General features: G+C 44.6%; 7 protein-coding genes, 1 non-coding gene and 1 pseudogene across 41 annotated transcripts in view; 6 read left to right on the top strand and 3 right to left on the bottom strand.

The window, feature by feature from the left end:
• Nucleotides 1–7,872, bottom strand: part of LOC144257227 (chaperonin-containing T-complex member BBS12-like) — a 9,767-nt gene extending 1,895 nt beyond the window's left edge. Inside the window, exons 1-8 of one of the 16 annotated variants that reach the window (XM_077803290.1) lie at nt 7,544–7,866; nt 6,636–6,725; nt 5,855–6,071; nt 4,205–5,723; nt 3,756–4,026; nt 2,895–3,124; nt 1,940–2,105; nt 1–273 (exon numbers count right to left, since the gene is read on the bottom strand). The exon at nt 1–273 is cut by the window's left edge and continues 1,895 nt beyond it. In XM_077803290.1, coding sequence (XP_077659416.1) covers nt 1–260 — 260 coding nt within the window. In that variant the 5' untranslated portion in view covers nt 261–273; nt 1,940–2,105; nt 2,895–3,124; ... (3 more) ...; nt 6,636–6,725; nt 7,544–7,866. The other 15 variants (XM_077803295.1, XM_077803298.1, XM_077803292.1 and 12 more) reach the window with 15 other exon arrangements.
• A 48,451-nt stretch (nt 7,873–56,323) lies between these two features.
• On the bottom strand, nt 56,324–60,653 carry LOC113178154 (uncharacterized). The gene is made up of 7 exons (XM_077803522.1): nt 60,639–60,653; nt 59,174–59,651; nt 58,683–59,004; nt 58,209–58,326; nt 57,625–57,753; nt 56,897–57,034; nt 56,324–56,720 (listed from the first exon to the last, which is right to left on the bottom strand). Exons 1-7 carry the CDS (start codon nt 60,651–60,653, stop codon nt 56,634–56,636), a joined length of 1,287 nt encoding a protein of 428 aa, XP_077659648.1. The 3' UTR covers nt 56,324–56,633.
• Nucleotides 59,404–69,175, top strand: LOC144257220 (chaperonin-containing T-complex member BBS12-like). Of its 6 annotated transcripts, XM_077803255.1 has the most exons (9): nt 59,404–59,726; nt 60,545–60,634; nt 61,199–61,415; nt 61,547–63,514; nt 64,153–64,382; nt 65,172–65,337; nt 66,602–66,687; nt 67,136–67,630; nt 68,215–68,303. In XM_077803255.1, the coding sequence occupies exons 5-9, from the start codon at nt 64,205–64,207 to the stop codon at nt 68,265–68,267; spliced, it is 978 nt and encodes a 325-aa protein (XP_077659381.1). In that variant the 5' UTR covers nt 59,404–59,726; nt 60,545–60,634; nt 61,199–61,415; nt 61,547–63,514; nt 64,153–64,204; the 3' UTR covers nt 68,268–68,303. The 6 variants fall into 6 exon arrangements, with proteins under 6 accessions (XP_077659381.1, XP_077659375.1, XP_077659377.1 ...); XM_077803249.1 differs by having other exon boundaries at nt 63,244–63,514; nt 67,136–69,175; XM_077803251.1 differs by lacking the exons at nt 64,153–64,382; nt 65,172–65,337; nt 66,602–66,687 and having other exon boundaries at nt 67,008–69,175.
• A 45,787-nt stretch (nt 69,176–114,962) lies between these two features.
• On the top strand, nt 114,963–115,035 carry Trnav-uac (transfer RNA valine (anticodon UAC)). Its single transcript has one exon. It is a non-coding gene; the product is annotated as a tRNA-Val (tRNA).
• Nucleotides 115,036–123,787: 8,752 nt separating this feature from the next.
• LOC144257291 (fibroblast growth factor 2) lies at nt 123,788–166,753 on the top strand. The gene is made up of 3 exons (XM_077803494.1): nt 123,788–123,965; nt 158,058–158,161; nt 166,444–166,753. The coding sequence occupies exons 1-3, from the start codon at nt 123,788–123,790 to the stop codon at nt 166,627–166,629; spliced, it is 468 nt and encodes a 155-aa protein (XP_077659620.1). The 3' UTR covers nt 166,630–166,753.
• Nucleotides 166,754–166,888: 135 nt separating this feature from the next.
• Nucleotides 166,889–188,133, bottom strand: Nudt6 (nudix hydrolase 6). Of its 6 annotated transcripts, none has more exons than XM_077803497.1 (6): nt 188,101–188,129; nt 184,235–184,290; nt 178,423–178,565; nt 172,544–172,621; nt 172,383–172,437; nt 166,889–167,457 (listed from the first exon to the last, which is right to left on the bottom strand). In XM_077803497.1, exons 5-6 carry the CDS (start codon nt 172,435–172,437, stop codon nt 167,075–167,077), a joined length of 438 nt encoding a protein of 145 aa, XP_077659623.1. In that variant the 5' UTR covers nt 172,544–172,621; nt 178,423–178,565; nt 184,235–184,290; nt 188,101–188,129; the 3' UTR covers nt 166,889–167,074. The 6 variants fall into 6 exon arrangements, with proteins under 6 accessions (XP_077659623.1, XP_026268017.1, XP_026268015.1 ...); XM_026412232.2 differs by lacking the exons at nt 178,423–178,565; nt 188,101–188,129 and adding exons at nt 173,373–173,567; nt 177,135–177,393 and having other exon boundaries at nt 184,235–184,289; XM_026412230.2 differs by lacking the exon at nt 178,423–178,565 and having other exon boundaries at nt 188,101–188,133.
• Nucleotides 188,134–191,815: 3,682 nt separating this feature from the next.
• Afg2a (AAA ATPase AFG2A) lies at nt 191,816–453,541 on the top strand. Of its 6 annotated transcripts, none has more exons than XM_026412226.2 (16): nt 191,816–192,393; nt 196,010–196,134; nt 197,196–197,353; nt 201,709–201,767; nt 202,742–203,386; nt 204,719–204,848; nt 205,873–205,929; nt 207,492–207,615; nt 209,499–209,754; nt 229,289–229,443; nt 259,517–259,726; nt 283,695–283,748; nt 285,363–285,442; nt 299,447–299,573; nt 400,481–400,645; nt 452,568–453,541. In XM_026412226.2, the coding sequence occupies exons 1-16, from the start codon at nt 192,069–192,071 to the stop codon at nt 452,742–452,744; spliced, it is 2,847 nt and encodes a 948-aa protein (XP_026268011.2). In that variant the 5' UTR covers nt 191,816–192,068; the 3' UTR covers nt 452,745–453,541. The 6 variants fall into 6 exon arrangements, with proteins under 6 accessions (XP_026268011.2, XP_077659618.1, XP_026268012.2 ...); XM_077803492.1 differs by lacking the exon at nt 452,568–453,541 and adding an exon at nt 432,491–432,521; XM_026412228.2 differs by having other exon boundaries at nt 192,209–192,415.
• LOC113199327 (transmembrane protein 35B pseudogene) lies at nt 264,822–272,482 on the top strand (annotated as a pseudogene).
• Nucleotides 453,542–484,348: 30,807 nt separating the features above from the next.
• Nucleotides 484,349–489,910, top strand: Spry1 (sprouty RTK signaling antagonist 1). 4 transcript variants are annotated; one of them, XM_026412222.2, is made up of 3 exons: nt 484,349–484,703; nt 485,340–485,784; nt 487,940–489,910. In XM_026412222.2, the coding sequence occupies exon 3, from the start codon at nt 487,995–487,997 to the stop codon at nt 488,958–488,960; it is 966 nt and encodes a 321-aa protein (XP_026268007.2). In that variant the 5' UTR covers nt 484,349–484,703; nt 485,340–485,784; nt 487,940–487,994; the 3' UTR covers nt 488,961–489,910. The 4 variants fall into 4 exon arrangements, with proteins under 4 accessions (XP_026268007.2, XP_026268010.2, XP_026268009.2 ...); XM_026412225.2 differs by lacking the exon at nt 485,340–485,784; XM_026412224.2 differs by lacking the exons at nt 484,349–484,703; nt 485,340–485,784 and adding an exon at nt 485,969–486,026.
• The last annotated feature ends 86,806 nt before the right edge of the window (nt 489,911–576,716 follow it).

Here is a 576,716-nt window from a genome sequence, read left to right on the forward strand (position 1 = left end):
ACGAGAAACAAGAGAGTGCTGGTGCCAGTCCTATAGGTGTTGTTTTGTGCTTGAACTGCCTCATGGAGAAGCTGCCCCACTGTGCTGGTCAAATCCAAGCTTTCAAGGAGTCTTACTGTTGAGCTGATCAACACACTTTCATGACCTGTAACAAATTTGGATGATTTCACTGGGCCCAGGAACGTTCTTCCTGTTTCTGCAAATGAGGACAGTTGTTGAAGTCCCACATGTCGTCTATTGTTTATTACCCTGCAGGCCATCACAAGTCAACATCTGCAAATAAAATAAAAACTTGGAAACTTATTCAGTGTGATTCATCATTATGAATGAATACAGAAAAGAAAAATAAGATATGGTCCCTGCCTTTGAAGTACACATGGTTTCCATTAAATGTGGTCAGTGCAATGTGCAGTAAAATACTAATGACAAAGGTACAAAGACATGGCGGTGGCCACACCATTCAAGACGCAACACACGCTGTGTGCAGAAGGCAGCAATCCCCAGAGCGAGCCTTGAAGGACAACCTGAGCGAGTCAGCTAGGTGGAGGAGGAAGGAGGTGGGAGGTGGCAGTAGAGTACACACACAGACCAACCTGTGGTGCTGGGGTAAGACTGGTTATCGTGAGCCATGGTGCTGTGGGCGAAAACCAAGTACAGGGGACCACAGGAGACCAGCCTCCTGCAGAGGACAGAACCTGGATCAAGAAGGGCATAACATACTATGCCGAGAAGCCTAGCCTTACTCCTGCAGTGGAGGCCACTGAAGAGAGCTCCCAGCTCAGTGTGGCTCAGCAGTAGAGGTTGATAACAAGCATGAACCCCTGGGTTTAATCCCCAGTATCCCAACAGAAAGAAACAAGTAGACATAGTGTTTGAAAGTTTGTACTACTACTTATTTTACTTTCCTGAGTCAGGGTCTGGCTAAGTTGCCCAGGCTGGCCATAATCTTGTGATCCTGCTTCAGTCTCCGAGTCCTTGGGATTACAAGTGTGTACCACTGGCCTTCTCCTGAAAGCTTGTATATGTGTGTCTAGATCTCTGGGCTTGAACTCAGCTCACTGCTTACTAGCTGAGTGGCCTTCAGCAACTTAAACATTTAACTACTCTGGCCCTCAGTTTGCATATCTGAAAATGGAGCTAATCACAGCATCCACTCTGTGGGGTCATTAAGACAGTACAATGCTCCAGAGGTTTGGAGTCCTGTTCATGGAGCCCTGACGGGGATGTTCCGGACATGTTAGCACTGTGGTAAAAGATTCAGAGGACTGACTGGCTGCGTGTAGAGAGGAGGTGGAGAGGCCAATTAAGAATTTTCTGTAAGTACCTTGGTGAGAAATGTGGAAGAGAGATGGAGGGCGGATATGGATTTGATCAAAGATTACATTATAAAGGAAAATAAATGCTATTTAAATGGAGGCTCAAGAGCAAGCTCAGGAGGCTGAGGCAGGAGGATTGCCAGCCTCAGCAATTTAATTAGGTTCTAAGCAACATAGCAAGACCATCTCTATTTAAAATATTAAAGAGCTGGGGATGTGGCTCAGTGATTAGGTGTCCCTGGGTTTAATCCATAGCATGCATGCAAGCGCGCATACACACACACACACACAAAAGCAAGCAACTAATTCCACATAATACTTTGGAATCTGCACCCAAAATTAATAGGAAGTTACAAGGGAAGGACTTTAGTTCTATAAAATAGAACTCCTGGAGTGCCCCCTAACTGAAAAGCCATCTATAAAACTGCTGCCTTGGGAGGCATGATCCCTGGCGACTCGGCAGGGAAGCCAAGATCAGAGAAAATACGAACTTGCCCTTTGCTCTAAGAATCCATGATTTTTTTTGAATAATACTTCTTAATCACAATCTTTTAAATCTCAAACACTGAAAAGCATATAACTCAGACTTTTGTTTTTCCTCCCATGCTGTCTCTGAACCCCACCTGGCCCCGGCACTGCACCACCCCTGGAGAGTGCCCTGAGAGGGGCTCCAGGGCAGCAGGTGCTGAGCCCAGAAGCAGCTGGCGGCGTCCCAGGACACGGAGGGAAGCTGGAACAGCCTGACAGACTCTCTGCGTTCAGTTTCAAGGCTTCTGTGAATTTTCAGTTCTATATAACAAAAATTTATGATATGGTCAGCAATATTCCTAGATAGCACCATAATACGTCAGAGCAGCCCCAGGTTGAGGTTGATGGCTCCAGCCTCAACCCTCCCGAGACTCATGTTCTCCGACCCACAGTGTGGTGAGGTTCTGCTGCACCACATCCGCCTTTTACCTCCTACTCCGTAACATCAACTCTCTACTTCCCTGTTTTGAATTCTACTTGTCAATTATTACAGTTGCTCCCTTGTACAAATATCCTTAAATTCTGCTCATCTGGATGAAGTCCAGCCCCAGCCACTCCGTGCTTGGCCCAGTGCAGCTGAAACACACACACACAACCACGCTCACTGGTGTCATTTGAGGTTCATGGCCCCAAACCTCAAGTGGCCTTAAAACCGCCTCACAATATATTTCCCTTGTCCATTTATCTTTTCTTCTTTTAATAATTATTACTTTCTCTTATCTATTTAAGAAAGGTTTTCTTTTCTCTCAGAAGAAAACTTATTTTTTTTGTATTTCTTCTGAAAGCTTTATGGTTTTAAATTGATCTGAAATTCATTTAACATAAACTAAACCATTTTAAATTGCACCACTGGCATTTAAAGTGGCCTTCAGTACATTTGCAATGCTGTGTAACTATTAGTTTCATCATCCCTAAAGAAGCCCTAGAGCTATGAAGCAGTCTCTGCCCCATTCCCTCCCAGACCTGGCAGTCACCACTCTGCTTTCGGTCTTTCAGCACCATCATTCTTGATACCTTACATAAACAGCATCATAAAACACCGATTCTCACTTGGCCTGTTTCTGAGGCTCATCCACACTGCAGTATGGACCAGGGCTTCATTCCTCTTCCATGGTGGAGTGACCTTCCTGTGGGCAATCGCACTTAGCATATCCTCTTTTCCTTGGATGCACATTTGAGTTCCTTCCATCTGCTGGCCATTGTGACTTGTGCTGCTATGGACTTCCATGTACAGTGTGGACCTGAACAACTGTTTCCAATTCTTTACCCTAGGAGGGAACCTGGAGGTACTTTCTTTAAGGAACCACCACAGTGTTTTCCACAGCAGAACACTCACACCAGCCACGCACAGGGTATTGGTTTCCTAGGCTGCCCTACCAGATATCACAGAGCACCGGAGGCTCAAAACTATACACCCATGCTCTTACGGTTCTGGAGACTAGAATCCAAAATCCAGGCACTGGCAGGGCAGTGAGTCTCTCACCCCCCAGGGAAGATTCTTTCCTTGCCTCTTCCAGCTTCTAGTTACTCCTGGTAACTTAATCTCTGTTTCAAATTGCCTTTCTACAATCGTGAACCAGTTGGTGGGCCTAGGGCCCACCCTAATCCAGTATAACCTCAGTTTCAGTGATCTCCCCCATTTCAAAAAACACCAGATTCTGAAATTCTGGAAGGACATGAAGTGTGTGTGTGTGTGTACTGTTCAATCAACAGGACACTCAACAATACTTTTTTTTTTTTTGTAAAATTAAAGACATCCCAGTGATGTGGAGTGATCTCACTGTGCTTCTGACCTGCACTTTCCTAATGACGATGGGCATCTTTTCATGTGCTTGTTGGCATTTGTACTGAGGATTGAACACAGGGGCACTCTACCATGGAGCATTTCTCCCAGTTCTTTTTAGTCTTTACCTTGAGACAGGATCTCATTAAGTTGCCCATGCTGGCCTTGAACTTGCCATTCTCCAGCCTCAGCCTCCTGAGAGCAGTGGAATTTCCAGGAGCGCAGCACTGCATCCAGCTTCCACTTGTAAATCTTAATGGAGAAATGTTTTTTCAAGTATTTCACCCATTTAAGAAGCGCTGCTGATTTTCTTGTGTTGAGCTGCAAGTGCACGCTGGGTACTAGACCCTTATCAAACAACAGCAAGTGCCAATCAGGGTTCTGCACGCAGGGATCCAACTGTGGACACAAAAACGTGGGAAAAAAACCTGCACCTGCAGCTGACAAGTTCTTGTCACTTTCCTTCAAAATGCCTCATAACAACTGTTCATGTGGCATTTACATTTTATTAGGAAATAATAAGTAATCCCAGAGGAGAGTTAAAGTATATGGGAAGATGTAAAAGTAACTGGCACACCTGTGGACTTGGGTATTCACAGGGGAGTCCTGGAACCAGTCAACCAAGGACGTGAAAGACCACTGTATACAATTTGCAAATACACTCCCGTCTGCGGAAAACAAATGTAGTGATTTCTACATTGTTGAGGACATGCACAAGTGTTTAGTTTTGATGCAGTCCACTTTTTTTGTTTCTGTTGCTCATGTTCTTGGTGCCATATCTATCCACTGCCACATCCAAGATCATTCATATTTAACCAAACACCATCTTTAAAGAGTTTTATAAATTCATCCCTTAACAGTGTTGATCAATTTTGGGTTAATTTTTGTATATGGTATAAGCAGAGGTCCAATTTCGTTTTTTGTGTGGTACTGGGGATTGAGCTCAGGGGCACTTGACCACTGAGCCACCTCCCCAGCCCTAGTCTGCATTTTATTTAGAGACAGGGTCTCACTGAGTTGCTTAGTGTCTTGCTTTTGCTGAAGGTGCCTTTGAATTCGTGATCCCCCTGCCTCTGCCTCCCAAGCTGCCAGGATTACAAGCGTGCACCACCAAGCCCAGCCCAACTTCATGTTTTGCATGTAGATATCCAACTGTTCAGCACCATTGGTTGAAGAGAGTCTTCTCTCAACTGAGTGGCCTTTGCATCTTTGTCAAATACCAACTGGCCATAGGTACATGGGTTTATTTTTGGTTTCTCAATCAATTCCACTGCCCCTGTGTTCGCTTGGTGCCAGCACCATACTGTTGTGACAACACAGCTTTGCAGTACATTTTGATGTCAGGAATCCGGGCTGCAAACTTTCTCTTTACATTTATGTTTATAATTCATCTTAAACTGATTTTTGTAAATTACTGGAAACATTGGCTCCTTTTTCCTCATGAATATCCAGGTGCTTCAAAATAATCTGTTGAAAGGAATAGCTTAAAAAGACTGTTTTTGTTTGTTTTGCTTTTCATTTCTAACATGTTGAGAGTTCACTGGGTGTGAGGCACTTACCAGGCCTATGTCACGCAGCCCTCACAGCAGCAGTGTGAGGTGGTACTGCCATCAGCCTCCTGGTGATGCGGAAAGGAGGTGTGATAATCAACACACACCACCTCGTGACTAGTAAGTAAAGGGCTATGGACTAGAACCCAGGTTTGTTCAAGCTACCAATTGCCTCACGATGCTGCCCTCGGGCTGCATTCTCTACCCACGGTCTCCATTCCTCAGGCCTCTGCCTTCTTCCAAGCCTTGTTAACACTCTTATCAGGCATAGGCCCATGTCTTTTTAAGATGTCTGCTTACGGTCTCCTTTCTGTACTGTCTGAACCACAAGGGTATTAATGCACAAATGGAAAAATTCATGAGCTTTTCCAAACTTAGTTGGTATGGAATTTATATGAAAAAAACCTTCCCAAAGAAGGCATACAATTAAAAAAAAAAAAAACCAGTCGACATGCAAAATATCACATACAACTGCTATGAAAATAAATATTTACAAAAGACCTATTTCAGCATCTTGAAGAATCTACTCCAACTTTGAGTAGTAATCTAAAAACAAAAACAAAAACAAATCAGTCTAAGGTTTCTAACTTTGGATGACCTTCTTAATTATTACTTTAAAGAAGCTGCAAGGGCCTACCATAAACACAAAAAAGAGATTGAAAACAAGAATTCCTCACCTTCTAAGAGGCTGGGCATACAAAGGCAAAGGCAGTGAAGGCGATGGGGGACAGGACCTCTGGCACCTTCCTTCCTCCTCCCTGAGTGACAGACCAGCAGAGTCGCCTCTGTTTACCCAGGATTTTGAAATCAGAAGGCATTTTCTTTTCACAAGGTCATGTCTAGTTTGGTTCGAGGTACTCAGCTCAACACTAAGATGCGTTTCTCAGAAGCAGCCTGGGGACAATCAGCCTTTCATCATCAAAATCCACAGTTTCCTCATCTCCAGTCTATTCCCAACACAGAGTCTAATCCTATCAACCCACTGTTTAAAAGCCTCTCAGAAAGTCGTTGACCTTTGTCTGACATAGGACTCCCTTCACTGATGGTGGGAATCTTGCAAAGCCTCCCCAGTTCACTGATGCCAGAGTCCCAGTGCTCACAAGCCCCAGGAACATGCACTTCTTCCCTTTCCCTTCTGACTCCACCTCACTCTGCTCTGGCCTCCATCCTGTTCCTGGAACATGCAAAGCCTGCTCTCTACCTTAGGGTTTCTGTTCTAGTTGTTCTCCCTTTCTGGAATACTCCTTCTCCAAGAACTCTACTGTTTCACCACCTTTAAATATTTTCTCAAATTTCCTTTTCAGTACAGCCCACCCTAAGCATCCTATTAATAACACAAACTCTTCTCCCTCTACACCCTGGATACTCTTAGTAGCATACAGTTTACTTATCATTTATGAACCCTGTTAGAATATAATTTCCAGAAGAGCAATTTAGTCATGGAAGTATCTCAAGTACCTACAGCATTGTTGTATACTTTACTGCAGGCACTCAAAAATTATTTGGTAAATGATTTTCACATTTGTTATCCCAAATTTGAGTACACACCTGAAACAAGAGAAAACAGATACCACTGTTTAGTATTCCTCCAACATGAATATAACTTTCAACTACCTTTGGAGTTGACTGATTCCTATTTGGCACTACCTTAGGTGGAACCCTTTAATTTCTTTTAAAGAGGCTTCAGAATCATCCTGAAAAACTAAAAATAGAATTGGGTATTCCACTGCCTAGAACTATTTACCTTGGAAAATAAAGTCTTCTTAACATTGTGTTGTAAAGTCTACACTCACACTTTTTAAGACCCATCTCCCACCCTTCCTTAAAGCACACCACGTACCTTACTTTGTACATACTACACTTTGATTTCAACAGCCTATCCTCTTTACTCCTCCTTGAATGCTCTATGGCTTTCGTGACCCAAGGCAAATGCCACATTTTGGATACAGCTTTCTCCAGTGCTTTCTGTGCTCCCAAGCACAGCCCCTGTGTTTATGTCTTGTCTATCTCAACCACTAATCTGGGGACCCTTGGTTTTATTCACCTTTTACACTCTACATGCAATTCCTTTCAAACTCTGTAGCTGACAGGATGACATGTAAAGCAATAAATCTGGTAGATGTATAAGATATAATAAATCTGGTAGACATAAGAAATCTAGTTATCACTAGGAATGTCTATAGTGCAACCGGATTAGTGGCAGCCCTTTTTCAAGACTGAGTACATTCTAATCAAGACCTAGAACTGCAATCTGAGCCCTACCATTTAAAAAAACAAAACATTTTAACTCCACGGGGTCCCAAACAGAAGCGTAAATCGCAGAGTGATGCAAAAACAGGTCACCCACTGCTCAACCTTCTCGTTACCGTTAGATCACACCCGATGCAGCCGAGCCCGAAGCCGGGGTCAGGCTGAGGCCCCTGGACCACGTTCCTCCCTAGGTCTCAGAAGCCCCGCACTCGGCTCCAGCTGGGCGACCTGCGGTGGCTAAGCCGCAGCCTCGCCCCGGCCTCAGCTGGTTCTCCGCCGGGGCCGCAGAGGCCCTGCTGGGCGCGGGCCACCGTCGTCCTCTCACCCGGCCCTCGCGGCCAGCGGCCTGGGAAGGCGCAGGTTCTCCCCGCGCCCGACCTGGAGAGCCCCACAGACCTGGGATTCACGCCGGCAGCCAAAGCCGGAAACGCCCCCGACCCTCCGCACTCGGGAATTTCCGTTTCACGGCGGAGAAGGCGGGGAACGCCACATTATTGGTGGAGCATCAGGAGTGGGGGGGACTTGAGGGCTCCCTTTCCGTCCATTGGATGGAGGGTCCGTCCATCAGCACGCAGCCCGGTGGGCGGGGCTCGCGGGGCGAAGGCGGCCCTAGCAACGCGGGCGTGGAGCGGGCGGGGTCGTGGGCGGGGCGGAGGGCGGGGCGACATGGTGAGTGGTTCCCGGGAAGGAGGGGAGCTTGGGCCTGTGAGGTGGAGCCTCTGCTTCCCGCGGTGCTCCGCAGCAGTCGCCAAGGCGTCCTTCCTGTGGCTCGCTCTGGGCGGCCCGCAATCCCTCCCTTGGGCCGCCGCGCCGCCACCTCTAGAGGCGAGGGCGTGAGCGGCTGCAGCTACGTGAGGCCCGAGGCTTCAGAACAGTGCGGGCCCACGGCTCCTGGGTTCGGAGCTGGAGGCCCCGCTCGCCGGCAGAAAACCGCACCTCGCCGCAGGAGGACGCCGCCCACGCGGCGCGGACCCTGCCAGTTGGCCCACGGTCGCAGTCGCCTGGACCGCGTGGCCGTTCGGCCCTCCGCCGCTGTACACGGCAGCACGGGGAGGAGACGGGAGCGGCCTTGCACCATCCACCTCAGTAGGGCCTTGCCATTGCCTGAGTCAGGGGAGGGGTGCAGCAGTGTTCCAGACTGTGGGATCAATCCCAGTGAGTAAGGAATAATCAGAAGGTTTGAGGGGTGAAAGAGACCAGGTCTGGGCTGGAATTATCAAGAAATAAAATGGTAGTAGATCTTAAAGAAGGAATGATGATGGAGACTTTTAATTTGGAGACTTTCTTAATAGGGGTATTTGCTTTATAAGTAGGTCCAGGCCATTGTGTTAGAAGAAAAAGACTTGCCCTATAGTGTTTGACCACAAAAGAAATCACCTAGCCATTCATCATCCCAATAACCCAGAGCTCTTTGGCCTCCTCATTCCAGAAAGTCAGTGTATGGGGCTTGGGAAGTGGGTTGTACTTAGGGAAGGGGTGTCCCCATTGTCCACAGTTGGGACAGGGCTTGTTAGGGGGTCTTGGGTTAGGGTAGGCTTTTGCCCAGTGTCTTGTCTGCCCACACCAGAAACAGGCTCTGGGAGATGTATTAAAGGGTCTGTAGGGCCATGAGCACCAGGGATTTTTTTAGGGTTACAGATGGCTGAGACCAGAAGATAATATTTAGCTTTAAGATGCTTTTTTTCTCACTTTTTGGTCTCATTTTCCCAATTGTTAAAGACTTTGAAAGCAGCATCTAGAAGTTGCTGCTAAGGAGTCTTGGGACACTTTTCTAATGGTGTAAGTTTTTTACAGATTTCAGGTGCAGATCCGTTGATAAAAGGACATGGAGAAAGAGTACCAGTGGGAGTATTGAGGTCTAGGGTGGTATATTTGGTAGTAGGATTCAGTAGTAGGATTTTCAGAAAATAGTCCTAATCTGTCCTCAATTTGGGATATATCTGTCATAGAAAAGAGAAAGTGAACCTGGACTGTCCCTCAGCCATCTCCCAGAGAAGGAATACGTGTTACATTGGAAGGGTTTTACACTGTGCAAGAGGAGGTGCAAAGAGGAGGGTGTGGGACTTGAAGAGGGGATGGGATGAGGGAGCAGAGAGACCCTGAGGTCCGTAAGGAGGGTGTTCACCTGCTATTTGGGGGGACGTTGAATGAGGAAGAGAGTTTTGAGTCAGCAAGAATAAGTTGTAGAACAGAGAAGGACTGGAATAATGAGGGCTTTGAACAAAGGTAAAAGAAAGTCTGGAGGTAGGGAACTGTTTGCCATTTTGTTGGAGGAAATTTTCCAAATCTTGGCGGCTTTTTAAATCAAAGGTTCCAAACTTGGGCCATCAATGCAGACTCTCTAATTGGTACTGTGGCCAGATCTGGGTACTCAGCCTAATGAGGCATTTGCTTTTGAGGTCAGATTAGAGGTGTACGATGTTGAGATTTTTAATGAGAGAACCTGGGGGTGGAGTATTGTGGGACAGACTGGTTAGCCCCCCCTGTTTGAGAGGTTTGAATGGGGTGCCAGTTGAGATCAAGGCTTCCCTTGTGGTCTCCTGTCACCAGGCAGAGTGCTACTGGAGAGTGAGAGGGAGTCCCCTTGTACAACCTCAATGAGGGAGGATACTCAGGAACCACATAAGCCTCACTCTGGCTTCTATGGAATTAGACCACAGAAACACATAAGCCCCTCAAACCCCCAAATGCACAGCTTAGCGGGCAGTAAGCAGGTAAGGAGCGATGCTCCTGTTGGTGACACCCATCTCAAAGGTGCACTTGGTTCTCGTGAGCACTGTGATGGGCTTTGTGGGGAAATGTGACAGTGTAAGAATTCACTGAGGCTATGGCGACCTACCTGAAGCTGTGCTACCAAAAAACCCAGAAAGTGAGCTGCAAGGTCTAGCTGAAGCCTGGGCGGCCAGATGTGGGGCATTGCCTACCCCCTCCACCACTGCCAGCTTCACTGGGGGCCCAAGGCAGAGTGCCAGAAGGCCTACCCTTTGCTTCTGGTCCCTCTCACCCCACAAGCAGAGGCCACATGAGGAGCAGAAGCAGTCAGGGCAGAGGAGCGGCAGAAGAGCCAGCCTGCCTGCCATTCCCTCTGTGCGGCCTGCCAGCCAGTGACCCCAATCCCAATCTTGTAGTCCCTCTGCCCACCTGCAGGCCAAGCAGAAGTGGGCAGGAGGCAGAGAGTGAGTCTCCCAGGCCCAGGCATTGGAACGAAGCTCCCACTCCACTGAGCAGCCCCCTGTAAGACGAAGACCCCTGCCTATACCAGTCACGCCACCAGGAGCTGGAGGGAAGTGGCCAGAAAGAGAACCCACTGTCCTACATGGATATGTGGCTGTGTGCAGGCCCCAGATGCCACAGTAGATCCCAGGGAAGCAGGGCACGTACCACTTACACTGACTCCTCCCAGAGTGGCTCCCTCAATAGCACACGGTTGAGATGCCAGCAAAGCCAAGTAGGCAGGGCAGTGCCACCTTTGATTTCACACGTGCTTTGATTGGTATCATTTCCAAGGACAAATCAGCACCGAACTCATTTGTGAGGTGCCAAGGGGTTTAGGTCCGTCTGGGCACCATGCGGTGGGTGACTGGCTCCCTCACTGATCTGTGTCCTCATTCAGATCACACAGGGTCTCACCCCTGAGAACAAGCTCCTGGAGGGAGAAGTGCAACCTGCTGTGGCCACCTCCTCCTCCCAGATTCCAGGAGGGACACCCGGGGGCACCTCTGCCCCACCCAGAACAGACCTCAGGGACTCTCCTGGGACACCTGCCCTTGTCCTGCTCTTCTCTCCTCATTTCTAGAGGTAAAGATGCTCTCAAATAAGCTCTTGTTCCATTTCCGTTTCTCGCAGATCTTATAATGAATTTGTGCTCCATCAATGATCGTATTGCATACTTTGGCCTCCTCCTTGCAGCCTTGGAAGAGCAGGTACTACTAATGTTGTAGTAGGAATTCATAAGGGAGTACTGATTCAGACACTACTGAGGTCCCCCAGCAGCAACATGAGACTCTAATGAGACAAGACCCTGAGCTTTCCAGGGCAGAAAGGTGGACCTTGTGCATGACCTGACACTGATGGTGCCCGGTCGCCACTTTCAGAAAGGAACCATGGACAGGAGGAGCCATAAGGGAGTTCATCCTGTGGAGACAGTCAGATGGCACAAAGAAGCCCTGTGTCACAGGCCACAAGGGCAGTCGGGGTGGAGCAGTGGGTGCCTCCCCCAGAGCGGCTCAGGGGCTGCTACTTGCTCCATCATCTGAATGTACCATGCATGGGGTTCAGTCTTGCAAAGGTGATGCTTTCTCTTCTCTTGAACAGCGACACAGGTCATCCCTGAGTCCTGACCCAGGGATGGGCCTTTCAGCCACCTTGAGTTTCCAAGTGGTGCCAGCACTGAGGCAGACACACTAGGTGGTCGGGCAGGAGGCACCATGGGAGAATTTATAGCCAGAGATCCCAGCCTGGAGGAGTGGAGGGGTGACTGGGAGGAGCTGTTGTCCCTAGCAAGTTTTGGAGTAAAACCTTTGAATTCCCATCCTTTTACCTTGGGGTGTGCACTGTGGCCCTTTCTTTGTGATTCCCACAGGGTTTCCATTTAACGTGTGAAAGAGATGTGAGTCTGATGTAAATCCTCACTTCAAAAATATACCAGAGCTGGTCCTCTGCAGCCCCGGCCCCATCCCCATGATTGCTGAGGTCACAAAGCCACCTGTGTATGCACAGTGTGTTCAGTATTATAGATTCTTCAAATTGATATCTTACAGGCATACAACAAAAGTGACTCCAACTTTTACAACTGTCATGAATTTGCATGTGCAGAGACCTTTCGTCTTCACCCCTATCTGAGTCCATGACTAAGGTCATTCAGTTCATCGTGAGGGACTCCTCTTGTGAAGGGCAGGTACAGGGGTGACCAAGTCCTTGGTCTTCTGTTTCCCTGTGCTGTGGTTTGAAGAGTATGTCCTTTCAAAAGTGCTTTTCAAACGTCAATGCCAATTCAGCAGTATTAAGAGGAGGGCCACCAGGAGTGGTGAGGTCCTGAGGCTCTGCCTTCCTGGACCAGATGTGCTCCTCAGGGCCGGTCACTGTCTAGCAGGTAACAAGGCACAGTCTCCACTCTCCACCCCATGCTTGTGTGAACATGTGCACCAGTGTGCACACACACACACACACACAGACACTCGTATAACAATGGGCATGGTGCTATCTGCCTTCACTTCTTATTGGTTGGGAGGATGAGGCAGGGGGATTGCCAGTTCAAGACCTGCCTAGGCAACCTTAGCAAGATCCTTTGCCAAAATAAAATAGAAAGTGCTAGGAAAGTAACTCAGAAGTAGAGCACTCACTGGCCTAACATGTGAAACGTCCTGGTCTCTGTGACTATTAACAGAAGAAAGAATGAAGGCGAGAGTACAAGGGGCTGGAAGGCATGAGTTCCAGGGTGTGGCGGAGCCTCTTGGCCAGCTCCTCCTTGGAAGATGCATTCATAGACTGGTATGAGATCTTGTGGGTCATGGGGCAGCGCAGCTTGGCCATGGCCGAACACATACTGACAGGGACAGTGTTGCCATGAAAGCTCTGAGGAAGGTGGAACAGGATGGCATGCCCTTTTCCATGTCTGAGTAGACATCATGAAGAGTATGGAGCACCCCACGTGGTCCAAGATTTGGAAATCATCAACACCCCTGGCTCAGCCCACATGGAGAGGGAGCATGAGGCTGGGGGTCAGCTGCAGTGGTACATCCCAGAGGCTGTGGGACTTCAGGAGAATGAGGTCATCAGGGTGTTCAGGCAGGTGGCCAGTGCTGTGGGCTACTGCCAAGTGCAGGGCATCATACACTGGGACTTAAAGGCAGACACTGTCCTTCTGGAGCTGAAGGAAGCATCAAGCACTGTGACTTTGGCCTAGCCTGAAGGTCCACGGCTGGACAGATGCTGGACGTGTTCTGAGGCATTGTTGCCTACTGAGCCCCAGAGCTGTATCTGTGTAGGGTGTACTATAGCACCACAGTGGACATCTGGAGCCTGGGTATCCTCTTATGTCTCATGTTCAGAGGTGACTCCCAGTGACTGGGATTACCTTTGCACAGGTCAAAAGCAGGTCCTACAGGAAGGCAGGAGTACCCAGCCACCTGTCGGCCTGGGTGAGAAGCCTCACCTCGCAGATGCTGACCGTGGAGCCCTCACAGGGACCCACGCGAAAGCAGGTCCTGAGGCACCAATGCATGAAGCAGCGTGGGGCATGCTCACCGAGTCCTCCCGCTGAGCTACTCCCCCAAATACTGGGCTCTTCCATCATCCTGGCCATGCTGGACCTGGGTTACGGCTACAGGGGAACTAGGTGTCAGTATCAACCAGACAATTTGACAAAGCCATGTCAACCTACCTCATGCTGTGCTACCAGAAAACCCCAGGGGCAGGGGTGGGCTCAAGGTCCAAGGAAGCCGGGGTGGCTGGAGGCGGGGGCCTTCTGAACCCCTCAATCCCTCATACCTTTATTCAGGGCCAAGGAGGAGCACCACCAGGTCTGCCCTTCACACTGGCCCCTCAGGGGGCAAGAGAAGCAGCCACATGAGGACCCAAAGGCACTGGGGCTGGGGTCAGCAGAAGAGCCAGCCTGCCTGCCATTTCCCTATGCAGCCTACTGGCCAGCGCCCTCAATCACAGCCATGCAAACCCACTGCCCAGCTGCTGGCCAAGCAGCCTTGAACAAGAGGCAGAGAGTGACTCCTCCCAGGCCCCATCCCTCTGAGCAACACCCTGCTGGGACTGAGGCCCACGGCTGAAGGCGTGAGCTCCCCAGCGGCTGGTGAGGCACAGTCAAGAAGACGGCCGACCGTTTCAGAAGGCTGTTGCTGCATGCAGGCCCCAAACAGGCACGGTGACCAAAGCAGAGTGGCTCCCATGTGAGGAGGACACACCTCAACCGACAGACCTACTGACTCCAAGCCTCCAGAGTCTTCACCACCAGGGGACTCCCAGGCCAGCACCCAGCTGAGAGGCCGCAGGGCCAAGCAGGTGCGGCGGTGCCGTCTTTGATGTCACCTGTGCCCTGATGGCAATGTTCAGCACCACATTCTCTTCATTGAGTTTTTTTTTTCCAAAATTAGTCCCTCCATGTAGACAAGAAAAGTAATTCCTACTTTTAGAATTGCCAGGAATGGGCATGTCCAGACTTCTACATGTTCACCCATCTCTGAGTCCCTGCCTGAGGTCTTCAGGTCATTATGAGGAGGGACTCATCTCGTGGAGTTTGTCCCTCCAAAAGTGCTACTGAAGCTTCCATGCTAAAGCAGCAGTGTGGACAGGAGGGCCTTCAGGAGGGGTGCCTTCCGAAGGGGACGTGCATCGTCCTGCCAGACCTTGTCTAGCAGGGCACAGGCCCGGTCCCACTTCCCACACCACACATGTGTAAATAGGGCACGCATGCGTGTACACACCAACACACATATTTCCATGGGCATAGAGGTATCTGCCTCCACTGGTTGTTTGTGGGAGGATGAGGCAGGAGGATTACAAGTTCAAGACCAGTCTAGGCAACTTAGGGAGATCCTTTGCCAAAATAAAGAGAAAGTGCTAGGAAAGTAACTCAGAAGTAGAGCACTTGCCAAACCTGTGTGACGTCCTGTCTCTGTGACTCTTACCACAGAAAGAACAAAAGGGAGAATGGACAGCACATGAAGGGATGAGTTCGGCCCTTTCATGGTGTAGAGTGGGGACACAGCAACACTGCACCCCGCTGAAGGCGAAAGCGAGGGCCTGAACGGTGGCCTCCTCAGATCTCTGAGTTGGGAGAAGTCTGTTTCTGGGGTTCCAAATGATACAGCCCAGGCCCTTTGGATAGAGCAGCATGAAGGGATCAAGGCGTCTGGGATGTCTCCATAGCAAACGTGAGGCACTGGAGCCAGCGGGGACATAAGGCCCAGCTGAGGTCGGAGCTTGTCCACAAGCACAGAGAGCTCTAGGCGTGACCTCTGGGACTCCCGTAGTTAGCGCGTTTGGTGGTTTGGTGGTTGGTGGTTTGGTGGGTTGGTGGGTTGGTGGTTTGCTTGCAGATTTGGGTTGGTTCTTTGATTTGGGGCTCTTTTGTTGGGCTTTGTTATTAGTTTTACTTGTGTTCTTTGCTTTTTGTGTGTGTTTTTAGCCAGCGGCCTTAGTGGGCGACGGGGGCAGAGGATGTCTAGAGAGAGCAGTGAGATAGTGCGGTGCGGAGGGTGTGGTGGGACCTCTCAGCCACTGCCACGCGAGTGCTCTGGGAAGGACAGTCACTGGCCACAGGGCGCTTGGCTGGCAGGTTCAGCCTTCATCACTTTGAAAATACCGACCCACTGCCTTCTGGGCTCCAGGCCGTGTTCTTATGAGCTACGTCATAGGACCTTGTGGGGCAATGATGAGGGAGGCCCTACCTCTCACCCCAGAGACATTGGGATATGGCCAAGACTCCCGGGCGGCAGAGCACTTTGTTCCAGTGTCATGATGTGAGTGAAGTGCTACCATGCTTGTGACACAGATCAATCCAGGTGGGAAGGACAGGCGTTGAAGAGCTTGGAGGACAAGGATGGGGTCTCTCCAAGGCAAAGGTGATACATTTTTGTACTCGCAAAACAAAAGCTGCTGGAGCCTCATATAGGCTTAAATTGCAAGTGTCCATACAGCACTGAAGCACCAGGTTCTGCAGAGCCGACTTCTCTGAATTAGGAATGTGGCAAAAGTCCTGGAGGCCTGAGGAGGAGACACCACTGTGGGCACCGCCTGGGCACGAGTGGGCCACTCCTGGCTGTGATCTCACCAAGAGCAAATCTGAGGGACTGGAGCCAGCGGGGATATAAGGCCCGGCCGAGGCCGGGAGCTTGTCCACAAGCACAGGAAGCTCTAGGCAGTGACCTTTGGTACTCCCATAGTTAGCGCGTTTGGTGGTTGGTGGTTTGGTGGTTCTGGTTGCGGTCTCGGGTTGGTTCTTTGATTTGGGGCTTTCTGTTGGGCTTTGTTGTGTTAGTTTTGCTTGTGTTCTTTGCTTTGTTTGTTGTTGTTTGTTTTTAGCCAGCGGCCTTAGTGGGGTGCAGTTGATGTCTAGAAAGAGCAGAGAGCGTAGTGCGGTGCGGAGGGGGTGGCGGGACCTCGCGGCCAGCTCGTCCTTGGAGGAAGCCCTCACGGGCCGCTATGAGCCCCTGGGGGTCGTCGGGCAGGGCAGCTTTGCCAAGTTCTTCCTGGCCCGACACATCCTGTCGGGGACGAAGGTGGCCGTGAAAGTCCTGCGGAAGGGGGCGGGGCCCACCTTGTCCTGGGTCTTGTCGGAGCTGGACATCATGAAGGGCTTGGAGCACCCGCACGTGGTGCAGCTGCTGGAGATCGTGCAGACCCCCGGCACTGCCTACGTGGTGATCGTGGTGATGGAGCACATGGCTGGGGGCCAGCTGGGCCAGCACATCCCGGAGGTCGTGGGCCTGTGGGAGGACGAGGCCCGCACGCTGTTCGGGCAGGTGGCCAGCGCCGTGGGCTACTGCCACGCGCAGGGCATCGCGCACCGGGACGTGAAGGCGGACAACGTGCTGCTGGATGCCGCGGGCCGCGCCAAGCTGTGCGACTTCGGCCTGGCCTGCAGGTTCAGGGCCGGAGAGAAGCTGGGCCTGCTCTGCGGCACCGTGGCCTACTGGGCCCCGGAGCTGCACCGGCTAGAGCCCTACGACGGCCCCGCGGTGGACGTCTGGAGCCTGGGTGTCCTCCTGGTCCTCATGCTCACGGGCAGCATCCCGTTCACCGGGGCCAGCTATGCGGAGAGCAAGGAGCAGGTGCTGCAGGCCAGGTACCACCTCCCGTTCCACCTGTCCGACGAGGCGCAAAGCCTGGTGTCCTGGATGCTGACCCTGGAGCCCGCGCACAGGCCCACGCTGCAGCAGATCCTGGGGCACCCGTGGCTGAGCCAGGATGGGGAACGCTGCCCGAGTCCTCCCGCTGAGCTGCTCCCCAAGCGCCCGGACACCTCCATCCTGCTGGCCATGCTGGACCTGGGCTACGGGCTGCAGGAGACCTGGGTGTCGGTGGCGACGCGCCAGTTCGACGAGGCCATGGCCACCTACCTCCTGCTGGGCCACCAGAAAACCCGGGGGGCGGGCTGCCAGGTGCGGCTGCAGATACCTGGGCGGCCACAGGTGGGCCCTTGCCCGTCCCTGTCCATCCCCTCCAGCTTGACTCTGGGCCCAAGGTGGGGTGTCAGCGGGCCGGCCATTCGCTCCTGGCCCCTCTCGGCTTGTGAGCAGCAGCAGCAGCAGCAGCAGCAGCCTGAGGAGCTCAAGCCTTCAGGGCAGGTGGGCAGCAGGAGAGCCAGCCTGCCCGCCATCATGCTGTGCAGCCTGTCGGCCAGCGTCCCTACTCCGGGCCCCACGGCCCCTCTGCCCGGGTCCTCCCTGGCCCTGGCACCGGATCCAAGCTCCTACTCCAAAGAGCAACCCCCTGCTGGCACCAGGACCCCTGGCCTGACCCGTGACACCGCCAGGGGATGGAGGGGAGTGTTCCGGAGGATGGCCACCTGTCTGGCGAGGCTGTGCGGCTGCGTGCAGGCCCCCAGGACCGGCTCCGGACGCTCCAACAGAGTGGCTCCCGCAGCTGGAGGGCCAGCGCCACCAGCACCAGCACCGAGGGACCCCCCGGGACCTGACCCAGAAGATTCTTCAAAAACAGAGTGGCTCCCGCAGCTGGAGCGCCAGCGCCACCACCACCAGCACCGAGGGACCCCCCGGGACCTGACCCAGAAGATTCTTCAAAAACAGAGTGGCTCCCCGGCCAGCGCCCAGCTGAGACGCCCACGGAGCCAAGTAGGTGGAGCGGTGCCGCCTTTGGTCTCACGTGTGCCTCCATGAGTGTCATTTCCAAAGGATGAATGGACACCCTCTGCCCTTGGGGGGTACCACCAAAGATAGGTCCACCTGGGCACCACAGAGGGCGTGACTCTGACTCCTAGCCCCTCCCATTGTCCACAGCCAGGTGGCCCAGGGTCTACCTCACGAGGGCCAGCTGCTGGAGCGAGAAGTGCAACCTGCCCTGGCCGCCGCCTCCCGGACCCCTCAGGCAGGAGGACACCCGAAGACACCCGGACACCAGTGGGCCCCTGCGCCCCACCCGGATCCCGCGTCAGGGACTTCTCCTCGGACACGTGCCCCGGCCCTGCTCTCCTCTGCTCTCTCTCCCACCCTCTGGGGCAGAGATGCTTCCCAATAAGCTCTTCATCCATTCCCGCGTCCCACCCTGCTGGGACTGAGGCCCACGGCTGAAGGCGTGAGCTCCCCAGCGGCTGGTGAGGCACAGTCAAGAAGACGGCCGACCGTTTCAGAAGGCTGTTGCTGCATGCAGGCCCCAAACAGGCACGGTGACCAAAGCAGAGTGGCTCCCATGTGAGGAGGACACACCTCAACCGACAGACCTACTGACTCCAAGCCTCCAGAGTCTTCACCACCAGGGGACTCCCAGGCCAGCACCCAGCTGAGAGGCCGCAGGGCCAAGCAGGTGCGGCGGTGCCGTCTTTGATGTCACCTGTGCCCTGATGGCAATGTTCAGCACCACATTCTCTTCATTGAGTTTTTTTTTTCCAAAATTAGTCCCTCCATGTAGACAAGAAAAGTAATTCCTACTTTTAGAATTGCCAGGAATGGGCATGTCCAGACTTCTACATGTTCACCCATCTCTGAGTCCCTGCCTGAGGTCTTCAGGTCATTATGAGGAGGGACTCATCTCGTGGAGTTTGTCCCTCCAAAAGTGCTACTGAAGCTTCCATGCTAAAGCAGCAGTGTGGACAGGAGGGCCTTCAGGAGGGGTGCCTTCCGAAGGGGACGTGCATCGTCCTGCCAGACCTTGTCTAGCAGGGCACAGGCCCGGTCCCACTTCCCACACCACACATGTGTAAATAGGGCACGCATGCGTGTACACACCAACACACATATTTCCATGGGCATAGAGGTATCTGCCTCCACTGGTTGTTTGTGGGAGGATGAGGCAGGAGGATTACAAGTTCAAGACCAGTCTAGGCAACTTAGGGAGATCCTTTGCCAAAATAAAGAGAAAGTGCTAGGAAAGTAACTCAGAAGTAGAGCACTTGCCAAACCTGTGTGACGTCCTGTCTCTGTGACTCTTACCACAGAAAGAACAAAAGGGAGAATGGACAGCACATGAAGGGATGAGTTCGGCCCTTTCATGGTGTAGAGTGGGGACACAGCAACACTGCACCCCGCTGAAGGCGAAAGCGAGGGCCTGAACGGTGGCCTCCTCAGATCTCTGAGTTGGGAGAAGTCTGTTTCTGGGGTTCCAAATGATACAGCCCAGGCCCTTTGGATAGAGCAGCATGAAGGGATCAAGGCGTCTGGGATGTCTCCATAGCAAACGTGAGGCACTGGAGCCAGCGGGGACATAAGGCCCAGCTGAGGTCGGAGCTTGTCCACAAGCACAGAGAGCTCTAGGCGTGACCTCTGGGACTCCCGTAGTTAGCGCGTTTGGTGGTTTGGTGGTTGGTGGTTTGGTGGGTTGGTGGGTTGGTGGTTTGCTTGCAGATTTGGGTTGGTTCTTTGATTTGGGGCTCTTTTGTTGGGCTTTGTTATTAGTTTTACTTGTGTTCTTTGCTTTGTTGTGTGTGTTTTTAGCCAGCGGCCTTAGTGGGCGAGGGGGCAGAGGATGTCTAGAGAGAGCAGTGAGATAGTGCGGTGCGGAGGGTGTGGTGGGGCCTCTCAGCCACTGCCACGCGAGTGCTCTGGGAAGGACAGTCACTGGCCACAGGGCGCTTGGCTGGCAGGTTCAGCCTTCATCACTTTGAAAATACCGACCCACTGCCTTCTGGGCTCCAGGCCGTGTTCTTATGAGCTACGTCATAGGACCTTGTGGGGCAATGATGAGGGAGGCCCTACCTCTCACCCCAGAGACATTGGGATATGGCCAAGACTCCCGGGCGGCAGAGCACTTTGTTCCAGTGTCATGATGTGAGTGAAGTGCTACCATGCTTGTGACACAGATCAATCCAGGTGGGAAGGACAGGCGTTGAAGAGCTTGGAGGACAAGGATGGGGTCTCTCCAAGGCAAAGGTGATACATTTTTGTACTCGCAAAACAAAAGCTGCTGGAGCCTCATATAGGCTTAAATTGCAAGTGTCCATACAGCACTGAAGCACCAGGTTCTGCAGAGCCGACTTCTCTGAATTAGGAATGTGGCAAAAGTCCTGGAGGCCTGAGGAGGAGACACCACTGTGGGCACCGCCTGGGCACGAGTGGGCCACTCCTGGCTGTGATCTCACCAAGAGCAAATCTGAGGGACTGGAGCCAGCGGGGATATAAGGCCCGGCCGAGGCCGGGAGCTTGTCCACAAGCACAGGAAGCTCTAGGCAGTGACCTTTGGTACTCCCATAGTTAGCGCGTTTGGTGGTTGGTGGTTTGGTGGTTCTGGTTGCGGTCTCGGGTTGGTTCTTTGATTTGGGGCTTTCTGTTGGGCTTTGTTGTGTTAGTTTTGCTTGTGTTCTTTGCTTTGTTTGTTGTGTTTGTTTTTAGCCAGCGGCCTTAGTGGGGGTGCAGTTGATGTCTAGAAAGAGCAGAGAGCGTAGTGCGGTGCGGAGGGGGTGGCGGGACCTCGCGGCCAGCTCGTCCTTGGAGGAAGCCCTCACGGGCCGCTATGAGCCCCTGGGGGTCGTCGGGCAGGGCAGCTTTGCCAAGTTCTTCCTGGCCCGACACATCCTGTCGGGGACGAAGGTGGCCGTGAAAGTCCTGCGGAAGGGGGCGGGGCCCACCTTGTCCTGGGTCTTGTCGGAGCTGGACATCATGAAGGGCTTGGAGCACCCGCACGTGGTGCAGCTGCTGGAGATCGTGCAGACCCCCGGCACTGCCTACGTGGTGATCGTGGTGATGGAGCACATGGCTGGGGGCCAGCTGGGCCAGCACATCCCGGAGGTCGTGGGCCTGTGGGAGGACGAGGCCCGCACGCTGTTCGGGCAGGTGGCCAGCGCCGTGGGCTACTGCCACGCGCAGGGCATCGCGCACCGGGACGTGAAGGCGGACAACGTGCTGCTGGATGCCGCGGGCCGCGCCAAGCTGTGCGACTTCGGCCTGGCCTGCAGGTTCAGGGCCGGAGAGAAGCTGGGCCTGCTCTGCGGCACCGTGGCCTACTGGGCCCCGGAGCTGCACCGGCTAGAGCCCTACGACGGCCCCGCGGTGGACGTCTGGAGCCTGGGTGTCCTCCTGGTCCTCATGCTCACGGGCAGCATCCCGTTCACCGGGGCCAGCTATGCGGAGAGCAAGGAGCAGGTGCTGCAGGCCAGGTACCACCTCCCGTTCCACCTGTCCGACGAGGCGCAAAGCCTGGTGTCCTGGATGCTGACCCTGGAGCCCGCGCACAGGCCCACGCTGCAGCAGATCCTGGGGCACCCGTGGCTGAGCCAGGATGGGGAACGCTGCCCGAGTCCTCCCGCTGAGCTGCTCCCCAAGCGCCCGGACACCTCCATCCTGCTGGCCATGCTGGACCTGGGCTACGGGCTGCAGGAGACCTGGGTGTCGGTGGCGACGCGCCAGTTCGACGAGGCCATGGCCACCTACCTCCTGCTGGGCCACCAGAAAACCCGGGGGGCGGGCTGCCAGGTGCGGCTGCAGATACCTGGGCGGCCACAGGTGGGCCCTTGCCCGTCCCTGTCCATCCCCTCCAGCTTGACTCTGGGCCCAAGGTGGGGTGTCAGCGGGCCGGCCATTCGCTCCTGGCCCCTCTCGGCTTGTGAGCAGCAGCAGCAGCAGCAGCAGCAGCAGCCTGAGGAGCTCAAGCCTTCAGGGCAGGTGGGCAGCAGGAGAGCCAGCCTGCCCGCCATCATGCTGTGCAGCCTGTCGGCCAGCGTCCCTACTCCGGGCCCCACGGCCCCTCTGCCCGGGTCCTCCCTGGCCCTGGCACCGGATCCAAGCTCCTACTCCAAAGAGCAACCCCCTGCTGGCACCAGGACCCCTGGCCTGACCCGTGACACCGCCAGGGGATGGAGGGGAGTGTTCCGGAGGATGGCCACCTGTCTGGCGAGGCTGTGCGGCTGCGTGCAGGCCCCCAGGACCGGCTCCGGACGCTCCAACAGAGTGGCTCCCGCAGCTGGAGGGCCAGCGCCACCAGCACCAGCACCGAGGGACCCCCCGGGACCTGACCCAGAAGATTCTTCAAAAACAGAGTGGCTCCCGCAGCTGGAGCGCCAGCGCCACCACCACCAGCACCGAGGGACCCCCCGGGACCTGACCCAGAAGATTCTTCAAAAACAGAGTGGCTCCCCGGCCAGCGCCCAGCTGAGACGCCCACGGAGCCAAGTAGGTGGAGCGGTGCCGCCTTTGGTCTCACGTGTGCCTCCATGAGTGTCATTTCCAAAGGATGAATGGACACCCTCTGCCCTTGGGGGGTACCACCAAAGATAGGTCCACCTGGGCACCACAGAGGGCGTGACTCTGACTCCTAGCCCCTCCCATTGTCCACAGCCAGGTGGCCCAGGGTCTACCTCACGAGGGCCAGCTGCTGGAGCGAGAAGTGCAACCTGCCCTGGCCGCCGCCTCCCGGACCCCTCAGGCAGGAGGACACCCGAAGACACCCGGACACCAGTGGGCCCCTGCGCCCCACCCGGATCCCGCGTCAGGGACTTCTCCTCGGACACGTGCCCCGGCCCTGCTCTCCTCTGCTCTCTCTCCCACCCTCTGGGGCAGAGATGCTTCCCAATAAGCTCTTCATCCATTCCCGCGTCCCACCCTGCTGGGACTGAGGCCCACGGCTGAAGGCGTGAGCTCCCCAGCGGCTGGTGAGGCACAGTCAAGAAGACGGCCGACCGTTTCAGAAGGCTGTTGCTGCATGCAGGCCCCAAACAGGCACGGTGACCAAAGCAGAGTGGCTCCCATGTGAGGAGGACACACCTCAACCGACAGACCTACTGACTCCAAGCCTCCAGAGTCTTCACCACCAGGGGACTCCCAGGCCAGCACCCAGCTGAGAGGCCGCAGGGCCAAGCAGGTGCGGCGGTGCCGTCTTTGATGTCACCTGTGCCCTGATGGCAATGTTCAGCACCACATTCTCTTCATTGAGTTTTTTTTTTTCCAAAATTAGTCCCTCCATGTAGACAAGAAAAGTAATTCCTACTTTTAGAATTGCCAGGAATGGGCATGTCCAGACTTCTACATGTTCACCCATCTCTGAGTCCCTGCCTGAGGTCTTCAGGTCATTATGAGGAGGGACTCATCTCGTGGAGTTTGTCCCTCCAAAAGTGCTACTGAAGCTTCCATGCTAAAGCAGCAGTGTGGACAGGAGGGCCTTCAGGAGGGGTGCCTTCCGAAGGGGACGTGCATCGTCCTGCCAGACCTTGTCTAGCAGGGCACAGGCCCGGTCCCACTTCCCACACCACACATGTGTAAATAGGGCACGCATGCGTGTACACACCAACACACATATTTCCATGGGCATAGAGGTATCTGCCTCCACTGGTTGTTTGTGGGAGGATGAGGCAGGAGGATTACAAGTTCAAGACCAGTCTAGGCAACTTAGGGAGATCCTTTGCCAAAATAAAGAGAAAGTGCTAGGAAAGTAACTCAGAAGTAGAGCACTTGCCAAACCTGTGTGACGTCCTGTCTCTGTGACTCTTACCACAGAAAGAACAAAAGGGAGAATGGACAGCACATGAAGGGATGAGTTCGGCCCTTTCATGGTGTAGAGTGGGGACACAGCAACACTGCACCCCGCTGAAGGCGAAAGCGAGGGCCTGAACGGTGGCCTCCTCAGATCTCTGAGTTGGGAGAAGTCTGTTTCTGGGGTTCCAAATGATACAGCCCAGGCCCTTTGGATAGAGCAGCATGAAGGGATCAAGGCGTCTGGGATGTCTCCATAGCAAACGTGAGGCACTGGAGCCAGCGGGGACATAAGGCCCAGCTGAGGTCGGAGCTTGTCCACAAGCACAGAGAGCTCTAGGCGTGACCTCTGGGACTCCCGTAGTTAGCGCGTTTGGTGGTTTGGTGGTTGGTGGTTTGGTGGGTTGGTGGGTTGGTGGTTTGCTTGCAGATTTGGGTTGGTTCTTTGATTTGGGGCTCTTTTGTTGGGCTTTGTTATTAGTTTTACTTGTGTTCTTTGCTTTGTTGTGTGTGTTTTTAGCCAGCGGCCTTAGTGGGCGAGGGGGCAGAGGATGTCTAGAGAGAGCAGTGAGATAGTGCGGTGCGGAGGGTGTGGTGGGGCCTCTCAGCCACTGCCACGCGAGTGCTCTGGGAAGGACAGTCACTGGCCACAGGGCGCTTGGCTGGCAGGTTCAGCCTTCATCACTTTGAAAATACCGACCCACTGCCTTCTGGGCTCCAGGCCGTGTTCTTATGAGCTACGTCATAGGACCTTGTGGGGCAATGATGAGGGAGGCCCTACCTCTCACCCCAGAGACATTGGGATATGGCCAAGACTCCCGGGCGGCAGAGCACTTTGTTCCAGTGTCATGATGTGAGTGAAGTGCTACCATGCTTGTGACACAGATCAATCCAGGTGGGAAGGACAGGCGTTGAAGAGCTTGGAGGACAAGGATGGGGTCTCTCCAAGGCAAAGGTGATACATTTTTGTACTCGCAAAACAAAAGCTGCTGGAGCCTCATATAGGCTTAAATTGCAAGTGTCCATACAGCACTGAAGCACCAGGTTCTGCAGAGCCGACTTCTCTGAATTAGGAATGTGGCAAAAGTCCTGGAGGCCTGAGGAGGAGACACCACTGTGGGCACCGCCTGGGCACGAGTGGGCCACTCCTGGCTGTGATCTCACCAAGAGCAAATCTGAGGGACTGGAGCCAGCGGGGATATAAGGCCCGGCCGAGGCCGGGAGCTTGTCCACAAGCACAGGAAGCTCTAGGCAGTGACCTTTGGTACTCCCATAGTTAGCGCGTTTGGTGGTTGGTGGTTTGGTGGTTCTGGTTGCGGTCTCGGGTTGGTTCTTTGATTTGGGGCTTTCTGTTGGGCTTTGTTGTGTTAGTTTTGCTTGTGTTCTTTGCTTTGTTTGTTGTGTTTGTTTTTAGCCAGCGGCCTTAGTGGGGGTGCAGTTGATGTCTAGAAAGAGCAGAGAGCGTAGTGCGGTGCGGAGGGGGTGGCGGGACCTCGCGGCCAGCTCGTCCTTGGAGGAAGCCCTCACGGGCCGCTATGAGCCCCTGGGGGTCGTCGGGCAGGGCAGCTTTGCCAAGTTCTTCCTGGCCCGACACATCCTGTCGGGGACGAAGGTGGCCGTGAAAGTCCTGCGGAAGGGGGCGGGGCCCACCTTGTCCTGGGTCTTGTCGGAGCTGGACATCATGAAGGGCTTGGAGCACCCGCACGTGGTGCAGCTGCTGGAGATCGTGCAGACCCCCGGCACTGCCTACGTGGTGATCGTGGTGATGGAGCACATGGCTGGGGGCCAGCTGGGCCAGCACATCCCGGAGGTCGTGGGCCTGTGGGAGGACGAGGCCCGCACGCTGTTCGGGCAGGTGGCCAGCGCCGTGGGCTACTGCCACGCGCAGGGCATCGCGCACCGGGACGTGAAGGCGGACAACGTGCTGCTGGATGCCGCGGGCCGCGCCAAGCTGTGCGACTTCGGCCTGGCCTGCAGGTTCAGGGCCGGAGAGAAGCTGGGCCTGCTCTGCGGCACCGTGGCCTACTGGGCCCCGGAGCTGCACCGGCTAGAGCCCTACGACGGCCCCGCGGTGGACGTCTGGAGCCTGGGTGTCCTCCTGGTCCTCATGCTCACGGGCAGCATCCCGTTCACCGGGGCCAGCTATGCGGAGAGCAAGGAGCAGGTGCTGCAGGCCAGGTACCACCTCCCGTTCCACCTGTCCGACGAGGCGCAAAGCCTGGTGTCCTGGATGCTGACCCTGGAGCCCGCGCACAGGCCCACGCTGCAGCAGATCCTGGGGCACCCGTGGCTGAGCCAGGATGGGGAACGCTGCCCGAGTCCTCCCGCTGAGCTGCTCCCCAAGCGCCCGGACACCTCCATCCTGCTGGCCATGCTGGACCTGGGCTACGGGCTGCAGGAGACCTGGGTGTCGGTGGCGACGCGCCAGTTCGACGAGGCCATGGCCACCTACCTCCTGCTGGGCCACCAGAAAACCCGGGGGGCGGGCTGCCAGGTGCGGCTGCAGATACCTGGGCGGCCACAGGTGGGCCCTTGCCCGTCCCTGTCCATCCCCTCCAGCTTGACTCTGGGCCCAAGGTGGGGTGTCAGCGGGCCGGCCATTCGCTCCTGGCCCCTCTCGGCTTGTGAGCAGCAGCAGCAGCAGCAGCAGCAGCAGCAGCCTGAGGAGCTCAAGCCTTCAGGGCAGGTGGGCAGCAGGAGAGCCAGCCTGCCCGCCATCATGCTGTGCAGCCTGTCGGCCAGCGTCCCTACTCCGGGCCCCACGGCCCCTCTGCCCGGGTCCTCCCTGGCCCTGGCACCGGATCCAAGCTCCTACTCCAAAGAGCAACCCCCTGCTGGCACCAGGACCCCTGGCCTGACCCGTGACACCGCCAGGGGATGGAGGGGAGTGTTCCGGAGGATGGCCACCTGTCTGGCGAGGCTGTGCGGCTGCGTGCAGGCCCCCAGGACCGGCTCCGGACGCTCCAACAGAGTGGCTCCCGCAGCTGGAGGGCCAGCGCCACCAGCACCAGCACCGAGGGACCCCCCGGGACCTGACCCAGAAGATTCTTCAAAAACAGAGTGGCTCCCGCAGCTGGAGCGCCAGCGCCACCACCACCAGCACCGAGGGACCCCCCGGGACCTGACCCAGAAGATTCTTCAAAAACAGAGTGGCTCCCCGGCCAGCGCCCAGCTGAGACGCCCACGGAGCCAAGTAGGTGGAGCGGTGCCGCCTTTGGTCTCACGTGTGCCTCCATGAGTGTCATTTCCAAAGGATGAATGGACACCCTCTGCCCTTGGGGGGTACCACCAAAGATAGGTCCACCTGGGCACCACAGAGGGCGTGACTCTGACTCCTAGCCCCTCCCATTGTCCACAGCCAGGTGGCCCAGGGTCTACCTCACGAGGGCCAGCTGCTGGAGCGAGAAGTGCAACCTGCCCTGGCCGCCGCCTCCCGGACCCCTCAGGCAGGAGGACACCCGAAGACACCCGGACACCAGTGGGCCCCTGCGCCCCACCCGGATCCCGCGTCAGGGACTTCTCCTCGGACACGTGCCCCGGCCCTGCTCTCCTCTGCTCTCTCTCCCACCCTCTGGGGCAGAGATGCTTCCCAATAAGCTCTTCATCCATTCCCGCGTCCCACCCTGCTGGGACTGAGGCCCACGGCTGAAGGCGTGAGCTCCCCAGCGGCTGGTGAGGCACAGTCAAGAAGACGGCCGACCGTTTCAGAAGGCTGTTGCTGCATGCAGGCCCCAAACAGGCACGGTGACCAAAGCAGAGTGGCTCCCATGTGAGGAGGACACACCTCAACCGACAGACCTACTGACTCCAAGCCTCCAGAGTCTTCACCACCAGGGGACTCCCAGGCCAGCACCCAGCTGAGAGGCCGCAGGGCCAAGCAGGTGCGGCGGTGCCGTCTTTGATGTCACCTGTGCCCTGATGGCAATGTTCAGCACCACATTCTCTTCATTGAGTTTTTTTTTTCCAAAATTAGTCCCTCCATGTAGACAAGAAAAGTAATTCCTACTTTTAGAATTGCCAGGAATGGGCATGTCCAGACTTCTACATGTTCACCCATCTCTGAGTCCCTGCCTGAGGTCTTCAGGTCATTATGAGGAGGGACTCATCTCGTGGAGTTTGTCCCTCCAAAAGTGCTACTGAAGCTTCCATGCTAAAGCAGCAGTGTGGACAGGAGGGCCTTCAGGAGGGGTGCCTTCCGAAGGGGACGTGCATCGTCCTGCCAGACCTTGTCTAGCAGGGCACAGGCCCGGTCCCACTTCCCACACCACACATGTGTAAATAGGGCACGCATGCGTGTACACACCAACACACATATTTCCATGGGCATAGAGGTATCTGCCTCCACTGGTTGTTTGTGGGAGGATGAGGCAGGAGGATTACAAGTTCAAGACCAGTCTAGGCAACTTAGGGAGATCCTTTGCCAAAATAAAGAGAAAGTGCTAGGAAAGTAACTCAGAAGTAGAGCACTTGCCAAACCTGTGTGACGTCCTGTCTCTGTGACTCTTACCACAGAAAGAACAAAAGGGAGAATGGACAGCACATGAAGGGATGAGTTCGGCCCTTTCATGGTGTAGAGTGGGGACACAGCAACACTGCACCCCGCTGAAGGCGAAAGCGAGGGCCTGAACGGTGGCCTCCTCAGATCTCTGAGTTGGGAGAAGTCTGTTTCTGGGGTTCCAAATGATACAGCCCAGGCCCTTTGGATAGAGCAGCATGAAGGGATCAAGGCGTCTGGGATGTCTCCATAGCAAACGTGAGGCACTGGAGCCAGCGGGGACATAAGGCCCAGCTGAGGTCGGAGCTTGTCCACAAGCACAGAGAGCTCTAGGCGTGACCTCTGGGACTCCCGTAGTTAGCGCGTTTGGTGGTTTGGTGGTTGGTGGTTTGGTGGGTTGGTGGGTTGGTGGTTTGCTTGCAGATTTGGGTTGGTTCTTTGATTTGGGGCTCTTTTGTTGGGCTTTGTTATTAGTTTTACTTGTGTTCTTTGCTTTGTTGTGTGTGTTTTTAGCCAGCGGCCTTAGTGGGCGAGGGGGCAGAGGATGTCTAGAGAGAGCAGTGAGATAGTGCGGTGCGGAGGGTGTGGTGGGGCCTCTCAGCCACTGCCACGCGAGTGCTCTGGGAAGGACAGTCACTGGCCACAGGGCGCTTGGCTGGCAGGTTCAGCCTTCATCACTTTGAAAATACCGACCCACTGCCTTCTGGGCTCCAGGCCGTGTTCTTATGAGCTACGTCATAGGACCTTGTGGGGCAATGATGAGGGAGGCCCTACCTCTCACCCCAGAGACATTGGGATATGGCCAAGACTCCCGGGCGGCAGAGCACTTTGTTCCAGTGTCATGATGTGAGTGAAGTGCTACCATGCTTGTGACACAGATCAATCCAGGTGGGAAGGACAGGCGTTGAAGAGCTTGGAGGACAAGGATGGGGTCTCTCCAAGGCAAAGGTGATACATTTTTGTACTCGCAAAACAAAAGCTGCTGGAGCCTCATATAGGCTTAAATTGCAAGTGTCCATACAGCACTGAAGCACCAGGTTCTGCAGAGCCGACTTCTCTGAATTAGGAATGTGGCAAAAGTCCTGGAGGCCTGAGGAGGAGACACCACTGTGGGCACCGCCTGGGCACGAGTGGGCCACTCCTGGCTGTGATCTCACCAAGAGCAAATCTGAGGGACTGGAGCCAGCGGGGATATAAGGCCCGGCCGAGGCCGGGAGCTTGTCCACAAGCACAGGAAGCTCTAGGCAGTGACCTTTGGTACTCCCATAGTTAGCGCGTTTGGTGGTTGGTGGTTTGGTGGTTCTGGTTGCGGTCTCGGGTTGGTTCTTTGATTTGGGGCTTTCTGTTGGGCTTTGTTGTGTTAGTTTTGCTTGTGTTCTTTGCTTTGTTTGTTGTGTTTGTTTTTAGCCAGCGGCCTTAGTGGGGGTGCAGTTGATGTCTAGAAAGAGCAGAGAGCGTAGTGCGGTGCGGAGGGGGTGGCGGGACCTCGCGGCCAGCTCGTCCTTGGAGGAAGCCCTCACGGGCCGCTATGAGCCCCTGGGGGTCGTCGGGCAGGGCAGCTTTGCCAAGTTCTTCCTGGCCCGACACATCCTGTCGGGGACGAAGGTGGCCGTGAAAGTCCTGCGGAAGGGGGCGGGGCCCACCTTGTCCTGGGTCTTGTCGGAGCTGGACATCATGAAGGGCTTGGAGCACCCGCACGTGGTGCAGCTGCTGGAGATCGTGCAGACCCCCGGCACTGCCTACGTGGTGATCGTGGTGATGGAGCACATGGCTGGGGGCCAGCTGGGCCAGCACATCCCGGAGGTCGTGGGCCTGTGGGAGGACGAGGCCCGCACGCTGTTCGGGCAGGTGGCCAGCGCCGTGGGCTACTGCCACGCGCAGGGCATCGCGCACCGGGACGTGAAGGCGGACAACGTGCTGCTGGATGCCGCGGGCCGCGCCAAGCTGTGCGACTTCGGCCTGGCCTGCAGGTTCAGGGCCGGAGAGAAGCTGGGCCTGCTCTGCGGCACCGTGGCCTACTGGGCCCCGGAGCTGCACCGGCTAGAGCCCTACGACGGCCCCGCGGTGGACGTCTGGAGCCTGGGTGTCCTCCTGGTCCTCATGCTCACGGGCAGCATCCCGTTCACCGGGGCCAGCTATGCGGAGAGCAAGGAGCAGGTGCTGCAGGCCAGGTACCACCTCCCGTTCCACCTGTCCGACGAGGCGCAAAGCCTGGTGTCCTGGATGCTGACCCTGGAGCCCGCGCACAGGCCCACGCTGCAGCAGATCCTGGGGCACCCGTGGCTGAGCCAGGATGGGGAACGCTGCCCGAGTCCTCCCGCTGAGCTGCTCCCCAAGCGCCCGGACACCTCCATCCTGCTGGCCATGCTGGACCTGGGCTACGGGCTGCAGGAGACCTGGGTGTCGGTGGCGACGCGCCAGTTCGACGAGGCCATGGCCACCTACCTCCTGCTGGGCCACCAGAAAACCCGGGGGGCGGGCTGCCAGGTGCGGCTGCAGATACCTGGGCGGCCACAGGTGGGCCCTTGCCCGTCCCTGTCCATCCCCTCCAGCTTGACTCTGGGCCCAAGGTGGGGTGTCAGCGGGCCGGCCATTCGCTCCTGGCCCCTCTCGGCTTGTGAGCAGCAGCAGCAGCAGCAGCAGCAGCCTGAGGAGCTCAAGCCTTCAGGGCAGGTGGGCAGCAGGAGAGCCAGCCTGCCCGCCATCATGCTGTGCAGCCTGTCGGCCAGCGTCCCTACTCCGGGCCCCACGGCCCCTCTGCCCGGGTCCTCCCTGGCCCTGGCACCGGATCCAAGCTCCTACTCCAAAGAGCAACCCCCTGCTGGCACCAGGACCCCTGGCCTGACCCGTGACACCGCCAGGGGATGGAGGGGAGTGTTCCGGAGGATGGCCACCTGTCTGGCGAGGCTGTGCGGCTGCGTGCAGGCCCCCAGGACCGGCTCCGGACGCTCCAACAGAGTGGCTCCCGCAGCTGGAGGGCCAGCGCCACCAGCACCAGCACCGAGGGACCCCCCGGGACCTGACCCAGAAGATTCTTCAAAAACAGAGTGGCTCCCGCAGCTGGAGCGCCAGCGCCACCACCACCAGCACCGAGGGACCCCCCGGGACCTGACCCAGAAGATTCTTCAAAAACAGAGTGGTTCCCCGGCCAGCGCCCAGCTGAGACGCCCACGGAGCCAAGTAGGTGGAGCGGTGCCGCCTTTGGTCTCACGTGTGCCTCCATGAGTGTCATTTCCAAAGGATGAATGGACACCCTCTGCCCTTGGGGGGTACCACCAAAGATAGGTCCACCTGGGCACCACAGAGGGCGTGACTCTGACTCCTAGCCCCTCCCATTGTCCACAGCCAGGTGGCCCAGGGTCTACCTCACGAGGGCCAGCTGCTGGAGCGAGAAGTGCAACCTGCCCTGGCCGCCGCCTCCCGGACCCCTCAGGCAGGAGGACACCCGAAGACACCCGGACACCAGTGGGCCCCTGCGCCCCACCCGGATCCCGCGTCAGGGACTTCTCCTCGGACACGTGCCCCGGCCCTGCTCTCCTCTGCTCTCTCTCCCACCCTCTGGGGCAGAGATGCTTCCCAATAAGCTCTTCATCCATTCCCGCGTCCCACCCTGCTGGGACTGAGGCCCACGGCTGAAGGCGTGAGCTCCCCAGCGGCTGGTGAGGCACAGTCAAGAAGACGGCCGACCGTTTCAGAAGGCTGTTGCTGCATGCAGGCCCCAAACAGGCACGGTGACCAAAGCAGAGTGGCTCCCATGTGAGGAGGACACACCTCAACCGACAGACCTACTGACTCCAAGCCTCCAGAGTCTTCACCACCAGGGGACTCCCAGGCCAGCACCCAGCTGAGAGGCCGCAGGGCCAAGCAGGTGCGGCGGTGCCGTCTTTGATGTCACCTGTGCCCTGATGGCAATGTTCAGCACCACATTCTCTTCATTGAGTTTTTTTTTTCCAAAATTAGTCCCTCCATGTAGACAAGAAAAGTAATTCCTACTTTTAGAATTGCCAGGAATGGGCATGTCCAGACTTCTACATGTTCACCCATCTCTGAGTCCCTGCCTGAGGTCTTCAGGTCATTATGAGGAGGGACTCATCTCGTGGAGTTTGTCCCTCCAAAAGTGCTACTGAAGCTTCCATGCTAAAGCAGCAGTGTGGACAGGAGGGCCTTCAGGAGGGGTGCCTTCCGAAGGGGACGTGCATCGTCCTGCCAGACCTTGTCTAGCAGGGCACAGGCCCGGTCCCACTTCCCACACCACACATGTGTAAATAGGGCACGCATGCGTGTACACACCAACACACATATTTCCATGGGCATAGAGGTATCTGCCTCCACTGGTTGTTTGTGGGAGGATGAGGCAGGAGGATTACAAGTTCAAGACCAGTCTAGGCAACTTAGGGAGATCCTTTGCCAAAATAAAGAGAAAGTGCTAGGAAAGTAACTCAGAAGTAGAGCACTTGCCAAACCTGTGTGACGTCCTGTCTCTGTGACTCTTACCACAGAAAGAACAAAAGGGAGAATGGACAGCACATGAAGGGATGAGTTCGGCCCTTTCATGGTGTAGAGTGGGGACACAGCAACACTGCACCCCGCTGAAGGCGAAAGCGAGGGCCTGAACGGTGGCCTCCTCAGATCTCTGAGTTGGGAGAAGTCTGTTTCTGGGGTTCCAAATGATACAGCCCAGGCCCTTTGGATAGAGCAGCATGAAGGGATCAAGGCGTCTGGGATGTCTCCATAGCAAACGTGAGGCACTGGAGCCAGCGGGGACATAAGGCCCAGCTGAGGTCGGAGCTTGTCCACAAGCACAGAGAGCTCTAGGCGTGACCTCTGGGACTCCCGTAGTTAGCGCGTTTGGTGGTTTGGTGGTTGGTGGTTTGGTGGGTTGGTGGGTTGGTGGTTTGCTTGCAGATTTGGGTTGGTTCTTTGATTTGGGGCTCTTTTGTTGGGCTTTGTTATTAGTTTTACTTGTGTTCTTTGCTTTGTTGTGTGTGTTTTTAGCCAGCGGCCTTAGTGGGCGAGGGGGCAGAGGATGTCTAGAGAGAGCAGTGAGATAGTGCGGTGCGGAGGGTGTGGTGGGGCCTCTCAGCCACTGCCACGCGAGTGCTCTGGGAAGGACAGTCACTGGCCACAGGGCGCTTGGCTGGCAGGTTCAGCCTTCATCACTTTGAAAATACCGACCCACTGCCTTCTGGGCTCCAGGCCGTGTTCTTATGAGCTACGTCATAGGACCTTGTGGGGCAATGATGAGGGAGGCCCTACCTCTCACCCCAGAGACATTGGGATATGGCCAAGACTCCCGGGCGGCAGAGCACTTTGTTCCAGTGTCATGATGTGAGTGAAGTGCTACCATGCTTGTGACACAGATCAATCCAGGTGGGAAGGACAGGCGTTGAAGAGCTTGGAGGACAAGGATGGGGTCTCTCCAAGGCAAAGGTGATACATTTTTGTACTCGCAAAACAAAAGCTGCTGGAGCCTCATATAGGCTTAAATTGCAAGTGTCCATACAGCACTGAAGCACCAGGTTCTGCAGAGCCGACTTCTCTGAATTAGGAATGTGGCAAAAGTCCTGGAGGCCTGAGGAGGAGACACCACTGTGGGCACCGCCTGGGCACGAGTGGGCCACTCCTGGCTGTGATCTCACCAAGAGCAAATCTGAGGGACTGGAGCCAGCGGGGATATAAGGCCCGGCCGAGGCCGGGAGCTTGTCCACAAGCACAGGAAGCTCTAGGCAGTGACCTTTGGTACTCCCATAGTTAGCGCGTTTGGTGGTTGGTGGTTTGGTGGTTCTGGTTGCGGTCTCGGGTTGGTTCTTTGATTTGGGGCTTTCTGTTGGGCTTTGTTGTGTTAGTTTTGCTTGTGTTCTTTGCTTTGTTTGTTGTGTTTGTTTTTAGCCAGCGGCCTTAGTGGGGGTGCAGTTGATGTCTAGAAAGAGCAGAGAGCGTAGTGCGGTGCGGAGGGGGTGGCGGGACCTCGCGGCCAGCTCGTCCTTGGAGGAAGCCCTCACGGGCCGCTATGAGCCCCTGGGGGTCGTCGGGCAGGGCAGCTTTGCCAAGTTCTTCCTGGCCCGACACATCCTGTCGGGGACGAAGGTGGCCGTGAAAGTCCTGCGGAAGGGGGCGGGGCCCACCTTGTCCTGGGTCTTGTCGGAGCTGGACATCATGAAGGGCTTGGAGCACCCGCACGTGGTGCAGCTGCTGGAGATCGTGCAGACCCCCGGCACTGCCTACGTGGTGATCGTGGTGATGGAGCACATGGCTGGGGGCCAGCTGGGCCAGCACATCCCGGAGGTCGTGGGCCTGTGGGAGGACGAGGCCCGCACGCTGTTCGGGCAGGTGGCCAGCGCCGTGGGCTACTGCCACGCGCAGGGCATCGCGCACCGGGACGTGAAGGCGGACAACGTGCTGCTGGATGCCGCGGGCCGCGCCAAGCTGTGCGACTTTGGCCTGGCCTGCAGGTTCAGGGCCGGAGAGAAGCTGGGCCTGCTCTGCGGCACCGTGGCCTACTGGGCCCCGGAGCTGCACCGGCTAGAGCCCTACGACGGCCCCGCGGTGGACGTCTGGAGCCTGGGTGTCCTCCTGGTCCTCATGCTCACGGGCAGCATCCCGTTCACCGGGGCCAGCTATGCGGAGAGCAAGGAGCAGGTGCTGCAGGCCAGGTACCACCTCCCGTTCCACCTGTCCGACGAGGCGCAAAGCCTGGTGTCCTGGATGCTGACCCTGGAGCCCGCGCACAGGCCCACGCTGCAGCAGATCCTGGGGCACCCGTGGCTGAGCCAGGATGGGGAACGCTGCCCGAGTCCTCCCGCTGAGCTGCTCCCCAAGCGCCCGGACACCTCCATCCTGCTGGCCATGCTGGACCTGGGCTACGGGCTGCAGGAGACCTGGGTGTCGGTGGCGACGCGCCAGTTCGACGAGGCCATGGCCACCTACCTCCTGCTGGGCCACCAGAAAACCCGGGGGGCGGGCTGCAAGGTCCAGCTGAAGCTTGGGAAGCTGGAGGCAGAGCCTTACCCATAGCCCTCTCACCCCTCCAACTGGACTCTGGGCCCGAGGAGGGGTGCCAGCAACCTGCTCTTCGCTCCTGGCCCCTTTTTTCCTCCTCGGGTAGCCGCTGAAGGAGCACGGACATCACGGCAGGGGGCCAGTGGGAGACCCAACCTGTCTGCCATTTTCCTGTGCAGCCTGCTCGCCAGCAGCCAATTCCCAGCCTGTGGCCCCTCCGCCCAGCTGCTGGCCGAGTGGCAGTGGTGAAGGCTGGAGAGCCTGTTCTCCCCGCCCCTGATTGGAACCAAGCTCCTGTTCCACTGAGCAAGCTTCGCTGGTACCAGTCCCCTGGCTCTACCCGTGAAACCACTAGGGGCTGGAGAGGAGTGGCCAGGAGGATGACCACCTGTGTCCTCTGGCTGTATTGCTGTACAGGCCCCCAGGAGAAGTCCCGATGCCAGAACTCATTTGCTCCCACTTGAGGATGGCCCACACTACCACTCGACTTACGGACACGTGACTCCCCCAGTGGATGGCAACAGATGGCAACAGCCAGGACATCTGTGGAGCCAAGGGGGCAGTGCCACCTGGGATTTCACATGTGCTTTGATTGGTGTCATTTCAAAAGGACAAATTAGCACTTCCACATTTGCAGGGTGCTGCGAGGGTTAGGTCCACCTGGCTCCTTCCCTTCTCTGTGTCCCAAGATGGATGGCACAGGGGCAGCTGCTGGAGGAAGAAGTGCAACATGCTCTGGCCACCGCCTCCCGGATTCCTCAGGCAGGAGGCCACCTGAAGACACGTGGACCTCAGTGGGCCCCTGCGCCCCACCTGGAACAGACATTAGGGACTCTCCTAGGACACCAGCCCCTTCTCTGCTCTTCCGTGCTCTTTCTCCAATGACTCTAGGGGGAGAGATGCTTTTCAATAACTTCTTATTCCGTTTCCATTTCTCAAAAATCTCATGATGAACTTGTGCTCCATCAGTGATCAGATCCTGCATTCTCTGGCCTCCTCCTTGCAGCCTTGGAAGAGCAGGTGGTAATGTCCTAGCATAAATGTGTAAGGGACTGCTGACTTCAGAGACCTACTGAGGTCCCCCAACAGCAACATGTGATCCAAACTGTTCCAACGGGACAAGACCCTGAGCTGCCCAGGGCAGAAAGGCGGACCTTGTACGTGACCTGACACTGATGGTGCCTGGTCGCCACTTTCATAGGGAATCATGGACAGGAGGAGCCATGAGCCCGAGTTCATCCTGCGGAGACACCCAGATGGCACAAAGACGCCCCATGTCGCAGGCCACGAGGGCAGCAGAGGTGGAGCCGCTGCCCTCCCCCAGAGCGGCTTAGGGGCTGCTGCTTGCTCTGTTGTTTGACTGAATTCTCAAGGAGTTAAATCTTGCAGTGGTGATGCTTTATCCTCTAACAGCGGCACAGGACTCTGCCTTTGACAGTTCTGTTGCAGGCCTGTGCCCTTTAGCCCCTCTGAGTTATCTAGGGGTACTAGCATGGTACCTTGTTTCCAGGTCCCGATGCTGAAAGGGCAGAAGGATTGAAGTCACTCCTTCAAACCCTTTTCATTGTCTTTTGTTCTTTCTTCCGTGGTAATAGTTATGGAAACAGAATGTCATACATGTTAGCAAAAGCTCTACTCCTCATCTACTTTCCCAGCTCTTTCTATTTTCTTCTGAAAAAGGGTCTCAATAATTTGCCTATGCTAATCTTGAATTTGCAATCCCCCTGCCTCAGCCTCCCAACCAACAAGAAGTAGAGATAGTTATCCCCATGCTAAGCAGTGTAAGTGTTTGTCTGTGTGTGTTTGTGCCTGTGACTGTGCATGCGTGTTTGGTGATGAGGGTGGAACCCCAACCTCCTTGCCTGCTAGACAAGTTCTCGCTGTAAGGTGCATATCCCACCCAGGAAGGCAGAGCATTGTTCTCACCACCTCCTGAAGGCCCTCCGCTCAACACTGATGCATTGGCATTGAAAGTTTCAACTGCACATTTGAAAGGACACCCTCTTCAAATCACAGCACAGGGAAACAAAAGGAAGTGACCACACCCCTGGACTTGCCTTCATGAGAGGAGTCTCTCATGCTGAACTGAATGACGTTGGACATTCAGAGACGGGGAAAGACACTAAGGTCTCTGCACATGCAAATTCATAGCAATAATAAAAGCCTTAATTACATTTGTTGTCAACACAATGTAGGCCTTGTGCAGGATGTGTAGGAGCTGTCTTCTAAACAGACAAGTCCCATTTGTGATGTACAGCCTCGTGGCCCAACCCCCTCCTGAAGGCCCTCTTGTCCGTAGTGCTGCATGGTGGCTGACCTTCCAACAGGACTGTTGGAGCGAAAGCCCTCAAGCCCCAGGTCTAGGACTTGGTCACTAGACGTGCCCTGCATCAGGAGAGTCCTTTTGGTTCATCCAAAGAACATTATATGGGCACTCAGAGCTGGAGGAGGACAGAAAGAGCTCTGGTGGACACAAATTCATGGCAATTGTCAACACTGTGCTGCTTTTGTCTTCCCCGTGTTTGAAGAGAATAATGTATGGAAAGAATCTCTCCAGGGCTGAGCACAGGTCATTGAGCCCAGGAGGCATGCTCTGCAGCTCTGTGACACAGGTGACTGGAGGGGGTGCCCTGGAGCTGCAGGGGGCATGCTAGGACCCCATGGACGTGACGCCGCTCTGGGCTCACATCACTTGGTCATGTTAATTGGAACCCCAAGGAACCCCAAGGAACAGCTGTGGCATGACCCAAATGAAAGGGAAAACCAGCAGATATCAAGGGAGGAAATGGCAGGAATGAGGCCAGGCATCCATGAGACCCACAGGAACACACAGGAGACGGCTCCGGTGCCCTTCCTTGTCAGGACGTCCTGTCAGGAAAGCCCAGGAGGACCAGGACCAGGAGGACAGGCTACAGGAGCTCCCCGAGGGAGACCACCCAGCCCTGGCCGGGCCTGGGGGAACAGGGCCAGGCAGAGGGCGTTGCAAGGCCCAAGGTCGTGGGCGTGATGAGTGAGCTCAGAGGGATGGAGGTTCAGGCAGGCCTGGGTGTGTGACCCCCGTCCTGGAGCAGGAGCAATGGAGAGCCAGGTGTGGGTCTGACCCAGGTCACACTGGGAGCCGGCAGCTCGGGTGTCCACTCTGCAGATCAGGAAACTGAGGCTCAGGGAGGTCGAGACCCTGTGAGCGCCTGCCTCCCTCCCTGGATGCACGGATCACACGTGCTGGGCTCCCCACCTCCCAGGTGACCACTAAAGTGGGGTTGCCGCCGACAGCCGTCCAGAGAGCTGACCCCATGTGTCGGGTCCTTCAGCCCCTTCCCCACGGAGTCCTCAGCAGGCCCCCTGCCCCCCAAACAACTTTGGCCCGTCTTCTCAGCGCTCTCCAGAGGACGGCTCCAGGCACCTCTCAGATGGTTTTGCTCGTCTTGGACTGGACGGCTCTGAGTCCGTGAGGGCTTTCCACTTCCTGGGTAAGGAAAGCACCCGTGTCCTCCAGAATCAGGAGACACACACAGAGCCCCCCAGAGTGGGAGGACCTGGGATGCCTGGACCAGGGCAGACGGACCCAGCGGGAGAGAGCACTCGTGAACTGGAAGGAGCCCTGAGGGAACCGTCAGGGTGTTCCACAGAACATCAAGAAGCTGAAGGAGGAAAGACGGCCACCAACATCACCAAGCCCCAGAACCTCGTCTGGACTCGAGGGGAGAGAAGAAAGCACGAGGAGAGCCCAGAGGGCACCCTGCAGGCCAGGACTAGCATTCCCTGCTGACGCCAACATGGGCTTCCGCGGACCCTCCCCGGCACCTCACAGCTGACTCAAGACTGTGGTGTGGCCGGAGAAAGGAAAGAGGCCGTGGGTGCTGACTGAGTGCCACCACGCGGCACACGCTGCCCGTGTGTCTCAGTGAGCCAGGCCCCTGGCCTTGAGGCTGAGACCGCCACTCCCTTTTTGGCATGGGAGGTTCACGGTCTCTCACTGGCTTCTGGGTGCTTGGGGGTTGGCACAAAGACACACAGTAGGTGCTCAGTCAAGACCGTTGAATGAGCACGGACCTGCGGCTGGCAGAGTTGAGGTTCACGTCCACTGTGGCATAGAGGGGAGGAGGAGGAGAATGGCTCTGAGCTGAGGACCCTCTGACCCCAGGCCCGCACTGAACACACATCCCCAGCAATGTCCGCACGCCCCGTCGTGGTTGGGACTTAAAGGGCCCCGATAGCTCGGGTGCTGCAGGTTTGGTCCTGTGGGGCTCATATCAAGCCACTGTGTCTCGGAGACCAAACATGACCCAGAACCAGAACCCAGCAGGGAACTGGCGCCCACTAGGGTGGGTTCTGGCCTTTCTTGGCCCAGTTCCTCCTCACTGTTTTCCTGGTCTCGTGCACTGTATCTGGGAGTGTCGGATTCATTTTCTGATGTCTCCAGTGGCTCACATCAAAGAGCCCACCTGGGATCAGAGGGGAAACTTGGGACCTGCTGTTAGAGCCACGTGGAGCCTGTTGACTATGGGAGCCGTGAGATGGACCAAACGGGGCTCACACTGTGCGATGGACACCAGGTGATGGGGGCTGGGGACAGGAGGTCATGGTTCGCATCACAAACACCCCAAAAGCTTGAAGGCTTGCAACCCAGTGCAGCCATGTTAAGAGGTGGGCCCTGGGCAGGTGACTGGACCACAATGTCCCTGACCTCAAAATGCATTATGAGGGTACATTACTTGTGGGACTCTTAGGAAGTCAAAGGATCTTAGGGGGATGGGGCCTAGTTGGGGGAAATAGGTAGTTGGAGACGTGGCCTTGAAGGTTACCTGCTTTCAGGTCACCACGAGGTAAGCAGATGCCCCACCACAAGCCTCTTGTCCTGATGTTCTGCCTTGACAGGGGCCCAGGACAACAGGGCCAAGCAACCACACACTTTCACTTCTGAAAAAGTGAGCCAAAATAAAACTTTCTTCCATTTATTTATTTTTTTATGGGGGCAGGCAGGTGAGTACTAGGGATTGGACCCAGGGGCAATTTACCACTAAGTCACACCTACAGCCCTCTTTTTATTTTTTGAGATAAATGAAATTAAGTTAATTAGTGCCTCCCTAAATGGCTGAGACTGGCCTCAAAGTTGTGATCCTCCTGCCTCAGCCTCCCAAGCTGCTAGGATGACAGGTGTGCATCGCCATGCCCGGCTCTTTCTTCCTTCTAAGTCATTTTGCTCAGGTATTTTGTTGCAGTGATGAAAAGCTAATTATCACACCTCCCAAGGCTGCTAGGGCAGCCGTCTGTGAGACATCAGGGGACAGGACTCCAGGAGAAAGCCCCACACCCTCTCGCTTACTCTGAACCCTGAGAGTCCACCCTGTTGGTCCAGCTCTATTTACGCACCGTGGCAAATATTCCCTGCTTCACCTGAAACACTGGGCAGTTTTCAGATCTGTCTTAGTCAGCTTTTTCACTGCTGTGAATAAATACCTAACTCGAACAGCTGCAGAGGAGAAGTTTACTTAAAGGCTCACGGTTTGGAGATCTCAGTCCATAGCAGCCGGCTCTATTCCGTCATGTTGGAGGAGTGTGGCGAGGGAAGCGGCTCACATGATGATCAGAAAGTAGAGATACACTCTATTAGCCAGATGCAAAATATAAGCCCCAAGGCCACGCCCCCAATGCCCATCTCCTCCAGCCACGCCTCCAAAACCCACCTTTCAGCTGCACCCCCAACGCCCACCACCTCCAGCCACGCCCCCAACGCCCACCACCTCCAGCCACGCCCCCAACACCCACCTCCTCTAGCCACGCCCCCAACGCCCATCTCTCCTGCCACGCCCCCAACGCCCATCTCTCCTGCCACGCCCCCAACGCCCATCTCTCCTGCCACGCCCCCAACGCCCATCTCTCCTGCCACGCCCCCAACGCCCATCTCTCCTGCCACGCCCCCAACGCCCATCTCTCCTGCCACGCCCCCAACGCCCATCTCTCCTGCCACGCCCCCAACGCCCATCTCTCCTGCCACGCCCCCAATGCCCACCACCTCCAGCCACGCCCCCAACGTGCACCTCCTCCAGCCACGCCCCCAATGCCCACTACCTCCAGGCACGCCCGCAACACCCACCACCTCCAGCCACGCCCCCAACGCCCATCTCTCCTGCCACACCCCCAACGCCCATCTCTCCTGCCACGCCCCCAACTCCCACCACCTCCAGCCACATCTCCAAAACCCACCTTTCAGCTGCACCCAAACGCCCATCTCTCCAGCCACGCCCTGAACGCACACCTCCTCCGGCCACGCCCCCAACACCCACCACCCTCCAGCCACATCTCCAAAACCCACCTTTCAGCTGCACCCCCAAAGCCCATCTCTCCTGCCACACCCCCAACACCCACCTCCTCCAGCCACGCCCCCAACGCCCACCACCTCCAGCCACATCTCCAAAACCCACCTTTCAGCTGCACCCCCAACATCCATCTCTCCTGCCACGCCCACAACGCCCACCTCCTCCAGCCACGCCCCCAACGCCCATCTCTCCTGCCACGCCCCCAACGCCCACCTCCTCCAGCCACGCCCCCAACGCCCATCTCTCCTGCCACGCCCCCAACGCCCACCTCCTCCAGCCACGCCCCCAACGCCCATCTCTCCTGCCACACCCCCAACGCCCACCTCCTCCAGCAACGCCCCCAACGCCCACCTCCTCCAGCAACGCCCCCAACGCCCACCACCTCCAACCATGCCCCCAACGCCCACCTCCTCCAGCCACCCCTAGCCACCTTCCATTACCACTCACTTCATCCCATCAGGGGATCCATTCAGTGGGTCAAGGCTCTCACAACCCAGTCATTTCACCTCTAAACCTTCCTGCATTATCTCACACATGAGCTTTTGGGGGACACCTCGCATCCAAACCATAACAATATCTTCTTGCAAATCAACAAAGTGAATCTTTTCATTTGGGTTTGGGGGGAAAAGGCAGAAATAATGAGAAAGTCTGTGTTGCCTCAGTGGATGGAGGAGGATGTTCATAGGAAGTGGGCCAGGTCTGTGCAACCAGGGTCCCCTTCTCTAGGGACAGCCCCCTCACCCTACACCACCACAGCTCTCACCCTAAACCCAGCTTCCCACCCCAAGATGTTGGTTGGTTCCTTTGGAAAGTGGAACCAGGGCCCCAGACACTGTCCATGAGCAGAAATGCCTCCTTCACGCGTTCAAAGCCACACCTCCGTCAGCCCACACTTATGGAAGGGCTTCCCTGGGAACCTGCAGTTCCAACAAGCATCACAGTCCTCTCTACCTGGCAAAGGCTTTCCAGTGCGACTTCTCAGTTCTGTGCTGTGAGTCTTATATGGAGTCAAAAACAGACCAAGCATTGCTATCTTAGCATGATGCTCTTTACTTTCATCATTTAACCGGAAAATGCAATAATGTCATTCTTCTTCATGGCTAAGTAATACTCCATTGTGTGTGTGTGTGCATGCACACGCATGTACATGTGCACATGCATAAATTTTCTTTAACCATTCATATCTTGATAGACACCTAGGTTGACCTTGGCTACTGTGAATTGTGCTGCTACAAACATGAGGTGGCAATATCACCGTAGTATGCTGATTTTACTGATTTTAGATAAGTACCAAGGTGTGTCATACCTGGGTTATATGGTGATTCCATTCCTAATCTTTTGAGGAACCTCCATACTGCTTTCCAGAGTTCTTGTTGTAACCTGCAGTTCTACCAACAATGTATAAATGTAACTTTTCACCAAATCTTAGCCAGCACTCATTATTATTTATGTTCTTGATGATTGGCATTGTGTTTGGAGTGTGATGGAATCTCAGTGTAGTTTCAGTCTGTAATCTGCATACTTCAGGTTGCTAGAGATGTATAGTTTTTATATATTAATTTGCCATTTGAATCTCCTCTTTTGAGAAGTATCTTTTTAGTTCTTTTGCCAATTTATTAATTAGGTTCTTTTGCTTATTCTTGTTTCTGTATTTGTGTGTGTGTGTGTGTGCGTGTGTGTGTCTTATTTTTTCCATTCTTTATATATTTTGGATATTAATGCCCTATCTGAGGAGCAGGTGACAATGGTCTTCCATTCAGTAGGTTCTTTCTTGAAGTTCTCAATTTTTCCTTTGCTGTGCAGAGCTTTTAAATTGATTCATCCCACTTATTGTTGGTTTTATTTCTTACACTTTGGGAGTCTTGTTAAGGAAGTCAATCCCTGTGTCGTAAGTTGGAGTGTTGAACCTATATTCTCATCTAGCGTTTGTAACGTTTCTGGTCTGATTCCTAGGTCTTTGATCCACATTATGTTTTGACTTCTGTGCAGGGTGAGAGACGTAGATGAAGTTTCATCTACATATGGATATCCAGTTTCCCTAGCACTTTTTGTTTAAAAAGCTATCTCTTCTCCACAGAATGTTTGGACGCCACTGTCAAGGACCAGATGGCTGTAACCATGTGGGTGTGTCTCTGTGTCTTCCATTCCATTCCACTGGTCTTCAGGTCTGTCTTTGCGGCAGCGCCATGCTGTTTTTATGACCATAGCTCTCTGACACTACACGAGGTCTGGTATTATGATGTCTCCAGCACTGCCTTTCTTGTTCAGGATTCTGGGTCTCTTTATTCTTCCCAAAGAATTTTGGAACTGTTTTTTTCTAGTTCTGAGAAGAATGTCATTGGTATTTTGAGGGGGATTGCATTGAATCTGTATAATGCTTTTGCTAGTGTGGCCATTTTGACAATTATTATTATACTATTATTAACTACCTATACAAGAACATGGGTGGTCTTTCCATCTTCTAAAGCAATCTTTCTTCAGTGTTCTATACTTTTCCCTGTAGAGGTCTTCCATCTCCTTGATTAGATTTATTCCTAAGTGTTTTATTGGTTGGGGCAGGGTATTGTGAATGGCATAGTTTTCCCAATTCTTTTTCAACAGATTTATCATTGGAGTATAGGAAAGCAATCGATTCATGTATTTTGATATAGTAGGCTGCTACTTTGGTGAATGCACTTATCAGCTATAGAAGTCTCCTGGTGGAGCTTTTTGGGTCTTAACACAGGATCATGTCATCAGCAAACAGATAATTTGGCTTCTTTTCCTATTTGCCTGTTTTTAATTTCCTTCTTTTGCCCCATGGCACTGGCTATTGTTTCAATGACTGTGTTAAATAAGAGTGGAATGTTTTTGTGATTATATTTGCTAAGATTTGTTTTGTGCCTCAATATATGATATATTTTAGAGAATGTTTCATGTGCCACTAAGAAGATAGGGAATTTAGCTGTCATTGGATAAAATATTCTATACATGTCTGTAAGGTTCATTTGATTAATGGTATTTTTTAGGTCTGAAGAGTCTTAGTTTATGTTTGAATGATCTACCTAATGGTGACAAAGGTGTGTTGAAAGCACCCAGTATTACTATGTTGTGGTCTGTTTTATTGTTTATATTGAGAACAGTTTGTTTTATCTATGTAGATGCATAAATTTGGACCATAAATATTTATAATCATTATATGTCATTGTTGAATGATTCCCTTAACAAGAATGAAGTGACCTTCTTTTTCTCTTCTGATTAAATTAGGCTTGAAGTCCACTTAGATATGAGAGTAGTTTCCTTGCTTTTGCTTTACATTTGCATAATATGTCTTTTCCCATCCTTTCCCCTTCGGTCTGTGGATGTCTTTGTGAATATCTTGTTAATAACAGATGGTTTTATAATACAATCTTCAAAGCTATGTCTTTTGACTGGAGAGTTTTAGCCCTCCTGACTTTTAGGATCTGCACTGCAATAGCAGTTGAAACCCAACTGCTTTACCTCTAAATGTAGCCAGCCATCTTCCCCTTGCAGGTTTTAAGATTCTGCCCTTACTCTCTGGGTTAGACAATCTCATTATGTGTCTCTTGGAGAGGACATTTTTTCATCACGCCTATGTGGGGTTCTATATGCTTCCTGTATTTTTACTTCCATCTTATCCCTAAGGTTTGGAAAGTTTTCTAATATTATTTCATTGAAGAGATGTTCATCCTTTTAGTTTGTATTTTGTAGCCCTTTACCCCAATGATTGTTAAATTTAGTTTCAATGTTTTCCCATATTTCTTGAATATTCTGGCCATAGTCTCTTAACATCTTTTTTTATTGTTGACATCATTTCAAGATTATATACTTTGTTGTTAAGTACTGAAAATCTGTCTTCAAAGTGTTCTCATCTATTGGTGTCGTTTTACATTGAACTCTTAGTTTTATTTATTGATTCTTTCATTTCCAGAATTTCTGTTTGGTTCTTTTTTCAGAATCAGTCCTTATTGAAATCTTTCCCTTCCTGTATTTTCCATCTTAAGTTAATTTCCTATCTTCTTCTGGCTCCTTGAAGATTTAACGATGAATCTGCTAAACTCTTTCTCTGACATTTCCTCCTCGGTGGTGTCATGGAGTCATTGTAAAGTGGGCTGTTTGGGGTGGTCTGTTCCCTTGGTTATTCATATACTTGTATGTCTACTTATCTCATGGGTTGATTATTGCCTCTTCTTTTAAGCAAGGGACAATGTAGTGAGCTTTTCTCTCTTAGGAGCCCTGGGCTGGTCAAGATCCATGCACTGATACTCTTATTTAATGAATGTCCTCTGCTGTTCCCAGCATCAACACAACACCACTTTAAGAGAAACCACTGAACTCTATTTTCCACAATCATTTCAGAGCAAAGACACATACTATTCAACATTAGGAAGAACAAAAACTTGTTCCTATGGCTCATCACAATTCCTCTAATTCGGGTATAAATTGTTTTAAGTCCATTTCCTGTCATTCAGGTGCCCCTTGTTCCCCTTATAGATCTTCCAGCTCCTGCAATCACAGCAAACTGGGTCGCCTCAAAAATTCTAGTGAGAGAATTCAGAGATGGATCCTAAGAACCTGAAATCATTTTTAATGTCATATTGTTGTAAGCTACTTGGAACAATTGTCCTTTTATATTGTAGGGTTTTAAAAAAATATTTTTTATTTGTACATAAACACAGTATCTTTATTTATTTACTTTTTTATGTGGTGTTGAGGATTGACCCACTGCCTCCCACGTGGGAGGCCAGCGCTGTACCGCTGAGCCACACCCCAGCCACCAATATTGTAGTTTTAATAAACAAGGTCATCAGTCCAGTTTTTCAGTTTGTGATTTTCATTTCATTTCTCTGATTCTACTATGAACATTTCAAATGTTTAATAGTAAAATCTCTTGTTAATACACACTCTCAGTCCCGACTCTGATCTCCTTTTCCTTTCCTCTTCATTCACTAAGTCACTACCCGTCTGGCCTCAGTCCTGCGCTGTCTCCACACCCCACCGCAGGCTCCATCCTGCTCTGCACCTTGCTCTTCCACCGCCTCGAGGGCACCCCGAGTCAGGAGGCACCTTCCCAGTCACTGTACAGCTTCACAGCGTGTGTCATCGGGATTTCCCCGGCTTCCCAGTCCCCTTGCGTGACTGATGCTGACAAAGAGGACATGAGCAGAATCCATGCTGCACTTGCAGGGCAGCCCACCAGCCCATGTTTCCTCTCTTGCTCTGGCTTCATGGTCACAGAGAAGCAGTTCTGAGACGGAAGCACCTGCAGCCTGGGTCACCAGGGGCAGTCAGCCCTCTTAGAGGGTCAGCCACTCCCAAGTGGAGCTCTTGAGGGGAAATAATAAGCCTGATGAATTAAGCCTCAGAGATTTTGTTCTGTGTTCAGACACACAGCGCTTGTATAGCTTCACCACATCATGCCACAGAGAGTTCCTACAGCAAAGCCTGTTGGCCCAGTTCAGGACACCTGCAGGACTTCCCTCAAACATGACCTTATTGTTCTGGCCACAAAAGAAATCTCAGCTAGCCATCAAAATGCTCTACCAAATAGGCCGCAGGTTCTCAGCACATAAACTAAATTAACAGTAAACCGAGTTAAATTAAGACAAAGCCATAAAGTGATGGCTGAATTATTTGGAGTATGATTAAACACACTCTGAATAACTAGGCGAGCACAGGGTAAGCACAGCGAACATGCAGTCGTCAGTACTGGGAGGCAGATGTGAAGAAAGCATGAGATGTGACCAAGCAGCAGGCCTTAACATTTAGTAGAGGAAATGGGTGTGAAGGTGAATGGATTCGTGGTTCAACACTGGATCCAGGAGAAGAGAGAAACAGCTCAGGTGAATTAAAGGTTCAAAGCATTGCAAATAAAGATGTTAATAAATATCCAAAGAAATATGAGGGATGAGAAATGAAATGAAGAAACAACAAGCAATTACAAACTATCAAAGAGCAAAACTTTGACAGTGAAATAGAGGAATAAAAAGAACACAGGATGACTTCTAACTTGGTTGTGTCTATAGGGAGATAGAAGTTGTTCCACCGTAACAAGTGTAATACAAAAATGAACTCACTGAAAATTAGCCACTTTCCTCACATCCGTTAGAGACTCGAGGTCACAGGGCAAACTGCTGGTCTCAAAATGGTAGAGCCAAGGGCTGGGGCTGTAGTTCAGTGGTAGACTGTGCTTGGCATGCGTGAGGCCCTGGGAAGTTGTAGACACATGTAGAGACTTCCAGAATGACGACTCATTAGAGCAGCAATCCCAAAGTAGAAACCTCAGGGGGCTCCTCCAAGGGCAGGAAATCTCAAGCTCTAATTTTCAAATTGGTGTAGTCTCCAAGGTGATGAGTCCAAGAGCACGTCTCCAGGCTGCTCACTCAGGGGAGGCACACCCTCATGGGTCATCTCCAGGAGCCCCCAAGGGCCTCACACTCAGAGTCCAGAAAGATCCCAGTATCTATGGCAGAGCAGAGGAAAATGAACTAATCCCAGGGGTGCATTAGCACTGAGCTACGTCCCCAGCCCCTTTTATGTTTTCCAGACAGTGTCTCTAAATTGCTGAGGCAGGCGTTGAACCCGGGATCTTCTTCCCAGAACTGCACACACCTTACTCCTAGGCTAGATGTTCTTCCATGATCCCACAGTCTGATTGCATGTGCTTCATCTTAGCTCCCCCTGAACTTGGAGAGACTTCCCTCTAGTCAGAGAAGGAGCTGGGTGTGCACAGCATGCACAGGCCCTGGACTGGTCCATTTACCCTTAGCGGGTGGAAGCCAGCGACCTGGAACTGCAGGTCTGGGAAGTGTCCGCCCCAAGGGCCACGCCAGGTCTCTGCAGAGGACCCTTCCCAGGTCTCCCCAGGAACACCCCTGGCTCTGGGCAGTTCTCGGTGCTCTCCTACCTGCTGAAAGCCATGACCCTTCGCTGGCTTCCACCGGCTAAGGGGAAACCACTGCGTTAGTGTACAAAGCTTCCCAAGTTGGAAAAATGACAAAGGGATCCAGCCCATGTGGGCCAATGAGGGTGTATGGGTTGTCCAGCCCTGTCCCCAACGTGGAAACAGCCCTGCCTTGTGGATCCTCCGGGACAGGTAAGGAGAGTGAGCCTGGAGGTCCAGGTGACTCCAGGCCAGAAGTGGCTCAGCCCACAGCTCATTCACCTGTCAGTCACTCAGGCTGGCTGCCGGTCCTCTGGTAAACTCGCACCCCCTGGGGGTTGCATGGCTGGGGGTGCACTTGCCCCCCTGGCTTGTGCCCTGGAGCTGGCTGTGCGCAGGAAGCCGGCTCCCCACGGCCACCAGCCAGGTCAACCCTTTCTGCCTGGCCACGGCAGCAGCAGAGGGTGAGAGGAGGGCCCCTGCGCCCCTCCCCTGAGCTTGCCCCACGAGTCCTCCTTCAGAAGCCGGTGTCCCTCCAAGACCCTGACCACCCCTGCAGATGTGCGCTGGGACGTCCTTCCCCTCACCTCCCAGCAAACTCCCAAGTCCTGCCTGGCACTGGGTGCACACTCCCAGGGCACACCCCTTAAACCAGGGGTCACCTAGCGGACGGGGTGGCTCTGGAAGGGGTCAACTTGTCGAAAGGGCCTCAGCTGAAACCCAAATCCCCCTTCCCAAGTCCAGTCTCTCGGGACAAAGCTGATCAAAGACTGGAGCCCGAGGGACGCTCCGCGGAAGGAACAGCAGTGGAAATGGCTCACCTGTCCGTAACCCATGCTTGGTTGCGGACCGGGCGGCCTCGCCCTGCGGGATGGCCCGCGGCTCGGCTGGGAGCCCTTGGCCGCTGCGGTGGCGCGATGGGCGGGAGCAGCAGGACCCACCTGGCCGCCGGACGCCCCCCGCCCAGCGCCCTCTCCGTCCCCCACGCCTGGCCCACCTCCGGGCCTTCGATACCTGCTATCCCATGAGGCGACACCAGAGTGGACGGCTGCGGGCCGGGGTCCTCGGGCTGACCCCTGGACGCGGGGAGGAAGGGGCCGCTCCTTAGTCGGGGCGATCTGTGCCCAGACGCCTGCAGGTAGGTGCATGATGCCCGGGATCCCCGCCAGGTGGACGCCGCCTGGGGCGGTTGGCCTGGGTTCCAACTGTCCCAGCGCGTGTGCCACAGCCGGTCCGGAGGGGCGGGGCCTGTCACGGGAGGGGACCGTGGGGCGTGGCCTCTATGGGCGAGGCCTGCGAGGGGCGGGGCCCCAGGGCCAGGAGGCGGGGAGGGACCTCAAAGCTCGCGACCCCGCCCAGAGGCGGCCAGCGGCCACAGGGGTGGTGTCAGGGCCACTCCAGGGAGGAGGCCTTGCTGAATCCCGCGGTCTGAGCGGGAGTTCCTCGCGTGCAGGACAGGAGGTCTCAGTGGAGGCCCCGTGTGCAAAAAGAACCAGGGGTGGAGGGCGGTGCGGCCTTCTGACCCGCTGCTGAACTGTGAGACCCGAAGCTGAGGACGCAGGGCTGCACTCGCTCAGCAGGCCAGCGGCGGCGGGGTCCTGCTGCGGGGGTCTCGCTGCCCCAGCGGTAGGGTGCTGGCCACCCCCCGGGGTGGAGAGCCCAAGCTGGGCTTCCCGGTGTGGGAGAAAGGAGGATGTGGGGATCTGGGAGCTGGGTATTCCACCTGCCCAGGGTGGAGGCTGGCAATTCTGTTCCCAGGAGGAACCGTCCACTGGATGGGGCCCGCAACTGTAGGTACTGTCCTGCAGACCCTGGGTTGTCTGAGTCCCCACCACCATGACACTGTGCCTACCTTGAGAAGGCAGGGGATCTTGTCCCGTGGCAGGCCAGCCCAGGGACGTCAGGGGACTGTGGGAGCCAGACAAGGAGAGATGAGGACTTGCTCCAGGGCTTCTGCCCCACCAAGCTTTTGGCTGCCTCTTAGGGCAGGGAGCCACAAAAGCACCTCAGGGCCTGGCTGGGCCTCCACCTCTCCCACCTCTAGGTGCAGCGTCCACCTGCCCTCTGGGAGCAGCCTGTGCTTCCAGAGGCTGGAGTCTCTCTGGACCTCACCCTGGGAGAGCTCCCCCACCCGCCCTCATTCCCACCCCTCGTGTCCAATGACCAATCTGCACCTCTGCCTTAAAGCACCCTAGTTGTCTACTCTGGCCCAGCACCTGCCATCCAGGGAGCTGGGGGTCCAGGCCCACGAAACCCAAAAGAACCGTCTAGCCCCCTCCAGTGCCTGGCCCAGGGAGCTGCCACCCAGGTCCCTTCCTGGGATGCCATCCCAGGGTGCCCCGCAGCACATCTGCCCTGATCCAATAATACGTTAATGTAAGGGGATGGACCCTGACCCTCTTGACCCCCTTTCTAGGGTGAGGGGACTGGATTGGGTTTGCTGACCTGATTCCTTTGTGGATTGGGGGACAGGTCTCCCGCTGGGCTGGGACAAAGATGAGGGCGCAGGCACTGGACTGGGCCTCTGTAGGCTGGCACCCCAGGGGACCCTGCTGAGGCTGAGGGGACCCGCCTTCCTAGCACAGTGCTCCAGCTCCCTCTGGACCTCCAGGAGGCCCGGCTCCTCCTGCACCTGCACCTGCCGCTCGCTGCGACCTCCACGCACAGAACTCTCTGCTTCACTTCTACCAGGGCCACCTCCCAGGCAGAAATGCTGCGCTCTCTGGGCCCAAATAAGGAAGAGGGACTTAACCACAAAACCATTGTCAACACTTTTTTTCAAGCACTTTATAATTTAATGCCACTTTTTCCCTCAAATTTTGTAAGAACAAATAGTATGATCTCTATCTTAGGAATAATTTGGGTTAGATCATCGCACAAATATGAAGCCTTTTTTAAAAAATATTTTATTTCAGTTGTGGATGGACACAGTACCTTTATTTTATTTTTATGTGGTGTTGAGGATCAAACCCAGGGCCTCTCACATGCTAGACGAGCGCTCTACCGCTGAGCCACAACTCCAGCCCTCCTTAAGCTTTTTATATATGTATGTATGCCAAACATGACATGTTTATTTTCATTTTTATTCAATTTTTTGTTATCTGTTTTAAAGGCAAAATCTCAAAAAGTATAATATGCTTCACAAAATAAGAGATCCATTTTATTTTAAATCATATCGATTTCTTTAAGATGTGAATAGGTCCTAAAAATAAATATCATAGATTTGTAATTACATGACATTTAATAAACTTTTAGTTTCTATCCCATAATTACTGGTTAAAAGAAAAACCCTTAGACAAGTTTAATTTATCTGAGTTTATTTAAGCAACAAAAAAGATTTTTAAAAAAATTTACTTGTTGGCCTCAGGATCAGAAGAGGATCAGAGAACTTGGGTCACAATGTGGCATGAAAGGTGGCACAAAAAGAGTATGTGCTGTCACCCGAGTTTCCCTCTGAGTTTGGTCCCTTGTGTGGGCACCTGTCTGTGGCCTTTGTGCTAGGACAGACGGGAGGGATTTTCCTTGTTCTGTTGAGCCACTTGCAGAACTGGCCTATGACCATCCCCACTGCTCCATCTGGTCCTGGTGTGCAGGGGACAAGGCCCTCCCACTCTAGCACAAGAGGGGTGTGTGCAAGCCAGTCACCCAGCGGCTGCCTGGAGAGACCTGCCAGTCAGGGGCACTGGCACCTCCTGTGGCTGCTCTGTTTCTTCCCCACTGAGTGAAGGGGAAGGGCTGGATGCACTGTGCTCTCCATGGCGCCTGAAACCCAGATGCCCTGGGCGGGAGGGCTCAGGCTCCTGCTTCTGCAACAGGCCAGCAATGCCACTTGTCTAGCACAAACTGTTCCTGAAACAATGCATTCACCTTTGGAACAAGTTAAGCCTGTGGAAAATGTAACATTAGCGACACCACCTGGATCACTTTTAAATCAACTGAAATGAAAACTGAAGGTTTCTCTTTTGTCAACATGTTTCCTTTATGAAAGCTCTCATTGCTTATGCACATAAACATTCTTAAGTGTTTCACGTTATCTTTAAGTCCTAATTGTATTGCATTTCCTTCTAGACCAAACAAAAATGTACCTAATGCTTTATATGTGAAAAATTTATCCCTCAATTATTAACAATGGTGCATAGAAATCCACATGGGCAAGGGCAAGTTCAAAGAGTTCTAATTTAAAGACTCCTTCTTGTCCAAGTCCCAAGTCTTCTCGTGGACGTTTTCTTTCTTTCTTTCTTTTCTTTTTCTTTTTTTCCTTTTGGTACCAGATATTGAGCCCAGGGGTGCTTAACCACTGTGCCACATCCCCAGCCCTTTTCATTTTTTGAGACTGGGTCTTGCTAAGTAGGTGACACTGGCTTTGACTATGTGATCCTCCTGCCTTGGCCTTCTGAGCTGCTGGGATCACAGGTGTGTGCCACCATGCCCAGCACCTCTTAAGTTTTCTTGCATTGTTTCACACATAAGCTTTTGGGAAACAACTCTTATATAAACCATACAGGATCTTTTATCTTATCCTGTATGGTTTAGATAAGAGTTGTTTTTTAATTTTTTTTCAATACCTTTATTTTTAAAATTTTTTTTCAATGTGGTGCTGAGGACCATACCCAGCACCTCACACATGCTAGGTGGCATTCTACCACTGAGCCACAACCCCAGCCCCATAGAACTTTTAATCAGTTGGCTGGTAAAAGCTAAGCCAAAGATTTAGTTCATGTGCTAAGCAGTTTCCAAAATGGCTCCCCTTGACCCCTGTTTTCATGGTATCTGTGCCTATTTTGGACTATTTTTGCTCTATAACAAAATACAACAGACGGGGTTATTTATTTATTCTTAATATTGGAGGTTAAACCCAGTGCACTGTACCAGTACATCCCAGCACACACACCCCCTTTTTTAGTTGTTGATGGACCTTGGTTTTATTCATTTATATACAGTGCTGAAAATCGAACCCAGTGCCTCACACATGCTAGGCCAGCACTCTGCCACTGAGCCACAGCCCCACCCAACCCCAGCCCCTGTTAGTTTAAATTTTGAGGCAGGATTTTACTAAATTGCCCCAGATAGCCTTGAACTTGCCTCAGCCTCTTGAGTAGCTGGGATGATAGGCATGTGCCACTGTGCCACACAGGTGGGGTAATTTATGAGGAACAGACTTTTTTATATAATTATGAAATTTATTTATATTTCACCTTTTAAAATTTCACTTTCTGGAAAGTCCTCTTATTAGAAATACATAAAGTGCACTTAACGTATGGAAATTAGTTTCTTGGTTCCTCCAGTGAGATGTACGTGCTCTTCCAATCCTCTCCAAGGAAGGTTTTCTCAAACTTCCCTCCAGACTTCTCTCAATTCAGGGAGGTCTGAGTGAACTTTTCTCAGAAATTACAGTGAAGAAGCTGATTTTAACAGGTATGTCCTCCCAAGAAAGAACACATTAGGAAAAAACTACATTGCCCCAAATAGACCCTGTCTTTGGTGGTTATAGGCAACTGCAGTTAGCTCTTCCATGGTGGGTGGGAAGAGCTCACAGCAGTAGGGTACAGGTCCAAAGCCACTTGCAACCTCGGCCACCGACCAGGAAAAAACTGCCATATTCAAACTAGAGATGCGTGACATGAAAGAATGAACCAAATCTATAAGCCCTTGGTCCATCGGAGATTCTGCTCCTATACATTAGGCTGGCAGCTCTTAGCCTTGGAAGTAATATTCATGAAATATGTTCACGATTCTTGAACTGCTCCTGAACTGCGTTCCCAGTACACAGCTCATCAGAGGGCGTGCTGTGCTATGCAGACAGTGTGCTTGTTGGAAGAGACAACAGGGCACAGCACACACAGCCTCTCTAGGAGTTGAAAGCCAGGGTTTTAAAACAGCCGTTTGGATGTTGAAACAAGTGTCATAAAGAAACTATGGGTCACAGTAAAATAATGCTGGTTAATTTAAGTTACCAAATAAAAGATAAAAGAACTAGTAGCCTTCAGAGCCCCCACCTTCTTCTTTTCAATCATTTGAGGACTCCTTTTCATGCTTCAGGATAAGAATGTATGCAAGCTCCCAGAGAGAAAGGTAAATGTGACCCAGTCATCTGAAAACACATTGTTAGCTTGAAAACCGGAACCAAAAAGCTTTGGCCCTCCCACTATTTTAGCTGACCCTCTCCCCCACTTACAGAAAAATACTGTTTAATTTTCCCCCACTAGAAATACATGGTTATCCTTTATCCTAAAAAGACACCATGCAGGCATTTAAGACTGAACCAGCCAATTCTAAGGGTTGCAGGAGTATCACCAATAAAACTTCCAGCATCAAATCATGCAAAACCCACAATGTTCACCCCAAGAGGGTTCCTGAAATGTTTCCCGGGTGCACACTGCAGCTGCCAGCAGCCACTGCCCACCGCATGGACAAGCAGCTCCACTGCAGAGGATTTTCAGCTCTAATCGGCTGCACTGTCACCGGAGTTCATACACCTCAGGACAAGGAAAAGAAACGCTCATTTCATTGTTATGTGTGACCCAGAAAAGGTCCTGGGGAGGATCTGAGATGAAAACTGGATGGGAGGAACAGTGTGAAACAAGAACACGCGCAGATGAGGAAGATGAGTTTTCCTCCAGGAGAGGCGCTTGAAGCTCCAGGAAGTAAATGAGGACCAATGTGACTAAACCAGGTGACAAAACAAAGTTAACAGTGGGGAAGATAGCTTTGGTGAGAGCCCACAAAACAGAGGGCACTGACTTGGGGACCCATTTCCCATCAGAGGTGATCTGTCCCAACGCCCTGGCTCGCTCCCAGGTCTGTTGCACGGTGCTGATGTGGGAGGCAGAGGTCGCATGCTCCACAGATGGAAGAACAAGGCAGAGGCAGCAACTCCGCTCATGGATGGTGATGGAGCTGCAGCACCTGAGCATCTCAAGCTCGTCACTCGATTGGTGTGATCGGATATTCGCTTGCATTTAAAGACAACCTGCCTCCGAATAATGATTGATAGCCACTACAAACAGGAAGGCAGACATTCTTAGGCAGCCTTGGCAAGAAGGCTCTGTGCTCTCAATCTGCCTCTGGTTCTGCACAGCTTGGGGCCCCAGGTACCAGAGCACTGCAGCACACCCCCAAGACAGGTTTCTTGGGCTTCAGACTTTCCTGTAGGCATGCAGAGAAATGAGTGTCCACAGGACACCTGCATGGGCTTCTCACACACCCCTAGGGCCCTGTGCCGGTGTGACGCCCTGACGGGGCCGCTGCTGGCCATGCTACCGCCCAGGGCGAGCAAGGAGCCCAAAGGGGAACAGAGGTTTCTTGCTCAGGGTTTTGGAGCTGGGAGGTCCCACATGGAGGCACCAGTATTTGGCTTGGTAAGAGCCCTAGCTGTGTGCACCCGGGACAGCCCGTAACCCCCTTCAGGAAGGTGGGTCCTCAGGGCCTGCTCAGCTCTCCCAGGCCCCACAGTGACAACATCTGAGATTTTGGATGGGCCACATTCATACCATAGCAATAACTGTAAGAAGAAAATTTAGCAAACAACTTAGTTGCCAACCAGTTTTATTTTTTACATATTTGAAGAAGTGATTAAAAAGACAATGCTAATCTGCTTTTTTAGTCACGCAATAATAATGGTTTGTTTGCCAGATTCATTTGGATGTGGGGCCAACTGCAATAAACTTCAATAAAATTCTAAGTCTGTGGAACCCACTTAAAAAAAGCAGTTGGAATTAACACTGCTCTTACATTCTTGGCTCAAGGAAGCTCTCATGTTTTGTTTCTTTGTATGGCAAATATAACAATATTGGTAGAAATACAACTTTTCACACAGACACCAAGAGACCAATCTGTGTAGACAAACTAAAAATTGAAAATGAATCCATTCAGATCTTACATTATTGAATCATATAACAAATGGGACAGAAAAGAATAGTATTAAAGAGCAGTCTTCTTCATCATTTTCAAAAATTCTTCCTCATTTATTTCTCCATCCCCATCATAATCAGCTTCATCAAGCATTTCCTATAAAACAAAACAAAAAATGATATATAAAATCTACTAAAATGAATGACAGAAATGAATGTTCAATTACATGCTCGAAATCAAATTTTACTTTTAATGTACAACTAAAGTTAGAATATAACATTTTATACAAAAGTTGTAATTACACATAAATTATAAAAACAAGCAAGATTTACCTGCAGTTCATCATCTGTTAAATTCTCCCCGAGCTCCTTGGCGGCTCTCCTGATATTACTTAGTGTTATCCTCCCAGTATCATCATCATCAAATAATTTGAAAGCCTTCAATATTTCTTCTTTTTCATCTTTCTCACCCTTTAAAAATATGAAATAACTGGCACTTGTCTTTGATGACACTGCTAGAATAAATAAATATTCTAAAAACAGATCTTCTCAGGTCTCTGAGCACTAGCGCTCCAGTGTACTGGGCAGCTGAGCTGAGCTGACTGCTGCACTGTTAACCACCCAGTGCCCTCACACTTGCCCTCAAGGAACTGAGGTGCAGAACACAGTGAGGCAGGAAAATGCACCCTATACTGGCCCTTATCATTCAGGTCCATTCCAAAGATATAGGCTCCGCAGAGCTCCTTCAAGGCTCTGCAGAACAAGGCCTGCAAATACAGGCCCTCAACATGCTTGCCAAGTGCAAGTTTTTAAATTCTAGCTCCATTCTGTCCATCCTGACATATGTCCTCATTATTTCCTGACAAACCTCATTCTCCACAACAGTCTCCATTACCAAACTGAGAATGTTTTAATCTTGCAATTTCTGTCTATCTGCGTCCCACCCAATCTGAAACGTCTAGACTCAAATTCTTCTATGAAACCTGTTTCAGCCCTCCCTGAAATTTGGAAAACTACTGATTGTGCTTCTCTGAAAAAAAAAAACAAAATCATGACTATACCATTTTTACACTTATAATGGCAAAAAAATTTTCAAAACTAATGGTGCCAATTCCTTCTTTGTCCATTTCAGCTATCATTTGTTTAACTTCTTCTTTCTTTGGTTCAAATCCTAAGGCCCGCAATGCAATCTAGAATAGGAAGAAAAAATTGTTAATATGCCAAGATATCATTCTGATTAAATATTCATTAATCAACAGCTTCTATTTTTAAAAAAATTTTTTAGATGTCGATGGACCTTTATTCATTTATTTGTATGCTGTGCTGAGTCTCAAACCCAGTGCCTCTCACAGGCTAGACAAGCCCTCTACCACTGAGCCACAACTCCAGCCCAGGCTTCTCTTTTTTAACAGGGACTGAGCATTAACCTAGAAATGAGGTCAGCAGTCCCAGGTTCCAACCCAGCTGTGCTAGAGTGTACTGTACACCCTGGGCTTGGCTTGCTCATGTATAGAACATGATTTAAATGTTAACAAGATATTGTTTGTCAACACTCTGAAGCTTCCCAAAGACTACCGTTAAAAGTTTGACTATTCCCACAAACATGGCATTTGAAGTGTGTTAGAATTGGAAATTATTTCAGGACCTTCAATTCTTTCACATCTATGGTCCCAGAGCCATCAGCATCGAATAAGTCAAAGGCCTCTTTAATTTCTTGCTTTTGCATTTCATTCAATTCAATTTTTGCTGCTCTTTTCTCTGAACTTGTGTGTTGGTCAGTCGCCTGTAATAAATACACACGTGGGTGAAAGACAAACTACATGCCTAGAATAACGGAAGCAGAGTTGAATCTGATAAATGAACTTATTGAAGGACCCTATTTCCTGCTGTTATAAAGTTGCCCCTTCGCTAAATTTGTGCTTTGGGTTATTAAGCACTTGGTGGAAAGCCTGGTTCTGTTTTTTTTTTTTTAATCACTTAGATTTTTTTCCTTAAAATTAGTGCCTTTTGAGAAGGGAAGGAGCAAAGGAGAGAAGGTGGATCGGGCAGTGGCGGTGGTAGACTGTCGCCCCGCGGGGTATCCGAGGGGCACTCGCCAAGGAGGAGGAGTGACCTTCACCTAGGCCCCTTTCCTAGCACGGGGCGGGGGGCCGGCCCCCGGAACAAGAGCCGCTCCCGTCTCCTCCCCGTGCTGCCGTGTACAGCGGCGGAGGGGCGAACGGCCACGCGGTCCAGGCGACTGCGACCGTGGGCCAACTGGCAGGGTCCGCGAGGTGCGGTTTTCTGCCGGCGAGCGGGGCCTCGGGCTAGCCTCGGGCGGCGGCCGCGCCGGGGCCCTAGCCTCCAGCTCTGAACCCAGGAGCCCTGGGCCCGCACTGTTCGGAAGCCTCGGGCCTCACGTAGCTGCAGCCGCCGAGCGGGCCTCACGGCTCCCGCGGCCGCTCACGCCCTCGCCTCTAGAGGTGGCGGCGCGGCGGCCCAAGGGAGGGATTGCGGGCCGCCCAGAGCGAGCCACAGGAAGGACGCCTCGGCGACTGCTGCGGAGCACCGCGGGAAGCAGAGGCTCCACCTCACAGGCCCAAGCTCCCCTCCTTCCCGGGAACCACTCACCATGTCGCCCCGCCCTCCGCCCCGCCCACGACCCCGCCCGCTCCACGCCCGCGTTGCTAGGGCCGCCTTCGCCCCGCGAGCCCCGCCCACCGGGCTGCGTGCTGATGGACGGACCCTCCATCCAATGGACGGAAAGGGAGCCCTCAAGTCCCCCCCACTCCTGATGCTCCACCAATAATGTGGCGTTCCCCGCCTTCTCCGCCGTGAAACGGAAATTCCCGAGTGCGGAGGGTCGGGGGCGTTTCCGGCTTTGGCTGCCGGCGTGAATCCCAGGTCTGTGGGGCTCTCCAGGTCGGGCGCGGGGAGAACCTGCGCCTTCCCAGGCCGCTGGCCGCGAGGGCCGGGTGAGAGGACGACGGTGGCCCGCGCCCAGCAGGGCCTCTGCGGCCCCGGCGGAGAACCAGCTGAGGCCGGGGCGAGGCTGCGGCTTAGCCACCGCAGGTCGCCCAGCTGGAGCCGAGTGCGGGGCTTCTGAGACCTAGGGAGGAACGTGGTCCAGGGGCCTCAGCCTGACCCCGGCTTCGGGCTCGGCTGCATCGGGTGTGATCTAACGGTAACGAGAAGGTTGAGCAGTGGGTGACCTGTTTTTGCATCACTCTGCGATTTACGCTTCTGTTTGGGACCCCGTGGAGTTAAAATGTTTTGTTTTTTTAAATGGTAGGGCTCAGATTGCAGTTCTAGGTCTTGATTAGAATGTACTCAGTCTTGAAAAAGGGCTGCCACTAATCCGGTTGCACTATAGACATTCCTAGTGATAACTAGATTTCTTATGTCTACCAGATTTATTATATCTTATACATCTACCAGATTTATTGCTTTACATGTCATCCTGTCAGCTACAGAGTTTGAAAGGAATTGCATGTAGAGTGTAAAAGGTGAATAAAACCAAGGGTCCCCAGATTAGTGGTTGAGATAGACAAGACATAAACACAGGGGCTGTGCTTGGGAGCACAGAAAGCACTGGAGAAAGCTGTATCCAAAATGTGGCATTTGCCTTGGGTCACGAAAGCCATAGAGCATTCAAGGAGGAGTAAAGAGGATAGGCTGTTGAAATCAAAGTGTAGTATGTACAAAGTAAGGTACGTGGTGTGCTTTAAGGAAGGGTGGGAGATGGGTCTTAAAAAGTGTGAGTGTAGACTTTACAACACAATGTTAAGAAGACTTTATTTTCCAAGGTAAATAGTTCTAGGCAGTGGAATACCCAATTCTATTTTTAGTTTTTCAGGATGATTCTGAAGCCTCTTTAAAAGAAATTAAAGGGTTCCACCTAAGGTAGTGCCAAATAGGAATCAGTCAACTCCAAAGGTAGTTGAAAGTTATATTCATGTTGGAGGAATACTAAACAGTGGTATCTGTTTTCTCTTGTTTCAGGTGTGTACTCAAATTTGGGATAACAAATGTGAAAATCATTTACCAAATAATTTTTGAGTGCCTGCAGTAAAGTATACAACAATGCTGTAGGTACTTGAGATACTTCCATGACTAAATTGCTCTTCTGGAAATTATATTCTAACAGGGTTCATAAATGATAAGTAAACTGTATGCTACTAAGAGTATCCAGGGTGTAGAGGGAGAAGAGTTTGTGTTATTAATAGGATGCTTAGGGTGGGCTGTACTGAAAAGGAAATTTGAGAAAATATTTAAAGGTGGTGAAACAGTAGAGTTCTTGGAGAAGGAGTATTCCAGAAAGGGAGAACAACTAGAACAGAAACCCTAAGGTAGAGAGCAGGCTTTGCATGTTCCAGGAACAGGATGGAGGCCAGAGCAGAGTGAGGTGGAGTCAGAAGGGAAAGGGAAGAAGTGCATGTTCCTGGGGCTTGTGAGCACTGGGACTCTGGCATCAGTGAACTGGGGAGGCTTTGCAAGATTCCCACCATCAGTGAAGGGAGTCCTATGTCAGACAAAGGTCAACGACTTTCTGAGAGGCTTTTAAACAGTGGGTTGATAGGATTAGACTCTGTGTTGGGAATAGACTGGAGATGAGGAAACTGTGGATTTTGATGATGAAAGGCTGATTGTCCCCAGGCTGCTTCTGAGAAACGCATCTTAGTGTTGAGCTGAGTACCTCGAACCAAACTAGACATGACCTTGTGAAAAGAAAATGCCTTCTGATTTCAAAATCCTGGGTAAACAGAGGCGACTCTGCTGGTCTGTCACTCAGGGAGGAGGAAGGAAGGTGCCAGAGGTCCTGTCCCCCATCGCCTTCACTGCCTTTGCCTTTGTATGCCCAGCCTCTTAGAAGGTGAGGAATTCTTGTTTTCAATCTCTTTTTTGTGTTTATGGTAGGCCCTTGCAGCTTCTTTAAAGTAATAATTAAGAAGGTCATCCAAAGTTAGAAACCTTAGACTGATTTGTTTTTGTTTTTGTTTTTAGATTACTACTCAAAGTTGGAGTAGATTCTTCAAGATGCTGAAATAGGTCTTTTGTAAATATTTATTTTCATAGCAGTTGTATGTGATATTTTGCATGTCGACTGGTTTTTTTTTTTTTTAATTGTATGCCTTCTTTGGGAAGGTTTTTTTCATATAAATTCCATACCAACTAAGTTTGGAAAAGCTCATGAATTTTTCCATTTGTGCATTAATACCCTTGTGGTTCAGACAGTACAGAAAGGAGACCGTAAGCAGACATCTTAAAAAGACATGGGCCTATGCCTGATAAGAGTGTTAACAAGGCTTGGAAGAAGGCAGAGGCCTGAGGAATGGAGACCGTGGGTAGAGAATGCAGCCCGAGGGCAGCATCGTGAGGCAATTGGTAGCTTGAACAAACCTGGGTTCTAGTCCATAGCCCTTTACTTACTAGTCACGAGGTGGTGTGTGTTGATTATCACACCTCCTTTCCGCATCACCAGGAGGCTGATGGCAGTACCACCTCACACTGCTGCTGTGAGGGCTGCGTGACATAGGCCTGGTAAGTGCCTCACACCCAGTGAACTCTCAACATGTTAGAAATGAAAAGCAAAACAAACAAAAACAGTCTTTTTAAGCTATTCCTTTCAACAGATTATTTTGAAGCACCTGGATATTCATGAGGAAAAAGGAGCCAATGTTTCCAGTAATTTACAAAAATCAGTTTAAGATGAATTATAAACATAAATGTAAAGAGAAAGTTTGCAGCCCGGATTCCTGACATCAAAATGTACTGCAAAGCTGTGTTGTCACAACAGTATGGTGCTGGCACCAAGCGAACACAGGGGCAGTGGAATTGATTGAGAAACCAAAAATAAACCCATGTACCTATGGCCAGTTGGTATTTGACAAAGATGCAAAGGCCACTCAGTTGAGAGAAGACTCTCTTCAACCAATGGTGCTGAACAGTTGGATATCTACATGCAAAACATGAAGTTGGGCTGGGCTTGGTGGTGCACGCTTGTAATCCTGGCAGCTTGGGAGGCAGAGGCAGGGGGATCACGAATTCAAAGGCACCTTCAGCAAAAGCAAGACACTAAGCAACTCAGTGAGACCCTGTCTCTAAATAAAATGCAGACTAGGGCTGGGGAGGTGGCTCAGTGGTCAAGTGCCCCTGAGCTCAATCCCCAGTACCACACAAAAAACGAAATTGGACCTCTGCTTATACCATATACAAAAATTAACCCAAAATTGATCAACACTGTTAAGGGATGAATTTATAAAACTCTTTAAAGATGGTGTTTGGTTAAATATGAATGATCTTGGATGTGGCAGTGGATAGATATGGCACCAAGAACATGAGCAACAGAAACAAAAAAAGTGGACTGCATCAAAACTAAACACTTGTGCATGTCCTCAACAATGTAGAAATCACTACATTTGTTTTCCGCAGACAGGAGTGTATTTGCAAATTGTATACAGTGGTCTTTCACGTCCTTGGTTGACTGGTTCCAGGACTCCCCTGTGAATACCCAAGTCCACAGGTGTGCCAGTTACTTTTACATCTTCCCATATACTTTAACTCTCCTCTGGGATTACTTATTATTTCCTAATAAAATGTAAATGCCACATGAACAGTTGTTATGAGGCATTTTGAAGGAAAGTGACAAGAACTTGTCAGCTGCAGGTGCAGGTTTTTTTCCCACGTTTTTGTGTCCACAGTTGGATCCCTGCGTGCAGAACCCTGATTGGCACTTGCTGTTGTTTGATAAGGGTCTAGTACCCAGCGTGCACTTGCAGCTCAACACAAGAAAATCAGCAGCGCTTCTTAAATGGGTGAAATACTTGAAAAAACATTTCTCCATTAAGATTTACAAGTGGAAGCTGGATGCAGTGCTGCGCTCCTGGAAATTCCACTGCTCTCAGGAGGCTGAGGCTGGAGGATGGCAAGTTCAAGGCCAGCATGGGCAACTTAATGAGATCCTGTCTCAAGGTAAAGACTAAAAAGAACTGGGAGAAATGCTCCATGGTAGAGTGCCCCTATGTTCAATCCTCAGTACAAATGCCAACAAGCACATGAAAAGATGCCCATCGTCATTAGGAAAGTGCAGGTCAGAAGCACAGTGAGATCACTCCACATCACTGGGATGTCTTTAATTTTACAAAAAAAAAAAAAAAAGTATTGTTGAGTGTCCTGTTGATTGAACAGTACACACACACACACACACACTTCATGTCCTTCCAGAATTTCAGAATCTGGTGTTTTTTGAAATGAGGGAGATCACTGAAACTGAGGTTATACTGGATTAGGGTGGGCCCTAGGCCCACCAACTGGTTCACGATTGTAGAAAGGCCATTTGAAACAGAGATTAAGTTACCAGGAGTAACTAGAAGCTGGAAGAGGCAAGGAAAGATTCTTCCCTGGGGTTTGAGAGACCCACTGCCCTGCCAGTGCCTGGATTTTGGATTCTAGTCTCCAGAACCGTAAGAGCATGGGTGTATAGTTTTGAGCCTCCGGTGCTCTGTGATATCTGGTAGGGCAGCCTAGGAAACCAATACCCTGTGCGTGGCTGGTGTGAGTGTTCTGCTGTGGAAAACACTGTGGTGGTTCCTTAAAGAAAGTACCTCCAGGTTCCCTCCTAGGGTAAAGAATTGGAAACAGTTGTTCAGGTCCACACTGTACATGGAAGTCCATAGCAGCACAAGTCACAATGGCCAGCAGATGGAAGGAACTCAAATGTGCATCCAAGGAAAAGAGGATATGCTAAGTGCGATTGCCCACAGGAAGGTCACTCCACCATGGAAGAGGAATGAAGCCCTGGTCCATACTGCAGTGTGGATGAGCCTCAGAAACAGGCCAAGTGAGAATCGGTGTTTTATGATGCTGTTTATGTAAGGTATCAAGAATGATGGTGCTGAAAGACCGAAAGCAGAGTGGTGACTGCCAGGTCTGGGAGGGAATGGGGCAGAGACTGCTTCATAGCTCTAGGGCTTCTTTAGGGATGATGAAACTAATAGTTACACAGCATTGCAAATGTACTGAAGGCCACTTTAAATGCCAGTGGTGCAATTTAAAATGGTTTAGTTTATGTTAAATGAATTTCAGATCAATTTAAAACCATAAAGCTTTCAGAAGAAATACAAAAAAAATAAGTTTTCTTCTGAGAGAAAAGAAAACCTTTCTTAAATAGATAAGAGAAAGTAATAATTATTAAAAGAAGAAAAGATAAATGGACAAGGGAAATATATTGTGAGGCGGTTTTAAGGCCACTTGAGGTTTGGGGCCATGAACCTCAAATGACACCAGTGAGCGTGGTTGTGTGTGTGTGTTTCAGCTGCACTGGGCCAAGCACGGAGTGGCTGGGGCTGGACTTCATCCAGATGAGCAGAATTTAAGGATATTTGTACAAGGGAGCAACTGTAATAATTGACAAGTAGAATTCAAAACAGGGAAGTAGAGAGTTGATGTTACGGAGTAGGAGGTAAAAGGCGGATGTGGTGCGGCAGAACCTCACCACACTGTGGGTCGGAGAACATGAGTCTCGGGAGGGTTGAGGCTGGAGCCATCAACCTCAACCTGGGGCTGCTCTGACGTATTATGGTGCTATCTAGGAATATTGCTGACCATATCATAAATTTTTGTTATATAGAACTGAAAATTCACAGAAGCCTTGAAACTGAACGCAGAGAGTCTGTCAGGCTGTTCCAGCTTCCCTCCGTGTCCTGGGACGCCGCCAGCTGCTTCTGGGCTCAGCACCTGCTGCCCTGGAGCCCCTCTCAGGGCACTCTCCAGGGGTGGTGCAGTGCCGGGGCCAGGTGGGGTTCAGAGACAGCATGGGAGGAAAAACAAAAGTCTGAGTTATATGCTTTTCAGTGTTTGAGATTTAAAAGATTGTGATTAAGAAGTATTATTCAAAAAAAATCATGGATTCTTAGAGCAAAGGGCAAGTTCGTATTTTCTCTGATCTTGGCTTCCCTGCCGAGTCGCCAGGGATCATGCCTCCCAAGGCAGCAGTTTTATAGATGGCTTTTCAGTTAGGGGGCACTCCAGGAGTTCTATTTTATAGAACTAAAGTCCTTCCCTTGTAACTTCCTATTAATTTTGGGTGCAGATTCCAAAGTATTATGTGGAATTAGTTGCTTGCTTTTGTGTGTGTGTGTGTGTGTTTATGCGCGCTTGCATGCATGCTATGGATTAAACCCAGGGACACCTAATCACTGAGCCACATCCCCAGCTCTTTAATATTTTAAATAGAGATGGTCTTGCTATGTTGCTTAGAACCTGATTAAATTGCTGAGGCTGGCAATCCTCCTGCCTCAGCCTCCTGAGCTTGCTCTTGAGCCTCCATTTAAATAGCATTTATTTTCCTTTATAATGTAATCTTTGATCAAATCCATATCTGCCCTCCATCTGTCTTCCACATTTCTCACCAAGGTACTTACAGAAAATTCTTAATTGGCCTCTCCACCTCCTCTCTACACGCAGCCAGTCAGTCCTCTGAATCTGTTACCAGAGTGCTAACATGTCCGGAACATCCCCGTCAGGGCTCCATGAACAGGACTCCAGACCTCTGGAGCATTGTACTGTCTTAATGACCCCACAGAGTGGATGCTGTGATTAGCTCCATTTTCAGATATGCAGACTGAGGGCCAGAGTAGTTAAATGTTTAAGTTGCTGAAGGCCACTCAGCTAGTAAGCAGTGAGCTGAGTTCAAGCCCAGAGATCTAGACACACATATACAAGCTTTCAGGAGAAGGCCAGTGGTACACACTTGTAATCCCAAGGACTCGGAGACTGAAGCAGGATCACAAGATTATGGCCAGCCTGGGCAACTTAGCCAGACCCTGACTCAGGAAAGTAAAATAAGTAGTAGTACAAACTTTCAAACACTATGTCTACTTGTTTCTTTCTGTTGGGATACTGGGGATTAAACCCAGGGGTTCATGCTTGTTATCAACCTCTACTGCTGAGCCACACTGAGCTGGGAGCTCTCTTCAGTGGCCTCCACTGCAGGAGTAAGGCTAGGCTTCTCGGCATAGTATGTTATGCCCTTCTTGATCCAGGTTCTGTCCTCTGCAGGAGGCTGGTCTCCTGTGGTCCCCTGTACTCGGTTTTCGCCCACAGCACCATGGCTCACGATAACCAGTCTTACCCCAGCACCACAGGTTGGTCTGTGTGTGTACTCTACTGCCACCTCCCACCTCCTTCCTCCTCCACCTAGCTGACTCGCTCAGGTTGTCCTTCAAGGCTCGCTCTGGGGATTGCTGCCTTCTGCACACAGCGTGTGTTGCGTCTTGAATGGTGTGGCCACCGCCATGTCTTTGTACCTTTGTCATTAGTATTTTACTGCACATTGCACTGACCACATTTAATGGAAACCATGTGTACTTCAAAGGCAGGGACCATATCTTATTTTTCTTTTCTGTATTCATTCATAATGATGAATCACACTGAATAAGTTTCCAAGTTTTTATTTTATTTGCAGATGTTGACTTGTGATGGCCTGCAGGGTAATAAACAATAGACGACATGTGGGACTTCAACAACTGTCCTCATTTGCAGAAACAGGAAGAACGTTCCTGGGCCCAGTGAAATCATCCAAATTTGTTACAGGTCATGAAAGTGTGTTGATCAGCTCAACAGTAAGACTCCTTGAAAGCTTGGATTTGACCAGCACAGTGGGGCAGCTTCTCCATGAGGCAGTTCAAGCACAAAACAACACCTATAGGACTGGCACCAGCACTCTCTTGTTTCTCGTCGGTGCGTGGAGCAGGGCTGCTGAAGAGTGCCTCCATCTGGGTGTTCCTGTTCCCGTAATTGCTGCAGTGATGTCAGAAGGCTTGGACTCTTGCAGGGAAGAGGTAGCTTTCCTTCAAGTCCCAGTCCACAACGTATTTGACCGTGTGCACAACTCAAGGACCATTTCTGGACTTGAAACACCTCATGTTGGTTCCTGTCCTTTCCTACAAGCCCCTTCAGGTGCTGGTGGGATACCCAAAGAGCATGATTTCAAACGTGCTGCCTCTCAACTATTGACCGTTTACAGTCTTTCTGGAAGACCTGTTAAACTGCCAGAATTCTTCAACCTTCCAGTAAAGGTCGAAGCAGGTAAAGAGGCATCACAAGGTCTGAAGAGCAGTGTGCACACAGACACCTGCTCTAGAAAGTCAGTACTGACCCACAGTAGGCATTTTAACAGGACCGATAATAGTCTCTGGATAAGCAAACAAGATGGGTTTCTAGAACAGTACAGCGCAGCGACTCCCAAAACCTACAGATGTTGTGATTTGGTAGAGTTGGCAGAGGGTTTGAGCCATGGGGATCTTGGCACCATGAAGTTGGTAGAAGCAGCAGTACAACTGCAGTATCAGAAGGCATGTGTGCAACAAGGCAACTGTACAGTGCCATTTATGTTTGATGTTTCTAGAGTCTTCACTTGCTGTCTCCCAGGCTTGCCCGAAACTTTGTCTTGTGTTTGTTCGGGGTATGTCACTGTTGTACCAATAGCTAGTATAACCCTGATCGAGGGATTAGAGAATCAGCCTCTCCGGGTAGTTCTCATTGAGGGTGACCTTGTAGAGAGTTACCACCACCTGGGATTTAATGAGTCCACCAATGTTAAAACAGTACTAGATAGCATGGAACTTCAAGGAGACAGCTCAGAAGAACTGTGGACGAATTATGTATTACAGGTGTTGACCCAGTTCAACGTGAACCTCATCCTGGTGCAGGGAAATGTATCTGAATCCTTGACTGAAAAGTGCGGGCACAGTAAGCGGCTGGTGGTGGGATCTGTGGGCAGCAGCGTGATGCAGGCTTTCGCTGAGGCTGTGGGAGCAGTGCCAGTGACCTACGTTTCCCAAGTGAATGCAGACTGTGTGGGCAGTGGCGTCTCCGTGACCTTCTGGAGAACTCCCTTGGAGGTTGTAGGCAGGAGCAGCGGAATGCCAATCTTGTTAAAAGCAGAAGGAATTGATCTGAGCACAGCGGTGCTCACTCACTCCGTCCCTGCACAGATGCAAGCCAAAGAAGACAGGTTCTGGACCTGTGCATATCGTTTGCATTCTGCTCTAGAAGAGGAAAAGGTCTTCCTTGGAGGTGGAGCAGTTGAATTTTTGTGTCTGAGTCATCTTCAGATTCTTGCTGAGCAGTCTCTGAACAAAGGTGACCACCCCAGTCTGGGGTGGCTTCCTAACACTTCCTGCTGGCTGGCCTCCTCCCTGCCAGCATACAGGCCAGCTGTGCTTAAATGCCTGGCAGGCGGGTGGCACAGATACCTCTCGGCACTCATGTGTAACTCAGCCACTTGCCCATCAGAGCTTGCAGCCCGCACGTTCATCGAGCATCATGTACAAAATGCTACAGCCTCTGGCTCGCCGTCGGCTTACATTTTAAATGAATATAGTAAACTAAATAGTGGAATTTTTAATGCAGGTTTTTCAGATAAACTGGAGCAAGTTCCAAGAGTTTATGACATTGTCACACCAAAGATGGAGGCATGGCGCCGAGCCCTGGATTTGGTATTGTTGGTACTTAAGACAGACAGTGAAGTTATCACTGGACTTGGACATGCACAGATGAACTCACAGGAAGTAGGGGGGCTTTTGTTCTTATAGCGTTATAAGTCTTTGGAAAATAATCTTTTGTAATATACCGTGCAAATAATAAATTTGTTAATAATCAAATTATAGTGCCTGAAATGCTAGGTATTACCAAGAAGAAAATAATTGAGGACCGTCATACTATGCAGGCGCTGAGATTTTACCCTACTGGGTAGTCAGCAGATAACCCTGCTCCTGTTTCATGGAGTGCCAGAGTACACAAGACACTGGGATCAGCGGCACAGGACTTGGCTAGTCAAAGCAGAAGTGGTGTCTAGAGCTTTGCTTTGGCTTTCATGAGTGCTGAGCTTGGCACAGTCGCAGCAGAACCTGTCCTGCACCCTTGTCCAGCAGGAGCTGTTGCCACATACTTCAGGGTGCTCAGTGTAAGCACAGCCATGGCTGTGGGCTGGCTGAAGGTCACTCACGTCGTTGTGTCCTTCGCATCCCCAGCAAATGTGCAGGGTGGTGTCACCCATGGTGTGTCCCCGTTGCCAGCAGTCCCAGCCACCTTGCTGGTGGGAGCCAAACGGAGTAACAGGGGCAGAAGAGCACTGAGAACTAGTGTGAGCATGAGCCGGGTGTGGTGGCCCACGGCCATAATCCCAGCAACCTGGGAGGCTGAGGCAGGAGAATGGCAAGTTTGAGGTCAGCCTCAGCAACTTAGCAATGCCCTGTCCCCAAATTAAAAAGTCCAAAAGAACTGGGGTGTAGGTCCCTGGTAAAGCATCCCTAAGTTCAATCCCCACTATCATCCCCACCCCCGAAAACAATGTAACCTTGAAGACAAGGTCCACTGGCCTCTAGGAAGCAGCTGGAGGTGGACAGTCTGATGTGGCTGGTAAGCAGTTCCTCCTCAAGAATAGGATCGAGGCCCAGGGTCATAAAAGAGAATTGGCACAGGCCCGTACCCCTCTCCTCAGAGGAGTCCCCTCCTCTAATTAGATTCACAAAGATTCCCTGCAGGTGCCTTGAACTGGGGAACAATGAGAAGCCAAAGCCATTCGACATCAAATGACCACAGTATAAGAAAAATGCTAAACCGACTGCGGTGTCTCCTGTGCTGCTACGACAGTGCCACAGGCTGCCTGGTAACCCACACGGTTCTGGGGGTCAGGGGGCCAGGTCAAGGTGCCAGCGCTGTGTCCTCGGGACGTGAAGGCTGGAGAGGCGGGAGGGTGAGAGCCACTCCCTAGCCCTCTCTGTAGGGCCACTGGGTCATCCTGTGCACTCCCAGAGGCTCCGCCTCCCAGCTGGTCACACTGGGGACTCAGTTTCCAGTACCAGGTTTTTGGGGGAGGATAAAGACATTCAGGAAGTAGCACAAACCAAAGATACTCCCACAGGTAAAGGAAACTCGCCAGAAGAACAAAAAGCTAGAGCAGGTGAAGATTGTGTTTAAATGGGTTAAGTCATGTAGAACAGAGTTTCTGAAAAACAGTACAGTCTCAAAACGATATCAAATATCAGATGACAAGCAGGTCATGAAATGGGAACCCAGAAAAGAACTGGGGGGAGCAGTGGCAACAGCTTGGCAGCAGGCGTCAGGTGACGGGAGCAGTGCAGTGAGGCAGTAAGCCCCCCAGCCTCAGTGAAGGAGCTCCCCGTTCTCAGACGGCCAAAGGCCCAAGACAGACCTGTCTTGTGCCATTTTTCTTTCTAAACGATTGCTTAAATGGCCGAACTGCAAAGAGTGAGACAGGGCCAGTCACCCTAGGTCCCCCCTGGAAGGCCAAGCCATCAAGCAGAGGGCAGGTTGTGGCTCTCTTGTTCATAGAGTTCTCCCCTAGAAGGCGCAGTTTAGTGAGAAGGAAGGCTGTGGTGGGCTCCAGGAGTCCCGGTCCCAGGGGGAAGCGCCTTGGTTTCCATGCTCATGGCTTTGCAGGCCTCACATAAAAATGCATAAATAAAAATAAAGGTATCGTGTCCATCTACTACTTCTACAACAACAACAACTGTGTGTGTGTGTGTGTGTGTGTGTGTGCTCCATTTTAAAAAAATTTCTTGGTCCCTTTGTTTTCTTCCCACATACCAATGTAATAATTGTCAATATTTGGGGTACAGTTTCCCCAGGGGCTTCTGTGTGTCTAGATATGGAGATGGAGTTTACAGTCCAAAAATGGGATTGCCACGCATGCTGTGTATAATCTACTTCTGTCCATTAGTCTCTCAAGTACTTTCCCTAGTATCCTTTGCCCAGAGTCCTGTAAAATCATCCAGCATCACTTGTTCCAGCACAGTAAACTGCTGTGATTTACTTAGCCTGTGACCTGTCAGACATTGAGGTCAGACCCAGTGTGGAAGTTATTATGAACAAGGCCATCATAAGTGTATTTATAGCTGAATTTTCCCTGTTAGTCATCATTATTTCCTTTAGAATAATTCTTAGAAATGGACCAACAGGTATCATGGATATCTTTAAAGTACTCTGAAATATTCTTGTCAAATTGTTCTCCAAAAGGCCCTACAATGTGTGTGTGTACACATGTATATCGCTTCACCAACCCTTGTCTACCTGGATGTTATCATTTTGATTCTGATTGACCAGTGTGGGTGAGAATGCTATTTCCTTTTACTTAAACATTCTTTGACTATTAATGAGGGAGAAAACAGTGATTTTTTTTCTTTTTAGAAATTATTTGTTCTAATTATATTTTCTAATTACATTTTTACGTTGCTCTAATTACATTTTTAAGCCATCTGGAATTTATTTTAGTAGACTATTTAAAGACTCTAAACTTTTCCAGTGGTTATTCAGTTGTCCCAACGTCATCATACAGATAACTCTCGCTGTGATGAGCAAGTGTGAGCAGAAAGAGGTCCATGTTCCTTCTCATTGCTAGGAGCGTTCCATGCCTTTCTGATCATGAGGTCCTACTGCTCAGCATTCTATCATAATTTTTTCTGACACCATAGTGCTGTACACTAATGAAGAAAATGCTGGAAATTAAGGCAATACCCCGCTGGTAGAAGTCTCCCTGTGTCCAGTTTCTCTTCTAAAACCCTTCATTCTACCAAAGCTCGATCTGAAAACCCAAAGATGCCGCTTTCCTTTGACCTGCAGGTGGCAGACGTCCGCCGTGGCTCTCAGGGCTTAGCCGCAGGTTTACAGTCCTGGAGGAAAGAGGTTGGCAGAGGTCTGCCAGCAGGGATTTAGGGCAAAGGCCCTTGGACAGATCCTTTTGTTGCTGTGTGTGAGTCCACAGAAGCTGGCTCTGCAGGAGGGGTTCTCTGGGCCGGCATCTCCCCTTACATACAAGGTTGAGGGAAGTCTCTCCTGCTCACCTGCCCGCTCTGAATTCTCATTGCCAGTTTCAGCCCTGGGAGGTTCTGAGTGGTAGGGAAAGGCACGTGAAGGGGAGCAGCTGGTCGGATGGGCGCTTCCTGAGGCGGTGTGAGGCCAGACCTGCCAGCACAGGGAATGGCAAGCTGAAAATGCCAAGATAGGGAACTTTGTCACATTTCACCACAATTTTTAAGTTTTTAAGTAAAAATTAATTACCAAAAAGTGATACTATTTTTATAATATTACAGTTTCAAAAGTTGGCCAATTATAGATTCAGACCATTATGATGGTGTTACTATCACCCAGAAACAACGCATTGGTGAGTGAAATAACTTCCTGAATGATAGGGCACAGATGACCCTATCTGTCTTGACAGTGCAGCCGATTACTAAATCCCTCCCTGGGCGGGGCGGGGCTCAGTGGCAGAGGCTTGCCTAGCTGGTGTGAAGCCCTGGGTTCTGGGTTCCATCCTCAGCACCACACCATCAGTCAGTCAGTAAAAATTATTGTGTCTATCTACAACTAAAAAAGATTTCTAAACAGTGACAAAGATTGGAATGTGAGGGAATTGCTGTTTAATTGTAAAGTTCTAATGTTCAGAAATGACAGTTGCACTGCTCATCATGGTGGTTGCATCTGGTGTTGTATCTCTGCGAAGGCTAAGACCGGTTGTTCAAGTTGCTGTGACTTGATTTTAATAGATTGAACCATCTTCACAACATTTATTTTCCTTCCAGAATTGCGTTGTCATATTTTTCCCCATGTAATAATGGAATCTAGGAACAAAACAGATATCTTTAAAAGTTTATTAGTGTGTGGCTTCCTGAAAAATATCTGACACTGCTCAAAACTGTCAAGGTCATAAAAACAAAACAGTGCTGGACATGGTGGCTAAACCTGTCATCCCAGCGACCTGGGAGGCTGAAGCAGGAAGATCACAAGTTCAAAGCCAGCCTCAGCAGCTTAGTGAAACCCTGTCTCAAAATAAAGAATTTTTTAAAAAGGGCTGTGGATGTGGCTCAGTGGTAAAGCATCCCTGGGTTCAATGCCCAGTACCAAGAAAAAAAAAGTTGTTCATGCCAAGCAGAGCACACAGGAGACAGGACAACTGAATATAACATGTCCTGGGTGGGTCACAGAGCAGAGAAAGAAAAGATGTTAAGAAACACTAGAGAGATCAGAGTAATTTGGACTCAATATGGACTTGAGCTACTACTTACATATCAATACTGGCTCATTAATCGTGACAAATGTGCCATACTAATGTAAGATGTTAATAGTAAGGGAAGATAGATGTGGGGTGCCATGGTGTAATCACACCAGAATGTGTCCCCCCGAGTCAAGTGCTGGAACTCATCTTGGGGGCAGCAGTGTTGGAATGGGGCTGGTGGGGGTATTCAGGTCCCCATAGCTCCCGCCTCCTGAAGGCCCTAAGCAGGATCCTCCCTTCCGCTCTTCTGCTGTGTGAGGCCCCGTCCTCCAAGGCCGCTCCTGATCCTGGACTTCCCAGCCTCCAGAGCTGGGAGAAGTAAATTCTCTTCTTTGAATCACTAGTGTGTCGTATTCTGTTACAGCTGCAGGAAACGGACCAAGACGTGGGGCACGTGGGATTTGGGGGGATATTTTCACACTTTTTCTGCAAGTGTAAAATCATCATTTTGAAAGGGTAAAGTTTCTAAGCTGCAAAGCCTGAATTAAAATGTAAAGGACCAGGTATTGTTAAGTTCCTATGCTACACCCAAAACCTGAAATTCCTGAGGCAGTTAAGACAATGCCTGGTACTGACCATCTAGTTGTTTAATAACCGAGGACCCTGTGCAGCTTGGCACGTAGGCATTCAGGGCCCAGACCAATCAGTTTGAATGTATCCCCTCCTTAGGATTGACCTATCACTCCCGCCCAACCTGTTCCCGCCAATGAATGGACTAATCATGTTCAGGAATTGTTGTTTGATTTTCCGGAGGTGTATGATGATTTGTTAAAGGGGACCATGACGTATGTAAAGTTCCTGCCCTCCCCAAAAAGTGTCCTTAAGCACTGCTCAACCCCTGCTCAGGACTCTTGATCGCTCTCCCTTCTTGAGTGAGCCTGGAGCCCCAGCGCGCTGGATTGGATCCTCAATAAATCCCTTTTGCTGTTGCATGAGCCGGTCTCTTGGTGGTCTCTTCCTCCGACGTTCACCGGACCCTTACAATTTATTTTAAAAATATGTTGGTGTGTTCAAACAACTAATACCACTCAATGCATGGAGGCTAATATACCAAGTAATAGAGACTGGTTTTCCAAGAGTGCCCAGCTGAGGAGGGGAAGCCTGTGGGCTCAGACTGCAGCGCTGTTGCCAAGAGCGCCACGGAGCCACTGCCTTGCTGAGGAGTGCGGTGCATTCTCAGGGATGAAAATGCTCAGGATGCGGACAGGCCCCCTTGGTGCCGCTCCACTTGTCCTTGTGCAAAATCAATGCTGTTTCAGTGGAGACTTCTTCAAATTTTGGATTCCCTCTTTTCCTGGGCTGCTAGGGTAGCATCAGGGTGCTGTGGCTTTCTGCAGCCAGCGGTCATGTGGGTGGACCCCATGCTCTGCAGGGAACGGCAAGCTGAAAATGCCAAGATAGGGAACTTTGTCACAACACGCTGTGTTGCCGGCGTGTGTGCGTGCAGGTATTTGATGGGCCACATAGGGTGTTCATCACTTCATCACAACATGGGCCTCGAGCAGGACACACACCTGCAGCTCCTCAGAGGCTGAGGCAGGTGATCATAAGGTGAAGATCAGCCTCAGCAACTTGATGAGATCCTATCTCAAAAATAAAAGGCTGTGGGATGTGGCTCAGTGGTAAAGTAACCTGGGTTCATTCTCTAGTACCCAGAACAATAAAATGAAATATTTTGTTAGATTATTTTGCCCCGCTGTAGGCAAATGCTTGTGTTTCAAGCGTCTTCAAGGTGGGCTAGGCTAGGCTAGGTGTGTTAATGCACTTTCCATTTACAATGGGCTTGTCAGGATGTAAGCCCTGTAAGTTGAGGACTCTGGAGTATAAAAAGAACTAGCCTCACCCCCAAGTGTACATAGTCACCTCCATCTGGAGCAAATGACCGGAGCCCTTTCCAAGGGCAGAATGCCAACTCTAGCTTCTACAGAATGTTCTTCTTTATCAGTATGTAAAGTTGGTACATTAAATACCACAATATGTAACAAAGTCTTTTTTCAGGTGATTTTAAGGTTTTTTTTTTAATATCTTTGTTTATTCTTATGTAGTGCTGAGAATCCAACCCAGTGCCTCATGCATGCTAGGCGATCATGCTACCACTTGAGCCACATCCCCAGCCCCATTTTTTAAGTTTTTTTTTCCTGAGATTTTTTTCCCCCATTTCTTTTGCCATTTTTCTTGGCAGTCACATTAGAAATTTTCCCAGTATGTTTATCTGGTGATGTGAAGAAAATTCTCTGTACGCAGTCTGCTATGCAAGTGAATTGGGACACTCACAGTCTGTTGAGAGTATTGAGCACTGGTTTGATGTCCAAAAACAGTAGATGTGTTTCCTGTGTTGACCTCAGAGCCGGCTCCCCAGCAGGCTTCCCTTGGGTAAACAGTGAATAGCACTGGAGCAGGCAGCAGCCCCTCCCTCACCACTTAGCTGAACCGGAGGCTAAAACGGGTTCTTGTTAACATAGTTTAACGTTTTAAATAGCATTACTATTTCTTGTCTAAAAGTAATAGGCTTCTATTCATGCAATCATTTATTTCCTTCAAATAATCATTTGTTTCTAGATTCTGAAACTTTGAGAATCTCATGGGCCAGTTGTCAAAATGCAGATTCCCAGAGCCAGAAGCTATCTTTTAATTGAAGCCTGATCAGGTAAGTTTCTTAATGCTAGCTACACAAAGAGACCCCCTAAGGAGCGTTTAAAACTACCCATGCCCCAGAGCAGAAGCCAGGGACCAAGCAGGAGAGGATGGAAGGAAAAGGCCGGGGAGTGAAGTTGACCAAATCATGCTGTGTGCACATATGAATTGGTCACCTTGCATCCCAATTTTATATATAACTATAATGCACCAGTTAAAAATAAACAGAAGAAAGACGAAGAGAGGAAGGGGGTCAAAGCTGGGCACTGTGGCACACACCTGTAATCCTGGCGGCTCAGGAGGCTGAGGCAGGAGATTGCAAGTTCAAAGCCAGCCTCAGCAACTTAGCCAGGCCCTAAGCAGCTCAGTGAGACTGTGTCTCTGAATAAAATATAAACGAGGACTGGGGATGTGGCTCAGTGGTTAAGAATCCCTGGCTTCAATTCCTGTTACCAAAGAAAGAAAGGGATCAAGGGAAGAGAGGAAGGCAGGAAAGAGGAAGTCACAGGGATTGAATGGAGCAGAACATATGCATTTATGAATATTCCAAAATGAACCCCGCTTTTATACATGACTACAATGCACCAAAAGAGAGGGTTTCATGAGAATAGTTTTAGAGATAAGAAAATTACCAATGCCTCAACATACCCCCATCACTCCTTAGGTTTTAATTTCTGATTGTGGGGTGGTGCCTACACACCAGGTTTTGTTTTGTTTTGTTTAACTCCCTGGCTAAGGCTAGTGTGCAGTCAGGGTCCAAAACCACTCGTTTTGTACATGGAACCAAAATTAACTCGAAAAACCTGCACGTACCTCTTTAGGTCTTTTTTAGACACATAGACTCTTGAACGTGGCAAGGGATCTCACCAGCATAAGGCTGAGTGAAAGAAGCCAGGTACAGAAGAGAAATAGTAATTAGGACTAAGTGCTGAAGGTGTGGGGTTTATTTTGGCAATAGAAACATCCTGGAATTAGTGTTGATTACACAACATAGGGAATATACTAAAAAACATTTAGAGTGTACATTTTAGAGTGGTGAATTTTATGTCCATATAGACAAATACTCCATCTTTGTAATTTCGGAAACAGGCCTAGCTAAGCCAAAGTGTTGGATGCAGGGTAGTGGTTCTCTCTGGGGAGGAAGAGGGAGTGCAGGAGGGCTGGGGCTGGCGCTGCACTTACTCCTGACCTGGGGTGTACCTGGCAGTGTACAGAGGTCGCTTTGTGACCGTTTTTTGAGCCCTGTGTTCCTGACTCATGCTTGGGGAGGCCCAGACATGAAGAGAAGGTTAGAAGATGCCTACAGTACTGAGAGTGAAGGACGGCTGGCTGGGACTCTGCTTCACCAGCAGCCAAAGCAAGTTTCCAGAACATGGGCATGAGTTTTGAGAGTTGAGGTCGTGATGTTGGAGTGCTTATTACCAAAGAAGGGTGTAGGATTGTCTTTGAACTCTTGCTGTAAAATCAGTTCTGTCCTGGATATTATCTTGTGGTAATGGACAGATGATATTTGGGATCTAATTCAGTCTGCGTTTAATTTGTTCTACTTTTTATTCTGGAAATCAAGATGTTAAGAGCTTTGAATTCCCATGGCCTCACCATAGAAACTTGGGCGATTCGGGTATTTTTAGTTGTGACAAGATTTGTTGTTGGAATTACAGAAGAATGCCACCACACCAGACTCATTTCCTCCTTTAATGTCCTAATTTTACAGATGAGGAAACGGCTTATAGGATCTATAAGTTAACTACTGGTAAAGGCCATCCTCACATTTCTTTCCCCACCATTTCATTGTATTTAAGTTATATCTGCTTTTCTAGATATCTTAACATGTTAATACATTTTTCGTAGGTATACTGAGGCATTTTAGCTTTTATTTATTTTCGTTAAAACTTTATGGTGGGGGGGTCTGGGGTTGTGGCTCAGCGGTACAGCGCTCACCTAGCACGCGTGAGGCCCTGAGTTTGATCCTCAGCACCACATAAAAATAAATAAATAAAATAAAGGTATTGTGTCCAACTACAACTAAAAAATAAATATTAAAAAAAACTTTATGGTAGGTGCTGGAGTTGTAGCTCAGTGGTAGAGCGCTTGTCTTGTACACATGAGGCACTACGTTTGAGTCCCAGCATCACATATAAATAAGCAAATAAAATAAGGAACCATCAATAACTAAAATATATATATATACATACACTTTATGGTAAATAACTCAGTCTTTTTTAGATTCCACTGTTTAACTAAGCATCCTTTAATACATTATTAGCACAAATTTTAGAACTTCCTCAAGATCCAAAAACTCCTCCAAAATTCTGTTAGAGCTAATATACAAATTTGGCAAAGTAGCAGGTTACAAAATAAACATACTTTCCTGTAAAACCAATAGCTTGCTTATATACCAACAATGAATCTGCTGAGAAAAAATCAGGAAAACAGTTCCATTCACAATAGCCTCAAAAAAAAATAAAACAATATACCTAGGAATAAATCTAACTAAGAAGGTGAAAGACCTCTACAATTAAACTATACAACACTAAAGAAAAAAATTGAAGAAGACCTCAGAAGATGAAAAGACCTCCCATGTTCACAGATAGCCAGAAGTAATGTCGTTAAGATGGCCATACTACCAAAAGCAGTATACAGATATGATGTAATCCCCGTCAAAATACCAATAACATTTCTTCACAAAACTAGAAAAAAAACAGCCTTAACATTTATTTGGAAGAATTAAAGACCCAGAATTGTCAAATCAATTCTAAGCCAAAAAAGCATTGCTGGGGGCATCACAATACCTGACTTCAAATTATACCACAGAGCTATCCTAACAAGAACTGATTGGTACTGGCACAGAGACAGGAGGATCACCAGTTCAGAGCCAGCCTCAGCAATGGCAAGGCACTAAGCAACTCAGGGAGACGCTGTCTCTAAATAAAATACAAAATAGGGCTGGGGAGGTGGCTCAGTGGTCGAGTGCCCCTGAGTTCAATTCCTGCTAACAATAACAACAAAAAAGTACACATAGACCAATGGTTCAGAATAGAAGAAACAAAGACAAACCCACACATCTACAGTCATCTGATCCTTGATAAAGGTGCCAAAAACATGCACTGGAGAAAGAACAACCTCTTTAACAAATGGTGCTGGGAACACTGTTTCCATATGTAGAAGAATGAAACTAGATTCTTTATCTCTTGCCTGCACAAAAATCAACTCACAATGAATCAAAGACCGTGGATTTAAGCCAGAAACCATGCAACTCCTAGAAGAAAACAGGGCAACACTCCAGCATATATGCCCAGGCAACGACCTTCTCTTTAGGATACCTAAAGCTCAGGAAATAAGGCCCAGAGTTGTTAAATGATATGACATCAAATTAAAAAGCTTCTGCACAGCAAAGGAAACAAGATTGTGAAGAGAGAACCTACAGAATGGGAGAAAATCTTTGCTAACTTCTCTTCTGACAGAAGATTAATAGCTAGAATATATAAAGACCTCAAAAAACTTTACACAAAAAAACTCCAATAAATTTGGCAAATGAATTATACAGACACTTCTCAAAAGAAGAAAAACAAGTGGCCAAATATATGAAAATAAATGTTCAACATCATTAGCCGTTAGGGAAATGCAAATTAAAACTATACTGAGATTTCATCTCATCCCAGTCAGAATGGCAGCCATCAAGAATACAAATAATAATACGGAGAGAATGTGGAGAAGAAGACACACATTTACAGTCCCACACTTTTACACTGTCGGTGGGACTGTAAATTACAACCACCACTATGGAAATCAGCACGGAGGTTCCTCAAAGACCAGGCATGGAACCACCCCCTGGCCCAGCTTCCCCTCTCCTGGTACTGACCCCAGAGAGTCAACGTCATCATACCACAGTGGTCTGTGCACACCGTGTTGACGTCGGCAATTGTCAAACTCTGGAACCAGCCTAGGTGTCCATCCAGAGATGAATGGATAAAGAAAATGTGGTGTATACCACAATGGAGTTTTATTAGGCTGTAACGAAGAATGAAATGATGTCATTTGCAGGAAAATAGATGGAGAACATAATGTTAAGTGAAAATAAGCCAAACTCACACGTCAAGGGGCCTATGTTTTCTCTCATATGTGGAAGCTAAAGATGAAAAAGGAAAAGAAGGGTGAGGGTGGGTCTCATGAAAAAGGGAGAGCAGTAGAGGAAAGGCCCACGGTGTGCAATGTGGAGAGAAGGGGGTGCTGGGGAGTGAACACTGGCTAAGTCACATTGTTGTGTTGTATTATATCCCACATTATTAACAGCTACAATGCACCCATAAAAATGTGAAAAAAACCGTCTCGGTGCAAAGTACCTTTCTTTGTTTTTCTTGTTGTTTCACATTAATTTATTTATTTCAGTTAGGTATATGTGATAGCAGAATGCATTTTGACTCATTTTACACAATTGCAGCACAACTTTTCATTTCACCATGTAGCGTCACACCACATGTACAGTCATACATGTACCTAGGGTAATGACGTCCATTTCATTCCACCATCTTTCCTGCCCCCATGCCCCTCACCAACCCTTCCTTCTCTCTGCCCAATCAAAGTTCCTCCATTTTTCCCATGCTCCCCCCCATTATGGATCAGCATTCACTTATAGGGAAAATATTTGACATGTGGTTTTTTGGGATTGACTCACTTCACTTAGCATGATATTCTTCAACTCCACCCATTTACCTGCAAATGCCATAGTTTTTTTCTCTCTTTTAATGCTCAGTAATATTCCATTGTGTATATATACCACCGTTTCTTTATCCATTCATCTACTGAAGGGCATCTAGGTTGGTTCCACAGTTTAGCTATTGAGAATTGTGCTGCTATAAACATTGATGTGGCTGTGTCCCTGTAGTATGCTGTTTTTAAATCCTTTGGGTATAAGCTGAGGAGTGGGATAGCTGGGTCAAACTGTGGTTCTATTCCCAGTTTTCCAAGGAATCTCCATACTGCTTTCCATGTTGGCTGCACCAATTTGCAGTCCTACCAGCACTGTATGAGTGTTCTTTTCCCCACATCCTCACCAACACTTATTGTTGTCTGTGTTCTTGATAACTGCCATTCTGACTGGAGTGAGATGAAATCTTAGAGTAGTTTTGATTTGCATCTCTCTACTTTGTTGTGTTTTAGTATTGGTATTACTTTCTTTCTTCCACCTTATACTGAGTTTTCTAAAATGGTAATACTCCAAGAGAATACCCATCCCCCCATCCTCATGCTGTTTCCTTTTTTAGCCACAGGTTGGTAACAGCTGTTGACCACCGGGTTCACTGTACCTCCCATTCCACTGCTGAGATGACAGGGGCACAGGGTGCTGTGACACAGCAAGGAGCCCTGGGCTCCTGTTTCTAGTACGCTTTCCACTTCCTTTGCAGCAGTTCGGTTAATGAGTGAACACAGCGGAGTTCATTTGGGGGAATCACCAAGGCTCTAACTATAGAAAAGATCCGGAAGTAATTGTTCTAGTGTCAGGCTTCAGACATTCGTGCCTGGAGGTGTCCACATGGGGGACACCCACTTCATAGAGGGAATGAATAATGCATGGAGAATTTTACATATTCCTGTAATAAATTCTGTCACTCTGTGTTTCTTAGTGCACATTCTGTCCTCACCTATTATTTAAATGTGCCCCAAAGCTCATGGGTCAGACACTTGAGACCCTAAAGCGAGGGTGGGGGAGGTCGGGCCCAGTGAGAGCACTGATGCCTCTTAGCTCCGGGCGGGCTCTCTGCTATGGGCCAGCAGTGCCAAGGCCCTCTCCAGATGCCATGGTCCTGCTTTAGAATTCCCAGCCTCTAGAGCTCGAGCTGGGCAAATGGCCCCACCTTGGGCTTTCTGCTGTAGCTGGAGAGAACAAACCTAAGACAGTAATGTTATTCATAATCTACACATTGGCAAAGGCAAAGAGGCCTGCTCTTTGCCTTAGCTCCTGGGGTGGGCTGGGAGCCCTTGGAATGTGCTTTCTGGTCAGAGTGCCTTTGTCTTTCCAGGGACGGGGGCCACCTTCATCACCTAGCAGTGCGAGGTCTGGCGGGGACTTTGGGCTGGAGAATAAGGCATGAGCACACCCAGTGAGGAGTGGACCTGGAGGTGTGGGAGGGTGCCCTGAAGCCTGCACTCCTGGTGCTGATCTGATCTGTCTCCTGCACTGTGTCAACCACAGTGTGAACAGGGCACTTTCACTGAGTCATATGAGACCTTTTAGTGAATCATTGAACCCGAAGGTGGTCTTGGAGACCACAAAATGGCCTTGGGCACTGCCAAACTCTGTTCGGGTATGAAAGAAAAGGTTGGCATCTTTACCAAGTTAATCTAGGTTATGTTAGCAAATCCATTATCTATTTGCTTCCCCAAGCTCTAGGAAAAGGTGATACTTTTATTTTTTATTTTATTAAGAGAGAGAGAGAGAGAGAGAGAATTTTTTAATATTTGTTTTTTAGTTCTCAGCGGACAAAACATCTTTGTTTGTATGTGGTGCTGAGGATCGAACCCGGGCCGCACACATGCCAGGCAAGGACGCTACCACTTGAGCCACATCCCCAGCCCAGAGGTGATATTGTTCATGGTGTATATCTTAGTTGATTTGTGCTGCTATAACAGAATACTTATAGATGAGAATTCATAGCAATAGAAATTTGTCTCTCACAATGTTGGAGGCTGGAAGCCCAAGATCAAGGCAGCAGATTCAGCATCTGGGGAGGGTCTTCTGAGATTCTGCTAGGAACCCTGTTGCTGTAGCCTCGTGTTGCAGAAGGACTAGAGGACAAAAAAGGACCTAGCTAGTTTCCTCCAGTTTTTTGGGATCCATTCATGAGGGTTCTCCTCTCATGACCCAGTCTCCTCAGTCCACCTCTTAATACTATCCCATTAGTGATTAAGTTTCAATGTAAATTTTAGGGGGACCCATTCAAAGTAAACGTAAGGCCACTTAGGTCAAAAATAAGTGGTGGCCAGATTTCACCTACTCTGACTGTGAGTTCTGTATCTGTTTTCTTCCCTTGGGTTATATTGTTCATGCCTTCCTCGTTTATTGGCCACATCAAAAATTGTTGCAGGGGGTACGGCAGCAGGGGGTGGGGGACGGTGAGGTAGGGGTGTGGGGGGGTGGCTGGAGTTGTGGCTCAGTGGTAGCACGCTTGCCTAGCACATGTGAGGCCCTGGGTTTAATCCTCAGCACTACATAACATAAAATAAAGGTATTGTGTCCTACTACAACTAAATAAACAAAATATTTAAAAACAATTGTTGATTGCTTTAGCACCCCTTAAAACTTTCTCCTGGTTAGTTTCCATGAAGTCGAAGGCCCAAGAGCTGAGGCCACAGTCCACAGGTGTCTTGAGCCCTGATACCCAGCACGGTGCTGGATTCCTCTGTAGGAGAAGGAGCCGAGGCAGATTGTGACCAGAGAATGCTGGAGAAAGAGGCTGAGCGGCCCTGCCCTCCTGTGCTCTTGCTCTCTGGTCTTTCTGAACCTCTGCTTCACTGTGGCACAGGGTCTAGACCTGGTCGTTCAGCCTCTCCCAGCTGCCTTCATTCATGGGAAGATGCTCTTCTCAAGGGAAGCCTTGTGCAGAAGCCCCAGCAAGCTGATGTCGGAGGGGAGGGCACAGGGCGCTGGACCACCTCCTGCTGACCGCCCTGCCCGCTCTCCTTGTCCCAGCACCGCTGGGCACCCGCTGCGCTAGTCAGCTGCCACAGACCTGTCGGGCCTCACAGGCTTTTCGAAGCAACAGCAAAATGATGACCCCAGATACTGTCTGATGGGGGAAACAAATTTTGTTGGATTCACAGTTTTGCTTTGCATTTTTAACACGGCATCTGCAGTGTACAGTGGAGTTCAGTTCAACTTCTGAAGAGACAGAACAAAGGACAAAGTAAATTGGAAGCCGAAGCCATCATTTTCCTCCTTCTTTTCCAACTTCAGTCTTGTTAATGCTAAATAGATGGTGAGACATAACAAGCCCAGAAAGCTCCGTGACCTGGGTGCTCATCTTACTTATTATCTTATTTATTTTTGACATTGGGGATTAAACTCAGGGCGCTCTAACACTGAGCTACATCCCCAGCGGTTTTTGTTTTCGATCTGAGACAGCTGCCCAGCTGCCCTTGCACTCAGGACCTCTCGCTCAGCTTCTAAGCTCTGGGATTGAGGCGTGGCCGTGCCCAGCTCTGGGTGCTTTCTTCTGTTGGGGGGCTGCCATCCTGAGTCTGCTGGGAGAAAAAGAACTCAGTGAACATGATATAGTAAAGCAAAACCAAGGGCCAGACTTAAAGTGCTTCCAGAACAGACTTCAAACAAGTCCTCTTAAAGGTCTTTGGAAAACACTAAACCAGGATCCAGTATGAGCACTATTCTGTGCTGTGTCTAACAATGAGTATTTCCATGGCATAAAACGCTAGATACTTTATGAGTAGTATATTAATAAATATACGACTATTACTACTAGTCTACACTTGTGTGTTTGATATATTTGCATTGCAATTACTAATGTATTTGAACGGAAGCATTCACAACCTTATTTCTTACTTTTTATACACCATATGTTCTTTCCTTTTTGTTTTCTTCGCTACTATTTGTCATTGATCCGCTAGCTAGAGGAAGGTTATACGTTCAGTTTGTATTCTCGAGTGATTACTCGACTTTAACATGCATATTTAAGTTCCCAGCATTAATCAGCTATGACCGTCCTCTCAGACATCCTCAGCATACAGCTGTCCCTCCTGGACCTGGGCCACTCTCTCCTTTCACATGCCTGGGTCGAGGCAGACACATCCTTGCCCCCGCTGCCAGGGGCAGGAGCCTGGACTGCTTCTCTTCTGAAGGGGCAGATAATCTGGTCCTCTCACTGCCCTTTTCCTTCGTGGTCCTGGGAGGCTTGTTTTCTTTTTGGATTCCTCTCCACCTCCACAATCTGCCTTTGTCTCCTCTGTTTTAAACATGTCTGGGTCTCCAGCATTGGTCCAGGCTACCGTATTGACTGCAAGTCTCCAAGATTTCTTACACCTCACCCCAGTACGTGTAGAGCTGTGATGGCTAATCCAAACCATCGCTGGAAAAGATAAAAGAGAAATTTTACTTCACATTTTCTGACTTAAAATCTACCATGATTTCTCTTACCTGGGGCCCTTTCCCCCTCAGTTATTTCTTGAAGTCATTTCTAGGCTCCTGTTTGATTCACAGCACATTAGTCAAGTTCTGCCTTCTGAGGAAAGTTCTGTGGACTCCCTGCGTCCCAGAGTGTTACCTCATTTCTACAGCATAGCTTCTCTTTTCTTTAATATTTTTAGTTGTAGATGGATACAATACCTTTATTTTACTTATTCATTTTTATGTGGTGCTGAGGTTTGAACCCAGTACCTCACACATGAGAGGAAAGCACCGTACCACTGACCTACAGCCCCAGTCCTCCCCCCTCCCCCTCCTCCCCTCCTCCTCCCCCTCCTCCTCCCCCTCCCCCTCCTCCCCCCTCCTCCTCCCCCTCCCCCTCCTCCCCCCTCCTCCTCCCCCTCCTCTTCCTCCCCCCTCCTCCTCCCTCTTTCTTCCTTCTTTTGTTTTGATACTGGGTAGTTGAACCCAGGACACTTTACCGCTGAGCCACATCTTCAGCGCTTTTCATTGTTCATTTTGAACAGGGTCTTACTAAGTTGTTAGCATCTCACTGAGCCTGGGCCTTGAACTTATGATCCTCCTGTCTTAGCCCCTAAGTTGCTGGGACTACAGGTGTGTACCACCGTGCCTGGCTCTACCAGAGTAATTTTTCAGGAGTTGCTTTAAGCATCTTTTATTCCACGCCCAGTATCAAGAGACATGAAAGCAGTGAGGGCTTGAATGATCTGTCGGAGGCCGAGGTTTACTGAGCCCCCCAACTTTTACCTCTCTTAGGTGGAAGTAAAGACGTGAGTCTGTCACCTTTACTCATGAGTCCACAAAAACGAACTGACTCCTGAAAACCAAGGGCAAGAGCTTTCCCTGAGTGCCATCAAAGTAACTGGCTTTTGAGAAATCATACTGTTTTGCAGTGTTTCAGGTAAATGCATTTTTTTAAAGAATTATTCTCATTTTCACTGTGTTGGTATTTCCAGATTCTCAGTTCACACTGTTCTAGAATGTATCCTGATGCTCGTTATTCATTCAGTAAACTTTTTTTTTTGGGGGGGGGGCTGCTATTCAGTGCTAACCACTAGAATCACAAAGATAAGGGAGAGAATAAATACACAGGGAAATCCGGGCCAGACACAGACCATGTGCCACACACAGACCCGGCCAGGAATCCCTGAGGAGGAGCACCCACTCCCTGGAGGAGGGCGGGACAGAAAGGGTGCACGTGTTCAAAGGCCTGGGCATGTCAGCGCAGTGCAGGTCTGTCTGTGCTGGGCGTCTAAATAGAAAGGGAGACTGGCAGGGACTGTCTCCCCAGATGCAGGTGTTTGTACTCATTCTGGAAGCACTGGGAAGCCTAGGAAAGACTCTAAGCAGAGAAGCAGATTTTCTCTAGCTACAGATCTTCTCTAGTTAATCTGCTCTGGGGACTTGATCTTATTCTCATGCGAGGGCCCCACCTCCATAGAGGCCCTCTGCAAATCGAAGCATCTTTAATGGAGGGAGAATAAAATGACTTCTGCGTAAGAGAGAGACTAGTTTTACAAGGTTTCTCTTTACATTGCAGTGGCTCAAAAGGCCTTAATAAAAACGAGGGCCCCGTGAGCAGAGCCTGCTGCAGCTGACCAGAGCGGGCAGCGTCCTGGTTGTGAATACAGCAGTCCCCGTGAGTGCTGTGGCATCCTGCAGAGCCTCTCTTCATCCTGTTGATGATCTGGTCCTTGGCCCTTTTCCTATTCCTTCTGAAATCCAACTTTTTACCTTCAAAGCATTCTACCACATTCACAAATGGGGTCAAGAATGAAAAAAATGGTTGATTTTATAAACATTTTAGAATAGCATTTTCACAGGAAGTCCCTAAATGCCATGTGCTTTCTTGAGGGCCTTGGTACAGAGGTATATTTATGCCCTTCAGAGAGTCAGAGTCATATAGAGAAAATAGATTATTCTCTGCTTCTTTCCAATTTTGCTTATTAATAAAATGTGTATGGAATATTGAAACGAAATTTAAATTTATTTTCCCGGTGGTGATGGTGATTGTTTAATTTGTTGACAGTTAAGTGACCAGAAAGAAAAAAAAATCATGAATTTTCTCTTATATATTTTAATAACTTGAAACAAGTTTTGCCAAATAATCTATACTTTTACTGACACATGAGCTAAAATTCCAAATGTTTGCTGTATGTTTGCCTCTGTGCCAACACAGGTTGTCCTTACAAAGCATTGCTGTTCTAATTGAGATATATTTATTGATGGTATGGCTGAACTTGTCGAGGTTGATTAGGAGCATGGATGACATATAGCTAATGTGTGATTCCATGTATTCATCACTAACGGGAGCCTTATACTGTATATAAGTGTTTACCTTATACTGTACATATTTTTAAGTTTATGAAGTTATAGTTAAGAAGACAGTGTGTTACCAGCATGGCATCATCAAACAGACCAATGATGCAGGAAAACAGCTTCACAGTAGGCCCTATCACATCACAGAAACCTAACTTGTGAGGCAGTAGAGTCTGATGGAAAGTAGCTCTCCCCAGGCCCAACAGCGAGCCTCGGGCCTGTCAGTGACTGCAGGAGTGTAAACGTGATATGTCACAGCCTAGATGTGAAGCACAACAGCTTTGGGGACAGGAGGAACCCTTGCCCTTGGGTTATACGAAGAATTCTGAGATATGATATCAAGAGTATGACTCTTTTTTAAAAAATTAATAAATTTTACTTCAAAATTAAAAGTTTGTGTTCTGAAAATCCCTGTTATAAAAATCAAAAATAAGTCACAGACTGGGAGGAATATTTACAAGTCATGTTTGTGTACAGAAATGCAAATAACTCCTCAAAGTCAACAATTAAGAGAACAACCAATGCCCTAAAAAATGGATAAAGGTTTTTGAAAAGATATGTTACCAAAATGCCTCAAACCAAAATCCATTTTTTTTTTAGTATACTCAGAGAGTTGTGCAATCAGTCTTTAGTAGATTCATCGAGTTGGCTGGCCAGCAGAAAGATCCAGCATCATTTGTCAGTAGACTAATACAAGAAAAATGCAAGTTAAAACCGCAGAGATACCACTACATGCCTATTACAATAGCTAAAATTGTTGGGTGGATAATGCAAATTACAAGGATATTGAGGAGCTGGATCTCTCATGCAAACTGGTGGGGTGCAAATGAGCCTAGCCATTGTGGAGAAGATAAAGCTGACCACACACTTACAGTCTGACTCAGAGCTTCTTCTCCTACATTTTTACCCAAGTGAGATGAAACCTGTGCTCACATACACATTTGTATGCCAATGTTTACAGCAGCTTTATTTAGAATCTTACAATGTCCCCAGCTGGGGAAACTGTGGTATACCCATAGGAAGGGGCATGGGATGCACCTGGGTGAGGCTCAACTTACGGCTCCTCGCCGGGCGGTTCTACTCCCAGGCCATCCCGGCAAAGGCAAAGCTCCAGGGAAGCACAGGTCTGTGGCGGCCCACGGATCAGGAAGGACTCACACCCACAGGAGGGCGTGAGGATGTGCCCTGCTTAGAAAACAACCCGGCCATTCCCGCGCAGTCTGCAGGGTTGCCACGCAGCCCAACAGCCCACTCCTGGATGTTGAAAACCTACGTCCAGGCAGAAGCCTGGGCATGCTATTTACAGCAGCATTATGATAGCCGGGTGCCCATCAACTGGCAAGTGGGTACATAAAATCTAGAATGTCTAATACCATAAAATACTACTGGTCATAAAAAGAAACGAAGTACTGACACATGCTGCAATGTGGAAGAACCTTGAAAATAATGTGCCGAGTGAAAGAAGCCAGTCACAAAGGACATAGGACTCCTTCTATATAAAACGTCCAAACAGGCGTATCCGTAGAGGCTGAACGGTCAGCGGTTGCCTTGGACTGGAGAGTCTGGGGTCAAGTGGGCGGTGCCTGGTGGGGCTTCCTCTGGATTGATGGAGCCTCCTAGGCTGATCATGGTGGTGGCTGAGTGTGCTGTCTGAACGTGTGAGAATCACTGAAGTGAGCGGCGTGCAGGGCACGTGGACTGTATCTCAAGGAAGCCATCGTGAAACTGTGGAGTGCAGAGTGCAGTCTTGCTCCTGTCAGGAAGGGCGCAGCTCGGGGGCAGCACTGCCCAGCAAGTGCACAGCCCTGGGCTCCATCCCCAGGGGGTGACTGAGAAAGGGAGGGAGGAAAGAAACCTCAGTGATCAAAAGGAGGTCAGGACTAGAGTGGTGATGAAGATGGAGGAGCTACTGAGGGAAAAGATCCAAGGGTTAGCCATGTAAAAATGTGGAAATCGGAGGTCAGAAGGCCCCCAAGTTAAAAAAAAATCAGAAACAATATATTTTCAACAAATATGTAAAGAAAGTATCTTTACTATGGGGAGAGCTCACACAAATCAATAAAGAAATCATTTGTCTTATTTGATTAATAAATGTATATTATATTCCTATTTATTTCTGCAATAGAAATAATTAAATAATTAGAAGCAATAACTTGGGGGCTGGAGTTGTAGCTCAGTGCTTGAGCACTTGCCTCACAAGTGTGAGGCACTGGGTTCCATCCTAGCACCACATAAAATCAAATAAAGGCATTGAGCCCATATACAACTAAAAAAATTACAGAAACAAACAATAACTGGTATAACTGCCACATTGTGTTCTCTACAGTTTGGAGAAAATTGACAGAAAGTGTGACTTGCTCTTACTTCAGGAGTGAGCATGAGCCTTCTTCCTGCCCTATCTGAAGAGTCGTGGCTGGCTGGTTGACCTCTTTATGGCGAGTTCTTTTGACTCATTTCTCATCTGAGTCCATTCAGCAGGCCCAAAGGCTGCCCGTCTGGCCAGTGGAGACAGGTGCCCTTTAGCGTTGGGCAGTTTGTTGCTGATGTAGACTACAAAAAGGGGCAACCCAAGGTGCTAGTGACCGTGGGCACTGGGAAGGACCAGGAGGAAACAATCACCCTGTGATGAGGCCAGCGCCGTGCCCTGCTGTGAGGAGCGAGGGGTAGCGCAGCGAGGGGGAGAGACCCCCCTGTCAGTCTCCTTGAAGGACAGGGAGCAGCAGAACTGTTGGCTGTCACCAGCTCGCATGCTCACCACCTGAGGGAGGGGCCACCCTGTCAGGCCAGTCTGCAGCCTCAGCCTGTCCCACGTGGCCACTAGCCTCTCCAGGACACAAGGCCATCAGGACCCTGGACAACACGTCCCAAACCCCTTCATGGTCTGCAGAGGCCGTGGTGCCTGCTGATAGGCAGTGGCACTTTCCGGCATCTGAAGGCAGCCCGTGAGCTTCATCTGTGCAGAACGCCTGATGCCTGCTCCCTGTTCCCACCCTGCCACCAGGAGTGACAAACAAGTGTGCACTGACCATTACTAGGTAATAACCAGGAGGTGGCCCCTGGAAGCAGCAGCCCTGCCCAGAGTGTCACGACCTGTGTGGCAGGAGCTCCCTGCTCTCTGCCTGGCTCTCAGGAGGCCCAGGACGGCCGTGGCCAGGAGGACTGCCATGGGTGCATTGGCCTGCTCCCCGTGGCCGCCCGTCTTCAGAAGCTGGCTGGCTGCCTTACGTGTCAGAACCCTAGGAATGCCTGGGCGAAAGCCCTTCTGTTCCCATCACTATTACACCAACGGCCACGGGAGCAGAGAGCTAGGAAACCACAAGACTGTCCCAGACAGAATTCACAAGAGAAGTGGGGCACCCAGGCCTCTTTCTCTGTGCCAAGCCACCTGACCCGCGTGCTTTCCAAACTTCAGGTGCACCAGTTAGACTCCAGGCCTCCGTCGTCAGTCACAGAGCAGGGACCCCAACCAAGGACCTTGTTCCTTAAAGAGAATCTGCAAATTAGCTCCCTTGAGCAACCGTCAGTAGGTTAACATCTTCTGACAGGAATTTACATTTTATTACCTTCTACCTTGCGTAATTGATGAAAACTAAATGAGATTATTAATGTTCTGTGAATAGTGTAATACTTGGCTAAACCTTGCCTCTAAAAGCATTATACTTGCTCCCATTAAATTTACATGGTTCAGTGATGAAAGTTCTCTTAGGCAGTCTCCAAATATGTCTGCGTGGTCAGAAGAGTGCTTCATTAACTCACTTTAAATAGAGTGCTGGATCACTGGGCTTGGAGACTTTTCCGAACTAGAATTATCATTGCCGTATTCTACAGGGTAACACTTTGAAATATCCATTGTTTGTCCAGATGATGAAGACTGACTTCATACAATTACAGCAGCCAGATACTGCTGGGTAACAAACCACCCCTCGACCACCAGTGGCATCAAGAGCACTTGGCTCCTGGGTCTTTGAGGTGGCGAGGTGGTTCTGCCTGGCCCCTGGCACCCAGCTGACTTTGCTTCGTGCTGCAAGTCTAGAGGTAGCTTGACTAGCTCTGCTCAGCACATAGTGTGGTCCTCCCTGACCAGGGTTGGGCTTCATGAGAGTGCAAAAGCCATGTGCCTTCAACAGAGATGGTGCTTCAGATTTTGAATCTTGGTCCTTATTGGCCTTTTTGTGTTTTAATCTCCTCCTGGACTAGCATATGCTGTATGATTCTCTTGGCGCTGGGCGAAGGCAGAGAGCCCTAGCTCACAGTCAGCAGCTGGGGTTCTACAGTGCACTGTCGTAGGCACCATGTTCAGTGGGGTGAGTGTGTCAAATGCATTTTAATGTGTGGGCCAAAACTCACGAGATAACAGGCAGGGTCGCAGGGCCAGAGGAGGCGGGTACACGGGGACATGTGTACTCAAGTCTGGGTGGGGGGCACGGGAGACCTGCAGCCAAAGCATTGCCCCGGCAGGCTTCCAAGGGCGTTCTCCAGGGTGGGTTTAGAGAAGTAGGCCCGTGTCCCGTGGACACGCAGTGCTCAAGAGCGATCCTTGTGTGGTGGGGGTCCTGGGACAAGTCAGGTCCATTGCATGTAGCTATCCCATGAGGGGGCGGCCACCGGGAGGCGGCTATGTAAGGAAGATGCCTGGATGGACTTCCTGGAGAAACTGAGAGAAGGCAGCAGCTAGACATTGTGCCCGGTGTGGCTAGGTCCTACTTCTGTTGGAGAAAGACCACTTTATAACCTGGTGCAGTTGTGCACACCTGTAATCCCAGGACTCCAGAGGCCGAGGCAGGAGGATTGAAAGTTCGAGGCCAGCCTCAGCAACTTAGACCCTGTCTCAGAAGATTTTTTTTAAAAAAGGGCCTAGGGTGAAGCTCAGTGGCAAATCACTTGCCTAGCATGTGTACGGCCCTGGGTGCCACCCCTAGCACCACAAAAAGAAAAAGTCCAACTTATATTCAAAATGGATGCCAAGACAACATAAAATCATACGAATCTGCTCTGCACAATCACATTAGATCTTTGCCTCCTAACAACGAGGGGCACTTACTAAATCTTTGCTAAACTTAAGCGTTGCAAGGATGCTAACTGTGTCCTGGTGTCTTAAGACTGCTGATGATAATGGCACGTACTGTCATGGAGGTGTCACTTGGTGAGACAGCAATTCGGAAATGCAGCATTTGAAACTACAGAGAACACTCAGATTTAACACCTTCATAAGGAAGATGCTGGGGACACCAGTGCACGCTGCCATCGCGTCCCCGTCAGGTGGATGCAGGTGTGTGATTTTGCTGTTGTTTGGTGCTGAGGACTGGGCCAGGCCTGGCCTGCTGAGCACACCCTTGCCCCGGGGCCCAGCACCTTGATCACTTTTCTCTGTGGGAACAGTGAGACCATAAGATGTAGCTGTCATAAATGCTGGTGTCACAGCAGCTCCTGTGTTTGTGCATGTGCTGCGGCTCCCAGCTTGGTCTAGAAGTTAATAGCTTTACTGATGGTTCCCTCCCTTTCCTGCCATCAACTGTCAGAAGTTTGTGGGGACATGTGTGCAGCCGCTCAGGAGGTTCAGGAGGGGGCCCGTCTTAAAAGCTAAAAATCAAATAAAGGGGCTGGAGACGCAGCCCAGTGGTGGGGTGCTCCTGGGCTCCAGCCCCAGAGGCCCGGGGAGCTTGGGACACAGGCAGTGCCCAACACACCGTCCACTCGTCCTCCAGCAGAGGGGATGTGGGTCTCTCTGAGGCTTTATTGCAAGGGTGTCTCTGTTGCCATGAGATGAGGAATTCCTAAAGGCTGTAGGACAGAAAGTAAGTCCCACGGTGGCCTAGTCACCTTAGTATTTTACTCAAGGATTTAATCTCATGTTCCACCCTTTAGTTTGTTCAATCTGGGGCTAATTTAGCCATCTAACAACTAGGAAGTACATTTGAAGTAGGACACAAGGAGATACAGACCAAGCAATGCATCACACACATGGGGGCCTGTTGGTAGATGTGCAGCCAGGGAGCCTGGTGAACCCAGGGAGGGAGCCTGGTGAACCCAGGGAGGGAGACTGATGAACCCAGGGTGGGAGCCTGGTGACCCCAGGGAGGGAGCCTGGTGACCCCAGGGTGGGAGACTGGTGAACCCAGGGAGGGAGACTGATGAACCCAGGGAGGGAGCCTGGTGACCCCAGGGTGGGAGACTGATGAACCCAGGGAGGGAGCCTGGTGAACCCAGGGTGGGAGACTGATGAACCCAGGGTGGGAGACTGATGAACCCAGGGAGGGAGCCTGGTGAACCCAGGGGAGGGAACCTGATGAACCCAGGGAGGGAGACTGATGAACCCAGGGTGGGAGACTGATGAACCCAGGGTGGGAGCCTGGTGAACCCAGGGGAGGAAGCCTGTGCAGCGCCTGTGAACCCTTTGCAGCCGCGATGGAGGAGCTGGCCCCAGGTTTCGCATGCACAGGGACCGCGAAAGGCGGGCAGCCATCCGTGTGCACCCAGGAGTACCAGGAGGCGCCCTCAGCGGTCCAGCGCCACGGCCCCATTCCTCTTTCTTCCAACTTCAGCTTCCAGTCTCAGCTCTGCTTTTCCATTATTTTAAAAATCAAACATACAAGAAAATCACCTCCATAAGCAGACCGTTTCCCACCCTCTCCCCTGGGCAGGCGCTGCGAGTGTGCAGCTGTGCAGTGGGCTCCTGGCCCCCTGGCGTGAGTAACAGGCCTGAGACCCCAAAGCTTTGGGCTGTTTTCTCCAAAGCGCAAATTAATCTGTTTTCCCCAAGAATTATCATGTGATGGTTTGGATCCAATTCAAAGAGAATTCAAACAAGACTAGTATTTAGTTTGTCATCAAGAAAAAGAGAAAAAGGAAAAATCTACATTTTCCAAAAATTTTTTAGTTGTAGATGGACGCAATACCTTTATTTTATTTGTTTATTTTTAGGTGGTGTACAAGATCAAACCCAGTGCCTCACACATGCTAGGAAAGCGCTCTACCACTGAGCCACAGCCCTGTCCCCAAATCTACATTTTCTTTTCCCCCACATCTATAACAAATGCAGCAAGAAGTTCCTTAAAGAAAAGAAAAATGTAAAGTAAAAAAAAAAAAAAAAAAAACTAGAATAGCATTCAAACTCAGAGGATCATTGACTCTGATGAAGTTGTAATGTAAACAACCTACAGGAACCTGGGATTTAAAAGCAGCTCCAAGTGCATTTCCAGAGACCACTGTGGGAGCACATGCCCTTCAACCAAGTGGAAAGGCTTCCTTCCCTGAACCCCTAGGCCCAGGGCTCTTCCAGCTCCAGCTCACAGTGGGTCTGTTCTCCAGCCAGGAAACAAGTCAACAGAACCCCAACAGTGACTGCCTTGCTGTCTGTCCCAGCCAACCTTGATCTCTTCTTCCTAACTGTAAAGACAGATGATTTCTTCTGGATCCCATCTGAATCCCTTTCTAGCACAGAGGCTTGTTGTGGAGATAAGAGACACTGCATATGAAAGGGCCCCCCAACTCTCACAAAGTGAAGGCCATGCCATTGCCAAAGCCTTTACTTTGAATAAGCAGACTTCTTCCCTTTTGCTTTTATTCTTCTCTTAATCCATCATTATTTTCTTGATAACAAAACTGCTATGTTAGATCATAATGTTATTCAGTTAGGCTGAAAATATTTAAAATATTTTTTGTTTTGGCTCTCAGTAAAACTAACAAAAGTACCCTAACAGCCAACTTTTACTCTAGACTTGTGTGTTTAAAATGACCAAAAAAAAAAAAAAAAAAGCCAGATGCAGTGTCACAGGCCTGTAATCCCAGCGGCTCAGGAGGCTCAAGAGTTCAAAGCTAACTTAGCAATTTAGCGAGGCTCTAAACAGCTCGAGATCCAGTCTCTAAATAAAATCCAAAAAGGGGCTGGGGGTGTGTGGTTCAGCGGTTTAGTGCTCCTGAGTTCAATCCCTGGTACCAAACAGAAACAAAACCCCACAATGGAAAGATTCCGCTTTCTAAAAAGTTGTTTTTCTCCCTCATCTTCAATGACTGACCAGCTGCTCCCCACGCTCCTGTCAGGGAGGGCTGGGGTGCAGCTCAGTGGCAGAGCTTGCCTACTGTGCTGGGCGCAGCGTTCCTCCCCAATACCATAAACATATTAATTGCAGTGGAAGGGAAATTACGAAGAGGACGTGCACCTTCTGAAACCATCTTGTACACACCTCACTTAACCCAGCTCGTCACAAAGGTCACTGCAGGTAAAGAACCCAGTGGCGACACTAAGTTGTGCTCTTAGCAAGAGGACTGCAGGCCAGGGACGGTGGCCTGCCTTGGTGGCGTCTCCCGCCTGGGGGTTGGGAGCAGTCTGTGCCAGGGCCAGGGAGAGCTGAAAGGCAGTGTGCGCCCAGTAGGCGGCATGCTTTTGATTGTCTTCTGGTCATCCCAAAAGGTGTCCTATCAGACTGGAGATTTGGCTCCCTCCCCAGCTGCTCTCCCCGCCATTACATTACTATTTTTAATATTAAGGTTTTTGCCAGAGTACCAGTGCCTTCTTCATCTTTAATTCTCAGGTAAAAGATCAGTTTATCCTGAAATATGCCTCAAAGGAGAAATGGAAAGATTCTGTGAAAAGGTAAATATTTCAAGTGCAATACAAAACCCCTCATTCCTGGATGGACGAGGAGAATCAGCTAGGAGGCAGTGCTAGATCTGAGGCTTTTCATGGACTTTGGTTAAAAGCACAACTTTTGTCTCTATTTTACTTCTATTATTAAGAACCTCATATAATAAACCAGAAAATATGCTCTAGAAATTATTTTAAAAGGTTAGAAATTGAATTATAAAAATAACAATAAAATTAAAACACTTAAAAACGTGTTTTTAAGTGTGGGATACGAAATAAAGTAAAAAAGTTATTAAATCAGTTTTGTCATAATGACCAAAAAATGGAGCAACTCAAGGCTAAATTAGCATCACTGGTGAAATGGCATCTTTTAAAAAATGTTTTCTATTTTTATTTTCTGGTACTAGGGATTGAACCCAGGGGTGCTTAACCACTGGACGAGCCTCATCCCCAGTCCTTTTTGATTTTGAGACAGGGTCTCACCAAGCTGCTTAGGGCCTTGCTAAATTGCTGAGGCTGACCTCAAACTTGTGGTCCTCCTGGCTCTTGTGTTGCTGGGATTACAGGATGTGATACTTTGGCCAGTTTCAAATTGCGTCTTGAATTAATTTGTGATGTGGAAGTTAATTCAGTTCTTTAAATATGCATGAAATATGTTTATGAGAGTGTGAATCCATCTGCTAGAAACACGTGCGCACACATGCATGCACACACACAACACACACACAGCTTCTTTGTGCCCAACCTACCAGCTGATGTTTCCTGATTCCATTATCTTCAACGAATGTGCTTTGAATGGCCTCTGTGAGTAGTTAGTCACAGGCAGAGAAGATGGTATAAAGTTAACCAAGACTCTGCTTTTTGGGAAACTTGGAATGTAGCAGAACAAATTAATTGCACGGAGAATAAACGGTAGTAAAAATAGAGTAGAATACAAACCATAAATGAGACCCTTGACGGTAAAGGAGTTCAAGGAGTGTCTTTTTGTTGGGGAAAACAGAAGAGTTCCATTAGGAGCACCTAGTGTGGGCTTCGCAGGATGCTGAGTGACAGAAATGGCAGGACCCTGTGGTGTGAGCCTGGCAGCCACGCAGAGAGGGATCCCCCTGGAGTGGAGGCTCTGTGTGTGTGTGGACGCTCAAGTTCTGAGAACTACTTGAAATGCGACTACAGGCTAGACTAGCTGCTGGGACTGATCAGCAGGTGCACATATCACCCAGCAAAGAGGACACAGTGGAAATGGACAGGGAACTTGAGGCCGGCGACGTCTCAGAAGCAGAATCTTTAGGACCTGTGAACATCAACTTGGTGACAGCAGGTCACAGGTGTAGGCAAGTCTTGCAGGAGGGTGAGTGGAGGGAGAGAAGAGGGAGAAAGGTGTTTACAACCTGGGAGCCTTGGTCTGCTCTAGGCCAGGAGGAGAGCCCCGAGAAGGGGAAAGGGCGCAGGGAACCGGAAAGGAGGCTCTGGCCGCCTCGCTCCCTGGAGCCTGGTGCTCACAGCCTTGCCCACAAGACTTGGCAAGAACAGCCCCTGCGGCCAGACCTCCATCACATAGCAAGTCTGACCCTCTGTGCTGGGTGACTCTGGGCTCCTCAGTCCTCTCTCTGCCCCTCTCCTGCTCTGTGCCCGGGTGCTGATCTGGGTGGACTGCACCGAGGATGGATTCCAGCTGGGATGGCAACAGGATGCACTTGGACACCAGCGAGTGGGAGGAGGGCAGGGATTTCCTCCCCAGACCCCAGCTCCCTCAGTGCAGATCTGTTCCTGCAGGGAGAGAAGTGGTGGCACCTCCCGCTGTTCCCACTGCAGGGTGCCTGCTGTGGTCTGGATCTTAAGTTCCCTGCAGGCCCTTATGCTAAAGCTCTGGGCAGCTCTGGCCATGCTGGGAGGTGGCAAGGCTTTGGGAGGCGGGCGTCCTGGAAGGAAGTTAGGTGGGGGGTGCCCTTGAGGGTGCTGGGACCCTGCTCCCTCAGCTGGCTGCTTACTTGGCTGCAGCACCTGCTCCCACCTTCCCGGGACGTGAACGGCAACCCCTGAAACTGGCCCACACGCTTTCCTCTTTTGTTCATCCTAGGCCTCTTGTCACCATGACAGAAAGCTGCCCCACCCAGGTGCAGGCTCCTCACGCCCTGTGCAGACCTCTGTGAGCAGAATCTGTAAACTCCTGCACTTGCCCAGTTCAAAGAGCTCCTTATCTCCTGAAGGACAGAACTGCTCCCACACCCATGGCCCAAGGGCTTCAGTCCCATCCCAGCTCCAGTCAGTGGGCGGGGCCCCCTGGGAGCGATCTTTGTGGCAGATGCCTACACGTAGGGTTTTAGTGAGCAGCGGGTAATGACTGGGTGCAGCCCGGGAAGGTGTTAGCCATCCTTGTTCTGCATTTTAACAGTCTTGATAATCTCATGCTCAAATCCTCAGAAATTTTTAAACCAAACAAAAGAAGTCTGTATAAGTCTAGCATTTGGGAGGCTGAAGCAGGAGGATCCCAAGTGTGATGTAACCTCAGAAACTTAGTGAGATCCTGTCACAAAGCTGGGGGTGTGGCTCAGTGGTACAGCACCCCTGGGTTCAATCCCAGAACCACACACACATTACAGGAAACGGTCTTGTAGAAGGAGGCTCTGCAGGGAGTCACAGGATAACTGATGGAGTTCAATGCTTAAAGGTAAACCAGCAAGAACCCACACTTGCCAGCAGAGTGCAGGCCCTCAGTGCAAGGTGGGCATTTCTCTGATAAATGCAGGAAGTAAGCATGTCATGCCTCCTAGAAAACCAAGGAGCTTGAAATAGTTATCTGAAGAGCTGTCCTTGAGCTTGCTCACCAGTTTTTCCATATTGGACAGTTCTTCAGAATCTAGAGAGATTCCCTACCATTGCTAAAATTCCTAAAATTCCTGTCCATCCTACTAGGCAATGGCAACTGATGTCCAGCCCCCAGGGACCAGAGCCTAGGATGCCACACTAGTGACACACGCAGCTGAAGCTGCCTGTTCCTCACCCCCCCCCCTCGTCAGGCCTCCTGGCTCTGTTCCTGCCAGAGTGACTGCGTCCCCTGTCCCACCAAGGAAATGCAATCCTGGGCACACTCCAACCAAGCAGGGCAGCATTCCCAGGGTTCCTCGGGGGTTGCTGAGCCAAGGGGAGAGCAGGAGGCCTCCTCTGACCCAGGAGGACAGAGGCTGGGCTTCACAGTGACCTTCTGGCGCTAGGCTGTGGAGTCATCGTCATTGCACAGCCTTCTGAGCCCATCCTAGGGGGTCCATCCTAGGGAGCCCATCCTAGGGGGCCCATCCTAGGGAGCCCATTCTAGGGAGTCCATACTAGGGGGCTTATCCTAGGGAGCCAGTCCTAGGAGGCCCATCCTAGGGGGCCCATCCTAAGGGGCCCATCCTAGGGGGCCCATCCTAGGGAGCCCATCCTAGGGAGCCCATCCTAGGGGGCTCATCCTAGGGAGCCCATCCTAGGGAGCCCATCCTACGGGGCCCGTCCTAGGGGGTCCATCCTAGGGAGCCCATCCTAGGGAGCCCATCCTAGGGGGTCCATCCTAGGGAGCCCATCCTAGGGGGCCCATCCTAGGGAGCCCATCCTGGGGGCCCATCCTAGGGAGCTCATCCTAGGGAGCCCATCCTAGGGGTCCATACTAGGGGGCTTATCCTAGGGAGCCCATCCTAGGGGGCCCATCCTAGGGGGCCCGTCCTAGGGAGCCCGTCCTAGGGAGCCCGTCCTAGGGAGCCCATCCTAGGGGTCCATACTAGGGGGCTTATCCTAGGGAGCCCATCCTAGGGGGCCCATCCTAGGGGGCCCGTCCTAGGGAGCCCGTCCTAGGGAGCCCATCCTAGGGAGCCCATCCTAGGGGGTCCATCCTAGGGAGCCCATCCTAGGGGGCCCATCCTAGGGAGCCCATCCTGGGGGCCCATCCTAGGGAGCTCATCCTAGGGAGCCCATCCTAGGGGTCCATACTAGGGGGCTTATCCTAGAGAGCCCATCCTAGGGGGCCCATCCTAGGGGGCCCATCCTAGGGGGCCCATCCTAGGGAGCCCATCCTAGGGGGCCCATCGTAGGGGGCCCATCCTAGGGAGCCCATCCTAGGGGGCCCGTCCTAGGGGGCCCATCCTAGGGAGCCCGTCCTAGGAGGCCCGTCCTAGGGAGCCCATCCTAGGGGGCCTGTCCCAGGGGGCTGATTGGGCTGGGCTGGTCCTGAGGAGCTTCGGGAGACATGCACGAGCACTGCCCATGAAAGAACGCACCCACCAAAGCAGGCAGGCTCCCAGCCACCCTGGGCACTGACCCCTGTGCCCACCGCCCTGCCCCTGAGCCAGGACTGTCTTCCTGGGCGAAGCCGTGGACGACCTGCTCAGAGCAGGGCTTGGCTTGCCTGGGCGACAACCAGGGACAGAGACGGAGACATGGGCTCGGCCTCTGGCCTCCCAGGGGATTTCCCGCCTTGCTCACAGGTCAGAGACTGGCTGGGGTCACTTGTTGGTGACGTGGTTTGCCTTGGGTTTCAGTAGCTCTCCTGGGCTTTGTGTTTTGAAGTGACAGGAGAAGGCGTGCCAGTGAGATGGATGCTGTGCAGACCTAGCAGTCGATCTGGGCTTTGGGGCATGAGAAGGTTCTGAAGGTGACACTGGGGAGGAAGGGCTGTCTGGGGACAGCGAGTCTAGTGTCCCCCAGGCCCCAACTGTGGTTCGGGAATGGAGCATTTAACATTCTCTGTCGCACGTAGGCCGTATCTTCCTTGTGATGTCCAAACTCCAGTTGGCTCTGGGTACACTGAAGTCCTCAGACTCTCCACAGCCCCTGGTCCTCCAGTGCCAGCTCTGGTGGGTGAGCCGGTCCTGGGCAGGCTGCCTTGCCAGGAGCCTGAGGCAGGGGTTCTTGTCCAGTGATTGACAGAGAAACTGAGAAATGAAGAAGTTAGCGGAGGCCTCCACTGGGACCTGCCTCAGCTAGCGCCATGGGCCCCACCAGGTAGGCCCACCAGAGATGGGAACTGGCTTTTGTGCTCCCCGTCAGTAGTGCTGGTGCTTGGGGACATGGCTCCTGTGCAGCTGGCCCACTGGTCCCTGAGAAGTGGCAGGGGAGCAGTGAAGCAGCAGGTGGTGACTGGGCTGCCGTTCAGAGCCCACCACACCAGGCTGGCCTGAGGGTGCGAGCCAGCCCCAGGTGAGCTGGGCGAGCCAACATGTCACCCTGCGGCTGCCCAGCCTGGGCTGGGTGCAGAAGCGTGCTCCACACAGGCTGCAGTCCTGACACCTCACCTAGCACGCGCCTTGCCCTGGCTTCAGCCAAGCAAAAGCGGGAGACGAAGTGGAGCAAACCTGACTGGGGTTCAGGGCGGACCAACAGCGTCAGCCCAGCCCTAGTGAGCATAAGTTTAGGCCAACAGCATTAGTGCTTTTCCACACCAAATTAGCACTAGTTTGGACCAATGACAACCGTACTTTTCCAAAACCTAATTAGCATAGTTTGGGCCAATGGTGTTGACCCAAGTGCTGTGAAAACCCGGAGCTGCTTCACCTTCAGCGGCAATGCTGGGGAGGTCTTTTTGCTCTTTGGGGGCTGCATTTCTGTGCTCACGGAGCAAATCCTACTCTTACACTTACTCATCTTGTCTCTGGACTTCATTCTTGCAATTCAGGAAGCAAGAATCCAGAAAGAAGAAGTTGGTGGGGACTTGCTGGGGTCTGCTGCAGCATGGTGGGCATGGCCCGGTGCTAAGAGCTGCAGAGGCCTGCCCCTCTGCAGACCCCACCTTCCATCTCAAAACCTCAGTTGTCCCACAGAACAGGACAGTGAGGCAACCTCTAAACGGGTGGTAGGACTGTGTGCAGTGGAAAGTTGGCCCTGCACACCGCTGCTGGCCAGCAATCGCGCAATCGCAGCCGCTCAGGCTGGGTGTGCTGGACAAGGGGGTACAGGGTGGGCCAGCCGTGCCTCCCAGAAGGCCCTCCCAGGTGCCCATCCAGGAGGCCAGAGTCCTGGTGCTGGTCCTGGGGTAGTGTTCTGCCACTCTGCCCCACTGGTGGTCTGCATTTACCCGCAGCTGCCACACTGATGTGACACAGATGTGTGGCTTGCCTGGTCCTCAGGTGGCCCCATCTGCTGAGGCCTAGCTGGGAGCCATCTGAGGGATGTGGCCAATGCTGTGGCAGCCTGGGGAGCTTGGATTCTTGTGGGTGAAGGAGGGTGCTGCATTCTCACCCAACCACAGGGCTCCCCAGCACCCCCGGGCGCCTCTTCAGTGCTCTGGGGTGCAGCCTGCCCCAGCAGCCCGTGGAGCAGCTGGGGGCCTCCTCCCCTTCCCGGCAGGGCTTCTCCAGGCCTGTGGTGGTCCTCCCTCTGGCCTCCACAGCCTGCTAAGGTTCAACCTCTGCCTGGGGACTGTTCTGTTACCACTTGAAACTCTTGGAGCTAAAAATACCTTTCTCTCTGGACAGCCTGTTTTTTTTTTTTTCTTTTAATACTCTCTTCTCAGCTGTGGATTTCGAAACTACTCAAAACAAAAGCTGAGGCATAATCGCTCCTTTCTTTCCCTGTTCTGCTTGAGTAACTCATCCTCCCCAGGGCGGGCCTCCCCAGAGCCTCCGAACCGGAGGTTGGGGGAGTGCTGCTTCTGCACAGATGGGGGGAGGCGGCTGGGCCGGGAGTGGACAGAGAGGCGTCTTGGGGACACTGAGGGACTGAGTTCTCTGAAGAGAAGGGTGTGTGCTAAGAAAGTGCCGGGAAGGCACATGGAGCACAAATGTGGAAAGCGAGCCCCGGGAAATGCCCGCTCACTTCACCCCACACAGAGGGCGGTCGGGCCCAGAGGAAGGTGAAGACCAGACCCCGGGAGACGCCTTCACCTGGCACTGTGGCCACGCCGTGATCCCAGGCCAGCCTCAGCAGCTTAGTGAGACCCTGTCTCAAAAAATAAAAAGGGCCGGGGATGTGGTCAGTGGCAGAGTGCCCCTGGGTTCCACCCCCAGTACCACAACAAGGTATCCATTGCTCACCCCGTGTGGCCTGAAGGTGTGATACTCCCAATACCCACCACCCACCACCAGAGGTGAATTCAAAAGTCGTGAGAAAGTAATTCAAAGTATCTGACAGCTATATAAAAACAGTAACAAGAAACAGGTCAGAGAAAGCATGTTTCTTCATTCTAGGAAGGACACATGAAGGGGAGAATCTTATTCTGGTTTAATAAATAGAAGTAATGATCAAAGACAGGTTTAGCCACTTAAGTGAGAAGTCCTGCTACCCGGTGTGTTCCAGAAACTCACCAGAGCAAACGCCACGCCGTCACTCTCAGGGCCAGATATTTGGATCAAAGGAATTTGACAGACTTTTTTCACAAGCTTTTCATGGGGGTTCTGAGCAAGCTGTGCCACTCACACAGCCCGAGCATGCCTGCCTTTCCACTGTGACACTGAGTGACAGTAGAGCCACAGCCGTGAGCTTCATTGGCTGCAGTTCACTCTTGCTCATGGGTCGGAGCTGGGCAGTCACAGGCTTGGATTCCAGTCCTAATTACTGATCCCGTGACGCGCCTCCATCCTACTGTGTCACAGAAAGGTGAGGAAGGGGTTAGGCGGCCCCAGGGGTTCAGGAGGCTGAGCTGAGAGCAAAGGCAGAGGGCAGTGGGCAGATGAGACTGGGGCTGGCTTCAGACCACACTCTGAAACACTCCTTCAGGCCCACTCTAGGCCAGGGCCCAGACGGCAGCCTCAGTGTCAGCTTGAGATGTCATCTGTGTCATCGTCACCGGCAGAAGAAACAGCACTAAGAAGGGCTGGGATGCAGCTCGGTGGGAACGCACCCTGAGTTCCATCCCCAGTACCAAGATAAAGAAGTAATAAAGATTTGAAAGTACCTGCAAGTGGGCTGCACTGGCTCAGTGGCAGAGGGCTTGCCCAGCGTCCACTAGGCTCTGGGCGCCGTTCCCAGCTCCTCAAAAAATACAGTTGTTATGATTCCAGAGTGGCCTGAAGGCCTAATTAGCCTGGCCCAAGCATCATTTAAAAACAAAACCCAAAAAACCCTCTGAGGATCTATCATTTTTCCTACTTTATACGTGACGTTGAGACTCAAGAGAATTTGTTTCAAAGTGATACACCCAGTAAGTAATGACAGTAAGTAATGATGGAAGAATTTTAAACTGAGCCTGTTATCCAAGTCAGAGAATGGTCTGTCCAATAAGAAGTAATTAGTTAGATAGTTAATGTTACACCCATATTATGGACTATTATGCAGCCATTCAAATGATGCTGAAAATATATTGATGCACAAATTATTTTAAACTGAAAGAGAAGGTAAAAATGTCTATTATATGGCTTTATTTAAAATATAGAAAATTATTAAAAAAATATAAAATCATAAATGTATGTCTACTTTCCTATAAAGAAATAGAAGCAAATTGAAACTATAGGAACCCTTGTCTAAAAATGATCAAGCATTTCACGATGGGGTCGGCAAGGCTCGGACCTCAAACACAGACCCCGGGCCTTGCCAAGCCAGCTCCTGGGCAGCGGCACCATGATGGCGCTCCTGGTATCCTCCCGACAGTGACCTGTGTCTTGCCCTGGTAATAGGAAGGACGTACTCATGGCATGGCCTGGAGTCCAGGGCAGCCCGTAGGTTGGGGCTCGGGCTCTGCAGATCTAAACCCAGACGTGCCGGGCAGAGCCATTTCCCTGCCGCTGACCTCCTGCTCTGCTTCCCGCTGGCTGTACTTGGGTGCAGCTTGTCTCCCAAGGGCTGATGAGCTGGGGGCTTGGTCCCTGGGTGATGCTGCTGAGAGGTGCTGGACCCTCTTGGAGAGTAGGCACAGGGCACTGCCCTAGAAGGGACAATGCCATCTCAAGAGGGGCTTAGACAGTACCCAGCTGTAAGATCAAGTGGTTAAGAGGGAGTTTGGTTTTCTGGCTTATTCTCTTGCCTCCTCCCTTGCTGTGCGACCTCTGTCTCTCACGTGTGATCCTGCCACATGATGCCAGAAGCCAGTGCCAGAACTGTGAGCTAAATAAGCCTCTTTTCTTTATGAGTTATCTAGCCTTAGGTGGGTTATAGTAACACACATGGACAAAGACATTGCCTGAATAATTTGATCCCCAAGCCAGTAAGAGGGTGGAACAAAAATAAGCATTCCTATGAGGGAATGGGGTTGGTGACCCTGAATCAGGAGCCGGAGCCCAAGAGGGGTGGAAGGGCATCTGTGTGGAGTTGGGGTGGCAGTGGGGGATGTCACATGGAGCCCAGGCAAGACCAGGAAAGCACCCATGAGGGTCCATCCTCCAGCAGGGGATGATGGAGGCAGAATGAGGTGAGGAAGAGGCCCCTTCAGGAGCAGGGTGAGGAGGAGAGAAGGAAGGTTGGAGGGGAAGCTAATCAACCAATACACTGAGTAAAGGGAACCAGATTTCTTACTGTTGGAAAAGAGTTCCATGGCACATGTCTGTAGTCTCAGTGACATGGGAGGCTCAGGCAGGAGGACCAAAGTTTAAGGCCAGCCTCAGCAACTTAGCAAGACCCTGTCTCCATATAAAAAATGAAATGTGCTCGGGAGGTAGCTCAGTAGTGGAGCACCCCTGGGTTCTACCAGAAAAAGAAAAAAGAGTTACAAATATAAAAAGGAGAAAAATGTAATGGATACTATGGTGTTGTGGTGTGTAAGATTAAAACTGTGAATATCACTTGTGTTTTCAGTAATATAAGTGTGTGAGTGTGTGTCCATACACACGTATGTAGAGGTTTCCAGACCTGCCTGAGAGCAATGTCGTTGCTCTAACAGAGCATACCTAGCCCAGAACATCCCTGATTCCACTCTGTGAGCACACACACACCACCACTAGCAGCAGCAGCTGCAACCAACTTTTGAAGAAATAACTGATTTCAGGTCTAGGGAAGGGAATTTACGAGAACAGGCAGTGACATTTGTTTGTGTCTGTCAAAAGTAAAAATGGATTCAAAGAATGACAGGAATCTGGACATGACGGATCTTGGACACGACGGCACCCAACTGGCTGGCCAGCCTGGGGTAAGAGGACCATCAGTGAACCGCAGTGAACCGCGGTGGACGAGGCAGGAGCAGGGTGGGCTCCAGGCCAGCCAGGTGGCTGAGTGAGGCCCTCTCTCAAAATACAATCTTTGCAAAAGGACAGGGGAAGTGGCTCAGAGGCGATGCTGCCGACCCATGCTGGAGGCCAACGTGGCAGAGACATCATTGCCCGGGAAACCAGACCAACATGTGAGTCCTTCTAATGAGAAAATACCAAATCTACGAAGGAAGAGAAAGCTTTTCCTTACAGCGCAGCGTCACCTCATAAAAGTGGAAGGAGTGGTGACATCGCCAATGCCATTCCGTGTCACATAGAAGCTGCCGTGTGCCTCCAAGGCAAAGCACAGACAGCTTGCCAGGGTGGGAACCAAAGGGAAGGTCCGGACTGACACGGGACGGATAAAGGACGGCTCCTCTGCAGCCTCAGTGGACCCGGTAATGGGCACTTACGTTCCCAGTGACACCTCCCAATCTCAAGGAACGTCCCCATTCCCACGTGTGTGCAAAGTGGGAAGACCTTTCTGGGAAAATTCTCTAACCAAGTGAGAATTAAATTCATGATAAGGAAGATGAGAGTTCAAGAAACACTGGACGATGAATCAGATCACACTCACAGTGAGGTCGAGGATGACGGTGGCTGACTGGGAGTGACTCTGTTAGGGGTTGCGAAACAGGAGACTCGTTTCTCAATCCTCAGGCCATGTCCAGGGTGGCCACGCTGTGATTATCTTGTCCAACGCAAGACCTGGGCGGCAGGGAAGTCTCTCACTTCCCTGGGAGAGGAGGAGAGCCTAGAGCTGGAGATCCGGTGAGAAGTCGGCGAGCAGAGCTGGGCTGTGGCTCGGTGGGAGAGCGCTCGCCTGGCCCTGGCGGGGCTCCGGGCTCCATCCTCAGCACCACAAAGAAATCAGTGAGGTCAAGGTGTGTGTCCATCTGCAACTCAAAAAAAGATGTTTAAAAGTCAAGGCTGTGCACAGTTGGGGTGTGTGAGTAGAAACACAGATTTAATAAGACCAGGAGGGCCGGACGGCTGTTAGGAAGCTGAAAGTCTGCAGGGACGAGCAGGGACAGTCCCGATGACTTACTCTCCACGTAGAACGGTGAACACACTACTGTGCTGAGGGAGGTCCCCAGCTCAGAGCGGAGGCCAGTGGTGCAAATTCCCAGTGTGAGCCCAGGAGGAAAGAAAGGAACAGAAAGGGGTCCGCCCCATCACCAAAGTCAGACAGGGAAGGGACATGGAGAAATGAACAAAGTGGAGGGAATAAAGTCACATGAATGTTGACTGTGAACGCAAAGTGCTCCTACCCAAAGGCAAACGTTTGAAAACCAAATCCAGTCACGGACGACAAGGGTCCGAGTGGCAGCAAGTGACAGATGTGAAGCAGGATGATCTGAGGAGGGTGGCTGGGAAGGTGGGGGTGGGAGGAGAGCCTGAAGCCCCCGTGCCCTGGGCTCAGTCCAGCAGAGCGGCCACCTTCCTGGCCCAGAGGGCAGGGCGCAGAGCTGGGCCTGGAAGGGAAGACACACCGGAGGAGGCCTCCAGGGAAGGGCAGTGACTGCAGCTGGGAGCCTCGCAGCCCCAGGGGCGTCCCAGGGAGGGCTGGAGAGCACAGGCAGCAGCTGGCCTGGACGGCAGAGCAGCCTGCGGGGCAGAGAGCAGGCAGGGCCCAGGTGACAGGTGACAGGTGCTATTCACAGGATCAGAGCCTGGGGAAGGGGTGGGAAAGGTGTCCAGCTGCCCGCCCTCTGATGGGATGGAGCGCTGGGGGGTCCTGCTCTCATCAGGTCCCTAACTGCAGCAGCACTGGTCCTACCAGCCAGGAGACACGGAATTTATGCCACACCCAAATCTGGGACGTGTGTGTGAGGGGTGTCACTGAACCGCTCACCTGGGTGCCAGGCCACCAGAATATGGCTCTGGGACTTACATGGGCACAGCGGCCAACGTCCCTGCCCCACCATCTATGTAAAGGAAGGAATGGGACAGGGAGGTGGTATGAGGGCCCTGGGAACGCAGTGTTCCAGGGGAGGGCTGCGGCTCCTGGACTGGGGGCCGCAGGGCCCCAGGACACCACTCCAGTCAGGTTGCATGCCAGAGCAGCCCGGCCAGAGAGCTCCCAGAGAAGGTGGAGGCCGGGAAGGGAGATCCGGAGAGCCTGGAGGGCGGGGCCAGGTGATGGCCAGGCTGAAGGGCAGGTGGGCGACCGGAGGCCGAGGCAGCGCTTCTCCCCACTCCCGCACCGGCGGGCGCTGCTCCGTGGGCCTCAGTCCTTCAGTACTGGAAACAGCTCCCGCCTGGCGCACAGGTGTTACCCAGCTCTTCAAAGACTCTGTGCAGTGGGTGGAGAGTCCCCACAGAGGCCATTTGGTAAATTGTGTATGGGAGGTGCTTCTCCACAGCGTGGCAGAAGGAGCCCCCTCAGCGTGGCCCAGGAGCCCTAAACGCCCAGAGCAGCAGGTTGGCAAACACAGCAGCTTCCTGAAAGGTAATTCTGAGAATACTAATTCTCTCACTTATGTAGCAGGACAAGAGACTCTAAGGTTGGGGAAGGAGAGAGTCATTCATTTTATGTATGAAACATTTATGTAGATGAACCTTTAAATGTATCTGGAAATATCAACAGGAATGCATTTCTAGACTCTGATTGCAGCAGTCCCCAAAAGGGCCTCGGCCAGGGGACAGACACAGCGAGGGCCACGGTGCTCGGTGCTCGGGCTGGAGGCGTGTGGGTGGAGTCCGACTTCTGTTGTCCTCAAGTTGCTTAAGCAAGAAATGAAATCAGAGGCTGAGAAACAGGGACAAATGGGTGGAAGGACGACAGGCAGCCATGAGACAGCACTCAGGAGTTTCACTGTGGAGGAAGCAGGGGACGGGTGGACCCGGGAAGGGTGCTGGGTGGGGAAAGGGTCTGTGCCGCCGCGAGGCTCAGACACCTCTTCAGAATGATGGACTGACAGCTAGTGGGGACACCGGTGCTGCAGAAAGCAGGTGCAGGAGCCGTGGGGGAGGCCCTGAGCCAGGGCAGGCCGGGAGGAGGAGAGTTGGCGGAGTGGACGCAGCCGGGTGGGTGCCTGAGGGTGAACCTCAGGGGGATTCTGTTCTGATGGAGCCCGCGATCCCAGGGAATGAGCAAAGCAAGGGTCGACTGAAAGTGTGGAGTCTCAGACAAAGGCGGTGGAGAAGGAGGACCAGGCCACGCCAGCTTCCTGGGAGCCGAGGTCCACTGGAGGCTGGGCAGGACGGTCTCACTGCCACGTCCTGGGGAGACCCCGCCCGCCCCACCTTCTCGGCCACCTCCCCGGCTCCACTGGCATCTCAGGGGGTCCCTCTGAGAGGAGCCGGTGGTGCTGTCACCCTTTTCACCTCACAGGGAGCTGGCGAGCGGCCGGTGGCCGTGGGCCAGTGTCAGCTCCCGTTCCCTCTGGGCACTCTGTCCTCACAGGAGGGTGTCCGCAGACATGGGTACCCGGGTGCCAGGCTCTGCTCCTCTGGCCGGTTGGTGTGAATGCACCAGGGCGACCCCAGAGGCAGGACGCTCCTCGGCCGCTGTGCAGAAAAATCAAGGAATCAGTCTTTGTGCTCTGAGCCGTGATGCGACCTTTTTTCTTTTCTTTTTTTATTGGTGACTTTAAGTGATGACAGGGCCACACAAATTGCATGACTAACTCTGCTCAAAGCAGCCTACTCCTCTGTAGCCTTTTGCAGCTTGAACGCTGATGTCATGGGCACTGCTTCATAGTGGTGAGGTGAACGGGAGGGCACGGCGGGTTCATTCTAGGGGATCAGGAGATGACCAGGGAATGCACAAGAAACCCGAGGGGAAGCCAACACAGCGGCAGGGGAAAGAGAGGGAAGTGATTGAGAAGACAACAGCATTTTGTTCTTGTTCCTTTAAGAATACATGTTCTAGGCTGGAATCCACAGGCTGGAGGCTGAGGCAGGAGAATCATGAGTTCAAAGCCAGCCTCAGCAACTTAATGAGACCCTAGGCAGCTTAGCAGGATGCTGTCTCAAAATAAAAAATAAAAAGGGTTGGGGATGTGGCTCAGTGATTAAGTGGTGGCTTCAATCCCTGGTAACCAAAAAACAAAACCAAACCAAAAAAGCAAGACCTGTGATATCTGGGCACAGCTGAATACCAGTGGCTCTGGAGGCTGAGGCAGGAGGAGGCCACAGGTGTGAGGCCAGCCTCAGCCATTTAGTGAGATCTGCTGCAAAATAAAAAACGAAAAGGGACGTAGCTCAATGGCAGCGTGCCTGGGTTCAATCTCCAACACACACACACACACACACACACACACACACACACACACACACAAAGTTATCTGTGGAGTAAATTCAGCAGAAAAGAACAAGGTCAGTGTGCTGGACTGGGGTTTCCTGCCTGACCCCAGAGGCTAGCCCACAGCGACCCCTGTGGTCCACCGGGTCAGGGACAGCCTCTTCCCTTGAAGATGGCGAGCTGCACATCTGCGAGCCTTCGGCCTCTGGTCATGCCTGTCACCGGCCAGCGGGAGCCGGAAGACTGCTTTGAATACTGGTGTTCTGACACCTCAGGGCACATGGCAGTCAGTGTCCAGCAGTGTCTAGCAGACTCAGGAAAAGATCCCGGGTCCAGTGAGGGTGAAGTCCAGATTAAACCAGTGAGGAGCGGGCAGCGTGGGCCTCTGGCTGTCTGAAGGCTGCTTCCAGGGGACCATCAGGAGGGGAGTGCGGGGAAGGAAGCCCTCAGGCCACTTTTGAGACCCACCTGACCAAGCTGCCCAAGTCGGGAAACCTTCGCCATCCAATGGAGGCCTTACAGAGGGTCTTCTGTATGGAGGGTGGGCTGTTGCCTTCCGCCAGCTGCCGCCAATAATCAAGTGCAGTGAGACCCGTGGAGGGAAGACCAAGGGACGCGGACCAGCCTGGAGTTACTTCTGAGAGAGTAATCAGAATCCTGCAGAGAGCAGACCGTAACGAAATGGGTATTAATTAAAAGTCCACAGACAACAGGTTAAATAAACTACAGTATTCCACACAGTGAGATAGGGTCATAATAAAGTCATGGAAAGCCAATTAATGACACATGGAAATGTTCAGGATATATGAACACATGGAAAATAAAGTTATGAAAGAGTGTGTTTGGCATGACCCAGTTATGTAAAAACAAAATAAAGCAAAACAAAAACTGTCTCTCTACCCTCATCCGTTCCTCTGTCTGGGAAGGGTATACCAGCAAATGTTCCCACAATAATTCTGGCCGCAGACAGTACAGCAATCTTTTCTTCTTTAAGCTGGCCTTCATGAATATTCCCAAAGTTACAGAAACAAAAACAAATATATAATTGGATTCAATATTACTGATATTTGAAAGAGAGGATCTCAGGGTGTATTAATCAACCCAACTCCTAAATTATCTATCCTCTTGTTAGATCAACACAGCACAATATCTTTGAAATATGACATTTTAATCCCTGCAGAAATGCTGCAGCATAGGTGTGATTAAAAATTGAACATTTGCTGGGTGTGGTGGTGCACGCCTGTAATCCCAGCTGCTCAGGAGGCTGAGGCAGGAGGATCTTGAATTCAAAGTCAACCTCACCAACTCGAGGCACTAAATAACTCAGTGAGACCCTGTCTCTAAATAAAATACAAAATAGGGCTGGGGATGTGGCTCAGTGGTCAAATGCCCCTGAGTTCAATCCCTGGTACCAACAAATAAATACAAATAAAAATTTAAAAAGTTGAACACTTGACTGACTTTGATATGAAGAACATTTTCTTTTTTTTTTTAAAGAGAGAATTTTTAAATATTTATTTAGTTTTCGGTGGACACACATCTTTATTTTATTTTTTATATGGTGCTGAGGATCGAACCCAGCACCCCGCGTATGCCAGGTGAGTGCGCTATTGCTTGAGCCACATCCCTGCCCTGAAGAACATTTTCTTAATGATTTGCAAAACTATATTTCAAGACTTGGGTCCTATTCCTTTTGTAAAGAGCTGCTCCACAGGTTGATAAGAGAATTGATGCCAAGGAAGGGTTTATGTCTTGGTAAGTTTTTATCCTACAGCACGAATTTTACAACACATCTTGTGTTGCCTGCCTGAAAGATCAGAAGTGAATTTACTCATCGATTATTGTGAAGACGTGGCCACAGGTCTCCTGGGGTTAGGATCCTGATTGTGTTGCTCAGTTTCAGTTTTTAAAACTCTTCTCTCTTAGGTGTTTCATAGGCAACTCATCTCAAATGATATTTTCAAAACTGACACGTGAAGCACAGAGGTTCCCAGGTGTTCTCAGAAATGGAAATTAGCACTCTTTGTGTCTGGATGCGGGTATGAGCTAGTTTTAAAACAGTTCTCCCTATTTGTTCAGCCTTCCTCTCGGAATCCCGAGGGCTTCTGAAGTCAGTTTTCACTGTCACTTCATTACAGTAAAAACTACTGATCAAAACAATGGCTTTCAGACAGTGGGCTGTTTGGGAGAGTTTACATCAATGGGATGCACTTTCCTATCAGAAGGGATATTAGGAAAACATTTGAAGTTTCCACATCTAGCCAAGTCCCACCCAGCTTAGGAAGCTCCCTGCTCATCTCTCCCGTGGCTCTGAGAAGACCTCCCTTTAGGAGCTGGGATTTGGTCCTCTGCTCATGACTACAAGCTTGACATGCCCATGACCTTTTCTATCCCTGGGGGTGACTGCGGGGTTGGGCTTGAGGTCACGGGCTGGAAATCACAGTGTGGCCATGTTGGGGGAGGAGAAGTGAACTTGCACTAGAGACAAGGCGGGACTTCCCCGGCCACGAGGGAGTCAGTCCTGCTTCACACAGAGGTGCCTGCCCTTCGGCGCCAGCGGGGGAGAATCATGGAGAACCAGCCGTGCCCCGAGTCAGTGTCCAGACATGGCATCAGAGCCCGCTGGGCTGTCCTGGGAAGTGTCGAGTGTCAAGTTTGTATCCATCTGTTTATTTAAATCGAGGACCTAAAGTCACCAAGAAGCACAGAGGATTCTTCTGGTGATGACGGAGGCCCTGCCTGCACACAGGAAGTCCACGGCAGCCCTCCTCTCCTGCCCTGGGGGTGGCCTCTGTGACTTCGCAGCAGATGGCGCAGCCTGGACCTCAGGAGCTGGTATGGTCGTGTTCAGCAGGACAAAAATGTGTGCATTTTACTGGGATTTTCATAAGGAAATGGGTTTAATGGGAGTTTCACCATAGAAGGATGCACATGTTGAGTTCCACCACCAAGAGTGAAGGCGCCTTTCAAGACCTGCACTAGGAGTGTGAGTCTTGCGAAGCTTTAAAACCAAGCATGCTATCTTCTCCAGGCTGGCATCTACTTCATAGAGGAAAAAAACCCTTTTCCTCACCCATTGCTAGGATCACGGCTGAGCAGCCCCATAACAAAAGACAGATCAACAAGAAAAAACATACTAATTTATTTCAATTTTTTGTGACACAGGAGCCTTGGCAAACGACCCAGATGAAGAGAGAAACCTGGGTGTTTTCTGCTCAGTTTGGTGAGGAAGCACACTGTTGGGCGGCAGGCAGGGTGACCGGACAAAGGAGGTTTGAGCTAATGGGAGTCAATGGGGAGGGGGACTAGCAAGTGCTGTTAGGTCAGAGCCCTGTGTCCCTGTGTCTTCAGAGGTGAGGGAACTCTGTTCCTCCAGGTGGAGGGAAGGCATTTCTGCAAAGAGCATCGACGACCTGCTCCTGGGAAGGACGGAGGAAGTGAGAGTAGCCTTCCCGCCAGCGCTGCGTTTTGGGGTAGCAGGTCCTGAGCCCCATCAATTTGCTGATCTACAAAATAGACTACTTTTATCTTCATTGAAAATCCATGGGGATGCTTGCTCCCTTTCCAGATGTTCTCAGTAGGTGTCCCGGTGTCACCTGGTGCCTCCGGAGGACTGACAACTGCCGAGGGTTCCACTTGGGCAGGGATAAATCCAACCCTAACGTGGCTCAGCAACTACCCGGGAGTTTGGGCAGCAGCTACAAGAGTTAGATATTTACAGAACCAGGACTTGTGGAAGGAACTTCATTCCATGTTATTGTTACTTAGTTCCTTCTAAAACCTGGCCAGGGGGGAGCACAGGAAAGTTTGATATAGCTCTGAGAAGGTCCACTCTCCAAGATGGTGTTGATTTCAAGAGGAGATCATTGAAATGGTTGTCTCAAGTTCCTGTCTACTCCTCTCACTCCGTCCTTAAGTGCAAGGGGTTAGCTTTCAGCAGAACCACGGGCAGTCATGCTACTTACATTCTCAAATAATCACCAGACCATAAGGATAATATTTAGGTAAAAATAATTAGAACTAATAAAATCTGATAACATGATGGATACAAAACTCATTATTATGAAAAGTCACTAGGTTCCAGTGATAACTATTTCAATATTTAAAAGGAGAAAGAATTCTCTCACATTACCAAAATGAATTACTTTGGAATTCTTAAGAAGTAATCAGGGCTGGGGTTGTGGCTCAGTGCAGAGCACTTGCCTGGTATGTGTGAAGCATTGGGTCGATTCTCAGCACCACATATCAATAAATAAAATAAAGGTCCATTGACAACCAAAATATTTTAAAAGAAGAAGAAGAAGTAATCAGAGGGGTTGGTGGTATAGCTCAGTTGGTAGAGTGCTTGCCTTACATGCACAAGGCCCTGGGTTCAATCCCTAGCACCACCAAAAAAAGAAGTAATCAGTATCTTAATGATGAAAAAGTACAATAGTTTATGAAAAGCTTTAAGAAAAACTCTCTAATATTTATGAATGGAAACATAATAAAATAACTATGCAAAATTCCTCCAAACATATTTAGGAATTTAAAATAGTACTAATTTAAGTTCTAGAACAATTTTTAAAACTATAAAACAATATTTAAAATTTGGTGCCTGCCTGTAATCCCAGCAGTTCTGATCACAAGTTCAAAGCCTTCCTCAGCAACTTACCGAGGCCCCAAGCAACTTACCAAGGCCCCAAGCAACTTAGACCCTGTGTTAAAATAAAAAAATAAAATAAAATAAAAAAGGCTAGGGATGTGGCTCAGTGGTTAAGTGCCTCTGAGTTCAATCCCTCAGACAAAAACAAAAATAAAAATAAAAAATAAAACGCATTTGAAAAATAAACATGAGAGTAGCAAATCCTTTCCTTTTATCTATAGAGGAAAATGAAAAAGTTTTAAATGGATCAAAAAAGATTATTGGGCCTTTTCAATGTAAAACAAGTCACTATGTCAAAGATCTGACTTTATGGCCTCTCTGCTTTTCAGTGTCCTTGAAAACCTTACAACTCTTGTAAATCGTGGATCACTGACAATGTACAAGTAAATTGTGTGATGGGCCAGGCTATATGGCAAGGACCAAACAGACTCCATTGTACCCTGAGACTCCATGTCATATAGCAAATGCTTCTCCCAGGGAAAGCCCCACCTCTGTACCTATCAATAGTTGCTTAGCACAGCATGTTTGGCAACACAAAATGGCAATTCTTATACAATGTACCTGTCAGAGATTGATTGTGTAGATGCTAGTAACCATTCTTTACCTTGTACTCAACCAGGGTCATTTTGACCCACTTCCCCTCTGCTTATCATTATGGAAAGTCCCATGGGAAATGCCAGTGTACCCATTGCATTGGTTTTTTAAATTAATTTTTAATTTGTTTTAATTAGTTATACATGACAGTGGAATGCATTTATGTACTTTGATATATCATACATATGTGGGATATAATTTCTCATTTTTCTGAGTGTACATGTTGCAGAATCATACTGGTCATATAGTCACATATATACATACAGTAATAATGTCTGTTTCATTCTAGGATCTGATCTTTCCTATCCCCACATCCCCTCCCATCACTTCCCTCTACCTAATCAAAGGTAACACTATTCTTCTCTAGTCCCCCCGCCCACAGCCTTATTGTGAATTAGCATCTGCATATTAGAGAAAACAGTCGGCCTTTGGTTTTGTGGGATTGGCTTATTTCGCTTAGCATGATATTGTCTAACTCCATCCATTTACTGGTGAATGCCAAAATTTTACCCTTCTTTAAAGCTGAGTAATATTCCATTGAGTATATATACCACATTTTCTTTATCCATTCATTTATTGAGGATACCTAGGTTGGTTCCATAGTTTAGCTATTGTGAATTGAGCTGCTATACATATTGATTTTAAGTCCTTTGGGTATAAACCGAGGAGAGGTATAGCTGGATCAAATGGTGGTTCCATTCCCAGTTTTCTGAGGAATCTCCACACATAGTGGTTGCACCAATTTGCAGTCCCACCAGCAATGTATGAGTGTGCCTTTGTCCCCACATCCTCTCCAACACTTACTGTTGCCTGTGTTCTTGATGATTGCCATTCTGACAGGAGTGAGATGAAATCTTAGTTTTGATTTGATTTCTCTAATTGCTAGAGGTGTTGAACACTTTTTCATATAATTGTTGATTGATTGTATTTCTTCTTCTGTGAAGTATCTGATCAGATCCTTAGCCCATTTATAGATTGGGTTATTTGTTTGTTTGTTTGTTTTTGGTGTTGAGTTTTTTAAGTTTTTTATGTATCCTAGAGATTAATGCTTTATTGGAGGTGTGTGTGGTAAAGATTTTCTCCCAATCTGAAGGCTCTCTCCTCACATTATTGATTGTTTCCTTTGCTGAGAAGAAGCTTTTTAATTTGAATCCATCCCATTTTTTTATTCTTGATTTTACTTGCTCTTTAGGAGTCTTGTTAAGGAAGTCAGATCCTAGGTTGATGTGGCAAAGATTTGGGCCTGTTTTTTTCTTCTGTTAGGCGAAGGGTCTCTGTTCTAGTGCCTAAGCCTTTGATCCACTTTGAGTTGATTATTGTGCAGGGTGAGAAAGAGAGGTTTAATTTCATTTTGCTACATATGGATTTCCAGTTTTGCCAGCACCATTTGTTGAATAGGCTATCTGTTCTCCAGTGAATGTTTTTGGCTCTTTTGTCTAGCATGAGATAACCGTATTTATGTGGGTTTGTCTCTGTGTCCTCTGTTCTGTACCATTGGTCTACAAGGCTATTTTGGTGCCAATACCATGCTGTTTTTGTTACTGTTGCTCTGTAGTACAGTTGAAGGTCTGGTATTGTGATGCCTCCTGCTTCACTCTTCTTGCTAAGGATTGCTTTAGCTATCCTGGGTCTCTTATATTTCCAAATAAATCTAATGATTGCTTTTTCTATTTCTATAAAGAATGTCATTAGGGTTTTCACAGGAATTGCATTAAATCTGTATAATGCTTTTGGTTTTATGGCCATTTTGACAATATTAATTCTGCTTTATCCAGGAGCATGAGATATCTTTCCATCTACTGAGGTTTCTTCAATTTCTTTCTTTAGTGTTCTGTAGTTTTCATTGTAGAGGTCTTTCACCTCTTTTGTTAGATTGATTCCCAGGGTTTTTTTATTTGTTTGTTTGTTTGTTTTGAGACTGGGGTGATTGTGAATGGGGTAATTTTCCTAATTTCTTTTTCAGTGGATTTATTGCTGATATATAGGAATGCATTTGATTTATGGTTGTTGATTTTATATCCTGCTACTTTGCTAAATTCATTTATTAGTTCTAGAAGTTTTCCGGTGGAATTTTTGGATCTTCTAGATATAGGATGATGTCATCAACAAATAGTGATGGTTTGAGTTCTTCTTTACCTATTTGTGTCCCTTTAATATCTTTCTTTTGTCTAATTGTTCTGGCTAGAATTCCAAGGACTATGTTGGATAAAGTGGTGAAAGAGGACATCCCTGTCTTGTTCCAGTTTTTAGAGGGAATGCTTTCAATTTTTCTCCATTTAGAATGATGCTGGCCTTGGGTTTGACATATATAGCTTTTACAAGGCTAAGGTATGTTCCTACTCTCCCTAGTTTTTCTAACACAGAGGTCTGCTGTATTTTGTCAAATGCATTGTTTTGCTAACGGCTCAGTTCAGCTTCTGTACCCTTGCTTGCTTGCTTGCTGGCTGCTATGCCAACTGAGGTATGGTTTTTGTGAGTTTTGCCTTTAACGATCCTAAAACACTCAGGCTCAGGGCTGTTCCTTACAGAGACAGTTATGGGTCCTGCAAGGAGTAGTCACAGGCTGGCTGGCTACATAAAGACTCTCCAGTTTGGACAAAATGGACTTGGTATATTTTAGAGCAACCTGTCCCATTATGTCTAGTAGAAGGATGAGTATCTCTCTGCCCTGCCTATGGGACAAGCCAGCTTTGTACCTATCTGTAAATTCACTCCAGAATTCTTTCTCCTTTCATATTCACAAACATGAAGTCTCTGAATTGCCCTTCAAGTCTGTTGTAATACCTACGGATTCCCTCAATTAGAGTCATACAAAACCTTGGTTATCTGTATGAGATATAAACATCCTTTCACTTTATTAAAGTCATGATTTTACTGTTGAAAAGAACTATGTTTTAAAATGATAAAAGTAAGTTGGAGAAACTTACCCTCCCAGATAAAAAGTATTATGAACTGATTAGATATAAAACCTAGTGGAATGAATGCATACATTGATTGAAAGATCAATGCAATGATTAAAATCCAAGCTGTACCCAAATTAGTTACAATAAATTGGTAACAAAATAATTCTTTTTTTAAATCTGAGTATCACTGGTAAATATATTTATGTGTGTTTATGTGTGTGTGTGTGTGTGTGTGTGTGTGTAAAAAAAATGTGCCAAAGAGGAGCCCAGGAAAAAATAGCTTCACTGGAAAATTCTATGAAGTATTAAAGAGGAATTAATAAAATTCCTTTACAAATTCAACTGGAAAAAAATGGAAAAGGAGGGAATATTTCCTAATTCATTCATTGAGGCTAGAAATGCCCTCACACCAAAACCAAAGACATGAAAAAAAAAAAAAACTAGAAGCCAGACCAATATTCCCCATGAATATAGATTCAAAATGCTTCAATAAAATACTATCAAACAGTATCCAGCAACACATGAAGAAGACTAGATATCAGTCCCAGGAATGCAACATTGGTTGGCCACAGGAAAATTACTGTCCAACCACCATATTAAAAGAATGAAGTGGAGAAAACTATATGATCATTTCAATATAAATTTCAAAAAGCATTTGAGAAGATCCCCCCCATACTCCTGAGATTTAAAAAATAAAATAAACAGTCACCTGGGCACAGTGACACTTGCCTATAATCCCAGTGATTCAGGAGGCTGAGCCAGGAGGAGCACCAGTTTGGGGACAGACTCAACAACTTAGGGAGAACCTAAGTTTGTCTTTCAATAAAAGGTAAGGACCTGGGATTGTGGCTCAGTGGTAGAGGGCTTGCCTAGAGTGTGTGAGGCACTGGGTTTGATTCTCAGCACCACATATAAATGAATGAGTAAAATAGAGGTCCATCAACATCTTTAGAAAACATAAAATTGGCTGAGGATGTGGCTCAGTGGTAGAGTGCCCCTGGATTCGATCCCCAATACAACAACAACAACAAAAACAACAACAAAAACCCAGCTCACAAACTTGAAACAGAAAGGAACTTCCTCAGTTGTTTCAAAGGGCACCTGAAAATCCTGCAGTGAAAACCATCCCTAAAATGGAGAGAAACCAAAGCTTTCCTTCTAAGACACCATTCCTGTTTAACACTGAAGTGTCACCTCTCTGAGAACAATTAGGCAAGAAATGAAATCAGTCACCAGAGAGCAGGGGGAAGAGTAAACCTCTATTTGAATATACCTTGATCTTATATACAGAAAGAACCAACCAACCAAACAAACAAACAAAAAACCTGTTAGGACTTACAGTAAATTCAACAAAGTTGCAGAATATAATAACAACATAACAACAGCTGCATTTGTATCCACTAGCAGAGAGCAATCAAAACATGAGATTTCACAAATCAGAGCTATACTGAGATTCCCTCTTACCCAGTCAGAATGGCAGTCCTCAAGAATACAAATAACAGCAGGGCATGTGGCTTACGCCTGTCATCCCAGCAGCTCAGGAGGCTGAGGCAGGAGGATCACAGCTTCTAAGCCAGCCTCAGCAAGTTATCGAAGCTGTGAGTAACTTAGTGAGTCCCTGTCTCAAAATAAAAAATAAATAAAAAGGGATGAGGATGTGGCTCAGTGGTTAAGCATCCTTGAAATTCAATCCCTGGCACCAATATATATATAAAACAATGAAATAGAAAGAGTATAAATAACAATAAATGCTGGCAAGGATATAGGGAAGGAACTCTTATACACTGTTGGCAGGGATATAAATTGGTACAGCTACTCTGGAAATAAGCGTAGAGGTTCCTCAAAGTTGTTGTGCTGGGACTGAACCCAGGGGCACTCTACCACTGAGCTGCACCCCTTTATTTTTTAAGTCCTCTTTATTTTTTATTTTGAGATAGGATCTCACTAAGTTGCTGAGGCTGGCCCTCCACCTCTCAAGGCACTGGGATCACAGGCCTGCACCTGTCTTCATAAGTGGAAAACAGAGGCAAAAGTGCAGTGTGGGTACCTGCCAGGAGGGGTGACTCTGGACGGAAGGTGACTGAGGGACGGAAGCTGACAGACGGGCACCGGGTAGGACTCCCAGGAGGCAAGCTCTCCAGGACAGGCAAATCCAGAGACAGCAGAGGAGAGGCTGCCAGGGTGGAGAAAGGGCAATGGGCGACTGCTAATGTGGGGTGGCTGTGTGGGGTGACAGGGTCCGGAGGGAGACAGAGGTGAGGGCACATACTGAAAACCACGGACTGCTGCCTTTCAAAATGGTGAATTGATGGTATGTGGACTTGATCTTTAAGAAGAAAGAAATTCATATTAAAACAAAAATCAAATTTTTCTTCTGTAAAGGATGAGGTGAACAGAGACCTCAAGAGCTGCCCAAGAGAGGTTAAATATCTCTAGCATTGGAGAGGGTACTTTAAAAAGCTGTATCAAGGCCTAAAAGTGTTGTGACTTGTTTTCTATTTGTTTGTTTGTTTGCGGTGCTGGGGATGGAAACCAGGGTTTCATGAACGCCAGGCAAGCCCTCTACTGCGGAGCCACAGCCCCAGTTCTGTATTGTTATTTTGAGATGGTCTCATTAAGTTGCCCAGGCTGGCCTCGAAATTCCCATCCTCCTGCTTCAGGCTCTCAAGTCTCAGGGTCAGTTTTAAGATTTTAATATCAGTTGAGTCAAGTTTTAGTGCCAGAAATTTATTCTAAAGAAATAATCATGGGGGGCTGGGGATGTGGCTCAAGCCGTAGCGCGCTCGCCTGGCATGTGTGCCGCCCGGGTTCGATCCTCAGCACCACATACCAACAAAGATGTTGTGTCCGCCGAGAACTAATAAATATTAAAATCTCTCTCTCTCTCTCTCTCTTAAAAAAAAAAAAGAAATAATCATGGATGTACAGAAAGATTTAGTAATCTGGGTGTTCATTATATCCTTGATTAAAATGAGAAAATGTGAGATAAGCTAAATGACTAATGATGAGCTAACATGCATAATGTTAGGATAATAACTGGAAAGTGGTTGCAATATTCTCTTAATTGAAAGAAGTAGGTTGCAAAACTATATAATAGGATCTCGTTTACTTTGTAGACTCCCACATGCATATTAGAATGAAAATATTAAAATGTTAATAGTGATCATTTGGGGGTGGGAGAATCATTTATATTTATGGAAACAACTAGCAATTCCCTATCACTATCATTATCTACAATTGTAACTTCTTTCTTTCTTTCTTTCTTTTTCTTTCTTTCTCTCTCTCTCTCTCTCTCTCTCTCTCTCTCTCTCTCTTTCTTTCTTTCTTTCTAATGGTTCTCAGTCTCTGTCCCACTGTGAGACCCAAGTGCCTTTGGAGCATGGATCTTTCTGACCTACACCCTGCTGTGTCCTGAGGACTTAGTGGCAGTATGCAGACCCTCAATAGACTTGTTTGTATCAGTGAGTGAATACATTGTTTTCATTGTAAAAAGATCTACTTAAAATCCAACTCATTGGGCTGGGGCTGTAGCTCAGTGGCAGAGCGCTTGCCTAGCTTGCATGGGTTCCATGCTCAGCACCACATAAAAATAAACAAATAAAATAAAGGCATTCTTTCCATCTACAACTACAAAAAAAGTTTTTTAAAACCCAAACTCATCATCTGCATTATAGAGGGGTGGTCGTGCATAGTCCCTGACACTTGTTCCTCCACAGGAACAAATATTGGCACCTTCTTCTAGAGGCTTCACCAAATCCCCCACTTCTGGGAAAGCTGTGTGGCAGCCACAGTGCTGGATCTTGCATGGCAGCCTTGGTGCTTCCTGCTGGCTTCCTGCTGGCTTCCTGATGCCCTGTCTTACCCCCTTGGGTGTGCCTGGGGAAGATTCCATCTGATTTGCCTCTGCCCAAAGCCACTGCCAATGCTTTGCATGTGGTGGCACTCCATACCTGTAAGTGTTCTGCATTTTGTGACTTGCGTGTCAGAACCCATTATTTGCTACTGAAAACCACGACACGCAACGAACTTCAGTTTTGTAGTTTGGGATCTTCAGGAAATATGCTGTCTCCAAGAAATGCCTAACACTTTAGCCAGGGCAAATGGCAGCCCGGGTTAAGACACTGACACTCTGCTGTGGAGACGAGGGTCCATCCTCATGTTACCACTTCCACTGAAGCTAACGGTGGGTAAAGAGAAGTGATGGGAGGAGAGGGGAGGGCATGGGGAGATAGGAAGGACAGCAGAATGAAACTTCCATTATTATTACTGTGTGCCTATACTGACTGCAGGACCAATGTGATTCTGCAACCTGTGCCTCAGAAAAACGAGATACTATACCCCATCTGACTCAAACGCATGATATGTCAAGGTCATCGTACCAAGGTCATTAATTAGTGTAACTAATTAAAACAAAACAGAACAGAAAGGCACCTTTCCTCTGGGCAGCTCGGGGGCCCCCAAATCTGGCCTTTCTGTCTCCCGCGTTAGTTGAGCATTTCATCCCGCGTGTCGGGGGCGGCTCCCCGCTGCCCACCCTTCTCCCTCTTGGCTGGAAGAGGCTGCTTTGCTTTGAAACCCAGCGGGCAACCCGCGCCCAGGGGCCGGGCGCACGGAGGTCGGGCGTCCAGCCGCGCGCTGGGCGGTGCGGAGTCGCGGCGGGGCCCCTCTGCGCGGGCGGGGGCCGGGCGGGTCGCGCGCCTGCGTGTCCGCGCGCCCGGAGCCGCCCCGAGCCGAGCCAGGGGGCGTGCGCGGGGGCGGGCGCCTGGGCGTGCGCGGGGGCGGGCGGCGCACTGGGGCCCAGGGCGGCTGCGGGGCGGCGTTGGCGGCGGCGACCCAGCGGGACAGCGCGGCGGCCCGAGGCTGGGGGCCCGCGGCCGCGCGTCGCCGGACGGGAGGCTGGGGGGCCGCGGCCGGGGGGCCGAGCGGGTCGGGGGCCGGGGCCGGGCCCGGGGCGCGGCGGCTGCGGCGGCCCGGGCGGCCCGGAGGGACCCCGGCGGGGCCATGGCAGCCGGCAGCATCACCACGCTGCCCGCACTGCCCGAGGACGTCGGCGGCGGCGCCTTCCCGCCCGGCCACTTCAAGGACCCCAAGCGGCTCTACTGCAAAAACGGAGGCTTCTTCCTGCGCATCCACCCCGACGGCCGAGTGGACGGGGTCCGGGAGAAGAGCGACCCCCACAGTGAGTGCCGTCCCGGCCCTGTCCCCGTCCCCGTCCAGGCGCCCTCCCTGCCCGCGCCCCGCGCCCGCTCCTCTCCCGCCTCCTGGGTCGGTGGCCTCTTTCCGAGCTGCCGGGCTGCGGGCTCCCCGAGTGGACGGTCCCCCTGCGCCGAGCGGGGGCGCCCCTCCCCTCGCGGGCCCTGGTGGCGTCGCGATGCCGGAGGCGGAGAGGAGATCCCGCGGGGGAGCCGGCCGCGTCCCCGTCGAGTGACTGCCTCCTTTCGGGTGCGTGCGGTGGTCCCAGGGTCCCAGACCCGAGGGACTAGGGCAGGATTACGTGTGTTCCATTGGGAAAATACCTTTCCCACATCCTGCTGTCACGTTCCCACTCAGTGAGACGCGAGGCATCTGGCACAGTACCGACCGCGCAGGTTTCTTTCCCTCCTGATGAACGTTGAAAGAGCCCGAGCGAAAAGAGATAAAAACGATTCCGGACTTTGTTCATAAGTGCGACAGACCTTTTATTCAACCATGAACAGACGTGCACAGCCCTAGCGTAACCCCCAAGTCGTTATCTTTGGGACCTTGAGCAGCACTTAACCCCTGAGCAGGTCCTTCTCCTTGGAGTGCTGCTAATCTACCCTTGCCTAGGTTGGAGGATGAAATGAGAATTACACTTCTGCTCTCTGGGAAAAGGATCTTTTTGTGCTTATAGTAATAACATTGGCCTGATCAGTGGTCGTCGAACTCTAGGGTGCATAGGGAATCACCAGGAGGGTTTGCTATAAGGCCATTGCTGGACCCCATCCCCGGGAATTCCACGTTGCAGCGAGGGTCAGTTGAACACCTTCATTACTAAGTTCCAGGCAGTGCTGACCTGGGCACTGCCTGGAACTTGGAGGGCCTCTGGTCTAAGAGAAAGTAGGAAGAAAAGGGCATAATTTACAACCCTTGGGATCTGAAGTGAGAGAGAAGAGACTGGAATCCGTTTTAAACAGCCCTCTGCAAATAGGTAAGACATCTGTTTCAAAGCTCTGGTCCCTGCATTCCTTCCTTTATGGGTTCCAGAAAAGAGCAGCAAGTTCCCCAGCTCCCTTGCCCAGCAGCCCTGCCTTTATCTTGAGATGCTCAGGAAGGAGGGGAAGGAAGAAGAGAAACATGACCATCAAACAGGAATGGGAAAAGCACTTGTAGATTTGCTGTCTTTTCTTTATACTTAAGTTTTTAAACTCATAAAAAACCAAAATTGTGGTGGCATGATGTTTCAGTATATGTGCAATAAAAATTGTGTAATGTTTAAATCAAGTCAAACATTTCTACCTCTCAAACACCTGCCATTTCTTTATGGTAAAAATTTCCAAAATCCTCTCTTATAGCTTTGTGAAATGGGCAACACATTGCTGTCTTCTCTCATTGCTACTGTGCAACAGCACACCAGAATCTCTTGCTTCTATGAAACTATAAATTAGTATTAGTTGGGTATTTATTGCTTCCAAAATAGCAACCAGTAGAAGATGAAGGTCATCAATTTTTTTTTTCGGGCCTACCATATTTTAAACAGCTGAACCACTATTCAGTAAAACTGAAGCTGCTTGTCACTTCATATAGGGGTTAGCACTGCTCTGTTCCGTTTACTTGAGCAACCAGTTACCTTTGTTTTAAGCTTGCTCTGAAGTTGTTGGGCTGGCTCAGTTGATGGGCAAAGGTGTCTCAGTTTTATTCTTTTCTAGTATCTGTTGCTTAAGAAGCATGTTTCATGATTAAAGAACAGCAGAATTCCTCAGATTAGGTTCATAATTGGGGCTTCACTTGATACTCTTTTTTTCTTTTTTTTTTTTTTTGAGAGAGAGAGAGATAATTTTTCAGTATTTACTTTTTTAGTTCTCGGCGGACACAACATCTTTACTTTATTTTTATGTGGTGCTGAGAATCAAACCCAGCGCCCCCCGCATGCTAGGCAAGCAAGCTATCGCTTGAGCCACATCCCCAGCCCGATACTCTTTTTAATACTCTTATCATCTAGAGTATTTTGGATACTCTGCTGCATTGTTTTTTCTTTGAAGCTCTTTTCTTTCTTTTTTTTTAAGAGAAAGAGAGAGAATTTTATATATATATATATATTTAGTTTTTGGTGGACACAACATCTTTGTTTGTTTGTGGTGCTGAGGACTGAACCCGGGCTGCACGCATGCCAGGCGAGCACGCTACCGCTTGAGCCCCAGCCCCAGCCCCTGAAGCTCTTTTCTTTACAGTAAAAGGACATACACACTGTGAGTAGGGGCAGCTCTGAACTGCATACCACATTTCCCAAGGGTAACTTGGGAAAACAGCCATCAAGGTTTTCTTCCCAACTGTGGCTTGGCTTTTCATTTGCACTTTAACTGTGGTTCTTGAATGGGGCGTGGCGATGGTGGGGTGATGATTTTGCCCCCCAGGGTACATTCAGCAATGCTTGGAGAAGTCTGTAGTTGTGGTAACCTGGAAGGGTGCCCCTGGACGGTGGGTAGAGCTACCAGAGTGCGGTTGAACCTACTTCACGCACAGGATAGTTCCAGCAAAGAAAAAAAAATGGTCTCACCCGAATGTCATGCCCCATTCTTCAGTGTGTTTTGTCTCATTGATCTGAAAACCTGACATTTGGAGATTTATTCCTTTGACGTGACACTTTCTGCCCAGATCTTCTAAAATGCTAATGGCCGAGTTTAACCATTTTTGAACTTGAAGTATGAGTGCAGTTCTTACCCCAGGACAGAGCAGGAGTGGAGTTTGGACAGGGTTGCTTCGAAGACTGTGGTGTGAATGGTGGGTGCCTGGTGGGTGCGGGTGTGGGGCAGGGAAACTGAAAACAGAGAAGGAGGAGAAGACCCAATACACACACGTCTCCCTGCTCCGTGTTGCTGAAATCAGTTGGAGTCACTCTGGGTATTTCCATTTGCTGGCTGGTCCCACCGCCCTGCAGTGCTCTTCATTTGACTGAGCCTTGATAGAAGCAGAGGTCAAAGGGCTGCAGAGTCCAGCATGTGTGCTGCCCTTGGCTGTCCGGGTGGCTGCTGGATCTCAGCAGGCCCCCTCTCTGGCCATGGGCGTGTAGTGTACTGGGGGTGCTCTGAAGCTGCGAAGCTGGCAGCAAACACAGGAGAGAACATTTGATCCCAAGCAGCACGTCCATCCCGTGCTGCAGCAGTGGGTGAATGTATGCTGCCTAGGCACATGTTAGCGTTCGATTTATTCCAGATGTTCTCCTAGAGGCCAAAAACGAGGCACTCAGAAGGGCTACATCTGCCCTGGGCTTCTCCCAGGAGGTGACTGCCTGCCGTTCACACTGTTCTGCTTCCAGGCACCGGAGGACATCAAGGCTTGGAGAGACCCAGGGCCTACCCCTCCTGCCTGGGGAAGGGGTGGGGTCCTGGGTGGCGAGTCCCTTCTCTTTGACACTACACGTGCTCCAGGAAACACAGTTCATAACATCACGGGACGTGAAACTCAAAGGGAGCTCCAGACCCCCAGCTCACCTGGAGATTGAGTTCAGGAGGGGTCCCCTTGTCTGAGTTCCCCTGTGGATTCACCTCCTGCCCGCTTCTTGCCCACCTGGTCCTGCCTCCCTACCCTCCTGCTCCCCTCCTTCAGTCAGAGCCTCCCTGCGCCGTTGATGGGGCAGGTGCTGCTCTGCCCAGCCCTTGGGAGTTTCTGCTAGCTCCAGGTTCCTCCGGCTCTGCCTTTGGGCAAAGCCACCTTACCTTCTCCTATTGCCCCGTGTCGGCGGGGACCCTTGGTTTAAGGACACTCGTCCTCACCTTCCTTGGTGATCTCTCTAGGTGATCCCCCTAGTTTGCCTTAATGAACATGATGCTTACTGAATACTGTTTGTATGTAGTCAACAAATGAAGTCAGAGTCTAATAGCGTTTTTAATGCTGGAAATCACGTAATCGGTCCAGCCACGAAAGGACAATTCATGAGTCACAGATGTTACCACACCTTGGAGTCTTTAAGACGCGTTCTGTGCCAAGTGACTTCAGCCCAGGGAAGGCAGCGGCCCTCACGACCTGCCCTGAGGGCTCTTGCTGGTGGTTATAAAATAGCCGTTATGTAAGAGACCTCGACGGTGCTAGACCCCCACAGTGCCGGGCGGTCGTCCGAGACCCCCGTTTTGATTAATGATGCTGTTTTACTCTGATGGCCATACTTTTAAAGTTTTAATTTGGAAATAAAATGTTGCAGCTGTAAGAAACAAAACAACCATTCTTTATGCATTATAAGCAAAAACTGACTTTGTGTACTTATTGATTCTGAGAAACTGCAGTCAGCGATGCTAACAAAGGCCATTTAAGGTATCACTTGTGGCCACCGCTGTTCCCAAGGGCAGGAGCCTCGTCCACAGTGTGGCAGCATGTGTGCCCCAGTGTTTGTGTGTCTTTCCTGACCAGCATTCTGGATTTTCCAGACACCCCTCCTGAGCCCCTTGGTGTGTAGCACACGTCTGTGAGGGGGCGGGGCTGGGTGAGATGGGGGGCAGGGCAAGCCAGCAGTTGCTTGGCCTTTGCCATTCCTACAGGTGTCTTGTGAGTTACTTTTGAGCTTGCCGTTTCCTGCGTTCCAAGATCAGGGGTCTGCTCTTCCATCACTGTCAGCAGTAGCACCTCATCACCGCTTGGGTTTTGGCAAAGTAGTGGGACTGATACTTGTCAGCAGAGTGTTGCTAGGAAAGGCCATTGTGTGCCGGGACCTTCGGCCTTCCCTGGAGTAACCCCTGTTAGGCCAGCTTTTTTGAGTCCTTTCCTGTTAAACTTTCTCTGTAATAACTTAGGCCAGGGAGACCCTGTCAACTAGGTCATTTGCAGACCAGGAACTTGAGGAGATGAACTCACAGTGGTGACTCCCAGAAACGTCCTCCAGGGAGCCCTTGACTGTGGCTCTCGGGGGCCAGCCTGGCCCTATCCTGAACCCCTGTTGGATGGGTTTAGTTGGAGAGACTTGGAGAGCCTGGTGGCAACAGGCAGCCGGTACTCAGCATTCAACTTGTGTGTAATCCTCTGTCACCCTTCGTGACCAGTGTCACCTTCACACTTACCATTTATAGACCTCTGGAATGGCTGTGTGCGTGTGTAGTAGGTGTATTTCTTTATGGTTTAGATGTGATGTCCTCCAAAAGCTCATGTGTGAGACCATGCAAGAAGGTTTGGAGGAGAAATGACTGAGTTACAGGAGCCTCAACCCAGTCAGTGAACTGACCCTGGTGGGATGAACTGTGGGGTACCCGGAGGAGGTGGGCCGTGGCTGGAGGAGGTGGGCATTGGGGGTGTGGCTTTGGGGGATATAGTTTGTATCTGGAGAGGAGAATTTCTCTCTCTTGCTTCCTGATCTCATGTGAGCCGCTTCCCTCCACCACATGCTCTGCCATGATGTTCAGCCTCACCCCAGGGAGTGGAGCCGGCCTTCCCTGGACTGAGACCTCTGAAACTGTGAGCCCTCAAATAAACTCTTCCTCCCCTACAGTTGTGCTGGTCAGGTCTGTTAGTCACAGCAGCGAAAAAGCTGTGTAAAACAATTTCCAAGGGTTTTTGACGTCTCCAAGTTAACTTCTAAGTTGAATTCGCTGCTAGAATTTTGAAATGAAAGGTTCACAGGTGTTCAAGGTATTTTAGAGGTAAAACAAAATGAGGTTATATGAATATTAAATGTTATATTCCAGGTATAGCTGAACTGTTGAAAGTAATGATCCCGGTTTAATTTATAATTAAGCTGCACGTTAATTTATAATGAAAATTTATAATTAAAGAATGACAAATCAGCCCAGAAAGAAGTGTTTCTTTTTTGAAGGATTGTAGGAACAGTGCTACCCAGGCTGGTCCTGTGAGTGGACTGTTCTCTGTCATGATTGGCACTGTGAGAAGATTCTGGTACCGTCGGGTAGGAGCTGCTGCTCCACCCTGTGAACAGGTATCCTAGAGGGCTCTGGGCTCACTGCAGGAGCCCGTGATGGAAACTGCTCTGCGGACCTTCCAGCTGCCCCTGGGCCATGCTCTGTGGACTGCGGTGAGGCGGCTCCATCTCTCCACACAGGGACGTGTCCACTCAGACCCTGGGCAGTCTCTTACCAAGAGTTGGGTACAACAGAGTTATATTCTCAGAGCCTTTGGGAACCCTAGAGCTGGCTGTTGGTGTTACTTAGGATGACCTGTAGGAAGACAGTCATTTTTCAGGAAAGATTGCTTAGAACTCTGTCAGGATTTCTGGTTTCTCTGAGAAGTGCTCAGGGTTGTCGTCCCGCCGAGTGACGACCTCAGGTATGCTGCACAGGTATGCTGCATGCACTCCATTCTTTTGTGGATTTGATTCTGGAATCCTGTGTCTCCACTTCTCTCTCCTTCCCTCCCTCTCTCCCTCCTTCCCTCCCTCCCTCTCTCCCTACTACCCTCCCTCCCTCCCTCCCTCCCTCCCTCCCTTCCTCCCTTCCTTCCTGTCTCCCTCCCTCTCTCCCTCCTTCCCTCCCTCCTTCCCTCCCTACTTCCCTCCCTCCCTCCCTCCCTTCCTCCCTCCCTCTCTCCCTCCCTCCCTTCCCTCCCTCTCTCCATCCCTTCCCTCCCTCTCTCCATCCCTTCCCTCCCTCCTTCCCTCCCTCCCTCCCTTCCTTCCTTCCCTCCTTCCCTCCCTCTCTCCCTCCTTCCCTCCCTCCCTCCCTCCTTCCCTCCCTCCTTCCCTCCCTCCCTCTCTCCCTCCTTCCCTCCCTCCCTCTCTCCCTCCTTCCCTCCCTCCCTCTCTCCCTCCTTCCCTCCCTCCCTCTCTCCCTCCTTCCCTCCCTCCCTCCCTCTCTCCCTCCCTCTCTCCTTCCCTCCCTTCCTTCCTCCCTCCCTCCCTCTCTCCCTCCTTCCCTCCCTCCCTCCCTCTCTCCCTCCTTCCCTCCCTCCCTCCCTCCTTCCCTCCCTCCCTCTCTCCCTCCCTCCCTCTCTCCCTACTTCCCTCCTTCCCTCCCTTCCTTCCTCCCTCCCTCCCTCTCTCCCTCCCTCTCTCCCTCCCTCCCTCCCTTCCCTCCCTCTCTCCCTCCCTCCCTCTCTCCCTACTTCCCTCCCTCCCTCCCTTCCTTCCTTCCCTCCTTCTTCAGCTCTCTCTCTCTTTCCCCACTCGGGTTGAGGCCTTCTCAGAGAGCTGTGGTCTGCTGGTGCAGCTCCATGGCTTCCCATTTGTCCCTTCCTGGCCTTGCCGGCCCTGCCCAGCTGCCCCTCACCGGGTGGGCTCTCCTGCGTCTCCTCTTTCTTCTGGTCTGTTCTCTCCGGCCCCCAGGGAGAGCTGGTCTTGCTTCTGTTACATTCTCACCGTCCTGCAGCAGAACATTGCTTGTCTGTCTGTCCTGGTCCTCTCTGCCTCCTGCTGCCCCAAGGACAGACTCACCGCCACGGCTGCAGCGTGACTGGGTAAAGCACTAGCTCGCGCCGTTCCTCAGCGGGAGCCCGTCCTGGCGGCCTTCCACGGGTCAGGAGGTCATTCTTCTGGGCGCCCCGAGTGGTTGGAGGCTGGTTTCCTCTTGGTGGGTGCGGACTCCCAGTCCAGGGCTCCTGGCCCTCGTGACTTTCCCTGGCCCCACTCTGCGGCCTAGGCCCTGACCGCACCTATCTGGCCTTCCTGCTCCAGGGCCACCTCTGAGCCCGGCTCCCGCTGTTCCCTGCCCACACACTCCAGAGCCACCAGCTGTGCTTTCCCAGGGCTCTCCACCGGTTCACGGGCCTCTCCTGGTGACCCTGCTTTTGGGAAACCCTTTTCCTCACCCCTCCCTCTCTCCCCTCCTTCCTTTCTCCCCTGGGCTTTCTCCTGTGGTGCTTTTGCTACCTTCCCAGGGAGAAGCGAGGTTCTCTTTGCTCTCCACAGAGCCTGAAACCTTCTGCCACCGAGTGTCTCTTAAGCTGGACCACGGGGCGAGCGCTCGGTAGGCGAGGCCCGCTCAGAGTTCCCGTGTCCACGTGCACACAGTGGCCACGGAAGCTGCTGTGTTCCACATGCACCTGGCAGTGAGCCAGGCTCTCCTCTCTGGCCTTCCCTTCGTGGCCTTCCCCTCTTGGCCTTTCACCAGATTGACCCCCTGAGCCAGTGTCCTGTGTCCCCTGCTGACCCCAGTCCTGATCACGCACCCAGCCCCTGCTTTCCCTCATCCTGGGCCGCTTCCTTTCCCTGTGCTGTCTAAACTTCGGACACCCGCTGGGTAATCAACTTCATGTCTCTGGTTGTTTGGGAGGTTCCTGGCTGGAGTTTTTGTTTACAGAAGTTTCGGACACGGTCAGCAGGAGCTCTTTGCTCCCTTTTCTGCTCTGAGGGTCTGGGGCTGACGATGCTCTCAGGCGCCCTTGGCTCAGTGCTGAACAGAGGAGGCCCGTGGGGAGGTTCAGTCCACATTTGCTGAGTGAGCCGGACTCGACGTAAGTCGGCACGGGTCCGTGGTGACGTGGAGCACCGTGTGGCAGCCGCGTGGTGGCTCTGGGACGTGTGGCAAACACCTCCGTGGTACTCCAGGGAAGCAGCAGAGGCGACACGCTCCGTGGTCAGGGTTGCTGTGTTGTGGCCACTGTTATGAAGCTGTTGAACAGTCTGTCAGTGACTGTAGCCAGAACTGATGAGCGGTTCCAGGCTGATTACTGTCCCCTAGGTGAGGAAGGCAGGCCTGGGGCGGACACCTCATCCTAGGCCATTCTGCCTCGGGTCTCGCACCCGTGAATCATCCACAAGTTAACGGAGAGCTGTCTGGCTTCCTTGTTAGCACCTTTCTCCACGCAGGCAGGGACACAGACCAGTTAGCACCCACCCCCCTCCCGAGCCGAAGTCACGGGGACAATCTGCAGGACCCATCCGGGTGGAGAGTGTTGGGCCCAGTGAGTCAGGCTTTGTGATGTGATGTCTGCAGGGCTGGGTGGGAGCCGAGGCTGGATGTCTGTTCTATGCTGAATCATTTTGCAAATAGAAAACAATTCATAGGTGTTAGTGGTCCTTACATAAACGAGGAACAGAGGAGTGAGAGTCAGGTACCCACCTTACAAGTTACTTTGGGAAGCCTATCACTTGACAAGCAGATGTGTTTTGAATTAGAGGTAGAATTGCCACTACCATATAAATCCCCTATGTGGCGCATGTAAGTCCTTGGAACCCGTCACTTGCTGCATGCTTTCTTTATGTATTCTTCTTTTCCTATTGATTTTCCCTCTTCTTGCCTAGTTTCGTTTTGATTCTGCCAAACATCATCTCATGGGCTTCTCATGCTTTTTCTGGACTCGGCGTGTGTGTGTGTGTGTGTGTGTGTGTGTGTGTATGTGCGCGCGCGCGTGCGTGCGCGTGCATGTGTGTGTATGTTGGGAAATGTCATTTGCTCACTGGGTGAATGACTTCTTGGATGGGGACTCAAGAGGAGAGGTCCCTTTGACCTTGGGGTCCTGACTCTGGGTGGTGGCTCTCTCGTTCCCACTCTATCCCACTCTCGTGCTACTTTTCATCTTAGAAACAAGTTCGCAGAGCTTTTGTCTGAGTCATATTTAACCTTTAGTCTCTGAACTTAGGCTTACACCTTTATTTTCTTGACTTCTCTGGGGGAGTAAGGCATATAAAAGTTAAGTGAAAGAGAAATATTCTGTTTGGAGCGTGTTTCTAAGTTTTGGGAGTTCTTCCCTTGTTTTGCCTTTCTCTCCGCTCCGTAACTCTGTGGAGAGGATATAATTCAGGGGAGACCAGCAGGAGAGTCTTGCTGCCGGGGAGTGATACCTGCACTAAGAGACAGAGAAGCCACTTTCAGCAGAGATGGGATTAAAACGTAGTGAGGCACAGAGACGCCCCGCTGGGAGGAGAGAGGAAGCAGGCACTCAGGTCTTTGGAGGCTGGCCTTCAGTCCTGAGGTGTTCCTGGGCTGTGTCCGGCCCCACTCACACGGCGAGGGGGATGGCCTTGGTGTTGGAGCCCCTGTGTGTGCAGGAGGGGTGGCCAGCCTTCAGCACTGCATCCCAGGACCCTGGAAGTCATGGAAGGAGTTTATTGAATGAATGAAATTTTGGAGCGTGTGCTCTGTGCCAGCTTTACAGATACTGTCGTTTAATCGTAAGGACAAACTTATGAGGTAGGTATCTTGTCTTATTTTGCAAATAGGAAAACCTGATCTCTGTGACTGCAGGTAATTAATTCTGCACCTCAGCCTTCTTGGTGTTTAGAATAAGCTTCATGGCCAGGATTCCCTGGGATCGTGCAGGAGAAATCTGAACAGAAGTGGTGATTTTAAAAAAAGGTCTAAACTCTTCCCAGAGGCAGGGCCTCGCCCAGCAAAGCTACAGTCCCTGTCATCTGTTCTGCCCCTTTGACTGTGGCACTTGCTTTTATTTAGGGACCAGTTCTGTCATGAGTTGGCATAAAACAATCCTTTAATATTTAGGGGTAGCTCTCTGAAGAACTCAAGATTTTTAAATAGCAAATACAAAAGTTGAGTAGGGATGTAACTAGGGATAAGTGAGAATGGACTGAACCTTGAAGCTAGGGCCCAGAACACCCTGGGGCACACAGAGAACGCAGAGAGTAACTACAGGAATATTTTTTTTTAATTTTTTTTTTTTAAAGAGAGAGTATGTGTGTGTGTGAGAGAGAGAGAGAGAGAGGGAGAGAGAGAATTTTTTTAATATTTATTTTTTAGTTCTCGACAGACACAATATCTTTGTTGGTATGTGGGGCTGAGGATCGAACCCGGGCCACACGCATGTCAGGCGAGCACGCTACACCTTTATTTATCTATTTATTTTTATGCGGTGCTGAGGATCCAACCCAGTGCCTCACCTGTGCTGGGCAAGTGCTCTACCACTGAGCCCCGGCCCCAGCCCTGCCCGGATGTTTTTGAAGTGTGGTTAGACCCTTTCCAGGAAACTGGAGACAGGCTATCTAAGGAGAGGCCATGTAACATTTAACAACAACCAGAAAAAAAACAAAACAAAACCAAGAACAAAGAAAAGTAAAATAGCAGACGTGCTGGGGCTGAACTTATTTTAATCTTCACCAAGTGATGTCAGTTGGTCAGAGGTTTGGGGGTGTCTCCTGTGCGAGGAGGCAGACTGTCCCTCTAGGGCTCCCTTGCTGCCCCCGTGTCGGTCTTGCTCCTGAGCCTTCACGCTCTTCTGCGTCTGGCCCGACTGTCGGAACTGCCCCTCGGGTCGGTCTCTGGGGCTGCCCCAACCAAGGGCCCCAGTCTGGGTGCCTGAAGCCCCAGAAATGTGTTCCCTCTCGTTCTGAGGCTGGAGGTGTAAGGCCAAGGTGTGGGCAGGGCTGGTTCCCTGAGGCCCCCACCTTGTCCTGCAGAGGGCCACCCTCTCATGCTCACACCCTGTTGTCTGTGTGTCTGGATGTCCTCCTCCTGTGAGGACACGAGTCAGATGGGACTCGGGCAGTGGCCCTGGTCATTTTAACTTGGTCGCTCTGTGGAGGACATGCCCCAGGTATAGTCCCTTGCTGAGGCAGTGGGCTTAGGGCTTTGATGGAGTGTTTCGGGAACAACTCAGCCCATCAGTCAACTGGACACTGTTCTTCACCAGAGTGATTATGCAGGTACCTTGTCCCACATGGTTCTTCCCCAAGATCCTGTTGATCATGTCGGGCGTCTCCTGGGGAAAGTGCTGCGGAGCTGAAAGCCTCTGAGCCCCGGTGCACCCGTTCCCCAGGGCTCACAGGGGAGGCCCTGCCCATTGCAGGTCACAGAGCAGGAGGCCGACCAGCAGGTGGGTGGCCGTGGCCCAGGTCAGAGGTGGGAGGAAACTCTAGGTAGTCAGCTCCCAGAACCGTGAGGGCGTCCGCGGATGGGTGGGGCTGAGGCCTGGCAGAGACGGGGTAAGAGCCGAGGGGCGTACGGCATGTCCGTGGGACCCTTCAGTTCCCCCCGCGACCCTCTATGAGAGGAGGCGTTTTCTTCCGGAGGGGGTTTATCCTTTAGCTTTTCGGAGGGGGCCCCCAGGAGGGACCCAGCCCCCTGGCCTGCTTGGTAAACAGCACCTTGTTAGTTACCTTGTGCCCGGAGGCCACTTCCGCACTGTGGTGGCCGTGGCCATGGCCTGGAAGCCTGAGGTGGCTGTGGTTTCCAAGAGCAGCAGATGCTGCGCAGCATGGTTCCTGCTGCACCCACTATCACATTCCCACCAAGGTCAGAAAGCTCGTGATGTGGCCTCTGGCTTCCCTAGGTGTGGCTCAGCCTGAGTTCTATGTCCAGGCGGAGCCCACACTTAAAACTGTATGTGCTATCTCCTGTCTCTTAATAATCGGAAGCGTGCTTTCCATCTAAAAGTTAAGAAATGAAGAGAAAACGGTGCTGTCCAGTGGTCATCATGGTCTCATAGCATTTTTAACAAGCAGTTGACCCAGCCATCTAATGAGCGTCAAAAAGTCGTGCCCAGGTTCATTGTGAATCAGTTTCTGCAGACCAACCGCCACGTCCCTGTGTGGTGGGAGAGTTTCCTTCACTAATCACATTCCGTTTTGCACCTCGACTGGTTTTTCTTGGAAGACACTGCAGAAGGTTACGTTTCTCAAGGTCAGATATTCTCTGAGTGTTTTAATGAAACTAAAAATAATAATAATAAAGGGGATGTCTGTCTGGTTGCACCTACTTTGAATATTTCCCAGACCGAAATTGTCTTTGGCCATGGTGGGGTGCAGGGCCACGGGGCTTTTCTGGTGTGGGCTCTGCAGAGCGGGCTCTACGCGGGGCAGGGCTTCCAGAGGCGGGTCAGGCTTCCCGTCAGGTGCCTCCTGTTCTGAAGGGAGCTGAGCACCCCGTCGTGCTGAGCACACAGTCCTGCTCTCTAGGTGACTCCTTCCGTGGCAGGAGCGTGAGGTGATCCCACAGAAGCCTGCCTCAGGCCAGTGGGGTGCCCCCTCCCTGTGTGGGGAGCTCCCGCCAGGAGACACAGACATGCCTCAGGCTTCCAGGTTCCCTCAGACACAGAGGCCAAGTATCAGGCTGTTTTTCAGATTCCCAGTCGTGGTCCAGAGCATGTCCAGGATAGTATCACCAGACACACCTGTGAGATGTCCTTAGCAGATGGTGTTCACCTGAGCCTGGGGCTGACGGTGACTTCCTGAGAGACATGGACAGGGGACTGGCCGCTGTCAATGACAAGAGCTGTCTGTGGGGCAGGGTGGGAGGAGGCGTGGCAGGTGTTCCCCAGCCTGGGGCAGTGGTGGCCGAGGGCAGTTCATCCTGCAGTTCACCGAGTGCTGAAATGTCACTGCGCCCAGGAATCTGCACCATCACTGTAAGTCATTAAAAATACGTGACTAATGAGACGAGACTGTGAGGGCGGCTGTGTGTCTCGGACAGTGTCACGCGGGGCTCCTTGGAGAAGTGGCTCAGGAACCAAGCCAGGACCCGTGTGTGACTGTGGGGAGGGAGCAGAGGTTGGAGACCTCCCCCGTGTGTGACTGAGCAGGGCAGGAGGGAGCAGGGGTTGGAGACGAGGCTCTGGGAAAGGAGATGGGCAGTCAGAGGTCCTGTCTTGGGAGGGCAGAGCTGTGGGGGCTCTGCTCGGCCCCGGCTCAGTGTCCACCTGTGGGCTTGGAGCCTGCTGTGCAGTGGCAGCCCAGGCTCCTGGTGCAGGAGCCCACCTCACCTGCCTGGGCTGACTTCCTCATGTCCCCCTCAGGAACAGGCCTGGATGGACTCAGCCCAGCTGCTCAGTACAGCCCGGGGATGGCCGTCAGGGCTCAGAGGCACAGCTCCGCACTGTGCATTCCAAGGCAGGCACCCCAAAATCTAAACCCAAGCCTATCGGGTTCTGAGGTGAGGGACACAGCCGTGTTCTTTGGGAAACTGCTCCTGTGCTGTTGGGACAATGACGGGGAGAGGCAGGAGGGGACGGGACCAGAACATGAGGGTAGCTCAAGCCTCTCCAAAGGCAGGAGCCCGGAGGGGACCAGCCTGTAGGAGCATTCAGGTGTCCCTGGGGACCGGGATCCACCTGGCACAGTGCTCCCTGCAGGTCAGCCTGGCTCTGGAGTCCTGTCGCAGGGATGGTCCTGCAGTGTGGGAAGCTGTCCCGGGGCTGGTGGCCTGATGCCCCAGCAGCTCTTGGCTCAGCACAGCCGCTTCATCTCTGCTTTCCAGAGAAGCAGGACCCGCAGAGGCGCTCGGTCAGCCGAGGGGTGGAGGGAGTCCCTGGTAAGAAACTGGCTGTGTGACGGCACAGCGGCTCCCTGAGACCTCGGGAAGCGCTGCTGCTGTGGGTCAAGGCCAGAGGCTCCTGCCCTCAGACCCCCTGCCGTGCAGAGGGCCAGCCTCTTGTTCCCTTTTGTTGAAGAAATGCTATTTATTAAGGAGGCCAATCTGAGTCAGTGAGTGAAAATGTAAATGTCATTACAAACACCCCTGGGGCCTGGGGCTCTAAATCAATAAAATAAAGGTCTATCAACAACAAAAACAAAAGCAAACCACAACCGCACCCCTCGACAGACATCCAGAGGAACCTCTAAACGGGTGTCTGGCACCGTGGCCGCACAGTGATAGTGTGAAGCATCACAAGGCCCTGTCAGCAGGACATGGGGACTGGCCTGAGTGTCCCAGGGAAAGTGAGCCCTGGCGTGGTGTGCTGGCCGCTTCCGCGACTGTGACCCATCCCTGAGGTAATCGACTTCTCAGGAGAGTGGTGGATGTTGCCCACAGTTTTAGAGGGTTCAGGTGTGATTGGTGACTGGTGATCCCGTTGCTCTGGGGCCTGGGCAGCAGCACATCCTGGTGGGGAGCCACTGGGGTTCCCTCCCCCTTCAGGAGCACAACCCATGACCAAGGACTCCCAGGCGCCAACTCCTGCAGGCTCCTCCTCCAGGAGCACCAGAGGCTTGGGGCCCAGCCTCACCGACGAGCCCCTCTGGAGCCCAGCACTCAGGGTAGGTTGGGCTCTGGTCCCCAGCTCTTCGGAGGCCCTCAGGAGCTGCTGCGCCTTCCCAGCTGGTGCTTGGAGACCTGGAGTCTAGCTTCCTGCCTCTGGCTTCTCTTTCCCTCACTGTGTGTGCGTCAGCTTTACTTCTTCGGATTTCTGAGAACAAAACTACCATCCTATTCCAGAAGAAGGGACCTTATTAAGTGAGACAACAGAGAATTCCCAAGAAAATCCGGGCGATGCTTAGCCCGGGGCCAGGTCTCGCTGCTGGTGTCCGTGTTCTGGAGATCTGTGGTCACAGCCGGGAATGTCATGCAGCCCCTGGTCTCTGTCGGCCCTGGCCTGCCCACATCACAGAGTGGCCTGCTGCACATGCCCATTTCTGAAGATCCGGGCGCTGTGGTCAGCGAGTTAGCACGGTTGCCGGGGCTTCTAGAAGTCTGCTTCTGTCACCGCACCCTCCTGCCCTGCGCAGAACATGGCCAGCAGGGCTCGCAGCAGAGGGAGAGGCACTTTTGCCTGAGGGCGTCTGGCCTCATGAGAAATCCAGTAAAACAGGAGAGCTAGAGGGATTTGGGGTGCTGGTTTTGCAGGGTGGCTGGACTGCAGGAGAGTGGTGGGTTGTGGGGCAGCAGGAGCGGGCAGCTCAGTGCACTGTGGGTCTCCCTTACCTGTACCCTGGGCAGTCTCATCACCCTGAAGCTGGCAAGTGGCTTTTTAAAAATGACCGTAGGGGCATCCCTGTTTGGAAGCTGAGGGCCGTGCCAGAACCCCACCAAGTGCGCAGATTTTAGCGAGTCAGCGTTGTAGCAACATGACACAAAGTGACATGCTCGCGTTGCTGGCTCAGTGCTACAGAAGGACAGACCTGGTCCGCTAGGAGATGAGCTGGGCGTGGTTAGGGCAAGGGGTAGGATTCAGTCTACTCTCATTTATCCTTAGTTACATCCCTCCTCAACTTTAGGGGTAGGAATTGGAGGGACTTCATGTTTGTGCTCCTCTTTTTCCTTCCTTTCTCTTTTCTGTGGCTCTGGGGATGGAACCAGGACCCTGTGCGTGCTCGGCAAGTGCTCTGCCACCGAGCGACCCCAGCCGCAGGTGCTTCATGGGATGGGAGGGGAAGCCTTGAGCTGTGTGGCTGTGGGGTGGCCGGCCTTCAGAGAGGAGAGGAGGAAGCCGGGAGCCCATGCCCAGGGCAGCTGGTCACGTGCGGGGACCCTGAGCCGCACCAGGAAGCCAGACGGTGTGTGGACCCAGAATCGTGGCATGGGAAGGCCTGCGGGGAAAAGCAGGAGATGGATGAGAACGTGAGCCCAGGACCTGTGGGTGAGTGAGAGGGTCAGGACCGGCCAAGTTGGCGAGGCTGGAGGGGTGGCCGCTCGACGGAGCTGGCAGGCCAGGTTGCTGGGCTGCAGGAAGCCGGGTCTTGGAGGTTGGGTTGTCAGCAGGTCTTTGACAGGAACCTTGAAGTTTTTCAGGCTGACAGTGAGAGGTGGGGGTGCCAACGGTGCATGACGGTGACCAACGGGTGGAGTGCCAACAAGGAGGAGGAAGAGGACGCCATGCTCAGCCTGAGGGAGGCAGAGTGTCACAGGTAGTGGAAAGGAGCGGTTGGAGAAAGGCCAGCCCAGGGCTTCCTGTCCCCAGGGCACAGGTGGCCACACGCAGGAGGCTGGACCCCTGTGGGGGGCTCTCGCTGGCCTTGTGTGGCCGGTGGCATCAGCAGCCTTGGGGGCGAGTGCTGCAGGGAGGGGAGGGATGTTGGTGCTGGAACGGGTGGGCGATCCGATTCCAGGGGCGGAGGCCCAGCTGTCCAGGTGGAAGGCGAGCTGGGTCCTCAGGCAGCTCCCTTCTGTGCACGTCACCAGAACCTCAGAGGCAGGAGGCAGAAGAGGTCACAGGACACTCCTGGGTCTGGGGCGTTTCGGGTCCTGGAGCAGTCTAGCTGGGGCAGCTCTTACACCAAGTACAAGGACTCGGTGTCAGTGCTCTCCAGAGTCCTCCAAAATAACACCCGCCTGGCACGCGCCCTTGAGGTGACCGTTTGTTTTCCTCTTGTGTAGCCCGGGGTACCTTTAGGAAGAAGCAGAAGACAAAAATCAAGTTGGGGAGCAGGCAGGGAAAGGAAGTAGGAAGCAGAAGACAGAAAGAAGAGAGAGAGAAAAAAAAACCCAAACCAAACCAAGCACAGGCAGGGGCTTCAGCTGCTGCAGCAGCTCCTGTTCAGAAGGCTGCGGGGACTGGCCACCGTGGGCGGGGACTGGACACCCTGGTCGTGCCTGCTCCAAGTCTGAGGAGGAGGGGTGAGGAGCAGCAGGACTGGTTTTCCTGGATCAGGGCAGGAAACACAGGCGGTGGCTGTGGTTTTAGGCTCCTCTTTGGGGATGGAAGTGTCAGTTCTGGGCCAGACGCTCTTGGCTTTACTGCTGCTACCCGGTTGTGACACTAGGAAAAGCTTTGTAGCCCTTGACTCTGTCTTTTTACCATGAAGAATGAGAGGGCAGTGGAAGAGGGCTGCCTGGGGGAAGGGAAGCCTCTCGCCCCGGGTGCCCCCCCCAGCCCCCCCCTGGTCCACAGCCAATTCTTGGGTCATAGCATAACTTTTACTCTTCTTTGGGACATACTTTCTTTGCTTGAAAATTGTTAACTTTTGTAGCGCTGGGAATTGAATCAAGGGCCTAGTGCATGCTGGGTGAGCGCTCTTCTCCACCCAGCTACATCCCCAGTCCCCATGGTTCTTTTTAAAAACACATTTAACAATTTTTAATTGACAGACAATGGCACATATTTACGGAGCACAGCGTGACATTTCAGTGCAAGCAGACAATGTGTGCTGATCAACCAGATCTGGGTTGGTATATCTATCCCCTCAAATGCTGATCCTTTCTCTGTATTAGGAACATTCAGATTTTGGAATTGATTGATTGTTGTGGTCATCTCCTGTGCTGTAGAATAAGAGGGCTCTTCCTCCCACCCGGCTGGGCTCCACCCAGCCACTCCCCAGGCTCTGGGACTCATTGTTGTGCTCACTGCTTGTGCGAGACCAGCTTCTTAGCTTCCACGTGTGACACGCAGTATTGTCTTTCTGTGCCTGACTGACTCCCCTGACACAATGTCCTCCAGTTTCATCCATTTTGCAGAGATAGTATTTTTTTCTTTTTTTTTTAAATTTTTTTCATTTCCTTTCTCTGTATACAGTAGACTTTCTCTTTTTTTTTTTTTTTGGTACTGGTGATTAAACTCAGGGGCACTCGACACTGAACCACATCCCCAGCCCTGTTTTGTATGTTATTTAGAGACAGGGTCTCACTGAGTTGCTTAGCGCCTGCTGGGGTTGGCTTTGAAGTAGCAATACTCCTGCCTCAGCCTCCCTGGCGGGCACCTCTGCATCCGGCTGGACTTTGTTCATCCATCCCTCCATCAGCGACCTAAGTTGACTCCACACCTTGGCTGTGGTGAATGGTGCTGTGGTGGATCTCTCTGACGTGCTCACCTGATTTCCTGGGGACACGTGCGCAGTAATGTGATTGCTGACCACGTGGGGTTCTACTTCCGTGGATTCGAGGGGCCTCCATACTGTTTCCCTTCCCGGTTTCCATCCCCACCGCCTGTGGCTCTGCCCCCTCAGCATCCCTGCGGCTCGCGCTGTGCTCTGTCTTGCTGCTGAGGTCAGGGCACAGGTTCACCTCGTTTCAACCTGTGAGGCACGGCCGGTGAGGTGGCTGCAGCCACGTGCTGCAGAGGCAGCGAGGCTCCGCTCCCAGCCAGAGCAAGGGTCAGGACGGCTGATGGGAACTCGGGGCTAGAGGATTTCTCAGGGCCAGCTCTAAAGATTCTTGATTCGAATTCTGCCAGTGAGTCACAGAATCAGTTTTGGGGAAGGGCTGATGATGTCCTCAGAAGCAGACGAGGCCAATGACTAGGATCTGACCCAGCCAAGGGTGCTTTGTGTCAGAGCTGCCCCTGGAGTTGATCAGAGCGTGTTCAGCAGCCCTCACCCTGAGTGGAAAAACACCGGAGGAGGCTAGACGGTCAGCCGCGAGTGGCTCTCGGAAGCAGGCTGCCGCAGAATTGAAGGACAGAGGTCGGCAGCACGCAGGAGCTGGCGTCTAGACAGGGCTGGAGCTGATCCCTACGGGACACACGCGCTGGACACACATGTCCCACCTCCGTACTGGAGATTAAACTGGAACCTCGAGCAGGAGAGGCAGCTGCTGCATCCCTGAGCCACACCCCCAGTGTCTTTATTTCTTATTTTGAGTCAGAGTCTCACCAAGCTGCCTAGGCTGGCCTTGAATTCGCCATCCTCCTGCCTTAGCCTCCTGAGTAGACTGGAATCATGGGCAGGCGCCACACCTGTCTGAACAGCCTTCTGGAAATTAGAGAAAATGCAGAATCCTACTGAAGGGGCTGTTCTCTGTGGCCCCAGCCTCGGCCTCCTCTCGTCATGTGCGTCCCCAGCAGCACGCTCTTTCTGACAGTGTCCTCTCCCATCTGTGCAGGTTCCCAGAGGACCCGGGTGATGCCTCAGCCGTGTCTGGCCACTTCTGTGGTCTCAGGTCAATGCCTTTGTTTGTTTGGACATTAGTTCCCCCACTTACCAGTGGGAAGGCTGGCTGGCAGCAGTGACTGTCACAGGCCCTGCTGTGCATGGGGCCTGTGACACAGGCGGGATTTGGTGCACCCTGCACTTGGTAAGTCCTTGTCACACTGGGTTTGTCATCCCTACTGGGGATGGGACCCGGCCTTGCCCGGGTAGAGACAAGCACTCTCCTGCTGAGCATGGCCCTGCCCCTGTCTGAGAGGTCTGAGTGGCCAGGTCATTAGCTCCCCCTTCCCGGCAGCCACTCCTCTGGGGGAGGCTGCCTCTGCTCTCCTCCTGCTCATTCCTTTGATTCTGGGCGCAGCCAGCCATGGGGCCTGTTTCTTGCTGGGAAGCCGCTGTTTCCAGCTTCCTCCTGTCGGGCCAGCCTATGTCATGCAGCGGGTGTGGAGGAACTTTCCCTTCGAGGGCCTCAGAAGCTCTGGCGGAGGGCTGAGCTCTTGGCGGGCGGCGTGGTTTTCCATGGGGAGGCTGCAGGAAGGCTCGATGGAGAGACATGCTGCAGGGCTGTTTTCAGGAGGGTCAAATAAAACTCTCTTGTCTTCAGCCTGCTTTGAAAGGTGTTTTCCTAATGATTTTACCAGTCAGGCAGAATGACTGGGGGACAGGCCGTGGAATAACTGGCACCCTGGCAGCCTCCTTACCCGCCCCGTGCCTGCCCTGCTCCCCCTTCCTGGGCACACACACGCAGCTCTGTTTTCTGTTCTGGAGCTGCCTGAATTGTGCAGAAAGAAGTGCCAGGAACACAAACAGCCCAGCTAATTGGCACTCACCCCAGGGAGGTGCGCGGCCAGCCAAGCGGGTTGTATTGTCTGCACAGGGCACTTACTGAGCTTGAGTAAGACCGCAGGCTCAGGAGTCATCCAAAAGCGTTTCAAAAAGGAAGAAAGATTTGCCAGGAAAAGGCTGGGATCAGGAGGTTCTCTTTCTCTTGGGCATGTTGGATCTGTGGCAAAAGTGCTTGCTTGAGGCGGCTTGTATTTTTGGTTGATCTTCTGAGTTGCTTATGATTTCAGGGTACTCTGGCCAGGTTAATGACCTTTGACCCAGGGATTTCTGACTGGCGACCCACAAGCTAAACACCAGTCATAGACATGTGCATATAAAGTTTACGAATCCTGGTCGGCATCGAGTAGTGAAAGCCCCATTAGTTTGGGGTGTGTGTTCTATAGCTTGACACCATCGCCTCTCTTCCTCATGGCTCTTAATTTCAACCACAAGCTGCTTTACTCATATATATTACCTCCCCACTTTTCAATTCATTTTAAAAGATTTTTTTTTTAAAGAGAAGTTTTAGGTTCACAGCAAAATTAAAAGAAAGATATGGGGACTTCCCTTGTGTCCTTTGTCCCCACACATCCATTTTTTTGGTAGATCTTAATCCACAATTTAAAAGAATGATTATTAAACTAGAAGTAAAGATGTTGAGCAGGTTGGCTGATTTTTGGCTGATTTTTAAAAAATTAAATTGATGAGGGCTGGGGATGTGGCTCAAGCGGTAGCGCGCTCGCCTGGCATGCGTGCGGCCCGGGTTCGATCCTCAGCACCACATACAAACAAAGATGATGTGTCCGCCAAAAACTAAGAAATAAATATTAAAATTCTCTCTCTCACTCTCTCTTTAAAAAAAAAATTGATAAACCTGGCCAGTTGTAGATTCACCCAGATGCCATTGTGAGAAATACAGACTCCACTCCCCCTGCACCCACTCCCCCACCGCAACTCCTGGCACATCTGGAGTGCAGCCACAGCCAAGATGGACAGGGCCCTGGAGACAGCAGCCCCGTCATCACGGGGAGTCCCCAGGTCCTTGCATAGCTGCACTCACTCCCCCAGCCCTCCTCTGGCCACCACCAGTCTGTTCTCCATTGATAATTTCATGGGCAACTTGTCTTTAGAAGCCATTTTCAAACATTTATCCAACTATTCGTTTCTGGGGGACAAAAGAGCATTAAGCCGACAGGGTTGGTGAGTCTGAGAGGCGGGGGCCAGCTGTGCACTTAGGAGTACTCAGCGTTGCTGGCGCCAGGACTCTCGCGGGTCCTGGAATCCAGGGCACCCAGACATCAGTACTGCAGCTGTTCTGGCCAGAGGGGCCCCTGCCCAGGCTGATGGGATTTTCCTGCCTGCATCTGGTACCTCCACACAGCAGGCCAGGAAGGGCCCTGTGAAGAGGGTTTCTGGCTCTCTGGACACTGGCTGGTGGGTTTGTGTGAAGCCTGGAAGGCCCCTTCATTCCTGTGTGCTGTTCTGCTGTGACCTTGCAGGGCACCTGGAGCCTCTGGAATGCTCAGCCTCAGCTGCTGCTGCAGAGGGGGGCCCATTGTCATTCACCAGGCAGCCTGCTGTTGGCAGGGTCAGGTCATCTCAGTCCCCAGCTGCTTGTGCTGTGTTGGCTGCTCTGACCTCCCTCTAGGCCTTGAGGTGAGAAGGGCCAGAGGAGATATTGGAGGGAACTGGCATTTGTGGGTCTTATGACCCCCGGTGGGGTGGCCTGCAGCAGCCCTGTTCTGGTGTAAATCAGCTGTGTGTCTTGGAATCTTCATTGCATAAATCAAGTGGCATGTCTTAGAAATAAAGTAATTAGGGACGAGATTAGCTGTTTGAGATATTATACTGCACTTTTTAAATATCTCTTTTCCAGTTACAGGTGGACACAGTGTATTTTTATTTCATGTGGAGCTGAGGATCGCATGCCGGGCGAGTGCTCTACCTCGGAGCCCCAGCCCCAGCCCCAGCCCTTGTTTTTATTGGAACTATTTAAAATATCTTGGTGTGGATGTTCTTAAGTCATAATAAACTGACTTCTACTTTAGGGTGCACAGAGAGATTTAATGGACTCCTAACGAGGTAGTAATGAAGAATGGCTTTTTGTGTGTCTGTGTGGTCCTGGGGTGTGTGTGGATTGAACATAAGAGTGCTTGACCACTGGGCTACATCCGCAGACCCTTTTATTTTAGTTATTTATGTCTGTCTTAGGGTCCTGCTGGGTTGCCTAGGCTGGCCTCCAACTTGGACCCCTCCTGCCTTCCCTTCCTCAGTAGCTGGGTCCTGCCACCTGCCATCCCTCCTGCCTCAGTCCATGGATTTCTCTCCTTCCCTCCCTCCATCCCTCCCTCCCTCCTTTCCTCCCTCGTCTGTTATGCCCAGTTTTAACCTTGTTTGCAAACTGAAAGTTGCACAGAGTATAGTGAACTGCCTGGAGTCTTGTGATGTCTCCGCTCTTACTGTCCCCAGGAGCCCGTGTGCTGGAGGGTGGCTCCCTAGCCCCAGGCAGAGGTGGGAACTGCAGGTGGTGGGCTTGGCAGGAGGAGGCAGGTCAGTGGGGGTGTGTCCTTGAAGAGGATGTTGGGATACCACCCCTTCCTGTCTCTTTTTGCTTCTGGGCCACTGTGATATGAGCAGCTTTGTGGTACACACACTCTGCTATGATGTCTGGCCCCATCACAGATGCAACACCATGGGGTCAAGTGACCACGGACTGAGACCTCATTTCATTGTAAATAAAAACAATTTCCTCCTAACTCTAAGTTGGTTTTCTCGGGCGTTTTGTCACAGTGCTGGACAGCTGCCTGACACACCTCTGATGTCTGTCTGAACTTGGCCAGTCGAGCTGGGAAGGGAACAGCGTGTGTGGCTCTGTGGTTCTGGGTTGACATGTGGAATAAAACAGGGAGCCAGTCTTTCCCTGAGAGTGGCTGTGTGAGCCTGTTCTGTTGGTTGGGTCACAGCTGTGCTATTTATCTGATTATTCCTGTGTGTATTCCACATAAACATAGGGAGACTTTAAAGTTTTACAGCAGATGCATTTCTCTTGTTCCTGGGTTCGTCCCTGCAGTGGGTTTTCAGTGCCTGATTCTCAGCACAGTATTGGATGGCAGGATTCGCACCCTGGAGTCTCAGTGACGGGTGACCAGTAAGCCTGGTGTGCTTCCTGTGGCAGTGAGCCGGTCACAGCTAGACAGTCAACTCAACGGAGCACAGGTTTATTTTGGCTCGTGGTTTCCGACGGCGCTTGCTTGGCCATGTGCTTTGGGCCAGGGCTGACACCCTGGTGGACAGGGTGTGTGGTGAGAAAGCCCAGCCAGGGCCCACTTCCTCTAACTAGGCCCCACCTCCTGCAGTGGCCGTCGCCCCAGAGCCATTAAGCTCTGATCCGTAAGTGACTTAGAGCCCCCATGGCCCGTCACCTCCCGAGGGCCCCCCTCTGGACCTTGTGCACTGGGGACCGAGCCAACACGTGGGATTAAGATACACATGGTAGCACTGGATCGGTTATTTTTTGGCCTGGAAACATGATCCTGTTGGGCAGAAAACATAGCCTTATCTCTGCTTTTCATAAAAGAAGTCATTTTGGATCCGTAAGAAACTGAAAGCCCTGCGCCGTGTTCTGCGGTGGGGACGCCTGGCAGAGACGCCTGGCAGAGAGGCCTTGCTCTCTCTGGGCCACACAGCCACCCCAGAGCGGTTTCAGACAGTGGCTTTCCGGCTCCCTGACCACAGTAAGCTGAGAATTGTTGTCTGTTTGAGCTGTGAATTACTTACATGAGAAATAGCATTATTGGCTGCCCAGTTGTCGCTGGAGTACAAGGTCCCGCTGGGAGAGGCTGTGGGTCCCTTGCTCTTGTGGATTCCCAGCTCCTGGAGTAGCTCCCAGCACACAAGAGGCACCTGAGGCCAACGTATGGGTGAATGAATGAATAACAAGCCCAGATGGAGCTTGATAGATGGAGAAGCTGTGTCAGTCTCTTTTGTGCAGTATTTCCCTTGAGAATAGCAAAATTATAAATGGATTCTATAGGCAAAGAACTGGCCTCACTACAGCAAGATGTAATCACATTTTGAGAAGATGTCCCAGCCACATTTTGGAGGACATCTTGCTTTTTCTTAGATAATCTCACATCCTTGATCAAATATGAGATTTCCTAATACATACATAATTCCCTAAACCTCAAAGCAAAGCAAGTACAATAGGAAGCCAGAGAATTTGAACGCTTACTAGAAGATGTTTACATGGTTACATATCTACTCGCACACATACAGACATAACTGCATTGTAGCCATGGGTAACAGCAATTATTTTACATCCTATAGGAGAGACGTTTAGCTCAGCTACTGCCTGGTGAAGCTGGATTTTGAATATGGTTCTGAGCCCCAGATCCATGCTGTCATTAAAAGTACTGATTCTTTCATTTGGGGAGAGACGTGACATCTTCACTGTAATGGATCTTCCCATTTGTAAATGTGTAGATCCCCTGTGAGTTATTTTAAAGTGAGTTCAAAAAGTGTTACAATTTTTTTCATAAAAGTCCTAGATACATTTTGTTATCATATATAGTACCATTTCCATAATCATTTAAAAATAACATTTCCAATAGTTTGTTGTAGCTATAAAGAAATCCAGTGTTTTTATTTCTTTATTCTTTCTGGTATTGGAGATTAAACCCAGGGGTGCTTTAACCTGAGCTACATTCCCCTCCCTGTCTATTTTATTTTGAGACAGAGTCTCACTCAGTTGCTGAGGCTGGCTTTGAACTTACAACCCTCCTGCCTCAGCCTCCCAAATTGCTGGGATCACAGTGTGCACCACAGCTCCCAGTTCAGTGAGTTTTTACATATTCTTAAGCACATTCGTGAATCATTTCCAATAGTTGATCTGTGTTTTATCTTGACTTAAATCTTTTTTTATTTTAAAGTGATTTTAGGCTTACAGAGTGTTAGAGACCTCAGTGTCTCCAAGCCCTCCACTGTGCTCTCCTGAAGGTCAGCTTCACATGTGACATGGCACTGTTTGATGTGAGGTGTCCTCCAAGCCCCTGTTAATGCAGGAGTAGTCAGAGGCGAGATGACTGGACTGAGAGAGCTGTGACCTAAACATCCATCCTAGTTTAAATGGACTGAGTGGGTGGAAACTGTAGGCAGTGAGTGGGTCAAGGGGGGTGCCCTCTAGGGTGCATCTGCCCTGGACCTCCTTCCCCCACCCCTCCCCTTCCTCCCAACCCCACCATGAGCTGGGCAGCCTTCTCCCCTGGGCCCTTCCCCGTGGTGTGCTGCCTCACCTGAGGCCCAGAGAGGTGGAGTTGTCTGTCTGTGGACTGAGACCCCGGAAACCGTGAGTCCCAAATAAGCGTGTCCTCCTCTAAGTTATTCTTAGAGGATATTTTGGTCAGAGTGGTGCACAGCTGCCTGAACAGGCACCTTTGAAAACTGAGGGGAAGCCCCTGACACAGTGCTGCAGATCCCAGACTTTGTTTGGATTTCCCGACTTTTCCCACTCATGTCTTTATTTCTGTTTCAGGATCCAATCCAGACTATCGCGTTGCAATTGCTCTTTTAATTTTAACGTAGAAAATGGTATCTCCTGCAAGTAGTGCCAGCTGTCTCTTACCTTCCCTGCCTGTGTGCGCACAGTAGGTGTGTATGTGCACCTTCCTGCCCCCGCTGGCCCTGACCACTCCTGTCAGGCTCTGTTGGCTCTGCGCCCTCCCCTCCTCAGTGCCGGGCTCTCTTGGCCTGGGCCTTCACACTGCCACTGCACTCCTGGCGCCCACATGGCCAAGCAAGCACTTCTGTCGCCGTTAGTGTGGCTGCGACCCCGAGTCTGGAGTTCCAGCAGGTTCCTTTTCAGTCTGCACAGTCATTCCTTGGGACCTCACTGTCTGGATTTGCCAGAGGCGCTGCAGACTTGAACCAGTCTCAGGGACAGAGCCCTGGCCTCCCCAGTGGCCAGCCCGCAGGAAGGTCTGGGGCCCACCTGGTCTCCTTCCTCTTCGCTGCGTCCCTCACTCCGCCCATCTCGGCTCTGGGTGGTTGTGTCCCTCACACTGGCCGCTCCTCCCTGTCCCCCTGTTCATTGGGAGCCCCATTCTTTTGTCCCATCTCACACCAAGTCCCCTTGACCCAGCCTCACAGCCCGGGGCCTGGCCTCCCCAGGCCCACTCTGCCCTCTGTCGGCGGAGCCGCCCTGCCTGGTCCTGCTGGCCCTCTCCTGGGTGCCTTCTCCCCTGGTTCCTGTGGGAGGCTTTCTTTCCTTCCTTCCCCTCTTTCCTGATTGACTGAGGCCTTCTCCCCTGGGTGGTCCCTGTCCCAGGATGGGTCGGGGGCAGGGCGAGTGCTTGGTGGCTCCTGTCTGACGCTCTCCTGGCTTAGTGACCTGCCTGTCAGTCCTCCTCCCCGCAGTGACACTGTTCTGTGGTCTTTTCCTGTGCCCCGTCATTGCCTGGGACAGCACCGGGACGAAGCTGGTACTGACGACTGTTTGCTGAGTGAGTGAGAGAACGCAGTCACCGCTCTTGGAAATGCTGACCTGACTGTTTCACAAACCATTTCCTCTCACCAGGGACAAACCTTTCTAGAGGCCAGCTTCCGTATGTCTGTAAGTGGAGCAGGTTTACACTGGCTGTCCCTTTACATGGTGATGAGCAGGCATTTTATAATTCTAAGACTTATCAGCCTTGAAGCTACTCCAAAGAACATGGTGCAGATTCTGGAGAAAATTCCAAAACAGAAGTTCTAACATATTTTTAGCAATGGTAGTAACATTGAAGTAATGATTTGGATTTTGGGACACACTGTAACCGACATGTTGATCCCTGATGATCTGAGCCCTTGAACATTTGTGGGTTTACTTATGGTGGTAAACTTTCCGTTCCTTTGCTTACATATCTAATCATTTAAAAAAGACTATCCATTTCCCTTTTGCCAGAGATTTTCAAGGAAAAGCTGGACAGGTGTTTGTCATGGATATTGTAGATATCATTTAAGTTACAACTGTATAATGATAGAACCAAGTGACCACTAAGATGTTGCCTGATGATGAGATTCCTGAGTTTTTTGGTTGACAACTTTTACGTTAAATGACGACAAGAAGAAGAAACTGAGATTCAAACTTGAATCACACCTTATTTTTCCATGGTCAGCTCTTACTGGATTTAATGTCAACATTAAAAAGCCACCAGAAGTCTGTGTTTATCAAGAGTGAACGTCCATGTGTCCAGACCCTGCTGGGGCAGCAAGTGGCCAGCACGTCGACCGTCAGCTTGTCCCCGTCAGAGGGCCTGATAGCTTTGCTCATCCGGGGGTCTTCTGAGTCTCAAGTGTGATGACTTGACTGGATCTTTCTTCCTCATGAAGCCAGCCCAGCATGGGACAGTGACAGTGAAGACGCCAACTTGAAGGTGGCCAAGTTTAATTTCACTGGACTGGACTGTCCTGTGTCCTCAAGTCCTGGCTCACACTTCTAGAAACAGCAAAGCATCTCGGGGCTCTTATCTGGACGGTTAGCTCAGCTTTTAGAACCTTCAGCCCACTGCTACCAAACCAAGGTCAGTTAGCCAACGAACTGCCCTTGATCAACAAGATATCTTTTTCAACTGTATATAAAATAGAGCTCATGTAAGGAGCGCCAGGGGCCGTCAGCACTTCAGCAGGCCCCAGGCCCCCTGCCCACCTGTGCCTGTGCCGGCTCTTGCCCTCTAGCCCATGGAGTTGTGGGGGCAGCGGCAGCAGCTGCTTCCTCAGATCAGTGGGAAAGTGGCTGCTTGGGCCCTTCCCTGTGAAGCTGGGTGTGCACGAACACCTGACGTCGCATCCTGAAGAGGAGGGCTTCAAAGACAATCGGTTTTAGTCTGTGCCAGGAAATTTAGAAATTCCCTTAGAAGCAATTGAATCAGTGTTAAATTTCCCTGATGAGCTTGTGCTTTTATTATTATTATTTTTTTTTATTACTAGTTGGTTTGCTCTAACCAGGATTCAAGCAAGGTTCACACATTGCTTTGGGTAGATATGTCTCTTAAGTTCCTTTTGGGAAATTCCTTCTCCTTCCTTGAATTCATAAATGTATTTATTTTCAGTCATGTTTAAAATGGTAAGTCCTTAGATTTTATTTGAGGTTGCTTTAAAGTCCTAACAGTGCTATTATTGTTGTGTTCTTATAATAAAAATAATATGTGCCTAACCAAGAAAAACTGGAATATAAAAAGTATGAAAACTGCATTTTGATTTTATCATCCCCAGATAACTGTCAAGCCTCAGGGCTCATTTCTCCTGACCTATGTTTATTGAGTGACAGTGTTTACACACTAAGTATCTCCTGTGCTATGGGGATAGTTTCTCCTTTTTCCTTGGTTCTTAAAGTAGAAACTCAGGTTTCCATAATTTTTTGCTTTCTAATGTAAATACTTAAACTATGACTTTCACTTTAAGCATCTGAATTTTTATCATCAACAGAACTATTTTCTAATTTTCCTTGGGATATATATTTGTTTTATTGAAAAATGTATTACTTAATTTCCAAGTATTTGGGGGATTTTCTAGATGTTTTATTAATTTCTAATTTAATACTATGTATAATTATTTTGTGGCCTTGCATATAAATCACTCTAGGCATAGGCCATCGTCCATGTTCTGCAGGTATTGGGTATAGAGACCTTTAAATGTTGATTCAGGCATCTCCACAGACAAGAGAGCAAAGCTGTACCATCAGGTCACCTATGAAAGTTAACTAAAAATGAATTAGAACACACCTAGGTGAGGTCAGACTCACCTGCCGGAGCAGGGGTCCATGCAGCTCTTCATGACCTTGGACTGGGCGCCTTTTTTTTAGCTGTGACACCAAGGCACCAGCAACAAAAGAACAAAGTCCACAAACTGGAATTCACTCTGACAGAGTATGCTTCAGAGGACGACATCGAGAGTGAAGGACAGTGCTGCCATCAGAGCCCGCTCAGGAGTACAGAGAGGACCCAACAGAGAAAGGGGCCAAGGGTCCGAGCTGACATTTCCCCAAAGAAGACTTGGCCTTGGCCCGGGAGCTCTCGAGACCAGAGGGAAATGCTGACCAAAACCGCAAGGACACCCTTGTACCCAACCAGGATGGTTCATTAGAAGACAAAAACAGATTGTCACAGGTGCTGGCCAGCAGGTGGAGCCGCTGTCTCCCCATGCTGCTGATGGGCATGTCAGTGGTGCCATTGCTTTAGAAAACTGAGTTCCTCAAAGGATTCAACATGAGTCATCATACATCCTCGTGATTCTCCTCCTCCATATGTACCCAAAGAAGTGACAACATTCTACCCAGAATCTCTTACGCAAATGTTCACGGCAGCATTATGTAACCAAAAAGTGGACCCAAAGTCCATATATCCATAAGCTGATGAATGGAGAAACCCAATGTGGCTTGTCTATGCAATGGGCTGTTAGTTGGCAATATAAAGGAATGAAGTACGGGTGTGTGGGACAGCACACAGGACCCTTGAAAGCCTTTCGTGTAAAAGAAGCCAGTCACAAGACTGCTTTGAAAATTCCACTTACATGGGATACCCAGAACAGGCAAATCTGCAAAGACAGGAAGTAGATCAGTGGTTGCCTAAGGTGGGCAGTGGTGGTGTTGGGGACATGGAGGGTCACTGCTAAAGGGTGTGGGTGATGAAAATGTTTTGTAATTGATGGTTGCACAGCGCTGTGAAGGTACTCAAAGCCACAGAGTCGTATGCATGCTTCAGAGGGCAAGTAGTGTGGTGTGCACACCACGTCTCAGGTAGGATGTCACGGATTAAACCAGGAAGACCCACAGCTGAGGGCGAGGCTCAGCATTATTTAGCAACTGTTGACTTGAGGGAGAGGCCTTCTCAGATGGAGTCAACGGACTTGAACAGGCATGCCCAGGGGGCAGGTGGGCATGGAGTGGCTTCCCATGCTGGAAGGGTTCACTGTTGACCAGTTTGCCAAGCAGTATGACGTGAACAGGAGAACGATGTCTTATGATGCCTTAGGCATGTAAGAGAAAGGTCACTGGGTCCAGTTGATGGACCATGCCTTTCTTCTCTCTATTCCTGGTTCATTTCCTCTCTTTGGTCAGTTTTTGCTGCAGGTGGTTTGGAGTTCTGTACTAGGTGCTGTGCATTCAAGGTGACTGCTCCTCCTAGTGCGTCTGAACCTCTTGTCACAGAGCCGCCCTGTTTATCCCGGAGGTCAGATGTCAACATGGCCCTCTTCCTCTCTGGTCCTCAGGGGCACTCTTCATATCTCTGCCTCACATGGGTACATGCAGCTTTCCTGTGTCTTTGAACTTGAAGTGCTTTTCTTATAAACGACATAGTTGAGTTTTTAAAAAATCTTACTGATAGTTCTTGCTTGTCAGTGGTGTGTGGAGTGTCATACTCAGTGTGATCAATGGCTGGGCTCAAGTCCGCTGTCCTGGGGCTGTTTTTAGTGATCCCACCTGCTATTTGATTCCTGTTTCTCCCCTCCTGCCTTTCTGGGCTGGTCAGGAGTTCCCAAGCATCCTAGTTTGCCGGTAGCCCAGCTGCCAGCGGGTGGGGCCGATGGGGAGTTGACCTGGATGAACTCCATCCGCCTCTCGGAAGGTCTCTGTCCTGCTGCTCTGTGACTTTGTGCTTGGTGAAGACCCAGGTTCTCGGGGGTCTTTCTGCTCTTGTCCTGTTCTTGTTCTGCTCTTGTGCTGCTTTCATCAGCCAAGCTGGGGTCCTGCGGGACCTCGTGTTCTGGGCCACCTTTGCTGTGTGGCACCTGCACCTGGGGCCAGCTCCATGCCCAGGACTGACCGGCGAGCAGGGATCTGCCCTTGGATCAGGGCTCCTCGGGTTAGGACCCCTCCCCTCAGCAGCTGCTCAGTTTGTTGAAGTCCGGCTGGTCTCTCCTGCTCCCCTCCTGTCAGAGATGAAGGTGGCTGTGTACCTGTTTTATGGAAAGATGTCATTTGTATGTGGAATTTAGAATGTTTTAAAAGAAAATCTCTGGTTTTGTGACTTATTCAACTTCTTGTTAGAGACTCTGGTTATCTTTAAATCTTATATTTTAAAAATTATATGTCAGCTGGATGTGATGGTGCACACCTGTAACCCAGCAACTCGGGAGGCTGAGGCAGGAGGACTGCGAGTTCAAGGCCAGCCTCAGCAACTTAGTGAGACCCTTTCTCAAAATTAAAAAAAAAAAAAAAAGAAATAAAAAGGGCTGTCTGGAGATGTGACTCAGTGGTAAGCGTCTCTGGGTTTGATCCCTACCTCCCCATCCCCAAATCATGCCAAAGAAAACGCTTTCAGACATCTGCGGTCAGTGTGTTGCTTTGTGACTGCCCGCGAAGCCTGCAGAGGGCCGTGGGGCCAGGGCCAATGTGGGCACACGAATGCCCTAGTCATGCAGGGGACCCACAGTGGCTCACAAGTAGGCGTGGCAGGCTGGAGCACAGGCAGTTCACCGACAAGGAACAGAGAGAAAGCACAGTGGTCAGGTGTGCAGCCTGGGCAGCGTGCACTGTGCAGTGGAGGGGTTCAGGAGGCGAGCCGGTGCGCTCGGAGTTCCTGGGCCAATCCAGCAGGCCCGGGTCCCGTGGACCTGGGTGCCACCCTCACTCAGAGTCCTTCAGATGATTTAGCTTTTACATTCTTTTTACTTTGTGTTTTTTCTCCTTCCTTCCCTCCCTCTTCTTTCCTTCTGTCCCTTTCCTTCCTTCTCTCCCTCCCTCCCTTCCCCTCCCACCCTTCCTCCCTCCCCTCCTCCTTCCTTCCTTCCTTCTCTCCCTCCCTTTCTCCCTCCTCTCCCTCCTTCCTTCCTTCTTTCCTTCCCTTCCCTCTTCTTTCCTTTATTTTTGTGTCTGGTTATTAACCTAGAGGTGCTCTTCCCTGGAGCCACATCCCGACCTTGAGATAGGGTCCTGCCAAATTGCCCAGCCTGGCCTCCAACTTGTATCCTCCTGCCTCAGCCTCCTGTGTTTCGGGATTACAGGTGTGCACCACTGTGCCTGGCTTTGTACCACCTGTACCATCCAGGAGGACTGAGCAGAGGAGAAGCAGACATTGAGTCACCAACAGAATCACAGGGCTTGTTTTCTTTTTTGTTGTAATTTCTCAAACATTCATAAAAATATATAGGAATAGAATAATGAATCCATGCTTCCACCTATTGAAGCAATCCAGTCTTATTTTTCCTGTTCACTTTATTTTTTTATTTTTTGGGTAATAGGTATTGAACCAGAGGTGCTTAACCACTAAGCCACATCCCCAGCCCCTTTTTTTTTGTTGTTTTGAGACAAGGTCTCACTAAGTTGCTTAGGGCCTTGCTAAGTTGCTGAGGCTGGCTTTGAACTTTTGATCCTCCTGCCTCAGTCTCCCAAGTAGCTTGGATTATAGGTGTGTGCCACCATGCTTGGCCCTACCCGCTTTACTAAAAAAAATATTTTTTATCACCAGAGAAAAGCTAATTGCAGGTATCATGTCTCATTTTATCTGTATATTGCTTTCCCTTCCTTCCTTCCTTTCTTTCTTTCGTAGATGGACACAATGCCTTTATTTATTTATGTGGTGCTGAGGATCAAACCCAGGGCCTTGCATCGCACATGCTAGGCAAAGGCTCTACCACTGAGCCACAGCCCAGGTCCTATATTGTTTTCTATAGGAAAATAATTTAAAATGATTATTGTGATACATCTAATACATTTAATAATTATTTCAGCATCTTTCAAAAGTTGCGATGTCCTGGTCAGTTCCTCTAGCTACTTATAAACACCAAGAAAAGTTAACTTCACATTCCTAATGTTATCCAGATAATATTTTATTGATTTCTAAAAATTTGACTTTTTTTAATGCTCAATGATTCCTTCATAGGTCATAGGACAACTTAAGATAAAACTTGTTTTTTTTAAATAAATAAATTTGATAAACATTCTATACTTGATGTTCATGATGATTTACAAAGCAGGTTATGCTAAGCAGAATTCTGGAAAGTTTGGCAATAAAGACTTAACTGGCTTCACCAGGAATTTCCTAAATTTATTTGACCTGAAAACCTGTTTTTTGTGTAAAATCTATTAGCCATAATACGTTCTGGGGAATTTTGTTATAGGCAGGCAAATGCTGCCTTTGAATATCAAACTAGAAATGTTTAACATTGTTTAAATTTCAATTAGATAATTATTGGTTCATTTTGCATTATCATTGTAATCAAATAACATCTGGGTTTTCCACACAACCCTCTTAATATTAATAATGTAGTGTAAACAGGTCATCCTCCTTAGGGGCTTTTACTCTGGAAATCTTTGATCACACTATATAATCCAATGAAGTATTCACGTATTTTTCTACTTTAAAAAGGTATTTATCCATTCCTTCCGTAAGGAAAGATAAATGCATTAGTATTTTTTTGAGGGGAGGCTGGAGATGAGATGTGCAGATGTCAAGGAGGTGCGCCTGAAGCCTGCAGTGAGCAGCTGCACAGTCTCTACTTGTGAAGAATTGCTTAGAAATGACTCTTACAGGGTATCAGCGAAGGCAGCAGCACAGACGTTGGCACAAATGGTGCACCGACATTTCCAAGGACTCTTAAAATATGTTCACTTACAAAATGTGAAGGGGCTAACAGGCCGGATGGAACTGATCTGTAGTAAAAGAACAAGTCCCCGATCTGTCCCCCTCTGCTCACTGGTGGTACCAAGTGGGCAGGGAGCCGTGAGCAATGTGCGGGGCTCTGTAGCTCCTGCTCTAGCACAGTGGCCCCCACCCAGTCTGATCCAGTGGCGCTGCCCTTCAGGGGGCCGGTGGGTGGCAGGCACCATGGTCCTGTTTGTGTTGTGCTATGGCTCTTCTCTCTCTGGTGCCACAAGAGTAATTTCCCCTTTATTTACAGTCAAGCTCCAGCTTCAAGCCGAAGACCGAGGGGTTGTGTCCATCAAGGGAGTGTGTGCAAACCGGTACCTGGCCATGAAGGAGGACGGGAGGCTCCTGGCTTCTGTGAGTAACACCTGGCTTTGCAGGAGGTGCCCGGGGCGCATGCGGCTGCTCATCCGCTGGCCTTGGTATTTACTAAATCTGTTAGGAGTCCTACATGCATCCTATCATTTCATCTTCACACTCACCCTACTAAACAGAGGATTTGTGTCCTCTTTATTTCACAGATGGAAAGCCTGAAGTTCTAAGGGAGTGAAGTGACCCAGAAACACAGCACGTGGGAATTAAGATTGGGTTAGGCTTGGGGCTGCCGGGGAGGCCTGTGCTGATGTTAGACTGGGGGTCACTGCTCGTTTGTCTTGGGAGAGGGCCAAATACAGCTCTAAAATACTGGCTCCTTGCAACTTTCACTTCTGCCACTCTGGGGCTTTTTTCCTACCAAACTGTTGTCAGCTTGGTAATCTTCCAAACTAGCATTCTAAGTGTTTCCAGAACAGTGAACCAGGGAAAATTTTGGGTGACATTGATGTTGCAGTAGAGTCAGGAAGAGGGGTTTACAGCTCTTGCCTGCCTCGCCTCAGGATGTGACAGATGGCCATGGCATCTACAGCAGTGTGGTGTGGCTGCTTTCAGACAGTCGAGGGTAAGAGGACAGAAAGGCAATGAGGCGTCTGCTTCTGTGGTAACCAACCAAGGACGCACTAGTCGAGGGGTCTTAGAGCTTCAGCCTTCTCTGTGTCTGTCTAATCAGCACAGGGATGGCCTTGAGATTCGTTACTACTCTGTGGTCTTACAGATTGTGTTAGAGAGCATTCCATCGCTGTGACCAAAATACCAGGCAAGAGGAACTTCAAGGAGGAAACGTTTATTTTGGACACAGTTTCAGAGTCTCAGTCCATGGTTGTCCAGCTCTATTGCTCTGGACCCGAGGTGAAGCATGGTAGAGGCCAGATCCTCAGTTCATCATAGCCAGGGAGCATGGGGTCGGGGCGGGTGGGGAAGGAGAGAGAGAGGGAGAGGGAGAAGCGGGGGTCAGGGACAGATATAGTCCAAGGCCACACCCCACTTGCTTACAGTTGCCACCAGTTGTCCAAATTATTAATCCATCAAATGGATTAATCCACCAAATGGATTAATCCACTGAGATTACAGCCCCCACAATCTAATTGTGGCCTGAAAGTGCCACCTTTGAACATTGTTGTGTTGGGTATGGCGCTTTCAAATCATGAGTTTTTGTGGGGACATCAAAGATCCAAACCCTAACAAAGGCGTAGAGGTTAGAAGACCCGGTGACCTGTGATCTTAGTGGCCCTGTAAAATGTCATTGGGGGCACTGTTCATTTCCACACAGCAGAAATTCTGGTACATCTATAGTCACAAAAAGCCCCCAAGTTGTCAAAAGTGATACAAACAAGCTGCTCTCTCTTAGTGCATCTTTAAAACGAGTTACTTCTGAGACGAGACAGACTTGAAGGACAGTAGGTCTGAAAACCCAACTGTTGTTTCAATCTGTTTTTTTCTTTTTCCCTTTTTTTTAGTTGGTGCATTAAGGTCGTACACAGCAGTGGGGTTTGTTGTTACATGATTGTATGTAACAATATAATTTGCCAATTTGTTGTCTTATTCTTACAGAATTTGTGACAGGATAGAATTCTGAGACTTCTGACCTTTTTCTTGGTAAACAGAAACTGAACTTCCTGAAGAGCTGACCCTACCCTAGAAGCGCAGGGCTTTCTGGTTTCTTCCTTGGCTAAGAGCTGCCAGAGGCCTTGGTGTTTCTGTAGTCCCCATGTGCCTCTCTCCCTGGGTTGTTGACTCTTCCTGAGGCGATGGCTTCTGCCAAGCTGATGCAGTGAGCGTCAGTTTAGCAATGCTGACAAGTTTTATCACAAACTCTGTGCAGGGACAAAGCCATAGTGGTTGCACAATTGAAATTCAGGATTTGTGAGTCTCCTGTAAGGAAGGGCAGGATCCAGGACTGTTGCTGACTCTGAGGTACATTTGGGGTCCCATCAGGGGACCTGTTCCTGCCAAGGTCATGAGTGCACGTCTAGTCTTCTGTCAGCCTGGTGGCTGGCCACCCTGCCTTCTCAGCGGCAGTTTGGGTTCTGTCCCGTTCACCTGGGTCTGGGTGGGCTGGCAGTCCTCAGGCTGTCTGGTGGGATGCAGGTGGGTCTCATGGTCTGGAGAAGCTGGGGTTGCCATGCCCAAGGTGTCATCTGTCCCACTCTCAAACCTGGGCCCTTTCCAGTCAGCTGTGCCCAGCACGTCCCTGGGGCTCTGCATTTTACCCCAGTGGGCCTCCTGCAGGCATTTTAAGACATTTTAGTTCCTTCTCAGAGAGTGAGGTAGAACCCTGCCAGCTAAGGACAGGAGGACAGCTGTGCCCTTTGTCCACACAGCTTCACGTGTTTATGGACCCAATGCAATCAGGTTAAGAACAGCATTGTGAAAATGCGTCTTGTGGCTCTCTTCTTGCCTTTAAAAGCTAGGAAATGTGAAAGTTCAAACGGTAACTATATTTAACTGCCCAGGCCTGTATTTGTAGGTTGGAGTTGAGTGGTTCTTTAATATACAACAGACTGCTTACTTACCGTTTCATAGCAGGATCAATTTTGTTGCTATGAGTAACAGAAGCCCAGAATAAATAATAGGGTCTGTGATTTCTTAAGTGTTTACAAAATTCCTTATTTAAGAAAAATTACTTATACTGAGGTTGATTGTAGTTTTACCTTTCAGTCTCCAAACAACCTCGATGTTAGCATTTTTATGAAACAATGTGACTAATTTGTCTACTAGAAAGTTGTACATTGTTTTCTACATAGTGCTACAAATCATGGTACCCTGAGTGAGATATCTCAGCATTAACTTGCGTGGATACACAGTAGTGAAATAGAGGATATATAAAATCTCTGAGACTATGCATTTAATACTGTAAAATTAGTTTTGAATATACAATAACTTCCTATTTGAGGGGTCTTAACAAGGAAATGAATTCTATAAAAACAGTAAATATAATAGCTTTTTTCCTTTTTTTTTTTTTTTTTTTGGTACTGGAGATTAAAGCTAGGAGTGCTTAATCACTGAGCCACATCCCCCGCCCTTTCTATTTTTTATTTTGAGAGAGTCTCATTAAGTTGCTGAGGCTGGCTTTGAACTTTTGATTCTCTTGCCTCAGCCTCCTGAGTTACTGGGATTAAAGGAATGTAACACCACACCTGGCAAAATAATAGATTTTTGACGGTTCAATTATGCAGATTCACAATCTATACTGATCAAATTTGTCAGAAATATACAGTAATTGCAGAGGAACATGTGTCATTTTTAAGAGAAAATACCAGATGAAATGAAAGAGTGCTGCCAAATGAGCATGACTGCTGCTTTCAGAAACTAATCTTAGCAAATTTATATGACTAAGACCAAAGCTACTTTTAACTTTTCACCATTTGTATTTTTCATTTTGTTCTGAAATCCTCAACTTTGATTCTTACATCACCTCTGTTTTTAATTCTCAGAAGTGGTGTAAGCAGCAGCATTTTCTGATTCCTATTGAGCAAACTCCTTCATGAGCCAAAACTGCAGAATAAAAGTACTGTAAAGGATAAACAACCAGAGAACAGGCCCTGGGGAGAGGGCCATAAGTTCCAATCTACAATCCAGCAGGGGACCAGAGTCCTGAGGGGCAGAGTGCTGGGGTGGGGCACAGGAGCACAGTTCAGGCCTTCACTTCTTACTTCTTTCCTTACTGTATGCAGAGTCTCCTAGAAACTGGAAGGGTCTTAACCATCATCTAATCCAGGCTTCTTAAGGCCAAGAGGAGTTAAAGAACTTGATCCAAGATACAAGTTGGTAAGGGATCAAGGCAAAATTGGGTCCAGGTTTCCTGGCCAGCAGTAGCCTCCGTGACGGGAAGCAAGGATCTCTAGCTTGGAACAGCCACCTGCTCTGGTTTCCTAGGACCCAGTCGTGGATAAAGTCGACCCATGTTCTGTTATTTTGGCTCCTGGACTGGGTTTTCTCGGGTCCTATTTCCCTATATCTCATTTAGCTTTTGCAATGATACTGAATTGTACATTTTCATTGTACACTCACTATAAGAGTTTCATTTGCGCCACAGCTTAGCAGATGTTTATTGATCACTTATGACATACCAGCTGTAGACACAGCTATAGGCTCAGAATGGGACTATGGTCATGTGGCCTTTACACTCTGGTGAACACAGTTTTACATAAACACATATATGCATTTGGACATGGTAGAGCACAAAAATAAATGCAGTGCTTTTTCATATTAAGCTAGAGTGACTGTATCCAGTTACTTGAGAGGTTCTTTTTTTGCAGTAGTATTTGAATTCCTAGGGTCAGTTTTTTAAAATTCTTATTTTTACTTCAATTGACACATTGTAATTTCATGTATTTATGGGGTACAGTGTGATAATTCAGTACATGTGTATAATATGTAATGATCAAATTGAGATAAAGTTTCTTAAAAAAATAGTTCTAGAATAGTGTTGAGTTTATAAAAAGTGGGTAAAGATAGTATAGAAAATTTCTCCATATTCCATGCCATTTCTCCTATTTTAGGGGTCCACTTGTTAGGACTAACAAATCAATGTTGATACAGAGTTTTGCCTAAATTCCATATTTCATGCATTTTTTTTTCTTAGCTCTTACTTAGTGATCCCATCCAGAACCAGATTCAGTCATGGTGTCTCCTTTGTTCCTCCTGGATGGTGGCGGTTTCTTAGCATTCCCTTAGTGTTGATTCAGGATGGCCTCAGTTTGCCTGACCTTCTTCCAGAAGGCCTTGGGAGTAGGGTCCTTCTGTCCTCAGCCTTGCTCTTTGGCTGTGGTGGTCTTTGCCTTCACAGTAGAGTTGCTCTTCCCTCCCTGAACTCTGGGGAAGGAAGTCACCATGCAACAGTTCATGTCTCAGGACGGGGCCTTAGGGTTTCCACTATCTCCTGGAGGGAGTCATGTCTGTGTAAATTATTTGTTTTTTTTAGTGAGAAATTGGTTTATTGTCCATTTCATTTTTATTTTTATGTTACTAGGGATAGAACCCAGGGGTGCTTTACCACTGACATCGCCTTTTCTTATTTTGAGACAGAGTCTTGCTAGGTTGCCCAGGCTGGCCTTGAACCTGTGATCCTCCTGCCTCAGCCTTCTGAGTCACTGGGATTACAGGTGTGTGCTACTGCACCGGTTCTCCACCTACTGTTTTTTAATCTACTCACTTATTGGTGTGTATTCAGGGACTCTTTCCATTATGATCTGGTGTCGTGTTCTTCCCTTGCTGCTCTGGTGGCTGTAGTGTGGCCGTTGGAGGTCTGGTTGGCTCCTGAGCCCTCTGACAGAACCCTGTCCAGGTGTTTCCTTCAAGGCCTTCATGGTGTGGCCCGTGTGATGCTGCAGTCCCATTACACTTCCTACTCCAGCCTAGAAGGAGCCCTTTCTCCCAGCAGGCCGGCTCCTTTTTGTGCTTGTTGGCACCCAGGTCTTTGCTCAAGCCCTGTCAGCTGGCCGTGCGGGAAGCATGTGCACAGCTGTGCACCTATCCTCAGAGGCTCCTGCGTCCCACCTCTGGATCTGTGTGAACTGAACGCCAGTTGGCTCTTCCTCACGTCTTCAACCCCAGTCCATTAGTGCCCGTTAGGACTTTGGCGGTTGCCACCAGCTCTTAGGATCAGGTTTTCATATGTATAAGTGACATCACTTAATTTTCTTGTTGAAATTTCAAGTATAGTGGGCTGGGGTTGTGGCTCAGTGGTAGAGCGCTTGCCTAGCATGTGTGAGGCACTGGGTTCGATCCTCAGCACCACATAAAAATAAATAAAATAAAGGTACATAACAAACTAAAAAATATTTAAAAAATGGAAATTTCAAAGTATACACTTACTAGAAAAACCAGATCAAACTAAATTATTAAGTGTTAGGTATACTTTCTCATATTAGGTTCTTCTTTATTCAGATACCCAATACCAAGGGGTTGAACTCCCAGTACCATCTTAAAATCATTTTCAGTGTTAACAAAGGATTATTGGGCCCCTTCTAGGACTCTGAGCTGAGCTGGTCATGTGGACAGACTCTGGGGAAACTTTGAGGTGTTGCCTACAACTAAAACAAGGACCTTGGAGCTGGGGTTGGGGCTCAGAGGTAGAGTGCTCACCTCACATGTGCAAGACCCTGGGTTCAATTCTCAGTACCACATAAAAATAAATAAGTGAAATAAAGGTATTGTGTCCAACTACAACTAAAAAATAAAATGTTAAGGAAAAACAAAACCAAGGATCTCCACATTCCTTTTGGGGTTCCTTCCCTTTTAGGCTTAAGAATAATGGTGCATTGGTATTACAGTTCATAACACATTTTCTAGCATGCCCAATTCATGAGTACTTGTCAACATTCAGTTAGCATTAGTGAGAGGGGAAGAAGGCTAAGGGTGTATCTGTAGACAGTAGGTGCTCAGTAAGTGCTCATCTGCTTTGGACATGTAATATTCATCTGAAGATGTGCAGAATGGATTCCTGCTCCTTCTGTAAGATCTTTTCCACCCGTGGCCATGCCCTTCTCAGCCAATGGCCAGTCTAATGTTTAGGCACAGGGACTTCAGTGCCACTCATGACTTGTGTTTCTCTCACACTGCACTTTCCCTCTGTCAGGAGACCCTTTCACTCTATCTTCCAGATCCAGAAGTTCCTTACACCTCTGTGGCCACCACCCCCACCTAAGCCTCCCTGCTCTCTGCCTGTGTTGGATTGCCCCTGGCCTCTATTTTGGCCCCCTGTGGTTTTGGTGGTGAGGGTAATCCTCACCACCATCAGTTCATGGCACTTTCCTTCTCCAAAGCCCAGCAGCTTTCCTTTTCCCACGGATCTTCTAAACTCATTGGCTGCTGTTCCCATCTTCCAGCCCTCTGCTTCCTCTGGTCCAACGTGCTGCCCACAGGCTCTTCAGGTGTGGAGTGTACGAAGTGGTCAGCAGCCATGAATTAAGGGATCCCCAGTTCTCAGGCCCACATAAAACCAGGTCTTGAAAGCAAGGCACATGCTGTGGCAGGCCCTCAGAGGCCACTCACCCACCTCTCTTCAGTGCTCCTCTGAGACCTCCATTTTCTTAAGTTTGAAATGGTGAGCAAACCCTGTGACGAGGAAAAGAGCTCTGTGCATGTGTTAGAGGGTCAGAGAATCACATCGCATAGTCAGCTCACAGGGACACTGAGGCGGCAGCCACTCAGGACTGTGGAGACTTAGAAGGCAGAGGCTGAAAACTGCATTTTCATTGGACCACTTTTCTTGAGATGTTGGCTCTATTACACATTAAAAAATAATGCAGTTTGTTATTAAGTATGAAATACTTGTTTAGTGAATTTACTGAGTAAGTTTACATTGTGGACAAAGTACAGATGAAAATTTCCCTTCCCTCCACTGATTTTTTCAGAGGTACAACTAGCTTTTGTAAACTAAAAACAGTTTGTTGGTTAGTTCCTGGTATTGTTTCTTTTCTCTGAAATACTAGAAACTGGCTCAAAAGGCAAACGTGACTGGCAGGGTGAGAACTTAGGCCAAAAATTGTAGGGAGTGCCATCCAGCAAGGGGGACCTCCAGGAAGTAGACAGCAGAGTGAGCATGTGACTGGGAGATGCTGTTAAGTCCCCCTCTGGGGAATGCCTGCGAGGCTCAGTGCTGACCTGTCACAGTATTTTATAACTTCTATGACTTTGCTTTCTTTTTTTATTTCACTTTTATTCATGATCCTAAACCTGGAGTAAACAAAGGGGAAGACATTTAATCAATGACACAGAAAATAACGAACTAACAAATTGACTTCAGTTTACACAAAATGCATCTATTCGTCTGTTTCCTGTTGCTATGGTGAAATACCTGGGGCTGGGTATTCATAAAGAAAGGAGGAGTATTTGGCCTCCTCTGCTGGAGGCTAGAGTCCTGGGCTCCTCAGTGTGCTTCTTGCCACTGGGCGTGTCCCTCCTTGGGCATCCTGTCTGTTTTGTATGAGGGAGTTTGGGCCTGAACAGTGTGGTTCCTGTTCCATCCGAGTGGTCTTGCAGCTACCCCTCACCTTTTATTTCGGGAGGAAAGGACAGGTCCTTGAACTCATCCCCTTGCAGAAATGTGCTGGCTGCGCCTTGCTGACAGTCTGCGTCCTGACCTGTGTGCCCTGCAGAGCTGGCTCTGACACAGTTTGGCCTACTGAGTCTTGCTCCCTTGACTGCCCTGCTGAACCCAACCAAGTCCACTGCTGCTGGCTGGACAGACAAGACACTATCCTATCATGAATATTCAACATGAAAAAATAATAACAAGTAATTCTTCCTTTATTTTTCAGAAATGTGTTACGGACGAGTGTTTCTTTTTTGAACGACTGGAATCAAATAACTACAATACTTACCGGTCAAGGAAATACTCCAGTTGGTATGTGGCCCTGAAACGAACAGGGCAGTATAAACTTGGATCCAAAACAGGACCTGGGCAGAAAGCTATACTTTTTCTTCCAATGTCTGCTAAGAGCTGATCTTAATGGCATAATCTATCTCATTTCACAAGAAAGAAGGAAGCCATATTTTAGAATCTGTTAAGAGAAAAAAAATTATATACAGCACGGTTTAGATAACGTGTCAGATAGCTTTTTATCTAATATTTAACCATTGCCTCAGTAAAGAAACACAACAAACAATTATAGAAAATGTGTAAACTTTCCCCTTTTATATAGCATCTGCTGTTACTCAATGAAGATTACCTAGATTATGTTTTTCTTACATTTATATTATTTGAAAAGATTTTGAAGTGTCTTTACATGTGAATTTAAAACAAGGAAATCATAGGCATTAGAAAATTACCATCAAATATTTAATAATCCCAAGTGTTCATGACATTTTATTATCTGGCATATATTAATCAACATTGACAATTTCCTTAAAATTTTCAACCCACGTCGGTGTGGATTCAGTGCGCTCCTGTCACAGTGCACACTTCTCTGGCAGTTCCCTGTGATAGAGCTTATAGAGCAGGCCTGTAGACGCTGCCGGAAGCTTCTCCATGGTGAGGTCTACCTTGTCAAACCCTTCTCTGTGCCCGTAGAGCAGCAGCCTGGCCACTCTGCTGGTGATGGGAGTTGTGTTTCCAGCCCTGACCAGGTCCACCAGGTCCATCCACTCGCACCTGAGACACTCCTGCGGGCAGCAGTTGATGGTGAAGGAATGTGGCTGGAGGCGGCAGATGATGTACATATCTGACTTCCCGAAGGCTGTGGGAAGGCTGTGCTGCTGTCGAATACTCAGGAGGGACCTGAATTCTGACTTTATACCAGTCTCTTCAAAAACTTCTCGAACTGCTGTATCTCCTACATAATACAGATGTGCAGATTGTAAGGATCACCATTTTAGACACATCATCTTTGAAGATTTGTAGTTAAAATCTCAAAGTCCAGAAGCAAAACCTTTGGTTGGCTGTTTTCAATACTAACTCTAACTTCTGGATGTCCTGAAATACCAAAATTATTTCACTACTTTACACCTGAGATGCTTTTGATATATTGACTATTTCTTTGGCTGGTTGCTAACTAGAGGCTTATTCACTTTTTTTTTTAGGGTTACATCTTTTTAACCTCTTCCTGCTCTGTTTCCCAAAAGGTAAAAGCATAGGTTGCAAAAGTTAAAACATGTTGCAAAGGTGCAGATAATACTTGGATATATATCTTCATTATTATCTTCTTCCTGATTGTCCATGAAAGCTGCCTAAACTTACATATTGCAGAACTGAGCAGAAGTGGTCTGTTCTTCCCTAAAAGTCCACAGAGCTGAAAAATGGGTCAAGTGAACTATGAAATGTCTGATTTCTCCTGGTGATCCCAGGTGGGACTGTCAAGCCTCTGGTTACCGAGCAAATGCCTTGTGACCATTTTGTTATGCTTCTACAGTAATGTGGCAGTGAGATCCCACTGCAGGAAATTTTGGCATTGCCTTTGTTTCATGAGATAAGACTTCAAAGAGCTTGGTCTCAGTCCTTTAATACCAAAAGGCAATAGATGTTCATCAGTTTTCAAAAGGCTAGGGATACATAAAATGTATCATATAGCCAGATATGGTGGTGTGCGCCTGTGATCCCAGCAACTGGGGAGGCTAAGGCAGGAGGATCCCAAGTTTGAGGCCAGCCTCAGCAACTTAGCAAGTCCCTTTCTCAAAATAAAAAAGAACTGTGGGGCTGGGGTTGTGGCTCAGCGGTAGAGCACTTGTCTAGCACGGGTGAGGTCCTGGGTTCGATCCTCAGCACCACATAAAAATAAATAAAGGATATTATATCCAACTACAACTAAAAAAAATAAATATTTAAACAAAAATAAAATAAAAAGAACTGGGGAATGTGGCTCAGTGGTAAAACACCCCTGTGTTTGATCCCCAGTACTAAATATATAAATAAACTACATTAAAAATTTATAACATAATAAGGGTCTTCATATTCTAGAAAGTTAATTTTTCAATTAAATGCAAAATTTCTGTGGCAGGATTTTTATTACTATTACCATATTTTTGTGGTGTGTTTCCTGAAAATCCTGAAAGACCACCTAAATGGGTTTCACCCAGCTTTGTGATGTTCTGTCATTGTCTCTGGAAGCATCCATGAGAAGCCCTTAAAGAGCTGCCTTCCTTGACGGCTTCTCTGGGAGGCTCACTTGCCAGACAGGCTGTTGTTCACACACCTTGAAGTGCCTTCACTATGTGGTCAGTGACTTTGCCTTCTTAGTAACTCTTTTGGTAAAAAACAGCAAGGAAGAGGAAGCTGTGAAGAGCAGGCCCCCCTGCTGCTCTGGTCCTCTGCTCCTCTTCAGTGCCCTGGATGTGCTCCCCACAGGAAGCACAGGAAGAGTAGGGCCTTCTCAAGTTAACCTATGACTTCCCATACTGAGATCTGCCCATAGTCTCAGCTTGACTAGTTTTACATTTTAAAACTGAAACCACTGAGGCGGGGGTTGTGGCTCACTGGTAGAGTGCTTGGCTGGCACGTGCAAGGCCCTGGGTTCAGTCCCCAGCACTGCAGGGAGAAGAATGTGGAGGTGGTGGGGTTACAACTGAAGGCGTAGAAGAATAATCTAGGTTAAAAAAAATTCCTTAGTATGAAATTTTTATCTGTATACAGTATATATTTGTTATTAAAGTGATTATTAAAGTTGGTGGCACTGGTCTTAAAATTTTAGATAATGCCCCTAACTCTTGTTCATATCTGTACTTTTATTCTTTAAATGCTCTGAAAAATATCCTGGGGACTCTGTCTAGCTCCTAGTAGCACTAATAAGAAGCTGGGTACTGAGCTCATGAGTTCAGGCCGTCTGCAGGCCCAGGAAACACAGGGCAGGGTGCTGAGCAGGCTGTCCTGCTTGAAGTCAGTCAGCACTGCCTGGAGAGTTCTGACCAGTCTCACAGTAGTACCATCACTGACCACTTCTGAAAATGGAAGGGCAAACAAGTGCTTCCACCTCTGGACTTTTGGAGACCCCTTCCACCTCAAGATGAAAATCTCTTCCTCAAGGATTTTCAACATGAATTTAATTTTTTTTTTATCAAGATCAAGTGACTTGTTCTGTTGTGCCTTTAAAGTTATTTTAATATACTGTAACCTCAACTGAAGTAAGATATACTATTTGACAAGTGTGAAGAACATAGGAAAAACTAGTAAGCTTTTGTTTTTATTTTTGCTGATTAAGAGATGTGCGTAGCTGGGCGTGGTGGTGCATGCCTGTAATCCCAGCAACTTGGGAGGCAAGGCAGGAAGATCACAAGTTCAAAGCCAGCCTCAGCAATTTAATGAGACCCTGTTCAAAATTAAAAATAAAAAAGGTCTGGGGATGTGGCTCAGTGGTTAAGTGCCCCTGAGTTCAATCCTTGGTACCGAAAAAAAAAAAAAAAAAAAAAGGAAAAAAAAGAGATGTGTTTCAATATGTCATCGTAATGTTTTGTTATTTAATTACAGGACAGTGATGAAATGGAGTTTATACTTGTTATTTCTAAATTGTAATATTTAATAATAGGGCGAGGTTGAACTGAAATGAAGTAATAGGAAGAATTCTGTGGAATGTGGGCTTTCATGGCTCTGGTGCACTGATATCTTTGTGACTACAGATCGACAGAGGAGATGGCATTCCCAGGATGGCAGTGTGTTTTAACTTCACAGATGCCTTTATACCACAGCCTGGAGGACTGCATTCTACTTTGTATATGGCCCTCTTACTTTCTGAAACACTACAGAGAACTCTGTTTGCCTCACGTAGTATCATCAAAGAATGAAAGATTCCAAACAAACACATTTCCCAGTTAATCAGTGTATTTACTGGGACTCAACAAAGAGTCCAGTCTGGAGCCAACAGAAGTGCTTGTGTGTATGTGTGATGGAAGTATTCCTACAGTATGTTACTTTCCTGAATGTAGGGTTTAAAGAAAATAATCTGCATAATGTTTGGATGATTTGGCTTCATTATCAAGAATATTCTCTTGTACTGTTAGAAAACAGAAATACCCTCACACAGACATCTTTCAGACCTCTACTGTCAGGGGTCATTTCTAGCTGCTCTTGGGTTTTATCACATAGCTTAATTTATACTACACCCAGGTAGGAAGGTGAATGACAGTTGCTGCTTTTTTTCTTATTCCACATGACTGAGGTATGTGTATAATCTCTGGATGGTGGAGTGTGATAACCACAAATACTTTTGAAAAGTGCATTTTTAATTATCTTGACTTAAAGGTTCTGGATTATACTTAAACCTAAACTTAATGTATTTAGCTTAGAAATGTGTATTTCTTCATTTATATTTATATGTAAGTCTGACATTCAAAGGATCCATGAAAGTTCAAAGGAAAAAAAATGGATTCATTTGTGAAGGCAAGCCTCAGAAGGGGAAGCCACAGAGGCTCCCCGACGTCCCCCAATGGCCAGGATAAGAATGCAGGGCGTGGCTTCCCTAGTTCCCACCATGCCCAGGCCTCACGTGGATGGTGATCAGATGAGGGTAGCCTCGCCGAGTAAATGGCCTTCTCTTTTAGTGCTCACTCCTCAACAAAATACTCCTATACCACCAGCACACCTAGCAGAACCTAAGCAAAAGGTCAGTAAGTTCTCCAACCCAAGATCTGCTGTAGACACCCCTGAGTGTGATCAGTTCACTGGAAGATTGTTAGGAGTTGGCTATACAAGGCATAGAGGGCATTCTGATCCGTAATAACACTTAAAAATCAAGTTTCAAGAACACACACATTGTAATTTTTATAGTAATGGGGATTTAACCTGGGGTGCTCTACCCCTGAGCCACATCCCCAGACCTTTTTATTTTTTATTTCGAGACAGTTGCTTAGGGCCTTGCTAAAATGCTAAAGCTGACCTCAAGCTTGAGAACTTCCTGTCTCAGCTTCTAGAGTCGCTGGGATTATAGGTGTACATCACTATGCCTTGACTTTAAATAAAAGTAAGTTCAGTAAATTGCCATAATGTATTCTTGACTAAAGAGAATAGGGGACGTGCATGTTAAGGAAGAGGTCTTGGAGAAATAATGTTAGTATCAAATGAAATTTTTAGTGATTAGGATGACACTGAATTTGATCCAATGGCTTAAGCATAGACAAGAAAATTATTTTTATTCTTTTGTTTCCTATAAATTAGTGGCATAGAGAATTCTCAGATTAGTTCCTATTTCTCTGTGTTAAATGTTGAGCTCAGTAAGTTATTTTAGGAAGCTATTTCTCATTTGAGACTTTCTCATGATATTTTACTCTTCTGGCTTCCTACGTACTCAAAATAAATAGTAGATAAAATTCTTATAAAGAGAAGAATTACATCATTTTAGCTCTATAACTGACTTTATTATATTGATTCAATGTTAAATTTAAGTTATTATTCACCTTTCTGTGATATAATGGTCCAAAATTTGTGTTTTCTTGTAGTTTAACTCCAACGTCAATTTTAGTCATATTCAGAATAGCCCTTAATGCTAAGCTTTACTCATGGATACCTAAAGCTTTCATACAAATTAATCTAGAGACAGTCCTAAACAGAACAGGTATTAAGTTCCTAATGGTATTCCTCAAACTAATGGAATAAATTGAAATGCTAGAAATGTTGCTGCTAATTTTATTGAATTAGTAATCTCTCTGAAACTCTCTGACTTGGTCTGAAGAAATTAGAAAATTTACATTCTTATTCTTCGATACAGAGCAAGATAAAGTAAGCACATGATTTCCTCAGTATTTTCAAGCTACTTATAATATGTAAGATACATACCAATATCTTCTCCAGGCTCTGACAGGCCTCCTGGAAACTTCCACATATTTTTCATCTGCAACATCAAGCAGAAAAAAATGTAGCATTTGTTCAGTAACACACAGACGCACACACCTGCAGGTGCCAAAACACCCAGCGCTGTCCAGGCAATGAGAACTCACTTTTTCCAGTTTCCTGTTCCTCTCCTTCCCTCCTTTGCTGAGGAGCTAGTGAGTTATGAAATCTTTCTCCACCTTTTTCTTCAGGAAATAGAAGTAATTTTATTTGGTTAATGTGATAAAATTTGTATTAATGAAACTTTGGAGGGAAATATCTACTGCATTTGTATAACTTAAATTTCGCTGCTAGTTAACTATGAACAAATAGGAGAATCTTACAGATGCTGCTATAATTAAGTAGAAAGCACAGAATAAATGTAATCACTAAAGGATGCTATTAATTTTCATATCTATTTACTGTATTGTATTTCTAATCAGACATACTACTCTTAAGATTCTGTTGTCTACATCAACAATTTTATGTAAAAATGTAATTGCTTTTCATGGGTAGTATGAATAAAATTGATCAGTTTGTGTTTTCTGTCTATTATTTCTTTGTGTTTTCCCAGAACACTGCTTTTTCTGGTGGGGAGGGGCAGGTAGGAAGCTCTGACCATTGGGATAGCATAGAGTAACTTAGGAATAGACCACAGGTGATTATGAGATGGCATGACAGTGTTCCTGTGGCTGTCAGGATTGCTGTTTCCTTTCAGAGCTCTGTTCTATGTATCCATCCCCACAAGGAAGCTGAAGAAGGGCCAGCACTCTGCAGACTCTTCACGCACAGAAGCTGTGGCCCTCCTGCTGGCGAGCTTGGTGGCCCACGCATTTCCTGAGGAGAGCTTCCCCAGGATGTGTCACTTCCTAATCATGCCAGCTTGGACACCAGTGGCAAGGTTTCCGGGGCTTCCCAGGCTGCTGGTTAAGTGGGTGCAGCGTTCAGGCCGCCCACCTTTCCGCATCTGGCTCAGGCAGGCTCAGTGTTGGTTTACAAAGTAAATTATGCTTCACTTTATTAGTGCAGAGAATCCATCTCCGAGTCTCTACTTCAGTACACTGTCCTGGATTCCACTTCAAAATAGTTTCAGCAGCTTTGCTTCTGTAGAAACTTCACAAGCTTTTGTCTGACCACCAACATAAATTCTATCTGCAGCAGCAAAACATGTTATGACTGGGTAGACAAATGTTTAAAAGAACAATAAAAGTCAACTTTCAAAATCTTTGCCTAGACTTGACTATAAATGATTGGAGACTCTATCATATTTGGAGATAGAAACTTGTCAGAAGGGGGAAAATGCTGGACAGAAGGATTGAAAACAGTTCACACAAATCTGATTTTTAAATAAGGCTTCAGTATGGAAAGATCAGGTATATTTTATGCTGGTAAATAGGTGTGACATTTCCTGATATCACTTAGGTTTAAAGAGCTTATTTTAAAAAGTTTCCTTCTCCCAAAGTCTGGGTTTTTGAGCCTGGGGTCTAAGTGGTGGGTGGAGAGGCCCGAGTCATGTGGTTTTAAAATGATTGAGCAATAGCAAGGCAGGCAGATCTTCCCATTCTCTTTATATTAAAACACTCAACAGGGTTAGTAATGTTAAAATAATGCTAAAATATTAGCTAGTGTGTACTGAATGCTTACCATGTTCTAGATACTCTGCTAAATGTTCTTGTAAGAATTAACACATCTAAACTGCACAGAAATCCAACAAGAGTCTGTTATTCCCAATTTAGAGGTGATAAAGATTAGTCACTGGTCTGGAGTCACAGCTAGTGTGGGTTCAAGTCCAGGCAATTTGATTCTAACCATTTCTTTTAAGAAATTTGAAAAGCTGATTTGAGACTTCTCACTAATACTTAGCTATGTGATTTTTCATATACCTCTGGTCTTCTCCTCATACTAACTGGAATATTTTGTGTACATCCAATCAAAATCTATATCTTAGACCTGCACTCCCCTAGTATATGTGAATTTGGATTAAAACTGAGGGCAGTGTTGAATGTGTTACCTGTTGCCTGTGATATTACCTAGCAGTGATTTATTATTATTCTATCTTTCTAACTTCTTTCATGAGGGAAAAAAACTACTGAGGATAAGTTTGGAAGATTTAGTCTCCTTGAATTGGCTACATTTTAAATCTTTGTTCTCTTTTCCTATACAAAACATCTCTAGGTTCCAAGTATAAAATTCTACTGTACTTAATTCCCTGATCGTCATAAAAGAACTTTCCACTCTTTTAAAAGAAATGTTTTTCTCAAATGTTCTCGTGCCTAGACGCTCTGTTTGAACTACTCAATCTTCACAACTGTGACCCCCTCCCTGCTTTAGGTTGGTGAGGTCATCTAGGTCCTTAAGCATACCAGAAAAGGTAAATTATCTTTTAAAACTTATCAAAATGTATGATTTCAAACAATACTAGAGTAGTTCTGTCATAATTTGGAATGGTGGTAGGAGGACAAATTTTCTTATGCATTTGCTAGTTACAAATCTGATGTGTCAGGCTGGGATTGTGGCTCAGTGGTAGCGCACTTGCCTAGCATGTGTGAGGCACTGGGTTCGATTTTCAGCACCACATATAAGTGAGTAAAATAAAGGTCCATCAACAATATATAAAAATTTGATGTGTGTATGGAAAACAGAAGACTGTAGGAGAGGTAAGGATGATTTCCTGGATTCCTTTGCAATCCTCCCCTGCCTAGAGTCAGTAATTGCAAGTTCAGGAACTAGGCATTTCAGGTGTTGACAAAAGGCACTCTGCTAATACATTTTTCACTGATACTAACAGAAGGTTAGATACTTTCTCTGCAATTTCAAATTTAAGAGTGCTGTTTCTTTTACATTTGTCCTGAAGATAAACTCAAATCTATTTTAAGGTTTTTAGGATAGGTGAAAGAGCATGATTCATTTTCTGATCCCTTTTTCTCACTAGTTTCTTAATTCCATAGACATTTTCTGTTTTCCTGAGCAGAGGCTTAGCTTTAGGACATTGTTCCCTGGATATGGTTCCTGAAATCCTAACCAGGAGTTTCTGTAACAACAACCCCAAAGACTACTAATTTCTTTGTTTCTTTTTTCTTGGTATAGGGGAATCAGACCCAGGGCATTGCACACGAGCCTCTACCACTGAGCTATAACCCCAACCCTTTAATAAAAAAAATTTCTTTTGAGACAGGGTGTTGCAGTGTTGTACAGGCTGGTCTTGAACTTGAGATCCTCCTGCCCCAAGTCCCGGTAGCTAGGATTACAGCAATGCACCGCCGTGCCTGGTTTACTACAGCCATGCACTGCCGTGCCTGGTTTACTAATTTCTTTCAGTCATCTCAAGAACCTGGAACAAGGGCACAGACTTGCTTGCCTCTTTCCTTTGGTTCTCTTGTATTATTTTAACTTCTTGTTCTGCCTTTATTCCTACCTGGCTAGATACCAGAAATCTGGTTATCTTTTATCACCACTGTCTAATCTTGACTCCACCATACTCACTTTCTAGGATTTGAACCTGGTGTATTGAGATTAATCTCATTATCTACAATATTATAATCACCAATGACTTGGAAGCTACCATCAAATCTCTCATAGTTTGGCTGATTCATTCAACAAAAATTTTGAGTGCCAGCTGCTAGGTGTACAGAAACTAATGTATAATATTGCAAACTGGTCATTCTCTTTATCACTGCTCTGTTTATTTTTTGAGTAACACATCTCCATCTTATGTATTCATTTTATTATTTGTATCAATGTATTTGACTGTTAGCTCCAGATGTAGAAACTCTGCATTGTTTACTAATTTATGCCCAGTGCTTAAAAGGTCATACAGCACAGTATGAAAAGGAACCCAGTAATATTTAATAAATCAATGAATAGGCCCCTAACCTGAACACAGTTTGTTAGCACTTGTTAGCATTTGTAAGGTCAAGCCACTGGTAGATCTTTTTATTACTCAAAGCCATGGGGTTAGGAAGGAGAAAGGACACACTTTAAATGTCCCGTTAGGTCTGTGTTTTGAGTGTGTGCATATAATCATTCTGAGGGTACATTTTTTCTATAAAAAACACTTCACAGGCCTAGGATGTAGGTTAGTGGTACAGCACTTCCCTAGCATGTGCAAAGTCCAGACTCAAACCCTAGTACCACACACACATGCTTTTAAAAACAAAACAAAAAACTATAAAGGAGAAAACTGGCTTGAATGTCTGAAAATAATTCTAATTATTTATAATATATAAAATTTATTAATAAGTACTTGTTCAATTATGTTTAAATTCCATCTAATGCCAAAATACAGTAAATGATTCCTTTTCTCACTATTTTTGCTGCTAAAATAGACACCCATACTTCATTTGCATATTTTGTTCTTAAATGGATCACTGCTTATAACTTAAAAAAAATCAAAACTCTATTTAAAATTATCATTCCTACTTACTCTGCAAAGAAACCACTATTATAACACAATTTCAATCTGCCTAGCTTCTACCAGTGCCAATGTCCTATGAATGTGGGGGGAACGTGAAAACCTGACTAAATCTGAAGCAGCACTTTCTCAAACCGATGACTGGCAGGTCTGAACACCAGCAGAATTTGGAAGCCCAAGTTGCTAGCTCAGCTGCTCTCAGACTTCACAGCACAAGCACCTGGAGGCTGACTGCTGGGCTCCCCCCTGCAGAGCAGCAGAGTCCACAGGTGGGGTCTTCTGTCAGTACCCAGCCTGCCCTTCCGTACCTGCTTCGTGATGCTGGCACAGGGCCTCTGTTAACCAGTCTCTGCACTGCCAGCTGACTCCCTTTCAGGCTCCACCAACAAACTCCAAGTCTGGAGAAGGGTGACGGTTATTTCCTGTACTCTCCTGTGCTGTGGTTCCTGGGCGCACCATTCCTGCAGTCTGCTTTGCTGCCAGCAGTTCTTTCCTAGTATCAGCAAAATCCAGTTTGCAGTTTTCCTCACATCTGGCAGACACCAGGACTGGGTAAAGTAGCACTTCCTGTGAGGGATTTTGAGTTTGGGTGATGTGTCTTCCCAAATGGAGGGAACCACAACCCACCAGAATGACATAAGTTACATTGAAGACATCTGAGATACAGCAGATGGCAAATGAGACATTTTCTGACCTTCCTTTATCCTATTAAAGGCAGAGGTTTCTGAGAATGAAGCTGCTATTAATCCAGGGTGTGTAGAGTAGAGGGATCTTGGGGGAGAGGTGGGAGCTTTCAGCTAGGCATTAGGCTGATCATTAATTAGCACCTAGAGGAGGAACTGCAGTAAAAAACTATCAGAAGCTGGCTGCCATACCTTGCATGTGTCCCTAGGAGTGCTATCCCTTTCTCTTATTATGTTGACATATAAATCCTTACCCTGTGGAACTCTGCTCTGTTAATCTAGTTGTCAATTAACTTGCATCAGTACCACCACTGGCAAACAGAGTTCCCAATTCAACTCTATGACTTCACCTCTCTCATGGAGTTTTCAAGGTTGCAGATGGTGATAATAATAGATTGTTATGATGGTAACTTTGATCAGTACTTTGATTAGTAAGGAGTATACAGGCTGGCGTAAAACTGGAAAGCATTCACTGAATGCTAAATGCTCTTCCTGAAAACAAAATCCAGTTTCTTAATGCATTAAATTTTCTAAGAAGTTGCCTCTTCATGACTCTTAGATTATAACATTTAATTCTAAGTTCATTTTACATTTGGATCAATTTTTGTCATCTGAAAGGAAATAAAGATAACTGTCATATGTATATGCGTGTTTATACATCTCTCACACACACACACACACACGGTCACGTCATTTATTTACCCTTCTACGTGCTGTCATACTGGACAATCTTGAGTACTCCAGACTAGTAACTGGGTATGGAAGGAGAGAGATTTATCACTCTTACATGAATGATTAATTTTAGACTTTGCCTAACCTTTCTTTATTTAGTTTTTTCCAAAGATAACCTAATTCCAAGTTAGATTAGAATCTTGGTTCCACTACATTATCTATGTATTTTTTGGCAAAATACTTAGTCTCTGTGACTTGGTTTCTTCATCTGTAAGATGGGAATAAAACCCCTCATGGGTTGTTGTGAAATACTCAAGTCTTCAACTAAAGATGCGGCAAACATAAAATGATGCAATGGGACATTCCTTGGCTGTTCAAATGCAGCTACACACAAAGAAAAATCAGAGCAATAAGAATCATATATTCACCTGTATGGAGAACTACATTTTTCCTTAAATGATACATTCATGTGCTAAAATAGAGTACGTTTATATAATTAATTAGTAAATTTCATTCCAAAACATAATTAAAGATACTAGGAATAAGACAACTCATTTCTCTCCCTATGTATGTGCCATAAATGTTAATTTTAGTTACTAAGTGAGGCACTTTGCACATAACTAAAGTTTAACATCTTCTAAAATAACCAAGTAAAAATTCCCTGTTAAAAGACACACTCCAGAATTATACCAGACAAAAAAAGTCTTTTGGTGTTTAACCTTCCTTTCCTAATATGATGTCCAACAAATCCTTACTTCCAAATAATTTATTTCAAAAAATGGTGAGCCAACTTAGATCCAGACAGTTGAATTCACTGTCATCTCCACGCTGAACTCTCCTAATCTCTCTGGCCCGTGAGAGTGAACTGATGTATTGTTGTTCATACTTTTCACCCACTTCATCCTGCACTGACAACTATTCTTAACAGACAATCCCTAGAATCAACCCTTCACCTGCGTTTAGAACACAGAACTCTGTTCAGCTTTTTGTGCAGTGCTTCTTGTGGGCCACATTCAAGCTACATCATGGCATGACTCCTCAGGGCACGATTACATAGGGTATAAGAGCTGGAACTGCAGCCACAGGAAGTCATAATAAATTCCCTACAAGCTTATTTAAGGACAGGCAGTGCAACCCCAGCCCGCACACCAATATTTTCCTGTATCCAGTCCCGTGGGTGAGGGCCACTGCCTGGAGTTTCAAAGTACTTATGGGTTATGACAGTGGAAGTTGTAAAGAATAAGGAATACCTCTTTTTGGTACCATAAGAACCTAGAGAATTGACACCCAACATCTGTTCTGTCCTCAGTAATTCATCAGGAGGAATGAGAAGAAATGTGTGGGTACTTCAATTTAAATATCTTTTAAAATTCAACCAAATATGCCCTTTAGTGAATTCATCATTTTTCTTCCCAATACCCCCTGAATCTGCTGATGATACCGTTATTCCAGCATCTCCTCCCAGCTCAAAATACTGAATGATTTAAAACTTATTCCTTTTCTTAACAAAGTCATGGTCACCAGTTCCTAGAAACATCTCTCCTCCTCCTTCATATCACCATCTTGGTGTAAGCCTTCCTTCTGCTCATCTTAATGACTAAAGCAGTGGCTTCACTGGCCTCTCTGGCTGTATCTCTGTTTGCATCCTCACACATCCTGTGGATTAATAAGCATCAGTAATCACATTTTATTAACATATTTGTCCTTACTGAACACAAAAGAAACCTACAAACTATACTCATAATCACCAGGGATTGATCAAAACTCCTGAGCAAATAAAGTGCCTATGAAAATGTTTTTAAAAATAAGCATATAAATATCATTTTCAGTAATATGCTTTGTAACACAGCATATTGTTTCATGCCTAAAGTCTGTGCAATGGGACCACCTTATTGTTAACTAACAATACTCAGCTTATTATTATTATTATTATTATTATTATTTTTTTTGGTACTGGGGATTGAACCCAGTGGCACTGAACCACTGAGCCACATCTCTGGCCCTCTTTTGTATTTTATTTAGAGATGGGGTCTTATTGAGTTGCTTAGGGCCTTGTTAAGTTGCTGAGGCTGGCTTTGAACTCAAGATCCTCCTGCCTCAGCCTTCCTAGCTGCTGGGATTATAGGCATGTGCACTGTGCCCAGCTCAGCTTAAATTGTCTTTCAGGGAGATATCAGATCTACTATTAAAAAGACCCAGATTCTGTTAGAGTATACTGATATAATACATGATAGATCTCAGGAAAAGAAAAGTATCTTTGGTAACATGAGCCTGAGTCCATATGACGCTATTATCTTTATATTTTCATGTCTAAGGTGATCATAAGGTAGACTGGACTTGAAATACATCTAAATGGGGTAGGAACAGAAGAGGAATACCATAAGACTACTGTAGATGTTATACATAAATTCAGGCTCTCTTGATAGGATTAAAACCAAGGGCATCATTTCTGGACTTCTTTCATGTAACATTATTTTAGGTCTGTTTTCCTTATTTTTAGCCCACATGGTTGAATACAAAACAGCCAACTATAATTTAAAATTTGATAAAATTTTGAAGAAATAAAACCCTGATTGCATAGTTCAATAGCTGTCACCTCCATGCTGAATCTCCTAATCTTTCTGGCCCGGGGAGAGTGAACTGATGAGTGATGAGTGAACTGAAGCCTAAGCATAGGACAGGCAATCTAGCAAAACTCGACAAGTGCCTGCAAGAAGCTGGAACATGGGCTGGGCTGGGGCTCAGTAGGGAGCGCTTGCCTTGCAGATGTGAGGCCCTGGGTTCCATCCTCAGCACCACATAAAAATAAATAAATAAAATAAAGGTATTGTGTCCATCTACAACTAAAATAAAACACTAAAAAAAGAGAAGCTGGAGCATCAGACTGCCTTAGGACAAGGACCTTGTCTGCTCATCATATGGCAGGCAGATCTGCTAGGTGGAAAGGGGTTCCAAAATGGTCAGACAATACAATTTCCCTTTTTATTTAGTATAGATGAAGTATTTTTCCACATCTGGTTTCATTTGTGCTAAGTAGTTGAAACTTTAGTTTACTGGAAGTGAACTTTAAAATAATAATTTAAAAATAATATTTTTAAAGGAAATATCAGATAATGGTTCTGTTTTTTTGTTTTGATTACATAGAAAAAACTTAAATATGTATCATCCATTAATTAAATAATCATATTATGGTGACAAGAGGTAAAGACAAAAGATTTAAGCAAAGAAAACCCATGGAAATTTTAAAAGTTCATCAATAGCTTAGTAATTCAGTGGTCTGCTTATGTCATGTATGTATAATTTATACATGGATCACAAATAATTTTAGATCATTTCAAATCTTGACCTTATTCTAAGGTACATTTTATAAACCAGTTTCTGAGAATAATCTGTTATGTATTTGTCATTTCTACCATATCTCAGAGGTGGCTATCATTTATTCAATGTGAAATGTAAAAGAACTACAAAACACCTTAAATTCTTTTTTTTGGCCTTTTGTTACTCAAAGAAGCTTCCTTTTCTAGTGCACCTTTCTGACTCCATGCTTGTGCCTTCAACACTTTGGCAGCCATTTCTGGTTCCGTATGGAAAGCGGAAAGCGTACCTGCTCCTGCCAGACACATTCAGCACACAAGGAGCCACTACAGGCCCTGCTGATGCTAGTTCCACAGCGGCTGTTGGGAGGGAAGGAAGAGAGCCCACCATACTGTGTCAGCTGCTGGGCCCTCCCATTGCCCCTGGATGCTGTGCCCCGAGGAGGCAAGATACTTCACACTCTAGTAATTTTTCCTGATTTGGAAGTATTTCTAACTGTATTTAGAAGTATTTCTAACTTTATTTGGAATTATTAATGATACAAATAACTCCTTAAAAAATGCAACTTAATTTTGAAAAATTCAACAACAGAAAAATCATGACCTCCAATGGTTGGATACCCAATGGTTACTGGTGAAGTACAATCCTTAATAAAGGAAGACTCTCTCAAGTGTATACAGGACTTGCATCTATTTCAGTCATTAGCTATTTCTGTGAATAGACATCTTTACTTATTAATACCATTCTTGCCAAAAAATAGCTCTTTCTTGTCATACAAATAAAAAAAGAAAACAAATACTGTGCTCAGCATTCTACTGTGTACTGCTATAAATATAAACTGATACAAATGAGAGAACAAATCATTAAACTGTGATAAGGTCACTCTGCCCAGCGTAGTTTTCCATTGCTGTGCATTTCCTTCTTCATTCTCTCAAGTACTAGGAAGGGATTCAATGGAAAGAACAGAGCAGATAGTTAACAAATCCCTTCCCCAGGAAAGTATGAGGTCTAGATTTGAAAGATGAGAAAATGGGCATGGAGACTTGCCCAGGGGCAGGTTGTCATCCTTACACCAAGTCTGCTGTTTACATCCCCTCCCCTCACCTGGCATGCTACTGCTGGGCTAATTTGAAGGTTATTGTTGCATTACCCTCCCCCTATTTAATCACCACCACTTTATCACCATGACTGCAATCTGTACATGATTAACTGTTTACATTTAAATCTAAACCCCAGGCACCCTTAAAACTAGGCCCTCCTGGTCCCATTTAGTCGTTCTCACCAAATATATGTGTTTTTCCCCCAATTTAAATACAAAATCTATTGAGAGCTAGACAATGACGTTAGGTCTCTATAAATTTTTGTTGATAATAAGATGCTTTAATTGAGTCACAGATTCTGCCTTAATTTAAACCTCTAAAGTTCCTTATTTAAGAATGACTTTAAGATAGCATTTCTGAGAAAATGAACTGATTTCAGCCATTGTTACAAATAATTTAAATTTTAAAAACATATAGGGAAATATTTTGATTCTGTTTATTGATATTTACTTAAGTCTCAGAAAGTATTAAGTAACTATTCTTTCTCACTCTGAGTTGTAACTTCTGGGAGAAAAATCCAGTTTCTACTCATGACACTGCTCTCCTTAGTGTCTAGCTGCCTAGACCTATTTTGGTATGAGGTACTTCGTATTTGTTCCCAGCCTGGTTCTCAGGTCAAGAATCTTAACACTCCTATATTCCCGACCTCTGTGAACTCTTACTATTATTCCCACACCATGCCAGTCCCTTCGTGAACTCTTTACACATTCAATTCTAACGTTCTCAGCTTGCTTTTCTACCCCCTTTTAAAACCAGTTCATCACCTTCTACTCATTCTCCTAGACTTGTTTTAAGTGTCACCCCTTCTGAAAAGTCTTCAGTCAAAGTTAACTATAATTATCTGCTCTATGACTGCCTGTCCAAATAAACAGTAAGCTGAAGGGCATCAGGGAGAGCGTCTTACAAATCACTGTACTCTCAACACCTGGCACAGAGTGGAACACACCTGAATGCATGGAAGAATGTCTAACCCAGGGCCTCTACCACTGACCTATATCTTTTTTTTGTTTTTTGGTACTGGGGATGACCCAGGGGCACTTGACCACTGAGCCACATCCCCAGCCACATTTTGTATTTTATTTAGAGACAGGGTCTCACTGAGTTGCTTAAGGCCTTGCTAAATTGCTGAGCCTGGTTTTGAATTCAAGATCCTCTTGCCTCAGCTCTGGAGCTGCTGGGATTACAGGTGTGCATAACTGTGCCCGGCTTGTATAAGTACTTCTTGATCTTATATTTAAATATTTATAAATATTTAAATGATCCATAACTAGTTAAAAATATTTTTTTTTTTGTGAAGTTGTAACTGGGAATACTCTGCCACTGAGCTTTATCTCCAGCACTTTAAAAAGTTTTTTAAAAAAATTTTTGAGAAAAGGTCTCACTAAATTGCTGAGGGTCTCACCAAGTTGTTGAGATTGACCTCAAATTTATGGTCCTCCTGCCTCAGCCTTCTGAGTTCTAGTACTTTTTGATTGGAAAAAAATATCAAAATGATCCATAATTTCTTAGAAATAACTTCTAGATTCTATAATTCCTTAAATTATAAATTCCTTTAAGTTTCTACAATTTCTTAGGCATGTCAAAATTTTTACATTTTCCAAACATTTGGAAAGCATTTATAATGCAGGAGCAACTTACTTTATTTCGATCTTGTACGACCAATATTTTTCTAGTACTCTCATCAAATACAGCTCCTGTTAGGAGAAACAATAAATGATAATCAAGAAATATTAATTTCATTCTCTTAGACTCCTCCCATACTTATCTGTGGTCATCAAAATCCTACCCATGCTTGAAGGCCTAGTTCAGATATCATCTCATCCATGAAGACTTGTAAATCTCCTGAGCAAGGAATTGATTGTTCAGTAGTTATTTTTAGTTCTAGTATATACCAAGTTGTAGCATAATCATCTGCTTAAGCTTCTCTAGATTGTCTATTTCTCTTGGTACACAATCTTTCTATCCTTTCACGGCATTTTTTTTATAGTGTTCAGATAATTTTAAGTGCCTGTTGCAGTCCATTGGCATCTATAATAAACTACCACAAACTGGTGGCTTATCATAACACGATTTTCTTATAGTTCTATAAGTTGAGAAGTTCAAGACTGAGGTCCTGGCAGGCTCAGTGTCTGGAGAAGGCCCACTCCTTAGTGTCTTCTAGCTATGTCCTCACACAGTGGAAGGGCAAACAAACTCCCTTAGGCCTCCTTCATGAGGGATTGGATCCCACTGCCCAAAGGCCTCCCCTCTTCACAGCCTCACACTGAGGATTAGGCTTCAGTGTGTGGATTTGGGAAGAGAGATATTCAGAGCATGCAGTTAAAAGTGTTCACTGAATAAATGCATTTGCTTTTTCATTCTTTCTTGAATCACTGCATAGAACACAGGCCTCTGACCCCTAATAATCCAAATCCTAGTATCTTAGTATTCAGTTCAGGACCTTTCTGAAGCTAATTGTACACAACTTTTTAACATATAACACAAATATTTCTTTTTGTAGTTTAAAGTTCTAATCCATTTATTTCATTTACTCATTAATTATACACATTACTTAGTGCACTATAGATTATGCTAGCATTTATCTTTGAGCAATCCTGGGTCAAAAATATAAATAACAGTCTAATGATCTTTATTAGGTTCCTTTAAATGGGATAACATAAACATTTGTTTATGTGGTAAGATATTTTCCACATATTCAGCCATTCTTTCAATATTGAGTCCTTATACACAACATATGGTAACAAATGCTATGTAGAGATGAAATATTAAAGGGAATAGGTATTTTTAACACAAGGAAAACTGAAATGAAACACCACTTAGTGTTTTAAAACAACAGTAAAACCAAATGAGGTGTAATTAATGATGATGGATTCTATTATAAAATTTAGACTATGATGAAATTGGACTTTCCAAGGGATAGCATGCAAGGAAACCTACTCTTAAAGTATAAAAATTTGTGATTAGCCACCTTGAACTTTCCCCTAATGAATTCACTAGTAACAGGAGCACAGAACCAGTACACACAACTTGAGTGACCCCTGCTGGCCACAGCACAAGAGCTAAATCAATCCTAGGTCAGAGATCAAGTGGAAATTCCCAGCTTATGGCCAGAGACTGTGCTTATTGCTTTGTGTGCATTATTGTCTAGGGTGCTCATCAAAAGAATCCGCTGAACATCCTGAGTACCTGAGTTCATGCAGCCTAGAGGGAGAGTGGAGCCTGGCAGCCAGTCTGGGCTCCAAGTAGGCACTCTTTTTTTTTTTTTTTTTTAAATTGGCTTAATTTATTTTTAAGTTGGACACAATACCTTTACTTTATTTGATTATTTTAATGTGATGCTGAGGATCAAACCCAGGGCCTCCCATGTGCTAGGTGGGCACTCTACCTATGAACCACAAACCAAGCCCCCCAAGTAGGCACTCTTTAAAGTACGATATGGCACTCCAAGGGCTCATTTCCACTTGAAGGTTTGACATTCACTCAAGAAATCCTGGGTGTCTGCTTTAGGCCAGACTATCTTTGCTTGAGGATACAGTGGTGAAGGAGACTTAAAATACCCACCTTCATGGAGTTGATATTATTGTAGGGATAGGATTGCCACTTGTGTTATGTGCAATAAAGACAGGTGGCTCTAGATAAAGGGACAAAGGCTGATAGGATTGGTGTGCAGGAGAACCCCGTTTTAGACAGGAGGGTCAGGAGCTTTTCTGAGGAGGAGACACTTGTGCAGAACCGTCAACTGTCAAGAACTGGACAAAGCTCTGAGGAAGCACATTGCAGGGGAAGAAACCAGTAGATGCCAGGCTAGTAGGTGCTGGCTTGTGAGGGTAATTAACCAGGGAAGAAGCCACAGCTCACTCTGGTCCAGCCATACTATGAGCAACCTTCTGTCCTTCTGTTGCTCATAATAACATCGACTATTTTCTCTCCACCTAAAAATCTCTGCATTAGATTGTTCCTATCCCTAAGAGCCCCCTCTGATCCTAGTTATCCTTCACTACTGGTCAAGTTCCACATCTCCCATTCTTGAAGTCCTCTAGAACTCCTAATACAATACTTACTTATAAACTCTCATGGAATACTCTTAGTGTATATATCACCAATTCTATGGTAATGATTGCAAACTCAATCAGAAATCCATGACAATGAATGAGAGTTATTTCTATGACTTTCCAATGAAGTGTGAGGCTGTCACCCAATTATCAAGTACAATCGTTTGTAATGAAGCTGAATGGAAAGCTTAAGACTTCAGATACAGAAGACATTACTAGACTTCTTGAATAACTCCTTTAAAACACTTCTTATTTGCAAAATAGCTTTAAAACTCTTGTAAATTATATAAAATTGCTAATTAAAATTATTAATAAATTACTACTTAATACATATTATTGCTTTCATTTAAGAATCTCCTTAATCCTGGTTCTCAAAGGGTGATTTTAAGACCAAAATCTGCAATAGCAGAAATAGCCACAGGAAAATTATTAGAAATGCCAATTCTTAGGTCCCACCCCAGACCTACTGAATCATCAGTCTGTCTTAATAAGCCCTCTGATTTTGATGTCTTCTACTATGTGAGTCCCTGTCTTTATTGGAAGATAGTATTCTCTCAATTTATATCTATGAAGCTAATCAGACTATGAAGTTCTACACTGTCATTAAATCATGCTATTTTAAATAATGGTTTGTCACAATAACTTAACCTAAATGTCTTTAAGAAGTAATATTCAATTTGGTTCTCTTTACCTTATACTCAACCTAAGCTATATTTTACTGTACAGATTCGTATGTTTAGTACTAATATGTGTGATAAGAACATGAAAATTGTCAGAATCAAAATAGATTCACTGTGGTAAACCTAACCAAAAAAAGAAAAAGTGAATAAGGCTGGGAGGTTATGAAGGGCTGGTCGTACAGGAGGCCTGATGGTAATCATCACAACATTCTGCCATAACCACAGCTTTCAGAGGCCACCGCGATAACATAAAAAAATACCTCTATGAGGACATCTGCCCTGAAACTGTTTGTTCAACTTCAGACTGCTGTACTTTTATTATTAATCACTGTGGCCCAGTGATAAACATTTCCAAATACCTGCTGAAATTCTACTCACATCTGTCTCTCAAATTTTGTCCTGGCCTCAACTTCTTTGAACACACTCATAGTTTACCATGGTACCTGTATTCCCATTGCAATACTCGGCTATTTCTAAATAAATTTCATCCTTTAGAGACTCTGATTGTTTTGTTTATTTAAGTTGAGTGAATTTATTTCCTGATTCCAAGTCATGCCACTGTTTGAGAACAGGTTTGGAATTCAGCTCTCAATGTGCCAGTTCTTTGTGATGCCCTCTGCTGATCTGTAAAGCAACTTCCATTTATTTAAAAGCTCTGCAACAGTTTCAGGAAGATAATCACTGAACAAAATCATTCATCAAAGAAAGAAACTGGGTTAACCTTAAGGAACTTTAAAAAGTGAACTCTAGTGGCCATGAGTTCGAAACTGACCTGCGACTCCTACTTGATGTGTGGCATACACTGGTAATCTGCTGGGCCCTTCTCCCAGCCACAGGGTCAGCGTTGATGAGTCCGATTCTGCATGGTGAAAGCGGAAGCCCAGGGAAGCAGCAGGGGCAATAAATCGGCTTTGGAGGATGGGAATATGCAGCCAGACGGCTATTTTACCTTCTGATTGCCACTCATGTATTGCAGCTAAAATGTAGAAGATAAGAATCTGTAAACATTTTACAGTGAGAGAAATGGGATAAACTAAAACTGGGCTCAGGGTGTCACTTCCTCCAGAAAGCCATCTTTAGGGATGTACTTCCTCATGATTAGCTTTCTGGAGAGACCCCAAAATGTCCTGTTCACATCACCATCGTGGCTACTACCATGTTTTCCATAATTACCACACTATTTATATGATTTTCTACCAGATCAAAATCCTTGAGAACACAGTGCTGATCTTCACATCCATACCGGCTGAAGACAATATTTGGCACATAACAGGTGTTGTTAATTGCAGAATAGACAAATAAACTGATTTAAACAAAATGGAATACAATTTTAATGCTGTTTCTTTCTCTGTTTTGTGATGCTGGAGATCCAGCCCTGGGCTTCATGTGGGATAAGTGTTCCACTACCAAGCTACATCACCAGCCAATGGTTTCTTTTAACACCCTTAGTCTTGATCTTTATTAAGGACTTTTACTTGCACTTAGAGTTGTGCCATAATTATTTTTGGTTTATCAATTTCAAGGTGGTCAAAAGTATATAATTATTTTAAAATAATTATGCTAGTTCTAGAAAATCTTGAAAATAAAGATAATGAATTAACCTTAATGTTTTACTAGTTTGAAAATATCTAAAATTTTTTGTTTTCATGAATTTTTTAAGTAACATCATATTACTCACAGCTTATATCATGTCTTTCACAACATATGTTAAACATTCTGGGGTAAGTTACCAAGATTTTTTGAATGAATATAAATTTCTAATAACTCCAAGTTTTCCATATGTAGGTATTCATAAGCTTCTTAACCAACCTTCTAGTCATAGACATTTCTAATTTTGTTATAAAAAATTCCCCAATGAACATGATAGGTTTTGTCTTTTGAGTTTTTAAAAAGTTTCTTACTTCATTACATAAGATTAAGCCAGGGGATAAAAATGCCAATTCATTTAACCTTGCTAAGTTTCAGATGCTTTACAACATTATTTAAGTACTTACAACCATGAAAGACAAAGGCAGGGGTGAAGAAAGGAATACTTCACAATTTTAGAGATTTGAGAACCCTTTCCGGTCACTTTGCCTATGCGTCATCTCACTTGCTTTTGGCCCCAACCCTGAAGCATGGGTCTTGGGAGGCTTGAGTACCTGTTCTGGGAACTTTTCCCTCTCTTCTCTTCCTCAGCTCTGTAGCAAGCTCCTCCAAGCCAAGGACCATGCTGTATGCCCCTCTCGAAAGTTGGTGTGCCCAGAACAGTGCCTTTAACAGATTTGGCCTGACTTAGCATGCTGTGAGGCCATGGGATCAGATCCTTCTGACCTTTTCTCTGATTAAATCTTTAAAAAACAGAGGTCTAATTAAAACAATGTGCAGAAATCTTAAGAGTTGATTAGTTTTTTTTTAATATTTATTTTTTAGTTGTAGTTGGACACAATACCTTTATTTTATGTGGTGCTGAGGATTGAACCCAGGGCTCACATTAGGCACAAGCTCTACCGCTGCGACACAACCTCCAGTTGATGAGCTTTGACATGTATATACACCCATAACCAACACTTGATGATTGCAGTCAGGAATTCCCATGTATTTCTTCCCAATCTTTCAGAGTAAATGAAAAAGGTTTTGCAAAAGCACTGCTATTTGCTGCTGTGTTGCATCTTATACTCTTTGGCACAAGGCTAGTGCCTAGTCCTGACTTCACTTAACTGTCAGCTCTCTAGCTGCTCTCAGACATTTCCTGAAGACTGCCACTTCAAAACTTCTCAAAGTACTTTCAAAACGGAATACTACAGTCCCAAACTAGCTTTATATATCAGTTTGTTTATTTCTGGCATCAATACTTGAAGTCTCAGACTCACTTTTTAATTCTTTCCTTTTCTCAAACTTCAGTGATTTTTTTCCTTCCACTACCACCTTTCATCCCCATGGCTTATATCTGTCCCTCAAAGTCCAGCTCATAAAAGTCCACCTCTTGAGGGCTGGAGTTGTGGCTCAGTGATAGAGCGCTTCTCAGCACCACATATAAATAATTAAATAAATAAAAAGGTCCATCAATAACTAATAAAAATATTTAAGAAAAAAAGTCTATGTCTTGAACAAAAATCTTTCCTAAACCATGTACAAATGCTATTATGTGAACTTAAAGAGTACTAACCATGTGAGGATGATTAGAACTCATCCCGAGTTACCTGATGACATTTCTTTCTCACCCTACTTAATATTCTATATAGTTGAAATCCAGGTTAGCGCCATATTATGCACCAGTACTCAATCTCTATTTATTAAATAACTGGTTGCCTAAGGTGGCACAGCTACTCAGTGGCATAGAAAGACCAGAAACACCCTTGCAGCTTATTATCTGTGTTATAATTACCATCTAACTTTTGAGTTGTCAATAAAACAGGAACACAAAAAGAATGGTGGACTTCTATGTGTGAACAGCTTAACAACTTTTACTGATGTTATTCTAATGAGTTCAACTTATTTGAAAAGAACAAAAACTTCCAATCAGGCTTTCTTCTCAGATTATTTTAGGTTCTCTCTGCAGGCACTGTCAGTTTTGTTTGACTGAATGACAACACAATGGAGTTGTAGCAGTAGGCCAGCGGGCAGCAGGGTACAGGAAGAAGAGATGTAGAGCCAGGGGAAGTTACCCTATTCTCTCCATTCCTCGGTCCCATCATTTAGAAAAAATCTTAAAAAAAACACAATTATTTATCATTCAATAAGTTATTTAATATCAACATTTAATAATTTGACTATTATTTAATGATTCCTGAATGGCACAGAATTCGTATTATCAAGATACCAAGGTTGTCCCTTCAGAACTCCTGAGTGCCCTGCACGGTGGCCTGCCTGATCACACCGTCAGTCACCGGGCGGGCACACCGCGCTGAAGCACCCTAGGGGACGCATTCTCAGCGGCAGGGCTCCTGGCAGGACCCGGGACCAAGCGCAGGACGTCACCTGCAGACCCAGGTGCCTGCCTTGCGATGCCAGCCGAGGGGTGCCTGCCGAGCGCCCCAGCGTACGCACGGAGGTCCTGGGGGGGTCAGCTTGGCGCCGGCCGGGCAGCGGGGGGGGGGGGGAGGTTGGCAGAGCCGCGGTCGGGAGTACCTTCCTCGCCTGGACCTCCGTGGGGTCGACGGGACCGGCAGGACCGGCAGGGTGCCCAGGGTACCCGGCGAGCGCGGGGCTGGCGCTGCCCCACCGCCCCGGGCCGCCCCGCTGCCGCGGCCCGCGCAGACACTTGCCTCGCAGGGCGCTGCGGAAGGCGGCGGCGTCCAGGCGGTCCAGCGCGCCGCCCCGCGCCAAGCGCACCGACACGCCCCCGAACTTGTCGGGCTCTCCGCGCAGCTCGCCCGAGGGCCCAGAGGCCCTGCGGCGCCCCGCCGTCGTCCCGAGGGCCGCGCCGCGCGCCCGCGCCCACACTAGCGCCGCGCGCCAGCAGCGCCCGACCGGCCGCATCGCGTCCCGTCCCGTCGCGTCCCGTCCCGTCGCGCCCCGTCCCGTCAGCCCCCGCGGCGGGTCCCGGCCGCCGCCGTAAGCCTCAGAAGAGCGCCGCCGCCGCCGAGTGGGCGGGGTCCCCGCCGCGCAAAGCCGCCCCGCGTAGGCCGCGAGTCCCGGGCTCCCCGGCGCCAGAGGGCGGGAGACGCTTCCCCATGTTGGTGGCGTTCGCTCGTTCACACCGACCGACGTTCCAGGTGAAGCGGGGGACGAAGCTCCCCTGCACCCGCTCCTTCAGGGATGCACCACGGACGCGCCGGCTCCAGCCGCCGAACCGCCCCCTCCTGGGCAGCAGCGGAACCTCCGCAGCCGGGCCGCGTTCCACTCGGGGCTTTACGGCGCGGGCCGCGCGCGCCGACCTCTGCCCCGGAAGTCTTCGCTCGGCTGCGCGCACGCCCAGCCGGCTCTGCCGCCCGCCCGCCGCCCGCTCCGCTCTCCGCCCGACCGCCGCCCGCTGGCCATGACGTCCAAGAAGCACCGAAAGCGGCTGAGCCAGACCTCGGAGAGCGGGTCGCCCGCGCCTCCCGCGGCCGCCTGCGGCTCAGCGGCGGCCGGGACCCTGCTGGTGACCAGCTTCCTAGAGAAGGGTGAGGGCGCCGCGGGAGCGGGGGCCGGTCGGCCACGCGGGGTCGGGGCCGCTCCGCGCCAGGGTCCGCTCGGCGCGCCGGGGCGGCGCTCTGACGCCGGTCGCAGCCCTGCGCGGCCCCGCGGGCCTCGGAGCCGGGGTGACCCTCAGGTGCGGCGCGGCGCGAAGCCCCGGGGCGGGGTGCCAGCCCACGGCCGGCGTCCAGTGCCCAGCGTGCCCGACGCCGTGGCTTTGAACGACGCACCGGACTAAAGTGGGCTTCTGTGTGTCCGGACCCTAAGGCGGTCCTGGGGCCGGCTTCGCGGTTGCCCACTTCCCTAGGGGTCAGAGTACGCCCTCGCTGACCCGCGGCCCACCCCTGTCCTCCCTCGCTGACTCGCGGCCCACCCCTGTCCTCCCTCGCTGACTCGCGACCCACCCCTGTCCTCCCTCGCTGACCCGCGGCCACCCCTGCCCTCCCTCGCTGACCCGCGGCCCATCCCAGTCCTCCCTCGCTGACCCGCGGCCACCCCTGTCCTCCCTCGCTGACCCGGAGCCCGCCCCTTCTCCAGCTGGGCCCTTCCCGCTGACATCTTCAAACCTCTGTATTTTCTTGGGACCGCCGCTCTGATTTCTTCATTGCCAAACTAAGTGGCCTGGACTCTGCCTTCTCATGTCTCGCGCCCTCCTTGGCCTCTTCCTGCTTGACCTGTCTTTAAGTGGAAGCCGCCCTGCCGTGGTCACTGATCATCTCCATCCAGTGGATGATTTTACATTGCTTTCTTCACCAAAGCTTTGCAGCTTTTGGCAGTGTAGATCAAGTCTCTTCCTTCAGTCGCTTATTTTCTGCACGCTTGTGGGTATTTGTTTCCTCGTCAGGCTTCTCCTTTTCCATTAAACGTGGAGGTCTCTTAATTCTTAGTCCTAAATCTTCCAAGGCCAACAATTCCCCATCCATACCTCTACGTTTTCAAATTGGTTTTTGTAACGCATGTTGTTCCAGAGTCTTGATTCCCTTGTCTTTTGTACTGTGCTGCTTAAACTCTCTGTGCTGAAGGTTTTAAAATGTACAAAAGGTCACATTTTGGCACTTTTGTAGAACACAATAAAAATGAACTAGGAAAATAAGTTAAAAAAATTAAGGAAAAGTTTTTATTAGATCCACCAGATGTAAAATTGTTGTGTTAAATTGCAATAAAAGCTTCTTAATGCTTATCTTCGTTTTTTTTTCTGGGTGTGTATGCATGTATCTCATAATTGAACCAGTAATAAGTATATTTCATAGACCACATTTTGAATAGCACTGTCCAAAATTCTTTTCCTGGATTTCTCAAGGTACCTCAGGACTGACCTCATCATCCCCTGTTTCCTCCAGCAGAACAAACTTTAGCCCTATTCACTTTTTACCATTATAGAATCTGGAAGCTTGGAGTGGTCCCTGACCCCCTTCTCACATCTCCTGCATACATGCAGTCCTTGATGTTTTCCTCTTCGTTTCTACTTCCACTTCCACTTTACCATTTCTCACCTGGACTGATGTCACAGCCTTTTAGTCAATCTCCCTTTCTTCCTTCTTTTCTACTTTGTAGCCAGAATAATCTTTAAAAAAATTTTCTTTAGTTGTAGATAGACACAATACCTTTATTTTATTTATTTGTATGCAGTGCTGAGGGTCGAACCTGTGCCTCACATGTACTAGGCAAGCTCTCTACCACTGAGCTATACCTACCCCTGTCCTCCCTGGCTGACCCGGGGCCCACCCCACAAAATTATCTTTTGAAATGAAGATTCTGTCATGACCCTGCTTTTCATTCACGGGGCTCCCATACTGTCAGAGTGATGACCAACATGTTGACACCTCCACTGCTCTGGATGGTTTGACCTTTCTCACGTGCTCTGCCAGTCTGTCTATGCTCTGGAGGATGCCCCTTACTCTTCTGTGCTCAGGACATCTATGTGCAATACTCTTTGCTGAGAATGATTTTTTTTCTTCATTTAGTTGTTTTGTACTTTTCCTACAGATCTGAATTCAACATTACTTTGAGAAGTATTCTTTGTTTTTTTCAAATAAGGTCAGCTCTCATGTTATAGGCCCTGCTAGCACTTTTTATCATTTTGTTGTATGAACCTTAGTGTGTGATATCATTATTTAATGATTGTTATATAACTTCTTCATCCTGCTAGATCATGAACTCTGAGGGCAGAATTTGTGAACCAGGAGTGCCTATTATGGGCCTGAGGCTGAGTGGTAGACCATTTGCTTACTTGCACTTGGTCATGGGTTTCTCCCCAGCACCATCAAAGGAAAAAAAAGCCAATTATAGGGTCAGTTATGTAGTAGGCAGTAGTACATATTTGTTGAATGACTGCATGGTTGTTTGAGATTATTTGACTGAAGGAAGAGACTTGGTTGAGAATGCCAAAAGCTGCAAAGGTTTAGTGAACAAAGTTGACCAAACTTTTAAGGTGCTCAATAAGGGGAATATTGTGAATGGGGAAAGTGGATGTTTAAAGTACTGAAGTAGTAAGGATTGGTGAAGGGAGTTTTGTGGACAGGTAAGAATTGAATGATGTAAGCAGAGAGTACAATGGCAAGTTTTTGGGAAAGGAGGCCAGGGATGGGAATTTGAACATGATCTACATGGATAGGGAGGAGATGTTAACATGGAGATGTTAAAGGAAGCCTGTGGTTTTTCCATCCTGGGGCACGTGGGTGGGAAATAGAAGCATAACCTAATGCTCAGGAGCCAGGTAGATGTACCTGTTTTTATTGAGGCCAAAGCTAACTCAGCTTAGAATCTGATCTCCAAAAAATAGAGACTATTTCAATTATGTTTAATTTTTTTTTTCAAAACAGCTTTATTTGATTGTTTTTATTTTTGTGATGCCGGGGATTAAACCCAGGGCTCAGGCATGCTAGGCAAGCTCTCTACCACGGAAATACATCTCCAACACCTCAGACAGCTTTATTTGAAAGGCGGGGACCATTGGGCCTTCCCACCTACTGCCAAGGTCCTCATGGTGTTGGGCTTGGGGCAACCAGGTGCTTAACTGAAAGGAAAGTGTGTGCTCCCAGGATCAGTGATATATGTTTGTTTGTTTGTTTATTTTTTAAGAGAGAGTTTTTTAAATATTTTATTTTTCAGTTTTCGGTGGATACAACATCTTTATTTTATTTTATGTGGTGCTGAGGATCGAACCCAGTGCCCTGCACATGCCAGGCAAGCACACAACCGCTTGAGCCACATCCCCAGCCCAATATATGTTTATTTTTTTGAAATGAAATTAACATTGTCTCAAAGAACTTTTGACTGGAGGGAATTTTGAATGCAGCATATTTGCCATTCATAAATAGAAACCAAAATACTTAAGAAAAAAATTATCTTTTTAAAAATTAACACTTTTTAGTTAACACTCATACATTGCCAGTAGACATATACTTAGAAGGACTTGGTTTTAAATTGATTACAAGAAGAGTTGGGGCAGTGTTTTCTCTGGAGTGTGTGAGTACATTCATGTGGCTGTGTGGATATAGAATTCTTGTGTACTCCAGAGGAAAGCATGCCTTAGCTTCAGTTAAAAACTAGTACAAAATTAATTTTCTCTTTCTTTACAGTGGATGGCAAAGTTCCTAAAACGTTCCAGAACTCCCTTGTTCATCTTGGACTCAGCACTATGAAGTCTGCAAACATATGTATAGGTCGACCAGTATTGCTTACCAGTTTGGAGGGAAAGCAGGAGGTAAGAGTCCTTTTCATTTTCTTAAAATATTTGAGGTGTTTCTGATTTTGACTTCAACATAGGCAGAAGAAAATTAAAAGTACATTTGAGAAACGTTCACATGTATATAGACTACTCCTTTCTTTGATGTCTACAGCTATCTTGGGAATAGTAGGCCCTAAAATGCCATGTCCTTTTCCTCAGGGATGCAGTGACATACCCTTTGTTTCTCCCGACCTGTTATATTTTCCTGTAGAAGTGTCATTTTGGGCTAAGAAGGAAACCTTTGTTTCTCCTTGCTGCTGTTCACCACTCCTGAGACTCTGAGCCCAGAACCATGGATTTTCAGGAGCTAGGCTTTGTCTCCTGCCTGCCAGCTCCTGCCTCTGCCATGGCTCCTTTGCTTACTTGTTTTATCTACAGGGGATATTCTGGAAATATTTAAAAATCATTTGTCTGCTGATGGCATCCTTCTCATTCTTTTCATTGTTCTGGGCTCATGTTGTACTTTCAAATCCTTTGCTGTGTCCTGTGGAAGAGAGGACTATAGATGTATGAACTCAAGCCAGGAATCTTCGCTCCTCAAACATTTAAATTGATGAGATCCACGTTCTGATAAAACTTATATCCCGTGTATGGATACTTCCTCAGTGTAGTTTAAGTTCAAACCTGGGTTACTTTAAAAAATTCTCTTGCTTTTAATATTTTTCTCATTTTCTTTTTATTACCTGTTAATGTCTTTTTCTTATTTCCTAAACTTACCTTTTGAATTTTCCAACATTTCAATGAGAGTTCACTCCTGATTTTCACAGAGACACAATATTATTTATCCGAATAACTTCATTTTTGTGATCCTATGTAGTATTATTTTATTTTTTGTAAGTGGAATTTATTCTATTGCAGTTTGTACCAGATTGTAAAGACTCTGGTGTAAGAACTGTGTTTTGCAGATTCATGTCCTTAGCTATGCTTAGCATTCTGCTTTATAAGTTGTATTCTAGAATACAACAATATTTTATAAAATAAATTTGGAAAATATTTTCAAGAAAATTTATTTTCTTGCTTCCTCTCTCTATGGGTAGGTCTATACAGCCTGGCCAGTGGCAGGATTTCCTGGAGGCAAGGTTGGCCTGAGTGAAGTAGCACAGAAGAATGTGGGTGTGAGGGCTGGCGATGCCATCCGGGTGCAGCCTCTTGTGGGCGCTGTGCTGCAGGCTCAGGAAATGGACTTGGCACTGAGGTTTGATTTCTTTTCCTCCCTTTCATGACTGTATGGTTGGTGCGCTCAGTAGAAATATGAGAGTCACAAATGTAAGCCACATAACTAATTTTGCATTTTCTAGTAGCCACAAAGAGTAAAGAGAAAGAGGTGAAATGAATCATAACACTATATTTTGTTTAACCATTATATGTAGAATCTTATTTTAACGTGTAATAATTATAATAACTACTAATAAGATGTTTTATGTCCTTTTTATCAAAATAAGACTTCAAATTTCAGTGTGCTGTAGGATAAACTTATAGCTTATCTCAATTTGGGTTAGCCACGTTTTTTTTTTTTATTAGTTCTATTCAGTTATATGTGACAGTAGAAAGCCCTTCAATTCATTATACTCAAATGGAGCAGAATTTTTCACTTCTTTGGTTGTATGTGAAGTAGAGTCACACCATTTGTGCAATCTTGTTCCTAGGGTAATGATGTCTGCCTTATTCCACCATCTTTCCTACCCCCTTATCCCCTTACCCTCTCCTTCCTCTCCCCTTTGCCCCATCCGGAGTTTCTCCACTCAACCCATGCCCCCCACCCCCTATTATAGATTAGCATCCACTTATCAGAGAGAACATTCAGCCCCTGTTTTTTTGGGATTGGCTTATTCACTTAGCATGATATTGTCCAACTCCATCCATTTACCTGCAAATGCCATAATTTTATTCTCTTTTAAGCTGTGTAATATTCCATGGTATATATGTACCATAGTTTCCTTATCTATCTATCTATTGAAGGGCATCTAGGTTGGTTTCACAGTTTAGCTATTGTGAATTGAGCTGTTATAAACATTAAAGTGGCTGTGCCACTGTAATATACTATTTTTAAATCCTTTGGGTATAGACCAAGGAGTGGGATAGCTGGGTGGCTATTGGCCCAATGAGTGAGACAGCACAAGTGGTCCCATTCCAAGTTTTCTGAGGAATCTCCATACTGCTTTCCAGAGTGATTGCACCAATTGCAGTTCCACCAGTAATGAATTGAATGTACCTTTCTCCCACATCCTCACCAACACTTATTGTTGTTTGTGTTCTTGATAACTGCCATTCTGACTGGAGTGAGATGAAATCTTAGAGTAGTTTTGATTTGCATTTCTCTAATTACTAGAGATGTTGAACCTTTTTTCATAGATTTGTTGATTGATTGTATATCTTCTTTGAGAAGTATCTGTTCAGCTCCTTAGCCCATTTATCGATCGGGTTGTTTGGGGTTTTTTTTTTTTTTTTTTTTTTGTTAAGTTTTTTGAGTTCTTTATATATCCTGGAGATTAGTACTCTATCTGATGTGCGAGAGGTAAAAATTTGCTTCCAGAATGTAAGCGCTCTCTTCACCTCATTGATTGTTTCTTTTGCTGAGAAAAAGCTTTTTAATTTGAGTTCATTCCATTTATTGATTCTTGATTTTATTTCTTGGTGCTTTAGGAGTCTTGTTAAGGAAGTTGGGGCCTAATCCAGTGTGATTTGGGCTTTTTCTTCTATTAGATGTAGGGTTTCTGAGCTAATTCCTAGGTCCTTATTGGATTAGCCACATTTTAAGTACTACAGTGGCCACATGTAGGGACTGGCTATTGGCCCAATGTGTGAGACAGCACAAGTTAAATGAGTACTATGTAATTTAGGGACTAAGGGCTCATGTTCCATGATTAGAACATACCCTGACATTTTAGATCAAAGGAAGTATTATTGCTGAATTTTTAGCAGTGGTTTTCATGTTGGCTTGGAGCATAGTCAGGGCTTCTGATTTTTCTTATGGTTGTAAAGAAAGGAGTAGCTTACTGTGAAAATTAAGTTTGAAGACTGCTTGAGAAAAAGACCTGATCATATATTTTAACTCATTGTATTCATTTTAGTAAACAGAGGGTCATTACTATTGAGTTTTAAATGGTCATTCACCAAAGGCTAATTATTCGATTCAACCTAACTTTAAAGTATATTATCTATCCTTTTGAATATTCTGCATCTAATAGGATTTTGACTTAGTTTGTATGTTCAGGTTTGATTAGAATTCATTTTTTAAAAGCACCTTTTGACATTTTATCACCTTAGTAATAATTTTGGGAATGTGTTTACATGAATCACAAAACATTTTGTAGTCATCAGCTTGAGTTTTAAATTTTTTTTTTTTTTTAATTTTTTGGTACTGGGAATTGAACCTTGGCCACTTAACCACTGAGCTACATCCCCACCCTGGTTTATTTTTTAATTTTAACACGTGTTGATAAGTTGCTTAGGGCCTTGCTAAGTGCTGAGGCTGATTTTGAATTTGTTATTGTATAGCCTCAGTCTCCCGAGCTGCTAGGATTACAGGCTTCTATTAACTTCTGAGCTTTCATTTTGGCACATTTTTTTCCTTTAAAAATAAAACATTCTCAAAGCCTATAATAAGTTTAGTGAACATTAAAAAATCAGAGAGAAAAAACAGTATATGTTGAGCACCAGCTTTATACTAGATGCTTTGTGTATATTGCAAACATACATGCTCACACTTCTCTCGCTTAACACCTTGAAAAGTATCCTTATTTATCCCATTTTAATAGATTAGGAAATGGGCTCCATGAGGGGAATTAACTTGCCTGATACTTCGTAGGATAGTTGTTGTTGCTGCTCAGCTTAAAGCAGATTAATCATCAGATCATGTCTTAAAAAGGTGCTCCATGCAGAAGTGATCAGTTGACTGGAATTAGCCTTGATTGTGATCTACTACCTAGTCTCACCTCTTGAGGGCAGCAGTCTTAGGTGAATAATGTGAGCCTATTATAGAGGACTGTACATATTTTAAATGGAATGTTGGTCTATAAAACTTTATTTTAAAAAATCTTACATTTCAAATGAGGCTTCAGTGTATAGACAAGAAAGTTAGTTTTCAGTTAGGAAAATCAGTAATTTGAATCTACTTATATTTTTAGTTGCAACTGAAAAATTACATTAGTAATGTTGGAGCTCCTTCTGATGGAAATCATTTTATCTGCACCCATTCTATTATAAAAGCAAAACTGGTTATTTAGGTACTTTTACTGTTTTTATACACACACACACACACACACAAATATATATTTTGTGAAGACATTCTATTCAGAGTTTAATAAATAAAATAACTTGGTTCAAAGTTTTATAAACAAATAAATTTAAGCATTTAAGGATATAATTTTCTTATTAGTTTACACACTGTTTAATTCAAGAACACTTCCCCGTGTTCCCTTTTGTGTGTAATTATGTCGTCAGTTCTCATTATTTTTGTAGTAGTTATGTTCTGTTGAAGTCTCCTTGTGCACTGTTCCTGGGGGTAAGTATGTACAAGTATGTGCATATTTACATAGATTGCCATCTTAAATCCTTAAAAAAAAAAAAAAACAAAAAACCTCATTCTGGTTTTCCTTATGTTACAAAAGAGGAGGGGAAGATTGTCCAGCAGAGCTGGACAGCTGTTGGTCTCTTGTAGTGCTTATGCATGGAGGAAGAAGAAAATGCTAATGTTTTGAAAACTCTCCAAGAGAAGGCTTCTTTGCAAGTGCAGCACTATTCAGGTGTGCCTACTTCTTGCATTTGAACAAGTAGGAAGACACCTGTAGGACACCTTTATCAATAGAAAGAAGGAGGTCTCATTTTTTCCTCAGGCATGTCCTTTCTCCAGAATAAATTTTCATTGTAGTCATTACTCACTTTTCTCTCTTCAGGTAATGTACTTACAGGATTTAATTTTCTTGAGCAGGTGTTTTATAAATAGGGATGAAATTAGCTGTGAATAAAAGCCTTTTTCCAAGGTAGGCAAGTGCAAGAAAGGAGTAGGTAGTTTAGGCTGGTGTTTTTCATCTTTGTGGTGTGAGTGCGCACGCACACACAGATGTTATTATGGATTATCATACACCCTCCAAGAAGTTATGCACACATGAATTTATATATATGTGTGTGTGTGTGTGTGTGTGTGTGTATGTATGTAGATATATTTGTATGTATGTGCATATATGTGTATGTAATAAATTAATGTTTTACAAAGCATTTACCCTGTGTGCAGTGTTCTCTGACATTTATTCTAATAAAAAAGTGCTTGATGGGACTGACTAAAATGTTCTCATGATGCCCTAATGGATAGAATATTATATTTTGAAGAACAGTGGTTTTTCACTAAGGTACCAAATTGCAAATATTTTTCTGCTGTAGGAAGTGTCTGAAAATTTTAAGTTATTCCAAAATTGTATGAATCATTCTTTTTCAGGTTGCAGATAAATTATTTTGATGAGGTTTATAATACAACTGTGTGAATATCATTTTATTCCAGTTTAGTTTCTGGTATACCTAATGCTGATTTTTGTCCCTCTCCCCTCTTTATAGTGACAAAGATAGGGAAATTAATGAAGAGGAACTGACTTCTTGTATTGTGAGAAAACTGGGTGAGACTAATATTTTAAATTGTTTTCTTAAATTTTAAGTGCAATGCTGCAGCAAATAGTGTTTTTTGAGGTCTTACAGATATAGTAGTTTCCTTCCAAATAGCTTAGAGAATATTCCCTTAATGAAGTAACATCCTTTTGAAGCAGGGGATATCTAACTTTTCTCAGTAAATGGATTCAGCACTGGAAAAATCAAATGGCTTGTTTGTGGACAGGGTTAGGGGTAGGACCAAGGCTTTAACCCCAGCTGAAAGCAATTAGAGAAATAATTGAACTGCCTCTCAAGGCTCTCGTACTTCTGGCTGTTGATGGGATCTCAGATCCTGGTGTGTAGAGAGTTTGAAAGAGTCATCTTTTCTGTTTCCAGCTGGTGCTGTCAGTATGTCATAGGGGAATATTAGGCTCTCAGCTTTTTTTTTTTTCTTTTTATTTTTTTTCAGTGCTGGGAATTGAACCCAGAATCTCATACAGGGTAGGCAGGTGTTCTACCACTGATCTTACCTCTCCAGGTTTTTTTTTTTTTTTTTTTGGCAACAGGGTCAGCATTAAGTTGCCCAGGCTGATCTCATTCTTGTGATCTTTCTGCCTCAGCTTTCATAGTAGCTGGGATTACAGGTGTGTACCACCACACCTGACTAGGTCCTCTCTCTCTCTCTTTTTTTAAATGTGTAACTTTTTAAAAAAAAATATATTTTTTAAATTTGCAGATGGACCTTTATTTCTATTAATTTATATGTGGAGCTGAGAATTAAACTCGGTACCTCACTCATGCTAGGCAAGCACTTTACCACTGAGCTACAACCCCAGCTCCTAGGTCTTTTCTTTTTCATGACAAAAGTGACTTTATTGATACTCCAGTTTTGATTGAGTCTTTTTGGTCAGATAGTTTTGTTAATAGCCAATAAGTTGCTATTAAAGCATTGAATGGGTGAAAAATTTTGTTAACGTGATGTATTTGTTGAATTGTTTTCCAGATGGCAAGATTGTTTTACCAGGCAACTTTCTGTATTGTACCTTCTATGGACGACTTTGCAAGTTACAAGTTTTGCAAGTGAAAGGGGCAGATGGCATGGTATTGGGAAGGCCTCAGAGTGACTCTGACACTAGTGCACAGGGAATGACCTTTGAACAATCCAGCATGGAAAACGGTAACCTGGATATGTCCTTCCAGCTAAGTCAGTTACATCTGGACGAACCCCAGAGCCCAGCATTGAGAAGTACTCCTTGTAAACCTGTTGATGACAGATTTATAAATAAAGCCAATGACATTTCGCTGGATATTACACAGAACTTTGGGGATGGCAGTGGACTTGAGCTAGAGGAAAGCACAGCTCTTAAATGTAGTTTTGAGTCATCCAGAGAAGGAAATAAGCAGGTTATCGATGAAGAGAGACTGCTAAAATCATCCAGCACTGGAGGGAAGTGCAATACTGATACTTTTTATTTTATTTCTTCCACAACAAGAATCAATCTTACAAAGAGTTGTACAAATTCAAAGGAGCAAGATAACCCATTTAAAGTAACGTACAACATGATAGGAGGTTTAAGCAGTCAGCTGAAAGCAATTAGAGAAATAATTGAACTGCCTCTCAAACAGCCTGAACTTTTCAAGAGTTATGGTATGATATCTTCAGTTTATTATACCTAGAAGTGTTACTGAAAAGCAGTTGGCTGATTCCAGTTATCTACTGAATGTTATCTCTCTCTGCCTATCTTAGTTCATTCTGATAAGAGGTGCCTTAGGAGATACCATGCACTGAGCCAGTCTCTATGCTTTGGTCCCTGGGCTGTGATATGTGTTAGTGACAGCCTTGTCTCTTCTAATAGCATATAACAGTTGGTTGTGTTGGATCTATAATAAGTATCTTGTCGTGCTAGACCAGCTGTAAAGGTGAAAGAAATAAACTATATTCATATAGGTGGGATAAAATTTCTTTGTTAGGAAGTGTAACTGTGTGCTGATCTCATTGCATTGAGACAATTAGTTAAAGGTTGTAGCAAATTAAGCTAGTCACTTGACTCCTGGCAAACTCAGGTGCCTCTTTCTGGTTTCTAATGGATCCTTTGTATGTATTTGTGCATGCTATCTCTGTTTATTCCTTTTTATGGATTTTTATGTTTAAAATTGACCCGTGGACCCCAGTGTGGTGGCACATGCTGCTACTGGTGTGGCTGAGGCAGGAGGATCACAAATTTGAGACCTGTCTCAGTAATTTAGTGAAACTGTCTCAAAGTAAAAAAAAATAGAGCTGGACGCGGTGACACATGCCTGTAATCCCAGCAGCTCAGGAGGCTGAGGCAGGAAGATCCAGAGTTCAAAGCCAGCTTCAGCAAAAGCGAGGTCCTGAGCAACTCAGTAAGACCCTGTCTCTAAATAAAATACAAAATAGGGCTGGGGATGTGGCTCAGTGGTCGAGTGCCCTTGAGATCAATCCCTGGTACCCAACCCCTGCAAAAAAAAAAAAAAAAAACAAAAAGACTGGGGATGTAGGTCAGTGATGAAGCACTCCTGAATTCAGTCCCTAGTACAAAAACAAAAAACCAAAAACCACAACCAAACTTTTGGTTTTATATTTTGCTAGTAATGTTTAGCCTCTCCAAGGTAATAGGAAGGAAATCGGTATTGGTGGCTTGCTTTTGTGTGTGCATGTTTGATTTTATTTTTGGTCATTGAACTGTGCTGTGCGAGATAAGGCTTGGCAATGTGTGTGCAGTTTTCTACCAGCATACTTCCTTTGCTTTGTGGTCTATAGAGAAAAGAGATATCATTGTGGTGATAGGTATTTGGTATAGTTAATACATCTTTCTGAGGGAGTGGGAGGAGGCCTGACTCTTATTTTAATTTTGTGATGCATGATAAATTTGCATTTGTAACTTGTGTTTGAAGTAGTATGACAGTCTTCATGAGAGTCTTAGTGAAGCTGAATTCAGTGTTCATTTTTTTCTCGTAGGAATTCCAGCTCCTAGAGGAGTATTACTCTATGGCCCTCCAGGTACTGGGAAGACAATGATTGCCAGGGCTATTGCTAATGAAGTTGGAGCCTATGTTTCTGTAATTAATGGTCCTGAAATTATAAGCAAGTAGGTGCATGACTTGAAAAAGTAAATTTAATATTACTAAATATACTTCTTCAAGGTAGCCTTTAAAAGTGGCAGCATGGGGCTGGGGTTGTGGCTCAGTTGTAGAGCGCTCGCCTAGCACATGTGAGGCCCTGGGTTCGATCCTCAGCACCACGTAAAAATAAATAAATAAAATAATTAATTAATAAATAAAGTACTGTGTCTACTACAACTAAAAAATAAATATTAAAAAAATGGCAGCATGGACAGGGTGCAGTGGACGTACTTATAATCTTAATGGTTCTGGAGGCTGAAGCAGGAGGATCGCAAGTTCAAAGCCAGTTTCAGAAACTTTGGAGAGGCCCTAAGCAACTACACAAGACCTGTTGAAATAAAAAATAAAAAGGGCTGGAAATGTGGCTTAGTTGTAAGTGCTCTGGGTTCAAATTCTGGTACCAAAAAAAAAAGTGACAGCATGATATTCTCTCTGGATAATATATACCTTGGAATATTTTAAATTTGCGCTCTCTCTCTCTCTCTCTCTCTCTATATATATATATATATATATACACACACACACATACATACATACATACATATATATACACACACACATATATATACACACACACACATATACATACACACACATATACAGGTATATAGAATATAAATATATTCATATATATAGATCCACACACATGCATGTACACACATATGTACTGAGGATTGAACCTAGGGTGCTTTACAACTGAGCCATTTATTTTTTATTTTTTATTTTTATTTTGAGACAGGGTCTTGCTAAATTGTTAGGCTGACTTCAAATTCCTGATCCTCCTGCCTCAGTCTCCTGAGTTGCTGGGATTATAGATGTGTGTCACCATACCTGGTTTGCTTTTTAACACTAATGTATAAAAATTAAATTTGGAAAATAAATGTTGAAAGTGCTTATTCTAGAACTGTTTAAAAAGTCAGATTAGCTTTTATATACCAAGATTAAAAAATAAATAAATGGTCCTTAAAAAATATTTGTTATTTGTTACAGATTCTATGGTGAGACCGAAGCAAAGTTACGTCATATATTTGCCGAAGCCACTCTACGGTATTGTTTTTTTATTTTGTGGGGGAAGCACATTTTTTTGTTTGTTTGATGTTTTGCTTTTGTTCTTTTTAGATATGCATGACAGTAGTTTTTGAGATTTTGGAATTAATAGTCAAAGCTCCATTAAAGTGAAGTAGTAGTATCTTACACAAAGCATGAGAGTAATACAAAAAATAGTGATAGTTCTAGGAATAGATTGTAGACTTAATGATATTCTGTTTAGTCTATTTCTAATCTTGTTTTGGAAGTTTGATAAATTGGTAATTAAACTATAGAAAGTAGGAAGAATTAAAACAGCATTTTTTGCTGAATCAGTAAGCAAATAAATCTCTGAATTCCTTTAGAGTGTACCTACATTTAATTCTCTTAATAGACTCTATTTTCAAAGTATGCTTAGAGCTTAGTTCTCTTATAAATTCCTTCCGAGGGACAAACCTTGTGCTCTTTAAAAAATTACCATATTATTTATTCCTGAGTTTAGGTTACATTATTAGATTGCAGTGAGTATTAGAATATTGTCTGTAATTTGGTCTGATGTAATATTGTTCTTAACATGGCTGTATTTCTACCATTGTTTGGATAGTTAACATCATATTACTGCTTTTTATTTAAAGAACTGCTATTTTAAAGTGCTTTCTTCCATGTTACACAAAATTACATATAAGAGGTTGTGAGGGGAAAGGGGGAGGGAAACAAGGGAGAGAATTGAACAACAGCAGAGGAGGTAGAGAGGGAAGATGGGAGGGGAGGGGAGGGGGGATAGTAGGGGATAGGAAAGGTAGCAGAATACAAGTCACTAATATGCCATTATGTAAAAATGAGAGTGTGTAACCGATATGATTCTGCAATTTGTATTTGGGGTAAAAATGGGAGTTCATAACCCAATTGAGTCAAATGTATGAAAGATGATATATCATGAGCTTTGTAATCTTGAACAACCAATTTAAAAAAAAAAGAGGTAAACAATCAGATAAATGAAAAAAAAATAAAGTGCTTTCTTCCAGTGTGAGATAAAATAAGAATTTTATCTTCCTACTACTGAAAATTTGAGAAGATGGTTTACCTTATTTTTATTATGTATTTGTTGTTAGGTTAATGGTAGTTGGGGTTTCCTTTTGTAAGAGAATTCATGTCTTTATGGCAGAATTGGTCATCTTGAAAGTATTGTTTATGTCGTTTAACAAAAACAAGAGGGCATTCTAGTTTATGTGCTTTGGGCTTTAGACCTACTCCCAAGGGACAGCATCTCTGTCCTCAGCTTCTGAATTGATCTAGTCATATAACAATTTAGTAGGCATTTGTGGGAGAGTTCTGCCTGGGCATAGATGCTCACCTCAGGAGCAGTAGGCTCTTCCCAGTACTCTGCTTTGTAACCAGGGCAGTAGACTAGAATGAGTTGATAAGTTAAATCTGCCCAAGTTAAGCATCTTCACTTTCTAATGCTTTTATCTATAGTTTTATTAAGTTTTAAATTTGACATGTTGCATTTCAGTTAAAAAATTGAAACTAAAATTAAAAATTAAATGTGAATTAGAGATTTCATATTTTGTGTTTGTTTTTAGGCACCCTTCAATTATTTTTATTGATGAACTAGATGCACTTTGCCCTAAAAGAGAAGGAGCTCAGAATGAGGTGGAAAAAAGAGTTGTGGCTTCACTCTTAACATTGATGGATGGCATTGGCTCAGTGAGTACAGTACTAGTACTGATCCTGTGTGGGAAGCAAAAGTGCATGTTCTGGGTCTTTGGGTATTCCAGGATAAGGGGAATGTATCTAGCATAGTAACTAGCTTCAGTAGATTACTTGGAAATTCTAGGACAATGTAACTTGACATGTTTTCTAACATATAAAATAACAAACTGTGATAGTTTTTTTTTTGTAATAGGTGGTATTAACCCGAGGCAAAAATCAATAAGGAAGATTCAGCAGTAAATTTTAGGGGATTTAATTTAGAAATTTCATGAGTAAGTCATCTTATTTATGTAAAAACTCTTTCAGATAAGTAAAAGGGATGAGAAAATAATGGACAGAAAGCATTTACTCTGATCACTGGATTCCGTGATGGGGTATATACTCTTGATGGGGTATATACAAGGAAGGACTAATTCAGAACAGGAATGAAGAAAAATTCTCTGAGTTCTGATATCTGTTAACCAGAAAAATGTATATTTTTGGGCTTTTGTTTTTGGTACCAGGGATTGAACCTAGGGATGTTCTACCACTGAGTTACATTTTTTTATTTTGCAACAGTATCTTCCTAAGTTGCTGAGGCAGGCCTTGAACTTGCAATCCTCCTGCCTTAGCTTCCCTGAGTCTCTGGGATTAAAGGTGTGCACCACCATGCTCAGCTCAGAAAAATGTACTTCGTGGGCCAGAGTATAAATAACTAAAGTTTTTAGAATCATGATATGTTAAAGCCAAAAGAAATTTTAGAAATTATGTAGATCCTGCTCTTCTTGGTACATATTAAATAAGTGGATAATTAAAAGGTTTTTACTGCTTACTGGTAGAAACTGAACATGTGGTAATAATGTGAATGCTTGGTATTTGGTCAGTTGGATATCACTATTAAGTACACCAACTCTCTTTGTTTATGGTTGACTATAATTTTACCCTCATGGCAAATGCAGAGAGCTGTATTATAATTAGAGGGACCCAGGGGAAGAGTGAATCCACTAGCAGGCCCCATGTGGAAGGATCTCAGTTGCAGGGTCTTTCTGCTGCCCCCTCTTCTCTGCTGTGGAATAAGCCGACTGCACTGATGTTCTTGCTTTTGGACACTACTGGAAGTACCACACTGATGTTATAGTATGAAAATATTTGTACTCCTAAATTCATGATTCATGAATTCACACTGGTTTATTTTCTGTTGGCACATTTAGAATAATTGATGAGGTTTGAGTTTTATGTAAATCACATTCCACTTACGCTGGTCTTTGTGAAATGAAATGACCATCTAAGTAAAATGCTGGGTAATACCTACGGGTGCCTGATCATGATTATAGTTCTTTATAAGTTGTTCTTAATTTCAATTTCAGAGTAAAAATCCTTATGTATTCAAGGGTGTCTGCTATTAGTTGTATTATTGTATGTATTTTCAGAAAGTTAAAAATTTATTATTATAAAAAAGAAAACAGTTTGTATATAAGGAAGACTTCCTAATGGAGCCTTGTTCTCTTTGAGTAACATCAGTTCATCATCTTTTTTTCCAAGTAGGGAAAATTATTTAATTAAAACAATTAAATGAAACATGTAATTTAATGCAATTATTTATGATAATGATATGGTTAAGATGGTAGAAGTCAGAGAAACATCCTTTAATTGATGGAGAGGTAAGTGTTGGAAAGCTTTCTAGGGGAAGAAGGATTTAGACTGAACTTGAAAAATGTGGAATAAAAGTATAACAAATCTATTACAAATAATAAATAGGTAACAGGACCTAAAGTTAAGACTTAATAGCCTGGATGATTCTATTCATTCTTATCTACGTAGCCAGTGTCTACTTCCATATATATATTTTTTCCAAGTTTTAGAAAATTATGCAACTTATTTTCATTTTATTTTGTTAGGAAGGAAGTGAAGGACAGGTGTTAGTACTTGGGGCCACAAATCGCCCTCAAGCATTAGATGCTGCACTCCGAAGACCTGGACGATTTGATAAAGAGATTGAGATTGGAGTTCCTAATGCTCAGGACCGGCTGGATATTCTCCAGAAGCTGCTTCAAAGGGTTCCCCATTTGCTCACTGAAGCTGAACTGCTCCAGCTGGCAAATAGTGCTCACGGCTATGTTGGAGCTGACCTGAAAGCCTTGTGCAATGAGGCAGGTGAGAGTGTTTGGCAGTGAGGCGTCTGTGCCTGTGGACTTTCCTCTGGTTCACACGCTGATCATTTACCTTTCACTTTTTATTTTTTTGGTACTGGGAATTGAACCCAAGGGTGCTTTACCACTGAACTATATATCCCTAGCCCTTTTTATTTATCTTATTTACTTTGAGATGGGCCTTGCTGAATTGCTGAGGGGGTCATGATATTGCTGAGACTGGTCTTGAACTAGTTATCCTCCTGCCTTAGCCTCCTGAGTTGCTGGAATTACGGGTGTGTGCCACTTTCCTCAGCACATCTCACTCATTGCTTAATGGAAATAATTTTTTTCTAATCATAAAGTATGTTTATTGAAAAAACATAATGATTCAGAAGACTATAAAATGAATGGAAATTACTTTTATTCCTCCTAAAGATCACTACTTTTATGGTATATATCCTTCAAGATCTTTTCTGAGTAGCGTGCACATACATGTATGTACACACATATATCACCAGCTGCACAGATGGTAGTATGGATGATGACAGTATTCATTGATATTGTGCTGTGGAAATTAGGTAAATCTGTCTACAGGAAGATCACAGTTTTCCTTGAGCAGCTTAGTATATGTTGAAGTGCTGAAAAAGTACTCAAAAAGTCTATGCTATAGAGTGTATTTACCTTTAACAGTGTTTAAGGGTTGTTATTAGTTGTCTACTTAAGAACTTGACCATGGAATAACTGTAGTTACTTTTGGAAGTTTTAAGACCTTTTAATGTTTGCACATTTTTTTTTTTTAACTTAATGCCATGACATTTTGTTTTCTTAAATCAGAAAAGTAAACCCAGAATTTCTAGGATAGATGTCCTAGGTGAGCACCAGAAAGGGGTCCTGGCTAGGGTGAGGTGGGCATCAGGCTATAGGGTCCTTGGGGCAGGAAGACCTTGCAGACAGCTGGGGTCCTCACAAGCAATGAGCAGGGGAAAGGCCAGGCCTCAGTTGATGTGGCTTGGGCTTGGAATCAGGGGATTCCTGCTCCCTCCTTCCCATGTGAGGTGGCTATTCATCCACTTGACTCTATCTTATTCGTAGTCCAGGGACCCTTAGGTGGCCAAAGCTGCCTTTGCAGGGCTGGCCACAGCTAGCACCCTGGACTTCCCCAAAGCCTAGAGACAGGTAGGGCCCAGGCTCTTCCCTCCTCAGACATGGACTCCTTTGTTGGCTCACTCTACCCTGGGACTCCAGGAGACCAGAGTGTGGGGCTGCCCTGAGGGGTCTGGGACTAGGGGTGGGCAGCCTGTAGAACAGGAAGGGTCGTGACCCAGAGACAGTCCTGGGGGGAGTTCTGTCCAGCTGGGGGCAGCCAACAGCTGACAGGCTACTTGGGTGGAGAGTGGAGAATGGCACAGACTGGGTTCTCTAGCCCTTCCATAGACAGTTCCCCTGCACCCTGCAGCTCTCCCTGGTGTGGAGACCCAAAAGCTGCCCCATCAGAACCTCTACTTCAGTGGGGGCAGAACCCTAAGAGGTGGGGTGGCAACTCCTGGGTCAGCACCCCTGTGTTTGCAGTTTTTCAGAGTAATTTTAATTATGGAAAATTCAGGACAGTTTATTTTTATTTTTTTGGCATGGTTCTGGGGATTGAACCTAAGGGTCCTTTACAAAAATTGTGACAGTTTTAATAAGTTGTTGAAATATTCAGTATTTGATCCAGTAAGTAAGAATTTATTGAAAAAAAATATGATAGTTTTTGTTGGTTTGGAAAGGCTGTGTTTGTTTTCTACTGACTTTTAAAGGCAGGGCACATACTGAGCCAGTAATCTATACTCCTTAAATATATTCTTTTCACTGTGTTGGCATATATTTTTAAGTCCTTTTATATTTTGAAGGAATTTTTTTTTTTTTTTGTATTGGGGATTGAACCCAGGGACACTTAACCACTGAGCCATTACCATAACCCTTTTTATTTTTTATTTTGAGACAAGGTCTCGCCAAGTTGCTGAGGGCCTCACAAAGTTAGGCATTTTTTCCCGTTGTAGTATTCTGTTTTTCCCATAAGGTGTTTCAAAGAATATCTAATTCTTACAGTGATAGAAGACATTAAATTCTTGAATTGGAGACCTGTTTATTTTAGAGCTGTCGTTTCAGAAATTTAATAACTTTTTTGATTCATAGTTGTCTATATGTTAGTGGCTTTGAAGACCTGTCCATTAGTCCTTTCAGTCTTTTAATTTGGACTGATGGGTTTATGAAAAGTGGTTAAAGAAGATGGGTAGGAAAAGAAAACTTGGGAGATATATTTAGGAATTTTTTAATTCTTACTCTTAAAATGGAGAAAATCAATTGTATTTCACTCTTCTTGATTATTACCACAATCCCAGGCTAGAGGATTAATAGCTGTGGAAACTATAGGCAGTATAGATTACCTAGGTGAATGTTAACATTTTCTTCAGCACATTATGGTATAGGACTAGACCCCATCTGTCCAGCTTCTGTGCTGCTAGCTTCCTGGGGAGGGGTGGGCCTGGGTTAGAATTAACTTCTCAGGGACTAAGTCACAGATGTGTCAATAGGCTGCTTTGCTCTTTTTTTTTTTTTTTTTTTTAAATTGTAGATGGACATGATACCTTTATTTAGGTTTTTTTTTTTTTTTTTTTTTTTTTTTTTTAATGTGGTGCTGGGGATGGAACCCAGTGCCTCATATGTGCTAGGCAAGCGCTCTACCACTGAGCCACAGCCCTAGCCCAGCTACCTTGTTTTTTTCCTTCTGTTAGGTGATCCCGAAGAGTCTGAATTACTGTTGCTTTGGACCTTCCCATGGCATCTAGGCAGGGATTCAATCTTCAAAATCTTTATCAGATAAGTTTTGACTTTCTAGTAGATTTTATACACTATAGAAAACTCTGGGATTCTTGCTTTCCAGAAAACAGTTCGATGAAGAAAAGAGATTCGTGATCATCTACTAATACAGTAATGAATACTCATAAAAATATGAAAAACGTATTGACATTTTCAGTGGAAAAGGAATTGCTGGGGTTAATAGAAAAAATGACTTCTGAGAAGAAGTTAAAAAAAGGTAGTTTATGGGCAGGTGAGTGAGAAGGGAAGATATGAAAGGGAAAACATTCAGACTCAGAGATCTCACAGCTAGTGTGTGGCAGCGTTGGAATTTAATCCCAAATCATCTTCAAACCTGTGTTCTTTATCCAAATTAAAAAATAAAGCATTTTTTCAAAGTGGTGTAGGGCTTTAAGATTTAATATTAGCCTGCAAAACTAAGGATAGACTCAGTTTATAAAGGAGATAATATCGAGATATTTTCTTATTTTCTGTCTTCCTTTCTGTAAACTAATCATTTCCCACAGTCTAGCAATGATTCAGACTGTGAAAAAGTAGTCTTTAGAAAGATTGGCAGTATAGTGTCCATAAGGGAAAATATATGTGATTTTTGTGTGTGCTATCTTGAATACTAGTGTGTGTAGAGTTATTAATACTATTCACTTAATTTTATAGCAGAAAAAATTTGAGACTAGTGTGTCGGGATGATTTTCAAGGAATTTTTCCCAAGGGCAGGATGATACAGTGGAGAAGTAGTTTTGAGGTAGGGTTGGACAAGTTTGCTTTTAAAATGAGGCTTGTGATCTTAGGCAAGTTCTGTGCCTTATCTGAGCTTTAGTTTTCTCTACTTGTAAATAGAAGGGTTGGGGCACATGACATTTTAGTGCCCTTATGGCTATGGCATTCCCTGGACTTAAGGAAAAACAAAGAAATGAACAAAATAAAAAGGGGGAAGAGGATAGAAATAATAAGTCAAGAGGAAGGAAAAAGATAATAGAAATACCCAAGTTACTTGCTGAGTTTGTCCTGGATAAATTGGCTACTTTCCTACCTGTGACCTTTCCTCCGTCCCTGGACTGGACTTTTGTAGAACAGGTTCTGAGTGCTTGGTAATCCCAGAAAAGTGGGACAGTGAGGAACCTTTAAAAATGTCTGTGATTTTCCTGAACATTTCCAGTCTGATTTTGTGTTCTCACTAATAGATTTCTTAGCTTTGGCTCTGCCTCTAGACTTAACCATATTCTGTTTGAAGTAAGGGCTTTTCAGGAGACATTTCCTTTGCTTCCTGGTTTGCTGTGCCTTGGTGGAATGCTGGAGCATGCCCACTGGCATGTCTGGGTGGTTAAGGCACCAACACCAAGTTCATGAGTTGGGACAGTAAGACTCCATCTCCAGGAAATCTGTCTCTGGCTGTCGTAAGTGCATTCTGTCTGTGTTATTCATTCTTCCTCACAGGAAAGGGTTATTTGGCATGTCCTTCATTCAGGATGGATCACTTGGAGCATATCAGAATCAGCTGTACTGAAACAGATTGCTGAGCACCCTCAGAGTTTCTGATTCAGTGGATCTGGGCTGTTATCTGAGAATTTACATCACATTCCCATTGCAGACTTACTTAGGTAAGGGAGGTAGGAAAATGGAATCAGGATTTATGTTTCCTGAATGATTTTGAAGCAGCCACTCTTACCCTTGATGTGATCAGGCATTTGAGTCATTAATTTAGGTAAATGGTTATCCAACTGAAACACCTATCAGAATCACTTGGAAGCTTATTAAATCATAGTTCTGGCTGGGTGCAGAGACACACACCTGTAATCCCAGCAGTTCGGAAGGCTAAACCAAGAGGATTATTAGTTCATAGCCAGCCTCAGCAACTTAGTGAGGCCCTAAGCAACTTAGTGAGATACTGTCTCCAAATAAAAAATAAAAAGGACTGGGGACATGGCTCAGTGGGTTCATTCCCCAATATCAAAAGAAAAAGAAAAAACTGAAAAAATTATAGTTCTAGGTTCTAGCTCAATGATTCAGTAGATCCAGGTGGGGCCCAATAATTTGCATTTTTAAGAAGCTTGCTGGTGACATCCCTGCTGCTGGTCCATCTAGACCAATCAGCTACTTGGTATTTGAAGAGTCTCTGAAACTGGCTTCAGTAACGGGATTAAATATAGGGAATGTAGTCCTCTGACTACAGAGTCTTTCTGTAATAGTAATGTATTGTTTCAAACTATATTGTGGATCTTTCCCATTCAAGGAGAAAATGAGTGTTCAAATTTGCCTTGTAGTTATGTATAATGATTCTGAATAAAATTTTAAAATGGCAAATAATTCTGAAAGAAAGGAAATCCACAAGTAAGGAAACAAGAATTAATAATTCAGAATACAGATTAAAACGTGGACATGTGTTTTTTCCAAGAACATCTACTTGCCTATGATTTGTGGACCTGTGTGTTCTTTGTGCTTTTTATGTAGTTTCTGATGGTTTTCCCTTCTCCTGGACTACTGTGGAAGCCCTGCCTTTTAAACCAAAGTTGTGCACTGATACCTATTAATAGGAACTAAAGAGATTCAAAATTCTAAAACATGCAGAACTGTTTCCTGACAGTTTCTGTAATCTAAAGGTCATTGTTGGTGGGTAATAATATAAAATCCAAGTGGTATATATGTAGATTGAGCATGCTTTTCTAGAGGATAGATGATTTTCAGACTCTTGAAGTTTGTAAGAATGACACTGCATCTTTTAAAAAAAATATTCATTTGTTCTAATTAGTTATACATGATAGCAGAATGCTTTTTGATTCATAATACACAAATGGAGCACAATTTTTTATTTCTCTGGTTGTATGTGAATTAGATTCACACCCTTTGTGTCATCATACGTGTACCTGGGGTAATGTTTGTCTCATTCTACCATCTTTTCTACTCCCGATCCCCTATCCACTTTGTCCTATCCAAAGTTCCTCCAACCCACAGCCCCGCCCTCCCCGCCCCCCCCCCCCCATTATGGATCAGCATCCACGTCAGAGAAATTTGGCCTTTGATTTTTTGGGATTGGCTAACTTCACTTAGCATGATATTCACCAACTCCATCCATTTACCTGCAAGTGCCATGATTTTATTCTCTTTTAATGCTGAGTAATATTCCATTGTGAAACTGCATCTTTTACAGTGTGCATATTCTCAACTTTTTAAATCTCTTCTTCAAATATAATTGTATTTTCTGTACCTTTTGACTTTTTCCCCCATAATAAATGTGAACATGCTGTCAACATGGTTCTCCTGTTGGTTGACCAGATATAATGTTCAATGTTGCTGGTTGGGTATTAGATTTGTTTTCAAATGTTATGTTTTCTTCATAATTAATTTTTGAACTAGAATGTGGTTTGATATGTTGTGACTTGTCCAAAAACCTAGTGTTTTCTTGCTCATCTTTTAAGCAAAGAGCAGCTTCATTTTAACATGTTTTATCTCAAGGGGACAGACTGTTTACAAGTGATACTCTCACACATCCTGACATTTAATGTCTGTGTGTGTATTCCTCCTGCCTTTCTAATTAATTAGTTGGATAGCCTTTTATTAATTCCCTTGAAATTTAAAATGTTTTAAATTAACAGCATAGATAAGCATACTCCATTTTTTTTTGGAAAACATGAAATATTAATTATGTAGCAGTGACATGAATTATATAAACTCTGTTGAATGTTAGAAGATGCTTAGCAACAGTGTTTTCCAAATATAGAGATTTATTATAAACTTATCCTTCTAAGGCTGTCTGTGCCATTTCAGAAGAGTGAATATAAATAGAGCTTGATTTCTTCAAGAGTGGACTCAGTCATTTTGTTTATAGTGAAAGGAAGTATTTGCTTGACATCTCTAAGAATTTATCTTTAGCATCCTTGCTGATTACACATCATTTCAGCATGTTCATATCAAATGCTTGGGCCTTGATAAGATAGCATTACAGAACAGGAAGAATTAAAACTCTTATTTAAACAATGATTTTGTCATTATGGCACTTAAATGGGTTTAGTAACAATACTGAACCTAATTACTATAACTTTTCTTGAGATGGAAAATTTTATATCTTATCTAGATTTCTGAGATATTTATAGCTTCTTAGTCCTTCCTTACACTCCTATGAGCTTATTTTAACAAGAATTTTTGGAGCATCTACTATTTACCTAGCAGTCTATCTCTTATAAAAGTTTCTTAGTTTCTAACATTTTTCCCCATTTTAAAGTTAAAGAAATTCTGCCAACCTTGTTTACTAGAATTAAAATATTCTGTAAAAATTCAGTATTTTATTTATTTCTTATTGTTATATTTTAGCAGTCCTGGAGATCAAACCCTGGGGCTTGCTCATTCTAGGCCTGCACTGTACCACTGAGCTACATCCTTAGCCCTTTTAATTTTATTTTGAGTCTTGCTATGTTGTCTAGGCTAATCTCATACTGCCAATTCTTGTGCCTCAGCCTCCTGAGTAAAAATTTAATATTTTAAAGTCAAGTCCATGGAAGTAATGGGGTTTACTATAAAGCTTATGATGAATGCTTGATTCAGATGCTAGCTTTACTTTGTGAGAGACATTGGGCAAGTCATTCAAACACTTATTAAATTCATTTCCTTGGCTTAGTGGGTTACATTCTATCTAAGAACCTCTTTAAGAGGCTTAGAAATAGAGCCTGGGAGCAGAGGCCATACTCTGATAGGTGTCACTTCATTTTTCTCTTGCTTCTGGAGTACTGTTTAAACATAGTTTAAAAAATTATATCTAATGTACAATATGGCAATCTTGGCAATGTTTCTGATATGAAGTATTCTTGGTTATCCTAATGGAAGGCAAATCAGAGAAATCTGATAGAATCCTCCACCTTGCCAGCATAGTGATTTTTACTGACTCTGGATCATTAGGAGTTTTTTGCCCATCTCTATATAAGAATATGCAGTATGAGTAAAAAATAAATAAATAAATAAATATTAAAGAAAAGGGGGCGGGGCTAGGGTTGTAGCTCAGTGGTAGCACTTGCCTAGCATGTGCAAGGCCCTGGGTTTGATTCTCAGCACCACATAAAAATAAATAAATAAAATAAAGGTATTGTGTCCAATTACAACTTAAAAAAAATTAAAAAAGTATACAGACTAAGCACAGATACAACCTGTTTTGGGGTAGCCTGCTTGACAGAGGGATTTGCTGAATGTGGGTACCCTCATGCTTCCTAGGCAAACCTGTTTTCTCCTTCCTGCCACCCATGTGGGTTCACTGTAGCTGCAGCAGAGCAACAGCAGCAGAAATGCAAGTTAAGTTGATGTGTGTGTCATGATTGTCACTCTCAGTGCATTATTGTAGTGGAAAATCTAATACTATTTATGCAGCAAAACATAAGACAACGGATTTTCCCCACTTTGTAATTCTGAAATGTAGTGATAAGTTATAGTTGTGATAGTGAGATTTTCCTGTGCATAAACATTAGTGATATAAGAGGTAGAATTTTTTGTCAGTGAAGTGGGAATTTTAATATTAACTTCGGTTACTGGCACCGAATGGTTTGTTTCAGAAAAAGAGGTGGCAGTTTTGATTCTGTTTAAGCTCTGACATATACCGTTTACTTTGCTAGTGGAAAATTTTCTGGTTTGCTTTGTCAAGACTATAAAAGTGTAAAACTTGAAGAAAAGTTTTCTTTCTAATTTAATTATGACAAAAATAAAACCAGTCTATTAAAATAAAAGTCATTTCTATGAGATATTCTTGATTCGTTTTCCTTCACTCTTCCTTTATCAAATCTTGTCAGCTGTTGTCAAAATTGTTCAGAATTTGGCCTTTGAGAAAAATTTTTTTAAACTACTTTCATTGCCACCCCTGCTGTTCAAGCCATCCACAGCTCTGGAGGACATTGACATACTTCCTGATTACCCTCCTGCTACTCCCCTCTCTCTTATGGGTTCCCTTGTCTTTCTTAGAAGTTTCTGAAGTGAGGAAAGGTGTGGGTTGGAAGTTGTCATAATTACCAGGCATAGGAATGAATGAAGTCACTAGGAAAGAGTGAGTAGCATTCATTCATTCAGGAGCAGGCACTGCACTGGTGCTGAGACGACCTCAGGGACCTTAGGTCAGGCTCAGACTGTTGTGGAGTTGGGACGTCAAGGCAGGTGTGGCAGTTGAGGGTCCTTAGTACTGTGTGGGGTTAGGGAGTTTCAGAGTGCTAACAGGGTGGACAGCAGTGCTGAGGAACACCACCCTTTACTGGTAGGATTTTGCTAATAAGACCTGGCGTAGGAGGTTGAGGAGTGGCTGCAGAGATGAGAACCCAAAGCAAGTAGCACCCCATGTGATGTGAGGGAAGCTTTTTGGAAGGAAAAAAGCACTAATTGAGCACTTGTTCAGTCTCAGTCACTGTGAAAGCACCTTACATGTGTCAGTGCATTTCTTTCTCACAGATAACTCTGTGAGGTTTCTTTATTTTAAAGTTGAGGAAACCCATGCCAGAAAGTTAAGAAACTTTACTAAGACCACAGAGGGACAAAATAGTGGAGCCAAGATCAACAGTGTTTGGTACCCCTGTGACAAAGTCATGAGTTCCTTACACAGAAGGTCATGGGGCCTTGGAAGAGAGAAGCTGGTTCATAGGGGGTCTTGTGTCTGGCTTCTAGAATGCAGTAAATGGAGGGATGATTGAGTGTTGAAGGAGCAGATGGTGATGCCAGCTACTTCTTCACTGTCATTAGTTCCTGTGCTTTCTGTTAAATAATATGTGTGTGCACATGTATTTGGTCTTCTTTCCTTCTTTACCACTCACTCCCCCTCAAGTGAAATCCAGATCAGATTATATTGCTTTGCTATGTTCCTTTCCTCTTACCTGCTTTAACCCAGCTTGCTGTGGATCTTCAGTCTTTTTTGGCATAAGAAGTGGGCTCTAATCAACCTTTTTTTTTTATTGTTGTTAAACTCATCATTTTAATAAGGTTACTAAGTCATGTAGGTTCATAATTTGATGTTTAAAATGTGAAACTAAAGATTCAGATCTGGAGATCTGTGGGCCTTCCACAATGCCATTACTTTTAAAAGTCGTTTTTGGAAGTAATAGGGTGTTCATAATAGACCTGTTCCTGTGATTAGTGTAAGTTATAGCAATCACTTTTACTTTATAAGTGAGAACCACATATACTCTTTGAGGGTATTCTGTTAATAATCACTGAGGAATGGAAGCTTACCTGTGATCTGTCAAGTAATACATATCACCCATAAATTAAGTCACTACAGGAGATTAAAAGTAGAACTATCAAAATAGTCAGAGGGAAATAGTTCAGAAAGTAGAACAAAAATGGTAAATGGAAAATAGTAAATAAAATAAGAAAATAAGGTATCTATTTAAGAAGTTCATCAGTTAACTAATAAACTACCAGAAAAAGAGAACCAAAAAATCAAGGAATGAAAACTATTAAAAACAAAATAAAACAAAACAAAAAAACAAAAAACAAAAAAATAGAAAAAATAGAATTTTTTTCCCATAACTGGAAAACATGGGTTTCCAGATGAAAGACAAAGGTACCAAAACAATGTTAAAACACTAGAATCGTGGTGTGTGTGTGTATGTGTATATATATATATATATATATTTTTTTTTAAATATTTATTTATTAGTTATTGGCGGACACAACATCTTTGTTTGTATGTGGTGCTGGAGGATCGAACCCGGGCCGCACGCATGCCAGGCGAGCGCGCTACCGCTTGAGCCACATCCCCAGCCCCAATATATATATATATAAAACAGTGGGTGGAGTAGAAAACTCTAGATAAAAATAAACCTTCTGGAATTCTGGTATTTTGAGGAAAGTACATTTTAAATACATTTGAAAGGGGGAGACAGATTTTTGTTACACTTTCAGTTTCATATAAATGAATATAAGGAAATTTTATGTTCAACTTTTCAATTCAAATCTGACATCCAGATTTTTTTTATATTATTCATATCATTTACTCCTGATCAGTATAAGTTATTGTTTATTAGTTTCTAATGAAGGAACTTAATAATTTTAAATATTGAGTTAAAATTATAGGATTCCATATAGGTGTGGCATTATGTGTGTGGATTGCATCTAGAACAGATGATTTCGAAGAGTATAAATTCAGAATAATCACTCTTGTTCAGAAGCAGTTATATCTGGATATTGATGTAGAGATGAGGGGGAACAGTCATTCAATGGAAAGAATGTGTTGACATCAAGCTTACCTGAGGCACTTTGTCTTTTTAACCTTTATTGAGTCTTATTTTTCTTTAGAGAGCATTGGAAAATAAAATAATGAAAACAAAGTGACCCATCTATTGTTTCATTAGCCACACCTATTTTTATTTCAAAGTTATGTTTCTTAGGAACACAAAATTTTGCTTCTGTATTTGTTTACATTTTAAAAAAGGAAATATAGATGGCTTGCTCTAAGCTAATTTCATTGTTAATGTGTATGTGTTCATATGCTTCTTTTAGTTAATTGTCTTCTGGTTTCTAAAAATTGGTGTACTTAAAAAAAAAATAAATCACTTGGTGTAAATCTCAGTATGGCCTCATTAGAAATGTTTCACGGCCAGTAGTTTAAATTTAACATCAGAGAATTGTAAATTATTTAAATAATTAGACAAAACATTTTAATCTTTTTATTTAGTAAATGACATAAGTTATGGTCACAGGAGCTAAATTTTATTTAAAGTCATGCCTGAACAGATCTAGACCCACAGGTGATTGGATATATGATAGTTCCAATGATCTTTTATTATTATTATTAATATTTTAAGTAATTGCAATCTTTTTATTTATTTATTTTTATGTGGTGCGAGAATGGAACCCAGTGCCTCACACATGCTAGGCAAGCACTCTACCACTGAGCCACAACCCTGGCCCGTATTATTATTTTTTTATTTTTTATTTTTTGATGTAGTGAGGTCTGAACCCAGAGGCACTGTACCACTGAGCTATACCCTGAATCCTTTCTATTTTATTTAGTGATAGGGTCTTGATGATTTGCCGAGGGTGCTTCTAACTTGCCATCCTTCTGCCTGAGCCTCCTGTGTAGTGGAATAACAGGTGTGTACCACCACAGCTGGCTCTAGTGATATTTAATTTTTGTATTCTCTGGTAATATATTTTTAACATTCATATAAAGTTTGTTCAACTTAACATTATTTTTAAGAATAGTATTGGTTATGTAATATAGGGTTCATATATAGAAAGTGTAGAATCATAGGACTTCAGTGTGGGAATGACTGAAGACGAACAGCAGGAATCTCTAGATTCCTTGTTAGGTTTTTGTAGCTTTTGCACATCAGTAAACTTTCATATTATTCTTTTCTCCTTTCTACCAATCAAGCATACTTTTATTTTCCTACATTTCTACAAACTGATAGAGTTGGATTTAGGACTATTTAAAATATGATATTTCCAATGTGTAAGACTGAACTCTTTTTACTATTTTATGGGGGCTTCAAAATCTGTAACATGCTCTGTTTCTAGGCCTCTGAATGCTTTTCACTCTGCTTGGAATACTCTGATTCCATTTTAGTCCCAGTTCCCATTTTATTAGATTAACATCAACTCATTTTTGAGGTCTCACTGCTTAAATTAGACACGTTTTAGTCTTCTCTTTGTTAGTGAAATAAAAAATTGTACCAATTGGTTTCTACAAGAAACCAATGCCTCTGTCTGTATTGTCACTGATCCTTCCCTAAACTGAGTTGGATGTTTCGATGTGTTTTTGTGCCACTTTGTTCTTTCCATGCCACAGTACTTGGCACAGTTTATAGTAATTAACTGTTAGGATTTGTTGCCCCTGTTTGACTGTTAGTGCTGTGAGATTTTTCTGCCTTCCTGTGTACCCTGAAACATAAGAGCTCAGTAATTTGTTTAATTAATTATGTCTAGGAAGTTCTGTGAATATTTTTAGAGAATGTATAGACGAGTTAATATTGAAGAAGAGTGCCTGTGAAACGTGGTTGATGAATAATCTTCTCAGTAGTTTCATGATATAATAATGCTTTAATAATCATTTTGCTTTAATATGAATTGTAACTGAATTGGCAAGTAATACAGATACAGAATAGTGGTTCCCTTATTGACAATTGTTCTTTAAAAATATTTTCAAAATAATACATGCATAGAGTGCTCTTATCTCATCTTCTGGATTTTTCTCCTTTACTTATCCCACTTCCTATGTGAAACATCATTTGTATAAATTATTCTGGGAATTGAAAATTCCTTGTGAGGACTGTAAATTATACAGTCCATATTGTGTATACTAGTATATTTTGCACACTAGATAGCCTAGTAAATATGCCCTGCAGTGATTCCAAACCTGGTTAGAGTTTCTCTGTAGACAATTCCCAGAACTTTTTTTTAAATGGACTTCTTTTCCCAGATTATCATGGTTTTAATTATCATTTTTAGATATCACCCTAAATAAGAATCATACTTCCATGCTTTAGTAATAAAATATCAAGGAATAAACTTTACTATATGCATGTTGGATGCTTAGAGTTAAAATAATATTTCATTTTAAATTTGAGTTTATAGTTTCTGAAAATATCATTGATATTTAAACTAGCTTCCATGTGGTATCTTTAAATTTTTTTCCCCCCTCCTCACTTTTACATATCTATTTTTAAGTAAACTTCCTTTTTGAAGTATTACATACATACATAAAAGTACATAATGTGTAAGATGCATGAGTTTTCCACAGTGACCTCGCCACTGTTGAGACCAGGGTAGAGAACTAGCTCCCACACCACTCTCTTCCAGCTCCGACTCCTGCCTCAACCCCAGAGACAGCTTCTCTGGCTGACATGGTAGGCCAGCTCTGCCTCTTCTGTGCTCTCTCCTTTCATTCCCACTGTAGTTCAAGAGCTTCATCACTTTGTCCTGTATTGCAGTAGTTCATTTTTATTACAGTATTCTATTACATAAATATATGAATAATGATGCTATGGACATTCTTGTGCTTAACTTTTGGTGCACAGTGTTATGTATTTGTTTGCTGTATATTTAGGAGTGGAATTATTGGGTTATAGGATTCTTTTTAGTAATTGTCAAAAGCTTTCTGTAGTGATTTTTCCAATTTTCTCTTTTATCAGTGGTAGTGTGTAAAAATTCTACCTTCTCATCTTTTCTAACATTTGATGAGTTTATAACAATATTTCATTGTGATTTTAACTCCATAATGACTGAGGTTGAGTATCTTTTCATATATGAATCCTCCATTTAGATATTCTCCTTTATTTTGTGTTTAATTATTTATTCATTTTTTTGTAGTGTTGCTTTAAAAATTTGTTGATTTGTAGGAGTTCTTAATACAGTTTGATTGTGAGACTTTTGTTGGGTACAGGTGTTATATAATTTCTGTTCCATGGCTTGACTTTTTACTCTCTTCATGCTGTCTTTTTATGAGTTGCTGAGGATTGAACCCAGGACCTCGCACGTGCTAGGTGAGTGCTCTACCACTGAGCCACAACCCCAGACCCTTTTCATACTGTCTTTTGAGGAATAGAAAAGTTGTTAGTATATATGTTTAGGGTCTAATGTATCACTCCTTTTTTTGTGGCTAGAGACTTTTATGTTGTTTAGGAAATCTTGGTCAAATCTACTGTCTTGAGCATTTTGTCTTAGGTTGTCTTTTAGGTACTTCATGCTCTGCTTTCATGGTACTGCCTATTGTTGAGTCTCACACTGTCCATTCAGGTGCTCTCTTAACTAGCACCAGTTAGGGAGTGAGCATTCCTTCTTGCTCTGGTTCCTTTGTCATAAATCAAAAGTTTGGCATTGTTCTGGATTCTCTGTTTATTTCTGTGCAGAATACTGAAATGTATTTAATCCTTTTTAGCCTATTAGAAGTCTTAATTTATGGAGGTAATCACTCCGTTTTTTTTCCTTTATCAAGATTATTTTCACTTTTCTTGGCTCTTGCATTTGTGTGCGTGCACACATGCGTGTGTGAGTTTGTGTGTGTCTTTTGCAGTGCTGGGGATTGTCCACAGAACTTGTAAAACCATTTTGTCAGCCTTCTCTCCACACCCATAAAATGTCTTGACTTTTGATTGAAATTATAAAGTCTTTTGATTAATTGGGAGAAAATGGGAAAGTTAACATCTTGCCATCCATGAACACCAGTATATCTTTTTTTTTTTTTTTTTTTTTGGTCTTCTTTCATTTATCTCAATATAGTTTTCTGTGGAGTCTTTGTATAATATTCATTAGATTCTTTGATATACTTTGTTTTTTGAATGCAATTACAAGTGGATTTTTAAAATTTTTACTTATAATTATTTTTTGTTAGTATCTAGAAAAAGTGGATTTTTTCATTGACTTTGCTTATCTATCTTGCTGAATGTATATTCATTTTAATGGCATGCAAATTTTGTTTTTTTATGTATCTTAATATTATACTTTTACATTTATATAATTGATGAATAATGGCAGTTTTATTTCATTCACTTCAGTCTGTAACCAGTATTTCATTCTCTTATTGTTGTAGATAGGACCTTTAATATAATATTTATTATTTTATGTTATTATTTTTTTGGTACTGGGGATTGAACCCAGGGGCACTTAACCACTGAGCCATATCCCCAGCCATTTTTTTGTATTTTTATTTAGAGACAGGGTTTACATAAATTGCCTAGGGCCTTACTAAATTGCTGAGGCTGCCTTCAAACTTGCAGTCCTCCTGCCTCAGCTTCCTGAGCTGCTGGGATTACAGGAGTGAGCCACCATGCCTGGCTGTAACATGTTTAATAGAAGTGTTAACAATAATCATCTTTACTTGTTCTTGACTTACGGAATAAAGTTTCTAATATCTTGCTGTTAAGACTGATATTTACTGTGTATTTCTAGATAATGTATTAAGGAGGTTTACCATTTAGTCTTAATTTTTTAAAATAATTCTAAATTGATTTTTATCACATTTCTTCTCTGCACCTCTTGAGCCAATTATCTCTTTTATTCTGTCAATGTAGAGAATGATGTTGATTGATTTCAAATGTTTAGTGACAGTGCCTGGAGTACAGACAGCCTGTTTTATGTGCCTAAGTTTTTACTGCTGTTTGTGCTCATATTTTACCCCAGGCTTAGTGCTTCACTAGGTTGTGTTACCAGATTCAGTATAAACTAGTACTCACAGCTGTGACTCATTATGAGAGCCAAAGCAAGCATTGAATTTCATCTAGTGTATTTACTTGGCCATAATGACTTTACTTACACCCTGTATTTTTAACTTTTGATTGAATATGTTCGGTATGACCCATTTTCATTCTTTAATTATAAGTTTCTTTGGGAAATGGCCAAAAGAATTTTGTATTTCTGTCTACAGTAATAAAGCAAGATTTATAATCTAGCTTAAAAAGAAATCCTGAAAGTATTTTTAGAAATTATTACATCATTGGTAAATAGATGTTTAGTTATTAATTGGATATATTAAGTTGTGAGTTTATCACAGAACCAGTCTTTGTGTTTTATTCTTTCTTAACTTTTGAAGAATGTCATGCTTCTTTATTTTTTCCTCTTGTGAATTAGTATTATTATTTTTTTTTTGCTATCATATGTGTGGAGATTTTATCAGACTCTAAATTTTGTAGTTTGTACTGGAATCATAAAGATTATGATGTTCTGTAAATATACATTGATATTATAATACTGGATATCATTTCTAAAATCATATGTTGTGTTCTTTTTTCACGTCCTTCCTCAAATGAAAGTAAATGGTCCCTTTGTTGTCAAATTTTATGCTTGAATTGTAAAACAAATATGGTAGGAAGATTATTAGAGCACTTGCCCTGTTTCAGGTTTTAGTATGTCAGTACTGCTAAAAGTAATGTATATATCTGGTCTAAATTAGAAGTATTGATAAGTATTGCCAAATAGTTATTTAGGACATGAAGAAAGGTTAGATTATTCTGGTCTTTTGATTACTTTTATTTATGGTAGTTTATTGTTTTTTTTTAGAAACAGCTTAAATTCTTTCAAGTTACCATGGTATTGTTTAAGGCAGTATAGCACTGTATTAAATGCTACTGCCCCATTTAACTAGAGCAGAGAAACAATCTAATTTAACATTGTCTTGGTTTATTTTGTGTACCTGTAACAAAACACTACAGACTGGGTAATTTGTAAAGAACAGAAATTTGGTGCTGGTATCTTTGCTTCCAAGATGGTGACTTGAATGCCCCATCCTCTGTGGGGAAGATTCTAATTCAGCAGCAGAAGAAGGGACAGTGAGCCCACTCCTGCAAAGCCATCCACCCATCTATTTATGTATGTAATTCAGTGCTAGGGCTGAAACCCAGTGTCTCTGACAGACTGGGCAAACGTTTGGCCTTTGATCCACATTCCCAGACTTCCATAAATCCTTTTTTATACCAGTATTGACCCATTCATAGGGCTCTTCCCCCTCATGACCTTAACACTTCCCATTGAACCCACCTCCCAACACTGTCACGCTGAAGATTAAGTTTCAGCATTAGTTTTGGAAGCAACAAAAACATTGAAACCACAGTAAAGATAAACATGTATTTTTGTGTCAAGAGCTGGGAAGAGTCTTGAGATTTTACCTCTTGGTAGGCCGACACATTTCATGAAGAAGACACGATATTCCTGGCTGGAGTCAGAAGACAGAATGCTGAGTGGCCAGAATAGCAGCATTGGCACCACTTCCCTGAGCCTCGGGTTTCATGGAAATGGTTTAGTGACTTTTGAGTCCATACAAGGTTGTGTCATAGGAGGGGAACATTGAGGGTAGAGGACCTGTGTCTCTGGTGGGCGGTAAGCCTTAGAACTTGGCTTTGAAGGGAGACTCTCTGTTTTCTTGCACGTGTACATCCTTCAAAGGAGGGTCTTGAGCAGAGACTGAATCTTGAGAGTTGTGAAGAATTGCCTTTCAGTGTTTTATATTTTTTTCATTGTTGATGGACCTTTATTATTTTATTTATTTGTTTTTATGTGGTGCTAGACAAGTGCTCTACCCCTGAGTCACAACCAGAGACCCTTTCAGAGTTTTGAAAGGTGAATAAACAAATGGGAAGACAGGCCTGAGTAAGTGACTTGACAGATTTTAGATAGCTGATCTAATTCTTGAGTGTCTTTGCACTTGTTTTTTCTTAGTGTAAGCTCACCTCTGGGGGAATTTGTGTGTAACTTCCTTGTGTCAGTGCTTGTGTTTATAAAATCTCGGTAAGTGAAAGTAAATAAAAAGATGAAAGGATACAATTTTAATTTAGTAAAACTTCATTGAGGCATTGACCTTGGAAAAAAGTGGTTTAAAAATGATGAGAACTCTATCTTCAGTGTTCAGACTGGATTTGTAAGAGATTTCTGAGACTAAAATTCTTCAAAGTGGAATTTCATTGTGCATTGGAACCAAAATATAGAGCACCTCACTAAAGTCACCAAGGTCAAAGAGCACATAGGGGCTTTAGTGCTGGTGCCATAGATCTGAGGTAGTCTGATCACAGGAGTTGGAACATTCAGTCTTGTCAGTGTTTGAACTATAAGCAGAAAATACAAACAAAAGACAAAAGACTTAGCTTTTGAGGTCAGCACCATATCCTTTAAGTTATTTTGGACTCCCTAAAATTGACATTGTTGATTTTTAATTTTTTTTGGTATCAGGTATTGAACCCAAGGGACTTAAACACTGAGCACATACATCCCAGCCCTTTTTATTTTTTATTTTGAGACAGGGTCTTGCTAAGTTCCTCAGACCCTTGCTAAATTGCAGAAGCTAGAATTGAACTTGCTATCCTCCTGTCTCAATCTCCTGAGCCCCTGGGGTTACAGGCATGTGCAGCTGTGCCCGGCTTTTTGATCATCTTTTTGGTTCCTTTAGTATGTTAACATTCTGATTCTTCTTTCATCTTTTCCTGTTGGTTCTCTCTTGCACAGCAGTCGTTTCTTTATATGCTCTTCACATGTTGAGCTTTCCTGGGTTGAGCCTTTTGCCTCATGCCTCCTCCTCCTTTAATATCAGACCTCGTGTGTGCACATGACTCTGAAGTCTTTCCTCTTGTGTTTCCAAACCACAGTTTAGACCATAAACCCAATAGAATATTTCCTTTCAAGTTGTTCTACCCATGCCCTACAAACCTTTTTATTTGGGTTTGAATGTATTCAAGCAAAGGGCAGTGGCAAAAGCATGTTAATATTTTACTCTTAAAAGACATTCTCAAGCCAATTATTTTCATAAGCCTTTATGATCTTATTTATGGGTGTTGTTTTGTAAGTTCAGTTTTGTTTGTAATTTATTTTTCTTTTCATATTTAGTTTCAGTTTGTTGTGTTTCCATTGCTGAAATAAGCTGTTGGAACTTTGTCTTCCATCTCCTTCCCCTTCTACCCTATACATACTTGCAAGCACAAAGTATTTTTAATATTGAATTATTCATGGAATTTGGGTTTTTATTATTATTATTTTTATTTTATGGTTTTGGGGTACTGGGGATTGAACCCAGAGGCACTTAACTACTGAGCCATATCCCAGTCCTTTTTATTGTTTTACTTCAAGATGGGTCTTGCTAAGTTGCTTAGGGCCTCACTAAATTGCTGAGGCTGGCTTTGAACTTGGGATCCTTCTGCCTCAGCCTCCTGAGCTGCTAGGCTTACAGGTGTGCACCACCATACCTGGCTATTATTATTTTTATTCAAGCTGTACTTATGGGGTAAAAGGTAAATTTTGTATTACTTTCCTTTTTGTAGGTCTCTGTGCCTTGCGAAGAGTCCTGAGGAACCAGCCTGTTCTCCCCGATAGTAAGGTGGCTGGGTTAGTGAAGATTACTCTGAATGATTTCTTACAGGGAATGAATGACATCAGGCCCAGTGCCATGAGGGAAGTAGCGATTGATGTCCCAAATGTAAGTAATTTATTCTGCCTTCTGACTGTGCTAAATTAAATTCTGAAAGAAACAGAGACTCCAGAGAGACTGAATTTTTAGCTGAAACTTTTAAGAAAGTAAATTTGTAATTCAAAATATTATTGAGAAAACTATAGGTTTAATGCAGTTGTAAGAAGGAAGATAGATCCTGTTTCCTTATTTTCTTTCAGTGGCAACACCTTGCGAAACTACGGCAAGTATCACAAACAGAATGTTCATGTTATAATCCAGGCCCATTCAGAGTTCCCCACTTTTACTTGTACCCATTTTTGTGTTTCTGTTTAGTTCTGTACAGTTCTGTCACATAAAGCTTTGTGTATTCATCACCACAGTCAAGATACTGAACATTTCTATCATATAAAGACCCCTCGTGTTGTCCTTTCATAGGCACACCTACCTCATTCCTGTTCCCATTTCTAAAATACTGTTTTTTCAGAAAGATATAAATGGAATCATACAATGTGCACTTTGGTGGAGTTAGTTTTTTCTCTAAGCTAATTCCCTAAAGATTCAAACAAATTCTATCAAAGTTTGTTCCTTTCTAATCCTGAGTAGTTGTGTCAGCTAGTTCTGGGTTCCTATAACCTAATAGTAAGGTAATGAATCAACTTTTAAAAAAGATTTATTTTTATCCAGTTTTGGAGCTTTAAGTCCATTGTCTATGGGCCTATGGTAAGGCAGGAGCCTGTGGCAGAGGAGACTGCTTATTTCAGACCTGTTGGGAAATGGAAACAAGAAAAAGGAAGGAACCAGGGTTCCACATTTTTCTTCAAGGGCTCTCCACCATTGACCTAAAACCTCCCTTTCCCAAGAGTGCCAAGCAGAGGACTGAACCTTTAAAACATGGGACTTTTGGGGACAATGAAGAGGCAAACTATAGCAGTAGCATTCCATGATAGCTGTGTACACCACATGTTGATAGACATCTGGGTGTTTCCAGTGTTTGGCTACTATCAGTGAAGCTTTTATGAACAGGTATTATATACACAAGAGTTTTCATTTCACTGGAATAAATGACAAAAAGTGAGATTGCTGGGATATATACAGATTTTTGCAGTAAGTTTAGTTTTATAGGAAGAGGTCAACTAGGAGATTTTACACTTAGGATGCCTAATATTCTGTTCGTTTTGTTTTTTTCCTTCCTTCCTTCCTTTCTTTTTTTTAACATACAGTTCCACAAAGAAGTCACTTTTTACATGTAGGTCATTTTGTTATATATCTCTCATTACTCATGTGGGCCTGATATTCAGGGGGAAAAAGGGTCCTTTAGGTTGCTTCGAGTACCTTAATATTTCTGCAAAAAGAACATTGAAACCCAGCACTGGCAATGTGCCCTGATGGTACTGAAGGTAGGCCACTATGGTTGTCTCACACAAGAGTAGCATCTCTAGCTCTTAGTGTAACTTGGGGAATTTTAGATTGCTTTCTGAAAGCTGTTAGGAGAGCTTTGATGGATGAGTGAAGGTTTGTGACTTTTCTTTCCCTGTCCTATATGTTATGTGTATTTATGGTGAGCAGTATGAACAGTGTGTGTTTGCATTGTGAAGTGTTGATCACAGTCTAGTGATTGACATTTCCATCACCCCACACAGTTACTGTTTTTGTGTTTAATGAGAACATTTAAGGTATGAATTATTAACTAATTTCACATGCACCATGCAATCTTTCTCATGCATTACATTAGATCTTTAGAAGTTATCATCCATAACTTTTTTTTTTAAGGGGTGGGTACTTGGGATTGAAATCAGGGGCACTCAACCACACACCCCAGCTCTATTTTATATTTTATTTAGAGACAGGGTCTCACTGAGTTGCTTAGCGTCTCACTGTTGCTGAGGTTGGCTTTGAACTTGGCAATCCGCCTGCCTCCACCTCCCAAGCCAGTGGGGTTATAGGTGTATACCACCATAACTTTGTATCCTTTGGCCAAAATGTCCTTCTTTTCCCCATCCTCCTAGTCCTGGCAGCTACCATTGTACTCTGCTACTGTGAATTTTCCACATATTAGTGAGATTGTACAGTATTTGTCTTTCTGTGCCATGCTTATTTCACTTGGAATAATATCTCTCATATTCATGGTATTGTAAATGAGAGGATTTCCTTTTTGTTTAAGGCTAAACAATATTCCATTGTGTATATATGCCACATTTTCATTGTGCATTCACACTTAAATTGATTCCAAATCTTGGCTATTGTGAATAATGCTGCAGTGAACATTGGAGCATAGATACTTCTTTGAGAAGTATCTTTATTTTCCTTGAATATATACTCGGAAGTGAGTTTGCTAGATTGAATAGTAGATCGGCTTCATTTCTGAAGAACCTCTACTGTTTTCCATAGTGGCTATACCAATTTACATTCCCACCAACAGTGTACAGGACTTCCCTTTTCTCTGTATCCTTGCCAACACTTTTGTCTGTTTTATTATTTTGTTTTTGTTTTTTGCAGTAGTGGGAATTAAACTCAGGGAGGGCACTTTACTAGTAAGATACATTCCCATAACCTGTTTTGTTTTATTTTTAGACAGGGTCTCTCCAGGTTGTGGAGGCTTGCCTTGAACTTGTGATATTCCTGAGCAGACACCTCTTTTTATTTTTACAGATGAATTACTTAATGAGGTTTTGAATTCAAACTTAATTTGGGGGTTTTCAAAGGCCTCGTAGGGAGCTGGGGATATAACTCAGTTGATAGAGTGCTTGTCCCGCATGCACAAGGCTATGGGATTCTATCCCCCACCATAAAAACAAACAAACAAATACATAAATAAGCACTGTAGCAGAACATACTCATTTAGTGTAAATTATTTGACAAATGCAATTATGGAATAATGAATGATTGATGCTTGTTTAATATAAATTTTTCATTGCTCAGGAATTTATGGTCTAAATAAATGTGTGTTTGGGCACATTAATATAAATATTTTTACTTGCAATGTTTATCTGCATTTTATTGACTGTTTTGTACAATGTAATGGATCAGAGAGATTCCTTGTCATCAAGTACCACATGAAAATTTCAGGTGATAGTTACGAATCACTTCCTCCATTCAACCCCACTATAGTTTTAAATGTTTTGGGAATCTCGGAATATACAGTAAGGTTTTAAAGTTATTGCAATGGAGAATATGTTTGTTAAACAGTGTCTACTCTTGGAATTGCTAAAGTAATTTTCAAAGGCATTGTAGGGAGCTGGGGATATAGCTCAGTTGATAGAGTGCTTGTCTTGTGCTACATCTTAGGACCTGGTGCTACAACTACATTTTTAATTGCTATAATGGAAGACTTCTTTTATTTTCTTTTGATGCGGTATTTACAATCCATGGACTTGTGCCATTTTCCATTTGGCACTTTATTATTTGGCCTAAGGCTGTGTTGTAACAACTCATGAGCTTTGGAATGATCAGCAGTGGTAAAAGTACTTTCTTTCACACAGTTTTTATGCTTCCTTCAGATTGTAAAAGCTTTCCTGAGATTTCAACATTTGTATAATTAGATTTCTACATTTTATTTTTCTGATTTCTGGCTATTGTATCTACAAACATAGCTCTGAATTATTTTACAGAAGGTTTAATATTTGCTATAGAAAATCTGTTGCAAGAGGCTGGCTAGTTGTGAACATTGAACAAATACTGTAGTAAAGTGATATGCAGCACATATTGAGAAAAGATGTTAGTGTGTAAAATGAAAACTTCTAAATCACACATGCCTGGTTACACTTAAATTTGCAAGAAAAGTCCTAAGACAGAAATGTTGCCAATTATAATATAATATAATGCAGTGTTAATTTTAGGAGACTATAAGTGTTACCACTTACTTAAAATGTAATGTTTCCAGGTTTTGGAGTTTCTGAATTGGTCACTACCATGACATTAAAATCAAATGCAGTTTTTTAATACTGTAGGAACCCTTAGAATCTGTGAATATGCTGGAATTGTGAAATTCCAGTTTCCTTACCTAGAGATAATAACTGTTAACATTTTGTATACTTCTAAGATTTTTTTCCTGCTCCTATATATATTTTAATATAGTTGATCTTAGGACATAAAAAGTTTTATATATATATATTTTTTTTTCTCTTAAAGTTAAACATTTAACTTTAAAATTTATTGGCCAACTTATTTTAAAAAATTGTATAATGGCTGTTATATGGATACATTTTTATATGGATATAGCTCGGTTTTTTGTCTTTTACACAATACCTTTATTTTATTTTTATGTGATGCTGAGGCTTGAACCTAGTGCCTCATGCATGCTAGGTGAGTGCTCTACCACTGAGCCATAGCCCTAGCCCTTACATTTTTATATGGAGAGGATTATTTTATCCTTCTTCTAAAATAGAATATTTAACTTTCCTTCCTTCCTCCCTTCCTTCCTTCCTTCCTCCCTCCCTCCCTCCCTCCCTCCCTTTCTTTCTTTCTCTCTCTCTCTCTTTCTTTCTTTCTTGTTTGGGTTTTCTTTTGGTTCTAAGGATTGAACCCAGTGGTATTTAACCACTAAGCCACATCTTTAGCACTTTTTACTTTTTATTTTGAGACAGAGTCTTGCCAAGTTGCTTAGGGCCTTCCTAAGTTGTCCAGGCTGACCTTGAACTGGTGATCCTGCTGCCTGAGCCACCCCAGTTCCTGGGATTGCAAGCATGCACCATCACACCTGGCTTAGCTTTTTTCTGTTTTTCTACACTATTGTCATGAAAATATTTGTGTACAGATATTGCATTTATTATTGCTAGAAGTGGAATTATCAGACTAAAATATGTGATTTATAAAGATTGTGACAAATGTCATTAAGTTCTTGTTTTCTTTTTAAAGAAAAGTTGTTCTAATTTATAGTTGATGTGACAAAAATTTAAAAATACAAAAAGCTTAAAGCAAACCTCATTTTATTTTCACATTAGACTTTTTCTTTAGTTTATTTTCTTGACTGGAAAGATCTTTATTATGAGAAGTTATACTGATTAGTTTAGATAAATACAGATTTTAAAAAGAAAATGAAAAAATAATTATCAATTACGTGTCTTCTCTCTATATAAAAATGGTAAATTTTTAGATAAAAGGTGTAGCTGGACTATTACTTGGGATTTTATGTTCTGTAACAGCATAAGTTCTTAGCTTTTATTTTATCCTTGATACTTATCATATGACTAGCATGTAGTAATACCCAGTTTTGTTGAATGAATAATTTTAATTTTCTTGAGAAAAGCCCTCACATTAAATGATGAATTTCAGATATATGTAAAAATGAACACAGCATCCTTCTGCTGTACCACAGTACAATAAAGTATATTATTATTTTCATGTAACATTCTTTTCTAGCATTCATTTAACATTCATGTAAATTTTTTCATATTTTAAAAAACAGCTGATATCTTTAGCAAGTTTAAAAACTAGTTCAATGAATTTAACATTTGCAGTGTGAAGATGTCTGTAAAAGCCTGCCCTAAGCCTGCCCTACTCTGGAAGGATGAACATAGGGATGTTCAATGAAAGAAATATTGTGCTTTTGATATTTGTATTTACATATTATCTTTTTTAAAAAATATCTTTTAGTTGTAGATTAACTCAATATCTTTATTTATTTATTTGTTTGTTTTATGTGGTGCTGAGTATCGAACCTGAATCCAGTGCTCCACACTTGTGCGGCAAGTGCTATACCACTGAGCTACAACCCTAGTCCTGTATTTACAGATTATCTTGGCAGTGAGTCACTTCATGTGCACCATTAACAATTAGCTGTGATAAATAGCATTCTTAACGAAATAAATACAAATTGGTGACCATCAAATTTAATTCCATTTTGCATCTAAGTGTCCCAGCCCAGGCTTTTTCTATTTTATGTAGAGGAGTTTTAAATTGTCCTTTATTTTGGGGGGGACAATTTATATATCTTTGTACTTTTACCCTTGCCTTTTGATCTGTTTTCAGAATTTAGATATTGGGTTCACAGTAATTTAAAAACCATCAAAAAGGTTAACTGAATTTTGTAAAGTGAACTGTGGCCAGAGCCTTAGACTAACTGGAATCCCCAGCCCCAGCTGGGGTATCTTTAGATATCAAACCAAATATCATCACTTACATAAACATTCCTCATTCACTTTCATTTTTACAAATGGTAAACTTCTTATTTATATGAATAATCAAAAGGCTTTCTTTCACTAATTATGTATTCAAAATTTACTGCTGTATTATTACCTGGCATCTTTTCAGATGAGCCTACAACATCAGAATGTGACTGTCAGTTGAATCTCATAGGATGAGCTCATTAGTGGTATGTTTCTGGTGCAGAGATTTGAATGAAGTGGTTTAATTGACCATAATTATATTTCATTCTTCATATACCCTTAGGATATTTAGAAGGAATCTATTTGAGTTTCTATTCTTTAAATATAGTACACATTTTATATTTTTAAATTTTTCACAAACTCAAGGGATTGAGGATTTCTCTCATGCATTATTAAATAAAATCTTGCTATTTTTGGAATAAATACCACAACCTGTGGAAATTCTGTTAATTCCATATTGGTTCTTGGCAAATTTTGGTTTCTTTTGATTCTATTTCTTGTTGGCTAGACAGAAAAGTGTCTTCTATCACTCCCAAGATCCTAGTCTTCCTTGCCAAGTTCTCGTGCATATTTATAGTTTTCTGTAATAACAATTCATCAGGAAAGCACATTTGGAAAAGTAGATTACTTTTAATCAGGAAATATTCAGTGCCAAAATCAGGACTGTAGTTTTAACCTTACTAAATATTTTAGAGCTTAACTCTTTCATTCTACTTATTATTTCTTTAACCTTACATAGGCCTCCTTTAGGAGAAATGAGAGAGCAAAAGTTAGTGAAAGGATTCACACTTTCTGTTATCAACTTCAGTCCTTATTAACTTTGGTGAAATCAATCCTCCTCTCAGGTTCTAAATGCAATTTAATTTACATTTTATATTGGTGATCTTGTTTTATGTTTGTAAATAATGTTGAGGTTTCAATAAAAGCAGTTACTGCACTTGTATGACCCTTTGGTTGCTTTTCTAAACATTTGGAGACTGCTAACAGTACACACTTAGGGTAAAGGAGATACTTTGCATAAAGACTGATATCAATGGGTAGGGCTAATGTGATTCTTTTGTGGTTTTACATTTCACTTAATGCAGACATGGAATAATTGTGCATTCTGCTGATCTTGACCTTGAATCCATTGGTCTCACTACTTTCCAAAGAATTACTGATACAGTGAATCTCACATTATGTCTAGCTTTGTTGAACCACCTCATATTTATGCATATGCTGAAAAATTATTTTCTAACATCTTTTAAGTTACTAAAGATTCTGTAATGTGTACAGTGCATTTGCACACAAAAGTACACAAAATGTGTTGTGTTTTTTTTTTTTTTTTTGGGTACCGGGGATTGAACTCAGGGGCACTCAACCACTAAGCCACATCCCCAGCCCTTTTTGTATTTTATTTAGAGACAGGGTCTCACTGAGTTGCTTAGCACCTTGCTCTTTTGCTGAGGCTGGCTTTGAACTTATGATCCTCCTGCCTCAGCCTCTCCAGCCCCTGTGATTATAGGCATGAGCCACTGCACCTGGCAGAATGTGTCATTTTGACCTAAGTTTTTGTTGTTGTTCCTCTTTGTACTCTTGGTGCTTGGCAGATAGTAATAACTAAGTGAATGCTTATTGGGTGTTTGAATGAAATTTCATGAAACATGTTGTTAATTTTTCAGATAGAGTTCTTTTGCTTTTCAGAGTCAGAACTATTGGGGGATTTTGTTTATTTATACACACACACACACCTTTATTTCAGGTATATCTGTGAGGGGATTTATTATGGAGGCTGAAGCTGGGAAACACCTCATAGGGCTCAATCCAAGTCTAAGAGACCCCTGGTCAGAGAATATGATGGTATAATTCTATCTGAGGCTAAAAGCCCGAGAATCTGGCGTATCACTGGTACCAGTCCCAGTGTGTGAAGGTGAGAGAACCTGGAGTCACCATGCTCAAGGGTCGGAGAAGAAGGGGTTCAGTTCCAGGAGAGAACAGTTTGCCTTTTCTCTGCCTTTTGTTCTACCTGGAATCCCAGTGGATTGGATAGCCCCCACCACATTGAGGGTGGTCTTCCCCTCATATCATTCTCATTGAGAAATAATGTTTTCCCAGCTTTGTAGATATCACTTAATCCAGTCAGGTTGGTGCTTTTTTTCCCCATAATACCTTTAATGAGATATAATTAATGTACCAAGGAGTTTATCCATTGAAAGGGTCCAATTCATCCATCTTTAGTATATTTACAAATTTGAGTAACAATCACTAACATCAGCTTTAGAACATTCCTCTTCCTAAAAAGACATCCATTACCCTTCACCCATCACCTTCCAACTGGCCTCTCCCCCGTTCTTAGTCAGCCACTTATCTGCTTTATAATATTTGCCTATTCTGGACATTTCATATAAATGGAACAATAAAGTATGTGACTTTTTTGGACTGTCATGTTTTCCTTAGCATAAGGTTTTCACAGTTCATCCACATTGTGTTATTTGTTAGTACTTCATTCTGTTAATTGCCAAACAACATTTATTTATATGGATATATCACATTTAAAATATCCATTCATTGATTGGTAGACAGTTGGATTGTTTGTAACTTTTTGGCACTCAAGAATAATGTTATTATGAATATTTATTTACAATATTAAATAATAAAAAGGTGGAGCTAGCTTGAACCCAGGGATGCTTTAGCACTGAGCTACATCCTCAGGACACACAGTCCTGTCTGCCTCTGCCTCCGCCCCACCCCCTTTTTTTTTTGAGCTCCTATCTTGCAAGGTTGCTGAGGCTGACCTTGAACTTGTGTTCCTTCTATCTCCCAAGTTGCTGGAAATACAGGCATACACCATTATGCCCCGCTACATACAAATTTTTGTTTGAACATCTGTTTTCAGTTCTTTTGGGTATATATCTAGGAGTAATTTTAACTTCCTACCTACTTACTGTCTGCCCACCTCCCTACCTACCTACCTGTCTGCCCACCTCCCTACCTACCTACCTGTCTGCCCACCTATCTGTCTTTCTCAGCGTAGTGATGTATTAGAAGGATTCGCTGGACTTAGCAGCTTTGACACTCATATAATGAAAGATACAGATCAGCATGAACAAAGGGAAAAGGTGCTTGGGGTGAAGTCCAGGAGGAACCAAGCACAAACTTCTAGGTGTGCTCTTCTGGTGCAGTGACCTGGGAACATGACTTGTGTGCAGTGTTGTCAACCATGAAAGTTCATGGGAGCCTTAATACCCAGAATTTTAAAGGGGGCCAATCCTGTAGGTATCCTGCAGTGCTAGCCTGATTGACCTCAGCTACTCAAGATTCCAGACCTCCCAGAGTAAAACCAAATGGTCACCATGAATCGCATGTCAGTATAAACTTAACTGGACAAACTAGTGGAGTTTGGCAGAAGGCCTTAGAAAATCTGTTGAGCATCACAATCCAAATTCCCAGAGTTATCTCCCAGAAGACTTCTTCTTCTTCTTTTTTTTTTTTTTTTGAGAGAGAGAGAGAGAAAATTTTTTTTTAATGTTTATTTTTTAGTTCTCGGCGGACACAACATCTTTGTTTGTATGTGGTGCTGAGGATCGAACCCGGGCTGCACGCATGCCAGGCGAGCGCGCTACCGCTTGAGCCACATCCCCAGCCCCAGAAGACTTCTTAGGGCTGGTTCTCAAAGCAGGCTTTTGCCACGTGCAGGCTTTTAATTAAATCTTTCTTGAACATTGTCTGTACTTATTATTAAACTCAATGCTTTATTAGATTTCTTTAGTGTTTCTCTAAAGTCTTTTGTCTGTACCAGGGTCCCTTCTGGACTTGCATGTTACATTTAGTCATCCTGTCTCCTTAGGTTGTTCTGGACTGTGAAAGTTTCAATTCCTTTTCTTATTTTTGCTGGCTTGTCAATTTGAAGATACACTCACTAGTCATGGCTTCTGTAGAATGCCTTTCAATTTGAGTTTGGTTGATATTTTTCTTAGGATTAAACTGGGATTATGGGTTTTAGGGAAGAAAACCACAGAAGTAAAGTGCCATTCTTAACCATAGCCTGATAAAGGTATCTGTTAATTTTGGTCTTTTAATATCTAATATTTAAAAATCTCCAGCCTTAAAGACATCCACAGACTGAAGGTAAAAGAATGGTGAAAAATCTCCTATTCACATTAATCTTGCAAACAAGCAGGGATTTCTATCCTCATATCTGATAAGGGGGACTTCAAGTCAGAATTACTCAGAAGACAAAGAAGGCCATTTTATACTACTTAAGGGAATTATATATCAACAAGACATGAAAATCTTAAATATTTATGCCCCAAACGATGGAGCATCTACATACATAAAAGAAACCCTTCACAATCTCAAGAATCAAATAGATCACAACACAATCATACTGGGTGACTTCAGTACATCTCTCTCACCAGTAGCTAGATTATCAAATCAAAAATTAAAGAATACAATTAATAATTTAATATTTTATATTTAATAGACATATGGAGAATATTTCACCCATCAGTGAATGAACACACTTTCTTTTTAGCAGCACATGGAACAGTCACTAAAATAGACCACATCTTTATCCACAAAGCAACTCTTAGCAAATACAAAAAGATAATGCCTTGCATTCTGTCACATCACAATGGAATGAACTTAGAAATTAACAATAAAATACAAAAAAAAAAGAAGCTAACACGTGGAAACTAAATAATATGCTATTCAATGACCAATGGATAGGTGAAGAAATCAGGGATGAAATAAAAAATTTTAGAGGTAAATGAGAGTAACAAAACAGCATATGAAAATCTCAGACACTATAAAGGCAGTTCTAAGAGGAAAGTTTATTGCATTTGAGCTCATTCATTAAAACAACAACAACAACAACAAAATCACCAGATAAATAACCTAATTTTTTTTTTTAAATATTTATTTATTTTTTTTTAGTTCTCGGCGGACACAACATCTTTGTTGGTATGTGGTGCTGAGGATCGAACCCGGGCCGCACGCATGCCAGGCGAGCGCGCTACCGTTTGAGCCACATCCCCAGCCCAATAACCTAATTTTATATTGCAAAGTCCCTAGGAAAAGAAGAATAAACTAGCACCAAAAGCAGTAGAAGACAGGAAATAATAAAAATCAGAGTTGAAATTAATGAGATTGAAACCAGAGAAATTAAAAAAAAAAATCAGTGAAACAAAAAGTTGGTTCTTTGAAAAAAAAAAAAAGAACCTTAGCTAAGCTAACAGAGAGAAAACCCAAATTATTAAAATTCATGATGAAAAAGGAAATATCACCAAGGACACCACTGAAATACAAACAATAATCAGAAGCTACTTTGAAAATGTATACTCCAGTCAGATAGAAAATCTTGAAGACATTGACAGATTTCTAGAGACACATGACTTACCCAAATTGAATCAAAAGGACATTGAAAATTTAAATAGATTAGTTTCAAGCAGGGAAATTGAAGATGCTATTGGCAGCCTAACAACAAAGAAACGTCCAGGACCAGACAGATTCTCAGTTGAATTCTATAAGACCTTCAAAGAAGAACTTAACACCAATACTCCTCAAATTATTCCATGAAATAGAAAAAGAAGGAATTTTTCTACACTTATTCTATGAAGCTAGTATCACCCTGATACCAAAACCAGACAAAGACACATCAAGGAAAGAAAACTTCAGAACAATACCCCGGTGAACATTAATGTAAAAATTTTCAATAAAATACTGGCAAGTCACATACAAAAACATTAAAAAGATAGTGTACCATGATCCATGATTAATTCCAGGGATGCAAGATTGTTTCAACATATGGAAATCAATAAATGTAACTTATGTCAGTACACTTAAAGACAAGAATCACATGATTATCTCAATAGATGCAGAAAAGTTTGACAAAATTCAGCATCCATTTGTGCTTAAAACACTAGAAAAACTAGGGATAGTAAGAACATACGTCAACATTGTAAAAGCTATATGTGCTAAATCCAAGGCCAACATTATTATAAATGGAGAAAAATTGAAAGCATTCTCTCTAAAAACTGGAAGAAGACAGGGATGCCCTCTTTCAGCATCCTTGTTCAGCGTAGTCCTGGAAACCCTATCCAGAGCAATTAGACAAAAGACAAAAATTCAAGGCATACAAATAGGAAAAGGAGAGCTCAAACTATCCCTGTTTGTTGACAACATGATTCTATATTTAGAATATGCAAAAACCTGCTAGAAAGCTTCTAGAACTCATAAATGAATTCTTCAAAGTAGTAGCTTATAAAATTATATACTAGTAAATTGCATTTCTATATACCAGGGACACATCTGCTGAAAAAGAAATCAGGAAAACTGTCAACTACAACTAATATATATATATATATATATATTTAAAGAAAAAAGAAGTCCATTTGGAAAAACAAGAGCCCCAGAATAGACAAAGCAATCCTTACTGCACAGTGATAGAGGAGACATTACAATACCAGACATTAAACTATACCACAGAGCTGTAGTAACAAAACAGCATGGTATTGGCACCCAAACAGACATGAAGTCCAATGGAGCAGAGTAGAAGATACACAGACTCACATAAATTCAGTTATCTCACTCTAGACAAAAGCTCCATAAATTACATTGGAGAAAAGAGAGACTCTTCAACAAATGGTGCTGGGAAAACTGGAAACCCATACGTAATCCACCCTGCACAAAACAGCTTTTACGTGGTGGATCAAGGATTGAGGCATTGGACCAGAGACCTTGCATTTATTAGATGAAAAATAGGCCCGACTCCAACATGTCATCTTGGAAACTGAATTCTCAAGAAGAGTCCTAAAGTGCCAGAAGTAAAATTAAGAAACAGTAAATGGGATGGTATCAAACTGAAAAGCTTCAGAGCAAAGAAACAACATGAACAGAGAGCCTACAGAATGGGGAAAATCTTTAGCACCTGCACCTGAGATAAGGCATTAATTTCTAGGACATACAAAGAACTCAAAACACTTAACACCAGAAAAGTAAATAACCCAAACAGTAAATGGGCAAAGGAAGTGAATAAACACTTCTAAGTAGAAGAAACACAAACGGTCAAAAAATCATACAAAGCTGCGCGCAGTGGCACACTCCTGAAATCCCAGTGGCTCAAGAGGCTGTGACAAAAGGATTTCGCGTCCAAATCCAGCCTTAGCAAAAAGCGAGGCGTTAAACAACTCAATAAAACCCTGTCTCTAAATAAAATACAATCCCTGGTACCCCTCTCAAAAAAAAAAAAAGTTCAACATCTTTAGCAATTAGAGAAGTACAAATTAAAACTACACCGAGATTCCACCTCGGTGTAGAATGGTAATTATAAAGTATATAAGTAACAATAAATGTAGATGTGGGGAGATGCAGATGTGGGGAGAAAGGTACTTTTTCATACATTGTTGGTGGGACTGCAAATTGGTGGAACCAATATGAAGAGCACTATGGAGCTTCCTTAGAAAACTTGGAATGGAATCACTATTTGAGTTATTCCACTCCTTGTTCTATACCCAGAGGAATTAAAAATTCTACAGTGATGCAGCCACAGCAATGTTCATATCAGCTCATCTCAAAATAGCCAAGCTATGGAAATAACCTAGGTGTCCTTCAATGGATGAATGGATAAAGAAAATGCGGTGTGTATACACAATGGAATAATACTCAGTCATGAAGAACAATGAAGTTATGGCATTTGCCCATAAATGGATGGAACTGGAGAATATCATGCTAAATGAAATAAGCCAATCCCAACAAAGCAATGGCCGATTGTTTTCTCTGATTTGTGGATACTAACCCAAAACAAGGGAGGTTGGGGAGGGGAATAATAGAAATCCATTGGATTAGACAAAGGGAAACAGAAGGGAAGGGAGCCGGGAGGGGATTAGGAAAGAGTAGAACTTTCCTAGTATTTGAATACATGACCAGGGCAACTCTACATCACGCACAACCACAAGAGTGGTATCCTAAATAGAATAAGTTATACTCTATGTATAATTTGCAAACATACATTTTAATGTCATGTGTAACAAAAAAGCAAATTAAAAAGTAAACATGCACTTCTAAGTAAGAATAATCAGAGAAAATTCTAGAAGGCTAAATATTTGCTCAGTATTCACTCAGTTTATTTATTATAAAATGATCGAAACTCAGCTCAATTTTATTGTAAAGTATATTTTTTTCTCTTGTTTCATTACACAGATATATAAAATCATTGAACTAGGAGGGAAGCAGTTCATTTATTTACAATAAAAAATGAGGTAGCAATGCCGGGCTTTGCAGGAGCGCCTGTGCCTGGAGCAAAGGCTCGTGCTGCTCCCGGCAGCAGTCCTTTTCAGTGACAGGCTCTTCTAGCCTGCAGCTTTCTTTTCAGGGGTGTCAAGATTTCTGTGCATGATTCATATTTTTCTAGAGGGTGCAGGGAAAGGAAGCCAGGAGGTGAACATTGATCAGAACACAGGGCAGACAAGCTAGATATGCTCTTTTCTTGCCAGATCAGAATCTGGAGCGACACTGTTTTCTTGTGTCTCTTTCCCAAGATGAGCTGGAGGTCAGCACTGGGGGCTCCAGATGATGCAGCCTCATTGGTCTCCTTTGGCTGCCTGACTCCTCCTCCTCCTGCTGAAATGCCAGGTCTTCTGGAAGCCAGTCTGAGCCTCTGGGGTTCCCAAGAGCCTGTTTAGATTCTTGTATCAACCTGTACAATTGCTTTACCTAGTCCTTAAGTATCTGCTAATATCTGTTTAATGTCTCTTTTACCTAGAGTCTAAGCTCCATGGTGTAGAGGCCAAGTCAGTGTTGTTTTTGTTGTATTCTTGGAGTCTGGCCAAGCACTAAGACATAATATCTGTAGTAAAATGAATGTATCTTTGTGCATGAATGATTGAGTAAATGATTGTGTCTGTAGTAAAATGAATATATCTTTGTGCATGAATGATTGAGTAAATGATTGTGTGAATGAATGGTTGTTAGATACTGAAACCTCTGCCAGCATCTCTGCCCATTTGAGTGACAGACTTGTTGAGCATAAATATATAGTTGCAACACACTGGCCCCGAACTTACCAGAAGTATCTGAGAGGGGGAGACTTGTGTGCTGTATCTCAGCGATCTCATTCTGTGCTTAGCATATAGGTCTAATTTCTCTGGGCGTTGTCTTTCTCCATAGATTTCTTGTGGCATATTTCCAGCCCAATATCTTTATGTGTAGCACATTCGCCATCTGGGGATAAGCTTTGATTAAAAGATGAAATCTCTTATTCTTTTTAAACTTATTTCCCTCTGTCTTGAAGATTGTTTTGATGTCTCTCTTACTCTTTGTCAGTTTTCTCCTCACACCTCTTGCCTTTACATCAGAACATCAGAACCAGGACATTCCGTACTCTGGTCAGCACTGGTTGCTTCTCCTCAGGTGGACACTGCCTTTCTGGTCCTCTGATCTGAGGACGCTGAATCTGAGCAGCTTTATTTGCTTATGTGAATTTGATGTGCTTTGGGATGGAGGGAATTTGCTCTATACAAAAATTTGGAACATCCCTTTAGCTAATCAAGGCAGGGGAGTGTTCTTTTTCTTTCCTTATACACAAAACCTTTTATTGTCAACTAACCATTAAAGGAGACCAGAGAAAACGGTTTGAGCTTATGATCTGCTAGGCAGGTCTGGGTTTGAGCCTTCACAAGTGAGGTTCCTGCACAACCTGCACGGGTTGTGGCCCTGTCCTCTGCTGCTACCTGGCTCTTTCCTGGCTTCCATTCCACTCGCTACCAGCCTGTGCCTCTGCTGTTTGCTGCCTTGTCCCCTTCTGTAACTTTCAAAATATTATTATCCCATGTATTTATTTCTTTACCCAACAGTGTACTTATATAATATACAAGACACTCTGTTAGAATGGTCCTGGTAACACACACACACGCAACCACAGAGCCTGTTCATTTTATTATTATTCACCCATATCACAAATTTCCTAAGAAAAATAATGGAAGCAAAATTATTTAAAAAAATTTTTACTATGAGAAATTTGAGGTCTTTTGTAATCATTTCTTTCACTTTGGGGGCATTTGGTTATCCACTAATCTGTACAGTTGACTACAGATTCACTTTAAGAAGCTTGAGAGCTGAGTGCAGTGGCGCATGCTTATAATCCCAGAAGCTCGGGAGGCCAAGGCAGGAGGATTGCAAGTTCAAAGCCAGCCTCAGCAATGGCGAGGCACTAAGCAACTCAGTGAGACTCTGTCTCTAAATAAAATAAAAAATAGGGCTGGGGATAGGGCTTAGTGGTCCAATGCCCCTGAGTTTCACAATTCCCAGTACCAAAAAAAAAAGTTTGGGAATAAAGTTTGTTCGTAGACCTGCTGTAGGAGCCAGTTAGTCTGCATCCCTCTCTTTCTTCTCTGTTCTTGGAGTTTTCATTTCTTTATTGTTCTATTCATCATTTCCCAGTTCTTTGTCATAATAAGAACTGCAGTGGTTACTAAGCAGTTTCCTATTCAAAGCATTTTCTGATGATCATAGTGAAGTTATTCAAAGAATTTAGTGAATTAGACAAAGCAAAATTTTAATAAGATATGAACAAACTTTTAGGCAAAGCTTTACATTTTCATGATGCGTGTCTTTCTCTTTCATTATCACCTTTTTTTTCCCCCCCTCAAATGAAGTTTCCATGTTTTATGAGATCTTTTCTAGGCTGTTCATCTGGCAGAAATAGATAGGTTTTTATTTTTGTTTCATTTTTTTTTAAAAGAGATGTGTGTGAGAGAGAGAGAGAGGGAGAGAGAATTGTTTAATGTTTATTTATTTTTTTTTTAGTTTTCGGTGGACACAACATCTTTATTTTATTTTTATGTGGTGCTGAGGATTGAACCCAGCGCCCCTCACATGCCAGGCAAGCGCACTACCGCTTGAGCCACATCCCCAGCCCTTTGTTTCATTTTTAAATTTTTTTGTTTAGATGTAGATGGAATGAATACCTTTATTTTATTTATTTTTATGTGGTGCTGGGGACAGAATCCAGGGTCTCACTCACGCATGCTAGTCAAGTGCTCTACCACTGAGCTACAACCCCAGCTCCAAGTAGGTGGGTTTTTAAAAGTTAAAAGTTCATTTTTCAGATGAGTAGCTGTTCTGCTTTTTCCCTGATATGAGCACTTGAGCCCCAGGACTCTACCACTGAGCTAACATCTCTATCCTTTGTTTTTTTTTAATATTTATTTTTAGAAGTAGTTGGACACAATATCTTTATTTTGTTTATTTTTATGTGGTGCTGAGGATTGAACCCAGGGCCTCGCATGTGCTGATGAGCACTCTACTACTGAGCCACAATCCCAGCCTCCCTTGTTTTTTTTTAAATTTTGAAACAGGGTCTTACTAAGTTGCCCCATACCAACATCAAACTTGTGATGGTCCTGCCTCAGCTTCCTGACTGTGCCGGCTTGGTTTGCTGTTTTTAAATTGAGTTAACGCACAAAGCTTTGTGTGATGTAAGGGAGAGGCTCATTTGGATAATAACTTATTTCAGGTTGAGTGTCCCTTATCTGAAATGTTTGGAATTGAAAGTGTGTAGAATTATGAATTTTTAAAATATTTTGAATATTTCCATATATGTAATGGAATATCTTAGGGATTGGACTTATATCTAAACAGAGATGAATTTGTGTTTAACTTACATGTTATTCCAGGGTCTGAAGGTAATTACACCTGCATTTTGGCTACAGTCCATTACCTGAGGTCAGGTGTGGAATTTTTCACTTTTGGTATCATGTCCATGTTCAAAAAGTTTTTAGATTTGGGAACATTTTGGATTAGGGGTGCTCTACCTGTGTTATCTTCATTAGATTTGACTTCATCTATAATCAGCTTTGAGCATAGCTTGTAGTAAACTTCAATTAAAATGTGATTATAATTTTTCATAACATTTTAGAAAGTGGATTCAGATCTTAATGTAAACATTAAACTGAGTATGAAACCTATATTGTTTCAAATATAAAATATTTGCCTTTAATTTGATTATATGTATTTTCCATGATTTTTAGACACATCCCCTGTCCTTCCCTGCCACTTCCATGCTAGGGATCCAACCGGGGCTTTGCACTGTGCTAGGCAAGCGTTCTGCCGTGGAGATTCACCCTCAGGCTGAGTGCCTGCTTTTTTTTTTTTTTCCCACTTGAATATTTTCCTTCCTCTTTCCATTAATGTCTTAACATTTTAATTATGAGTTATGAGAGCTTCTGGCTTTTGTAGCTTTTCCCATGTTTCCATGGGGTTCCTAATGTCAGTCTCCCAGAGTTAGATACAGTTTCTGGCTAAGTGCTGGTTATGTTCTTTCTTGTCTACTTTCTCAGCTCCCTGTGCTCTCACCTTTGAAATTGTTAGATATTTTCAACCTCAACTTGCTTATGCAGAAGAGCAGAAAAGCAAACAGGGAAAGGTGAGGTTGAAAGTGAGGGGGACCTGAGTACTCGTCCTCCACTCACCCTGTGTAGCTTGTCTCACTTTCTTCCTCCTCCAAGTCCCCCTGTTTTTCTATGCTTTTCCGAGTACTTGTGTTGATGTTTTTGTGTTTTATCTGGGGGAAAAAAAATCAGTGGGCAAACAAGCCTGTCGATGGCTCATGGCACTGCAGTGGAGCTGGAATCTAGCTGGACTTTTAAGCCTTGGCGTGAGTCTCTACGCTATGGTAAGGGAACAGTGCAGTCTTTTCCCCTTGTGAAGCTCACGCCTTTCATGGATTTTCGCTTAGATCTAAGCATACATTTCCAACACTGCTTCCGGTTTCTGCTACATCTCCACTGAAGAAGTATCTGGGAATGTACTGTAAATCCTTTTAAAGCTTGGAGTTGAGATTTTTGTTTAATTTTATCTTGTAACTTTTTAAACAAAATATGTGCATTTTAAACACTTTAATTGGCCCAGCAGAGAATTCAGAACTGGTGTCAACTTAATTGCTACTGCCTGGCTTCTCCTTCATATGTTGTGATTTGTTAATATGAAATTGCAAAATGAAAAGTAATTTTTGACATAGTATTTTTTTTTTTAATAGTACTTTCTAAAGGGCTTTTGTCTCTGGCAGTGTAAAACTCAGCAAATAAGAGGGTCTTGGCTTCATAGGTACATGAAAACATTGTCAGTCCCTTGTTTCAACACCTTAGAACTTGTCCTTAAAAGTTTTATTGTTTCATTTTTGTTTTTTAATATGATCATCAGGTGCTTTGATTTCTGTGGATGTTAATTAGCATTTTTTTGTTTTATTTTGGGTTTTGCAGTTTGTATGTTTGAAATGCTTGTCTTGGAAATACTGTAAAATGTTTATGGGGACATTTTCCTTGGGAAATTTTAGCTTACTCCTCTGTCTGCTTGCTTGACAGCTGTTTCTTCACTTCTAACTATGTTATTAATTCAAAAAGCTGTCAAGCTGTTAGCAGCTGCCCACTGTTTTCATAAGGGCAAAATAAGAAAGGATCCAACTAGTATCAGAAACGTTTAGGTTAGATTGTAGGAATAGTTTTCTGACAGTTATGATATAATTTGTTAAAAGCTAAGTTGTAGAATTAAATAAAATTAAAAAGCGTAAAATAGTATTTGTTGAAAGATAAAACACCATCTGAAGGTGGGAGGATTCACCACCTGGCTTTGGAATTCCCTGTGGTTCCTGGATTCTGCGGCCTGGGGTGGTTGTGGTGCTGCTGTTTCTCACACAACCAGCTTTCCCCAGGCCTTTCTAGCAGCACCTCAGGACTCCTCTGTGCAGTTGATAACATGTTTATTTTGGAATTATTCCTTTAGCCATAGTCAGACTAATCATATATTTAACTTTCAGGTGCGAACATCAAAATGTAAAACTGGTTTGCCTTTAAGAAATATAGTGACTAGACTCACCCCCTCAAGAACAAAAAATAATAAAAAAATGAAGAATTAAATTTGCTCATGAAATTACGAATGTAATAACTTGTTTTACCTTTTATCACTAGTCCTTCAAAATATAACTTTATAACCATTTCTCAGACATTTAAATAGAATAATATCTAGCACTTATTAAATGTCTACCATGTGCTATGTAAAATGCAGTTAATTTAGTATACACTATACTGTTTAATTCATATAATGGCCCTGGGATATTTGGTTTTATTATTTTTAAGTCATAATAAGGAAGAAATATAGAGATTGAAGTAAATTATCCAAAGTATGCAATAAGTAGTGGATTTGAGATTTAAACCTAAGATAATTTCTCACAAAGTTTTAAAATTTAGAAAATAAAAAGAAGCAGAATATAAAATTGTGAAAACATTAAAATGTCACCTGAATCACACAACATGTCGCATGGGGGCTTGCATTTTGAAAGGCTAGAAGGAAATACGCCACACTGCTGGTGATGGTTAATTTTAGGCTTTTGGAAATACAGATAATTATTTTCTCCTTCATGATATTTTATAGGTTGTATTTATTAAATGTCAGCCATCATAATCATTAAGGTAGAAGTTGTCAGTATTATTTAAACAAATCATTTTTAGTTGTAGATGGACATAAATAACTTTATTTTTATGAGGTGCTGAGGATTGAAGCCAGTGTCCCACGCATGCTAGGCAAGCGCTCCACCACTGAGCCACAGCCCCAAACCTTGTCACTATAATTTTTATGTTATTTTTCCCTTCTAATTTTTTATTATTTTTATTGAAAAAAGTCACAGTTATATACATTTATGGAGTACAATGTGATATTTTGAATTTAGCATAGTCTGATCTTGTTTCAGAAGGTTTTCATTGGTGCATTATAACTATGCATAATAGTTGGATTTCATTGTTATATATTCATACATACATATAACATAATTTGATCAGTTTTTTCCTTAGCATCTTCCCTTTCCTTCCTCACTTCCATGTCCTGATCTCCTTCCTCTACTTTTATTTTCATGAGATCCTCCCCGTTTTCCCCTTTATTATACTAGCTTACACATGTAAGAGAAAATATATGGCCCTTGACTTTCTGAGACTGACTTATTTTGCTTAACAATGGATAGTCTCCAGTTTCATTCTGTTTCTTTTTGGCTGAATAAAACTTCATCGTGTACATTTTCTTTATTTCTTCATTCATTCATGGACACCTAGGCTGGTTCCATAATTTAGCTGTCATGAGTTTTGCTGCTGTAAACACGGTTGTGCATGTATGGCTGAAGTATGCTGACTAATTCTTTTGGATAAATACCATGGAGTGGGTTACCTGGATCAAATGGTGTTTCATTCCTAGATCTTTTGAGGAACCTCCATACTTACTGATTTCCACAGTGGTTGTACTGATTTACAATCCCACCAATATAAGTGTATAAGTGTTCCTTTTGTTCCACATCCTCTCCAGCATTTATTATTATTTGCATTTTTTGATGACTGCCATTCTGACTGGAGTGAAATGAAATCCCAGTGAGTTTTGGTTTACACTTTCCTGACTGCTAAAGATGTTGAACAGTTTTTTATATATCTGTTTGGCCACTTGTATTTTTTTTAAATAGTATCTATTTAGTTCATTTACCCATTTAGTGATGGAATTATTTGTTTCTTTGGTATTAAGAAGTTTTTTTGAGCTCTTTATACATTCTATATATCAATAGAAAGATTAAAGATTTTCTCCCATTCTGTAGATTCTCTCTTCATGTAGAAGCAGAATCTTATGTTGCCATCTTCACCTGGAATTTATCTACAGTTACTCTGTTTTGGTGCTCATTAAATCTACCTCCGCATTCCTCTCAGAGCCATCTGCCCTGAATAATTCCTTTTGCCAACACATGGATCTTCATAGACGATAAGCATCCCTTTATTCACTTTGTTTATTTACATTCTAGAGAACTAAAGAACTAACTTAATAGAAAATAGCCCTCTCAGTGTGTGTGTCTCACAGATTGTCCTAAAAGTTTTCCCTCTTGCATTTTCTCACAATGTTTCCTCTTTAAAATAAATCAGATAATTTAACTTATTTTAATAGTCTCTTCTGTTACATGCCAGCAATATGGGTAGCATTCTAGAAGAGATCAGGAAGAGGGGCTTCTATGATAGTGAAAAGCATGTAGATTCTCCACGAATTCTTGCAAGTTTACAGGAGTGGTTTCTAAATTTACAAAAGGAACTTACTCCACCACTTTTCATAGTAAAGTGGGAAGTGAAACTGAGGATCATATACTTACAATGCTTAGTTGGTAGCCCTTCATTTTAACCAGTGTAACTAAGAAAGCAACATCTTGGGAGTTGCATGTTTTTAACTAATTTACCTTTTCCACACAGTCCTTGTGTGGAAGTCAGCTTCATATGTGGAGAAAGTGTTGGGCCAGTGGGAAAAATTGAGGGGTTGTGTGGTTCTCACTGTATCCCCGAGCAGATCGGTTCAAGGAATAGATAAAATGCATATAAAAAGATAGTTGGGTGGCTTCATGTGTAAATGTTAAACTTATAGATCAAGTTCTAAATCCTCAGATGCAGTTTTGAGATTTGGTATTATGTTCTAGCTTCAGTGTTATTTTAAATTGCCCAGTTATTGATATGGAGCTTGACATTTATGTGAACTCTACAGGATCCTGTGTAGCTGTTGATACCCATATCCAATAGCATTGTGTTGATTGCTGCTGTATTTTGAAGAGTGTGTAGGTGCTTCTTTTTTAAATTTTGTGCTGAACTACATTAAGAAGTTACATGAGACACATACTCCACACAGGCAACCTTTAATACTTTAAGAAAGCATCATTCATCAAATAGGGGACTATTTATTACAACATGGAGTCTCTTATAGTTAAAAAGAAATTCGGAATGGAGAATGTGTCACTCCAGCCCCAGATCTCTTTTCATTCAGTTTTGGATTGATTGTTCATCAATATTCCCACTTTTTCCTGCTATACTCAAATCCCAGTTATCATCTCATGAATCTGTTTCTTAGTTTCCAAATACCTCCTTCCTCCCTCTCCCCCTCCTTCCTTTCTTTTTTAAAATTATTTTTAAATGTAAATGGACACAATATCTTTATGTATTTATTTATTTTTAAATATTTTTATTTTTTAGTTGGACACAATACCTTTATTTTACTTATTTATCTTTATGCTGAGGATTGAACCCAGGGCCTTGCCCGTGCTAGGCGAGTGCTCTATCTCTGAGCCACAATCCCAACCCCCCCCCCCCCCCTATGTATGTATTTTTATGTGGTGCTGAGATGGAACCCAGTGCCTCACATGTGTGAGATAAGCACTTTACCACTGAGCTACAGCCTCAGCCTTCTTTCTCTCTCCTTGCCCCTCCCCTCTCCTTACCTCCCCTCCCATCCTTCCTTCCTTACTTTCTAACAGAGGGGTGTTCTACCACTGAGCCACATCTGCCAGCCCTTTTGATTTTTAAATTTTGAGACAGGGTGTCCCTGAGTTTCTGAGGCTGCCCTGGAACTTGCCATCCTTTTACCTCTGCCACCAGAGTCACTGAGATTGTAGGCATGCACTGCCACCACTACCAGTGCCAGGCTCCTGGCTTCTCTTTGAATGCAAGTTTTCAGATATCTAGTTGCCCAAGTCTTTATCCTTAGTGTTCCCCCAACTCCCTTTTGCTTTTCAACCCACCCTGCCGCAAACTGCCCGGCCCCGGGCCGGCTGAGTCCTGCTCCTGCTGCCGAGCACTGCCTGCGGCACCCCTGCTGAGCGATTCCCTGCTGAGCTGTCAGTGCACGCGGGCTTGCAATCTTGCAACCCGGTTGGGCACAAAAACACAAGCCAGTCAAACTGAGACAAAGTTTTATTTAGAGAGAGGCCGTGTGCGTCCCCTAACAGGTGGGTCCGCCACGTGTGTGTTCTACCTGAGCCGGGCGGTTTCCTCTTCCCCCGGAACACCCTCCTACCATCCTTTCCCAACCAATGGGAACTCTCCCATTACAAGAGTGACATGAGTAACCTGAGTCCTGAAAAATGGGCCCAGCTAGACAGCATGAGTCCAATTACCATATGAATGTGAATTGCTGGCTGGCAGTCAATAAAATCCAAAGGTGCCTGTATCAATATTTTTGCTGTGGCTCCTAACACCACCCCCTCCAGATATAATTAGTTTTCAAGATAAATTGATCTGCCTTATTTTTTCCTCTACAGCCTCCCTGCTCTTATTTTATTCAGACTATTGCCAACTCTTACCTGAGTTACTGTAGCAGCCTTCTGAACTGGTCCTACTCTTTACACTCTTGCCCCTGCCCCTATTCTAGTCTTCATGCTAACTTGTAATCGCAGTGATCTTCCAGAAGTGCAGATCCCATCCTGCCATTTCCCTAATTAAATAGCTTGATTTCTCCCTTGTTGTAGGATAGAGGCTAAACTTTAGCCATCCCGATATACACAACAGTTAGTTTTCCTAATGTATGTATAAAGTTCTCCCCTAAGGCATTTTATTGTTACTTTCATCTAGGTAATTCCTGTGTTCATCAAATCTATGTCATAGGTCAATTCTAAAGAGGCTTTTTTTTTTTTTTTGACCATCTATTTAAAGTCAGTGACTGCCCTTTTAGTAAATTCCATGCAATATAGTTGTTGCCTGGAATTGTATTTTCAGGAAGCAGCATGATATGAAATAGTCATTTATTCAGTATTTGTTTGATTGATGCTTCTTTCTGCAGATGACCTTGCAGCAGTTTTTTCTTGAAAGACTATAGATATAGAGACTTTCTTACTAACTTCTGCTAACTCCCTACAACCTTAAGCTTTTCATCTGTATAGTTTTTTTTTTTTTTTTTTTTTTGTACTGGGGATTGAACTCAGGGGTGTTTAACTATTGAGCCACATCCCCAGCCCTTTATATTTTATTTAGAGATAGGGTCTCACTGAGTTTCTTAGGTCCTTGCTAAGTTGCTGAGGCTGGTTTTGAACTCTTGATCCTCCTGCCTCAGTCTCCCGAGTCTTTGGGATTACAGTCTTGTGCCACTGCACCTGGCTCATCTATACTATCCTTTTCTGTCATTGCTGGGGAAGATTCTATTTGGGAAACATTAGATTAACTAAGTATGAAGTGAAAATATATGTGCAGTAGACTAGAGGAATATTAAATATCTTTTAGGAAGTTTAGTGGTAAAAGTTTTAGTGGTAATAAAATTTAGGTAGGAAGAATATCAAAGTGTAAGTTTTGAAGGATGGGAAGAACAATATAATTAATATATAAATAAGCATAAGAATATAAGTTATAAAGCTCTAGATTATGATTTCCAACCTATTTTAATGTACCTATATTATATCAGTTTTATTGACACAGTTGCAGAATTGGAAACTTGGGGTTTAATGGATTAGTGAAGACTACAGTTAAGACAGGAAGAGAGAAGGGATCACTGATAAAGCAAGGCCTAGAATGTCAGGAAAGAGACAGAATTCTCTCTCAGTTCTGTAGATCCCTTCATTGTTCGGGGAAGTGGACCAGTTCCTTAGCATGGGACTGCCAGGTTCATGAAGAGGACTTTTTTTCTTTTTCTTTTTTTTTTTTTTTAAGTGAATGTTCAGTTTTCTGGTTAGATTGTCTTAATTTTTCTTGAGGAAAAGCCCTTCCCATCTCTTGATCAAAGTGACACTTTTTTTTTTTTTTTACTACTTTTTGCTGCTTCTGGTGATGCACACCTGTAATTTCAGCTCCTCTGGAGGCTGAGTTCAGAGGATTGCAATTCCAAATCCCCGTGGGCAATTTAGTAAGACCCTGTTTCAAAGTAAAATAAAAAGTAAAAAGGTCTGGGGATATTGCTCAGTGGTAGAGCACTTGCATAGCATGCACAAACACCTGGGTTTAAATGAACAAAAGAAAAAAAATCATCTCTCATGACATAGATTTTCTTATTTTAGTGATTTTCAAAATGTGTGTTTCAAGAAAGTGTCTCGGGGTATCTGTTTATAACTTCCTCTTATTGAAAAAAAAAAGACTACTGACTACTTAAAAATCAGATGTCTGATATGTATTAAGTACAGAATTTCAGCACATTGAAGATTACCAGATTATAGTGCTGGTTAATTTAATTTCAGAGTTACCTTACCTGAGTTACTGTAGCAATCTTCTGAACTGGTCCGACTCTTTACACTCTTGCCTCTGCCACTATTCTAGTCTTCATGCTACCTTGTAATCGTAGTGATCTTCCAGAAGTGCAAAAGAAAAAAAAAGGAAAAAATCCTTCCTAGCCATTTATATGCATGTAATTGTATTTTTAAGAATCATTGATTAGGAAGGATGTACCCACTTCTAAAGACATTTTATCTATATTGTGTACTTACCTATTAGCATGAGAAATTATCCATCCTGCTGCAGTACTTAGTTTATATAAATAACTCCTGTGCTCCAAGGAAAGGGCATTTGCTGCTTACAGAGCTTGTGCAAATTGTGTCTACTTCTTGCTGTATGATAACTGCATAGTAACCAGTAGTGATTCATGAATATAATAATAATATAGTATTACTAAGTTTAAGGGGTTTTATATTTGTGATAGTTGTTATAAACACTGCTTTTATCAGATAAATATAGTATATGTGTACTTCATGTATATGCATGTGTGTGTATGTTTATATAGTTTACTGTAAAAGACAAACTGAGAAGTACTGATCTACTTGAACCACTCTCTACAGTAATTTTATTGCCAGATCTGCTGACCATTTCTGCTTAGTCCTCTGTATTTTCTGTTGTCTAGTGTTTTGATGACCTTTAAAATTCTCTTCCCAGATGTTGTTCTCATTTGTGTGTGTGTGAGTGTGTGTGTGTGTGTGTGTGTGTGTGTGTGTGTGTGTGGTTTTGTTTTGCTGCTGGGGACTGAACACAGGCCTCCTACATGCTAGGCAATTACTGTACTATGAGGCCATTACCTCAGCCCCCAAATATTTATTTTTTTTCATGAGGGAGATGTTAAAATATTTAGAGAGAAGTGACATTGTATCTGAAGCTCACTTTATAAAGGTTCTACAGAAAATTAAAGAATTTCAAAAAACTAAGTAGGTACGTCAGTGTGCACACTGATTACTTGTGTGTCCAGAGAGAATGTGAGATTACTCATAAAACAAATGGGGCAAAGATTAAAAACTGGTGAATTTTAGTAAAAAATATGCAGAGATTTATTATACTGACTTTTCAACTTTTGTCTATGTTTGAAAAGGTCAGAACACCAGAGTAAGCCAGCCTGGTTGTACCAATAGTAGCTGCTGCAGTGGTTTGGACTTGGGATCTCTCTCAAAGGCTGGTGTGTGAAGGCCTCATCTCAGTGCATCAGTAATCAGAGATGGAGCTTTTAGGAAATGATTCAGTCATGGGCTCTCTGACCTCAGTGATGGGTGAATCCCCTGAGGGAGTTGTAGCTGATGGTGTGGGAGTGTGATGGTGAGGCCGATGTGGAGGGAGTGGGCACAGCGGGTATGCCCTGGAAGGACATGTCTTGTCCCTGCTGGCCTCTTCTCCCCTCTTTCTGCCTGCTCTGGCTGCCATGAGTAAGCAGCTTTGTTCTGCCTCTCCCTTCTGCCTCACCACAGGCCCAAGCAGTGGAGTAGGCTGACCATGGACAGAAACTTCTGAAACTGTAACCAAGAGATCTTTCTCCAAGTTGTTTTTTCTCAGCACTGCACAGCTGAGTAACACAGTTGTCCTCTGTGGTAAACACTAACTATGATCCTGCCAGTGATTGCTGGACATTTTAGGACCTTAAACTCATGTGCACTGCTCTCAAGTTCAATTTTAATTTTATTGGTAAAATTAGAGGAAAAAAAAAAGAAGAAAGAACTAATAGGCAAAATAAAATTCAGTTCTGATGATGTTGCAGAGAGACTTACTGCTGGTAACCTTAAAATAGAGAAAATGTTTGGGATAATAACTTCCATTATGCATTAAGAGACCTATAATTCATGCCTTTTCATTTAATAATTCTTACTTTTAAAAATAAATCCTGAGACGACAACTTAAAAGAAATAATTAAATGTGATCTCATGTTTATCATGTGGTACTCTTCTGGCTTTCTGGGCAGAAAACAGAAACAGAAAACAGAAATATCCAAATTCTATAAAACTATGGAGGTTCATTTGTAATTGATTCATTAGGAATTGTTTTCTAATATTAACAAAGTCCCTCTCTTCTCCTTTAAATTTGTCAATTGCCTGTTTACTGACTTCTCATTCTTTTTGTTTTCCTCTTATCTATAAAATGTAGGTGATGCCCACCTCTCTGCCTTTGACCCACATCTCTCTTCCCTTGGTTGGTAATTTTAATTGATCTCATGGCTTCTAGTACTGTTTGTATGTGAATCTCTCTGAGATCTAATATTATAGTCTTATTCTTTTTCCAGAGCTCCATTTGTGCCATCTGTGTTCCAACTGCTCATTTTTTGATCTTTTGAATATCTTGTTCCATGTTCAAACTTTATATATATATAATCTATATATATATTTTTTTCCCGGTGGGGCTGGGGATTGATCCCAGGTCTTGTGCATGTGAGGCAAGCACTCTACCAACTGTGCTATATATATCCCCAGACCCCCTTAAAAAATCTATCTTAATTATTTTCCCTCCTAAATATTTTCTGTGGTTCATAATTTCTTTGCCAGTCCATCTGGAAATGTTTAGCATACATTTTCTTTCTTATTTTACTTCTAAAACCTTTTAAAGTATTGCTCTGCAGTACTTTCCAATGTGTTTCCATCATCTACATGTAGTTGCCCTAGTTCAGTCTATTTTTTAAAAAAAAATTTATTTATACTCTTGTGGTTTTGGTAATTGAACCCAGGACCTTGAGCATGCTGTACATCACTGTACCACACAGCCAGTGAGCTATACCCCAATCCAAGCTGTTTTTAAAGGTTATTTGCAGTGGGGCCTTACTCGATCTTCCTTCCCTGTCCTAAGCACTATCTTCTCTCTGATGAATCTTCTATCAGAGAAGCCTTCATGAAGCACAGATTCGACCACATATACTGCTCTCTGGATTAAAAACTTTCAAAGATTCTTAGTTTGTACAAAGAATATCTTGAACTACTTCATGGAGTCTTCAGGACCCTACACCTTACAGCTTCAACTTTATTTCCTTGCTTCAAATCTTGTTTTCTTTTCATCCTCTTTGTCTCATCCTATTTCTATTTCTCTCATCCTTTCCTCCTCCTGAGCATGTTGTCATTTTGTGGCCTCTGTCTGACCATTTCCTTGTTTTTACATCTCATTTATCACTCAGGAGTTGGCTTTCAAGTTGCCTCCCAGCGGGAAGTCATATTTTCTTACTGGGAATTTGAAAAGGCTTTTCTGTGTTTTTGTTGTACTTAGTATACTCTTCATTATACTGTGGCTCTTAGGTATGTGTTACTGGTTTTTTCTAAGTTCTCAGGGTTTTTAAAATCTGGATTTATGTTCTATTTTCCAATTTTCTTTATACATTATTTGGCACGTAGATTATTCGTAAGGCATATTTTTAAGTAAATAAACCCTGAAGAGCTACTTTCTTTTGGAGGTTATTTCTCCCATCCAAGTACTAACCAGGCCCGACCCTGCTTAGCTTCTAAGATTAGACAAGATCGGGCACATTCAGGGTGTTATGGCAGTAGATTGGAGGTTATTTCTTAGTTGAGAGAAGGAACAGAGTTCTGAAGATATTCTACTTACATGCCAGAGACAAAACAATCAAATGTTTTACAAGGATTTTTTTTTGAAAGTAATTTTGCTAAAAAAGAAGTATGAAGTTAGATATGTAGATGAGATCTTGGATCACTGACTCAAATCATTTTCAGACAGATGAAACCTACCTTTAAAAGCTATCAGGAAGATAGACTTAATAGTACATTTAATCATTCAAGCAATATTTATACAAGATTTACAAGTAAAAAATGCTGTCTTCAATATTTCTACAATATCTAACTCATATTTTATGTATTCCTAGTTTAGCTCTTGATATTCTTTGAATTTTTTGGTGTTTAGCCTCTTGATTCTTAAGTGGATCTTTTCCTTCTAACAGTTCTTTTGCTGATGATGAGTTTTATTTTTCTTAGTTTCTCTGACATGGCAAAATTTACATTTGGAAAACATTCTGTTTTGCAGGTGTCCTGGTCAGATATTGGAGGACTGGAAAATATCAAATTAAAATTGAAACAGGCTGTGGAATGGCCCTTGAAACATCCAGAGTCTTTCACCCGAATGGGTATTCAGCCACCTAAAGGAGTTCTCCTATACGGGCCCCCGGGATGTTCTAAGACCATGATAGCAAAGGCTTTGGCTAATGAAAGTGGACTGAACTTTCTCGCTATAAAGGTAGGGTGTTCAGCTTTCTCGTGGCTGTGTTCTCTTCCATCGTCTTCCCACCCTCCTCCACTGACTTCTACCCTCAGGAGAGTGTGTAAAGTTGCTGCTTAAGAAGTAGTTTATTTTTTATTTGAGATAGATGACAATATAATATGAGGGGAACAGAGACAAGAAATAAATTGGTGCATATGACTGTAGCAAATCATGGTGGACAGTATCTTGATTTTCAGTATTTCTTAGACCCATGAGTACCAAAAACTACTCTTTTGTTTTTGATTGCTGTAATTATACTAAAGACTTTTTGTTTAAGAGTCAATTGTAAATAAGATAATGAATTCAGCATTTACACACATAGAATTTCCAAATCCAAAAGATACTTTTTTTTTTTAATGGTAAAATGTTAGATTCTTTTTGGGGAGCAGTACTGAGGATTGAACCCAGGGGTGCTTAACTACTGAGCCACATTCCCAGCACCATTTTATTTTTTATTTTAAGGCAGGGTCTTGCTAAGTTGGTTATGGTCTCATTAAGTTGCTGAGATGGTCTTGAACTTGTGCTCCTCCTGCCTCAGCCTCTTGAATCTTTGGGATTACAGGTGTGCACCACCGTGCCCAGCACAATGCTATATATATATATATATATATATATATTTTTTTTTTTTTTTTTTTTAATTTTTTTAGTTGTAGTTGGTACAATATCTTTATTTATTTATTTTTATGTGGTGCTGAGGATCGAACCCAGTACCTCATACATGCAAGGCAGGTGCTCTAGCACTGAGCTACCGTCTCAGCCCCACAATGCTATATTCTTTAGAAATGCCTTTCTAGTCAGAGAATAGTACTTTTTTAAAAAAAATTTATAGTTGTATACAATACGTTGATTTTATTTCTTCATTTTTATGTGGTGTTGAGGATTGAACCCAACGCCTCGCATGTGCTAGGTGAGCGCTCTACCACTGAGCCACAACCCCAGGCCCCATAGTATGGTTTTATTCTGAACTACACCCATACATGTACATTTTATTTGTTCATTGCCCTATGTCAGCTGAGACATATAATTTTACTTGATATGTAGTTTCACTTTCAGACCAGATGTTAATCTTTCTTTTTATGTAACATTATTATATATTCAGTTAGTAAATACATATAAATAAAATCTTAAATCCATTTTTATGGATTATACCACCAAAATTTGTTAAGTATTAGTTTATTTCAGAAAAGCCACATGATGAATAAAGTATTTGGATATCACCAGGGAATTTTTCATATTATAAAATGTGTTTTCTATCATAGAATATTGAAATCATTGGCAGATGGAATGCATGAAACCTGATTTCAGGTTTTGGCATGACTTAAAATTTATGTGGAATGATATTCAGATGTATTTGCTCCTTCTGAATGTCTTCAACATAGTTTCTTTTATCTCTTGTTCTGAAAGATCTTGGAGAGTGACTACAATGAAAGGTAATCCTTTTTACACTGATCAGGGATATCGAAGCAGCCATGGGTTTAAAGGGTGCAGGGATGAGATACTTTGAATCCCCAAAATACCTTGATTGTCTCTGGTCTGTTACCATATGGACACAGCTATTCTGCTGGCATTTCTATGCTTTATCCAGTCATTTCCATTTCTCCGTTCCTGTTTTGTGTACGCCACAATTCTAAATTGAGAATATTGGAATGTTTTCTGTCTAGTAGAACATGAAGCATTTGATGAGGACCTAATTTGAAGGTTTTAGACTTGTATCTCAAGGAGGAGCACTTCTGTTTTCTTATAAGTAGCATTTTCTTGCTCACTGTTCTTAAAACGAGTGATGTTTTAACTCAAAATTCATTAAATTTTTAATTCTTTTAAAAAGGCTGCACACAGAAAAATGATGTTAAAAAGTTGTTGTTATTAAGTATTATTATTATTTTTTTTACTGTGCTGGGAGTGAAAATCCAAGGCCTTGTATATTCTACACAAGTGCTACCACCAAGCTATACCTGAACCCAAGAAATTATCTTAATTGTTTGGGTTTATACATAACTCAGAAGTCAGGGTGTATCTTGGGTTGGGGCTGTAACTCAGTGGCAGAGTGCTTGTCTAGTATGTATGAGGCACTGGGTTCGATTCTTAGCACCACATAAGAATAAACAATAAGGGCATTCTGTCCATCTACAACCAAAAGAAAAAAGAAATCAGGGCCTATCCCAATTATTAATTTTTTATTTAATGTGTTTTGTTTGTTTTCTAGGTAGTACTGGGAATGGAACTCAGGGGTGCTGTACCACTGAGATACATTCTCAGGTCTTTTTTAAAAATTTGAGACAGGGTCTTGCTAAATTGCTGAAGCTTGACCTCAAACTTGGCAGTCTTTTTGCCTCAGCTTCCTGAGTAGCTGTTATTACAGGCATTTGCCACCGTGCCTGACTGAATGGATGTTTATTCAGTGTAGAATTTAATGTAGTTTAACAGTATTTTTAAGCTTTGAATCTAAGTATCGGATATTTTAATCAGCAATGATATTCATTTTACTATGCTTTCTACTTCATATTTTAAAATTTTCAGAATGAAAAATTGAGAACATGAAAGTAATTGGTCTAATTATATACATGATGTTTTCTAAGGTGACTCAAGTGTTATAATTTATTTTGAGCTCTTTAAAATAATAAAATGTTACATTTTGAAGGTGATCAGAAACAAAACAAAACAGATGTACAGTGGAATTTCCAGTCCAGTTGGGAAACAAAAGTACTCTAGACATATTGAAAGGAAAAACTGATCCTTTCCCCAGTGGTGATCACCTTTCAGCCAAGATAAAGCATTTTGATTGATTTTAAACCTTACTTTCTTTAAGTCTCTGAAAGAACTTTTGAGCTTCCCCTGTATATCTTTTATAAGTAGAGATCAAAAATATTTGTACTGTGCGTGGAGACTTCACTTTGGCTTGTGTGGGCTCATATTCTTGGCATATATAGATATGTTTGTGTAGATTTCAGCACTTAACATAAGCTTAAGTTTATTTTGTCATCTGGGTCATTACATCAGAATATTTTCCAGTTGAAATTTTTCTTCTGCTCTTTTCTTCAGTATTCCTATAGCCTGATTGCTTTTGGATAGCTGGGCTGTTCTCCTTTGTGAAGAGCCATCACTGCTTCTGGAAGAGTTGTTTGGTCTCTGGCAGGGGTTTCCATCCAGTTCTTTCTTGGTAGCATTAGTGAGGAAGAAATGTAATGAGCTTAGGATATCATTGACTTTTTGAGAAATCCTCTTCTCTATACTTGTCTCAGAGAGGAACTCTGCAAAGTACATGATGTTTTCAGTAGTTTATTTAGAGTAGTGCATTCAGAGTAGTGCACAGTTCAAAGTAATTACCATTATTCATTTAACTTGGTCTCCTACCCTTCTGTTATCAGAGCTACAGGATAATCTGAACTTGGAAAATTCAGATGAAGTCCAAGTTCATTGATAGGCTTGCTTTTCGATTATATAGACTATAGAGCTTCCAAATTGCAGATACTGAATGAAAAGCTGTGCAGACACCTGTTTTATATACAGAATGCTTTAAGGTTAGTTATGGGGTTACACAGAAGATCTTGAGATTAAGCAACTTTTCCAAGGTTGAAGTGGTGGATGGAACTGAAAATTGTTCTCAGAACTCAAACTCAAGATGTCAAGATCCATTGTATTTATATTCTCTTTTAATTTTTTAAAAAAATTTTTAACCTGTAACTAGAATCTAGTGCTATTTCATTAATTATACCACCTTATTGGGGATTGTAGTTTAGGTCGTTTCTATAGGACAGCGTAGAAAGATGCTTCTGAGGACCAGTTTGAAAAATAATTTTGTTTCTCTAGGACAGAGAAGACTGAAAAAAATAGCATGACTTTGGTCTAGAAGTAAGAGAAGTAAGTTGATTGAGTTCACAAGAAAGAGGTATCACTGCCAAAGAAACAGGAAACTGATGGATGAAATAGAAGTTCCTGGGGAAGAGCAGGTAGCTGAATAAGTGGTGCTGGAAAAGTCCTGTGAGTATGTAATTGATGTCCTTGAGCTTCCATGTATCATAGTGAAAAGAGCACTAGGCCAGGGTTCAGGTAGCTTTCATTTGCTTCCTAAGCCTAGTACTTTCTAGCTTTTTAACCTTAAACTAAGTTCTCTGTGTCTGTTTTCTATAATGTGTATGACAGTGTGTGATATTGGTATGTTATGGGTTTTGGAGAGGATTATGTTAATAAAAGGCAGTGAGCAACTTTTGGTGGGCATAACTCACCGTTTCTTCAGTGTCAGTTGTGCTTAATGGTCTAGCAAAGAATCCAGCGTGGACAGGGAGGGAAGAACTGCTTCACAGCGCGGGAGAACTGACAGGCACCTCCCCACCCCGACAGCACACGCCCTGAGGCATGTGAGGATGGCACTTCGTGACTTCCCCTAATGTCAACAACAAAAAAAATAAAATGCTGTACGCAGTAAAAATAACTTGTGTCAATTGCTGAACTTTTATCAGTTTTAATGAGGGCTATTCTCAAGTCTTGTAATTCACAGTTTTGCCTCTTCTCTAAAGCATTTGCAATCATTTATGAAACACAAGTGCTATTAAACCAAACTCATTTTATAAACAAAACAAAACAAAAGCCTGTCTGACCATCAGAAAAACTTAAGCAAATCACTGTTGAAGGATATGCTGTAAATACCTTACCAGTGTTCCTCTAAGCTGTCAAGGTTTATCAAAAAGGGAAAGTCTGAGGAACAGTCATAGCCAAGAGGAGTCCAAGGAGACACAGTAGCTGTAAAGGTATGGTAGGTAACATGTAAAGTTAGGGTCTCCTGGATAGGGTCCTGGACAACAACAGGAAGGATATTAGGTCAAAACTAAGGAAAACTGAAAAAGCTGTGGACTTTAATCAGAATGTATCAGTCTTGGTTCATTAATTCGAACAGATATAATGTAAGTGACTGATAATAGAGGAAACAGCATGCACAGGGGCATTGGAGCTCTTTGTGCTGTTTGCTCAGTTCTTCTGTAAAGCTTGTACTTTATTACGAAATAAAGTCTACTAATTAGAGAAAAAATGTTTTGAGGTCATTATCACAGATCCAGTGATGTGGACATTCAGGGAGATGAGGAAGCTGAAAGGCCAGCTCCTGAGTGGTGTGCAGCAGCAAGCAGATGCCTGGGCTGCAGGAGAAGAATCCTGGGGAGGGCAGGGACTCCTGAATGAGAGCTGTGGCACAGAACTCTCCCACCCATCCTCCTTCCTTGGTCTTCTAGGTACCTTTCTGAGAAGAGCCTGGGGAGGACTTGGGGGAATGGGGGTGGGGGCTGCCCTGAGCTGCTTGTTTTTGGTTGAAACCTCTAACAGCATACGTTAGTTTTGTCCTCAAACCTGGACCCCAGCACTAGACACTCTTTTCTTGGTGGTTGGGCCACTTTTTCTTTCACCTTGTGCAGTTTCTCATTGGATCTAACCAGGAATGGGGTCCTCTTTTAAGCTTTTGTGCATCCCAGCTCTGCATCCTCTTCCTGTAGGGCTATTGCCATTTGGACCCATCTATAGAGTCGGAAACTTTTTTAGTGTCTCTTTCCTTAAGTTTTTTGATTTGTTTTAACTATGAAAATTCCCTTATTTTCTCCAACTAGTGTTGTCTTATGTGTCTTATTTGCATTAATTGATTGTTATTGGCATCAGTGTTAAATAAAGAGGGATACTTAACTTTATCACTTTGAATGGCTATTACAAACTGACTAATGGTTAACTGGTGGTTCTTGGGACAAATGGAATAGTTAATATGCCATTGCTAGTTTTGCATGGTTACTAAAGAGTTACTTAAATTTGGCATTGTTATTTATGTGTGCAAGCTGCCAGTTTAGAGTTGGGGTAGTATATGTTTACACTGTGTATGTTAATAAATTATTATTTTTTTGAGTTTGGCTTATATCAGTTGATAAAACTAATATGTAAAAGAGGGTGTCTTGACTTGAAAATATTCCATTTAGATAAAAGGGTAAGAATTATAGTAATGATATTTGGCATTGGAATCTTTCAAGACTTAGATTTAGAAAGAGAAGAATGCCTTTAGACTTATAAGAAATTTATTAGGAAGAAAGTTTTATTGTTTAATTTCTTGTTCATGGAAAAATTAGCTGACAGAAACTAGTGACTTTTTGTGTTTTAACTTCTCTTTGAAAATTAATTATAGCTGGAATAAATATTATAATTTCATGCTTGTTACACTTTGAAAATATTTATAATTGTTTTAAAATTGTGACAAGAGAATTAAGAATTAAGGACTTCCTGTGTGCTGAGTTCCATATGTGGTAAATAAACACATTTTGGGTGGGCTCCTTGCTGTCAGTTCATAATTTAGTGAGGGAGACATTTACCTAAACAATTAATGTCATGAAATGGTAACCTTCAGAATCTACAGTTCTTGATTATTGATTGTATGTGAGAAATGAGAAAGGGAGAGGGTCAAAGGTGATTAAAATTTTACTTTCAGTAATTGACAAATGAAAGTAACCTACTCTGGAGAGGAAGAGAAGTAGATTGGAGGTGAATTGGGATTTAGACATGAGAACAGATGCTGAATTGGGATTTAGACAAATTGGGTTTGAGAATGCTTCTGGGCAGAGGGTAGATGTAGCTAAAAGGAGTTGGTGTACATAGGCTTGTCGCTCAGGAGAAAGCTTGACATTAAAAACCAGGCTTTGAGGGCTGGGGATGTGGCTCAAGCGGTAGCGCGCTCGCCTGGCATGCGTGCGGCCCGGGTTCGATCCTCAGCACCACATACCAACAAAGATGTTGTGTCCGCCGAGAACTAAAAAATATAAATATTAAAAATTCTTTCTCTCTATCTCTCTCTCTCCTCTCTCACTCTCTCTTTTAAAAAAAAAAAAACAGGCTTTGAGGTTCTGCAGAGAAGTTGATAAGGAAGAGTGAGAGTGTGGGAGTGGTCAGTGTGTGTGTGTGTGTGCGCGCGCGTGCCCTTGCAAACTCACACTTGATAGCATGCTCTGCAAGAGCCATAGTGGCACCTACAGTGGAGTTCTGAAGAAAAATGTCACTTTTTTCCCCTCTAAATGAATGAATTGTGGGCAAGGTTTTATTATACTGTTTTTTGAGAATAGCTTGAATTCTGTTTCCTTCTCTGCCAAGTCCTCTCACTTTTTAGGGATTTTGCTTTTCTGCTGCATTTCTTGACTCGGATTTGATTCCTGTTTTCAAATTCTTTGAAGTGTTTTCCCAGAATGGCCTTCTCCATGTGCTGAGGGTGTACTTGTTTTTTTTTTTTTTCTTATTAATTTTCAAGATCCTTTACTCATGTTACTGTATAAGTAATTGTATCTCAAGTGAGTTTTGGTTTTTATGAGTGTATTCCCTAACGTTTAACTATAGTTAACACTCAGGTTAACTTGCCCTCCCCAGACATTTCAGAACTTATAAAAACTTGATTTGAATTGTAATAGCCAAAAGTACTAGGCAGGTGTCAGACACTTTAAAAAAGCCTTTGGGAAGCCTGGAAAGAACCCAGTGGTGATTAAAGGGGTAAGATTGCAAGAGCATGAGGTGTAAATATTGTCCTTGAATTTGTGACTGATGGGGTGTCTTAGAATGAAACACAGTAAAAGGTGATTCAGGTCTGGTTCTCACAGAAGGTGAGTTAGGTTTAGTTCTTATTAGGTTAATGGAGCAGCTGGGCAAATATTTTCACATATATTTATGATATTTTTATTGTTTTGTAAACTTGAACACTAGAAATCTTGGCTTTGGGATGCTGAAAGTAACACTGTTCCCAAATGAGCCAGTTTGTAGAGTTTGATCCTGGCAGTTTCTCTTGCTCACTCGTGTCAGTGAAGTGCACGTAAGCTTGGAGGTACCTTGTGGCACAACTAACTTACTGTGGATTTAAGAAAGCAAAATTGGAAAGTAAATATTTTATCTATATTTACCAACTTTATTATAGGCATTTATGATTAATTTTAAGGAGGTAAACAACTTATGAACAAATGTGCGACTCATGGGCCAGGCTATATTTATCTGAACCTTAAAGTTACACATAAATGGGTCCCTTGGTGGTAAAAAATATTAGTAAAATTTTTATCTTCAAATTAACCCATACAGGCATCTGTTTTGAAAAAATTTCATTGCTCACCATTAGTACCTTTGAATTTGAATTGCTGGTACTTTTACAATTGTAATAAGGCATTTACCTTTTCTTTTAAGGACTTGGAACAAACAGGACAGCATGATTTATAGAAAGAGTACTGATCTGGAGGCCCAAATCCTGCATTTTTATCATTTTCTATGCAGTTGAATTTGTTCTAGGACTTTTGGCACCAAGTTATTATTCTGCTTTTTTACCCTTTTGTTTGCATCAGGTTTTAAATGAGGTAGGTTAGACTTGACTCCTAAAGCCCTTTTACTAATATATTCTTTGAGTAGTGTCACAAGGCTTATTAATTTTTAATCTTTTGCTTTTTACCCTGATGGTCGCTAAGCATTTGGGGCAGTTCCTCTAACTGCCAAATTTAAAATTAAGAAATTTGAATTTCACTTCCATCATTTATTAAAATTAAAATGTGTGACTTTGGATACATTAATTCACTCTTTTCACTTAATTTTTTAAAAATAAAATTATGATAATATACCACTCAGAGGGCTATTACAAAATACCCAGAGCAGGCTAACTTAAAAGATGAGAAAATTACTTAGCTCAGTTTTGGAGACTGAAAGTTCAAGATTAGGTGGCCTTTTGGTTTGGATTCTGGTAAGGATCTAATGGTGGGTGGCATCAGAATGAGAGTGAGATTATATTATGGAAAGGAAGTCCAGAGAGTGATTTAGAGACTGGGCTCATTCTTACAACAGCTCACTCCCAAAGAGCTCAGTAATGCCAGGAGAGCTAGCTACTTAATCCCTTCTGAGGGCAGCTGTCTTAGACACCTGTGTGCCTCCCAGCAGGCCCTACCTCTTAAAGGGCCCACTGTCTCTCAGCATCGCCACACTAAGCGCCTCCACATGAACCCTGGGGACACACTCAGACCATAGCCAAACAGGACCTGGGATAATATATATTAAACATTTAGCAAGATTTCATAAAATTGGCTTATGCTAATCGTTGCTCCCTTCTGGTTTTAAGAAATGAAAACCTCAGAGGGAACAAAAAATGTGTTAGATACATCTATGCTCTGTTAAGTGTTCTCTTAGTGGCAGAGTAAAATATCGTGTATATCTTGACACTGAATGTAAACTTCTGCAAATCTGTTTCAGAATACAGTGATTTGTAGCAACTTGAACTTTTAACTAAAAGTAACCTTCCTTATTGATGAAATTGCTCTGACTTGTTAGATTCTAGACCAGTGCCACATAACAGTTCAGCTACCTGGATTGCTTTAAGGTTCATCAGCAAGAGTGCAGAAAAAAATCTTTTCAAGGGGCTCCACCATGGTCTTTTATCACGGCCATCACTTGTTGGTAAATCTGGACTCAAATTATTTCAGCCCAGATTTTTTTTCACAGTGCTAAATTCTCAGGTTAAATTTTCAGATCTTTTTGATTTTCTTTTCTCTCTCTCTCTCTCTCTCTCTCTCTCTCTCTCTCTCTCTCTCTCTCTCTCTCTTGATTTTTGGTCTTTGTTTTTGAGAGACAAAGCGTTGCCACTAAGCGTCCTGTAGTCCACTGCTGTGGGAGTGGAGCAGTCGTTCTTTAATTGGTTCAGGCTGTTTGCTCTATTTTCATATTTCCAACAGAATATGAAGTTCTGTACACTGGATTTTTAAACCATATTATTTTTTCTACTAAAAATGCCAAGATCAGTTACATTATACTTAGCAAAGAAGAAATCATGAAGTAACTGTAATCTTTTACTTTCCAACATTGACATTAAGTCATTCCTCTTCTATAGAACCAGTCTGTAGAGAGTGATGACCATTTCTCATGTTCTCTGGCCTTTTCCTTTCAGTTAAGACTGCATGATTATAAAGCAGTGTATTTCCCTTGAATTATATTGCCTGCTTAAAGAAATGTCCTCACTGTGTAACTTTGTAGAGATTAGTTATGAGAACAAAAACAATACACAGTTAGCATGCAAGTATAATCAAAACAGTGACACCAGCAGTGTCCCTTCAGATCTTTGTCAGGCCATAACTTGCCTAATTAGTTGCTCTAAACTAAATAAAATCAGCATAAAAATTTCTTACCATATCCCACCTCCAATAAAATTAATTATCTAAAGGTTATTTTATCTAATTATCTAAAAGTTATTTTATTGGCTGTGACTGATCCTTGTTTTACTCATTTCCTTAATTCTATGCCATGGTCCTTTTAGGTAGATGTGTGTAATTCCACACTTGCATTAGGAATGGGGGCAGTCCTTGCTTCCCACTATAGTGCAGGGCTGTAAAAATGATTTTGCAAGGTGAAACTATGCAGAATGATCTTAGTAATCAGTGGGAAAAATTGCAACTGTTGCATTAATTTTAAAACACGTGTCTGGATTTTGAGAACACTCAGTCTTGGCTAGAGCTGTTTTATGCAGTGTTTGAGTCTATATGATAGCTTCCTTGCTGGTCTCCTTGCTCGGAGCCTCTTCCTTTGTTGTGTAGTCTTCCATTCAGAGTCTTGTGTCCTAATACTCCATCTGTGAGGACGTTACAATTTATATGTTTATTTTATATTAATGCATTTTAAAAGAGATTTCCAGGATTATTTTTATGTCATGAACCTTGCTTCAGTATTTTTGTGTGCATGTTTCCTCATGTATATATACAAGAGTTTACCTAGTGTACATGTACCTAGAAGTAGTTACACGTACCCCAGAAATTATAGGCTCCCAGAGCCCGAAGTGTACTGTGTGATTCTTAACACTTCATCCCCCGTGGTCTGCATTGTGTGGGAAATGCCTAGGTTGAGTTACATTGCCCATCCCTGTACACAGTCTATCCTGTTTCTGAAAATAAGCTTGTAAATTGAGTTGGTATTAAATTTTGCTACTATTTTCAAGATCCTTTAAAAAAAACAAGAACATTGTGCCTCAGCATAGCTAAGATTTTATTGTTTGTTGTTGTTTGTATTGGGGATTGAAATAAGGACCACTTTACCACTGAATTATACCTCTATTCCCCTACCCCCTTTTATTTTGAGACAGGATCTCTCTAAGTTCTGAGACTGGCCTTGAACTTGTGATCCTCCCACCTTAGCCTCCTGATTTGCTGGGATGGGATCATAGATGTGTGCTGCCATGCCTGCCTGTCTTTATAAATCTACTTGAGGGCTGGATTATTTAACAAGTTTAGATAATTAAATCATAGTGATGAAGTTGGATTCATGAAGTCTATAGTATATTTGGGGAGAAATAAGTTTAATGAATTTTATTATGTAAGCCTAATTGCTTAGAGACAATTTAAATACCAATGTACAGATGGTTGATAAACTAATTATGAACACATTTCATCTTCAAAAACACTATTCTGAGTAGTTTCCTTGCAACTATTTGGCAGCTTTGTTCATGTATTCCCTAGCCTAGTTATTATTGCTAGATTTCAGCCTGAGAGGTGGAAGTACCTTAAATGATAGGTAACGCCATTTTACATTTTTATAATAGCCCATTTCATACATCTGGCCCCACTTAACCTCAATTATCAATTTTTAGACAATGTCTAATCTATTATCTGAAACAGCTTCTAAAAATTATTAGTTGTCTTCCGGTTAATAAAAATGTCAGGCAGAAAGATAAAATTGCCTCTGTTATTACTTAGGGATTCCTGTGTTGATGTTATCTGATGCCTTATCTTAATTAAACATAATGAGTGACAGTGCCCTTGGGGCAGCAGGATTTTGTCAACTTGAACTTTGAGGTGCTCTTCTCATCCTTTACTGGTTTTTGTTGATTTTTCTTAAACCCTGATCCTCTGTGTTCTAACCTGTGCGTTTGTTACCATTTTATCATATTTTAACCTTTTTGAAGTGTTCATTGTTTTGATTCAGGCTTTTGTAACAGAAATCCACGTGGCTTTAACAAGAGCGGTATCTTTCTCACAACTCTGGAGACTGGAAAGTCTGAGACCAGGAGGCTGGCACTTGGTTTTCAAGTGGCTGACTTGGAGTTTCTTAGGTGGTGGAGTCAGAGAAAGCTCCGGCTCTGCATGTCCTCTTACAAAGACACCTGCATTTAGGAGCGTCCACCCTGGTGACTTGATCACTCCTCCCCACAGCCCCTTTCTCCTGATAGCATTGTTAGGATTTCAGTAGGTGAACTGTGGGAACATTAACATTCAATCCATAGAAACAGTGTGCAGAAGCCATTTTAAAGATCATTTTGTGAGGGTCCAGAGCTCTGAGTCCTGTGCGTACTGCTGGGCGGCTTCTTTGCGCTCATAGTTTGGCCAAGCTCTCGCAGATCTCGGCTCTTGTGTCGCAGCAGAGGAAAGCCCTGTTGCTGCAGTTTGCTAAGGTGTTCGCTTTGAAGTTGTTCGGCTACCAGTCAGATCCTGTGAGCTACCCAACAGCTGTGGGCTGGCTGGAGCTGCTGGCTGGGTGGCTGTTGGTTGTGGGCCCACCAGTTCTACAAGATATCAGTAACTTGCTCTTGACTCTCCCCACGATGGTGGCTGTCTTCACTCTGGCATCTCTGAAAGAGTCACTGAGGTCTCCATCCCAGCCATCATCTGCTTGGGGCTCCTGCTGCTGCTGGACATCTGCCAGTTCTTAGCCCAAGCCAAGAATGTAGTCATACACTCTAGGAAGAAGACTCCGGGTGCATTCAAGGAACCCTGGAAGTAGAGAGTCTCTTCATACCATGCAGCTGTCACAGCAGGAACATGCTGGAATAGTCTTGTCACCTCGTTACCAATACGTTCCAGGTCTTCCAGTGTTGAAGGAGACATCTTGTCTACCTAGCGCTGGTTACGCTCTGTAACTATACTGCTCTCTTTTGAGGAACAGATATTTCACACACTGACATTCTTTATGTCATATGAAAATAGAAAATAAGCACAAAAGAAATTTAAATCACCAAAACTCTAATATTTCAAAATTATCACTTTTAATGCCTTGGTAACTGTATCTCTTATCTTTTCCTATGCCTTTATATAGATTTATATATTTTTTAAATGAAAATGAGACCATATATCCTACTTTATTACCTAATTTTTAAAGCTAATATTTCTGTAACACCACTCCGTCTCTCTTACCTCATTAATCTTGATGGCTGCATAGTATTCCATTGTAAGGATGAACTGAATTTAGTTTACCTTCCATGATGAACTTTCAAGTTGTTCCCAATTTTTTTTTATAAGAGTTTTTTTTGAGAGAGGGAGAATTTCAATTTTTATTTTATCGGCGGACACAACATCTTTGTTTGTATGTGGTGCTGAGGATCGAACCTGGGCCGCATGCATGCCAGGCGAGCGCGCTACCACTTGATCCACATCCCCAGCCCTGTTCCCAATTTTTTGTGATTGTAAACCTCACAATAAATCATCTTTGCATACTTAAAAAGAAGACCATTTTGCTTCACTGGGCATGTTTATAATTTTTAAAAGGTTTTCTTATGCCTGTCATTTTGGTCTGGCTTCTGTTTTTTTGTTTTTCTTTTCCTTCTCTTCTTTTGGGTTAATTTTGGTACTCTTGTTTTATTTTCCTTGTTATTTTAGTAACTAAGCCTCTTAGTTTTACTTTTTAAAAAAATTCCTGCTCAAGGACTTATACATAGGCAATTTCAAACAATACTCTTATCACTTTATAGTGTAAGATTCTCACATCTGTTAGAAATGTTGGGATGCCATAAGAAATCAGGCATGTGTTCAAAAATTACTCAGCAAGGCAAACTTTATTTTTGCAGAAGGGTGTGCTACTGAACAAAGTCTGGAAGGCAAGCCCACTTGGGACACACTCCACCTGTTTTTATCTCTAATACGACACCAACCCTGCTCTAAGAGGAGACGCCCGGGGTCATAGTCTACCCAATTGGACGACTTCTTACATCCCACTTTTCTCCTTATATCTTTTGGTCTCATTTTCGTTTTTGTCCCTGTGCCCTTGGTATTGCCGTCGGTCCTGCACCTGTTAACTTTCTGAGGTGGAAAGCACTCACAGTAATGAGTTCCCCCCTTTAAGGAGTTTGGATAGCCACCCCGCAGATCAGGAGCGCGAGGTGAGGTCCTTTTCAGCTCTGCCGAAGCTTGTCTTCTTCCCAGGTCTCGATAAAATCAAGTCGCCAGGCTGGAAGCGATGAATTGCAAACTCAGAGAGGAGCCTGAGCAGCAGCTCATAATAATCATATCAGGAACCCACCCACACGCATGTGCACACACAAATAGGTCTCAACTTGGCTCAGCACAAACTTGTCACTGTGAGAGATCTTTTTGTGGTTTTTATAAGGCACTTCTGTCCCAAAACCCTTCTTCTATAACTTCCTAGTTTTACTTACTTTTAGGAGGACTGACACAAATGTACATCTTAAGTTATATTAAAAGAACTATTGTCTTATCTTTTAAGTATATAGTCACATATATAACATATATAACCAAAAATAATTTTGGTTATACTCTCCTGCCAGGTATTTAAGAACAAGTTGGTCAAAATTGACCCTTTTCCTCTCTGTTGTTAAAAGTCAGCTGAGATTTGTCAGGAAATTTTCAGAAGCTTCTTGGCTCCTTTAGCTTTTCCTCTACCAATTGTGCCATCTGCCAGGATGGGTGATGGTCTTGCTGACTACATGTGGCTTCCTTTAGAAGCATCAGGGACATTTCCCTGTCCAGTGACCCTCCTGTTTGCAGAATGTGCACTGGTTGGCTTCCTGTTCCCTGGAGTCTTCTTGGTCTTCTGATTCGGAGGTCAGGTGACTCACTAGAGTTGCAGGGCCCTTCGAGAGGTTCCATCCTTTGATGAATCCTGGCTGACCTTATGTTATAGTTAAAGCTTCGTCCGGGGTTTCATAAACTGACTTCCAGACCACTCATGTATAATCGAATCAAGCCTTTATTTAAGCACACGGGTGGCGGCTGATCAGAACATAAAGCTGTTCCCCTGATCAGCCCCAAACAGTTTCAAGGGCGCTCCTTATAAGCCTGAAAACCGCAAAAGGGATGTTCAGGGGTCCAGCCAATGCAAGCAAGCCAGGTTACAGAAGTGGGACAGTGCAGTCAAGCAGCAGGAAGCCTAACCAATCACAGTTAGCCCAGTCACCCCAGTTACAGAAACAGAGCCCCATTACCTAGTTACAGAAACAATACCCCATTAGGTAGTTCCATGTTCTTAAAGGTTTCTATAGCAAAAGGAAAAGAACATCCTGCCCCAGTCCTGACCTTTCTACTTGGCATGGTTATTTTACAGGATGAAGTCATAAAACAAAATGGAGTCACATTTGCTCCTACCATCACACTTAGAGCACAAGGCCAAAATATTGACTGCTTTTTCCTTAACCCTTTTATTCTTTTGCCTGGGTTTTAACTTCAGTGTCTATAATTCAATGTGTATAATTTAACTTCAGTGTCTATTAAGTGTGTTACTCCTTCCATTTAATTGGAGTATTACTACTGGAAGTTAGCTTGTTACTGAAAGCTTGATTCTTGCCCCCATGCCAATCCAATATCAAGGATATGGTTTTGAGAAAAGAAATTTCATTTTGCTTTGCTAGCAAAGGAGAAACACAGGGAACACCTGTCCCAGAGGCTGATTCTGTCAATGGGGAGAATCAAACGTTCTACAAGTTCTCTGTCTGAAGTTGTAATTCACTTGTTAATTTAGGGAGATGGTCATTTCTGAGATCTTCTGGTGCCATTCACAAGGCTGAATTACTTTCTTGCTGTGGTGCGTGTGTGCTCAAGGATAGATCATTCTGCCTAGGATGGGGAACAAAAAGTAATTTTATTTCCCTCAAGATTAGGGAGAAGGGAGAGAGGAAGAGAAAGAAATAAGTTGCAATGGCAAAGCAGTAAGGGCTATTTTCAAAGAAAAGTAGACCACTGTTCAAGCATTATATCCTGTCTGTACTACAGGTGATGGCTTATTATCTCAAGTTAACTCACTTTGTTCTGTTAGAGGAAGTGCTGCTGCAAACACTAACAGGTAACAGTTATAACATTTTACAAGGAAAATACAAAATGAAGTTCTCAGGTGAAGTGGGACTCTTGACTAATTTTAGTAAAGTGTTTTATTTCTGAAGTTGATCTTTTTCTCTTAAATATCATTTTACAAAATTTTCATATATTGGTTCCCAAGTCTGTATGACTATCAGTTAACATAATACAGTATTACATCTGAAACACAAATCAAACAAAAGCTAACAGAGCTTTTAAGTTTCTTTCTGTGGAAAAGGGAGCACAATGTTTCCATGTCATTGTGAGCCTTTAAGTAAATCAGGCTCTCCTGATTACCTTTCAAACATATATTTAAATTACCATCCCAATGTATGAGTAACACAAAATTTTTATATATCACTTATTGATGACAAGTTGTTTTTATCCAATTATAAAACATTAGATGACATAAATAAATACCCAGCTAAATTTGTTATTTTTATATAAGTCGGAAAGAGACTAACTCTGCAGATTAGTTTAGTTTGGAGAACACCAGCTTGGTAAAGTGCTCTCCTAAGCTTTACATTTTAAAAGACTTGTATACTTGGAGAACATGAATACATCTAATATAGCAAAAAAAAAAAAAAAAAAGACCACAATTATTAGTATTAAAATTACACTGATGTCTTTATATTAACTAAGTTTAACTTTTAAAAGAAAAATTTAAATCCATAGTGTAAGGTAACTATAATCACAGGTCTGCATATGTTAGCAACACTGACAAAAGTCAAAAGTATAACTTTAAATCTCATATTTATATAAGTTTAGAAAATAGTGTTGGTGATGATCAGAAATAGACATATTTTGATGGATAAGAGCAGATCAATGTTTTAAGAAGCCCCTCTTATTTTTAAACCTAGAGAATTAGCATATTAAAGGTTATCCTTAGAAAAAAAAGCTTGTGAATAACTTCATGCTGATTATATCCAACTTAATCATATACATGAATTTTTTAAAATTTACCTTCTACAATCCTTTTGCAGCTTACTTAAACATTCTACAAATTGTTTACATCCTTGGTTTTGTCGCCTTTCATCTTTAACATAAGAATATACTTTGCCATTCCTTCTAAATCTTCATATTAAAATATATTTTTATATTTATAACTTTGTAATATCTCTATTCTAGTTTTAGACCCTTTCTTAAATTTATATTCTGAAACAATCCTAATTAAATTTCTGAATTTAAACAAATCCTTTTTAATAAGGTAGAGTTGTTTTTCTTTTTCATAGAACTTTAAAATAGCTGAAACTTTTGTACTGTTTGTATATGGAATTATACCTGTTAGATTTTTAAGTCTTAATAACCTTGTTTTCAGTGAAGACCCAGAAACAGGAGTCTGTTTTCTCATTTACCAAAAACTTAAACACATTTAATAGACCCAAGTGTATTGTCTTAGAGCATTCAAGAAAACAAGAGTACTTGCATTCATATCTAGCAGTGGCTGTTTTAGTATTTTAGCTTTGCAAATTAATTAGATGTATTTTCTAACACATTTATGAAGATTAATTCTATTTATATTAAAATTTATTTACACATTTTTAAACTTAGATTATCCATGGAAACCAGGGTATCAGACAAGTGTAATTAACAGTTTAAGTCAGTTTTCCTGCCCAAGAAAAATCCTTAAAAGCAGTAGACATTGTACTTCAAATATTTTGTAAAACCAATGTTTTCTTGATTGGCCACCTAGAAAAACGTGTGGGTTAGTAATTTAAAAGACATCTTTTATCTATTGAACCAATTTAAATTGAACTCTTTCTGAAAGGTTTAAGTCATGTGAACAAAAAAGCATTTGGATCCTTTTTATGAGCTCTTATTTATCTATATGCCAAATTTGGTAACATGTAAACAATATATAGACAAAAACACATATGTAGACACAACATACAGTACACTGGTGTGTACAATTACATATAAAAACCAACAGGATAAAAGATTTTTAGCTTTTCCTTGAATACTTGAGCTCTGAATAAAGACAGCAGGCAGAGCAGAATAGAGGGCTAAAAACTAGTTAGAGAAAAACTGATTGGAACAAAATATTAATTTAGGTACACAGGATCCAATGTGAATTCATCACAAAAACCATGAGCTCAAACAAGACAGAGCTCTGAAAACGGCGACATGGATGTCATTGCTCTAGTAAACGAGAACATGGAACGTCTGCGTCAGGCCAGAGACACTGTGGATCATGCTGGAGTCGGTCCAGACAGTTAAAGAATGAGGGGTTTGTCCCTAATATAGCACTGCCCTGTGCTCTGATAGGAGTAGTTTGGGGTTAAAATTTACGTGATTAGCTAATTTTAACGTTGGAGCAGGCAGAGGGAAGGGCTAGAGTTAAAATGGCTATGATTGGATCTTATATCCCAATTTTGCATTTAATGCTAAATATGGACCACCAGACTTTCTGTTTCTCACACATCAACATACATTTCTTTCCTTTGCTATATGCATCTATGTTTTACCTCTGCACGTAACTTATACTCTACAATGTGTTGTTATTTCTTTCATTTTAGTCAGTTATTTTTAAAAGAAATTAATAAAGAAGGTGGTTTCTCTTTATTTCCCCACATGTTGATTATTTCCAAGACACTTTTCTTTATCTAGATTTGGATTTCCATTTGTCACAATTCGCATCGGGCTTTGGAACTTTCTCTGAAACCCCTTGTAGTGGAGGTGCTCTGGCCCCAGGTCCCAGCTTGGGTTATCCGATGGTGTCTTTCCTTTCTTTACCTTCAGTTTTTCAGGATATACCATTTTAGCTTGACAGCTTTCTTTGTTCTTACAGCACTTTTGAATTTTCATTCCATTGTCATTGGCTTCCCTTGTCAGTAGAGTCTTTATTTGCATATAACAGATGTCCTTTGATTTATAATGTTCTCTTTATTACTGGATTTTAGCAGTCATTACATACTTGCTGTGGTTTACTTAGTGGGGTTCATTGAGGTGTTTTGGATCTGTGTTTGTTTTGTTTTTTGGTACCAGGGATTGAACCCAAGGGTGCTTAACCACTGAGCCACATTCCCAGCCCTTTTTAATGCTTTATTTAGAAACAGGGTCTCATTGAGTTGCTTAGGGCCTTGCTTAAATTGCAGAAGCTGGCTTTGAACTCATGCTCTTCCTGCCTCAGCCTCCCAATCCACTGGGATTACAGGTGTGTGCCACTGTGTCCAGTTTTTAAAAACCCAAATATATATATATTTGTGTGTGTGTGTGTGTGTGTGTGTATAAACCAAATGTATATTTTTAACCTATCTCCTTTCACTGTTGTCTGGATGTCGAATTATGGTATCTTAGACGTTGTGGTGCAGTTACAGATCCTGGAGGCCATGTGCTCTATCTTTTTGTGTGTGCGCTTTGGCTTGAGAGGTTGTTCTGCCTTAAGATTTGTTGGTATTTCTCTTCTTCAGTAATGTTTGCTGTGAGCTCACTTGGTGCATTTTTCATTTCATGTATTATGACTTTTAATTCTTCATGATTTAAATATTTTTATTTTTGAAAAATTTATAATATGTGGTTTTTAAGACATGTATGCTGTTTTGTCACTCTGTTATTTCTGGGTATGTTTGTATTTGAACCTTTTTTCCCATCTCCAGTATTTCTATGCCTGTGGGTCAAGATTTTTTCCTTTCATTTATTTGAACTTTATAAACTTGAATTTGTACCTTCTCCAACTTCATTTCATTACAATGAAATTCTTTCTGATTTCCTTTTTCTATTTACAGCTCACCTCTTCAGTAGTGAAAACTTGGCAGCTGTTATCTGTGAGTCCTTCTGGATAAGATCACATTTGCTGCCTGTTCTGTTCTCTCTCTGTGGACGTGTGCCTTCCCCTATTAGGTTCTGCGGGTGTCAGGGTGCTGTCACCGACTCCTTTCTTACTGCTCTTCACCCCACTGACTTTGCAGCCTGTGCAGGGCTCTTCTCCCCAGGATGGGATTCTTGGCCCATCAGGAGGCCATCCTTTCACAAGTGTGTTCTCATCCTGTTCTACTCCTCCTTGTGGCCCTTCCTTGACGTCCTTCTCACCCTACCCTGGCCACCACCACTCTTCCTTGATGTTTTATCAGGTGGAGCTGCAGTGTGCTGCAATGTTCACGGACTCCTTAGCCATCTGGCTTGGAGTCTGTTGCAGTCTCTTTAGGCTGCTAGGGAGGAATACCATAGGCTGGGAATGACTTATGAGCAACAAGTTTATTTCTTACAATTCTGTAAAAGTATGTTTACCGAGATTCCTGCAGTTCAGGAAGTCCAAGGTAAAGGTGCTGGTTTATTCATTGATAAGGGTTCTTCCTAGTTCATAGATGGTCCTCTTTTTCACTGTATCTTTATGTGGTGGAAGAAAGGAGAGCCCTCTCTGGGGCCTCTCTTACAAAGGTACGGATCTCATTCATAAGGGCTGTGCCCTCATGACTGTATCATTTCCCAAAACCCACCCTTCCACATAATTTCTCATCGGGGATTAAATTCTAGCATGGGTTTTGAGAGAACACAAACATTTAGACCATAGCAGATTCTTACTCCCTTCTTTTGCCAACCCCAGTGCCCTTTCACACCCACCTCTGTCTCCTGTTTCTTTAGCTTCACCAAATAACTTCTGGATTGCATAACTGATTATTTGGATGGAGTTTGTATAAAATATAATTGTGTATAAAAAGTTGTTGGCTGAGTATTTGTATGATGTTAAGCTTCTTCATAATTTCCTTTTATTTCTGAACTAATTAACTATGATGTTGTAATCTTCCTGATATAATTTTTTTTTGTTTATACAGGCAGTTAGGGTAGGGACCCATCACCTTAGTCAAACCAGGGTTGAGGGATGATGTGTTTCTCCTCTATTCTAGTTGGAAAAGTAAAGTGTGTTTACTGAGATTCCTCCTCCTGGATGCCCCCGAACTCTAGACTTTGGTGCTCCCCTACTCTGTGAGTGCCAGGTACTCTTTATTTTCTTTCAAAAGGTGTATTTTGAAACACCTGGGTGGGAAAGTGGTGCCATGTGTTGGGCTTCTCTTGCTCACTTCCTTTGGTGCCCTCTTGTCCTTTCGGTCCTAGTTACCTTGGGACCTTCCCAGAGCGTTGGTGCCTTTGTCCACGACCTTTTATAACAGTGCTGGGTCATAGATTGCTTTAAAACAAATTAGTCCATAGTACTTTATATTTCTAATTGAAAAAATTGGTAAAATTGCCATTCAAAAGATTTAACAGATTTGTTCTTTTGAGCTTGGTTGAAATCATAAAAGATTATAAGGAAAAATGGTGTATTTCCACAGGCAGAATGATAGCTTGTTAGAAAGTTGTGAACACTGGAGGATTCCATTGCATCTGAGCATAGGGATTTGATATTAAGTATTTAGAATCTTAATGTGTTTGTGAAGGATGAATTGTCTTGGACAAATAAGAATTATGACTTCTCTACTTGTCAAAATTCTGATTAGTCTTTTGATTGGCAGTTTGAACTTTGGAATTTTTTCTGTGAAATCTTGGAACCTTAAATTCCTTTTCCGATTCCACTTCTCATATGATCCCAAAATTTCCCTTCCTGCACGCTGTTGTACTTGCCTGTTTTTTTTTTTTTTTAAGCAGCCCCTTATACTCAGATTTTTTTCTCTTCTAGTGTATTAGCTTTCTCCTTGTCTAACTGGGTGCTAAGATACCCCAGGCTTTCTCTCAGACTCTGGAATTATTCTGCCTTTTGTTTGCTACCCCCTCCCACTCCTGCATCTTTGAACACAAGTATCAAAGTTACTGTTGATTAATGCCTGAGACAATAGTAGAAGCATATTGATTCAGCTATTCTAAATGTTGAACACAGTTATTACCTCATTGTTGTTCAGGGTTAATTCCTTAACTAGAAAGGAATCTTTGTTTCATTTATGGCCTTCTCTTTATTGTTATGATTTTTTTTTTTTTTTTGCTTTAGCTCCTCAATTAAGCCATAAACTCATTGTAGGAACTTAATGAATGTTGGTTGAATGAATGAGTGACTGATTTAGTGCCTTTATATGTCAGTCACTTCAGTTACTTTTAGCAAAGGGATTGAGATACTGGGTGCTTGATTGTGATCTTCCCTAAATTTGGTTCTGTGTGAATCTTTAAATTACAACTTTGAAGTCCTCATTGTAAACCAGTGCTTCTTTGACATTTTACATAGCTTAGTTAATACACATGAAGTGCTTCAAACAGTTCATGGAACATAGTAAATTTATAGTAAATATTAGTACTTATGACAGTGATTATAACGTGTTTTAGTTTTAATTATTTTGAAATGAAGTATTTTTAAAGAGCTACATGTTTTTGAGATTAGCTACTCTGAAAATATTGAAGATCCCTTTTCCATGATTAAGTCATTGTCATGAACACCAAAAGTAATGCTCTGAAGTTGAATTTGAATTATTCTTTTCATTATTCTCTCACATCTTCGAATTCTGCTCTCTGCAATTGCTTTTTAGTGGCTTTGTCGGTATCTTCTTATTTCCATTTCACCATTTTGCCTTAATCCTGCCCCTCATTGTTTCACACCTTTATATTTTAAGCACTTCATTACTGGTTTTAGTTTCTGACCTGTGTGTCTGTCCAGAGTCTCCTTCACATTGTGGCCAGAGTCACCTTTCAGCAGTAGATCTATAACCCCTTCACTCCTCTGGAACCCTTCTCATTGCTTACAGGGTAAAATCTGCACTCATGTTTGACATTGCCTACCTCAAACTTTAAGTAGCTTTACTGGCTCCCTGCCTCTTTGCTCCACCTGTACTAGAGCCTTACCTGCGTAAGTTTTATTCACTTGTGTCAGTCTGTGCATAATGTAAAAGTCAGTGAACTCTGAATCAGTGGTATGTATTGTATCACTAGGAGACCAGCTACCTTCATGGGACTCTCCTGTTGGAAGACTGATTATTAAAAATGGATAGAATTTTATTATTAGAGGTCGATGCCTTTTAGCCATAGTACCCTCCTAAAATGCCTGGACACAAGAAGGAGCTAGAAATCCCATCAATCGGATGGAGTGCCGAGTTGTACATACTTGAAGGACCATTCAGACAGAGGCCGTGAATAAAGACTAGATACTGGAGACTTTTCACAGGGACAGGGTGATACTCTGAGGATTAACAATGTGTGTGGTCCTAAGAGTTGGTTCTATTGCAGAGACCTTCTTTGGCTGGGACACTGGTGTTAAGAAGGGCATGTTTGGTTCTACAGAACCCTATAGTTATATTGAGAACATCCAGAAACTATAAGGCAGTGTCATGGTTACATGATTCCTATTCCATCTCCTTACTTTTTCAAGGCTCAGCATAGAACCATAAGAAGTATACACCTGAGGTTTTGCTTCTTGTCAGATAGGGTTATTGATGTAGTGGATTTAGAAATAAACTAATATATAGACCTACTCAGTATTAGCTAGTGTTTAGCCTGGGAATCCATGGATGTTATCTTTTTGTTGGTCTTTCAGACTAGACTGTTCTGTCTTCTTGCCAGCTGAATTGTAAAAACATGTATGTAAGGATAGACAGATGATGAACGAGGCGTTAAAAAATGTTTAGTCACACAGCTTTTCCTTTGTATTGATATGTGGCTTTAGAAACATACGAAGGCTTTAATTTTTTTAAAATTTATTTTTAGTTGTAGATGGACACAATATCTTTATTTATTTTTATATGGTGCTGAGGATTGAACCCAGGGCTTCATGCATGGAAGGCATGTGCTCCTCCACTGAGCTACAACCCCAGCCCCACTTTAATTTTTGAGTTAGAAATAATACCCCCAAAAATAATCATGCTAATAGAGCTAATTTAATTAAAAGCAGATTTTTATTTACTTTTTCCTCTTGTGTATATTATTTCTCCATCATCAAAAGAAATGTATCTGGTTGCATTTATGAAGATAATGAACAGTTGTGTTTCCTTTTCATGCAGGGGCCTGAATTAATGAATAAGTATGTTGGTGAATCTGAAAGAGCAGTTAGAGAGGTAAGAAGATGAGGCCATAAGTGGCATTTTTCACAGGAGATTTACAACTTCTGTTATATATGGTTTCCATTTTGTTTTGGGTAACAGACTCTGAAATTTCCAAATCCACATTCTAGTGATATATCTTTTTCTTCAGGCAAATATATCTTATTTGAAAATGTAATTTTTGGTTTCATCTGTAGTATCATACATATGTATTTAATATCATGGTATTACCTTTATTTTTAACCATGTAAAGATAATTTTTAAGAACTAACTGCATTTCTGTATTTTTTTAAAAAGACAGGTCTGTGTAAAGGAGAACACAAGATCTCATGAGATTTAAATCTTCTAAATAAGGTGGACCTTTAAATTGGATAAACTTAGTATATGAAAATTTCAGTGTACTGTCTGCTTATTTTGCCTCTTCCTGGTGATTTAGACAGCACCTCTTTCTTCACTCCTGTGTGTTGAAGGCAGGCCTTTGTTGCCAGTCCTGACTGAGGTGCTACTCCTTCATATTGGGGAAGCTATACAAGTTAGTAAATTTGTGCCCAGTCAGGGCATTTGGAATCAGCAGTTTGACCACAAGTTTTGACTTTGCTAATAATCAGTGCTTGATCTGCCTCACACAGGACACTGTGTGCTCACAGCAGCCACATGAGGATAGGAACACACAAAAAGCAACAGAATAGGCCCTCATTTGCGAAATACCTGGGCACCGGGAGGTCAGGAATTGGAATACTTGATCATGAGGGAAAAAAAAAGTCACTTTTTTCCTTTAAAATGGAGATGATGTTAATTGGGCAAAACTTAATTGATAATGACAGGATGAAAAAGGTGATATTTATTCATATGTACTTTTATGATAATACTACATGTGATCCAAAAATTGGGGCCTGGGTTATAGGCAGCATACATTTGGTTTCCTTGTACCTGTGCTGCCTTCTTTCTGGTGTCTTTCTCTGGCTAGGCTCTGATTGATTTGTTTGATTGGCTTCTCCTCCATCCAGTCTGTGCTCCTCTAAAACTTGGCCATTTTTCTTGTCTTGGCTTTACATCAATCATTTTCCCATCTAGTCTTCAAAGAAATGAGTAAGGTGTAAAGCTTTTAGGTATGTGAGTATTTTATGTGCAAATCTGTGGTGATTTCTCATATTATTGTGTGTGTGTGTGTGTGTGTGTGTATTTAAATGAACGTGTTTGTGGTAGTTAACAAGAGCTTTCAGTTATTGAGCTCTTACTGTATTCCAGGCATTGTGCCAAATGCTTTTTGTCTTTTTCCCTCCCAGTTCTTAAAATTATCTTCTGAGGTACTAGGTAAGCATTTAGATTATCTCCATTTTATAGATATGGAAATTGAGATTTAGAGAAGTAATTAACTGCTGAAGATTGCACAGGTTCTCTCAGTGGTTGAGCTGAGATTTCAGCAGGTTGGTAGTCTTGTCTATAAGCACCATTAAAGAAGTCACTTTTACATCCACTGTAAAGTCCTGGACATTTATTTTAGACTGTATATGAAGTGATTGGGCTGGATGATTAGAACATAATAGATTTTGTTCTCAATGTAGTTTTCAAATAGTAAACAACTACAGAATTTTCTGATACTGGCTAATGTGGTACTCTTTCCACCAGATTTTTCGAAAAGCAAGAGCGTTGGCTCCTTCCATTATTTTCTTTGATGAACTTGATGCCTTGGCCGTTGAAAGGGGCAGGTAAGAAATACTTTTAAAAATTGCTATTAAATATTAGCATTTACAATATGGAGCAAACAGCATTTCTTAAATTTTATCAGTAAATTTTTCCAGGAAAAAAACATTTTTCAGTCCCTGTATTTTTTCTTTTCTATCCACTAAATTATTTCATGTAATCGTTTTTTAATATTTTCTTATACCATGGCCCCCCTCCCCTAAACATTTAGGGTATTTGAGTTAAATTGTACAGTTTATTATCTATAGAGGCCCATTAATACTGCCTTGCAAAATTAGGTTTGTTGTAAACAAAACTGGGTTAAACATAATTGTTTGATATAATAGAACCTAGTTGTAATAAACAATGTTATTTATATATTTCTTTGAGTTCTCTAGATGAAACTGGTTTCTAAAACATAATTAGATAGAATAAAATATAGATTAGTACAACTTGAATTGTTATCCAAAATGCTTGGAACCAGAAAGTGTTAAGAGATTTCAGTTTTTCAGATTATGGTATGTTTCCTTAAACTTTCCCCAAAAGATGCTCAAAAAGCTTTCGATTTGGAGCAAAAAGTTATAAATTTTACATTTTTGCATTAGGGATGCTCCACCTGTAATAGTTTTGTTGCTGGGCCTCAGCAACAAAAAGTATTGATTATTATGTCATTTCAAACAGATGTGTATTTATGTGTGTGTGTGTGTGTATATATCAGAACTGTGTACCTGGCTTTTTTTCTTTACAAATATTTAGAGGTCCTTTAAGAAATATATACTACAAGTATACCATGTTGGATAATATTAATTCCTGTATTTTGTACTTCTTAATGTATATATTGATTATAAAATTTATTAATCACAGTGAAGGTAGAGCAATTTATAACTCCTTGGATTCAGTCTAATAAGAAGCTTGGCTACTTACTTCCTAAAATGACGCCTTATCAGATTAGTGTATACATTGTCACTAGGAAACTATCATTAGGGAGTAGACTGGCCTTTGTTCCCTATCCCCTCCTGTTTGATGTCCATAAATGTTTATGTCTTTTTGCTTTGAGAGTTGAAGTACTTGCACCTTCTTATTACTTGCAAGTTTGAGATGACACAAAGGGCACAAGTAGCTCAAGTTCATCTTAACAACAAGAGAGGAAAATGAAGTTTGTTGAAATGGGAAGTTTGTTGAAATGGTATGTCCTGCACCTTATGTGACATCAGAACCATCTGGTTTGGGAGCCTAAAAAGGAACAGGGTGTGATAGGTTGTTAAATATAAGCCAGATAGGGGATAGACTATGGAGCAGAGTGTACTCACGACACGTTTCTTAAATAGACAGGGCAGGAGGATCGTGAGTGAAAGGCCAGCTGTCTCAAGAAAAAACAAACAAAACCTCCACATAATATTTGATATTTAAAAAAAAAAAAAAGATAGCGCTGATGAATCAATATAATGCTGAGGAGTCCAAAGTAGAGTTGTGGTTGTTTTATGTGCATTGAGTATTAGGTTGTGTTTTTTTAATGACTGTAAGAATCTCAGAACTGATCTCCTATTTTCAATTGTTTCTCCTAATTGTTCGATACACCATGATTGCTAGAAGTAAATGTTTTATCTAATTAGACTGTTATTACTTGAAAACTAAAACAAAAGCTTGATCTTGCATGTACTTTTTGTTTTTGGCTATTTGAATTAAGCACAATTTCTAGATATTGAAAACACAACAGAAATAAAAAATTCTCAAATTACTGCACCAATATTATGTACTTTTGAACACTCTTGATGTAGTAAAACAGAAAAATTTCATGAACAAGCAAGACATTTCTACATTATATTTGGCCACAGAATGCTCATTGATTTCATTCGTTCATAGCTATTTTTTTTTCTGTGAAAACATTCATATTAAATCCAAGTGACTGTTCCCAAAGTGACATTGCAAATAAGACCATTCCTTCTTATCAAGCTTTTAATTTTCAAATTCAAGATATTTAACAAATTGAGCAAAGAATTATGATGTATGCTAGTCTTTATAATCTTGTGCATATTAAGTTAAATTATTTTGAGCATTGAATTTTCTGAAGAGAGGGCAAGATAATCATGAAGCTGTGGATTACAGCCTGCATAGGATTACAGTATGCATAGGATTACAGTATGCATAGGATTACAGTATGCATAGGATTACAGTATGCATAGGCATACTTTTTGCTCAAGCATTAAAAATCTTTGATTTTCATAAAGATGTATATTTCATGTTTATAAACATGTCTAATTAAATCCACTATTTTCTCCTCTTCCCTGCCGTATTTAATAGTTTCTTTGGGACATGAAGAATAAATAAGCCTGATATTTACTTCTCTCCTTCTATATACTCAATTAAATTATGTTGTTTTGAAGTTTGGGTTTTTTTTGTTTGTTTGTTTGTTTGTTTTTGTCCTTTTTTATATTATGAGCTGGAAGAACATGGTATTTTCTTTGCAAAGTGTTAAATGACTTCTGCCACATTTGGGAAAATTGAAAATGCTGCTAAAGTAGCTTACTCTTTGAAAATAGGTAATATGATGGGGAATGGGCACTGGGGTGAGAAAGACTGAATTATATTGGGCCAATAATGTACTAGGTAACATTTATTTAGTGCTTACTATGTACTGTAAAATTTTACGATAAAAATAAGGTTCCTGCATTAATCCAAAGTGTAGGACATTATACATTTGGCAATTTGCTTCATTGTTCACCTTTTTCAAGGTTATAGTGGGGAGGACAACAAACTAAGCAGTAAATAGGCTGCTGACCTGGTTTTAGGGAGTTGTTATAGCTGGCCCAGTCCCCACTGATTGAAGAAATGAGACTAATGAATTTGGAGATTCCTAAAACAGCTTCCTTTGTTCAGGTCCTTCTAGCCAGTCACAGGACCCCCAGTCATCCTCATCAGCCTGACAGTGATTGCCTAGTGGTGGTTAGACTTCAAGGAAGACTAGAAAAGCTTTGGAATTAGGGATAAATTGTAGGATTGATATTTGGAGAGGCCCATCTTGTTTATTTAATTAACTTCCAAATAATGTGACTTGCTGTGTTTGGCTCCTGTTCACCACATTATGACCTTGTATTGTCTTAACCCCAGGAATTGTAGGTTCTATTCTCATCTCCATTTTCAGGTGAGGAAACTTGGGCATGCAGATAGATAAATGCCTTACTTATGTGTTAAGATCCACAACCAAGTCGGGATGGCCTGGGCACTTATGGACATGCATCACTTATAGCAGAACCGAGATTTGAATTCAGATGATTTGACTCCAGAGTGGATACTCTGAGGCACTTATTATCTCAAGTGTTATACCACATAGTCATGTCTAAGTAATTAACTTTCAGGCTTATATCTGTTGTGCTTTTTCTGTGACTTCTGTAAGTGATGACACTGTGTGCCTCACTGGGCAGTTGTAAGTCTCTTTGAGAGTGTTCATTCATTTACTTGCTCAGTAAATCCATACTAGGTGTTGTTTCTGTTGCAGGCTTTGTATGGGGGCCAAAATGGTGAACAGAATGCAGGGCCTTGGTTTCTAATAATAATGCAAACTATAGGTAGTGGAACTATATGCATCAGGAGTGATTCACAAAGTACCTAACATTCAGGAACTGCTTAGGAAACTTTAAAGCTGCTTCCAGTAATTTCTACAAAATGTTTTTAAAATTTTAATAACTTACAATAGATAGGAATATGATAATTAAGATAGAATTGAATCCTACACCAACACCAGCAGATCTTACATTCTAGTCGAGGAAATTTGGGACTTAGAAATAAGTATTCTGCAGATTCCAGGCTTTATGGTATTTCATGAGTATGAAATGCCATCAGTTCTCAGATGTCATTATTTTATGTAGCCTTACTGAAGAAAAATGCTGCCTTAGACTATACGATGAAGGTGGGTGCACTGGCTCATGCCTCTAATCCCAGCTACTTGGGACCCTGAAATAGGAAGATTGTTACTTCCAGGCCAGCATGGGCAACATAGGGAGACCCTGTCTCTTTAAAAAACAAAAGAAGTAAGGAAAGGAGATGTTCCTGAGAAAACTCCAGCTATAAGAGACATGGAGTTTACAAATTTAAAATGTGAAGAAAAGTTTTTAATCTCAGTAATAGAAAACAGAAACACTTATTACTTGAGACGAAAAGAAGTCAGTCTGCTCTTTCACCTTGCTGGTCCCTGCTCATCCGGCATTTGGGAGGGGGCGCTTGACCACTGACTACATCCCCAGCCTTTTTAATTTTTCATTTTGGGACAGGGTATCACTGTGTTGCCTAGGCTGTCTTAAACTTCTGATCCTCCTGTCTCACCTTCTGAGTCACTGAGATTACAGTAGATTAACTAGTGCTTTATATGAAACTGTAAAAGTTGAGATATTGTTTTATGTGTAGAATGTAAAAAAAGATTAGATGTATGAAAACATGAAAAAGGTTAGGTGCTCAGCTAAAAGCTGACTGACCAACTGCTATTCTTTTGAGGCACAAAATAATCTGTGAATGCTAATAACTGCTTTCTTGTGTGGCTTTTTCTGCACTTAATAGTTCAGAATTAAGAGTAAGAGATTCTGACCTGCTTTCATTGAAAATGGAGATGCCAGCCTTAGCAGCAGTCACAGAGAGGTCTGAGGTTGTAAAATAGTGATCAGCACTCATGGCCCTTTCCCAGCACTCCTGGCCCTCGGTCATTCAGTGATGTCACACTGCACACTATAGGGGGAACTTTAAGGCACCACTTCTCTAAATAACACTTTTGAGCTGGGATATAAATTTTTTTAAATGTGATTTTTATTATGGTTTTAAAATTTCATACAATCATTAAATGTTGTAGCTGGGAAAGTTCTTAGAAGTCATCTGGTATAACATTTTATTCTTTAGAAGGAATAAGAGCCCTTAGATTTTAAGAGAGGAGGCATATTGACTCCTTTGTGGCTAGACCAACCTGACCCATGTCTTCAGGTATTGCTTTTTGTGTTAGACAATGGCAACCACTGCCTCTTGGGCCTTCAAGGTTGAGGATGCATGTATCTGTAAATATTTAAAGAATACTTTTTATGCTGGGTGTAGTGGCACATGCCTGTAATTCCAGAAATTGGGGAGACTGAGGCAGGAGGATAGCAAGTTCAAGGTCAAGCATGAGCAACTTAGGTCCTAAGCAACTTGGGGAGACTGTCTCAAAATAAAAAGTGTTGAGGATGTGGTTCAGTGGTTAAGTGTCCCCTGTACCAAAATAAATAAATAAATAAATAAAATTTCAAATAAGAATGCTTTTTATCTTTTAAGAAACTCCAATAATAACTCCTTTAACCCCTGTTATTGACCATTGACTACATCCCCATCCTTTTTAATTTTTCATTTTGGGACAGGGTCTCATTGTGTTGCTTAGGCTGTCTATGTTAAAATGTGCTATTTCCTGGTATGCAGTTTTTCTCAATTTGTACTTACTTGCTGAAAATGTGGAATTTTCTCATTGATAAACTTTTGGGGTGGTGGGGGGGACCTGAGATTGAACCCAGGGTGCTTAACCATTAAGCCACATCCCCAGCCCTTTTTTATATTTTATTTTGAGACAGTCTCTCATTGAGTTGCTCAGGGCCTTACTAAGTTGCTGAGGCTGGTTTAAAACTCATGATCCTCTTGCCTTAGTCTCCTGAACTGCTGAGATTATAGGCCTGTGCCATCATGCCTGGTACATTGGTGAAGTTTTAACAGTGAATAAATTCTAAGGAAAACAGAGCAAAGCAAAATGGAAAACATGTAACAGATTTATTATTATTGAATTCTGTTTGTTGGGTTTGTCTGTACATTGTGGTTAAGTAATTGTAACATAGGCTAAAAGATGAGTTTCCTTGGAGCAGTGGCCAGTTACAGCACTTCACTAGGAACTACAAGTTACTGTTTGCTGTTCTTGTAGGATGTGTAAGTTTTCCATTGTAGCTGCCTTTCCTACCTGTACATGGACTGTGAAAAGTATAATAGGTACTGCTTTTGGTTTAGAGCAGTTTGTGTTTAGCTAGCCCTCTCTAGGTTTTTATTTTGTTGTTACTGTTATTTGTTTCTTTCTTCCAAACTGAGTATTGTCTGTGGAGGTAAGAGGAAACAAATTTAGGAGTTTACCTTTTGAAACTGTTAAAAATGTATTCTAAAGTGTTTTAAAATTAAAAATGGATACATAAGGAGCTGGTATTGTAACTCAGTGGTAGAATGCTTGCCTCCCATGTGAGGCCCTGGGTTTGATCCTCAGCAACACACAAAAATGAATAAAAATAAAGATATTCAGTCCAAATAACTAAAAACAATATTTAAAAAAATGGATACATACGATGCTGTTCTGTGATATAAGAATCTTATAAAAGGGTGAAATAAAATTTTATTTCATTTGAGGAATTTTAAAGGAGAAATACATGTCTTCTATGAAATATTTAGTTTTGGGAAATCAGTATAATAATTAGTTTCATGGCAGTGAGGTTTAACATAGGCATCAGCACGTCTTTTCTGTGCAGATTAGTTAGTAAACATTGTCAGCATTGGAGGCCACACATTTTCTTACAACTGCTAGCATAGTATGAAAGTATCCATAGAAAATATATGATTATAAGGAAAAGCAACTTGCAGGCCAGATTTGGGTTTTGGCTATGGTTTGTCAGCCCTTCTTTTAACATATAACACTGTCCCTTTGGTCCATTGCACTATGTGTCTTTTGGATAGGGATAATTTAGAAAAGGGTCTTGCCTTCTGAAAGGAAAAAATTATTATTTAGTGACGCCTAGCTTCAGTGTTACATAGCTAACCTTCCCCCCCCCCCAATTATTGTATTGCCTGTCTGTAGCAAATAATAATGGTTTTCATTTCGTTATGTTTGTAATTAAACATTTGTATTTAAATTTTTTCTTAGAGTTGATTTTGATTTCCTAGGATATTAGTTTTATGGTTTTTGCTTTTGTACTAAATCTTTGGCAGTTGGCCAACATTATTTTGCCATCCATCAAACACTGTCACTATGGTATTCTCCAGCCAGCTCTCACTGATCTGTGGAAATAAAGGGCACAGGCAGTATGCAGTAATTACCACAGTTTCCTCCTATAACAAATGGCAAATTAAGTAAGTCTGAGTCTTACCTCTTTTTGTTTAGAAGTGAATAGAGATATCAGTAATAAGTTTCTGAATTTGAAGATTTTATTTAAAAATAAGGACTTAAGCAAATTTGCTTTGGTGCTACATAACAACACAGAATCACAGATAGTTAGAGCCAGAAGGACCTTTGAGTTTATGATTGAAATTATATGCCTAGTTGGTAGATATCATGAAGGGAACAGTGTTCTTATTCTCTTCTCTCAGATGTCCAGTGCAGTGCCTAGCACCAGGGCACACAGATATTCAAATAGCATGAATATCTGAGTAGTCTGAAGAGGGAATGGAGGCTCAGAGGAAGTAGAGATTTTGATCACTCTGGACATGAGCAGAATTCACCTTCACCACATTTTCGTGTCATTGGCCAAGAGATTTTCTTTTGCAATTAAACTCTGAGGCTGTCTAATGAAGTTTTATCACCTACACCATTGTCTTCTGGCAAAGAATCATATATAAGCTTTGCAGTTCACCTTTCAGACAGCTTTAAAGAGAATGGAGTACTAAATACTAAATGGTGCTTAAAAAAAAAATTCAGGTGTATTTGTATACAACAAATTGAAAAGTAGGTCTGGACTCAAAATTTGTCAGTTATGCTAACAATACAGAAATGATAGGTATACTTTATAGTGTACCTGTTAGTAAAAGTGAAGGGTAACAGGGGCTGGGAATGTGGCTCAGGCGGTAGCGCGCTCGTCTGGTATGTGTGTGGCCCGGGTTCAATCCTCAGCACCACATACCAACAAAGATGTTGTGTCCGCTGAGAACTAACTAAATAAATAAATATTAAAAAAAAAGTGAAGGGTAACAACAGATAACAGCAAAAATGAAGGTCATACTTTTTGACCGATGAAAACATTTTGAAAAAGATACTACCAATTTTTGTGGAAGTTTCTTCATTTTACTGTCTGCCCAGAAGGCCATCCAGAGAATTTGCGAATCTTTTTTCAAGTAAGTAAGCACTGAAGTCACTAGGTTGCAAGTTCTATATGTCTGTAAGTAACTTAGAACGTATAAATGGTGGTCCTGAGTCATGAAAGACAAATGCTGTATGAAATTCTCCTCCCATCCACACCCAAAAACTAAGTTTGTTTAGAAGGCACACAGATACAAAAGTGTAGAATAAAACAAGTGAAGAAAATGTTTGGTATAAATCCAAAAAAGCAAAAGACCAGGGATTTTCTTCTTATTAGTCTTTTCCCTGGGCTAAGCATTTCTTTTTTTATTTTTTTTTTATTTTTATTTTATTTTATTTTTTTTTGGTACTGGGGATTGAACTCAGGGGCACTCTACCAGTGAGCCACATCCCAGCCCTATTTTTGTATTTTTTTAGAGACAGGATCTCACTGAGTTGCTTAGTACCTCACTTTTATAAGGATGGTTTTAAACTTGCAATACTCCTATCTCACCCTCCTGAACCCCTGGGATTACAGGCATGTGCCACCATCCCTGGCTCTGAACTAAACATTTCTGCCTCCAAGTACGCACTCTGAAGGTGTGTTACTGAAAATATTTTTCCTGTTTTAGAGGGATTTTTTGACTGATTGATTGATACTGGGGATTTAACTCAGGAATGCTTTATCACCAAGCTCTATTCCCAGCTCTTTTATTTTTATTTTTTAAATTTTGCAGCGGGGTCTTACTGATTTGCTTAGGGCCTTGCTAAATTGTCCAGGCTGGTCTTGAACTTGCAATCCTCCTGCCTCAGCCTCCCAAGTTGCTGGGATTATGGTGCATACCGTGGTGCCTGGTCTAAAAAAAATCACTTTTCTAAAAAAATGTTTTTTAAATGGACACAATACTTTTAATTGTTTTTTTTTTTTTAATGTGGTTCTGAGGATCAAACCCAGTGCCTCACACATGCTAGGCAAGTGTGCTACCACTGAGCCACAACCCCAGCCCTGAAAATCATTTTAAATTACAAAAAGTCTGGAAAATATAGTTAACATCTTTATGTGGAAATTTTTATTGTTCTAAAATGAATCACTCCATGAGGACTTATGAAGAGCCAGGCTATTACTCTATGTGAGTGGGCAGTAAACAGTTAAGATGAAAATGTGAAGTCCTCCACCATATATAACAGGTTTCTGCTAACATTCTTGTGGAGACAAATGTCTTCAGTTGTGTTTTATACAGACTGCTGGTTCACTGGTTGCAGGAGAATTCAGAGGAGCAGCTCTATTCTTAATGTAAGGGGTGGAGGTTGTTTTTATGGCAGAGTTTAAGGAAGTTTGATTCTTTCTACCATATTGTAATTAGGCCAGGTTTGGAACTGAAATGTCCATCTGAATGTATTCGTTTACCTGTGCCATTCCTGGGTTCTGAAAATCTTCTAAGAGATATCATATTCATGCTTTATTTTAGTAAATACTTATGTGTCAGACATTCCTTTAATTTAATTCATTAAGATAACTTTAAAGATCATAGGTGCCTTCTCAGTCAGAGTGGTAATGCTCATAACTACTATCAACATTTCCTTTACGCCAAGTATTGTACTAAGTCCTTTGTAGGTTTTATTAATTTTGGAGAAGTGTCTTAGACCATTCAGGCAACCACACAGAATACCATAAATAAAATAAATTTATTCTTCCCAATTCTGGAGGCTAGGACATCCAAGATCAAAGTGCTGGATTTGTGACTCATAAGGGCTCACTGCTTCATAGATTGCCATAGTATGGTGGAAAGGGCAAGGGTGCTCTCAGGTCTCTTTTGAAAGGGAAACAAATCTCACTTAATGAGGACACTATCCTAAAGACCTAATCCCTTCCTTTAGACCGTTTCCTCCTACTGTCACCTTGGGGTTAGATTTCAACATATAAATTTTGGGAGGACAGAAACTTTGGATAGTTGGAAGGAAGGTATGGTCTTTCTGTGTCTGTCTGTCTGTCTCTCTCTCTGGTAGTGGTACTGGGAATTGAATGCAGGACACTCTACCACTGAGCTATATCCCCCGCCTTTTTTAATTTTTTTTTTTTTTTTTTTTTTTTTTTAATTTTGAGACAGGATCTTACCAATAGCCCGGTCTGGCCTCAAACTTGGGACCATCCTTCGTAGCCTCTTGACTAGCTGGGATTACAGGCATTTGTCTGCTTGGCCCTTTTCACATTTCAATTGAGAAAACAGGTTTAGAGACATTAAGCAACTCTCCCAAAAAAGTTATTTAAAAAAATATGTTGTGAAAGTGGCTTTTGAACCCAAGTTTAGCACATATCAAAGCTCTTTCTCAGTTTCAGAGCATCCCTTCAAAACTCAGTGAAAGTTTTTCTGGAATGTTTTATTTTTTAAAAAAAAAAAGTATATTGCATAACAATTTATTATGATTACTACAGAATTTTTTTCTATCAGTTTTTATAGCTCTATTGTAGTAGAAAATGATACATGTTTTAAAAAACCCTTTCTCAGCTTCATTTTTTAGCTTTATTTCAGAAAATGAATTTGATCTGATGTGTAGTGATTTTTTAAATAATTGTCAGATTATGTTCATAACATCAGCCTGTGCAAGTTCATGAGGGAGAAAAAACTCTCAAAGAGTTGCTTTTGCAGGATGTAAATGGAACTGAATTTAAGGATCAGTTGTTTCTTTGATCCTATATTTGAGCCAAAACTATAAAAATATTAATAATAAGTATTGCCTGTGTTAGCTTGGAATTTTTATTGGGAAGTCCATGGAAAAATGGAAAAATACATCCATCATTCTCTATGTTAACAGTTTATACAGATCTATAGTTGTGCAGAACATATATATCTTACACGGGTCTAGAAGAAATGAGAGTGATGCCTCACTGTGTATTTGTCTGCGTTTTATACCACAGCTTATTAATCTAAAATAGCTTTTTTACTCTTAGGTTCATGCTGAATATTAATCACAATGTGATAGCATAGTTTATCAAATAGATGATAGCTAGAAAATTCAAGGCATTATTGATTCTTGACATTCATCAAATGGGTAAGTTTTGGTGATAACTTCTTAATATTTTATCAGTACAACTAATTATTTCCTTTAGAGGTTACTAAGGAGATTTTAATTTTTCTCCTGAATGGTGATTTAAAGATGGCTGCAATAGCCATTTTAATGGTACACTGGCACATTGGTGTATTTGGTTTACAAAATTCTTTGAAGTCATTCAGCGTTGTAGTATGATGAGACAGGTACAGGCTCTAGAGTTGAGCAAATGATTTCAAACCCTGCCTCTTTTCCTGGCTAGTTGTGCACTCTGGACAAGTTGCTCACCCTCCTTGTGCCTCATTCTTTCGCCTCACAGTGGTGTCTGCCTTGTTGCTCTGTTACTGGGATTAATGAACTAATACTTAAGTGCATGGCACAGAATAAATTAGACCTAAGTGTCACCTTTTTTTTATTGACCCAGATGCTCCTCATCTTACAATGAATTCTGTCTTGATCAACCCTTCCAAAATTGAAAGTGCATCAAATATCCCTAACCTACTGAACATCATGGCTTAGTGTAGTCTGCCTTAAACATACTCATAGCATTTAGATGACTCTGAAGCTGGGCAGAATCATCTAACTCAAAGCCTATTTTATAGTAAGTATTGAATAGTTCATGGAATTTTTTGGTGTGTGTCTTTTTTTGTTTGTTTTTTGAGTGTTTTTTTTTTTGGTACTGGGGATTGAACCCAGGGGCACTGTACCACTGTGCTAAATCTCTAAACCTTTTTGTTTTGAGACAGGTTCTTAATAAGTTGCTGACTGTTTCGCAACTTAAGTTGTTGAGGCTAGCCTCGAACTTGCAATCTTCCTACCTCAGCATCCTGTGCCACTGGTGTTTCAGGCATGTACCACTGCACATGGCCATGTAACTTTTGAATGCCTGTATTAAAAAACTTAAGAATTCATGAGCATATTGTTTTTTAACCCTTTTGATCACATTGCTGGACCTGTCAAATCCAATGTAACTGTCTTTTAAGATGAATTTCTGTGACCAGCAAACCTATGTGCGCAACGAGTTGGCTTTTTCTGATGAAGCAGTGATGAATATTTTGACCACCTGCGAAAATGAATTTTAGACAGAAGGAAATTGATAAGAGGATTCTTCTTTTAGTTTTCCCCACTTCCATAGCAAATTTCAGGAAGAGTATGAATTATATTTTGATCAGATGAATGTCTTGGAGATGAGAACACTGTAAGAATCATTATAAGCAGAGGAGTATCTGTGTTAACAAAAAGTGACACTTAACATTTAACTCCTCCTCCTGAATGCCTGGCAGTTGATTCCTTTGTTGTCTTTATATTTTTGCCATCTCCAGAATGTCCTATACATTCCTTTACAAAATTCCTGAAGTTGAATAATGCAATATGCAGACTTTTTCAGTTGGCTTTTTTCACATAGTAGTAAACATTTAAAGTTTCTCCTGTTCCTGGAAAACTTATTTCCTTTTAGCTACAAAAATATTCTATTGCCTTCCTTGCCTTTAATTTGTGTGTGTAGTAATTATGAAGGAAGAGTTTTGCTCACTGTTCCTGATTGATAGGTAAATATTCATGTTGAAAAGTTTTATGATGGAGGATTTGTTTGAAGCTCTGTAGAATCCATTTATTTAAAATGTTCAGATTTGCTTTTAGGTAGAGTTTAATTAACAGTTTGTCTGCAGATTAGCCTCTTGCAGGTTGTTCATTGGTTTTCAGTCCTATATTATTGAAACATTGAAAAGGACCATGTAAGTTCATAAATTGACATTTTGTTTTGTATAGAAACCTGTTTGATTATTGTGAGTTAGAGAATACTATCCTATGGATATGCTAAATCAGATTTTTAGACTTGTACTTAATATTAAGTCTACTGTCATTTAGAGACCCCGATTACCCTGTTATTAAATATATAGCACAGTGGTCATATTGAGTTCCTCTTACTGTCTGTCACAGGCACTAAGGCCCAGGCATGGGGTGTGTCTCTTTCTGTGTCCTCTCATCCCCACCCAAGTGCATCTGAACAAACCTGCATGTATAATTCACCACAGTGCTGTTCCACTGTAATTGTCCTCTCAGAATTTCACTACTCTGAATAGATTTTAGGAAATCCATGCTGTTGCTAATGAGAATTGTTATTCTGGTAATCTTGATTGTTTGATATCAGGGCTTTGTTCATTAGTAGGAGTTTCTTTCTTTAAAGATAATCTTCAGAACTTTTTGATGATCAGAAGAAATTTGATTTAATTAAAGCGAGGATAATGCATTGACCTGATATGTAAACCAAGAGAAAAAAAAGCATGCTTTCTTTGCCTATTTTTCCTGAAATGGGAATTGAGATAGCTGCCTGCCTGCTGATGTGCTTTGAACATGTCCCTAAAGTTTAAATAGATCAAGAAATGTCAGAAATGACACATTCGTTACGGGTGTGTAATATTTTTGTTTTCACATGCTTTGGGGAATGAGTGAGTTGTATCTTTTTTAAATTCTCAATTTCTATCAGTATGCTTGCTATGCAGAATGTAAATTTTGTTTAAATAGTTATTTATGTATTTGCTGTATCATTTGAAATAATCTTTTGTCTTGCTTCCTGGTGCTGATACTCATTTATTGTCTGTTATTTCATTATTGGAAAGAAAATTACTTTCAGTGATGGAGTAAAGGAAATTATTTGAATATTGTTTTTTGATAGGTAATGAGTTGTTAAACATGCCTTTTGTTTTTTAAACTATGCATAATTTTTCTTTTTTAAAATTTTTTTTAGATGTATAGACCTTTATTGTATTCATTTACTTATTTGTGGTGCTGAGAATCGAACCCAGGCCTTACACATGCTAGGCAAGCGCTCTACCAGTGAGCCACAGCCTCAGCCCCTGGACATAATTTTTCTTGTAGATTAAAGCATCTTTTTAAAAACAAGTGTTAGGGGTTAGGTAAACAGATTTTTATAACTGTATTATTAAAAAATCAGTTCCTTAGGTGCTGGGAATGTTGCCGACCGGGTTTTAGCTCAACTCTTAACAGAAATGGATGGGATCGAACAGCTAAAGGATGTGACAATTTTGGCAGCTACTAATCGCCCTGACAGGATAGACAAGGTAAGAAAGAAGGTATTGTGGATGTCTTGAAGTCAAGAATGAGATCATTGATTTTATTTGTGTGATTTGGGGAGGATGTGGAGGGGGTCAGATAACTTTGTAATTAGTTTTTCATCACAGGATATTGGAGGAGGTGAAACAGGTTCCCTGCTCACCTACATGCAGCAGAGTTTTTTGTTTGTTGTTTCTTATAGACTGGCAGCAGGGGACAATAGAAGCCTAGGATTCATTGTGAGGCAGTCCCCTAGGGTACAGGGAAGCTGCCTGGGCAGATGGAGTCTCTGTTCCCTGAGAAGCCACCTGTTGTGGTTCGCTTCCTGGGGAAGCTGGTAGAAGACACCAAATATGAGGACTAGAAACAAGCCTGGGCTGTTGCAGCCTGTCCTTGTCCCAGGGTGTTGCATTCCCAGCACAGCCTTCCTTTATTCTTGGTAACCATAAATGGGAAAAGGGGGCAGCTGGGCTGGTCCAAGGCTGCTGTCCTGTAAAGGATCTTAAAGGAAAGGAAAGGAAAAAAGAAAAGCCGTGTGTGTGTGTGTGTGTGTGTGTGTGTGTGTGTGTGTACATTTTTTTTAACTGCTCATGGTTCCATGTTAATGAAACTCCTTTGTAACCCTACAGTGCCTTCTCCTTCATTCTTGCATGGAATTTTCATTGTATTTCTCTAGAGAATCGAAGTTTTAAGATTCTGTTGTTTTTTTTTGCTTTTGTTTTTTTCCGTCTACTTTATTTGTTTTTTAAAGATGTTTTCAGCATTTCCATCAACTTTAATGTAAATTTCTAGTAATGTCATACTAGTTAGATTCAAGTAATCACTACCAATGAGTGCTGGTAGAATAAAATCAGTCTTTAAATAAACATTTACGACATCTTTCTATAGTGAAAAGAATCATTTTTATCACTTTTCTAGTCTAGAAGTAGCTATGATGGGAATAAAATAGTTGACAAAAGAATTATAGGGCTGATGTTAAGTTGTAGAGATTTATTTTTAGGCTATTCTAATGTCAAAGAGATATATATTATAATAATTTTTGCTGCATTTCATCCAGATGTTTGGTCTTTTCATTAACTAACATATTTTACATTCCTGTTGCCTGTTAACCCATATCCCTCTATGCAGATGGTCTTGGGGTGGTAGATTAGAATGGGGAAAATTCTTGAACTGTCAGAATAAGATTGATATCCTCATGTTGTCCATGTGTTTTACATATTTGGTGTGGTTTGGGGGATAATATTTGTTTCATATAATCTGGGGAAACTGAAGCTGAAATTTCCTGTGGATTCTGGTGCTATAGCTAAGGAAATAAGACATATAGCTCAGAAATCATATTATTCTAGTTCCTGGTATGTCATGTTTACATGTTAAACTCATTAATTGTGATGTAGCACACTGGGCTGAGTGAAGTAATTACTTGTTGTCTCTGGTGGTTTGCTGTAGTCTCCATAGGCCTTTTAACCCTTCCTCCAGCTTATAGATGAATGTAGAGAAGATGCATCCTCACATGTCCATTTTGCATAAGAGTAACAGGACGTGACTGGAGAGTTGAACTTTAATGAGATTATGTAGACTCATTAGATTGATATTAGTATGGATTTCCTAAGCATCAGGAGACTTCAGAACATCAAGGAACTAATTTATTATTAATGCTCAATCATAGTTAAATGTCCAGGCTATTGGAGTTTATAAGGGTTCAATCCTTGACATTTTGTGCATTGGTGTTGAATCTTTTTATTTCTTTATGTATTATAATTAATTAATTAATTAATTAATATTAGGGATTGAACTCAGGAGCATTTAACTACTGAGCTACATCCCCAACCCCCCCTTTTTTTGCATTTTATTTAGAGACAGAGTCTTATTGAGTTACTCAGCACCTCACTGAGGCTAGCTTTTTATTATTATTATTATTAATTTATTTTACAGTAGAATGCATTTGAGATATTTACACAAATAGAGCACAGCTTCTCATTCCTGTGGCTGTACATGGTGCAGAGTCACTCTAGTAGTGTAATCAAACATGTATGTAGGGTAATAAGGTCTGTCTTTTTCTACCATCCTTCCCATCCCCACAGCCCCACCTCTCCCCTCACTCCCCTCTACACAAACCAGAGTTTCTTCATTCTTCCCTATCCACTCACCAACTATGGCTTAGCATCTGCTTATCAGAGAAAACATTCAGCTTTTGTTTTTTTTGGGGGGGCGGGATTGGCTTACTTCACTTAGCATGATATTCTCCAGTTTCATCCATTTACCCTCAAATACCATAATTTCATTCTTATTTAAGGCTAATATTCCATTGTGTTTAGGTACCACATTTTCTTTATCCATTCGTCTGTTGAAGAACACCTAGATTGGTTCCACAGTTTAGCTATTGTGAATTGTACTGCTATAAACATTGTTGTGGCTGTGTCACTATAGTGTGCCGATTTTAAGTCCTTTGGGTATAAAACGAAGATGTAGGAAAGCTGTGTGAAATGGTGGTTCTATTCTCAGTGTTCTGAGGAATCTCCATACTGCTTTTCATAGTGGCTGCACCAATTTGCAGTCCCACCAGCACTTTATGAGTCTGCCTTTTCCCCACATCTTCATGAGGCTGCCTTTGAACTCATGATCTTCCTGCCTCAGCTTTCCAAGTGACTGGGATTACAAGCGTGTGCCACCACACCTGGCCCTTGATGTTGAATCTTAAGGAAAAAAAAGGATTCTGTCTTCTCTGTTGGGTGTTAAACAGGCCTCAAACTAGTTTCAATTTGTTGAATAATTTTATATTTAGTCTCTTCAAGTACTTTAGAACTTATGCCTACAGTGTAATAGACTGTTTTTTAAAAAATATTTTTAGTTGTAGATGAACATAATAATTTTATTTATTTTTGTATGTGGTGCTGAGAATTGAACCCAGTGCTTCCTGCATGTTAGGCAAGCGCTCTACCACTGAGCCACAATCCCAGCCTGACAGTTTAAAAGACTCTTAAGAATAGCTATTGTACAAATTATATTTACAATAGTGATTTTCTTGTAATTTGTAGAATTTTAAAAATTTGATTTAAAGCATCTATGGAAAAGATTCCCAAATGAGGAAAACTTTGGAAGTTATGTAGAAGTCTTGAATAATTCGGGATTCAGAATTATTTTTGTGTTTGGCTCATGGAAGGTAATAATGTGAAAAGCTGAATACTGTGCTTGTGCTCATGCACTAAATATTTGAAACCTACTATTTTAGTTTGTTTCAGCTTTAAAATGATGCCAAAAAGGAGGATCACAAGTTCAAAGCCAGCCTCAGCACCTTAGCAAGGCCCTGCCTCAAAAGATAAAAAGGGGTTAGGGGATGTGGTTCAACAATTAAGCACTCCTGGGTTTAATCCCCAGTACCAAAAGAAAAAGAAAAAGCCAAAATATGTAATTTCCTGATTCTTGGCTCTATTTTACCACTGCAGTTTCATGAATTTGTGAGAAAAGAGGTCTCTTATTTGTATTATTTGAAGAGTTGTCTAGTTTTCTTTGAGCCTTTTACTTACATTGTTCTAGGCATAGCCCTTCCCAAACATTAGTATTTCTAGATGATTTTTTTTGAAAGTGCACAGCATTAGAAAGAGGCTTTTATATAACACAAACAGCAAGATCAAGGTAATGAATCTGGAGAAAATGAGATTGACATGTGTAACAGAGGACAGAGATAATAGGGACAGGAATGGCAGATGCAGCAAGTGGTAGAAAGGCCTGAAAGAGAGACTGTGAGATAGATACAGACCTTGGAAGACCAAGGCAGGCAGGCAGAAGCAGAGATCACAGTTTCTGATTCTAGCTCTGTTACTAACAAATTGTGTTTTTAGAAATTATTTAGCCTCTTAGTTTTCTGTGTCTATCAGAAATGTTCTAAATAATCTCTGATACATCATTCAAATTCTACAAAGACAGACAATAAGAGATTTCAAATGCTACATAAAAGGATGCTGTTTACCGAGCAGGTTTTTGCTTTCTGGTTTTTATTTCAGCAACTACCTTCCCATACTTACTTGTAAAGTTCCTTCCTTCAAACAGATCATAAAACAAGCAAATATCCAGGTGTGCAAAAAGTCACTTTTCTTTGTAGTCATGTAATTTTCAGAAAAACATGGAACAAGCCATAAATCAGCCTTAAGGCTGTTGTTGTGTAACAAAAACTTTAGTTGACAGTTGAAGAATACTTTGAGTTTTTCACTTAATATTTATTACTCTTTGAAAAAGGAAAAGTTGTTAAGCTGCATATTTCTTTGTTCACAGATGTCTGATCAGCCTATAATATTTTGGTCTATTTAATATGCTTTTAACTATTTCAAAAAACTGCCAAAAAAGTAAAAATAATTTTTGAGTTAGAACAGAAGTATATAATACATTATTTAAAGTTGAATCACTTCTAAATTTGAGGAGAACTTCTTGCTTTATATTGTCAATTTTTTAAAAATCCCAAATGGAAACTAATGTTCAGTGTGGCCAAACCAAATCCAAAGTCATGAATTCAATATTTTCACATCATTAGTAAAAGGGCTAATTTGGGGGACTATTTTTAAAGTGCGTAGAGAATATTATCAATAATAATGAAGTGCCATTTTCATGTCTGGCATATTTGTGTGTGTGTGTGTGTGTGTGTGTGTGTGTGTGTGTGTGTGTGTCTGTCTGTCTGTCTGTCTATTGAAAGGGTGTGGAAAGTATCAGGGTCATGTAATGAAAGAATGTTTAGTTCCTTTCTTTGCAATACGTATAATCTGATTTGAAATATACATGTCAATTTTAATACATTATAATCATAAAATGTGAACAATCTCAACTAAGTCTGTGGTGCTGTGGTGACATGTGCACCCCAGCAGACATGGGAAGTTTGGCCTGTGTTGCTCCTGCTGTTTGACATGCTACTTGAGGATGGCCTTAGCATTGCAGTTTCTGTGTCTCAACACAAGATGGTGGTGCTCACCTGAAACAATCTCTGAGTGCAGACCCTGCCGCTCCTCAAAGCTCATCCCCTCTGTTCAGAGGAGCAGCTTAAGGGGATGAGGAACTAGCTTTGCTTTAAAAAATAATAGTTGAAGTGTGAATAAACACTCATGCTCAGTGTACAGTTTATTTTAAAATTGATTTCAGGGAATTGTGCAGGATTAGTGCTGCACGTACATGTATCCTCTCTTAGGAAAGTAATGTTTACCATCAGTCAATGTAGTAGTTTTATTTACTTTTTAAGTAAAGATACAAATTTTTTTAAAAAATTTAAATTAATTCTTATAATTAAATATATGCTTATCATATATCCAGTAGTAAAAGAGGTCTTGTATTGTTTGTAGAGTTCTGTGGGTTTTTTTTTTTTTTGAGCCTTTTACTTATTGTGCTAGGCACAACCCTTCCCAAGCATTAGTGTTTTTAGATGATTTTTTTTTTTAAGTGCACATCATTGGAAAGGGGCTATTACCTACTTCCAGGTATTTACCCAAGAGAAATAAAAACATTTGTCCATGCAAAGACCTATGGAGAAGTATTTATAGTAGCTTTATTTATAATCACCTAAGCAACCCAAATATTCACTACCTGATGAGTGGATAAACAAATTATGTCATGTGCATACAGTGAAATATTATTAAGCCATAAAAGTAGTAAATTACTAATACATACAAAATACAAATGCATCTCAAAAATGTTATGATAAATTTTAAAAGCCTGATACAGAAGGCTTAGTAGACAGTATACTTATTGATTCCATTTATAGAACACTTTGGAACAGCAGGGCTATAGGGTCAGAAATGAGATGTGGGCCTGAGAGAATTTTTCATGAAGTGATATGAAGAAGCTTTTTGTGATAATGGAATTTGTATGTTGGTTGTGGTGGGGATTATAGGGCTGTATGTATGTATCCAATCAAACTTAAAAAATTAAAAAGAATAATTTTACCTTATGTGAAGTATACCTTAATAAACATGGCCATTACAAAAAGACAATTGAAAAACAAAAAACTTTTCATAGAAAAGGCAAAGGAAATTGCATGCTTCTTTTGGGCAAATACTTCTCATTTGGAGACAGGGCTTCTGCTGCACTGCTCCCTTCCCAGGCTCTAGGAGCCCACCAACATGGGCCTTATCCCTGCTACCTGGGGCTCAGGGCCACCTCAGCAGAGAGGGCATTGTGCTTTCAGACTTCCCTCCCTGGCGTTTGTTCAGGGTAGAACAGGAAGAATTTTAGTGCTGGAATAATTCTTAGAGAATTTGTGTCTTAGTTATTGAAAAAAAAAAAAAAAAGGCAGATAGAGACTATATGAATAAATCTTTTAGAAAAGTTATTCAGCAACATGAGTTTCTTTTTGTTGTTGCATGTATGATAAGGACAGTTTGTAATATGTTTCATTGTAATAAAGTATGACTAAAATTATGGAAATGTACTTTGCTTTCTTTTTTTATTTAAATTTTTTTTTAGTTGTAGATGGACTTAGTACTTTTATTTTATTTATTTTTAGCAGTGCCTCACATGTGCTAGGTAAGCTCTCTACCACTGAGCCACAACCCCAGCCATTGCTTTCTTTTTTAATGCTAGGTTGGAATGGATAATACAGGTGAACCAGATCCTTGAATTAGTCATTACGTTTCATATCATTTAATAATGGTTTTCTTTACACAGCTTTTCAATCTGTTATGCCTGTAAAATTTGTACCTAAAAGTTGCAAGTTGTTTCTGTATTCACTGAGATACTTAAACACAGACTTATTCAGAGTTATGCTTTTTATGGAAAAGAGAACAGGAAGCCACTTATAAGACTGATGTTTTTGGAAATCTTGTTTCTGGAGGTTTTGATTGTGTGCATGTGTGTTAAAGTGCAAAAAAAGAGAATTTGATATAATAGGGTTGAAACAAAAGGTGTAGTGTATGTAATCTCTGTAGAAAGGTGAATAAAATAAAGTGCTGATGTTTGAGGAAGGTGAACAGAATTATATTCTCTTTCCTTTGAGGGCCGAGGGATATGCATCTGGAGATTGAGCCCAGGGTGCTTGACCACTATGCTACATCCCCAGTCATTTTCATTTTTTATTTTGGGAGAGGCTCTTGCTGCTTTGTAGAGACTTGCCTGGAATGTGGGAGCCTCCTGTCTCAGCCTCACTAGTTGCTGGGCTGATGGGCATGCTGCCACCATGCTCAGCCCAAAATTGTATCCTCAAACATGGTTAGGATATTTTTTATTTATAAAATATTCTCTCTTGTTAATCTCATGGTTTGGGACTTAATGACCCATTTGTTTACTATGTTGATGAAATATATGTGCTTTTTCAGAAATTAATAGAAGACTGACATTTTATTGAGTGTAATAACTTAGGTTTATTTTTAAATTCTGTAAAAAGGTTTTAAATTTGTGTATTTAATATTTTCTCTTCTTTTGGTATTTCATTTGTCAATCAGAATTCAATCTGATTTTTGCATTGTTTTGCTAGATGGCTTAGATGAAGAGAGAGGCAAAAGAAAAGGGGAAAAGGGAGAAGATAGAGGCTGGTAAAAGCAGTATGTGTGGGGTTTTTTATGTTTTTTGTTCATTAGATAATTAGAATTTATAAAATATGCATTAGCAGATAGATAATTAATTTTATTTATATGCCTAGGGAAATATAACATAAGATTTAAAGCATTAGGCTAAAAAGAGAATAAACTAATTTGAGATTAGAAAACTAGTCTGCCTCTTTTCATAAATAATGTTTTGTTAGAACGTAGCTAAATCCACTCATTTGCTGTTGTGGTTGTTTGTGTTGTACAGTGACAAACTTGAATATTTAATATATAGATATATAGCTAACAGGCTAAAAATGTATACTGTCTGGCCCTTTGAGAAAAAGTTTGCCTATTCCTGAACTAAGGAAAGTTAAGGGTTTGGGTGCTAAGTGTGCAGATGAACTGTGTATTTATTAACTTGCATTGAGTCATTCACTAAATACCTGTTTTGTATCTATAATGTGCCTTGCAGTGTGTTAGGTAATAGACAAAAATTAACATACCCTACAAAAATGTTTGACTTCTTTTTTACTACCAACTATAATGCAGCTTGGAAAAGCCAGTTATTATAATAGGAAATAATCATAAGTCAGATCTCACTTGTCTGAAGCAATAATAATAATGAGCCTCCTTGAAAAAGGCCTTATCAGTTATCTGACAAGTTTGTTGTCTTTCTCTGATTCTCCTGATTCCCACCCCCACTTAAGTTACCCAGCCATCCATTTATTTATTTATTTATTTATTTATTTATTTATTTATTTTTTTAAATTTTTTAGTTGTAGTTGGACACAATACTTATATTTTATTTATTTTTATGTGGTGCTGAGGATCGAACCCAGGGTCTTGCACGTGATAGGTGAGCACTCTGCTGTTAAGCCACAACCCCAGCCCCTCAGTTATTTATATTTTTGCATTTGTTTCCACTCACGTACTTCTTTACAACTTTTATCACTGTCTGCCTCCACTCCCCAGTATAAGCTCCATAGGGCAAGGATTTTTATGTGTTCCCAGATAATCCAAGTGTTTAGTGAATGAGACCTGCCACATACATTCTTCTTATTAGCTGTAGCATTGCCTTTGGAAAGCACCAGCTTCTTCACATGTCATCTATTATTTGGGTGAATCGAAATGCAAATTTGTAGAGCTACAATGTGTATTTTCTGTTTTATCTGTTCTTCACTGCGAAGATTAGTATTTCCTCTGTTTTTACTTCCTTACTTTATTACAAGTTATATGTAGGGCATGTACTGTTTTCTTGGAGGTTATGTTTAGTGCAGGATGTGCTGAGTAATTCATAAATATGTGTACTGAACGGAGAAATGCACATTAAGATTAGCTTATGTTCACTGTTCTGATGGCCTTGAGGAAGCAAAGTGGATGAGAATTAAATAACTGTTAAGTAAGAATAGTTGATCCATTAAACTTCTTTTTCAGTTGTATTTGTGACTGCTTTGGTGATAGTCGACCGCTCTCCTGTGTAGTTGCAAAGTTGGTAAGAACAACTGTGCTCTCTAGCCACGTTTCTATAAGTTAATATTTCACATTTCCATTGGCAACTTGAACCTGTATTCCTTCAGACTACTGAGCAGCCAAATATTCACCTAAGCAGAAATGATTCACTCAGGAAAACAAGCAGAAGGACAGTCCAAACAAAAGGGAAATGTGTGTACTGTAGGTAGATTTACAGAGGATGAAAATTATATGCTTTTATGTATCTCAGTACATTTTTTCTTAGGCATTTATATTTTAAACAAAAAATAAAATACTAAACAAGTATGTGAAGAGATTCTGAAAAATCTATAAATATTTCTCTAAGATAATAACAGTTTTTACTTTTTTTGAGCATCTACAGTGCACCAGCTACTGTACACTGAGGTTATATGCATCATCTGTAATTTTCCTAACAACCACATAAAGTTTCTTTTTACATTTTTAATATGAGAAAATTACTTCTCAGAGAGATTTAATTGCTTGCCCTGAATCCAGAGCTAGTAAATAACAAAAGGAGTGCTGTCAGGCCAGATTTCCTTGTCTCTAACAGTGTTTTTTTTTTTTTTTTTTTTCTCCTCCAGCATACCCATTTTTCATGCATTGCTGTGATACAATATCAAGAATAGTATACTGTGTTCGCGCTTCATTTAAAAGTATTATATTTTATGAAATTTACTCTAAATATTTTTTAAATATTTATACATTTTTTTAGTTGTAGTTGGACACAATACCTTTATTTTATTTATTTATATTTATGTGGTGCTGAGGTTCAAACCCAGGGCCTTGCATGTGCTAGGCGAGCGCCCTACCGCTGAGCTACAACTCCAGCCCTATAAATATTTTTTAAAGTGTAAGTTTTCACAGTGTGGCATGCTTCTGAATGACTTGAAAGAATGTAATTCAGAAGAAATGATTTGTTGAGTCCAGAGAGTGACACATACCTCCTGAGGGCCATTGCCAAGTAGGAATGACACATTGAAACTTCCTTGCCAGCGTACCCCATGTTAAATGGACTTGCCTTGGAAATCCGCTGTGACCTTGCATGTGTGTTTGAGAAAGGTGACCCTGCTCAAGGATGAGGGTGGATCCAGGTTTAAGGTGTATCCTGCAGGTTTGAGGAAGTATCCCGCTCCTTGGGTTTAGGGCGTTCCAGTTTAAGACAATCTGGTTTTAGGGAAGTTCCAGGTTTAAGGTTATTGCTGCTGGGTATAGGGCGTTCCTGCTGCCTGAGTTCCCGTTGAGTTCTGGTGGAATTCAGAAAGTATTTGGGACGTGAATTGTGCGGCAGAACTTGGATTTTCCCCAGAACGTGTGTAGAGGCCCGTGTGAGTTCGGGAATAAAGAATTGCTGTTTGAATCTATAAGGTGTGTGGTGGCTCGTGATCTTGTGCCCAGCCAAGACTGTGGCACATACCTCCTTCCTTGTCATTTAAAGTTTAAGCTTTAAAGAGTTAAAGTCTTATGGTAGCATATGGAAAAGCTAGAGTGGAAAAGTTGGGAGATTCAAATTTTAGTATTATACTTAAATTTTTTTTAACAATATCAGATACCTCCAATTTCTGCATTTTATTCATCACAAATTTAACTTTCCCCTTTTATAGTAGATTATACAGCCAGGAAAGAATAAAAGATCAGCTATGGTGATGAAATAAAGATGTTTGGTTCATACTTAAAATATTGTACAAGGTTTTTAGTATCATTATAATTATAGACAGAAGACCTTTATAAATACTGTTTGTTAATACCAGAGCTTACTATAAATTATTATCTGCTGAATGGATGTATGACTGACTGAATAAATAACTTTAGCTGTGGCCCCTGCAAATCCTTTAGTAACTCCATTTGGACAGTTCTTTGTTTTGGGAACACTAAATTGTAAGATAAATGAAGCACAGCAATTCTGGAGGCTGAGGCAGAATGACTACAAGTTCAAGGCCAGCCTTAGCAATTTAGTGAGAGTGTGTCTCAAAATTAAAAATGGTTGGTGATGTAGCTCAGTGGTAAAGCACCCCTGGGTTCAATCCTTAGTGCCCCCCCTAAATTAAAAACTCAATATTGGTGTTAAATTATTTTCTATAGTTGCCAAAAAGAAACTATAACTTTCTCTAAAGATGTGTAAGGAAATAAAAATAAATAAATAAATAGCAAGCTTAGCTCTGTTTTATGTGAACCATGGACTGAGATTACAATCCAGGCAAGGATGCGTTCCTCTGTGACTTCCATTCTATCCATCGGTGCTTTTTATATCAGACAGTAATACTGCCAAGATGATTTCTTGACCTAGGGAAGTGATTGTTCTGTACTTCATGTTTGTCGATGTGTCACATTAAAGTTTTAGAAAACTTGATTACTTTGATCTTTCAAATATCAATTTCCCTTTTAAAGACAATAGAGATTGTGGAATATTTTGTCTGGATGGTTGGCTAAAAGAACAAAATGGGGAGGGTAGATACAGAACAGTGTGGGGTTTTTTCCCTTATTATCTGATTATCAAGCGTTAAATTTTTTTCTTGTTTCCAGAGTTTAGAAATTCCTTCCAAACATATCTTCAGGACACGATGCTCTGTTTAATTCTTTTGCATGTGCTCTATTTTTGTTTGTTTATTTTCATTTTATCAGAATGAATTTGCTATTTTATTTTGATAAATTAATAGCTGTATCAAGTGGATAGGTTCTTATTTCTTTGATTTGAAGGATAATTTGAACATTAGATTTAAAAGACTTGTAGATGCATAGCTGTTTGTTTGTATGCAGATGGTTTGCAACCAGTTTACTGTCATTTAGTGTCAGAAGGGATATTGAGCTACTCCTGTATTACAGTTACTGTTTCACATGTTTGTCAATATCTGATGACTGCCATTGACTTTCTTTCAGGTATCTTAACTTCAGTATTTAAAGCCTTAATTTCAGAAAGATGATCTTTCTGAAAGCTTTGCTTGGGGTCTTTATTAGAAAGGAGATCTAGATGATGGAGAGGGTTGCCTTCTTCACTATTCATCATTTTCCTGGACAAATCTATGGAGGCAGGTTGCTGATAGGATAGGAGGAAAAAGCCAAACAAACACATTGCTGAGGCCAGGCTCCGAGCTTTGTTCTCTGCTGTCTGCGGGAGCCTTTGCTTCCTACTCAGATCATCTCCACAGGGATTGAGGCCCCCTGCACTGGGATGACCCAGAACTGTGGACTGCAGACTGTGCTGTAGTCTCCTCTCCACTCTGAAAAAAAAGTGGTGCTCTTAATAGCTTGCCAGATCCTCACCAGTCCAACCTTTAGGAAGAGTGTACTGATTGGGGATAGACTCTCATTTGGGGATGTATGGGTGCAATAGATACAAACATTCATGAAAATTCCGTTCAGATTGGTGATCTCATGATGAAGAGAGATGGAGAGTAACTTCCTTTTATCATAGAAGGACTTAGGAATTTTACACCAGTTTTACTTCACAGATATGAAAGGAAAGTGTCTACTTTTAGGAAATGGGGTTGTACAGAATTATTATTTCTGTATTGGTGAATTAAGTAATTTGATTTTTAAAAACTAATCACGATATCTAGAAGTAATTATTTTGACAGAATATTCAAGAGCCAGAAGCTCTGGATTCATTTTTTACATATGACTGTGGGTTACTTATTTAATGTCTAAACCTCATGTACACATCTGGAGAGTAAGGTGTTGTTTTTAAACTTGTTGGAGGGGTATTTTTGCTAATTTGTCTACCCTCTAGCTCCGTAACTGTTGAGCCCCAGTGTAAGACATCCACATTTTCCTGCTCATCCCCCAGTGAGGCTTACTGCGCCTCCACCTGCAGCGTGTTCAGCTTAGTCACAGTAATTTTCAGGAGAAGTGTGTCCATATAACCACATAGGTATAAATGATATCACACCTAGTGACTTAGTGGTAAGAGAGTTAGGGACTGAAAAAAGGTGTTTATTGCCTTCCAGAGATTTAGGCTGAGATGTGAGGACCCTGACATACCAATAGCACCCATTATGGTTTATGTATTCAGTATACCTGGTAAAGTGCATGGCCTCTATACAGGTTTAATAACATTCTGTCCACTGTACTGACACAAAATCAGATTGGAGAGGAAATGTAAGTGATCTTTTATTCTTACTGTATAAGAAAAATTGTAGCTGATACTATTTTTTACCAACCATGTTTCATGTCCTATTGTTCACACCCCATTAATTAACTGATGCATGTTGAGAAGGAGTTCTGCTTTCTGTAAAGGAGGAGAGGTGACAAAAATGGAACTTGAGAGTCAAATCAGAGCAAGTCACTTGACCTTTGTTTTCTCTGTGGTGAAGAGGGACAGACAGGAGGTCTGCATTCTATCTTCACCAAAACCTTTTTTAGCTTCCCTCCCTCTATCCTGCCCCACCTTTTCCTCCTCCCCCTGTCTTCCCTCCCTTCCCATTAAGATGACCAGAGCTATAGAGTTAGTGCAGAGAAAAATCAAAGAAATTGGATCTCAGGTAGGTTGAGACCTGCAAAATGTGAGGATCTTAGACATTGTAAGTGTAGAAAATAGTTTCACTGAAAAACGTAGTATGTAACTCTGTATTCTGCATACTTCTTTTTTCATTTTAAGGGATATTTTGCTAAAATGATATTTTGAGTAGGTAATATATACGATGTGACATATGGAAAGATGCATGGTGATATCTTGCTTTCACCTATGTAATCAACCTTCTTTCCTTCACCTCATTATTAGTCTCTTATTTCTCCTTCCAGTGTTGCTTTATTATAATACAAGGGTGACATGCGTGTGTGCACACACATACTCCCCTTCCCGAATGTACAAAATGTGGGAAACTGTGTTCAGCACTTTGCTCTTCTGTTTAGCTCTGTATCTTGGAGACTCCTCTTCTCAGTCTCTGGTCTTCCTCACACTCTCATAGGCTTCACATGCTCAAAACCACTTATTCCTAGATTCTGTGACATGGCCATCTGGACTGCTGTCAGTCTTTTCCCCATGCCCCTAATAGTGCTGCAGAGAGGAACCTTGTCCCCACATCTTCTGTGCTTGCCTGGGTAGTGAGATTGCTGTGCTGAGAACATGCACTTGCCATTTTGTTGGATGGGGTCATACTTCCTCCCCACATTCTGTACTTTGATCAGTAGTTAGAATGTGTCAAGGTCTCCAGGTTGGAACCAGTAATTGGTAGTTAATTCTAATAGTTAAATAAAGAATTACTAAAATATTTTACTTTTAAATTAAAATATAAACATACATTAATTTGTGGTTTGTTTTAAGGCAAATGATTTTCTTTGAGAACAGTCTGTTCATTGGAGTTAGATATTATCTCTTATCTAAACCACATTGTATTGATTTCAGTGTTTTGCTTCTATAGAGTCAGAAATTAAAATACTTTACACTCTGAATGTTCTCATTCTTTTAAAACTGTTTGGCTCATACCAATTTACGTGTTATTTTAGTTACCCATCTATATTAAGTCTTTCCTAAGTATTTATCTTTGTTTTCTTAGAAATAATAATGTTCTTTTAATAGTCATTTTATTGATTTATACATTATTTACTTAAATAACATTCAAAAATTTTTTTGCTTTGTTTTTTTAGTACTGGGGGTTGAACCCAGAGATCCTTTGCCAGTGGACTACATCCTCAGCATTATTATTACTATTTTGAGAAGGTTCTCACCAAATTCCTTAGGACTCACTAAGATGCTGAGGCTGGCCTTGAACTTGCGATCCTCCTGCTTTAGACTCCCAAGTTCCTTGGGATTACAAGTGTGCCCAGTATTATTGAGTATTTTTTAACCTAGAATTTTTGATTTGAGGATTTTTGTCAATATTTTGTAACTGATGAGTCACCCTGTTATAGTAAATGCTTAGTAAATGCTAATTGAATGAAAGAGAAGAAAGAAAAGATGTAGTATAGAAACAGACTCAACTGACTCTTGGCATACACCCAGAAGGAAGAAGCAAAGAAGAGGTAAGGGGGAAGGCCGTGACTGAGATGATGTTAGCCAGGGTATTTAGCATGCCATGGCTGAAGGGTCTAGGAAGTAATGGCTTTGCTCTCTTCCTGCGTAGCTTCCTCTACTCAAATATCAGAAATTAAAATAAAATAGAATAGTATGCATGTGGGTCCATTTTTACTCATTTGGCTTTCATTTTCCACCTTGCTTATTCTTGAAAATTGTAGCATTTCCTATCAGAATTGATAGGCTAGATGTACTGAGGCTTACAGAGCTTTAGACCAAATTATAATGATGAAGCCTCAATTTAGATAATATTATGTTTTGAGACTCTAATTACAGGCTGTTCCTTTGAGTGACCAGTAATTTTCATCTTTTCCGAACTCATAGAACTTGTCATCAGCCTTGACCACCATTTCAGTTTTGTCTTAACTGTTGCAAGGACTGGTCAAGGGAAAATGGGTGAAGCCCTGCAAAATTAATCACTGCTGTCATTCATAACATTTGAATTTCTGCAGTGAGTTGTTAGCATAGTTCCCATACTTTCTGGCCAGGAACCACTGGTAGCGCATGCCTGTAATCGCAGGGGCTCCGGAGGCTGAGGCAGAAGGAGTTCAAACCCAGCCTCAACAATGGCAAGGTGCTTAGCAACTCACTGAAACCCTGTCTGTAAATAAAATACAAAGTAGGGCTGGGGATGTGGCTCAGTGGTTGAGTGCCCCTGAGTTCAATCCCCAGTACCAAAAAGAAAAAAAAAAAAATTCTGTAGTTTCTGATCTGCCTTTATCTTTTTTGACCTCTTTTGTCTTGCCTTTATTGAAAAATACTGAGGAATTCTAACAAAAGCATTACTCATGTACTAACAAAAAAGCTTTAGTGTACTGATGACATCATTTTGTTCATTACTATTTTTAAAAAATTTTTTTAGTTGTCAATGGACATTTATTTATTTATTTATATGTGGTGCTGAGAATTGAACCCAGTGCCTCACACATGTGAGGCAAGTGCTCTACCACTGAGCCACAACTCCAGCCCTATTCTTTACTATTAACCAGTAAAAATTAAACTGACACGAATGAACTGTTCTTTCAGCATACATTACTTTGCTTGTGTGTGGTGCCTCTAGGTACGTAGCCTGCATCAGTACTGAGGCTTGGTGCGTGGGAACTGTTCTGCTATCAGGGTCAAGAAATTTTGTTCTGTCATCTTCATATTCAAATAGGTTGTTTGGTTGAGTCAAATTCCCAAGACTTTTTTGTACAATGAACCTTTCCTTTTAAGTTACTAAAGGATGAATGATATTCAAGGTGATGTTTACCAAACTTTACAGGCAGCTTTGACTTTCATCATCCCTGATCCAGGGCCCATGGCACTGTCCCAGATGCCCATTTGTCCTTTGTTTCTTGTCCTTCTGTTGCTGCATTGATGATTGCACATCACCCTTGTGCTTCTCAAGTGCAGATTTAAAACGTTTCCTCAGGATGTTTTGATGTGAGCATACAGTGGCTCCAGATACGCATATTCCTTTTAACTTTGCCCCTCAGCCATTTCTGATGTCTTATGTAGTTCATAACTAATGAAGGACAATAACAGGAAGAAAGATTTTTGATGTTGTAGTGATAACTGTACTTCTTATACATAGGTCTCTCTCTCTCTACATTTGTATCAGTCTTCTTTAATATTAAAGGTAAAATTTAGAGCTATTAATTTGGCCATATCTTTTAGGTTGTGAATAGTGTTTTTCTTTTTTTTTTCCTCTTATTTCTTCCTTTTTTTTTTTTTTGTTCCTTTTGGTACAGGGAATTGAACCCCGTGGTGCTTACAACCCTAGATGTACCACTGAGCTACATCCCAACCTCTTTTTATGTTTTTTATTTTGAAAAGTATCTTAAGTTGCTTAAGACATTGCTAAGTTGGTAAGGCTGGCCTCAAACTTGCAATCCTCCTGCCTTAGCCTCCATAGTCTCTGGGATTCCTGGCATGAGCCCATGAGCCTGGCTGCCAATAGTGTTTCAAGTCTGCTCTTACTCTTTATCCAGATGTGTCCTACATATGTGTAGATTAAATTCTGCTTTGTATTCATTCCTCAGTGTAAAATTACCCATATTATTTTATCATGTATATTTTACTTTCTGAAAATTGATCTTTTATTTTTTCAGGAGAAGTTTTTTGAGTTTTTTTTTCCCTAGAGGGAAAAAAATGTCTCAAAAATCTATTTTATTATAGTGTGAAAGTGAAAAATGGACCTTTTTTAACTGAAAAAAATGTTTAAAATATCTAAAATATAACTATTGTTATAAAAAGGTATTCATGTAAGACTAGAAGACCAGATTGAAAGAACACAGTGGTTAATTCCGTTTTTATGAAATTTTATTCAATAACATTACATAATCCTTTTCATTGTAAAAGGAGAAGGATGTTTCTGCTGCTGCCTGTGTGCCTGGGAGACCGCGGTCAGTGGGGTCAGACAGGTCGTCAGTGCAGCCCTTTGGCACCTCTGCTTCTGCTGCAGATGCTGTGGGTTCCAGGCTGCCTTTCATCTTTTCTAGGAAGAATCACTGTTAATGTCTCACATGATCTCCTTGTAATGTTTGGAATATTTAGTATGAAGATGAGGCCCTAGCCCCAAACAGCTGATATGTTCTCTGTTAAGCATAGTTAGTCCTTACTGGACCTGTGTATATCCTAATATTTTATTTCACTTCATGAATGTGAATTTTAAGATAAAACTTATTTACTAGAAGATTCAGTTTTTAAAATTGATATCATATGATACAAGTTGGGCCAGAAGCATTCCACATGATTTACTTTATAAGTAAAGTAATTGAATTAATTGAATTCCATCTTCAAGTTTTTCATTGAAAAGAATTTTTTTAATACTTATTTTTAGTTGTAGTTGGACATAATACCTTTATTTTACTTATTTATTTTTATGTAGTGCTGAGGATCAAACCCAGGGCCTTGCCCCTGCTAGGTAAGCGCTCTACCGCTGAGCCACAACCCCAGCCCCTGAACAGAAATCCTTTTGCAAAGAAAATATACCATGAAGTCAAAAGTGACAAATGTCTGTGGTTTTGTGTGGTGACTTTGAAACCATCACCAGGAGGTCTGTCCCATTCCTGGAGTCTTCCTTGCCACCTCTGGGAGGCACACGGGTGTGGTCTGAACAGCTGTTGCAGGTGAGCAGGGTTGGGAAGACTAGACACTCATCAGTGTCGGAGGTAGTGTTCGCAGCAGCCTGGTCACCTTGGGCGTCTTCCGTGAAATAGCACATAGATTTTGCCAGTCAGGTATAATAAAATGAGAAGTCTTGGCTGCAGGAAGCCAGCCATCCCTGGGGACTATACATCTCCAGTAGAAACCTGACTCCCCAGTAGAAAAAATGGTATCAAATATTTTCCAAGCCCCCGCCCCCAATTCTGATTTATCATTCTTCTTTGAGAAATGAGCTTGAAAACTGATTTACAGAGATAATTGAGACCATTTCCCATGAAGTTCCTCCTGTGTCCCCATCTTACTAAGTACAACTCAGCCCCGTTACTTCTTCTTTTCCTCTTCTCTCCTCTACTCTTTCCTCCCTACGTGAACCATTCTAGTTAGCGTCTGCAGCTCCATGTCAGTTTTTAACATTTTCAGCTCTTCATTGATATTAAAAGTGAAATTGTGAAGGTACCAAGGATTGTTAAACAAAATTAAATGGTTTCTTACTGTCTTGAATTCCACAGTTTCAGAATTGTTGACTCCCTATGCCTTGAAGCTTGTTATCCTTTAGCTCTAATGACTGTACGACTTTTTATTCTGCTAACAGTGTCTGACTCTGTAATTTTAGTTGAATTTAACAGTTACTTAATATGATACAAGTGGAAAAAAATCTAAATCCACTCAGTCAATAAGTCTTTTTTTTTTTTTAATTAAAAAAGTGTCTGTTTTTTCTTTCTCTTTTCTTTCTGCCTCAGTCCTATTGCTGTTCATTTCATAGCACTCTTTCCAGAAGAGTGTCTCTCTATTGTGATTGCTCTGCTAAGGTCCTCAAGAGCTCCCTGTTCCTTCCTCACAAGTCCAACTCTTGGTTCCCGCTTTTTGATTTGCTGAAGTTGCCTCCCACATCCCCGTAGCAGGGTATTCTGAGTCCTCTGGAAGTGACACATTCTCGGTGCTCCCTTCTTTCTTTCCTCCAGCTTTGGCTTCCTTTATCTCTGCTGCCTTCATCTAAGACCATTCAGTTACCTGTCCTCAGCCATCAGTCTTAAGACCCTTTCCCGTGAAGTCCTTTGGGAGTTTTTGTTCTTATTTTTCACCTTTACTAATTTGGCTCTCTCTCTCTTCTCTGGCCACTGCTTTTCTGTACCACTTAGCTCGGTTCCTGAGCCTCTCTAAGAGTTCATCTCTGTAGACTTTTCTTCTCCATCTGGGAATTTGTAAGTATCTTGAGAGCAAAGAGATCAAATCATGTTGGATAATTCTTGAATAATATTCCATGAACTTCTGTCCATTGACTGCAAATAAAGCAAAGATTTAGATATTTAATCTTCTTGGGGAGTCAATAATAAAGCCAATATCTGAGTAGAAGCCGCTTTTTTAAAAAATTATAATATCCCCACATTTATCAAGTCAGCAATTATATTAGTAAAAATTTCACATCAGCAGGGGGCAGTCAAACCAAAGTTCATTATGCTATCTTTATGAATATTTGAAATTTTATTTCTGTTAATTCCTCTACTGAGGACACTGGTTGTACTTTAAAATCCATTTGCAAACAAATTTCAAAACTCCCCTTGTTGGTAGATTTAAGCAGTTGTATTAAACATGTTTAGTTGTGTAAGGTAAATAGTTTTTTTTTTTTCCTTTTTATGCTAAAAAAATTGGCCATCAGTATCATAAGATGCTTTTTAAAAAAAAGTATTTGGCCAATTTACATAGAAATTTGTTTTTTTTTCTATCTTTAAACAGTATTTCTTCTAAATTAACTTTTATAGAATATTCTTATTCTGTGAATTTGGGAAAAATTAGTTTTTTATTTAGAGGCTTCTGTAACATAACACTATCTAAAATGTAGTTTGGCAAATGCTTACAGTTTTATCTAGCGTTTCTTCTAGAACTTTCCTCTGGCAAGCTGCAAACATCTAGTCTCATCAGCACTTCATCCTCCTGAAGGCTCACCCAGCATTTATGTAAGAAGAAACACAGTTCACACTAAGCAGGGTTTAACATATTCTAATTGTACAACTGCATTTCCTGTTCATAGTGAGAAGATTCTGGAAAACTGCCTTGGTATACTTCTCCCTTCATGTTAGGACAGGTAGAATCTTGTCTGCTAGCAGGCAGCAAAGGAAATGTGCTGGAATGCTGTTGAAGGGAATCTTTTCCTGTTCCACAAATGACACCTTAAACCTTTTAAGAATACAATTTTTTTAAAAGTGACAGGTCTACATTTGCTTTTCCTTCCTTCCTTTTTTCCCCTTTTAAACTTTGCATGCATTGAGTTTAGAAATGCATTTAGTTGGGGGGAAAAATATTCGTTATGTCTGGGGGGAAAAAATCACCTTCCTGATATTTTGCTGTAAATCTTTTGATAGTAATGACACAGGGTAAGTGTCAGAATAAATTTAGTAGTAATTATTACTTTCTCATCTCAATCTTTTTTTTTTTGTTACCCCATATTGAACCCAGGGGCATTTTACCACTGAACTACATCCCTATCCCTTTTTGTTTTTTATTTTGAGAAGGACCTCACTTAGTTTCTCAGTACCTTGCTAAGTGGCTGAGGTAAGATCAAATAGTTTTTTTAGCTTTCTGTATCTGGCTTATTTCACTTTGCATAATGTCTTCAAGGTTCATCCATGTTGCCAGAAAAGGCAGAATTCTCTTTTTTTTTTTAAGGTTGAATAGTATTCTTGTATGTGTATGTGTATTTCATCTTCTTTATTCATTCAGTTGTCAGTGGACACTTAGATTGTTCCATATCTAAGTTGTTGTGAATAATTCTTTAGTGAACATGGGAATGCAGAGATCTCTTTAACTTACTGATTTCTTTTACTTTGGTTGTGTACCCAGAAATGGAATTGCTGAATCATATATTACTTATATTTTTATTTTTTTTGAGGAGTTTTTATTCTGTTTTTCATAATGGGTATACCAATTTACAGTCCCATCAGCAGTATAATCTTGCCAACATTTCCTTTTTTTTTTAAGTCATTTTTTTTTTAAATATTTATTCATTTATTTTTTAGTTTTTGGCGGACACAACATCTTTGTTTGTATGTGGTGCTGAGGATCGAACCCGGGCCGCACGCATGCCAGGTGAGCGTGCTACCGCTTGAGCCACATCCCCAGCCCCTTTTTAAGTCATTTTTAAAAACATTTTTTTAGTTGTAGTTGGACACAGTATCTTTATTTATTTTTATGTAGTACTGAGGATCAAACCCACTCTATTGCTCTACCACTGAGCTACAGCTACAGCCCCTCCCCCCGCCTTTGTCATTTAAATGTGTCTCTTTTTGTTTTATTGTACTGGGAATGGAACCCAGATGTACCACTGAGTTACTTTCTTTTTTGTTATATAGGGTCGGTCTTAGTTGAAAAGGCTGAGTTCAAACTTGTCATCCTCCTGCCTCAGCCTCTCAAGTATCTGGCATGACAGCTGTGCACTAATGACTTTTTGATATTAGCCATCCTAATAGGTGTGAGTTGGCATCTCCTGGTATTTCTGATTTGCATTTTCCTGATGACGAATGATGTTGAACACTTCTTTACCTATCTGTTGTCCATTCATATGTCTCCCTTAGAAAAACATCTATTTGGGTCCTTTGTCCATTTTGTTATTTATTTATTTGTTTTTTTTATATTGCTGTTAGGGTGTGAGTTCCTTATATATTTCGGATATTAACACCTTATTGATATTGTGCTTTACAAATATTTTCTCCCTTTCTCAAATCTTAATATGCTTTATATAACTCAACTATGGGTCTGATATAGAGTTAGATTTTTGTGATTCTAGTAAATATCTGAAAAAGACTGATGATCAGAGTATTTTGTATTTTAACAAGATTCCCAGATAATTGGAATCCCAGATAATTTAATGTGTGTTTATTACAAACATTATAAATGTTATAAATTCCACGTGCAGATATTAGACCAATTGCAAATTAATGAGTACAATCTTGACAGTAAAATGCTATAAAAATCATGACTAACTTGTATGAAACTTGTAATTCTGATTTTATTTAGCCTTATAACTCTATCAGTTGGCAAAATTAAATAGTTTATACTAATTTAAAATGTAAAACTAGAATTTCCAGCAATTAGAAAAAAAAAAAAATTAAGAAATGCCTAGCTGACCAGGTATAGGGGCACACGCCTATAATCCCAGTCACTCAGAAGCAGAGGTTGTAGGAATACTGGTTTGAGGTCAGTCTCCGCAACTTAGCTAGACCTTGTTTCAAAATAAAAAATAGAAAGAGCTGGGAATGTAGATCAATGGTAAACAGCTCCTGGGTTTATCCCTAGTTACTCTCCACCCCACAAAAAGGAACATCTAGCTGCAAGATACCTGAAACATACAGTGTCATCTACAGAAAAGGATAGATGGGTCAAAGTGGAGGGCTCTCAACAACCGTAGTTTCAGAGACTGAAGACCATTTTATGAGAAGCAAGATATTTTGGATGACTCTTGTCATTGAACGCTTGTTATAAACACTCATTAAATTCCACATGCAGATATTACACCAATTGCAAATTAATTATTAGAATCTTGACAGTGAAATGTTATAAAAATCATGACTAACTTGTATGGAACTTGTAATTCTGATCTTATTTAGCCTTTATAACACTATCAGTTGGTAAAATTAAATAGTTTATACTAATTTAAAATGTAAAACTAGAATTTCCAGATTTAAAACCCTCTCAGCCAGGTATGGTGGCACATGCCTGAAATCCCAGTGGCTTGGAAGACTGAGACAGGAGGATACTGTTTTTCATTTGTTATTCAGCCCTTCATTTTCCTTAAATATTTCCAATATAAATTCTAAAAACTAAACCTGTCATATGCATATATGTCTGTACATAAAAATTTGCTTATAGAAAAAAAAAAAGCCGGGCACGGTTGTGCACACCTGTAATCCCAGCGGCCTAGCAGGCTGAGAATGGAGAATTGCGAGTTCAAAGCCAGCCTCAGCAAAAGCAAGGACTAAGCAACTCAGTGAGACCCTGTCTCTAAATAAAATACAAAACACAGGGCTGGGGATGTGACTCAGTGGCTGAGTAGCCCCTGAGTTCAATCCCTGGTACCAAAACAGAAACCAAAAAAATCCCAAAAGATGTGACTATTTTAAAATATTGAAGATTTGCAGAAATAAGCATATAATCTTTTTCTGCAATTTTTTTTGCAGTTGCATGCTTTTTGTGAAATTATTGTTAAAGGGGTATATACGACATAATTACTTTTTAAATAATTGATTATACTAGTTTATAAATAGTTTTCTGTATATACCCAAATATATCTGTTTATATACAAATCTTCCTTCCCTAAAATTTTGATAATGTTATAAAGTAAGTCTCCTGAGATAAATTTTCTACCAATCCCTAGAGTCATCACTGGATATGTGCACTATGTCTCAATTCCATGAGGAGTCAAGACAAACTCAGCCTGCACTGGTTAGTGTAGATCTCATCTAAATGTCAGTAGATAACCTGTTTTATGTAAGTGTATCATTTTTCAGAGTGCACTTGGCTGGCTCCAGCTTATAACTGTGCCTACCAGTTATGAGAATCTTTGGTCTTTCTTATGGGAAAGGTATAAGCACCTGTGTACGTAGAAGCATCTGTCACCCACCCAGTTGAAGATGCGCAGCACATTTATTTTGTGATAGTAAGTAAACCAAAGTTTATTTTAGTTTGATTTTTTTTTTAGAATTATAATTAATTCTACAGTTCTTGTATATGTTGAACTGAAAGAGCTAGTCCAAAGATATTAGTCTTTGTCACAGTAATTACATTATATGAATCTTTAGGTTTTGAGAATGTTTTATTATTCAATCTGGTGTCTTCTTTTTGACACCTAAACCAAACCACACATAATGGCTAGTATTGATTTTAATAATTAATATGTTGAATCAAAGTGTTTTTTAAAATTTTTTTTTATTATTTCTTTATTCTACTTTATTCAAGTCAAGCAAATGCATCTTACAAGTCTCTTCTCAGGAGCTGAACCAAGTCCTGTTTGCACTCCCTTGAAATGACTGAGTAACTCCTCTCTTAGCAGGGAGGTCAGGTCAGTTTTCTAATTAATTTGCCAAGTTATACTATGAATTTGCTAATTTTTAGTTATCCTTTCTACAAATGAGAAGACTAAGGGGTAGCATGTGCTAGGTACTGTTCTAGGAGGCAGATAGTAAATTGAAGGACAATCTAGCCTGGTGAAATTGACAGTTTCTCCAGTTGCTCTAGGAATTGCTGTAGTCATTTTGTTTTTATTATGCTGAGTATAGACATGAAGGAAATTTTGGAAAAGCCCATCCTCATAATTATTCAGCTCTCTATAGCTTCAGTTTTCCTTTGCCTTTTCATATTCTTTCTAATACATACTTTTGTCTTGCCTATTAAAGTTCAGTTAATGTAAGGATAAACTGATAAATGACCTATAAATGACCTATCAGTTTATCTACACACTCCGAGTAATTTAGCAATGGTAACTGTGCTTTTTTCGCTTTAGTTCTGTTAGGATCTGAGGCCAGATGATAGTTTTATATAGTGTGACCTGCACTGGGTGCCAGATGCAGGAAGAGAAGCCAGTAAATAGCTTGCTTTCCAGAGAGTCCCCACCTTTACTCTAGAAGGGAAGATGCCTTACAGCAGTGCTCTTTTAACCACACAGTAATTACGAGCTCCATAGTTATACAGGTGTGTTTTCTATTCTCTCTGTAACTGGTCTCTTCTCAGATTAAAAGGAGAAACATTTCCTTTAATGAGGAGGAAAAACATGCTTATTTTTACAGTCAGATTTTGAAGTAAAGGAAGATTCCACTGGGATGAAAATAAGTCCACAGGGTACCTTTCATGTGGGATTTTCCAATTCCTGGGGACCTATACACTATTTCTTGATTATTTCATGAAATTGATCATATTCATTTATTAATAGTTCTTAAGTCCTTGTATTCTTCTTTATATATAATTTTTAAAAATCTGTCAGTTTGGTTTGCTTGCATCAGTAGAGGGACATGTGGAAAAGTTAAGCTAGCTTAGACATTGCACTGAAAGCAGGTTTATTTTTTAATACCATCAAATGTGCCTCCCTGCTTTGTTTTGTTTTGTTTCCTTTTTGAGACCACCAATGAAAGCAGATATTTTTCTAACTCTGAATATTTTCTCCTTCTTTCATGCTCTGGTAGAGTATACTCTGTAGAGGATCCACTTAATATGGAATGAGTATGGCTTTATATTGCAGTTTATCTTTTTGTTTTTCCCTAAATTGGAGCTTTGCTTTCTTACTTGTGTTGTTCTGTGCCTATGTCACACATGCAGTTAATTTTTAGCAAATCATTCATTATTATTCTGACTGGCTTTCTTGCCTTTTGTATAATTGGGTAGGGATCTTAACCTAGCCATGCTGACAGAGCTCAAGTGTAAGTGCCAGTACTTTTTCTCAGCTGCCCAATTCTCTGTAAAAAAAAAAAAAAAAAAAAAAACAGAAGCGGGGATAAGTCAGGAAAGCAGACCATACTGAGTGAAGAAAAAGATGGACTACAGTTTCTTCATTTAATCTTGCAAATGACATAAGAAACACTTCCAGTAAAACTCCCTGTTTATATAACAAAATCTTCCTTGTTATAGAAAGAAATCTAATGTTTAAAAAGCTCCACCAAGTTAATATTTAGTAGTAGCTGGATTAGTCAGTTGTTTGAGTCTTAATCCAATGACTTTGTAACAATTTCCAGACAATATTAATAAGGTGAAAAAGTCGTAACATTTCTTGAGTTCACCATGTGCTGATGCATGTTATCTCACGTGACTTCCCAATAGCATTCTGGTAAGTGTTTTCTCATTATATAAGTGAGGAAATTGATTTCCAATGAGGTGGGTCCCTTTGGAATACTGGTTTAAAGAAAAATAAATATATTGATATATACTGATAATTGGACTATTGGATTTTTTAAATTTAACATTTTATTTGATTTTTTTTTAACCTTTGAGTTTTCTTTTTGGAGGTTGCTTATGGATTACTCTTTGTTATCTTTGTTTTTCTTTTTAGTTATACATGAAAGTAGAGTATATTTTGACATTTTTATACAAACATGGAGTATATTTATTCTAATTAGGATCCCAGTCTTGTGGTTGTACATGATGTGGATTCACTGTGAATTATTCATATATGAACAGAAGAAAGTTAAGTCAGATTCATGCCAATGTCCCTCCTATTACTATCCCGTTCCATAGATTATGAATGATTTATAGTAATACTTTAGCGAAGTTTAGAAAGGTCATAGTCTAGAAATACCCATCTTAATTATATTTGCAATGCAGTTTTAATCTAGAATCCTATTAACATGTGATAAATGTCAACAAAAAAAGATTTGATGCCTTTTATTTTTAGAGAGAGAGAGAGAGAATTTTTTAATATTTATTTTCTAAATTTCGGTGAACACAACATCTTTATTTTATTTTTTATGTGGTGCCTAGGATCGAACCCAGCGCCCTGCTCACGCCAGGCGAGCGCGCTACCGCTTGAGCCACATCCCTAGCCCCAATTTGATGCCTTTTTAATTTTCATTTTGTTTCTTTAAAAAGTGTTCATATTAAGTTAGAAAATAACCAGGATGTTTTGTTTCAAAAAAAATCATAATTACTAAGAGTTGTAGCATTATGTATTTTATAATAAACTTAATTGTTCCAGCAGCTTTCAGAAACCCTAATGTTTGTGAGTATGACTTTTGGTGGGGATACACATGGTCCCTCATAGCCCAGGTCCTGGAACAGAGAGGCTTTACGTTTTCAAAGTCAAAAAATGTCCATGTTTACATAAATGAGATTAGAAAACTTTTGTTACAGTAACATCCCTCAATCCTTTGAAATCTTGGTTGTATATCAGAGAAGACGATAGCTTCAAGCCCTTGTCCATTGTAAGTACTGAGAAGAGGGTCGTAGCAGCTGTGGTGCTGGCCCTCCAGGGCTGCCTGCTCCCAGCTTCTGCACTTTCTTCCTCAGTGGCTGTGTGTGGTGCCTCAGAAGTCTTTAAAGAGAGTTCAGCAAAGAGACATCCCACTCATCTCAAAGGGTTCTCTGGCCTAAACAGTTCTGTCCACTAAAGTTCTAGAATGTATTTCCTTAAACTATAATTCCTATGTGTACCATGCACACCCCACATGTGAAGTTGCCTGGTAAGAAGTTAAAGAAATTAAATGACTTCTGCAAGATTGATCATATGAAATTTAACTGTCAAGAAAAAAGAGGGATGAAATTGTAACACAAAAAATGCAACTTTAAAGGAACAGGATCAAGTTCGTCATAAGGTGTTACACATCTTGTAATTTCCAACTGAAAGGAAGGAAGAATGGTTCAGAGTGGGGAAGAGGCACAAGGCTATGCCACCAGCCATCCGGCACACATCCACACTCACTGCATCCACTTCCAACCCTGTGCACTCACCTTGAGGGACTGATGAGGTAAGAATCAGCCTTGGCATCCAGCCCTGGGATCTCAGGCAGTGGGAGCATCTGGACCATGGTTTAAGTGAGGCCATGGTCATCAAGCACAGTCAGGTGACAAGGAGTCTGCAAATCGTTGCTCTTTGCCAGTAACAACTCTCTCCCCAATTCTGAGTAGTCTTTCCACAGTATCAAATAGAGAGCTTAAGTTTGATTCTGTAACGCTGCTTACTTGGCATTGTTATGATCTGAAATTCATTAATATCTATACAGTTCCCTGAAAAACAAGAATCGGAATCCTCTGAGCTCTAGCAGCCTCTTGCCCTTTTTGTTCCCCCAGCTGCTGTTATCACTGATATAAAAGTTCTTGGAGTTTTGATTTTGACTGATGAAATATTTAGTTATTATTTCTTTTTTCTCTTTTTCTTTCCTTCAATGCCCTGCCCTCCATTATCCAGTTTTAAACTATATATTTCTTGAATTCTTTAATTTCTGTTATTTCCTGTATCTCACTAGCTCCTTCTGGATACCCTTCTCTTCTTGCTCAGGGACTTGCTCAGAGAGTTCTTGCAAGGATAGTGTTTGTGTTAGCTATTATAAATGACTATTAATGAAATCTCCCAAGTTTCTTTTACATTTATTATTTTTCTATTAGGCATCAGCTGTCTATTTAGTGGGCAACCTGGCCAAGTCTGGTTTCTTTCCAGCATGCCTGCAACACACTCATCACTGTCTAGCTACCAACCCTTTAAAAATTATGGGGCTTATATGTTCTACATGGCTGCTATATTTCTTTATTCATAATTTACTTGGAACTCAGTTAAATTAGTTTGAAAATTATTCTAGTAAATAGCTTTTTAAAAAAAGACATATTTTAAAGCAGTTTTAGGTTCATAGATAAACTGAGAAGAAGCAGACCTTTCCCCTAGCCCCACAAAAACACAGCCTCCCCAGCTATAAATGTCCTCCACCAGAGAAATCCAACTTTCAGAACTGGTGAACCTACATGATGGGTCATTGCCACCTGGCTGTGATTATCTTATGTTAAGTCATAAGATGGTGATAATTTATGTAATGGTTTGCTCTTGCTGTTATACATCTATAGGTTTGTTCAAGTGAATAATGACTTGTATCCACGATGACAATATCATGGAAAATGCCTTGATTTGCCCTAAAATCCTCAGTGTTATGCCCATTCATCCTCCTTCTGGGTAGCCCCTGGTCCTTATTTTGTTTTTAGTACTTTTTTGCTGTGTTCACAATGCCGCAAGGTTGAAATCATACAGTAGAGGGCCTTTCCAGGTTACTTCTTTGACTCGGGAGTATGCATTTAAGGCAGGGTCCATGTGTTCTCCAGGCTTGATACTTCGTTTTTGTTGTTGTTGTTGTTGTTGTTTTTGCTAGTGCTGAACAGCACTCTGTCATCCAGATACACTGCAGTTCACGAGTCTGCTCGCCACTGAAGGACTTCTTGTAGCCTCCAAGCTCTGGCAGTGATGGACTTTTAAATGCACCAGCTGAGCCCATCCACCCAGGCTGAGATCCCTCAGAGTTGCAGCAGCATAGAGAAAGCAGAACCAGTGGTACTATGTAACGTGATTTTAAAATAAAGGTGAAAATAAGAGAGCAGAGGGAGAGTTATGGGGTTCATAAAGAAAGTGTAAAAATAGTTAGGACCAGTTGGATTTACTGAGCTTGAAAAAGTGCTGTTGTTAAAACTGAAAACAAAAGGGCTGTACTCCCAGCAACCAGGAGGCTGAGGCAGGAGGTTGCACGTTCAAGGCCAGCCTCAGCAACTGAGCAGGCCCTAAGCAAGTCAGTGAGACCCTGTCTCAAAATAAAGAATGATCTTAAAAAGTGCTGGCCTCATGAAATACTCTGTCTATAGCTCAGTGGTAAAGTGCCCCTGGGTTCAATCCCCAGGACCCCAAAAGAAAAGATGAAGTGTAAGTAGAGTATAGATAGGAAAAAAAAGAGTATAGATAGGAATAAGTCTACATTTATACTTCTTATATTCATATATTGGAACATCAAAACCAAAGGGAAATCTGAAAACTTTCAGATGGGAAAGACAGATAACTTATAGAGAAACATGAACAGACTAATGGATAAACACATGGGATGCACCAGGAGTCTTCAGAATGGTGATGGAAATAACTTTGAATCTAAGTTAGTTTATTCAACAAAGGTAAATTCAAGTTTAAGGGAGAAGTAGGGATATTTTCTGGTACACAAGATCTCAGAATGTGCATTGTTAATGTTTATTGAACACTATGTTATTGAATATTATGCCACATACTCTCCTAAATCTTTTACATTTGATTGTTTAATCTTCACCATGGTGACCACATGTGTCTTACTATCAAAATAACATTCCACATTTTCTTCCTGCTTGAATATTTTTTTTTTTTTGGAGGCGGGTACTGGGGATTGAACCCAGGGCGATTTACCACTGAGCCACACCTCAACCCTTTTTATTTTTTATTTTGAGGCAGGGTCATTCTAAGTTGTCTAGGCCTCACTCAGTTGCTGAGGCTGGTCTTATCTTGAGATCCTCCTGCCTCAGCCTCCTGAGCCACTGGGATTACAGGTGTGTGCCACCGCGCCTAGATCCTCCTGCTTATTACTTCTGTCATTCAGATTCCTGTTAGCTCTGTCACTCAGATTCCTGAGCAGTTGAGCCATATCTGAGCTTCCTCAATTCAGTAGAAACTTGAGTGGCCTAAAATGTCCACTATGGCCCACCTGTATGTCTGGCTCATCTGGAACATTTGTGTGGAGCTCTCATACTCGGCCTGTCTACAGCGTTGACTTCACAGGCCCTAAGATGGTGTTCAAGCCCTGAAGAACAAAAGCTCAGATCTCTGAATACCCTCTTTTGAAGTTATACCATTTCACCTTCCTCATTTTTTTGTTCAGAAAGAGTATTTCATGAGGCCAGACTAGATTGTGTCAAAGGAGAAACCAACTCAAGTCCAAATTTTTTACCCCTTTTAACCCACCACAGGTAGTGTGACAGCTTCCTGTAAGTGCTATCCCTCTATCACACTTGTGATCACATGAGCCTGTTTCCGTTATACCTTGTCTGTGACAGCTTTTTAAAGGTTGACTGATAGTGGTGTGCGGTTTGGCCCTGGGAAGATAGAAAGAGGAGAGGAGAGGGCAGATTGAATGTGCTTGCTCATAGTCTGATCTGGTCTGACTGTTTCCTCAGTCTCCACATTGAAGTAAAATGCAGAGGGGGGTGAGGTCGAGAAAAATTTGAGGAATTTTTTCCTAATAGTTCCAAGAAGGCAAAAGTTTATGTTTAGAGACAGAGACAAGGTCATATTACTTATAAAGTCATTTAACATGTTTATTTTCTATTTACATCTGTTTCTGTTAAGTTTTATTATGGAAATAACTGTCATCTTCCCCCCTTTTTAAGTCAGATGGAACAATAGGCTAAAAGAAAATACTTTCCTCTCATTCTCAGTTCATACTCTCCAAGATAAACCACTTTTAACTCTTTTAGGGTTTTCTTTCTGACCTTTATATCTCTAAAATACTGTGTTCATAGACTTATCTTTTTGAAAAAAGAACCAAATAAATATCTAGATTTCTAGAACACAAAAACTGAAATGAAATATTCATCAAATAGTCTTAACAGCAGGTTAGACACTGCCAGAGAGGGGTCAGTTGACATATAGACCTATTAGGAAATAAACCTCTTCACACTGAAGCACAGAAAAACAGGAAAAGAAAACCAATAGAAATGGGAAGCCTTGTACACAAAAGTATAAATAAACAGAGAATCCAGAGGCTCGGTGACCTTGGGACAGTAATAGAGGTGACTTAACAGAGATGAAATTGGATCCTGATGTGTGGTGGGAAGAAGATCAGAGAATACATTTAACAATATAATGACCCAGGTTTGCTCAGATTTGATTAAAAAAGAAAGTATCAACAGATAACAGTAGCTGCAAGAATAAACAACAACAAAGAAAATCAACAAGAGAAACATTTTAAAGCCATACCAGGACACACTCTAAATTAGAAAGAAAAGGGGGAAAAATGTTAGATTCAGGGGAACAAAGGTGAACTTTTCATTAACTTCTTGGCAGAAACAGCATAAGACAGACAATCAAATGCTGCTGTCTTTGAAGTAATGAAAGAGAAAACTATCAATACAGAATTCTCTCTCCAGCAAAAATATCCTTCAAATGTGAAAGTACAGTGGAGACATTTTTAGGCAAACTAAAGTAGAGAGAATTTGTTACTGGCACATTTAGATTACAGAACAAGAATTTTTTGAGGGATGATGATACTAGATGGAAGCTTGCAAGGAATGGACAGTGTTAGATATTATCTAAATATAAAAAGCTTTTTTCTCATTTCGGTAAAGGATGATTTATAGTTTAATGGCAAAACTGAAAATAGTAAATTATAAAGCTCTATAATATTTATCAAAGTGAAATGAAATATACCACAGTGGGAGAGAGAGGAGAATAGAGAGGTTCTCTTTTGAGGCCCTTGTGAAACACACTGCAAAACACACTGGCAAGCCAGTAGCTCGAAGCAGGCAGGCAGTGCCTGTGGCTCCCAGAACAGGTGCCCTTACTCCAGAGCTGGCGCTGCTTTTCACAGGCCACCAAAACCAGATGGTGGTGGTTCATGCTAAGATTTTGCAAGTAAAACTCTCTCAATTAAAGTGTTAAAAATTAAAAAGAAGAACTTGGTTTCTTTGGACCTTAAATTCCAATCATAGCAACAGCATAAGGTTATAAGACAGGCCAGAGAAAAATGTATAAAGCAAAAAAAACAAAGAACAACAAAAACCCCATAGGGCATGTGCTTGAAATATGTATTTGCTTTTTAAAAAATTTTTTAAAATATTTAGTTAGTTAGTTAGTTTTCTGAGGTGGACAAAATATCTTTATTTTTATGTGGTGCTGAGGATCGAACCCAGTGCCTCACGCATGCCAGATGAGCACGCTACCACTTGAGCCACATCCCCAACCATGTAATTGCTATTGTTAAAGAATTTAAGGGTTCAAAGCAAATTACTTCAGAGACCTTGGTAAAGGTGACCAAGTAGTGCAACAGGTGCTTTTGGCTAACAGGGAAATGGAATCCCTTGCGGACATTTTTCTCTCCCATTTCATCCTGCCTGTGTCCCTGCCTGTCCTTCCCATTAATAACCTTTCCCCTCCTGCCACTTTGGTGATATTGAGGATGGAACCTAGGAACTCTCATGCTAGGCAAGCACTCTACCACAGGCACACCCCACCCTTTCTGTTTTGTTTTGAGTCAGGTCTTGCTGAGTTGCAGAGGCCAACCTGGAACTTTACATTCTTCTGCCTCAGCCCCACAGGTAGCTGGCATTATAAGTAGTGTGCCACTATACCCAGCTGCTTATAAACTATAGTGAGATTTTGTTGTAAGCAAAAGTTATTTGGGGTACCAAAAAGAAATTATCTTCATATATAATTCTTCTCAAAGGAAGAAAAAAATACTTTAGTACCCAGAAATTTACCATTGTATTACCGGTGTCCCAACCTTGGCATATGTGTAAGTTAAACTCGTTCATGTAGTTTTAAAGAACTAACACCCAGGATGTGGGTAGTTTTTAAATTAGACCTCTCAGTTGTTTATTGACCTTTATTATTTATTTATTTATTTATATGTGGTGCTGAGAATTGAACCCAGTGCCTCACACATCCTAGGCAAGCACTCTACCACTGAGCCCCAACCCCAGCCCCTCATTTCTGTTTTGAACAGGAAAATGGAACAGAATCTTAAAGATACAAGAATAGTTTGAATCAGGGTAGACCATGGCTGCCGCAGTGTTAGAAGGTGATTCTGGGATCCTACTAGCTGCATAATCCATAAAGCATGTGTCCTCTGATTGGTGGCCTCCTGACTAATGAAAGAATCAAAACTCATAGAGCAGAGGTTGTTGGTTGGCTTCTAGACCCCCAGGAAGAACAGAGGATTTTGACTTTTAACCCTCAATTATACAGTATCTTAGTTTTTGTTTGTATTTTTTAGTATTGATAAAATGAAACGAAGCACCATCTGAATTTTAAGTGGATATGTTACTGTCAAAAGGTGAAGAACTATTATGAGAGGGGTTGTTTTGTTTTGTTTGTTTATTTTGTACTGAAGGTTGAACCCAGTGGTGCTCTACCACTGAGCTGCATCTTCAGCCTATTTTATTTTGAGAAAGGTCTCACTAAATTGCTTAGGACCTCCCTAAGTTTTTGAGGCTGGTCTTGAACTTCCAATTCTCCTGTCTTAGTTTCCTGAGTCACTGGGATTATTGGCAAGTGCCACCTCACCTGTCATGAGAGTGTTGTTTTGTTTTTAAAGATGAAGGACAGGTAAATTGTTAAAAGAAAGAATAGAGAAATTAGTATGGGCCTTCTTTCTAATAGAAAGCTCTTTCTGATGCATAACTTAGATCAGTAAATCTGTTTCCTACAGGCTGCTTTTCAGAATAGGTTTTCCTCAAAGGAAGAATTCTAATTCCTGATTTATGTAGCAAAGTATCACTTAGTGACTTCTTAATTCGTTAACATAAAACAATTCTTTGGCCACAATTTGGCTTTAGACATCACAAAATATGTGGTCTTTCCTAAAAACACAACTTTCTGTATCATTAAGTGAAAGTGAATATTTCATCCTTTATGAAAAGTATTTATTTATGATCTTCCTTTATGAAAGATCAAAGCCCATTCATCTTAAATAATGAAATTTGTTGTTGTTGGAAGATTCCTTGCCATTGTATAGTCACAGAAACTGGATACTGAAAAGGGCCTTGGTATCTCAGTCCATAACAGAGGGAGTGGCTGGGTGAAGGGGGATTATCATGACAGCCTCCTGTGTCCCCCACATACACAGCCCCACCATAGGCTTAACAAGTAGATCTGGAAGCTTCGAGCACACACACACACACACACACACACACACACACAACACCACACCACATCTTCTCATGCCTTCCCCTCACTGTGGTGTCACCAAGGTAGTGGGCAACTGTGGTGTGCCAAAGCGTAGAAGACATCAAAGTCACTGACGTCTGACTCCTCTTTTTACTTGTGGCCGTCCCAGCTCTAAGAAGATAAATTGACTTGTCCAAAACCACTTTGGAAAGGGAAAATAATAAACCTGCATCTCAGATCAAGTTATTCTCTATTTCTTTGGGACATTTTAAAGTTTGGGGCTCCGCTTGGAATTAATTTGACCATGTATTTACAATGAAAGGTTGATCTGAGAAATTTCAGAGGAAAGCTGTGTGGTTAGGTACATGTGGTAGGGAAAGGATACGTAGTTTGGATCCTGATGCAGTTGTCTATAAACTTAGTATAAAAATCTTAGTTTCCTGAAGGATCTATTAATTTACTTACAGGCATAACAATGATAGAGATAAATGCAATGTCTTTTTTTCCGTTTTTCATCTCTCTTCTGCAAGTTCACAGTGTTGTAATACCTATTATGTAGTGGCTTCCCAAATAAGTTTGTGTCAAGAGGCAGAGTCCACAGGTGGTATGGAATCATGCTTATTGTTGCATCATGTCAGTGAAAGAAAATATAAAAGGAACATTTGAGCACATAAGTCTCTCCTGAAGAGAGCCTTACTTGCTGCAACCTGTCTGCAGAAGTCAGAGGAAGGAAGTCAGCAAGAACAGGACAGCATGCCAGACGTCAGGTGCCAGAATGTCTCATCACCTTAGCTCAAGAGGAAGCCAGCTTCTGTAACTCAAAACAAGCTTCAGATTCAGCTGCTAGAATACAAGGGTGTCCTTAGAGTCCACTTACCTATCAAAAAGGTGAGCTTAAACTAAATATTAATAATGAAAATCACAAGGACAAATGCTAAAAGAGACCTTAGAAGTCATGTCCACCCCGTTATTTTCAGATGAGGTTAACATGGATTCTTAACACTCTGATTCCTAGTCCAGTGTTCTGTCCAGTACTCTCTGTTAGGAAGAAAAAAATGTGAGCCAATTACTTTCAAAGTGCAGGTAAATCATGCCCCATTGGAAGTATTGGATCTCTGTTATTTGATGGAAGCTACAAAGTGGTTCTGAGAAACTAGTTCTGAAGGATATACAGATGACTTATTAAGTTTTCTTTTGTAAATCTGGACAGATTTTTAATCTGACATTCTGATGTTATTGGAAGCTGCCAGGTATGTTACTCTTAAGGTCAAAGTTCTGTCTCTAATTGAGTTTTGTTAAAGAAGCAACTGTGGGGGACTGTGGTGTTTTGGACACCTAGGAGCCAGGTCAAACGGACATCATGTATGTCATGGTCGAGATCTCTAATTGTGAAGTATGCCATCACTTCACGGATGCTAAGAATGAAAATGCAGCTGGTTAACTACCATATGCACTGATCTCAGGACTTTGTCTTCTGTGTCAGAAGACGGGGAATGGGCTCCTTGGGGAATGGGCTCCTTAGGATTCCCGGAATGTGGCAGTTACTTGGTTAGAAGGATGAAGGCCTTTCTGAAGGAGAAGAAGCAGAGGAGAGGCAGAGTAGGCAAGAGATGAAGCAGGTTCCTCCAGGTAGACAGGAGAGGTAAATGAAGGGCTGGGAGGTGCCAAAAGAAAGGACAGAGCCAGGACAAAACCAGCACTTTCCACTTCTGTCTCCTGGTTCTGTTTAATAGTGAACAGGATGATGAATCAGAAATTAAGTTAGCAATTGAAGTGGAAGAGCAAGTTTCAGAACCTTGAGACTCTCCTAGAGTTCAGCAGAGACATGAAATGATTGAATGCCAGTCTAAAGCATCTGAACCTTATTGTTTTAGGCGACCGTGAGCTTCCGGAATTAGATTACCAAAGTATGCAATGTTTTTAGAAGATGAAGCTAACGAATTTTTAAGTAATTATATTGTGCTAAAAATCTTCTCTCTTTTTCCCCCCTCATCAAGTATTCTGTTTGCAGGGACAGTAGTGGTATATGACTTTCTCTCCCTGCCCTTCCTTCCTTTTCTTCTCCCGTCTCTTTTCCTTTCCATCCTCTCCCTTTCAATCCTTCATTTCTTTCTCTACTTTGAGAAAATTCAAGTTTTACACCTGATGGTAAAGAAACCAGTAGTTATTTACATGAGATTTCTACCCACCCTAACCAGAAGACTCAGTGCTAAAACACCACATTCTAAATTAGGATACATCCTTTAAAAAAAAAAAAAAGGTGATTCACCTGGGTGGAGTGCAAACCTGCCCAGAACCATCAGTTTTACTGAAGGCAAAATAGAGACACACCTCTTCCTGAAGCCCTGGGCCAGCTTCTGGCATTATCATCTGCATCAGCTCATTTCTACTGCTAATCACCTGCTGCTACTAAAGTCTAGAGCCCTCTCTGAGCTCCAGGCTGGTCTTGGATGGCCTCCCTGCAGTGTCTGCTTGGTGTTTCTCCTTCCACTTCCATCAAATCTCCCTGAATGACTTACTTTCTTTTTTTTTTTGCATATGGATTTCCAGTTTTCCTAGCACCATTTTTTTGAAGAGGCTATCTTTTCTCCAACATATGTTTTTGGCACCTTTGTCAGTATGAGATAACTGTATTTACTTGCGTTTGTCTCTGTGTCCTCTAATCTTTACCATTGGTCTACATGTCTGTTTTGGTGCCAGTACCATGCTGTATTTTTTTTACTGTAGCTCTGTAGCATTTAGTTTAAGGTCTGGTATTGTGATTTCTCCTCCTTCACTCTTCTTGCTCAGAATTGCTTTGGCTAATCTGGGTCTCTTATTCTTCCAAATGAATTTCATGATTTCTTTTTCTATTTCTATGAGGAATGTCATTGTGATTTTGATTGGAATGGCATTAAACCTGTATAATGCTTTTGGAAATATGGTCATTTTGACAATATCAATTCTGCTTATCCAAGAGCATGGGAGATCTTTTCATCTTCTAAGGTCCTCTTCAATTTCTTCCTTTAGTGTTTTGTAGTTTTCATTGTAGAGGTTTTTCACCTCTTTTGTTATGTTGATTCCTGACTTTTTTTGTTGTTGTTATTATTGTTGTGTCTCTCACCCTGCACAAAACTCAACTCAAAGTGGATCAAGGACTTAGGAATTAGGCCAGAGACTATAGGGAAAAAAAGCAGGCCTAAATCTACATCATGTCAGCTTCAGACCTGACTTCCTTAACAAGACTCCTAAAGGGCAAGAAGTAAAATTAAGAATCAATAAATGGGATAGATTCAAACTAAAAAAAAGCTTCTTCTTAGCAAAAGAAACAATTAATGAGGTGAAGAGAGAGCCTACAAAATGGGAGCAAATTTTTACCATACGTATATCAGATAGAGCACTAATCTCCAGGATACATAAAGAGCTCAGAAAATTTAACACATGAAAAATAAATAACCCAGTCAATAAATGGGCTAAGGAAATGAGCAAATACTTCACAGAAGAAGATATACAATCGATCAACAAATTATAAAAAAATTTTTCAACATCTCTAACAATTAGGGAAATGCAAATCAAAACTACTCTTAAGATTTCATCTCACTCTAGTCAAAATGACAATTATTAAAAAATCAAGCAACAATAAGTGCTGGGGAGGATGTGAGAATAAAGGTACACTGATTCATTGCTGGTGGGATTGCAAATTGGTGCAACCACTTTGGAAAGCAGTGTGGAGATTTTTCAGAAAACTTGGAATGGAACCACCATTTGACCCAACTATCCCACTCCTCCGTCTATACCCAAAGGATTAAAATCAGCACATTACAGTGATGTAGCTACCTCTATGTTTATAGCAGCTCTAATGACAATAGCTAAACTGTGGGAATAGCCTAGATGCCTTTCAATAGAAAAATGGGTAAAGAAACTGTGGTATATATACACAAGGGAATACTACTCTGCCTTAAGAATGAAATTATGGCATTTACAGGTAAATGGATAGAAGTAGAGAATATCAAGCTAAACGAAGTAAGCCAATCCCCCAAACCAAAGGCCAGATGTTTTCTCTGTGAAGTGGATGCTGATCCATAATGGGCAGGGGCTAAGGGAAGTTGGGAGGAACTTTGGAATGAGCAGAGGAGAGGGAAGGAGGGAGAGCAGAGCTGGAATGATATGGACATGATTATCCCTATGTATGTGTATGAAGCACGAATGGTATAACTCTATACCATGTACTCTGCCAGAGAAATGGAAAGTTGTGCTCCATTTGTGTAAAAAAAAATAAATAAAAATTATTTTAAAAAATAAGAAAATAATCCATACACACACTACAAAAAAAAAAAATCTCTGTGAACAAGAAACTGCCTTCCTGTTTTTTCTGCTTGCTAAATTCATGTTCATTTTTAAAAAATCAGATCTTCTGAATGTCTCCAACAGACATTTGGGCTTCTCTGAATAAAGCAGTTATCTCTCTTTTTTTTTTTTTTTTTCCGTTTAAATACTTCAGTTCTCTCATTGCACATCCCTGAGGGCTTGGATCATAACCCTTCAGATTCATATCCCAACCGCTTAGTACAGAGCTTGGCATGCAACAGATTACCGTTAAATACTTCTAATTGACTAATGACATGATGGAGATTTATTCCATTTATCTAGAAGGACAGACTGCTTCCAGTAGGGTTGATTAAGAGATAATCATTCTACTCAGTCTTGGGGAAGGGGTATTTTAGGAAACTGGACATTCCATATGGCAGTGACACCCTAGGCTAGGGATACAGACATGAGAGCAAGACCTGCACTGGTAGAGTGGTGTGCAGTCCAAGTTCCTGGCTCAGATTTTATGACATCAGTGGCTGATAAAACTGGCAAGTTAAGTGCAGAATTAGGTAGGTAGCAGAGAGAGAGAATTTCCCAATTGACAAAATACTATCATGAGATTTTATGAAAATCAATCAGTGCTCAAACTGAATGAGTTGAGGCAGAAACTATTGACTAGGGATGAAGGTTATACGTAATTCTTTAGGAGGGGATTTTAAGTAAGAAGCTAAGTAGATTAAACAAAGGACATATATGAGTGACAGTGTGATGTATGAAGTCTCTCATACCTGGATGCTGGTCGATTTACATGCCATCACAATATTTTAAGAGAAACTCTAGCAAGCATGGTAAACAGAGAGTAAAGTGGTCAGGATTTGAGTAGGAGGGAGAGATAAGGGTCTGCCAGCTGTAGATTCCTGACTGTTAGGAAGGAGTAAAAGACTCGGAAGGAGGGTGGCTCAGCAGCGACAGTTATTGGGAAGGCTGTCACCTAGAAGAGACAGCAGTGTTCTGCTGCTGCTTCATAGAGGCTGTCCAGAACAGTGTGAGCAGGTCAGGAAGGGTTAGGAAACAGGGCCACACAAGAAGAATCCATGATTTGGAGAATTTGATTGATGATAAAGGAGATATCTTGTCTTCAGATACATGCAGGGTCTGCCACATAGAAGGGAGACTTGAAGTAGGTTCAGTTCACTCCATACATCAGAACCATTTTTCACTTAGAGAGGCTACATTTCCCTTTAACATGAAGCATTTAGTATAAATTTCAGCAGGGCATGTCAGAAGTATTCTAGAAAGTATATGTTGGAAGGGAATGTTGACAGTGATAAATGTTTTCAAAAACCCAAATTATTAGTGTCTGTGTATTTATTACTATCCGCATGGTAAATGAAGAATTGGCTGAGGTATAGCTTGGTGATAGAACTTAGGAAGGCTCTGGGTTAATTCCAAGCAACATCAAAAAAATAAAAGGAATTAATGGGCCCAGTAATAGTAAAAATATTTATTTTATAAATATTTTTATAAATATTTCAGAATTTGTGGTTCTCAGAAAATATAGACATATCAGAACGTGTAAGTACTCATGTGTAAATCATAAAGTCTCTTTCTAAAAATGAGTACCAAATAATGGCATAAAGAACATTTAGTTGACAATGAGGCATGACTGAACTGAAGCAGTTCTGCCACTTTCTATCTGTTTCAATCTTTGGCGTATTATTTGGCTTCTGTGGGTCACAGCTTAATCATGTATAAAACAGGGGTATAAATGCTCTGTCCCAATTAATAATAATGTCTGTACATTACACAGAAAAAAAAAAAAAAAAACTACTTCGTATGTTATTTTAAAGGGAGAGCTGCCCTTTCCCAGTGCAGACCCCCTGAGACTCATGAGCCTCACAGACTCCCTCTATTATGCAGCCTTCAAAAGAAAACTTGTAAGTTTTAGTAAATGAAGACAGGACAGAGGCTCAAATTTCTTTAATACAAAAAGTAAAAAATGTAAGTCACTAATGTCTAGGCACACGTGTTAGAATTACTCCTGACTGAACTTCATCTAATAATTATAAAGCTCTACATGTTTTAGGAGGGTGCAGTGGTCAGAGGCAAGGTTTGAAATGTGTCACTTAAACCTTGTTGTTTCCCTTGAATCAGAGTACCTCAGTCTTGTGTATTGATGTCCTTGGTCAGACTTCCTTCCCGATCACTGAACTACTTTACTCCCCTCCGCAGATTTACCATGGTGTTCTTATTTAGGGAGCTGTATAATTGTGAGTCACTCTGTAAGAGTCACCTCAGAATCTGCCTCCTCTCTAACCTTAACAATCTTTCTAGCCAAAGCGATTTTCCTCCAGGTTTTCTCAGAAGCCCGCTTCTCTAACTTTGACCCTCACTTTGTATTTTGAGCTTTTCTGTACTTATTTCATGCGCGTAACTTATTTTCTCAATAGAAATTTAAGCACTTGAAAGATAGGAAACGGTATTGTTGGATTTCTGTGTCCCCCACTGTGCTTAGCAAAAAATGTATTTCTTAATTAAAAAATATGCAATTAATATTTATTAAAATGCATTAAGTTTTGGGTCTTTGCTGTGTGCCACCACTTCATTACTTTATTTGGTTGATTTGTCTTTGAGAATTTCCTGCGCACTTCTGCTTTAATAATTAGCAAAACTTTGAGGTGTCATATGCCATAAAAATAGGAATTCTCATTCTTAGTTCAGTTTTCATTCTTTTATACATGAATACTGAAACACAACAAATGGCACTTATTAGTGATTTTGGTTCTAAATATATAGATAGACAGACAGACAGACAGATTGACCTACTCTTCTTGGCAAAGCTGGATATTAAACCAGCGCCTCACATATGCAAGGCAAGCACTCTACCACTGAACTACAACTCAAGCCCTTTTTACGTTTCATTTTGAACAGACAGGCTCCAGAGGCTGGCCTGGAACTTGCATCCTCCTGCCTCTGCCTCCTGAGTAGCTGGGATTATAGCCATGCACCACCTTGCTCAGCACTGAGTACATTTTATAGATTTTTAATGAAAAAAATAATTTGAAATTTTTAGTTTGAAATAATTTGAAATTTTTTACTGTCTGTAAAAGAAACTTAAAATTACCCTTTTCTTTTGAAATATAGATGGTTTTAATTTCCAAAACACCTGGGAGTTTCATTTTCACTTGATTTTTAAATTAATTTTATTCAGAGTGTTCTGTAGAAAAAAACACATTTGTTTTAGAGAATTTTTTAGTATAAAAATAACCGAGAATGTTTATGATAACACATGAAGTGTCCAAATAAGGAAAATCTGTAGACACAAGAACTCGATGAATAGTTGCTTTGGCTGGATTAGAAGTTGCCTGGAGGATTAACCATAAATGGCATAAGGCAGTGTCTAGGTCCACAAAAGTGCTCTAAAGCTGGATCGTGGGAAAGTTCACAAGATGGCAAATTTACTAAAAATCTTGAACTATCTACTTAAAATTGATTAATTTTATTTGTAAATTATTCCTCAGTAAATACTTGGTTAAAAGCAATTTATGAGATTATATGGTTATTTTATTTTATAATAAATTGTCCATAGTTTCCATTATGAAAGCAGATATGCTGATTGAAATGCTTTCATTAGAAAAACTGTTGGTCCTCTATAGTTGCGTGCATATATTATTTGTGTATTACTTCTATTAATGTGTATGTTATACTATTCAGTAAAATTTATAAAAATATGCTACTTGTATGTGAAGAGTTCCAGAATGTTCTTATTTTTTTCTGCCTTCATTATATCCACATACATTGGATGATTTCTCATTGGTATATATTATTTTCTACTCTGCAAATAATATAAATATCAGATGCATTTATTTCCTTATTTTGCAAGTGCTCTACCACTGAGCCATGCCCCTAGCCCTCGGTTGCCTTTTTAAATAAGATATTGTACCAGAGTTAATTATAAAGTGAATCGTCTCAAAGGAAATCATATTATTATTATTTTTTTTTGTCTAGTTCTAAAATTAAATTTGAGAGGTTTTCACTGAGGGAAAAATCAAATTGAGTAGCTTGCAAACAGTCAGCAATGGAAGATTGAGTATGTGATACTTTCTCCATTCACTATTCCATCTAAACCATCTTTTGCTCTATACTTTTTGCACCTAATTCTAGATTTGTGTTATGTCCATTGAGGCATTAGTTCTGATTTTTCATATGTACATACTATCTGAACAGGAATATTTGAAGCTACAAGAGAACTTAGAATCATCCAGTTCACTTACTAAAGTATATATTTGATATGAAACTCTGCATGATTAAGAAACTTGTTTAGATAAGTAAAATTATTTGGTTATTATAGTTCTCTTAATTTGATAATGGCCAACAAAAACTAGCAGAATTTTCTAATTTAGCATGAGAGAAATTACTGCTCTCTTAGATTATCAATAGATTGGTTTTTGTTTCCTGGAATTCTGAAATCCTATCAATCCATCAACTATAAATGGCATTTGTGATGCTGTGGATGTTAATCTTCTTAATCAGCCTTGCTTAGCTCCATTTGCTCATAATCCAACTAAAAGTAGTTTCAAATTCAATGTATAGGGGCCATCTATCTTCACCCATGCATTTTTTTGTAAGGAATATATCATAGTGGTAAAAGCACATTCTTTGGATTCAGACTTACTGGATTTCAATGTTGGCTGTGCCACTCATTTACACCATGACCTTGGCCAGGTTGTTCCCCCTCACTACAGGGAGAATAAAAAAGGATTCATAAGCTTGTAAGGATTAAATGAGTGAATACGTGGGAAATACTTGTAATAGTACATTGGATTATATAGTACATCCGATATACTATTACAAGTATGTTGTACTCATTATTTCATGTACTCATGTTCGCATTATTTCATATAATATATTCATAATGCAGTTAGCAATTAAAATAAGCCAAATAAATTGATTGGGATGGGTAAAAAGGAAGCTACATATCAGTGGCTTTTTTTCTGCCCTTTTCTCCTTTCTTCCTAAGTTCAACTCTAGAGCTGTGTTTCTTAAAAACTTAAGGGGACACATTATAAAGAAAGTAATCAGATTTCTAAGAATATTCTTACAAATTTCAGTTAAAGGAACTGCATTTATCAAATTTTGTCATCTTTTGATGACATCTTGATGCTGATGCAATCAGAAGCGAGTGCAAGTCACATTGAAATATGGTTAGCTATTATAAGCTGTTCATTCAGTGGATTTAACATTTTAAGTCTTTGAAGTTATCATCAAAATAAAAATAAAATTTAAACTCATAAAACATCTTTAGAGTATTTCAGCAGACCTTAGTATAAGAAATGTTGCTTCTGAAGTGAGAATAACCTCTTGTTCAATCAGATTGGTGATTTTCTATGTATCTGAAACTCTAGTGTCCTTACTTGTTTTGATCTGTTGAAATCTCTGCAGTAACACCAGGCCTGCCTGCTGGTGGTGGGTGGCAGCAGCTGAAGCTGATTTGGGTCAGATGGTGAATGAGACAGGATATTGCCGGTTGGGGCCAGCTCGAGGTGGTATGGTAGATTGGCTGGGAGCTCTTGGGCTTCTCCTCATCTCCCACTGCGATCTCTTAACCTTCCTCTGTCTGTGCCCTTCCCCAGCACTCCAGACCCTCCTAAGATGCGTAACCAGTTGCCTTTTTCAGAATGTTTGTTTTAATAAACACAGCTAAGAACCTGAAAGACCTCTGACACTATAATCTCTGAAAGTGGACTTTCTAACACTTTCAAGTTTAATAAGGAGAAATGTAAGTATATCTGTTTTTGCATAGTTTTTTATGTTTGAAAAATAAAAGCATACTTTCTAGACAAATTAGTCCTCATTTCCCCTTTTTATAAGTCTTCTTTATAAAAATGTAATGATCATAGAGAATTATTGATGTAATACTTCAAACGGGGCATAGTTATACATGGATTATTTCAGATTTATTAGGACAGAATTCACTTAAGATACATTAGGCATTATATAATTTTGTACATCCTTTTCTCCCAAGTTTGCTGAAGGAAAAACCAAAGATTTCTTTTTTATATATACTAAATGATGTAAATATTAATTTATGCCTGATTGTTCTCCATGGAAAAGGAAAATTGGGTATCACCAAAGACACAATAAGTAGTTTGTACTCTCGGTTTCTTCCCAGTGGGACACAGCAGAATTGAGAGTATGGGGTCGAACAGGAGTCCTGGGAGGGGAATGTAAGGTGGGTAAGGCAGGAAGAGAGGGTGCAGGGTAGCTGTCCTCTTTATTTGGAGGGTTGAGCTCACGAGCGAAGTCCATGGAGTTCACACATGGTGCTTGCTGCCAACCTTGAGGGTAGGGTTATCTGGGAAGCTCTGAGGGCAGTGAAGAGGGTTTGTATCAGCCACTGACACCAGGGTAAGTGGATTATGGCAGGCAGCCAGACCATGCTGAAATTTGGGAACTGAGTTTGGAATTTGTTATTCCACAGGGTCTTTTTTTTTTTTTTTCTGTTTTCTTCTTGGAAATATGAGGTACAGTGAAGAGTAAATAATTATGTCTTAATACTTACATTTCAAATCTGAATTATCATTCATAGCAGTTCCATACTTTTTTCAGGGCATAAGCCCTGTCTGCATATGTGGCCCTAGGCACATGCTCAGGGTTCCAACAGTGGTTAGGCACAAATTTTAAATATTCACCCTAAATAATGTCTGTCAATATTTAGAAAAGCATTTAGGTCACCCAGCTCAAAAAACAAAGTTGGACAAAACGGTTTGTTAGGGAAAGCTACTGGGTTCATTTTGGCAGTTCTGTGATTTTAATACTTGTAGTTCTAGCATAGAACTCTGGCCTTCCTGTCATCTAATTATAGCGTGCAAGGGCTGATTGCATGTGCTCTTTGACTACAGGCCTTGGCACTAATAACCCTAAACAAAGCTGTAGGCGCTAATTACCTCCTTTTCCTAATCTGGGTTTTGATGTGCTTTTGAACTAGCAGTCTTCTGGCATTCTAAAATGCCCCATCTTTGGAGACATTTCCTTCGGAATTCAGGAAACTAGATTTTTAAATAGAAGGGTTTTTTGCAGGAGTTTTTGATATTGTAAGCCTATAACAGCAACCAGTGTATCTTTATTTATTTATTTTTACTGCCCAATTAGTATTGCCTGCATTAAGTAGGTAAGTGTAAAAGTGTACTTTATAGTACTTGTGAGATGTGTTGTGTGGGTTTTGAAGAAAATATGGAGATGATGAAGAGCATTTATCTGTCTCCAGATTGTCAGAGTCCATCTGTATCTAACTAGTAATATAGTTCTGTATCTCTTTTTACCATGCTTTTACTGGCATTTTTTACTAAGTAGGTAGAGGGAATAAAAAAAAGAGCTTTGAGTTTATATCAGCCAAAAGAAAAGTGATTGACTGAATTACTTAAATGCATCTGAAAAAAATGACAAGGCAGAGGGCCTAGGTATAGCTTGGTGGCAAAGCACTTTCCCAGCATGCACGAGCTCTGGGTTGCATCCCCAGCACCAAGCAAAAAAAAAAAAAAGACAGGGACTATTGCTTTTTTATTTTACTAAACAACCAGACTCTTTCAGCTGGTATCCTTGCATGGATACTGTTGATTAGCTGGAAGAAGGAAGACTTTTATGCTTTCTCTGAGCCCTTGACAAAGAGAATGCAATTCCATATAAACAAAGAAAATTTAGCTTATAGGTTTTTTCCTTTTTCCAAAATTCAGTAAAGATTCTTTGCTAGTTTTTTCCTTGCTTTTTAAACTGTTTTATGACTTGGGCCACTCACTCTGACTCAATATCTTTCTCTTTACATTGGGGTTACTGACCTACCATTTATCAAGCTCATTTTGAGGATTAAATAAGTTCACATCTGTGGAATGATTAGAATAGTGTTTAGTAATTATCAGTGATTATTAGCTACTGTTTTAAATTGAGTCAGTATGGTTTCAACCATACCAGTAGAGAGAAGATTTCAGCTCTGCCTTTTGCCATGTGTGGCCTTAGGAAAGTTACTTAACCCTTTAGTGCCTTAGTGTCTATATCTGTATGGCAGAAGTAATGTCAATACCCGTCTCCAGCTTGTGTGACAGCTAGAGGAGTCAGGGCATGTAGAAGTGCTCAGAAAGATGACAGATAGTGAGCCTTTTGTAAGTGTTCTCAAAATCAGCTTTATCAGGAGGCATGAAAGTATTTTGTACATGTATGTGGGTTCTATACTGTGGTCAAGCAGGAAAACAAAATAAATCATGTGTAAGCACAAGAAATGAGAAGCGAGACCACTGAGAGGAATAGGTAAGAAAGTAAGTACTAAGGAAGCACCCCTCAGGGAGAGAGAATAGGGAAGAAGTGAGGAAAGTTCCAGAAAACGTTCCCTGCTTCTAAAATTCATTTATTTGTTTACACACAGAAACACAAGAATTACAATCCTCTACTGGAGTGAAGGCTCTGTGGCTACTGTTTCCTGCTCCATGGCATTTATCACACCCTGCTGTGTTTGCGTAGTTGGTCATCTGTCTTCCCTTCTAGATTGCAAACTCTTTCAGGGCAAGAAGGACACGGATGTCTTGCTCATCTGTGGAACCCTGGTATCTGGCATGTGGAGAGTATTCAAATCTTTAAGTCAATTTGAAAATGCAACTTTTCTAATATTTTCTCACAAATAATCCTTGAAAAACTCCCTTAGCTGTGTATAACCAATTTGCCTTTATTGAGTATAACATATTTGTTTCTAACTTTTTAATTTCTCAGTGTTTAAAGTCTCAGTAATTATTAAAATTAAGGTTGTATGTAATTTAATATAATAATTCTTGCCACATCTTTAGGAAAAGACAGTTGTTCACCCACTTTATATCTTGTTTCTTCTCTATTCTTTTCAGAGTGTATTGTCCTTTTTATTTGTAAAGCAACATACTTGATGCTTCAACTAGTGGCTTTTTGCCATGCATTCTTAGTACTTCTTGGAATATTTGGTTTAGGAAGTAGGGTAATTAGTATATAAACATCATGTAGCAGAACAACTCTAATTAGTGCCTTTGGCCTGGGTACAGTGATAAACAAAGTTAAGATGCACGTCAGCATTCATCCTGACAGCTTGTAAATATCCTGTTATGGCCCTTTGGGGCAGCATTCACAGATATATTAAATCATGCAGTAGTTTGAAACCTTGAGAAAAGAGTTTCATCATGTCATTTTAAATGGTCTTTGCAAGATAAATTAGCTGTCTAGCTTTGAAGGCTTTCGTTAGTCTTAATTATCCAGAAATCCTAAACTTGCCATCAAAATGTATCCCTAATAACATTTTACATCTTTAGTGAAATGTTGCCTCTTTAATCTGTATCTTAACCAATTTCTTTCTTTTTTCAGGGGGAAGTGGGGAGGGGGAGATTAAACCAAGGAGCACTTAAACACTAAGCCATACCCCCCAGCCCTATTTATTTTTTGAGACAGGGACTTACTACATTCCTTAGGGCCTTGCTAAGTTGCCGAGGCAGCTTTGAACTTGAGATTCTCCTGCCTCAGCCTCTTGAGTTGCTGAAAGATAGACGTGTGCCACTTTGCTCAACGAAATAGAAGAAAACTTTGCAAACTTGATAAAAAAAAATTATATATACAATGTCAATACTAAAACTTTAAGAAGATTTTTAGACAAAGCACAACAGACTTGCTAATATTGATGTCTTTGATACAGATCTGACTAATCCAGTAGGAAAAAAACAAAAATGAAATAAAAACGAACAGAGGGAAATGGTGGAAGGGGAAAAGACAAAATACACAAACAAGACAGTCTTATTTGGAGATTATATTTTGTGTACATAGCCAAACTTGGCAAAGAGAAGGGATATAATTTAAAAAGTCAGTAATCCTCCCCCTGCACACTTACCAATAACTACATTTCAAAATGTCTGATATTTACAAAATCTAAAATGCATTTAGACGTTAGTCCAACAAAAATCATAACTTTACGGAACAAATTGTAAAATTTTACTAAAGGTGGTAAGGGAGTATTTGCATAAATGAAAAGCTATAATGTGTATTGGTGGTGGTGATGGAACACAGGGTCTCACATGTGAGAGGCAAGTAAGTACTCTATCACTGAGCCACAACCCCAGCCCCACAACATCATTTCTTACCAAATGCTATTCTAATTAAAATTATAATAAGATTTTTTTTAAAGAACTCAGTAAATTGACTTTTTAAAAAATTTTTTTAGTTGTCAGTGGACCTTTATTTATATGCACTGCTAAGAATCAAACCCAATGCCTCACACATTCTAGGCAAGCACTCTACTACTGAGCCACAACACTAGCCTCAGTAAATTGATAAAGAAGAAAGTTCCACAGATAGCTAAGTCTGTTTCAAAATGAATCAGGAAGAAGAATTTTTCATCCAGATTTTAAGGGTTTTTTTGGTGGGAGTGGGGGCGGGTACCGGAGATTGAACTCAGGGACACTCGACCACTGTGAGCCACATCCCCAGCCCTATTTTGTATTTTAGAGACAGGGTCTCACTGAGTTGCTTAGTGCCTCACTTTTGGTGAAGCTGGCTTTGAACTCGTGATCCTCCTGTCACACCAGATTTTACTTTATATTAATAAAAGCATTATGGAACTGGCACAGAAACAGGATCAGACTAAAGAGACAGAAAACTGGTTAAAAGCAGACCCACGGTGGGAAAGAGGAGGATTAGTCAGATCTGTAACAAAGACATCAGGATTAGCAGGTTTATTTGTCATGCTTAGTATGTTCTTGGAAAGACTGGTTTACAAATCTTTTTTAATCACCTTAAATCATATACCATGTGAACTCCAGAGAGAAGAAAGACTTAAAGTGACAGGTACACCATAGAGCTAATAGAAGAAAGTGTAAGAGAATATGTGCCCCATCCTGGTATAAGGAAGAACCTCTTAAACTGTACCACAAAAGGACAGACTCTTGAGGGATAAATAGTTAGCTTTTCAGTGGTTTAGTGAATTATAGGATAAGTGCATTAACATAGAGATAGATTGAAAGAAGATTTCTGCAACATTGGAAGCTGAAAACTGTTAAATATGTAATATAATACACGAACTGCTTGCCAAACAAAAAGAATAAGAAGAAACCAATATAAAAAGCAGTTTATTACTTGACAATTCATGGACTCCTGAGTATTCAAGTGTGTGGAGAGGGTTGTTTGACCTTGAGTATTAGAGGAAACTAATGCCAACAACAGTAACACATTCCTTCTCACCCATCTCTCTGGGAAGAAGCTTTTAGAAAGTCAATTGGAAAATCAGAACATAGGTGAGGATTTGGGACATCCAGGATGTTCATGCACTGCCTGTGGAAATGCAGACTGATGTAGCTGGTCTGTAGAGCAAATGATCTCACAACATTTGCAAAAGTAAGTAGGTGGATGACTTGACACCCAGGAGTCTCATTTCTGTGTGAATATTCCAAAGAAACACAGTGAGTTATATTGTTGTGCATAGTGTGTGTTCCAGGATGTTAATTGCAGAGTTATTTCTGGAATGTAGAGTTGAGGACAGCTGAAGTGGCCATCACTAGAGGACAGTTGAGTGGTGGTGGAAGAATGCCTCCTGTGGAACACTCATGTGGTTCAGAGCAGCACCTGAGTGTGCTGCCAGTGCCCTCCAGCCACAAGCTCTTGGGAGCACACACCTGTTGGTGGAACAAGCTGGGTTTATTAATGATACCTTGTGGGAAGAGGGAGTGCACCCTTCAGGGAGTTGGGGGACATCTCAGCAAAGAGGATGTCAGGAGGAGCTTGAAAGAGCTGAGTTTGTGTGAGATGACTTGGGGGACATTTTAGGAAAGTGGGACTTTGTTCTAGGAGGGATATTTAGGGAGCCAGAATAATTAAGTAGTTGGTTATCTTAATTGAATCCTAGGAGGGAAACACTGAAGAGGTGACTGGAGGGCCCTAACAGTCACTCTTACCAGCTTGCATGGAGAATATGTTTATTTTTGTGGCTTAGACAGTATGTATATTTTGCCTAAATTGTTCACATTAACAAAACAGCTTATGCATCTTAGTCCAGCTCGGACAGCATGGGGGTCTTATTGGCAACACCAGGCCAGCTCCCAGACCTGCTGGTCTCCTCAGGAACAATTATAGAAACATCTGACAACAAGACCAATAACAAAATATCACTTACGTAAATTAAATATGTAAGTAAGACATTGTATGTTCTATTTCAATTTATAACCAGGGTCCTGGACCAAAACCAGAGGTTTCCATCTCTAGTGGGGTTGAAGGGAAGGGTCTAGAGGCAGATGTTGGGGCTGACAGGAAGTACCAAGTGAGAGGAGCACATGGGGACTGCTGTGCAGTGTGCTGCAGATGGGGAAGGGTGGTTCAGTGGTCTGCACCTTGAGTCCAGAGCTGGTCTACACTCAGAAAGTGATGAAGGGAGCACCAGAGTATGGGCTCAGCACCTGTCTGCACGTCCTTGCCCTGCCTGGTGGGAGGCTGTAGAGGAGAATGCCTTTTTTAAACTCTTCCTTAATCTTTCATTTCTCCCAGCAAGAATGAGCCACTGTAGCTTGTAAGCATGTTGATGCTTGCTGAAATAAAGCATTCCCAACAGTGTAAAACGAGAGCATTAATATTTCATGTGGGAACTTGATTTAGCTTTAAACAGACCCAAAAGCTTTGGAAGTGTTAAAAAAAAAAAAAAGTACAAAAAGATAAAATAAAAACTAACCCAAAACCCCCGCATTAGCTTCAGAGGAAACCTAGTTTATTGTGACTAGGTAAAAAGATTTCCTCATAGACCTTGAAATTAGTGGCAGTGAGCACATTATTATATCATCATTTAGCTTCTTAATTAGGAAAGAACTTGATGTTTTAGGAGTAGAGAGACAGCCCTACCTCCACCCTGAGCTCACCACTGATTCTTTAAAGCTAGTGTCCTAGTGTCTGCAGTGAATTTCCCTGAGTTTCCTTAATAAAGATTCAAAGGCATGATTTTTTTCATAAAAAAACAAGCTGCCTTTTGATTTTTATATTTTTATGCTCATCTCATCTGGAGCACACGCAGTGCTCCCTCTCCTAGTGTCCTCGTATATCTTGCTTAATCCTTTTCGGGGTTTCATCAACATGGGCCCCTTGGTCCCAGGGAGGAAGTATCAAGATCAGCTGCCAAGCTGCAGGCCTGTCATCCTAGCTCAGAAAACTGAAGTAGGAGAGTCACAAGTTTAAGGCCAGCCTGGGCAACTTAGAAGACCCTGTCTCAAAAATAAAAAGTGCTGGAGAGGTAGTTCTGTGGTAGAGCACTTTCCTAGCAACATGTAAAGCCCTGGGTTCAATTCCCAGTATTACCAAAAAATAAGAGGGGAAAAAAAAAAAGATAAGCTAAGGTGTTTAGGAAGGTCTGCCCTCTCTAGTATTTTAGTTTAATTGGATGTCTTGATGTTATATTTAAAACATTCTTCCTTTCAATTTCCATCATTTTATTAGGTAGAAGAGAAAGTACACTGTGTTAATTTTATGTTGTGTTAATCAGCTTTGCATTGCTGTGACCAAAATTCCTGACAAGAACAACTTAGAGGAGGAAAAATGAATCTGGGCCTCACAGTTTCACATGTTCAGTCCATGATGGGCTGACAGCATTGCTCTGGACCCAAGAGAGGCAAAACATCAGGGCAGAAGGGTGTGGTGAAGGAAAGCTGCTCTGCTTACGGTGTCCAGGAAGCAGGGGGAATGGTAAGGGGCCACAGGTCAGACCTACCCTCCCAGGGCATGCCCCCAGTAGCCCACCTCCAGCTATGCCCCAAATGCCTACAACTACAACCCAGTCAGCCCACCATGCTAGGGTGGACTGATTAGGTCACAGCTCTCACAATCCAATCATTTCTGAATTAACAGAAGCCTTTGTTGACACCTCATATCCAGCCATAACATCAAATCTTATTTAATTATTTATTAAACTACTTGAATTTTTATTAATATTATACGGGCAAATATAGAACTTATAAGTATTGAAACCCCTGATGTTAATTTTTAAAAGATGGTTATTCCTTGTTACACCTTCTCTAAGGATCCATGCAGAGTTCCAGGTTTCATCCATTTCAATTAGTAATTATCACAAATTTTATTTAAGAAATGAATATTTCTCCATTCACATTCTTGAATTATACCTTTAATTGGTGACTTACTGTGGAATTTTGCTTATCAAAACATGTTATAAAATCTCTGTATTATAAAAGATCTTTGCTTTCTTGAGAGAAATTATGTTGTTTCCTGTAGAATTTATTCATCCTGACTCCTGGTTTTAAACTGTTGAAAATTTCTGTATTCCATCTTTAAATTTAGGTTGCAAATTTTGTTTATGTAGTTAGGATTAAGAAGAAACTGTTTTCAAAATTGGGTTGTGTGTAAATTATCCAAATTCAGATTTTCCCATAAATCATAGTATAGAATGATAGCTCACAACCCTTTTTAAATTCATAACGTGTCTGACAGGTTGTTTATGATAAAGAATATTAGAAAAATAATCCTTCCACAGGTGTGTGGAATTCCATGTACCCCTGTGCTCCCGTTAGTAGTTATATATGGGCTTCTCACAGCTCCACGTATTTCTCTCCAGATTGCAAAGCTCCTTTACACTGAAAGATGAGTGAAAGGTACTTGATCCGTCATTGGGCTTCTAAGGTCTTCAGTTTTATTCTTCTTTAAGACTGAATAAAACTCCATTGTATATACATATCCCACATTTTTTTTTCAGAAATAGTTTTTTTTATTTTAATTACTAAATCCTTTTCAAAAATTACATGATTTCTTAACAAAATCAAAGAAATTATTAATTTGTACCCAGGGCATTTACAATTTTTCAAATTCATAAACAGTCTAGTAGCTGAAGGCCAAGCACATTTTCTTAATTCATCTGTTGACAGGTACCTGGACTGATTCCATATCTTGGCTATTGTGAGTTGTCCTGCTGTAAACATTGATGTGGCTGTATCATTATAGGGTGATGATTTCAGTTCTTTTTTTTTTTTAAGAAAATTTTTTTAGTTGTTGACAGATTATTTTATTCATTTATTTATATGTGGTACTAACAATCGAACCCAGTGCCTCACACATGTGAGGCAAGTGCTCTACCACTCAGCCACAACCCTAGCCCCCATGATTTTAGTTCTTTTGGATAAATACTAAGGAGTGACATAGCTGATTCGTATAGTGGTTCCATTCCTAGTCTTTTGAGGAATCTCCATACTGCTTTCCAGAGTGGTGGTGCTAATCTGCAGTTCCACCAACAATGTATGAGTGTATCATATCTTTTCCTCACATTTTCATTAGTATTATTATTTGTATTCTTGATGATTGTCATTCTGACTGGAGTGAGATGAAATCTCAATGTAGCTTGGATTTGCATTTCCCTGTTTGCTAGAGATGTTGAACTTTTTTTTTCATGTAAAAAATTTGTTTGGCTATTTGTTTTTCTGTTTTTGAAAAATGTTTAGTTATTTTGCCCATTTATTGATTGGGTTGTTTTAGTGCTAAATTTTTTGAGATATATATGGGATATTAATCCTCTGTTGGAAGAGTAGCTGACAAAAGTTTTCTCCCATTCTGTAGGCTCTCTTTGTTTCCTTTGCTGTGTAAAGCTTTTTCATTTGATGCCATCGCATTTATTGATTCTTGGTTTTATTTCTTGAGCTTTAGGTGTCTTGTTGCCTGTACCTAAATGGAGGGAGTGTTTACCCATGTTTTCTTCTAGCAGTCACAGAGTTTCTGGTCTAATTACTACATTTTTGATCCACTTTGATTTGACTTTTGTGCAGGGTGAGAAATAGGCATCTAGTCTCCTTCTTCTATATATGGATGTCCAGTTTTCCCAGCACCATTTATTAAAAAACGCTATTTTTTAGATGTGATGTCATTAGTGTTTTGTGTTTTAGAATAGTTTCCTCCATTCTTGCTATTTAAACTTTTAACTGTTTGGATTTTATTTTGCTAATTGATATGGATTTGGGATTAAAGCTAATTTTTTTCTTCTCCAAGAAGAGTACTAATACCATTTGGGTAAAGATCCTTTTCTCCACCATTAATTTTTATATCTTTTTAAGCTATATTTAATTCTTACATATAAAAATATATTAAACTCCTGCATATTAAAAAAAAAAAGGCTCTTTTTTATCCAACATGTGTTTTTAATACCTTTCTCAAGTATCAGATGACTGTAAGTATGTGGGTTTGTCTCTGTGTCTTCTATTCTATTCCATTGGTCTTCATGTCTATATTGATGCCAATACCATGCTGTTTTTGTTGCTGTAGCTCTGTTGTATAATTTGAGATCAGGTATTGTGATGACTTACGCATCACTCCTCTTGCTTGGGATTGCTTTGACTATTCCAGGTCTTTCATTCTTTCAAACAAATTTTAGGACTTTTTTTTTTTTTCCCAGTTCTGTGAAGAATGTCATTGGTATTTTGATGGGGATACATTGAATCTGTATAACACTTTTGGTAGTATGGCCATTTGTCAATATTAATTTTGCCTATCCAAGGACAAGGGCGGTCTTTCATCTTCTAAGGTATTCATTCTCTCTTTAGTGTAAGAATGCATACCTTTTGAGGTAGACAGGGACAGGTAGCTTTCCCTTCAGATGCTGGGACCTGGAAGGAAAGGAGGAGGGGAGTCTGTTACTTCTCCACATTGGGAATAGAACTTAACACAGTTTTCCAAATATGCATGCACACATAGTAAATGTCATCCTCTTTTCACTGCTCTAAGGATTCGTACTTATAGCATTGGACAGTCTGCAAAATCATTAACATTAAGTGTTTTCTTTCCAGAGGAATTTTGTCAAAAAAGAACGTGAAGTGTTTTAGGGATGGGAAAGCAAAGAATTGGTAGTATAATTTCTTATTTAGCTGTCTTATAGGTCCACTCTGGAACCACAGTGATTCCCCCCATTTTAACCTGCATAGTAGTAGGTGACACCACCTAGGTGGTAGGTGGTTTTGTATTCATAGGGGTACATATGTGGTACCTTTGTCTTAAAAAGTAATTGTGATTGGCCTATAATACGAGCATCACTACTGATATGTAATTCTTAATGTTTCCAGAAAACATGGACCAGAGTGTGATTTTTTTTGTTGTTGTTTGTTTGTTTGTTTGTTTTGAGGAGGGAATTATGCATCTGTTAAGTAAGATAAATTTTTATTTGGGGCATTTATACTAGAATACTGTATTCTGATTCTTATGTCTTGCACATTTATAGACAAATAATAAATCTCGTTTCTCCCCCCCCCCAGCTTTTAATAAATAATTTTTTCCTTTTTTTATTTTTAAAAAACTAAATGACAGTAGAATGCATTACACTTCTTATTACATATATACAGCACAATTTTTCATATCTGTTTGTATATAAAGTATGTTGACATCAATTCATGTCTTCATACAGTGTGCTTTGGATAATGATGTCCATCACATTCCATCACTCTTGTTAATCCCCTGCCCCCTCCCTTTCCCTCCCACCCCTCTGCCCTATCTAGAATTCATCTATTCCTCCCATGCTTCCCCTCCCTACCCCACTATGAGTCAGCTTCCTTATATCAGAGGAAACATTCAGCATTTGTTTTTTGGGGATTGGCTAATTTTACTTAGCATTATCTTCTCCAACGCCATCCATTTTCCTGCAAATGCCATGATTTTATTCTCTTTTATTGCTGAGTAAAATTCTGTTGTGTATATATGCCACATTTTAATCCATTCATCTACTGAAGAGCATCTAGGTTGGTTCCATTGTTTAGCTATTGTGAATTGTGCTGCTATAACCATTCATGTGGCTGTGTCCCTGTAGTATGCATTTTTAAGTCCTTTGGGTTTAGACCAAGGAGAGGGATAGTTGGGTCAAATGGTGGTTCCATTCCCAGATTTCCAAGGAATCTCCATACTGCTTTCCATATTGGCACCAATTTGCAGTCCCACCAGCAATATATGAGTATGCCTTTTCCCCACATTCTCACCAACACTTATTTGTTGTTTGTCTTTATAATAGCTGCCATTCTGACTGGAGTGAGATGATATCAGAGTAGTTTTGAATTGCATTTCTGTAATTGCTAGAGATGATGAACATTTTTTTCATATATTTGTTGATCACGTGGGGCTAGGCCCCAACTTCCTTAATCAGACTCCTATAGCACAAGAATTAAAACCAAGAATCAACAAATGGGATGGATTCAAACTAAAAAGTTTCTTCTCAGCAAAAGAAAAAAATCTGTGAGGTGAACAGAGAGCTTACATCCTCGCACGTTTTTACCCCTCACATATCAGTTGAAGCACTAATCTCTATGGTATATAAAGAACTGAAAAAGATAAGCATCAAAAAAAAAAAAAAAACAAATAACCCAAACAACAAATGGGCTAAGGACCTGAATAAATGCCTTTTCTACAATCAAAGAATTTCCTGAGAATATAGGTGCTCAAAACCTGAAATTAGTTTATCTTAAAACATTTCAGTGTTTTGAAGGAGAAATAGATTAGATATTATATTTACTTTGTTCTTTATAAAGTAGTTTTAGCTAAACCTTAAAGTTGTATTTTATTACCTGACATACCGGTAGTAGGTGAGTGGTATTCTTTTTCGTCTTACGTGTCTGTGTCTCTGCTTTATTTTAAAAGAAGGTTCAGCACACTCTTCTGTAAAGGGCCAGATAGTAGATATTTTAGGCTGTGCAGGCTACCTGTGTTCTCTTCTCTCCCCTGTTCTCTTTCTCCTCTATATTTTGTTTGTGGTCTTTGGGAAATGCAGGTGTGCTGATGCACGCCTGTAATCCCACTTGGGAGTGGACAGGAGGCTCTCAGATGCAAACCCAGCCTCAGCAACTTAGTAAGGTCATAAGCAACTTAGTAAGACCATGTCTCCAAATAAAAAATAAAAAGGGCTGGGGGTCCAGGGATTTGGCTCAGTGGTAGAGCACTTGCCTAGTATGTGTTGAGGCACTGGGTTTGATCCCTGGCACCACATAAAAAATAAAAAATAAAATAAAGGTATTGTGTCCATCTAGAACTAATATATATATATATATATATATATATATATATATATATATATATTTTTTTTTTTTAAACAATAAAAGAGACGGGCTGGGAAGGTGCTCCTGGGTTAAAATCACCAGTACCTTCCACCACTCAAAAAAAGAATATGATATACACATACTGATTTTACCAAATATGTAATTTTCTTTAAAAATTTGATTTCAAACAAGATGCCAAAAAATGCTGTCAGTCTTTTTTATATGTTAAATTATCTCTACAGTCCATGATTTTTAACATTCTAAATTTTCTGAGATCTTTTAAAAATATCTTTTTTATGTTTGTACATATTTGAGAAGCTAAATCTGATTGTGAAAAATGAGCGCTTCATGTTGTACTACTTACACCATGCTGAGTACTGTTTGACTTTTAAAACAATTATTTGCCCAGTGATCTGGATGTGTTCTATAAGACACAGAACTTCCACCACAGTTATTTATTACAGAGAGCATCCTTTTCAATAATGTCTGGGATGACCATTTTTTTAAGTGAAAATAAGCAGTGAAAAGCCATAGGATCATAGCCAGTAATTGTGCACTCTGGTTGGCATGGAAACGCAGTCATTGAGAAGATGTTATACTCTTGTGTCAATGACATGTCACATAGCCCTATCTTGTCACAGAGTAAAGGTTAAATTCAAGTATGCTAATTCCCCTCAGAGTCTATCCTTGTATTTAATAGATGAAGTCTAGGCTAGGCTAATTTGGGGCTCACCCCTTCCAAAAAACATGATTGGTTGATGAATTTCTAAAACGAACTGAGTCCAGGAATCTGAAGAATTAGAGTAATGTTGGTAATAATAGGATAGATAATGTTCTAATAATGTTAGTAATAATAGAACATACACTTAGCACCCACGAGGCCCTGAATTCAATCCCTAGCCCCACAAAAAGAAAAAATAAGGGCTGAGGTTGTAGCTCAGTGGTAGAGCACTTGACTAACACATGTGAGGCACTGGGTTCAATCCTCAGCACCATATGCAAGTAAATAAATAAAATAAAGCTATTGTGTCCATCTATAACTAAAAAGAAAAAATAAATTGTGCTGAGCTTTGAATCTAGTAAAACATTTGAAGTCACATTTATGATAATCAGTGCTAAAACTTCATAGTTTTTTAGTACTTCATACGTTAGCCTAGGAGTACTAATATAAGAATTATTTTGAAGCAGTCCACTCAGGAGTTCTGTTTTAGTTTACCACTGACAGTAGTACAGACTGACTCAGGTAGGTAAGGTTGTGTCTGTAGTTTGTGTTCATTGGTCATTCTGCAAGTGAAATTGCTCTTTGATTCATACTAGTGATGCCATGCAGAAGAAATATAACCTGTCTCTAGTTAGTACTCGAGAAGCCAGCAGCTCCTCACTGGAAGGAGTGTGGGAACTGACTGACCCGCTGTGCCAGCCTCCCCTGTGCTGGGCTTGTCCTTTCAGGGACTGCTCAGAGGCAGAGGGCTTCCATGTGCCTATTCTGTTGTGATACAAGGTTGCAGGGAAGGCCTTGGCCTAAAAAGAGGAAGGAGCCTGCAGTGAGCTCATGTGACTACCAATTCTGAGACAGGATTTTAGGAAAACCTTGTAACCACATATGTAAGCTGTGTTCTCCAGTCAGAAGTTTGTGTTTCTACATTTTCCCATGTCTCTTATCATTTCACCAGTCCGCGTCCCTCTTCCCGTAGCTGGCTGCAGTCTCTGTTGCCACAGCCTCCTCTCCCTCAACCTCTGTTCCTTCCCTGTTGTATTCAAGTAGGGAAGATAGGGAGGGTTATTTCCTGCCCCTGCCCCCCAACTGTAATACCTTTGCCCCTTGATGTTGCCAGTTCTTTTGTTTACTCTGAGTTGTCTGTCTTCTGTTATTCTGGGATTCTTCATGTTTTCTGGCTACCAATCCCTTGTCAGTTACATGTTCTGTGAATGTCTTTTCCCAGTCCTGTTGCCTCTCTGTGCTTGGTCTCCTGTGGCCTTTCAATAGAGGAGCGTTCTTCACTATGATGTGATTAAATTTAGCAGCCTTTTCCTTCATGGTTTGTAGTTTTTATGTCTTTCAAAGAAATCCTGTACATCCAAAATCTTATTTTCTAGTAACTGCTTTAAAGTATTAGCTTTTATATTTGGGTTCTTAATCAGTCCAATGCAGAGGCTTCCAGATTTATAAATTCGTAATTATATAATTTTTTATGTACCTTTATTTTGTTTATTTTTTAGTATTTATGTGGTGCTGGGGATTGAACCCAGTGCCTCACACATGCTAGACAAGCCACAACCCCAGTTCACTATGTAAATTTAAGTTAATTAAAATCAAATAAAATTTAAATTCTGTCCCATACTGGCCTTTGTGGTTGATGTCTGCTCTGTAGAACAGTGTAGATGTAGAACATTTCCATCCCTGCAATAAGTAGCCATTTGTGGTTCCCAAAGGTCTTTACCAGGATGCTCCTCTGCTGAAGGGGACGCTCACTTCTCACTCCCTGGGACCTTCTTGTAAGATCAGAGCTGCTCCCAGCAGAAAGCTCCCTTAGATCCAGGAACTTGCTTCTGTTCTTCCTACTCCTGCTGGATCCAGGCCCGTTAGTACTCATTCTCCGATTCCTTCAGTTAGACCCCCCCCACACACTAAATTTTGTAGTTATCCTGCACAGGAGTGTTTCCTCACTGTCTAGAACCCCCCACCCCTTTATCAAAAACATAATGATCCAGCATTCAGACTTAGATTATTTTAACTGAAGTGTAGTTCACTTCTATGAAAATTCAATTCTTTTTAAACCTTAATTTTGAACTCACTCTAATTTGAATTGAATGTTTGATTTTTTTTAAAGCAGCATATTTTTAAAATCCGAATCTAGTATTTTATAGTCTACCTTTGATTAGGCCTCTCTATGCAGTGAATACATTTTAAAATATTTCATATTCGGCCTTAACTTTAAATATAAATTATAAAAATCTTTGCTTTATATGTCTGAGGTACTCATGAAAAAATAATAAGTCCATATTTTTTTCTGAACAATGCAGTGTTGGTTTATTTTGTGTTTTGCTTGCTCAGTCAGTGGATGCCTTTAATTCTTGCCAGAATACCAATAAACTCTGTGTGAATATAGGAGGGCCTGAACCTGACCCTTCTAGTAAAACTGCTGAAACATGATTTGGTGAGGAAAATTTAAAAGCTTTAGATTAACATAGTGAGAACAACCCAACTTGAAGTATTAAACTGTTGTCTAATTTTTCAATAAGCTGCTGTCAGTGAAAATACACATTACTGTAGTGCTATCAACTTTAAAATAAATTCTCTAGATATTAGTGCACTCAGAAAACATCTGAAAAAAATTGAAACTAATTCTTTGTTTTTAAACATCTCTAATATACAAGATTTTATGTGTTTATCCACATAAAATGTTTACTTACAACGTAATGTATGGAATTAAGATTGCAGATAAATCAGTATTACAGATTATTCCTAAAACACTCTCAGGTACTGAAAATGATAACTCCAAGCTTACCTATTAACACATTATAGACAAGAGAAAAGTACAGTGTTCAGCCAATGAGCAGATGATTGTACATTTTAAAGCTTTAATAAGACTGAAAAAAGAGCAAAGCTGTTCTCTGGTATACCAGAGAAGTTTACTAGGTAAAAGTAAAAACTGAGGTCGATCTTGCCATCTAATATGCACTGTACTTTTTGTTTGTTAATGAAAATGTGAAAAAGAACATAAATAGAGTTGTATTTTCATAAGAATGATAATTTGACGTCCTTAAAATTTACTTCAAAAATTAGAAGTATATGAAATATCACTACTTAGAAAGTAAGGAAAATCTTACATAGTCCATCTCAGTCACTTCTGAAGATAGATTACACACAAATCTACATTTTGAAGCTTAAAGGTCTTTAAAACACAAAAGGAGGAAAATAGACCTAAGGGCACTAGAGCCCATGTCCCCTATGTCCTGAAAGAAGGTGCAGTGTAAAAAGGCTAGTGTTTTCTCCCTCCGGTTTCTCAGTTACTTCTCACTGTTTCCTGGGGCAAGAAAGTAATGCTCAAACCTGTTAAGTCCCAAGGCTTCAACAGGAACTTAAACTGACTTCAGGCATCAGCTTGCCTGCTGCAGGAAGCAGCAGTGGTAGCAAGGAGAAAACAAGTTTGGATGGCAGAGCTGTTGAAAAATGTCATTAAAACCTCAATCATATTTTTCATAGTACTTTTTCTTTGGGATACTTAGTATTGCATTAAGTTTGAGCTATTTTAAAGAGCATTTTCTATATAAAGAATAAAGGAATATATGAGTTGTGGTTGCATTTTAATTACAGTTCCAATTATTAGGATTTTTTAATTTTTTCTTATCTTGAATACTTGATTTTAAATGGATGATCAGCACATGATCTTTAACCTGAAATTTCAGTTTGTCATTGCAAAACTGAAAAGTTTTTTTTTCTCTTAGGCAAGATCAGTGCTTATTAGCAGTTGTAATATAAATAAATAGATATTTCAAACCATTTTGTACTATATAGAGAAGGCTTGATCCAAAATGTTTCCTTTTCTCTGTTATTTGCTGTTCTCAGAAAGCAATCTAAATTTTATTGAAGCTAATTTACTGATAAGAGATACCTCCAAATATATCATAAATAAAAGTTCCATGAGGTCAATACTGTGAATTTCAAATTTTTGTTTTTTCTATAGAAAATAATTTACTTAAAATTCCCATTAAAATATCAGATTCAGTTCATAGTTAACACTTGTTAGATAAAAGAATGTCAGTGGTAGATATTTCAAAAAATAGCATATGTAAAGAGAGGGATTATGAGTTTATTATGTGCAGATATACAATCAGTGTTTCAAATCTAGATTACAAACTGATAAAAAAAATCAAGTTTAACAACATATCTTCTTAGATGAACATCTTAATCCTTGATGAGAAGAAAAACAACAAAACATACCCCGAGAGCAGGTTAGTGTGGAGGGGACCTCCGTGGCTTGGGGGTAGCTTTCCCTTCTGTTCTGCTGCAGCCGTCCTGCATGGGGTGGCGCATCGCTGTGGCACCTCTTCCGACAGTGCAGGTGGCCACAGCCAGTCTGCCCTGAGCAGAAGCCGACCTCCTGCCCAGCCTGGAGTGCTGCTGAGGCCTGTCCGCCACCGGCTGCCTGCACCACTTTGCAGGCCTCTTTTCATATGCAGGGTAATTGGCTTCTTTGAATAGAAAATGACTTAACAAAGTTTTCCTGAACCTTTCACACAAAAAGAGAAAACACCTGATTGTTTTCCACACAAGACCATTATTTCTAAGCTTTAAAGAATTTCACATCACCTGCTGTAACAGGACTTAGTATTTGCTATCTGAGGTTCAGCTGGGTATGGAGATTGATTGAATTAATGAAACACAAATGCAGATTTCTCTATCCCAAAAGGTAAGGCCACATTCTCTCCTAACCATTTCATTGGTACACAGAATCATGAGGGAAGCTGTGTTTATATTCTCCTTTCTTCCTGTACATCATCTTGAAGAGCCTAAGGGAATTTTGTGTTCAGAACAGCAATTTGTGCTACTTATCAGTGTATATTTTAAAGCCACCTTTACAGATAATGCACTGACCTAGCTGAGAGCACCTGAGGGGCTAATGCCTGCGTGATTGGTTAAAGTGTTTCTTTGAAGAAGAAGCTTGTGTTTGCCCTGGTTACCAGCTGGGAGTGTTCCTGTGCATGCCCCAAGCTCGGCCCTCAGTTTGCCTGTGCTCTGGTTTGGAGTGGCTCCTTTCATTGTTTGACTTTGGTTGCACTGAGAAAGCAAGCCTGTTGCTTCATGTAAGAGGAGAGTTCTTGTCCAAGCACGTTGCATGTTGGCAGTTACAGGCTGCTCCTTCGCTGCCTGGAACTTGAGCAACTTTTTAACCTTTCCAAGGCAAGGTAGCTGTGACGAGGTGTCAGTTACTTTCAAAAAGTGAATAAATCACAGCCTTTGAGTTTCAGTATAATAATAAAGATCCAGTATCCTCACCTGCGTTTCTCATTCCACAATTTTGAATCATATTTTTTGTGGTAAATGCTGTACCTTCAAAGTTAAACATTTAAAAGTATAGTTTAGAGAGCCAAGTACCCTCAGAGGAAGATTATTTCCCTACAATGAAAGAACATTGAGTTAACTTTAACAAAATGAGCTGGAAAACAAGAAAATGGAAGATATATTTAAAATTTTACCTTCTATTTCTTTACCAAACCAGGAAATACCAGTATAGCTATAATGGGAATATTCTTCTATTTGAGAAAGTGACTTTAAATGTTTCAAATACTTTGTAGTTCAGTTAAACGCTTGCTATAAGTTCACCTAAGACTTATACATTTCCCTGAATTATACTAAATTTATTCTGTAGAACAGTAACTCACAAACTGGGAAATCTGGATATCAGAGTCTTCTACCTTAATTGTATTGATTCTGTTTTGTTGTGAACAAAACCATCTGCAAATGTGTTAAGCTTGAATTTGTTGATCTTTTTCAATTTATGTTCAGATCTCTTCAGCTGTGTTTTACAGAGCAAACATGCCTTGCTGAGCAAAAATTGGATGTTTCATTTTTTACTTCCATGTGTTCTTATGACCTCCAGAACTGTTGGCAGAGTTCATTTGAGCCACAGATTGTCAAAAAAGAATAAGAATGTACAGAATAGTACATTAATAAGAGCGACAATATGCACAAAGTTGATGAAAGTGCAAGGTCCTTTTTCAGCTGATTAAAAAGTGAGAAGTGTGATATGATTGCTGACACCTCTTCTGAGAAGATGTGATGTGGACCTTGCCAGAGTTGGTGGTGTCTTACTCCATTTCTGCTTAGCACTTTTAAAATTTATTTTTGTTGTATCTTGTTTCTGTTCTTTAATACTGGGGCTAATATTCTGGAGATAATATTATATTAGAATAATTATTGGGTTTTTTGGTTTTTGTTTTTTTACTGTTTAAGTGTGTCCAGGAAGCAGTGGGCATGATGCCAGGGACAAAATATAGAATCCTACAGGCATCTCTCATGAGCCACCTGCTCCAGTCACACCCACCCTGCCTAGAGTCGCCATCTAGTTAGACCAGTCAAATTATTAATCTATCAAATGGGTAAGTTCACTGATTAAGTTACAGCTCTCAATCTTATCAGTCCACCTTTGTTATTCCTGCATTGGCTCACACGTGAGCTTTTGGGGAACACCTCATATTCAAACCATGATATTTCCATAACCACATATTTTTCTTTCTCTTTCTCCTCTCCCCCTTTTAATTCTTAAGTAATATTACGCATTGTAAGTCCTGTGACTACACTGAGCCCATTTAGATAATTCAGGATAATCTCTCTATTTCAGGTCAATTGACAAGCAGCTCAGTTCCCCTTGTGTGTTAGGTAGCATGTTCCCAGTTTCTGTGGATTGGGATGTGGGTGGGCATCTCGGTGGGGTTAGGAGATGTTATTCTGCATGTCACACATGATCAATTCATGCTTATTTCATAATAAAAAACAAAACAAAAACCTGCCGAACTGCTTTCCAGAGCACCTGTATCATTTTATGTTCTTGCCAGGAATATGTGAGAGCTGCATCTCTACGTCTTGCCAGGGTCTGGTGTGCTCCCTGGTGAATGGTGGTCTCTCCTGACCTTCTGGTTACAGTGCCCCAGTGGTCAGTGATGCTGGCCTTTCTTCAGGCGCCTCTTTGTTTTCTGTTTCCTTTTTGGTAAAAGGGCTGTTCCGTGTCTCTTGTCCATTTGCTACTTGGATTGTGTTGTTTTATTGTTGTGTTTTGAGAGTTCTTCATGTATTCTAAATACACATTCTTTACTGGATCTGTAGCATGTGTTTTTATCCTCTTTAACAGGATCTTTTGCTTATGAAAACTTTATAAGATCCCATTTTTTGCTTTATGTGAGTTATGGCATGTGCTCCAATCATGAATATCTCAAGAATTTTTTGCAGTACTGGGGACTTTACCACTGGGGACTTTACCAGGGGCACTTTACTACTGAGCTACATCCACAGGCCTTTTTATTTTATTTTGAGACAGGTTCTCCTTAAGTTGCTGAGGCTGGCCTCAAACCTGTGATCCACCTGCCTCAGCCTCCCAAATGACTGGGATTCCAAGAATGTGCGATGGTGCCCAGCCTCTCATCAGATTTAAAGAAAACATTAACATGAGACAATGATCATTACTTACAGCTGTTTTTCAAGTAAGACTTTGTATGATTTGGATTCCCAGTTTGCACGAGCCATTTTTTAAACTTTCAGGAATGTTGTAAGTCAGCTTTTAAACACTAAGTAGCCATAGTTGGCATATATACATATGCCATGGAAATTGACAGTCATTCCAAATGAGTGCTACTCCCTCCTCCCCCACCCCATGAAAAGTAGGTAAATATTTGTCAACACTCTCCTAGTGGCACTACACAGAGAATTGTCAAGAAATTCAGATTTTTCTTTTAATTAAATCAGTATCCATTGAGATACATGTCATAATAAATATGCCAAGTCATTCTGTTTACCAAATTACAATATTTGCTTTGTATATTTTTCTAATTTTTGTCTTTTTTCAGTTTGGTCTTATAATTTTCCAGAGTGTCAGACAGTGAAGTCGTTTACAAGTGGTTTAGTTTACTGGTGCAAGTAGACCATGAACTTCAGAATCAGAGTGGCTTAGTTCAGATTCCATCTCAGCTTAGTAGCTCCTTGACCCTGGCAGTATTATCTCATATGTAAAATAGTTGTAGTGATCCTACTTCATAGATTATGAAACTTGTATAAGACGATGTTTATAAAGCATTTAACAGATAATGACTCAGTGTTAACTGTGATATCATTATAATCATCATCTCTGTAATCTCCACAGTGCAAATCTTTTTTTTTTCCCCCACAGTGCAGATCTTTCATGTCAATGCAAATTAAAATAGCTTTTTAGTCTTTAGCTATCCCTTGCCTTCCACTCACCATCCTAGATAATCAGATGTCCAACTTGGAAACAGGGACCACAAGCCTGTGTTCTTAAATCTCCAACCAATTTTCTAAAACCTAACTAAATAGGTTTATGAAATATTGTGTTTAGTCAACTTTTTATCACTGTGACCAAAGTACCTGCTGAAGAGAGATTGGGGAGGGAAGCTCGGCTTATGGTTTCAGAGGTTCAGTCTGTGAGCAGAAAATCCCATTGCTCTGGGCCCAAGGTAAGGGAGCACCTCATTGTGGAAGGTTGTGTTGGAGGAGTGTTGCCGATTCATGGTGGCCAGCAGGCAGAGAAAGAAAGAGATCAGGAGAGAAGAAAAGAGGCTACAGGAAAGATGTACCCTTCCAGGTCAGACCCTCAATGATCCACCTCCTCCAGCCTTACCCCACCTGCCCATAGTTACCACCCAGTCAGTCCATTCAAACTAGGGTGGTCTAATTGGGTTAAAGTCCTCACAGTCCAATCATTTCACTTCTGAACATTCCTGTACTAACACAGGAGCTTTTGGGGGACACTTCATATCCAAACTGTAACAAATACCAAACAAATGTAATAGATTATGAACTTAGAATATAAAGTACTTAAACCCTGCTTCCCAGCCATCAAATAACCACTTAGCTGTTAAGAAACAGAGGGCTTCCCAAAATGTCTGCACATGATCTGATGTTACCACCAATTGTGTTTGGAGTGGAATTTGAGACTTTCCTCCCTAATGTTTTTTTTTTTTTTTTTTAACTTAAAATGTTACATTAAGTTTGGTGAATGTAAGTATAAATTGCTTCCTTTATATACCTGAGCTGGAAAAAGTTGAATTAAGAAATGTGTATTCCTGAGTTATTGGAGCCAAGAGGCAAGAAGATATAGGCCTTGGGGGCTGGGGTTATGGCTCAGCAGTAGAGCACTCGCCTCGCATGTGCAAGGCCCTGGGTTTGATCCTCAGCACCACGTTAAATGAATGAATGGATGAATAAAGTTATTAGAAAAAAAAATTTTTAAAAAGGAAGGTATGGGCCATGGAGAGCTACAGGTGTGTCTGTTTCTTATGTGCTCATTTACTCATTTGATGAAGTGGAATATAATTTAAGAGAATATCTGGTTAATGTTGCATGGTTTAAATGCACTATTATTTCTCATAATAATCTTCAATGAGAAAATAGAAGTTCAAAGACCTTAATTTTCCAAAGCTCTACAGCTCCTCTATTTCAGGGTTAAAATTCAGATTTATTCCAACAGGTGATATTCATGAATAATTATCAGAAAATAAGAAAAGCAGAAAGGAAAATACACTGAGGTGTCTCAATCAGATTTAGTGTCATGTTGTTTTACATTAGTGCCCTCTCTCTTCCCGCTGCCCCTAAAGGTTTTAATCCCTATCTTCAAATGCCATTAAATGAGGTACAGTGCCAAATGCTGTGGAATGCCATTGAATGAGGGCATTACTAGGGAAGAATTTACACTTCCTAATTTTAAAAATTACATTACTACAAAGCTTTAGTAATCTGTTTTTAGTAAAACAGTATGATCCTGGCATAAGGATAGACTGTTTATGGACTAACAGAATAGAATTGAGTCCAGAAATAAACCCACAAATACATGGTCAGTTGAGTTTTGACAAGGGTGTGAAGACCATTCAGTGGGGAAATAAATAGTAGACTCTTAGACCACTGGTGCTGGGATAACTGGATTTCCACATGCAAACTGATTTCATACCATACACAGAATGAACTCAAAGTGAATCTGTGGATTAAACAGAAATAGCTAAAATCATAAAACTCTTAGAAGAAAACATGAGGATGAATCTTAGTGACTTTGAATTTGGCAGTGGATTCTTAGGTCTGACACCAAAAGCACGAGGAAGGAACAGATTAAGTGTTCTTGCCTCATAAACCATGAACCCAGACCACAATGTCAAACTATTATAAAAAATAAATTATATAAATTCATAAACAGATTATATAACTGACCTGTAATTCAGATAATAATCTGAGATCAAATTTTAATTTGCTGACAGTTACAGCTTTAATATAACTAACCAGTAAACTGCATCTGGACATTCTGTCGGACTTTCCAGGGGTTACGTCAGTGATGCTGTGAATGAAAAGTCCCAGCATCTTTGAGATGACATATTTAGACAGTGAAGCGGGTCAGAGTGTTCTCCCCAAGGTGCTAGGCGGTTCCTGCCAAGCAGCATGCCCTTGTTCTGGATGAGGCTCATGATGCTATTTGTTCTCCTTGCTTCCCAGATCTCCTTTTGCCTTTATCAGTGTTGCCTGTGAGTGTTTGTTAAAGGACAGGAAGGGTGGTAGAGGTGACCCTGGGTCTGCACAGCTGTTTCCCCCTGTTGGATTTGCCTGCCAGGAAGTCTCAGGAGATTAGAAAGTGAGAAAATAGTCATGATGTGTCTTCCCACTGGCTCCTGCCTGGAGCTCTGGGTTCTCACATTGCTTTTGTCCCTTGTCCCTCCACCCCACCTCCCTAACAACTTCAGCTTTCTTAGGGCTGCCTTCTCCCACTCTCTCCTCAGATTCCTAAGCACTAATAGCTTCCTGCAGCTGCTAGTCTTTGGCCTCTCACCACCCTCACCTTTTGTTTGACTCACCTGGAAATATTTTCCAAATGGATTTTTCTTCAGAATCCCTGCCAAGACCCTGAATGATTCGTTTTCTTCCTTCTTTCTTTCCCCCATCTTTCTTTTTTTTGTTGTTGTTTTTAAATATTTATTTTTTAGTTGTGGTTGGACACAATACCTTTATTTCATTTATTTATTTTTGTGGTGCTGAGGATCGAACCCCCAGGCCTTGCACATACTAGGTAAGCACTATACCACTGAGCCACAAACCCAGCCCTCCTTCCCCCTATCTTTTTGAAAAGTAAAAATTATGTATGTTTGTAATGTTTTGGTGTATTTGTACACCATGGAATGGCTAAATCAAGCTCTTTAACACATATATTACCTCACTTACCTTTTGAGAGGAAGCACTTAACAGTAATGATCTTAACAGTTTTCAAATACATAATATATTGTTAGCCATAGTCACTGTGGTATGCAGGAGATCAGTGAACACAGTTTTTCCTTGCTGAAATACTGTTTCCTTGGGCAACATCTCCCTCACCTTTATACCCTCTAGCTTTTGGATAGCCACTAATTTACTTTTTCTGAGTTCACCTCTTCTAGATGTCACATGTAAATGAGATCATATACTGTTTTTGTTTTTGCCTTGCTTTCTTCTACCTTTTCATGTTGTCCCAAAGACAAGATTTTCTTGTTATTTTTTAAAGGCTGTGTAGGTTTTTCATTTTATAAGTATCACCTTTTATTTATTCCACTTATTGTTAGATACTTAGGTTGGTTCCATAGTTTGGCTATTGTGGATAATGGTGCAGTAAACATGGAATACAGATCTTTTCAACACACTGATTTCATTTCCTTTGGCTCTATACCCAGAGTGGGATTGCTGGATCCTATAGGAGTGCAATTTTTTTTTTTTTTTAGGACCCTCTATACTATTTTCCATAATAGTTGTCCTAATTTACATTCCCACCAAACAGTGAATCAAATTTTCCAATATTCCAACTTAGTTTTCTTATTGTTAAATACAAATTTGGCCTGTCAAATTATGGCAGACATTGTGTGATTAATATCACTACACTAGAAGCCAAGAAATGTAGAATAGAGATTAAATCTGCAGTTAAGTAGAGGCAGATTCAGAGAGCTTCTGTTGGCATAAGTGCCTTTGGTTCTCAGACTCAATGTTTGTCCAACAAATTTGAAATGTTGTGTACAGTATTCAGAATTGTACTCAAGATAAATTGTTTTACCTGCAAATGAGCTTAATTTTTATAGTTTATTATCATCTTCATTTCCATGTCTTCAGCATACTAGTGATTTTTAACATTTGTCTCTAATGCCAAGGACCATCTTTCCACAAAGTACATACATATTTAAAAGTCTGTTTGCATTTTCAGTCTGTTCACCAAACCCTTGACAATCATCCAGGAACCCCAGGGTAAGAATATCTAACTATTTTAAAATCCTGTGGCATGTTTGGTCAGGGAAGAAGTATGTTCTGTGCCAAGTGTTAGTGTTATTAGCAAGGTAGGAAAATCCACAGAAAGTGTTTGTAGGACAGTTGTAGGAAAATACAGTGTCTGAGAACACAGAGATCCTCCCTGCCTTGGATACACACCACCTGGTGCGACAGATTAGGAAGACGTTTTATGGAGATGTCACACTACACGTGCTGGGAAAGCACCCTATTACATGTGAAATGGCTGTAGGTAAGAGTAAATGATGGGGAGATATTTTACACTTTTATAGTGTTTGCAGTTGGGGACAGATGTCTGTAAATGTTTAGCCATGTGATAGTTGTTTTTTTTTTTTTTTTTTCCAGCAAAACTCATAGTATATATATTTTTATTTTATAATTTTGCTTCTAGAGTCTTAATGAACAATAGAATAGGGATTAATCTTGCAAATCCTAACACCTTGCTTCACTGAAAGCCCTTTGCCCACCTGGTCCCCAGGCCCAGTAGAGTAGGTTGTGTTGTCAGGTTAGGTAGTACCATTAACATATTGTGGTCCGAAACTGACATGTTTGTGACCAGCAGATTATAAATAAATCTGCTGTGTTTTTAAGGTTGGAAGTACCTATCTAATCACAGAGGATGTCTGGAAGAATATGGTTTCTGCAAAGAGAAATTAATGCATTGAAGGATGGGATTTTTTTCACATACTTGCTTCTGTAGTGTTTGTTGGTTGCTGTTGTTTTATCTTGAGTGTCTGTGACTTAATAGCATAGTAAGAACATGTGAGTTCACAAGCACACATGGCTGTGCTGTGTGGATTATTCTTGCCCGGTCTCTGGGTCTATCTCTTGGTACCTTAACTGTATTTCCCGGTGACTTGTTATTAAGAGTCTCTCAGTTTATTTCATCATCACCTGCTCACAACCCAGACCCTCTGATCATACATGAAGCCTTCCTATTCACCCTCCACACCATACTACCCATCTGATTCTTGTCTTAACTGATCCATTTGTTCCATTATTATTGTTTTGTACCTTTGAGGATTTATTGTTTACAAGGAACTGAAACTTTCTTAGTTTATTCATTTTTAGATACCCTCAGAAGATAATAGACAAAATAAACAGCTATGAGCATACCAAAATTCCATCAAAAGGAGTTTCACAGTTATATAACTGGGGAGTGTTGGCTTCCAATCTTAGCTGGCAAATGATCAAAGTTGATTATTGGTTGATATTTTTTAGCATAAATTGTGAGTCATCAGGAAGGCACCAGAACCATAGATGACAGTTTTAGTCCCAAACTAAAGTGTGTGTGTGTGTGTGTGTGTGTGTTTACAAGAGATCCTCTGCCTTATAGAAGACAGCAGAGTTACTTCCACCTGAAAGCCGTTGCAGAGAAACACCCTGGTGCTGAGTACAGTGGCTCATGTGATTCCAGTAAGGCAGGAGGCCTGTAGGGCAGGCAGGAGGATTGCAAGTTCCAGGTCTGCCTCAGCAGCTTGATGAGTCTCTGCCTCAAAATGTTAGAAAAATGGTGGTGATGGGGAGGATGAGGACCTGGGAATGGAGCTCGGTGGTAGAGTGCCCCAGGTTCAAACCCCACTTATTCCCCACCCCACCCCCGCCAAAGAAAAGAAAGATGCCATGATTAAAGGTAGGCCTGTACCTGGCTGCCTGCTTCAAGTCCACACCACTTCACTTTCAGTGTGCTTGACTTTGGTCAAACTACTTAAGCCTCTTTGAACCTTAATTTTATCATGTGTAAATTCAGGATGTTTAAAATATCTCATTGGTTGGTTATGTGATTAAATGAAATTGTACATATAAAATGCTTAGCATGGTGCCTTTAAATGTTGCTTTGAGCTACTAGATAACAGCATAATCATATTATAAAGGTCAAGAGGTGCTCTTCCAGCCCCAAGTTTGCATAATTTGATACTGTACTGCCAGCAGCCTTGAACTCACTGACCCACCATGTTAGGAGTTTCCATGGATACTTATCCCATGAACAACAAATTCTTTCCTGGGTTTCACTTTCCTTTTCTAGAACTTCTTGCATGCATACTCAAGCAAATACAAGCACACCTCCTTTGTACCCTAACAGGAAGAAAAGTCTCACTTGATTTCAGGCTTATTTGGATTAAAATCAGTTGTTTAGTCCCATATATACATGGGATTTGTAATGCTTCATGGAAATGACGAAGGAAGTTTCATTCTCTTGCTTTTTATAAGAGCCAGGAGGCAGCTGTAGTTGTAGCCAGAGTATCTCTGCGGTGGAGGCTTCTGCTCCATTGATGAGGTCTGGTGCTATTGTATCTACTGACAGCCAACCTTCCACGTGGGGAATGAGACTCCTTTGCAAGTCTACATAATAACACAGTAGTTTTTATATGTAGATTATTTGTGCAGAAATACATTCTACATAATTGACATGAACTTTCTCTTAAAAATAGCCTTCCTAGCAGATAAAAATCATCAGTGTTCCAGCTTAACCCAGTTCCATCCAATTTTAGTTTAGGAGAATAATTCAGACATGCAGCCTGTAATGATAGGTACATCTTTTGAGAAACACACTGTTAGGTAATTTCATTGCCATGACACCATGGAGGGTTCCTATGCAGACCTAAATGGTGTAGGCCAGTCACTTTGTGCAGGGAAGAGATGCAGGAAAAATGAGAGGGATGAGTGCAGCGGGCGTAAGGTTCTATGGTAACCCTTTGTTTCTGAGTCAGAAGAGTACAGTCTACAAGTATAGTATACTAAGTACATACACTAGTAGCAGGCACTTATTTTTATTATGAAGCATTATATGCTGTGTAAAATCACATGTGCAGTACTTTTGCATACCTCCCAGCACAGTAGTTTCATTTATATCCCCTCCAACACATGAATGATGTGTTAATATGTTATGAGGACTTAAGCATTGAGTGACAGGAGTTTTTCAGCTCCATTCTAATCTTATCTTATGGAATACATTCTGTCATTGACCAAAGCATTGTTGTGCATCTTATAACTGTATCAATTATTTCAGCAACTTACGGAAGCTACATAGAATAAGTGAATCGTTTTAACTTCTGATGGAGTTTAGTAGTAATTTGTATGAACAGCCTACATATAATGAATTCTTTTAATAATTGGAATTATTAATAATCCCACTGGGTTTACTCCTACTTATTATCTCAGGTATTTAACTACCTTGGGTATTTAATGCCAGATCAGTGATTGAAGTGATCAAATATATTTATTAGTAATATCTATAGAAGTCACCAGGGAATAAAGATGCAGATTAGGCACTTAGGGAAAAGCATCGACATTGGTAAAACATATATTCATCTAAATGTGCACAATTACTTTATTATTAGTGGAACATTTAGTAAGTAAACAGAAAGAGATTACAGGAATGGCAGATCTCAGAACATACAGAGAAAATCTAGCAATAGAGCAAGGTCTGGCAATACTTTGTTTTGGCTAAATGTTAACTGTTTATCTTTTAAGATATATTTTAAGGACTTAAAATAACTTGTAGATGTAGGAATGTAGATCAAACATTGTTTTATTTTAGTTAACTTTTGTAACTAATGTTGATAAATAATACTCATTCTCTCGTGTTTACTTTGAATGTTGAATATATGTAATGATGTCATATGTTAAATCCAGTCAGGAGCTGAACCAATTAAACAAGGTTGAAAAAGGTTTGCCTACTTTTCTATGAAATACTTTTTTTTTGTACCAGGGATTGAACTCAGGGGCACATAACCTCTGAGCCACATCTCCAGCCCTATTTTGTATTTTATTTAGAGACAAAGACTCACTGTGTTGCTGAGTCTAGCTTTGAACTCACAATCCTCTAGCCTCAGCCTCCCAAGGCACTGGGATTACAGGTGTGCCACGCCCAGCATCTGTGAAGTACTTTTATGCCTTAATCAGGCCCTCAGTTACAAATGTTAATGATCTGATGTGGCATAATATGGGTCAGTATTTTTATTTTTTAAGATTAGAAATTGTTGGATGAATTGTGGATACTTTAAAGATTTCTAAACTTTGTAGAATATAAAGTCTGATGCAAATGCTTGTGTAAGAGCCAGGCAAGGTGGCTCTTACATAATGAGACATTTTGGGATCCAGGATTTTATATCTCAAGACAGCACAAGAATATATGGTGAATATATAGGCTTGTGAGATTTGACCTACAACCGATTTTTCCTGGATATTTCTAAAAGACATTCCAAGTTGTTTTCTCCAACATCAGAATCAGCATATAATACTTTTAAAATATATGTAGATAAGGTGAGATAAATGAGCACAGTCTTTCTATAAGGTAGTTAAAGCTATCAACCAATAAAAAAATAATATCTTCAAGTAGTCACGTTTCATCCTACTAATACTGCTTCTAGAAATTCGTTCTAGGACATAGGACAAGTCGCCTGAGATTAAATCTATAAAGTAATAATGGTACTTATGTTAGAGAAGGGATAAGCAGAATAAACAACTATTAAAATGGTGATACATATAGCTATTGCTAAAAGTACAAGGAAACCATGCATCATATTAACTGGGAGATTAAAGTAGATTACGGAATAGTCATTGATTCAACTTTTATATAAAACTTCTTATGTTACAAAAGTCTGGAAAAGCGTTTCCCAAAATGTTAATGGTGCCGTCATTTTTGTGACTTCTACTTTATAATAAATGTTAATCTACATTATGTCAATATTGTTTATAATATAAATCAGTTTTATAGTCAGAGAAAGGAATAAAGTCAGTTTTATTTTATAAAAAAAGCCAAATGTGTACAGCCTTGCTGCTGACATTGTGTGGGGATTGCTTGAAATCCTGAAGAGTAAAAGGCGGCCCTGATCAACTGAGCTGTCCTTGACTCCCTGGCAGCTGGAGCAAGTGCCTTCTTGGAGAGTGGGCGTGGGGGTCAGGTTTCTCATCCGTAACTTCCTTAGCAACAGCAGTGCTGTGGGAGCCATGGAAAAGTTAGAGGGAAACCCACGTGTTGACAGCGGCTACAGGAAGCAGCATGATGATCCTTGGGACTCTTGGCCAAGTCCACAGTTAATGTGGCTATTTTAAGACCATATTTAGTTTTATTCAACCTTTAGAACTCTGTCATATTTTAAGCATGGTCTTTCTGAGTTTCAGAATAGAGGGAAGGTCTTTCCATCTCCTTCTCCCCAGTTTTATTTTTGGATATGTACAGAGAAGGAGTTGTCCTTGTTGAAAGTGACGTCCAGCTCACAGAGTGGAGTGGCGCTGAGGCTGCAGAAGACGCAGTGAGCGCGAGGGCACACCTCGCACCACACCAGGACCTGGACCTGCAGACATTGAGTGCTTTTTTTGGCTGTTCTCAGATATAGTCACATTTTATAAGGAGAACTGTGTAATGAACTTTGAGGAGTTTAAAATAAATGAGCTGTGGTATCCTGGTGTGTGGCATAGGACTCCAGCTTTCACCATTTTTTTCTCTTCTTCCATTCACATTTCAGTTAATGTTAACCAGAAGCCCCATTTCTGAATTGTTCACTGAGGTGGAAATGGCATAATGTTCGTAGCTGTAGAGGCAGAGGTCCTCAACAGTTCCCTGAGGTTCAGGATCAGACTGCTGCCTTGAAACCCTGGGCCAGGAAGCCTACACGGTGTGCAAGTACTTGAGGAAATTTATTTGAAGAATTTTCTTCTCTAAAAGCAGGACAGGAGGGCTGGGGTTGTGGCTCAGCGATAGAGCACTTGCCTAGCACGTGCAAGGCCCTGAGTTCAATCCTCAGCACCACATATAAATAAGTGGAATAAAGATATTATGTTCAACGACAACTGAAAAATATTAAAAAAACAAACAAAAAAAAAACGCAGGACCAGGACCTCCTGATGTATAGGGGTTGTTTGTTTCTGTGACCCCAGTGATTGAACCCAGGGGTATTCTACCTCTGAACTATATCCCCACCCCTTTTCATTTTTATTTTGAGACAGGGTCTCACTAAGTTTCCCAGATTGGCCTCAAACTTGTGATCTCCTGCCTCAGCCTCAGCCTCACAGGTAACTGCAATTAAAGGTGCATTCCACTATGCGTGACTCATGTTAACTTTCTTTTAGAAATTATTTGTTCATGTATGTATTTGTGTGTATGTATTTATTTATTGAGGTGCTGGGGATTGAACCCAGGTCTCCACTCAGGCTGGGCAAGCACTCTATCTCTGAGCTGTAACCCCCAGTTCTTTTTTTGAGACGTGGTCTTCTGAATTGCCCAGGCTAGTTTGATCCTCCAGCCTTAGTCTGTCAGGTAGTTTGGGATTATAAGCATGTGCCCCCACTGTTCCAGGCTGGGAATTTGCATTTAAGATTTCCTTTATGATTTCTTCCTCTGGAGAATGTTGGCTATCTTTAGCATTTTGGTCATCAGGTACAGTAGTGAATCTTCTAGAAAATATGAAGCTGAAGAGTGAAGAAATCCATTTGCTCTTTGTACTGACTTTTGAGCGGACATAATCAAAGTGGCACCAGTGCCAGGAATCTGCAGAGCTGAAGCAAGACATACCTCTGTATCCTCCAGAGTGTTAACAGTTTTTATTATGATTTGATCAGTTACACAGGGTTTACCTTTAAGAACAAATTTTTCAAACATCTGTAAGAAGTCCCATCTTGAATGGTTACTGGTTTCTTTGCCTGTCATCTCTCTCAGACTATGTAGTCCTTCAAGAAAGGCCAGGGTACTTTGATTTGTCTTCGATAAATCTAGTGCCAGACTCAAATAGTTGGTTGGTTAATGGATTTTGCTTTTTAATGCAGACAATTGTTTTGCTTAAAAATATTTTATCATTCACACAGCATGTAGGTATGTACACATGTACTCATGTGCACATACTCTGATCCTGCCTTCTGTTTTTCCACCTTTAAGAGCTTGGAAATAGGAATTTTTTTTTTTTAACTATAGCAGTTTACAAAGTTTTAGCATTGAAGGATAATGTCACCTTGAATTGAGTAGAAATCAGAAGGAGCAATAAGTGATATTGGGCTCTTTCTGTATTTTAGTGTCTTTGTAGTAGAGAAGAGGAAATGGTCACCTGTGGCAGAGTCGCTCTGAAGCATGTCCATATCTGTGACAGACAAATTAACCACCATTCCCCATCTTAGCACTTAATGTGCCCAGTCAATGCAAAATGTAGAACAATTAATTTTATGTAGTTTCTTTTCATATTTAGTCCTATAGATAATATATGTACCCATAATTTAAGCATATATGAATGTAAACATAGAAAAATAAGCATTTGAGTTATTTCTGTTATTTTGAGTTTAAGGAATTTTTAATCTATTTCTGGCAATTAAAATATAATTTTACTTATGTGTTTTGTATAAATATGTATGTGTGTGTATGAAGTATTTCTAAATGTAATACTTCTAGAAAGGAAACTAACAAGGAAAACACTAGCCTTGTTTCTTAAAATGAATACAATTAGCCTCATTTCTTAAAAGGAATACAATGAATTACAGTTAATGTAATTAATACACATTTGTTCATATGTCTGAACTGTAAAAACCAACAACTTGAAAATCTTGATTTTTACACTGTCTTCTGTAATAAAAATTTATTACCACATTTCACAGAAACAGTACAGTTCTGTTACATGTTTCCCTTAACAAGTGACATTTTGTCTACATAATTTATAGGATTTCTTTTTTTAACAATGAACATAGCTTCTTGTTCCCACCCATGAGCGGAATACTTCTTCAGCTGATAATGGTTTAGTAATTTTTTAATTTGCAAATTTTAAAAAAATACTTATTTCTTTGTTGAGGTTGGACACAATACCTTTATTTTACTCATTTATTTTTATGTAGTGCCGAGGCTTGAAGCCACGGCCTTGCACGTAGGTGAGTGCTCTACCACTGAGCCATAACCCCAGCCTCTAATTTGAAAATTTTTAACAAAATCTATCATCTTGCCCTTTCTGATATACATAGCTTTGTGTTCCAAATGTGGCTCTGGAAGAGATTGAAGTCTCTTCAAGGTGAGGTCTGGGTACTGATCTCTGGGCAGCATGAAGTGATTGTGCTTATCAGTGACAAGTAGAAGTCTGCTTTCTCAGGTAAAGAGTGCCTTCAGGAGGACAACTCACTCAAAACCCATGCCTAGAACTGCCTCTCCAGTTTGGCAGCCCTTGGCTTCATGTGGCCATTGAGCACTTGAAATGTGGTTTATACAAATGGAGATAGGTTTCAGGTGTAAAAGGGTATAGCACATTTTAGACTTTGTATAAAAAAAGAATGCAATATATTTTTGTTTTTCAAGTATTTACACTTCTTTAAGGATAAATAATAAACATTTTGGGTACATTGGATTAAATAAAATATAAAGATTAGTTTTACCTTTTAAAAACCTTTTAAATTATAGCTTTTAAAGCTTCAAAATTATATCTGTGATTTCCAGTCACTTTCTTCTGGCCAGTTCTGATCTAGGGCTCTCGTTGTGGGTTTAAATGGGGGGTGATGGTTTCTATGCTGCCTGCATAATTTGACTGGAGATCTTGTGTTTTAGAACTAAAGGGCTCTGGGTGGAAAAGGATTCTAGCCTTTACATTCCCCACTCCACCCCCATCCTTCATTGTGCCTGCTTTTTGTAAGAAATACACTTTGTCCTGGGCTAACAGGATAGCAGGATTTTCCTTTAATCCTGTAGCTCTAGTAAAATAAGTTAAAACATTATGTTAGGAATGGCTCTTTCTAACACACAGCACTTTCTTATATTAAGTGTTGTTTTAAGTTTAAAAATTCTCCTTTAAAGCTTTAGAGTAGATTTAGCACACGTTTCTCTTCATGCTGAAAAGTGTCATTTTCAGGCATCAAAAGCTCTTAAGCACTAATATTCTGGCATGTAGTTGCTGTGTGTTTTATGGTGTTTAGTTATTGGTACAACCACCATGCATGGTTTTAATCTTTGAGAGACTATTATTTTTATAGTTTGTCAGGAGACATTCCCCCAGATCACAAATGAATGTTGTTGCTGTGACTAAGGTTGGCCATCTGTACTGAGCTAATCTCTTTTTAGAGCCCAAAGAGTTTAGAGGTGTTTAAACTACTCCTTACAGCCTTCTTATGTATGCTCACAGATGATCTGTTTTTGCATCTCAGTGGCAGATTGTTGAGGAGAAGGATTTGTGAACAAGAATAATTTTCAGTAAGTCTCCCCAGTTATTCCTTTGCCATAGAACCATGGGGAGAAGAGCGATTGGAACCATAACAGGTGGGTCTGTGAACCAAGGAACTCTGAGCTGGGAGAGACTCTGTTTCAAGATAAGGTTGCAGGGGTCCACAGTGTCATTACTGTTTCTGCTGGACTCCTTCAGATGATCCTTCTGAAGCTGCTGAAAACTCCAGCTGAGCCTGAGCTCCAGTCCAGCACACAGGATGACTTGGATGACTTGTTGCCTAGAGGACTAGAGGCGCTGTCCTGTTAGCATAGGTCTGACAGAAGTTTCCCATCTTGGTCTAATAGTCAGGAAAAGGCTTAAACTGTTTTGTGAAACTGGAGTCCTTAATCTGAGCATCTGAGCCAACATTCACCAACAAACTAAATCTAATCACAAGCAATGTGAAAAGACAGCCCACGTAGTCTGCTGGGATGGATACTAGAGAGCTAAGGGCAGTCCCCTCGTGTTGGGTGACCACAATATTTCTTTTAATCTTTTACTCTCAAAGCTTTTTTCAAGTTCTTGAAATTACTTAAAATAATAATGGAATTACTTAAAATAATGAACTGTCTCTCACTTAAAAAGTATTCCAAAACTTCACTGAAGCTCTTGGAACCTTTATAAACTTGTAGCAATATCTTACTTATTCCTAGTGTTTACTCCACACTCTCTTAGGCAACTATTTCCTGTGTCCTCTCTCCTCACTTCTAGAGTACCAGATTTCCCCTACCGTCTTGTAGTACTTTGATAGAGCCCAGGGCTTTACAACGCTGAGCTATACCACTAGCCCCCTTCCCTCATTCAACAAGAAAGCTAAAGAGTCAGAAGAGAAGTTCTGTAAGCCCTGTCTTACCCCATTTCTGCACCTGTACCTACGTGTTTTATCATTATCTCCTGCTATGAAGATTTAATCTCATCTAAGGCCATGTCCTCACACTTCGTGCTAACCATTTCCATTCTTAGATAACTGCATTGCCCTACCAGGTCTTTCCACTCTTGGCTGCATCACCGATTTTCCTCTCTTTAGAGTCATTCAGATCAGCATTCACAAAAAGGCTAGAGTTCTCCCACCTTCTGAATTTTAGTACTCCTCTGTTATTGCTCTGTGACCCCCAAGTTGCTAATTCTAATGATCAGCTCTAAGTTCTTAATGGCATTCAACTTAGCAGTAGTAGAACACAGGTCATCAACCTTGAAACCGTTTTAATTTGGCTCCAGGACATATTTCAGTGTTCTCTTCTCTGTTTCCTTTGCTGGTTTCTCATTATCTCTGCCTGACCTTTTAGCATCGATTACCTAAGACTAGTCTTTAGCCTCTTTTCTATTGATACTCATTACCTTGATCTCATTCAATATTGTGTGTGTATCTGTCCATCTTTCCGCCCAGGATGGACCTCTCTCCCAAACTTCAGACTCATAATAACCACTGGCTTCTTGACATCTCCATTTTCACATCTTATTGATATCTCAAACATAGTGTGACTAAAGGAGCTCCCAGTCTCCCCTTCCTGCTCCCTCAACCTCAAACAGTTCTCCTGCAGTATTCCACATCAGTAAAGATAGTTCTCTCCTTTTCTGGTTGCTCAGACCCAAACCTTCAAGTTATTCCTCTTTGTCTCAAACTGTACAGTCATCACTACCTCTATTATACCACCCTGTCCAAGCCATAATCACCTCTTGCCTGAAACACTGCTTTCAACTCAGTCTTGGCTTCCCCATTTGCACCCTTACTGCTCGCACTCTGTGCGCAAGAGTGAAGTATGTTAGATTGGGTCACAGATCTAGACTGCAGCGACTGACCACCTCGTTCAGAATACGTCTGTTGATCTCTGTGATGCCTCACAGTGCTGCAGAGAGCTCTTCCTCCATCAGCACTTGGACACCCTCTCTTAGCACCCTGCTCTTCACTCACTTCCTGTTGCTCTTCAGACACCTCAGGCCCGTTCCCACCACAGGTTCTTTGTGCTGTGGTGCCTTCGTTCCTCTGTTCAGATTGCTTCCCCGATCCCAATACGGTGCCTCCTGCAGCTCTTACTCAGGTTTTCTTTCAAAGCCTTATCCAACTCTATTTAAATTTGGACTCTCCTTACCCCATGCCCAATTTTTATTTTTTCTACTGGGAGCTTAATCATTTAACATACCCAAACTTATTTTCTGTCTCCCTGCTAAAATTCAAGGACATATAATAGTTTATCTGGCACATAATGGATATTTGGAAAATGTTGAATAAATTCTGAAAATAGTTCATAGTAGAGTCCTCTTAAGTCTGTCAAGTGCTAGGTGGTTCACACACAGGCTTAGAGTCCACACAGAAGATGAGACTTTGTTTTTTATGTGAAAAGAAGAACTACCAAGAGACTGTACATTGAATAACTTCACACAGAGCCAAGGAGTGCTTCAGGGCCCAGCAACCCAGAATACTGAAATATCATTGATGGGCATTTTAGGTGATTTTGGTAGGGCCATACCTTAGGAATAGGGCTAAATGTACCAAAAGTAAAGCTTTGAGGGGAATCATGTGGACCCACAGCTAAACTCTGTCGTCCGTCGTCGTCTTCTTCGTCTTCTCCTTCTCCTCCTCCTCCTCCTCCTCCTCCCCCTCCTCCTCCTCCTCCTCCTCCCTCCCTCCCTCCCTCCCTCCCTCCCTCCTCCCTCCCTCCTCTTCCTTCCTTCCTCCTCCTCCTTCCTCCCTTCCTTCTTCTTCACCAGGGCTTGAACACAGGGGCGCCTAGCCACTGAACCACATCACCAGCCTTTTTTATTTTATATTTTAGTTAGAGACAGGTCCTTGCTAAGTTGCTGAGGCTGGCTTTGAACTTTCCAACCTCCTGCCTCAGCCTCCTGAACTCTAGAATGATAGGCATGCTCCACCATGCCCAGCTAACTCAGCATTCTTTAAAAGAAGATGACAAAATACAAACACTGAACAATGTAGTGTTCATGGTGACTCATTCTAAAAACAATTAAAATATTAGATGTGAAGAAATAGGGAAATGTGACCACAAATTAGGATAAAAAAAGTCAATAGGAAAAAACATAATTAATAGAAATGTTTAATTAGATGTTAAAACAGCTATTATGAATGTGTTAGGACTTAAAGGAGAACATCATTAATGGGAGAGATGAAAGCTGTGAAATAAATCAAATGGAAATTCTAAAGCTGGAATATATAATATTTGAAGTAAAAATTACTAGTTGGATTTATCAGGTTAAACATTGAGTAGCAATATAACTGTCCAAAAAGGAAGCAGAGCTCAGTGACCTGTGATGACATCATGTGATTGGAATACTTAAAAAGAAATGAGAAAGACTGGACCAGATAATTTTTGATAAAATAATGGTCACAGGGTCTGCAAATATGAAAAATGTGCATCTCAACAAAATCTAAGCTGGATATACATAAAGAGAATTGCACAAAGTGCATCATGACGAAGGGTTCAAAACTAATAATAAAGGGAAAAATCTTTTTAAAATTTATGTCATTGTAAGAAGAACACACAGGTTCTATCCTCTTAACAACCTTTTAAGTGTAATATACTGTATTGTTGACTTTGGGTACAGCAGGTCTCTATGACTGACTGATCTTGCACAAGTGAACTTTTTATTAGTAGCTATCCACGTCTCCCTCCCCACAGCTCCTGGTAACCACCATTCACTTTTTGATTCTATGAATTTGACTATTAGACATATCTCCAATAAGTGAGGGTCATTCAGTATTTGTGTGACTGGCTTATTTCATGTAGCATAATGTTCTCAGGGTTTGTTCATGTTGTCACTTAGGGCAGAATTTCCATCTAAGACTAAATAAATTGCATTGCAGTATCTCCCGTGTCAGGTGGTTCTGGGGACTGAACCTGCGCTGCATGCTGTGTGTGTGCTGTGCTGCTGAGCCGCATCCCCAGCGCCTGCACCACATGCTGCTTTTATCCGCTCACCTTTCAGTGGACATTTAGGCTGCTTTCACATCTTAGCTGCCATGAATAATGCTACATCAAACAGGGGGATGCTGGTATTTGTGAAGTCCTGATTTTAAATCTTTTGGATAAATGCCCAAAAGGGAGATTCTTAGGTGATATGATAATTGTACTTTTCATTCTTTGAGGTGCCCTGGTGTTGCTTTCCTTGCTTCTGTGCCATTTTGGATCACCACCAGCATATAAGGATTCGATTTCTCTACATCCTCACCAATACTAGTTTTTTTGCTGACAGCCATCCTGATAGGTGTGAGGTGGTATCTCACCATGGTTTTGATTTACATTTCCCTTCTGGATAGTGACATTGAACATTTTTTCACATACCTGGTAGCTGTTTGTATGTCGTCTTTGAAGAAACGTGTATTCAAGTCCTTCGCCTAGTTTGAGGGCTTATTATGTATTTTTGGTTACTGAGTTCTATGGGTCCCTTATCTATTTTGGAGATTTACCCCTTATCAGAAAAATGATTTGCCTAGTGTTTTCTTCATTCCAGGTGTTGCCTTTTCACTCTCTGGATGGTTTTCTTTGCTGCACAGAGAATTCCTAGTTCATATGTTCCCACTCACTTACTTCTGCTTTTGTTGCACGTGCTTTTGGTTTTTTACCCGTGAAACTATTACCAAGACCAGTGTCATAAAGCCTTTCTTCTGGATTTTCTGAAAGGAATTGTACAGTTCTATGTCTTACATTTAAATCTTTGAATTGACTTTTGTGTATGGTGTTAGATGGGTCTAATTTCATTCTTTTGCATTGGAATATACAGTTTTCCCAGCACCACTTATTAAACATAAACAGAAAAAAATTAAAGCAGCTGGAAAAAATGAAACAAGGTACAGATTTAGCAAAGCAATCATTCTACTTATTCAGAATGATTCTGATTATTCACAGAAACCACACAAAGCAGAACACATTGTCTTATTTCAAGTGCTGAGTGAAAGAGTGCACAAAGCCAGGTTCTGAATAATGACCTCTTCCATGTATTTAATACATATTATGTGCCAGAAATTATGCTGATTCTTTTAGAATTCATTAACTTACTTAATCCTTCTAACAACTCAGGAGGTTCAAATTATCATATTTTAGAGGTTAAGAAAATGAGGTTTAGAGAAGCCAAAGGTCATGACTTATGAATGTTACAAACTTAGCTGGTTTCAAACCCTTAATTTTCCATTTACTATCAAAAAAAGGAAAGAAAAAACAGAAAGGAAAAAAAGGAAGAAAGTGCTGGCAGTGGCGTCAGGCCACGGTTTCTTTGACTAGAATCGTACGTGGAAGAGCCTACAACTTTGACTCAGTAGGTGACTTTATAAGAGATACCTTGTTGTTGGGGGGTGTTTGTTTACTAAGCAGGTAAGCTATTCCAGTGTGAATCCCAGCCAGAATCAGAAAGGATGCACAAGAATGTTCTCTTATCTGGAGCCTAGCAAAAAAGAGAAACGTCATAATTGTAGGTGCCCCTCAGGTTGTTCTAAGGATGAAATAAGATAATTTCATTAAAAGAATACGCACATTTCTGGTATATTTATATTAAATAAATTTACACATTTAAGAAAATAATGATAGGTATTCACAGTTCTGTGGTAAGTACCAACTGCCTTGAGATTGTGTAGGATACTGCTGGGGTTTGGGTCCCGCATATCCTCCAGGGTCCCTAGGGCTCCGTCCCCCAGGATAGCCCTATTTTGGAGTGTTGGGAACTTTGACAGGCGGAACCCGGTGGAAGGTGTTTTGGTCACTGGGGGCATGCCCTTGAAGGGAAGCTGTATGAGACCCTGCCGCTTGGCCTCCTTTCCTTCTCCCTGGCCACCGCAAGGTGGACCTGCAGTTTCACTCTGCCACCGGCTGCAGCATGCCCGAAGCACCAGGACCAGGCTCCACACTGTGAGCCAGGCTTCTCCTTTCAGTCCACCTCTGTGCAGTAACCAGTGGGCAGTTGACACATGACCTTGGACCTCATATCTAGATTTGGGGATCATTTAATTGTAGATGCTAAATAAAGTCAAAGAAATGGGTGGAAAAGTAAAGAAGAAAAAAAGAGAGTGAAGTATAAGCTCTGATACACGTCAGACTTGCGTTTAGGTGGAGAAGGAGGAGGCAGTGAGCAAGGGAACCTGCCAGGAGCACCTGGAGGACAGGAAGCATGACTGGAGCGCCAGAAGCCACGAGAACAAAGGACCGGAGGTCAGCTCATCAAGTCCTGCTGACAGCTTGGGCAAGACACAGACAGAAAACAGTGCTTTTAGCATTTTGACATCCTTGGGTTCGTCATTTTGGTGAAGTGACAGAAAGATTGGAGACTGCTGAGGAAAGATACCAGAGACCGCTAGAGCTTAAGCAGTTCTTTAGCTGAGAGCCAAAAAGAAAGAGGTTTTTAGTGGGCAGAAGGTACCTGATGGAAAAGAACAAATGGAGAACTTGAAGATAGAACGGGAATGGACAATGGCAGAGCCAAGTTCTGCTCACATGAGGCAGGATCGAAGCCCTGAAAGAATTGCTGGTCTGTGAAATTTAGATCAAATACATGAAAACATACCATCAAAGTTGGGCCCAGTGGCTCACCCCTGTAACCCCAGCTTCTCGGGAGGCTGAGGCAGGAGGATTGCAAGTTGGAGGCCAGGCCTGGGCAACTTTTCAGAAAGGGCTGGGAGTGTAGCTCCATGGTAGAGCACCCCAGGTTCCATCCCCAATACTGCAAAGAAGGGAAAAGAAAAAAAAAAAATGCTGTCAAACCTAAATGTCAGTTATTAGCATGACACTAACATTGTGAAAACCAGGCAAGCATTTCACTGTTCCCGAAGGAAATCCTGCAGACGGCACTACACTGACCCCACAGCAGCTCCAAGTAATTAGAGTCAGAGTCCCTGCATAGTCCCATCACTACAGCATGACTGCCTGTCTTGAGAAGGTCTACCTGCACAGCCCTGTTGATGTCAGTGCTGAAGCAGTGTGGATCCTGTGGCCCTGGCACGGTTTTAAAACGGCTTTGTTAGATTATGTGGCAGACGTGCTCGTGACCTGCAGGTTCTTCTTTTAAGCTTTTTTAATTTGGGGCAGGTGTTCCATTGTCTTTCTTCCTTTCCTTTTTCCTTCCTTCCTTCACAGTCACTCCAATCCCACCCCCAGAAAAGGTCTGAAATCATACAGCTGTTTCTGTCAGAACCAGACTGTCCTCTGGCATCTCTCTGATCTGATTATGATATTTTTCCTCCTTCCCACTCTCCCATTCTTCCTAACCTATAACAGAAGAGAGAGAACAGATCATCTCGATTTTCGTATTGAAATTTAAGGTGGAAGAAAAATGGTTATAAAAGCGTCTATCAGCACAGCATTAACATGCCAAGCTAAGTATTTAGTTTGGAAATCATGCCTTGCCAATGCTTAAAAACAGGAAGCCTCTCTGTTCAGTGATACATAGCTATAAAAACCTTAGTAATATTTTAACTTACCTAGAACTTGGTCTTGGGGTAGCAGGATGGAATCATGGAATATATAGTTTAGTTATCCAGACCTGAGAATGTAGAGTCAGAGTTTAGTTCAAATTCCTGCTTTAGTGTTTAATGTCCACCTGACCTGTGGCAGTAATTTGGCCTCTTGAATCTTCAGTTTCTTTTCTGTAAGCTGGTGTGTCTCCTTCTGGTGTTATTGTAAGGAATGCATAATTATCACATAAAACTCAGTGTATGTGGTAGCTCAGTCACATTATGATGTTAAATTTTAGAGTGCTTATTGTACGCTGTGCCACTCAGTCAGGAATGATTTTATGTTCCTTTTACCCCTCTGGGCCACATTCCTCACAGTCACTGTAGGAGTTCGGAAAAGGAAGACTTCTTTATAATACTAATGCCTTGTGATTCTGTTACTTTGTTGCTGTTTCGGTACCAGGGATTGAACCCAGGGGTGCTTAAACATGAGCCACATCCCCGGCCCTTTTTATTTTTTATTATGAAACAGAGTCTTGCTAAGTTGTTTGTGATCCTCCTGCCTCAGCCTCCCAAGTTGCTAGAATTACAGGTATTCACCTACTTTGAATTTAGATACAAACTCTTACCTTCATGACTTACAAAATAGGGACCCTAGCTTCTGCTTGCAGTGTGACATGTTAGAAGAGCACTGGTTAAATATGACTGTAGAGCCAGACAGCCAGGATTCCAGTCCTGGCTCCCCCATTTATCAGCTGTGTGACTTTGGGCAAGTTACTCAACCTCTCTCTACCTTGATTTTGATACTTGTGAAGTGGGACTGACAGCAGCACCCTGCTTAGGGCTGTGGTGGGTTAAATGAGTTATATTGTGTTAGAAACCTAAAACCCTGTCAGTCCATGGTGAATTCACATGCAGATTGGCATCATTGTCCCAGAGCAGCCTCTCCATTGCCTGGTAACCACAGCAAGGAGTCCAGGTTTCTCTGGACAGGCCAGCCCAGCCGCTTAGATGTGACTGTGCAGTGAGGTGCCTGGAGATGCTGGGTGAATTGTTTCTTTCCGTGCTCCTCTTTGGACTTGGCCATGTAAGAAAGTGCTGCTCTTCTCAGCGCCTAGGCTACAGAGTGCATTCCTACGGGGTAGCCAGGAATGGCAGCACAACGGGGCTCTTCTAACAGCCTTTAAATTGGGGGTTCTAAATATTGTTGTCTCTACAAAATGAGAAAAGTATTATTAATTTTTTTACCTACTCTGCTTACAAAACACTAGAAATTTTAAAAAATCAGTAGACATCTTTCTTAAATGAATTCATTTTAAAGCTGTCAAATAATGTTTGACACATTAGAAAATAACTCTCAATGGGCTTTTTTCCTCAAAGTTTCCATATAGGTTGGTATAGTGTGCGCCTTAGGATGTACATACTTAAACACAGGGGCCTCCACCCCTTTTGGAAATATATTCTATTCTTTTGAGGAATCTGAGAGAGACTCCTGTGAAGAGAATGTTAATACAGAATTTTACATACAGAATTTGGCCTGTGATTTTCAGGGGTTCATTGATATTCACTTTCCCTAGACCTACCCAAGAATCTTCAAGTAACTGAGGTCCCCTGGACAGCGAAGGGCTGTAGCTGTGTGTGTGCTCCAGCACATGGACTGCTGTGTAATCCCTGCAATACACAAGCGCTGAGAAGAGCAGCGTTTTCTTAAAGATTAGCTTTCTACAAACCCTTCGTTTTCCAGGTCGACTTGGGAAAATCATTGTCACAGTTGTTAGTTATGACTTGATTTTTTTTTTTTTTGGCAATCATGTTAAAATTATGGTATATGCATTATCCAATTATTATGTGATATCTACTTATTATATGATCTCTGAATTTTTAGAAGGCTGTATAAATTATAATCTAACCCTAATCTTCAAAAGAATTATCATCTTCAGTTTGACCACAGAGAGTTGACAGTGAAGCACTTTTCATAGCAAACTTATAAAGTAAGCAAGAAAAAGAAAGAATCTCATTTTACAGATGAGAAGACTGAGGGCTAAGAGTAATTTTAGTGCTTTGATTCACTGCTGAGGTGCAAGACAGGGAATTCAAGTTTTCCTGAGAGGCCTCTTCACACTGATTTCTACAAGCCATACCTCTCAAAGGCTGAACTGTAGCTGGCAAGCTCACTAAACATGCAGTGTCTGCCCCTGCGGACCTCATAAATCCAAGGGAGGGCTGATGCATGATATCTTAGAGTAAGGATAAGCCAGGTGGTTCCGGTTGCACATCGAGGTATGAGAAATCCTGAGAAATGGCTTCACTTTGACTGCAGCTTACCAACACCTGAAGAAAGCAGTTTGCCTGAACCTGCACTGATCAAAGAAACATTCTAGAGGGAGGAGACTGAGGCAGTCTAGTGTTTTTTAAATTCACCAGGTAATGGCAGTGCTCAGTGGAGTAAAGGACCACCACTCTACAGGGCTTGGAAACTTTCTGGAAAGGGCAGGGTGGTGAGTACTTTACCCTCTGTAGTCCACATCCGTTTTCCACTGCAGCTCCTCACTCACACCAGAGGGCAAGAGCAAGCTGGGTAATAGTGGAGTGACTGAGCCTGGCCGTGTGCTGGTACAGCATAAAAATCAGGTGCCTTAGCTACCCAGAAATTCAAGGGTCCCTTTGGCCTGCTGCTGTCGTTTGCTAGTCCTGCCTAGGAACTCATTTCCCCTGTGCCTCACTGAGCCACTTGGTAGAGTGTGTTGCAAACTTCATTTGCTCTGGCTGTTGGACATGAGTGTTGAAAACTGCTATATTAAAATTAAATTAGAAAATAACCGGACCAGAATTTTGAATTATGAAGTAGTTAAAATTAAAAGAAAAAATCATGTTACAATGTGTGTTAGTCAGGACAAGGCAGCAGAGACAAGAGGAGGAAAGGCACTGAACGCCCAAACGCAGGCAAGACCCACAGCAACAGAGCTCAGAAGTGAGTGGACAGCGTGAGGTTCTTTTTGTTTTGTTCTTTAAGGTAAATAAATGCAACCCTGTACTTTCAGATGGTGGGATTGATGAGGCATAGCTATCTGTGCCTTGGTATCTTGATCCTTAAAAACGTTGGAAGGTGGCAAGAATGGAAAAGAAAAGCAGTCGTTCTGGGGGTGACAGCCAGTGACATGCCCTTGTACAGCGAGTGGCTGGAGACACTCAGAACTGCCAAGTGCAGCAGGCAGGCCTGGCGCCAGCGCCATAGCACCCCCTGCACCCAACAGCCTGTGGCTCCTATCCCACTGCTTGTGTCAGTTTGCCCTGCACCGTAACATCCAGCACAGAATGATGTGTATTTGTGATGGGAGGGAGAATAGAATCTTGAGTTGTCCGTATCCATTCTGTGTAGTGTATGTTACAAGATTTTTATTTTAAGTTTTTTCAAGTGATTTGTAGGTAATAAGTTAAAAACCTTAGCTACCCAGAAATTCATATTCTGAGTGACTTGTCTTTGGAAGTAGTTGGTATTTCACTCATTTTCTGTTGGTAGGTTCCCTGCTCTAGGTGTTAATCGTCTGCAGGTGGATTGCCTTGTGTTTTGATGCACATTTTGAAATTGGGACAGATGTAGGTCCCTTGGATACCTGCAGCCCATTGTGAGCATTAGAACACATAAACATGTATTATTTTGTAACATGTGCCACACATACGTGAACAGAAGAAATACAGAAAACAGTTATTTCTTTTATATGCAGAACTGATTTGAAGGAATAACCAAAATTTGCCTGGAGTATGTAGCTTAGGGGTAGGCAGGACTGTCCAGGCAGACCAGCCTGTGTAAAGACGCAGAGGCATGAGGAACATACTGTTTTCAGGGAACTGCAAGGAGTTTAGTATGGGTAGAAGTAAAGGGCATGGAGGGATTCCCTAATGGGAGATGGCGGAGAAGTAAGGAGAGGACTGATACTACCCCCACTACTTCCCCACTATCCCTATTCAGAACCTGTAGATTTATTTTTTTAAATAGTAAAATATGCAAATATGTAAGGAAATTCTCCCCTTCTCTTTTGCCCTATAGAAACCCCTTCTTAAAAAGATACTTGAAAGATTAATTTTGATTGTTTTCAGTTTTCTTCTGTAGCTTTTCAGATACCAGATTCACTGTTTATAAGAGGAAGAATTAGGATTAGTTGTAGATAAACACTGTTTTGCTTTGTAAACAGGCCCTTTAAATAGAAGTGGGTGGGAATATATAATGCTGTAAAGGGAGCTCAAGCTGTGTGTGTGTGTACACCAAGTTGTCTTTGTTCCACTCTCACTCCTTTGTGCTGTCAAGTGCTGCCATTTAGCAGGGCACATTCTTCCTGAACACCTGCTGTCAAATGCATCAAGTCTTTTCTTGCACAGTGCTACGGGTTTTTACAAAACCAAGCAAGCCCAACATTAGACAGATAGCCTACAGAGTGATTGATTTATTTGTTTTAATACAAATACATGTTCAGATGCTGGCATACAGAAATTCTTTTTAAAAGAATTTATTTTTCCAAGTACAAAGAACATTGTAACCCTAGCTCCTAATCCTGTGCCTGGCCCTTAGTAGATACTCTGCAAATGTGTGTGGAATCGAGCTGTTCTGAAATCTCGACCCAGGACTGCTGACTCCCTCCATTGTGGGTAGAACTGATTATCTTAATAGCTACAATGTGAGCTGGAAGGGTGTTTAAAAAGCATTGCCAGCAGTTAAAAAGTGAAGTCATGGCATATTGTGAAATTAAGATTTTAATTTGCTTTCTTTGCAAGTAATTATAAATCCATTTAAAGGAAATCCTGTTTTACCTTTGTACCGAGGAAAGGCCTGCCAGAAGAGAAGGTATGCTAGTAGGTGGCCGTGGCTGGGCAGTTGGGTTCTGGGGCCACTCTTAGGTTGCCCTGTGGCTCTCCTGCCTGCTATTGGTGCTCACGTCCTGGCTGGGGGCCTGAGCTGGGTGACTTTCCCCCAGATGCTGGCCTTCAGGCTTTGCTTCCTTCACCCTGTTGCCAGAACTGTTTGCTCTCCTGAACAGAACACTGAGCTTGTCTCTTTCCTGATTTAAAGCCTCCCCAAATTTCCTGTGTCCATGAGGTAAAAACCAATCCCTGTGACATTACCCACTACACATGACATAATCATACCTGTGGGGGTCTTTCATCTACCTTCCTGTCTTCGTGTTTGTGAGGTTGCCCAGTGTTTCCCTGACTTTTTCCTGACACATGCAGTAATGTCAAGATGAAGCTGCTGTCTGACTGCCTGAAGTCTCTGGCTTCTCTGAGCCACTTGTTCTGTTCCCCACCCTTACCCCCCAGCTGAATCATGAGAAAAAACTCAAATCCACTCTCAGTGTAGGTCTGCCTTATACTGTGGCTGCAATATAACCTTTCAGTCTCCCAGGAAAATTCTTTGCTTTCAGTCAGTCTTATCTCAAGTCAATTCATCTCAGCACTTACAAATTCTCAATTTCCATTTTCTGAACCATTTGTAATGATTTTAAGATTTGGCCATTACCTTCTGCACAAATAATGGTTTATGTTTTTTTAAAAAGAATACAAAGAAAATAAAATTATCAATCCTTTGGCCTTTGAAAACAAGAAACAAAACGTTTCTTTCCTCATAGATTATATTGTGCATGGTTTTAAGTATACACTTCTCAAAAGAGTTTCTTATACAAAGGATGTGTGTATAGTACAAATTTTGTATCATTACTGCCCACTCAGTTACACTCTGCATTTAAAGATGTCAGACTACTTCTTGTGAAAGGTTTACCAAGGCTTCCAAAGAGGTTTAAATGATTTGACCACACACACAGCTAATAAGTGATTGGGCTAGAATTTTAATCCAATTAGGCTGATTCTTCTGCCCTGGCTTTTAACCTTGTATGCCAAATTAGAAGTTTAAAATCCAGTCATATACTCAGAAGAGTCAGAATTTTCTAGAAAGGAGACTTCTTAGATGAGACTTGAACAAGAGGTGGAGCCTGCCTGACAGACACAAAGGTAAAGCGTCTTTCTAAGGGAGGAGCGTGCATGTGAGGGTGGGCAGACAGGCAGAAGGCAGTGTGTTTGGCTGACTGGAGCCCCAGATGGAGAAAGGAAAGGGAGCTGCAGATGAGGTAGGAGAGGTGGAACTGAACTGTGGAGGCGGGTAATGCCAGGCTTGAAGTATGATTAGATGGCTAGAAGACAGGAAGCTATGGCATTTGCAATTGGAGCCATAAGTTTAGCAGTGGTATGGATGAAGAGATCACTGCAGGCTTCACGACATTCTGGACAAGAGGTTATAGTGGCATGACTTCCCACAATAAACTTTTATTGAACACCTCTTAGATGCTGTGGGAGCTTCCAGCATTGAGCAAAATGAATGGGATTCCTGCCCCATCACATTCAGCCTTCAGTCTATTGGGAAAGGCAGACTATTAACAAACACACCAGTGGACAATAAAGAAGATTGAGAGAAGTGACAGTTTCAAGAGAGACTTAAGAGGTAGCATTAACCACGCCTGTGAATCAGTTGGATTTAGAGGAAGAGAAAGGTGCCTAGAATAAATCCAGAGCTTCTTGGAAATAAATCAGAGCTGCCCCAAGGACCCAGCTCTGCCTGGTTTCTGGAAAGGTTTTCCCCATGAGTCATGGTCCACTTTGAGAGTTCACTGACAGGCAGAGGTTCCCTGCTCTGCTCTGTGCTGCAGGAAGCACTCCCTGGATCATGTCTGATGTTCAATCGGTGGGAGTCTGGGGCCCCCAAAAAGCACCTCTCCTAATGCTTTGATCAGAATAAGCATTCTGTTCTGATTAAATTAGATTTGATCACCTGACAGAATATGAACCTGTAAGTATTGAATTTTAGAATTTATGAAAACGAAAAGGCAGCCCTGTGACCATGGTGTAGGGCTGGAGGGGGAAGTGTCTTTCATAAGAAGTAATGTTTCAAGTCCTTACAAGGTCAGAAGAAGAAAAGAAGGTTGTCCTTGTAACTGATGTGTTTTTGGTAACGACCACATAATGTAAGCTGTGGGGCATTTCATTGGGCAAGAAAAGCAGGGGATGCTCTGTGGACATCTAGAATTGGGGGCTGGAAGGCCCATATAAAAGATCATCTAGAGTTGACTGTAGCTGCATAGTAGAACACTTGCCCAGTGTGGGTCAGGCCCCGAATTTTTCTCCACTGCCACAAAAAACAAATAAATAGGGGTGAGGTTGTGGCTCAGCACTTGCCTAGCATGAGTGATGTACTAGGTTCAGTTCTCAGCACCACATATAAATGAATAAAAATAAAGGTCCATTGACAACTAAAAAATATTTTTAAAGAAAATAAATAAATAATGATTCAAATAAAAGGTCATCCAGTGTAGTAATTACTCAGCTGGAACCATATAAGCAGATTCCAGGTAAAATCCCTGGGACTGCTTGCAGAATCATGTAGAAAGTTTATGTGTATGTAATGTTGGCAAGAATCTTTGTCAGATGCACAGAGGCCTCTGGATAAAGTGCTACCTTTAAGAAACTGAAGCCATTAGAGGTGCAGAGGCTTGCCCAAGGTCTTTAAAAAGAAGCTTGCCCTAAGGTGTTTTTGGGTTTTTTTTAAATATTGTTTTAATGAAGAAGGTGCAGTATCTAGTATGACCTTAGAGCCAGAAGGGTTCAGAGTATTAGAAAGCCTTGACTTACTTTTTCACTCCATTTTCATATGATTATTTTAAGGTAACGCTACACTCCATCATTCTGAATGCATTCTTTCACCCTGATGCCCCAGAGCAGTAATTTTAAGAAATCCTAGGAAGTGTGTTCACTTATTCTGGGTTCAACAGGAAGCAAGGCTCTTTTCTACTATGTTTTAATCATAATTTTCACTTACAAGATCAGGCCAGGAAAAGCCTAGCTGGCTGTTGGCCCAGACAGTCATTTAGGTGTGCTCAGCCTCCACAACCCAGGGACAGTTCCAGCTGGGAGCAGAGCAGAGACGTGTGTCAAGTGGCCCATTGACTAGCAGACATGTCCGATGTGTGTCCTTTACTTCTGCGTTCTTTCAGCTATTAGAAAAGACATTCAAAAATGCATTGAATTTCAGTTTTTTTCAGAAGGGCAGAAAGAGTAACTTCAAGAAAAAGAGCCACGCTACTTAGACTTGCATCCCCAGCAACTAAAACAGGACCTGGCCCCACTCCTCCTCCTCCTCCTCCTCCTCCTCCTCCCCCCTCCCCCTACTCCCCCTACTCCCCCTACTCCCCCTCCCCCTCCCCCTCCCCCTCCTCCTCCTCCTCCCCCCCTCCCCCTCCCCCCTCCCCCTCCTCCTCCTCCTCCCCCCCTCCCCCCCCAATCTCATTTCAGAATGGGAATGTTTGTTTATTTGGCCGTTGATAATGACTATGATGTTCTATTGACATGATTATAAAAGAAAAAGGTCTGACTCAACATTCAGAAATCCCAGATTTCAGCCTAATTTCTGCAATTTTTATATGATATTGGGCTTCATTTCTTTGTATATAATAGAAGTATAACAATACCTAATTCCCAGAATTTGGAGAAATATTAAATGAGATACCATGTGAAAAGAAATTATTTTATAGATTCTGTATTCCAGATGTTTTGAAAGTAGCATTTTCCAAAGTGGAAATGAAATATCAGCTTTTGAGATGTTCTATGATTAAAAATTAAGAATTTGAGGTCAAATTCCTACATGCCACTATAGCCTTTTTTGGAGACTTTTAGTGTGCAATAGGCTAGAAAAAGTCCTGCATACAGAAATTTACATAAACCTTTAATTTTATTTCTACCCAATGTTTCCCAAACTTGTTCAACTAGAAAACCCTTTTCTCATTGCACCTGTTAACACTCATTGGAATAGTTTGTGAAACACTGATATGATATAGTAAGGTAGTTAAACCCTGAGTCCTAGCAATCTGTTTAGAACTCTAGGCATTATCATGTGAAACAAAAACAGGTTTGGTTATTGGATTGAAATGTCTGTCCTATATTCATGGAAAAATCATAGAAATTGATGTTACAATTTGTTGAATAAGTAATCTGCCATTAAATTTATTGATTTGTAAATATTGAGAATCTAACAAATGTAAGACTTTTTACTTTTTTAAATCAACGTTGTTTGGTTATAATGTGCATATAATAAATTACATCAATTCATGTGCAGGATTCAATTTGTTTGGGGTTTTTTTCGGTACTGAGGATTGATCCCCGGGTGCTCTACCACTGAACTACACCCCCAGCATCCCCTCACTTTTTTTTTTTTTTTTTTGGTGGGTGCATGCTGGGGATTGAACTCAGGGGCAATTGATCTCTGAGCCACATCCCCGGCCCTATTTTGAATTTTATTTAGAGACAGGGTCTCACTGAGTTGCTTAGCGCCTCGCTTTTGCTAAGGCTGGCTTTAAACTCATGATCCTCCTGTCTCAGCCTCCCAAGCCACTGGGATTACAGGCATGTGCCACCGTGCCCCCCCACCCCGCACCACACTTTGTTTTCTGGGACAGGGTTTCCTTAGGTTGCCCTTGAACTTGTGATCCTCCCGTCTCACCTTCTGGAGATGCTGGGTTACAGGTGTGTGCCAACACAGTTCATCTAATTTAAACACGTGTAAACCTGTGAAACTACCTCTGCAATCAAAGTATACGACCCTTTCTATCACCCCCAAAAGATCGCTTTTGCCCTAGTGCAGGCCATCTCTGTGCTTCTCCCAGGCTTCAGTCAGTGACTACTGTTTTTCTTGTTAGTACAGAGTGTGTTAGTTTTTCTTAATATTTTATGTAAGTGCAATTATTATATAGTTTGTGCTCTTTTATGTCAGGTTTTTTTTTATTCCAGACAGTGATTTTTAAGATTTACATATTATTGTTTCAATATTTTGTTCCTTTTTATTGTTTTAATAATATTCCATTATATATTTTGTGTGTACACCTATAAATTAGACATTGAATTGTTGACAGTTTTCAGCTACTATTATAAGGCTGTTATGAACACCCATGTACAAGTTTGTATGGATATAGGTATTTGATCCTCTCAGATAAATATCCAGGAATGGAATACTTCAGTCATTATGGTCTGGTATGTTTCCCTTTTTAAGAAACTGTAAATAGTTTTTCAAAGTGGTTATACTGTTTTATATTCCCATTAGCCACGTATATAAGTTCTAGTTGGTCCATATTCTAGATTAATCTTTGGTATTACCAGTGTCATTAATTTAAATTATTCTTGTGGTAATAGTGATATTTCACTGTGATTCAAATTTGCATTGATCCAGTGGCTAATTATGTTGAATATCTTTTCATGTGTTTACTTGCCAACCAATAATAGCTTCCTTTTTGAGGTATTCATTCAGATTTTTTGCCTACTTTCTGTTAGTTTTTTTTTTAATTATTTAATAATAATAAGATGATTTTTTCTTTATAAAAACTATAGCTTTAGTGCTTAATACATTGAGATTTATGAACCATTTTGGGTTAATTTTTAATGTAGTAGGAGTGTAATGTCACAGCTAACATTTTTCTTTCTGGATATCTGGTAGTAGCAGTATTGTTTTCTAAAACAGTTATTGCGTGCTTAAAAAATCAAAATCAGTATGGATTTCTGTATTTTTTAATTACCTGTGATTTTATTCTCAGGATACTGTTCGCACAGTCTTGTAGCTCTAGCATTAGAAATTTTGAAGTCAAATAATGTGAGTCCTTCAACTTTGTCCTTTCACAAGTTACTCTCACTATTGACAGTCATAGTAGTAAGCTTGCCACGTTTCTTTTAAATCTATAGATAAATTTGAGGAGACTTCATCTCTTGCTGTTGAGCATCCCACTCCATGAACATGGTGTATTTCTCCATTTAGGTTGCCTTTACTTTCTCTGAAGAGTGTTTCATATTTTTTAGAAGAGAATTCTTTGGTTAATTTTATTCCCAAGTTGTTTGTTTTACTCTTATTAATGTATTTCCATAAAATTGATCTTTCCTGCTTATTACAAACGTTGAGTTTTTAAAAATATTGTGCTTGTATCATGTGGTCTTGCTAGTAGTCGTTTATTGATTCCTTAGGATTTCTATATGAACAGTGTTTTCCTACAAATGAAGAATATTACTTTTTCACACTCCATGTTTTATATCCCTCCCTCTTTTTTTCTGATTGCCAAATCTGGTACATCTATTAGAATTTCTTGATCTGATGTTAAAAAAATAAAGTTGAATATTTCAACATTAAATATGTGCTAGCTATAGGCTTTTCAATAGATACCACTTACTATATTAAAGAAGTCCCCTTCTACCCATAGTTTGCTGAGAATTTTTCATTGTGAGTGAATCTTTTAAAGAGGATTTTTAAAATATTGTTAGATCATTTTGCCAGTTTTTTTTTAAAGGTTTTGTAATCTATATTATCCCAAGAATCATTCATCTGTAATTTTCAGCTTTTGCAATATCTTTGCCAGGTTTTGGAGTTAATATGCTAACCTTATAAAACAACTGAGAAGTATTCTGAAGTGGTTATAGGATTTCAATGTTAAATTCAGAAGTGAAAGTACCTGGACTTAGAGGTTCTTGATGGGAAAGTTGGCATAGCCAGTTCAGTGGTTTAATGAATTCAGTTCAATTTTTCAAAACATTTGAGGAATGGAGAGCTTTAGTTGGAGAAGAGAGTCTTTCTGCAGAGAAACTTAGGCAGGTACCCCAAGGAGTTAACCACCCAAGGATCTGCTGGAAAGCATCCAAGGTAGAAGGAACATCGAGTGCCAAGGGTCATAATATGGGTTATCTTGGTGAGTTTACCAAGTGCCCTTGAAAGGAACGTATGTCCTGAGGTGGTTGGCTGTGCTGTTCTAGAATTATACATATAGATTAAATTTGACATTCTTTCACCAGAACAACCTTTGAATATAAGTTGTATCCTTTCACTTTTCCACCTAAAGCTTTCTGGTAGCTTTCTTTTTTATATAAAACTATAAATACACACATACACACCTACAAATATAGATATTTGTTGCTTCACCTTTATTTTATTTATACATGGTGCTGAGAATCGAACCCAGTGCCTCACACATGCCAGGCAAGTGTGCTACCGCTCAGCCCCAGCCCTAGCCCCAGGGCTTCCTTCTTATACTCACTATTGGGCCTTAAGAGCTACTCATAACACTTTCTGACTTCAGTTCTTGCCTCTCTTCTTGTATTCATTATGCCATGTTTTTTTTTTTTCCATAAAACATGCCAGTTATTCTTGCCTTAGCACTTGATGTTCCTTCTACCTTGAATACTTTCCAGTAGATCCTCGTATGGTTAACTCCTTTCTGCCTCAGAAAGACTCTCTTCTCCAACTAAAGCTACCCACTCCCTCAAGGGATGGATGCACATACTACACACATACACCCCTTTCCAACCCATTTCTCTTTTTTACCAGCTTCACTGAGATATAAATCACAAACTATAGCTTGGTGAGAATAGCGCACATCTATGTAATCCCATCAGCTCAGGAGGCTGAGGCAGGAGGATCACAAGTTCAAGGCCAGCTTTAGCACTTTAGCAAGGCTCTGTCTCAAAATAAAAATAATCCCCAGTAAATAAATAAATACCACAAAATCAATTCATTTAAAATATGTCCCTCATTGGTTTTTAATATATTCATAGATATGTGTAACCATTCCCACAATTTATCTTATCTATCTTATTCATACTTTTTTCTACTATCAGAACTGTTTGGTGAGTAACATATGCTCAGTAAATTCTTCTGAATAAGTAAGTTCATTATTCATAAGGTTATTGAGGCATTAGTCTCCAGTGAAATGTCAGGAAAGTTCAATTGGCAGATTCAACTCTAGGCATTCTTCTATCAGAGCTGTGCTGTTTGTATTACTGAATTAGCTAACAGCTTGTGCATATTTAAGAGTTATTGAAGACAGCTGGTGCAGTGGCTTTAAAATAAAAAATACAAAGGACTGAGAATGTAGCTCAGTGGTAAAGCACCCCTGAGTTCAATATCTAGCTCTGCCCCCCCTCTAAAAAAAATAGTTATTGAAAGAGCCAGTTATTGTCCCACACACTTATAATCCCAACTACTCAGGAAGCTGAAGCAGGAGGATTGCTATTTTGAGACCAGCTTGGGTGATTTAGTTAGACTCTTGTCTCAAATTTTTAAAAAATGAAAAAGGGATGTAACTCAATGGTAGAGCACCTCTGTGTTTAATTTCTGGTACTGAAGGGGGAGTTACTAAAGGAAGTTATGAAAAATTCCTTTTGATATAATGAATGCAAAACATATGCTACTTTTCTAAGAGAGTGACTTTTTACTCACTAACAATTGGTGAGAAACAGAAAGCCTCCCAGAAATACTGATTTTTCTATTTTCAGGAATGCTCCAGATATTATTTGTAAATTTGAAATAGATTATTAGTATCCCTAGTGCTTGTATTATTTGCTGGTTCTGGATAACAATGGGTTATTCATGAGATGCTGGGCATACCCTTTCCCGGATGCCTTGATGTGGAATGTCGATTCTGAGCTAGTTAATCTTTACTGCTCTCCCTTCTCTCCTAGGCTTTAATGCGGCCTGGACGAATTGATAGAATCATCTATGTGCCTTTACCAGATGCAGCAACAAGAAGGGAAATATTCAACCTGCAGTTTCACGCTATGCCAATCAGTAATGAGGTTGACTTGGATGAACTCATCCTGCAAACCCATACATACTCAGGAGCAGAGGTAAGATAACTTCTTTCAAAGTACCTTTGTGGTTGGGACTATAGCCCGGTGACAAACCATGTGCTTCTAATGGAAGAGGCCAAGTTTGTCCCCCAGCACTGGGGAAGCAATGGTGAGAGGGAAGGCAGTGGCTTGGGACCATGAAGCAAATGAAGTTGCTTGCTAATGACTGCTTTAGATGACGTTGTGCTAAGGAATCTTTGAACAGGAAAACTAAGTTACATTGTGCTTCACCTGGCCTGTATTGTAGCACAGTTATTATGGTTTTGTTTGGGGGGGGGGGGTTGGTACCTCGGATTGAACCCAGGGGCACTTAACCACTGAGCCACATCCTCTGCCCTTTTTTTGTATTTTATTTAGAGACAGGGTCTCACTGAGTTGCTTAGCGTCTTGCTTTTTTGCTGAGGCTGGCTTTGAACACATGATCCTCCCTCCTGCCTCAGCCTCCAGGGCCACTGGGATTACAGGCAGCGCCACCGCACTTGGCTATTAAGTTTTTTTAATCTGACTCCTGTGATTTCTCAAAGTGTAGTCTTGAGATAAGTAACGTGAGATAGTGGGAAGAACCCTGAGTGGAAGCCGACTCTCCTGTCAACTTCTCAGTAACAGCTATTTCCAACCAGTCATGTTTCATTGAATTTTTATTATTTCTTTATTTTAACCTGTCAAATGGGAATGATAGTACAACCCACTGGGGATTGAACCCAGGGTTTTGCACATGATAAGCAAATGCTCTACCACTGAGTTACTAAGGCCATCCTCAAACTTGTGACCCTCCTGCCTCGGCCTCTCAGGTAGCTGGGATTGCAGGCATACGTCACCATGTTCAGCTTCTACTGAATTCTTAACAAAAAGACATACTGTTGGGCTTGAGATGTGGCTCAACCAGTAACGCACTCACCTGGCGTGCGCGGGGCGCTGGGTTCCATCCTCAGGACCACATAAAAATAAAGTAAAGATGTCATGTCCACCGAAAACTGAAAAATAAATATTAAAAAAATTCTCTCTCTCTTTTTCTTTCTCTCTCTCTCTCTCTCTCCTCTCTTAAAAAAAAAAAAAAAAAAAAAAGACATACTATATACCTCACACAGAAATAGCATGTGAATACCACTGGTGGAGTCATACTGCAAAGTTAGTATTTTTTAAGGAAGATATTATAGATTCTTTTTTCTATTCTGAATAATCCAGTAGGCTGGGACTGTACATCCTATTTTGTTTGCTGTTTTTACCCATTTTCTGTAAAAACCAAAGAGATTTACATGTCACAGATCATAAGTGGTACCATAGGTAAATTTCTATGTAGAGTTGACTTTCATGTATCATGCAGTTTAGCTAATAGAAACATCCAAAATGAGTCTCGCATCTACTCATGTTTTTATGTTATGAATTATGGAATTTTATTCTCCTTCTTATTAATTAAGTTTTTCAACAACACTGGGTTTGGGAGCCATGTGGAAAGTAGCTTGAAAAGCAGTTGGCGTGCACTTAACATTTAATTTCTGTCTGAAACAGTATCTTCATGAGCATCTCTTTGCATGACCATTTATAAAGTTAAGATGAACATAAAATTGACTACTCCAGCAATCATAAAATTCAGTTTGGATGTGAATCTTAAGGGTAGGCTTCATATATATAATATGACAGTTTATAGGAAACAAACAACAAGAAGAAGCCATACATTTTTTGCTTGAGTGACGTGGGACAGCAGTTAGCATGCTGCAGATGCACCTTCTCACTTTGAAGTAATTCAAGTAGCAACACTGATACAAAACAGAAAGTAAAGCCAATGAGATTCTGTCTGGCTTAAAAGAAAACACTCACTCAGTGCCAGCAGTTGTTGTAGCAGCTTGCTGGTTCTTATGTGGTGCATGTCTTATTCAGTCTAAAATATAAGGGCATTTATGATTAATTTTTATATCAAATCTTCTAAAAATAGTCACAGGAGAAGCAGAACAAATTCTGTCCTTCCTTGATTTAAATGTCTGCATCCCACAGTGCTCAGGCAAGGGAGGAGATTGCGCTGTGGTCCTGTTCATGATTTACAACTTCATAGAAATGTTATCTCAGAACTACATCTTAGGAGTTCTGTGGTTCTTAGTCTGGAAGAGACAGGCTTGTTTCACCTGGGTTTTCAGTTTACTTTTGTTGTTGATGTTACTCTAAATATTTAGGAGGTTCACATAGTATTTGAGGAGAACTCTTATTTTTTTAAAGGATTTAAAATTGGTCAATAGGAAATTCAGGACAAAATGTCTTACTTTTTTTCCTCTGTCTTTTAATTGGAACAAAAGTAGAGCTATAAAGTTTTAAAGCCAAAATTAATTAGGTTTGAGGGGTGTGTGTGTGTGTGTGTGTGTGTGTGTGTGTGTGTGTGTTTTAACAGTGAAATGAATTTAGAGCCAGAGTCTCAGGCACCTGACTCTGTAGACTCAGTGCATTGCAACTCTGTTGTGACTAATTTCTGTCCTTCCCAGGCCAAGGCCATGTCCTTCAGCACGTTTAACAAATGCTGGAGAAGCTGGCAGGGGTCAGAGGATCTGAGCTCTTTTCTTTATTTATTTAATTTCTTTGAACCTTGATTTTCTAATTTGTAAAGTCTTTATGTGAAATTGTTTCAAGGTAAGGTCGTGTAGTGAGATAACAAATGTAAAATCACCAAACAACAATGCCTATGTGAAGAGTACCTCCTAGTGTTTTTCCCCTTCACCCTCTTTCTTCTCACCTGTTTTATATTTCTGTTTCCCACCAAGATGTTAGATAATGTTGCTACAAGGTGGCAATATGTTTTGCATTACCTCAATAACCAGATAAATTGTTTATCTGAAAGCTAAATGATAATTGTTTTTCTTATTCTTTCCTTTAAAATATAAAAATTTGCTTAATATAGTGTTCTTAGAATAGTATTATAAATCTAGCTGTAGAAAGTTTTTTTAAAGAGATTTATTAAACACGTTTCACACCAAATGTTAAAAAATTCATGTTTTTTTTAAACTTAGTTTTTTTTAATCCTTATTTTAATATTAGAATGACTGTCTTGTCTTGAGTTCTGCTCAGTAGTCTCTGCCTTCCTAGGTTTAATGATAGCCTAAGGTCTTCATGCCAGCTTGACATCAAAAATTCACCTCCTGGTGCCTCATGAACTGAGGAAAGACTGTCTTCATCATGCCTGAGCTCTTGGAGCTATTACAAGGAGAGCCTTGAATTGCTTTTCTATCTTGCTGATTAACGTTCCTTCTGACATATTCTTTCCTCCCACACAATAAAAACAGGAGCAATTAGAGCCACTTAGAATGTCTGTGCTCTTCCTTCGAAGCTTCTCTTGTGTTCGTACGTGTTCCCCAGCCGAGAAATCAGAACCCACGTGTTAGGGTCTGGAACAGATCTGCTGTTCATTTGACCAGTCTGACAGCACAGCTGAGATGGGAATTGGGACTCAGCAGCAGGACAGGGCACCCTTTGGTGTCGTCTCAGGCTCTTACCAGCTATAGTACAGAGTAGCAGGTTGCAGTGTCCCTTCCCATGTGAGGCAGAGCCTCCACCCTGTGTGGTAACCTGCCTGCAACCACCTTTTGCATCTAAGGATAAGCTGTCCTGTGGAAGCCTGCTCTAGCCAACTGGTCTTCTATTCATGTTTGAGATTTCTTTGTTATCTTCTTCCTCTTTCTTGAGCTTTTATCCTAAAATTCTGAATTTGACCTCAGAATTGCAAAATACTTAAGTAAGCAACCTTCTGAAATCACAACTTTGTCAGTAAACCTTCACAACCACTCCACACAGGAGTGGCATTTCCTTCCTGACGCTTTATGCTTGTCTCTGTTTGGCTTCCTTGGCTCTTAATGCATTTCCCCTCATGGTAATTGTGATGTGAACGACTGCCTTGTCTTCCCAGACCTCCTCTCTGCAGAAACAAGGTCTCATACCAGTGGATATTCCTGCACAGGGTAGTTCCTACAAGTGATGGTTCTGATGTACTTTACCAACCAAAAATCTTGGCCTTAATGTTCACTAAAATGGCACCTTTTAGTGTAAATTGCCATTTCTTATACACCATCTATGTTGAGCGCCCTAACTCTGTGGGGACAGTGACCTAGCAAAAGAAATGGCTGTAAGCAAGAGCACTTGATTTGTCTGCAGTCCCACCAAGATCCAGATCTTTCTGTTCCTCCTGAAGATTCTTGGTGACCTGTGCATGGTCCGAGTTGACAGTGAGTCTCTGAAACCACTGTGTCATTCCCTTTGACCTCTCCAAACCTCTTGTGAAGATCTGCCTGTTCTTGTAGGGAGTGGCTTAGCAAACTGAACAGCAGATGCAAAAGTCTTTACTCCTTTGTATAAAACTTCTCTTTACAATGCTTGCCTCTACCTACCTTCTTTCCATCTTCCCCCAAATGCATAAGCGATTTGAATTTAGGAACTTTGGTTTTGGTTTGGGTTTGGGTTTTACTATTATTATTTATTTCATTCCCCAGGTATTGTGTACAAGACTTGTGATTTAGAGGGAAAGACACATCAACAACCACATTCTGTTCATGTGGCATGATCTAGGCATGTGTGGTATTGCCAGATAAAGAAGGGAGTCACAAGAGCCAGGGTTAAAGGTGCAGGCACAGCCTTCACCTCTGTAAAGGGCCCTTGGATTTTGGTCTTATCCATCTTTGTATCACATTACGTAGCACACTGCCTCACATAGAGCTGATACATGTGCATGGAATACACAGATCTATATTTACATCTCAAATAGATAAACTACACTCTGAGTTTAATAACTTGTCTTCTGAGCCCTTGAATATTGAAGATGTCATTTGTGCAATATTAGCACTTTGAACCTCCAATGAGGCATAGCACCTATATGAATTGCCAGATTATTAAAAGTCAAGTGGATTATGTCTTCTGAGCCACATTATATAACGTAATTTTGCATAGAAACCCCTAGGACAAAGACCTTTTCCCAGCAGCTTTGTTCAGTGGATAAAGTATGTCTGTCCTGTTGTAAATGAACTATGAAAAGAGACTTCACAGCAGAGATCAACATTTACTAAAAGTAGATTTTTAAGACTTAACTCATCAGCCACCACCCCTTCCCTTCCCTCCTCTCTAGTACCTTGTCATCTACTTGCTAAATGAAGAAACTTAGTAAAAGCCAAGACCCATCTTGGCCATTTACTACAACACAAATTTGGCCTAACCATTTATCATTTCTACAGATCACATTCTCATCTTTTAATAACAGTAGAAAAAAGGTCTCTCTGGTCCTTTCAAGTGTTAAAAATCTGTGTGATGACATACCCGTCAGATTAGATTCACTGTATAGGAAACCCCGTAGAAGTTGGAGCTCCAAGGTATCTAACATGGTCATGTGTATCTTATGGTACTTTTAGAAACCTGGGGCCTTGGCATCTTAGTGCCTCTAAAACTTGGCTTCTGTTGCCTACAGATCCTGATCATGGCATCAGAGGAATGGGAACTTAGGACAACCAGCAGTGCATACAACTTGGTTTTTAATGAAATTCTCCTTAGCAAACTTAACAGTTTTTCACTGCACAGAAATAAATGTTTTACCTGTTCAGAGATTCCAAAGTCTAGTGATATCACACACACTTACACACATACACACACACACACACATATTTTTGGTCCTAAGTCATTTGGCATTTCTGCTTTTCAGCTTCTTTAAGAACGGATGCTCATCATATTCAATATTTATGGTTTTAGAGGCACTCAGAAAAAAAGAAAAGTATAGAAGCCAAAGTTTTTCTTGAATTCTCTTTGTTGGCAAAGTAACTGATCATTACAGTTACAGTGATTTTAGTTATAACTTAGAGTTTTTGAAACATTCTTTCAGTGCAGAGATTCTAAACTTCAGCTTCTACTTAAATTGGCAATAAAAGCACATGAATTCAGCCTACCTGCACATGAATTGAGCCTACCTAAGACTATGTGAGATAGATGTCCACACCACAGCAGATCATCCTCCAGAACACCCTGAGCTGCCATACCTGTACTGCCGACTCCTTGGCAGGGGTTAAGACTGCTGTCTGCTTACAAAAGCATTAGTCAGAAAGGAAGTGGCTGCTGAATGAAATTTGCTAGCAGCAGACTTAATAGATCATTTTATAACCAAATAAATATGGAAGCCCCTTTATAGAGAAGCAGTTGTGTCTAGGCAACAAGTTAGTCAGGACCTACCTGATAATCTAGCTCCCAAGGCTGGCAGCCAAGGTGAATATGTCTATGGAAAATTACTTAAGCCTGTGGTAATGCTGATTTCAACATTTAATAGTCCACCTTATTTATTCTCTTCTGAATCTCTGTCAGTCTGTTACTTCCCACTAGTTCTCCAAAATTCTTTTTTTTTAAACTTTATTTTATTTACTTATTTATTTAATGTGGTGCTGAGGATCAAACCCAGTGCCTCACGTATACTAGGCAAGTGCTGTACCACTGAGCCACAACCCCAGCCCACCTACAAAATTCTTGTATAAACTAATGTGTGTTTCTCCATCTTAAAGAAGAATGATATAATGATATAATATTAACTTGAGAGGAACATATGATTTTTAAAAAAGATTTTGTGAAGTGTGCTGTTATGTAGTATAGATTCCAATGGAGATAGATATCTCTGTTGGTCATCTGAGGTGCTGGAAAGCTAATTTCCAATAATAATTTTAATCTATCTATATATATGAAGAGTATGCACCAATATATGTGAAAACTTCCTGTTTTTCTAAGAATTTTTTTTACTTTGTGAAACTGCATTATGGTGATGGAATGAGAAAGATCTAAATCCAGCCAAGCTTGCCCATTTCCTAGCCATGTGAGCTGTTTCTTCATCTATAATTGTGGGTAGAAAAGGTCTCTTCTTCATAGAGCTATTGTCCAGTTAGGTGAAACAGTTAAGTAAGGTACTTATCTCAGCATGCACATAATAAATGCTCAGTAAACACCTTTGTTGTATTTTTATGATTAGCAAATCTAGTCCCTGTTTTTAATTTTTCCTTGTTAAAGACATGCTAGTTTTTTACTTTTAACATAAAGCCAGTGTTTATTTGCAAACCATCTGTATATTATCCCTACTTCAGCATTTTAAATAATTCTTACTTTTTCTTTTATAGCTTAATTTTATTTTCTTTTTACATAAATCTCATTTATTTAAAAAATTATTGAATCTAGCAACTTTTAAAAATTGAAAGTTTCAGGCTGGGGTTGTGGCTCAGTGGTAGAGCACTTGCCTAGCACTTGTGAGGCCCTGGGTTAGATCCTCAACAACTCATAAAAAAAAAATAAAATAAAGGTATTGTGTCCAAATACAACTGAGAAATAAATATTTTTAAAAAATTGAAAGTTTCTAATTCTTCTAAAATAATTGTTTAGGGAATGAGCATACTGAGTTGCAGTGCCCCTTCTTTTAGATTAAAAGAAGGGCAGTGTGGACCCAGCATTTAGGTGAGGAAGAGAATTCCTTTGCTAAGGACAAAGACATCAAGTCTCATTGCTAGTTTATGGTGGCCACAGTGGGCATGCTCCCATTTTTCATCCTCAAATGACAGTCATTCTGAGTTCTGAAAGATGTCACTTCCTAAATATTACTAAAAGTCTGTCAGATGCAGTGGCTAAATTGTTCGTAAATGTGCCCTTTCACAAAGGAAACTGAAAACAGAAGTGACAAGGGTTATTTGATACACAGTACTTTCTTTTCTGTCTTCTTTGTTTTTATCTTCCAGTAGTATTTCTGGTGGTCTTTAATACAGGTTGGAGGTCCCTTGTCTGAAATGCCTGGGACCAGCATTTCAAATTCCAGATATTTTTAGATTTAGAATATTTGCAATACTTCACTGGTTGAGCGTTCCCTAATCCAAAAATCCAAAATTTTGAGCTTGAGTCTCAGATTTCAGAGCATTTCAGAGTTGGGGTTTTCAAATTAGGAATGCTCAACCTGTACTAACTCTTTTTATTTATTCTGGAAAAGCAAGACTATTTTTAGTAAATAATATAATATGACATTATATTCTACTAGTAGCATTTCTGTGTGGGGGAAGCCTTCCCTGCTCCTTCAGGAGTAGAAACACCAGGTGTGTTGCGTGCTGCTTTACATTGTGAGGCTCCAATGCAATGAATTGTTCTCTCTCTTTTCAAACTGCAGAATATCACACTTTTGGTGTTAAGTCTAGACATTCTTCAATTGTAGTAAAAATAGCCACTTTGCATATTTTAATTCACTTTGAAAGGATCCTCAAGGAGCCACAAGAATTGTATTATTTGCTAGAATTGTATTATTGCTAGAATCCTTTAAAATGTAATGGTCAAAAGGTCTTATTATAATAATTTTTATATATCCAAGGGCATCAAATATATATCATGATCTGTTTTATTTTGAACTTTTATTTTTATTACTACAGTAATGACAAATCTTGAAGACCTCCAAAATATATCTTAAGGCCTAAACATAACTTTGTGAATATTTAAAGAATCAGTTGACTTACTGCTTGAACTTGGCTTATGACTGTAAAGCAAAACTACACTTAAATGTAATTCTGTGTATAAACTAGTCAGGCCTTGTAAGCCACCCCAGAAGGTCATGTTTTTCTTCTGTGATAGCTAGTACTCTAGACAGTCAGTCAATATACTATTCATGTTTAGAAACAAAATTCAGAATAAAGTCACAAAGAATATTGCTCCCATTTATGTACCTGACAGAGAAAGCCACAGGCTGAGTAAAGAGAGACAAAGAGATCAGTGCCCAATAACTGAAAACTGCTTCCTTTTTCCCCCGGTGGTACTTGACCTGAAGTGTCTCCTGGGGGGTGAATTGTCCCCCTCAGTTCATATGGTGACTTCCTAATCAAGCTCCCTTTCTCTCTAGAAGCAATGGCCTATGACCTATGGTCATTTCTGACTCTGTTGGGACATAGGATCTGTAAAGGGTCAGGAGGCTGACTGAGTGGAGAAGAGCATTCCAGCCCACAGGGTCGGCAGCCTGGTCAGGAGCAGGAGTGAGGGAGAGCAGTGTCTCTACAGGTTCTCCCACACCAAAGAAAGGCCACAGGAGGACACAGTGCCAAGGAAGCCATCTACAAGCCAGGACGTCCTCACCAGCAACTAACCATGCTGGCATCTTGATCTCAGAATTACAGCCTTCAGAACTGTGCAAAACTAAATTTCTGTCAGTATAGTCACACCTCTGTATCTGTAGGTTGGGAAATACCTGCCCACCCCCACTCCCCCCAAAAAAATTTCCAAAACTTCCTAAAAGCAAAACTTGAATTTGCCTCCCACCAAGTATTACGCTGAGTCCACACAGATGAAATGATGTGTACGTGGGCACACCTGCTCTAGCCTCCTCTCCTTCACACACCTTGCTCTCTCCACTCTCCTTGGGGCATCGGTTGCCCTGAGGCCTGTGCTGACCGTGTTGTTAGACCCCCCTGTGCTGAACGTGGCATACTTCTTTGTCTTTGTCCCCTAAACAATACACTATAAAAGTAACTTACATCATATTAGGTGCTGTAAGTAATCTAGACACTATTTAAATCATACAGGAGGATGTTGTAGTTTATGTGCAAATAATACACCGTTTTATATAAGGTGTGGACCCTTTTATATAAGGGTCTTGAAGATCTGCAGATTTTCATATCTCTCAGTTTCTCAGAAACCAGTCCCCTGTGGATATCAAAGGGTGACTATATTTTGTTATGGCAATTCACACGCAAAAGAGTCCATTACAGCACATGTCATTGTAGCTCAGGTCATTGTTAAATTTTGCTTTTCTGTTTGGTAATTGGTAGAGATGATTTCTATCAATAAATAGTCATTAATTTCAGCCTGAATTGCCTACAGGAAGCAGGTGATTGTAGGCAATTCTTAGTAGGTCAACAATTTTACTGCAAGTTCCTTTTCAAGAATTCCTAGTACTTTTCTTTCTAGAAGCAGTGCTCCTATGGTTATTTGGGCTATCCCCCTGCAGTGTGTTGCACCCCAAGTACAGGTAACCTAACAGCAGTAGATTGAGGTTTTGGTACTGGAAACAGGAAAATCTTCTCTACTAGGGTCAGCAAAAGAAAGAGGGGCTTTTCTTTTGTATCTAGGCACAGCACCAACCCTATACAAGATGAGACTGGACAGCACTTGTCTTACGTATCCCACTGTATGTCTCCTTACCTTCATCTTCTCTGCAGCCTCCTCCAGACCTTCTTTCTCAGTGTTTTTCTTTTCACAGTTCCAGTCTGTTGTCCAGTAAGAAAGTCATGATGCAGTCAGTTGACCGTAAGCCAGTTAATGAGGCCGTGCTCAGAGCTATCTGAATTGGGGGGTTACTATGTACAATTTGCAGAAAAGATTTTAGTCTTTCCTGTTGTGTGTGATTAGGTTTTTACCTTGTTATACTCAGATTGCACAGTACATTCCATTGACTTGATGGCAGAAATGTACCATCATTTTGAACACTGTGCTTATATCTTTCTGAGCCTTATTTTTCAGGGACTTTCGGGTGGAAGCCGAAGTATAGGTAATAAAAACAGAAGATTCTGTGGTAAGTGATTTCATAACTGGAGAATCTTAATCTCAGAGGCCAGTTTGAAACTGCAGCTTTTTAAGACCTTGGGGTCCCCAGGGGTATCTGGACCAGGGCCTAGAGCATAACAAGGAGGACTCCACAGCCCCTCACCTGGACTTCATTAGACAGCTCTGCTTTAATAGGTAAAACTTACTTTGATAGCTTCTGAAAAGATATTGTTGTGAAAGCCTCAATTTAAGAGGAAATTCATAATTAAAAATATAAAAAACTGGAGTTGCCCACATAAACATCAAACAGACAACTTAGCAAAAGAATAAAACTTATTGATTTCTGCCCTTTATAGGGCACTTTTCTTTTTTAAAGATTTATATGCAGAGTTTTTGGAAATACATTATCTATGGGAGTTGGCAAATAAAGGATTTCAAAAGAAAAATATTCAGTTAACGTACCTGCCCATCTGGGGCTGGGGTTATAGCTTGGTGGTAGAGTGCATGCCTAGCATTTGTGAGGCACTGGGTTTGATCGTCAACACCGCATAAAAATAAATAGATAGATTTTAGAAATTAAATAAATAAATAAAGATATTGTTTCCCTCTTTAAAAAATAAATAAATAACAACTTAGAACATACAAGCTTAAGATCATATTTTCCTAGTAATTTGTTTGCAAAATCTGACAAACACTATTTTCTGTTATCAAAGAACCAGAATTGTTTTTCTCAGTGATGCATTTTTATAATTTGAAAGTTAGGTATGGAATTCTTCAAAACATTTATCTCACTAGAAAAATTAGGAGTATTCATTCTACCTTATTACACAGCAGACCTTTAGCAGCTAGGATTACTGTATTTTATGTAAGTTTAAATTTTACATATATAGAGACTTTTAGCAGTTTAAAGATTATAGAAAAATAAGTTGACGAAACAGAAAGTTCCCATATATTTCTAACTTCATCCCCTAATTACCCTTATTTTTATTTTTTGTATCAGTATGTTGCCTGGTTACAGTTGTTGTGCCCACATTAATAATAACTCTGTAATACTGGCATTGACTCAAGTCTGTAGTTTACTATAGGGTTTATTCTTTATGTTGTACATTGGGTTTTAACAAATGTGTCATAACCATATCATACAGAACAGCTTCACTACTCTAAAAATCCCATCCCTCCACCATGTCCCTAGCAACCAGTAATCTTTTTTACTGTCTCCATAGTTTTGCTTTTTTCAGAATGTCATATCATTAGAATCTTCTTTCACTTAACAGTATACACTTTAGAATCTTCCATGTCTTCTATGAGTGAATAGCTCTTTTTTTCTAGTGAATAATGTTTCACTGTCTGTAGGTACCATCATCTGTTTTATCTATTCGCCTGCTAGAGGACATCTTTGTTGTCTCCAGGTTTTGGCATAATGAGTAAAGCTTCTGTAAACATTCGTGTACAGGTGTTTATATGGACTTATGTTTCCAACTCATTAGCTAAATACTAAGGATTATGATTGCTGGATCACAGTTTAAGATATCATTAAATCTACTTTAAAAAAAGAAAGGAAAAAAAAAAACCCTTCCAGCCTGGCACAATGTCACACACCTGTAATCCTAGCAACTAGGGAGGCTGAGGCAAGAGGATTGTAAGTTTGAGGCCAGTCTTAGCAACTTAGCAAGATCCTTTCTCAAAAGAGTACTGGGGATGTAGCTCAGTGGTGAAGCACCCCTTGGGTTCAATCCTCAGTACAGGGGGCTAGAGGGATACTTGCAAATTGTCTTCAAAAGTGACTGCACACACCATTTTGCATTACCATCAGCAAGGAGTGAGAGTCCTTTCCAGCATTTGCTATTGTTAGTGTCAGATCCTGGTGGTCCCGTGTGGTGACGTGTGGCTGATAGTTGGTAGTGCCCTGATGTCGTGAGACAGGAGTGTCTTCTCACCTGACTCCTTGCCATCTGGACATCTTCCTTAGTGAGGTGTCTCTGGAGATATTTTGTCTGTTTTTAGTGGAATTTTTTGTTTTCTTATTGATGAGTTTTAACAGTTGTTTGTTTCAGATTCCAGTCCTTTATCAGAAACATGTTTTGTAAAGATTCTATCCCACTCTGTAGTTTGCTTTTTTATCGTCCAGTTGTCTTTTGCAGAGTAGAAATTTTTAATTTTAATGAATTACATTTAGTGAATTATTTTCTATAGAAAAAGATCTTATTAGAGTCAACTTTTTTAAAAGCATTTAAAGATAGAAATAACCATATATGCACTATAGTTTCTGTCCTCATTTGTAATTGTGATGGTTTAGAACTTAATGCTAAGGGAGAATCATCCCTTAAAGAACTGTTACCCATGAAGTGATGCCCCCTTCATCTACCTACCTTCCTACCCACCTTTTTTAAATGCTAGTATATTTGAATCAGATGCTTCTCTCTACATGAATCAAGAAAAATATTCTCAGAAATGGGGACTCCCTGCCCAACAAGAGCAATTTTAACTTGTGCGCTTTCTGTATTCTGTGTGTAGATCATGCTGCACACAATGGCAGTACTTATAGCCATGTTTTAAAAGGCTCCATAATGGTACTAGTGGGTGACAGATGACGGAAGGGACTTTTTAATGAAGAAGTGCACCAGAAAGAACTTTTTGACATTTTTAAAGGGAATCTTATCATGTCACCTCCTGGTGACAGAATGAGGCCTTATCCCTGTCTCTGATGGTAAGTAGCTTTGTGACCTCGGAGCAGTCTTAACTAACCTCTTGTATTTCATTCCCTTTATATGGGATGAAAGTATACCCAAGAGCCTTTCCATCTTTAAAATTCTGAGGTTTTATATCTAATAAATGACTCTTAACCTTTCTCTGATGCTTATTATTTTTAAACAGTATTAGAGTTAATATTAAGGGATATTATTTACAGAAAAGTGTCCACATTGTAAAATAATAAGGGCAAAACTTAGAGCAAGTTGTCCTTTTCACATATCTCTTCCATTTCTTGAACTATAGAAAAAAAACTGAGGATTTTTTTTAGTGATAGCATTGCTCTTGCATACGTATCTGTTGAAATCTATCCTGGTAGATATAAAGCAGCAAAACAACAGGTCTTTGGCAATTTCACCCATATAAGAAGACCTTATAATGTCGTAGAGCCTGATTTTGCTTGCCTCCATGAAGAAAGTAGGGAGAAAGCAGACTTCAGAACTGAGAAGCCAGGCTGCATAGAAATATTGCAGCAAGCTACTGGGATTCTGTTTCCCTTATGTTTTCATGCCCCCATCATTGTTCTTTATTTGATTCTACCTAGAGAGATATTTTTAATAGTTTGGTAATTAGAATTGAAGTTCACTTAGCAAGTGTATGCAGTGGATTATTTACTTATTGATAACATTCACGAAGAAAAAAGTAATGGTCATCTCCTGTGGAACCCTAAGTTGCTATCTCTGAACCTGTGACAGATGATGACAAACTGACAACCTTCTTATTCCTGACTGTCCCAAATATTCTCCACTGACTAATAAGAGCTTGCCTTGAGCCACCTCCTCTAATCCAGGAGACTGACTTCTCTGGATTTTAGGATCGTTGGAGTTTTCCTTACCTGTTTTTTGTTTGTTTGTTTGTTTGTTTATTTGTTTGTTTTTTGTTGTTTTGTTTTTTGTTTGTTTTTGTTTTTTTGTATGCTTTGCTACTGAGCCCTATGGCAGGGTCTCACTCGGTTGCCCGGGCTGGCCTCAAACTTGAGACCTTCATGCCTCAGCCTCCTAAGTCGTTGGGATTATAGGCGATGTTTTCCTTACTTCTGAGGAAACCCACAGACTTCATTTGCTGCCTTAGTAAGATGGTCTACATTTACCTAATTTTATTAAAGGCTCAAGAGTGGCTTGCTACTGGCTTCACTTCCTGTGTAAGACCTTGTCTTTAAAGCATTGTGTTCATTCCCCACTGCCTATCTTGTCTGCTTGGTGAGGTTTTAAGTGATATGTGGTAGCACCAACCGTAACTACATAGGGATAAATTATCTTCCTGATGAGAAGCCGGGGGATGCTTAGAAACATCCTGTTGAACAGCTGCAGCTTCAGGGGACTGTTTAAGGCTACTTTCAGCTAGCCAGCACCCCTTCTGGAAAGCTGTCCCTGACCACTCCAGCCTGGAAATCATTTCCAACCTGAAGTTCTGTATCTAGCCAAAGAGGAAATCACATGAGAGGATGAGACAAACACATTTATCACATGTGGAATCTAAAACAAGCAAATGTACATGTACCCCTTTTTAGGAAGCTGCTGTTCAATGTATTCCTCTAGAAATAAGCTAAAAATATGGTATCCAGAAAACAAGCAGTTCAGCACACTAGGACAGTAAAGGTGGTGATGTTCAAGAAGAAGCCTAGAAAAGACGTGTTTAAGCTTTTCTGCAAAAGCTGGCAAGGAAACTCATTATTATCAGGTTGTCACTATTTAATAGACAACTTTCCCTTTCATTTGCAAATAATAGTAAGAAAGACTAGTAGGTGCATATCACATCAGCTACACTTGGGAATCATGAAAGCAAAATATTGTGTCAGGAAATAATCTTGTACTCTCTTCCCCTTTTCATTGCAATCCAGAGTTGTTTCTCCATGAAAGCTTTATTTTAGAATTCATGATATCTTTTTTTTATCATTTTTGAAACAACAGGTAAGTAGTTTCCGAAAGACATTAGTAGCAGAATTGTTTTTCCAAGCCTCCAGTTCAACTTTATGTGGGTGCCCACGTTGCAGCTGCGTGCCGTGCCTGCCGAGTGGGCAAGGACGCAGAGATGCGGCGCACTGAGGAGGATGGCTGTAGCAAGGCCGCGGCCAAGCCCACTCCTCTCCACTCTTACTTCTCTGAACCAACAGCGTGAGTGTGCTGTTGGCTTCCTGCACCCACAGGCACCAGATGTTACTGTGGCTTATATGTGTGTGTGAAATGCACACCAAAAATCCACTTGACACATTTGCACCCATCTCAATATAATAATCTTTTTTTAAATAAAATGTCTTTGCTTGCATTTTAAATAAAAACTGGAACTCTCAATTTTTATGTTCCTGACATTATTGTGTTTGAAATTAGTGACTTACATTTCTTTTCCTTCTAAATGTGAGCTGAAACAAAGATAGAGCATTTAGATAGCACTGTAAGACAAGATAATACAAATGGAAGAAATGATTTACAGTAAAAGGGGTAGAGAGAGAAAAGGGGAGGGGAGGGGAGGGGAGGGGAGGGGAGGGGGGATATTAGAGAATAGGACAGACAGCAGAATACATCAGACACTAGAAAGGCAATATGTCAATCAATGGAAGGGTAACTGATGTGATACAGCAATTTGTATACGGGGTAAAAGCGGGAGTTCATAATCCACTTGAATCAAACCGTGTAATATGATGTATTAAGAACTATGTAATGTTATGAACGACCAATTAAAAAAAAATAAAAATAAAAAAAAATAAATAGCACTGTATTTGGACTGGGGGAAAATGTGCCTTAAGTGCTCCTTGTAATATGTCCTTTGTCCCTTTTAATGTTATCCTTTCTTTTTTCCATGCCACCTGTATAAAAGAAACTGTTGAAAGATATATAGTTTTAAATAGCTTTCCAGATACAATCTTTTCTGATAAATAAAACTAAAAGATGGGGTTAAGAGATTAAATGCAATAAATCAATGCCCTGAGAAATTGATTTTTTGTCCTTATGGGGTGTCTGTCACCTCAGAATTGAAAGGTGCCTCTGCACCATGAAAAAGTAAAGGTACAACAGTAGAACATGGCCAGAACTATTCAGTCTGAGAAATGATTGATCACTAGTGAGCATTAAAAACACCATTTCGTTGCCCGTGTGCCCTCTGTAGGGAGGGGTAGTCCCTAACCAAGCGCTTTGTGAGCTGGTCAACGAATTTAAGCTTACATTGCTTTCCCATTTGCCCATCCTCCTTAAGTTCTTGAAGTAAATAATACAGATAATGTGGTTGGTGAAATTAAAGAGTAAAATAACATTTTTAAAACTCCACCTTTTGTATTCCCTGTAATTTTGAGAATTAAACTTTGAGCAAGTACATATCTTGGCAGGTTTACTACTCTAAACTGCAGCTTGATTAGAGTGCAATTAGAAGAACACTGATCAGAGCTGGGGATGTTTTGTCTTCTCATGCTCAACCTAAGAGGCAGATGCCAGATTAGCCTTTCGGGGCAAGACATCTTCATCTCAAAGACCTTGGAGAGTTGGACCTCCGAAAGTCTGCAGTAGCCCACAGTTTTGTCTTTGATTCATCCCCTAGGGATGTTTTCTGTGACAGCTGTGAAGAAGCAAAGCCATGGAGTTCCCTCCCAGAGCTAATGGGATGCACCTAGACTGCATGCAGTTTCCTTTGTGGCCCCTGCAGCACAGAGCTGAGAGGGCTGTGGCACTCCAGCAGAGGCCCTCGCAGACTTGGGAGCTGCCTGCAAGTTCTCAGCCTACCTTACGCATACTGTCAAGGACAAATGGACTTCCTAGCTTGGCAAGAAATAATAAGAGTGTCTTGAGTATGTTCTTCCAGTCTCTTTTATCTTCATCATCTGTGATAATACTAATTGTAATACTATAATTAATATTATAATTAGTTTTAACTGTGAAAATAGTTAAAACTAACCATTTTTGTATTTTTCTTCATTTTAAGTAAGGAAGAGCCTTTTGTTTAGTAAGTGTTGATGTTCCTGTAATTCCTGCCAGCAGGGACGCAGCAGGGTAGATCTTAGGAGGGTCTGGCCATCATGGCCTTCTTTGGTGGCCTCCCTGCCATCCTCCTTTTATATAACTTCACTGTGGCTCATACTTCTAGGATACTGGTCCCTCTGGGTTAAGCTTTCCCTTTATTGCCTCTTGGTTTTTACCTAGCTTCCTCATTATATGAGCAGAATTTACTGGGTACTTGGGGCTCTTGTTTTAGTTGATAGAACCTTGATACACATAAATTTGAATAAACTTAAGGTGGTTTTTTTGTTTTATTTTGTTTTTGTTTTTGCTGTCTACAACTTATACGACAACATTATCCTGGTCCTGCAGTTAAAATTCTGCTCAAGCATTATTCCCAGTATGTCTCTGGTTTTCTCCATGCCCCCAAACAATGCTGATAATTGTAGTTTTTTTCATGAATAAGATTTACTGATCCTGGTTTTGAAAGGTGTAAAATAATCAGTATCTCACATGCTAAGACTCATATTAACACAGTGTTGTACAGAGTGAATTTCTTTGAGGAGCTTGGAAGAATGCTCTTTCCCATTGACTTAGAAATGCTTCCACCAGGCTGCAAAAGCAGTGCGGAACCTCACCACTCAGTCTTGATGCTCAGATAGTACCAGTAGTCAAGGTGACACTCTTGAGCTTCTGTCTGCTATGTTTTGTTTTCTGTTTTTCAAAGGTAAATGCTGCCAGATAACCCAATTCTTTCTTTTTTTAACTTTAAAAATTTTTTTAATTAGTTGCTCAAAACATTACAATGATCTTGATATATCATACATTTGATTCAAATGGGGTATGAATTCTTATTTTTCCATGTGTACAGATTGCAGGATCACATTGGTTATACAGCCACGTTTATACATACAGCCATACTAGTGTCTGTTGTATTCTGCTACCCTTCCTATCCCCCCTCCCCTCCCATCACCTCTTTCTACCCCATCTACTGTAACACATTTCTCTCTCTCTTTTTTTTTCTTCCCCCTCACACCATCTTATATGTAATTTTGTATTACAATGAGGGTCTCCTTCCATCTTCCATACAATTCCCCTTCTCTCTCCCATTCCCTCCCACCTCTCGTCCCTGTTTAACGATAATCTTCTTCTCATGTTCTTCCTCCCTACTCTGTCTTGAGTCACTACTCTTAAATCAAAGAAGACATTTGGCATTTGTTTTTTAGGGATTGGCTAACTTCACTTAGCATAATCTGCTCTAATGCCATCCATTTCCCTGCAAATGCCATGATTTTTTTATTTTTTAGTAATATTCCATTGTATATAAATGCCACATTTTTTATCCATTCATCTATTGAAGGGCATCTAGATTGGTTCCACAGTCTAGCTATTGTGAATTGTGCTGCTATGAACATTGATGTAGCTATGTTCCTGTAGTATGCTCTTTTTAGGTCTTTTGGGTATAGTCCGAGAAGGAGAATAGCTGGGTCAAATGGTGGTTCCATTCCCAGCTTTCCAAGGAATCTCCATACTGCTTTCCAAATTGGCTGCACCAATTTGCAGTCCCACCAGCAGTGTACAAGTGTAAGAATTGGGTTATCTGTCAACCCGGACGCACGCAGGAGGGTTGACAGATAACCCAATTCTTATCCATTGTATATGGATGTAATGAGAATACCACCCTGAGCTCAGCAAATCTCTCTTTATTAAATACACAAAAAAGTCCATCTTTTAGGTTTTTTTTTTTTTCCATTTGCAAAATTTGGTACACCAAACTGTCTTGAGCCTCTGAACCTCCCCTCCTCATTCCTTCCTGCTCATTCGACATCCGCCACTATCATTCCCTTTCAGTGCCCAGCCAGCACTGGATGTTATATGGTTGTAAAAATTATTTTGGGGTTGCTTTGCTCAGTGATCTCACCTCAGAGCCCCACTTAGCATTCTGCAACACTGAAACCTCAGACATCAGAGACAAGTTTAACAATGGTGTGTGGGGGACACACACCAGAGCTTATAAGAACACATCCTAGACAAGTGACAGTGACATCTACTTGAGTTAATTACATACAATTTTTGTTGGAAAAAGATGTACATAACTCCATAGCCACTGGATTCTCTACTGGCCTTTCACATACAGTAATCAGGTATATTAATAACATTATTATTAATGTTTACTACAACTTTGTTGAGCATTTACCATGTGCTAGACATAATGCTTTACATAGCTTACCTAACATAATACAGCAACCTGAGTTGGTACATTTTATAGAAAAAGAAACTGCAACTTAAAATAACCATCAAGGTCCCATAACAGTGGGGTCTCATAACAAGGTCCCAACAACTACGGAACCAGAATTTAAACCCAGGTCTGATTCCAAAACCTGCATCCTTAAATGCTAATTTCCTTGTATACTCATTATTTCTTGAGAATTAGTATTATAATAACATGGCCACCATAGCAGTGTTTTTCCAACTAAATAATAACATCCAGAAGTGGTGTCTCATGACCACTCTTTCACCAAGTCCATTATCTCCTAGTGAGGCTCCTTTCTCTGGTCTCATTGTGGTCCCGTGTTGCCTGTGGCCCTGCAACATGCTTTAACCTTGATTACGTTGCAAATTTAACCATGATCAATAGTCGATATACAATGGTTAGGAAAAGGAAGAGAGTAGAAAAGCAAATGAAGAAAGAAATATTATTTAAGAAGAGGCAAGAAGAAAGGAAAGGGGTGGGATTTTTAAATTTTTAGATACTCTAGCGATGAGCAAGGACAGTGGTGGAAGCTGCAAACAGTTCCTGCATCTGGCAGTGAGACCATGGTATTTATGACCTGCTTTCTCCCCTGGCAATTCATGTTCCTCTTTGCTGCCGGTTAGTATTTCACCAAGTCAAAGGAAAGTGCACACTGTTGGCACAACCCAAACCTACTCCTCTAAGGAATCTGAGCTGTGGGTGGAAGGGCTTGTCTAGAATTGTGATACTCATCCATTAGACCTAAGCCCAGGTCGTGGTAGTAGAAGATGGTCTGTACTGAGCAGCCCAGATGTTAATGTGGTTCTGCTCATATCCCTCCCCAAACTCCACTGTGTATGGTCAGTTCTGTCCCCCTCTTGCAAACACTGCGATTGGTTGGTTGGTTGACTGATTGCCTATTCCCTCAATGAAAAAAGAAGGTCAGTGCTCTGTTGTCGGCTCAGCTCCCATATCAGTTAAGTCTTATGTCAGCAGATAGAAGCATTTTCTTTTTTAAACTAAAACTCATAAGATAGAAAAAACTTTTCATTAAGAGTGGAAGCAAAAATTCTGAGACTGGGTCTTCAAATCTATCTCCAAATCTAATGTTCTGGTTACAGGAGTGAATACAGTTGGTATTAGCCTATTGCTTTATTGTAGTTTAACATTGATGTTACTTAGCATGAGCATTACTCTTTTGAGGTACATCAGCCATCAAAACACACTCAAGAGTCGTTTTAGAGTGCATTGGAAGAGCTGTTACTTCTGAGCTGTTACTGAGGTAATGTAAATCCATATCCAAAATAAGTATGTTTCTAATCAGTAAAAAGCTCTGTGCTCTTCGTAATGGAAGAGCTCAGTGTGAGTGATCATCCTCTGCCATTGGTTGTTTCTCGGAAGGGCTAATATTGAAGACTCTAATGCCAATAACAGATCACTTCACTATGGTCAGTCTATGGTCCTCCTTTCCTGTCCCCATTCGTGTTCGAAATCCCAGCTTGAAAATATCAGCACCACTAGAGTCAGAGTTCTCTCTCCCAGCCTCCAGTGTCTTGCATATTGCACATGTTCAACATGATTATTAACCAAATAAAGTTATTCAGTAATTTTATTTCTTTTGAGAAGATTTATGTCGTTTTGCCCTCATTTGCCAACTTTCTAAAACAGATAAACAACTCAGTATCTAACTAATTACCATACTTAATTTGTAATAATATTTTGTATAGATTTTTACAAATACTCATCTTCTTAAATGAGAAAAACAAAACATTTCCTTAGGCTCACAATATTGCCTTAAGGTATTTTTGTTACAGTTAATTTAAATATGTAGACAGTCAACAGTAGTATCAAATTCCCACTTCATGTAATTTCTAAATAACTACAATAAAACAGATTAACAAATTAATGACAAAAGAAATCTGTAAAACTTTACCCATAAATACAATGTAATGGCTATGTTATTGCTTTACTGTTAACTACTTGCTGTGCTATAGAATACCGAAATGCCCGCAGTGGCATAGCCTGTAACAAGTGCCAGGTGCTACTGCAGTTTTCCCTAAAATATTCTCAATAATAATAATAGTTATTATTATTCACAATATGCTGAATATTTACTATGCGTAGTGAATTTTTTTTTAATGGCCATAGTACTTTAGCTCTTCTCATCAAGAGACAGAGAATCAATCTCTCTACCCTGTGAAAACAGCCTGACTCTGTGACAACATGGCAGATAGGACATCAGATGAGTTCTCTCAGGGAATTACACTATATAAAATAAAAAGACTAATGATTCTAAGAAGGAAACCTGGGAACACCAGGATGTAAGCAGAAATGGAAAGAGAAGGTCTGTAAAAAAAAAAAAGACTTAGTGAGTCCAGCTGAGAGGTTTAGGTGTTTGGGGTTTAGGAACATACAGGCCATCAGCGACCTCATCAAGTGTTCTAGTGTAGTAGTGGGGGTAGAACTGGGTTGTAGGAGACTCAGGTGAAGACGAAAGGTGAGATGTCATTGTTGATCTCTCCAGACTTGAATGAAAAAAAGGGGGAGCATTCTAGAGTGATAAATAGGAGGTGGGGGCCAGGGATAAGAGGAGAGACACCTGTGCATGGTTACAGGACGAGGGGGAGTCCACACAAAGTAAATGCAGATATCCAGGAGAGAAAAAGAGAATGCTGATAAAACCACAGAGGAGGAGGTCCTGGGCAAGAAGGAGGAGCCTGCCTGCGGCTGAAGGAGGGAGCCCCATTTCCTAACAGTAAGAAGGAAGCACGGATAATTATGGACTGGATGATTTTATAGGTAGCAGGCCTCAACGTGAAACTATTCCCCACGTCTTTTATTTGACCCATAGTAATCTGGATCTGTGTTAATGAGCTGCCATAAGATAGGGTTCCACTCCATACTGCTGTTGCACATGGTATAATACATAGAAAGTCTAATCTCTCTTTTTAAATATGCAGAAATCCAATCTGAAGATGTAAACAGAGTTTGAGATGGTTATGAATTATCTTAATGGAGATGATGATCCAGACATTTTATCTTAATTTCTTCCCATTCTGTTGAAAATATAAATTTATAATTAAAAATTAAAATATACAATTCTAATTAGTATAGACCTATTGAGTAGAGGGAATGGGGAAGCTCTGTGTGTGAATGGTCAACACTGATAGGGGATTTTTTTACCATAAATCCATCCTATTTCTTCTCCTGTAAAGGAGGACGGGCTGTCCCGAGGGGGAGGCAGCCCTGGAGTTGGGGCTGTCTGTGATCCCTGGTTAGCTCAGGATGTCTGAGCTGGAAGTCTTGCCCACGCAATATTTTTACTGAAGTTAAGCTTCTGCTCTAGGTTCTTCTTGCTTTCTGGCCTAGTCCTGCTTGGCAACCTAGTCTCTGTTCACTCTCCCAAAGAATAAGTCTGATTGATACGTTATTTGTACTCAGTGTGGTCTTAAAGGGTCTTCCCAATTATTTTAATGTCTGCCTTTCTGCAGTGACCTGAGAACCTTTTCCAGTTTCCAGAAATAATGCCCTTTAACTCAGTGTTAATGACTCCAAATCTTCAGAGTGACCTGACTGACCAAAAAAGGCTGACAACCTGGCCCACGGCTTGCACTTAATAATTATTTGACGAGTGAAAGACTGAATGCACACAGTCTCAGCTTTGTGAAAGCTACCAGTCTTAAACCCTCACTGATTTCCTTTGCACAGCAATACGTGTTCTCTTCAAAACACCTGGAACCATTTGTGTTAATATTCATTCTGTCACTCTAACAAATACCTGAGATAATTGGCTTGTAATGAGCAAAGGCTTCCTTTGATTCCCAGTTTTGGAGATCTGTGTCCTGTTGCTTTGGGACCTATGGTCAGGTGGCATTTTGTGGTGGGATGTATATGGCGGAGCAGAGCTGCCCCCTTAGTGGTAGGAAGACGAAGGGTCCTGGGCCCTGTTGTTCCCCTGAAGGACACATCCCCAGTGTCCTAAAGACCTCTTGAAGGTTCTGCTGCCTCCGGGTAGTGCCTTCCTGAGGACCAGGCCTCCAACACAGGGGCCTTGGGGAACATTTAAGAGCCAGACTTGAGCACCGCTGACTCTTAACTATAGTAACATGTACTTTTACCATCCCAAGCACTCACCAAGACTAAAGAGATAAAGAGACCTAGTCACTTCCTTTACCTTGGCTGTGAGTTTTGGTGTCTAGTGATAGCAGGTTTGGCTTGTTACTCCTTTGGGCAAGGTTCAGATTAATTATATAAGTGCATAATTTTTTGAACCCTATCGTATCCTGTTACCCAATTCTGTGACAGAAGTGCTTCAGGCACCGATTTAATCTGGACATGATAATTGGACTTCCTGTGTTTTGAGAGGCCTGTGGTGGTGAGGATAACATTCTTGTAGGAAGGAACACAAGGCAAGAATCCAGAAGAACCACAGTCTGGGTACCAGAGTTCTGACAGTACTGTGATTTGAAATATTTTGGTCCAAGTCAGGTTCAGTGATGGTCATAATTTTCAGAAAGAAGAATCTCAAAGGAAGTTACCTGATATAGTGGAATAAAAACAATGATCGTGCATCGTGTGCCTAAGCAGGTTTGCTCTTGTTTTTTTAAGCTGTACTGATGTGTTCAGCTTCCTTTCCAGGTGTGCTGGAAAGCTTGTCTGTTGATTGAATTGTGTTCTCCACAGATTTTTCTCTAGTACTTTCTTCCCCAGACTTTTGTGTGTTCCAGTTTAACGGAAGCAAGCACAAGCAGGTACGCTCTGGAAAGAGTCCACGCATTCACTTTTCTGGTGGCCTGCAGAAACCAAGCAATGAGACATATAGAGGTAACACAAACGAGCTTCAGGCAGCATTTCCATAAAGCTCTGGACCTCCTTTAGTTTGTTTGTTCATTTAAATATCTTTACCGATGTCTTTTATTACTTTGATCTCCTGGGGCCAGGAAAAGGAATGGGAAGTGAAGTTCTGTGGCATACGTGCTACAGAGGACACTACCACACAAAGTGCCATGCCGTGTCATCTTGTGAGGGTTCTGTAGTGTGCTGGGGTTTTTAGGAGGCAGGTATGTCCAGCGGAGGGAGCGAAGGCAGTGGTGTTTAGAAGACCTGGATTCTACACCTGGTTCTGCGTTTACCAGCCACACTTCATTGAGTGAGTTAGTTAACCTCTCTGTGAAATGGCAGTAGTAATACTTAACCTCTTTTTAATTTTCCCCTTTGTTCTTTTATTGGTGCACGATAATTATACACAATAGTGGGATTCATTGTGACTTATTTGTGCATGCGTGTAACCTAATGTGGTCAGTTTCATTCCCCAGCACCGTTCCCTCCCGCCCCCATCCTCTTCTTCTACCCTTTTGGTCTCCCTTCCGTTGTCATGAGATTACTCCCACCCCCTTTTTTTCTCAAGCTTCCACATATGAGAGAAAACATAAGGCCTTTGACTTTCTGAATCTGACTTACTTCATTCAACATGATGCTCTGTGGTTCACCCATTTCCCTGAAAATAATAGAATTTCATTCTTTATGACTAAATAAAACTCCAATGTATGTGCCACATTTTCTTTATTCATTCATCTCTGGACAAAATGTAGGCTGATTTCATAATTTAGCTCTTATGTATTCAGCTTCTATAAACATGTGTATACATGTATCACCATAGTATGCTGCCTTTAGTTCTTTGGGATAAATAACCATGGAGTGGGATAGCTGGGTCATATGGTGGTTCCATTCCAAGATCTTTTAAGGAACCTCCAGACTGCTTACCAGAATGGTTGTACTGATCCACAGTCCACCAGCACTGTATAATGTTCCTTTTTCTCCATATCCTCAACAGCATTTATTATCATTTCTATTCTTGATGACTGCCATGCTAACTGGAGTGAGATGAAATCTCAGTGAGTTTTGATTTACAAATCTGATTTCTAAAGATATCAAACACTTTTTCATATTTGTCCATTTGTATTTCTTCTTTTGTGAATTGTCTACTTGGATTTATTTGCCCATTTATTGACTGGACTATTTGACATGAAGAGGGTTAAGTTGTTGTTGTTGTTATTCTTTACGTATTCTGAACATTAATCTTCTGTGAGAAGAGTAGCTGGCAGAGAGTTTCTCTCATTTTGTAGTCTCTCTCTTCACACTCTTGCTTCCTGTGCTGTGCAGAAGTTCTTTAGCTTGGTGCCATCCTATTTACCAATTCTTGGTATTACTTTCTGAGCTTTAGAGGTCCTAATGAGGAAGTTGTTGCCTGTGCTTCCTGTATTTTTTGAGTATTGACCTTATGTGTTTTTCTAGATGTTACAAAGTTTCTAGTGTGATTCCCAGATCTTTGATCCATTTTGAGTTGACTCTGTACAGGATGAGAGACAGGGATCTAGTTTCAATCTCTAATGTATGATTATCCAGTTTTCCCAGCACCATTTGTTTAAAGGATTGTCTTTTTTCCAGGGTGTGTTTTTGGAGCCATTGTCAAGCATCAGATGTCTGTCTTTCTGTTGGTTTGATTCTGTGTCTTGTAGCCTATTTCCTTAATCCATGTGTCTGTTTTCATGCTGGGACCCTGAAGCGTTGGTGCCTTTGGCTCTGTAGTACAGTTTTAAATAGGATATTTTGAAACCTCCAGCATTGCTGTTTTTGCTTACAATTGCTTTTGGGTATTCTGAGTCTTTTATTCTTCCATGTGAATTTTGGAGCCTTTTTTTCTAGTTCTGTGGAGAGTCGTTGGTATTTGGATGGGGACTGCATTGAATCTGTGCATTGCTTTTGTTGATGTGACCATTTTAACAATATTAACTCTGCCTGCCCATAAACATGGGAGGCCTTTCCATCTTCTAGTATTTTCTTCATGTCTTTATTCAGTGTTCTATAATTTTCATTCATTTCATCAGATTTATTGCTAGGTTTGGGGCTGTTTTGTTGTTTTGTTGTTGTTTGAGGCCATTATGAATGGAATTATTTTCCTGATTTCTTTTTCAGCAAATTCATTACTGATGTAACAAAAAACTATTAATTTTTGCCTGTTAATTTTGTATCCTGCTACTTTGCTGAATTTATTCAGTAGCAGTTTTTAATTTTCATAGGCATTGAAGGATTGAAAATAATGTTTAGGGTGCTTAATAAATGGTTCCTATTGTGAGTCCTACTATTACTGTTTTTTAATTAGTAGTACAACTGGTATTTTTAATGTATAATGTTCTTTCATAAGTAAATATTTTTTGCTATTCCTGCTGTAAGAAATTACCACAGACTTTAGTTGATCGGGCAGCTCAAATTTATTACTATCTTATTATAGTTCTAGATATTAGATGTCCAATATTTAGGTCACCTCTGTGATAAAATATGCTGGCGAGGCTGTCCTCCTCTCTGGAACTCCTAGGAAACATTCCATTTTTTAGTTTTTTCCAGCTTCTCAAAGAACCCTGTGGTCCTTAGCTTAGCGTTATCCGCTCTGTCTTCAAAGCCAGTTTTCAGGTTTTTCCTTCCTCTGATGACACTGGGTAATCTCTGTCGTGAGGCGGAGCCGTTCGGAACCTCCTTCCACCTGTGACCCGACTCTCCTTGCCATGTAATGGAGCATGTTGCAGGTCTGGGGATTCGGAGGTGGAGGTCTTTGAGGAAGGGGCGGCATTATTCTTCCTCCAATAATCATCAAAAGGGATAGCTGTTCATAGTACCCTGCTTGCCTTGATGATCTTGAGAAACCAGCAACTATAAACTGGTGCCATCTAGTCTCAAGTCTTGGTGTTTTTATTTTTCACCTTTGTTCTGGTTTTGTCTTTTTGGAAATTTACTTTCTAAGCCACAGTAATTACTATTCTGCTTTTATTTGGCTCAAGTTATCTTTAGAAATCTATAGATACAATTATATGAGGGCAAAATTTTGAACTATAGATAAAAGAAAAATCATTAGGGAACTGAGTATTTCTCATAGTTTTTTGCAGTAATTGCTAATGGGAAAATATGACTTTTTTCCAAGATAGAAGGTACTGGAATATTTTGTCTTAGCAAGAAAATTTTGTTAGCAAGTAAATAGCTTACAAATTTTTAAAAAGAGTTTCTTCTTCTACTTCATCTTTTCTTTCAATGCTGGGGATGAATCCAGGGCCTTGAGCATGCCCATGGCTCATCATGGAGCCACACCTTGTCCCCCAGGCATACTCTCTGAAAACACTGGATGCTGTAGAAGACCAAACATGACACTTGGGGGTGTTAAATCTGAGCTAAACATCCTAAATCAGAGACAGCAAATCTTTAGACCTGTGGGCTGCCAGTGAGAGGAACAGTGTATTTAGTTATGCTCAGATGCTGGAGGCCAGGCTCAGACAAAGGAACTGGGAAGGGGACAGCACCATGGGCCAGTCATTCAAGTTCTGTGCCTCAGTTTCCTGATTCCTACTTTGGGGATTATGTGGGTTGCTAATTAAGACTCTCTCTACCCTTGATGTCCTCTGAGTTTAAAGCAGAAGAAAGAAATTAAAAGAAAGACTAAAAACAGAATGGAAACCACCAAGACATCCTTTATTAGGTTAATGGATAAGTCAACAGTGTGTCCAGCTGGTCAGTGGAGTAATAGTAGGAGGCATTTATTCCCAATCCTCCCAATGCCCATGAAAATTAAATATTACTATTTAACAAATTAGCAAAGTAACAGGATATAAAATCTAAGGACAAAAATTAATAGCTCTCTATACGCCAATACTGAATACGCTAAAAAGAAATCAGGAACAGAATTTCACTCACAGTGGCCTCAACAACAACAAAGCCCCCGTCTAGCACCTACCCCTGTGGCAAAAAGAACAGAGCTCTGTGGCTGGCCAGTCAAAGGGCTGGCGCAGCTGAGGAGCAGCGTCCTAGTGAAGAGGCCTCATCTGTCCAAAGAACTAAGCAGTAAGGCATTATCTTGAGTAAGTAAATAAAGGGAGGAGAAGAAGAAAAGAGAGGGGCAAAAGGAAGAAAGACCATGAAGGAAGGACTGGAAAAGAAAGGGGAGTGAGGCCGTTTTCTTCTGAAGGCCTGCAAGGTTTCCCACTTGGAGAGAGAGGGAAGGGCGGTGTTCTGCATGGGGCCACGTCACCTATAAAATCACTGTGCTTCACAAAGGCTGTGAACGTCCACGTTGCACTGTGGGGTTACTTGTTCCTGGAAGTCTGCTTCAGATGCTGCCTAAAGTTTCTATTGCCCTGTGAGCTATAGAGCAGATGTGCCACCAGGAAGTCCTGCCAATCACCAGCCCTCTGATTTCCACAGAGGAAACTCAGGAATGGGCCCAGGCTGGCAGCAGCTGCTACGGCTGAGCACAGAGTGCTCGGCTCTACCATAGGGAGTGATACCCCTGCATCATTTCTGATGCCTGCCTAATGCCATGTGCCAGTGGTGATGAGCATTTCACCTCAGTCTGTACGTAAACTTGGACTTTAGTGGAAGTGTCCTTGGAGGGAAAAGTATATAAATGCTGGGTGCTATGGTGCACACCTACAATCACAGCAACTTCGGAGGCTAATGCAGGAGGATCACAAGTTTGAGGCCAGCCTGGGCAACTTAGCGAGACCCTATCTCAAAATTTTTTTAAAAAAATAATAAAAGAACTGGGTATATAGCTCAGTGGTAGAGCATCCCTGTGTTCAATCCCCAGTGCCATTAAACATGGAAAAAATACACATGTGTGCATATGTACATATGTGCCACAGCCCGGCTGCAGCAAAATAACCAGGGGGTGACGAACAACTTGTGTACATGGATACAGCAGGAGTGGGAGCCGTTTATTGTACGACAAGAGGGGTATATATACATTCCATACAGCTTATCTAATTAACATAAACTAGATACAGCAGTCAACCAATAAGGAATCTCCACACTTAATGGCTCGCTGGCGCCACCTCACAAACCACTCCCCGTGGAAAAATGCCAGGCGCCATCCTGACTTGTTTATAGACTCTAACACATATGTGCTTGTCTTTTTTAAAAGTCTAGAGAAAATCTGCTATATCTTCCAAATAAATATTTTCTACCATTATTACCGTCTTTTCAATCAGCTAATTTAAAAAAAAAAAAAGTTTTTCTTACCCCAAATCCCAAATATAGGCCAAGCCCAGTTTTATAGGAACATTCTGCTATATAATAGGAAGTTAATACCTACATCAGGGATTGGCACACTACAGTCTCAGGATCAAATGTGGCCCACCACCTGTTTTGTAAAGCCCTTCTTTTGAGAGTTGTATATTTTTAATCATTAAAGAAAATAATATTTCATGCCATGTGAAAAATGCATGCGGTTGTAATTTCAGTGTTCCTCAAGTTTTATGGGAACCCAGCCACAGTTGTGCATCTGCATGTGTCCCTGGCTGCTCTCCCACTTCTTGGGCAGGTTGATGTGGGTACAGGAGGAACTGTGTTCTTCGAGGGGCCAAAATATTTGCTCTGTGGCACATTAGAGAATAACTTTGTCCTCCTGATGTAAATAATCTCTCACCATTCTCCACTCTGCCCACAGACCTATTTCCCTCACCCTTCTCCCTCCCTCCCCTTCATGTCACACACTGGCACCTCATTTTGAATCTGGCAATTACAGTTTCAAAGAAATGATTTGGGAGCCTCCAGTAAGTGGTAGGGAGGAAGCAGTTGCCCTTCCTGGGCCTTGCTGGCTCTCCCTCCTGGCCTGCTCTCCCTCTCCTCTGCTGCCGTTCTGGAGATTTTTGAAGGCCATGCCCTTTTCCAAGCATATTTTGTTTTAAGGATGGGGGTTAGATTTTGATACATTATTATTATTTTTTTTTACTTCCATGGAAAGTTCCGAGTTAGTATGTGGTCTCATTTTTAACCTATTTACAGACACCCCCGATTATCTAAAATCACTTTCACATGGGGCTGAGGTTAGGCTTTATTTCTCTTGGCATGTCCCTGCCATGGCAGACACTTCCTCTTTGCCTTGAAAGGACAAAATGATGTTCAGCTGTCTGGGCTTGGGCCCAGTATTTGATTTATACATTATTTAATTTCCTCCTGAAAATTGGAAGCAGGACCTTCAGGAATGGGAGTCAGTGTTTTTCATGTGTTTAAGAACACTTTAGGTCTATTATAGTCATCAGTAGTAGATGTCAGCATGGTTCGGGTTCGGGGGTGACTTAAGGTAAAGCAAATAGAATGTAAAGACAAAGGAAAATCACTGACAGTGAGGCAGATCTGAAGTGCGTGAGCAGTCGCTGTGTGTTAGGAGGTTGCCTGTGTGCTGCTGATGGGGCACCTGCCCAGTGCGAAGGACCTCTAGCCGTTGTGTTAGAGTTGTAATTGCTGGAGCTTAGAAGTCTCAATCATTTTAGAGAGGATTTTTGGTTTCTGTCTGAGCTACTACTGCATTTATCTCCACATTAGTGTTTAAACTCATGCCAAGATGTGAATGCCAAAAGTGATTTTGAGATTATTATGGCAGTGAACTCAGGAAATTAAAGATTAACTCTGGAAATAACATCTTGTATTTTACAATCAATTTTGGGTAGTGTATTCCTTTTTAAATCTTCCTTGTGTAAGTTGTTACTCTGAGGTTATAACCTGTTTGTTTTTACCACTGAGTTTTTAAAAGCCTGGCACACACCCTGCCTCCACTTCCTCACTCATCAGACCCTGGTGCGTGCGCAGCATCCTCCTCCCTCTGACCACTGCCAGGCTGATCTTGCCAACTGTTTTCTTTTCTCCCAATGGGTCAGTTCTAAGTTCTCAGCTTCCCTTTCTTTCCTTCCCTATCTGCCAGATCATATTTCTTCCTAAAACCCTCTCCCGAGCATGGAGCCAGGCTAATGTCCACAGATTCTGTCTCTTGGCCCTCTTTCCTCCTTGTCCTTTCCCAGTGCCTAGACACCTCAGGAGAATTGAGAGGCTGTAAAGAGCAGCTTGGAAACCACCCCAGTCTCCAGCCCTGTGGGACTACTGCTCAGTTCCTTGAATGTAGCCCATGCGCTCCCTCCGTGTCCCCTTCCCATGCTGCAATAGCAGCACCTTCCTGCAGCACCAACAGCTGCTATCCCAAGTCCTTCAAAACTTGCTCCAGCATGGCACACACCTGTAATCCCAGCAGCTCGGGAACTGGAGGCAGGAGGATTGCAAGTTCAAAGCCATTCTCAGCAAAAATAAGACACTAAGTAACTCAGTGAGACTCTGCGTTTAATCCCTGATACCCAAAAATATATTTAAAAAAAAAAAAAAAAAAAACTTGCTCCCAGAGAATCTGCTCCTCTAGTTCCCAAGCTCCCAGTAGGCATTTTTTTCTGCCTCATCTGAGCTGCAGGATATCCGATATTGCTGCATAGAGAAAAGGTAGTGGAGTCAGACAGATGTGGATTTAGATAGATCTGGGTCTAAATACCTGTCTGTTTGGTTGAATTTACGAATTAAAATGAGTTCTTTCATTTATAAGTGGGGGTACTGTCTATCTATCTCTTGTACTGCTCATAGATGGGATGACTTACTAAAAGTCTGGAGCGCGCAGTGAGCCACTGTGGTGGTGTTACCGCTGTTGACCGGTGACGAGTTCTTGCTCCCCGATGTTGAAGAATAACACCAAAGAAGCACGCCGAGGCAAGGCCAGAGTAGAGATTAGAAATTTATTAAAGGACAGAAGAAAAGACTTCTCCCGGAGGAAGAAGGGGACCCAAAAGGTGGAAATCCAGTTAGCGGGCAATGTGTTCCCCTTTTATAGGTTTGGTGATGGAATGTAGGTGGGAAGGGTTGGGACACAGGTGGGCCAAAGAAGTAATCTGGTCATTTCCGAGTCAAGTTTGCTGTTCATTAACATTTCTTTGGGATGAGCTATCTCCAAATCTGTTGGGGGCTGTATCCTGGCTTCATTAACATTTCTTTGGGATGGGCTGTCTTCAAATCTGTTGGGGGACGTTCATTAACATTTCTTCCAGGTGGACTTTGGCCTAGGGCCTTTTCGGAACTTTATTAACATTCCATGAGTTGTCCTGTTTTCCCTGAGTCATTCCCAGCATGGCCTCCATTGTAGATTTCACTCGATATTAGACCCGATTTACCTAACTACACTGACTACTTAACTTTAAATCTGGCTTCAGTGGTGCCGTAGTAGTTAACTGCTGTGCCACCCGTCATCCATTCTCTCCTTCCTGCTTGAACATTGTGTTCATCGTGTGTCAATTACTTGTTGCACATTTTTTTTCTTTTTTCTAGAACTGGGAGCTGAACCTGGGGTGCTCTACCACTGAGCTACATTCCCAGCCCTTTTTATTTTGGGGGACAGGGACTGAGTTTTCCAGACTGACCTCGAACTTGTGCTTCTCCTGCCTCAGCCGCCCTTCACTGTAATTACAGGTGTGTGCCACCATACTGGCACTGCGTTGCACTTTCTAAATGGGCATTTATGCCACTGTCTCATTCTTCTGAATTTCAGACACTTGAGGTTGTCTTTGTGTTCCTGTTTCCTAGGAGCATAGAACAATGACTATGTGCAGGTCTTCATAAGTGAGTGGAGTTACATAGAATAATTCCTCTCCTCCCTAAAGGCAGTGCTGGCTCTGTGGTGTTCTGACAATGCAGAGCTGGTAAGTTTGCACCTGGGTGTTCACACTTCAGTCAAATACCAGCATACTAAAAACAATTTTTTCATGACATTTTATTACACTGAAGATTGAAACCAACTAGTTTTTTAAAGTTATTGCATTTTAATTCCTAAGACTTAATGACCTATATATTTAGGTTTGCTAGTCTGAAGTAATTCTTATTTTTAAAAGAACTGCTTTTATTTTATGTATAGATGCTATGAGTAGTAAAATATTTAAAGGAGATAGCATGTCTTTAAACATTAAAGTATTTGGATTTTGTACTTTTTGATTTTGGGGAGTTTTTATGTTCTTTGACTTTGCAGAGTCAAAACCAAAATGCAAAATTTTTTCACTGAAATAGCCAGAAGTGGGCTGGGGATGTGGTTCAAGCGGTAGCGCGCTCACCTGGCATGCGTGCGGCCCAAGTTGCGATCCTCACACCACATACAAACAAAGATGTTGTGTCCGCCGAAAACTAAAAAATAAATATTAAAATTCTCTCTCTCTCTCTCTCTCTCTCTCTCTTTCTCTCCCTTTCTTTAAAAGAAAAAAAAAAAGAAAGAAAAAAGAAATAGCCAGCAGTTTTCTTTTTAAATATTTTTTTTTCTTACAAAACCTTTATTCTTTATCTCTGAAAGTATTTCTAGAAGGTAGATTTTTCTGCCTTTTTTTTTCCCCTAGGAGCATCACTTTTTCACCGCCCACATTGACCTAGTGTGACAACCTGTAACTGCTTTAGTGTCCTTCAAGCCAGGAGTGTAGATGTGTTCTGCCGGTGGTGGGTGAGGGCTAGCATAAAGGAGGAGTGTCCTTCTGTTGCCTGCTTCAGCTGCTGTCATAGGAGAGAACCCACCTGTTGGGTTTGACTTGACAGATGAGGCAAGAGTTGACAGACCTTAGCAACAGCATAAATTCACATGAAGTTCATTGTCAAAAGTACCAGCAACCCAAAGTCACTGTACTTACTCTCTGATCAGGCTCCAAGGAGGACTGGGACATAGCACAGTGGTCAAGTGCTGACCTGACTTGCTAAAGGCCCTGGCTGCATCCTTGGCACTGCCAAAGAAAAAAGGGATGAGGGAGTTTATGGATCTCTGGTTTTGCAGAACTTAGTACTTGGTGTCCTTAGGCCTTTGAATCAGCAACGCTTAATCTGAATTAAGGACATGTCTGCAGATGAGCCCCTAAAAAGTGTTTTCCAAGTAGTGACAGGTCAAGAAAGGGAGGGGGTGGCCTAAGGACAGACTGAATCCGCACTTTGAATACTTTCAGGAATTATTTACAACCACTCAGGAATATGAAATATTCCAGAATATGAAATAGCCCAGATGAAAGCTTTATTCAATATACCATTTAGCTCTAATCTCTACTTAATTTCCATCATTTTTATTTGGTTACTAGGTATTTAGTGCAGCTCTGTTTTTGTGGAAGGCTGGCCAAAAATAAGCTCCACATTAGTAGTGCTCAGAGCTAGCTCTATTGAACCTAGACTGAACACGAGCATGCAAGTCCAGTGGTGCTGAAGTTTGTGGGTAGTTGTATATTTTAGTTTGTGCTAAGCTTTAATCTGCCAAAGTAGTATATATAATGTAAATTAAATACAGCAACTGCTTTAAGACATAAATTCCACATTTGGTCAAAACCAAATGGTTAGTTAACATTACTTCAGGTTAATTAGTATCAGAGTTGATTCTCTTCATGTGTGTCTCCTTCCCTTCATATTGTCCCTGTTCATTCAACATACGTTGCTTGGACTGGGGATACAGCTCAGTGGTGGAGGCCTGCCTAGCATGGGTAAGGTCCTGGTTCTGATCCCAGCACTGTTCAAACAAGCAAGGTGTATTTCTTGACCACCACAATGTGCCAGGTAAGTTTCTAGGCACTTTTGGATACGTTAGCAAACAAATAAGAGTTTAGCTTCTTCTGAGAGGCAACAGAGCATCAACAAAATAAGTTAAAGTATGACCTACTAAAAGTCAATAAACGAGGAGGAACAAAGTAAAATAGGGAAGGAAATGGGGCGGAGAGAGGGCTGCACATTCAGATAGGGTGGGGGGCACACCTCAATGATAAAGACCTGAGGCAAGTGGCACCATGTGTTTACCCAAGGGAAGTGTGTTCCAGGGAGAGGGAATGAGCGCTTGTGCTCTGTGCTCAAGAACAGTCGGAATGCCAGGGTGCTGGAGGGAGGGGCCTGTGGGGTGCAGTGCCCACCTGAAGGGAGTGGAAGAGGCAGCAGAACATGCTGCAAGTACATCTAGCAGAACAAGGCTGAGAAGGGAAGGTTGGATCAGTGACCTTGACGGAGTGATTCAGTGGAGGAATGGATGTGAAGTCCCATTTGAATAGGTCTGAGCGAAATGGCAGAATGGGAAATGGAGAATGGCAAATACAGATTCTTCCAAGGAGGTTTTTGTTTGTTGGTTTATTATTGCAGAGATTGAACCCAGGAGCACTTTACCACTGAGCTACATCCCCAGCCCTTTTTATTTTTTATTTTAAGATAAGGTCTCACTGAGTCGCTTAGGGGCATGATAAGTTGCTGAGGCTGGCCTTGAATTGTGATTCTCCTGCCTCAGCCTCCTGAGTCGCTGGGATTATAGGCATGCACCACTGTGCCTGGCATTGCAATGAGTCTTGTTAATGAGAATGAAAATAGATATTGAGATGAGGAATCAAGTTTTTAAGATGAAATATTACATCATGTTTTTATGCTGATAGGAAACATCATATGTGAGGGAATCATTACAGCAGCAAGGTTGGAGTCGGGGAAGGGGTAACAGAATGCAGTGCATGAAGAGGAGACCGTTCACAGGAGCACAGCTCAGTCAGCTGTGCAAACAGGGAAGAGTTGAGTTTGCAAGTACAAGTGAAGGGAAGCAGGCCAAGCAGTTGTTGGCAGCTGGCCGTGAGTGAGAAGTTCTCTGCTGCCACAGAAACAGATTTTCAGTATCATGCTTGAAGAACATCTGTCTGTAGGATTCATTCATTATTTCTAGAGATAGCTCCTATTTGGCCAGCTCATTAATTGTTTATATATTTCTTCCTTTTGTTGATCAAAACCTGTCTCCTTCAGCATGAGCCCAGTTCTGTCTCCCCAGACAGCTCTAACCCTGTGCACGAGTACCTGCGGGTGCTGGGGGGCTGACAGACTTCTCACTTCCTCCTGGCCCTCACACCCAGGTGGCAGAGCTGCTACTGGGCCTGGTTTTGACCCTCCTGCATTGCTATTCTCTCTCTCAAGAGAGCTGGGCTGTGCAGGCAGGTTCATCTGTTCACGGGAGCCCAAGTGTCCTGGCCTTCGGGTCTGTTTTTCTCCTCTGCATTCTCATGTTTGTTTTTTCCTATTCAGTGTTTCTAGCAAATGGTTACATTTGACCATATGCCAGTAAGTTTTTATTCTAACGTGTTTATCACTAGGATGAGGCCAAAATGAAAGTATAACCATTAAAGAGTCCCCTCCAAACCTATTGTTGGCTCACTAGTCAGTGCCATCTGAGTAGGATTGTCATTTGTAAGTTTTTAAATGGTGCCAGGAAAATCAACATCTATTACCAGTCAAGTCAAGCCTGGATGACTGGGAAAATGGTACATCACTGAAGTGAGTTGGTGAGGCGAGTGGTTTTCAGATCAAGATGACATACCTCGTGTTGGATGGGGGCACCCAGAGGAACGCCTAAGCTAAAGAATGTCATAGACATTTGCATAGAGATGCTGTTTGAAGACATGGTTAGATTCATTCTTTGAAATATTTCTGCATATCAGTCAGGGTTGTCCTAAAAAACACAACCAATAAGATATTTGTTATATACAAATATGTAAGAGTCAATTTATTAGGAGCATTGACACACATGCTTATGGAGGCTGAGAATTCCCAAGACATCCCTCTGCAAACTGGAGCTCCTGGGATGCCAGGGACATGACTCACTCTGAATCCAGAGGCCTCAAAACCAGGAAAGGTGATGAGGTGGTGCAGTGCAAGGCCAAGGTTTGAGTGCCAGGACCGCTGCCGTGAGCCCGGAAAGCCTGGCATTCTGGTGTCTAAGGTGGAAGAGAAGCATCCTTTGGCTCCAGGGGAGACAACGGTTCCACCTTTCCTGTCTGTGTTCTGTGCAGCCGCAGCCAATGGGTGGAGCCCATGCACATCAAGGGCAGATTGTCCTCCTCTTACTCCACTCACACACAGGCCCATCTCTTCTGGAATCACCCTTGCAGACAAATCAAAAAATGCCAGTTCTGGAAGTCTTCCTTAATCCAGTCAAGTTAATACCAGATTAACCGTCACAGTAGGTATACTCTTAAAACCAGGGACCAAGAACCTCATAACTGTATTGTTTGTATCTGTGGCATATAAGCATGTGCTGTTACGAAAATTAGAAACAAGTCCTAGCACATGAAATGTTACTATGACAGAACCACATTGGTTTGGGTCACCAAGCTGATCAGGATCAACTCGATTTTCCCATTATCACTCTCCTAAGCACATGGTTACTGCTTCTTAAATTTCTGAGCTGACTGGAGTCCCACCACCAGCCCTATTAGCATGATACAGCCTTTCCCATTACAACAGGTGTAGCAGCCCTGGTGATCATCAAAGGCAGTGACCCTGTGTGAGTCAACTCTAGCAGCCAGGCTTAGGCAGAACCAGGCAGTTCCCTAGTGGAAACCACTGGAAGCTGTGGAGAGGTGGAGTTTACCAAGAGCCAGCAGAGACTGGACGCCTTGGAAAGCTGCTAGGATCAAAAGATGAAAAACTAGAAAGATCAGGGTCAAAGGAATCAAGAAATATGATCTCAAACCTACCTTTCTAAAGTTCTGAACGAGCGTGGCTGGAAAGGCCAGGTTCTTTCCACCTTGCTGGAACTTGACCTTTCTCCTACTTGAGACTTTGACAAATAGATAAATCTTAAAATGAAAAGGGAACAAAAGACTGGGTGGAACAAACGGTAAGCTGTAAAATCAGTGAGAAGTAGCTTGGTGTGCAGTGTGAAGTCAAGGATGAATTGCTAGGTGAAAAAGGTAAGGTGGAGAAAAGTGTGACTAGGCAAGGAGAGGAGATGTGAACAGGTGTGCTAGCATTCATCTAAGAAGTCTAAGAAGTCGGGGGCTCCCCTTTGTTCATATACCCTGGCTGCAAGTGAAGAGAGGAGGTAGCAGAAGCAGGGTGGCACCACTCTGCAGCCCATAATGAAAGAGAAGACCTAGGCAATCATGTAGGACCACTGACCCAGACCAAGGTCAGCCAGGCATTTGCATCTCGGCATCACCTGTGAGGGTTTATTCAGAAAATCAGACTTGAACCTGTGCAAGCCTCTAGGAAATAGGGGAGGCAGGGGAACAGTAGGTAACATCTCAGGGTGCAGTCAGCAAAATAAAAGGATGTGGGAAACCATATTTAGGATATGATCTACTGTTTTCAACACAAATGATTAGAGAGGAAGACAAATCCTCTAGATACGAGATATAGGAGCTCAGTGCAAGGTGTTGCTTCTGTTTTAATCCCAAGTCAAACAAACCAGCTGCCATTCACTTAGGACTGCTGAAAAGTGTTGGCCCTGGCTAAGTATTGATAATATTAAAGAATTATTGCTGCTTTTAATATGGAGTAAAGATGTATGGTTCTGCCCTTTTTGTTTAAAAAAAGCATTCTTTTAGAGATAATCTGCTCAAATATTTAGTCAAAATATTATGATTATGGGATTTGCTTCAAAAAATTTCTGTGCAGTGCTGGAGCTGAGGCGTGAGTGTAAGTGAGCAGGATCAGCCCTGAGTCCAGCATTGTTCAAGCTGGGAGGAAGGTGAGCGAGTTCACCCTCTCCTGCTCCCTCACGTTATATGTGTTGTATGGTTAAAGTAACATTTCATCCGGAAGTATTGTTCCCCTACTGTTCACCCAAGTATCCATCTTCTCCACCTTCCCTGTCTTCTCTTTTTGCGAAAGAATTGGACCAATCTCTAAGTGGGATGGAGCTGTTGTGAAAGACACTTCAAATTGCCTTTTAGCCACTCTGAATTACAGAAGGAAGTCAGTCTTCCCAGCATGCAGTGTGGCCACTTCATTTCTCTTCTTAAGCCCTGTCAACATGCGTTTCCAGTTACATGCACAGTTTTAATTGAATTTAGGGACTGTCTCCAAATAAAATTTCCATAAACTTCCCAACTGAGCAACTCCAGATCTGACCTTTTTAATCCATTTGCTATTCATGACCTCCTCTCCCCTCAAAAAAAAAAAAAAAGTTTTTTGTTTGCTTTTTCTCTCTTTCATTGAGACTTCTCTGGGTGCCAAGAAAACGAATGAATTTAACACAAAATGCTTCTAACTTTGCCCATGACCTATTATTGTTATTTATTCAAAAAGAATAATCTGATTTTTTTTCTTCTAAAGATTCCATAATTTTCAAAGTTGCTTGGTGGCCCTTGAGGCTTTGGGTAATACCTGTGACCTGGAAACCAGGTGGACAGCCTGAAACGTTATCTTGGCCTCAGGTGAGCAGCATGGTGCACGACTGGCAGCAGGCCCAACCCTGGTCTTTGGAAGCATGCGCTGCCGGGCATGGACCCCAAGTGGCACCTTTGCAGCAGGCTGTCATCAGTGTGTAATACACACATTTTGTGGCAGGTGTAACCAAAACCATATTTGAGACAAAGTAGTTTATAAGCAACAGACATGGAGGTGTACACAGAAAAGGAGAGAAAGCAGTGGTTCCATCTTCTCCCAACAGCAACCAACATGGGCCTGTCTCAGATCACCTGTCCAGCCCTGCTGAGGCTATGCCTTCTCCACCCAAAAACGATGGTGGTTGTAGCACCTGTGTGAGGTCACACACACACACAGAGGAAATGACCCGATTCAGTTGACCCTGTCACCTGTACCCTTTCCTCATCCAGTGACTGAACCAAGACAGACTCCAAAGGATCTTAGTCACTGTGACTGAGTAAATGAGGACTTTCTGATGTCTAGAGCTGTGAGCTTTAAAACACAGGAATCGTGCCCGGTCATGTTTTCTACCACATGGGAAATGTGCTCGCTCTAGCCCAGTGTATTGGTGCACTCCTGAAATCCCAGCGGCTCAGGAAGCTGAGGCAGGTTGATCTCGAGTTCAAAGCCTGCCTCAGCAATTCAGCAAGGCCCTAAGCAACTCAGCAAAACCCTATCTCTAAATAAAATATGAAAAAAGGGCTGGGGATATGGCTCAGTAGTAAAGCACCCCTGAGTTCAATCCCTGGTAACCCCCCCTCAAAAAAAAAAAAGTTACTCTATAGTGAAAGAGGAGTAAAACCAAAATAGAGAAACACAATTATGGAAAGACCCAAACACAGTGACATGCTCCAGCAATCCCAGCTGCTGGGAAGCGGAGGCAAGAAGGTGGTTTGAACCCAGGGGTTCAAACCCCCGCTGGCAACATAGCATTCTGGTTTCTGCTGCTGCTTGGTCCACAGAGGATGCTCAACCTCACTCCTGTCCTTAGGTTCTGTTAGACCCAATTATATCATTAGAATAAATTCCCCTTTTTTATTCAAATTGGATTTTTATCCCTAGCAATTGAGCCCTCCTGTTTAGCAGATGTCCCAACTGACTGCATGTATTTGGAGAAATAAGAAAAGCTAAGGCAGAAACTGGTCGACCTGGCTCAGAGGCGTTCACAAACGTACTGTGTAAACTCTCCTGAGTCCCTCTTGCTGAGTTAGCCTGGTGTTTGCCATGGCAATTAAAGGATATGGAGCCTTAAAGGCTTTTCAGGACTTGGATTTCTCGTGAAGGAAAACAAATCAAAAGTATTCATTAAAAGATTGATATAAAAATTTAATGATTCTGAGGTTAACCCAAAACTTAACATAATCTTTCATGGTAACATTTGTGTATGTCTGTGGGTTTCAGATTCTATACTGCTAAAATGAGCAGTCATCAGAAAGATATTTTAAAATATTTTGTGTCAGCATGTAAAATCCTGTTTTATTACAGAACTCTTTTGTTAAAGGTATAGCTAGGCTGGATTGTTGCCAGACTGATGGGATCTTAGCAGGCCACTTGATTTGTAAAAATTCACAAATGCTGGGTCTTGAAGCTGAGGGTGGTAATGTGTATGTCATACTCCAGTACAGTAGTTTAGGTTATGTGTCTTGTGAATGGATTTGTGTCTACACGTGTGTGTGTGTGTGTGTGTGTGTGTGTGTACACATGTGTGGATGTAGACATGTTATTTCAAAGAGAATGGAATTGGGGGTGGGGCAGGACCCGTGCTTCAGGCTTCTGCTGGCTCTCACCTTATTCATTGTAGTTAGGAAACGTGCAGAAGAGGTCTTCAGCATGCCCAGTTGAAGGTAGCCTGGGTTTGCCTCCTGTTAGATGCCAGCATACTAAAATGGAGATGTGTGTTGCAAAAGCCTCGCTATCTCAAGGCTAGCCATTTGATCTCCAGATGAGAAGGTTCCTCTATGAGAGGAAACCTGGCACCCTGCTTGCATCTCCTCCTCTTGACAACATCAGAGGGCACTTTCATGTGGGTCCTTTACCCTTCATAATAGGGAACACATTGACTGAGAGATGTCAGAGCTGTTTTCGTTCTATGGTGACCCCTTGTGCCCAGCTGACTCACAGCTCTGTGTAAAAAAATTTTGCTCAATAGAAATATCTAGTAGTTTCTTTCCAACCATGCATTTTTTTAATGGTTAGAAATGTGAGAAAAGCTTGCCTAGTTTAAAATAATGTAAAATGTATGGATATAGTCCTAAACTTTATTAAACATGTATAGGTGAGCATACATATATGCATATATACTCAGATTTACTTGATTTTATGACTTTAGGGGGTTTTTTAATATGTATTTTTTAGTTGTAGTTGAATACAGTACCTCTGTTTCATTTATTTTTATGTGGTGCTGAGAATTGAACCCAGGGCCTCGAACATGCTAGGTGAGCGCTCTACTGCTGAGTCACAACTCCAGCCCCAAGATTTTTAAAACTGGATAATCTATCCTTTAAAAAAATTTACCATTACGCCAGGCACTGTGGCGCACACCTATAATCCCAGTGGCTCTGGAGGCTGAGGCAGGAGAATCCCAAGGTCAAAGCCAGCCTCAGCAATGGTGAGGCAGTAAGCAACTCAGTGAGACCCTGACTCTAAATAAAATTCAAAATAGGGCTGGGGATGTGGCTCGGTAGTCAAGTGCCCCTGAGTTCAATTCCTGGTATCCTGCCCCCCCCCCCCAAAAAAAAAATTCACCATTAGCTTGTCAAAGATACCAATTACTGCATTTCCAATACCAAACAGCCTCACCAAGTGATAATTTAAATATATCTTTTAAGCATATATTTAATATATTTTAATACATTTAATTATATTTAATACATATCTAAACATCACATACTTTTTGATTTTTTTGAAGCATGCATCATCCATTGTCAGCCCTGGTAGCCCCACTCTCTCTCACCATTCTTTTTCTGCAGCCCTTTCCACATCTGTGGACTGTCCACATCGCCTTTATCCTAAGTTTTAGTTTAGGCTTAACAGATATTTTCATGTCTGTCTTTAGAAGACTTTCTGGTTTTTCTTTTTGCTGAACTTGACACAGAACTTATTTGCTTATTAGCCTTCTCGCAAAGGAGAATAACAGTAGTTAACAAAGAGGTGTTTAGGTTTGACAATGGACTTAATTGTCAGAAGAGAAAATAGAAATATTTGGGCTCAGGCCTTTAAAACCTGCATCATCTTTATTCTCACCCTGGCCTGGGCACAGAAATGCCCTATAGAGCTTTTGCAAGTATTTGCCACCTTTTAAGTTGCATCTCATATATAATCTTCTTGTTAAAAACAAGAGCTGGATCTCACTGTTAGCTTTCAAATCAGTAAAATTAGATTTTCCGTATCCTTTTCTCCTTTTGTCTCACTCCTTAAAAGTCAACAGTCCATATAATTTTGCAGATAAGGAATCTACTCCTGCAGTTTGTAAATACCCAGCATGTAGTGCTATTATCAAACATCAAAAATTCACTCATGGGTTCACTCAAATCACACACATTAATATGTGCCACTTGTGAACTCTGATCTGATCTTGAGAACTCAGGTTTTGCATTTCTTTACTGGTGTGCCTAAATTTGCACTCAGAGTGCCTTATTGCCAAGCTCATTTTTTTTTTTGTTTTGATAAAACTAAGATGTAAGTCTTTAGGTTCCTCTACATTTCAATAAAGATATAGATAAGTATTTAGTTACACTCAGGGGCAACTGTCAATTCTCAGGGATGTAAGAAGGCCTTAGAAATTAAAAACTTCCCACCTCTAGCATGATGCAGTCAGTTCCTTGTGTTTCCTGGACTCCCCAGTGTGGCAGTTACAGGCAAGTTGTGTGCCAGCCTGAGTCATCTGGAAAGGGGAAATGGGAAGGCATCTACAGGATTTAGAAGATCTGGAATATGGTTACTAGAGCAGTAGCTCTTCGCTTAAAGATTATGATAAAAGTTTTGAACCCTCTGTCTAGAAAGATACAAACATGTATCCACAGGTTTATGTTTCCATAGGTATCTGTTGTGTTCTTAGATTCATCTGGGCATCTGTAGGCTGTGCATTAAGAATGTTTCCATATGGACAATCAAATAAATAGGTGAATAGGTGAAACATGAGTAGCAGCCAGTTCATCTAACAGATGAGACAATGCCACTTTATAATTATTTGAATTTAAAACAAAATAATGTAATGTCAGCTTCTCAATCAATGGCTTGTAAACAACATAAGCATTACCAACCAGTGGAAAACACCTCAGAAATGCAAAAATAAAGAAGACATGTGAGAATATTCTGGGCTTTTTCAGAATATCTTATTTGATGGTGATGGTGTGCTGCCATGTAATTTACATCCACTATATATATACACACACACACATGCTAGAGGCAGGGAAAGAGCCTTCCTTTCTCTGAGAAATAATACAACTGTTATTGAGAATGACGTCCATAAAATAAGTGTAGGATAAATAACCTCCCTGGTGTGTGCTCACCAGGACCTGTCTTCACATATCCTTAGCTACTGAGGGGCCAGTCACTTTTTTCTGTCTATCACAAATAGCCATTGACACTAAATACTCTTTTAAAAGTTTTTAGGGGTGCCAAGGAATCTTGCTGGTCAGCCCAGGTCAACCTGCAGCTGATTGGAAAATGGGAAGGAAGTAAAGGCTCGTTATAGATTAAGACTGGAGGTAAAAGTACAGAAGGCTCCAACCCCACAGAATACACCACTCAGCAAGTGTTCAGAAACCAGGATCCTGAAGTGGACTGCACAGGGCATCCTGAGCCAGGGTGTAAAAGCAGGCTGCTACGTACATCTGTCAGTGGGGCGTGGTGTGGGGCCTGACAGTGAAGATGACTGACAGGTGAGGGAGTAGGGTATGTTCATACTTGAACACCCTTACCCAGCCCTGCCCCTCCTCAGCCTGTGTCTCTGGAGTTCCCAGAGTCCTGGCATTGAGGGTCAGGCCCTTCAGAGTTGGGGAGGAGTCCTGGAGCTCTCTGATAGCTGAGCTTGGCTTGCTTTCCTCTCCCCAGGACATCCTTCTGTCTTCCTGTCCTCTCTCCCATGCTGAGTGCCTTTGCTCAGAGTTCAGAGCCTCTTCAGGGGTCTGCCCGCTTTCTGGCCATAGCTGGTCGCCAGCCCAACAAAGGCCTGCAGGTAACACCTCTGAGCTCTTTTAGTCTTTAGTAGGCAGGTATCTTGGTTGAACTTGTTCTGGCAGAAGGGGTGTGTGTTTAAAAGGCAAAAACTAGTTTACATTCTATCTAACATGCTAACAGTGTGCCTGACAAAGAGCAAGACCAAGGCTGCAGAGCCTCCTTGGAACTTAGTCTGGAGAGGGAGGCAGACACTGAACACAAAGGACTCAGGTCTCCACAGCTGCAGTGTGACAGAGTGTGGGCAGTGAAAAATGCCATACGACAAACAACCCTAGAACCAGAGGCATGGCCGGTGGCGAGGTGGCTTGCAGGACGCCCTCCGCGGATGCACGCACACCAATTCGGAGGGCTGAGTGGAAGAGCCCGAGCTTCACACTTGTTCACAGAAAGCCGGACTCTGTTTCCTCTCTGCTGTGCCCCAGCCCCCACCCCAGTGTCTGACACCTACAGGCTGGTCACAGAGATTTCTTGAGTAAGTGAATGAAAAGGGGCTCTCTCCCCACCAGGGTCCTGTTCTCCCTGTTTCCACATCAGTTGATGTGTTCTTTGCAAAGCTAAAGTACTTCTTTTTTACCTTGTTTTGGTTCAAGGGAAGTTAAAAATACCTAAATTTCCCACAGGTACAAATGGTTGTAGAAACCACATGCTGGAACAATTAAATAAGATGTCAGAACTCAAGATCCTTTCATCCCAAAAGCTCTCTGGAACAATCACTATGTGTGTACAAATTTTTTAAAAGCATAAACTATTCCAGGCTTCTGCACGTGAGCAGGAGTGAAGACTAAACACTGTAGCTACGTATTTTGAAGGCCTCAGAATGACTTTTATTGAGCAAAATTAAGCAACCCATTTTGTTTCCCTTCTCCGTCACTGGATTTGAATGTGTCTTCAGAGAACTTTTTATTTTCTTGGGACTCATACTGTGTGGCATTTGAGATCATGTGGCTGTAACATAAGCCCAGATGCATCAATGATCCTGAAGCTTGTTTTGCAAGGGGATTCAGACTAAGAGCACTAGTTGGGTCGTTCCTCAGATCTGAAGTCTGTTCTCCAAAGTTCTCACTTCTGACCTCACCCCTCAGTTTTCCATGAGTGGCATTTTAAAGGACCAATTTAGGTAAGCACTGCTGGCCTCCCTCTGAATCCCCTTCTGGCCTTGCTCTGCGAGCTGCCTTCTTGGCAGTGTGGGGCAGCTCTCACTGTCTGTGCCTGTGACCATCTGGCTCTCATTTGCCAGGTGCCTACTATATGCTCTCAAGTCACATCTCCATGCCCCGGGCCATTCGGCCATCTTGAGCAGAGCTCAGTGGGCCCCAAGGGAGGGCCTCTGCTGGCTTCCCCCACGCAGCCTCTTCAGCACTGGCTGCTCATGCGCAGCAGGATAGGCTCTCCACTGGGTTCCTAATCCTTCAGACACACAGAGAGGGAGGTGGTAGGACTCTGAGAGTGAAAAGAAAAGCCAGGGGCGGGAGCCAGGCAGACACAATGCCAGCCCCAGGCCCTCGCCCAGCATCCCAGCCAGCACCAGCTGCAGCCCAATTAAGCTCAACAGGTCACAGGTGTTTCAGACAGAAGACGCTGTTAACAAAACCGCTTTCTTGAAAATACCTCAGACTTTTTAAAGCACTGCAGCCTATTTCTTTTGGTGGATTCTTCAAAGCTATTTAGTACACTTGAAATACAAAGAAACTGAGATTAGCCTTGCTGGAAGGCGGGCTTTCTTCATGCCAAACAGCAGGAGCAGCACAGAGACAGCATCTCTGCCAGTGTGTGAATTCAGTGTGCAGCTGCAGTTGAGAGGACAGGGGCCTCCCTCCCCTCCAGCTCCGCCCCTCCTGAACCCTTGCCCCAGCTGTGCCAGAAAGCGCCCAGGGTCGCATCCTTGTGTTCTTAATCCCAGCCTCCAGCATGCAGCCGTGGTTTCCTATAACTTTCAAATTGCCTGCCATGTTAAAAGTAGGTGCATGAATCCAGCAATCACGAGCTACTTTTCCTTGCTTAATGTTATCCACTTCTGGCACGTTTAAAATTGGTGCCCTCATTTTCTTCACAGATCCAAGAGCTCCCTGTCCCTGCTGGTAGGGGGGGCAGGAGGGTGACAGAACCAAACAGAACTTTCGTTGGTTGTATGAGCCGCATTAGAATCTCTGTTACCCCTCCACCTTGAGGATAATGATAATCGCCAAGGTAGTTTATTGGCAAAGGTCAAGTTACAACTTCAGCATCTCTGTCAGGAGGGCAACCCCTAGTGCACAGGTGCACTGGCAGCAGCCTCCCCTCTCTCCATGCTTATGTGCCACTGTGCCTCCACTCTCCTGTTGTCACTGCTACAGTCTGTTTGTAGCCAGCCAAGAGCAGGGACCTGCAGGTTCCCCAGGACCTGTCTAGAGGAGGAAGTTCTGTGATAAAACGTTATAATGGTTCCTAATCTCTCAAGGCACCAAAAAAGAAGCTGGCACGACTGTGGAACTGAGAAGAAGGTCCTGCGCAGGAGAGAGCACACTTGGACAGAGTCCGCATTGCAGGGTCTTCTGCTGATGGCCTCGTGGCGGGCAGCCTTCGCCTTGACTGCACCTTAGAAACCGCTGCTGTCTGCTTAGACCACGCCGTGCTGGTCTCAGCCTCCGCTGCGGGCCTGCTCTCCCTCCGCTAAGCTGGGCCACCTGTTCAAACTCCTCTCATCTGGTGGCCGGGGAAGAGCCGGCAGCTATGGAGAAGAGGTTTCGGTTTTTTCCACACTGAAGTATGACATTGTTCTGACTCTTCATGGTGTTCCGAATTCTGTGCAGTTTCCTTTCTTGCCCTCTTGCATTTAAACGAGAAGTAATTAGATTTCCCAAGGTTCAGTGGTCAAGAGCCTCCCATCCCAGGGTCGCCTCCCACACGGTCGCAGCGGGACTGTCTCACGTAATCCAGTTACTGCTGTATTGTTGCAGAGGCCCTCCTTTTCCAGGGGGCAGGCGTAGCATGGAAACCCATCCTCACATGTCCCTTTGTCTCCATCGCAGAGTTACTTTTTTCTGCATTTGAAAGTAATTATTTGCTATTTTTTTCAGGGTCTCTGTTTTGAGGATTTCTAAACATTTCATAGAAATCTTTTCCTTCCTCTTAGGGATCATCTCAGATATGTCTGACTCTTTCATATGGAGTTCCTGTTTGTTTTTTATTTCTGTCAGATGTCTGATGGTCAGATCTGTTTGGACTGAGGAATGAATGGAAAGAGAGTTTGTGGCAAGCTGGCACCAAAGAAATGGTGTCATGGCCACTGAACAAAAGCTTGTCAGAGTCCAGCTCTGGCAGCAAGCTCTCAGGCCCACGCTGCCACCTTTTGTCTTGTTTTCTCCTTTCCATAAACAGGTCATGTTTTCACCTTCACCACAGGCATGTTTGTGTTCTAAAAGCTTGACCACCCATTTTTAGTAAAAACTGAGGAAGGATATACACTCAGCCAAGCCATGTCTGCTTCTGCAGCTTAATGGCAAAAGCAACCTTGCTGACGGTTAGCGGGGAGCACATGGAAATGACCTCCGCTGCAGCTGGTGGAGGAACGTGCTGGATGGCAAAGGGATTCGAGGAAGGCTTCTAAAACCCTCTCTGCCAGAGAAGTCAAAGGAACTCAGAGGGCTAAGAAAGAAACAGACTAGTTTGATACTCCAGGGAGTCTGATTCAGATTTGTGTGTTCACCTCCACATCTTAGTGACGTTCTGATGTGCCCTTATGGGAAAAACAGCTGAATCCCCCATGGCTGAAACGGCCCGGCCCCGGCCTGCTTGGTCTGGGATGTGATCCTAACAGGGTGGTGAGCTGAGCTGGGGTCCCTGTGTGCTCTGTGGAAACAGTCTTTCTCACTCCCAGTGCGGTTGTTTTCCATGACAATGAAGCAAAGAAGATCCTGTCCCTGTGTGACACTTTTGACCCCTAAAGAAGTCTCCTTCAAAACTAGCACAGGCATGGTTGTATTCTTAGAATTTCTAATTTATATTACTTTTGCAAAAAGAACTGAACCTAGAGTAGTGCCTAGATTAAGAACATTGCTGGAGATAAAGGTAAATCACAGTATTGAACAGTTTTTATAACTTACTTCATCTTCAGTCAGCAAACTTTAAGTACAGCTGACAAAGTCTCGATTGTATAAAACGTAAGTAGAAGTACTTGCAGGGTACTGGCCAGACGTGGGAAAGATGCACGTTTGGAAACACTTAATTTTTTTCCTTTTGGAATTTCTACTAAGAAGCCCTGTTATGAGGAAGGAATAAAAGCAAAAGGAACCTTTGAGGATTGCGCTCTGTCAGGTCTTGTGCATCAGCCACTTGTGGATTTGGTTTGCCGCTGTACCTGCTCTGCCTTCGCAGGCTCCAGAACTGGGAGTTGACTGTCCTTGACTAGCTTTCACTGCCATTGTGGTTCATGTGACTTTGAGTCATTGTTATTTTTTGTTATATTTGATTGTAACATTGCTCCTGTTTAAAAAAAAAAATATTCTCCATTTTGGCTCTGAGGCTGGTTGAGCATAATCCTTAGTCTCTTTTTTCCCACCTGGCAATTTCTTGACTTTATTCTTTTTGTCAGGATGTCCTTAACAGACCATGTGTATCTAAATTCTGTTCTTCACACTTCATTTACAAAACAGGAATTTCTTCCTTCTGTCCACACCAAAGCACTTCCCTTATGCCTTCCTGGCAGTACTTCTGATCCTGGGCACATATGGAAGTAACCCATGTCCTTCCCTGCTGGGTCCTGAGGGCAGGAGGAGTGCATCCAGACAGCTCTGGATCTGCACTTGGCCTGTGTAGTCACTGCAGAGAGTAGCTAGACCATAGTGCTGACTGATCCACAGGGTCCTATTTGCAGTTGGCAGTTACTGATTGTAAACTACTAGGTAAATATGATGGAAAAATAGCAGAGAGGATTGCCAAATTGACTTGTTCTTTTGGGCATTTCCAATAAACAAACCGGTGTGGCATATCTTGAAGCAAGTATTGAGCTCAGGTGGCCCTCTGCCACCCTAGGGAGTGCCAGCAGCTGTACTCCTTCCCTGCCAAGGAAGGTGCCTTCACATTCAGCCCGCAAGTGAGGATTCCATTGTCTCTGGAACGTTCATCCCTGTGTAGCCCAGGCATTTCCCAGTCAAAACTCAGTCTCCCGGCTTGGATGGAATGGTTTGTGAAGGTCAGACCACCACTGGGAATAGTAAGGGATTGCTCTCGAATGTTAGCATGCACTAGAGGCTCCAGTGTAACAAACAGCTACCTTTCAAGGGGCCACACTCCTCTGTGTGTCTCACCACCAGAGCCCCCTGTGTTACTACCAAGGAAGCTACCATGAAACTCAATGCAGAGCTTATAGAAAAATCTGCAGATACAGGTGCAAACGAAGAAAGTGATTTTCCAAAAGGAATTACTTAGGGAGAAGACGGAGCATGGGCTTTTAGGCTTCCCTCAGTGACACGCCACTTGTGCTCCCTCCATTTACTGACCTTCTTGTGCCTTCACAGTCATCTCTCTCTCTCCCACTTTATGCCTGCTGCCTGCCATCTGGCCATGCAAGCCCAATCCCAGAACTCACCAGGCTTTGGGTCTCTCTCCTTCCTTGCTCAACACCCCTCCACCAGCACTTCACATGGGCTTGCCTGGCTGCTCCATTTGACAACTTCCAACACTTCACACCACCTGTGAGCATTGTGCAAAAACCTGCGCATCACCACACAGCAAGTTAGTGCAGTAGTTAGTTCCCATCTGGCATATATAGAAAGCACTCGGGAATTGTTAGGTGCTGGGCTCTGTGTCCTCTGAGGTACATCTCAGCTAGTGAGCATGCAGGAAGTGGCGTTGGCCTGAGGACCGTGGCCTCCCTACCCCTGCAGCCTGGAGAGAGCTGCCTAGTGAACACCCTCCTGTCCTGGGGGGCCAGCCACCCGCCGGATGCAGTTATTCAGACCTCAGCCCTGCGACCGTGGCTTCAAGTTATTGCCCAGGTGAAGAAGTGCTGCTTAGTTGGGGGGACTCTCCCAACTTGGCCCCTTCACCTCCATTTTCGGAGGTTCCCAGGGTCTTGACAGAACACTGCGGGGCCACTGCGCAGCCAGCTCACCGTGTGGGCACTTCCCGGCTTTTGCTGTGCTTATTAATTCTCACAGTCTTGTTTTGAAAAGAACTCTTTTTGCACCAGAACATGGGGTGAAGTGGTTTCACTAATCCCTGGAGGTTTTGTTTTTCCCTCCTGCAAGTTGGGAGCCACTCTTTTGGGAACAGCATTGACATGCATAGCCACCATGGTTAACTTCAGTGCTCATTAATGGAGCCCCAAACTAATAGTTACATTGTCGTCATTTGACAAAGCCACCTAAATCTATGCGTGTTTTTTTTTTTTTTGAAAGCTCCCAAAACATGCTGCTAAATCCCCTAAAAAGCCACTAAACTGCTTTGGCAGCCATTAGCCCAGCATAAGCAGACGTGCTCTTTTCAGTAAGTGAACAAACAGAGGAAAGATGCTGAATGGCTGGACAAATGTGTTTCAGCTGCCTTTCATTTACCTATATGAGGGCGCAGTCCATATCAATCACTGTTTTCCCTGCTGCCCTGAAAATCACAAGATGGCCTTTCACGCCACAGCCTCTTTCACCACAGCACTGAGCCTTCAGAGTGACGCTGGCGTCAGCCTGCTTCCCTTCTCAGGTCCAGGGAGCTGGAAACCTTCCCTTCCGCCTTCCCCCACCAACTTTCTCCTCCCCCTGCATCCAGTTCTTCCAGCTTTCCTCCCTGAATAAATAGAATTCGCTTCTCTGTTCTAATGTGGCTTTCCAGAGTAAAAGTGGACACCCCTCTCTGATATCCCAAGACTTAGGAACTCCTTTAAAAGATGCACAGAAAGAAATGCCTCTCCATGCTGGAATGCATCCAATTGAAAGGACTGGAGGTCTGGGCTGTGACAGGTGTGCTGGTGAACACGCCCTCTCTGCAGCACCTCCTCCCCACCTCTCCCACGCCCCACCCCCACCCCGCCCTAAAAGCCTGGGTGGTAAGTCCTTCCTTTGCAGTTAGGAGCAAACGCAAGAGCGCATGTGCCTTATCTTACACAGCTTTGTGCTCCTGATTCCAAGTGCTTGTTACATTATTTTGGAATGAAGGAAGGAACAGGAAACTGGATATGGTTTCTTTGTATCCTTTTAAAAATTTGAGTGGAATAACTGGCAGAAATTTTTAGCAACGTGCTTATGGTGTACAAGTTATCACGAATGAATATTTGGAATATCACATTTCTGAAAAAAGAGTGTTGATTGCTTTCCTCTCCTGTGTGTATTTTTATTTTCAGATCATAGCCGTCTGCAGAGAGGCAGCTCTCCTGGCTCTGGAAGAAAACATCAAAGCCAGCTGCATTATGAAAAGGCATTTTACTCAAGCCTTGAGCACTGTGGCCCCTCGAATCCCTGAGTCACTGAGACGCTTTTATGAAGAGTATCAAGAGAAGAGTGGGCTGCATACACTCTGAGAAAATCCCCACATCCGTTACGCCAGACTCCTTTCTAGAGAAACATTGGTTTTGTCTTATTTTTTGTTTTTTAATTTTGCCATAAAAGTGTTTTTTAAAAATCCCTACTAGATAAATTGTTCGAAGTAATTTCACTTGAACTGAAGGACTTTAGTCTTTACACACGTTTTGAATTGTATGGATGCATTGAAAAATCTGTGGATATGAGTTTACATTAGTTTTCTCTGGAAATGTATGCCAAGTTTAAAATGCTTAGCCTTTTCATTCTTGACCTGGTCCGTTCAACCCTTGAGATGATTTCCTTGCTCTAGAATCCACTCTGGTGCCTCCTAAGTGTCCCGCCTTAGGCATCTCTCTCAAACAACAAGGTAGGGAACGTATGTGGAGGAAGGCATCGTGGAAAATACTGAGCTTTGTTTTTGGAAGACCAGCCAATGGAATATCCAGATGCCACCAGGTGTCTGTGGCCTTGTTTGCAAATACATGGTTGTCCTCATTATAACTCACACCTGCATCTGTGGCAGAGAAGAGTCTTGTTAGGTCAAGGCTGGGCCGTAGTGAAGCGCTTGCCAGCCATGCCCAAGCCATTGGTTCAGCCCCTAGCATCACCAAAGAACTTGTTTTGTGTAAATCAGTGCCATCTTAAGGTTAAAAATTATCATTGTAAGGCCATTCTAAGCCCAGAACAGCAGTAGGCTTGATTTTTTTTCCATAAAATGCTATAAATACATCATATATAAAGTATTAATGTTTAAATTCATATGTATTTTCAGGTTACAAGTGAACTCTTCTGTTCAAAAATAAATTTTTTTAAAGTGTACTCTTCGTATTGTATTATGGTATAATCTAACTATGTTTTATATTTATGTGTCTATTTATATGTCCTCAGGATTTCTGGACACTTTAATGCTTCATAAAGACCCTTTGAAACCTGGAAAGCAATTCACTAGCCTCCAAATCACACACTTGTCAGTGAGCACACCTGTAATCCCAGCGACTCGGAAAGCTGAGGCAGGAGGACCACAGGCTGGAGGCCAGCCTCAGCAACTTAGCAGGCCCTGTCTCAAAAAAATATATAAATAAATAAAAATAAGGAGGGGGCCAGGGGAGTTGCAGTGCATACTGTCTGAATGGAAAAGACCCTCTCCAGATCCTGGGGAGGAACTCCCTTGGGGAAGGAAAGCTGCTGCAGTATTTCTACTGTCTTCCCAGTGTTTCACATCCTACCAGGGTGTTTGGAATAGAGGCACTGATGATGGTGGTCTTCTCTTTTTGAATGCCTGAGCATTCCATGATGGTTTTTATACCAAAATCATGATCCTGTCCTTCAGTCAGCTCCATGGACTCAGTGCAGTCCACGTTGTCCACTCCTTGTGTCTGGAAACTCAGGAGTACTGGGCACAAAGGTATAAAATGTAAGAAGGCGAATGAGATCAGGCTTCAGAGCCAGGAGTCAGTTGGTAAGCTAGCGTATGTGGGTGGCTGCCCTCAGAGTGGGAGACTTCAGACCTGGAGCGAGGACCGTGTCACACTGTGGCCACACACAGGAGTCGGAGTTGCTAGCTTTACAACAGCAATGGCAAAATCTGACTCACACCCAAGAGCAGTGGCAGAGTCACTGGTGACAGCTTCCTCTCCATGAGAACTTTGCTTCCAGTCTAGCCTCTCCTGTTAGGGGTTTACAACAGTGCATTATCCTCTTACTTGGGTTGTTTCTGAAGGGATACATGGTAAATGCCATGGAAAATTTAAGTTTCTCAAGGAAAGAAAATGACTAGCTTCCCTCTCTTAAAGTCAATTTATTTTTTGGCATGAGTTTGGTCAGAAGTTTTGCCTTCGGTCCAGATTCTTTTGCCGTTTCAGCTATATTTACATTGACATACCTTTTCAGTGTTCCAAGAGATTTTAATTTGAAAAGGTTTGAGGGTTTTTTTCTTCTTTTAACAGTGAACTTAGAAAACTTTTATTTCTCCGTGGCCAAGAATTTAATCTAACTTGGCTTGAAATTTAGTTCTGTCTTATTTCTAATGTGTAAAACAGATTTTTTATATAATACGTAGGTTTTGTACTTTCATAAAAGATTAAATTTATAGAAGAATAAAACTGAAGTACCTGTTTAATATATCTTAAAAGAAGGTAAAGAAAAATTGCTGTAAAGATAGAATTAAGTTATTTCTCACCAGTCGCAGTGGCACATGCCTGTAATCCCAGTGGCTGGGGAGGATGAGGCAGGAGGATCTTAGAGTTCAAAGCCAGCCACAGTATTTACTAAGGCCTTAGCAACTCACTGAGACCCTGACTCTAAATGCAAAATAGGGTTGGGGATGTGGCTCAGTGGTTGAGTGTCTCAAGTTCAATCCCAGTACCCCCCTCCCCCCAAAAGAAAGAAAGAAAGAAAGAATTTCTCTGGTCTGTTGTTACTTAAATTCCTGAAAGTGCATTTGTCAGAGTCTTAGTTATTTGCCCTGTTTCCCTGAGTCCTTCCTGTAGATATGAGCACAACCCAGAGCACCCTTTAAAATTAGGTATGGATTAAATCAACACCAGTTTCCAGATGTGGTCTGCAGATTTTTTGCCTTCCTTCCCAGGCTTTCACTTGGGTATCCGTGTGCCCAGGTAGGCTCTTTCCCAGTGTCTCTGCAAGGATGCCCCAGTAACCTGCAACTTCTGGAGACTCGCTTTTAAGAACAAAACAGTCTAGCTAACTTTAGCAGAAAGAGGTATGTTACAGGTTTTTTAATGACTTACAAAATCACTAGGAAATGTGTGGACTCCTCTTTCAGACTTAGTGATAAACATTTCTGGAAAGATTGTCACGTGTTACACAGCCACACAGAAAAATCCAGGAAAACGGGAAGGGAGGGAGGAAAGTAGCATTCATCTATCCTGAAACTGGGGAACAAAATCAACACACAGTAAAAACCTCGAAGGCTATTTGCTAGGGACAACACATCTTGGACCAACTTAAAAAGGATCCACAAAGTTCAAAATATACTCTTAGAGCACAAATAAAGATAGGAAATACCTTATTATCTTGGCCTCCTCAACACCCCATCAATCATAAAACTGACTATTTAGAAACTTCTTTTCTTTTGGAAAAAATATAATGTTGACATTGTTACCGCTGTTGACCAGTGACGAGTTCTTGCTCCCCGATGTTGAAGAATAACACCAAAGAAGCACGCCGAGGCAAGGTCAGAGCAGAAATTAGAAATTTATTAAAGGACAGAAGAAAAGACTTCTCCTGGAGGAAGAAGGGGACCCAGAAGGTGGAATCCGTGGAAGTGCAGTTGTCTCCCCTTTTTATAGTTCTTTCAGTGATGGAATGTAGGTGGGAAGGCCCAGGGGTGGACACAGGTGGGCCAAAGAAGTGGTCTGAGCAGGAAGGACTTCATTATCACTTCTTGGTGATGGGCTATCTCCAAATCTGCTGGGGGCTATTCATTAATACTTCTTCCAGGTGGACTTTGGCCTAGGGCCTTTTCGGAACTTCATTAACATTCCATGAGTTGTCCTGTTTTCCCTGAGTCATTCCCAGCATGGCCTCCATTTTAGATCTCACTCGATGTTAGACCCGATTTACCTAACTACACTGACTACCTAACTTTAAATCTGGCTTCAACATTAACTTCAATATTAATATTATATTCTGGTTCCAGAAGCATTAAAATGTGAAAAGCATACATATCAAAACATGAAAAGAGTCCAGTGAGAAGGAAACTGGCGTGTAATCCATTCCCACATTTATGTGGGCTGGGTTGTAGCTCAGTAGTGTGGTGGAGCACTTGTGAGACAGTGGGAACTGATGGGGTTATGAGAGTCTCACCCTAATCAGCCTAAGGGATTCGCTGGGTGGTTACGAGCCAAGTTGTGTGGCTGGAGGGGGTGGGTCCTTGGGGGCATGCTTTTGGTGTATTTGGTCAGTGGTGAGGGAAGTGCTCTCATGCGCGCCTGCACACTTTCTGCGATCGCGCTCGCTCGCTCGCTCGCTCTCTCCCCATCCCGCAACTTCCTGACGCCATGTCCCGAGCAACTTTCCTTCACAACACCCCTCCACCATGATGTCCTGCGTGAATCACGCAGGGACCTGCGGAATGGAATCTACCATCTATGGACTGAGACCTCTGAAACCAGGAGCGCCAAATGAACTTGCCATCCTTCAAAGTTTTTTCTCTCATGTCTTTGGGTCACAACAGCAAAAGAGATGACTAAGACACCTAGCATTTGTCAATCCCCAGGACCACAAAAGGAAAAAAAATCGTAAACCCCTAATTAAAATACTACTTGTGCCAACATGATCATAAACTGTAATGAGAATCATGAGAAGTAAATGGGACAGTCAAGGGTATGGAGCACATTGTTTAAGGCCCATGAGAGAACATTGAAAAATCCCAGATGGAAGCAGCAGCAGGGGGTCTATGCCAAAGATCTGTTGGTGGAGGGTGTCAGGAGTAGGAAAGAAACAGGACAAGAGAAAAGCTTAGAATACAACTACTTAAAAAAAAGTTAAAACATGGGCAACATGGTTCAGGAGGTAAATCAATCAAGATTCAAAAAGACAGGAAAGGAGTTAAGAAAAATAATTCATGTACCCTTTGACTCAGAAATTCCACTTCATTTATTGTACATATATATTTACAAAGGTTCAAAATGGCATATATGAAGTTTTCCACCACATTTGTTGTAATAGCAAAATATTTGAATCAGTTGAATGACTGATTTAAATGTGCTCTACCACCAACCCACACTCCAGCTCCAATGTGCAATTTTTATGTTCATGTATCCAAAATAAAGAATTATCTCCAAGATACATAGGAATTATAATTCATTAAAAAACATACTTAAACTCTGTGACGCAGGATGTGCCTGATTGCATTCTCCCATTGCAGAAATCTAGAGCTTACAATAGGGCGCCCACCCACATGCACATTACCACAGCACACCTGTAGAAAGGGGGCAGCTTGATACTGCCACTCAGTCGGACTGGAACTGACTAGACTCGAGTCGGACTTCCTAGAAGGCTCGCTGGTGAAAGAAGAAGTCGAAATTACAGAAGTCCAGAAAATACTCCATATCGGAAGTCTACTGGATACAATTATCCTCCGCTCGGAGGATCGTTTACAGGCTCCCTTTAATAAGATTCACGGAATCAAGCATTCCACCAAGAAATTATGGAAAGGAACACCAAAATGAGCTCAGGAAATTAATAAATGTAAAAGCTGAAATTAGTGAATTACAAAACAAATTACTGTGTTGCATATAGTGAATCTCCCCCTCCAAATACGTCAGTGTCCTAATCCCCAGTCTTGATTGTGTTCATGATTATTACTGTCACGCGGTATAAGGGACTTGGAGATGTGACTAAGGATCTTGAGATTTTCCTGGGGTTTCTAGGCAGACCTAATAATATAATCACAAGGATCCTTACAAGGGATGTAGGCATGACGATCGGAAGCCAGCTGTGTCCCCTCAACCAAGTGCACAGTGTAGTTTCTGCCTCTTACTGTTAAGGCTTTCTTTAACGTTGTGGTGCAGAATTACTTCATTCAATTGTCCCAAGCATGTTCACTGTAGAAAGAGTTTTTTATTTAGCCAGGCACAGTGTCTTATGCCTGTAATCCCAACAACTCAGGAGGCTGAAGCAGGAGGGTCACAAGTTCAAGGCCAGCTTCAGCAACTTAGCAAGATCCTGTCTCAAAATTAAAATAAAAGGGCTGGGAGTATATCTCAGCCAGTGGTAAAGCACCCCTGGGTTCAATCCCAAGTACTAAAGAGAAAGAGAGATTTTTGTTTTTAATAGCTAAAATTTACATTATTTTTTTCACCATACTTTGCCCTAAAGCTGAGGTTTTTCCTCTGTTGAGAACAATGGCAAACAACATCAGTAGGTTTTAAACTGTTTGAAAGTATCAAGTTTCTAGAAATACTGTGTTTCTATCTTAAAGGGACCTATCACCTTTGTGAGCCCTAGTGTTCAGTCCCATAAAGGGAACCAGAAAAGGAGAGAATGTGGACAGATCAAAGGGTGCTTGTGAGTTGAGAAGGAGGGCATTTTCAAGAAGCAATGGCGGAGGGTTCGTGAAAGGAACAAGCAAGCCAAGGTCATTGGATTTAGTCCTAGCAGTACATTAATGACCTCTAAGGCATCGGCATGGCTAGGAGAGGGAGTAGGGTTAAGGGCAGTTGCAGTGTAAGTTACATGATTACCTGACTCGCATGTTTGCAGTTATGACCTTCTTTTCTCCCACCTCCAAACCAGACCTCCTAACTTTGCTTTGTGTGCGGAAGGCAGGCCTGGACAGACCAGCTGATGTGTTAACAGGCCCTGTGATAGGAGGTGCTGGAGGGTTGCTGCAGGGAGGGTAGGAAGCAGCCTTGATCCTTCCGGGGTTCCCTGAGGTCCCTGGTTCTCCTTGCCTGTTTCCCAGCATCTCATGAGCATTGTTTTCTGCTTTTACCTATCACAGCAGTTGGGTCTGGACTTTGCAAACACAGCCTGGCTGTGCTTCTCCTTCACCAGAGAGGCCAGCACCAGAAGACGGTGAGTGGGAATTCTAGCGAGAAGTGCAGCCGGGCATGGGATGGATCTGTCCGCGTGGGGTGCTTACCAGAGGTGCAGCTGAAATATCTTGGCTGGTATAGCCACAGACAGCTTCTGAGGCTCCTTCTGTTCTTCTTTTACTTGTTTATTCCTTGTTTCCTGTCCTCCCACAGCTCCTCATGGCCAGGGTTTTTTATCTGTTTTGTTTGCTGCTGAATTCCCGGCCACTGAGTTCATCCTCAGTAAGTATTTGTTAAGGGAATAAATGAACACCATTGCTACAAGTAAAATCAGGGAGAACAGTTTTTTACTTGGTGTTTTGTGGACTTTTGAAAGGGCTTGTGTGTAAGTGCATGGTCACTGTATGTCTCCAGTAAGTGTTCCTGGCGAAGACCTGCGTTTGTTAATAATACGGATGCCCTCGGATTGTGGGCAAGGACTTTATTTCCTGCATTCATCAGTTGTTCAAATATTGCCTTTAAAATGTGTGGTCACATCTCTTTGCAGATTTTCATGATGGTAGGAGAGAGCGTATTGGAGCACAGAGAATTTCTTGTTGATCAAATTCTTACATTTTATCTCAAATTCATATCACTTTTGTAGTTTTCCTGAATTTACTTTAAATGAATATATAAAAGCCTAAAACCAGTCTCAGTTTCATCTCCAACTTCCATTGTAAGTGGAAGACAATAGTTTGTAGTCTATGCCAACTTAGCATAATTAACAATTTTAAAAATATATTTCTTTTAAAAAAAAGTGTGGCTTTCTGTGCTTTGCCTCTATTTAACTTCTTGGTAGGAATTCTTTGGAAAAGTGGAAGAGATATTGGGAAGGGCCCGACTGAGGCCAGGCATGGTGGTTGGCCACTTCAGAGCCAAGCTCTGGACTGGTCGGGAGAGGCGCTCGCCAGATTGTCTTGCATGTGGCCCCCATGTTCACAACAAAATAGCCAATGACAGCTGGGAACGAGGGAAAAGGCTCAAGTAGACACAGAAACCCAAGCACAGATTTTTAGATATTTTCTAAGTCTCAAGGATCCAAAGTTTTGTAAAATGTTGAGATTTTTTGGTAGGTCTTCTCACAAAAAACTGTTGCCCCTGAAAAAAACGTGACAGTGGCGTTTTAGCAGAGCCGGGTGGTACTAACCCAGAGACGGGAGGATTTTCCCAGTGGCCTCTGGGGTTGGGCCACAGTTCAGGATCCCAGAGCCTCCGCCCGGGAAGCATCTCATCCAGTCACAGGACCTCGCCCCAGGCTCTGGGCCCCAGTCTGTCATTGTCACAGTACTGGGTCTCTCCTCTGGTTCAGTGTATGGACGGCACCCTCCTTCCCTTCCCTGATGTCCTGGGGCAGAGAGTGGCGGGCTCCGGACCCTGGGCTGCCCAGCCTTCTGGACAGCACGGCTCAGCCTCCTGTTTTGTCTCCTGCGGTGGCTGGTTTGTTCCTTTACCAGAGACTTAGCCAGCCCCTGTGGACTCCGCGGAGCTCCTCTAGGAGGCACACTGGGAAGGAGGCGAGGGGATTTTGGCAAAGTCACAGAATGGGGATAATAATATACCAATTGGAATGGAATCCTCGCCCATCTCCCGGGTGCTAGGAGAATTAATTAACGTTTGTAAAGGCCTTTGAGTTCCTTTGGGGACGGTGCCACCAGAGTGCTGTGCATTATTGTGAAGGGATTATGTGCACAAACACAATACCAGGAGCCAGGATATCACTAAAAATAAAGCAGGACTTTCTGTGAGGAAGGTGAGGAAGGAAATGCTCACTGAGAGAAGCTTAGCGTCTTTTCATACTGACGCTCAGGCTGCGGGCAATGGAAGGCAGCTCTGAGGTTCCATTGTAAGGGGGATTGGGCTTTCTGGGCATTGTCAAGGTGCTGTGGAACCCAACCAAATGCCACTTGGCCACCAGAGGCTGGCCTTTGAAAGAGCACAGGACTCGGGGCTGGGCAGTGCAGTCCCCCCACTGGGGAAAAGGCAAGAGTAGAGCAAATGTTTGTTTGCATTTGTGGAGAAGGGGCTTTGAAATGGGGAGGGGGACTGCCCCCAGTGAAGGAACTCCCGGGCTGCACCGGTAACCTCAGGGCTGTGGAGCGGAGCCGATGGAAGGCTGTCCTTTTTCATGTGCTGCTTCGAATCCTCCTTTGAAGTAGCAGAAGGAATAGGTGCTGCTTGTGCGCTGGCTGACGAAGAGCAGTGACTTAGTAACAAACCAAAGCAGAGCAGCCAGCGAGCTCTGAGGTGCACCTGCGGCCAGGAGTGTCTGCTGCGCTCCCGGAAGGCTTCCCCCGCCTTTCCCCACCCTTGGTCCCTCACTTTCCCTCTCCTCCACCCCCGTATCTTGTAACAGGCCTCTGGAGTCTCAAGCAGATCAGCAGGCAAGTCAGTCCTTCAGTGGCCTGCATACTTTCCCAGCATAAGTGGGATTATTCTGCCAACCCTGCGAATTCTGCACGTCACACACCCCGCTGATAACAAGCCGTGTTTCTCCAGCCCCTACGCGTGGCCCAAAGTCATTTCATTTTGATATTTGCACTGGTTGGACTTTCTCCATTCTTCCTCCCCTTCCCACCTCCACCTCTCTCCATTCTCTGCCTTCGAGAGCATCCTTTACACAGCTTTAGAAAAGCATCAGGGGACCAGTGACAACCAGAGACTCACAGAGAAGCGGAAGAGTGGCAGAATGTAGATCGAGTGCATTCCATGGGCCCCGAAACAGCCCAAAACCACGGTGGAGGGAGCCCCGATGGTCTGGCCCTGCTGCCCAGTGCTGGGGCTGAGGCCCCAACCCCATGCCAAACACGTGTCTTACCTGGCCTCCACACTCGCTCGCCCAGCTCTTGGCTGGTGCTTGTAGACTCAGCCTGTGGTTGGAAGAACCAGAGAGGACTGGGTGTGAGCAGGAGGCAGGCAGTGTGGTCCTGGCTGCGAGGTAGAACTAGGGCACCTCCAGGGCGTTGCACCCTGTGGCCACCAGGTCCTCTGCTTGCCAGAGTCATGCTGTTCCTCAAACCACGCCACTTCCCTGCGGAGAGCAGGGCGCTGCTCTGGTTCAGGAACCTGAGAGGAAGACTGTTTGGGGGTTATTTACCTAAAAGCCCTGATAGACGCTGACTCACATGAACATTTCCCTTCAATCACCCATTGCAATCAAAGGGACATGAGTCACCCAACTGTCCTCGCCTCTTGCTTGGTGACCAGTGGGAAATGCTTCATTTCAAGAGCTCAGTTGCTAGGACGGGTCCTGAGTCCCCTGCGGCTGGGCAGCCCTGCAGCTGTGAGCCCCAGAGTGCTCATGCATGTGGGCTGGAGAGACACCTCCCTCCTGGGGTACAGGGCTCTGCCAGGCCTTGACGCCAGGGGAGCAGGAACAGGGGAGAGGGACAAAGAGAATGGAAGAGCCTTCTGGAGAGCAGTCCTGGCGATCTTATTTCAAAATAGCCAAGAGGCCTGACATGAACCACAGCAACCTGCAAAGAAACAGGGCTCGGGGCCATGGGGCAGGAATCAGCAATGGAAGTCCCAGGAGGTGCACTCCACACCCCAGGGCTCTGGGAGCACCAGGGGCAGCGCAGGCGGTGGTGCCACGAGGCGGCCACGGGGCGGCGCCTTCATGGGCCCACTTCCTTTGGGGGAGCTGGGCTCACAGATGCTTAGTGCGTGATTCAGAACATAACGCTGAACATTCACACCTGAGGGACAGCAGCACGCCATGGACCGCCCCTCACGAGTGGTCCCATTAACACACCAAGTTAAAAAAGACGAGGACGACTTGCTGGCTTCCAGGCTGCTGGAACCAAATACCCCCAGCCGAGTGGCTTGGACATCAGAAACCCATCTCTCAGTTCTGGAGGCCAGAAGCCCAAAACCAAGCTGTCCACAGGCTGTTCTTTCGGAGGCTGGGAGGGAAGGCCTGCTGCAGGCCCCCTCCTGAGGACAGCCCTGGTTTCCCAGCAGTTCTCTGGGCCCGTTCCCCTCAGGAGCCACCCCGCATGGGATCAGGCCACCTGCTGCCTTCATGCTCACTTGACCACCTCTGCAAAGGCCTTTCCTCCAAACAAAGCTCCATCCTGCAGTCCTCGGGGAAGGGCTCCAGCGCATGTTGTTAAGAGACACCCTTCACCCCAGTCTGAGGGGCGAGGCGTGGAGGGGGCTGAGGAAGGCCTCCCACCTCAGTGTCTGGACCAGCCTCTGCCCCTGCACTATTCCTGCTTCCTGAAAGATCTGCCGACTCTGGGAAGAACACGTGGGTCTGTGCTTTTGAAATGTGGACTTGTGTTTAAATGTTGGCAGGACCTGATTCTGGCGGAGTTCTTCTGCTCACTCTTTTTGAGCCATACGTGGAGGCAGCCTGATGATGAGACCTGAACCTGTGCCCTGGTCCCCTCAGGGGTGCCGCGGCCCTTTCTCTCCCTCGCTCTCCCTCTTGGACAGACCCTTGACTTGGAGTTGCTGCTGCTCACCCCCAGCTCTAACCTCTGTGCTCGGTTCTATATTTGCCTTGAAGTAAAACAAACACGGTACTCCTGTTTTTATAGCCAGAATGCTTTTGAAAATCGCACTGTTGATAACCATGCTTACTGGGGCAGCCTGGGAACTAAGGGAGAGTGGGCCGGGCACAGCCTGAGGCAGTCCTGACCCACGGGCAGCAACAACTTCTCAAACCGGGTGACCCCCGAGACGCTGGGACACAAAGGTGCAAGTTCTCATCTAGAAGATCTTCTGAACAATTCCACTGGAGGTTCCCCGAGCCATTGGCCAAGGAGTGTGAAGCACCAGCTCCTTCCTTCACGGGAGCTCATTGCTGCTGGTTTTAAATACTCCTCAAGCTCAGTGTGAAGGTTTGATCCAGGAGGATCAAACCTTCAAGACCAGCCTGGGCAGCTTAGCAAGACCCTGTCTTAAAATACACAACAAGGGCTGGGTACAGCCCTGTGGTAAAGTGCCCCTGGGTTCAATCCCCAGTTAAAAAAGAATAGATACAAACAGCATCCAAAACTGCCTCAGCTTGTGTTTCCTTGGACTCCGAAAAAAATAGGACATAAAAGTTTCACCTGTCTGAATATTTTCTACTTTAAAAAACAGAATGAATTGGACAAGAATGTCACAGCTCATGAGTCATGGCAAACAAACACCACACACACACTCGTCACCTTGCTCATGCTGGGCAAAGTCAGGAAGCTGTGTGAACCTAAAAACAGAACCATCCCTTCTCCAGAAAGGACAAGTGAGGGCATCCAGAAGACACGTGTGAACGTCTTGTTTCTCAAATAGATTTGTGTGACTTCAAACGCCACATGAGTCAGAATCAGAATATGGGCCTAAGAATCTTGAGGCATCTTCAGATCGACCTTGGTTTTAGTCGCTTTGGAAAGTCTCCAGTTCTGCAACAGTGTTTTGAATCAGCAGAATCATAACCCACGGCTCTCATAATAACCAACGTGTGTAGGTGGGTGGAGCATGCTACTGACTGACCCAGAGACCCAATGTGTGTCACACCAGTTCTCCGTCTAGACTGGCCTGAAGTTCGCCGTGAGGGACCACCACCTCATGGCCACTCTGCAAGATCAGAGGCGAGCCAAGGCTTCCTGTTGCCCTGTGGTGACCTAGCCTTCAGGTGTCACGGTTGCTCCCACATGGTGCTGATGCTGGTGGTAGCCACCCCCTGTGCGGCCAGTCCTGTAAGTGTGGCACCTAAGTCGTGCACTTGATCATACCTGATGGTGACAGGGAATGGCCATGTCGCTGAGCTATGCGCTTGCTGTCTTGTACTTCTGCTTGTTACTCTGGGGAGTACTCCTACTCATAAAAAAGAAGTCTGCAGCCAGGCACGGTAGCCACGTCTATAATCCCAGCGGTTAGGAGGCTGAGGCAGGAGGTTTGCAAGTTCAATGCCAGCCTCAGCTACTTAGTGAGGCCCTGAGCAACTCAGCGAGACCTTGTCTCTAAATAAAATACAAAAAAGGGCTGGGGGTGGGGCTCAGTGGTCAAGCATCCCAGATTCAATCCCCAATACCACCAAAAAAGAGATAGAAGATTAATCAAGACTTCACCAGACACCAGATACACACAAGGAATGCGTGCATTCACATTCCTCATCAGCAGAGAGTCCGATGTCAATCTTAGGTGGCTGCCGAGTGTGTGCTTCTTCACCAGGCCAGCGCAGCCTGGGTGCCTGGAGAAGCCCAGCCTCTCTGCTCGCACCTGGTGGAGTGGGGCACAGTCCTCCAAGACCTGTGTGCTCTGAGGGGTGTTCGCAACACCGCCTTCCTGGGGCTGCGGGCCCCAGGCCTCGGGTGACCCAGTATTGCCCATCCTGTAGACACCGTGAAATCAACGTGCAGGAGAGCTCTACTTCTGGAAAAGTAAGCTTGTACTTCCCATGGAGGCCACTCAAGCTATGGTGGACCGACAAGGGCTGGGACGGATTGTATGCCTGAACGTGGAGTTGGTGACAGGCAGGCACCTGACCAGCACAGCTTTTTGGCACAGAATTCCTGGGGGCTGTAATTCCCAGGGTGGGGGAAGGGGAAGACTTGCGCCCCAGAAGGGACCCCAGGGATCTCGGGGCGCAACGGGAGAGGCACCAGGGTGACGGGAGGCAAAGCCAGCAACCAGCAGGACCTCTCAAAGGGAGGAGGAGGGGGTCGGGTGCCAGTGCCTCGGGGCCCATCCTTCTGGGGAAACTGGAAACAGAAGGAGGGAGTGTGTGGGGCGCCCTGGGGCTCCCTCTCCATCCTCCATGGAGCAGGGTGCTGCCGGCTCCGGTTCTTTGAGGGTCTCTGTGGAGGTGGCCACACCATGAGTGTCTGACAGTCTGTGGCCCTGGGCCTCATTCAGTCTAAAGGAAATGTGCCGTGTGCGCTGAATGTGTGCAGGCCGCACCAGGCCGCGGGCCCCTGACAGACCGCAGCCGGGGAGCAGAGGCCGGGAGCGGGCGGAGGTCTCGGACTCACCGTGCTCCTGCCCCCTGGGCTCCTGTCCACTGTGCATGGTGTCCTGCCTCTCTCAGAAGCCCACCCCTGTCTCTGGGCCCTCGGCCTGCCTCCTGGGCGCCAGCGAGTGGCAGTAGAGGATGGATCTGCTGCCGACCCCCGCTCCGTGAGTCCTACCGATCTAAGGCCCAGCGGGGCGTCTTCTTCCTCCAGCTGGTAAATAGGAGGTCCAGGGCAGGAAGGGGACCGAGTTATCCAACAGCCTGGCCCCTGCCACCGGGCCGGGGAGCAGGGGAGCCGCAGAGGCCAGGATCCTTGGGGGAAGGAGGGGCGGGGGAAGCAGGAGGGGCAGGAAGGAGGGCCAACGCACAGGCCACCTTGCTGCCCCAACCCGGGGCACCAGACCCTCATCCGGGGTTGCTGGTCACGGTTTTAGAAGTTCCATGTGCCGAGGGTCCCTGTGCTTGGGGACAGCGTGGCCGAGCAGTCACCTGAGGACAGAGCTGGATCAATTCACGTGGAACCAGGTGCCAAGGTTTTTCTGTGGGTGAGCTGGAAATAAAAACGTGTCACTTCTCTTTCTGGTCACCGCTCAGCTTGTTTTCCCTGAAGACCTCTCCATGGTTGTGGTGGGCAGGTGGCTGCGGGGGAATGGGGCTCAGGGTGAGCACTCGCGCACTGAAGGCAGGAGACACGGGGTAGGTGACCACCGGGGGCGGCTGGCGGCCAGGGCCTTTGGTTGGGAGGCTGAGAATGTGGTGGCAGGGAAGACAGATTTTGTGGGACAGTCCTGGGACTGTGCACCCAGGGGATGGGACAGTCCAGGGACTCCGCTCACGGGGAAGCTCAGTTGCCCTCCGAAGCTGGCGGGGAGGACACAGCCGGGAAGGTACGAGGAGAGGGGGACTGCTGCTGTGGTCGCCTGCCTGGCGTCCTGCAGTGTCTCTCCCTACAGGTCGTGGCACACTGGCCAGTCACCTGCTGCACAAGGAAGAAAGACAAGATGGTCGGTGGCCTGCTCACCGACAGGAGGGCCTGGTGAGCCCACAATACAAGGCTCCAGACCTTCTCCCACGTCTGGCCCCGTTGGCGAGGGGCCCAGTGTCCACTGTCTGTGGCCGCCTGTATCCCACTGTGGCTGCTGTGTCCAGGAGAAGACCTGTTGGTGGCACAGAGTGTGAGACTAGAGGGTGAAAAGCTGTCCCGCGGTGGGAGAGGCGCTGCATTTGTCCAAACCCTCTGGCCTTTCCTCCCTGCGTCCTTCCTGCCCCGGCCCTGCAGCCCCTTCCTCAGCAGGACCATCCAGCTCCAGGCCCGTGGTTCCCACCGCTGGCTCAGGCTTGGCCATGGACACTGGCTTTGGCCCCACTCTGGGGCCTCTCTTGCTCTGCCCGGGATCAGTGGTGCCCCAGAGAGGCTCTGCTACAGAGGCTGCACTGCAGAGCAGCCCAGCTCCGGGCCTCCAGGGGGGCAGTGAAGCAGCCAGAGGCCAGCTTTGGTGTTAGCCACTGAGACCTGGGGGTAGCCTAGTGGCTCAGCAGACCGACACAGGTGTGGGGCAGGGGGCAGCGAAGGCGATGGATGAGCTGGGCTTGCAGCTCAGGCTCCGTGGGCCAGGCTCATGCACAGCAGCAGAGATGAGGCCATGAGTGGGAAGAAGTCACCAGCCTGCAGCTAGGGGACCTGCCAGCTGTCCTGCTGCTCGGCACAGGGCACCCTGGTTCTGCCTCTGTTCAATGCCGGCCGCCCGAGTGCAAAAGGGGGCTGTGGTTGTTTCTAAGCAGCTTTTGGAGGGGACCGTCATGGCTTTAAATGCTCACATGGGTCAGCAAAAAAGCATGAATACAAATTAAGCAATTCAAAAACCAAATGCCAGGTGCAGTGGCCACACCTATGATCCCGGCTACTAGGGAGGCTGAGGCAGGAGGATCACAAGTAAGAGGGCACTTTAGCCAGACTATCTCAAGATAAAAAGCACAGGAAGTAGCTCAGTTGTAGAGTGATGGCCTAGTGAGTGTGAGTCTCTGAGTTCAAATCCCCAGCACCACAAACAGCTGCAGGATGTACCAGCTGAGAGATGCAGAAGGTGGCAGAACAGTCACAGGAAAGGAAGGAGCCTGCACTCGAGGTGCTCAGCCCACTTCTTCACAGGGGGGTGTAAATTAAACCCTGTAGAAGTCCTGCTTTCACTTACAGGTGGACACAGGTGGGCACGTGACGCACTGTGCAGCTGACAACTTGGGGACATCAACTCTAACAGTGCTGATGAGCGACACTGTAGATGGGCTGGGACCCATCTGAAGCTGCCAAGCCCGGCAGCCCACGCCCAGGACTGTGTCCTGTAGGTGCCCTCGGGGACACTCCATTCCCCAGGTGTTGCCTAAGAGCTAGACTGGGAAGGACCTAACCGCCTCAGGCAGGGGCTGGGGGACCCTCTGGGAACCAGGCCGCCAAGGCCGTGGCAAGACCTGGAGACACATGCACGGTATGCCTAGATTAACCAAAATCACCACTTCCCATCTTAATACCAGGAGAAGTGGTGAGGTGGGATAAACCCTCCACCAGCCCCTGCCCCGCTGCCACCCGAGCCCCAGACAGGGAAACCTGGTGTCAAAATGACGTAAGTGAGCAGATTGGGCAAATGATGGCAACCGCTTTACAACCAGGGAATCATATATGTGCAGTTGATATGTCTGTGCAGATCAGGGCTTCACTACACCTGGATTAAAGGAAAAAAACCACAGTGACTGGATTAAAGGAAACGTTGACCCCAGAGGGAAAACAGATGCTCCGCTGTTTCATGTCCCCATGGCTGCTTTGTAAGCCAGTGACACTGGACTCCGCGCCTCGGAGATCGTGCCCACCTCATTGTTAGTCAAACACTCGTTGGGGTGGCTGGAGAGGACCAGACCCGGAAGAGGGGCCACGGGCCTGCTGCGTGTGTGTGCAGGGCTGGGTGTGTGCACAGGGGAGGCCGTCGGAGAGTCCTGTGTGGAAGGAGAGCAAGGGGTCAGGGCTGCCATCACAGCTGCAGAAAGGAGCGGAAGAGCAGCAGGGGCTCCTGCAGCGTGCTGAGCGCTGGGCCTGCTGCTGGAGCCTCCAGGCGGTGGGAGAGGCAGAGTCACGGCTGGGAGGTGGCAGGGAGAGGCCTTTGGCTTGAGCAGCAGAGGGAAGAACTGCCGTCAGAGAGAGGAGCAAACCCAGGGCGTCCCCCTGGGGTTCCTGGCACCTACTTAACGGGGTCTTGAGCCCAGAAGTGAAGTCCAGGCCGCATCTGGAGGGCCATGAGCAGGAGGAAGATGACAGGGGGGACCCGGAGCGGTCCCTGGGGAGGCGGCGTGGGCGGAGATGCCACCCAGGATGGTTCCCATCGCTACCCCTTGTTCTCAAAGGCGCCGGCTCCCTCCCTCCAGCCCTGCCGTCTCAACCAGGGCGTGGTAGTTGTGCACACTGCTGGGGTCCACGGTGACGGTGACGTGGTCTGCGACCTGGAGTGGAATGCGCTCCGCTCCCCTTTCCCTCCCTCCTCCCTCTGCTGTGCAGACACGATTTTCTGTATCTCCAGCCATTTGTAGGTTTTTAAAATAGTGCATCATGAATATACATAAAAAAATGACCATACATGAAGGTGAAGCCACTGGGAAGGGTGGAAGGTGAGACCACAGGCTTGTGTGAATGTGTGTGCACATGGGGTGCATGTCATCCCACCGTTCCCCCTCTTCTGGCCCAGCCCCTCCTCCTCTCCCCTTCCTCTGCTCCACTGCTCTCCCTTCTATGCCCATGGGATTCTGACCCCACCCCGCTCTTTTTTTTTCCTCTCTCTACCTTCTGAGTGTGAGAGAAAACATTCAGCCCTTGACCTTCTGGGTCTGGCCTAATTCACTTAGCACGATGTGCTCCAGTTCCGCCCAGGGACCAGCCGACACCATAATGTCACTCTTCTTTATGACCCAGTGAAACGCATGGTGGTCCCTGTGACTTTGCCTTCCTCCTCCTCTCTCAAGACCAGGTCCTGAGCCACTTCTCCTCTGGGAGCCCTCCTGGAGCGAGGCTTTCCTCTGAGCTGAAACTCCCTTCCTCTCCTACACCACCTGCGGCTCACAGGGGAAAGGCTTATCTCTCTTCACCAGACTGTAAATTCTCCTTCCTGCACTTTAAACTCCTTAAAGTTAGGGAAACTGTCTTATTATACTATTTGTCTTTGTGTCCTAGGTCACCACATAGGGTTTTGCACATAGTCGGTAAATGTTGGGTTAAAGTGTAGGAGAGAAGTTAGGCTCCTGCTCTTTTTCTTGAGGGAAGACTTATACACAGTGACATACAGGATCTTCAATGTGCAGCTCACTGAGTTTTGATAAGTCAAGTCACGCTGACTGCCACCTAATCAGCAGGTGGAGGGTTTCCTTAATCCCACGCTGTCTCTGCGCCCCTTTCTGGCAGTCCCTATCTTGGCATCACTATTTCGATTTTTATTCTTAGGAACTAGTTTTGCCTGACCTTGAACTTCATGAACAGTGGAGTCTCCCAGTACGAGTGCCCTTGGTCTGTTTTGTTTACATTGTTGGTGAGTTTGCTCCATCCTGAAGTGTATCAGGGGTCCATTCTCTGCAATTGGTGAGACACCCCAGGATTCATCTATGGTCTCTGTGGATGGACGTTCGACATTCCCAGTTCGGGGCTGTCATGGGTAACCTTGTTCTAAACGATCGTATGGAATCATTTTGTGGACCTTCTTGGCCCACCAGGAAGACCCCTGGGTGAGGGCTGTGTTTAACTGTGTGGATGTGACCTCTCCTCAGAGGCGCCTCCCGCCCTCCCATTTCCTAGCTAGGTGCTGTGGGCTTGTGTGTCCATGGGTTCTGTGTCTGGGAACTCAACCAATTATGGATAGAAGATAAGGCTGAAAAAAAAATCATGTCTGTACTGCACATGGGCAGACCTTTCTCTTGTCCTTATTTCCTAAACAATGTCGCCCCCCGGTCTATTTAGGTCACATTTCATTCACAGGCATCACAAGTCACCTAGAGATGGTTCAGAGTCTATGCGAGGATGTGCCTGGGGACAGGCACATGCTGAACCCCTTTCACCAGGGACCTGGGCATTGCAGATTTGGGCATCTCCGTGGCCCTGGCTTTGGTCTCCACAGAGTGAGTGGTGCTTTACGAGAACTTCAGGTGGCTCGGCTCCCTTGGCACCATTTGGTCCTCGGTCTTCTACAATTTCAGCCGTTCTAGTCATTGCAGAATGGCCTCTCTGTGGCGTTCCTTTGCTCCCACGGACAAAGGATGCCAAGCAGCTATTGATGAGCGTATGGCTACTCTGACCTCATTGGTGATGTGTGAGGTCTCTTATCCACCTGAAGCCTCACTGTGGACTTTGCGTTGTTGATGTACTGGACCCCAGCCCCATGTCACATGTGGGCATTTCCACCACTCCCCCACCCGTGCCTGGCCTTCACCCGCCGCAGTGTTACCAGGCGGCTGTGAGGAAGTGAAATCCTTCGTGCCTTACAGCTTCTCCCGGGTCTTCTGTGAGCACAGCACCATAAGATGCTGCTTCATCAAGATCATGTGGATGCTCCGTGTTTTACTCTAGAAGCTTCATAGGCTTTTCTGGTGAGGTCTCCAGTCCATCTTGAGAAAATCAAAGGCAGATACGTTTTTAAATTTTTAGAAAGTACACTGGTGCCTCACTTATCAAGGAGAGAAGATGACCGTAGGGGGAAAGATAGGCCATTCTCTTGTACAAGAGCCTGTCATTTATGAATACTGTGTGGCCCCTCTAGGGGTAAAATATAGTCTCTCCACCTTGAAAGACAGAACACCCACCCACCTGGACAGACAGCAAGACCAGACCTCAGTCACTGTGGTTTTTTTCTAGACTTTTACATCAATGAAGAGTCACTAGATTTTTATGCCTGTTTTGATAGTAAAATGTGATGCTTCAACATCTTACTTAATAGGATCAGATTGAGCATATTAGTCCTCCTGAAATATAAAATGACACCGTCAAGCTGCATCATGTCACAGTGACGGTAGGTAATGGTGAACCGAATGACAGATGGCAGGCTAGACTGTCCTAAATGGAAAAGGGGGGTTGTGCCTCATCTCTCTTAGAACTTAGCAAAGATGAAATGCATAACTTGTTTTTCTGGAAAAATAATTTTGTTGGTACCTAGTGTTCTGTAGTAACGGCTCAGTAACCAGAAACAGTGTAGCAGAACTGCAAGATGTTGGAGAGACAAGTACCTTCTGAGCCCAGACCTGCGCCAGCCGTCCGCCCTGCTGCTCCGGGGAGGTTCTGTGGATTCCCTCTGAGGAGCCAGGGTGCCGGTGGGCATGTTCGTGATCCTCACTGTCCCTGGGCTCCGGGGCACTGCTGTTGGGTGCAGGCCACCACTCATTAATAAAAGTCCTACCCCAGCATCGAGTTCCCTGCGTGGCTTCTGACATCTCATTAATCCCAATTCAGAACCCGTCTTGGAACTTGTAATAATTCCAATCTGGTGTGTGTGGTTCTTACTCAGTTTAAAACACAAGGCATCGCCCAGAATGACTATTTAAAAAGTAGGGGAAAATTCATGGCCGTGAATTTGATTTTACTCTTTATGGGTCTTTAGTTTTAATATGTAGCGTATAAGGCATAAGACTGCATTTTTTTTCTGGTACTAGGGATGGAACCCAGGGGTGCTTTACCATTGAGGTACACCCCCAGATCTTTTGTTTTGAGCGTGGCCTTGAACTTACGATCCTCCTGCCTCGGGCTCACGAGTCGCTGGAGTCACAGTGAGGGCACCGTGCCTGGCTCTGCAGTAATCACTGAGGGGCTTTCCACCAGTCGGGGGCCCTTCCCGGCCTCTTCCTGCCTTTCTGTTCCCTTCCCCACTCCCTCAGCAGAGCACGAAGCCATCGTTCCTGGGCGCGGACACTCTTGCCTCACCTGCAGGCGTCAGTGAGGTTTTCTGTATAAAATCAACGTGAGTCAGATGCAAAGGCACGTTGAAAAGTAGACCAGCAACCCCTTCAACACGTCCCTGGTGCTTGCTTTCTCCTGGTTCTTCCCAGCATTTGCCTTGGCCAGTCCTTGACCACTCAGCGTCCATGGGGGCTGGAAGCACATGTTCACCACAGTGCACAGCGTTCCCAGGCCACCGCGGTGGCTCCAAAGGCCTGACCCAGGTGTGCCTGCCAAGCACACAGGCAGTTCAAGTCGGGAGAGGAGAGCTCTGATTCCCGGGTGCTGAATGCTTTGGTTCCTTGGCCACATCTTCACAAAGACTCCGCCAGTGGTGTGGCACAGGAAGGGCCTGGCGTAGCGCGCAGCTTACTCGGGAAAAGCAGGCTTCTCACGCATCTCCTCGTGCCACATAGGAAGAATGTGAGGCAGCTCCTGATGCCAGCCTGCTGGTTTGTTGTCATCAGGCTCTCTGGCTCCTGGGTCACACGGTGCAGGGTTGCAGGTGAGTTAGCTGAGGGACTCTTACACACAGGTGCTCTCCTGATTTCTGATTTCGTATCTCCTGGGGACCGTACTTCCTGTATCTGGTTATCATCCTGGGCTGTGAGTGTGTGTATGTGTTTTAAGGGCTGGGGACAGAGTTTCCCAGCACAGCCTTCAGCTGCTAACAACTGTTATGGTTTGGATGTGAGGTGTCCCCCAAAAGCTCAGGTGTGAGACAATGCCAGAAGGTTTGGAAGAGAAAGGATTGCGCCATACCTTAATCTAATCAGTGAACAGATCCCTGGTGGGATTAACTGAGTGGTGGCCCGAGGCAGGCGGGGTGTGGCTGGAGGAGGTGACTCGCTGAATGTATATTTGTATCTGGTCAGTGGGGTCTCTCTGATTCCTGATGGCCATGTGAGCTGCTTCCCTCTGCTACACTCTCGCACCCTGGTGTCTGCCTCACCTGGAGCCCAGGGGAGTGGAGCCGGCCTCCTGTTAACTAAGACTTCGGAAACCGGGAGCCTCAAATAAACTTTTCCTCCTTTAAAATTGTTCTGATCAGATCCTTTAGTCACAGCAGCAAAAAAGCTGACTAAGACACACACACACACACACACACACACACACACACATACACACACAGGACACCAGGAGCCCTGGCCAAGAAGGACACACACCAAGGTGTGGGCTGTACTTGTGCTCTGCCTCACAAGCGGAATTCCATGAAAATGCCTTAGATGGGCGAGGTAGAGGAGGGGTAGATGAAGACCCAGGGCAGAAGCCCAGCCAGGCCCTTGGCAGGAGAAGCGTGCCCTTCCCAAGGTCACCACGGCTTCCAGCAAAGGTGGGGTAGCCAGCAGGATGGGGGGAGGTGTACCTGGAAAGACAGTGAGGATCAGCCCCTAAATCCTGATGTCAGAACTGAGAGCCAGAGCCCTGGAAATCTGTCCTTTTTCTTCTTGAAATTGGGTCTGGGGTATTTAAGATTGAGCTGTATTCTTTGATGCTGATATTTATCAGACTGTTGGTTGTAAGGAGTGGAGACTGAGTCAGGTCACCTCAAGCAAAGATGGTAAAAAGAGGAGGGAATCTCATGAGTCCAACAAAGAAACGGTGCTGTGACTGTGCCACCCTGAGTCGTGCCACCTCCGAGTCCCCAGCTGTCCCCTGGTGGGTGTTCGGAAACTGCAACCCAGTTACCCTTCTCTGCTCACCTCTTTCTGTCAAGCAGCTTCCTTGACCTCACGTACCGGGGCTCAATCCTGAGTCTGTCTCCTGCCAGCTGAGTAGTCTTGGGCATATGATGCGACCTTTTGGTGCATATTTGGTACAAAAGGTGAGAGGGAAGGTGAAGGAGGAAGGGTTAGCTGCCGTCACCACAAATTCCAAAATGCATGCTTTCATGCACATCTGAAGTCTGGGCTTGCCTGGCCTTCCGCAGAGGCTCTGTCCAGCGGTCAGGGGTGGTGGGCTCTTACTGTCGCCCTGTGCAAACGTGCCGGTTCTTCCTGGCTGTTGATGGGCGACTGCGGCTTCCCCGTGGGACGTAGGACCACTTGAGGCAGGATATGCGTTTCAGCTGTTGTTGGGAAACCCACTGATGCTTTTGATAAACTCAAAGTGCTGCTCATTCACCACGGTGCTTCCCCGCCACAGCGTTCCACCTCTCGAGATGGCTTTTTAATGCTGACTTATATGTGGCTTTTATCATTTTCCACTTTTGTGTACACCTGAAAAGGAAAATAGAAGCAAATGAATTCATTAGGGTTCCTGAAACTTCTCCACGTCCAGAGTCTGAAGGTTCTGAGTTTCTCTTTGACTCTGTGGCTTTGACTCTCAGCTTCTCTACACAGCTTGGTCCTGAGGTGGCCAAGAGCACCCTGGCCCACCCTCAGCACTGTGCCTGGCGTTTCCCTTCTAGGGAGGTTGTGGCCATCTAGTGACGACACACCGGGTTTGACTGCTGCCACCACTTTGCCACTGACCCCACTCACACTTCCTTAGGTCCTCAGCAAAGCCTCTCTGTCCACAGGGTGACTTCTTCCAGCTGGTGGCCAATGTGGGTGTGGCAGCATGTCACCAGCAGGGCGGAGCAGGGCCAGCGGGCAGCCAAAGGTCTGCCACCTTCTCTGCATGGCTCTGCAGCTTCCATGACACAAATGACAGCCTGATTCTCTCCACAATCCCCAGCTGGGACCAGTGTGTTCCTCTCTCTGTCCAGTCCACCAACTTCATCCACCCAAGTGCAGAGTAGAGTTCTGTGACCCAGACATGACTGCCCGCGGCTTGCTAGGGAGTTGGTTTATGTCTTTGTGTCCCTGGTACACACGGGACCACGCACAGTACCACCCACAGGACCGTGCCCAGTACCATTCATAGGACCATGCACACTACCACCCACAGAACCCTATACAGTGCCAGAGGACCACTCACAGGACCATGCACAGTACCATCCACAGGACCGTGCACAGTACCACTCACAGGACCATGCACAGGACCAGAGGACCACTCACAGGATCATGCACAGTACCACCCACAGGACCGTGCACAGTACCACTCACAGGACCATGCACAGGACCAGAGGACCACTCACAGTACCACCCACAGGACCATGCACAGTACCACTCACAGGATCATGCACAGTACCAGAGGACCACTCACAGTACCACCCACAGGACCGTGCACAGTACCACTCACAGGATCATGCACAGTACCACCCACAGGACCGTGCACAGTACCACTCACAGGATCATGCACAGGACCAGAGGACCACTCACAGTACCACCCACAGGACCATGCACAGTACCACTCACAGGACCATGCACAGGACCAGAGGACCACTCACAGTACCACCCACAGGACCGTGCACAGTACCACTCACAGGACCATGCACAGGACCAGAGGACCACTCACAGTACCACCCACAGGACCATGCACAGTACCACTCACAGGACCATGCACAGGACCAGAGGACCACTCACAGTACCACCCACAGGACCATGCACAGTACCACTCACAGGACCATGCACAGTACCAGAGGACCATGCACAGTACCACTCACAGGACCATGCACAGGACCATGCACAGTACCAGAGCACCATACACAGGACCACGCGCAGTACCACCCACAGGGCCTTACACAGTACATGCCTGTTGTTACATGGGTATAAGGACCAGAATGATCTTGTAAGAGAATAAAGTCCATGGTTCATTTACCACCTACAACTTGACAATGAATTGTGAAGTTTAAGTTTTTTTTAAATCAATAGCATCTCCCAGTTACTTGCCATATAAGTATTCGGTCTCAGCTGTCTGAAAATGTCGTATTAGAGTTCTTTCATAGATTCAGATTTTCTAGTGTCTACATATTCCCCTGACTTGGAGAATTTTTCAGTAATCATTTTGATGCCCTAACTGATTAGCACTCCAATGGAACATAAATATATATGATGTAGCAGCATAATATATTGAACATTCTGTTCCTTGTAAATGTTACTGACCTCTGAGGATCATTGTCTCCCTGCAAATGTCTTCTTCCTCCTGTTTCCTCCCCCGCTGAGCTGAAGGGAACAGGTGGATGTCCCTAGCTGTTCTGGTGAGCGGATTCCCCGTTTCCGGCAGATCCATGTCACCGAGTACATTCTCTAACTTCTGTGTTGAAGTCTATGTGACTGGTTTCTTCCCAAGGCCAGTGTCCTCGGTGCAACTGACCAAATGAGGTGGGCTTTCCCAGTCTTCAAGGTTTGGTGCCAGCCTGCGGGCACCACTTCAGTCCTCTGTCATTGTGCCTTTTGCTGAAGGGACATGCAACCACTGTCCACGGTTCCGTAGCTGGCCATCTCCTTCCTTTCCACTGCTGCCCCGCCTGCACCAGAGCCTCCTGCTGCCCTCGGACACTGCTCTGGCCCCCAAGCCAGCGCCCCCGCTCCAGCCTGCTCTCGTAGCGATGGCAGGACCAGGCGAGTCTGCAGGAAGGCCTCTCGGGCCAGCTCCTCTGCACCAGAACTTCACTGTCCTTGGATGGAGCCCAGGCCCTCCAGGTGGCATTGACACTGTCTGCAGTCTGTCCTTAGCTGACTTGCCCAGCTGTGACAACTGTGATTCCACAGAGAAACCTTCCTTTCCATCACACCGGTGCTCAAGCAGAGTGTGCCCTGGGGGGGCGGAGGCCACCTGGTCCTCGGCCCTCCTGCCGTCCGCTGGAGCCGGGCTGCCTTGGTCTCTTCCTAGTCTGTGAAGCCAAGATATTCTAGAACAGGGCCCAAATTCTTCTTCCTACCACAATATACCTTACATTTTGTAGCCATATACAATTTATACTCTGCGCTAACAAATAATGATTCCCCCTCTCTGCTAATTCTCCCTACAACTGCTTTTTCACATTTGGCCTGGCGCATCTTTTAATGTTTCCCACAGGAACCCGCCAGCTGCAGCATCTCCTGTGACTTTAGAACACGCTCTGGGCTCCTGTGGGCTCCAGGGTCTGCATGGAACAGCCTCAGCCTCCCCTCCGACCTCTGCCCTTTCCACTACTGGCTCCTCGCTGCTCACAGGGCTCCTCGCTGCTCCCCAGGGCCTGGGCTTGCCACTTCTGCTGACTTGTTCTCTTACACTTGACATGGAGGTGGCCGCTCTATCCAAACCTCACCTCCTCAGGGAGGCCCCTGGCCACCAGGCCAGCATTGGTTCCTCCCCCACGGTACTTGGTGTCACCTGCGACTGCTGCAGAGGACGTGCAGTCTGTGTCTCCCTCCTGCTCTCCAGCTCCAGGAAGGAGTGACACAGAGACTTGGTAAGCGTTTGTTGACCAGGGGCTGTGGACGTGAGGGGGCAGCCAGGGCCACACTCAGCATCCGCAAGGCCTGGGCTCAGTCCAGCACTGGAGAGCAAAACCCAAGCCACCAGGAGGAGGTGAGTGGATCATTGGCAGATGAATCTAAGACTCTGGGTTAGGGGCGAGCTGCAGCGTGTCTGCTTTACAGTGTCCGTTTCCAAATTCAAGGAGGGCAAGAGATTCGCAAGAGCAGCCAAGGGGAAAACCCAAAGTGGACGGCCTCCTGCTGTTCTGGGCACCTAAGCTTTGCCCTGTCCTTCGCTGCCCTCCTCCGTGTCCTCCTCTGTATGGCTGGCCACTTCATGCAGTAAACACGCAACTTAGAAAATGCAAAACAGGTTCCTAAACAAACGGACACCAATTTAAACCGCGTCCTTTAAAGCAGGGCTTCCAGAAGCTGTACGTTCCTCCGTGATTCTGCCCTTGCTGATGATTTTAAACCTCTTGCTTTGCAAAGACTTTCAGTCAGATTAGTAGTAACCAATAGAAAAAATACCGGTTTTGTTATTTATGTGCCAACAGGTTCCCACATTGCTACTCAGCCTAAGCACTCTAGCACTCAGTACACCCGGCTTCTATTGACTGACAGGTCAATAAAACCCAAGTCCATCTTCTCAAAGGAGACATCTTTCCAGGACTGGCATTATTGACAATACCCACAGTATGCCACATAGGAATATACAATATTAAAGTCATTAAGTTTTTTCCCAAAAGAATGTCATGTAAGCCTAGATGATATTTACAACACAAGGATTTTAAAGAAAGATTTATTCAATTGCAACGCGTCTTACCTTTTCTGATAACTATATTGGGTGGGAAAGCACCTCTACAGAGGTACCAGTTCTCAGGTGTTAGTCAAAAGTCATCTCCATCAAAAATGTAACTTAGAGTCTTCAAAAGGCAACCGAGGTACATACTGCATTTCCCCCATTTTAGTGAAGATGCGCACCCCTCATGTGGCGGGGTTGTAAATCAGAAGAGAGAGTGCAGAAAAGGATGGATGTGAACGTTGACTCCTAGAAGGCTCATTCTCCCCGTTTGGATTGAAATTTGAAGTGACTCATTCTCAACAGTAGGTGGCGCTTCACAGGGTTTTCCTTGTTAATTGCATTGGCTATAGGAAATAACAGCTTTCTGCCATCCATTAAAAAATTAACACAAAAACCTTAAGATTCATGTGATACTTTGGTAGTTTTGCCTCAAAACTGTCATCTTTACAGAGGATCAAAACTGAGATTCTTGGAGATTATAAAAAAGAGCAATAAATATGCTTTTTGAAAATGTGCAGGAGCACCATCTGTGTACTACTTTTAAATTTATTTTCAACATTTTAAATGTTATGCAGTCACTTTTAAAATACACATTTGATTTTTTTTTTACTTTTAATGGTCACAGTTTACAAATTTTGTAAAAGTTTTTCTTTTTTTATTTACAATGACTTTTATCTTATCTGGAATCAAAATGTTCACAGTGAAAAGTCGCAGGTAAATGTTAAGGTGGTCAAGACCCATCAGGTGGCTTCATCTGAAATTATCAGTAGACGGCTGCTCCCAACTCCTGTCACATGTGCGCGCGCGAGCACACACACACACACACACACACACACACACACACACACACACAGGACAACACATTTAAGCCCAAGAGGTCTCAGGCTTAGAAAAACAAAAATGAAGTCAATTTAACTTGAAAACACGATAAGGCAAGGAGGCCCTTTCTCCCGGGTGGGTGGGGGGACTGAGAGTTGTCCTCACGGACAGTGTGCTTCAGGACAATGGTCACTAATCATTAAGAAGATCCTTAAAGCCTCCGAGGCACTTGAGCAGGTTTGGTCCCTCAGTAGCACTGGACTGGGGAAATAGTTAGGATCACCAACTTCAGGTAATTGGTGAGAAAACAGCTCAGAGACCCCGAGTGGGGGTCCCCTAGCGAGGAGGTGCATTGACTGGCCCTGTTCCGGCACTCCTGTTGCCACCTATGTACTGCCCGTGAGCTGACCTGACGATCCCCAATACCCAGCGAGTCTTGCCAACCCTCCCATCTTCAGTACGGGTACCCTCGATGATTATAGACCGCAGAACGATTTTATAAATGGTATTACTTTAAATACCCCAAGAAAACCACGAATTATGGAAAACTCTTAAGAGTAAAAAGTCTCTTTGGGTGAGACTTGTTTGTTTTCTTTTTTCACTATTAGGTATTCTTAAAGAAGGGCCTGCTGAGATTGTCTCATCAATATCCTTTTTCTTTTTTTCATAAACAAAGGATAAACTGTAGTTTTTGGCCTAGGTTATTTCCATAGGAAATACAGATGAAAATGCAAGCCCCGGGAGATGTTTTAATGAAAACATGACTGTATTTCTTTGCTGTTCTGTCTTGGGGGGCAGTCACAGGTTTCAATTAACCCGGGTTCTTGTGTGCTGTTCTCTAAGGATGGGACCCAGTTTCGGAAGTGAGAGATCAGTAACTTGCTGACCAGAATCAAAGATCCGCCGTGATCCTTGTAAGGGCCATTCCACCCTCAGCTCAGATGCCAGACCCGCCGGACAGATGCCTAGTGTCCTTTTCTTACAAACATGAAGACCAAGTCCAGGCCCAGAAGGGCATCTGAACATCACTGGAGGGAAAGAGGTTGGTGCGGAGGTGGCCTCCGGACGCTGTGGAAGCCTGACGCACAGTGGGGATCAGGCTGTGCCTGTCAGGAGGAAGGGCACCCTTCCGAGCCCCTCCACGTGCTCTGCTCCCTGCACTGACGGCTCGGGATCGCAGGGAAACAGAATCCCGGTTTGCTGTGGAAGGACGGAGCTGACAGAAGGCACGAGCCTTCAGGGGGACCCAGCCAGGGAGTCGCTGAGTTGCCCACTTGCAGACTGAAACCAGCCCCGGGAGCAGCACCCAGAGAGCCCCGGGGACATGCTCCTGAAGACCAGGGGAATGTTTATGGAAAATTCACAGAATAGGTTACTCTATTTCTGTCAACTGCAAGGATTGTTTACAAAAGGAAACTGAAAATAACAGGGCCCGGCCTTGCCAGCTTTTCCTGGGGAGTACAGTGATATAGTGACTATCGCCCTAAAAGGAAAGTAAAGGAAATTCGGTCCCCATTTCTCATTCTTCATTGATTCACGGGTTGTTGGGTGCTAATGCCTCAACTTCTGTGACTACTGTTTGTGTTTCTCAGTAACAAAAATGTTATAGCTGAGTAATAACACAACGAATCTTACTAGCAATCATGTAAGTTATATGACTGAGACTTCACAGAAGCATTGGATTAGTAAGGGAGGAGTGTTCAAAAGGGTGGGATACATTAGAGTTGCTGCTGTTTTTATTTTGGAAAATAAAATGAACAAATGAATAAGGAGGGCTGGGGATGTGGCTCAAGCAGTAGCACGCTCGCCTGGCATGTGTGCGGCCCGGGTTCGATCCTCAGCACCACATACAAACAAAGATGTTGTGTCCGCCGAGAACTAAAAAATAAATATTAAAAATTCTCTCTCTCTCTCTCTCTCTCTCTCTCTCTCTCTCCCCTCTCTCTCTCTCCCCTCTCTCTATCTTTAAAAAAAAAAATGAATAAGGAAAGCCTTTTAGAATCCTACTGTTTATTTATTTATTTATTTTTAATTTCTAGCAGTTGCAAGGAGATACCAGGCCTTCCCCCCCCCCCCCCACCTTTTACTCAAAAGTCGAATGAGAAGAGATCGCTAACTTTGAGACCAGGAAGAACAAGTCACAGATGCCATTCCACTCCATTTAGACATATTTGGACATAGTGAACTAAAAATTATTACAAGATTTCCCTATTGGTATTTACATTGCTTTTCCTTTCCAGAAAAATCTCATATATTTGATATCCATTTTTATCAAGGTATGCTGTAATTAAACTCACAAGATAAAGAACAACATCTATTTTAAACTAAAAATGTTGATTTCTATGAAGGCATGTAATCATAGGCAATCAAAAGGAGAATCTGGTTTCATTAAATGTCTTCTTGATCCAAAGAGGCAAGGCTATTCTTATATTTTTTTATTAATTTAATATTTATTTAATATTAATTTAATATTTAGAGAAAAACATTGATGTATTTTGGAGCCAAGTGACGCAAAGGGTCATTGATCAATTTAATACAGCATATTGGATTTCTAAATAGAACATGACCCACAGAAACACTGTTGTAGATAAAATCTCATGGATTTTATTCATTATTATAATTTGAAAATACTCAATCACATGAAAATTGTTTTAATGCTGGGGCTGGGTTGTGGCTCAGTGGTAGAGCACTTGCCTGGCATGTGTGAGGCCCTGGATTCAATCTTCAGCACCGCATATGCATAAATAAATAAAATAAAAGATCCATTTACAACTAAAAAATGTTTTCCAAAAATTGTTTTAATGCATCTCTGGTTGATATAGTTTGAAGTGTACTGTAATAGAAATCTTTCAAATATATTTTTGAAGGATTGATGGAATTAGAATGTTTGGTGCTCCCTCTGCTGATTTTATCATATTGGTGAACTCACCCTCTCCTCCTGTTCACACATCCAGAGTTTATAAACTTGTTGCTCACTATGGTGAGAGGTGAGAAGACAATTTCAAAGAACCAAATAAGATACTCATGTGATGTTCTATTTCTGATTTGACTCTTCAAATCCATTCACAAGAATTCCCCAAATCAGATGAAATCTATGAGAAAGGCAAAATATATACAATAAAATCAATTTTATCTTTTAGACTATTTTAGTACCATTCAGAGCATTAAGGGTGCCTATGTAGCTCATGGGCTCATTCTTCTTCTATTATTTTCTAGTGATTTTTACTGGTGTCCTCAGCAATGCCCTGGGTTCCTTGGAAGCAATTCTAAACATGACTTTAATTTTCGAAAGTGTTCAAGCATTTGAAAGTTCAGTTGGGTGGGGGTGGAGTTTCAACAGAATCACTTGCTATTTTAAAGGATATTTTAAAAAATTACTTTGAACTGGAAATATCCATACTGAAATCTACATATGATTTAGATTCTTGAATTTTGTTTTTGTTTGCCTTCCAAATGGACTTTGTTATTCCTGATACATGCTACTTGGGAAAATATTTCTTTTTACTTTGTTTTAGGGATTTAAAAGCTTTTATCTTTAAAAGTTTTTAAAACCTTAAATTTAAAATCTTAAATTTCATCTACAGTTATCTTTACTGCAGCATGAACTTCATGGTTTTGATAATATCCAAAATCCCAGTTTGTAAAAAAGCAAAAAGCAAAAAGCAAATTTCCTACATACATATTTTTTTTCAGTGACATATCATATGTTAAGAATTATTAAATCTGTGAATTGTTTCCATTTTAATTAATTGCCTTTTAACTGATTTTTAAAATCAGTTAAAAATAGGTTTTTTTCTCAAAATTATACAAATATATTACAAAACAGAAAGAACTTGGGATTTTTGTTTTCTTGTGATTGACTTTTGGGAAATATTGTATCACAATCCAAGATAGAGCAGTTATTTTAAAACTCACAACAGATTTCCCCCCTGGTGAACATATGGTTATGGTATATTTGCCAAAAGGAGTACTTCTTTCTGAAACTTCAGATTTCACTTACTCTCAACTTTGATTTAGACAGGAATTGTGAGGTTAAATTATTATTTTTGAAATATCAATACACATTTTCCCTCTAGTTGTTCCAAAGGGATGGCTTGACATACAGCGTTTTTCATTTTTAAAAAAAAATTCTTATTTTACAATTATTTACTAATTCAACTTCAAGGGTGGAATTCACCAATCCTTTTAAATTAGCGATGGGTAACTAGAGATTGATAGCTAAATTTGAATGTGTTCCTTCACGACAAATTTATTTGCAGGATTTTTTAGAGGCAATCCCCAATTTTTAGAGGATGTTTATTACATGAGTCTATAAGTTCACGTTTCCAAGTTGGTAAACACAAACCAAGAGCCAACGGAAACGGGAGGAAATCCTGTTCCAGGTTTTCGGGCAGCTGGTGTGATTGACACATGATATCACTGGGGGCGTGTCTTGGAGTGGAGGTGGAGGTGGCCGCGAGGAGCTGAAATTCTGCGGAGCAGGAGTGGGATCGCTCTGTAAGGCACACAGTGGTTTGCAGAGCGATAGCAGCGGACCCAGCTCCCTGCCCCGGATAAGGAACAGCTGCAGTCGCTGTACATGAGCGTGAAAAGCAATTTCCAATCTTTGCATTAGGTAAGAACTGTTTCCTTCCTTTCCTTCGTAGACATTTTAGGAAAGATAAGGTGAGAAATGTCGGTTTTTGCAAGGAAGTGAACATTTCTTTGAACTTGCTCTAGAGCTGAGATTACTGGCTGCATTTCAAAACACCGGCAGCGTTCCCACTACGGAACGCTCTTAAAAGTCTACCGCTAAAAGAAAAAGCAGGGTCCCTTTCACTTCCCCCTTAACCGAACTGCAACAAGTTCAACCTCTGGGACTGTCGCTGTGTGAAACAGGCCGTTTGTGCCGAAGAGGGGCTGGACCCAACGTGGGTCTGTTTAGGCATTGTTGGCGACCGAGTCCGAGCGAAGCCGGGTTCAAACCTGCGTTCCTTTCTGCGCGCCGAATCCCTGCGCGCACAGGCGCTGCTTGACGTTGGTTGAACTCCTGGGCATTCCCAGGGGCAAAAGCACTTCAGCAAAACGTGCACGGCTGCATGTTACCCAGGCTCGCTGCTGACACGCGACTGCGCCGGCCTGTCAATCACCGGGCGCGGGCACATGGCTGGGCTGCGGGCGCGGGCGAGCTGGCCGGCGGCGGGCGCGCGGCGCGTCCCAGGGCCCGGAGAGAAGGGAGACTGACGTGTTTCTCTGTGATCATCTGTGGCAGGCGTTTCGCCGTGGAACCGGAGGGGCGGAGGACTGGAAGTGAGCGCTGCCCAGGAGAGGCTGACCTGCGGGGACCGCGGCTCCCGGGACGCGGCGCCCACTGCCCAGCGTGCGGGATCGGCGGAGCGCCTCGGCCTGCGCGGGGACCCGGACGACGTCCGCCCACCTCGCCCTGAGAAGGACCCCGAACTTCGCTCCTTTCGCCCCCCAGAGGCGGGTGGGAGCCCCTCCCCCACCAGCCTCGGCCCGCCGAGCCCGCGACGTGGATCCACTCGTCCGGAGCCGCCCCGGCCTGCCTGCCCCGCGGGGAGCGGAGGGAGCCGCGCGGCGCCCGGCGCGCACGCCTCCCCGCCGCGCGCCAGCTCGCGTTCCCGAGGCTCGGAGAGCGCGAGCGAAGGGACTTCCTCAGCTGGTTCCCGGACGGGGCTGCAGGAGAGGAGCCCCAGGTGGATGCTGCTGAGCCGCGGGGCGCACGCGAGCCGGGAGAGGTCGCGGGAGAGCCGCGCGCGGCGGCCGGAAGGGGGCCGCGGGGGGCGCTCTGCGGGGCGGCGGGGGCGGGCCGACGCACCGCGGCTCGGGCGATGCCCCCGCGTCCTCCCCGCCGCGGTTGATGCCGCGCCGCCCGCCGCCCGCACCGGGACCCGGGCCGGGCCGCACGGCGAGGGCCCCCGCCGCCGCTCCGCCCTGGGTGAGTGTGCGGCAGGTGCGGGACGGGACGGGACCCGGGCGGGCGGAGGGCCGTGCCCGCAGCGGGCGCCGCGCGTGTCGGGACGGCCCGGAGCGCGCCGCGGCCTTGGGCGGCCCGGGTGCTGCGCGCGGCGCGGGCGCGGCGGGAGAGGGCGCTGCCACTTTAAAAGCCGCGGCCGCCTCGCGAGGCGGGGGCCTCGCCCCCCTGGAGAGCTTGTTTTCATTCATAACTTTTTCCTCTCCGTCCTCCGCGGCGACTATTTATTCGCGCTGCCGGCGGAGGAGCGCAGAGGGCGCGCGCCCGGGAAGCGGGTCTGGGGACGGGGGACGCGGCCGGCGCTGCGGAGCCGTGGGAAGCCAGCGCCGTGGGCAGTGCGAGGAGGTACGCGGTCCCCGGTCCGAAAGCGCCTCCCGCGCCCCGGCCCTGCCCTCCGGTGCCCTTGGCCCGCGGCGTGGGCTCGGCCCCGGCCCCAGCCCCGGGGACCTGCGCTGGGGTGTGGGTCGCGCCGCGCGGGGCCGCCAGCGGGGCCTTGCGGGCAGTCGGTTCTTAAAGCGCCCCTTGCCTGGGGAGGGCCCGGCCTCGGCGCGTCTAATGGGCCGGAGTAAGAGCCGATCTTAACAGCCCTTAAGGACTGGAGCAGACCCCGCGTGGTGACTGTTTCTCGCCGCGTGCAGGAAGGTAAAAGTAGTGGGCGCTGGAGAAGTGAACCTGGAGGAGAGTCCAGGACGCTCAGTGCAGGCGCTTGGTTCCGCTTTATTCCTTAAGATGGGGTTTGGGGCATAGGGCAGTAGTGGCAACGGGCATTTTCCCCTTTCAGTCTTGATATGGATTGCATCTGTAGACTTTACAGAGAATATGTGTGAAATATAGTTTGCCATTGATTGGAAATCGGAACGTTTTTATATCTGGTGGTTTGTTTTATGAAGATTACATTATAACTTAGAAATATGTCACTATGAGCCTGGAAACCCAAATGCCTATTTTGATCAGGATATTAGTATACTTATTACAAGAAGCACAATGACTCAGAGTTGGCAGTGCTTTTGAAGATCAAGGTCTGTCATATAAACACATATTTTTAAATTAAAGGAAATTCGGGTAATATTTTAATTTCTCAGGATTTCCCCACCCTGCTTGAAACCCTGACGCTTGTGCATAAAAGTTATCTTCTTATGTGACTGAGCTCTTGTTCAAGCTTTTAAAGAAGTCGGATGTGAATACTCTGTTACAATAGTGACAGAATGGTGTGTGTGGGTTAGTGACTATTAACACACCAAGAACTCTTGTGCTTCTTATCCTTTATTGTGCACCTCACAGATCAGTAATGAGGTAGCCTTTGACTTCTGATTTCTACTAAACATGACCGCTTATTCCGATATTCCATTTTAGTTTGGAATAGCTTGAGCTTTTTGGAAAATGCTTTCCTTAATTTCCTTTAATCTAAAGCATGTAATAGCATTCAGCCAACAAAAGGCCTGGGCACCCATGTCATTCTTGATTTTTAAGATGTAGTAGACATTTCCTTTATGCAAACCACCAGTGAACTGACACTCAGCTTTCTCAAGACGAGAGCTCTCCCAGAGCTTGTGCCCAGATTTCTTTACCAAGGCAAATTTCATTTTAATTTTTGTTGGATGCACAAACAGGAAGACATTACTTCCTCTTGATTCTGCTTTTTTAAAGCTGGAAAAACATCTGATATTTTATGGCATGGGGTCTCTTGCTTATATTCCCCTATGATGTGTCCATAGCCTCTCAGAATTGGATGCTGGTCAGGACCCCAGCATTATTGTGTAAGGAGACCATTACCAGGTGTTTTAGGCACTTTGTGACTTGACAGGACCTCCCTCCCCCAACAAACGCTTCCTGTCGTTTATTTTCTCTTCTTCCTTAATTTTCCGTTTCTTTTCTAGGACTTCAGATGCATGCCAGGTTTCCGCTGACTGCTACAATCCAAGGTCCCCACACATGGAGCCCCCAAATCAGCATGGCAGTGGAATTTCGTTAGTTGTGACCCAGCAGCCTTCTTTGGATGGCCGTCAGAGGACAGACAATGAGAGAGAGATTCCGCCTGCTGCTATTTTGTCCCTTGACCAGATCAAGGCCATCAGAGGCAGCAATGAGTACACAGAAGGGCCTTCCGTGGTGAAGAGACCTGCTCCTCGGACAGCACCCAGACCAGAAAAGCAGGAGAGGACGCACGAAGTCATACCAGTCAATGTGAATAGTGGCTACGACCAGAGACCCTCCAGCCACCTGGGCCCCTCGGGATCCTCGAGCAGTGCCCGGGGCCCCCTTCTGAGCAGGTCCACCAGCACTGGCAGTGCAGCCAGCTCCGGCAGCAGCAGCAGCAGCAGCGCCTCCTCGGAGCAGGGGCTGTTGGGACGCTCCCCGCCAACCAGGCCTGGCCCTGCTCAGAGGTCCGAGAGGGCGGTGCGGACCCAGCCCAAACAACTGGCTGTGGATGACCTGAAGGGTCCCTCAAAAGAGGGCCCGGCCCAGCACAAGTTCATCTGCGAGCGGTGCCTGAAGTGCAAGTGCGGGGAGTGCACGGCGCCCCGGACCCTGCCCTCCTGCCTGGCCTGCAACCGGCAGTGCCTGTGCTCCGCCGAGAGCATGGTGGAGTACGGGACCTGCATGTGCCTGGTCAAGGGCCTCTTCTACCACTGCTCCAACGACGACGAGGGGGATTCCTGCTCAGACCACCCGTGCTCCTGCTCACAGTCACACTGCTGCTCCAGGTACCTGTGCATGGGAGCCATGTCGCTGTTCCTGCCCTGCCTGCTCTGCTACCCTCCGGCCAAGGGGTGCCTGAAGCTCTGCCGGGGGTGTTACGACTGGGTGCACCGCCCGGGGTGCAGGTGCAAGCACTCCAACACTGTCTACTGTAGGCTGGACAGCTGCACCTCCCGGGCCCAGGGCAAGCCCTCCTGATCTATGGAGGGGCTTGCACCTCCTGGACCTTGGCTCTCCAGCTGTGGCTGTAGAGGAAGATCCTGTCGGAGGCTGAGCTTCTTTTCTTGGAGTTTTCCCTGCTTCCTGCCTTCTGCTCCCCATCCCAAGGTCTGACTCCTGGAGTTTACGTTTCTGTGGTGGGTGATCTTCAGTGAGAGGAGAGGGAGACTGCGCGGACTCCCACCGATGGCCAGAGCCGAGGGCCGAGGGCTTCTGGGTAGCCTTTTTCTTCTACAAGTGGCCCTCCAGAGTGGTGCCCCACACACCCCCGGCTGCAGTGGCCCAGGCTGTCTTTGACTGGCTTCGGTGGGAGCCAGGAAATTGGTTTGGAGGAGGCAGCTGTCAGGCTGCTTGAAGAAGCCCCGTCTGCAGTCTGTCTGCAGTTAGGGGCATCGTCCTAGCAGGGGACCGTGAGTAGAAGGGAGGAGCCAGTTCTGCCATGACGTGAAAGTTCCCTTGAACCACTGCCCCTCTGCTCCTTGGTTCCCTCCCTCGGTCGGGCGCTGCCTCACGGAGGTGTCTTGTGGCAGGTGTTTCCTCCTTTCTGTGGTTTTGGGTTTGCTCCACGGCTTGGAGATCCTGTACCTGCCCCATTCCTGCTGCTCCTTCGGGGTTGCTTCTTTTGGCCCCTTGGGTAGTTAGCAGCTGGATGATTCTAATCTTTTCTGTGTTTTCATTGCCTTAACCACAAACTGTGGTGCTTTTTGTATATTTTATGTATAAATCACAAAGTTGAATTCTGACTATTTTTAAGACAAAAGTTTGTTAAACTTTTTTATTGTAAAGAATATTTATTATGCGAATCTCTATTATTTTATGATATTTATTGCAAAAGACTGTTGAAATATACTCCTGTCTGAATATAACAAAATATCAATACTTAATGGAAAAAATAAAGAGACACGAAGAAAGTACATATGTTAACTACAATGCAGAAAATATATTAATTAATAACTGTCTCTTGCTGCCTTCATTCATTAGCCTATACTGTTACAGTGATTTTATTATTTGCTTTGATTCTTTTTCACATATATTCAATTTACTTCTTTCCCTTGAGGTATTGAATCTGGATGCAGGTGACCTCAAATTATAAGCTTGATGTTTCCTGCAAAGTACATCAGTCAAAATCTTATAATGCAAGTTCTGTTTCAGCGAGTGCACAAGTGAATCACTTTATAAATTTTTTTTTTTTTTTGTAATATTAGTAGTACCTCCCTACTTTGGCTATTTTGTAAGTGTGAAGTTTTGTGTTGTCACAGTTTCTTGAGACGGGGCACTTCTGTGAGTTTTTAAGTTTATCTTAGATGTCTTGGGTTATTCAGAAATTCGTCAGCAAGACTTAAGGAATCTAGTTCGGTGGACACCCTAGGATCCTGGTACTGTCACTTTACAAAGCACTTAGAAGTTGGAGAGCACCAAAGGAATGATTCACACGGTCAGATGTCTTGAAAACTTTTCTGTTTCCTTTAATAGGTCTTTAATGTGACCTGTTCAGATTGCACTTTATGTGTCATGGAGTAAGAAATCTGGGGCTGAAACTCCACATAGATAAAGTAAATATTCTATGCCTTCTGGTTTTTAGTCTGATTAAAACCACTGGCACCCGACTAGCCTGCCAGGAGTCCACGCTGAGCCTCCTGGGTCTGATGAAATTCTTGATCACGTGAGTCCCCACTCTCAGTCCCACCCTCTCCCTGTGGCTAAACGATATCGTCCATGATGGTCTGCATTTGAGAATTAGATGCTGACACAATCTGAACCCACGTGACCAAAGCCCTTGTCAGGTGGTGTCTGGTGGTCACTGACGGACGTGCTGCTGCTTAGGAGTGTGCTCCACCGACAGGCCTTGGCTTTGCGAGTACAGACAGTGTAGTTGGTAGAAACTTGCCTTCAAGCTTCTCCATCGAGCCACTGACCCTATCAGTTGGTAGTGTGACATCTATTAAATATTTTCTCTGTGCTGCAAGCAGAACATTTCAGAATGAACACTCGTGTGGCAGAGCTGCTTTGCCATCTCTGCTGTTTCAGAATGTGGGCTTAGTTTTCCATGCATGTCCTGTGATGTCATCATGGTCTCAGTGCTCACAGTATTTCCTTCAGATTTGGCTCCTAATGAGGTATATAAACAGCCTCCCTCAAAATGCAGTGTGGTTTGGGTGCTATTATTCAGACATGGGTGTAGTTAGGAGCTGGTGTAAGAGCTGTCTGTCTCCGTCCTAACCAGGCTAAGAGCGGCACGTGGTGTGACCTCAGAGAGGGAGTTGTGCTGCGGGCTGCGGCTTCTGGCTGGGCGAGCTCATGGGGTTCAGAGGTGGTCGCTGCCCCGGGGCTCGGTGTGGACTCCTGGCAGGCTAGTCGGGTGCCAGAGCATAAACGCCTGACTCCAGACTCCTCCTTGCTTAGTCCTGGGGTGTCGGGCGTGTCCCGAGAGCCGAGTCCTGGGCTCTGAACCTGCTGCGGGCCATTGCTCGAGAATGCTCAGGCTTTGAGAGGGCCAGGCTCTCTGGCCGTGCCTCTGCCCCCACTGGGGCTGCTAGATGAAGAGTGACCCAGGGAGCATCTGGGTGGCCTTCTTACTCCAGTTGCTCCTTCGAAGCTCCTGCCGCCCACCCGACAGTGATGTTAAGTGGTGCTATTCCAGTGCGTTTCCCTACTACTGGTGACTTTCCATTTTGAAGAAGCCTTACTTCTGTAGATAATGTAATTGTGAATAAGACCGGAACAGTATTTCTCTAGCTGGGTAGTTGCCAGATAAGAGTTTATAAAATGTGACCTAGCAGGAAATTGGAATGTGACTCAGTGGACGTGTTTGTTTTGTGACGTGCTGAGATGAATCTTTAAATAGAATCTGTTACAATTATCTCATGGTTTTCAAAATGCAAATCATACAACATTCCAGTTACTACCTAAAGACAAAACCCCAAAATGGTGGTCTTTAAAGTGAAAACTTTACCCTCAAATTGATAATGAACCAAACTAAGAGGATTAATTTCCAGAGGATTGGTAGAATTGAAATGACTTCCTCTTCCTAAATCTTTCCTTTTTTAATAGAGTCCTACATTTCATGGCTGATGTAATGCATAGCTTTTTTACACACAAATACAATCCCCTTTTGAAGAGTATTGAAATATTGAATCCAACAGAAAAGAGTGGGCAGCCATTCTCTTCCGCCCTCCGAGAGCTGGGTGTGGTCAGTGCGGTGCCTGGCCCAGCGGGCTCCAGGCCCAGCTCTGAAAACAAATTCGACCCAATCCTGGGGGTTTTGTCTTTGTTTTTTCTAATTGGAAGAGTCAGGTGTTTGAAAACAAAACTCAGAATTCTCTGGCCCACTTGATAGAAGCCTGTTTCCCTCACTATTCCACTGGGCAGATGATCCCACAGCCGCGTGCTCGCCCGACAGGTGCTGGCTCTGCTCACTTTCACTGAGAATGCGCCGAGCCATCTCGCTGCACTTATCCGGGGCCTTTAGGTGTGCTGTCCTCTGTGTTGCAGAATCTGGGGCTAGAGACACCTCGGAGGCTGTGTATGAAAGCAGATAGGTCATCCATTCACAAGCCTGGGGGAAAATCACAGGGGAGGGGGCTGGTATCTTTTCAATACTTTCAAAAAGTTTTTTGGGTGATTTTATCAGGCAATTTTTGGAATGGATTCATTCAGTCCGATACCTGCCTTTGGAGAATGTGAAACAAAGGCACGGCCCGGGCCTTTCTCCCTCCCCGCAGCCAGCAGGCCTCTGCTCAGGGCTCAGCAGGCTCTTCTCCAGCAGGAGACCTCTGAGAGTTGGTAATGTTTTGGCCAAAATCCAGACGATGGGGTGTTGCTGTACATGGTTCGCACCGAGGTATCCCAAACTAGCCGAAATGACTTCATTGCTATGATCATCTTTACTGGTGAAAAGCGACACTGGGTTTGGGGCTGAGCCCGCGGGCTTCCTCGGTGCAGGCTTGGAGGGGAGGGAGGGAGCGCACTGATCGGAGCCTTCTGTGAAAGGGGCCGTAGCCTGGCCTCCGACTTGAGACCTCTTGTGACTGGTTCTCGCCACCTTTCGGACTGCTTTAGGGGGACGGTGATTAGAAATCACTATTGAGTCTTCATTATTGAAAAGACTGATGTGATCTGTCAGATAACATCACCCTGGATACATCCCAGGGGAGCCTAGAACTGTTGTGAACCCGGCACTTAAGCAAACCATTCTGGAAATGCCATTCTCCAGCAGTCTGAGAGCTTATTGTGATGAAATAGTGATAGAATCATGATTTTGCCTAGAAAGAAACTTAGAGATCTTCTAATCTAGTCTTTTCATTTCAAATTCAAAGAGGTTACTTGCCTAAAGTCATGATCTAGTTGCCAAAATAAAGTGAACTTTATTAAACAAACCCACAAACAACTTGCTCCACACACACGTGGTAAATGGCCAGAAGGAAAGAGGGGCTGGCTTGGGTGAATGAAGGGTTTTGGTGGTTTTTGAGGGGCAGAGGGATGGGGGTACTGGGGTTTGAACCCAGGGGCACTTTGTCACTGAGCTACACCCCCCACCCTTTTGTGTGTGTGTGGTGCTGAGGCTCGAACCCAGGGCCTTATCATGTGCAGCAAGCACTTCACCAACTGAGCCCCCTCCCCTTTTTTAAACATCAGAAACAGGGCCTTGCGAAGTTACTCAGGCTGGCCTCCGACTTGCCACCCTCCCCTCAGCCTCCCGAGTCACCGGGTTACAGGTGTGCACCACCGTGCCCAGCGGGGTTGAACAATTGTCAGGTTAATTTACAAGTGTGACAGTGGAACAAATCTGTTAAGGGTGAGTTGATGGCAGTCCACGAGAGAAAGAAAAACTTGGTATGCATTTGCCTGGAATTCCTGAGCCCTGAGTCCAATCCCTAGCACACCAAAAATAAAAATAAAGAAGGAAAGAAAGAAAGATAACCAGGGGTACTTTGGCTGCACGGTTCCCAGCCTGAGCTGTGCTGCACATTAAGATCAGCTGAGGGTAGGGATGTCCCCAAGAGCTCAGGCAGCTCAGCCAGGGCCTCTGGTGACTTGTGCAGCAAATGGCGGCTTCTGGGGGTGAACCCTTGAAGCATGGCACGGTGTGCAGACGTCCTGGAGTCCAAGGGAGGCTGGTGATGACCTGTGGCCAGGCTGAGGTGCAGGGGTCTGCAGTGTGGGCCCCATAGGGAAGGAGCGGGACTCAGAGCAGGGCAGTGGGAGGATCTCAGGGGCCGTGGGAGGACCTTTGGCCGTCCACATGGAGAGGCAGGAGTCTGGGATCTCCAGCTGGAGTTCAAGGTGGAAATCAGCCATCACAGTCAAAGCTGCGGGGTCGCCCAGCTAAACTGGGGGGTGGAGTTGGGGTGAGATGTAGCGACCACCCAGGCCAGGAGTGGGGACAGGCAGTTAGGCTCTTCCCCTAGAATCCTGAGGTGACGGGAAGGGGTCAGAGGCAGGAGTTTCAGATAGGAAGCCCCAGAGCCTCGAGAGGCAAGGGCAGGGCCAGCAGAGAGGGTGGCTGCAGGAGTCCGTCTGGAGGGAGGAGGAAGACCCGGAGCAGCACTGATCTGCAGAGGTCCTTCACCCACAGCAGGAAGACCACGAGGACCCGCGGCACCTGGTGGACATGCGCCCCACTGGGGTAAGTAGAGGGTGGTCCAGAGGTGGTTAGAGTGCCCGATGCTGGTTTGAGAACAGGACTGGAACTATGGGAGGGCCTGGGAACTGTGGGAGCTGGCCTGGGGCCCAGCGGACACTCTGGGAGCAGGCAGCCACCAGTCAGGGAAGGCTTTGCGGAGAAGGCCAGAAAGGTGCATCAGGCCTCCCAGGAGCGCACAGCGTCTCTGGAAGCGCCCGGGAGGGAGTGGGGATGCCTGTGGTATGCTGGGGAAATCGCTAGCGATTTCAACTGCTGGAGCCTGTGTCACTGTGGGAGGACAGGAGTGCTCCATGGAGAGTGAGACTGCCCTGGGAAAAGCCCAGCTGTCCCCCAGGCCACAGGGAGTCCCTGGCAGCACCATCAGGAAGGTGGCAGGACAGATGGCTTCAGGAGGACACCTCAGGCAGCACTGCGTGGAGCCGCTGGGTGGGGGGTGGACAGTGGAGGCTGGGAGAAGCTGGGGGAGGAGGAGTGTGGATGGCCTGCCGGCCAGCGCTGCTGCCCTCCGCAGAGCAGCCTTCAGACAAACCGAGCGAAGCCTAGGAGCAGAGCGTCCTCACACGGGCCTCTCCGAGGTGTGCCAAAGTGTCCTTTCTCCTGCCGCCTGACCCCCACGGCCCCTGGAACAGGGAATGGGTTATGGGTGCCCAGAGGCAAGAGGAAATTCGGAGGCTCTGAAAATTAAACAGAAACTAAATTATAGACCTTGCTTGCAACCCCGCTCCAGGATCCCCGCCCGCCCCGCCCTCTGAACCGCACAGTCTCGGCATCTGGTTTCCCTGGGGCAGCGTGGGAACCGCGCTGGCCACGGGGCTTTCCTCTGCCTGTTCGTGAAAGTCAGGGATGATGGTGGTGACCGCGGGACAGGAAGGCGATGGGAACACGTATGCTTGGTGATAAGGAACAGGAGCCCTGAAAAACAGCTGCTGCTCAGAGGCAAACCTGGGGGAGCCTTCAGTGACTCCGTTCTCCCACTTACGACAAAGACGTGGAAGCTCGGACAGGCGAAGTCTTGCTGAGGGACAAACAGCAGCAGAAAGCAGAACCAAGGCAACGAGAAACCATGAAGATGTCAAAAGTGCTGGGCTATTCCACGACCTGGGCTACTCCACAACCTGGGCTTCTCCATGACCTGGGCTTCTCCATGACCTGGGCGCTCCATGACCTGGGCTACTCCATGACCTGGGCTTCTCCATGACCTGGGCGCTCCATGACCTGGGCTTCTCCATGACCTGGGCTTCTCCATGACCTGGGCTACTCCATGACCTGGGCTACTCCACAACCTGGGCTTCTCCATGACCTGGGCTTCTCCATGACCTGGGCGCTCCATGACCTGGGCTACTCCATGACCTGGGCTTCTCCATGACCTGGGCTTCTCCATGACCTGGGCGCTCCATGACCTGGGCTACTCCATGACCTGGGCTTCTCCATGACCTGGGCGCTCCATGACCTGGGCTACTCCATGACCTGGGCTGCTCCATGACCTGGGCTACTCCATGACCTGGGTGCTCCAGGACCTGGGCTAGTCCAGGACCTGGACCTCGGCTGTCCTCAGAGCTGCCAGTCCAGTTACCTTTCCTGAGCAGGGGCCACCATGGCAACGGGCTGATGCAGGCCAATCCAGATTTTTACAGAAACCATACAAACGAGGTCAAAATAAGATGGGGTTTGGAATTGGTCCTCTTTTCCCCGTCTAGTTTGAAATGTGGCAGAGGGTGCTAGGGAAGCAGGCTTTTCTGTGTTTCATGGGTGGCTGAGGTCCACGGGGGACATGGAGAAGCTCTGCCCAGGAGGTGATCCTTAGAGAGCAGTGACAGGTGCTGGGGAAGCTGCTGTGGTCTCAGAAGCTCAGCGGAGCTGGTGTGGAAGTCCAGCTCTCTCACTGCCTCGCCCCAGTGAGGGCCGGTCCCTGTCCTGGCCGGGAGTGGCTCTGTGTCCAGGGGAGAGCGTGCCTGGCATGGACTGAAATCTGGCAGATTCTGGAAAGCAGAGAGCAGGCTGTACTCTTGGGAGAAAGAAAAGTCTGCTGGAACTGGCCTTTCTTGAAAGAAACAAGACCCAACATTCTTTCATAAAGCATTTTTTTCCAAAAGTATTTGCCCTTGAGCATTCTTTCCTACTCACCCATGCTTATCTTTCAAAACAAACATTTATTCCTTTCCCCACAGAGTGTGAGGGAGTTCCTTTGAGGTTATGCCCTACTAACGTACCCAAGCAGGGACCGCCTCCTCCCCTGGCACCGCAGATGACTAACCCCACAGCAGGCCCGGCCCCGGCCTCCTGGGGGGGGCCGCTCAGATGTTACCTGGGGGGCAGATTCTCCAGGGGAAAAAACGCACAACTGTATTTTTGTGTGCAAACACCGGGTCCTTTTGACCCAGTGGAAACTGTGTGTCTGCAGAGCTGCCCAGCTGGAAGAGGTGATTTACCCTCGGAAACACTGTGTCATTTATCATCACCATGTCATGGGCCTGCAGCGGGCCTGCAGAGCAAATACCCATACCGAAAATTAATCTTTTCCAGTGCATCAGCCTGCATGTCTCTGGGAGGGCCCAGGTCTCTCCCCCTGCCTGCCCTCCTTTCCTGCAGCCACTCAGCTCTTTACAACCAGTTCAGGGTCAGGCCCTGGCTGACCCCAACCCGCCCTTTCTGCCTCCTGCCTTCCAACCAGTGGGTTTGGTCCCCTCCTGTCCCTGAACACACCTTCAGATTCAGGCCAGAGCTGGCCTGTGTCTTTTTAACCCTGTTCACCTGTGGCTGGGTTGCAGCCCACTTCCCTGATTGGGTCATGCCTAAATAATTCCTCCCAGAAATTCTTTAGAGCCTTGTGTAATCTGCGGTTTTTCCTGTTTCCTTCTTAATGCTCTTGCCTGTCTCCCTTCCTAGGCTGTCATTCCTGGAGACGGATTACGTTTCTGAATTACCTGCCTCTCGGTGCTCTGCTCGTAGTAGGCCCTCGTAGACATCCATCAATATTCTTTCCTGATGGGGCTGGAGATTTGGCTCAGCGGTAGCGCGCTCGCCTGGCATGCGTGCGGCCCGGGTTCGATCCTCAGCACCACATACCAACAAAGATGTTGTGTCTGCCGAGAACTAAAAAAATAAATATTAAAAATTCTCTCTCACTCTCTCCTCTCTCACTCTCTCCTCTCTCACTCTCTCTTTAAAAAAAAAAAAAAATATTCTTTCCTGAACTTTATGGCATGTGGCTCCTGTTTTCCTGGCCTGAGTGCCATGGGCTGTATCAATTAGGTTTGTATTCGGACAGGATGTATATCCAGCTTAAAGGCATTTTAGTCTTGCAAATATGAAATAGAGTCATTTTGAACATTGGGTAACTGTCTGCTGCCGAGAGTTCTGGGCCTACCATTGACCAGGTTAAGGTTTCCAGGCGAGGATGACTTTAGGAATCGGCAGAAGGCCTCCTGCCCTGCAGGAAGCAGACTTGGAGGACCTCGCATGTCTTACCTGCCACTGAGCTGGTCACACAACTCTCCAGGACATCTTGACTGGATGGGAGACCTGGAATATCTGCCCTCCACGTCACTGGCCTTAGTTTTTTGTGGCACAAACCACAGGCTCCCGTTCCTGAGAGGGCCAGAGTCTGACTGGCCTGGGCCTCTCAGCTGCTGATGCTCCTTCTCCGCTGTCTTCTAAATCATGGTGTGTTCTTCTTGCTGAGCTTAGCGTAGGCAAGAAACCCCTCAAATATCCCTTCTTTCAAATGGGCTTTGCCTCGGAAATATTATTAAATAATATTTATTTATAAATTGTATAACAGATACATGCTATAGCATTTAAGTTATACACATCAAAGCACTATTGTTAGTAAATGTGGAAATCTCCCAAATAGCCTACAGTTTTCCCTCCTTATTCTGGTGTTAGGCAACTAGTGAGGGTCTTGGACTCTATTCCCCCCAACAGTCAGGATGGATGGTTGTACTGAATGTGACATTTTCTCCAAGTACCTAAGTTTATATGATTTGGGGATTTCAACATTCTTGTAAATTAAGGAGGGGCCAAATTATTAGCATAGTTTCATAGATAAGGAAGTCAGGATTTCCACACTGACTGCAAACTCAGAGCCAAGTCTCACCCTGGCTCTGCTCTGCTCCTGCTACCTGCCTGATGCTCCTGGTGTGGGGTCCAGAGGTGTCCCTCCGCTTGGCTCCTGGGCCCCGGTGAAAACACCCAGCGACAAGCATCCAGTTGAGATATCAGCTCCTATTTTCGTACCTGAACTTGAGGAGCTCCACTTTGCACTGTGCTGTGTGTATGGAACACCGTCTGGCCCATTTCTTCTGCGTTCCGTCCCTAGGGTTTAGGAGCGGTGCTGTTCACAGGGAACGTGCATCACCCCAGCACACAAACCCCAAGTGGCCTTGGATTTTTATTATTTTATGACTCTGTTTTCTCGTAACTCAGTGAAGCTCTCTGTAGCGAGCAGCTGACCTCTTATTAAATTGTCCCCTTCAGCCCTACCCCTGCTCAGATTATTAAGCAGGAAGGTTCTAATTATATGGTCTCCTTCTAGAGGGGACATGGGAAGACGAGGGGAATCTCGAGGAGGCATGTCACTCTCAGGGCCAGGAACCAGAGCCAGGGCTCCAGCACACTAATTAAAAACTTCTCTTCCTGCAGATTCCTCCTGCGGCCCTCCCTGCGTGCTGGGCCCTGGGTCTCGCACTGCTCTCTGCAGGAATGCAGGCCTGTTTCTTTGAATAGCTGAGTGCAGATTAGTGGTCTGCCAATTTCCTGTGGCCTTTCAGACCTGCAATTTGAGCCCTGTTTGCTCCGGGCCCTTGCACAATTGGAGACAATGGGTGACTTCTTTCAGGTCTCACTCCAGGGCTCTCAGAACCAGGGGAAGTGGCTAAAGCCCTACTTTACAGGTAATTAACAATAGATGATGTTTGCTCTGCATTTTTTGCAGCCGATAAAAGGCAGAAGAACATATTCAGCACCCGATTCAGACCCTGTGCAGTGGTTTTATGGATACAATAACTGTCTTTGGGTTAGCAGGGTGGCACAGAGAGGGCTGAGGACGGCAGCTCTGTGCACCCTGGACTGGGGTGGGGGTGAGTGGGGGGTGGGGGGGTGGGGGCTGGGTCAGGTCGGTTTTAGGAGGGGAGCGATTTTCACAGTCTGTTGACCTCCACACAAGGTACTTTTGTTTTATAAATTCAGTGCTGAAAGTCACCTGCTACAACAGTGTCAGCTTGAGAAGTGATTTGCTTTCACATTTGCTTCCTTTGCCACTTTGTGACAAAGTGGGTGTGTGGCCCTGCAGAAGGACTAAGGGATGCAGGACTAATGGGGCCGGCAGTTATTACATAGCTTACATAGCTGCTCGGCCCCACAGAGAGGCCAGAGTGACAGAGGCCTTGTCCTTAAGGAGATTATGGCTTCTCTTTGGGAAAAAGAATCTGAGTGTTAATGCAGTCTGACCTGTGTAAGCAGCTCTCTCGCTCACCCACTTCCTGAGAACTGAGCCCAGGGGTGCTTCACCAGTGAGCTACATCCCTCCTTCTTATCTTTTGAGACAGTGTCCCTAAGTTGTCCAGGCTGCCCTTGACCTTGCAATCCTCCTGCCTCGGCCTCCTGAGCCACTGGGGGACTGCAGGCCGCGCCATTGCACCTAGGAAGCAGGGCTCTTGATCATGGTGCAGCGGCCAGGTCATGTTTGAGGTCCCCAACTAACATATTTTTAGAGGGAATCTAAGTCTGAACCAGAAGGTAGTGGCTTTTTGTTCTAGGCCACTTCTAATCAGCAGCATGAGATGTCACCTTACTCGTCCACTCTTGAGAGATGGACAGAGAGCAGTTGCCTTCTGGGGAATTGACCAGAGCATCTCCTCCCAAGGGCGTCCAGCACACGGGGCTTCGAGTGCAGAGCCCTGTGGAGGGGAAGGAGCCCTGTCCTGCCCTGCTGATGTCCACTGAGGGTTGCTCAGAAGGGACAAAACCTCCAAACCCTCTTCTGCCCACAAGAGCCACGCGTGTGGACTGTGGCCCAGTCCTGTTTCCTTCTGTTGTTTCCTTGTGTGGTCCCGGGGATGGGGCCCAGCGCCTGGCGGTGCAGGGTGTGCACTCCGCCACTGAGCTGCTGTGCCCCGGCCCCAACAGTTTGGGATAATGTCAGAAAAGTATAAGGATGGAGATAAAAGTCACACATCTCCTGCTTATCCATTTCTTGGGACTCTCCACAGTTAATGGAGTATATTCTTAACTGTCTCCTAGATTCTTCACCTTCTAAAATACAGTCGAGGAGTAGAGCACACCTCTGCTTTCTTCTCTCTTTCTTCTCTTTTGTGACTCCCTGAACCTTTAGAACAGAGCCATCCATTCCAAAGTGGATCAGACCAGGTGACCCTTCAGGAAACAGCCCCTCTGCGAAGACCAGGTGGGCCCTCGTTCCTCTACTTCCTCCTGTCCACCCTCAGGAGCTCTGGGCACAGGTGGCGGGCCGGGAGCCTCAGCTCTTCCTCCCCGTGTCCTGGTTCTCAGGGGGGCGGTATCGGAGGGAAGCTCGGGAGTAAAGAGAACTCAGAAGGTCCCAACTGCAGGACAGTGTAAAGCTCTGTGGCAAGGACTCGCCTTCTACTAAAAAGAGATCACAGCAAGATAAGGCCACAGAGAAAAGACTTAAAAAAAAAAAAAAGGACCCTTGGTTTGGCTGTGAAAGCAGGTGTGGTCCCTCCTTCAAGTCCCAAGCTCACACTCCCCTTGAGAACTTGTTCTTTGGGGACCGGTGCCCATCTTCTCACCCAGGGCGGCTGGCGTGGGATCACGTGACCAACTTTATCATCAGCGTGTATTTCCGGTGGCACAGGGAACGACTGACTGAAGCCTCTGTTTAAAGCAGGACTCGTGTTTAGATAGGGAACGCGTGTGCTTGAATGTAAAGGCTCGAGAAATAGACATTCTGTGGCCCACGGCTGCCATGGGCTAGGACCAGCTACACGCGTGTCCCCGTGGTCATCAGGATGAAATGCAGCTGGCGGCTGCGGTGCTGGTGAGTGTGCGGATTCCATCAGCCTTTGGGCCGCAGAGGAGGCCAGCCTTGGGGGTGTGGGCAGGCCCCGTCTTCAGGGTCATCCTGCTCAGAGGGGAACCCTGACGGTGCTCATCTTTTCCCATCAGAGCCCCCCGCTGCCCCAGCCGATGGGCCCGGGAAGGAGCGACGAGCCCATTCGGTCTTACTTACTCACCTTTTCCTCCGAGACAGGTCGGTGTCTGCCCCGAGTTAAGGTGTTTGAGAGCAGCGGGGAGCGCACTGGAGGCCTCTGCTCTGCGCAGAGTGCTTTGGCTTCCGGCAGACGCGACACCACGGCTTCCTGTTCCACACCTGAACGCAGCAGCTGGGCAGACTGTCCGTCTGCGGCCGAGGCTCTAGGGACAAGAAGCCCCTGAGCCGAGCGCTGGAGCTTGGTGGCCTGAGCTGGGAGAGGATCAGGCCCAATACGGATGCGCACACCGAGCCCCGCTCACCACCCCCAAGTGATGCAAGATGGAGACCTCCTTTCCCCTGTCCCTCGGGAGGGCCACCGGGGTTTCACGGATCTTCCTTCCAGTCACCACCAGCCTGGCGCTGGCGTCTTGGCCAAACTGTGTTTCGTATCTCGATGGAGAAAGGGAAGCGGGAGGCCCGGGGAGCTGCGAGGCTCTGAGACCACCTGCGCCCAGAGCCCAGAGCCGTGGCCCAGGGACCAGGGCCTTCCACCAGGTGGCAAACGGAAAAAATCCCGGCTCCCTCCTTCAATCCCTGGTGGGAACAGACGAAAGAGGAAAGGAACAGACGGAACTCGGCGGCCAGCGGTGCTCTACTGAGCAGGGGAGGGCCACGTTTTCAAGAGGAAAATGGCGACTGGCTGCAGAGCTTTCTAGGGTTCAGCAGGGACGGGCGTGGGCAGAGCCGGCCAGATGGAGGCCGACCTTCGGAGGGCAGGGGGCGTTGGCAGGTAAGGGAAACCCGAGAGCCGGACATTCCCCACAGAGGCCCTTCTGGAAGTCCCCTACACCAGGTCAGGAGTCACACTTGGCTCTCTGAGAGGGCACCTCTTAGATTAAGGTGGTGACTTACCATGGCTTTTAAAGACGGGAAAGGAGCAATTTTAAATAACTGAGCAGCTCAACAAAAATGCTGCGTGAGCCCCACCTCCACGAGCCCCACCGAGGAGGCAGGAGGCTGGGCCTCGCACATGGCCACACTTGGGAGGCAGGCGTGGCAGGCAGAGGCTCTGAGCCCAGGTGGTGGCCAGGCTGTGGGGACTTCAGACTTCATCGGCCTCTTTTCTTCCCTTCCTTGTGTGGGCAGAAGAACGACCTTTCTTTTTTTGACCTTCATATTTTCTGCCCCGGTTTCCTCTGTCTCCCGGTTGCTATCCCTTCTGAGGGCCTTATTTCCTAAGAGACTCGGGCTAGTCACCCTTTCGTACAGGAACCCGGGTCCCACAGCCTCCAGCTGGGGCCCCTCCATTTCAGTTCTTGCTGCCCACACCCCGTATTCTGGCCCTCTGCTGCTCTGTGGGGGGGGGGGTCCTCGGGGAGCATGGCTGCAGTTGCTCCTGCACTCTCATCCCTGACTCTCTCCGGAGGCCGGGCAGCCTCTGCTGCGCCTGCTCACTCCCAGGTAACTCATTTTCCTCACAGTTCTCCTTTCTCCAGAGGACAGCATGCCCTCTCCTCATCCTTCACGGACCCCGAAGCTTACCACCTGCCGAGCTTCCCTGGCCTGGGGCCTGGACGCTGGGCCTGGGTCAGTAATGCCACAGCCTAGGAGGTGAGTCCACGGTCCTTGTGGTAGCTGAGGAGACTCCAGCCCTGGGGGATCCATCTCCGTGGGAGACAGGGACAGGGGGCCCAGGCCACCCGAGGGCTTTCTGTGAGTCCAGCCTGCACAGGTGGTCAGTAGGCGCTGGCCGGGGCTGGCAACCTAGCTCTGGCTCTGGGTGGTGCCCGGGCTCGCACTGCAGGCAAGGCACAGATGCACCTTAACTCCGCACAGCCTGGTTCCCCTCCTGCTGGCTCCCTCTAGGCCACTGGGGACCACTCACATGCTCTGCAGGACAGCAAGCAAGGGGGCGAACTCACTTGTAAAATGTCCCCTTAGCCTGGATGTGCAGGGCCCTCTCTCCTGCCTTCAGATGGATTCCTCATTCACTGTGACATGCTGACAAAGTTCCTGTGCAAGACTGGCACCCCGTGGAGAAGGGCAGAGTCACGAATGTCCTGTCCATTTGAGACACAGATGTCAGGTGATGATGGCAGGCACTAGGCAGCTCTGTGTGCTGTAGAGGCAAGTTGGGCAGGCAGGTACTTCCTTAGAAGGGCAGTGCTTTCTCCCTCCTGTCTTGACGTTGGGACATGGGGAAAGTGTGTCACTGTGTCCTCATGGGAGTCATCGGGCCTACCCTTCCTTGTCCACTGGCATATTCCTAGGGCAGCAAGCCCTGCTAATTTTCCCGTGTCCTGACCTGTGAACGTTGTCCCTTGCCACCTCTGTGTTCTTCGGAAGGGGCTTTCTCTAGGTGGGCTGCTCCCCTCCCTACCCTGGGTCGGCCCCGCCCTCCCCGGCTTTATGACCTTCTTTCTCCAGGGACCCCCAGTCCTCCGCTGTCAAGTGGACGTCACTGAGGTACTTTTATGGTTAACGGGGGCCACATATGGGGTCTGCTGGATTCATGAAGACTTTCCGGAAGACCGTACTCGGCCGTTGATGTCACTTTCTGCCCGTGGACTGACGGCATACCACTTTTGGCCAGTCCCTTGTGACTGCCGTGTCCAGGGTATCATCCTACACCTCCTGCCCGTGGGTGATGGCCTGGGATTTTACATATTGCAACATGTTCTTCCAGGGCGCTATGTTTTCAACCACACGAAAACACCTAAATAGATTTGTTTCTGATTTCTTGGGCTTTCCCTGGCACAAATGACAGTTTCCTCCTAGCACTGACGAAGCCCAGGTCTTCCCGACGCGGGAATCTTACCCAGGAGGGGCCTTGAAGGGCCATGCAGCACCAGTGCAGAGGGAAGGGCTCCCTGCTCCCAGCCCCCTGTTCTCCTGTCCAGCCCCGGCCTGCACTGCCCCGTTAGTCACCGCCCACCCCATGAGGCTCCGTTCCCTAGCCACAGTGGCTGCTTCACCTTGACCACCACCAGCCAGTCGGAAAGCTGGTTTGTCCAGAGTGGCTAAAACTGTGCTGGACAAATTTGTCTTCTATCTTTAAATGGGCTTTGCTACTTTTAAAGTTTGATTTTCAAACTAACTTAACATCTCACAGCCTCCCCCAACCCAACAACAACAACAACAACAAAAAAAAAACATACAATTTGGATGGAGAATTGCAAACAGACCAGCAGTAAGGAAGAGACACTGGTAACCTCCACCTTCCCTTCGCAAGCCTCTGTGAAGGTGGTGAGGTAAAAATGTGATGTCGCAGGGAACCTTGTTCGCTGAATGACAGTTCCATAAAAATACATCCATCGGCTGCTTTAAAAAAAGTTTCCATGTCCCTGTTCATGGCTGAGGAACTCCTTGTCCTGAGGATCTGGCGGCTAGTGAGGCCCAGGTGCGGGGTGTGGAAGCCTTGGAGTGGGCGGTGCCTTCAAGGAGTGCAGAGTCAGCCTCCGGAAGACCAGACGTGGGAACCAAAGCCGGTGAGGGGTGACGCGTCCCCCAGGGAAATGTACAAAGGCCCCACTGGGTGGCCAGGTCTCCCCATCCTCTGGGTGTCGTGCCTTCCACGCTCCCAGCTCAGCGTGTGTTGGGGACTGAATGTGTTCATGGCTGCTGTCCCAATCCTCAATGTGACTGTGTTCGAAAATGGGTGTCACAGGGGGAACAGAGGCTAAGGAGTCCTGAGGACGGGCCACAACCCGGTGGGACTGGAATCCTCCCGCATCTGTCCATCTCCCAGTCTCTTGCTGTCTCTGCCCCTCCCTCTCTGGGTCTCTCTGCAGGAGCCCTGGGGACAGGCCAGGAGGGGCTCCCCCCTGCTGGCTCCTGATCCTGGACCTCAGCCTCCAGGACTGGAGAACAGGGTGTCTGCGGCTGAGCCTCCCGGTGTGGTGTGCGGGTTTTATGGCGGCATCTTTAGCAGAGGACCACAGTGTGGCCCTGGAAGGAGCCCATGAGGAGGACCCTCCAGGCTTTGCGACACTAGTCCGCAGCATGGCTGCCCTGGAGGCCGGTGCAGGTCTTGGTCTTCTGCTCTCCCCGCTGCGGCCCCACCAGTCCTCTACGCCCAGCCCAGACGAGCAGGTGTGCCTTCTGGCCTTGCAGAGCTGGGGTGGTGTCAACCCTCCAGCCACCGAGAACCTCCTTCCCGTGGACGCTCAGCCGCGCGTGACTGACCAGTTAGCCACGGGTCACGGCGCTGCGTGCTTCTGCATGGCGGGGACTGAGATGCGAGGACCTTCTTTTCCTTCCACGTTTTCATCAGTTATTACAGACGTAGAGATGAAGGCAGGAAGGGCCCGCAGTCAGGAGGGCAGGGCTTCAGTGTTGCTAATTCTTTAATCTTTTGAATAATAGATCCAAAGAAAAAAGGATAAGAAGGGTACAATAAATCCCATATGCTAAGTTTCTTTTAATCTTATAATTTGTTGGGGCTTTTACTATTTTACATTACAAATGTTGGCAGTGGGGAACATGCCCCAGTTTGCCTAACAGGCTGGGGATTTAGCTCCAGAAGAGGGCTTGCCTGGTGGGCATGGCTCTGGGCCCCTCCCAGCACCCAAACACAGTGAAGAAATAGGATTTAGAAAATAAAATCAAAAGGGCTGGGGACGTGGCTCCGTGGTAGAGCACCCCGGGGTTAAACCTCCAGTATCAAAACAACAGCAAAAATCGTCTGAAGCAAAATATATACAAACTTGAAACTAAGATTGTGTTCGATTTGGCAAAATTTAGATGAACTCAAAAATTCCAGAGGGAAAAATTCATGAAATGGATGTATCTTGACACTTTAGTCACGACTTCATCTTCTCACCTCGTGCAGGATGTTGTACAGAAGACCCTTTCCTGAGGTGGAGCGAGGGAAGGGACAGGGCTGGGCCGCACCCTGGAGCCATCAAGCCTCTTTTTAAAGGACTTGGTGAGTTCTTGGCTGCCCCATGGATGGTGCAGCTCCGCGGGTCTGTGGAGCCTCCCTGGGTGGATTTAGGCGGATCAAACCCCCGCCAGCCTTGGCCCGGGGTGGAGTGTTAATGGCGTGGTGCTCTTGCTGGTTTCTTCTTTTATGACCCGAGGAAGACCAGTTCCCCGAGTTCCCCGTTTCTGGCCTTTCTCACAGGGAGCGCCTGGAGCGGGCAGTCTCCACGCCCGGCCTCCTCTCGGCTCTTGTGCTCCTCCGGGAACAGGCCACCCAGCTCCGGTGACATTTTTTGGTATTTGAGACTGTGAAATAACTAGAGGGCACTCCTCCCAGCTTCTTCTGGGTCGCCCTGAACATTTTGGAAAAGGGCGGAGTCGGAGTCACCTTGGGGAGAGACTGAGGAAGTCACTAAGTCCAGTGAGAGTCACCTTGCTGACTGCAAGAGGACCCTCTGTTTCCTAGCTACGCGGTCAGCCACTGTGATTAGGGTCCTGGGGGTTGAACCAGGTCCTCGGGCATGCTGGTGGGCACTCTGCCGCCACCCGTTACATCCCCAGCCCTGAGCGGTTCTTCCTCTGGTTGATACGTCCTGAGAGTATCTCCTTGAGAAATTCAGTGACCAATAACTCTCAGGCCAAACAAGTTCACCTTGCAAATAGCCTAACAGATTTCTTCTGAATTCCTATATCCTGGTTCCCAAACCTCACAGGTTAAAGCTTAATAATATTCTTTATGATTCATTTTCATGAACTATTTCAACAGCTACATTCAAACCTTCAAATGCCTTATCCATCTTTGATGCCACCACCAGGTCTCACACGTCTGGACGCCATATTCTGCACGGCCTGGTGTGGGGCAGAGATTGACGCTCACGTTCCCAGACCCGAAGGAGGACCAGCCCTTGAACGTCTATGGTACCTTCTGAGGACTAAGGCCAACCCATGTTTTTTTTTTTTTTTTTCTATAGAATATACCTTGAGAGTCTTAGGTTACTCAGAGTCATTAATTATGTAAATTTTCTCTGCTTAGCAATTAGAAGCAGGATGAAGGATGATGGGAGAGAGGGGATTTTTTTTTTTTTTGAGCAGACAAAATGAGAATACTGAGAAATAACTAGCATCTATCCAAAAGATGTCCTCTGCACTGTGGCGTGAAGGATCCCTTCACTTTAAGCACAAAGTTGTTCCCAAGAATATCGCTGTATGATGACATAGTGTGGTATTTTATTTTCATCATAACAATCTTGAATTTACCAAAGAGATTTGTTTTTATATTCTGACATCAAAAGGGCTCTAGATAGAATTTAAGATAAAAATTTTAATTCTTTATGGAGTAAATTTGAGTTATTTGAAACATTAGGCTGTGCATAGTGATTCATGGCAGGTTTCCTAAGTGAACTAAGGAATTGACTGATCAGTGTGGAATAATATAAAATGCATATTTCTTAGGCAAAAATGATCACTTCTTGCTCAGGTACCTCAGGTGACCGTTTATCCTGTAGGTACACCTGGCTCACTGTTTCCTGAGCTTTCGGCGACAGTCACCCTACAGGGTGGCTGCCTGCCACTCTGTCCTCTCCTCTACATGCCCACTTTCCTGGAATGTTTTAACAGAGTTTTAGTTTAGTCCTGTGGCCTCAAAAGTGCTTTCATATTATTTTGCTGGCACTAGATACTTCCAGAACTTTCTGATTACCTGAAGCTAAAACTCTGTGCCGGCTGAACAATAGCTCCCCGCTCTCCTGGTGACTGGGTTCCTGTCTCTGAATCTGACATTCCTCCAGTACTTGCCCTTCTGTGTCTGGCTGGCTTCATTTAGGCCAGTGCAGTCTCAGCTCATGCCCGCAGTAGCCTGTGTCAGGATTTGTTCCCGCCCCGTACGAGGGATTGAACCCCAGGCCTCGTGCCTGCCGGGCAAGTGCTCTACCCGGAGCTACACTCTGACCCCGAATCTCCTTTTATTTAAAAGGCTGAATAATACTGCACTGTGCTGAACACGAGCTTGTTGTTCAGTGGGCACTGGGTCATTTCTGCCTTTGGCCGTTCTGAACTGCTACTGGCCCCTGATTGAAGAGACGTCCACCAAGTCCCTGCTTTCTGTTGGTTTGGGAGCACACCTACAGGCAGACGGTTGGGTCGTGTGGTCAGTCTGTGTTTTACTTTTTGAGGTCACTTCCTGCTGTTTTCTGTGGTGGCTTCACCCTCCGATTCTCTACATCCTCACCAACGCTAGTTGCTTTCTGATTTTCTTTTCTTTTTTTTTTTTAAATAATAGGCTTCCTCGTGGGTACGCAGGGGTATTTCCTTGTAGTTGGGAGTTGCATTCAAAGCTCACTCTCTTGGAACTACGATTTTGTGTCCCCCTCCCTGGTGGCCCTTGTTCCCTGAACCTCATCTGACAGTTGCTTTGGTCCCAAGCACCAAATTCAGCTGACAAGACCCAGAACTGGTGGATCCTCCTTCCAGTGCCCTTGGCCAGGAGCGACTGGTGTCTCCTCTGCTCTCCACCAAGGCGGTGTCTAGCGTCTTAAGAATTGTTTCAGATTCATCTTGCCACTGAACTCTTCCTGAAGCCATCGACCTAGTCCCGAGGACACTTGACACCCATGTCCCTAGAGGATGGGTCAGTACTGGGTTTACCTGTATCTTCTCTCGCATATTTGGCAAGTGGGTGAATCCCACCTACTTTGGGGTTAGGAACTCTTGAGGGAAAGGATTGTGAGTAGCTCCTTGTATCAATCCCCTCAAACCGATTTTTCTGTGATGGATCTGCAGAGGACACTTTACTAGAAGTTCTCGATGACATTTATAAAGTTGTTTTATTGTATTTTTCCTTGTGACATTTTTCTACTGCTTATGTGAATGTCAAAAAGTGCGTTCTGGTTTCCTTATCTGTTTCCGTTTCCCACTTACACGCAATTGCGTCTGCTGAGCAGTTTCTCCCTGTGTTCTGCTGGGACAAAGATGTAGTTGTCCTCAGAGAAGCGGACATTGGAACGCCCGTTTCCTTCTCAGCAGTGCCGCCGATCCACCGGCACACATTGATTCCAATCTTGACTTTTGGACATGGCTATTTTTCAAAAGATGTTCAGATTTCAAAACATGAATATCATATGGGGACCCACTCCAAGCAGTCTCAGGTGAGCCTGTCTGTTAGCCGTGCTGTGCCCTCTGAATACAGAGAGGAAGATGACCAGGCTTTCTGTCCTGGGACTTGGAGTGACCCTAGTGGGGTCTCCAGATACAGCCAGCAGTAGCCTCAGCCTGGGCACTTCCTGTCCCAGTTGGTGATTACTCAGAGTGATGAAGTCACAGGTGGAGAATTGAGGACGTGCCTTATTTGGTGCTGACTCTTATGGGAGGTGGGGAGCCGGTACCTCCTGTGGTTCTGGATTCCTTCAGGCCCTTTAATCCCCTTGCACCATTCAAGGGTACTAAGAACAAGGGAGGGGACTTGTGGAGGGTGGCCATGAGAGAGGGGACAGGGGATGTTAGATAGCAGTGTTGTTTAGGAATTTTGAGCCGGGTGTGCGTGTTTTCCACTCGAGGTTAATGGTGAGTGATAACCAAACACCGGTGCCCGGGTCATCTGCTTGGTACTTATTGGAAGAGCTTGTTTGCTATCTGCTGAGTCGGGAAGCGGTGTGTCCTCCGGTCAGCTTTGCTAAGACGAGTCCCGCTATTTGGGGGACGGTCTCTCCCCTCCTTCCCTCGCTCTGCTTCCTCCGGGCCTGGGAAAGCTGGCTTCATGTTATTCAGAAGTCGACTCGCACAGCCAGAGTGGCTGCCCCTCTGAAGGGCTTTCTCTCTCGTCTTTGGCACAGAGCGGAGGGGCCAGCTGGTTCCCGTCTGCTGCCTCGAGTCAATGCACTTCCTCCCACTCAGGGCCCCGCTGCCCTCTTTCCTCCCCAGCTCCTCCGCTTCCCACCCCCACCCGACCTCTCTGTTTGGTCGCTAGAAATAATCTTTTATTGCCCAGTTGTTCGGAAGTGACCTTTTGCCCTTGATGAGATAGCCCAGGCTCAGTCCCGGGGTGCTTTGGAGCTGGCAGTGCTTCTTTGTGTTGGCTGATCCGGTGTCAGGGAGAACAATGCAGGGCTGTGCAGGCTGTGGGGTGGCTCCGGCCATATAGAGAGCAGCCCAGCGAGCCTGCTTCAAAAATAGCAGCCAGTGGATCCCGGTTGGAAAAACATCTTTTCTTTAGCAAACTGAAAAACAAACGGCATATTTGAGAATTCATTTGTACCTATTTTTAACTTACTTCTGTTCAACAACCATGCATTTTGGAGGAGTAGGAGATTACTGTAGGATTTCAGTGCATGTATTTAAGTACACAATTATATTATTAAACTGACTTGAGTGTATAGCTTTACATTAAAATATTAATCAAAAGAACTATTGAATTTCTCTGAGAACAATTTTCCAGAAAGTCCCAATTATTCTAAGTAACGTGTAATAAACCATATAATAGGGAATGTGCTTAATCACTGAAAGCTAACTCCTTTTTTATTTTTAAAATTTTAAAACCGAGGGAAAATACCCATGACTTTTCTTGCTTCCTGGATAAAACTAAAGAGTCCGTGACATAGTATCCTTCCTCACAGTTCTCAGGCTCTTCTGATTTCGGATTCACAGGAATATCCGCTGGTAGTAGTACAGTGGATGAGTCTGAAATTTTTGTTTTGAAACTTTCAGTTTCACTGTAAAGGTGAGCATTTTGCTATCCAGGATAAAAGAATTCGAAGATTTGATTTCTTAGAAGTCGATTGACATTGTTAGCATCTAAACTTTGAAGATTTCCCTGCCACCTTCTCAGTGTCTTGCCCAGGGCAAATCTACATGTTTGCTGGGATTCTGGGTGACAGAGGCCAGGCCATCAACCTGGACCTGCCCCTGTGGCTCCGAGCAGAGCTGCCCGTCAGCTTTGTGACTGGCCCATTTCTGGTGCCTGGGGTGGTAGTGTTGGGGGACACCCGATGGGCAGCCCCCTCTGTTTTCCAGTGTCCCACGGAGGGCCACGTGTGCTGCACCCCGTGGAAACTGCATGTCCGCCTTCACCACGCAGGAAGCTGGCCTGTCGAGAGCCGGGAGCATTAGCAGTCTGTGCCAGGGTCCAAGGACAGACTCACAGTCACGCAAGGCAGGGTTCAGGAGGCACCTGGGCCACACCATGGTGCCGGCTGCTGGCTTCCACATCCAGGAGGGCGACGTCCAGGAATATCAGGTGTAGATGCTGCACAGTGGCTGGCCCTCCTCCTTGTTGCTGTTTGCACCTTATTGGTTAAATATGTCTCTCACAAAAAATCAGCTGAAGCAAAAACGTTTCAAATAGTTTTGAGAATGCAGTGATCCTGGGTGTGTGAATGTGGCAACATCTCTGTGGTCTTAAGGAGCAGTGGGTTCACTGTGGACGTTACCAGGGCCCAGACCCACAGCTTGCACAGAAACTGCCGTGGGCTGCCTTCCCTGGTGGAGCCCAGGAAGTTGGCAGTGACCAGGGATCAATGCTCAGGCGTTGAGCACGCTGCAGGGGACGGTCGCTTTCTCTTGGCTCCAGCCCGTCTTCTGGCAGCAGAGATGGAGGAGGTGAGTCCTGTCTGTGCCTGTGCGGAGGGAGGTGAGGAGCGGCGCTGGCCTCTGAGCGCTGGTGAAGGGCTGGGAAAGGGTTCTGGTCTGGAATCCTTTCTTCCCCCAAGAAGTGAGTCCCCAGCCGTGGTACCATCCCGAGGCTGGTCCAACCGTGAGGGCCAAGGCAGAAGACACGAGGTGCCTTTTGGCCCCAGGTGAAGCAGGGCTCTGCTTGACGGGCATCCCCGCGGCTCACAGGCAACAGCGGCCTGGGCGGGCTGATTCCGTTTCCTTCAAGGCCTCGTGTCCAGCTGGCCTGCTCTGAAATGAAGGTCTTCTCTGTTTATCTCACGGGCAGTAAGAGCAGCAGGTTCCCGACTAGGGGCACCCAGCCCTAGGTGAACTTGGGAAAGAGGAGGAAGGCTGGGACTCGGTCACTCCTGGGCCTCGGCCTTTTCTAGCCAGAGCCCCGACCAGGGCTGCAAGGCCTGAGGGAGACGGGTGCGATGTCGCCCGTTGAAGCTGACAGGCATTCATCATCTTAACCAGGATGCATGAGTCTAACAATGCCACAAAAAGGACCATGGAGGCCACGTTCTTTTGTTGCCACGCCCAGAAACTGATGTTCTGCCCACTTCACGTTCCATGTCTGCTCTTCAGTTCTCCCAGGAATGACACACACACGTCAATGAGAAAAGTACTGTTCTAGCAAACTGCTGACGAGGTCGGTCTGAGGCAGGGCATGAGGCGGAGTAGGGAGACCCACACGGCAGTGGCCGATGATCATGCCGAGGATCACAGAGGGGAGAAGGGCAGCCCGAGCAGATTATTTTCTTTTAATTAAATGTTTTTTTTTTCTTTTTTTTAGTACCAGGGATTGAACTCAGGGGCACTTGAACACTGAGCCACATCCCCGGCCCTTTTAAAAGACATTTTATTTATAGACAACTTGCTAAGTTGATGAGGCCCTCGCCACATGCTAAGGCTGGCTTCGAACTTGCAATCCTCTGGCCTCAGAATCCTGAGCTGCTGGGATTACAGGCTGGACCCACCGGGCCCAGCTAGCACATCCTTTTGATTGGGGGAAAAAAATCAAAGTTTGTCCTTAAAAACTGATTTAAAAACAAACAGTGAATTGGAAATAAAGCCATGGCAAAATGTCACATGGGTAGAACTGTCTTTAGTCAATCAACCAGATACTGGTTTTGTCATGAAATAAACAAGCACTTTGTTGAATGATCATGCTTGTCTGTGTTTCCTGACATTTAATTTAATGAATACCATCCAAAAATCTGAGTTTCGTTCCTTTCATGGACCCAGGGCTCTCTGAAGTCCCTAAAAGCTCTTTGGCTGGCAGGGTCCCAGGGCTCTTCAGTCGCTGGCCCGTCTGGGACACCAGGTCTCTTCGCTGGCCCGTCTGGGACACCAGGTCTCTGAGACTCGCGCACACCTTCGGGAGTCTTTCTCCAGAGCTGGACCTCCGTGGCCCCTGTCCTGTTGTTCTGCTCCTGTCCTCTGTGGCATCCCAGCGCCCTGTCTGAGTCCCAGTGACAGGGCTGCCCTCTGCCTGCCCCTCCTGGCTCCGGTCCAGCTTTGCATGAGAGCACTGCTCCGACGTCTCACCCATGACCCAAACTGAACATCCCCAAAATGAAACCCCAGTATCTCCTGCAAGAATCTGTTCTTGCCACCATCCTTATCTCTGGGTGACTTTGCAAAGGGGCTCCAGGACTTGGTGGGTGGAGGCAGGCAGGAGCCCCACAGATGGGTGGAAGAAGGCAGGAAGCAGCCCCCAGGACCCAGCACTCAACAGGTGGTAGAACCCCACGCCCCAGGGAAGGAGCCGCTTCCACCTGGTCCTTCACCTCCCAGAAAGAACTCTCGGGGTGTCGGGGTGTCTGGCTTCGGGTGTTCAAGACCTGGTTGGACACCTGGCTCTTTAGAGGTCTCTGAACCTTTGTTTCCTCTTTGTGGAATATTTTACTCACCAACTTTTGCAATAAACATGAAGTAAAATACATGGAAACCCTAGGAGGCACTGAGCCTCAGTCACCATGGGGGGCGGCTGACCACCTGGAGAGCAGCCCAGCCCACCCTGTGACCACCTGGAGAGCACGCCCTCCCTGTGTCCACCTACTACGAAGCCAGGTGGCACTGCGGACTGAAGATGAGGAAGACAAGCCCCCTCTCAGGAGCAAGTGGCTCTGCCATCCCCAGTGGAGAATGCCCTTTCTGAGCCCATGGAGTCGTCCACAGGGGAGAAACGACAGTAGTTACACAGTCACTGTGGGCCAGGAGGGATTTAAAAAGGAATCATACTTATTCAATGACGATAATGATCATATGACATTTAATAAAAACATTTAATAATAATTTTAAAATTTAAAAGGTTCAAAACCCACAGTTAAAATAAATGGATTTGAAGTGTGTACATCATCAGTTGTTAAATGTGTTGGAGGAGTAGCAATGACCTCTTAGGATATATTTTAATACATATATTTCAATACACCTTTCTCGAGGTTACTTATATAATGTGCTTTTTTTTAAGAAAAAAAAAAGCAACATCAGGTTTATAGTTACTAAATTTTCCTAAATTAAAATAAAAGAATTAAGGAATTTACGTACAGAGGGTGAGAGAATTGAGGTGAAAGGGCTCGCAGGAGCAGGCTGGTTTTCAAGACAGCCCTGTGCACGCTCCCTTCACCTATTTGCTCTTCCTTTGTTCTGAGACCAAAGTGGGTGTCCTCAGAGTTGCTGAGATGGGTTTGAAGGGCTTTAGCACCAGCAGTTCTCAGCCTTTTCCAAGGTCAGGTTGGATGTCCTCAGCTGCTCTGATTCATTCCACCGTCCAGGAGCACAGCAAACCATTCAGACAAGCCCTCCCGGGGAGCGCGCAGTGGGGCTGCGGTCTTGGAGGCTGGTCCAGGAAGTCAGGGACATGGGCATGTGGGCTTTCTACATCCAGGAGGTCACCGGCACCCTGCTCTGTCCCCTCCGGTCCCTTAACCTCTGCTGGCAGGTGCTGGGCTGCTGGGGCTGGCCCCGAGCCTTGCAATTCTGGTGGGTGACCGAGGACCGCACGGAGAGCCCATCCCCAGGCGTGGCCACTGGGCTAAAGTCAGGAAAACCAACTCTGGTCTACATATTGGTCCTCAGTTGCCTCCAACTGTGTACTCCAACTGGAAGTATAAAGTGTTTCCCAGTCATGGGTAGTTGGAGCAGGAAAAAATGATCCTAGTGCACAACGAGAAGGTGAGGTCAGGGGTCGTGACAACATCACTCAGTGGAGGTTAGCAAGAAACAAATCAATGGCTCCTTGAACAACGGGAACAGAGAAATCGCAGCACCTTTAGATGGAAGCACAGCATGACTTTTTAAAAGACACGAGTATGGCAAGATGTAAGTCAGTGGATGTGTAACCGATGTGATGCTGCAATCTGTATACGGGGTAAAAATGGGAGTTCATAACCCACTTGAAACAAAGTGTGAAATATGATATGTCAAGAACTATGTAATGTTTTGAACAACCAACAATAAAATTAAAAAAAAATAAATAAAAAAATACAATAAGAAATAAAAAGCCATCCAAATGAGAATGGGAGAAAACGGGAAAGTTGAGGAGCACATACTGAAGGGGGAGTCCGTTGTCCCCAGCTCCGGGGGTGAGGGAGGCCGATCAGCCATCCTCTGACCCTGGGAAGTGTGGGAGGGGCTGGCCACACAGTGGGAGGCTGTGGGGCCTCCCGAGCTCTGGGGGTCCTGCTGGGGCCCCCCAGCTCTGGGCCAGGCGCCCTGGTGGGAGGTGCTGGGCACACTTAGATGGTCTTTCCACTGTGGGGCCTTGGCCCTGAAGCAGGTGCAGAGGTGAGGGACAGGCACCCTCGCTCAGCTGTGTGTGCAGGGGGAGCGCCACGAGGGGGAAAGTCCACGTCTACCACATGTGGATGCAGCTGCACGGTTTTCTTCCTTCTCAGAGTAGTGCAACAGAACGAAGAGGAGCTTCCTGTACCTTCACCTCTTCTTTTCCCTTTGTCACCTTCCAGAAGCCCCCAGACCTCTGCCCCGTGTTTGGAACCACTGTCCCTCTGCAATGCGCCCATACTCCAGGCAGGTGATACAGATGGCTTAGGGTCCCCCACGGTAGGTCAGAGGCCAGTCTCCACCTCCAACAGGGACAGTGGCTACTTCCAACATGGCTTCAGACCCAGGCAGCCAGTCCCCTCCCGGTGCTCTGCCCTCGGGCCTCAGAGGACCCTGTTGTGCTCCTTCTCTGTCCTGGTCTCTCCGATGGCACTGAGAGTGTGGGGGTCCAAGGAGACACGGACCCTCCCGGAGCCTGTGCCTCCTCCCCATGTTCCGGGGACCCTGGGCCTAGGGGTTGGGCTGCAGCGACAGGCCTGCTTTCAGGGCAGGTGCAGGACCCTCCTCGGCCGCCCTCACGGGACAGCTGGCAGAGTTGTGACTGCCACGAGAGAGAGGTCAGCTCGGCACGGGGGCTGGAGACGAGGCGCAGCCAGGATGGGGAGGCCCAGGGTTCACACGTGTGGAGGCCTGTGGCTGGGTCAGGGCTGGGTATGTCTACAAGACGGCTCCCACCTGTGGCCCCACCTGCAGGTATCAGCAGCCAGCCTGTCCATCAAAAAAAAAAAAAAAAAGAAAAAAGAAAAAAGAAAGAAAGAAAGGAATTACTGTGACATTGAACTAAGCTGATGAAGTCCAAGTGCTCAGTACAGAGATGGCCGGGTTGCAGGCCCCCAGCTGCTTTCATTCTGTGATGATTTCTGTTTTAAATTAAACCCGACTTAGCTTCTTCTAAATTCCCATGAAAAACATGTACCCAGAGGCTCAAAAAAAGATGAAATCTGAAAAACAAGACTAATAATAATGCCAGATTCTGGGAGGAATTTATAAATACCTTATAACCTATGGAGCAGAATAAGGAATCAAATTGGTGTTTTGAGTCATTTTGAATTGATAAAAAGCACAACCTCCAAACTATGGAAAAAACCCACCCACCTATACTGAATAATATACATACCATAATAGGAATCAAAATCTATATAATCTAAAATATACCAGAAATACACACAACAGCGGACACGTAACGAAAACCATAGAAGATAACAGAAATTTTTTGAACTTTTGAGAGATCAAGTAATAATATATAGACATGTGAAATTCGAATACACTTGAGTGGAACTTATAGTCATTGAATAATTCAAAGAACACGCTTTTTAAATGTTTGTGAAATATTTTCAGAAATTGATTAAACCGAGAAAAGAAAATCTTAGTAAGTTCTTGCCGAGGAGAAACTGAATAGCCATATCATCTGACCTCAATGTCATAAAACTAAAAACTAAATATAAAAATTTAAACAAAATGATTGATTTTTCTGACAATTTAATACTTTAGTTTTGTGATGGTCAGACACTTCTTAACTTTACAGCTGCAAAATGTGTTTTTTGACAGAATATGAAATGTTTTAACTTCTGAGTCAAAAAGAAAAATAAAAAAATACCAAATATTAGAAAAAGAAACAAAAACACTCTTAGGACTATGGCATTAGACCAAAGCTACATAGTGAGGCGTGTTCATAATCTTAATTCATCTTCATTATAAAGAAGAAATGAACTGGGTTTTCTATTCAAGAATAGTTTAATTTGGTAGGACAACCATCATTTCCTTTCCTCAGAGATTGTCAGTAACACTAGACACCATTCTTCCCCTTTGTGCCTCTCTTTAATCTCAGGGGGCCCATCATCTCTCCTTGAATTTGAATTTATGTTGCTTAACTTTCCCTCCTACCAATCCAGTCCTTCAGGCATGATTGCATGTGGTTAGCCTCAATTATGTGAGACTTAGATTTTTTAAAATATGGTTCCTAGGCCTGATTCAACTCAGTTGGTGAGTTATATAGCACCATGGAAGGAATACCACTTAATATTACATGGTGACTTATCTTAGTTTCAGTTCTGACTCTGTCTGCAGCCCTGAATGATAAAGATTATCCATTTTAAAGCAAAAGTCAAGACAAAGTTTAACAATAAAGTATTAGAGGGAAAATCAGGAATTAGAGAAAGATTGCTTCTATAATTCATTATTCAACATCATTCTTTCAGAAGTAGAAATGGGAAATATGACATATAGGAAAGGAGGGAGACCAAATTACTGTTATCTATGACAAATAAAGTGTAAGGAAATCAACTTTGAAACATTTGATATAGAGGTTTGATAAGGTGGCCAGGTAACAGATCAATCTAAAAATCAATAGCTTTCCATTTGGCAGCAATAACTGCTAAGGGGATAAAATGTGGGAAAAGGTTTAATCAATAATAAGTAATAAAAAAAACCCCTTTTACTAGCATGTTACAAAAACAGAAAGATGTACTTTGCTTCTGGATGGAAAAGTTGAATAAGAAAAACTTGACAGTTATTTCTAAATTAATATAGATCTCATGTTTTTCTAATCAATATAACCAATATAGTTTTCTTTAAGTACATGAGCAAATTATTATAAATTCATTTAGAAGACTAAATGTGAAAATATGTGCTTACCCTTTTGAAAAGAGTGGTTATTAATTCTTGAGTGAGAAGTGACAGAAATTAAGGAATGTGAGACTGACACAAGACAGACTAGCCAAGTAAAAAGTCTACAGTGACCACGCATCATTTAGAAGAGCCCTAGATAAGGGACAAGTTGATCAGGGAGACTGGATAGGATCCTAGTGACAAGGAGGTGGAGAAAAACAAAACTAGTTTCATTCTTTTACCATAATGATTAAGTATTAGAAGAATTAAAACTGTAAGAATTATCAGAAAATCATGTATTTAACCAATCCTGAGATGAAGATGAACTTTTTTTTTTGTAGTGCTGGCGATCAAATCCAGGGCCTTGGTGAAGATGAACTTTCCGAGCATAAAATGATAAAATGGAAACAAATATTTGCAGAAACATCACTGGTGCAGCATTTGTTACCAACTGAGTATAGAAGGATGCTGTACTCAAAATGCTCATGACCGAGGCTGGGGTTGTGGCTCAGTGGAAGGGCGCTTGCTAGAGGAACAGGGCTTGATCCTCAGCACCACATAAACAAACAAAAAAAGTCATTAAAAAATTATGACAATTTCACCCACAAAAAAATTCTAATCTCACTAATGATCAAAGAATGTGTGTTGATCGTGTATTTATCATTGGGAATTGAACATTATAGTTAAAAGTTGAAAATATACTCTTCCCTTTTCTGCTCCCTAGGAGCTGTGAGTACAGATCTGATTTCTCTCATTTTGGTCTCTCATTTTATTCTCGAGACACATTTTGTATTTTATCATAAGGTCTATACCTCCTCAGTAAAGAAAAAGATGACATTCCTATCATTATAAATTTTTGCTTTAACAGCTTTATATAATATGGTCATCAAAAAATTCCCAATTCAGGGCTCAATTGGTAGAGTGCTTACCTCACATGCACAAACCCTGGGTTCAATCCCCAGCACCAAAAAAAAAAAAAAGTCCCAATTTCACATTTCATTTTAGCATAATATCTCTTGCTAAACACTGAACAGACCCCAGTGAAAATGGCTGCATAAATACTTATGTGAGATTATTTTTGGCAAACACACAAAGGTAAAATTAGACATTGCTATGAGAACACTTTAAAAGATCACTTATGCACATTCTTTCTTCAGACTGGTAGATTTCAATAATTTCAGCAAAGAAGACATTTTCCAAAATTCAGTTTATTGAGAGTCAATTTCTCACTCTTTCATGGTCTCCTTTACAGTTGATATCCACGGGTTCTGAATGTCAAGTGGGTGAAAAGACTGAGGGCAACTGTGACCCTAAACCCATCTCTGATAAAAGACGTCTTTCCCTGTGCCAGAGTCCAGCAGTTCACTGAGGACGGAGGGCAGTTGTGAGGATCCCCTTCACTCTGGAGCAGGGAATGTGGAAAGCTCGCTCCAGGCTAAATGGAGCCAAACTTTGTGGGTGCCCCTTCGCTTCGTGAAAATGCTATCGGGTTGACTGTGTACTCATTTAGGTATTGGTTTACTTCTTTGTTTTCTTTATATTATTGGCCGTACTGGGGATTGAACCCAAGGGTTCTCTACCACTGAGCTGCATCTGCAGCCCTTTTTATTTTTTATTGTTTGCCATCCTCCTGCCTCAGCCTTCGGGTCCCTGGGGTCACGGGTGTGTGCCACTGCACCCAGCATCCTGGAGTTCCTGGCAGTGGGAGCCATGCTGTGTGGGTCTGGTTTGCTCTGGATGCTGTGCATGGTGCCTTGCGTCTCGGTGGCAGTGAAGCCACAGGTGCCTGGAGCCAGAAGCCTCCTGGGCGGTCTGTCCTTGGTGCGTTGTGTAGACAACCTCCTGGTTTTTGGTGAACAACCAGGAAGCTTCCACAGGGAGGGTGGCTCCTGAGGCAGGTGGACAGATTTCCTCCGACAGATGCTTCCAGGTTTCACTTTGATGTCGGAGACTGTCCCGTAGGAAATGGGAAATGTTATCATTCGCTTATCATCAGCCATGCGGGAGACAGACGGGGCGATTGGCAGGTGGAAGTAGGATCCTGGTGACCAGCGAGTGCGTTTTAAAAATAAATCAAGTGGGAGTTTCAATACAGCACGATCAGAGTTTCCAAGGCTCTATGGCATTTCCCCCACCGCCCCGTCCTTGTTTTCCTTCCTATGACAAAAAAAAACTAAATCTTGCAAATAGCAAGTCACACAGAAAAAATGTCTCAAGTGAACTTTGAGTCATGTTTACTGTGGGACCCTGTTTCCAGTTGCTTTTTTGAGCTTTTAGGAAACAATTCATTGAATGTTTTCTCTTGAACCTATAAGAAGTGTGTGTGTGTGTGTGTGTGTGTGTGTGTGTGTGTGTGTGTGTGTGAAGAATGTCCCTAGCATCAGCGCTATCTGCATTGGTATTTCCAGTGGAAATGTCAAGTGTGACCTTTTCCTTGTCTGGGTGTCTAATCCTATTTTAAAGCCCTGTCACGCCCCTGCTGAGGGTCAGTGCCCCCTGAACAGAGTGTCTGCACCTGCTCCCCTTCCTCCTCCTCTCCCCCACCCCCAGGACAACTGGAGGATGTTCCGGGTGGCAAACAAAACAATACCACGCTTCAGTGGCTGCAGTGACGGAAAATTATTCTAGACTTGGGAATTTGGCGGCGTGAGTTTAGAAACCATGAGAAAATAAAAATAAACACAAAAATATGCAAACCTGAAAAGAGGAAAGGAAAAAACGTGCAGAAACATGACATTCCAGGCCACGAATGTCAGGCTGACATGCCCTTGAACTTTTCAGCTGATGAGACAGAGGCGGGCTCTGAAGAAAGAGCAGCTCTGGCCAACACAGGGGCTCCCGCCAGTGCCACCAGCACTGCACCCAAGGGAGACAGATCATCAGCACGAGGAAATGTCTCTCGGGAAATCCAAAACACTACACTGAGTGGAGTCGGTCCCCTGTTTTCCGAAGGGAAACCATCAGAGCTGCACTGAGCAGTAAGTGAAGGCAGTCGATCTGAGCAGTAAAAGGATCACATCTTCACGTTCGTTTCCAGGTAAAGTCATGTTCTAGGAAATCAGCCCTGTGCTAATGCTTTGGCTGGATCATAATTTCCCATCACAGGAATTATTAGAGAATTAGAGAATTTCATGTAGGAACATGGCCAAATAGAGATATGTGACTCGTCCCTCTATTTGTCCTACAGCAAGGTAAAAAGTTGGGATTCACAGTGACGCCTGCTGACACTACGGAGTTCCACATCCGCATTTGACAAGGATCCCTCACCACAGAATCCCTGAGGACCCTCCCCAATCCAGCAGTATTGATGTTCCCACTGTTTTCCTAAAGTCACGCTAATTTCCGCTTCTTCTCATGAACCGTCTCAGTCAGGCCTACTCCAGGTGTGCACAGTTAGGGGGCAGATCTTCTGTCCGTGTCCCCTTCTCCCCTCTCTCCCCAGCACCTTGTCTCTGGACCCTGCCACAGCTTTCTCACCAGGCTCCGTCCGGCAGCTCCCCCTCTGCCCAGTCCATTCTGCGCCTGCCTCGGGGACCAGCTTCCTGAGAGACAGCAGGACGCTCCCAGCAGCACTGCCCTGGGATCAGGTGGGGCTTGCTCCAGGCCTTGAAGACCTGGCTGGACTGCGGGGGGCGGGGGCATGTGCTCTCCAGGGAGCAGGCTGAAGGCCCAGCGGGTGGAGAGGGTAGCCGAGCAGCTGGCCTGGCAGCAGGACCCTGGGAAATGGATCTGGAAAGTGGGCTCGGATGGCGAGAGCCTGGCTGTGATGATCAGCAGCAGAGTCTTGTCCTTTGGGTTGGAGACGCCAGCAGAGGGTCCGGGCAGGGAAGTGAAATGCCCAGGACAGCCGGGGCAGGGCTGCTTGGGTGGGCATTCCCCAGACTTGGCAGAGAAACTGGCTGGAAGATGGTTGCTGCCACCCAGGCCTGGGCAGAGCCCTCCACGGGGGACATTGGGGATGGAGGGACTCACAGGATTTGGAAATTAAGTAAGGGGGAGGGGATCAAAACTGACCCCAGGACTTCAGATTTGCTGAGGAGGAGCGTGCAGCAGGAAGAGAGCCCGGCTGTGTGTGCTTAGTGGGGCTGTGGACGTGGAGTGACGGCTGCAGTTCAGTCTCTGAGATTGCCACGCGCAGCTCGGGATGCAGTGTTGGAGTTTCAGGGAGAAGCCTGGCTTGAAGTGTTCCTGTGGCAATTGTAGCAGCTGAGTGTTCGTTGAAGGTCACGAGCATGACCTCTGGCTAGTACTGGACCCCAGGAGGCAGGAAAGAAGGGAGACATCAAGGAAGAGCAGCAGGGGGCCCGGTGGGTGCTGGGGTGTGGCAGTGGAGGGGAACGGGGCCAACGGGGGCGGCAAAGGCAGATGGGAGCACCTACAGAGGCTCATGGCCACAAGGCGAAGCCTGAGGCCAGCCTGAGGCTGCCCACAGGGGACATGGCTGACCTCTGCAGACGGGGTGGGGCCTGGAGCCGCCGGGTGAGTGGTGGGGAAGAGCAGGCGCAGAGCGTGTGAGGGCGGAGGCTGCATCCTGAGATCTCACGACCTCTGGGCCCAGCAGAAGGAGAAAGGTGGAGCCGGGCATCGCCCCCCATCCCCCCCAGGAGAAGGCCCGGTGCACGGAGGGATGTCGCTGGCAGGGGAACGCGTGCCCACGCTCAGGCTTAGGGAGGCAGGTGTCCCAGGTGCCCACAGGTGTGGACCAGAGCCTGGTGCCAAGGGCGACTCTGACGGACGGGTTCCCAGGCTGCAGCAGAGCCCTCCGGAGTCACCGGGAGGCCCAGTTCACTTAGGTGGCCTTGTCTGTGGGCCTGTGATTCGGCACCTGCCCTGGCAGCTGTGAGCAGGGGAGGTCCTCCTCCTCCTCACGGTTCCAGCCGACAGGGAGGACTGCGGCCAGGGCGGCCTTCCCCCTCGTCCCACAGACCAGAGCCAGGCCAGCGGCCGAGCCCCCGATCTCCTGAGCTGACCAGCCTCCACTGCCTTGGCTTTAGACGTGGTGTGGTGAGATCTTCTATGAAGGAATGAAGCTGAGGCCTACTGTGTTGACCAGACCGGAGGAAAGCCCCGTGGACAGAGGACAGAGGACATGCTGGAGTCCGGGAAGCAGCCGTCCTGTCTTGTGTGTCCTTCTCACTTCAACAGGCGGAAACCCAGGAGCAGCACACGTGGTGGCTTCTTCCTGTCCTGAAGGTGCCATTCAGAGGATGAAGAGAGACTCTGAGTCAGTTTTGCCATGAACATGAACCTGCATCTTGTCCTCGTGGTCTGTGAACGTCTGCCCTGTGGATTAGCCTGCAGGAGGCATTACAGTAAGAAAGATTACGTTAAGAATGATTCTCTAGGACTGATTAAAGCCGAAGCTTAACTCCTTGTCAAATGCTCTTAGATGCCGCAGCCAGTTTTCAGTTCACTCTCATGAAAGGAGCTCACTGTCGTTGCTCATGCTACCTGATGGAATGGTTAATAATCTAACCTCCTTTCCCAGTTGGAATGGGCAGAGATGATGCTGGCACCCATGAGGATTTGTTCAGCTGCCTACACACAAGCCAGATTCCGGCGGTTGGATCCGTGGTCGGACAGAAAGGCGTCTTTGATCTTCAAGGTCTTGTCAAACTTCCTGTGTGTGCTTGGGCTGCTGTTTGCACTCTCTGAGGGGAGTGATAAGTCAGGTCCTCTCTGGTACACGCACACGAGCCCGACACGCTCACCCATGCACACGGGCCGCTGTGCTCCCAGGAGGCCCACCACGGGCCCACGTCCTTCCCTGTGTCCACACATCAGCCCACACGTTATCACTTCTTACAATCTCAGGTGTTATCAGCAGACAACAGCCACATGCTGAAGTTAGGAAAGAAGCTCCGTCAAGTTTAACATGAACTTAAACATTTTTGTTCTAAAATTCCTAAAAACACAAAATGTTTGACAAATAGTGCTAAATAATAGATGGATAAAATAAACATTGAGTTTCCTGACAAGTAGAATCCCCACCACAAGTCTCCAAATTTTATCCTGGAGTGATTTTAAACATATGTGGTTAGAAGCTTATCAGATTTCCAGAAATGAACCTTCTGTAAAAATCATGCTGGGCCCCTCAGCTGTGTTTTCTCCCATTATTTATAGACAATTGGAAACAAATGTTCTTTTGAAAAAAGTACAATGAACCCAGAACAGCTGTCCGGATGCACTTTTCATCTGTAACACAGAAGGGCAGCAAGCGGAGCTCAAGCCTCTTTTAATGGTTGTCTTAGCATCAATTCAGAAAAATGAGCATCCGTGTCTTCCGGAACAAGACACAGTGCTGTGTTTCTCTGCTAAGGTCACAAGCAAAACAAGTGATAGCCGGCAAAGCCACGTATTTCATTTTGGGGATTTTAATTGCAAATATATAATCCAAATATTTTTTGAAAAGTCATTTCAAGTGTTTTGATGAATTACACAGGTGGTCTGGACATTTCCCTGCAGCTACTCAAGCCTGGAGCAAATGCTTGACCTGATGCAAGATCACAGAAACAGTCACCCCAGAAAAGTTCAGAAAATACATGCATAAGATGCCACATGGCTTACCTGTTCTGAAGAGAACATCTTTCTCTCTCTTTCTCTTTCTCTCTCTCTTAAGATATCCTTTTAGTTGTAGTTGGATGCATTATCTTTTTTCTATTTTTAAATTTTTTTTTATGTGGTGCTGAGAATCGAACCTGTGGCCTCACACATGTGAGGCAACTACTCTCCCACTGAGCCACAACCCCAGCTCCTGAAAAGAATATCTCTTTTATTTAATAAAACATTTCTCTTAATTTAGAAAAGACATATTAAGTTAATAGGAGTTTAAAATTGAGCATTTAGTCTAAGATGCATAGTTTTTTTTTTAAACTTAGAAGATGTCATCTTTCTGAGTTCAATGTGTGAGAACACCTGTATAGAATTCTCGCAGGAGCACACCATCTGGGTTTAATTATGAAGAAGCATTCAAATGAAGGTCATTCCATTTTGAAAAAGAGAATAAATTCTGCAAAAATGTCAACATCATAAAAGACAAAAGAAGCTAAAGAAATTTTCAAAATTAAATGACATAAGCTGGTTGTGGTGGGTGCATGCCTGTAATCCCAGTGGCTTGGGAAACTGAGGCAGGAGGATGGATGGCAAATTGGAGGCCAGCCTCAGCAACTCAGTGAGCTCCTGTCTGGAGACTCACAAAAATCAAAGAGCATTAAAGACGCACAGCAACTAAATGCAACGCCAAGTTCAATTCTGGAGGGAAAATGTGGTAGAAGATCAGTCCAGGAGGCATGTCTGGGGCACAGCAGGTTGGAAGGTCTGTGTCAGGGTTTGGTTCATTTCCCTTGGTAACCCTGGCCGTGAGAGAGGACCCCGTGAAGCACCCAGGGCTGGGGGCTGACACTCAGCTTCCCAGTGGTTCCCAGAGATAAGGAAGACAGGAGGAAACATTCACAGGGGGAGGATCTGGGTCACGGCATGGGGGTGTCCCTTGTTCTAAGGCTGTGACTCTTCTGTAGATCTGAAATTATTTCCAAATTAATTTATTTAGAAAATCATTTTGGGCTGGGGATGTGGCTCAAGCGGTAGCGCGCTCACTTGGCATGCGTGTGGCCCGGGTTCGATCCTCAGCACCACATACCAACAAAAGATGTTGTGTCTGCCGAGAACTAAAAAATAAAAAAAATAAATAAAAAAAAATCATTTTATGGAAAAAGTGATTTCTGGGAACCAGGAACTCCTCCAGGGTAGGTGGTGTTGTAGGAACACCTTGCCTGCAGCTCTGGGCCTCCGGGAGCGTTGGTTGAATGAATCCATGACTGTGCGCAAGAGGACAGCGGCAGGTTGAAGGTTTTTAGATTCTGCAAACTCTGTGGTCATGGATATGAAATAATAAGCAGCCGTTGACTTAGGCTTTTAGTGATGGTGCACCTCATTCTGTTCTGTTTGTTTCAAAGGAATTTTTTCAGTTGGCTGGTCATCAGTCTTGAAGGAGCCCAGTAGCCCCAAATTTCTCTCTAGGAGATATGTCATATCTTCTTTTATTTGGAAAAAAAAAATTGGGTTGGTGGTTACTGGGGCTTGAACCCAGAGGTGCTTAACCACTGAGCCACCTCCCCAGCCCTTTTTATTTAGAGACAGGGTCTCCCTAAGTTGCCGAGGGCCTTGTTAATTTGCGGAGGCTGGCTTTGAACTTGCGATCCTCCTGCCTCAGCCTCGTGGGTGCTCTGATTATAGGTGTGGCCAGCTTCCTGCTTTCTTTACCATTTTACCAAAGCGTTGGCCTGCAGCACATTCCGGAGAGCAGATTCCAAGCACTTTCATTGGCACTGGAATCTTCCCTCCTTCCCACCTCCCTCCCTCTCTCTCTCTCTCTCCTGGACCTGTCAGGGATGGGCTGCCCCTGGTGAGATGACAAAGGCCCCCAGTCCAGCTCCCGGGCTCTCCCTCTCACAAGCTGCACCCGGCCATTCTTGTTGCTCCTTCTCTTTTCCTTTCTCTCATTTGTGGTAAAATACCTAGTTTCAAGGACGTTTAAAGGTGCGTCTTGTCCATTCTACAAACCAGCTCATAATCAACGAGGAAAGGCCCGCGAGGAGGAATGGCTGCTTGGCCTTCGCCCCCAGTCCTGGTTTTCGCACCTGGACCAGCAGACAGCAGGCCCTGGCTCTTCCACAGTGTCCCCATGAGAGTGGCCTGCAGGCCGCCAGCAGGACCTCAGGGGAGGAGCACCTGGTCTTCTCTCCCACAAACAGGCTGAGGAGCCCCGAGATGCTCAACAGCGAGTGTGTGCCAAGGTGGGGTGCAGGGGTGGGGTGCAGGGGTGGGGTGGAGGGGTGGGGGTGCAGGGGTGGGGGTGCAGGGGTGGAGGGCAAGGGTGGGATGCAGGGGTGGGGTGTAGGGGTGGGGTACAGGGGTGGGGGGTGCAGGGGTGGGGTGCAGGGGTGGGGTGGAGGGGTGAGGGTGCAGGGGTGGGGGTGCAGGGGTGGGGGTGCAGGGGTGGAGGGCAAGGGTGGGATGCAGGGGTGGGGTGTAGGGGTGGGGTACAGGGGTGGGGGGTGCAGGGGTGGGGTGCAGGGGTGGGGTGGAGGGGTGAGGGTGCAGGGGTGAGGGTGCAGGGGTGGGGGTGCAGGGGTGGAGGGCAAGGGTGGGATGCAGGGGTGGGGTGTAGGGGTGGGGTACAGGGGTGGGGGGTGCAGGGGTGGGGGTGCAGGGGTGGGATGCAGGGGTTGGGGTGGAGGGGTGGGGGCAGGGGTGGGGGTGCAGGGGTGGGGGCAGGGGTTGGGGTGGAGGGGTGGGGGCAGGGGTGGGGGTGCAGGGGTGGGGGCAGGGGTGGGGGTGCAGGGGTGGGGTGCAGGGGTGGGGTGGAGGGGTGAGGGTGCAGGGGTGAGGGTGCAGGGGTGGGGGTGCAGGGGTGGAGGGCAAGGGTGGGATGCAGGGGTGGGGTGTAGGGGTGGGGTACAGGGGTGGGGGTGTAGGGGTGGGGTACAGGGTGGGATGCAGGGGTTGGGGTGGAGGGGTGGGGGCAGGGGTGGGGGTGCAGGGGTGGGGGCAGGGGTGGGGGTGTAGGGGTGGGGTACAGGGTGGGGGCAGGGGTGGGGTGTAGGGGTGGGGGCAGGGGTGGGGGTGCAGGGGTGGGGGCAGGGGTGGGGGTGTAGGGGTGGGGTACAGGGTGGGGGGCAGGGGTGGGGGTGTAGGGGTGGGGTACAGGGTGGAGGTGCAGGGGTGGGGTGTAGGGGTGGGGTACAGGGGTGGGGGTGTAGGAATGGGAGGCTGCCCACCTCAGCTCCGGCCGGGCCCGCCCTCCAGGTTCTGCTGGGGAGGCGCAGGGCCGTGGGGGCTCTTGTGCCCTCCTGCGGTGCAGCCCTCTTTCCCAGGACCCCGTTCTGTTCTTCTCCTTGTCTCGGTTGCTCATTCTCAGGCTGTACTTTTCCTGGACAGAATTCTCCTGGACTCTTCTTCCTCGCCTGCCTGGTAACTACCCAACGCTGCTGTCCTCATTTTCGGCTGTAGTCGGGAAACTCATGTGGTGAGATTTGGATTCTCTGAAACTCACCGTCTCCGTGGCTCCCGAGGGTCCCTCGGTGATCCTGTGGGTGGGCATTGTGTTCAGCGGTGGCTGGGCGTGACGATGACAGTTTCAGGTCAGTTTGCTGTGACAGCTGGCATCTCCACGCTGTTTTTCTAATGCCACTTCCCTGCAGTGCCCTGCGAGGGGGTGAGCTTCCGACCCCGAGGATGGGTCCGTGGTGTCCTGGAGTCTGTGGTTTTGACCCTTCATGGTCTGTCTGGGGTCTGAGCATTTGGGGTGCTGTCTTTGGGGCAGCCCTCTTCCTCATCACTGGGTAGCAGCCTGCTTCATGGCTGGACCCCACTCTATGGACGTCTACCTGGCGGGGATGCGCCTCTCCATGTCTTACCCCTCCACTCAGGACGCTCCCAGGGGCCTGGCTGTGATGCGTGCCTCTCCTCGGGAGGACGCTGTTGGACGTTGCGGGTTTCTTTGGTCCCACATGGTCACTTCTGCCCTGAGGTGTCCGGCCCTTTGCCCCTCACGCAGTGACCAACCCAACGGCGGGAGGGGGACCTTCCCCTTTGTTCTCCAGTGATCTCTGCTTGGGTTTCCTATCCTTCCCTTCCCACGTCTGTGGGTTCATCCTTCTTGAACATTACGTCGTATTCGTCCACTGCTGTTGGCATTTATGTGTCATGATTCACGTATCATTCACCTTGCCTCACAGGCCCTAGTTCTGGCTTTGGTAGTGGTCCTCTAAGAAATTTCAGGAACAGGTGAGAGCCAGCCTTGTCAGGTGGGGGGTGGTCCACTCTTCAGTACTCCCCATGCTCTTCCTTCCTCTGTGTAGATCCAGGTTCCAGCAGATGTCATTTTTATTTGGCCTGAAGGATGGTTGAACACTTTTTCTCTTTTGCTTTTCTTTTTTAGCATGTCTTCTTTCTTTATGTGAAAACTCCTCTTCATGTCATTTGTTTAAAAATTTTCCTCTTTTTAGTTGGTGCATTATGGTGGCACATAATGGCGGACTTGTCACACATTAGTACACGCACATGGTTTGACACTGTGACTTGGCCATCATCCCTCCCAGCAATCCCCCCACGTCCCCTCCTCCCACTCCCTGGGCCTTTCTTCTGTTTTATTGAGCTTCCTTTGCTTTTCATGAGACCTCTTCCCCCCACACCTTTCTTTTCCTTTTTAGCTTCTACATACGCACTTCATCTCATTTTAATAGACATTTTTGCTGGGTAGAGTGTTCTGCTTTCCCCTTCAGCACTGTCCATTGTCTCTGGCTGCCATTGTCTGTGATGAGACGTAAGGGCGATTCTGCCCTGTCTCTGTGTGGCTCTGTGCCTTCTCCTCTGGCTGCTCTTGAGGTTTTCTCTTAATCTTGGGTTTGGAGCAGTTTGATGATAATATGTGTGTGTGTGTGTGTGTGTGTGCGTGTGTGTGTTAATATTGCTTGGGTTTGTTGGACTCCTAGTCTCTATAGGCTGATGTTGTCCTCTGAACCGTGGGAATTTCAATCATCATGTCTTCAGATTATTCTCTGCCCCGTTCCCTGCCCCAGCTGCAGGTCGCAGGTTCTGTACATAGTTACACACCTTCAGGTTGTTCCACAGATTGCAGGGCCTCTCCCCACTTCATGTTTCCCTCTTTTTCTGATCATATAATTTCTTTTACTCTGTCCCAAGTCTACTGACTCTTTTTGTTCTGTACAGTACTGAATCTCCCATTAGGGTGATCCAGTGCCTTAAAAAAATCAATTATTATACTTTTTAATCTCTAAAACATTTTTATCATTTTATTTCTCTTTTGAACTTCCCTATTTACTCACTCATTAAGACTTTCCTTTATTCACTTTGTTCAGCTTTACATCTGTTTTGGTGGGAAGGAGGGTACCACTCCATCGTGGCTAGAAGCCCCCTGGTTTTCACATTGTGGGGGTGGGAGAGAGACTCCCCACCTTGATTCTTATTTCAAGACAAGTGATCATAAAGTGGCAGAAATTTGTTCCTTAAAGCTCTTGTCTAATGTCTAGAGTTTGATAATATTGATAATGATGATCTTCTATTGTTAATCGTTTGTTCTTCATTTAAGATTTGCACTTTTCAAAATGATTATTTTGTTATCATGTTATATCAATAAAAATAATGATCTATCTCAGGTTATTTTTACTGCTGTCTTCATTAATTGAGAAGTGCAATTTGAAAAAGAACAGTAATTAAATATCTTTGATTAAATAATGCTCATTGCAATGTACCGATACTAAGGAAATCTCACAGAAAACTGTTAGAGGACAAAACAGTGGGTTGAGGTTGGCGGGTGTCTTTCCGTGAGATGCTGTCGGTGGCTCTGAAGTCTGAGGCTGCTCGACAGCTCATTCTCTGGGGGGCTGGAAGTGCTGTGGCTGAACACATGCCATTGCATAATGCCTGTGTTGGGTAAGACCCAGGGGTTCCATGTCCAAGGACTCCGAGAAACTCTAATCAAATTATTTTCCCATTGTTTGGGTCCCTTAGCTAACCAGTCCCCACAGCAACCTTCTAATTTTCCTAAAGAGAACCCAAAAACCTGGTGTCATTGATAGAGAGCTATTATGAGACATTTTGAATCTTAATCTATCAAGTACTGCCAATTCCTAGAACTTAGATGATATGTGTTCAATTCCTAGTTATAGGAACTCTTCGGTTCCTAGAACTGGGTGGAATGGGGACTGTTACCTAAGAGTGTCCTCAGGGCAAACCAGGTGTGGTGGTGGACTTGGTCAGAGGGGCTCCCGGCTGGGGGTCACCACGGACCTGCTCCAGTCCCTGCTGAGCACCGGCATGCTTAGGGCTGCTGCGGGTGGGGGACGCGGGGGCCCAGGCCGGAGCGTGGTGAGGCACCCGTGTTCCGGGCAACACCTGGAACACACCTTCTTCATTGTGAAGAAGAGCCCGAAGTGACCATGGAGGGGACACTGTTTCCAGAGCATGTCAAATAACACCGAAATGCTTTGAGTTGCCACAGTAGGACCCCAAACCACACTTTGGGAATTAGAGCTTTAGTGACAATTAAAAGTGACATTTTAGAAGACCGTCTACCATGAAGCTGCACAAGCATGTGAAAGGCAGATTTGTAGAGACATTCTCAATCTCAGAATTTAAAAAGTATTTGTTTGTTTAGCAAGAAATGTTTCCAAACATCCAGAACAAATAATCTGTTTGAGGATCTCCAGGGATGGAGATACTGCAACTGTCTTAGTGTTTTGTAACTCTGACGGTCAAGAATGTTTTTGTTTTTCCCCCAGTTGGGTTGAAATAGTCTCAATTTAATTTAAACCCATGTCCTCATGTCTGGTTTTTAAAAACTGTGAGAGCATTTTTCAACCTTCTCCTTAGAGGAAAATACAAAGACCCCTAAAACCCCGTCAGCCGTCTCTTTGATAGGACTGGTGTCTTCTTGGTATTTCTTCATTACTGAGCATTTTACTAATTTTCCCGTCTCTTTCTCCCCCTCCTGAATGATCAGAAGGTGCAGCGGGAGGAACCCCCGCTGCTTGCTCAGAGCCCCTTCCCCACCCACACCCGGCGCTGTTCTCCTGCCTCTGGTGCCGACTGAAGGGGTTCCCAGGAGCAGAGCACCTTGGCGGGGTGTCCTTCAAGACTTCTCATTGCTCTTGGGTGATTTAGCGGTGGGAGGGAGACACCAGGCAGCACTGTGGCATGGCATCCTGTTTCATTTACCCTTTCTTAAAGTAAGAATTAGAGATTGAGCATCACTTATCTGACATGCTTAGGACCAGAGCAGGTTTGAATTTCAGATTTTTTCAGATTTGGAACACTTGCAAGTCATGAGGCGTGTTAGGAATGGGACCCCAAGTCTAAGCCCTGAATTCACTATGCTCATTCACGCCTTTTGCAGAGTCTGAACATACATTTATAGAGCATTTTCAGTGTGCGTGTGTTTGACGGAGGCCTGTCACATGAAATCAGGTGCAGAATTTTCCACTTGTGACGTCATGTCAGGCTCCGATTTTGGAGTGTGTAGGATTTGGGACTTTGGGATGGGGATGCTCAGCTTGTATCATTATTCTCTGAATCACTGATAAGGAAGCCAGGGCTGAAGGAGGTCAATAATCTAAGGCCCAGAGGAGTCGGTGATGGAGCTGGGGTTCTGACTCAGGACGGTGGAATTCCAAAGTTTGTGCTTTTATATATTATTGCAGCTTTTACAGTAATTTTGTTTGGAGAAATTTAACTTAAACCCATGTCCTCTTGTCCAGTTTTTAAAATTGTGAGAGTAGTTTTCAGCATTCTCCTTAGAGGAGACACACTGGGGATTGAGCCAGGGGTGTGCCACCGAGGTACACCCCAGCCTTTTTAATTTGAGGCTGTCTTCAAACTTGCGATCCCCCTGCCTCAGTCTCCTGGTGGTGGGGTGATGGGTGTGGCAGGGCAGCCTAGCTTTGTAAAGTGCTGCTCGGGCACAGTCAGGACCCATCCACGGAGCCACACTGGACGCGACTGGAAGAGCGAGTTTGATGGGCTCCTGAGAACGTCCAGCAGAGGAAGACCCCCTGCCAGCGACCCCCGCAGGTGGCAGAGGGGGCCCTCTGAAGAAAGAGGAGGAACCTCGGGCTGGCTTTGGGAGCAGACCCGTGACAGCCGGGGACATGGAGGTGGCAGAAGTCCCCGTGGAAAAGGCCATGGAGCGGGGCTGGGCTTGTGGCTCAGCGGTAGAGCGCTTGCCTCACATGTGCAAGGCCCTGGGTTCGATCCTCAGCACCACATACAAATAATAAATAAATAAAGTTAAAAAAATTGTTAGAACAAAAGGCCACGGAGGCCATGCGGGCAGAGAACTGTGGGGATGGACCCCGGGTCCCCACGGCTGCAGGGGCACCTGCCATGTGGAGGCTCTGTGCAGGGTGCTGCTCCCCATGAGCCTGGTCTCCGTGCCCCCTCCCCCAGGGGGCGGAGGAGGCAGGATGCGGTTGGGAAGCCCTCCACTCACGGGGCCGCTCTGCTCCTGCGATGACCCAGCCTCAGCCACCCTGTGCTAAGGGTCCTGGACAGCTGGGGGGGTGGAGGGGTGCTGGCGGCCGCACCCTTCCGGACTTGGAGAACGTGGAGAGAGTTGTTTGTTTTGTGACCTTAAACAAGCCAGAGGGTCACCTGGGCTCACCACGGTGGGTGCCTGCGGTGGAGACTCTGAGGAAGCCCAGGAAGCCGGGCGCGGGCAGCTCGTGTGCCAGGCCCAGGGACACGAGGGCGCTCACCCTTCCCGCTCACGCTGCGCCTCTTAATCCAGCGAACTCTGCCCTGGAGATGGTCTCAGGGCTCCAGGGACTGGAGACAGGAACCACGCTGCTTCCCTGCATCAGGCAAGTGCAGGGGAGATGGGCCCTGGGCAGAGCAGGTCTGGCCCTGGAGAGGCGGATCTCAAAGGCACCTGTCCCCGCAGAGGCCCACCCGCAGCTGTGGCTCAGAGGGCCCCTTGGGTGCGCTGGCCTCCCGCAGGCTGTGGCTGGGCCTGGCAGGCCGCGGTAGGCACCAGGGGTTTCGCAATGCGGGCCTCTCAGCAGACGCTGGACAGACATTTCCACCACTGGCTGTTCCCCTGAGGCTTCTGACACTTGGTGCAACCCGTGGAAGACATTCCTGAAGGAGAGGAGCATTTGTTCAGCTTGTCTGACTTCTTTTTATATCACAAGACGAGAGCAGGCCTTCCGGGCGCATGTCCTGTTGAACGTGGTCCAACTGAAACTTCTTTCCCTTCCACGTCCAGAAACCTGGCTCCCTGTGCGAATCCGCCCGGTGGCTGGCTTAGCTTGGCCCTCCGTCCCCCGCTGGCCCTGCGGCACGGGCACTTCACCATGACACTCTTCCTCCTCTTGAAATTCCACTGAATCATTAAATCATTCAGCAAGAAGGAACACCTTGTGAGTGAACGATGTCCACAGCGTGTTCTTACACGGTGTGCGTTAAATGTGTACATTTTGGGGACATGGGGACGAGGTGGTTCTGGAATCACAAGGGAAGGGTTTAGTGGGGCTAGGGGAGCAACCACAAGCACGAAGCTGGGGTGCTGCTGCCTGGGAGGGGGCAGGGGTGTGACTGCTCCCGCCCCTCCACAGAGTTTGATGACCTGCTCACGGCTCAGGACGTCAGGCTGGGCCTCTGGATGCAGTGCCCACAGCTCATGCCTTGATTTATCTGTTCCTGAAGCTGTCAGGGAGCAGCTTTCAGGCCGTGCGATTGAGAGGCAGCCAGGGTCACCACGCACACCAGGGCCCCCAGGGCGTCCTGCTGCCCTTGAACAGAGCGCCAGACCAGGAGGCGACTCTGAGATGGCTCTGATCCCCAGCACACCTTCACAGAGGAGGTCCCGCAGGGCCACGGTGCAGGGGTCCTCAGACTTACCAGAGGGTCAGCTGCGTCACACCACAGGCCACTTCTGAAGAGCTGGTGTCCGGCACCTGGGCTGGTTTCTGTGGTGGCTGCTGGACCGCGTGCCGTCCCTGGGCTACGGCTTCCTGCTCCTTAGTTCAGTGAGGACAGAGGAAGAAGGAACAGAGTCCTGTCACCAGAGAGCCTTCTTGTTGGGAATGAGGCCACTCGGTGCGCCTCTGAGGCCCTTCCTGGCAGCTGTCCTGACGTCCCCTGTGTCAACACCCATCCGCTGCCCTTCCTCACCCCACATCACCTGCCGGGGCTGGGCAGGCCTCTCAGGGTCCTGGAGAGGGGAGGCCAAGGGTCTGCCGGCCTGACGACTCCGTGGTGGACTGTCCCGGGTGCTCGGGTGAGGGCTTGAGTCCTCCATGTGGGAAAGGAGGCCCAGCAGACCCCGTGCAGCCCAGGACAGGGGGGGGCACCGCAGACAGCAGCCCCCAGGCAGGCGCTGGACGTGGGGGGAGCAGCTCCCAGGGGCCAGTCTCTCCCCTCTCCCTCCCCGGCCGCGCCCTTGGAGTCTGCCGTCTCAGTAGATCTGGCAGAGACTGGGACCAGCTTGAACTGCGAGAAGCCAGAAGTGGAAACTTTGAGTAAAAATCTTTAGGAAAATACGATGAAAATGTTCCTGAGAATTAAAATTGATCACTTGAATCTGTGTGGCTCGTATTTTTAAGTGTAAAGCTGAACTTTAAGGGGTGGCCCCTTGACACTCATGGGGCTGGCTATAAAAAACTGCCGTTAGTTCTGAAACTTTCTGCTTCCAATGTTGTCGGTTTTCAAAATGTTATTTCAAAGAAAGAAATGGGATCTATTTCAGGGCTACTACTGGCTCTTACATGTCTCAGCTTTTCCATCAATAAATGGAGTTAAAGATACCTGCTAAGAGATAACAGTTCATTTTCAGCTACTCAAGACGCCACCAAGGCTCTCAGGACTAAGCTGGAAAGCATCATTATTCACAAGTATGGACAATCTGACCTGTAAACCTCACTCCCTTCGCATTTTAAAGCATAATTGACCAAATTCACACAACATATGTGGAAATAAAAAGTCTTTCCTGTGTGGACGGGTTTCTTTTTTACAAAAGGGACAGTCATCTGACACCCTCAGATGAGGGTCCAGATGGAGACTGGGAAGGTGGGCCCGTGGGTGCAGGGTGAGCGCTCACCTCTCGGAGTGGACCAGCCGGGTTGGGTCAGCAAGGGAGAAGCCCTTGGTGTTTAGGCCTATAAAGCTTATTCAGAATCAGGAACTTAGGCTACTTTTGGCAGAGCTGGGTGTGTTGGGGGCGAACCAGGCAGAGGTCACAGAGCTGGCTCTGAAGGTCAGGGAACTACCCCAAAGTCAGAGGAACTGACCCCAAAGTCCACAGCCCAGATGTCTGGAGTAGCAGCTGTGCCTCCTGAGGGTCCCTGAGAAGACTGCTCGGGCTGGCACAGTCTGCTGGGCAGGGCACTGGCTCCCAGGACTGTGCCTGTTTATCCAGGGTCCTGGCCTCACTGCCAGCCTCTCGACCAGGACCTGCCAGTGTCCCTGAGGTGATCCTGCACCAGAAGGGGGTGGCAGTTAAGCCCCCTTGGCAGGAGTCAAACACTGGCCTCCTCCTGTAACTCCCACAGGCATCACTAGACAAAAATAGAACCCAGGAGGCCGGGGCACAGCTCAGGGGAGAGCACCTGCCCAGCCTGCTCCAGGCCCCGGGGCCCATCCCCAGCACCAAAAAGTAGATGAGTCGGCTAAGACGCAACAGAGGACCCCGGGTGCATTGGTCCTCACTCCTTTACTCATTTAACAAGCTGCTTGGGGCACCTGGTAAAGCACTGCAGAGAGGCACACAGCCCTAAGAGTCCAGTAGGGGACCATCAGCACACAGGCACCACTCATAGTCAATGAGCTCTTTCCGCCTTTGAAGGACACGGCGGCTCCTTGGGGCTCCTCAGCGCCGTGGGCCTCTCTGCCGGCCCCTCTGCACAGGCCCCTGTATTAGAAGCCTGGATCTGCAACCCTGGCACCAAGGGGTTGGAGCCATGAAGGTCCACTTGTGCCAAGGTTTTTAAAAAGATTTTTGACAATTAAAAAAAACCTGCCAACTGTATGACCTAGAAATGTCAAGAGAATTGAGAGGAGAGGCCCGAATGCATAATGTGTATGTAGATGATATCTAATATTTACGACCACAGCACACACTCACACCCCTTATAAACAGTTCACTTCAAGACACAGCGCAGGTCATCCATGGCTCGCCCTTAGCAGTTGAGAGAAATGTAAACAGACTTGAAGATACAGTATCGAATCACACCTTCAGGAAATCAGGGCAGACCCAGCCGGCCCACCTGGATAACAGGCAGCCCCCTCCCCCTGAGCAGCTCGCTCTCCAGTACCCTGCTTGTTAGAGTAAAAAGTGATCTTCGTGGCTCTTGGGTGTTGTCACCATATGTCACCCACCTTGATCTGCTGTCTGTGCGGCAGCAGGCTCCTGGTCTACCGCGGGCCGTGGGCAGGCAGTGGTCTGTGATTCGTGACTGTGCCCTCAGCTCTGCCTTGACCAAGGGTCAGACATGTATCTTATCTCCTCTGTGAGGTTTTCAGCTCTTGGAGAACGGAAAGCTAGATTGCTTGTGCTTTTATTCCTTGTAAGTCTTGTACAAAGTAGGAAACTAGGCACAAGAAATCTTGATTGGACAGTGTGGACCACAGCTCAGCATCCCACACGGAGTCGGAGGTCTTGGGAAAATCAGGCGACCCACTGTTTCCTTTTTCCACGATTCACTTGCCCATGTGAATTCTGCTACACCATAGGGACCGGCCATGATTCCTTGGATCCCTGGGACCTCAGCCTTGACCTGGCTCTCAGGGTGCTGATACAACATCCTTGTGCAAGGGGATGGATCTCAGTCCAGCTGCCCGGAGAGGGCAGGGTGGAGGGACGGTGGACCATCAGAGGAGCAAACACACCACCAACACCTCTGACCAGCCCTGCGTTACCAGCAGGGGGTTTTCCTGGGCAAGATTCTGCTTCTTAGAAAAGATGAATGTGTGGTGGCACACACCTGTAATCTCAGTGGCTCGGGAGGCTGGGGCAGGAGGACCACGAGTTTAAAGCCAGCCTCAGTAACTTAGGGAGGCCCTGAGCAATTCAGAGAGACCCTGTCTCAAAAATAAATTTAAAAAAGGGGTGGGGATGTGGCTCAGTGGTTAAGCATCCTGGGCTTCCATCCCCTGTACCAGGCCCTACCCCTAAAAAAAAAAAAAAAAAAAAAAAAAAAAGAATGTGAAAAGTTAAGACAATCTAAATTCAGGAGGATTCATGTTTTAGTTTACATTATTCAGATTAAAGGGCTGTATTGAAGGCAGCCATTGACATTTTAGTGAAGTGATTGTCCTTCTCAGAGAATGACCCATAGGGTAAAATTCATGACTAGGTAACTGGGTTTGTTAAGAGTCAGAGTTGGGATAGTGTCAAAGGTCACATCTTCCTGAGAAGCAGGCCATGTAATTAATCATGTGGATCATTGTTGGTCTTTTTTTTTGAACTTAACGTTTATTTTGTTCATTTTTTTTTTTTAATGAGGCACTGAGGATGGAACCCAGTGCCTCACCTGTGCAGGCAAGTGCTCTACCACTGAGCGACAGCCCCAGCCTGAACCACTTCTTCTTACTAGTTGCTTGTGAATGGAAGAGATTTATAGTCTACCTTTTTTCTCCTCAAAATTAATAATCAGAAGAAAAGCTATACCAAGAATTCAGTTCCTCGTCTTTTCTGGCTGTCTCTCATAGAAACCTGTCCCCATCCGCCCTTCTCCCTGAGGCTGTCTCCCTGGGAGGAACGGTCACGGAACCTGGAATTGCCGGAAAGACAGATTGCAATGTGGCGGTGGCTGGCAAGCCGTCTTCAGAGGCAGCTCATTCTGGGGCCTTTCGGGGCACCCCCCCCCCACACACCACACCTCCCGGCACGGCAGGCTCTTCCCCAGCCCCGCAGCATCCAGTGCCAGGAGCTGGGCGAGCTGCCTGGGCACAGCTTGGTGCCTCTTCCTGCCCAGCTGCTGCTGGGCCCTCTTCACAGGCCTGTGGGAGTGCAGCCCTTTGCAACCTAGAAGGCGGCTTCTGCCTCTCCTCCTCCTTTTCTCCACTCGACTGTGGATCATGTCCCCAGCAGTGACTTCTGTGTCTTGGAGGAGAGGATCTGTCCCCGCAGATGAAGGGAAGGTCTTAGGAGATCCCTGGGCCAGGAGCTGAACACAATAATTTTCTTTGACTGTGAAAGATAAAAAATATTCCCCTCTCCACATCCTTCTCCCCTCTTCAGTCCAAAGTGCTAATTATGTCCCCTGGTCACGTCAAGATGTGCTGATAGTGGTGCTGCAAATGTCCAGCTTAGACCAGAGCAGTGTGTGCCTGGAGCAGGCCCAAGTCCCTGCACCCTGTGGCTGTTAATCCACCCAGGGCCCGTCGGTCCGTGAGTTGGAGTTATTTATCTGGTCTCCATAGGCATAGAGTCACATGTAAGGGAACATTTCTGGGGGCTTTTAAGATCCAAAACTTATGGGTTGCTGAGCCGATTCATTTTATTGCTGTGACAACAGATTATCACAGCATTATCGGGTACCAGCTATGGGCAGAGCACATATCACAACCCTGCTGCTGTGAAACCTGCGCTATAACTAGAACCCTGGAGAGCAGCCTCATTCCATTATCTAGAGATTCTTTCCTTTTCTGTGTTAGGTGTGAAGACCCAGGTCCCTGGCACCCAGCTTTGGAGCAGTGTTAAGAACACTGCAAGCAAAGTTTTCCCCCAGAACTGGGGATTAGATCCAGGGGTGCTCTACCACTGAGCTACACCCCAGCCCTTTTAATTTTATTTGAGACAGGGTGTTGCTGAGTTGCCCAGGCTGGTCTTGAACTTGGGATCTTCCTGCTTCAGTCTCCTGAGTCCTTGGAATCTCAGGCCTGTGTCTGGCTCATGGTAAGCAATTTTCATTGGTGGGTGCACAAAGGATGAAGAGATTATTTTCCTTTATAAGATCAACATGGGAAACCAGTTCCCAAGTCAGAAGGTTAAGAGTGATCCTCTGTTTGTACAAGAGGAGTGAGTTTCGTATGGAAGGTTCAAATGTGGCAAGCAGAAGACATAGAAAAGAGCAAAGAGTTTCTATCAAGGGGCCTCATGGAGTGGCATTGACTTTTATGACTTTATGACCTTGAGCTTCATCTTGGTCTAAAATGCTTCCTTCTATGGAAACGGACTCCTTAGTCAAGATCATAGAGACTGATGTGTAACTACAATGTCTGTTTATTAATTTACATTAAGAAATAATCAGTCCAGTCACTGTGGTGCATGCCGGTAATTCCAGGGGCTCAGGAGGCTGAGGCAGGAGGATCAGGAGTTCAAACCCAGCCTCAGCAACTTAGCAAGGCCTTAAGAAACTTAGTGAGATCCTTTCTCAAAATAAAATATAAAATAGGGTTGGGGATGTGGCTCAGTGGTTAAGTGTCCCTGGGTTCAATCCCCAGTACCAAAAATAAAAATTAAAAATAAAGAAATAATCAGCAGGTAGATACAGATCCAAATACTTAGAACCCTGTAGACAATGTCTTCTTGTGTTAACTTTGCACCTGGACTTACTTTGATATTTCTCATCTTGTTCTTTGACTCAAAATATTTTTTCTTGGATCTCTGCTCTGTCACATGAATTTTATTCATTTTATACATACATATATATTATATATAAATACATATATTGTTTTTTGGAGGTGCTGGGGATCTGACCAAGGCCTCGGGTATGCCAGGCAAGTACTCTACTAATGAGCGACACCTCACCCTCCATATGAGTTTTAGAAATAGCTTGACAATTTATACACCTGTACATCAAGAGCAAAAGAAAGGAAGAAAGAAGAAAAAGAATCTGTTAAGATTTTTCTTAATTGCATGGAATCAGGAGAAGGAGTGGTATTTCTGATGCTGGGTTTCTCTTTTACACAGAAGACACACACATATAAAATCAGGTCTTCCTTTATGTTTTTTGAAGAAGTTAAAACTTAACTTTGATGACATCTTTGGTGACACTTATTCCAAAGTCACTTAGATCATGTTTTTAAACTCTTTTCTTTTAGTTATTGCTGGTGCACAGGAATGAGATTGGTCCTTGATGTTTGTCACAGGTGACTGTCCCCGTGCCAGTTCTCATGGCTCCCTGCTGGGCTGATGGGCACAGTCTACACTTGCTGCTCAGGGTCATGTCATTGGCACAACACCTTATTCTTTCCCTTTCCTGTGTGGCGGCTCTTGTGTGAGCACATGTACCCTGGATGCTGGCAGGTCCCCACCTCCCAGCCCCTGTGCTGCGAGAGCCATGTGACATGGGGGCAGCAGCGTCTAGTGGGGGCCTTGGCTGGGGACTGTGCATTGGAGCGCTCACCCTGCCCTCCCCTATTCACCCTATCCTGAGCTGCATAGCACAAAAGGACCCTTAACTGTGCCGTCTACAGCAGGATCCACCATGGACATGAGCAGAGAGCGACTTCCCGCTTAAGCCCCGACAGGAGGGCCCGCACATCGCCACCGTTCAGCCCAGGCCGTCTGACTGGTGCCAAGGGACGTCCACGCCGGGGGGCGCAGACCAGATCTCCTTTGTGATTCTGAGTCGAACCGTGGCAGGAGGGTTGCTTGTGCCGCCTGCTGGCTTTCCAGGACTGCTTCTGCTTCCGTGCGGGTGAGTGCCGGTGACTGCTGGAGTTTGCTAGGTGTCCACGACCAAGTTCAGGGAACTCCTTACTTCCCAGTTGGCAGCAAGCTTCTGTCACGAATGGGTGTTGGCTTGCAGTCAATGCCTTTGTGCAACGGATCCCAGTGACGTTCTTCTTTTCTCGTCCGCTGAGAGGTCAGCAATTCCGAGCTCTCAGACCAGCCTTGCAGTGATGGCTGGACTGTGTGTCCACATGGCCTTCTCATTTCTGCTGGAAGCAGAGGCTCATTTTCATTTAGGGCTCTGGGTTCCCAGGACAAGTGAGTGGGCCTGTCACCTCCTGCTGGTGCTGTCCTTGTCTGACAACGTGGGGAAGGCTTCCCCTTCTTCCTGCAGGGAAGGGTTGGTACAAATAACTTTGGAATTATGGACTTTTAAAAACCTGCCAGATCTGCTGTATAAAACTGTCCAAACCCGGTGTCCATGGTGTGTGCGGGAGCCCAACTTGGTCAGGACTCGTTCATAGGTCTCCTAAGACTTTCTTGGGGGTCTGTGTGTTTTCTAGGTCATTAGCTGTGGTGTCTGGGTTTTCGAATTGAGTCATTCATTTCTTTCTTTTAATTTTTTTTTTTTTTAGTTTTAGGTTGGTGTAATACCTTTATTTTATTTTTACGTGGTGCTGAGGATCGAACTCAGTGCCTCACGCTGCTGGGCAAGTGCTCTACCACTGAGCCCCAGCCCCAACCCCTCATTTCTTTCTTTCTTTCTTTAAGATTAAAAAATCCCGGGGCTGGGTTGTGGCTCAGTGGTAGAGCAGTTGCCTAGCAGCGTGAGGCCCTGGGTTCCATCCTCAGCACCTAGTGAGTTAGTGGTGGTTAACCGAGCAACAAGGAAGAAAAGGACGCGTGGGTAGAACTCCTCTTCTGTCCCTGCCCATCCCAGGTGTCTCTGGGCCTTTCCGGTTCTTCTCTCCGAGGTCACCCCATCTTTTCTGTGCTCTCGCCGTGCCATGGCTGCCCAGGGCCTTCCTGGTGAGACGCCCTTCCGGGGCCGCAGACGCCTGGTCTCCAGGTGATCCTGCTTGTATGACGTGGCTACTGTCTTTTGGGAGTATTTCTTGATTTTTAAAATCGTGGTAAACTAAAGGTGACATGAAACTTACATTTAAGGATTTGTGAGCGTGTGACTCAGTGGCATAAAGTATCTCCATAGTGATGTGTGGCCAGCACCACTATTCTTTCCAGAACCTTCCATCCCACTAAACAGAAACTGCACCCCTTAAGCCTGCCTCCTCCCTGCCACCCCTCCCCACAACAGTCCCCGGTGACCTCTACTCTACTTTCTTTCTCTGAATGGCAGGGCATATTTTGGGTTCTTCATTCAAGTGGAACTGTAAATATTTGCTCTTTTGTGTCTGCTTGTTTTATTTAGCATGGTATTTTCTTTGGTTGTGGGGATTGAACCCAGGGACACTTTAGCAATGAGCTATAGCTCAGAACTTTGTATATTTCACTTTGAAACAGGGTCTTACTAAATTTCCCAGGCTGACCTCAAACTTGCAATCCTCCTGCCTCACTCCCTGAGAGGTTGGGATTACAGGCGTGAGCCACGGCACCTGGCACAGCATGAGGTTTCCAGGTTCCTTTATGTTGTAGTGTACATCAGGATTCCATTCCTTTTTATGGACGGAGGACATGGTGTTGCCCTTTAGCACATGAGCCTCTGGGGTGCACGGTATTTTGTCTATCTGTGGGTCTGCTGACGGACACCCGCTGTCCACCCATGGAGTGCCGGCCTGTGCTCTGCATGCTGGTGCACGAGGACCTCTTGAGTCCTGCTCTCTGCACTTGGGACTTGCTGCATCACAGGTCCCTGCACGCTCAGCGTTGGGGGAGCTTCCACAGAGGCCGCTCCACGTGACATTCCCGCGGGCAGCGCCCCACGCTCTGGTTCCTCCACCTCCCCACCAACACTTCTTTGTGTTCCAGAATCCAAAAGAGGAAATAACAGCTTCTGCACAAAGACACAGGGCCACATCTGAATGGTGCCCGCCTCCGGGTTTCACCCAGGCCGAGTGGTGAGTGGTGAGTGAGGTCATGAGGAGACGCTCGGCCCTCTGTTGTGGGAGATGTGCGTCAAGCCACAGTGAGACCCACAGAGTGTGGAGGGCTTGGGGGAAGGGCGTGGGGAGCGAGGGTAGGGACAGAGGGTCCAGAGACAAGCTGTGCCCTTGGAAGGCACCCCCCAGTGCTCTGCTGCCTCCAACTGAGCCCCGTCTCCTAATGACCTATTCAGCAATGGACTTACCAACCCGCCACTCCACCGGCACGGTCAGAGCCCGGGTGGTCCACCCACTTCCCCAGAGCCCACCTCTGCACATGGCTGAATTGGGGACCAGCTCTTTAGCCCACGAGCCTCTGGGGCACACGTCAAGATGATTTTCTTGGTGGTGGGTACTGAGGATGGCAGCCAGGGCCTCTAGCGCCCTGGGCACAGGCACAGCACACTGCAGCAGGCCCACACTGGTGAGCCAGCACCTTCAGCACACGGATCCTATCACAGAAAAAGCAACTGCGGCAGGCTGACCCAGCCATGCCCAGGAGAAGGCGGTGAGGACAAGAAGAGCTCTCCGTGGTGGAAATGGCCCAGAGTCACAGCCTGCCCTGTGCCTTTGTTTGTTGCCCTCTCTGGGCTCAGCCTCGGTTTCTGCTCCTGGAGCTGGGCCTCCCCACCTGCAGCCTCTTGCTTCCTGACTGAGCTAAGCACGGTGGCCGAGCAGAGGGAATGAGAGGTCCCCGAAGGGGGGTGGGGTGGCAGCCTGATTGTGGACAGCACCTCTGGCTCCGCTGGGCGTTGACCCAGGGCAAGGCCTCCAGCTGGTCTTCAGGACTCCTCACAGGCTCCTCCTTACCACCCTTCACACTCCAGACCATCAGCCACGCCCACGGCTTGGGATCCCAGCGCCGCCCAGGGCTCGGCCGCCTGCAAGCATTTTCCTGGCCAGTTGTCCTTGGACACTGTCGGGTGGGGCTGCAGAGCCCGACCAGCAGGTCTTCTAGAAGCTTCCCTGACAGGGCCCGCCTCCTCTTCAGCCAGCTGCCATGGGAGCAAAGAACCAACCTCTGTGGTTGTCAAATGAGAGCCGACTCCACTCACTGCGACCCTTCTCAGTGAACTCTGCTGTTGTCCATGATTTCTGTTTCTTTTCAAGTTCACATGACCTATGCGCTCCGTGTTGTACTTATTCATACAGTCTTAGAGGATTGGCTTCCCAACAACTATGAAAAGATTTCCCCAAACCACTTCCCATGTGATATTTACAATGGATCGACATGAAATGTACCAAGGGCATTCGTGCCTTGGGTAATTCCCAACCATCCTAGAGGAGGGAAGACGTGAGTGTCACAGCCGACACTCTTATAATAACCACTATCACCACCAAAAAAAAAAAAGCATTACAAATTTATTTAATCAGAGTTTTATGTGAGACTTCAGAAATGAAGGTCTGAAGACCCAGAGAGTATTTTCTGTTTTTATGCCTAGGCTAGATGTAGAACAGCTATGCAGAAATGTGAGTGGACCAAAGGGCGTGGCCCAAGGTAATGAGCAGGGCCCAGTGTGTTAGTCAGCTTTCTGGTACTATAACAAATTCCTGAGTCAACCAGCTTATAAAGAAGAAAGGTTCATTTTGGCCCAGTTTTGGAGGCTTCAGTGCATGAGTGGCTGGCCATGCGGCCTATGGTGAGGCAGCAGCACACTAAGGAGGGGAGCACGGCCCTGAGCAACAGGACTCACCTGACAGCCTGGACAGGAAAGGGAAGGCAGGGAGCCAGGGTCCCCGCCCCCTTCAGGGGCACACCCGAGGGTCTGCAAGACCTCCCATGGCCCGCCTCTCACAGGCTCCTGCCTCAGGTGACCATGCCTTCGACACATGGGCATCCAGAGTGTCCAGACCCACAGCAGAATCACCCAGCTGGCCTGTGCAGAGTCTTGTCCTCCCGGGCAGGACCTCCGAGGGCCCTGGGGAGGAGGCGGAGGGCCTGAGAGGGGCTTCTCTAGGATTCCCTCTTGCTCTGGAGGAGGGCTCCGGTGTCCATGCCCACGGTGGAGGGAGGGCTCCCGGCCATGCTCTGCGTGCCAGCGTCCCTGACACCGCTCAGCTGTGCCCAGAACAGTTTTCAATCCCCAAGAAGTTAAGGCAGTCGTGTGTTTCAGTTGCATGCATTATATGTCTCAGAAAAAAAAAAGCAGAGGAAATGGAATCCTGCTGATGAGGTTGATTCATTTTAACTGAAATCCTTCTCCAGGGCCCTCGTATCAAAACCCCAGGGGAGATCAGCTACGTAGTCAGCATCTGCCACGAGGCTGGCCTTCCCCCACCGTGACATTGTACTGGGCAGGACTCTTGGACCGCAAACTGCGGGGAATTGTTAAACTGTCTCACTCAAAAGGAGTTTATGGGCCACATAGACCAAAGGGCGGGGGGCTCAGCTATGGCTCCGACGCGGAGATGGAGTTAATAATGCCTCCTCCTCCCTCCTGGGCTGACTGTCCCGGGATGATCTGGGCCCAGTCAGCCCCCAGCTCTCCGCTCCTTTTAATCAGGGCACTACAAAGCGGGAGGCTCTCTTCAGTGGTCTCCGGCGAGCTCTCAGGACATGGCCTGTCCACAGGCTTGTTCTGCAACACCTCGCTGTGGCCGGGCCAGGCTGAAGCCAGCCCTGGGTTTACTGGTAGGAACAGGAAGGACCGCAAGGACCGCGCACGATGGTGGCTGCAGCAGGGCCCAGCTGATGGGCAGCGCGGCCCTGGCCACTTGTGGCCACCCTGGTGCTCTGGTGGCAGCTGGCTCCATCTGCCTGAAGAAGGGGCATCCTCTGTGTTGGCCATGGCCAGGGCGCCATGGAGCGGCTGAGTGTCCCCTTCCCTCAGCAGCCTGGAGTGGGGTGGGAGGGCGTCCGCTGAGGGACTGGGGTTCACTGTCTGAAGGGGAGAGCAGGCGGGGGGCAGCAGGACACCAGAGGAGCCCTGCAGAGGAGGTGCTGCGGCCTGGTAGGTCCTGCTCGGTCTCTCCACCCCACGGTGACCCTCCCGTGTGACTGGCCCAGGTGTGTGTGGGGTGGGGAGGTGCTCCCTGCCTCCTGCCACCTGCACCCTGCAGAGAAAGGAAAAGAAAACCGAGACCTACCGCGAAAGAGCATGGAGTGTGTGACTTTGAACCAGGTCAGGGGGAGAGTCGTTTTGTTTTTCAATTCTGCTTTGTTTTCCCAAATAATTTAAAAGTTGTCCTGCAAAATTAAAGACGGTGCATGTTATTTTAGCTGCTTTTTATCAAAATAACATAAGCGAGCTGCTCATCCAGTCTGTGTTCAAATATGATCACCCTGTAGAAAACTTACCAGATTAAGGGGTTTTAAGAAAATCATTGCCTGTGTCACAGTTACATCAGTTCAGAGCCACTGAAGTCAGAGCCTGGTATAGCTCCTGGAAAGTCAGCCCAAGTTTTCAGGAGACTTTCACCCACAATGTAGCTTTATTATTGAATTATAGCTACTCAGTCATAGTTTGCCAAAAACTTGAATCAGCCTTTTATGTCTGTGAGGACCAAAGTCACCCACCCCAGGGCCACGGGATTCAACAACAGCCCCACTGACGTCAGACCCGGGAAAGCACAAGGTGAACACGAGCTGATAATGTGGTCCCCCGGTGGGGGCGGGCAGTCACCTGGGGTTTGTGTCTGCTTGAGTCTCACAGGGCCTAGGCCTCCTGAGTGAAAGGTGTCCTCGCACCCCAAAACTTAAGCCTGGTTCTCTCTGGATAAGTGACAGACCCTGGGGGAAGGCCCCTCTGCCACCGTGGGACTGGGGCTTCCTTCCCGGCCTCCTGCAGCGCCCGGGCTGCGTGGTGGCCTCCCTGGGTCCTCGTGGGCCCCCAGGCAGGGCAGAGGCCTCCAGCTGTGTAAGGTCGCCCTCACCCTGGCTGTTCCCTCCGGGGCTCAGGAAGGTGCTGACCTGGTGTTCCGCTGGCCGGAGAGCCTCCTGGTTTTATTTTATTTATTTATTAAAGAAGTACTTGCAATGAAAACCAAGAATCAGTAAATGGGATGACATCAAGCTAAAAAGTTTCTTCTCAGCAAAAGAAACAATCTGTGAGGTGAACAGAGAGCCTACATCCTGGGAGAGAATCTTTACCCCTCACACATCAGATAGAGCACTAATCTCTAGGGTATATAAAGAACTCAAAAAGCTAAACACCAAAACAACAAATAACCCAGTCAACAAATGGACCAAGGACCTGAAAAGACACTTCTCAGAAGAGGACATTCAATTAATCAACAAATATATGAAAAAATGTTCATCATCACTAGCAATCAGAGAAACGCAAATCAAAACCACTCGAAGATATCATCTCACTCTGGCAGCTATTATAAAGACAAACAACAATAAGTGTTGGCGAGGATGTGGGGAAAAGGCACGCTCATACACTGCTGGTGGAACTGCAAATTGGTGCAGCCAATATGGAAAGCAGTATGGAGATTTATTGGAAATCTAGGAATGGAACCACCATTTGACCCAGCTATCCCAATCCTCGGTCTATACCCAAAGCACTTAAAACAACACACTACAGGGACACAGCTTCATCAATGTTTATAGCAGCACAATTCACAATAGCCAAACTGTGGCGCCAACCTAGGTGTCCTTCACTGGATGAATGGATTAAAAAATGTGGTATATCTACACAATGGAATATTACTCAGCAATAAAAGAGAATAAAATCATGGCATTTGCAGGTTAATGAATAGCACTGGAGAAGATAATGCTAAGTGAAGTTAGCCAATCCGCCCCCCCAAACCAAATGCTGAATGTTTTCTCTGATATAAGGAGGCTGACTCATAGTGGGGTAGGGAGGGGGAGCATGGGAGGAAGAGACAAACTCTAGATAGGGCAGAGGGGTGAGAGGGGAAGGGAGGGGGCAGGGGTTAGCAATGATGGAGGAATGTGATGGACTTCATAATCCAAAGCACAGGTATGAAGACACAAATTGGTGTCAACATACTTTATATACAGAGATAGGAAAAATTGTGTTGCATATGTGTAATAAGAATTGTGATGCATTCCACGTCATGTATGTATTTATTTATTGATAAATCAATAAAAAATAAAGAAAGAAGTCCTTGCCCTGAGTGAGGCTGCCCTGTTGGTGTCCCCTGAGCGGGGGCAGCAGCAGCCCTGGACGTATACTGAGGACTGCTCAAGATGTGGTGTGCAGAGGTCCCTTGCTTCCCTTCTCACCGTAACCTTCAAGTTCAGAGGTCTTGGATGCTCTGGGGGAGGGAAGAACTGCTGGGGCTCAGGCCCCAATGTCCCTCAGTGACCTCTCAGTGGTCACCAAACGCAGTGAAGGGCCACCCTCTCTGTTCCTGGGCCACACACAGGGGTCATCCGAGCGTGTTCAGCATGGGGCAGTGGAAACAAACTCCTACACCTGCCCAGCTTGGAGGAGTGCGTGACTGCCCCCGGGACCCTCGCCTGGTGACACGTCACAGTGGATTTCCTGATGATCCTCCCAAGAACCAGGACCCCACCTCCCTGGCCAGGGTCACTCTAGGACCATCATCGGTCACCCTGGGGTCCGCCTGCCCAAGGAGGATGGCCTGTCTGCACACGGCCCTCACTTTTCTTGTCCCAGCGGCTGTAACACAGTCTCAGCCCGAGTCGTGCAGTCGACCCGGGGAACCCTGAACCCCGACACCAATTCCCTCTGCATGGGGGGGCCGGAGGCTGCTGCCCGGGGTTGTGAAGGGGACAAAGCCCGCGCCCTGGGATGCGGCTGTGGAGGTGTTCAGTCCGGGCCTCTGCTCCCGCAGGCCGGCACAGCGGCTGGCCTCTGTTTCCAGCTCCAGGGCGAGCATCAGGCTCTGGACCACTCACCACTGCTTCTCTTTTCTGGCTTTGAAATATTCACTTTTTAGTTGTGGTTGGACACGATATCTTTATTTTATTTACGTGGGGCTGGGGATGGACCCAGGGCCCCGCACGTGCCAGGCGAGTGCTCTACCGCTGAGCCACCACCCAGCCCCTGCTTTTCTTTTCCTCAAAGCACCTTCTCCCACCCACCTTGTGGCAGCGGACCCCTGCCCTCGGGCCCCAGCGCGCTGCCTGAGCAGAACCCCCACACGCCCCGGGCAGCGCTGACCACTGCCCAGCTGCCCCCCGCAGCCTTCCTATTTCTTTGTGTTGTTTTTACTCTTTTCTTGCAGGGCTGGGATGGCACCCAGGGCCTGGCCCAGCGCTGGGCCGCTAGCCCCGAGCCCCTCCCCAGCATACAGAGAGGCTGCCTGAGCTGCCCAGGGCAGGGACCCTGTGTTTCTTGTCCAAGTACATTCCTTCCTCACAACCCCGGCCAGGAACTGACCCTCGACTGTGAGTTCCTCCGGTTCCCTTTGCAGGCAGCCTCTCTGGAGCAGGAGAGGGAGCAGGGCTCAGCCAGCAGCGGTGACCTGCGCCTTTTCTTTGGTACCAGGGACTGAACTCAGAGGCACTTGAACCCTGAGCCACACCCCAGCCCTATTTTGTATTTTATTTAGAGACAGGGTCTCACTGAGTTGCTTAGCGCCTTGCCGAGTTGAGGCTGGCTTTGAACTCCGGATTCTCCCATCTCTGCCCCGCGAGCCCCAGGGATGACAGGCCGGCAGCTGGCTTGTTCTTTAATGTAGATCTTTTTGTTTTTTTTAAATGTGTAAACACTGCTAAACAATTTGTTAGAAATTCAAGAATTAGAAGAAGCTGAGAGCTTTGGCTGGAGTTTTTCTTTCTTTCTTTCTTTTTAAATTTATTGGTTTGACTTCAAACAGTAAAAAACCAGAATCTGTTGTCATCATTATCGTTATTATTATTAGTCCTTGGACAGGTGTGAGTGAGGCATGCTAAACTCCTGGGTGCTCTTTTGAGTCACATACTGAGCCTTTTGTGGACTTCACTACCGTGAGGTTCTCTCCCTCTGATGCGGATTAATCCACGCCCTGATATCTGTGCCTTGCTGTGGGTGGTAAGTGGGTTGGGGCTTGCTGCAGCCTTGGAATGCGGTAGAAGGGAATGAGCGAGCCCAGCCAGCTGGGTCTCGGTTTCATTGAGCCTGGAGCTTTGTGTTCACACACAGTTGATAAATGATGGCGTTCATGTAGCTCAAGGGACAGGGTGGGGACACCCACACACCGCAGGCGGAGAGTTCCCAGGATGCACCTAAGGCCAGTCTGGGCCTCCGGTGAAAGACCAGAGACGGAGGCTCCATGTTCCCCTCGGGGCAGCCACCTCAGTGCTGGCCCTGATCACGGGCCTGGGCTAGGCCAGCTGGGACGGACTCCAGTGGCTGAAGTCACGGATCAGTTTGTGATCACGCTGGACTGTGATCCTCGTCTCTGCGTTGCCTGGGTTTGTCTAAAATGGATGTGATTATGGTTATGCTCCATGCCAGAGAGAAGATTCTTTAGAATTTCCCTTCAGGTGTGGAATGGGTTTAGGAAATTCCTCCAGGTCAGAAACTGTTTTTCCCAAAGTCAGAATTAAGTCCAGTTGCCGCTCCTAGGAGGTCTTCAGGGTACGTCCGGATCTCCGTGGTGGTTGGGGATGGGCCATTTCCTCTTTGGAAAGACGCCTGGTTTGTCTTCTACCCTCCTTGCCTTTCCTTAGTTGTCCTCCGGCATCTCCTTTGCTTGTCCTTGATGGTGCTCTCTGGGGGTTCTGCCTTTGGCTCCCTGCTCTCTGTACTCTCCCTGGGAGAGCATTCTGGGAAATCTCACGACAACATGCCATGTGGCTTTTTTCTACTTAGGGTCCTACTCCCATGCCACCTTTCAAGGGAAGCCTCCCAGCTGTCTGTGGAGAACAGCAGGTGTCCGGTCAGGGCTGGGCTGAGGGTCAGGCAAGCGAGGCGCCCATGCAGTACCCACAGAGGTGTCCTACTACCCTGCAAGCGCTGGTCAGTGCCGCAGAGTGCGTGCCCCGGGCTTTGCTTGACAGGCCTGTCTCATCTTTGGGGACATTATCACCACCCTTGTCTCCCCTGCCCTCCCCCTGCCACTAGAGCCCTGTGGAGGATGGCCCTCGTGTGTAGGGGTTTTGTCTTCCCCCCAAAGAGTCTGGCAATGCAGAGCGTGGCCCCTGAGCAGTGCACGTCCGGGCTGAAGGAACCGTGTGACGAGGACTCCTGCCCTCGGTTTCCATGACTTTCCAGGCAGGGACACCTGTTCTGGAAGTGGGTCTCTGCCCTTGGGTGGCCCCCAAGCTTCTCAGATTCATCATGTCCAGAGTCGCCCTCGCTACCTCTGCTCCCACCGAGTTCCCTGTTCTGAGGCTCAGAGTTGAGGTGCAGGGATGTGGTGGCTTGGGCTCCTGGGGAGCCCGTGAGCCGGCCCGGCCCTTCCCAGCCCGCGGCCCCTCCCTCAGGCCCCACCGACTCCTTGGCCCAACTCCGCCACCTTCCAACGATCCTGCCTCCTGCTTCTGCAGCGTGGGTGTGGAGTGAGCTCTCTGAGCCACTCTGATGGCGCCACCTCCGCTGCCCAGTCCTTCCCAGTAGCCCGGGGTGCTGAAGGGCAGCTCAGTCTTGTGGACGGGAAAGGCCCTGGGATGCGCCTGCCGGTCGCCTGTCCCGTGCCTCACGGCCCCACCCATCTCCCTGATCCCGACCCCACACACCCCTGTGCAGCTACCCGGAGGGTAGAAGGATAGAACCCTACGCAGCTCATCACCCATCTGATCCTGGGGAAGAGGACACTCTGGTGGTAATGTCACCCGTGGCTTTGCCAGATGAGGGAGGTCACCCAGCCTGTGGGTCAGGAAGAACTCTGTCACTTGTCCTAGCTTGGGCCTGCAGCAGCCTCCCTGGACCCGCTGGCACAGAGGGAGAAAGGTGGTTCTGCCCAGACCACACAGCCCCAGGCCGCCAGGCGACATCTCACCAGGGGACAGAATACGGGGCCTGCTCCTCCCGTCTCTCCACCGCACCCGATGGCTCTCAGTGCACTGGGGACTCTGATGGCAGAATCTTTAGGCAGAAGGTCAAGTTCCCGGAGAGCAAAACCACGTGCTCCTGTACCTGTGTGCTTGTGATTCTCAGGGAGGGAGAAGACCTTGTGCTACAGGGGGTTAGGCAGCTGTGCCAACAGCTGGCACTGATTAAAGTCCTAAGAAAATTCACTGTGGAACAGAAGGGGTGCAGCCTGTGGCTGCCTGTGGGCTCCCCTCCTGGGTCCCTGCCGTCCAGGTCTGACCCCCAGGCCTGCCCTGCTCCTCTGCCCATGTCTGTACAGCCTTTCTCCCCCAGGGCGTCCCCAGCACCTCCAGGACCCACAGGGCTTTCTGGCTGCATGGATGTGTCTACCCGGGGACGGCTTTGCTCTGCAGGGGAAGGGGACGTCTAAAGGAGGTTTTCCCTACTTGCCAACTGTTTATTCCCGCATCCTGCAGGGACACCACCACCAACAGACCCTTTCTCACTGCCTGGTGTGAGGAATTGACTGTTCCACATTACATTCTTAAAAAATAGTGGGATAGGGTGCCTATTTTCCATTTGTCTGTCCATTCCTGCACCAGTAACGTCCTCATTTATAGTTTCTTTCCAGAATGTTCTTTGAATTTTGGTACTAAGATTTTTATTGATTTTTAACAGGAAAACCTAGTTAAGAGTTTTTATTGGGGTAATTAGATGGTGCCTGAAAATTAACTTTGAAAAAGTAAGACTCTCATTTTAATTTTCACATCGTGAAGCTGGTTAGTTAGCTGCTAGTTTAGGAGTAACCAGACAGTTCCAAAACCACATCAAAAGCTGACGTCAAGTGGTAACCACAGTTTTAAGACAATCGCTCCACTTCCTCTGTTTCTCTTCCCATGCATAGGTGATCTAGCCACCAAGTTGACACACATCTTAAACACTAATGGAGATGTGCAACGATTTCTTGCATAATTTCAGTGGTGGATGGGATGTTATGGATGGAAAGTTCTTCCGTTTGTCCACCCTACTATTTAGAAACAAAAGTAGCCCCCCTCCTATCCCATGCATCTTTCTTCTATTTTCAGCTGGTAACAGTGAAATTCATCTTTAGCTGAGTTTGTCTCAGAATTTATTTCGTGAGACCTTTTAGGCAGCCATAAACTGTATCCTCACCCTGAAGCCTTGGCACCATCAATCCCTGTTGTGCACCCGAGGTGCTGCGTACTGCCCGAGGGCTGTGCCTGCCGCCTGTGCTGTGTCCACAGCGACCCAGGCTCTCCCACCTGCTTATGCTTCGGGACTAAGAACAGGTACTTTGCTTTTTTCCTCGTTTACCTTAAATCCCTAGTGTCTTTTTTTTTTTTTTTTTTTAATAGAGTCTACTTTCTAATTTAAGCAAAAGGCTTTGCAAGCCCCTGGGGCCAAGATTTCATTCCTCAGCCTTGTAGCTGGAAGCGGGCAGATGATCTGCTTCGCTGGTTGCTCTTCTGAGCTTTCTCTCCAGGGCTCCAGGCCGCGTCCCTCTCTGCTGAGGGAGTAGTTAATCATTTTTCTCCTATCGTCTGGCTTTCTGTTAATGAGTGCCCAGGTCATCTGATCCAAGGCACGGCTTCGAGGGTCTGTGCAAGCCATTTACGGGAGCCTGGAACTACCTTCCATTTCAGGTAGTGATAGCCAGTAAGGACAACAGAACTTGGTTTACGTGATCATGATATCATCTAATCCTTAAATTTTACAAAAGTGGATGGAGTTGCTTGTTTCAAATGTCCTGAAGCACGGTGGTGGAAGTCTACCCATCCTTCCCTGCAGGCCCTGTGTTTTCACAACTACTTGAGACAGCTCAGTTTTATACTCTATGTCAATCAAAAAAGAAGGGGGAGGGGAGGGAGAACAGGGAATAAATAAGCCCAACATACCTGCTTGACCCTGGTTGACTGACTTTTGTGCACCCTTCTCCGACCAGAATCCTGAGCAGGGCAGCTCAGCCTTTCATAACCAAGGACTTCAAGTGAACGCATGCCGGGTGCGTCTGGCGGGGCGGCATCGTCCAGCCGGCATGCGGGGTGCAGAGCGAGGGAGCAGAGGACCGTGTCCGCAAGGGGCCTTGGGGATGCTACACCTGTCGGGGATGCGGCTATGACTGAGATTCCTTTCTCGATTCTGGAGCTCCCCTTCTGATACCCACCTTTGGACATTTTAATCTGCCAGTTTCCTACGTGTGTGTCCATTTCCTGACCCTTCAGCCCACACCCTAGCTGGCAGGCCTGCCAGCTCTTAACCTTGGCCCTGGAGGCAGCCCACAGGTCCTGGCCTGCCTGCGCCCCCAGGTACTTCTGCACACTACCGCTGGGTTCGCGCCTTGGCTCCTGGGACGCTCAGTGTCCTCCCTGTCTGGGCTGTCCTGTGGTCCCCTTCTTCTCTTCAGCCCTGCACAGGAATATCAGAGCGCAAGACTTTGGTGGTGTGTGTTCGTTTCTCTCGGGGACACCCAGGAGAGGTGTCCACGTGGTAACTGGGTGGACATCGTGAGGACCCGCCACCCTGCTTTCCAGCCTAGCTGCGCCCGTTCAGCGCTCCAGTGCCGTCTGGGTGCTGCGGTCCCCCCGGTCCTCACCCACGGTTTGTCATGGTCGTCCTCTGGTGAGTGTGCAGCGCTGGCTCAAGGGGTGGCTCGCGTCTCCCTGGTAGCTAAGGGAGTGGAGCCTCTTCTCGGATCGCAGCTGCTCCGTGTCTCCTCTGGAGAAGGGCTACCCACGCCCTTCCTTCCTGGCAGCCGGGTCATTTGTCTGGTCGTGACTGAGTTTTAAGAGTCCTTCACATTCTGAGCTCAAGCCCATGCTGGATACCTGAGCTGCACTTTCTTGATGGTGTTCTTTGAAGCACAAATGTCTTGAGTTTTTGTTTAGCCTGACCGTCTTCTCCTCAGTGGTTTATCCTGGGTGCCATACCTAAGAAATCATTGTCTAACCCGGGGTCACAGAGATTCACTCTTGAATTTCCTCCTAGGAGTTCTGTAGCTTTTGATCTTTCATTTAGGGCAATAATCCACCTTGAGTTGATTTGTGTGTGGTGTGAAGTAGGAGCCCAAGTTCATTGCTGTGCATGGATCTCCACTTCTCCCACCAGCACTTGTTGACAAGACTATCATCCCCACCGCACAGTGCCCTGGCCCTCTGCCCCAGGCACTTTTTATGATTTAACGTCCTTGTTTGTGTTAGAACCATTTTCTCTTCTATCATCCTTCTATTCCTATTGATATCTTTTCAAGTACAAGCTTCATCTTACCATCCCCATGGACCAACCCACCACCAAGCTCAGTTATGGCTCCTTCCAAAATAGCACTCATTGATTTATTATTATTACCATGATTTTGGTGGAGGTACTAGGGGCACTCTACCACTGAGCTACATCCACAGCCCTTTTAAAATTTAGTCCTGAGACAGAGTCTTGTCAGCTTGCTGGGGCTGGCCTGGAACTTTCCATCCTTCTGCCTCAGCCCCCTGAGCCCCTGGGATTACAGGTGTGCACCCTGTGCCTGGCTACAGCATTCAAGTTGTGTCTTGATTATGGCCTGCATCTCCCTGCACTCTGGTCAGCTGTATTCACTTCTGTCTTTGCTACTGTGCTGTGTTCCTTGGTACAGTGTGGGGCAACTGATAGGTGCTCAGTAAAGAGCTGCACATTAGATAATGAACAGAGGAAGAACTGCATGAATGAATGAATGTCCCGGTGAGAACACAGTTTTATCCTATAGCACAAAAACTGCTATTTTGTATTTTAAAACAGCCAGGAGCTAGACGTGGCGGTGCAGGCCTGTAGCCCCAGCTGCTAAGGAGGTGGAGGCGGGAAGATGGCAGGTTCAAGGCCAGCCTGGGCAACTTAGCAAGACCCCGTCTCAGAAAACTGAAAAAAGGGCTGGGGATGTAGGTTAGGGGTGAGAGCCTCTGGGTTCAATCCACGGTACGGCAAAGCAAAATACAAAAGCAAAAACAAAAACCAAGAATCTCCAGTGAACTGGGAGATCCTGAGGATAGTGGTAGATATCCCCATTTTTGATCAGATGCAAACTTTAGAGCCTGTTCCAAAGGAGCAGACCCACAGTGCTTTGGCCAACATTAACGTTATTGAAATAAACTCTCCAGGTGCCTAATTACAGAGGACAGCATAGGAACATTGGAGTAGGGGCCATAGGTGTGTTTTGGAGCGATACTTAGTAGGTACCTTTGCCCCCAGCAGTCCCCGTTTAGTGGTGTGAGGTGCAGCACCAGCACTGGGTTCTGACCCGAGAGGTACTGCAAACCTCTGCCTGGCCCTGTCTCCCAGCTCCCAGGCTGCCCTGCTGGGGTGCTGCTCTCAGACCCTGGCCCATGATCCAGGCCCAGCGACAGTCCTGCCCACTTGCACACCAGAGGCTCAGGCATGGTCTCTAGAAGGCCCAGCACTCTGGAGGCACACATCCCGTCCAGGCTATTCCTCATCATTGCAGAGCTCAGCTGTCATTGTGAAGGTTACATTGGAGGAGACAGGTTACCCAGGAGCTGGGTGGGCAGAGGGCCGAAGTCCCAGGTGCTACTCACACAGGTCGTGTCTTACATGGATGCTATAAAAAAGGTCTGCTGTTTGCAGGCAAGTGAAACGCAAGCCCAGAGAGCCAATGATCAAGAAAATCAGGCGTGGCTGTAAGCCAGGGCTTAAGCAGGACTTCCAGAGTGTGGCAACGAGTGCTGAGGTTGTGGAATCCCATTGTTCCGTGCTGTCCAGAGAGGAGGACACACCCAGAGCTTTGGCTTCCTGTGTCACGATGTGTGAACTCACGTGACACCCTGCTGTACCTGGGGGATGTGACGTGACCTGCAACATGACCAAACCCATAAAAAAGCCAGGTGTGGCTCCAGTGAGTGTTTATTTATTCCAAGTCAAAGCAGCAAAAACGAACAAGAACCCTTTGTAGACTGTCAAAAGAAGAGGTGCATGTCAGCTTTGTGTAAGCCCATCCTTCAAGGAGTGCACGTGGCCTCCGAGCTCTGCAGAGTGGCATGGCCCCCAGGCCTGCTGGTGCCCAGAGCCAGTGACGGGCGGCCGGGGAGCCAAGAGAGCCGTGCACACCTGGGCTTGTAGACGAGGTATCTGCTGAAATGACCGCCACCCACTGCTGGGCTAGCAAGTGGTAGCCGCGGGACACCTGCTCTTGTTTCCTGTGTCTCCACTCACAGGTATTAACAGTTGCTTGTTTACAAAGCAAAAATTTAATTCTCATAACCATTTTTTCAGAATTCGTATGAACCTCAGGATGGTCAAGAATTGCATTCAGTTGAATACCATAAATCCACATCCAAGTTAAAGGTCAAACGCTGAACACTACTGCTAGGTGAAAAGACACTTAAAAAACAACCGGACTTTTAGGGTTCTGCTACTAGGAAATCGCAGTTAGACGAGACGTTGTGTGGCAAATCAAAGTGGGGACGACTTTCAGTCTTGCTGTTGATCCAGGTGTGACGTCACTCGCAAACCCCCTGGGGAGAAGTTCTCATAGAACAACAGGTTTGAAAATGGAGAACAAAACTCAAAATAATCCAGCGACTTCCTACTCGTTGACACAGTGATCTCCACTTGTTGAACCACAGTGAGAAGGTGAGTGCCGACCTTGGACAAGCACACCCACAGCCAGAATGGCCGACTGGGCTTTAGTCTGTCAACATGGATGGTCCCCGGTTCCCCAGGGTGAGTTCACCTCATTGGCGCTGTCTGTCTAAGCCAAAGGGGTGTCAGTACTGTGTGAAACGGGAACTTAGAGGAGGTAGTGAGCCTCTGAGGGTGGGTACCATGAAACACCTGGGAACTTACAGGAAATTCAGATGTCCTAACCCAAAACACGTGTGCAGAGCAAGGTCATCCAGGTGACCCTGGCGCACACTCGTGTTTGTGAAATATTGAATCGGGGGACCTGAGGTTGATGTGTCCATACAGCAGGGCTGTCCTGGGCGTGTGTCTTGGGACACCCCATGACATGGATGCTCACTGGGAAGTGGAAGGTCCTGAGAGTCCCGGGGGAAGGACACCAGTGTGGAGTGTCCCTGGTCCGGTTCTCCCGCTGCCGATCACCTTCCTCCTCCTCACATGCGACTCCCACAGGTTACACGGGTCTTGGGAGGGTAAGGAAACCTTATGAAGTGCTCTGTGCTTTAGACTCCACCTTCCTCCCTCCCGGGTGGGTCCACCCCTGAGGAGGGACAGGCTGATCCATGGACACTCGTCTGACTTCTGCAGAACCGAGAAGGGCCCCTGGCTTTCCAGAGTTGTTCCACTGGCCCCACGGACAGCTGCAGGGGATTCAGATCCGAGGCCCTGGGAGGCCCAGGGTGAAGCCTGAGCAAATCCAGACTGTCCTGCCAAGGCCACGTGGCCGGGACACAGTTCTTCCGTTTGCTCCTTTCCAGAGGGCTGGGGCCTGTTTTCCGTGTCAGGGGAAATTAAGTCCACAGGACACAGCAGTGTGAAATCAAACTCCATGAGGGGCGGTTCCATGTGGCTTAAGAAACACCCTTCTCCTCATTTAAACTTGGATTGCCGGGCAAGAAGGAGATTTTTATGCCAGATGCAGCTCGCTGTGCCTCTGCATGGCGTTCTCCCTGATCCTGGGGAAGAGGACACTCTGGTTGTAATGTCACCTGTGGCTTTGCCAGATGAGGGAGGTCACCCAGCCAGTGGGTCAGGAAGAACTCTGTCACTTGTCCTAGCTTGGGCCTGCAGCAGCCTCCCTGGACCCGCTGGCACAGAGGGAGAAAGGTGGTTCTGCCCAGACCACACAGCCCCAGGCCTCCAGGCGACTTCTCACCAGTGGACAGAATACGGGGCCTGCTCCTCCCATCTCTCCACCGCACCTGATGGCTCTCAGTGCACTGGGGACTCTGATGGCAGAATCTTTAGGCAGAAGGTCAAGTTCCCAGAGAGCAAAACCACGTGCTCCTGTACCTGTGTGCTTGTGATTCTCAGGGAGGGAGAAGACCTTGTGCTACAGGGGGTTAGGCAGCTGTGCCAACAGCTGGCACTGATTAAAGTCCTAAGAAAATTCATTGTGGAACAGAAAGGGGTGCAGCCTGTGGCTGTTCATCTAGTGACTCGTGAAAACTGGATAATTTCAAACTGGTGAGAGAAGCGAGTACAGGACATGCAGATGCACATAACGAGTAAGACCCAGCTTCCTTTCCAAAAAACATATCAACTGTGGATCCAAAAGGTTTTTAGTGATTCTTAGCCAGATACGAGTCTTGCTTTTAGGGCTTTTAGAACCTGGTTCTCCACCCTCTGCACCTGTTTGGAATCACTGCCAGGAGAGCTGCTGTGTTGACGGGCGAGAGCCGTGTCTGCAGGTAGGTGCGGCAGGAAACGAGACTGGGAGTTACCGGTAGAAATTGGAAGGCTTTAAACATCTTCCAGATCATCTTTTTAATACCACTCCATTTCTTTATATGTGGCACTATAAAAATAAGCTTCTGCCAGCTGCTGCACTGAGATGCTTATGCAAGACTGGAATTGTGGGTAATGAAGTCGCAATCTAAATAATTAACCTCTCTGTTTGGAAGTGTGCGTGATATGCCATAATGTGAAGATGCAGGTAGACACAGAGAGGAATACACAACCCCCACCCTCAGCACATTTCTTTGGGTGTCCATTGGTGGCAGCTGGTCTGGGCCTATGCTCTGGCCAGAGAGGTGTTTGCTGGACATGGAAGTCCTGACAAAGCGGGTTCAGCTGGACCCCAATATTCATCTCCAAAGGAGACCAACCTGGGACCTGCTCCTCTGAACTCACCGCCCTCAGGCGACCAGGGAGAGGGAGCAATGACCAAATGGTGGGGGTTTCAGGCGGTTTGGCTGCTCTTCCTCCCTCGCTGCCGCTTTCTTCTCTCCCTTCCCTCTCTCCTGTTGGACTGGGCATAGGACTTTAGGTGACAACCAGCTTTCCACTGCTGCACCGATACCTGAGGTATATCAGCTCAGAGGAGCAAAGGTTGCGTGGCTCGCGGTTCCGGAGGTCCCTGTCAGCCGTCCCTGGGCCCTGTGCTTGGGCCTGTGGAGGTGCAGAACACCGTGGGGGAGGTGGGGGAGGTGGGGGAGGAAGGCTGCTAACCCCCTAGCAGCCAGGAGGCAAGAGAGGCAAGGGGCAGGGCCCCAGTGTCCCCTCCCAGGCACCCCCTGACCCAGCTTCCTCCCACCGGGCCCTACCTCCTAAGGTTCCACCCCCAGCGGTGACACAGTTGGGGCCAAGCCTGTAGTACATGTGCCTCTGGGTGACCCTCCAGAGCCACACTAGAGACTCTGTGACTGTTACGAACACATCTGCAGTTTTATGACACTTCTCCACGAGGTGAACTTGAGTGACCCCGTGAGATACTGTCCAAGGGCTGGACCTCATCCGCTTACCCACTCCAGTGCTTGGGCATGTACCTCACTGCCAAGTTCTCCCTTTTACACAGTGCTACTATCCTGAATGTCCCGAAGCTAAGCCTTTGCATTCAAATTCTGCAACCACTTCTTTAGGAGAATTTCTTAGAAATGGAATTTCTCAGTCAAAGGACATTATTTGAGTGCTTTTGATGAATATTGCTGAATTTCCCCCCTTAAATGTGCTGATTTACAGATCCACTTACTGTATGTGAAAATGCTCATTTTGCAAACACTGGGTGTGCAACCACAAAACGAGTCCCGGCCTCTGCCAACCTGGAAATCAAATGAGACTTTCTCACATCCTACAGTCAGTCTCGGACCCAGCGTGGTGAGATTCCTCTGCTCAATTTAAAATTGTGCCATGAGAGCAAGAGAGTAGGTTCCTGGCCTCGGCGGCTGACATTTATAGAAATCATTACTTAATCCCTCAGCACCATCAAATATTTATGTAACATGCACCTTGTGTTAAGAATCGCAGTCCAGGCCCAGAGCAGCTGGGAATCGAAGGAAAGAAGGGGCCCAGCCCCCGACGTTTGCCTTGGGAGGTTGTCAGGAACCTTTCTTTCTTCTCTGGAGTTTTGTAGAATCAAGTTGAGGGAAATCATCTTGCAATCACAGAACATTAAACACATGATGTGGGTTCTGCCCAGAGAGCATAGTTCACGTGTAGGTTAACAAACGGTTACACGTTGAACTTGTGCATGCAGCCACCACCCAGCTCAGGGAGTGGGCCGTTTCCAGTGTGTCCTGATGGAATTGCAGTCCTCCTGCTGCAGAAAGGCGGCCACCACTGCCACTCCTCGGGGACCCTTTTCTCGCCGTCTCTTATTCCACCATGTTTAGTTTGTCTGCGTTGACTCTTACGTCAAAAAATCTTCATGACTTATCCTCTCATTCGATTTGGGGTTATGTAAGACTCATCCACTTTGTCTCAGGCAGCTGTATGATGCTCCTCAGTATAGACAGGCCACCTTTTTAAAAATGTGTCTATTTTTTAGTATGTAGGTGGACACATATTTTATTTTTTTAATGTGGTGCTGAGGATCTAACCTCATGTGTGCTGGCAAGTGCTCTACCACTGAGCCACAACCCCAGCCCCAGGCCACAAGTTTTACCCCCTCTACTGTGGATGAATTTGGGTTATCATCAACTTTTGATTTTTAAGCAGTGATTATGGACCAAATGCTTCAAGGTGATAGACTTCAAGTTAGATGCATCAATAAATCTAATCTTTTACAGATATTAGTTCCTAGCCAGGTGTGCTGGCACCTGCCTCTAATCCCCACTTCTTAGAGGCTGAGGTAGGAGGATCATGAGTTTGAGGCCAGCTTGGGTGACTTAGTGAGACCCCAGAGGAAAAAAGAAAGAGAGAGAGAGAGAGAGAGAGAGAAAAGAGTGAGAAAGAATCTGCTCTGTACTTAAAGATAAATGTTTAATATCTTTAAAAAATTAGGTAGCTACACTGGGGATAATGCTCAGGGTAGCGTGCTAGCAAGGGTGAGGCTGGGGATTTAAACCCATTACCATTATATATATATATGGAGAGAGAGAGAGAGAGAGAGAGAGAGAGAGAGAGAGAGAGAGAGAGAGAGAGAGAGAGAGAGGGAGAGGCAGTAATATGATATTTAGGGTTTTGTCTTAACTAACTTAATGTGAAGGGGCATGGGGCTAGAGGTACAGACGAAACAACACTGAGCATGGGCTGGTGGTTGGCACGAGGTGGTCACAGCTGTGGCAGGTCCCCCATGTCATCGTCTCCGTGTTTGTGCATGTGCAAAAGCTCCTGGAGAGCTTGGAGAGCCCTGGCCAGGAGGCCCCGCTGCTCTGGGGCCCAGGAAGGGGAAGGACGGAACTCTGCCCATTTAGGGTTTTCTCTTGAGCCAGCCTTGTGCCCAGAAAAGTGGGGGACGGTCTCCCCGTCACAGTTGGTCCCTTCTTGAGCCTGCAGCTTCATTTGTAGGAGTCGGGGCTCCTGGCCTTCTCCCCTGTTGGCACAGCTGAGGATGAGGAGGACTTGGGGAGTGACCCCAACTCTGACCCCTGCGTGAACTGCCTGTGGAAACTGGAAAGCTCTCTGCCGGAGCCCAGAGGAGGCTGGACGCCACGGTGGGGGGTGTCCTGTGTGGGCAGGGGCACTCGGGGGGGAGCCCAGGGCCTGCTTCCCTGCTGGAGTGTCAAGGGGGCCACACCTTTCCATGCCAAGTGCCATCCAGGTGTGTGACAAATGCCCTGTGACCCTCGTCTGACTGTGTGGAGGAACAGGGCGGCTGGAGGACGCGGTCACTCACCCACAATCCAGTGCTGCTGGGTCCCTGTGGGGCCGGAGCAGCCCCAAGTCTGCTCCTCCCCATGAGCCACGTGCTCAGGTCCCCCTGGCAGTCGAAAATGGCGTCTCCACCAACGGGGGACTTTGGGGGGATAAGTAGATTTTAACTAGACCTTTCAAAGTTAGGGATCAGTGAAGAACGACTTCTGAATTGAATGCTTCAGTTTCCAATAGGATGCTGAAATCCTGATGGGAAATCTGTCCTGGACTTGGCAGGAAGACTGACAAGAACAGAGGCTGCTCTGAGCCTCGCCCACTCGCCTGCAGGTGGGTCCAGGGTGCGGGGCGTGCTGCCGAGGGCCTCGGTACAGCAGCTGACAGGGCCTCATACCTGCGGCAGGTTTAGCTGGCACCTTACACAAAAAGCAGGTTTCGTTGCTGCACACGGGGCCTGGCAACGTTATCTTCATTGCTGGCAAGGAGGGGAATGGCTTGTAAATATGCAGGTCACAGCTGACAAGCTGGCCCAAAATCCAGACCAAAGTTCTCAGGCTAGACGGACGTGCGGCTCTGTGGCTGACGTCCTGTTTGGCTGATCGTGACCCTCGCAGGCCCTGTCCTGCCTGGGGCTCTCCCCAGATTGTGCCCAAGGGTCCTCCCCCTCGCCCTGCAGAGCAGAGCCTGGGCCCTGCAGTCGGCTGGGTGTCGGCTGCAGCTGTGGATGAAGAGGCTGGGCGTGTGGCGTCTCCTCTGCGCGTGTTGGGACACGAACCTGTCGGTCCAGAGCAATCTGCTGACGCCAAGGACGTCCAGTGGCACTGGAGACGCACCTCACAGCCTGCCCACCTGTGCAGTCAGTCCCGGATTCTGAGTGGCACTAGGAATGCCAGACAGGTCTGCAGCTGGAACTCCTGCGCTGCAGGTTGGCTCCTCTCTTCAGGTCTTGGGTTCCAAGGGAGCAGCAAGCTTCTTGTAAGGGACCCGAAATCCATATATATATATATTTTTTAGGCTTTGCAAGTTGCATAGTCTTCTGTCGTTTTCCGTCACATCGTCTTCTACAGGCTAAGTAATCCTCTGAAAACGTACAAGTCCCTCACTGTGAGTGGGGTGGTGGTGCGGGAGAGGGGACAGGGCATCGATCAGGTCGAGGCCAGAGACCGTGGGCTGAAACTCGCCCATCTCACAGCACGTCACAGAGAGATGCTGAAAACCCAAGCCAAACCATCCCCCCCACACACTGGTGACACACTCACACACACATGCTCACACTCATGCACACAGATACATACACTCATGTGTGCATTCACACACGTGCACACACAATCCCGCTTTATAGGCTTTGGACAGGGTGAGGGACTGTGTCCCCTTCCTGACCCATTGAGTAGTGGGGCGCGAGTGGCCTGGGTCCCGCCGGCCCTCCTTCGTGGCCCTCATCATCCATCAGGGAACCTCAGGAGTCCTGCGGTACCACTGCGAAGTCCTTCCAGGTGAAAGGCCGACTCGTAAACATGACTTATAGCCACTGTTTGATGACAGGAGGTGGCCGAGGCACCAGGCCCTGCGTCTCCCCATAGAGCCGGCCTGGCTCGCCAGCCCTCCAGGGGAGGGGTCTAGTGAGAGAACGGGGCCCACCGCGTCCCTTTGCAGTCTGAAGCCTAAGAAAAGCTCCGTTTCACGGGGCGTGATTTTAGGAATGCCTTCCAAAGCTCTCAGCCAACTGCCTGAGAAAAAGAATTTCAATAAAGAAACCCCAAGCCCCTAGTGCCTTCCCCGGGGACGGCAGAACAGGGCTGCTGCCGCCGGGGGTCCTGACTCGGTGCCCCAGTGGACCTGTCCCCAGGGAGATGCTGAGGCTCTCAGAAACAGATTTGAAAGGGAAGAAGGGACTCGGGTAAACATATTTCTCATATTTTATCAATGCTACAACGAGGAAGATAATCATTAGTGAGTGACCTCACTTGGATCCACGTTTCCTTCCCGCTGTGGCGCGTTGGCCAAGAGCCAGACCCAGGCTGGTGAAGGTGCTGAATATTTACTGTCCTTACACAGACCATGGGAGTAGGGGAGGAACAGACGGACTCTAGGTAGGGCAGGGGGTGGGAGGGCGAGGGAGGGGGCGGGGCTCGCAGTGATGGTGGAATGTGATGGACATCATTATCCAAAGCGCAGGTATGAAGACACGAATTGGTGGGGAAGATACTGTGTGTACAACCAGAGATGTGAAAAGACGTGCTCTATGTGTAATAAGAATTGTGATGCCTTCCACTGTCATATAAAAAAAAAAATGTTACCTTTCAAGTCCCAGAGGTTGAGAAAGGAAATGGATGACGAGTCTCCCTGCTGAGGGAAACTTATTTAGAAAGAAAATTCAAAGTGAATTCAAAATTTAGAGTGGACGACTGGGTCATCAGGGCTTTTTGGTTTTTTTTTTGTGTGTGTGTGTGTGATTTTTAAATGTCTTGATTATTTATAGATGACAGTAGAATGCAGTTATATCATACATAAATGGGGTATAATTTCTCATTTTCTGATTGTACATGTGGTGGAATCACATGGGGCCTGCAGTTGTGTGTATACCTAAGGGAAAAAAGTCTGATTTGCACATGGCCCCAAGAGAGGATTGGACCAGAATTGGTCTTTAACATCATTCTTAGTATAAAAATAAAAATCATAAAGTATAGAAATTTATTTTTTAAAAAAGCACACATAGTTCCAACATCCAGAAAACAGTTACGATTCAGATTTCATTGTCTCTCGTTCTCATCTGGTTTTAACAGTGGAGTTGGGCAGTGCCTGTTGCTTGGTGACCCTCTTCTGCACTCTTAGTACGGAGACCGTCTCTGTCCTCCTCCTTCCCCTCCTTTCATCTTTCATTCAGTTTTTATTGAAAGCTCTTCCTTGGGAAGATTTCTTGTGTGTGTGTGTGTGTGTGTGTGTGTGTGTGTGTGTGCAAGGGTGGAGGAGGGGCGACTCACTATGCTGTCAGGCTGGCCTCATGCTGTTGATTCTCCAGCCTCAGCCTCCCCAGAGGCACACACAGGCCCCATGGGTAAGCTCATTAATGGTCACACACTTCGGATTCTGTGAACATACTGTAGCTGGCTGAAGCCATCCTGTTAACCCTGGACGCAAGATGCACTGGCCAGAATGCATTTTCTACAGGTCTCTCCCAAACAGGGGACATGGGGACTTTTGTAATGGAGACGAGATGGGGTGGGCCTCAGAGCCATGGAATCCAGGACTGGGATTACCAGGACTGTTTGTTCATTTCTCTGCCTGATTCTTGCTTTTCCTGAGTGGAGGTGGCCTGGGCAGCCCCAGGGTGACGGGCAGTCCTGGGGAGGCCCCGCAGTGCTGAAGGTGCCCGGGAGCTCTTTCTCTCAGCCTCGCTGTGGAAAATCTTGAGAAAAGACAGGCCCAGAAAGGCTCATGGCTGTAGGTGCTCTTTCCTGGACTGGAGGATGGAGTTGGATGCCTCCATCGACCTGGGCCTTGGTCAGGGGTCTTCTGTGGTCAAGGAGCAGTGGTGGGAGATGATAGAGGCCCATTCAGAGTGGACAGGCCTCGTTTTTCCTTATAGGTATGGTGGGCTGGTTCCCGAAGACCTTGTCCATTAGATAGGCTGTTACCAGTTTATGCAACTAAGTGTTATACTCCTAGCTAAATCTTGGGGAAAGTTTGAAAACAGAGGTCAAACTGGATTCTCCAGATATCTATTGTATTTTCTTCTAAATAAATCCAGAGGATTTAACACATTAGAGTGAAAATATAATAAAAAAACTGAAGAATTATAGTTCCCTAGGTATTCCATTCCAAAACTTCTTAAAAATCAAGTGTTCTAACTCCTAAGTGCTTTGACTGTATCCGATGTTTCCTTTGTTTACATAATAAATTGGTTTCAATTTCACCAACTTCTATTTCCTGAATTATGAACTTCCTGCATCAAGAAATATATCGTCTCAATTACAACTTGCTATAATCATTCTATGTGTGTGTAAGTCAGCAAAACTTGAGGTTGCCTGGAGTCTAAGCTGGACTCCTTCCATCTGCTCTCTCCATAGAAATAGGTTTGTGTGTTGAATACGTGTATTATACATTATTGCTTTCATCTCCTCCATGTTACTAAGTGAAATATCTTTTATGATATGGTAAAAGCTGATGAGGAAATTGGGTGCGTCTGGGGGGTCCAGAAGCTCTGTGGAAGAGGCTCTGTGGGATGAAGTGCCTTCCTTGCTCCTCCTCACTGTCGCCCACCCCCAGGGAGCAGCAGAAGCCACCACACTTCAATCCGGCAACCTGCCAGGTGCAGCTGCTCCCAAATGGTCTCTGCCCTCCCTCTTCTGCCTAACATCAGGGTCTGAATTTCTCTTTTGAAAAGGAAATTTCCATTTGTAAGTTCCCCCATGGCTCTGAGGATGACTCATGGCCTGAGGGGGCTTGAGACCCCTTGACAAACTGTACCCCACCAACCCCATTACCACACACTCCAGGTCACCGTCCTCGGCCTCCCCAGCCCAGCAGCCCAGCCCACTGTCCCTGCCTTCCACGTCTTCTCACTTCATCACTAAGCCCCCGTGTGGGTCACCTCTTTGGGGTTGGGGGTTTCAGGTAACATCCCCCAAGTAGCAACCAACCATCCACACGCGGCCCTTGGCAGTCTCCGTCCGCGCTGTCTGAGAGGATGGCGGCTTGCTGAATTAACGGAGGAGTCTGTGTGGACAGAGCTGAGGTCAAGATTTTCTAAACGAAATGATCTTATCTTTTCAAACATCGTTTGTTGAACATGCACGCGTGCAGCACGCTCAAGCCACGCGTGGAGGAGGGGAAACCCCTTTTCTCTACCTTGTGGGCTCCGGGACTGGAGCTTGTGAATTCATCTAGCAGCTCAGATCGCTAGGAGACGAGGTCTGCTCTGTGACCCACGGGACCTCGCAGAACCCCCACTGGCAATCTGGGAAAGCAGCGAATTGGCTTTGCTTCAAAATCATGAGGATATGGAGAATTAGCTCATCCTGGATGAGTAACAGATGTGGTCGGTTTGAGAAGTGTTTCTGCTCATTTTGGTACTTGGGAGAGACATAGGGCTCCATAGAGGTGATTCCCCAAAGTAAGGGACAACAGGATGAAAGCCTTAGGTAAGATTTGGGGGACAGGGATCTGGGGGGTGCAGGCGAGAAGCAGAGCCCGACAGAACAGGGTGGGCTGGGGAGAGCAGGGAGCTGTGGAGCGGGGCAGGTCGCGGTGGCAGGAAGGAAGCGTAGGTGGAGTTCAGAAACGCCAAGGGGTTAGACTTGGATGGCCGGAGGGCACGGAGCCCCAGTCGGCACAGGACCTGACGTCGTGCATCTGTCCCCACCCACCAGGGGGCATGAGGACTGGAGGTGAACCTGAAATGGAGCGGGAGGGGGCATGAGCATCGTCACCTGTGTCCTTGCAGGCCAAGTTGGTGCCAGGACGTACAGGTCGCCCAGGGTGCACCCCTATGGTCACCGCAGTGCTCAGTTTATCTAAGCAGTGGCCACGTGGGCGGTGGCCGATGGTCTCCAGGAGAACCGGGTTCCTTGGGTGGCAATGCCATCGTCAGCTAAGGGAAGGTCCAGAAGAGCAGGGCTTTGTTCACGGAGGGTCCCACGCTCGGGTTCTGTCGTGGAGATCATGAGACTGTCCACGCTGAGGGAAAAAGGCAGAATCTGTTCCTGCAGAGCGGGCAGACTGGGCCCGGGACTCGGTCTCCCTGAAGTGTTCTTGCACAGGGACTCCGTGCATTTCCGATTGAGAACAGAGGGTTTCCATGAGCTCTGAAAGAAAAGAGAAAGCTTTTTATTAGTCCTCATAGACGCAGGGAATAATGCGATTGGCCCTTGGACCAAAGCTGAATTCTTTGAAGCCACTCGGTGTAAAGCTGTTCCCTGATAGGGCTCCAAAGAGCCAGCTTCTCCAGGGCCATGATTTTAAAGAATAAGGTTTCTCAGCACCATGTCCCTGGTGTTCACCAACAGAACTTTTGTAGTTTTGAGCATATTTGGTCAAACCAAGATGCAATTTGAATTCTGTGGTTGAACCGTGTTTGTGGGTTAAATTGGCTGTAAAATATTTGAACCGCTCCTTCGTCTTGTGATGTGAAGGCTCCACATGGAGCAGAGCAGACAGTCCCCGGGGCACCGAGGAGGACAGCTAGACCAGCAGGCTTGTTCCTAGCAGACCCCAGGGGCCATTATGTCCTCCCTGTCTTTTGCTGTGGGGGCCAGAGGCACTCCAAAGGATGCTAGATCCTTCCAGCCCGAGTCACGGACACCAGTCACCAAGCTCCCGAGGAGCTGGCACCTGTGGCCACGTGCCCGTGCCAGCTGCTGTGTGCTCCTGGCTGTGGCTCTCCACTGTCCTGCAAGAAGGTGCGAGGGCTACTGTTACCATCTCATAAACCAGAGATTGGTGCTTACGCTGCCAGCCTACAGTCATCCTGGTGGTAAGTGACTGAGCAGGAAACCCGGGTTCCATGATGGGCTCTCTGACCTTGACCTTGACCTTGCTCACTCACTCTCTTGTGGTTCTGTTACAGGTCAGCACCAGACCCCCAGGTTTGCCGTTCTCCTCAAAGTAAGTAATACACCAAGAAGTGGCCACTGTCCTTCCTAGGCTCCAAGGGCGCACACCGACTTTAATAGCCTAGTGGCTGTGGTGGGACAGATCTACTTCAACACAGTCGCCACCCACCTGTCCTCTGGGTGGGAAGAACTGGGACTCTGTGGGTACAGGTGTGAACAGACTCGAATGCTGTGGAGGGTTCTCCCTCAGGGCCTCTCTGACTTTTATGTCCCTCTCCTTTGCGCTCACTCTCAAGTCCCCGGGAACTTCTAATCTGAAAAGTATCGCCAGCTCCACCAATTCACGATGAGCTAAGCATTTTGTTCTCTTTTCAAAAGAAAAAAATATATTTCAGATAATGGTTAACATGGAGAAAGAAGCTATTTGCAGCAGAGATCTTGACAAAGATTCTTTGCTTGACCAAATTTTAGTGAGGCCCGTCTGTGCACTTCCTTATTTTATGACTCTGTTTTCTCTTACTATAACAAAATGCCCGAGGCTGGGTAATTTATAAAAGTACAGTGTTACCAAGGGAAAATCTAAATAACCCCTGCAGCTTCACTAGGTTCATCATTTGAGAAGGGCTTCATCCCAAACTACAGCACGGGGTTAACTAGGTCTAGACTTGCTGGCTTCTCCTTCTCTCTCCCCTTTGAGGCTAAAGACACCTACCTGCCGCCATGACTGGAAAGCCCGGCCATGGAAGAGTGAAGAGGGGTGCCTCCGAGCTCCTGGCAGGGCAGTACTCCACGTGCCTCCTGTGCTTGTCTTCTCTTCCTCATGTTCCCTCCTTGTCTTGTCCCTCCACCCTGGAGGCGAGAAGTGACCTCGAGCACGGGCTCCCACTTCTTTCTTTGGCCCCTGAGTCCAGCCTCTCTCCCCCGCACTCATCTCCTGGACGTGGGTTTTCCCTGGGATGAGCTTCCAGGGCCTGGACTAGGAGCTGGGGGAACACACTGGAACCAGAGCTCACAGGAGCCAGCGTGAGCAAGACGGCGCTGAGCCACCGCAGCAGGACCCCACCCCCGGGGTGTCTGGCCACGCTGGCCTGGCCAGTCCGGTCAGTCGGAACCCTCTGGCCCTGGCCCAGCCCCCATCGAGGCGCCTCTGCCTAGAGATTCCCACTGGCCTTGCCGAGTTCAGAACCGAGTCTCGTCTGCCCGAGTTCTCTTCCCCTCTACTGCAGCAGTCCTGAATAGAATCTGCTTCACCAGTGGAACTGCCTTCCAGCTCCGGTGTCCCCTGACAGCCTTTACCCACTCCCAGTCCCCAGCGCTGAGCCGCGGATGCACCTGGCACCCTCCCAGCCCGAGAGTGAGGTGGGGTAAACCCGCTTCCTGCCCTCGGTGAGCTTCAGCCCAGGAGGCAGATGAGTCAACGCAGCCCCAGCACATGGGTGGAGGGTCACCCGAGTCCCACACGTGTCCTGGGGGAGCAGGGGGGCCCCTGGGGGGTAGGGAGTGCCCCGGGAGGGACAGCTTCCCTCTGCCCTGCCAGTCACTGTCTGTCAGGCTCACGTTCAAGCCGAGACGCCAGGGTCAGTCCTGGCTCAGCTCCCAGCTGCTGGGCGATTCCAGCTGAGGTGGGTGGGTTCCAAAGTGTGATCTTTAGGGTGTTTTGTGTCTTTGGGGGCAGGACTGGGGATGGGACGGCTATTCTAAACGTCAAGAGAGTTATCAATACCATGGTAGAAGTTTCCAGAAGCTCCTCCTAGCCCCACAGCATGGACGTTAAGTACTGTGACCTCTTTAGAAAGACAATCAGTTAGGATTTGCCACCAGGAGGACCTGCTTCTGGCTTCTAAAGAACCTGGGGAGCCTGACACCCTCTTGCCTCGGCGGGCAACTGTCAGTCTCAGTCATCATCTGAGGAGCCAGGTGAGCCTGGGCAGTGGCACACGCCTGAGGACTCACAGGAGGCAGGGGCAGGAGGATTGCAAGTTCAAGGACAGCCTGGGCCACGTCCTGGGACCAGCCTCAGAATAAAAAAATCAATAGGGCTGGGGAGGGGGTTCAGCGGTAAAGCACCCCTGGGTTCAATCCCCAGCACCACAAAAAACAAAGCAAAACAAAAAACCCCAAGACAAAATATCAAGATTGAGGACAAACTTGGCTCAGTTTGTGGTTTTGCATAGGCAAGCCTTCCAAGGTGCTCACGGCAGAGGGTTTTATTGGACTATTTAGAAAGATGCTAGATTTATAGTGAATAGCCTCTAATTAAATGATGATATGGTCAGAAACTCAATTATTTTTGGTTTACATTCATTTTTTTTTTTTTTTTTACAGTACTAAGGATTGAACCCAGGTGGTTCTACCACTGAGCTATATTTTTTATTTTAGTTTGAGATGGGATCTTGCTAAGTTGCCCAGGTTGGGCTCCAACTTGTGATCCTCCTGTCTCAGACTCTGGAGTAGCTAAGAGTGTAGGCATGTACCACGGTGCCTGTCACGTTTAGTTTAAAAATGTTAAAAAATGAAACATAGGGCTGAGGCTGGGGCTCAGTGGTAGAGTGCTTGCTAGCATGTGTGAGGTCCTGGGTCCAATCCTCAGCACAGCAAAAATAAATACGCAAACAAACAAATAAATAAATGTCACAAGAAAATGATGTCTTTAGAGTACATTTTTCTTTTCTTCTATTAAATGTGTAGATCAATTTCTTTTAGAGAAAAAAAAAAGAAATGTGTTAAATTCTCAGTGTAAAAAATTACTTACTCTATTTCTCTTTGGTTGAACCCTAAATTTCTGCTCACATACCTTAGAGCAGTGTTTTCCCCAGTGCACTGATGATCATGGAGATTTGAAAGGCAGATTCCCAGATACTGATCTAGATCCACTGCACCAAGGCTCAGGAGTGGTTCCATGAATCTGCATTTTTCAAAAGGCCATCAAAGTGATATAGATACTCTGGCAGATCTGGGGACCTCTGCCATAAAACAAGCAGGGATTTAAAACTCCCAGCCTTATCTTGGCCCCTCACAGAACATGCTCCTGTAGTGGTTTAAGGTAATAAAGACCTTGTTGCAGGCTATTTCCTATTGATTAATGACCAGCTGGAAGAAGTTGTCTCTAGGCTCTTGCAATCCAGACTAGAGGCTACAGTTCAAATGCACCACCTTGTCCCCTGCAAGGAACACTGCAGTTAGGTTGTCTTAATTGCATTCCTTTCCTAATTCACCTCTCAACTTCCATAGTTGCTCTTAAACAGAGCAAACAAACAGGAGGTTCAAAGTGTATGTCCCCACTGGAGCAAACAGAAGTGAGGGGGCAGGGGAGAAGATTTAGCTGTTGGACGGATTTGCTGAAATGTTCTATTTGTTGAGCAGTGATTGCACCAGCTGATGTGAACTCTGCTGCCCTCCATTCCTTACAGATTACACCCATTTCCTTCATGCAGCTGCTAGGTAATTTTCAGGGGTTCTCCCCCTCCTAATGTCCTCTCTAATAAAATGACCTGTCCCCTGTGCTTCCACTCCGGGCTGCTGGTCAGCTGTGACCACACCAGCTGGATTGGGTCTCTACCCACCCCTCTCCTGCAGGTAAGGAGAGTGCTCATACCTCAGGTTATTACCAAGCAACAGAGCTCCATTTGCCAATTGCCACCATTTCCTTCTCATAGTATTACAGGCCTTATTATTAACATTTAGTTCAGAGAAATTGCCGTCATTATGTGAAGCAACTTCCTTTAGAGGTTATTCATTAACCTTAGGGATTTTACTGTGTAATTATAATTGCCAAGTGCCGCAGGCTCTGGAAACCTTTGAACTCCTCACGGTACTCAGGGATGGCAGAAAAGATATTATCTGATTTTTCTTCCTTTTCCCGTTAAGGTTTAATCTTGAAAGTCTGGTTCCCCCTGTAGAGGTCTGTCTTCCAAACCCCGGACTCTTCCGTCTCCTGGCTCCAGATTGCTGGAACCAGATCTAAACCCTGGAGGAAGCTGCCCGCTAGTGATCCATCTCCCCAGTGCCACAGAGGAGTGGACTCTTCCTCCTTGGTCTTGGGGGAAAATGCTGGGGACATGGGCGAAGGTGGTGGTGTGCATCCCCCACCCCTGGGCTCCGGGAGGCCCTGCCCCTGCTCTGAGCCCATTACCCTGCCTTGTTTATAGAGGACAGTAGCCCTTGCTCACTCCAGGGTTCCCTGAAAGCCACTTCTAGCTCACAGGCTGCTCACAGGTGTGGGTTCCAGAATACGCCTTCCAGACCCCAGTTCTCAGTAGCCACTGCGCGTCAGGTGGCCCTCCCGATTTGTCCCACGATGATGGGCATGCCAAGACGTGGGGCCCCACCCGGGACAACTCCAGGCTGCATTTCACTTATAATTGCAGGAAAAGCAAAAAACACAACAGAACCCCCACCTTCCTCCTCTCTCCCTTTGTTTCAAGACAAACAAGAGCAACTGGCATCCCCCGCCCCGCCCCCAACTGCTGGTGCCGCCAGCCCGGGCGCCCGGGAAAGGAAACCTGTTTTCCTGCGGCCGGGTCCTGGTTCCCCGCCCCCCCCCCGCGCCCCCCCCCGCGCCCCCCCCGCGCCCCCCCCCGCGCCCCCCCCCGCGCCCCCCCCCCCCCCCCCCGCGCCCAGCGCTCCCGGCTCCCGCGGCCCGCGTTCCAGGTAACCCGATCCCGGCGCACGTGACGCCGCGGAGGCTGGCCTCACCCCCGAGCTGGGCACAGGTGAGCCCAGAGCAGTTTGGAGCCGGAATTTTAAAGCACAGATATTAAAAGGTGCTCGCTTCTGCACCAGACAGCTACCACTTTGATCATCACAAATGAAAAGGCGCGCTTGGCCCGGGTTTTATGGCGAGAGCCGGCTGCGAGACAAAGGCGGCGGGCGCGGGAGGCTGGGCGGAGCGGGTTTTATGGAGCGCGGCGCAAGTCTGGGCCGGAGCTTCGCGGCGAGGCCAGCGCCGCTGCAGGCCGCCTGCGACGCCCGGCCGACCCTGCGCGTCCCGGCGCGGCCCCTGGCTCGCTCGCCCTGGACGGCTGCGGCTTTGATCTGCGGCGCGGGGAAGCGGCCACTTTGGTAGGCTGTAGAAGGTGCGGGATCTGCCGCTTTCTCCCCAATGAAGGGCCCGTGGAGACTGGAAGAACATGCTGTCACATGTCACCTAATGAGCTCAGCCTCCTCTTCCAGGGCGCATTAATCAATCAACCAACACCTTAAAGCGTGTGTGCCCGGCGAGGTAAGGCAGGGCCTCCGCTCCCAGGTGTTTATGGTGCGGCTGGAGAGATGGACCCAGTGTCAAACCTGGTGATAGCAGTGCCAGCCTCCGTGTGGCGCCTCCCCGCACTCCTCTTCCACCCCATCAAGTGGACACTGCATTATCTCCACTCTACAGGCATTTAGAGAGGCCACATGCCCCAGGTCGCACAGTGGGTGGCTGTCAGGCTCCAGAGGAGCTAGGCCCATCTATTAACATCCGGCCAGGGTGCACGGTCCTGTCCTGCTGCCCTGGCCCTCTGGGGACAGCAAGTAGATCCCTGGCCTCCAGTTAAGCCTGAGAACTTTCTTTAGGGGCCACTGGCATCTGGGACCCCCACAAGTTCTGTTTTCCCTTGCTCTGTCTTTCTGGATGCCACCATCACATGCGGGTTCTTTCTCCTCCGGGGGTGTAATCTTACACATGGCCTCTGTTCTTCCTGTGAGCTTACTATTCAGGTGGAGAGACTGGACCTCATTTAGTTGAATACACCACGCAGAACTCCGCTGCCATCATCTCTTAAACCCCTCATCTTCAACAGAATGTCCTTTCCACCCCTACCTGGGGCAGCAGTTTTCGGAAATGCAGATGGGGAGAGTCAGGGTCCTCCCAGGACCCCAGAGCAGGCCTGCAGTACAGGCAGCCTCAGCTGGTTCACCACCGCTAGCTGCGGAGTTGGCTCAGGATGACCAAAGTAACCCAGCAGAAGGCGGCTCTCCCAGGCAGGCTCACCCTGGGGTATTTTTTATAGGGTGAAACACCAGACAATGGGATTTTATGAGTGTCATGGGGAGACACATCATCTCACTTCTCTGGTTGCTGGGTTAATTATGCCAGCTGCTGAGGTGAGGTGTGGATCGGAATGGGAAACGTCCTGATGGAAAATCCCAGAAGGGCGGGCATGGGCCCGGGGAGGCTGTTTTTATGTTGTATCCCTCCTCGGCTGCGTTGGCAGGGCTCGGGAGTCCTGGAAGGCATTGCTCAGTGCATCCCCCTCTTCTCTTAATTAGAAACTGAGTTCTCTTTTCATTCAACATCTCTGTTGGCGTCACCTATTGGGACAGAGTAGCCACTGGGGAACCTGAGTTCTAGCTTTGAACTTGCTGCTAACCGCCCTTGAATCAGCTCCCAACCTTGTGCACTTCAGTTTCCTCACCTTGAAGGAGACAGTGGAAGCATTTGTAAAAAAGTGAGCTGGTCTTTTTTTTTATTTTATTTTAATCTTTTATGTATTGGAGCTTTGTATAAGATATGAGTTTAAAAAATAGAAG

Source organism: Urocitellus parryii, chromosome 10 (assembly GCF_045843805.1).
Source record: "Urocitellus parryii isolate mUroPar1 chromosome 10, mUroPar1.hap1, whole genome shotgun sequence".
Lineage (NCBI taxonomy): Eukaryota > Metazoa > Chordata > Mammalia > Rodentia > Sciuridae > Urocitellus > Urocitellus parryii.

What these genes read in the sequence shown, in the direction of transcription:
- LOC113178154 (XM_077803522.1), bottom strand. An exon ending in GCGGAGGGCGGGGCGACATG is followed by an intron (nt 59,005 to 59,173) that starts GTGAGTGGTTCC and finishes CGAGGGCGTGAG; the next exon opens with CGGCCGCGGGAGCCGTGAGG. An exon ending in TAGATGTGAAAGAATTGAAG is followed by an intron (nt 57,754 to 58,208) that starts GTCCTGAAATAA and finishes TTCCTATTCTAG; the next exon opens with ATTGCATTGCGGGCCTTAGG.
- Afg2a (XM_026412226.2), top strand. Translation starts at nt 192,069, where the DNA reads ATGCACCACGGACGCGCCGGCTCCAGCCGCCGAACCGCCCCCTCCTGG. An exon ending in GTTTGGAGGGAAAGCAGGAG is followed by an intron (nt 196,135 to 197,195) that starts GTAAGAGTCCTT and finishes CTCTATGGGTAG; the next exon opens with GTCTATACAGCCTGGCCAGT. An exon ending in ATACATACTCAGGAGCAGAG is followed by an intron (nt 400,646 to 452,567) that starts GTAAGATAACTT and finishes TTTTATTTTCAG; the next exon opens with ATCATAGCCGTCTGCAGAGA.
- Nudt6 (XM_026412230.2), bottom strand. Translation starts at nt 172,437, where the DNA reads ATGAAAAATATGTGGAAGTTTCCAGGAGGCCTGTCAGAGCCTGGAGAA. An exon ending in AGAGCCTGGAGAAGATATTG is followed by an intron (nt 167,458 to 172,382) that starts GTATGTATCTTA and finishes TGTATTATGTAG; the next exon opens with GAGATACAGCAGTTCGAGAA.
- LOC144257220 (XM_077803249.1), top strand. Translation starts at nt 64,205, where the DNA reads ATGGAAGTCCATAGCAGCACAAGTCACAATGGCCAGCAGATGGAAGGA. An exon ending in TGGTGCAGTGCCGGGGCCAG is followed by an intron (nt 65,338 to 66,601) that starts GTGGGGTTCAGA and finishes TGTCCTCTGCAG; the next exon opens with GAGGCTGGTCTCCTGTGGTC. An exon ending in GTCTTACCCCAGCACCACAG is followed by an intron (nt 66,688 to 67,135) that starts GTTGGTCTGTGT and finishes AATTTGTTACAG; the next exon opens with GTCATGAAAGTGTGTTGATC.
- Spry1 (XM_026412222.2), top strand. Translation starts at nt 487,995, where the DNA reads ATGGAGCCCCCAAATCAGCATGGCAGTGGAATTTCGTTAGTTGTGACC.
- LOC144257291 (XM_077803494.1), top strand. Translation starts at nt 123,788, where the DNA reads ATGGCAGCCGGCAGCATCACCACGCTGCCCGCACTGCCCGAGGACGTC. An exon ending in GGAGAAGAGCGACCCCCACA is followed by an intron (nt 123,966 to 158,057) that starts GTGAGTGCCGTC and finishes CTTTATTTACAG; the next exon opens with TCAAGCTCCAGCTTCAAGCC. An exon ending in ACGGGAGGCTCCTGGCTTCT is followed by an intron (nt 158,162 to 166,443) that starts GTGAGTAACACC and finishes TTTATTTTTCAG; the next exon opens with AAATGTGTTACGGACGAGTG.